This window comes from Rhinoraja longicauda, chromosome 14 (assembly GCF_053455715.1).
Source record: "Rhinoraja longicauda isolate Sanriku21f chromosome 14, sRhiLon1.1, whole genome shotgun sequence".
Taxonomy (NCBI): Eukaryota; Metazoa; Chordata; class Chondrichthyes; order Rajiformes; family Arhynchobatidae; genus Rhinoraja; species Rhinoraja longicauda.
Genome location: NC_135966.1, coordinates 20479862 through 21056577, shown reverse-complemented (window position 1 = coordinate 21056577; position 576716 = coordinate 20479862). Strand labels below are relative to the sequence as shown.

General features: G+C 41.0%; 1 protein-coding gene and 1 pseudogene across 6 annotated transcripts; both read left to right on the top strand.

Annotated features, from left to right (window-relative positions):
- Nucleotides 1–157309: 157309 nt before the first annotated feature.
- Nucleotides 157310–401556, top strand: cplx2b (complexin 2b). 6 transcript variants are annotated; one of them, XM_078411551.1, is made up of 4 exons: nt 157310–157451; nt 257988–258094; nt 385909–386084; nt 397897–401556. In XM_078411551.1, exons 2-4 carry the CDS (start codon nt 258064–258066, stop codon nt 398092–398094), a joined length of 405 nt encoding a protein of 134 aa, XP_078267677.1. In that variant the 5' UTR covers nt 157310–157451; nt 257988–258063; the 3' UTR covers nt 398095–401556. The 6 variants fall into 6 exon arrangements, with proteins under 6 accessions (XP_078267677.1, XP_078267679.1, XP_078267675.1 ...); XM_078411553.1 differs by lacking the exon at nt 157310–157451 and adding an exon at nt 255780–255925; XM_078411549.1 differs by lacking the exon at nt 157310–157451 and adding an exon at nt 255967–256140.
- On the top strand, nt 394415–394849 carry LOC144600123 (small ribosomal subunit protein eS26 pseudogene; annotated as a pseudogene).
- Nucleotides 401557–576716: the final 175160 nt, after the last annotated feature.

Here is a 576716-nt window from a genome sequence, read left to right as displayed (position 1 = left end):
TACAGCGAACGAGCATGAACGAGTGGTGAACAGGGAATCCATGGACCGAAAAACCTGCTTCCATGCTGCATTTTTCAAACAAACAGTCAATGCATGTACAAACTTGTGAGGTGAGAAGTACAATTGTGAATTGCTCCGGCAGAAATTGCATTGATATAATAGGCTAAATGGTACCAGCCATCAAATACGCCTATCTGTGCTGGAAATATTTATGGTTCTAATGTTTATAATAGTAGCTGGCCGAATCTGTACTTCATGAATATTTCATAGTTTGGAACAAACTTGAATTCTGATGTACCAAAACTATTTTTTTGTCCAATTTCATTCTGTGGATAATCAGGAGAAAGGTGTCCTGCATTTTTGGTGCTCAACCACAGAAGTACAATGGATGGGCCGGGCAGGATGATAGATAATGCAAAGATAGGCACAAAAAGCTGGAGTAACTCAACGGGACAGGCAGCATCTCTAGAGAGAAGGAATGGTGACCTTTCGGGTTGAGACCCTTCTTCAGTCTGAACCAAATTGGTAGATTAATTGACCACAATAAGTTGTGTGTATATGAGTGATAGAATCCAAAGGTAATTTAGTTTAGTTTATAGTCACAGCATAGAAGCAAGCCCTTCTGCCCACTGAGTCCACAGCGATGGCCAATCATTCGTTCACACCAGCTCTGTTATCCCACTTTCTCGTCCACTCCCCACACACATGGGGACAATTTGCAGAGGGTTAATTAACATACAAACCCACACGTCTTTGGGATGTAGGAGGACAACAGAGCACCTCTAGTAAACCCACGCGGACACAAGGAGAACACGCAAATTCCGCACAGACAGCACCCGATGTCAGGATTGAATCACGTATCTGGCGCTGTGAGGTAGCAGCTCTACCAGCTACACCACTGTGACATCCTAGCTAAGGAGAATGAAATAGGAGTTATTGCAAATGGGTACTTCATGGCTGATTCCATGAAGCTGTGCTGGTAGGTGTTTCTGTGATGAGCGACTCTCGATTCCTAAACCAGTGATGGAGAAGTGTGGGAGACTTCCTTACTCAAACCTCCCTTCATGGCATCAAGCTTTAGACTTGACAATTTACATGTGGGGAGGGATACATGAAATGCATTGCTAATGAGAGTGATTTTGATTGTTAACATGTCATCCGTGTGACCACCGACAGTCTCTGTACACTTCAGCAATATACAGTGGTGGTCACGGTGTAGCCAGAGACGAGATATCATATCTTGAGGAACAGTATGAACATGATCAAGTGTCGAGGAACCATCATTTTGAAGATGAGAAGAAAAATCCAAACAGACTATCTATTCTGATAAGGAAAGTAGATGCATTTTGTTTGCCCAGCACTTAGATATGTGATAGTTTGAAATTATTGAACTCAGAGTCATTACAGCCTTGGGCTGGAGTAAGGCTTCCTGTAAAAAGCGGGGCACAGAGGAGACGCAGGTGAGGGCTCCATCCATCATGCAGTAACTTTGTAGAGACAAGGAACTGCAGGTGCTGGTTTACACAAAAAAGACAGAAAGTGCTGGAGTAACTCTACATGAAGTGCTGGATCAGGCAACATCTCTGGAGGACATGGGTAAATGGCGTTTCTGGGTGATGGACATGCATAGATGGCATTTCAGACTGATTGTTGAGGGTGGGGGTGGGAAAGAAAGCTAGAAGGGATGAGGGGCAGGATAAAGCACGGCAGATAGAAACATAGAAACATAGAAACATAGAAAATAGGTGCAGGAGTAGGCCATTCGGCCCTTCGAGCCTGCACCGCCATTCAATATGATCATGGCTGATCATTCAGCTCAGTAGCCTGTACCTGCCTTCTCTCCATACCCCCTGATCCCTTTAGCAAAAAGGGCCACATCTAACTCCCTCTTAAATATAGCCAATGAACTGGCCTCAACTACCTTCTGTGGCAGAGAATTCCACAGACTCACCACTCTCTGTGTGGAGAAATGTTTTCTCATCTCGGTCCTAAAAGACTTCCCCCTTATCCTTAAGCTGTGACCCCTGGTTCTGGACTCCCCCAACATCGGGAACAATCTTCCCGCATCTAGCCTCTCCAACCCCTTAAGAATTTTATATGTTAGATAAACACTGGAGATGGAAATTTTTGATAGACAGATGTTTGTGCAAAGACCAGAGATGATAAAACAGAAGGAGGGAGACAAAAGAATTGAAGAGTTGTGAGGCTAGAGGAAGAAATGTAGGTGGGGGGAGAGGAGCAATAGTAGTGAGTCCAGGTGGGACACAGGGGAGAGTGGGAGGGGGAGGAGGGGGGGGGGGAGAAAGGAGTGTTTGGGGGAGAAAGGAGTGTTTGGGGGAGAAAGGGGAGGGTGAGCAGGGAGTTGTTAGAGATTACCTAAAATTGGAGAATTCAATCTTTGTTTTCTAAATAGTGATCATTAAGGTCATTGGATTTTTAAAATCTATATTTCGGCATATTTCTACATTTCGCTTCTTATTATTGGGTTTCAGCAGAGACATCAGAGATCATCTTAAATTCTAGTCACACAAAGTAAATTGAAAATACAGATGACAATACAGCGTCTGATAATACACTGCCCTGCTCCTGGATGCAATTCACACCCTTACAGCCGTCTGTGTGAAACTGGTTTCCACTCATCTCCCACTAATTATTTTGCAAATTAATTAATCTAAATATTTAGAAACAATGAACTGTATTTGCTGGTTTACAAAGGAAAGACATAAAATGCTGGAGTAATTCAGTGGGTCAGGCAACATCCCTGGAGGATATGGATAAGTGAAATTTTGGGTCCGGGCCCTTCTTCTGATTGATAGCAATCTAAATATTTGTTGGATATTAAAAAACACAGAAAACTTTGGTGAAAAATAAACAACAGAACTAAACTTTGTCAGAGACTGAGTCAATAGCTTTGCTTCTGATGTTATAATCATCAGCTTATAACAATTGATTCCTGTTTTTTTTTCTTATTTTGGGTCCACCAGTGCTGTCACAGCTATTTTGTTGAAGGTTTGTGTTGCAGAGATTCTTATTATAGCATTATTTTTAATTGCTATTGTTCAGTATTATATAGGCAGTGCATTAATCCTTCCACTACCTTTGTTTCAACTGTTAATGTTATTATCATTGCTTCCGAATTTATAACTAAGATTTGGGATTTTTTATCCATCTTCTGCTGATAGTCTCAAAACCTTTTTGAGCATTCAGTTAAGAGTTAAGTTAATGTAAGGGAAATAGCCTTTAAGTGTGCTATATTTCCAGAAGTTGTGATTGTTGTTGGGGATGAACATGATATTTGGGTTTATCTGGTATTGTAAATAGAATTAAAGCTGTCTTGAGTCACATTAAGCTTGAACTTTGAGATGTTGTCAACATTAATATGGTTCAAAAACATAGGAAACATTTTTGATGGTGCAAAACATCCCTAACTTCCCAGTGTAACTGCCTTTGAAGGTTAACACAGGGTCTCGTAAGAACAGTATAGATGTATGGTCAAAAAGATTGTGTTTAAGAAGCATCTTAAAGAGATGTGAGTAGAGAGGCAGAGAAATTCAGGGAAGGGATTTCCGAGCTTGAAGCCTAGGCAGTTGAAAGCGTGGCCATCAATGGTGAAATACTCACTAGGGGTCAGAATTTAAAGTTTGCTCTGTTTGGGGAGATGTCATAGAATTTAGAGACATGGATTAAAAAACAAAACAATACTATTAAAAAAAAGGCTTTGCTAAACCAAGGGATAATAGAACTGGTAAACACAGGCTGACTGGGAATAGTATACAGTGAGTATGTTGAGCAAAGTTTCTACTGTGCAATTGAGTTTGATGAATGCATAAGTAATTTTTATTCTGTGGTTCTGCAATTTCATATGATATCATAATGTCTGCATCGTTGGATATCAGGCAGATTTATCTCTCCATATTAGTGGATGCAAAATGATGAGCTTTAAATATCTTAAGATATTTTCCCTTGAGAATGTTGGATCACAGATTTACCCTGTATACTTTGATAGCTTGGATTAAGGTTTACTTTCAGCAAAAAATGTTTGGATCTCATTCACTAATGCCAAGTTACCAGCTGGAAATAACGAGGACTTCAATATAGAAAACATTGCTATTCAATAAAAAAAACAAGTAAAAGCCATTAGAGCAGCACAGCTCCATAAGAAGACTTTGTGTTTGGAATAGGTTAGAGGTTTACTAAACTGTTCCGTTTAGAAATATGATGGGCATATATATATGATGCCATATATATCCCATCATGTGTATATATATGGCGGGATATATAAATATGCTGTGCATTATACAACTTTAGTCTTCAAGCAGAACAGAAGGAGAAGGAGGATAAGGATGAGGATGAGGATGAGGATGAGGATGAGGATGAGGATGAGGATGAGGATGAGGATGAGGATGAGGGATGGGGGATGGGGGAGGGGGAGGGGGAGGGGGAGGGGAGGGGGAGGGGGAGGGGGAGGGGGAGGGGGAGGGGGAGGGGGAGGGGGAGGGGGAGGGGGAGGGGGAGGCAAAACAATCTGGTGCATTTATGGGGAACTAAACCTACCTGCTAACAAAATTGTTGAGGCTGATGTGTTTTCTTCTCGGATAGCTTTAGTTCCCCATATGCACACCAGATTGTTTTGCCTCCTCCTCCTCCTCCTCTTCCTCCAGTTCTGGTTGAAGACTAAAGTTACATAATGCACAACAAGTTACCACAATGTGTAAAATCCAATCAACAGCATAACTTTCAGCAGCATGGGTCTGCATTGATCAGGACCCTTGAAATCACGTTTTAATAACAGCATAACTGTTCTTCACATGACCTTGTCAGTAATTGCAAATAACTTTCTGTCTTGATATTCTGTCACAGAGGCAAGCACTTGCAATTTAAAGTGTCTCAACACAAATGTAGGAAACAAAAAGGCTTTGTTGATATCAAATACATCTGCAAAAAAGAGCTGGATTGGGGATTACGACAGTTGTTTGCAAACTGGGGCACTGACTTTCAGGATTTATTGCTGTTGATTATACACCAGCTGTTCATCAATTGAATTTAATCTCTTCCTCTTAAGGAAATTCATGGGGTTAACATATGAAGCCCATCTAATGCTACGGTGCATAAATTTTATTGGAGCTTGAGGAGAATCAGGCTTTGAGATAAATCTTACTGATACCTGCTGGTATTTCTCGACAGTATTCCTGCCAAAATTACAGTATCTTGAGAATTATGTGCTCATATGTGTGCCTTCTCCTTTCATCTGAGGCTGTATAATATCTGTGGAGAATATTGACTAAAATCAAATATTATTCCAAAGGCCTGATGCCTCCGAAATAAGTATAAAATACAAAATATAAATGTATGCAACAAAATATCGCATAAATGCAAGAAAATATATTATCTTAATGTCTTTACTTTATTGCAAACAACTTTTTTAGGATTCTGAGCTACAATTACGAGAAGCCAAGAGATTTTGAGTTTTCGTTTTAAGTGATTCATCTTCCTTTTCCACACTTGACAGATCTGTATTACTACTCATGGTTATAGATTTGCTGTTGTTTTATGAAGATAAGGTAGATGCAGAAGTTTGGAATGGTAGTTTCCATTTTATTTGGAGTAAATTAGATGACATATTTTTTGCAATGACCTTGTAATATAATGGACCAGAAAAGATTACTCCCGTGGAATGGTGCTATTGTGTTCCTTAAAGGACACAAAGTCTAACGTAAACATTATAGTGTACAATAGTGTATTTATTCCTTAGACTGCAGGTTATAATTTATTGTTGCAGTTTAGTATGTGTAAGAAAGAACTGCAGAGGCTGGCTTAAACCGAAAATAGACACAAAAAGCTGGAGTAACTCAGCGGGACAGGCAGCATCTCTGGAGAGAAGGAACGGATGATGTTTCGGGTTGAGACCCTTCTTCAGAGTCAGTCAGATTATCTAAAAGATGCAGATATTTTGCCTAAGTTAAATGATTGTTTTTAAAATGTTTCATTTGCACTCTGGTGGCCAAAAGGGAGTATTACGATGAACTGAGTGAGTGTGGCAGAGGGAAGGAGAAGCAATGGATGGTAAGTATTTTAAGATCCAGTGCTTGATCTTATTGATATGCCTAACATAGGAAAACAAAAAAAACCTCTAAATACTACAAATCCTGGAAATCTGGCATAAAAACGAAAAATAAACAACGAGAAGAAGAAACCAAAGGAACTTATAAAAGCTGTGAAATGCAGGTCAAAGTTGCTGAACATGAAATCTAAAGGTGAGTGTTGAAAATCTCCTCTTCAGGCAGAGTCTGCGGAGACGTTTTGCTACAAGTTTATCCACCCATTATAATAACACAGTTTTGTTCCCTCCTAACTTCTGTTGGTAATATATCAACCAGTATAATGCAACAACAACTCTGGCCTCAGTGCATCAGAGATCACCCCCTTTGTCCTCTCCATCCCCCCAAAGCTCAGAAATTTACAACAAACTTGTTTTTTTATTCACTTCTTCTGTTCTGATCTTCGACCTGTATCATTAACTCTGTTTTTCTTTCCTTAGATTGCTGTGGATATACGCTGCTGTGGTACAGATTGCAGAAAGTGACTAAATAAGGAAGCTGCTTATCCTTCTGCCACATTCTGATTTGTAGAAGGTACAATCTCCCCTGTTTTAGGTATACCCACTCAAAGTGATTTGCAAGATCAAGAATTAATGTCACATGCAGGGAAGGAAGATTTTAAAAGGGACTGAGATATTGTTCCCAGTAACAACTTTAATTAATATGTATTGAAGCAGTCTAATCAAGTTTTCACAGCGTAAAATATCCTTAATGGTTGACTGCTCTTGAAGCAATAGGCTCTGAGAACAGTTTTAAGAAGCAGAGGATTGTACATGCTGTAGGGAGGAACAAGCACAGTAAAATAACTAATTGTAAGAAGGCTAATTTCAATGGGATCAGAGTGGATTTGTTCCATGTAAACTGGAATAAAAATATGACAGGCAAAACTTAAAAGAACAATGGATGCCATTAAGGAAGGAATAGTTCAGATACAGTCGAAACACATTCCTTTAGGGTTCAAAAGAAGGACACATTAATCCAGAGCTCTTTAGATGGTGAAAGAGGTACAGAGAAAAAGAATACACAAAAAGCTACAAAAAAATAAGTGTCAATTTGGAAAGACCAACAGGAACCAGACGAAGGGTCTCGACCCAAGATATTGACTATCCATTTCCCTCCACAGATGCTACCTGACCCATTGAGTTCCTCTAGCAGGTTGATTTTTGCAACAAGAATCAAACCTGGTCATAAAAGAATCAGAAGGGAAATAAAAAAGAACAAAAGGGAGACAAAGAGAGCATGTGAGAAAAGATTAGCTGCAATCATACATGCGAATCCAAAAACATTGTATAGACATATGAACAGTGAAAAGGAGGAGAGGGGCTTCTTAATGACTAAAATCGGAACTTGCCCGATGGTGCTGAAGGAAATGTTCAGGTATTAAAGGAATACTTTGCATCTGTCCTAACCAGGGAATAGTGTGCTGCCAAACTAACAACATAGGAGATAGTTGATACATGATTCAGATTGTCATTTCTGTTATGTTGCAACTATTCATTTTTATAAATGATTTAAGCAATGGGATAGAAAGCATGTGTCCTGCTTTGTGAATGATGTAAAAATAGGCAGTACTAAAGACAGAAGAAGATTAAAAAAACAAAAGTGTTATTTGACTTAGTGAATGAAAACAACTGATAATTTGCTGTGGGTTAATCATTAATTTAAGATCTGAGGTTGGTTATTTTTAATAACAAAAATGAAGTAAGAGATGGAGGAAAGGCCATTATTTAAGTCCCAAACTAATTGGAGTAACCAATGAGGGAGAGGAGGAGGTGCTAAATAGCTAATTCCCTTTGTACCTATAATTATTTGAAACACACATTTTAAAAATAACAGAAATTCTATCTGCTGTAAGGCAGCATCAGATAAGAGTTACTGCTCTATGAGTCTTCTCTGCTGCATACTGGCTTCCAGTGTCCCTGAGGACTAAAACTGTGAGAAACGCATCCATCTGCAACTCCTGACTTACTGCATGGGGGACACAATGTGCTGGGGTAACTCAACGGTTCAGGCAGCATCTCTGGAGCACAGTCTGAAGAAGGGTCTCGACTCGAAACGTCACCCATTCCTTCTCTCCTGAGATGCTGCCTGACCTGCTGAGTTACTCCAGCATTTTGTGAAATAAATACCTTCGATTTGTACCAGCATCTGCAGTTATTTTCTTACACTCTCTGGAGAACATGGATAGGTGACATTTTGGGTTTTACAAAGAATCCTGACCTAAAATGCCAATTATCCATGTTCTCCAGAGATGCTGCCTGACCCGCTGAGGTACTGAAGCACTTTGTGTTCTTTTGTGTTAGCCAGCATCTGCTGGTTGCTTGTTTCTCCATTTTGACTGTAAGAGGGAACTTGAGCTGCTGCTGGAAGACCTGAGAATCATCCAGGAGACTGAGAAGATCATAGGCAGGAGTTATAGTGAAGCACTCACGCCTAAGGTGCAGGGCAGAAAGTAGATAGATGACCACCAGAAAGGGAAAGGAAGTATGCCGGGAGTGCAGGACCCCCCCCCCAAAAACATGTATACTCTTTTGAATACTATTGAGGGGATGACTGTGCAGGTGAAAGTATCATTAGGAGAAAGGAGGCATACGTCAGATTTAGGTGGTTTGATCAAGCAAATCCCTCCATTTGTATAAGAAGTATAGGGGGACACTTAAGAAGGCAATCAGGAGGGCAAAAAGATGGCAGGCTTGCAAGATAAAGGGAAATCCTAAGAGATTCTGAAGGTATATTAAGAGTGAAAGGGTGGTTAAGGAAAGAAATAGATCCCCTTAAAGATCAGCATTATCGTCTTTGTGTAGACTCATAAAAGGGGGTGGTTAGTAAATGAATACTTCTCAACTGTTTTTACTGAGGAAAAGATCATGGAAGGTAAGGAATTGAGGCATCGGAGTTGTGATGTCTTAGGTCAGATATGAAGTGCCCAACGAGGAGGAATTGGCTGTTTTAAGGTTTTTTAAGGTGGATTAATTCCTGGGGCCTCACTCGGTACCTCATCAGACCTTATTGGAAGCTAGGGAAGAAATTGCAGAGGCCTTTACATTGATATTTACATCATCTTTAGCCATAGGCGGATTTCCGCAAGACTGGAGGATGGCTAATGTTGTACCCTTATTTAAGAGATGCTTCAAAGACAAGCCAAGTGAGCCTGATGTCAATAATGGGAATGTTATTGGAGAGAATTCTTAGAGAGAAGATCTACCAGCACTTGGATAGGCTTATTAGGGATAGTCAAAACCGCTTTGCGCATGGAAAATCATGCCTCACAAATCTGGTAGAGCCTTTTGAAGAAGTCACCAAGAGGACTGGTGAAGACAGGTCAATGGGCATTGTCTATATGGACTTTATCAAGACCTTTGACAAAGTCCCCTGTTATAGGCTAGCTTGGAAGGTTAGTGCATCTGGAATCTAAGGTGAGCTAGCAAAATGGATTCATAATTGGAAGGAGCCAATTGTGGATGGTTATTTTACCAGTTGAGGCCTGAGAGCAGTGGAGGGACATAGAGGTCACTGGTGGGTCCATTGTTGTTTGATATCTACATTAACGATCCTGATGACTATGTTAACAGTGTTGGTAGATTTGCAGATGACACCAAAATGGATGGTATGGTAGAAAGTGAGGAACAATATCTAACTATACAAGAGGATCTACATCAGTTGGGAAGGAGAACCAAGGAATGGCAAATGGAATTTAACACTGACAAATGTGAAATATTGCCCTTCAGTTGTCATACCAGATCATGACAAACACAGCAAATGGTAGCATCCTGAAGAGTGTTACAGAACAGAGATGCGGGAGTACAGATGCATGCTTCCCTGAAAGTAGCAAATCAGGTGGACAGTGTGGTGAAAAAGGCCTTTGGCAAGCATGCCTTCATTGGGAAGGGTATTGAGTATAAAAGTTGGGACATCATGATGCAGCTGTACAAGTTGTTGGTGACACCATACTCAAAATACTGTGTGCATTTCTGTTCTTCCAGCTATAGGAAGGATGCCATTAAGTTGGAAAAGGTGCAGAAGAGAATTACCAGGATGTTGCTGGGCGTGTGGGATTAAGTTATAGGGAGATTTGGATAGGCTCCACTTTCTCTGGAGTGTAGGAGGCTGAGAGGTGTCCTTATTGAGGTGTAGAGGACATGGAGAACTGTCTTTTTTCCAGGAACCAGATTCTGAAACTAGAGGGTGAAGGTTTAAGGTGAGAGAGGATAGATTTAATAGCGTAGACATAAAATGCTGGAGTAACTCAGCGGAACAGGCAGCATCTCTAGAGAGAAGGAATGGGTGACGTTTCGGGTCGAGACCCTTCTTCAGACTTTAATGGGGGCCATGGGGGCAATTTTTTCACTCACGGGGTAGTCCATATCTGGAACATCAGAAGAATCAATAGAAGTGGATATAAATAATGGTTCAATGGTGCTTTATTTGTCACATGTGCAACTGCACAGTGACATTCTTTTTGCATATTTACACATGCAGGTGTTTTCCTGTTTTGGCACTATTTCCACAAGTCCAAAGACTGGTCCACCCACACGCTCAGTCTACTGGAGCAGTTCCTGATCCAGGGAAGCCACAGGCTCCTGCAGGGCCTTCCTTTGTCACCTTCGCTCACAGACAGATGCCCCTCTTCTCGCCAGGTCAACTTTGTGTCCCAGGGTGCCTCCTGCAACCGACCATGAAGGTGCTGGAGGCTTTACCCCGGTCCACCCTCCTACTGGCCCTTACTCCTCGTGTTCGACGTCTCCAGTGGTTCCTCCCCGTTCCTCTGTCGAGCCTCCGGTAGGATTCCCAGTTCCGGAAAATTATGGAAGGGTTTGGTGGGCACTGCGCCAAATGCAGGCAAATGGAACGAGCCCAGTCGTCAAGGTCAAGGTGGACTGATAGGCTTCTTACCATGTGGAATAGCTCTATGACTCTAGAATCTGTTTCATCACACTAATTAATATTGCAGTGCTAAGAATTGCGCAAGCTTGAGAAATGCCTGATACATAAACATCAAGATTCAAGATTCAAGATAGTGTGGCGGATCAGGCCACTCCTTGGGTCAGCCCCCTCGTTACGTGACGGACAGGCGTAAGGGGTTAAAAGCCAGACCAGGGGGAGGCGTGGCTCATCCCTAGGGGAACTACGCTGTGGGCTGGAGCTCGCAGCCTAATAAAAGAATCTTACTAAAAACTGCCTGGCGTCTTGCCTTTTCTCTGGCCTCCGCCAGGCCACTACAATAGCTTTATTTGTCATCCAAAAAAACGGTTTTTTGGGACGAAATTCAGTCACCCACAGTCCAACAATAAAAACATTAAATTATGCAGATTACACAATAAAGCATTAAAATAGGCAAATTACACAACCCCAAAAACACACAAAAAAAAAGAAAAAAAAAAAGAAACATCCATCACAGTGAGTCTCCTCCAGTCCTCTCCTCACTGTGATGGAAGGCCACAATGTCTTTTCCCTTCCCCTGCCGTCTTCTCCCGCGGTCAGGCTGTTGTGGTTCCAGGCCATGCCGGACGGTCCGCAGCGGGCCGACCCAAGCCCCGCGATCCGGGGCGGGCGAACACGCTGCCGCTGTTGCTGCACGTCGGGGCGGTCGTGGCTCCCGACATTGAAGCCCCCGCCCAGCAGAGAAATATCCCGCGGCCTATTTTAGGCCGCGCCGGACGGTGAAATGTCCGCGACCCAAGCCCCGCGATCCGGGGCGGGCGAACACGCTGCTGCTGCCGGAGCTCCCGATGTCGGCATCCACGCGGCCCGAGCCTAAGGCGAGTCGCAGCCGCTCCTGCAGCCTCCGAAGACGGCCGGCTCCGCTGATGGTAAGTCCAATCCGCGGGCTCTGCGAACCAGAGCCCTGGAGGCCGCCAGCTCCAGGAGTTGGGCCGATGGTAGGCCGCAGCAGGAACGGAGACAACACCCAGAAAACAAAGGTCGGGTCTCCATTCGGAAGGGACACATATTTACAATTTTACAGTTCCCCCCTTACCCCCACACCCACACATAGTACACAAACACAAAAACACAACATCACATCGACAATTAAGACACAAAAAAACAACAAAACACAAAGACAAATGGACCGCAGGTAAGCCGCAGCTGCTTTGGCAGCGCCGCCATTTTGGACCATCAAAAGCCACAGTGAGTTTGACGGGGTGATGCATATATTGTACAGAGGATTCTCTAAAGGTGCTAACAATCTCAGCAATGTCTCCTCTCTAAACCTTGGCCCTCCAAGATAAAACTCCAATGTCATAAAATAGGTTACAGCTGCTAATCTTGGGTGAGATATCATGAACAGCGTGTTGATGACCTTACTGATCTTCCCATCATGTCTTGTGTCAGGGAAAATTGAAAGCAATCTCCAGAGTCAGTGAAATTCTCAGAAGTTAAAGAAGAAAGTGAACCGACTGACCTTTAAATGAAGACACCAGTTTTCTGACTGTACCCTCTGGAAGTTTCAACCTTATCTTTGTAAGATGAACTGGTGGTACAGTTCAGTTGCAATGTAATTCGCTGTTAAATGCACCATTGAATGCAAATTAATGCAACAATTCAACATTAAGCAAGAGAATTATGCCCACAAAGGGACAGTGAAAATTTGGCATACTTGGCATCCAACAATGCTCACCACAGTTGCTACCAAATTAAAACATAATCTTACCAGACATTTACAAAACCGTCTCTGAGAGCTACAGACAATCTAAAAATACATACATCACATGAAATAATTAAAAATAAAGCCTTGCGCTGCTTTCTTGGAATCAGCATAAATAAACTGTTGCTTTTATATTGACTCAACCCGAACATTTCTGCAGAGGATTTTATATTCTCCGAGCCAAAGGCAATTTACAGGAGGGGGGTGAGGTGTGAAATCATAGGTTGTGGATGAGGTAAATGAGTGAAGGCTGGGGAAAAATACTGTCGCTAATGTCTAGCCTCCAATATACACCAGTGTGCAACGTTACAATTTCTATTTCCCAATTTAACGTTATCTGTTATTAATATTAATCATCTCTCAGAAAAATCTCTTATCTGTACACACAAAGAAGTATTTAACTTCAAAGTGGCTTATTTTCTAATGGCATAAAAAACTATTTTTTTTAAACTGTCAACAGTATTGATTAAGTAAGGTACAATCTGATGTTCTTTAGATTTTTAAGATGTCACGTCTAATCAATGCTCTTTAGAATTGGGATTTGGAATTATCTGATTTTACTGCATTGTGTGCTGGCTTGCTTCATTTAGTATTGCTCTCATTTCTGAACCAGAAGGTCACACAGGCTCAAGTCCCAAATGTAATTGCAATTGACATTTCAATATATAATTTGCATTGTTTCTGGTATCGTCCTTGTGATAAGAAGTCCAGCAACACCCACCTGTTTGTTCCGGATGTTTACATCCAGTTCCTGTCTCCTGTATGGGTATAAATTGGTGGCTGCTAGCTCGCCCTATCCCCCTTCCCCCCCCCCCCCCCCCCCCCCTCCCCCTCCCCTCCCCTCCCCCGCCCCAACCCCCATCCTTTTAGCAATAATGACCTTGGGTCTGCAAGCAAATAATTTCACGGTGCCGTGTCACATGTGATAATAGAGTATTCAATTCAGTATTCAATTCATTGTCAAAATATATATATAAAGAACTTTGCGATATTCCTAAAGCATATGATTTATTATTTGTTACAGACGCAAGGTTATTAAAAAAAAACTATGGGAGAACATGTGCAGACACAATTAAAACATGCTGGAGGAACTGATGAAGTGTCCCAACTCACAATGTGTCTGTCCATTTTCCTCCACAGATAAAACCTAATCATTTGAGCTCCTCCAGCAGTTTGTTTTTTTTGCATGAGATTCCAGCATCTGCAGATTATTGTGTTTCCTATATACCTAGAACAAGTTTGCTTATTATGGACACATTCTGTCCACATGCCCTACTTCTTACGGTTGTGATTTTTGATTCTATTGATATGTTAACTTTGCTATTACTAATTTATATTTTCCATATAGTTTTTCTGTGTCAACTGTTCCAGTCACCATGGTAACTCTATGGAATAAATTCTTGAAGTGTTCTTTACAAATCCTTTACCATCTTGTATTTAATGGACAACTAGCCATAAAAATTAACACAAGAAGAAATTTAATATTTACTACTAAAGAAGTGATTTCATCTTATATTCTTCAATATTATCTAAATGTCACCAACTTGCTTGCTGGCTTGCAATGAAACTTCTGTAACAGCTGTAAATGATCTAATGTAAGCCCAGCCAACCAGCTACTTAGGGTTTGCATTTGCATTTGATATCTCCACATTCCTTTTCTTTTTTTGCAATCCCTCAGGATCAAAGATGGCTTGCTTCCAAACTAGCTCTGAAGAATGGACGGTATCTATAAGCAACCTTTTATATGCTGGGTGCTGTTCACCAGCTTAACCATACAATTAGTAGATACAGGTTCACCAAAATATTTTGATAATTTCTCAGAATATAACCAAGATACTGAGATGACGAGATGGAGTACAGGAAGGAGATAGCGAGGTTAGTAACATGGTCTCAAGACAACAACGTTTGCCTCAGTCAGCAAAATGAAGGAGCTAGTCATTGACTTCAGTGTGGAATACACACCCCAATCTGTATCAATGGTGCTGAAGTACAGATGGTTAAGAGCTTCAAGTTCTTGGGTATAACTATCACCAACGATTTGGTCTCGACCCGAAACGTCACCCATTCCTTCACTCCAGAGATGCTGCCTGTCCTGCTGAGTTACTCCAGCATTTTATGTCTACCAACAATTTGTTCATGTGCAACCATTTGTTCATGGGCAATGGACAAGAAAGCACTCCAATGGCTCTATTTCTGTGGCTCTGTGAATCTGTGGAATTCTCTGCCTCAGAAGGCAGCGGAGGCCAATTCTCTGAATGCATTCAAGAAAGAGCTAGATAAAGCTCTTAAGGATAGCGGAGTCAGGGGGTATGGGGAGAAGGCAGGAACGGGGTACTGATTGAGAATGATCAGCCATGATCACATTGAATGGCGGTGCTGGCTCGAAGGGCCGAATGGCCTCCTCCTGCACCTATTGTCTATTGTCCATTTCTACAGAAGGCTAAGCAAATTTAGTAATTCTTGAAAAATTCTTACCAATTTCTAAAGGTGCACCATTGAAAGTATCCTGTCGGGATGCATCGTAGCCACAAAATTGCAGAGTTGTGGATGCAGTGCAGTCCATCATGCAAACCAGCCTATCCCCATTGACTCCATACACATTTTAAGCTGCCTCGGGAAAGCAGCCAATATAATTAAGGACTATTCACACCCCAGTCATTCCCTCTTCTCTCCTCTCCCATTAGGCAGAAGATACAAAGGCTTAGAACATCGAACATAAACATAGCACAAAAAGTAAGGAAATTTGTGTTTGGTAGATTATTTCTTTGTTGTAACAATGCTTCTTGGCAATAAATCTTATACCGTTGGAAAGCCTGTTTATTTCCCTTTTAAATGGTGCCACATTTGTAAGGAACATGCATTTGTGGGATGAGCAGCAGAGCTGAGTATATGGGTTGCACCCATGAAAAATTTGTCAAATCTCTGCCAATGCCAAACAGCTTATTCTGCTGTTGCTATTGACTCTTGTTTTGAGCTTCTGGTACCCCCAGATGCTGACAAGAATGGGATGCCATCCCACAACAGTGTGTGACCAGGCTGGTGACCAGCATGAGGAGGAGGTGCCAGGCTGTTATGGCTGTGTATGGTTCTTCCACACGCTACTGTGGCTCCTGTTTATTAAATGAATAAATTGTTAAATTGCCAATATGTCTTGTTTCTTCAGACTTCAATCATCCAATCCACCAAACAACACCGAACAAGAGTCAATGGCAGAATAAGCTGTTTGGCATTGGCAGAGAAGATTTGGCAAATTATACCTATCCAAAAGCCTCTTAAATGTCACTATTGTATCTGCCTAGACCACCAAGCTTAGACCACCAATCCTTTGTGTGAAAAGATTGTCTCTTGGGTTCCTAATAAATCTTTCCCCTCTCACCTTAAACCTATGCCATCTGGTTCATGATTCCAGGTGCTCATCACCCTCTGTTCAAAATAGTTGCCCCATACATTTCCTTTAATCCTTGCCCCTCTCGCCTTAAAGCAATGCCCTCTTGTATTTATCTTTCCATCCTGGATGAAATGTTCTGACTATTTACCCTATCTATGCCTCTCATAATTTTATAAAGGGTCTCGACCCGTAACGTCACCCATTCCTTCTCTCCTGAGGTGCTGCCTGACCTGCTGAGTTACTCCAGCATTTTGTGAATACATTTTATATACAATGTGCTTGAAAGATTCTAGAACAGCTTCTTCCCCACTGTTATCAGATGATTGTCGGACCTCTCATAAGCTAGGGATATATTCTGGATCTCCCAATCTACTTTGGTGCAGTCCTTGTACTTCTTTTATCTGCATTTCAGTAGCTGCAACGGTATATTCTCCACTCTGTTTCCCTTCTCTGTTTGCAATACAGGTCCACCACCGATTTTCCGCCCCCCTTGGTTCCAGAGCCTTGCCGTATGACCTATTTTAGTGGACCAACATAGGTCAAGACCTTGGGGGGGGGGGGGGGGGGGGGGAGGGGGGGGGAGACACCAGCTCGCAAAGTAAGCTGTGGATGTCGACTACGAGAATGAATCTGCCAGCTGCAGTCAGGTCGAAGTTCCAGAACCCTATTCTCCTGCTTTCTTCCCATAACCTCTGACACCTGTACTAATCAAGAATCTATCTATCTCTGTCTTGAAAATATCCACTGACTTGCCCTCCACAGCCTTCCGTGGCAAAGAATTCCACAGATTCACCACCCTCTGACTAAAGAAATTTCTCCTCGTCTCCTTCCTAAAGGAACTTCCATTAATTCCGAGGCTATGACCTCTAGTCCTAAACTCTCCCACTGGTGGAAACATCCTCTCCACATCCACTCTATCCAACACTTTCATTATTCTGTATGTTTCAATGAGGTCCCCCTCATTAGACAATAGACAATAGACAATAGGTGCAGGAGGAGGCCATTCAGCCCTTCGAGCCAGCACTGCCATTCAATGTGATCATGGCTGATCATTCTCAATCAGTACCCCGTTCCTGCCTTCTCCCCATACCCCCTGACTCCGCTATCCTTAAGAGCTCTATCTAGCTCTCTCTTGAATGCATTCAGAGCATTGGCCTCCACTGCCTTCTGAGGCAGAGAATTCCACAGATTCCACATTCTTCTCAACTCCAGTGAATACAGTGCCGAAAAGCACTCATCATAGGTTAACCTACTCATTCCTGGGATCATTCGTGTAAACCTCCTCTGGACCCTCTCCAGAGCCAGCACATCCTTCCTCAGATATGGTGCCCAAAATTGCTCACAATATTCCAAATGCGGTCTGACCAACGCATTATAGAGCCTCAACATTACATCCCTGTTTTTGTATACAAGCCCTCTTGAAATAAATGCTAGCATTGAGTTAGCTTTCTTTACTACCGATATAGTACCAATTTACTACCGTTATCTTATAAGTGAATAAAGATAAAGAACCCAAATCTACATAGCAGTGCTATGTTTATTATCTCTTTCCTTTGTTATTAGTAATCCCAGTACCTGTTTGTACACAATCCAGAAGTCAAGGACTCAAGCAAACCGATAATCCATATTTGTAGATGCAAAATGCTGGAGTAACTCAGCGGGACAGGCAGCATCTCTGGAGAGAAGGAATGGGTGACGTTTCGGGTCGAGACCCTTCTTCAGACCGAAGACTTCTTCAGTCTGAAGAAGGGTCTCAACCCGAAACATCACCCTTCCTTCTCTTCAGAGATGCTGCCTGCCCCGCTGAGTTACTCCAGAATTTTGTGTCTATCTTCAGTTTAAACCAGCATCTGCAGTTTAGATTTAGATTTAGAGATACAGCGCATAAACAGGCCCTTCGGCCCACCGGGTCCGCGCCGCCCAGCGATCCCCGCACACTAACACTATCCTACACCCACTAGGGACAATTTTTACATTTGCCCAGCCAATTAACCTACATACCTGTACGTCTTTGGAGTTCCTTCCTACACAATCTGTATTTGTATATCCAATCAAGAGCAAATAATTAAAATGTTAACCAATTAACTGTACATATGTTTAGTCAATATTTAATGCTTTCTTGTGGTGTAGTTGGGAAAAAGGCTGCAAACTTGCAGTGAAAGAGAATGATTGTGATGGGTAACAACACAGAATTTTAGGTCTAGATGGCCCGACTTTGTACTGCAACATCTCATCTCAGCTAGTTGATTGAAAGGCCACCGCAGGACTCTAGTGAATTGGTAATGAAATTTTGTGGATTCTGTCACTGAACAAGGAATGCTCCATAAAACCACGGTGACTCTTAGAGCAGTGCCTCAAGAATTCTAGAAACCATTTGGAGAATAGATTACTGGAAAGCAAAAATATTGTCAAAGTCTTTGGATTGTGGTAGATTTTTCATTGCTCCTCCCCACAAGAGTGAGGTCACCTGGCCTCAATTCCAGGTTTTGGGGTTTCATTATGTTCATTTTTATGTTGACCATTTAATCAGAGTGAAACTCAACATGGACTCCTGGAATTGAAAGACCTCTCTCTTCCTCTTTTAATAAGACATCCAGAGTTGCGGCTGTACATCAAAATGCCCCTCCTCATCCTTGCTCTGGCATTGCTTCCTACATGTATCTGAAAGCTGTGGAATTAAATGGGAGTTTCCCCTTTGAGAGGAGCAGTCATTTGCTTCAATGAGTGTTGCTTAACCATAGGTCATACTAATAATTTCTGGAATTGCATTTTCTGGACAAACACCAGTCTGATAAACAACTTAGTTGGCCTGTCCAAGTGTTGTATTCCTGATAATGGGACACAGGCATGACTGTAAAGATGGGTTCTTCAGTATTTTTTTTGTGCAGATTGGTTGTACACAGCAATGCCAACCCATGATCTTCTGGCGTGATAAAACATAAATTCTCTGAAAAATTTAAAATGCAATGTTCTGTTGTAAATATTACAGTTAACACCCTAAATTCTTGACCATAGTGCCCCTACAGGTTCTCCTCGCTACATCCTCCTCAGCTCCACATCCTGCTTTGTCTGGCAATTTTTCAATTAACATCTGGAGTGTTCTCTCTGCACAGATGGAAATATTAAAATGACTGACAATTTCAAAGACAAGATTCTCACTTTTCACACCAAAGATCACAGTCCTGAAAATGTTCAGCACAAAAGTCGCCAACAAGCTGATAAAAGTATTCTCCTTGTGATCTGGGTATTTAAACAGAGAGCGACATTTTTTTTGATTGAGGTTTGCTAAGCTAATTGTATATTGAGTCAAAATAAATGCATTCATTTCAAATAGCTATATCTTCTGGTACTCTGTCATGGACTCAAATCCAACCATCTTTATTGATTTTGATATAAATAAAAATCCTCACCCCCCAAAAAAACTGCCTAAAAGAATCCTCCGTATAATTATGGCAAACTGCTGAAGAGATTTGTCAGTTTTTTTCTATAATGTTTTAATATAAGCAAAAACATTCAAGGCCTGCATGGCCTTATTTATGGCAGTGACTGGAGCACTTGGTTTATAGATGTAATATTGTCTCCATTTATCCCCAGGATGAGAATGACCTGAAACCACTAACATTACTGTGCTATTTCATCCGGTTGGACAGGAAACTGCAACGACTCTTAAAACAACCGGTTCCATCTGCAAACATGACAAAGATACCACTAAACATTTTTTATGACCGCAGAGCACAGCTTTTACAGACTAAAAGCCTAGTCCATCAATTCTGCGTGACCAGATACGTTGCAGTCAAGTGAGAAATTTATGCTGGTAATATGTGCATGTAAGCACCCAATTTGGTATTTTCTCTTGCTGCATAAATTGCAAACCTTTCAGAGTGGCAAAGCACGCTGGAGGAAAATATTCACGGGATTTGGAAATGAAGAAGTGATTGTATAACTCACACTTTCATTCCAAATAAGATAGTGTTGACCATTGCACAAGCTTTCATGAATACCTAAACGCTATCATCAGGCAGGATTTCACTTCAAATCCAAGTGGAATCATGCAACCTGATTCCAACATCCCAACAAAAAAATGAGCTTATGACTGTACAATTCTTAGAAACATAGAAAATAGGTGCTTCGAGCTAGCACCACCAAAATCAGCACCCCATTTCTGCTGTTTCCCCATATCACTTGCTTCCGTTAGCCCTAAGAGCTAAATCTAACTCTCTCTTGAAAACATCCAGTGAATTGGCCTCCACTTACTTCTGTGGCAGAGAATTCCATAGATTCACAACTCTCTGGGTGAATAAGTTTTTCCTCATCTCTGTCCTAAATGGCCTACCCCTTATTCTTAAACTGTGAATCCCTAATTCTGGACCTCCCAGCATGGGGAACATTTTTCCTGCGTCTAGCCTGTCCAATCCCCTAAGAATTTTATATGTTTATATAATATCCCCTCTCATCCTTCTAAATTCCAGTGAATACAAGCCCAGTTGACCCATTCTTTCCTCATATGTCAGTCCCACCATCCCGGGAATTAACCTGGTGAACCTATGCTGCACTCCCTCAATAGCAAGAATGTCCTTCCTCAAATTAGGGGACCAGAACTGCACACAGTACTCCAGGTGCGGTCTAACCAGGGCCCAGTACAACTGCAGTAGGACCTCCCTGCTCCTAAACTCAAATCCTCTCGCAATGAAGGCCAACATGCCATTAGCTTTATTCACTGCCTGCTGTACCTGCATGCTTACTTTCAGTGGCTAATGAACAAGGACATCCAGGTCTCATTGAACCTCCTCTTTTCCTTATCTGATACCATTCAGATAATAATCTGCCTTCCTGTTCTTGCCACCAAAGTGGATGACCTCACATTTATCCACATTATACTGCATCTGCCATGCATCTGCCCACTCACCCAACCTATCCACGTCACCCTGCAGCCTCATACCATCCTCTTCGCAGCTCACTCTGCCACCCAGCTTTATGTCATCCGCAAACTTGGAGATGTTACATTTAATTTCCTCATCTAAATCGTTAATATAAATTTATATTGCAAATAACTGGGGTCCCAGCACTGAGCCTTGCGGCACCCCACTAGTCACTGCCTGCTATTCTGAAAAGGACACATTAATACCTACTCTTTGCTTCCTGTCTGCCAACCAGTTCTCTATCCATGTCAATACCCTATCCTCAATACCATGTGCTCTAATTTTGCACACTTATCTCTGGTGTGGGAATTTGTCAAAGGCTTCTTGTAAGTCCAGATACACCACATCCACTGGCACTCCTTTATCCATTCTACTTGTTACATCCTCAAAACATTTCCAGAAGATTAGTCAAGCATGATTCCCCCTTCATAAATCCATGTTGACTTTGACCGATCCTGACATTGCTTTCCAAATCCACAGCTTTACAATTCTTGGCAATGAACTTACAGGAATAGACATACAAATTGTAAAAAAAAAGAAAATATTTTCAAAATTAAGTAATGGCAAACTAGTTCTAATTCTTCATTATATTTCTAAGTGGAAAAAATATGTCCATGTGCTTCAAGCCGATTTGCATTTCTAATTGGCTAACATGGGCATATTAATGACCTAAAACGTCTGAGAAGCTTGTATTTAATTTGAGACGGTTTTTCAAAAATGGATTGTGTGTTATCATTATCTTGCAAATTTGTTTATTTTTCTCATTTCTATCTATATTCTGTTGTTTACTTAGATGACAGACAAAATAAACTGAAATTGTCAATCAGTCCTGGCATTTGGTTCATTTTGCCAAGAGTAAAAAATATGCAGTTTCAGAAGTTTTTGATTGAATTCCATCATATTCTGTATTCACCTACAGAACATGCATAGTTTAAACAAATTACCTTCAGAACATAGCTCTGCAGTCCATAATTTCTTGTTTTTTCATTGGAGAATTTGTGAAAATGTTACTTCCTTTATATTCTTTTTCTTTTGCCTTTTTAACACATTTAGACAATGAGAAGATGTCTCATTAGGTACATATGTCTTATTCTTAGTTCAGTACATTTATTTATAGCTTATTCTCCAGCATGTGGTACAGATGAAGCAAACCTGACATAGGTACAAATCTGTACCATTATCATTTCAAGATTGCCTAGCTTCTCTTTTTAGATTAGGTTAAAAGCTTTGAAAAACATTTACGTCCTGTTTGACAAATTAATACCACTCTTTTCCAGACTGTTTTAAAAAAAGGTACAATTAAAAATAAACACATGAATGCAAATAAATATGAAAACATGCATTTTGAGAACTTTCTTTTGGAATGGCTAGAAAAAAATTGCTTCATCAAAGACACAAATTGGAGACAATTGTGCTGTTGTGTTTGTATGTGCAAAGAGCCTATTGCCTTTTCATGCACATTCCCTGAACAACCTGGTCTGGGTATTGAGGGGACTATTCTCCTGCATGAACCAGTGGTGAATCATGTGTGCACATTATCAGTACAGCTCTATGAATCAGCTACCTGCTGTAACCACTGGAGTTGCAGGTTTGCCTCGATAGTATGGACTACCTTTAAGTGACCTTAGCCTCTTTTTGCCATGAGCACTAATTAGTAGGAAGCATGCAGTTATCAGCCAGTCTCCACAGGAAGCAATTTTGTCGGGTGGACTAATTATCTTTCCGTAGACTATCAAATTTAGCTCCCCAAGAGCCTGTTAATATATATTAGTTTATCATTTCTTGCCTCATAAATAGCAACGATTGATGTTTCTCTGATATTAGTCAATTTCTTTGATAAAATTAATTCTTTGATGTCTGATCATGTTTACTTTCATTGATGGTCAAGCATCAAAAGGTGATCCACTGATCAGAAAGGTTAGCAGGGGTAAGAGTTCCTTTGGTAAATGAAATACTTCAAAGTAAAATTTTAAGATTAAGTTGAATGACAAATTCATTCTGGCAAATTGTTCTCATATGTAGAAAGATCTAAATAGTGGGAAGCAATTAATACTTTAGAAACTAAAGGTATGAAGGATAGTCAGGAAGAATCGCATTGGCCAGAAGGTATTAAAATGCTGAATACTTTACCATGGAATGTTATTGAAGTGGACGGTGAAAAGCGGTTCAAAAGACAGTTGTATGAATTGTTAGGGAGAACATAATAAGGGAAATAAAGATAGGAAATGGGCATGATCTGATTTAAATGTTCGACTAGTTGGATCTTCTGAGTAAAGATGTTTCTACATTCTTAAAATATATATTGCAAGATATTAAATTGCACTTGTATACACATTTTAATAACTCCTAAACCTGAAGTTTACAATTAGGGCATTAGAACCACTTGTGAGCTAATTTTGAATGAGGACAGAGAAAAGTGCAGCGCAGGAACAGTTCTCTTTGGCCCACAATACCTGTGCCAAACAGAATGCCAAGATAAACTAATTTTACCTGCATGTGCATGATCCATACCCCTTCACGTCCAAATGCCCAGCTAAAAGCCTTTTAAACACCACTCTCGAGTATGCCTCCAGCAGTGCATTCCAGGCACCCTTCACCCTCTGTGTACAATCTTGCCCTAAACATCTCCTTTAAACTTTGCCCCTTTCTCTTTGAAGTTCCACCCTCTGGCTTTGACATTTCCACACTGGGTAAAAGGTTCTGACTGTCTACCCTATCTATGTCACTCATAATTTTGTCTAGTTCCACAAGGTCTCCCCCTCAGCCTTTGAATTGATAACTTTAAAATTTAGAATTATTCATCACCCTTAAAAAATGAATTTAAACATGATTTATTTTGCTTCATAAAGTCTTTGAAGACTGGATTTAAAGTATTCAATGCTGAATCCTTACGTGGAGCGAATGGGGTGTTTTGCACTAAATACATCAAAACAAGACATATTTAACAATAGCTGCCTGGATTGTCAGTGCTGGGAACAATTCGGATTTGTGCAGAAACTCTTCTTTAAGCCGCATTACTGCAACCAAGCAGAACACTAAACCACGAGAACATGTGCAGCAGGCAGATTACATTTCAATAATACAGTCGAATCGTGATATATGCCTAGTCACATATTTCTGCATAAAATTAGGTAGAAGAAAGTGAATTGAATGATAAAGAAATAATCTCTATGATTAGGTGAAGATATAAACAACTCCTGATCTCAGTACTTCATCTGTCAATATAATTACTGGCCTAAGTCTTTTTGATCCATTATTTAACTAAGTTAAAATCAATTAGAGTGATCGATAGTTATGGTTAATATGCCTGCATCCATGATATTTATACATAAAGACTGTTTGATTTACTTTGCTTGAAATTAAAGATAATTCTCACCCATTTATTCATGCATATAATAAAAATAATCATTTCAACAGTACAAACCCAATAAGTTGGACCCTTCATACATTATGTTATCACATGATCTTATTCTTGAGATGTGCAATGTGGGAAATCAACCTTGAACCTGCATTGAGGATAAGGACACCATAGTCAGAGATTCATGACAAGACAATAGGAGTTTATTGCAAGCAATACCAGGAGGTAATTCTAGGGTGCATTATGGAAAAGTCAACGTGAGTGATTGTAACCATACCTACCTCATCAAACAGGCAGGAAAATAGCTAACATCACACCCTTGCCCTTCACCCACAGATTGTACATCCTGCAGGTGATTACACACCAAGTAATTGTACAGATAGTTACATAAAAGACACTGAAGAGATTTTCCTGTGTTTCTGCACTTGGGAGATGGCAAACCTGTGCAAGCCACTATTTATTACTTTGGAGAAACAGTGCGGAAACAGGCCTCTCGGCCCACCGAGTGCTCACCAACCAACAATCCCTGCACATTAACACAATCCTACACACACTAGGGACAATTTTCACTTATACCAAGCCAATATACAGGTGCGTCTTTGGAGTGTGGGAGGAAACCGAAGATCCCGGAAAAACCCCACGCGGGTCATGGGGAGAACTTACAAATTCCATACAGACAGTACCCGTAGTCAGGCTTGAACCTGGGTCTCTGGCAGTGTAAAGCAGTAAATCTACCGCTGCACCACCACCCAATATTGGTGACTTACATGAACTTGCACTTATGTAAATGATTCTCAACTCTGTCAATCATGGTAGTGTAATCAAGATAGTTTGTAATTTCCACAACAATGTACGATCATTCATTTACACTTATGGGTTCAAAGAATGTAACACTTACATCAGTCGGGGAATGCCTGTACATTGTTCCTTTCACGCAGTTTCAAACGCCTCTGAAGATTAGAAATCATTTAAACAATCCAATCACTTTCAGCACAGTGAGGTGTCAAAATGGCCTTCAAGGTGATCTGGGGAGAGAAATGAAGGTCCACTGTCCGAGACCATCTGCACTCATGAACAGGTCCTGAAGCAAGTTCTGGACCTCAGGTTAAACTACACAGTCATGCAAGGCATGATCCTGATCGAGCATGATCTCACACAGTAAGCCTCAGCTTTTTGAAAGTGTACATTTCTTGGAATGTGAGTGATTTGGCTAAGCTAACTTTTATTTCTCAGTCCCAATTGCCCTTGAGAAGGTGACATTACCTCCTTGAACTGATCCAGTCCTTCCAGGCAAGGCAATTCCACAATGCATTTGGGTAGGGAGTTCCAGGATTTAGACTCAACGACAAAGGAAGGATGATATATTTCTGAGTCTGAAGATGTGTGACTAACAGAAAATCACAATTGTGTTTCTGTGCGCCTGCTGTCCTTTGTGCAGAGGCCACAGGTTTGAGAGCGACTATCAAAATAGCATTGATAGATAACTGTATTCCTCTTTACAGATGGTACACACTGTAGCATAATGACGGTGGAGGAAATACATAGGGTGGTCGATGGCTTGTCATTGATCGTGATGAGCTTCTTGAAAGTTGTTAGAGCTGCACATTCAGGCAAGAGGAGGATTTCCCACTGGGCCTCTGACCAGAGTCACATACCACAGGTTATTCAATCTCTCACTTGTTTTTATAGCTACAATGTTTACGTTTTTAGTTTTAATTTTTGAGATACAACATGGAAACAGGCCCTTCAGCACACCGAGACTCCACCGACCAGCGAACCCCGCATCTTAACACTATCCTACACACACTTGGGACAATTTACACTTATACCAAACCTACCTACATACCTGTATGTCTTTGGAGTGTGGGAGGAAACCGAAGATCTCGGAGAAAACTCACGAGGTCACGGGGAGAACGTACAAACTCCGTACAGACAGCACCCGTGGTCAGGATCGAACCTGGGTCTCCGGCGCTGCAAGCACTGTAAGGCACAACTCTACTGCTGCGCCACCGTGCCGCCCATTGATTGGTCCAGTTGAGCTTCTGGTGTATATTAACCACCTGGATATTGTTGGTGGGTAACTTTGCAATGATAATGCTGTTGAATACCAATGGTGGGTAGTTAGCCTCTCTCTTAATAGAAATGGTTATTGTCTGGCGCTTGAAATGTAAATATCACTTGCCATTTATTAGCCCATGTCCAAATGCTTCCTAGATTTTGCTGCATGGGCGACTTTATCTTCAGAGGAGCAGAGACTATGATTGAATATTGGAAAATCACCACAGATGCCACCATTTCTGAGCTGATGCTAGGAGGAATATCATTGATACTGTCCCAGACTGTAAATGTTTGATTGAGCACTATCTCTTGAGGCTTTAGGTACTCAGCCCAGGACCCATTCTCCAGCAGTTTGCATCCTTTTATATAAATAAGTGCACTTACTGTAATCTACATTATGTTTTGTTATAACTAGTGTGAAAAAGGTTTCAATTGTGTATGCAGGAATTAATAGTTAAATTGCTTTACACTTTACATTCCAAAATCATATCTTTCACTACTTTTGTGGGATTCTTAAGTGAATCAGCCACTGCATATTACGCCATTTAAAATGCAAACCCAGCACTCTTTGAATATTTAACCGTGAAATTATTTTGTAAGAGAACTATTTATAATTCCATACCTTCTCTCAGTTGATTGCTCCAGATGAAATTATCATTTGATCGCAACTGTAATTTGATCCGTGAAGGAAGTGACTAATTCAAATCTTGAAATATAAAACAGTGCTAAAGCTCGTCGGCAGCTTTTTTTCATAGTCTGAGGCTGTAAACAAGGTTTGCAGGGGAACAGCTGGGCCAACAGCTGCCAGGCTGTCAGAGTTATCTCACAATGCTGAATGTTATGTGAATTGGAAGCATGGTTCAGTTGTACCAGTTCATCCATTTCAAACTGCAGTAAACTGCCCCTTAGAAACAAAAAGGCCATTCCATTATTTCTCTTACTGCTGCTACATTGATTTGGTTTGACATGCATCAATGTATTTAAAGCAGATTATGATTTTTAAATAAGATGTGTATTTTGGTGAATTTTAATTATAAATGTTTGCTGGAATTTATCTTGTGAAACCAACGCTAGCATAGAAAAATGTACTGTCAGAACTTTCAAGCATGAGATTCCATGAAAGTCTATCAGGCTATTAAACACTACAAGCTCCAATAAGCTCTGAACTACATGGACTGTTATTGCACTATTATTGTTTGTTTTTGATATGTGTGTGTATACATACACACACTGAACTTTTTTTTTCTCGTTTATTATATTCTTTACAGTACTATGTTGATATATTCCATTGTGCTGCTGCAAGTAAGAATTTCATTGTTCTATCTGGAACATCTATATACTAAAGCTCTTGTTTGTTGTTTGTTTGTTCCTGAACTACAGCCAAAACGGTACACAATAGTGCAACAATTTTAAACCCACCTTACTCGCCGTCATCCCTTTGGTGCTAATGGAAGAAGTTTTATTGAAATCGGTGTTATATTTTTAAAGTTACTCACATTTTAAAGTTAAAATCTATCTCCTAGGGAGGGAGGGAGGAAGGGGTGGAGGGAAGGGGGAGGGGTGGAGGGAAGATAAGGGGGTTGAGGGGGATGGTGTGGGGGAGGGGAAGGGGAGGGGAAGGGGGAGGGGAAGGGGGAGGGGGAAGGGAGGTGGAGGGGTGGAAGGAGGGAGGGGGAGGGGAGGAGTAGGGGAGGGAGGGGGAGGAGTTAGGGGGAGGGGGAGGGGAGGGGGAGGGGGGTGGAGGGAGGGGGGGAGGGGGGAAGGGGAGGGGGAGGGGAGGAGAGGGGGAGGGAGTGAGGGGGAAGGGGAGGGGGAGTGGGGGAAGGGGAGGAGGAAAGGGGGGAGGAAATGGGGGAGGGGGAGGGGGAGGGGGAGGGGGAGGGGAGGGGGAGGGGGAAGGGGAGGGGGAGGGGGAGGGGGAGGGGGAGGGGGAGGGGGAGGGGGAGGGGGAGGGGGAGGGGGAGGGGGAGGGGGAGGGGGAGGGGGAGGGGGAGGGGGAGGGGGAGGGGGAGGGGGAGGGGGAGGGGGAGGGGGAGGGGGAGGGGGAGGGGGCTACACCAATGCAGGAGAGGTTTAGGCCCAAAGGGTCAACTTGGTCTAGTTTGACAATAAAACACTCTTGACTCTTGACGTGGGTAAACATATTTGCTTCCTTTGGGAAAGTCAGTAAGCAGCTAGTGCAACCTTAAACATAAAATTTACTTTACAGGTGAATGGTTCAAATTCCTTTATAGGAAATATGTGGTTAAGTGAGAGATCTCTCAGCGGATTGGTTAATTTCTCCACCACGTTGGGAATATTAAATGGAAAGATGAACCACTTTCATTTTTGACATTGGTTGTTTAGCTCTTTTAGCTCTACCTCCAACGCAATGATACAAGTTGTGGAACAATATTAATCCAAAATATAACCAAAATGTTGGAAACACACAGCAGGTCATACAGTATCTTTGCAGGGTGACACAGGAGAATCACTTTGGGCAATGAGCTGGGAGGAGGATATTATCAGTTCCAAAAGCTAGGGTGCAGAGCAACAAGAAGGGAAGGGATTGACAGGCATGAAGGACAGAGAGATTTTGGAAGTTGATGTGATAGATGAGGGGAGGCTGTCTTTGGAGTTGAAGGAGATCAAAGATTTCCTGGAGGAAGCACTGTTGTTCCTTGACAATACACAGTACAAACGTAGCTATTTATACTCAGAATCAAATGGTTCCAGTCTTGATTCTGTTGCCCTGAACTCTCAGAATTTAGTTTTGCGTGTTAAATTCCGATCTGCCTTTTGAGGGTTCCTCAGACACAGCCTGACTATAACATTTCAAGAGAGTCAAGAGTGTTTTATCGTCATATGTCCCAGATAGAACAATGAAATTCTTACTTGCAGCAGCACAGCAGGAGCATTTAGTAATGCAGAAAGAGGTCTGTTCAATCGAGGTTCAGGTTGTTCATTGGTTCAGTGCCCGGTGCGGCTCGGCTGCGGGCCCTAACATTGCCGGCGCAGCTCGGCTGCGGGACGTTTCAGTGCCCGGTGCGGCTCGGCCGCTGGACTTAACATCGCCCGGTGCGGCCGCGGGACGTTTCAGTGCCCGGTGCGGCTCGGCCGCGGGACGTTTCAGTGCCCGGTGCGGCTTGGCCGCTGGACTTAACATCGCCCGGTGTGGCCGCGGGACGTTTCAGTGCCTGGTGCGGCTTGGCCGCTGGACTTAACATCGTCAGCGCTGTTCGGCCGCGGGACGTTTCAGTGCCCGGTGCGGCTCGGCCGTTGGACTTAACATCGCCCGGTGTGGCCGCGGGACGTTTCGGTGCCCGGGGCGGCTCGGCCGGGGGGCCTTCCATCCCCTTGCGGGGGCTGTGCGTGTCGTTTGCCTCGGTAGGGGTCGAGCTGCCTGTCCGTGGGTGCGGGGGGAAGAGAGGGGAAGTTTTGTTGCCTCCATCACAGTGAGGGGGTGTTTGGAGTCACTGTGATGGATGTTTGTGTTGGGGTCGGGTGTCCTGTGTTCTTTTCTTTTTTGCTGTATTTTGTGTGACTGCTGAAATTTCGCTCGGTGTTGTGCCGAGTGACAATAAAGTGTTGTTATGTTATGTTATGTTATGTTATATTTAAAGCCACTTCTATCACCCACCTACCTGCAGATTCGGGGACAGGATTTCAAAAAATACTTTTGTCTTAAGGTTCCTGATATTTTTTTCTCTGTGATCGTAGGGAAACGTCTTTTTTCTAACAAAACAAGCAAATGGAGTTGTACTGCAAGCACATAAATATGATCAAATGCATAAAGACTTTGGATCTGAGTAGGAAAGAACTACAGATGCTGGTTTGCAGTCCCTGCAAACCTGTAGTGTCCCTGCCTGCTTCAAAGTCACTATTGTCCCTGTACCCAAAAAGACAAGGATCACTGGTCTTAATGCCTGTCGCACTGACCTCTGTAGTCATGAAGACCTTTGAAAGACGTGCTGGCCCAGCTGAAAGATATCACAAACCCCCTGCTGACCCCCTGCAGTTTGCATACGGGGCCAATAGATCAGTGCATGATGCAGTCAACCTGGGCCTGCACTTCATCCTCCGGCACCTAGACTGCAAAGGGACCTATGCAAGGATTTTAATTATGGATTTTAGCTCTGCATTTAACACCATTGTGCCAGAGCTACTACACTCCAAACTCTCCCAGTTGACTGTGCCTGAATCCCTCTGTCGGTGGATCATCAATTTCCTGACAGACAGGAAGTAGTTGTGAAAGCACATCTTAGAACCGCAGACCCTCAGCATAGGAGCACCGCAAGGCTGCGATAAATGTGAGGTTATCCACTTTGGCGGCAAGAACAGGAAAGCAGAGTATTACCTGAATGGTGGCCAATTAGGAAAAGGGGAGATGCAACGTGACCTGGGTGTCATGGTGCACCAGTCATTGAAAGCAAGCGTGCAGGTGCAGCAGGCAGTGAAGAAAGCGAATGGTATGTTAGCATTCATAGCAAGAGGATTTGAGTATAGGAGCAGGGAGGTTCTGCTGCAGTTGTACAGGGCCTTGGTGAGACCGCACCTGGAGTATTGTGTACAGTTTTGGTCTCCTAATCTGAGGAAAGACATTCTAGCCTTAGAGGGAGTACAGAGAAGGTTCACCAGATTGATCCCTGGGATGGCAGGACTTTCATATGAAGAAAGACTGGATAGATTAGGCTTATACTCGCTGGAATTTAGAAGACTGAGGGGGGGTCTTATTGAAACATATAAAATTCTTAAGGGGTTGGAGAGGCTAGATGCGGGAAGATTGTTCCCGATGTTGGGGAAGTCCAGAACCAGGAGTCACAGCTTAAGGATAAGGGGGAAGTCTTTTAGGACCGAGATGAGAAAAAAATTCTTCACACAGAGAGTGGTGAGTCTGTGGAATTCTCTGCCACAGAAGGTAGTTGAGGCCAGTTCATTGGCTATATTTAAGAGGGAGTTAGATGTGGCCCTTGTGGCTAAAGGGATCAGGGGGTATGGAGAGAAGGCAGGTACAGGTTACTGAGCTGGATGATCAGCCATGATCATATTGAATGGCGGTGCAGGCTCGAAGGGCCGGATGGCCTACTCCTGCACCTATTTTCTATGTTTCTATGTTTCTATGTTTACTCTCCCCTCCCCTTTACTCTCTCTACACCAACGACTCACACCTCCACAGACTCCCTGTCAACCTTCTCAAGTTTGCGGACAACACAACCCTGATTGGACTGATCCAGGATGGGTGGGTATCTGCCTACAGACAGGAAGTGACACAGCTGGCATCCTGGTGCCTTCGTACCAACCTGGAGCTCAATGCTCTTAAGACAGTGGAATTGATAATAGATTTTAGGAGAGCTCCCCCTCCCCTCCCCCCACTCACCATCAACAACACCACAGTCGCACCTGTGGAGTCATTTATGTTTCTTGGAACCATCATCTCCAGGGACCTTAAATGGGAGGCCACCATTGACTCCACAGTCAAAAAGGCCCAACAGAGGATGTACTGTCTGCGACATCTGAGGAAACACAATCAGCCACAGGGAATGATGGTCCAGTTTTATACTGCCATCATAGAGTCTGTCCTCACCTTCTCCATCATGGTCTGGTTTGGTTCAGCCACCAAGCATGTAATCCTGAGGGCGCAACAGATTGTTCGATCAGCTGAGAAGGTTATTGGCTGCAACCTTCCCCCCATTGACAATCTGAACATTGCAAGGGCCAGGAAGCGAGCGGGAAAGATCATCTCTGACCCCTCTCACCCTGGCCACAATCTCTTTGAAGCACTTCCTCCTGGAAGGCGACTCTGGACTGTCACAGTCTCCACAGCCAGACATATAAACAGCTTTTTTATCCGCAAGTAGTAGCTCAACACAATAACCAAAAGTCTATAGTATCTTTTTGCTCTGGTTTATTTCACTCACATGTTTAAACTATAATGTTTTATTCTTAATGTTTTAATGTTTTATGCTTCATTCTTAATTGTTTACTGTATGTTCGTGTTGTTACTTGCGAGCGGAGCACCAAGGCACATTCCTTGTATGTGTATATACTTGGCCAATAAACTTAATTCAATTCAATTTAAAATGAAGATAGACACAAAATGCTGGAGCAACTCAGCAAGACAGGTAGCATCTCTGGAGAGAAGGAATGGGTGACATTTCAGGTCGAGACCCTTCTTCAGTCTGAAAGTTATAGGAAAGGGAAACGAGAGATATGGACGATGATGTAGAGAAATATAGAACAAATGAATGAAAGATCTGCAAAAAAGGAACAATGATAGTTACTTGTTGCTTGTTATTAGTTACTTGTTACTTTTCTAATTCAAGGCTTGGAACATGCAAATGGAGTTGTACTGCCAGTGCACAAATATGATCAAATCAACAAAGACTTTGGATCTGTTAGCTTTACAAACAGATCATATTTTATGTAAAAGTCATTTGGCTTTCTGTAGTAAAGCCAAATGAATGTTTCGCAGTAAAGGTACAAAAAGCTGCAATTTAAAAAAAAAGTTATTTATTCAAGGCCTGGAAATATAATCTTTCTTGTCTTGTAAGGAAATAACTGCAGATGCTGGTACAAATCGAAGGTATTTATTTCACAAAATGCTGGAGTAACTCAGCAGGTCAGGCAGCAACTCAGGAGAGAAGGAATGGGTGACGTTTCGGGTCGAGACTCTTCTTCAGACTGAATCTTTCTTGTCTTAATGATTAGTTTCTCCCTTACAATGTATCATTCCCACTGGACTTGCAAGGTGCAATTTAGCGTGTTTACATATTAAATTGTCAAGTTTTTCACACATGTATACAGAATTCAGCTTTGGTCTTAAATGATCTAGCCTAATCCACTGAGAGTGAAGACACTTTGATAACAATGGCTGGAAGTTTCTGCAGTTGGCAATTTTCAGAACTCGAGTTGTTAGTCACATATAAGACCATAAGACCTTAAGATCTAGGAGAATCTGTGGAATTCATTGCCACAGATGGCTGTGGAGACCAAGATATTAGATGTTTTTAAAGTGGATATTGATAGGTTCTTGATTAGTAAGGGCATCAAAGGTTATGGGGAAAAGGTAGGAGAATGGAGTTGAGAGGGAAAGATAGATCAAAGATAGTTTGAAGAAGGGTCTCGACCCGAAACATCGCCCATTTCTTCTCTCCAGAGATGCTGCCTGAACCCGCTGAGTTACTCCAGCTTTTTGTGTCTATCATATCATATCATATCATATATATACAGCGCGGAGTCCGCGCCGCCCAGCGATCCCCGCACATTAACACTATCCTACACACACTAGGGACAATTTTTTAAAAACATTTACCCTGTCAAATTAACCTACATACCCGTACGTGTTTGGAGTGTGGGAGGAAACCGAAGATCTCGGAGAAAACCCACGCAGGTCACGGGGAGAACGTACAAACTCCTTACAGTACAGCACCCGTTGTCAGGATCGAACCTGAGTCTCCGGCGCTGCATTCGCTGTAAAGCAGCAACTCTACCGCTGCGCTACCGTGCCGTCTATCTTCGGTTTAAACCAGCATCTGCAGTTCCTTCTTACACATAGATCAACCCATGATTGAATCATGGAGTAGACCGAATGATCGAATGGTGGAGTGGATTCGATGGTATCTTTAAATATTGATCGTTAATATCCCCCCCCACCACCACCACCTCTCCCTTCTCACTCTCACCTACACCCACTGATCAATTTACCTACTGCATGTCTTTGGGATATGGGAGCAAACTAGGGTACCCAGAGGAAACCCATGGATTCACTTGGTGAACATGCAAATGTCACACAAACAGTACCCAAGGTCAGTACCCAGGTCTCTGGTGGTCTGCTAGCTGCAGCTTCCAATAACTTACCCATTACAGAATTTCAACCTTGTAATAAATTACTGCAAGATAGTGCTTCAGAACATGTGGGTGGTGGGTTGCATTAAATTGTTTCTGAGGGTAGTTTAATATCACATCGGTGTGCTGGTGACAAATAAAGGCACTCAGCCTCTTAAAAGTGAAATGAACTGCCAACTTCATTCTGAGCATTACTGGAAAAGCAGAGAGATGTAATATTAATTTTCTGCTCGCTTTTCAGGTGAGCAGTGATTTCTCTCAGGGTCATTTCTTGTCAGCTTTTGCATTCCCAACTGCGATTGCCATTGCTTCTTACATCACTGCACTGAAACACAAATATTAAGACCAAAATATCTTCCAATAATATTGCAAAGGCATTCCTACAAAGGGGTGCGATTCCTCATGAAAATTAATATCCAAGTACAAAGTGGAATTGTAAATAAAACAATTACCAAAATCAGCGAGGCAACCTCTGAGTTGCTGGTAAATAATATGTTAGGTCTTACCAGCAAGGTGCTGAGCAGTGGCAGGGTATTTTGGTAATGTAATATCAAACATAGATGGCCCAAAATAAGTCCTACCTTAACAAACAAATGATAGATGATCAGCCTACACCCCTGCTCTGTCATGGAGTTGTAGATTCATACAGCTTAGATACAGGTCCTTCGGCTCAACTTGCCCACACCAACTAAGATGCCCCCATCTACACTAGTCCCACCTGCCTGCTCATATCCTTCTAAACATTTCCTATCTATGTACCCAACCAAATGTCTTTTAAATGTTGTAATCATATCTGCCTCAACTACCTCCTCTGGCAGCTTGTTCCATATAACCACCACTTTTTGTGTGAAAAAGTTGCTCCTCAGGTTCCTGTTAAATCTTTCCCCTCTTACCTTAAACCTATGTCCGCTGGTTCTTGATTCCCCTATTCTGGGTAAAAGACTGTGCATTCACCATGTCTATTCCCCTCATGATCTTATACACCTCTATAAGATCACCCCTCATCCTCCTGCACTCAAAGAAGTCCTAGTCTGCTCAACCTCTCCCTATACCTCAGACCCTTGAGCACTGGCACCATCATCATAACTCTTCTCTGCACTCTTTCCAACTTTGCAATATCTTTCCTGCAAAAAGGGTGAACAAGACTGTACACAATACTTCAAGTGCAGCCTCACCAATGTCTTGTACAACCATAATATAAAGCTCATTCCATAAAACTCATCATCTATGAATCAGTACATTACTTTAAATGTTTCCGGACATTCAGAAACAAAGATATTCAAAAAACAATCGAGAATGCTAATCAAGTTTAGAAACGCTAAAATATTAAATATTAAATCTGAACACAATAAAATAAAACTCTACTAATTAATTCTTACATTTATCCCTCACAGCCATTTTGTTCCACACAAATTAATGGACTTTACTGGTCCTGTAACAGGTCTAACCTGGCTCTTGTTCCGATAAGTTATTTCCCATTGTAAGCACTGAGGAACCTTAATAATTTCACGCTTGGCTACTGGCTCTGTAAGGAAGTCAACATAGTTGACCAAATGCCAACAAAGATGCTTCAAGTAGCAGCAGTATGTGTCAAATCGAGGATGCACAGCAGCAACTCACCAATACTACATAGATAGCAACTTCCAAACCCAAAATCTCGATCAGCTAAAAGGATAATGGCAGCAAAAGCATTGAGCACCACCGCCTGGAGGTTGCCCTCCAAGCCACACAATACCCTGACTTGGATATATATCACAGTCCCTTCATCCTCACTCAGCCAAGATCCTGGAACTCCCTTCATAGCAGCATTGTGGAGACACCCACGCCTCAATGATCGCAGTGGTTCAGGAAGACAGCTCATCACCACCTTCTCAAGGCCCATTTTGAGCAGTTCTTCAAATGATGGCTCAGCTTCTGAAGTCCATATTGCTTTGAATAAAAAAAGAGGAGCCGCAATATTCAGGAGATCCCATTTTTTTTAGATTCCTGAACCTGGTGGCACCAATATGGAAGCTTACCATCAGTTTCCTATGGAACTGCCAGCATTTCCAAGCACGGTTTAGCCCAATTATGCACTATTCGAGATTAACGCATATAATGTCAGATATTTCAGTCCTATAGTATTATAATTAATGGTGTTTCTTACAATTATGTCCAGACCTGGCTATCTAAAAGAAAAGGTCATGATTCACATTCTGTGTCCCTGCTTCTGACTCAAAATAGAACTGACAATTGTGTAGTTTCAATAGACAATAGACAATAGACAATAGGTGCAGGAGTAGGCCATTCGGCCCTTCGAGCCAGCACCACCATTCAATGTGATCATGGCTCATCATTCTCAATCAGTACCCCGTTCCTGCCTTCTCCCCATACCCCCTGACTCCGCTATCCTTAAGAGCTCTATCTAGCTCTCTCTTGAAAGCATTCAGAGAATTGGCCTCCACTGTCTTCTGAGGCAGAGAATTCCACAGATATACAACTCTCTGACTGAAAAAGTATTTCCTCATCTCCGTTCTAAATAACCTACCCCTTATTCTTAAACTGTGACCCCTAGTTCTGGACTCCCCCAACATTGGGAACATGTTTCCTGCCTGTAATGTGTCCAACCCCTTAATAATCTTATATGTTTTGATAAGATCCCCTCTCATCCTTCTAAATTCCAGTATATTCAAGCCTAGTCGCTCCAGTCTTTCAACATGCGACAGTCCCGCCATTCCGGGAATTAACCCAGTGAACCTACGCTGCACGCCCTCAATAGCAAGAATGTTTCTCACCTAAAAAATGGGTACAGCTATATGGATCTTAGACACAGATATATCCCAATTGACATACACAGATATGTTTTCAATATATTATACTTTTTACTTATTTAATTTATCAGCAACTTTTGTGTGTCTCAAAATGTGCTGTATTTGAACCTTGTTTAATCTCTCACACCAGATAGTTTCATTATTGTTATAGACATGATTGATGTCCAATAGATTTATAATTCCTGTCTAATGATACATACACCGATCGGCCAAAACATTATGACCATTGACAGGCGGAGTGTATAACATTGATTATCTTGTAGCAATGGCACCTGTCAAGGGGTGGGATATATTAGGCAGCAAGTGAACAGTCAATTCTTGAAGTTGATGTGTTGGATGTAGGAGAAATGGGCAGGAGTAAAAACCTGAGCGACTTTGACAAGGGCCAAATTGTTATGGCCAGACGACTAGGTCAGAGTATCTCTGAAACGGCAAGGCTTGTGGGGTGCTCCCGATCAGCAGTGGTGAGAACCTACTGACAGTGGTCCGAGGAGGGACAAACCACAAACCGGCGACAGGGTGTTGGGCGCCCAAGGCTCATCAATGCGCAAGGGCAACAAAGGCTATCCTGTCCGGTCTGAACCGACAGAAGGTCTACTGTGGCACAAGTCACAGAAAATGTTAATGGTGGTCATGGGAGGAATGTGTCACAATACACAGTGCATCGCACCCTGCTGTGTATGGGGCTGCACACGGAGGACCAACAGCATATTAGGCCGGTGGTCATAATGTTTTGGCTCATCAGGTCAAAATGTTTTGGCTAATTTATGCTTATGGTCATGAAGCACTGAAACAAGCTTTTTGGCCCATTGAGTCTACACTGACTAGCAAGCGCCCATCTGCACTAAAGACATTTTTAAAATTTGCCTCACATTTTTGTCAACGTTCCACCTTCCTTTACATCCCAACTACCACTCACGATGACATTAAGGACACTATACAGTGGCAATTAACTTACCAATAGACATGTCTTTGGAACATGGGATGAAACCAGAACACCTGGAAAAAACCCATGCAGTCGCAAGGAGGATGTGCAAACTGCACATGGTCAGCAGTCAAGGTCGGTATTGAACCTGCATCACTGGAGCTGCCCTACTAACTACGCCATAGTGGTACCCCAGGTAAATGTACCAATATTCAAATGTGACCGATCACCACAAGCTGAATTTAACTTGTGGTGTGGATTGTCTATTTTCTCTGCACTATGGTGAGCCTTCCATTCTGACATGACTTATTTTTCATTCAGAGTAGCACGCCTTTCAAGTACAGGGTGGTGTGAAAAGTATGAGCAGAGCACTGGGAGTTAAAGGAATAAAACATCGGTGTGAAAACTATTATAATTCAAGTCACACTTATTAAGGATGTGGTTTAGACATGTAGAATTTAAACTGTTGCTTATTTTATACCCTGGCTGTAGCAATTGCACATGTTGGGAAATTCTGAAGACCTGCCGTACAAATCTGATTTACAAACACAAGGGATATGTACAGCGCATGGATTAATTGTTAATTATGGCTCTCCAATCAATCCAGATTTATTCAGAACTGTCAAGGTTACTTTAAACGTTTCACTTCTTGCAGCTAACAGTCAACAACAAAATTGCTTGCACCTGTGGACAGGTGTCAGAGGGAATTTCAACATTAGTTTCAGTTACAGTACTGCCAGAGCAAAAGAAATGCAAAAACCATTGTAACGGTTGGATTTCCATGGCACTTCTGATTGCTATGTGCAGTGATGCAGGGTTTAAATCGCAAGTTTGTGGGGAAAAGCAGATCAATAAACTTCATTTGCTTGCTGGTATATATCTTTTGCGGATCAAAGTCACTAAAAAGCCTGAGTAGTCAATCGAGTCAATTGCCAAGCTTAGACTTGGTTCAGATGAAGTGTTTTTTCTGCAATCTCACTACAGTTAGAAATTGAACAATTATCCACATTTGGAACCAACCTCCCCGGTTTTAATTCAAAGTAACCAATTGATCGAGTTAAGTTCTCTCCGCACCACTTCATGATGTGTCATGTTCTTTTAAAGGCATCTTCTCTGTTCCTGTATGCCTTTTCAAATTCTCCCATCAAATACCATCAATAACCTTTTTCTGCAAAATTGCCAATTTGTTTTCATTCTTGAGTGTGGATATCCACATTTGTGTCATTTAGAAGTATATATTTTCTTAAATAAGGAGGCTAAAGCTGTAGATGAAATATCACGTTTGAAAGCAAAAGACACTAACAAGTTATTTTTTTCTCCAGACAGAAATAATTTTTCTTTGGACAGCATTGATGAACATGTATCTAAGCATTGCCTGCCGTCTCCACAGTTGTTTCTCTGGCAGCTTGATTCATACCCAAAAGAACAAAAAAAAGCCAAAAACGCCCATGGAAGTATTTGAGGCGGGTACAATAGCAACTGAGAGTCAGGCATGGAAACAGGCCCTTCAGCCCAACTCATCCAGGCTGACTCATCTAAACTAATCCCATTTGCCTGTGTTTGGTCCTTATCCCTCTAAACCTCTCCTTTCCATGCAGCTGTCCAGGTGTATTTTAAATGCTGTTATAGTACCTGCCTCAAATACCTATTCTGGCAGGTAGACACAAAATGCTGGAGTAACTCAGCGGGTCAGGTAGCATCTCTGGAGAGAAGGAATGGGTGATGTTTCGGGTCGAGACCATTCATCAGACCTGAACGACACCCATTCCTTCTCTCCAGAGATGCTGCCTGACCTGCTGAGTTACTCCAGCATTTTGTGTCTACCATCGATTTAAACCAGCATCTGCAGTTTTCTTTCCAACCTCCTCTGGCAGCTCCTTCCGTATACTCTGTGCGAAAAATATTGCCCCTCAGATTTCTATTAAATCGTGCCCCTCTCACCTAAAACCTATGTCCTCTGGCTCTTGATTCCCAGGATGAAAGATTGTGCATTCACCCTATCTATTCCTCTCATGATATTATTCATTTCTATGAGATCACCCCTCCTCCACGGCCTCAAAGTTCTAGACTGCCCAACCTATAGCTCAGGCCCTTCAACATCGTTATAAATCTCTGCATTCTTTCCATTTTAACGACATCCTTCCTATTTCAGGGTGATGAAAACTGAAGCCAATACCTGAAATGTGGCCTCCCCAACATCTTGTATAGCAGTAACATAACATCCCAATGTCTGCACTTAGTACCCTGACTGATCAATGCTAATGTTCCAAAAGACTTCTTTACCACCATATCTATCTGTGATGCCACTTTCAGGGACCAGTGCACCTGTATTCCAAGATACCTCTGCTCTACAATTTTCCCAAGACTTAATCATTCACTGTGAAGGCCCTGGTCATTTGTGGTACAAATTATTTAACCCCTCCATAAACAGACGTCTCTTCATTTGCTGCTTTTTTACAGGAAGAAATACATTCTTTCTCTGCTTCAGAATGTTCTGCATTATGGCTTTAAGATTATTCCCCTCTATACTAGATACAGTGCATTCAGAAAGTATTCCGACCCCCTCACTTTTTCCACATTTTGTTACGTTACAGCCTTATTTTAAAATGGATTAAATTCTTTTTTTAAATCATCAATCTACACACAATACCCCAGAATGAAGAAGCGAAAACAGGTGTAAAATAATTAAAAAGAAATAACTGAAATATCACATTTACATAAGTATTCAGACCCTTTGCTATGACACTCAAAATTGAGCTTAGGTTCATCCTGTTTCCATTGATTGTCCTTGAGATGTTTCTACAACTTGATTGGAGTCCACCAGTGGTAAATTAAATTGATTGGACATGATTTGGAAAGGCACACACCTGTCTATACAAGGCCCCACAGTTGACAGTGCAAGTCAGAGCAAAAACCAAGCCATGAAGACAAAGGAATTGTCCGTAAATCTCCGAGACAGGATTGTGTCGAGACACAGATCTGGGGAAGAGTATAAAACAATTTCTGCAGCATTGCAGGTCCCGAAGAGCACAGTGGCCTCTGTCATTCTTAAATGGAAGAACTTTGGAACCACCAGGACTCTTCATAGAGCTGGCCGCCCAGCCAAACTGAGCAATCGGGGGAGAAGGGCCTTGGTCAGGGAGGTGACCAAGAACCCGATGGTTACTCTGACAGAGCTCCAGAGTTTCTCTGTGAGGATGGGAGAACCTTCCAGTAGGACAACTACATCTGCAGCACTTCACCAATCAGGCCTTTATGGTTGATTGGCCAGACGGAAGCCACTCCTCTGTAAAAGGCAAATGACAGCCTGCTTGGAATTTGCCCAAATGCACGTAAAGAACTCTCAAACCATGAGAAAAAAGATTCTCTGGTCTGATGAAACCAAGATTGAACTCTTTGGCCTGAATGCTAAGGGTCTGGAGGAAACCAGGCACCCGCTCATCACCTGGCCAATACCATACCTACGGTGAAGCATGGTGGTGGCAGCAACATGCTGTGGGGATGTTTTTCAGTGGCAGGATTACTGGGAGATTAGTCAGGATCGAGGGAAAAATGAACAGAACAAAGTACAAAGAGATCCTTGATGAAAACCTTCTCCAGAGCGTTCTGGACCTCTGACTGGGGCAGAGGTTCACCTTCCAACAGGACAATGACCCTAAGCACACAGCCAAGACATCACAGGAGTGGCTTCGTGACAAGTCTGCGAATGTCCTTGAGTGGCCCAGCCAGAGCCCGGACTTGAACCTGATCGAACATCTCTGGAGGGACCTGAAAATAGCTGTGCATCGACGCACCCCATCCAACCTGACAGAGCTTGAGAGGATCTGCAGAGAAGAATTGGAGAAATTACCCAAATACAGGTGAGCCAAGCTTGTAGCGCCATACCCAAGAAGACTTGAGGCTGTAATCGCTGTCAAAGGTGCCTTAACAAAGTACTGAGTAAAGGGTCAGAATACTTATGTAAATGTGATATTTCAGTTATTTCTTTTTAATTACTTTGCAAACATTTCTAAACACCTGTTTTTGCCTTTTTATTATAGGGTATTGTTGTAGATTGATAAAAAAAATTTTTTAATCCATTTTAAAATAAGGCTGTAAGGTAACAAAATGTGGAATAAGTGAAGCCGTCTGAATACTTTCTGAATGCACAGCATGTCCATCATTGGAAAAAGTGATTATTAGCACTTCAAAGATGAAAATAATACAGGGACTTGAGGAAGATCAATGTCTTGGTCACCCTGGCAGTGCTCAGGTTGGAGTGAGAATGATTCTCTTGGGTTAAGACTTGTACCAATGTATGAGTTCGTGGCAACTTGTGAACCATCGGATAAAACTAGTACTGGTGCATTTTTTGATTATTGCATTTGATGCACAACCTCAAGGTGCCTCCTGAAGACCAGAAAACAAATTTGTGAAAGTGTTCTTCGCATGCAAAATTACCCAATCAGGTTTTGAAACCAGATTCTCAATAGAATTTGGGCAGCACGGTGGTGCAGTGGTAGATTTGCTGCCTTACAGTGCCAGAGACTGTGTTTCAATCCTGACTACTGTTGGGAGTTTGTACATTCTCCCCATGACCACATGGATTTTCTCCAAAGACATACAGGTTTGTAGGTTAATTGGCTTGGGTAAAATTGGAAAATTGTCCTAAGTGTGTAAGATAGTGCTAGGGCACTGGTATCACTGGTCGGCACGGACCTAGTGGGTCGAAGGTGTTGTCTCTTGATATTGTCTCTGAAAACTTTTATTCAACAGCTCATGCCGAGAGGGCACCGACAAACATAAACTAAAATCCTACAATCACAAGAATTGTTCAGTAGAATATATAATCTATTTGTCACTAACCGACATGTCAAATAATGATTTGACAATGCCATCATGAAAAATTAAAACCCTTGATTTTTATTTTGCAATGCTTGAAACTTGCAGATATGTGTCTATGACTGTTCTGTAATGCAAATTAGTTTAAGAATTGTGTGCTGAACACAGAACCAACATAGATTGTTACAGATTGCCAGAGAAACTATTTAAACATAAGTATTTAAATGGAACATAAGCCGCAGAATTAGCAATCAGGAAGTTTAAATTTCTTTTGGCAATATACATTTTTTGTATTTTTAAATGATTTCTCTCTTTGAACGTTCTGCAAGTCTGCTCCTGAATGCTGACTGACAAGAGTGAGAACAAGAGTAATGTTAGATCTGGAGAGTTAGGGTTTGAGAGTGATGAGGGAAAACAGACAAACTCAATTCTTCCAGTAAAATGATCTGAAAGGTTGATACTTAGTTCACAGAATAGTTTAGTTTAGTTTAGTTTAGAGATACAGTGAAAATACAGGCCCTTCTCCCCCCCCCCCCCCCCCCCCGAGTCTGCACCGAACAGCGATCCCCGCACATTCACACTATCCAACACACACTAGGGACAATTTACACATACACAAAGCCAATTAACCTAATTACCTGTGGAGACTGGGAGGAAACCAAAGATGTCAGAGGAAACCCACGCGGTCACGGGGAGAACATACAAACTCCCTACAGACTGCACCCATAGTCAGGATCGAACCCGGGTCTCCGGCGCTGCTAGCACTGTAAGGCAGCAACGCTACCGCTATGCCACCATGGCCGCCCAAGCGTTATGGACACTATGTATGTGTCATGAAAGTGAGGAGAGGACAACGTTTCTGTTTTATTGGTCTTTTTGAAGGTAAGGACTTGTCTTTCCTTCTTGCAGGCCAGCAGGCCAAATCTGATTGTCGCTTCATTTATTTTCATTTATCTCGATGTGTCCAAACCAAATGTACAAAATGTCAGAATTTAAGTAAATAGTTGTCAGAGGAAACCAAATGTCACAGAAGTAATACAAAGCTTATGCATTCAGCAAAATTAAATGTGGAAAGTCAAAAGCATGAGCAAAAATTGTTTTTTCAAATTGTAACAGACAGGTTAATTTTCAATTGCAAGCAGAGCTTTCAGTATTAATATTTCACCAAACTTTTCCTTAATGTTTCCTTCATGTCACAAGTACATAATAGAATGATTTTGAGCATGTTTTTATTTTAAAAAGAGAGACTTGGTAGTGGTATTGGTTTATTATTGTCATATGTACTGAGTTACAGTCAAAAAACTTTGTTTTGTGTGTATCCAGGAAAATCATATCATACATGAGTTCATCAGGTAGTGCAAACGAGAAAATAAACAGAGTGCAAAATGTAGTGTTAGTGTTAAAGTGTTTACTCGTTATGGTTCATCATCTGCTGAGATTTCTTGTTTGTGTATGGTTTTTATAGTTATGACCAAGAAACAGGGCACTGAATTAGATTTTTCTTTTCTTTCCACACTAAAATTTAACGCGGCTGTAACCTCTGTCTTATTTTGCTACATTGCATTAAAATTGTTGGTTCTCTCCTTCACTTCTAGTTTTGCTGTATTTTTCTTCTTCATTGATTTTTTTCCCCCCTCCTGTTTGATTCACTCTTCCTGAATATACTTTATTCATTCAGTATACAGTTAACATTATTTTTTAGAATAAAATTGATATTTGAAGTTATCTAGAATGAATGCTAACAGTTTGCCTGTATGATCATTTGATGTCCAATATGTTTATGCACATCGAAAGTGAGATAAAATTGCAACATAGAATTAGGAACAGATAGAAAGATTTCCACCTATAAAAGGCAAAAATAGTCATGGGCCTAAATTTGAGGGGGATAAATTTATATCTTAATTGCTGGTGTTACAACTCCTAGAAATAGGCCTTCAGCCAGTCCTGTCATGCTAATCAATTTCTCATTAATACTAATTCCGTTTTCCAACACTTGGCCAGTAGCCTTTTAAACCATATTATTCAAATGCCTATCTAGATAATTGTTAAATGTGATGAAAATCACTGCTTCCACAAAACCTCACATGCAGTGTGTGTCACACATTTCAATCTCTATCTGGGTGGAGAAAAAATGCCCCTAAGATCCTCTCATCTTTAATCTATATCCTTATCCTTCAAACAACTCTTCCTTTGGAAAAAGCTTTTCACTATTTATCTGGTCTACTACCATTGATAGAGTCAAATGTAAACCATTAAATCATGTTCATAAAGCAGAAAAATATTTTAACGAGGCCCACAAAGGTGAAGGAAAAAATGTGATGCTGAGCTGAAGAAAGAAACTTTACAAAGGAAGTAGGTGGTTGTTACTCCACATTCAATGAGGTTCTGTCTGACCATTGTGATGCTGCATTAGCAAAGGAAATTGAAGGCAGTGAAACTTACATCAAAGAAAATGATCATTAAACTTAAATCAGTTAGATCTGACTAAACTTAAGTCTTAAGTTTCCTACCCTAAGACTTAAAAATCTCCTGGGAAAGATAGTGACTTTTAATACAAATCATTAACAACTTTGTTGAGCAACCTAATCCCAATCCTTGGCTTTATCTCCAAAAGTAAGAAAATAATTTTGACATCCATTCTCCCACCACTTTCATTTGGAATGATTAATGGGACAAAAAAAAGCAACCTTCAAATACTGAAAGTAAGCCAGAGGTAAGATACATAAATGATCCCCCGTCTGCCAATGTAGCTGTAAAGAAAGGTTGGATCATGAAATGAAGCAATGGAAAGTGATGTTTTATTTCAAACATGTCAGAAACTAAACATTGAAGTAAAAGATAAACATGAAGTGATGGTTGTATGGAATCCATGTTCAAATTAGTGCCAGCAAATTTAAGATGCTTGGCATAGATTTGCATACAAAGATTAACTAATCTATGGAATAGATTTATGTGTTGAAAAGAAGAAAAATCATTGCATGCAGTGAAAAGGGAAATGACAAATGAAGGGTGGAGGGAAGGGAGGTGAGGAGGGGAGGGAGGGAGGGAGGAGGGGGGAGTGGTGAGGAGAGGGTGCTGCACCAATGTAGGAAAGACAACCCTAGGGGGGGAGGAGGGGAGTGAGAGGGGGGAGGGAGGAGGGGGAGGGGGGGGGGGAGATGGAGGGGGAGGGAGAGGGGAAGGAGGAGTGGAGAGGGAGGTGGGAGGATGGAGGAGGCAGGGACGGGGGATGGGGAGAGGGGGGGATGGAGGGGAGGGTGGGGGATGGAGGGAAGGAGGGAGGGAGGGGGGAGAGGGGGGAGGGGGCAAGGGTGGGGGTGGGAGCGGGGGGGGCAGGGAGAGAGGGGGGGAGAAGGGTGGAGGGAGAGGGGAGGGGGGAGTGGGGGAGGAGAGGGTGCTGTACCAATGCTGGAGTGGTTTGGGCCCAATGGGTCCACTTGGTCTAGTAGATTTCTAAAAACTTGAAGGTTCAGAAGTGATTTTTGTTTCCTACCCTAAGACTTAAAAATCTCCTGGGAACGATAGTGACTTTTAATACAAATCATTATCAACTTTGTTGAGCAACCTACTCCCAATCCTTGGCTTTATCTCCAAAACTAAGAAAATAATTTTGACATCCATTCTCCCAGTCACCACTTTCATTTGGAAAAAAATATTTTAATTCTAAAATGAAAATATAGGCACTCTAAACTTTGGAAAGAGAAGGACATATGCTTTGAAAACCCAAGAAAACTTATTTCATTGACGATCTACTGACAGTCAGATCTCTTGACCTACATTTTACATTTATGATCTTATGTGTCTAAAAATGTAGTCACGTTTTCAATGTTTGTTTATTTGTAAAAGACATCAAAAACAATTAACACTGTTTAATTCATCATTTTAATTAGCATACTTGGGATGGCATGGTGGCACAGCGCTAGAGTTGCTGCCTTACAGCGCCAGAGACCCGGGTTCGATCCTGGCTAGGGGTGCTTTCCGAAGGGAGTTTGTATGCCCTTGCCTTGACCTGTGTGGATTTTCTCTGGGTTCTCTGGTTTTCTCCCACACTCCAAGGCATATCGATTAATTGGCTTGCTCTAATTGTAAAATTGTTCCTAGTGTGTGTAGGATAATGTAAGTGTGCGGGGGATCACTGGTCAGCATGGATTCTGTGGGCCGAAGGGCCTATTTCCACATTGTATCCATAACCTAAACTAAACTAAACTTTATGTAGTCAAATTAAATATTACAATAATAGTAAACCTGCAATCTTTTGCAAGGCTGCTGAGAAGTAATTGATCGCTCCAGATTCACAGGAAAGAACTTTAAAACTTTAGTCAAGCTTCACCCAAGTAAAAAAACAAATACTGTTAGCTGTCTGATCTTGAAGAATTTTATTAATAGAGAGGTGGAGATTCTCATAACTATTAAGGATTTTTTCTTTATTTCAACAGAAAGAAGCATTCATCCCCTTCACCACCAACGCATTATCTACAAATTGAATTTCTGATCATTGGCATTTCCTAGCCTATAACCACTAATGCCAAGACGGAGATTTGGATGCATGGGATCGTCTCCACCAGCAGCTTCACAACCAAGTCACACATCCATGTGACCTGAAAACACAACATAATTCCTTCATCACAATGTTTAAATCATATGGAAATACCTCCTTCGAGAGGACATGTGGGGTTCAAAAAGGTGTCCTGTCCTGGCATTCTCAATGGAATTCATATTGACAAACAAATGCTGGTTTTGCAAATACTATCTGAGAAATAAAGAAATGAATAATCCTTAAAAATAAGTCAGCGATGAATTCCATTGATCACACACTTGCTTCAATCTTCCATCTCACTCCCACTCTCACTTCTTCATGTCTGACTTTCTACTTGCTGAAGTACATGTAAGGTTATCTTCCAAGCTGGCACATTACACCCTTTTCCTACTCAAAAATAAATCCAACTATTTTATATAACTTGTCACTCGGGCATAATAAATCACATTTCCAGCTTTCAGTTTCTTTTCTCTCTCACTTTCTCACTTTCTGGTATTTCTGGTTTTATTTGTCTCCTCCTGGTTACACCACCTCCAGACGTTTTTTTTTGGTTGTTATTCACTATCTTTCAGTCAACATCATCACAACTTGTGCAATTCAATCCCTCCCAGTCCCTGCCCCATCTCAGACGTTTCCCTTTGTTCTCCCTGCTGTTTTTGAATGTTTGTCATCATCTTTAGGATTGAAATTTCTTGAAGAAATGCATGTACAAATTGACAACACTAATCAAGGAAACAATAGAATCTCTAATCTCATTGTCCAGCAATTGCTTTTATTTGAATTTTGTCTTAAATTCCAGAAAGCACTTGAAACATGGAAGCATAAATGCACAGAAAATAGGAACGGGAGTAAGCCACATGGCATTAGTCTGTTCTACTATTCAATATGATCATAGCTAATCATCCATCTTCTTATTACATTCCTGTTCTCTCCCCATATGCCTTTGATGCTCTGCACCCAAATATTTATCTGTGTCTTTGAAAAAAATGTTTTAACTGGCTCTTTGTGGTAAAAATTCTACCTCCCAAACAATATCCGAGGTTGTGTATCCTCTTTAATTTTTTGTGTCTCCTCTTTAATTAAATCAGCACAGATAAGGAGACAATGGAATTTCCTGATGTTAATGGTTCAGTAGAAAGCATGTAATATATTACTTGCTAAAACAACAGGGAGCTTTGTGTGAAAGTTTATGCTACAGTTGAATGACACACTGAAAAGATTTTCTTGGTGACATTTGTTCAGTTATATACTTGTTATTGAATGACAAAGATGAGAGTGTCAGAAACTAGTGGAATTCTATGAAATAAGCCGAAAAAAAGACACATTTTATCTAATCCATCTGACAGGTTTTTTTCTCAATACAGGGGAATGGAGACCATTTATTTAAATTTCAAAAGTATTCTTTTATTCATAAAAAGGGCATGTGTGTATGATGTAGAACATTCAGACTCAGCGCATTTTTAGTACAAAACCTGTCATTGTATTGACTTTATATTCAGCATGATGTCAATATTAAATGAAAAAATATATAACTTACTGCTAACACATGATTAATGTGTTATAACAGGAATAGCTCCTTCCCCTCTTTTATTAGGCTTCTCAACGGTCCTTCCATAAACTAGGGTATAGTCCCAATCCTTCAACCTAGCTCATTATAGACTTTGGACTTTTTCTCTGGAACTGTTACGTTGAGAACTATACTCTGCATGCCTTATTTTTATCTTCACTCTACCTACTGTACTTGAGTCTGACTTGATTGTATTCATGAATAGTATCATCTGATTTAATTGGATAGCGCGTGAGCAAAGCTTTTCACTCAGTACATGTGACAATGATAATGAAGCTGACCCATTAATGAGCACAAAGGAAAATATTTTCACCAAGGTATCTTTTAAACTGGAGGTGGCCATATGTAACTAAACACTTTGTCAGAAGATAGATGCAAAATGCTGGAGTAACTCAGCAGGACAGGCAGCATCTCTGGAGAGAAGGAATGGTTGACGTTTCGGGTCGAGATCCTTCTTCAGACTGATGAACAAGGGTCTCGACCCGAAACGTTACCTATTCCTTCTCTCCAGAGATGCTGCCTGTCCCGCTAAGTTACTCCAGCATTTTGTGTCTATCTTCGGTTTAAACCAGCATCTGCAATTCCTTCCTACACATAAACTCTTTGTCAGTGTGACTGCTCAGTGTATTTTTGTTCTTTTAGTTTCATAAACTGGCTCATCTTTGAAAGGAGAAGAATATCTAAGATTACATCCTCCACTGGAGATAATACACAAAACCTAGATAAACCATCTGGCTTTTCACTTCTCCGGCTCACTGAACTGAGCAGGATTCTATCAGACCACTTGAATAAACGAGAACCTGGTGGAAAATTCTGATGTGCTGCTCTGCTGCAAAAGTAATATCCCATTAAAAATCACAAGATGTTGATGGTTGACACCCTGAAATATTAAGCTCTATTTTCCATGCAATCTACAAAAGCAGACAAGATAAGTTTAAAAAATATATATATATATTAAAGTTAAGTACGTGTAAGAAGGAACTGCAGATGCTAGTTTACACCAAAGATACATAGATACAAAATGCTGAAGTAACTTAGCGGGTCTAGCAGCATCTCTGGAAAAAAGGAATAGGTGATGTTTTTGGTCAAGGCCCTTCACCAGACTGAAGTACATTCTCTTGAATTTGTGCAGTGAATGCGTCTTCCGTGTGTGTTTTCAAATTTAGTAGATAAGTTTATCCTTAGACACCTGAGTGTGATAGTCTAGTGCCTTTTGACTATAGTCTTTTGCTCCAATTCCCTTTGTGTCAAAAGGCAAATTTCACACTAATTGTCTCTCTTATTTCCTAAGGATGAATTAATGACATGGATTCTCCTAAAATTTGACTAATATTTTGTCGCCATATTCAAAACAAATCCTAATGATGGAAATATGCAATTCGATATATGATACAGCAATAAAGATATGATACAGCAATAAAGATATCATTGCAAAGTAGCAGGAATGAACTTGACACTTGTTAAGGCGATGGAGTGAGGCTTGTGACTTAATGGGCGGCAAAGCCAAACACAGAATAAAACAATCAATTGTATGGCGTGGCCTGTTATATCAGATATGAAAAAATAATGTTAAAATCTAGTACATGGCAACATTTTTTTCACTTCCCCCCCCCGACATACAATACACATGTAACTGATGCAAGTGGCCTAGATTTAACGGAAAGAAGTGGAAGGGGATCATGATGCTTCAGGTTTTTGGCAAAGAGGTTAACTAAATTCAACAAAACAATCTCACTTGTAAATAAATGCAGCTATGATTTCTTTGCTTTGTGTTAAAATAAATTTACAGTTAAATGAACAGTACCTGGTTTCCAAAAATGCAAAAATGCAAAATATACATAATATTTGAATTTGGATGGATAATGATCTAAGAGCCACATGAGGGCTGTCTGAAATGGACTTAGTCAGCAGTCTGTGCGTCAACTTCAAAGCAGTCATTGCAGATTTTATTTAATGCAAGTTAATTGCTGAGATTTACCAGATGTGCTTGCATATTACCAATTCTGGACAGCTATGAAATTGACAATTAAATTGTTTTGATCTGTGCTGTGAATTTGCATTACCAAACGACACAATGGGAAAACAAGTTTGATCTATTGAGACATCAGATAACACAGAAGAAATTAATTTTGAAAGCTTCAATACTTTCTATCAAGTTTACCTTTGTTCAGTTCTAAAAATTTTAACATCACATATATATAATACAAGCTACCACTAAATGGTGGCAATTTTCTATTCTACAGTCAATGAAACTGAAACAGAATAATGGTTTAGTAGTTCAACAAGTTGTAAACAATAGGTTTTAAAATATTTGAAAGGTGACAATTTTCTTAATATTCCATTCTATCTCTGTGTCTTTCTTTCTCTTTATAACATTTGATGATGAAGCACTTCAATGTTGTCAACCTGGAAAGGGTACAGAGAAGATTTACAAGGATGTTGCCAGGACTAGAGGATCTGAGCTATCGGGAGAGGCTGGGACTCTATTCCTTGGTGCGCAGGAGGATGAGGGGTGATCTTATAGAAGTGTATAAAATCATGAGAGGAATAGATCGTGTAGACGCACAGAGTTTCTTGCCTAGAGTAGGGGAATCGAGGACCAGAGGATATAGGTTTACGGTGAAGGGAATGAGATTTAATAGCAATCTGAGGGATAGCTTTTTCGCACAAAGGGTGGTGGGTGTTTGGAACAAACTGCCAGAGGAGATAGTTGAGGCTGGGACTATCTTAACATTTAAGAAACAATTAGACAGGCACATGGATAGGACAGGTTTTGGAAGGATATGGACCAAACACGGGCATGTGGGACTAGTGTAGATGGGAGATGTTGGTTGGGGTGGGCAGGTTGGGCCGAAGGGCCTGTTTCCACACTGTAACAGCCTATGATTTTATGACTCTTATATGTGTGGGTGAAGGTACTACCACAACGCTGATGGCTACATAATTCCAGGTTTATGTTCAGTAGTTAGAGAAGATGGTAAAGAGCTGGAATGTGCTGTCAAAAGCTGACACGTTTGCGCCTAACTCCCTTCATTTGCCCACAGAAGTGGCAAGAATATTAAGATTCCCAAAGTGGAAGTCCTGAGATTGCTTCACTAGCACTGCTATTGACTCCCTGGCTGCAAAACGTTAGACCAAGTTTAGGAACATCAGGCCCATTAATTTTAATGGGGAGGAATTACTCTGAGGAACAAGGAACATAGAAACATAGAAACGTAGAAAGAAGGTGCAGGAGTAGGCCATTCGGGCCTTCGAGCCGGCACTGCCATTCAATATGTTCATGGATGATCATCTAAAATCAGTACCCCGTTCCTGCTTTTTCCCCATATCCCTTGATTCAGTTAGCCCAAAGAGCTAAATCTAACTCTCTCTTTTTTAAAAAAAAATGTATTTAAATTTTAACAAAGCACATAAATGTTACAACTCATAGTACCCAAGGATAACTCTAACTCTTTCTTGAAAACATCCAGTGAATTAGCCTCCACTGCCTTCTGTGACAGAGAATTAAACAGATTCACAACTCTCTGGGTGAAAAAAAACCAACAAATTATCATATCATATCATATATATACAGCCGGAAACAGGCCTTTTCGGCCCTCCAAGTCCGTGCCGCCCAGTGATCCCCGTACATTAACACTATCCTACACCCACTAGGGACAATTTTTACATTTACCCAGCCAATTAACCTACATACCTGTACGTCCTTGGACATTAACATCAATGGAATGTCTAGCAGGGCAGGTTACAATGTGCCGATGTTGCCCTTTGGACTTTTAGTACAATTGAATACTGATGAACATCACTCAAAAAAAATTTTGTTTTAATTGTTGAGTACTAGATGTTTAAATTATTACTCTTGAATGCCTTATTGTTTTGATATATATTTTAATTTTAAGATTTTTAACGGTTTCATACTTGTGTTTTTATGGTATCGTGGTTTTAATATATTTATTAGATCTTTATTGGTTTGACAGTTGGCTAAGCTGCAGTACGATTTAGTCATTTCTTTTCTCCCTGGATATTCACAGGTGGGGGCTTATACGAGCAATAACTATGTTGCTCAATGTCTTGCTACTGTACTGGGTCATGATATTTTGAAGTTGAGCAATTGCTTCAAGAAGGTTTATACTGGAAGATTTGCAAAGACAATGCATTTGGTATTATTTGGCACGTGTTTTGTTCTGGATGATTTCAATCTTCTTGAAAGTTGTTGAAGCTGCACCCCACTGAAGCTGCACTTATCTGGGCGAGTGAAGCGGATTCCATTATTGCTCTCGTAGATAGGAGTGAGGATTTGTAGAGTCAGAAAGATAAATCATTTGCTACAGGATATCCAGCCTCTGATCTTTTAGAGCCACAGAATTAACGTGGTTAGTCTTTTAAATTGTTTAATTATTGACCCTCTAGGTAGAGTAATTGGCAATGGCAATGCCACTGTGTCTCATGGCAGGTGGTTATACCCTCTTCCTGTCCAGGCCTGAATTTTGAATAGATCTTGCTGCATGCAAACAAGGATTAGTTCATTATCTGAGAAGGTGCAACTGAACCTGAAAATAGTGCAGTTCTCCACATACATCCCTAGTCTAACATGGAGGGGGGGAGCACTGATGAAGCTCCTGAAAATGGTTGGGTCTAAGATACTGGTTTGAAGAATTGCTGCAAAGGATGATCCCAATCTTCTTCAAATGGGGTATTAGTGCAACCTGTAGAGAGTTTTCTGTTTGATTTCAGTTTTACCAGAGGTACTTGACACCACCTTCAATCTAAAGTTATCTTAAGTCAAAGGTAGACACTAAATGCTGGAGTAACTCGGCGGGTCAGGCAGCATCTCTGGAGAGAAAGAATGGGTGACGTTTAGGGTCGAGATCTTTCTTCAGCATTACTCCAGCATTTTATTGTCTCTCTTTGGGGTAAACCAGCATCTGCAGTTCCTTCCTACACATTAAGTCAAGGGTAGTCATGCTCACTCACTGAGCAGTTTAACTCTTATCTCCACATTCAAATGAAAACTGGAAAGAGATCTGGAACTGGATGGTTCCAGCAAAACCTACACTGAGTGTCGGTGATCAGGCACGTTCGGAATTAGCGTTGATTGTCAGCATTATTAATATATTCCTTTATTCGTCCCACACCGGTGAATTTACAACACACTCACTTTGATGGTAGATGACAATAGATTGATGGTATGGTTAGATTGCAGTTGATCTGCTTTATGCTTGACCCCCTCGTACCTGGGCCATTTTCCATGTTGTCAAGTGAATGTCAACTTTGTAGCCACACTAGAACAGCAGGTATAGGCAGTTCTGGGGCATAAGTCTTTTGGTAATGCAGGTGAAATGTTGTCTGGTCCTCTTGCCTGTGTTTTATCCCGTGCTTTCAGTCATTCCTTGATAGCACACAAAGATAATTTATTAAGCTATGAAACTACTATATGTAATGACATGAATCTCAGGAAAAAGCTGAAATAGTTTAACTCATTGACAATTCTCAATGAAGATTCTTGCAAATACTTCATGTTTATCTTTTCCTATCGTATTCTGGGTTCTCACCATCATTAGGATTGCATAACATTGCTGGTCATCATTTTCCAAATGCTAGTATTTTTTAACTTTAGATTGTTAAATGAACTAAATTTAAACTTCTTGCTATTAGTTTTCACTCACGTTTCCAGATAGTGCCTGCAAGCCTCTTTCCCCGTAAATCAACCATTTTTCAATGTCACGAAAGGCAAAACTTGCAGAGTATTTGGACCCATTACTATCTTATCCTTAACTATGTTAATGATTGAATTTTAAGATGTTTATTTGAAGTTGGCATATGGATTAAACTGATGACTAGTCCCACATTTCAGAAAAAAACCTCAGGTAATTGTTATAAACATATCAAACACAATTTGGAATTTGTTAAACCAGTAGAATAAATACTTCCAGAACTTAGATTTTGAGTTCTTAAAAACTCAAGAACAAAACGTTCACAAAACGTAGTGCTGAGGCTGTGGCACCACCCATGCTGCACAAATGTGCTTCTTCTACATGGTAATTTCCTCTACAATTTTGGGAAGGAGCAAAGCAGCATCCAATAATTTTTCACAGGCAATCATGAAATCCTGGAGGTTGGAACTCCAGCTACATAAACTCAAATATATAAACTGCTGTCACTTGGTATCAAGTTACCTCCCTCAGCTTTGAACAGTAAAAATCTGCGCAAACAAGATTATGATCATAAGAGCATAAGTGATAGGAGTAGAATTAGGTCATTTGGCCCATCAAGTCTATTCCACCATTCAATCATGGCTGATCTGTCTCTCCAAACCCAATTCTCCTGCCTTCTCCCCATAACCTCTGACACCCATCCTAATCAAGAATTAAATAAAAAGTGGATGTTTAATTATCCCTTGTATATAGACTGTAATGCTGTCTGTCTGAAAATATTTGAAGATATCCTTCTATTCTATTTGTCATCTGAGAATTTGAGGACTTCGATCTGTTCAGTTATTTTACGTTGTGGCTCTAATCCTCTGGAAAAGTTTATAAATTCCCTTTGATCAATTGCCCTGATCGCAGCTTCTGTAATGCTTGAAATAAGAACTCAAAATCTAAGTTCTGGAAGTAATTATTCTACTGGTTTAACAAATTCCAAATTGTGTTTGATATGTTTATAACAATTACCTGAGTTTTTTTTCTGAAATGTGGGACTAGTCATCAGTTTAATCCATATGCTAAGGCTGCACATTAAGGCAATACTTATCAGATCTTATGCAATGATCTATTCAAAACTCATGTAACCATGAGATATTTATAGGCTTTCCTGCATAATTATCTGATTATTGATTCTAGTCTCTGACAAGTAAGATTAAATGATATCTGCTTCAACTTTAATGTTCACTAAGTCCATGAAACGAAGTTATTTAATGGGCATAGAATTGCTGTGAATATATGTTGTTTTCCATGGCCTTACAGAAATCTCTTTGGAAAGGAGCTCCACAAACTGATTGCACCAGTTTGTCCTTTAGTTGTAACATTACATGAACATAATGATAAGAAAGATGGAAGCTTACAACATTATTAAACATAAAAACTAAACTGTGATAATGCTGAGGAGAGATGGACATTCCCCAGAAAAATGAACTCATAAAAAAGAATGATTAACATTAAGTTGAACTACTTCTCAATCACCTTCAGATATATAATTGAGATTATGGATTACATTCCTCTTATTTGAAATGATGCCAATAAAATCTACGTTTAATCAATCTCTCCCTAGCAGGCTGGGCATTGTTTTAATAGGAGTGGTAATGTTTCCTATTATTAATATCTCCAGCATTACGATTTCCGTGACCTTTTCATTGACTGAATGTAATCCTGCTGCTGTTGATTATTATTGAGAAAAAAGGAATAAAGTCCGACCTGCGGTATTACAAGAGCTATTTCATAGCCACTGGTGTCTGATAACACATTTGGCTCCTGTCTGGTATTACTCACTTGTGCTGGTTCACGGAATCCTGAATGCACAGGAACATTTGACAGTTGTGGATATTCATAACTGGATGTTCTGATAAACTGTGATTCTGCTGAAAGCAAAGAGCGGAACATCTGACATCAACAAGTTAAATCAGTCTTGTCAAGCTCGTGTTTCTCCATGAGGATTTGCAATAATAGTCAAGTACTGTTCATTGCCATCTGCTGCTAACAGCTTAGAGACTCCTATTTTCTTTTGTTCCTTTGTAAATGCTGCAATGTTTTCCAATGGTATGAACATTGAATTCCCCAATTTTAGTTAACTAACCTACAAACACTCCACCTACCAATCCCCCCCAAAATGTTTTCCCTCTCTCTTTCCCCTGTGTGCCCTGGAAGTGCACTATTCTCCATGTGTGGTGTTCAGAATTGAATACCCTTCCCCCTTCCCCCTGTGTCTTTCGTCTATATTCCTTTCTCTGGCTTCACATTTCATGTCCCTTCTATCCTTATCCCCTTATCTCTCACTTTTGTTTTTTCAACTCTGTCCAACCATCTTCCAATCACCACCCCCCCCCCCCCCCCCACCCCACCCTCCCCTCACCTCTATCCAGCCCCCACCTCTCCTCTAGCTTTCTGCCCCTCTCACATTCATCAGACTGAAGAAGAGTCCTTTCCGGTTGATGTAATTGGATGGAGAAAGAATAGCTGAGTAAATGTTAAAATCTCAACATTAGAACAGTGAGATATTCTAAATTGTGAAAGATTCCAGATAAATGCATGCTGTTTTTGTATGTTTAAAATTAAATATCTATCACACTGAAATGTACACTGGATCCAGTGTCACACAGGCACTCACCATAAAATGTGACCTTTTTAACAACATAGTTTTATTTACATAATCAAAGAGAGAAAACAAAAAATATATACAAATGTGAAACCCACCCATTCCAAATCTATCAGTGCCAAGTAGCTGTTTGCAACAAAATGAGGGTTTTAGGGAGCCTTACTGCCCTTTGGTCTATTATATATATTCAAAAAAATTACATTTGTGACCCTACAGATGACATTTATAAAACATTCTCATTGCTCCTCCTGTGATGCATATAGAAGGATGTCCATGTCCCTTTAAACACCCTGTCCCTTGGTGGTGCAGCCGTAGAGTTGCTGCCTTACACCGCTTGCAGTGCCGGAGACTCAGGTTTGATCCCATACTACGGATGCTGTCTGTACAGAGTTTGTACGTTCTTCCCTTGACCGCGTGGGTTTTTGCTTTGGTTTCCTCCCACGCTAGGTACAGGTATGTTGATTAATTGGCTTGGTATGTTGAATGGTATGGTTCCAAGGAGTCAGCTAGGTAACACCTAACCAGCAGCAATAAAGGTGTAACAGTTTGCAACTGTGGCCATTTCAAGAATCCCTGTGTGTGCAAAGCAACCCTCTCTGCTGTGGCCACAAAGGAAGCATCTTGCAGGAGATGACTATTTTGTGGAAAGCACTGAGTTGGCACACAGGCGAGAAATGAAACCAAGGTAATTACGGCATTTGCATTGACATTAATGGCCTTTATCAGATTTGGCTCTTTGCTCTGCAGTTTGCAATCAGGGCAGTTTTAGAGCCTGGAATATTACCATGTCATGGAAATAGGTGGCTGAATAGATTCAAGATTTTTTTAATGTACAATTAAGCAAGAAATGAAGAATATAATGAGATATTGATGCAAATGATGTTTTGTGCAGGCTTTCAGGACTGGGAATTATGTAGAAGACCAGACGTGATGCAATTAATGTTGGTCTCGGAGCACTTGCTGCAAGACATTAAGCTGTCCTACCTTTCCAGCTGCACTGTGGACATCTGCTACTGCAGAGTCAACTCCAAATACAAACAATGTTGTGCTCACGCAATGAATCTTTTCAATGTAGAAATTGGTACAGTAAATTATAATGCTGGTGATCCCATGGTTCAGATGGTAGCTGCATTGTTTAGGAAAATTTGTGATTACGATAACTTGCCGAATCAAAAATGAATAAATGTTCACCAGTGTGGATAATTTAAGGCCTATTGTACTTCCATGATATGAGGAAAAAAATTGGAATATATAACATGTATGTTTTAGGCTGCTGTAAGTTATTGACACAAAAAATGGATCCAAAACATCACCCATTCCTTCTCTCCAGAGATGCTGCCTTTCCTGCTGAGTTACTCCAGCTTTTGTTTTGTAGCCATAATGGCAACCTTAAAGAAAGGCAGAGAACACAATGTCTGCAGCTGTCAAGACACATTGTTCTTCAGGATAACCGTAACAACTTTGAGAATGCTGCTGATACTACAAGCAACAACTCAGTGTTTATAGTAACCTCATTCATGAAGGAGACCACTGAGACTCCTTACTGTGAGATAGAGAATTTCATCTTCCATTTTTCTTACCAGGACTAACATGCTGGGACAGACAAAAGTGTTTTATGCAGTTTAGGCATTCCTGTGGTGTAGGGATGTATTGACTGCATGTACTATGATATGTGTTTCATGCAGACTGATCTTTCCTGAACAGAAAGATATTGGATTTCCTCAATATACTCCAGGGAGGATGACTTCTTTCCACCAAGTTGCTAGGTGAATTTATCACCAACAATTTGGCCTGGTCTAACCACATTGATGCTCTGGCCAAGAAACTAAACTGAAGTGTCTACTTCCAAAGACAAAGGAAACTTGGCATGTGTCCATGACACTTACCAATTTCTACAGATGTGCCATAGAATGCATCCTATTCAAATGTTTCACAGGTTGGTATGGCAACTGCACTGCCCAATCGTGGAGTTTGCGGCCTCTTGTGGTAGTGTTGCAGTAGGTAGCAACATTACTGCTGCACCAATGTGCCACCCAAGATATAATAGAAATATTTATTTATTTAAAAATTAAAACTCTTCCAGTGTATTGTATCCAATTCTGAGCACCACACATGGAGAATAGTGCCAAGAACTTGGAGGCAGTGCAAAAAGGATTATCTGGAACACACACCTCCAATGGCGAAGAGTTAATATCATATGGAGTAGACACTGGACACTTGACTTGACCTTGATAGGAGTCAGTTATATGTACCAGGGTGAGGACAGATCTACCTAAACATTTAGATTTGGGTCAGTCAGAGCATGACTCACCAACCTGGCTCAGTACTTCATCCAGGTCCTTTAACTAGGTATCAATAAATTGTGTAGGAAGGAACTGTAGATGCTGGTTAAAGTCGAAGATAGACACAAAATCCCGGAGTAACTGATCAGTCTGAAGAAGGGTCTCGACCTGAAACGTCACCCATTGCTTCTCTCCAGAGATGCTGCCTGTTCCGCTAATTTACTCCAGTATTTTGTGTCTATCAATAAGTATGACGAATGGTGAAGAGTCTTGAGAGAAATGTTTTTGTTCTTTTCAGATTTGACTTTTTGTTTGTGGTACTGTGTGGTACGAAGCAAGGGAATGAAAAACAGAAATACTGGAAGTAACCAGCCCGTCAAGCAACATCCATGGAAAGAGAAACTAGTCATTGTTTTCGGTTAGAGCCCTTCCTCAGAACTCATGTGGATGGGAGTGAATGGAAGCCCAAGTCCAGGATGTGAATCTTTTTCACAGGTTTTGGCTTCTTATTTACCTCGGCACCACTGTAAGAGTGACATCCGTCCATGGGCTACAGGTATAATATTTCACCCAGGTTTAGAGTGATCTGGAGTGGAAATATCAAGTTGACTGAGCATCTACGTTATGACCACAATATTCTGCGATTATCTCTGATCCAAGTTGTGGTCAGATTGCCAGTGGTGAGATTGAGTTTAGGCCAGGTTTTAATTTAATTTAAAAACCAAAAAAGCTGGATTGTTTGCCCTCTCACAAAGAATTACAGAATGTCTGGGTTTTCTTTGTTCTAGGGCAAACAGCCCAAATATTAAACAGATTTTCAAAGTTACACAGCATGTTGCTAAAGTAATGAAAGTCTGTGTTCAGTGGCTAGAGTTGATACGAGAGAATATAGATTAAAAAATATCTAGACCAAGTGGACCTGTTGGGCCCAAACCTCTCCTGCATTAGTGCAGCACCCTCTCCCTCCCCCCACCTCTCCCCCACTCCCCCTGCATCCCTCCCCTTCCCCCTCCCCTTCCCCTTCCCCCTCCCCTCTCCCCCTCCCCCTCTCCCCCTCCCCCTCCCCTCCCTCCTCGCCTCCCTACCCCCCTCCTCCCTCCCCCCTCCTCCCCTCCCTCCCCCCTCTCCCTCCCCCTCCCCATCCCTCCTCCCCTCCCCTCCCCCTTCCCCTACCCCCCACTCCATCCTCCCCCAACCCCCCTTATCCTCCCTCCTCCCCCCTCCCTCCCTACCCCCTTCCCTTCACCCCCTTCTCTCCCTCCCTCCCCCCTCCCTTCCTAGGAGATAGATTTAAACTTTAAAATGTGAATAGCTTTAAAAATATAACACCGATTTCAATGAAACTTCTTCCATTAGCACCAATGAAGATGGTGAGTAAGGTGGGCCTAAAATTGTCGCGCTGTCATGTACCGTTTTGGCTGTAGTTCAGGAACAAACAAACAAACAAGAGTTTTCGTATATAGATTGGGAAAAGAACCAGAATGAAGATGTGGACATCTTTTATTTTTGTGACTTGGAATGCACTGCTGACAGGATGGTGGGTGGAAACAGATCAAAGAGCAACTTTCAAGGCAAAGTTGATGAAAAAATCGTTATAGAGCTGTAAGGAAAGAATAAGAGAATGCAATAAAATTAGACATCTCTCTCAAGGCCCCACCACCACCCTCCAGCTCCGTGACATGAGTAAAAGCTCAATTCTTAAGACAGGACCACCAGTGAGAATTTTTCTCATTTATTTATCAGAGCTTTGTAATATTAACTAAGTGGAAATATGCAAGAATCAAAGCTAAACTAAGGTTGACAAGATACTTTGGGTAGAAGTCACTATTATACGACAATAGAATTTGCGATCGCCTTGAAAAGAATTCTTTGATTTTAAGAAATCTTTTGAAATAAATTTTAATCATTATTGAATGAATGACATTCTGGAGCATTGTGGACATCAAAATATTTCAAATGTGCCTCACTATTAGTGGAATATTAACAGGATGAAACATTAAACTACAATCAGACAGTTCCGTTTATAATAATTAACCCAATGATTTCATGCCGCTCCAAAAGAATATGCAGGGATGCAAGTAGAGATTTATGTAGGAAAACGTTTTAAGTCAATAGTTTTATGTAGAGTTTTATGGGCGGCACGGTGGCGCATCGATAGAGTTGCTGCCTTACAGCGAATGCAGCGCCGGAGACTCAGGTTCGATCCTGACTACGGGCGCCGTCTGTATGGAGTTTGTCCGTTTTCCCCGTGACCTGCGTGGGTTTTCTCCGAGATGTTCGGTTTCCTCCCACACTCCAAAGACGTAGGTTAATTGACTGGGTAAAAAATGTAAAAATTGTCCCTAGTTTGTGTAGGATAGTGTTAATGTGCGGGGATCGCCTGGGCGACGCGGACTCGGTGGGCCGAAGGGCCTGTTTGCCCGTTAGAGAGATCACTAAATCTCTAAATCTAAATCTAAATCTAAAAATAAGTCCAAATTTTAACTTTCTTTATCTGGCTTACATATCCAAATTACAGCAAAATCTGTTCAATTTTCTTACCAGTTGTCACTTACTAATGATATTCACCCACTTTAGTTTCATCGTGTTCTGCATCCCATGGGATTTCTTAGTTGTCCATCATACAAATGATATTGAATGGTTTACTGAAGCATAAAATAATAGAATCAACGCAACCAACTGACAATTAGGAATTGTGTCCTGTGATTTGCTGCTACAAGTATTAACTATCTTCCTTTCTAATGTATCAGTCAACAAATATTTATCTATTTCTTTTCATTTTTATCTATTTATCTATTTCTTTGCATTTATATCAATACTGGAGATTAACTGGTAAAATGGATGAACGCAGGTCTTAAATTGGTTCATAGGACTGAGATATTACAGATTTATTATGGAAACATAGCTGAGAGAAGGGAAGAGCTCAATATTCCAGGGTATAAGTGCTGCAGTTGTCATAGAGATATTGTAAAGACTTGGACAGAATGGAATTTGTTAAATGTGTCCATGAAAGCTTCTTTAATCAATATTTGGAGATCTCTGCAAGAGAGAGGCACAACACTGGATCTTAGGAAATGAAGCAGGAGATGTGAGTGGAGTACAAGTCGGGGGGGGATGGGAGATTTGGGACCAGTGACCAATATTCTATTTGCTTTAAAGTACTTATGGTGAAGGATAGGACTGGTCCACAATTTAAGTAGTGTTTTACCTACTGCCAGAGACCCGGGTTCGATCTTGACTACGGGTGCTGTCTATACGGAGTTTGTACGTTCTTCTCCCTGTGACCTGTGTGGGTTTTCTCCGGGATCCCCAGTTTTCTTCCACACTCCAAAGATGTACAGGTTTGTAGGTTAATTGGCTTGGTATAATTGAAAATTTTCCTGGTATGTGAAGGATAGCGTTAGTGTGCGGGGATAGCTAGGCGGCGCGGACTCGATGGGCAGAAGGGCCTGTTTCTGCGCTGTATCTTTAAACTCTAAACTTTGAGGATCAGGACTTGGAGGAGTACACATCAACTGTACTTTGCTACATCCAAAACTGTGTTGACAATGTCACCGTCGACAAACGCATCCGGTTGTACCCCAATCAAAAACCGTGGATGACAAAGGAAGTCAGGTCTCTCCTCAAGGACCGTAACACCGCCTTCAGGTCTAGTGATAGAGCTCTATACAGTGCTGCTAGAACCAACCTGAAGAGAGGCATCAAGGATGCCAAAGCGTCCTACAAGAGGAAGATTGAGGACCACTTTTCCAACAATGACCCACGGCGGGTATGGCAAGGCATCCAGCACATCACCAACTATAAGACCAGCAACCGCACGACTGCCGACGGCGACGCCTCGCTGGCTGAGGAACTTAACTGTTTCTTTGCTCGTTTCGAGGTGAAAGCTACAGTGGCAGACATTACACCCTCTCCAGCACCTGACAGCAACACCTTCACTGTGCAGGAGTATGATGTTAAGCGCGTGCTCAGAGCAGTGAATCCCAGGAAAGCTGCAGGCCCCGATGGTGTGACGGGCAGAGTGCTGAGGGAATGTGCAGACCAATTATCTGAGGTCTTCACAAAAATCTTCAACCTGTCCCTTTTAAAATCCACCATCCCTCCCTGCCTGAAGTCCGCCATAATCATCCCACTGCCGAAAAAGTCTGTCATCAGCGGTCTTAACGACTACCGTCCGGTAGCACTCACACCGGTCATCACAAAGTGCTTCGAGAGACTGGTCCTGCAGCACATCAAAGCCAGCCTCCCACCCACCTTCGACCCACACCAGTTTGCCTACAGAGCAAATAGGTCTACAGGGGATGCCATCGACACTGCTCTTCACACTGCACTGACCCACCTTGAACACCAGGGGAGCTATGTGAGGATGCTCTTCCTCGACTTCAGCTCTGCCTTTAACACGGTCATCCCGAGCAGACTGGTCACCAAACTTTCCGACCTTGGATTTTCCCAAACCATCTGCCAATGGATCAAGGACTTCCTGACCAACCGCCCCCAGACAGTCAAAATAGGCCCTCACCTCTCCTCCACCATTACACTGAGCACCGGCTCACCACAGGGCTGTGTGTTGAGCCCCATCCTTTACTCCCTCTACACTCACGACTGCGCCCCCACCCATCCCACCAACACCATCATCAAGTTCGCGGATGACACGACTGTGGTTGGACTCATCTCAGAAGGAGATGAGACAGCCTATAGGGATGAAATCCAAAGGCTGGCAGCATGGTGTTCAGTGAACAATCTGGTCCTGAACTCCTCCAAAACAAAGGAACTTATAATTGACTTTAGAAAAACCAGTGGAGATTACGACCCACTCTACATCAATGGGGTCTGTGTGGAAAGGGTACCAGCTTTCAGGTTCCTGGGTACGCACATCGCAGAGGATCTCACCTGGTCTACCAACACCATCACCACAGTAAAGAAGGCACAGCAGAGACTCCACTTCCTGAGGATCCTCAGGAAAACCAACCTGCAGGAGAAGCTCATGTTGTCCTTCTATCGCTGCTCCATCGAGAGTGTGCTGGCATACTGTATAACCACATGGTATGCCAGCTGCTCAGAAAAGGACAGGAAGGCCCTTCAGAGGGTCATCACGACGGCCCAGAAAATCATCGGCTGCTCACTGCCCTCCCTGGAGCACCTGTTCAGCCTACGCTGCCTCAGTAGAGCAGGCAAAATAATAAAAGATCCATCCCACCCCGGCCACCGTCTGTTTGTTCATCTGCCCTCTGGTCGACGTTTCAGGTCGATCAAATCCCGAACAAACAGACTTAAGAACAGTTTTTACCCCAGGGCCATACGCGAACTGAACACTACCTTGCACTAGGCAACACCGTTAAAAAATCGGTCATATAATTGTATTTAATTGTATTTATGTATTTATTTGTTTTTGCATTTATTGCATATATGTTTGTACGCACCGTCAGGATTGGCTATTTTTTAATTTCGTTGTACTCGTTGCAATGACAATAAATGAATATTATTATTATTATAAATTCTCAACTCCAAATTCTAAAAAAATTAATCTTGGCTTCTAAAACCAAGAATTTCATGTATATTTTAAAAAAGTTATCAAATTATTTTTTCACCCTCAAAGATTTTAAATGGTTGGATCTCATTGACACAATCGTGGCTGACTTCCTCATGAGGTTTGAAAGGACTCAATTAATTGGATAGTTAAAGGGAAGAGGTATGAAGATAAAATTCTATTAAATATATGGTATTTGAATTATTAGTCATCCTAACAGGCAGTAAATGGGCCAACTAGTCTATTTCTACTGTGATTTCTGTATTAACTATCTTCCTTTCTAATGTATCAGTCAACAAATATTTATCTATTTCTTTTCATTTTTTAACTCTGAATAATGCCGACAAGGCCAGAATATATTACCCACCCTTAATACCATTGGGAAAATGGTAGTGAGGTGTCCTCTTGCACTGTAGCAATCCTTCTGGAGAAGCTTTACCCACGGTGCTGTCAGACAGCTGTCTAGGATTCAGACTCTGTGACAATGAAGTTCTGCCGATATATTTTCAAGTCAGAATGGGGTTTGCATTTCTAAACAGCACACAGTGACACCACTGTTTTGTCAGCAGAGAAGGGAATGACTGTTAATGTTGGGTTGTTAGGGTGCCAATCAAGCAACTTACTTTGTCCTCCATTCATCCAGAAAACCAGAGAGATTTCCATCACACTTCTGATTTGTGCTGTGAAACAGGCAGCAAGACCCGAGACTGTCAGTGAATCACTTGCCTCAGACCTGCTTTTTTAGCCACAATGTTTCTATAACAAGTCCTATTAGTCAATGATATCCCTCGGGTAGGAGTTGCACCCTGGCCACTGCCTCTTCTCCCCTCTCCCATCGGGCAAAAGGTACAGAAGTGTGAAAACGCACATCTCCAGATACAGGGACAGTTTCTTCCCAGCTGTTATCAGACAACTGAACCATCCTACCAACAACTAGAGAGCAGTCCTGAACTACTACCTACCTCATTGGAGACCCTCGGACTATTGCTGTTCAGACTTTACTGGCTTTATGTTGCACTAAACGTGATCCACGTTATTCCCTTTATCATCTATCTGTACTGTGGATAGGCTCGATTGTAATCATGCATTGTCTTTCCGCTGACTGGTTAGTATGCAACAAAAGCTTTTCACTGTACCTTGGTACGGGTGACAATAACCTAAATTAAACTAAACTCAGAATATTGATGATGAGGAATGTGGTGATGATAAGTAATGTCATAGATATATAGTTAAATTTTCTCTTTTTGAAGATGACTCTTACCTGGCACTCTAGTGATATGAATGCTACTTTCATTTGCCAGCCAATGTTTTTTCAATAATGGAAGCACTTTATTATGGTCTAACAATGCAAAACAATTGATGTAAACTAATGTAACTTTTTCATTATGTCTAGAGCAAAACACCATTAAAATTAATTTTCAAACATTTACAGTTCTGTTAGTATATCCTCAGGAACATTATGTTCATTGCAGATTAGCAATAAATATATCAAAAACAAATGATGAATTTTAATAATGTTTTTGAAAAATATTTTAGAATTATACAAATGATTAACCCCAGTGCCAGTGACGGTACAGATAGTAATGGTAGGAATATGAATGAATGTGACGCTGAGGAGCTGATGTAGTGGGCAAAGGTTCATGTTTTTATTTAAATGTCTTCTGGAGCAGAGATCACCTGAACATGAGGTTGCACGTGAACGGGAGGGGCACCAATATCCTGGGAGGGAGATTTGCTGGTGCAACTCGGGAAGGTTTAAACTAGATTGCCAGGGGGTAAGGTCCCAGACTAAAAAGGTCATAAGGTCATGAAGTCATGTGATAGGAGTAGAATTAGGCCATTTGGCCCATCAAGTCTACTCCGCAATTCAATCATGTCTAATCTATCTCTCGCTCTTAACCCCATGGAGCCAGTGGAGAGACAAATACTGCAATCAAAGAGAGCATGATTAACAGACTGGACATGCAGAAGCACAGTAAGGAGAGAAAAAAGAGCGGTGGTTTAAACTGCATTTATATCAATACTGGAGATTAACTGGTAAAATGGATGAACGCAGGTCTTAAATTGGTTCATAGGACTGAGATATTACAGATTTATTATGGAAACATAGCTGAGAGAAGGGAAGAGCTCAATATTCCAGGGTATAAGTGCTGCAGTTGTCATAGAGATATTGTAAAGACTTGGACAGAATGGAATTTGTTAAATGTGTCCATGAAAGCTTCTTTAATCAATATTTGGAGATCTCTGCAAGAGAGAGGCACAACACTGGATCTTAGGAAATGAAGCAGGAGATGTGAGTGGAGTACAAGTCGGGGGGGGGATGGGAGATTTGGGACCAGTGACCAATATTCTATTTGCTTTAAAGTACTTATGGTGAAGGATAGGACTGGTCCACAATTTAAGTAGTGTTTTACCTACTGCCAGAGACCCGGGTTCGATCTTGACTACGGGTGCTGTCTATACGGAGTTTGTACGTTCTTCTCCCTGTGACCTGTGTGGGTTTTCTCCGGGATCCCCAGTTTTCTTCCACACTCCAAAGATGTACAGGTTTGTAGGTTAATTGGCTTGGTATAATTGAAAATTTTCCTAGTATGTGAAGGATAGCGTTAGTGTGCGGGGATAGCTAGGCGGCGCGGACTCGATGGGCAGAAGGGCCTGTTTCTGCGCTGTATCTTTAAACTCTAAACTATAAATTCTCAACTCCAAATTCTAAAAAAATTAATCTTGGCTTCTAAAACCAAGAATTTCATGTATATTTTAAAAAAGTTATCAAATTATTTTTTCGCCCTCAAAGATTTTAAATGGTTGGATCTCATTGACACAATCGTGGCTGACTTCCTCATGAGGTTTGAAAGGACTCAATTAATTGGATAGTTAAAGGGAAGAGGTATGAAGATAAAATTCTATTAAATATATGGTATTTGAATTATTAGTCATCCTAACAGGCAGTAAATGGGCCAACTAGTCTATTTCTACTGTGATTTCTGTATTAACTATCTTCCTTTCTAATGTATCAGTACCTTAGATAAACTATTACTGTATTCATGCTGAAATTGGGTAGACATTTTAGTGGTCGGATGACAAATTAAGGGCCTGTCCGACTTAGGCGATTTTTTAGGCGACTGCCGGCGACTGTCAAAGTCGTAGCAGATCACCAAAATTTTCTTTTACCCTACGACAATGACCACGACAATGCCGAGTTAGGTCAATACAAGTTACTTTTTTGTGAAACTAGCACCTGGCTAAGAGATTACACCATTTTCGGAAACATCGCGAAATTCCCACGCTTACCTGACCGTCAAACTGTCGCCTCCAATCTACGTGTCATATGTCCTGACGGTAAATAAATTGGTTAAACAAAACTATCTGCTGGTATCTTCAAATGCCTTTTCTTAATTTAATATTACGTGCTTCTAAATGCATCTGCGACAACCTAGCAAACCTGGGGACAGCATGCGACAGCGCCCGCAATAAGCTACGATACCTGGCGCCCGCAATAAGCTACGATACAAGCCAGCTGTCGCCAAGAAATTTCTATCTGGAAAATCTTTCCACAACACGCCGAGATCCGCTACGATTCATTGAAGACTCCTCACGATCATGCCCGCGACACCTCGGTGAACGTTCGGCGACAGCCAAGTCGCAGGCAGTCACCTTAAAATCGCCTAAGTGTGACAGGCCCTTTAACTTCTGGACATCAGGAACACTGCCAAATTCCGGAGATCATTGGCTACAGCAGTAAGGCTTTTGCAGGGCACTGTTGCATTGATGAAAAAAACAGACAAAATGTGATATTATTCTCAATGATCCATTATATTTACCTCTGCAGTATTGTGCATACTCATTATTTACCCTGAAATTATGTTTAGTTAACTGTGGCTTCAGATATTTTTCTATGCCCTTAGTTTAACAAAATACCAATTACTTTTTGCTTATATTATTTTTCACTGATGCAAAATATTTTACATTTATCATATGACACAAATTTTTACAATAACCTGAAAAAAATTATACTTCTGGATATATTTTTCTTTAATATTCAGGCTTTAGTCATTAGTATTCTAATATCTTAGAAAAAACAGATAGTCATATCTGAGTTTATTTTCACGATTGTCATAATTAATTACATAGACATGTGCTGAATATATAGTCCCAAGGACTATGTTGTTTAACTTTTGTGCCAAATGGAATAGTTTAATCTTGCAGTTAAATAGTTTTACCATTGCTAATGAGGTGTCTTGTTCTCAATACATTTTAAATGGTAAAATTAAGACGATTTAAAATGTATTACTTAATTAGATCATTGAATACTGAAATTGATCACAAATAACATCAACATTATTCTCATTTTTCATTTCTCAGTATTAATGATTTTCACGGACAGATGAATTCATGGGTTTAAATTGGCAGAGTGAAGAAATGACCATGATAATGAACACCAAGTATAAGCAAGGTATCTTTGGGTTAATTGGCTTGTTTCTATGTGGTAAATACTTTATAATACTTTCTAATGATCTATCAATACAGATAGGAGCTACACTTACATTCTTGATAGATTATAACCTTGGTGTGGTTTGGTTCTGCTCCCTTTGTAGTTAAGCCTGATCTCATGGGGCAGCATAATAACGTATTCATGGACTTGCTGCCTCACAACTCCAGCAATATGAGTTTAGTCCTGTTCCCATTTTATTCTCTGCATGAAGTTTCTCCAGGTGACTGCGTGGGTTTCCTCGGGTACTCTGGTATCCTCTTGCATTCCAAGACATGTGAATTCGTAGGTTAGTTAGCCACTTTAACTTGCCCTTAGCATATAGGTGAGTTGTAGAATCTGGAGGGGGAGAGAAGTTGGAAAAGCTTGCAGGTGCACTGTAGTGGGCCATATCAGGAACAACAACAAGACAGAGTGCAGGAAGGAGATATGGAACTTGGGACATGGTGTCAGGACAATAAGCTCTTCCTCAACTTCTGCAAGATGGAGGAGATAATCATCAACTCCAGTAAGCATGGTGGAGTAACATGCCCTAATCAGCATCAACAGTGCTGAATTGGAAATGGTTGTGAATTTCAAGTTCCTTGGCATTAATATTATCGATGATCCATTTTGATGCAACAACTAACAAGACACACCAATGTCTCTACTTCCTGAGGAGACTGAGGAAATTCCGCACGTCTCCAATGATTCTTGCAAACTTCTACAGATGCACCTGTCGGGTACATCTGTGGAAAGCAGATAGCATACTGTCAGGTTGCATTACAGCCTGGTTTGGGAACAGCTTTGCTAAAGACCCCAAGAAATTTCAGAGTGTTGTGGATGTAGCCCAGTCCATCACATAGACTAGACTTGCCACCATTGACTCCATCTACATTTCACGTTGCCTGGGAAAAGCAGCCAAGATAATCAAAGACTTGTCCCATCCCAATCATTCCTTCTTCTTCTTGCTACTGTCCGGGCAGAAGTTAAAAAAAGCTTGATAGCTATCAGCACCAGAATAAGGAACAACTTCTTTCCATTTGTTATTAGGCTTCTGAACAGTTCTTCCATAAACCAGGATACTGTTTGATTCAACTCTACCCATTGTGGACATTGGACTTTCCTATGGAACTGATGAGGCTACAGTGCAGAGAATTATATTCTGCACTCTGTATCTTCCCCTTTGCTCTATCTATTGTACTTGAGTATGACTTGATAACATTTATGTACAGTATATCAGATCTGTTTGGATAGCATGCAAAAGAAAGCTTTTCTTTGTACCTTGGTGCACGTGACATTATTAAACCTAAACCTAACTTAAATGTGGGAAGAAAAAGATGGGATTAATTTAAGTACGTACTAGATAGCCAGATCTGTTTCCGCACTGTATGACCCGAAAACTATGCAACATGACCCAAGACTCGCAAATAGATTAATGAGTATTTAATATTGAGTGCTTAGTCACACTTGGCTATGCTACCATTACAGAGAAGCTATTTCTGGCTGAAACCAAAAAAAAGCTTGATTGATTAAGAAATGTTAAGTCTGATTAATTTTTTTTTAAATCTTTTTTTATCAATGATGGCATCTTGAATTAACTGTGCAGTTGAAGCTGAATCAAATGGAACAAGAGGCATAAATGAGCTTGGGATCATGGGAACAGAGACTTGCATTAGCATTTTAAGCATTATGGCAAGAGTCAGAATTGTTCAAGACATCTGCTTTGCAAGCTCTGCCAGCACAATAGGATCACAACAAACTATATGGAAAATTATTTTGGGAAATTATGGCATCAATTTTATTTTGCTAATCTTTACTTAGTGAAAACGATTTTGCGACAATCTTCTTGATATATTTCAGTCATTCCTGATCCATGATTGTCATAATAAAGAGCAAACGCCTTTATTTTTTAAATGCCAATTGGTCTCCTGTGGCATAGCAGTGGGTAAATCAAGTTTAAACACAGTCCCAAGCTTCATGTGTCTGGATTTAATTGATGTGGTGTACGGGACTAACAGCCAATTAATTCCCAAAACTTTGCCAATTAAGTGTTTTAAGGAGACCAGGAGCATCTAATTTAAGCAGTTTTGCAGATTTGGACCCAGCCAGCTATTTTCCCAGATATCTGAAAACCTTAGAACAGAAGAAGGCAGAAAGGAGTGCATATTTGCTGTCAGTCAGCAACCAAAACACCTTCCCTATCGTCTCTCACCACACCTTCTACACTAGAAATGACCTCCACTGAGGGCAAGGTCACTACCCACTCATCAAATCAGAGGCCTCTACCCTTAGAATGAAAATGAACATTGTTGTATTTACTTGCAATTGTGAGTGACTAAACCATGGCGTGCTTCTTCGGAAATTCCACCTACCAAGCTGGAAGGCGGCCTTTCAATTGATCTGACCTGTGTGGGGAACAACATATAATATTGAGGGAGAAAAACTCAAAAAGGAACAGCATAAACACTGACTTACGGGTTTCCTGACATAAACTCCCTCCCCCCTCCCCCTCTCCTTGGCTAGGCTGCCCTTTGCAAGTTTCAGACCTAGGACTAGACCATGCCATTTTGTCTTGGGCCAAAGAACAAAATAAATGCACCTCAGTTGAAGGACATCAATTTGGATGGGTGTGAATCATATTTAGACGTTTCTAGCTGAGGCCATTTAACAATTGCTGGATATCACCAAGTTTTGCACCAGTTCCATTAGCCCTCTGCTGACTGACCTACATCAGCTCTCCATTACTTGATACACTGCTGTTAAATTAATCCACAATCCTCATTGTTGTGATCTTCTGAAGCCTACAAGATTTCATTATAACACCATCACTTCCACCGACACCCCCCAGCCCTCATTAGAATCTTATGCATCCCTGAATTTGCTTGTTCCACTTTCAGCAGCCATGGTTCATCTACCAAGCATTGAATTGCTCTCCCAAAAGATCACAGCTCTATGGCCTCTTTTTCCACTGTAACAACTCTCCTCAAAAGCTACTAATTTGAAACAAAAGCCTTTGATCATTATTCTTAATTTACTTTAACATGGTTTGGCATCATCTTGGTATGCTTGCTCCTGGGCATTAAAAGTTTAGTACATTAAAAGTTTCCAAGTAAATGGTTGCTACTATTGGAAATGGAGGCTAATGGGAATTGGCCTGGAAATTAAAAATTCTTAAACTCTTGAATCTATTTCACAGTCTCAACTAAGCAAACTAAAGGTAAAATCCCATTCTGAATGGGATGCAGCAATTTTTTCCTTCTCCTATGAAAAGCACAAGAGGAATTTGACTTGGTGCAACTAGATATTTCATTAGAGCAGGCAGCAGTCATTTCGATCTGCCCCAGGCTTGGTTTTGACACATTTTTTCTGCAAATAATGTAGTCTGGTGTAAATAAGTTATTTGTTTTGAGCATTATTAACATACAGAGTAGCCTTTGGATCTATAAGTCATAAGATAGATCTGATTACTTTTTCTGTGAAAGGAAATTAGTTGGATTTCATTTCTGCGATTAATTCCTATAGGAATAATATAATTAAAAGCTATTTTTGTAATATTTTGTAATATTTTACAAACTGGAGAAAACCCAGCTCTGCAGGATATGGGTATTTCAATTTTAATAATGAGTTGACTTGTAATTAGCACCTCAGTATTTATTATTTCCCATGTAATTATTTTATAAAATAAACGCGAGGAAACGAGGCCGAACATAATGAATTACAAAAAGAAAATGCTGTGGTGTTTAAAGACCATGAAATAAATGTTTATAAAACAACAAAAAATGTGCTGATCAGGAAACATTTGTGGAAAAACAGGGTTACAGCAAAATTAAGATTTGGTGTACAAAAAAAAGACACAAAGTGCTGGAGTAACTCAGCAGGCCAGGCAGCATCTCTGGATAACATGGATAAGCAACATTTCAGAATGGAACATTACCTTAGACCACAGAGGAGGGGGCGACAATGAGAGAGGATCTTGCAGACTCCTGAAGAAGGGTCTACAGAAGAGTTCTGATCCAAAATGTCACCTAACCATGTTCTCCAGAGATGCGGCCTCATCTGGTGAGTTACTCCAGCACCCGGTTCTTTTTTTTCAGGGCAAACTTGTTAGAAAATGCCACCAATAACATGTTAAACTCTGGCATCTTTCAAAGTAGGTATCTACAAGTTTGCAATTTCTCAAAACTTGGTGAACATTCCTTTATGTCCGCACTCTGACAGTAGGCTCCTAGTGGAGGATATACACTGGAGAATATGCTGCGGCACTTGTACTATTTTAGATCAGATATCAGAACAGTGAGTCAATTTATTTGAAAGGGGAGAAATAGTTGTGAGGATAGACACAAAAAGCTGGAGTAACTCGGTAGGACAGGCAGCATCTATGGAGAGAAGGAATGGGTGACGTTTTGGGTCAAAACCCTTCTTCAGACACATAGTCACGGAAAAAGGAAACGAGAGATACAGATGATGATGTAGAGAGATTAAGAACAATGAATGAAAGATATGCAAAAAAAGTAACGATTATAAAGGAAACAGGCCATTGTTAGCCGTTGGGTGAAAATGAGAAGCTGGTGCAACTTGGGTGGGGGAGGGATAGAGAGAGAGGGAATGCCAGGGTTACTTGAAGTTAGAGAAATCAAATTCATACCACTGGGCTGTAAGCTGCCCAAGCAAAATATATGATGCTGTTCCTCCAATTTGCATTTAGCCTCACTCTGACAATGGAGGAGACCAAGGACAGAAAGATCTGTGTGGGAATGGGAAGGAAAATTAAAGTGTTTACCAACCATGAGATCAGGTAGGTTCTGGCAGACTGAGTGAAGGTGTTCAGAGAAACAATCGCCCAGTCTACGTTTGGTCTCGCTGATGAAAATAAGGAAGTATAAGAGATCAAAAGAGATGAAGTTCAAGGAAAATGTAGAATAGATCATTGTTAGCTAGGAGAAGGTGAGAACAAAGCAAACAGTGATAAAATGTAAACGGAGGGACAGTCAGACTGGTTGGAGAACTGGGAAGGGGGAGGGATGGAGAGAGAGGGAAAGCAAAGGTTACTTGTAGAGATGTCAATATTCATACCACTGGGGTGTCAGCTGTCTAAGCAAAATATGAGGTGCTGCTCCTCCAATTTGCACTGGGTCTCACTCTGACAATGTCGGAGGTCCAGGACAGAAAGGTCAGTGTGGGAATGGGAAGGGAAGTTAATGTGTTTAGCAACCGGGAGATCAGGCAGGTGTAGGCGGACTCAGTGGAGGTGTTCAGCGAAACGATCGCCGAGCCTGCTCTTGGTCTCGCTAATATATTGCTCATCACAGGCATGATAGTTACTTGGGTACCTCAAAACCATTCTAGTCTACATGTCAGAATTATAGGCTGGTGGTAGGGAAGAAGTTCTGAAGACAAAAAGTTAGATTTTTATATTACTTAGTAAGACATTATTCAGTACAGATTGCCACAGCACATCTGCAGACAGTTGGAGAACAACCTCCTGAACACGAAAAAATAAGTGGACATTAATTTAACAAGAAGTATAAAGGTTTACTGGTATTTTAATCACACTGGTATTTTGAATATAGCAGTGTCCTGCCAAATACAGTACTAATAAAGCGTGAAAGGAGGAACAGCCTTAATTGATAGTGGTGGAATTATTAAAAGCCAGGTAGAAAGAGAATATTACAGGAAAAGAATTAAAAAATAAAAGCATATTGCAATGTGTTGCAGAAAATATTCAAGTACGATAATTAATACATATATAATTTAAGAAACTCAAAGCTTGTTGGATTTGACATATATCATAAAGGCAGTTAATTTTACCATTTCAGACTACTTTTAATAATTCGAAGAATGTACATGAGAGCAGAATAAATAATATTCGCATAAAAGATGAGTTCCGCCTTTACATTTCGCTTTTTTTTTTAGTTATGTAAACGCAGTATATCTATACTGATATGCGGTATTGTGGTTGCAATTAGAAAAAGTGTCTTCAACTAAATTATTAATAAAGGTGGAAATATTAAATTATGTTGCCCAATGTTCGCAGTTAAACGTCAAATATTGTCAGTTTCTATCTTTAAGAAATAAAAAATAACTTCTAATCTTCCAAACATGATAATAAGATTACTCCAAAATGTCATCCCATTGCTACATTTGAAGACCTAGAAATACTTATAAATATGAAAATAACTCTCAATATTTATGTTGAAACCTTTCATAATTATCTCTATTAAATAATTTAACCTCAAAGCTTCAGTTAAAAAATATTCCCAAATGTTTTATTAATCTTTGGTGGGTTTTCTCCGGGTGCTCAGATTTCCTCCCACACTCCAAAGACGTACAGGATTGTAGGTTAATTGGCTCCAGTAAAATTGTAAATTGTCCCCAGTGTATGTGTAGAATAGTGTGCGGGGATCGCTGGTTGCCGCGGACCCGGTGGGCCGAAGGGCCTGTTTCCACACTGTATCTCTAAACTACATTTTTTTTAAAACCTTGTCACGATAACACCATTTAATTCAATCTTGACTAAGTCCTGATGAATCTTTTCAATGTCTTCATTGTTGCTTTCGTATTAGTGCGACAATGGAAAGCCAATAATTTAGCTCAATTGCAGTATATATTAGGGTCTCAACAATAATTTTGAGCATTCTTTTATCGTTCAATGTCAGCGATTGAACTCCTTTCCTTTATCACTGTATACACTTCATCACGCACAAAATTTCTATCAAAATATGTGACTACCCTTTACATCATATGCCACCCGTAAATGGGGGCATCCTTTGTAAAAAATAGTGATGATGAATAAGAGCTGTTTGACTTCACTGATAGAATGAGGGCATCCTGTCTGCATCATCTTTTTGCATCATGGAGTTTACCCTACCTATTTAAACCAAGAGATATAAAGCTATGAGAAATATTCCCTCAATACTAAGGGTAATTGATCAAAGTCAAACATGCCTATATTTCTTGCCTGGCAACATTATTCATAATCCCACAGTTCTGTTACACTGAAACAATGCCGTTGTTCAGACTCTCTGGCCACTTGTACCTATATTTTCTTTCGTTATTTCTCAGTAGAACTTGCTAGTTCCCTTATAAAATTGTATTTTGGCTGTATATTTACATTTTTTGGTTTCTACATTAGAGTTTCACCGTTATGTTTGTGGTACTGGTCCTGTATAAATCTACAACCTCAGTGTTAAGCAGGTGAATGGAAGCTATTAAATTAGAAACAGAACATGGATTCAAACATTCTGTTCCATAATAAATAAGCAATCTCTTTGTCAAATAATGTGCTGGGTATTTTCCATTCATTGCTTATTGTGAATGCCAGTAATATTTTTAGATGGTAATATAATAAGGTTTTTTGAAAGTCATTTGTAACCTTATAACTCCAGCATGAATCAATACGCTCCAATGTCCAATTTGCTTTTTCATAGATCATTCTAAAAATTTGAAAGGTAGATTTATGAATTTATTTAGTTTATTTTTATTAAACATACATGCCCCTTTTGTAGTGACTCCTAAACTAATGAATAAGACTTGGTGACACCCAGCTCTACATCTGCATGACTTATTTCAGCTTTTCAACTCCATCTTTACTTTCCAGAACCAGTGAGCATCCAGTTTAACATTGAGAAACCAAGGCATGAGCCACAAATACTGTACCCTCCAAAGATTCATTTGAAGGGTATGGTATGTGTGCACATGCCTTGGTTTCTTAATGTTGTGAGCCAGATCATCAAAGGCCCCATAAAAGTCATTATTCATCATGGGCCTAGTATTTACAAGGAAATAAGGTAAATTTTCTGAAGTAGAATTGTGGCATCCCTAAACGTACAGAAACAAGAGAATTCCATATCTATTACTTTATACTGCCTTAAAACATTTTTGTGGTAGTAAAACAGATTGCTCTAGAAAACATGTAATAACAAGGAACTGCAGATCCTGGTTTAGCAAAGAAAGACACAAAATGCTGGTTTAATTCAATGGTCAGGCAGCATCTCCGAAGAACATAGCTAAGTGACATTTTGAGTCAGGACCCTTTTTTACTTGTTTTTTAGGTTATGTAATAGTACAACATGAATTATTTTGTGTTACAAATTATATTGGGGCTGGAATTTCCAATAAATTAATTAAAGCTTTATGGTGCATAGGTGGTTACTGTAAGGGGAACATATATATCATCCCCTCCCCAGGTACCTTCCCAAGCAACTGCAGGAGATCCAACAGCTGTCCCTATAACTCCTCCAGGGACACCGACAGTCCTTTCAGGTTAGGCAGAGGTTCACTTGCATCTCCTCCAACCTCATCTACTGTATCCCTTGTTCAAGATGTGGACTCTTATGTAGACTGGCCAATCGTTTCGCTGAACACCATCGGTTAGTCCCCCAGGACCTACCTGATCTCCCGATTGCTAAACACTTTAATTCTTCTTCCCATTCCCACACTGACCTTTCTGTCCTAGGTCTCCTCCATTGTCAGAGTGAGGCTAAATGCAAGTTGGAGGAACAGCATCTCATATTTTGCTTGGGCAGCTTACAGTTTAGTGGTATGAATATTGATTTCTTTAACTTCAAGTAACCACAGCATTCCCTCTCTCTCTCTCTCTCTCCCACCCAAGTCACACCAGCTTCTCGTTTTCACCCAACAAACAGCTAACAATGGCCTGTTTCCTTTATCATCATTACTTTTTTGCACATCTTTCATTCATTGTTCTTTATCTCTCTACATCATCGTCTATATCTCTCGTTTCCCTTTTCCCTAACTAGTCCCGAAACGTAAACCCATTCCTTCTCTCCAGAGATGCTGTCTGTCCAGCTGAGTTACTCCAGGTTTTTGTGTCTATCTTCAGTTTAAACTAGATAGACACAACTTTGGTTTAAACCAGCATCTGCTGTTCCTTCCTACACATGTGTGGATTGTGTAATGGTTTCAATAAGGGATATACAACTCATGGCCTTTCTTCTAGTAACTAAATAAATCATTCTATGAATAAATAGCTTCACTTCTGTGTGAGGGAGATGCAGGACTATGTTTCCTGAGATTTACTTTTGGATGAACTTACATTTTACACTTCTCGATATGTACGTCTTCCTATTAACAAGTTAGCCAACACATTTGTGATTCATGTGGAATTTCCATGATTTTGTGGAATTGCCACATTTTTTTCTAACCCTTTCTACTAGGGATATAGCCAGTGGTTTAATAGCACTGTTAAATGTCACTGGAATTGAATATGTGATTAACCAAACTAGTTCAACACCACACAGTACAGATACAAAATTTGTGCTTACACCTCATTAGCATCATTGTGTCAGCCAGCCAGCACTAACTGCTGCTGATTGCTTTAGTGCATATTCACAGAATGCAGTTTTGTCAATGATTAATACCGATTGAAGTTGGCTAGACGACACACGTCAAAGTGTAAGTGATCAGAGCTTCCCATCATTGCTAGAGGTCCATGAAAAACGTCTTGGTAGTTATGACGAAAAGGAGCACAGAACTGGACTTTCAGATGTTAGAACTGGATATCTTTAGTGGTGAGATGGAGAAAGAAGACCAATTATATAAAGGTGTCTAGAGGCCTCTCAGAATCCTAATGAAGTGGAAACAGGAGCGCACAAGAGAAGGTCAATGTTTGGAGTAAATAACCATTAAGGAAGTTTAATGCCTTCATACATGTGGATCAAGGTCAATGAAGACAACATCAACAACAGAGATAGAGCATAGAACAGTACAGCACAGGAACAGGCCCTTCGGCTCACAATGACTGTGTCGAGCCTGATGCCAAGTTAAACTCATCGCACCTGCCTGTACATGATCTATATCCCTCTCTTCCTTGCATTTATGTGCCTATCTAAAAGCCTCTTAAACACTACTATCATATATGCCTCCACCACCTGGCAATGTGTTTCAGGCCGCCACCAGCCTCTGTATAAGAAAGAACTTGCACTGCACATCTCCGTTAAACTTTCCCCAACACAGCCTTCAGGTTCACCTGTGTTGATGGTTATCGAGGAAGAGGTGTTGTTGCCAATTCATATTGATTAGAATCATAGAGTCATACAAGATGGAAACAAAGCATCCATGCTGACCAAAATGTCCCATGTAAGCTAGTCCCATTTGCTCATAATTGGCCCATATCCCTCTCACCTTTCCTATCTATGTTCCTGTCCAAATGTCTTTAAAATGTTGCCAGTCATTGAGGCATGTAACCCTACTCCTAATACCATGTGCTCTAATTTTGTTCACCAATCTCCCATGTGGGGGGAGGCTTATCAAAGGCTTGCTGAAAGTCTAGATACACTACATCCACTGGCTCTCCTTCATCCATTTTACTTGTCACATCCTCAAAAAATTCCAGTAGATTAGTCAAGCAGGATTTCCCCTTCATAAATCCATGCTGACTTGGACCAATCCTTTTGCTGCTATCCAAATGCACCATTATTACCTCTTTAATAATTGACCAGCATCTTCCCCACCACCAATATCAGGCTAACTAGTCTATAATTCATTGTTTTCTCTCTCGCTCCTTTCTTGAAAAGTGGAAAAACATTAGATACCCTCCAATCCAGAGGAACTGATCCTACATCAATTGAACATTGGAAAATGTTTGCGGCACGGTGGCGCAGCGGTAGAGTTGCTGCCTTACAGCGAATGCAGCGCCTGAGACTCAGGTTCAATCCAGACTATGGGCGCCGTCTGTACGGAGTTTGTACGTTCTCCCCGTGACCTGCGTGGGTTTTCTCCGAGATCTTCGGTTTCCTCCCACACTCCAAAGACGTACAGGTATGTAGGTTAATTGACTGGGTAAAATGTAAAAATTGTCCCTAGTGTGTGTAGGATAGTGTTAATGTGCGGGGATTGCTGGGCGGCGCGGACTCGATGGGCCGAAGGGCCTGTTTCCACGCTGTATCTCTAAAAAAAAAAATTTAAAAATGAACACCAATGTATCCACGATTTGTAGAGCCACCTCCTTGAGCACCCTGGGATGCAAACCGTAAGGCCCTATGGATTTATCAGCCTTCAGTCCCATCAGTCTACCCAACACTATTTCTCGCCTAATGCAAATTTCTTTCAGTTCCTCTGTCTTACTAGATCCTCTGTCCTCTAGTACATCTGGGAGATTGTTTGTGTCTTCCTTAGTGAAGACAGATCCAAAGTACCTGTTTAGCTCTTCTGCCATTTCCTTGTTACCCATAATAATTTCACCCGTGTCTGCCTTCAAGGGAGCCACATTTGTCTTTACTAATCTTTTTCTCTTAACATACCTAAAGAAGCTTTTACTGTCCTTCTTTATATTCTTGGCCAGCTTCCCCTCGTACTTCATCTTTTCACCCCGTATTGCCTGTTTTGTTACCTTCTGTTGTCTAACTTCCCTTGTCAGCCACAGTTGCCTCTTACTCCCCTTAGAATCTTTCTTCCTCTTTGGAATGAAACAATCCTGCATCTTCTGAATTATGTTCAGAAATTCCTGCCATTGCTGTTCCACCGTCATTCCTGCTAGGATCCCTTTCCATTCGACCTTGGCCAGCTCCTATCTCATGCCTTCATAGTCCCCTTTGTTCAACTGCAACACTGACACTTCTGATTTAACCTGCTCCCTCTCAAATTGCAGATTAAACCTAATTATATTATGGTCACTACCACCAAGTGGTTCCTTTACCTTGAATTCCCTTATTAAATCTGGTTCATTGGACAACACTAAATCCAGAACTGCCTTCTCCCTGGTAAGCTCCAGTATAAGCTGCTCCAAGAATCCATCTCGGAGGCACTCCACAAACTTCTGGAGTCCAGAACTAACCTGATTTTCCCAGTCTACCTGCATATTGAAATCCCCCATAAACATGGTGGCATTACCTTTGTTACATGCCAGTTTTAACTCCTGCTGTAACTTACACCCTATATCCGGGCTAGTGTTTGGGAGCCTTTAGATAACTCCCATTAGTGTCTTCTTACCTTTACAATTCCTCAACTCTATCCACAGTGACTACATCGTCAGTCCCTATGTCACTGAATTTCATCCCTCACCAACAGAGCTACCCCACTTCCTCTGCCCACCTGCCTGTCCTTTCTATAGGACGTATAACCCTGAATATTCAGTTCCCAGTCCCGATCCTCCTACAGCCATGCCTCTGTTGGAAGTAACGGCATGCCAGCCCTGTCACAGCTTCTGAACGTCCATCTAATCCTACAGATGTTTCTCTTTGCATTCCTGCTGGCCTTATTGAGGTTATACTTGGACTTCTTGCATGACACTGTATCACCGGACCACAATGACCAACATGTGGTCATCAGTAGATTGCAGACCTCCTGTTTCATTCAAGGCTTCTGGAGAAGGAACCCTCGTGTGGTCCTGGTGGGAACACACCACACATCTTCCTAAGAATTCCAGAACAACTGTCGCAACAGAACAATAGGGCAGTTCCATGGTGCAGGGGTATGTTGATGCCTTACAGCTCCAGAGACCCAGGTTCGATCCTGACTATGGGTGCTGCCTGTAAGGAGTTTGTACGTTCTCTCCATGACCTGCGTGGGTTTTCTCCGGGATCTCCAGTTTCCTCCCATAGTCCAATGACATACAGGTTTTTAGGTTAATTGGCTTGGTATAATTGTAAATTGTCCCTAGTGTTTGTAGCATAGCGTTAGTTTGTGGGATCGCTGGTTGTTGCAGACTCAGTGGGCCATAGGCATGTGTCCATGCTGTATCTCTAACCTGACCTATCCTAACCATATCCGTTCAGGTCTGTTGCCGAGTCCTTGAACATTACCAGTCAACTGACATCAAGCAGCCGCGGAGTTGTTCCTCTGCCTCCCCGGACCACTGTAGTTCTCACAGCTGGATGAAAGAGGTTCATCATATTTGTTATTTAATGGTGGAGTAAGCTTGTGGGGCGGAATAATCAACTTCTTTGATTTATGTCTCATGTAAATTGTGTGAGAGATTTCAGTCACTGAATCATGAGAAAAATTTACAAACCCAATATTCAGTTGTCATTAATAAAGTAAGATAGTACTGCATAGTACTGCAGTGCAGGTTTCCCATTTAGTGGCCCTCACCATCCTCCTTTGGGCAGCTCAGCCAGATACTCAGCCCCTTCCCTTCTCTATTTATTGCTGCGGACCCAGCAGGATTGCAACTACACAACTGCATCTTCGGTTAAAAGGGTTCCTTATCTTAGCCAGGCCACTATCAGGATTTTGAAAAATCTCATATATAGTAGTTTCCTGCAGCGAACTCCTGGAGTGTACAAGTCATTTTGAGAATCTGCAAGTCGTGCAGATGGGCTGCAGATAGAGTTGACGATGAGGACTTATGAGAGTCCAGCTGCTGAACAATAGGTGTTCCCATACATGCTGGCAGACTGGAACTTTTGTACCTGACAGATGTGCAACTTTGACTTGAGTCACAAAATAATTTTTGAAGCTTTTCTTTATGGCATTGATGAGATCGACACTTGGCAAACCTTCCAGATTGAGTGTTGTCCTCTGTGTTTCCATCACACAAGTGTGCAAAGCAAACACAAGGAACTGCAAATGCACAAGCAGTGCACATACTGTTATACGACGCAATTAGCAGAATTATGGTAATAACATTCCAAATGTCAGATTGAAACTCCAGATGGAAATTGGAACCATATAATTGCCTGCAGGACCCGAAGATCTTTTTTTTTGCAGGATTTAATTTCGTTCAGCATTAATCCTGGTACAATCCCTTATCCTTTAGCAAAACATCTGCCCCCATGATCCTGGCGGCGTTTACATGTTTTATATATCTTCAGGCTTCTAGGAACCTAAATACAAAACCTTATGTCTTCAATTAACAGTACTGATGCACCTTGACGTTAGCTTTCAATGGAGTTATGTAAAATTCCACTTCTTGTGAGCAAAAGCAGATTATCTTTGCTGTCGCTGATCCTACCTATAGGAATTACGAGAATAATAACTTGTCATTATAATAATAACTTTTCAATACATTCAAAACTCTGCTGCCCGTCTACTCACCCACACCCCGATCCGTGACCATATCACCCCCGTCCTTTACAAACTCCACTGGCTCCCCATCCCCCAGAGAATCCAGTACAAAATCCTCCTCATGACCTACAAAGCCCTCCATAACCTGGCCCCATCCTACCTGACTGACCTCCTCCACAGGCACACTCCCACCTGCACCCTCCGCTCTGCTGCTGCCAATCTCCTATCCCCCCCCATCCGGACCAAACTCAGATCCTGGGGGGACAGGGCTTTCTCCATCGCTGCTCCCACCCTATGGAACTCACTACCCCAAACCGTCAGAGACTCCTCCTCACTCACCACATTCAAAACATCACTGAAGTCTCACCTGTTCAGTACTGCCTTCAACCACTGAAGGTCACCTCACCTTCTGTCTCCTTTCTCTGTTCGTTTACTTATTTATCTATTTATTCACTTTTCTATGTTCTATAAATCCCTGTAAAGCGTCTTTAAGTGTTTGAAAAGCGCTATATAAATGTAATGCATTATTATTATATTTCCAGTGCACATTATTTGCTGACAGTAAACTCTCACATGCAATGACGTGACAGGAAACAACTAATCAGATCCCCAATTTATAAAGAGCATGTTTAAAATGTATTTGGAGATAAAAACCTTGCACATCTAATGGCAAAATCTTGTCAGATCAGGGCAGTCACTGGCAATTAACATGCAAGGGATAGTAGACTATCTTTCAAAATGTGAACTTTTCTGGGGAAACCTTGGTTTCTTTGAACTACTGTAAATTATTTATGTGAGTACTCGATGCAGACAGAAACTAAGAGAATCGCCAAAATTATTGATGAAAAAAAACTCTCAAGTTCATCAGCAATGAACTGCTGGCACCCTTGCTGTATGGTCCGATGTAACACCACAGTGTTGTTGCTCTGAGTAGCTGGGGCCAGGCTATGATTAAATCAGCAAAGTAAATTTCTAATGTCTGAAATTTTCTTCTATTTGCATCAATGGCTAATTTCAGGTTACATCAATATGTTAGATACTACTGACATGTTCTGATTAAAAATCAGAAAAAGTAAGGAGTTATCAGTGATAACTACAATGAGTGGAGGTAGAATAAAAAGCACATATGCACTCAATTTTCATTTATACAAATTTGTCTAATAGGAGTGGGACATTTAATGGGTCGAATTGTGTTTGCTCTAAAATTCTAATTTCCTTTGAGGTCATTTTCTCACCCATTTCTCAGGTTCCTTTAGGTTATCCGCCATCTAAAGTTGAAAGATTGAGTACTGATGAGGAGGCTCTCCTGGGATCTTTTACTTCCCTGAAGATTGAACACCATCACAGCAATGAAGATGTTAAAGGACTGACTGTGTGTTAAACTAGTTCTAATCATGATTCCAGCTGTACACCATGGTGATGTTCAGATATTGTATCCTTAAAATGTTTTGGCAGAGTTTATTAATGTGCTTAATTTCCAGTAAGACATCAACGGAACATAAAAAATAAGCGGCTAGAGGAACTCATCAAGTCAAGCAGCATCTGTGGAGGCAAAAGAATAATTGAAGTTTCGGGCCTGAACAAGGAAGAACATTTGATCACTTCAAATATATAATGATCACTTCAAATATATATAATGCATTTATGAAAGCAATATAATTTAACAATAATAATGGGATATCAGGTAGTTTATCTGTGTGGTTTGTTGGAGGACAATGATAACTATCATGTGGACACACGGAACTGCAAATGCTAGTTTGCACAAAAAGACACAAAGTGCTGCAGTTCATCAGTGGGTCAGGCAGCATCTCTGAATGATATGGGGCCTTCAGAAAACGTTTTGGGCCAGTATCAAGACCTTCTTCAAGATCTCTCACCTTCTTGAGTTTGTCATAACAAACATATTGTTGTAAAAAAGGACACAAAGTGCTGGAGTAACTCGGCAGGTCAGGCAGCATCCCTGGAGCACGTGGATAGGTGTCGTTTCAGGTTGGGGTCCTTCTTCAGACTGATTGTAGGGGGTGGCGAGCAAAGGAAACTGGAAGAGAGTAACGGCAGGACAAAGCATGGCATGTAATAGTGAATACAGGTGAGTGTGGGGTGGAGAGAGGGGGGAGGTTGATATACAGCTGGTTGAAAAAAGACCAGAGATGATACAACAGTAGTTGTGAGATAAAAGGTTTGAAGAGTTAAAATTGAGAGGCCAGAGGAATAAATATAGGTGGAGGGGGAGAAATAGATGCAAGTACAGGTGGGCCACAGAGGAGGGGGAAAGAAAGGTAGGTGTGGTGTGTTGGGAATAGGGGAGGAGAGGGTTGTCAGAGGTTACCTAAAATTGGAGAATTCAACGTTCATACTGTTTGGTTGTAAGCCACCCAAGCACAATATGAGGTGCTGTTGCTCCAGTTTGCAAGTGGCCTCACACTAGCAATGGACGAGGCCCTGGACAAAAAGGTCAGAATTGGGGATGGGAAGGGGAGTTAAAATGTTGAGCAACCAGTTGATCCAGTAAGCCTTCGAGGACCAAGTGCAAGTGTTCAGCTTTCCTGCATCTATTACACAGACTCTTCTTTGACTCAATCCTCCATGTGCATCAATGGGAGCGTATATTACAGGAAGTCACAGCAATAAGGAACGACAAGAATGGAACATTACCAGATTGTTGAATACACCAGGTTTTGCCACATCACTCTTGAATAGAAAGGCGACAAAGTGGTTAGCCCAACTGGTTATACTGAGAGTCTTAACGTGCAGAATTGAACAAGGATATTTGGCTTGTGTACGACACAAGTATAACTTAGATGATAGATTCACATTCACTGATCAACAAATTTAGACAAGAGTATTGAACCTGACATGTCGTTCATAATCGGAGAGCCAAAGCCATGTCCAAACCTACTGGTGAGGCCAATTCTGTCGCTCAGCATTTATTTTTTCTTCTAGTTGGGAATAACAAATATTTCTCTATTCATAAAAAAGGTCATTTCAACTAACTGCAAATTCAGGATCTAACATCCAAGAAGTAAAACATTGGTAGAGTTATCATATCATATCATATATATACAGCCGGAAACAGGCCTTTTCGGCCCACCAAGTCTGTGCCGCCCAGCGATCCCCGCACATTAACACTATCCTACACCCACTAGGGACAATTTTTACATTTACCCAGCCAATTAACCTACATACCTGTACGTCTTTGGAGTGTGGGAGGAAACCGAAGATCTCGGAGAAAACCCACGCAGGTCACGGGGAGAACGTACAAACTCCTTACAGTGCAGCACCCGTAGTCAGGATCGAACCTGAGTCTCCGGCGCTGCTTTACAGTGCCTGAGACCCGAGTTCGATCCTGACTACGGGTGCTGTCTTTGTAGAGTTTGTATGTTCTCCCTGTGACCGTGTGGGTTTTCTCCAGGTGCTCCGGTTTCTTCCCACACTCCAAAAGATGTACAGGTTTGAAAGCTAATTGGGCTCGATAAAAAATTGTGAATTAACCCTAGTGTATAGGATAGTGTGGATAGAGTATGGGGATCGCTGGTAGGCACGGTCTCGGTGGGCCAAAGGACCTGTTTCCAAGTTGTATCTCTGAACCAAACTAAACTAAAACTAAAATCAACTTAAGTGGCAATTTGAAATTCTAATGGACAGGAAAATCTCATTGTTTGGATGTTCATTCAGACACTGAGGAGTTGAGATTGTGCACCTATGTCACAGCACTAATAGCAGCAAACAGATATACTTTCAAATGGAGGTGTTAATTAACAACCAATGCATTGGCATGTGAATGAATACTGCAACAGACTGATTCATTATGAGTCAAGCCATTTTTTTTCTAGCAAGTTCAGCTGGATGCTATTGATAAAATAAATCATCAAATTCAAAGTCTACTCATGTGGGATGTAACAAATATCAGAATAAATGAAGGGAAGAAGTGATGCAGCTACTCATCATCACAGCAAACTGTGTAAAAATACCATATTAATGAGGAAGGTTTGGTTGTGATAGCTCAAGTTAGAATGTTTTCAGCACAAACACCTGAAAATCACAACTTGACACAATGCTGGAAGCACATGATTGAGTGTTTAATGTCAGTTCTGCTGGTATAGTAAAATACAATATGTACATGCACATCAGGCTAAATACAAAAACAAGTCTTCTGTAACCATCGTAGATTAGTATAGTACAGGAAAATAACTGCAGATGCTGGTACAAATCGAAGGTATTTATTTCACAAAATGCTGGAGTAACTCAGCAGGTCAGGCAGCATCTCAGGAGAGAAGGAATGGGTGACGTTTCGGGTCGAGACCCTTCTTCAGACTGATGTCAGGAGGGCGGGACAAAGGAAGGATATAGGTGGAGACAGGAAGATAGAGGGAGATCTGGGAAGGAGGAGGGGAAGAGAGGGACAGAGGAACTATCTAAAGTTGGAGAAGTCGATGTTCATACCACTGGGCTGCAAACTGCCCAGGCGAAATATGAGGTGCTGTTCCTCCAATTTCCGGTGGGCCTCACTATGGTACTGGAGGAGGCCCATGACAGAAAGGTCAGACTGGGAATGGGAGGGGGAGATGAAGTGCTCGGCCACCGGGAGATCAGATTAGTATCGTTTAGTTTAGAGAAACAGCATGGAAACCGGCCCTTCGGCCCAACAAGTCCATGCCGCCCAAAGATCCTCACACACTAACACTATCCTACACATGCTATGGACAATTTACAATTTTGCCAAGCCATTTAACCCACAAACCTGTACGTATTTGGAGTGTGAAAGGAAACTGGAGGTCCCAGGAAGACCCACGCAGGTCACAGGGAGAATGCATAAACTCCGTACAGACAGCACCCGAGGTCAGGATTGAACCCGGGTCTCTGGCGCTATAAGGCAGCAACTCTACCACTGCGCCACCCTGCCGCCTACTTAAAGAAAAGGAATGGGATAGGTTAAAATAAAATGTGGTACATGTGTGGTTGTGCCTTGATGGTAAAGCCACAGCAAATCAAAATATGCACAATGACTAATATTTGTTACCTATCTTGCAAGATTGCAGACAGAGTTAGCAGAAGCAAACGGTATCAAAAATTGGAACCATTCCATGCCTGTACACAACTAAATGTCTCAAAAATCTAACAGGTGATTTTAAGCCACAAGGAAATAGCATTTAAAGCATTGATTAGCTGACCTCAAGTCAAGCTGCACTGTAAGGAGTTTGTACGTTCTCCCCGTGACCTGCGTGGGTTTTCTCCGAGATCTTCGGTTTCCTCCCACACTCCAAAGACGTACAGGTATGTAGGTTAATTGGCTGGGTAAATGTAAAAATTGTCCCTAGTGGGTGTAGGATAGTGTTAATGTACGGGGATCACGTTCTCCCCGTGACCTGCGTGGGTTTTCTCCGAGATCTTCGGTTTCCTCCCACACTCCAAAGACGTACAGGTATGTAGGTTAATTGGCTGGGTAAATGTAAAAATTGTCCCTAGTGGGTGTAGGATAGTGTTAATGTACGGGGATCACTGGGCGGCACGGACTTGGAGGGCCGAAAAGGCCTGTTTCCGGCTGTATATATATGATATGATATGATAAGTCAAGTCAAATTTATTTGTCACATACACATACACGATGTGCAGTGAAATGAAAGTGGCAATGCCTGCGGGTTGTGCACAAAAAGAATTACAGTTACAGCATATAAATAAAGTTAATAAGTTACTATTAGTGTCGACAAAAATTTAGTCTCTGGGGTTATAAAAGCTGACAGTCCTGATGGCCTGTGGGAAGAAGCTCCGTCTCATCCTCTCCGTTTTCACAGCGTGACAGCGGAGGCGTTTGCCTGATCGTAGCATCTGGAACAGTCCGTTACTGGGGTGGCAGGGGTCCCTCATGATCTTGCTTGCTCTGGATCTGCACCTCCTGATGTATAGGTCCTGCAGGGGGACGAGTGTAGTTCCCATGGCGCGTTCTGCCGAACGCACTACTCTCTGCAGGGCCATCCTGTCCTGGGCAGAGCTGTTCCCAAACCAGATTGTAATGTTGCCGGACAGGATGCTCTCTACAGCCCCAGAGTAGAAGCAATGAAGGATCCTCAGAGACACTCTGAATTTCCTCAGTTGTCTAAGGTGGTAAAGGCGCTGCTTAGCCTTACCCACCAGTGCAGCAATGTGCGTTGCCCACGTCAGATCCTCTGCGATGCGGACTCCCAAGTATTTAAAACTGCTCACCCTATCCACAATAGACCCATGTATCTCCAGTGGCGTGTACGTCCTTGGATGTTTAGCCCTTCTGAAGTCCACAATCAGCTCCTTTGTTTTAGTGACATTCAAGAGGAGGCTATTGTCCTGACACCAGAGTGCCAGATCAGCCACCTCCTCCCGGTAGGCCTTCTCATCATTGTTGGAGATCCGGCCCACCACCACAGTGTCATCAGCAAACTTGATGATGGAGTTTGAGCTGAACCTGGCCCCACAGTCATGTGTGTACAGGGAGTACAGTAGGGGGCTAAGGGCGCAGCCCTGGGGGGATCCTATGTTCAGGGTGAGGGAGCTAGATGTGTGTTCCCCCATCCTGACCATTTGGGGCCTGGCAGTGAGAAACTCCAGGACCCAGGTGCACAGAGGGGTGCTAAGCCCCAGTTCCAGCAGCTTCTCAACCAGTCTGCTGGGGACTATTGTGTTGAATGCTGAACTAAAGTCAATGAACAACAGTGTTTTTTCCATGCACCCAATAATGGAAGATTTCACCAGTCTTGCCAGCCAAGTGTACAGTTTAGCATCTTGACCATGGCCGTTTAACCAGTCAGTGAACCGTAAACCTGCCTTGGATGTTCTGCCACATTTGTTATCTTAGGCTCACAATCATTCTTCTCAGAGTATGAATTTTCAGTCTTCTGCGGGGAAATAAGCAAAAACCGATGTGGCTCCAATCATTACATTCACAATTCGAAAACAGCCTTAGGCGGCCTTGCTGAAATGAAGATAAAGGAGATACACACCAAGTGCAAAGAAAGGGGCGTGTGTTCACCAGAACAGGAATGACCAATGTAATCAACATTCAGTCATTCGTATGGCAGAGTTAGTTGATGGGAAAGAAGTACCCAAACTTTCATGAAAATCACAGCTTGTAATTATGATGGATTTAGAAATTATCAAAGGAAATATGATTGCCGCAGACCGAGAATCATTTTCTATTGCACTTAGGGCAGACTTCCGAAAAAAAATCTTTTCAGCATGTATTGACATTAGGTGCAGCAAACCAGAACTAATCCCCTCTGATGGGTTGAAAATAGGTTAAATAGCAAAGCAGAGGTATATAAAAAGGACCAATAACTTTACTGTTTCACTTGCTTTCACTGAGTTACTTCAATTTCATTTTGGATCTGATACATTTTATAGCATGAACCAACTTTAATCCAACATGCAATGTATTTTGCAATTGCAAGACAAGACTGATGAGTGCATCTGCTATTCTAAAGCCATAGGAACTCAGTGATGGCAAAAATTAACTGGGTGGTGTATTTTTCAGGATTTGTAATATTCAATAAAGCCCAAACAAAAAACACAAAGTACTGGAGTAACTCAACCGGTCAGGCAGAATCCCTGGAGGTCATGGATGATAAAGTCTATTTGCAGAGTATGCAGATGAATAAAAATGAAATATAAAGCATTTAAAACAGGATAGGCTTTGAAACTTGTTGCAAACATTGTTATTACCAGGGAAGAGTAACATACATAGTGTAATCTTTAAAGAAGCAATAGCCTTAAAGCAAGGATTATTGTTCTCAATCAACAATCCTTATATGACAAATAGAATGGATTCCAAATGAATTATTTTAAATAAACTTAAAAAAATAAAATGCTCTAATCATGCTAATATCTAGTATTTTCTGTTTTTATTTCACATTTCCTGCAACTATAGCAAAGGAAGAGGGTGGGGTGGGAGAAGAAGGGGGTGGAGGGTTTTTGTAGTCACATAAAATTGGAGAATTCAGTGTTCATACCATTGTGTTGTAAGCTACCCAAGTGGAATATGTGCTGTTTCTCCAGTTTGCATTTAGCCTCACTCTGGCAACCAAGGAGGCTTAGGACAGAAAGTATATGGGAATAGGAAGAGGAATTAAAATGGTTAACAAATAGGAGATCCAATAGGCCTTGGTGGACCAAGTGCAAGTGTTTGGTGAAACAGTCTCTGCTTAGTCGGTGGATAGCATAAAACCCAATAGTATGAACATTAAATTCCTTAATTTTAGGTGATTACAAACAACTCCTTCTCCCTGTTCTTCCCCCACCTCCTCTCTTTCACCCCCTCCTCTCTCCTATGCCCCATCTGGTCTTTCACCTATTTCTTCCCTCACCCTTCCCTTCCAGCTACATTCCTTCCTCCAGCTTCACAATTCGAACACTTCAATCCTTTTATCTCACACCTGCTGTCTTTATATCTCTGGCCTTTGTCCAACCATCTGCCTATCAACCCCCACCCCCCTCACCTGCATCAACCTATTACTTATTTTTCCTTCCTCTCTTCTCTTCCAGTTTCATCCCCCCCCCCCCCCCCCAATCAGTCTGAAGAAAGGTCCTGCCTGGAAACATCATACCTATTCATGGTCTCCAGAGATGATGCCTGATCCGCTGAGTTAGTCGAGCATCTTGTGTCTGTTTTTGTAATCTGCAGTTCCATGTTTCTAGATATAGCTTAGAACTGGACTTCGTCACAATAGAGCAAATGTAATGGTGGTGAAGTTGATAATACCGAAACCTAAGCAGAATTTAAGAAACCAAGGTCAACTGAAAATCCATTCACCATTGCCATAACTGTAACAATAAAAATGATTAAAGAAAGCAGCTTGGGTATATCCTATTTCTAAAAGCAGCCTCAACTAATCTTGAAAAATTGCTATTTTTTACAAATAATGAAGACAATGAAAGTATTTATTCTTTACATTATAGATAGTGTTATTTTTTAGCTTCTCTAAGCCCTATTGTTAAATTATTTGACATTACTGCCAGCTCACGTTCAGTTGTGACATCCTGAAACCTTAACTCTCTCTCTGAAACACTGCACATTACTTCTGACCTTTCGTCCTTTTGAAGTCTCCTAATTATTTAACAAACCTTTTGATCAACACTCTCAACATCCTCTTCCTGCGATCAATGCCATTTTTTTTTTCAGTTACTCTTCAGCAAAACACCCTGAAATGTCGAAGATCTTGTACAAATAAGGGAGTGAATAAGGCGGGAAGGGAAGTTGGACTTCATCAGCCAGGGTATAGAATATTACAGCTTGGAGATAATGATCCAACTTTATAAAACTTTGGTTAGGTCACAGCCAGAGTACTATGTACTGTTCTGGTTGCCATACTGTAGGAAGGATGTGATTGCACTGGAGAGGGTGCTGAGAATGTTGATTGAGATTAAACTTTTCAGTAATGAATAGAGACTAGGTAGGCTGAGTTTGTTTTCCTTCGAATGGAGAAGACTGAAAGGGGACCTGTTAAAGGTGTGCAAAGGTTGGATGGACACACAATAGGATGGTTAGTAAAAAACCTTTCCTACTGTTGGATACGTCGAAAACTAGAGAGCCTCGAGAGCACAGATGTACGACAAGGAGTAAAGCATTAGATGTGATCTGAGAGGAGACAAATTTGCACAAAGGGTAATTATAATCATGATCCCACTGATAATATGACACATAAAAAGATGTTGTTATTCCAATAACATGTATGAACGACCTCTCCCTCTCCCTCTCCCTCTCCCTCTCCCTCTCCCTCTCCCTCTCCCTCTCCCTCTCCCTCTCCCTCTCCCTCTCCCTCTCCCTCAGGGAAAACCGGCATAATTCTAAAGCCTTTAATGTCTGGAAATCGAAAAGAAACAAGCGTGTAAAGAATTAACAAGCACTATAGCTAGATCCTTTTCCTCATTATGCCCAATCAACAGTAGGAAAATATGAGTATTTTCATTTGTTTGTTCTTGCAGTATGGGTTCACATTAATGCCACTGTTCAAACAGAATATGAATTTTCTAAGAACCTAATTAAGATGAATCATTCAACACCATTGCTAAAATCTGATTCAATTTTTATTCTTTGTATCACTACTTATGGGTCATTGAAATACATAAAATGCCAACTGCAAATGTCAACTTCACCACCATTACATTTGCTCTATTGTGACGAAGTCCAGTCTACTTAATAACTGTAATTGGAATTTAAGACTGAAGCATTGAATATGAAGTGATTTAAGAAATGTGGAGAGGTTATTTAAGAGCCATATTAATGAAAATCCATTTTCTTTCTTCTGTCATAAGCACTTCCTTCTTTTATAAAGAGGAGGAGAGTACAGGTGAATTCAGTAGGCATCAGGACTGGGAGTGTAGCAATTCATTTTGTCTGTGAGTAAGAGAAAGGTAGAGGAGGGAAGTTTGTAGATAGGTATGGGTCAGGCCAGTTACCGGGAGCCAATGATTGGGAGATGCGGGTAGATTTAGGAGAAAAGCTTGATGTTCTGCAGGAAATAATTAATACTAATTTGAGGCCTGATAAAGTGCTATGGTCAGTTAGTCAGCGGATCGTGTATTTTATAGAACTGACCGTGTCTTGGGCGAACTTAGAGGATGAGGCTTATGAAAGCAAAAAGCTTAGATATGTAGAGTTGGCAGCAGAAGTTGAGCAGAGAGGATGGAGAGCAAGAGTATGTCCTGTAGAGGTGGGTTGTAGAGGTTTCATAGTGAGATCAACCACATCGCTATTTGGAGAGCTAGGAATTTGCGGACAGAGTTTGCATCAGGCTGTAAAGCAAATGTCAGAGGCAGCAGAGCAAAGCAGTAGGTGGATTTGGTGGAGAAGAAATAGTGTCAGTTGGGGAGAGAAAGGAAAAGCATGACATGCAGTATGTGTATTTCTTTGTAATTGTAGTCTGTGCAAGTGTATCCTGGTTTTTTGGAGGATGATATTTGTGGTGTTACAAGCTTAATGATGGGTTAAGATTAGTGGGAGATAGGATGAATTGGCTGCAGCTTCCTTTATTTATTAGATACTGGCAGCATAGATGGTATGGTATGGCGTGGTATGGCATGGCATGGTATGGCGTGGTATGGCATGGCATGGCATGGTGTGGGAGGGAGGGGTGGGTTCTGGGATGCTGGAATGCTGGAACCAACTGTTGAGCCTTCCTGAGGTGTTGTGGGCCTAACTCAATGAAATGCTAATGAAGGGAGGTGCCCATGTGATAACCCCAATGATATACTTGCATCTACAGGATTAGTTGTTTTTTTTAAAAGAGAATTAAAATGTAGGTAGCTGGGTTTTTTTTTTTGCATATGGAGTCATTTATTGTAAGTTGGTGTATTTGGTTAGATAATACTTTGGTTTTGGGCTTGCTTTTCTTAGTTGAACGCTTATCCTGGAATTAAAGTATGAGTACTTTGTGTTTTAATTGTAACTTATTCTGGCAATATGAGATGATATAAAATGGACGATAGTTAATGAACAAACTGCTTTCCATTTCTCCTGATTTTCATTTCCCAAAAGCTGAACGTTGATTCACGATTAACCATTTTCTACAATGGCATATAAATTAGGCACCATCCTTGTTTCATATGTAATCTATATGCTCAGCATTCAGCACAGATACTCATCAAATTCAGGCAACAAGCAAACGGAATTGCATATGTGATCAGAATGGTGCTGAGTGATAATCAGCCTAACTGATACCAAATCCTTCTTTCATCCGCAATGTTCTTTTAATGTGGTTATTATTAATTTGAGATGTGATCAGGGAACTCGGGTAAAATCAGAAAGGCTGAGACCCTGTAGAAAAAGTGTACCATGAGATTGGTATATCCCTTTCATTTGTGTCCTTTGTTTAAGCTCTCTTGCAGCATCTCTTACCCATCTCTTACTTTTAGTTTAGTTTAGATGCGGCGCGAAAACAGGCGATCCCTGTATATTAACACTATCCTACACACAATTAGCCTATAAACCTGTATTTCTTTGGAGTGTGGGAGGAAACTCAACCGCTGTGCCACCATGCTGCCCTATCGTCATGGGTGTTTTGCCATTACCACTACAAACACTATTGGTGCTAACACGGTGAAACTGTTGAATGTATAGACACTAAAAAATACATGAAGAGATTTTACATGGATTTTGTTTTGTACATATTTTTTATCATGAATAAAGTTTATTTCTGAAATAAAAACGCTTTATGTTTAACTTCAGTGAAAAGTAAATTTTAGCAGGGTGCAAAACAGGTTGTCTTTTCACCACTGTCTATTTTCTGCTCATGCTCTTCATTATAAGCAAACACCTGTCAGCTAAATCAAGCACGCCGAGACCATTAACAGAAATATCATCAAAGTAGGAGGAATTCAAGAAGTGTGTTTTCAATGCTTTAGTTTGGAAGTGACATTGAACCAGTCCACCAAGTCCTGGCCATATTATTTGAGTGAGATACCTGAGTAAGGTGTCATGACACCACCCTGACAGAAATCTTCATCATCTGTCACAACTCCTGCCCATTCCTGTCAGAAACCGTTTCATTGTGAGTGACACAAAAAGCTGGAGTAACTCAGGAAAAAAGGAATGGGTGACGTTTCGGTTCGAGACCCTTCTTCAGACTGAAAGTCACGGGAAAGGGAAACGAGAAATATAGACAATGATGTAGAGAGATAAAGAACAATGAATGAAAGATATGCAAAAAAGTAACGATGAGAAAGGGGGAGGAATGGAGAGCGAGGGAATGCCGGGGTTACTTGAAGTTAGAGAAATCAATATTCATACCACTGGGCTGTAAGCTGCCCAAGCGAAATATGAGATGCTGTTCCTCCAATTTGCATTTTGCCTCACTCTGACAATGGAGGAGACCTAGGACAGAAAGGTCAGTGTGGAGTGATACAGTTTCATTAGACCATTAGGATTAAAACTGATACCTGGAAATCCATTGAGATTCTAATTTTCATACAAAATCAGTTGTACTTCTATTTGGAAGGAACAAAGTATTGGGGAAAAAAAATGCATAAGTAGAAAGATTTTTAGTTAAGACCATTTTCTGGCTTCCCATGGAAGGGACACAGTATGGTGATAATTTAAGGGTCGCTGCTGTGACCTGTTAAAATTTGAGACTTCAGTTCGACTCTCTAACTTTCACACAGAATAATCATGAGCATCCACAACTTGCTCAGATGAATAAAGCAGGTCTGAAAGATTCTGCTGTGTGCACCGAAGTAGTTGCCAGAATTTAGCTACTTTAGCTGAGAGTGAATTTCCATTTGTGTTCTGATTCTTACCTAAAGCAATCATTAGTGGGAAGGTTTGTGGATAATCATGACTTCTGAACATAATGCTGCTGTCATAGCACCACTGCTGTGCTGGGTAGAATACGGCTCAGATTAAAAAAATTAATACGGGGGCTATTTTGGTGAAGGTATGTACTCCAATAGCACACACACACACCGAGGAGCTGAAGGACTCTAACATCTAAAAGACACTTGCTTTTATATTTTCATGACAGAAGCAGTTTTTATCTTGCCCACAAATATAGTAAAATGTTGATATTAAATTATAGAGTGAATATAAAGTTGTGAGTTTTCCGTAAATTGGAATTTGAAAGAAAGAACCTTTATGCAGCAGTTATTTTATGTGGACGCATTGTTAAGAATTCATTTGTAAAGGAATAGACTGAGATTTCATTACCATTATTTGTTTGGGATTGCATTATCTCAGCAGAGTCACAGAGATTGAGATGCTGAACATTCTTCCTGCCTTCTGCTTATTACTGTACATAGAACATACTGTAGAACATTACAGCACAGGAATGGGCCCTTCAGCCCAGGATTGTTGTGCTGAGCATGATGCTAAATTAAACTGATCTCATTTGCCTGTACATGATCCATACCCCTCTATTCCCTGCATTTCCATGTGCCTATGTAAAAGTCTCTTAAAGACCACTATCGTATCTGCCTCCACCACCAACCCTGGCAATGTGTTCCAGGCACACACAGTGCAAAAAATATGCCCTGTCTAGGACTAGAGGTCATAGCCTCAGAATTAAAGGATGTTCTTTTAGGAGAAATGTCTTTAGTCAGAGGGTGGTGAATCTGTGGAATTCTTTGCCACAGAAGGCTGTGGAGGCCAAGTCAGTGTATATTTTTAAGGCAGAGGTAGATAGATTTTTGATTAGTACAGGTGTCAGAGGTTATGGGGAGAAGCCAGGAGAATGGGGTTAGGAGGGAGAGATAGATCAGCCATGCTTGAATGACGGAGTAGACCTAATTCTACTCCTATCATATGACATCTCCATTAAGCTTTCTCCCTCTCATCATATAGCTATGCACTCTAGAGTTGGACATTTCCACCATGGGAGAAAGGTTCTAACATGTCCCCCATTTCTATGCTTCTCATAATTTTATATACAAGTACTTTAATGATTAGGGGAATAAGGGTAAAGGGAACCCCCTTGTCTCCCAAAAATGGGATAGCACATTTTTTATACTGTCAACAGAAAACAGAAATCCTTCCGAGGGTTTTTTTCGACCTGAAACATCATCTATTCCATTCCCTTTGCAGATGCTGCTTGAATTCCTCAACAGGAAACTATAAGTTTCGTAAGTTCTCAGAGCACAATTAGGCCATTTGGCCCACCAGAAGCAGTGGTTACATTCTCCACTTCAATTCAAACTGCACAGTAGCTCCGAATTACAACTCCGCCTTTGTCAAAAAACAAAAAAATTACCTGCAACAAATGTTTTCGATCCCAACTCTGTCAGTGAGAAACAATGCAAAATAACAATACCCGGCCTGGAAAGGCAGCGACTTTGAATGTTGAAACAAGGAACTGCAGATGCAGATGGATTATACCAAAGATAGACACAGAGTGCTGGAGTAACTCAGCAGGTCAGGCCCATCAAGGCGACTCTGCCATTCAATCATGGCCGATCTATCTTTCCCTCTCAATCCCATTCATTTGCGTTCTCCCCTTAACTCCTGACTCCCGTACTAATCAAGAATCTGTCAACCTCTGCCTTGAAAATATCCATTGACTTGACCTCCACAGCTGTCCACAGATTCACCACCCTCTGATACTACAGGAGGCAATATAGACATGATGCAATATTAAGGTCCAGTGCCAACATCAAATTGAAGTATCTGTAATGCATCATAGAGCTAACATATAAGCCCTCTCACAACCTGGGTACAGCTAATGGCAATTCTTTGGTCATGGAATTTAGCTTGTATGTTCTTACATGTATGTTCAATTTTCTTAGTGTAAATCAAAATATTAACATGCTTCATTTACATTAACTACTTGAAACCAATTCATTTTCATTTTTAGCTTATGCCAAGCATCCTGATTAACTGTGTGCCTCTCATTAACATAACCTAATTCTCTATCTGCTCTCAAACATTTTGCAGCCCTGTATTTGCATATTTGCTTTGATGTTTGAACAATTTGCATAACATCTAAATAATAATTCCTGCAGCTGATGCCAGTCCTGCTGTGGTAGATCGTGAAAACCAAGGACGAATTCTACTGCTCCTTTGATTGTGATTTGATTCAATTGTTTGCCAAGACTTAGTTTAGTTGCATTCTCTATATTATGCTCGGAGTGAGGTAAAAGAGGCAAAATCCCTTGTCCCATGATGCCCCATACAAATTACGTGTTTAATATTCTTCTTCAAAAGCAGACAAATGTAAATTACTGCACATGCTTTATCCCTCTGTAATAGAACCCGTGTATTTGTTCCTCCCAGATTTGACTCTTCCAATATTCTGCTGGCTGGCCTCCCATCCTTCACGTTCCAGACATTTGATCTTAACTTCTCTGCCACATCCTAACAGAATCAAAGGATTTGGGAAGAAACCAGGAACGGGGTACTGATTCTGGATGATCAGCCATGATCATATTGAATGGCGGTGCTGGCTCGAAGGACTGAATGACCAACTCCTGCACCAATTTTCTATGATTTTATGTTTCTAATTTGTACCAATAATCACACATGCACTTATTTGTCCTGTACCCTTCATTTCCTGGTTTACAAGTGATTGAAGCTGCTAAATACCAGTTTTAAAATTCTCACACCCCTATTCAGCCCTATTCTTCTCACTATCTCTGTAATCTCTACCAACCGCGCACCTCTTGCGCATATCCCAATCCTCTCACCCCTCAATGACATCCATGCCTGCAGTCTCTTGTGTCTCTATATAACTAAGTGGGTCTATGTTCCTAGATCCCATTATAAAATCATTTACCAGTTCTCCCTACTCTTTTAAGACTCTTTGAAGTTTACTTCCATGACCAAATTGATGGTCACCCATTCTGATGTACTTTTATTTGCTTTAGTGTCCATTTTTTGTGTCAATCTAAGCTCTTGTGGGATGTTTAACTGATAAAATACAAAGTTGTAATTCTATATTTTATATTTTTTAACAACTTATATTTTGTTATTGGTAAAAATAATTTCTTTTCCTTGCCATAACCTTAACTTCATTTATGAGCAATATTCATTATTACTATATTTCATTATATATTCATTATTAACAATATTCCTATACTGCCTCACCTTAAATTTGGCATTAGTCTGAAGAAGGGTCTCGACCCGAAACGTCACCCATTCCTTCTCTCCAGAGATGCTGCATATCCCGCTGGGTTACTCCAGCATTTTCTGTCTCACCTTAAACCATATGGGTTACTGGTTCTGCTCTTCCAACATAATAATAGACCTGACCCATCATGGACAATTTCAGTTGTGAAATTAACACGGTATATTATAAATTCTAATACTTAGGGATGTAGAGATCTGTTTGACAAATCAGACAAGAAAAGATTGTAGGAGGAGAAATGTAATGTTTAGGTAAGGCTGCTGGAATGGAGTCACAATGAACAGAAATATATCAGCTAGTAGCTGACATTCAAGTCAAGCTGTCAATTCTATTTTTTTCACCCTTTGAACAATTTATTATTTTCTATCCCGATGTTATTAGAGTTGATTTCTTTATGGGACTTGACCACAATGGCATAACCATCACAGAACAGCTAAATACACTCCAAAGGTGTCAACATTGTGCAGTCTTGTCAGTAGTACCTGCATGGAGTGGAATGTGTTGGTAGAAATGACATATAGTCAGTCATTTAAGGCTAGAAAGGCATGCATCAGTTGAAAGGGGCAATACATCTATGTCGAGTTGGTTGCCTTTGCCACATTTTCACACTCGGCCAAATTCTCCACAAAATGGTTCTCTTATAAAACATTACGTCAGGATAGAAACACAAAATTGAGGATAAACAAGCAGATTAAATAATAAAATAGAGACAGTTGCAGAAAATACTGTCCCTCAGAATGAAGTAATGATGTAAAAAATCTAGTAATGAAATAAAAAATCTAGAAGCCAAAGGAAGAGAGAACTTCAGCTCTACCTCTTAGGAAAGTAGATTCCATTCCAGGGTCTAGTTTAGTTTAGTTTAGTTTAGTTTAGTGAAAAGGCATGGACACCAGCCCTTCAGCTTCCCAAGTCCATGCAGACCAATGATCACCTGTACACTTGTTCTATGTTACCCCGGTTTTGCATCCAACACACTCGGGGCAACTTACAGCAGCCAATTAATGTACAAACTTGCATGTCTTTGGAATGTGGGAGGAAACCGCAGCACCCGGAGAAAACCCACACGGTCACAGGGATAGCATACAAACCCCTCAAATACAGCACCAGTAATCAGGGTCCAACCCGGGTCTCTAGCGCTGTAAGGCAGCAACTCTTTCACTACACCCTATGAGCTGCACCCTTTACCTCCCTAAAAAATGAGTAACATCACTGAGGCATTAGCAGTAATATGAAACCCGATCCCCTCGTAAAAATCCCCTTAAAGGATTTGAGGATCTTAATTATCAAAACATAAGTACATGTGTACATTTCATAATCTTATCAAAGGTTTGCAATTTGTATTTACTTTAAGAGGGCTCTATGTCAAGTTTTTAGCAAAGGTAAGCAACCAGTGGAATTCTCTGCCTCAGAAGGCAGTGGAGGCCAATTCTATGAATGCATTCAAGAGAGAGCTAGATAGAGCTCTTAAGGATAGCGGAGTCAGGGGGTATGGAGAGAAGGCAGGAACGGGGTATTGATTGAGAATGATCAGCCATGATCACATTGAATGGCGGTGCTGGCTCGAAGGGCTGAATGGCCTACTCCTGCACCTATTGTCTATTGTCTATTATCATCTCCTATAATTTCAATTATTCATTTCGTTTCAGAAAATAAAATTGTTTAAATCCATGGATTTGGCATTGTCAGTTTGTACATACTGTACTTACCTCCTTGGTTACATTCACATGGAAGTTGCTGAATAGTTTTCATAACCAACAGTTATACTGCATTTTCAAATAATTCCAATGCATAAATATTGGTAACATCATGATATTCTAATCATGTTCACAAATGGGCATTCAGTCCTGGTTATATGTTTTTTCGACCGAAGTTAGCAGGGTCAAATTTTGTCATCGTTGCCCAGTGTTGAAGAACAGAAGAATGGTTCCCCCCCTTGTTCAATTTTTCTTGTTATTTTGCTGTCATTTTCTGCCAGCTCTTTGCATGGCAACTAAAGGGTTTTTTCTTTCGATATTTTCTTCATTATATCGCCACATGTTGTGTGCCTTTGGAAAGTCCATGAATAGATTCTACCTAAACACCTGCAGCAAAAAGAAATTCTAAAAATATGGGACAAATGCAGACAAAAAGAAGTAGAAGTTGGTAATCATAACATCTTCCCTTCATATCTCCAAATAACAATTACACTAAACCAGACAGGCTGGTTAAAAGAGGTTCTACTATAATATTGAATTAGCGGCGTTAATTTGGTATCTTGTTCACTGCACAGTAGGACTGTCACACTCCAGCACTAACATCTGCAAATAATTACTTGGTTACTAACCATGTTTATTATTGTGTCCAAGTGGGTTCAGCTGAAGGTCAACTAACGTGACGAAGCTTTAAATGAATTGTCCTTTTCACCTCTGAGAACACTTCAATTGAGAAAATGTATGATTAGCGTTGAGAAGTGGAAACTTACCAATTGCAGGAATTAGCAGGATCTGTAAGTTACTAAATGAATCATTTGAGTCTCTTTAAACACAACTTGCTCCCTTGCCCCTTGATAATGGATAATGTTTAATAACCAACTAGAAAATATGAAATGATAAATTGCGTTAGAGCTCCATCACATAATGTAGTGAACTTCCATTATTCAATTGGCAGCCACATATTTCAATTTATATTTCTTAATGATTACATTTTAAGTTATTTAAATTGTAATTTATATTAATGCAGGCTGCTATAAGCATCAAGCCTGATTCGCCATTCTTCATTAAAAAATCTAAGTGCCTCTGCTTTGTTGGAGAGTGACAGGCGGTTTTAAAATTCCCCTTGCAAGATTGTGTTAAATTTATGGTGCCATTTTTAGCTCTAATTACAACTTAACTGAACTTCTAGCAATGATGTTAAAAAAAAAAAAAGTCACCCATAGGTCTCAGTAAAACAACAACAAATATTTCATATTGGCTGCATTGAAAATTTTAAAAATAATAGTTTTAATAATAATTAAATAATATAACAATTTATACAATTCAAGGTCTGTTGTCTGCATTGGAGGGGTTGCACCTGAGTTAGTTTGGATTTTTCTCTACACCTCAGCAGACAATACACACAAAATTTTATGCACGTAATTAGTTACTGAGCTTGATAAAGGCTTACTGCTGAATGACTCATTGGAAAACAAGTTTAATTTGTGCAGAGATGGTATAAATTAAAATAGCTGGGAACTAAGGTGGGATAATAAAGTATAAACACAGTCGTTGTATGCAGAGGTCAATATTCCTAACATTATGCATATTACAGGGAATGTGTAAGTCCACACATACACTGCTAATGGTCACTTGTACAGTTTTAATTTACAGTAACCTTTGCCCATCCTATCCATTGTGACAATGAAGATCTATAACACTGAGGCATATACTTCAAATGTATTTCAAGAATTACCCAGCGGTTTCAAAAACAACGTATTTCCCTGATCCATCACATGATATTGGATATGCAACATTATTTTTCAGCATTTTCCCTGAAACATAGTTGGGATCTCAGATGAGAAACAAACCTCTGCCAACGTCAATAATTGTCTTCTATCTCTCTCAGGATGTGGTCATTGCTGACAAGGGTGATAATTGCAGCCAATCTCCAGCTGCTGTGAGGAAGTGGTGTCACAACTGAGTGTGCTGTTTAACCACTTCAGAGGATGGTTCTGCATCGACCAGCTAGGGTATTTTTAGGATGAGCTTAAGAGGTTATTTTTACTGTAGGATATTGATGAATCAGATGAGGGTCTTGTGACAATCCACTAGCTTCAGGATCCCAGGTTTTTAAACTGAATTCTAATCTGATTTTGTGGAGATAATTAGTCCAGACACCTGGTTTGTCAGTCCAATAACATAACTCCAACATCGAGCTTCAACTCGAGGTACAACCAACTAATTGCTCTGATAATTGTTCACTGTGAATTGAATGATCTTTAATAATAAAAAAACTTTAATGGCTGAAGTAAGCTGCAATGAATTTACTGCTGACAATTCTCCCAAGAAAACAAATTGTTCACCTCAAGACTCCGTTGTCAATGCAAAGTTTGAATTCGCTCAGAAACGCAGTACCTTAAATCAGAGTATTGATCGAAATGATCTGAGGAGCTTAGATGTAGAACAAAAAGTTATTTTTGTTTGTACTCAATGGGAACTTTTACTGCTATTTATAAAACAGAAGGAAACAACAGACCTGTGAAATGCACACGTCTCAAATGGCTTTATATATATTCTTGAATAATGTCTTTACACTTACTGGTAGGGATGTAGTTAATTCACAAATCCTGACGGACCATGGCTAATCACAAGCATAATTCGACTTTATCTGTGTTAATCCAAAACTAGAATAGTTATTCCAAAGAAAATTTTGACTTGAAATTATATTATTGGCAAATATTTGAGTAAAAGTAATTTATCATTTTTAAAACTGGAACATAACATTTTCATGGAGTTGATGTGAATGATTCGATGTAAATGTATATATTTTTATGATTAATATATATATTAAGAATTGCATTGTTGTTTGATATAATGTGTGAAGGGTTGCATCAGTTGGCTCTCTTGAGAGCATGTGAAACATTGGCTGCCCCTGTCTCTATGTTTGGTGGGTGAGAATTACAGGGCGACACAGGGACGCAGCAATAGAGTTGCTGCTTTACAGCGCCAGAGACCCGAGTTTGATCCTGTGTGCTGTCTATATGGAATTTGTACGTTCTCCCTGTGACCGCATGGGTTTTTTCTGGGTGCTCCGTTTACTCCCACACTCCAAAGACGTACAGGTTTGTAGGTTAATTGGCTTCTGTAAATTGTAAATTATCCCTAATGTTCAGGATAGTGCTGGCGTATGAGATGATTGCTGGCTAACATGGACTCAGTGGGCCAAAGGGTCTGTTTCCACACAGTATCTCTAAAGTCTAAAGTAAAGTCTAAGGTCACTGCTGCTAAGGAGACACGTCCAATTCTGGTCAATAAAGTGGGGTTGCCTTTCTGCCTGCCACTTGGAGAATCATCACAAGATTCCTATGTTGTTGTCCTCTCCCTGTAGTTTCATTTAGTTTAGAGATACAGAGTAGAAAACAAGTCCTTTGGTCCACCGAGTCCATGCCAACCAGTGATCCCCACACATTAACACGGCACACACTAGGGACAATTTTACATTTATAACAAGCCAATTAACCTACAAACCTGTACGTCCTTGGAGTGTGAGAGAAAACTCATGCAGGTCACGGGGAGAACGTCCAAATTCCGTACGGCACCTGTATAGGGAACGAACCCGGGTCTCTGGCGCAGTAAGGCAGTAGATCTACTGCTATGCCATCTTGCTGCCAAAAGTAGTTCAAGAACTTTTCCAACCATCACAATGCAGATTCCTTATGTCAAGAAGCACAATATACATGATCCACATTACACAAAAAATTGAAGAAGAGAGAGCAGCTTCAACCACTTTATTTGGGCCAGTTCAGCCTTAAAACCCTTTGACACCGTCAATTTAGAGGGATTAAAGATAATCATATCATATCATATATATACAGCCGGAAACAGGCCTTTTCGGCCCTCCAAGTCCGTGCCGCCCAGCGATCCCCGTACATTAACACTATCCTACACCCACTAGGGACAATTTTTACATTTACCCAGCCAATTAACCTACATACCTGTATGTCTTTGGAATCTTTTACAATGCAGCTGTTCTCTGAAATATATTAACATTTGATGTCTGATACATGATAACGCACAAGCTGTGATCCTACTAGTGGATTCATTATAGTCCCAGTTGTCGACTGGAATCAAACAAGGCTGCATCCTCACGCCAGCTCTCTTCTCAATCTTGCTTGATGCAATAGTATACTTCACCCCCAACAAACTCCCTGTGAGATTGGAACTATTGTGCAGGATGAATAAATTGTTCAACTGGTCCCCTCCAAAACCAAGTCCACTCCATTCTCAGTCATTGAGATGTACTTGTTTATGTGCATCCACAGAGGTCAATCTCAAAGACAACAAGTACTTCTACAATGAAGCATTCAACAAGATGCTTCTTACGCTAAATATCTGGAAACCCATCAAAATGCACAAGTATGTGGAAAATGTGAACCATTTTCCATTCCTCAGGAGTCAACTTTTAATAAGGCAGACAAAATTCACCATTATCTCTCATGTGTCATGTAACCTTTGGCCAAACAAAAAGTATGTTCAAAGCCCAGGACCCCCAACCCAACACTAAGCTCATGGTCTTGCAAGTTACAAGTTACATAGCCATTTACATGCTTTGGAAAGATGGACAACTCAGAATAGACATCTCAAAGCATGCAGAAGTAACGTCTGTGGTGTCTCTACAACATTTTCTAAATCCATTGACAGAATACGTAAACCAATGTCAGCAGCATCTCCCAGGCCAGCATGGAGGCACTGGTGAACTCAACCATCAGACTCCCAAAACAAGCACTTTACACTGAGCTCCGTCAGGGCAAGACATTTCCACAAAGATAGAGAAAGAGTTCAAGGACGTTCTCCAAGTCCTCTTGAACTCACTAACAGTGGAATCCTAGGCCCGAGGGCATTCAAAAGGAAGAAGGGGGAAACATTTGGAAAGGTACTGAGCACTGTGAGTCTCCATCATGAAATTGTATGGAGGCCAAGTAGATGAAGTCAAGAATATCCCAAAGAAATGTCCTGTGTACTCATCAAGCAATACCCATCAAGCAGCCCCATCCTGCCAGTAGCAGTCTGTGAATCTCACATGTATTTCATCAGCCATCCCAGAACCACTGGGAGGGAAGAGGAAGCAGGTTACCTTTGACTGAGGACTGCCTGAGAAGATTTCCAAAAGTCAAAAAAAAAGATAGGGTTCTTTTGTGCATCTGCTTCACCACAACCATTTCGAAATAAAACTATTTCCATAGGGACTATTGTGACTACAAATAGCATATTGTTCCTTTCGCAGGTTCTATAAATGGTTACAGCACATTATACAATTTTTGTGATTGTGACATTTTGCACTTGCTCTAGTGATTGCATAGAACCTAAGTGCTGAAAGCAATGTCTTATAGTATAAGCCTTATACAATTATTTCTCCATAGGTATGGGGCGTGTCCCAGCGAATTCTAGGCCATTTACTTTTAAATCCTGTTTTTGAGTTAATTTTTAAGCCTTGTACAACTGGCAAAAAAATCCAATTATCGTAAAGCTCTATGAGATATTAATGGACTGTCGACCCTCTGAAATGGTCATGTGTCTCACAAGGCAGAGCAGGGTCTGAGGGCGAACTCTGCTTCAAGTCACATGTCTTGAGACCCCATCACCAAAACAGCTCACCATTTGTGAGGAACCTATCAACTAAAGTAGTTGCAACTTTATCCTTCTCGGTTGCCTCCTTCCAGTGATTTATTTCTGCAGTTAGTTTGATGTTAGAATTAACACTCAGGAAAGTAGCCTAAAAAAAAGTTTTCACAATTTTGTCACAGATAGCTTTCATAAGACGGGAAATGAATTACCCAGATTGATAGAGGTCGATAAAATGCAGAGGTAACAGGAGAAAAAAACTAAGCCAAGAAGTGGAGAAAAGTGAATAAAAACCAAAGGAGGAAATAGGAGTCTGAGGGGAAGAATGAGATAACAGAAACTGAAGAGAAATAGAGACAAAGTGAGAGTTTTTAACCAGGTGTTCAAGGGAAGAGCTGAAAGCATGCATCAACAACAAGGCGCTGTGGTAATCTGGCGTGCTGACCTCTACCGGGCTGAGGCCAGGTGACAACTCTCAGACACCTCCTCCCACTTATCCTCGGAACATGACCCCACAAACGAGCACCAGACCTTAATATCACACACCATTTCTGATTTGATTACTTCCGGCTCTCTGCCCTCTAAAGCCTCCAACCTGATCATTCCCCAGCGCCGCACGGCCCCCAATTTTATCTTCTCCCCAAAATCCACAAACAGAACTGCCCTGGCAGACCCATTGTTTCTGCTTGTTCATGTCCCACCAAATTAATTTCCACATACCTCGACTCCATCCTGTGCCCCCTGGTCCAATCCCTCCCTACCTATATCCAATACACCTCACATGCTCTTCGTCTCTTCAATGACTTCTGTTTTTCAGGCCCCCACTCCCTCATCTTTACTATGGATGTCCAGTCACTCTACACTCCATCCCCCACCAGGAAGGTCTTAAAGCCCTCTGTTTCTTTCTCGACCGTAGAACCAGCCAATTTACGACTACTAATACTCTCCGCCGCTTAGCAGAGCTGGTTCTTACCCTCAACAACTTCCCCTTCGACTCCTCCCACTTCCTCCAAATCCAAGGCATAGCTATGGGCACTCGCATGGGACCCAGCTGTGCCTGCCTCTTTGTAGGGTACGTTGAACAATCACTGTTCCAGGCGTACGCTGCCCTATCCCCAAACGCTATCTCCGTTACATTGACGACTGCATTGGTGCTGCCTCCTGCACCCATGCAGAACTCACTGACTTCATCAACTTCACAACTAATTTCCATCCTGCACTCAAATTCACTTGGACCATCTCCCTACCGTTTCTGGATCTCACCGTCTCAATAACAGACTATTAACCTACATCTACTACAAACCTGCTGACTCCCATAGCTATCTAGACTACACTTCTTCCCACTCTGCTTCCTGTAAAGACTCTATCCCCTACTCCCAATTCCTCAGTCTATGCCGCATCTGCACCCAGGATGAGGTGTTTCATACTAGATCATCGGAGATGTCCTTATTCTTTAGGAAACGGGGGTTTCCCTCTTCCATTATAGATGAGGCTCTCACTCAGGTCTCCTCGATATCCCGCAGCTCTGCTCTTGTTCCTGCTCCCCCCTTTCACAACAAGGACAGAGTTCCTCTTGTCCTCACCTCCCACCCCATCAGCCGTTGCATACAGCAAATAGTCCTCCAACACTTTTGCCACCTCCAAAGGGAACCCACAACTGGCCACATCTTCCCATCTCCACCTCTTTCTGCTTTCCGCAGACCGTTCCCTCCGCAATACCTGGTCAACTCGTCCCGTCCCACCCAAACTATCCCTTCCCCAGGTACTTTCCCTAGCAACTGCAGGAGATGCAACACCTGCCCCTTTACCTCCCCCCTTGACTCCATCCAAGGACCCCAACAGTCTTTTCAGGTGAGGCAAAAGTCCACTTGCACCTCCTCCAACTTCATCTACCACTGTTCCAGGTGTCAACTTCTCTACATCTGTCAAGCGCAGGCTCGGCGAACATTTCGCTGAACATCTCCGCTCTGTCCGCCTTAACCCACCTGATCTCCCGGCTGCTCAGCACTTTAACTCCCCCTCCCATTCCCAATCTGACCTTTCTGTCCTGGGCCTCCTCCATTGGCAGAGTGAGGCCCAGCGCAAATTGGAGGAAAAGCACCTCAGATTTCACTTGGGTAGCTTACACGCCATCAGTATGAACATTGACTTCTCTAACTTCAAATAGCTCTTGCTTTCTCTCTCTCTCCATCCCCTCCCCCTTCCCAGTTCTCCCACCAGTCTTACTGTCTCCGACTACATTCTATCTCTGTCCTGCCCACTCCCCTGACATCAGTCTGAAGAAGGGTCACGACCTGAAACGTCACCCATTCCTTCTCTCCAGAGATGCTGCCTGTCCCGCCGAGTTACTCCAGCATTTTGTGTCTACCTTCGAATTAAACCAGCATCTGCAGTTCTTTCCATTACATTTATGATTTGTTTTTCAGAATTTCTTGTATATTCTACTTATATTGAATGAAAATAGCAAATTAGTGTAATGAATCATCATAGATACATAAATTGCTTTTCTGTCTCTCCACCACTGAAAGATTTGTTGTCTACATTTTATTAACCAGAATACAATATTATTTTTACTGTATTTCCAAAATGACTGGGCTTAAATTAACGAACTGTTTTGACAGAGCACAGATCTCAGAGATATAAAAAGGTCCTTAATGGAAATTATCATACACAGAAAGGTCAATCTTAAATTCAAAGATTTATGTAGCCATCAATGCGTAAAAAACCTTTGTAAATAAAAATATTGAACTTGCCAATGAATGCACTGTATCCATTTATTTCCCTCATTGGTTCTTTGCTTCATTGGTGCTTTAATTGTTGTAAAGATAGCTTGAAAAAGATATGAAAATCAAATTATTCATGAACTTTGTCCAACTGAACACTGAGCTCAAACATCTAATAAATTGTTGCTTGCCTCACCAATCACCACGTAATTCGCAGAAGACACCACCGTTGTGGGCCAGATATCAAATAATGATGAGATGGAGTACAGAAAGGAGATTGAGAACCTCGTGACCTGGTGTCGTGACAAGAACCTTTCTCTCAATGTCAGCAAGACAAAGGAGATAGCGATCGACTTCAGGAAGCAAAGCGGTACAAATACCCCAATGTATACACATGTGCATTGACGGTGCTAAAGTAGAGATGATTGAAAGCTTCAAATTCCTTGGAGTAAATATCACCAGCAACTGGTCCTGGACCACCCATATTGAAGCAATGGCCAACAACGATGAGAAGGCCTACCGGGAGGAGGTGGCTGATCTGGCACTCTGGTGTCAGGACAATAGCCTCCTCTTGAATGTCACTAAAACAAAGGAGCTGATTGTGGACTTCAGAAGGGCTAAACATCCAAGGACGTACACGCCACTCGAGATAAATGGGTCTATTGTGGATAGGGTGAGCAGTTTCAAATACTTGGGAGTCCGCATCGCAGAGGATCTGACGTGGGCAACGCACATTGCCGCACTGGTGGGTAAGGCTAAGCAGTGCCTTTACCATCTTAGACAACTGAGGAAATTCAGAGTGTCGCTGAGGATCCTTCATTGCTTCTACTCTGGGGCTGTAGAGAGCATCCTGTCTGGCAACATTACAGTCTGGTTTGGGAACAGCTCTGCCCAGGACAGGATGGCCCTGCAGAGAGTAGTGCGTTCGGCAGAACGCACCATGGGAACTACACTCGTCCCCCTGCAGGACCTATACATCAGGAGGTGCAGATCCAGAGCAAGCAAGATCATGAGGGACCCCTGCCACCCCAGTAACGGACTGTTCCAGATGCTACGATCAGGCAAACGCCTCCACTGTCACGCTGTGAAAACGGAGAGGATGAGACGGAGCTTCTTCCCACAGGCCATCAGGACTGTCAACTTTTATAACTCCAGAGACTAAATTTTTGTCGACACTTTTTGTGCTATGTTTAGTAACTTATTAACTTTATTTATATGCTGTAACTGTAATTCTTTTTGTGCACAACCCGCAGGCATTGCCACTTTCATTTCACTGCACATCGAGTATGTGTATGTGACAAATAAATTTGACTTGACTTGACTTGAAAGCACACCAACGATATCCTTTGAAGGCTTAGGAGATTCGGCGTGTCCCCCAAACCTCCCACCAACTTCTACAGATGCGTCGTAGGAAATATTTTATTGGGATGCATCACAGCATGGTTTGGGAACAGCTCCATCCAAGACCACAAGAAATTACAGAGAATTGTGGAGGCAGCCCAGACCATGACACAAACCAACTTCCCTTCTATTCCTTTTCTCCAGAGATGCTGCCTGACCCACTGGGAACACTCCAACCTTCTGTGTCTATCTCCCTTCTCTTGACTCCATTTACACCTCACACTATCTCGGCAAGGCCACCTCATAATCAAGGATCAGTCGCACTCTGACCACTCCCTCCTATGCCCTATCCCATTAGGCAAGAGGTATAAAAGTGAGAAAATGCACACCTCCAGATTCAGGGACAGTTTCTTCCCAGCTGTTATCAGGCAACTGAACCATCCTACCAACAACTAGAGAGCAGTCCTGACCTACTATCATAGGAAGACCCTCAGACTGTCTTTGATCAGACTTTACTGGATGTTATCTTGGACTAAACATTATTCCCTTTATCGTGTATTTGTACACTGTGAATGGCACGATTGGAATCATGTGTGTCTTATCTCTGACTGGTTAGCACGCAACAAAAGGTTTTCACTCTACCTCGGTACAATCTGATAATCTCTCTTTATGGAAAGTGAATGGTCTGCCATGTGCCTCCAGAATGTTTAGATTCAGTAAGCTATTTGAATTGATGCAGTACAATGGATCTGTGACATTAGCTGCAAAGTGTCAGGCTTTCAAAGTCAATATGATTCATCATTCATCGATTATTCACCTATTGAGTCTAATCATTCTGAATTTGTTACAAAACTAAATCCCAAAAGTCAATCACCCATCCGCTGAACTTTAATCAATATAAATATAACTCTTAATATAACTCTCCAAGTAACCTTGGCTTATTATTGTGAAAGTAAAAGGAATATTTTTTTTCTACATAATTCACTTCATATCTACTTTCCTGATACCTACACATTTTAAATGTGTAATATTAAGCAGTGCTTTCAAGAGGTAAACACTTGTGGTCCATGAAATTTAAAACATTGTCATTGATTAAATTATTTAACTGAATATAGACACAAAATGCTGGAGTAACTTAGAGGGACAGGCAGCATCTCTGGATAGAAGGCATGGCGCATGGCATAATTCCAGATCTTCTGAGGAACAAAACAGGGGGGGGGGCTCCATTCAGTTATAATCCATATCTCATCTAAATCTTGTTTTGCAAGGAAAACTAACACAATGGGAGGCTATATCATCTGACAGTTTTATTAACGGCAACTTAAAAGTTACTATTATTTCTTTACATAATAAAAACAGAAAACTCTAGAAATACTCAGATGTTCAGGCTGCATCTGTGGAAAAAGAACCAAGGCTAACATTTCAGGTGAATGAGCATTTCTCGAAACTGTTTCTTTTTCCATAGATGCTGCCTGAGTGCTTTAGGCGTTTCCTGTTCTTTATTTCATTTTTCTAAACTACAATTTTTCAAATTCCAGTTATACTTTACACTTCCTTGGTAGTAACATCATATATCAGAACATTGAAAAATCGATTGCAGTTTGTCCCAGGGTAACCTGAAACAGGTAACAGGTTCTGTTTTACAGATGTCAACTAGTTAATTTTATCCTTCTTGGGAAATACACAAAAATCATTTGATATGAGAACCATACCATCAGTCTGAAGAAGGGTCTCGACCCAAAACGTCACCCATTCCTTCTCTCCTGAAATGCTGCCTGACCCACTGTTACTCCAGCATTTTGTGTCTACCTTCAATTTAAACCAACATCTGCAGTTGTTTTCCTACACATACCACCACCATATGTAATGAATGCATCAAAAGCATGTAAGACTGATAAGAAGGAACAATGACGAGAATTGGAGAGAGAAGCTGTGCAAAAGTATTACAGACTCACACACACTTGGGAGCTTATTCATACATAAGGGTTGTTCATAGATCAGGAATTCCTAGACCTGACCATCACATTACAAGAGGGATGGGCAGCTGTGGAGAGGGTGAAGAAGAGGTTTATCAAAGTGTCCTCTGGATTACTGGATTAGTTATATGAAAAAGTTGAGCAAACTTGGATTGCTTTCTTTGGAGGCTGAGGGAAGACCCCATAGATGTTTATAACTTCTCCCACATTTGCCCTGTACATCTTCATTAAACTTTCCCACTCTCAATTTAAATCAATGCCATTAGGTATTTGACATTTCCACTCTGGAAAAAAGACTTAGATTATCTATCTTTTCTATGTTTCCATACTTCTATCAGATCATTCCTCAGCATCTGGCGCTCAAGAGTTGGTGTAGTATTAAAGCAATTCAGAATAAAATAAAGAACATCAATTGGTTATTTTATAGGTCATTGGTTAGTATTGCACCCACTTTTCTCTCTTCATATTGGTAGATAAGTGGGCTTGAAAATGATTCACCAATTCTAGCACCTAGGATGGATTGATAGAGCTGGATAAACAATAGACAATAGACAATAGGTGCAGGAGGAGGCCATTCGGCCCTTCGAGCCAGCGCCGTTATTCAATGTGATTATGGCTGATCATTCTCAATCAGTACCCCGTTCCTGCCTTCTCCCCATACCCCCTGACTCCGCTATCCTTAAGAGCTCTATCCAGCTCTCTCTTGAATGCATTCAGAGAATTGGCCTCCACTGCCTTCTGAGGCAGAGAATTCCACAGATTCACCACTCTCTGACTGAAAAAGTTTTTCCTCATCTCAGTTCTAAATGGCCTACCCCTTATTCTTAAACTGTGGCCCCTTGTTCTGGACTCCCCCAACATTGGGAACATGTTTCCTGCCTCTAATGTGTCCAACCCCTTAATAATCTTATACGTTTCTTTTACGATACCTTCATGGATACCTGATAACATTTATAATATAATGAAAGAGAATAATAACTTGATCCTTGGTAGATTATTCTAGTTTAACACTTTTGCCTGCAACAGCAGGAGATGTCCCTATATCTGTCCCTATACCTCCTCCCTTGCCTCCATCTAGTGACTCCAGTAGTCCTTCCAGGTGGGATGGAGGTTCACGTGCACCTCCTCTAACCTCATCTACTGCATCCGATGTTCCAGATGTGAGCTCCAGTACATCGGTGAGACCAAGTATAGATTCGGCGACCATTTCGCTGAACACTTGCAATCAGTCCGCCAAGGCCCACTGGATCTCCCGGTTCCTAACCACTTTAACTCCCCTTCCTATTCCCACACTGACCTATCTGTCCTGGGCCTCCTCCATTGCCAGAGTGAGGCCATACGCAAAGTGGTGGAACAGCACCTCATATTCCAGTGGAGCAGATGAAATGTGCAGGAAAGAACTGCAGACGCTGGTTTCCACCGAAAATGCTGCAGTAACTCAACAGGACAGGCGGCATCTCTGGATAGGAGGAATAGGTGACGTTTCGGGTTGAGGCCCTTCTTCAGAGTCTGGAGAAGAGTCTCGACCTGAAACGTCACCCATTCCTTCTCTCCAGAGATGCTGCCTGACCCATTGAGTTACTGCAGCATTTTGTGTCGAACCTCATATTCCAATTGAGTAACTTACAACCCAATGGTATGAACATTGAATTCTTCAATTTTAGGCAATCTCTCATGATGCAACCCCCCCCCCCCCCTCCCCCTCGGTCTTCCCTCCCCTGTGTCCCATCTGGGCTCCCACCTATTTCTCCCCTCCACTCACCCCGCCTTCTCCACCTGCCTCTTTCCTCCCTCTGACTTTACAATCCCACAACTCTTCAAACCTGTCTCACACATTACTTCCTTTCTTTTGTTGACCTATTACTACCGCTCTGTCCTGCCTCTCCCAGCTTTTCCCTTTTCCAACTTTCTCCTCCCCCCCCTTACATTCAGTCTGAAGCAGGGTCTTGACCCAAAATATCACCTATCCACTTTCTTCGGTGACACTGCTTGAACCGCTGAATCACTCCAGCATTTTGTGTCCCTTTAAATGAGTGCAGATTACAAATGAGATTTCCCACCTCAATCCTCGTGATCGTATTCCACTGACGTCCAATTTATCCACAAAGAAATTTAGTGTATTTGACAGGGAACCTTTAATTAAACTTATTCCCTTTAGATTTTGAATAATGAACTTATATAGAATTCCACAGCTGCATTGTTACTTACAACGTACTCTTGAGTGAGCAAAGGCCCTTCAGGGAATCTGTGACTGATGTGTGCCACATGGTAAGTCAAGGCAAAGAAGGGCAGATCTGCCAAGCACAAGCAGTAACGGTGAAGGTCCCCAAAGCACTTAATTCATATGCCTCAGAGACCTTCCTGGCAAATCAGAGTAGTCAGTGACTGTGTTTGTTTTTTTCACTTGTCTAACTTTTTTTCAACACACAATGAAAGGATGTCAAACTGCAGGATATATCAAAGTGTATTTTGTTTATTATTTTAGTCCTCACATACTAAAAACAATCATTCATTTAAATAAAATGTGATGAACTTTTATCTGCTGCTTTCACACTATAAAATCCTCTCATACCTGTGAGGGAAACATAACTAATTGAATGGCCAACCAATGAGTTACCCAAAACCAATAACATCTATTATCTAAACTTGCAATTCATTTTGAAGATAGACATAAAATGCTTGAATAACTCAGCGGGTCGGACAGCATCTTTGCAAAAAAAGAATATGTGACGTTTTTGGTCGAGTCTACAACCTAACCCAAAATGTCACATATTCCCTTTCTGCAGAGATGCTGCCTGGCCCTCTGAGTTACACCAGCATTTTGTGTCTATCTCCGGTGTAAACCAGAAACTGCAGTTCCTTCCTACATATTTTGTCTGCAATTAATTTTGATAGCTCCTTATCAAAGTCAAGGAGTTATTATCAATTAATACATTTATTAAATTAATATCCATAGTTATGTGTACAGTGATATGTAAAAAGGATATGTAAAGCATCAAGGAGATCTCATTGATAGACACAGAAAGCTGGAGTAACTCAGCGGGACAGGGAGCATCTCTGGAGAGAAATGGGTGACATTTTGGGTCGACACTCTTCTTCAGACTGAAGATCTCATTGTTGCTTGCTTGTGTAATTGAGTTCAGTGTCACCTATGGTTCACATGTTATCTCTTTTGCTCCTGATTTAGTAGTGCACCTGTGTTGTCTTTGGTGATTTATGATAATTATTGAGGTCTGAGAGATTCAGAGTGAATGCCATGTCGCTGCAGGCAATATGTATCAGTACCCAGAACATTGTTGACAAACAAGGCCTTCATCCGGTTATCAATCCTATCTATGCATCTGCCATTCAAAAGGATCTTATTGGCTGTAAAGTGTTTGGGTGAACAGAGATACATGTGCAGTCAGCATTGATTACACACCAGCAAAATATTTCAAGGAAAGATCTTTTTTTTGAACATGGAGTAGACCTTGTTGCCTCCACAGTCAAGGTTCTTTTGTAGATTCAACCACCATCAGTGTAAAGCACCTTCAGAAGAAATTGATGCCACATAAGTACTTTATCACAGAAAAGTAAGATGGCTCAGGTGGGGTAAAGTCTTTAAAACGTTTGTAGTGTGGATCACCAACAATTACCATATTTTTAACCATGAAACAAAGCCCTGTGATTTCTCTTCTCCTCAGTCTAGAGAATACCAAGGATGTGTGTGACTTGTTTCCTGATCAACTTTACACTTCGTTTTATAAAGCATGTGCATCTTCAAGGAAAGCAACAGCTTTCCACTCCTTGCTGTTGAAATCACATCCTTTTAGTCTATGTTGAAACTGTTCCACACAATGCATCAAGATGATTTTCTGTGGCATTAGGTCCTCGGATGACGCTATGAGGGGGATTTGGTATCCTTCTGGACGGCGATTCTCAGACTTCAAAAGAAACACAGAAATTTTGAAGTTAAATGACCCAGAAACATTTCTGATTGTTTCCAGTAAACAATACAAAAGAAGTTTGCTGAATTCTATCTTGATTCTGACAAATTCTAAAATCTGTGAAGCAAAGAGAATGAAGTGAAATTTTTAATATTTTTCAGTTGCAAATTTATTGGTGAGTTTGCTCTATCTTTGTTGTCTCAGCTAATCAAAATAGTCCAATCAAATTACAGATGAAAAACCTGAAGTGGTTATGCACCTAATCATGTTAAAAATAAATCTGGCTTTTCCGATGTTATCTCCTGGAAATAGTATGGTAAGTCACAAAAGTCTATAATCCACTGGTAAACCTGTATTGTTTTAACGTAAAGAACCAACTGTTTAAAAATCTATAATTATTTATTGGCTTCATCAAGAACAATCTGTGATCAACTATCCAGGATTGATAAGACTGTAGAAATGATTTCAAGTAAGTTATGCAAATATCAATACGCATCAGGCAGAATACCCGACATTTTAAATGAGGAGACCATCATTAGATTGTGATAGGTTGGTAGAATATTTTACAGAAGTTATGTTATTAAGACCTCATCTACATTAAAACTATAATGATTTATGGTTTAAAAACAGAATTCATTTGGGGATATAAGGAATCTGGATTGTCACTTTTGGCCCGATTGCAGAAACGTTGTACACAGCTTATGTGGTTGTTAAAGCCAATAGACACAACAGACCATAGTTTGAAAGCACAAATTTTAACTTTGGATTTAGTTTGCCTGGAAACAATGGTCTCACCTTAAAGCTTCAACTAAGTTAAATCTTTTTAGGCCCCAAATAAAACTGCTCCTACCTGCCAGAAAGTGGGCCGGGGTAAAGAGATGCTGCTAAAGTCAAATGACCCAACAGCAACCATGTAACAGGACCTCAGTCCGAGCCTCACTCACCACCCTCTGACCCAGCAGCATCTTATCAGTAACTTACCCTTTTTAACTGGCAGCAATAAACATGCACATGCCAGAAGGTGGTCTTTTAAATATGCTGATCATGTCCAATAATATTAACATCTGGTCTGTAATGTTTAGGTTTGAGCTGGGCAATAATATCCCTCTTCCAACCGTAATATTTGTTTGGCACTGGGGAAGAATAATTTAATTTGGCTCACATCTTTTTATTGATCTCTGGCCTTTGTCCAACCATCTACCTATCAAATTCCCCTCTCGTCTGTGTTCACCTATTACCTACCACTCCTCTTTTCAAGCTTTTTTCCCATTTCCCCCCTTCATAATTAGCCTGAAGAACCCAAAACATCACCTATCCATGCTCTCCAGGGATGCTGCCTGATCTGCTGAGTTACTCCAGCACCATGTGTCCTTTTTTTTTGTAAATCAGCGTCTGCAGTTCCCTTTGTACTTCCCTATCTTTGTGGATTTTTTTGTTGTTTAGCAGGCTGTGTTTAATATTAAACTTTCATATGCATGGAACTTGATTTTTTTAATAGATGTTGTATTAGATTGAAGAAGGTAGATTTGTGAAGACATTTAGTACCATGATGTGAAATGATTGTTATTACATTTGTATTGCATTGATTGCCTTGATTTTCATTTTGACTTCCATGAAAATAAAAGCAGAAGAAATTTAAAAGAAGACAACTAAACCAACTATAAGGTGGAAGTAAAATTCTTAAGTTATTAATGCTGTATAATACAGGTGACATAAGTGCATTACTTAATCCATCTATGAGTGAGAAGAGTGGGATTTCAGATGAGCTGTAAGAGTTTGGAGCGGGAGACAGAGTTGAATATTAGTCTTTTTTAATATTAGATTATTTTAGTTAAATTTTCATTTAAGGATTTTTAAAATGCCATTTAAAAAAAATGAGTATTTGGATTTCAAAATTTTAGAAACATTTAGAAACTTAAAAGAACTTTTTGTTCATGGCTGGCATAATCATAAATGAAACTTTGCCAGCTTCCAAGATATTTTTGGATTAAGCCTCTCTCACTCCATTGACAGAGGCTCTGATTCTGCTTAAACAATAGTCCAGAATCCTAACAGTTAGAATTAACCCCCAAATCAGCATATAGTTGGACAGAGGGTGTAAAATCCATGTGTGGGGGTGTTGCGTGGATGGGATAGGCCAGCAAATCAGTGCATTAGAATTGACCAGATTGCATTAATCTGGAATTATCCAAGCTATGACGGTCATTTCTCAGGACCACAGTGTGGAGAGTGTGGAACAGTATGCTAGCAGGGTTTCCCAGCGGCCACTTGAAAGGGCAAAAGACTGTTCAAACGGATCAACTTGTGATACAGTCCACAGAAGATCCTTTCCTGAACCCAGCTGTTAGAAGGCAAACACCGAAGATAGACACAAATTGCTGGAGTAACTCAGCGGGTCAGGCAAAATCTCAGGATGGAAGGAATGGGTGATGTTTTGGGTCGAGACCCTTCTTCAGACTGAGAGTCTGGGGAGAGGAAGACTAGAGATATGGAAGGGTAAGGTGTGAAAATGACAGATCGAAGCAGACGATGTTCAAGGAAATGAACAATAGTTCATAGTTAGCTGAGGGGAAGGTGACAAAACTTAAGTCTCAAGAGCCACTTTTACCAGCTGCCTAGTGTCACCTGGATGCTACGGCAACCTAGGCCATTAGGTTTAATGAGATTTGACAGATCTACAGTCACCTTACAATTAGCTGCACAAGACCTATAATTGGCAGTTTAAACTCCCCTTCACCAACAACCTAAATTATTCACAAGAGAGACACAAAAAGCTGGAGTAACTCAGTGGGACAGGCAGCATCTCTGGAGAGAAGGAATGGGTGACATTTCGGGGCGAGACCCTTCTTCCCATTCACATTCATCGTGCTTCCTTAATGATGCACATGCAACAGAGATCACGACAACTAGACTTGCATAGTTTATAATGCTTTCTCTATTGTGTATGCCAATTATGTTACCCGAAGTCGGACGATGATATTCATAATTAGTTGTTTTCCTCCAGTTAAATAAATTGTCATAATTTCTGTCATATCACAAACACATGATTGATAATCAGTTTTGTACATGTCTTAGTAATAAATGTAAGGTGTATAATGAAATGCATGAACATGTGTTCGCTTTCTTTTGGCAGGTTTGAGAACAACTGCAGCCCAATGTTTTTGGCTCGATTCATGATGCCTTGACTCGTTGCCAGGAATTTGTTTTGCCAATCACACCTCATTCACATACAGTCATATATGCCTGATTACCTTGGAATTTCTCTACACCTTTGCGACCTTAATCAGGCAAAAGCTTTAATTTTTTTTCTTCCTCTTTGTACAGGCCTGGAGTTTCCACAGCATACAACACTACTTAGTATTCAGCCTACTCTTTTATTCTTCTGGCTCATTAAACCATTCCATCAAAAGCAGCTGATGCCCCACCCCCAGGAAGAAACCCATTTGCAAGAACAATAGCAAAGATATTTTTAGCAGAATGAATATGCGATAGCGCATCCAGTTAAAGTAGAACAAGATAAACTATTGTTTGTAGCCCGTGTTATGATCGGATGCCGGCAGTTGCAAAAACTTTGCAAACAACAAGACCCATAAAAAGACACAAAGTGCTGGAGTAAAATAATGTGTCAGGCAGCAACTCTGGAGAACATGGGTAGGTGAGGTTTCAGGTTGGGATCCTTCTGCAGCCTGAAGAAGGGTCCTGAAACAAAACATCACCTATCCATATTTTCCATGGATTGACACAAAATACTGGAGTAACTCAGCGGGACAGGCAGCATCTCTGGTTAGAAGGAATGGGTGACGTTTCGGGTCGAGAACCTCTGAAGAAGGGTCTTGACCTGAAACATCACCCATTCCTTCTATCCAGAGATGCTGCCTGTCCTGCTGTTGCTCCAGCATTTTGTGTCTATCTCTGTTTTAAACCAGCATCTGCAGTTCCTTCCTACAACATTTTTTCCATGGATGCTGCCTGACTCGCTGTGTTATCCAGTATTTTTGTGCATCTATAGTTCCTTGTTTCTACATCACCAGGACACATTTCTGACAGCTGACCTGGCTGCATCCACAACTCTCTTCAATTTATTGTCACCTGAGCGCAGAGCATATGCCAAACTAAGTTATGATGCAGAATCAAAGAACTGCAGATGCTGGTTGATACCTAAAAGGACACCAAGTGCTGGAGTAACTCAGCAGGTCAGGCAGCATCTCTGGGGAACATGGATAGGTGGCATTTTGGGTCGAGACCCTTCTTTAGACTGAACCTTCAGATCTGTCTGAAGAAGGGTCTCGACCCACAACGTCAACTAACCATGTTGGCCAGAGATACTGCCTGACCTGCTGTGTTACCTGAGCACCTTGTGTCCTTGCAAGTTATGATGCATCCTGATAAGTTGGTTTCTATGGTGCATCTGCAGAAATTGGTAATTGTCATTAGATACGTTGAATTTCTTTAGAGGAAGTAGAGGCATTGATGTGCTTTCTTAAGCATAGCATCAATGTGGTTGAATGAGGACAAATTGATAGTGATATTTATGGCTGGAAACGTGAAGCTCTTGATTATCTACACTTCAGCACCATTGGTGCAAACTGGGGAGTGTTCTCCCACCCACTTCCTGAAGCCAATGACTAACTCCTTTATTTTGCCAACCTTTGCAAATAGAAACATGCACTACACCAAGATAAGCACACTTCTCAGCAGGACAGCATTCAATTATTCAATTTAAAATAGCTGCCAATGCTTCACTGTAAGTATAACAGAGAAAGAAAATAGAGTGCAGAATATAATGTTACAGCTGCAGAAAAAGGGCAGATGAAAAAAATTGCAAGAGTCACACCAAGGTAGATTGGGAGATTGAGACTACACCTTGAACCTATGAAGTCTTTAAAATGCCACATAACAGGAAGGCATCAATCTTCAAAGGAACACCTCATGGCAAATAATCAGCAGCATCACTCTTAATAGTACCCATGGAGGAGGGACAGAAAGAGACAGACAGACAAGCAGACAGACAGACAGACAGACAGACAGACAGACAGACAGACAGACAGACAGACAGACAGACAGACAGACAGACAGACAGACAGACAGACAGACAGACAGACAGACAGACAGACAGACAGACAGACAGATAGATAAATAAATAAATAAATCAGGAGGCAGATAGACACAAAACGCTATAGTAACTCAACAGGTCAGGCAGCATCTCCGGGGAAAAGGAATAGGTGATGTTTCCGGTCAAGACCCTTCTTCAGACTTCTTCAGAACAGACCTCATGAAATGAGGATGTAGTCCCAATATCCCAATCAGAAGAAAGGTCTCTACATGAAACATCACCTATTCCTTTTCTCCAGAGATGCTGCCTGGCCCGCTGAGTTACTCCAATTTTTGTGTATATCCTTCCTTATGAGAATGATGGCCCATACAAAGGCATCATCTGACCCTGATCTTAGCAGCATGCAATTTACCTTAAATGAACCCAATGGACTTCTTTTAAGGAACCAAGTCTCTGCATCTTCATTATCTTAACTGTTCAGAAACACCTTATGTTTTTATGCACAAAGGCATAGTTATCATATCTGATGATTTTTACCAATCTCCAGTTTGTATGGTCTACGCATGTAAGGGTCTGGATCTTGCAATACCTTTCATGATAATGTAATTTTAAATTCTCTCTTTCATACTTTTTTCGCATTTTTTGTTTATTCTTTGCTTTTGCTGATTTTAAAACAGTTCCTAATCTTTAGGCATGTTACATATTTCCAAAGTACTGGATTTTAAAATATTTAATTTATACCCCCATTGCTTCCTCTAACTAGGCCACATTTGCACAATTTTTAGTGAAGTTCCATTACTTGCAATAATGTGCAGTAAATGAGAATTATGAATTATTTATTTAATTTCCATTGCTGATCTACAATCATAATTTTGAATTTAATTTTTCAATCTATTTGGGTCATCCTGCTCCTCATTTTCCTTACTTAAATTGGTTTGCAGTTGAGATTCTAGGCTTGGTCTGAAATATGAAATTCAGCTCTGCTATGATCTCCATTCTTTAGCAAACTCTTCATTATTATGTTACCATTTGCTTCCATCAATGGATGCAGCACTGGATCTAGAAAAATCTATTCTTTAGTTGGATTCTCAACACTGCATTTTAAAAAAGTGTCTCAAACTGAGTTTGTGAATGCATCCTCCAAGATAGTTTTGCCATTTTGTTTTTATCCAAGAATAAAGTTTCCTACGCTTGTTTTGTTACCCTTGTTATATGTTCAGACTTAGATAGGAATGTGTCTCCTTGGAAATTCTTGGGAGATACAACCTTACTTAGCTGTAATCTCCCTCCCATATCTCTATCCCACGGCAATCTCTCATATAATTCCCTATATGTGGGAGTCTTCCTATTTGTCCACAGCTTCTTCCTTCTGGTTTTGCCAGAGGTCTGGTGGGTTCACACCAAAAATACTTGATTCTTTGGGGAAAATGAGGGCTTCACCTCAGAAATGATTAACTATGTCCCCAAACCATCTACTATTCACGGTGCCAACTGACTCCATAACAAACCTGGAAATAATTGAGTAGTGTAAGTGTTGGTCTTATACCTAGTATTCAGACCTAGTTTCTTCTGTATGGTGCACATACTGTGATAACTGTACATGCAAATTCATGTCATAGGATATGTGTCAATTGCATAATGACACCTTCCAACGGGATCCCACTACTGGCCACATCTTCCCATTTCCACCCCTTTCTGCTTTCCGCAGAGACTGTTCCCTCCGCTACTTCCTTGTCAACTTATCCCTTCCCACCCAAACCATCCCCTCCCCAGATACATTCCCCTGCAACCGCAGGAGATGCAACATCTGTCCCTTTACCCCCCTCTCGACTCCATGCAAGGACCCAAACAGTCTTTTCAGGTGAGGCAGAGCTTCACTTGCACCTCCTCCAACCTCATCTACTACTACATATCTGCTGTTCCAGGTGTCAACTTCTGTACATCGGCGATACCAAGCGCAGACTCGGTGATTGTTTCGCTGAACACCTCCGCTCAGTCCGACTTAACCTACCTGATCTCTGGGTTGCTCAGCACTTTAACTCCCCCTTCCATTCCCAATCTGACCTTTCTGCCCTGGGACTCCTCATTGTCAGAGTGAGGCCCAGCACAAATTGGAGGAACAGCACCTCATATTTTGCTTGGGTAGCTTACACCCCAGCGGTATGAACATTGACTTCTTTAACTTCAAATAGCTCTTGCTTTCCCTCTGTCTCCATCCCTTCCCCCTTCTCAGTTCTCCCACCAGTCCTACTGTCCCTGACTACATTCTATCTCGGTCCCACCCACTCCCCAGACATCAATCTGAAGAAGGGTCTCGAGCCGAAACGTCACCCACTCCTTCTCTCCAGAGATGCTGCCTGACCCGCTGAGTTACTCCAGCATTTTGTGTCTACCCTCCAGCATCTCCTCTTCTTGAGTTTCAATGCTTGAGATATTTATGACTGACATAAGGATGGCATGCTGGCACAGCTGGTACTGTTGCTGCCGCACAGCTCCAAAGACCCTGGTTCGATTCTGACCATGGGTGTTGCACATTCGCCCTGTGATTGCGTGGGTTTCATCCAGGTGTTCTAGTTCCCCCCACCCCCATCCCAAAGATGCGAGGGTTTGTAACCCTCTGTAAAATTAACCCTAATGTGTAGGATGAGAAAGTGGGATAAGACAGAACTAGTATGAACGGGTGATCGATGGTCGTCGTGGACTCAGTGAGCCAAAGGTCCTGTTTCCATGCTGTATCTCTAAACTAAAGCAAACTAAATTGAACATGCACAGAACCAAATGAATTAATGTTTGATTATCCTCAAATTCATAAGCTCATTTCAAGATTAAATTTATGTTCCAGTTTAACCATGTAACATTTTAAAAGTCACATACTTTATAATTTAATTCTTAGGTTATAATCGTTCCAAAATAAATTAGTGGTCAACGACATGAAGGAAGGTGCTCTTCGAGAAAGATAATTCTCCCAGTTTTAGGGACTGGTTCTTATTGTAATGCTGCCCCAGTTCATTCATCCTGTGACGTCCTTTCCCCATTCCCAGAATAATTCTGGATTCCTTCTATGAAAGTCCCATACCTAACTCACATTAATCAATGCACATCGTTATAATCAATGACAGAGAACCAAGTGTGAACGTGAGCGATGATGAAGTTTCAAAGCGGCTTTGAGAAAATGAAGATAAATGGAATGTGTGGGCAATAAAATGGCAGATAGACTGCAATGGGGAAAAAAATCAAATGGTGCACTTTTAGAAACAATAAATATAGTGTTTACAGAGTACAATGTTTATACATCTGTTGTGCTGCTGCAAGTAAGAATTTCGTTGTTCTGTTTCGGAACATATGGCAATAAAACACTCTTGACTCTTAACAGTTGTATTAATTTTTTCTCTGTGGCAGGATAAATACCAATCCATCGCAACGCTTAGAAAATAGTGAAGTTAAAATGCTCAATAATTTTGGTGTGGCTTAAGGTTTAAAAACAATATTCTGATATCAGGCAGCACAGTGGCACAGATGGAAGAGCCATTGCCTTATAACACTAGAGACCTAAGTTCGATCTTGAGCTTGGGTGCTGCCTGGGTGGAGTTTGAACCTTCTCCCTATGGCCCGTGGGTCTCCTCCAGTTGCTCTGATTTCCTCCCACATCCCAATGGCGTGTGGGATTGTAGGTTAATTGGCCTCTTTCAATTGCCTCCAGTGAGCAGGGAGTGGAAGTGAAAGTGGGATAGCATAGAACTAGAGTGAATGGGTGATCGATGGTCGGCATGGACTCGCTGGGCCGAAGGGCCTGTTTCCATGTTGCATCTCCAAACCCAACTAAACTAAACTATGTGCTCACTCACTCTCTTCTTCAGTTCTTTTGAAGTGCTCAGTGTGAACATTAGAACAATCGTAAACTGCAATGTACACGTATTAAAATGTTCCAGCTCCATAAATTTTTAAATAGAACATAACCAATGATGGCCCAAGTCAGATATAAATTACTGGTGCCTTTTGTTCTACTTCAACTGTGCTGGTCATTGAAAGGCTCATCTTAAAATTGCAATTACTGAGAAGTATTTGAAATCACTACCAACCTGAAGCAGTGCTCAACATCATGAAAGGCACAATTTAATTAAGCCACCCCTTAAGTGTATTGTGTAAAATTAGATTTTAAATGAATTCTTGTCTGCAGAAGTGCTTTTTCCTTAATGTTAATGAGTTCTACAACCGCAAAACACAATCTGTAGTGATTAGCACGAGTAAAAAAAGAAATCAATTGTTGGTGAACTTCCTTCAGAGGAAAATGGAGACACAAGAAACTCCAGATGCTGGAATCTTGAGTAAAAGGCAAAGTGCTTGAGGACATCAGTGAGTCAGGCAGCATCTGCAGAGAGAGATGCACAGATGGTGTTTTGGATCAGGACCCTTCTTCAGACAAAATGTGTAGAAAGGAACTGCAGATGCTGGTGTATACTGAAGATAGACACAAAGTGCTGGAGTGACTCAGCAGGTCAGGCAGCATCTCTGGAGAAAAAGGATGGCTGCTGTTACATATTTCCTGAACTATAAGGGTGTTAGATTTTGACAAACAATAGAAAACAAAGCAAAAGTAAATGGGTTAAGGTAAAGAGTTCAACATTTCAATTGAGGAGAAGTAAAATACCTTTGTGTCTATTGCTTTCCTTCTTCAGATGGATGGAATACAGGGAAGAAAGCTGGTAAAGAGGGGTAGGGGTATGGATGGGACAAGAACTGGCAAGTGATAGGTAGATACAGGTAAGGAGGGCTTATTGGCAGATGAGTGGAGATAGTAACTAAGGCTGGAAGTGACATGGAGACAAAAATTCAACCTACCATCCCCTCCCCCATCTCATCCAACCTTGTATTCCCCCACCCCTGTCTGCACATCTTTCTCCTACTATTTCCATCATCCTGTTCTTTTCCCCTCCCCTACTCATCCCCCACCGCTCCTTATTCAAATTTCCCCATTTTCCTTTTATCCCTCCTCATTTCCCTCCCCTTGTCCCCTTCCACCCATATCCCTCCCTCCAGCAATATATTTCACTCCTCTTCTTCCTTCCTCATCTGGCACCCTATTGTCTCCATTCCACCTTTACCTTTGTTACGATCTCCAACCACCTGCCAATCTCCTCTCCTTACCAGTCCTTTTGCATAAGAAAGGTATGTTTTAACTGTCATGTTATTAGTAAATCAGTGATTGACTGAGCACCTTGTAATTCCGCAGAAATCAAATTACATATATCAAATGATATAGCAGTGCAGCCTATAATTATGCCAGTCAGAATCTCCAGGATTAAAATGTGCTGCATCATAGCACGGTATTGTTCTGTACATTCTGTCAAATGTTGATGTTTATTAATTTAGTTAAAAAAGAAAAATAATAAAATTCAAAAAAGAGTGTTTTTTGCTATGTGTCAGTATATAAGTATATAAGAGTCAGGCTGCCATTAATGTTAGCTTCAATATTCATTGCAATATTGTTGTGCTGCTTGACAGTGCAGCATTTTTAGGACAAAACCGCAGAAAGGAAGTCAAAGATCTAAGTACTAGAGCATATCTCCTGAACTGTAATGGTGTTAGATTTCAACAAACAATACAAAACAAAACAAAAGTAAATGGGTTAAGGTAAAGAGTTCAACATTTCAATTGAGGAGAAGTAAAATACCTTTAAGGAAAGTATTACCTTTAAAATACCTTTAAGGAAAATTAAGCTATTACATGGCTTTATACTTATTATCCTCAGCTAGAAATTAAGACCAAAACCAATCTTCATTGCAATCTAAAGGTTGTGTATTGTCAAAGGAAAGGTCTTTCACAGATACATTAAGTCTAACATATTTATAAAGAGGAACAAAGGGACTTTAACATCCATGGACTCATTACTCACCCTTCTGTTTTGCTTAAAATAAGAGACTAATAACCAAGAGTAAACCGTATAAGTATTTGGCATCTGGTCAGAGTGGATTCAGAAATAATCTACATATCCAACCCCCTCAACCTACTTAAAGAAATTAATACAACATACTTGGAGTTGTATACAACAATATAATGAGATTTCCACTTAAACATAAAGATTCAGGTTTAGAAGAAGGGTCTCAACCTGAAACGACACCCATTCCTACTCTCCAGAGATGCTGCCTGTCCCGCTGAGTTACTCCAGCCTTTTGTGTCAATCTCCGGTTTAGATCACTTGGAATTACATCAGAAATTGGCCAAAGGGGAGAAAACATAGAGTACTTGATGACCTCAGAGTAATAGAAAAGTCGCATTATTGTGCTTTTGAGCTGGTGGGGAAAGATGGATACATAGTTAAACAGTAGGAACGTGCAAGGCTTTTAGTAAAATAGAAAGAAGTGGAAATAATTGGGAGCTCAATTGGTCAGATAATCTCCAGCTCTGTTGTGCCTGCCAATTATGCCTTTATGAAGGCATTTGTGAGATGATGAGATCAATTAGGAGATTGAAGAGAGATGCCGTGTCCTGAAATGTGTACATTTCCATGTGCACAATGGAGATTTCTGCATCTGCACTCTCTTGTGCCTCCTGTTTAAACTATGCTTGCATTTCTTGAAGGAAAGATTCCTTGTGGCTGCAATGGTTTATGAGTCATTGATGAGTCCAGTGCATCTTGCTGGAAGATGTTTAGCCTAGCATTGAAGAGGGAGGTTCCATGAGCTCTGGATATTGCGTGGAAGTGCTCCAGGCTCCCTCTCACTTTTGAGAGGAAGTAGCTATCGTGGGCATGCCAGGAGCCAGGGCTGGGGCATGAGGGCAAATCAGTCATGGTCAAATTATGAAGTTTCAGACGTAGTAGCCCTTAATATAAATTAGAATCAGTCTCCATGAACTATTTTAAAATGTAAGCTACATGTAGTGATAAGTATTAAAATTAAAGGCACAGCTGCATCAAAAAGCGCAGCAAGCTGAAGAAAGCTAACTACTAGCTCACAACAGAAACCTGCGTAAGAGGTATGGTCCTTTAAGTGATATGATCATGAAACAGTTCATATGCACTTGCCAAAAGTATAAACATCAGGACTATGTTAATTTGTCTACATCAGACATATTCATATATATAATCAATAATTAGCATTTGTATATCTTGAGCCTTGGCTTCCATTTCACCAATTTTGAGTGTCCAGAATGTCTGTGGTCAGAATAGTAAGCTGCTCAATGGCAGTCTACTGCTCTGCATACATCTAGAAGGGATAATCGAGTCAGAGTCATACAGCATGGAAACAGGCTCATCGCCTGAACTTGCCAACCCTACAAACATGTCCCATCTAAACTTGTCCCACTTGCCTGAATTTGACCCAAATCTGTCTAAATCAGTTTTATCCATGCACATGTCTAAATGTTTCCTAAATGTTGCAACAGTACCTGCCTCAATCACCTCCTCTGGCAGCTCGTCCACACACCCACCACCCTCTGTGCGAAAAAGGTACCCCTCACGTTCCTATTAAATCTTTCCCCCCTCACATTGAAGCTATGTCCTCTGGCTCTCAATTTCCCCTACTCTGGGCACGAGATTCGGTGTGTCTACCCAATCTATTGCTCTCAAGATTTTGTACACTTTACTTAATGCTATTTTTGCCATATTTCAAACCATTTCACACTACAAACATACATTTACTTGCAAGATCCACACTGGACTCAGAGGAACATTGATAATGTCCAAGCGATTGGCACTGCACAATACCACTTATAGGTTTAAGGTTCGCTGAATACATTTGCTATGAAGGCACTTTGTTGCAAAGGCAATTATCCTTTCAATATTTGTATCCCATGTTTCTCAGAAATGTTGATTCCATCCTTTTAAATCACTGAACTGTGACATTTTGTAAAGTATTTTGTGAGGCCATCTGCAAACATACTTCAGTCGTCTTCCTCGCTTTTTTCTATTTACTGTTTAAAATGGTTCATTACATTTATCCACAGACTTCCGTATGCACTTTGATTTCATTCAGCATGAAGAATAAATACAATTATTTCAATAGCAGTAAGATTAAGAAAGCAATGCCTATTCTTAAAATTGTAACTACGTTTATGAAGGGTAATCTCGTTAAATAGAAACGTCTAACAGGCAGTGAATCTGCAATGGTACCATGTCTCCATCATGTCAGTAACATATGAACAGGCTGAAATTGCACAGACTTTCATTTCAGGATCGTAGGGCTGAATGTTAATATGCAATTGTGCGTGGGTGGGGAATTAGGACCAGGGAAATTGACAGTGTGTCAGGAAGCCAACTCCAAGATGCCATCTTACTCATTGAACTGCAGCATGTCAAACTGCATATGAGCAATTCCCTTGGGAGAGGCACGCTGTCAATTCCAATACTTCCAAACAATCAACAAGCAATATTAGCACTTTAGGATTTTAATCATGGAGGAGGGGGTAATCTGCTTTTCCAGGCATTTTTGAGATCTAGATCATCAGTGAATCCAAGGCTTAAATTGGAACCAAGTGAGGGTTGAAGAGAAGATAGGGAACTAGGTCAGTGCGTAATGAAGAGTCACCGTTGGCTTCCTGCCTGTTTCGGTTAAAACATGTATTCACAGTGTTAGTGCTGAGAAATTCCTTTGAATATCTTGGAAGCTTTTCTGACAACTTTAGAGGTTACTCTGACAGCTTTGGAGATTTATATGTTTGATCTGTGCAGAGAAACATTGACTTAACATACCAGCATGGGAGCTGGTTTTGCTGCATTATTTTGGACGTGAGATGAGGAATGAGATGACAAGCACTAATGGCAGCACTGGCAAGTACAGCCCCAGCACCAACAGCCTGTACATCACAAACCTCCAGCTCTGGGGGCAGAGGGGATGAACACCAAGTAATGTAGCTTGAAGCACATTGACCCCCACGGCTAAAAGTTAAGCTCCTCAATATGTTAAGCTTCCTCAATATGTCAAAGCAAAAATGTTTTAGAAGGTTCAGGGTCTCATATCTGATGGTGGCAAACACTGCAGTCTGCTGAAAGAAAACATTCGTCCAAGTAGCCTCTGGCCACCCAACATTATCCCTGATCATCCAAGTCACCACCACTATCTGCCTTTAATCTCTCTGGGTCTAGTTTAATTTAGTTTAGAGATACAGCATGGAAACAAGCCCTTCGGCCCACTGGGTCCACGCCGACCAGCGATCCCCACATGTTAACACTATCCTACACACACTGAGGACAATTTTTACATTTACCAAGCCAATTTACCTATATTGTACGTCTTTGGAGTGTGGGAGGAAATCGAAGATCTCGGAGAAAACCCAAGCGGTAACGGGGAGAGCGTACAAACTCCATACAGACATCCCCCTTAGTCCTGATCAAACCCAGGTCTGCGGTACTGCAAGCGCTGTAAGGCAGCAACTCTACCACTGCGCCACTGTACTATTCCAGTCTAGGCTGGAGATCTTTGGAGGATTTCACAGTTTGCAGCATGCCAGGTAACAGACAGCTTTTTGCCAGGGCAGTTAATCATGTGGAGTCTTCCAATGAAGATGGTAGACACAACAAACTGGTGCATGGGTTTATGGCTTTCTATTTGTTTAGGCAGTCGTGTGTAATTAACACATATTCAAATTGCCCAACAATTGCAAGGTGTCACACTCCATCAATATCAACTCTATACTGTTCATCAGCTGTTATCAGGCAACTGAACCATCCTACCAACAACTAGAGAGCAGTCCTGAACTACTATCTCATTGGAGACTCTCGGACTATCTTTGATCAGACTTTACTGGCTTTATCATGCACTAAACGTTATTCCCTTTGTCATGTATCTGTACACTGTGGATGGCTCGATTGTAACCATGTATTGTCTTTCCGTTGACTGGTTAGCACACAACAAAAGCTTTACACTGTACCTCGGTACACGTGACAATAAACAATTAGCTGAACGAAACCTTCAGAGATATCTCCGTGCAAGTGTGTGAAACATTCATGGGCAATAGCTATGATGGTTTCTTTATAATCCTCTCCCGACAACAAAACAAAAGTAACAGCTGAATGCTTGAAGTAAAGTGACAAAGCGGTTATAATGTGGCTGATGAAGAAATCAAAGAGGTCAAGCAATGATATAATTAAAGACAAATAGCAACATTCCGAATCTCTTGACAATTCCAACAAAGTAATGATGCTGATGCATCGTCTTCATGATTACATGCATGTGCTGGGCCCAGGATGGGTTATGTGAAAGGTTAACGCCGATGAATATGGAGCTTCTAACTCTCTCCAGCATCAAACCATACCAATAACAACAGATGATAGATTGACCAGAATGAGTCTCGCAGTGACATGTGTACAAAGTAAGGATGTTTGTAACTGAATCTCTTCCCCCATCATTTCTATTACGACCCAAACTCATGCCTCAGCTGGCTATAAGGGGATTAGGGTGATATGCAGATCTACATATGAGATTAAATATGCCATCCCATCCATCTTACTGATGTATTTAAGCTACTTTCACTCCTATAAACTTGGCACTACACTTCCACAGCTGACCAAACGCACCAAGATCCAGCCCAACTTCTTTGTTTCTGCCCGAGCCAGCTGCCTACCCCTTTTCCGGGGATACGTCCGCGCCCGGGTGGTGTTGGAGAGGGACTATGCGCTGTCCACCGGCACTCTGGAGGATTTCCGGGACCGCTGGGCACCGTGGGGGATTGGATACATCCTGGATGGGGAATGTAATATAATTGTTTTTATTAGTTTCATTTGGTATATTTGTTTGTATTGTATTCTGGTGGTGGGTTATGTTTTGTTTTATTGCATTGTAAATATTGTTTTTTAAATAATTGAGTATAATTTTTGTTGGAGCTTGGTGTTTTTATGTTGCATCCTATTGTCAGGAGAAAATAATAGAAACATAGAAACATAGAAAATAGGCTCAGGAGAAGGCCATTTGGCCTTTCAAGCCAGCACCACCATTCATTGTGATCATGGCTGATCATCTACAATCAGTAACCTGTGCCTGCCTTCTCCCCATAAACCCTTGATTCCACTAGCCCCTAGAACTCTATCTAACATGTCTATGTCTATGCTGGTTCTTACTGCCTCAGTGTCTCATGCAATTATTGAACTTTTAGACTTCATTCTGGCAATGCTTTCTGTTGTGCTTCCAATTCACCCAGTTGCATGCCCTTTTAAATACATTTTTTTAATACAATGCAGGTTTAATTGGTTGGAGTGAACATGCTGTTCACTCCAGTAAGTCATGAAAATTACCTTGAAGTTCATTCTCAAAGGTAAGTCATGAATTAACATATATTAATGAGAGGACAATCAGATTCAGGTACAATCCTCCAAATTTTACATTTACATTGAACCTAGAAAATAACAGTCATATTTCCATTCCTACTGCTTTTTTTTTGCCTGAAGAGAGGAAATTGATATCCTTGCATTAGCTGTAGCACACAAAGCCAATTTGATCCAGGTTTACTAATCTCACTCTCCACATGTAGATGGTTGTTCTGTGCGAACCTTAAGGGGATCTTTAGTTTTAGTCAGTGAAAACTGAAAGCGTAGTTGACACTTATTTTGACCACATTGGTGATAGAGTTTGGAGCCTTGGAAGTTTCCATATTGAATTTCATTGCCTGCTGATAATAAGCTGGCGTTTCTTTCTGTTCCCTTTTGAATTCTAATGTTTGAAAATTAGCTGTTTGAAACAGATTTGCTCAACACCGAGCAGTTAGCTGCTTATGACAGTGTACGCTGTGCTGGAAACCCAGTTAATTAGTATAAATGAGTCTGATTAAGAAAAATGGTGTTGCTCCCTTTGAACAGGTTCATCCCAGCCACTGTTTCAATTATGTTTTTAATTTTGAAAAATCAGTCTAAGGTGAGAAATCATGGTACTGTCATCTTGGACCAAGACTGACATTGAACCTGGAGCCTCAGGTTGAAAGTCTGCTCCACCATTAGCTTTGCAGATCTCTTTGGAACAAGTAGTGGACGGTGTCAGATTAGTTCCTACTGTGCATAACCTGAGGTCCATTCTCTATGTTGATGGATCATTGATTGAATGGTACAGCATGGAAATTTGTTATATATTATCCCATTTAGGCATCCACTCCCTACACATTGGGGGCAATTTAAAGAAGCCACACGTCACAAGCCAAAACCCACACATCTTTGTAATGTGGAAGAAAACCAGAACACTTAGATAAAACCCAAACGATCACAGTGAGAATGTGCACTCGGACTAGCACCTGAGATCAGGATCAAATGCAAGTCTCAGTCAAGTAAGGCAGTAGCTCTACCAGCTGTGTCCCTTAGTCTTATAGACCTAGCAAGAGGAAGTAATATTGGGATGATGGAAATGGAAGCTCTGGTAGGAAGAAAATCTGTGGCCTGTATTAATTGTGCTTTATTCAAATTGATAATGTTTGAGATGGGAAGAATTCCTGTCACCAACATGAACAGTTTTCATATTTATGAGCACAGAAACTGAAGACAACATGTTAACATTTCACAGCTCCATTCCCTAGTTCAAACAAAAATAAGTTGTGGCAGGATGAACTGCTGTTACAGCGCGATACATCCTCTGTCTCTTGAGGTAAAAAACATCTTGAAACTGTCTCATTCCTAAATGGAGGGATAGGAAATAATAGGTCTTACCGATTTATGAAGCAAATGTGAAAAGTACAGACAAAAATGTTTTTCTGTTAATTCTCCAAAATGCCACTGAACCAACCTGTCAGGAGTAAGTGATAAAAACAATAGTGAATCAAAGTAAATAGACCATAGTAAATAGAACATAGAAAACTGCACATATAACAGACTCTTCAACCCATAATGTCTGTGCTGAACATAATGCCAAAATAAACTAACCTCATCTGCTTGCATATGATCCATATCCCCCCATTCCCTGCATATCCATTTCGCTTTACAAAGTGACATTATCCACTATCTTAAACGCCACTATCATATCTGCTTCCACCACCTCTCCTGACAGCACATTCCGGGCACACCATTAAAATAAATCGATTTACATGTCTTCACATGTGCTTGAGAGCGATCCCCAAAAGCTTAACAATTTTTCTCCACCTTCTCCTGCTAGAACCATCCCCTTTCTTGTCTGTTGTTTTTGTGTTGTTCTCTATCCTTTTACCGGCATTGCTTTTGTTCTCTTTATCCCTTCCCTGAACCTTAAAGTTGAAAGATACAGTGCAGAAATAGGTCCTTCGGCCCACCTAGACCGCACCGACCAGCGATCCCCACACATTAACACTAACTTACACACACTAGGGACTATTTACATTTATACCAAGTCATTTAACCTACAAACCTGTATGTCTTTGGAGTGTAGGAGGAAACTGAACAACTCAGAGATAGCCCATGTGGACACAGGGAGAATGTAAAACTCGGTTCAGACAGCACCTGTAGTCAGGATCGAACCCGGGTCTCTGACACTGTAAGGCAACAGCTCTACCGCTGCCCCACTGCGCCCCCCTCTGAAACCTTTTTGATCAAAATTGGGAGATTCTACCAACTGCATTAATTTGGGAAAGCATTTCAAACCACCTTCACTTCCTTAACCACAGATGCATTAGTAGCGATATTTAAAACGTTTTTTCAAGATTTAATTTGGTAAGAGTTTGACTAAGATTCGGCCATGAAGCTAATAAATATTTGACTATAAGCTAGTTTCAGTGATTAGATAAAATCGACTACTCACAACTGATGGACGGACATCTGTACCAACAGTGCTTACATTCTTTCTACCTTTTCTTAATTCTAATCGCAGGTCATTGGTTCGCAGTGCCAACTCTGACATTTTTCAGTTCAGATGCTGCCAGACCTTTTCAGCATTTCCACCATTTTCTGTTTTTAGTTGAAATGACCAGCATCTGCAGATTTTCTTGTCCACCAACTTTGATGCAGTGAATCAGGCACATTGCAATAGAAAATCAGACAGTGCATGATGAAATTGCTCATTGGTGTTGCTGATTTTGGAGCTTTATTTCAGCCTTGTGGGACACAAGATTGCCACGTTCCAGGTTTCATGGGTTTAACAAAATCTCCTGATGGATTTCAATGGATGCCTATCAAAAGCAGTACTACAGTGTGACTGCCAATCCATGGCTTACACCACAAGCTGCAGCCACCTCCGCAGGTATCTTTCTGGACTCTGTCTCGCAGCTTTTTCTTCCCATGAAACATGGATATTACCTTCATTTACATTCACTTACATTAATTGGTATGCATAATCATATGCAAATTGTTTTATTTGAGTGTTATATTTGAATAATTGCAATTTCTGAATAGGTGCCTTTATTCGTGGAGAGTAAAGATTTATGGCACTGATTTGCAAAGCAAATGTATAATCTGCATGAATCTTCATAAATATCATTTTTGCCTTCAAAAAAATTTAGAAAATACCTTTGCAAATATTTTTTATCATGAACAATGGAAATTCCAAACCTGCATGTGTACCATTCATTTTTGTTTACTTGTTCAAGGGTTTGGCAAAATACTACTGAGATGAACAGTATGAGCAAAATGTAATTGTGTACCATATTATATTTTCTTACATAATCCAACCACCTTTATAGGGTTCTGAACATGTCTGATAAAAGACTTCTAATCAGAATGTTCCAAATGCCTCGATGGGAAATCAATTACTTCCTTAAGGTGATCACTGTGAAATGAAGAGAAATCTTCGACCTTATTTGTGAATTGCTATGTTGCACAAGCAAACAATACAGCGCAAAAAAAAGACATCCTTTTAAAGTAATGTAGGAAAGGTATAAACATTGGCTAAGATACCAATGGAAATCCACCGATCTTTCAGTTCCATGGGATAAGTGGTCAAATTATTTAATTACGTTTGTTTTATGACAATGGGACTAAGTGTGAAGGAATTAGATAAGAGAACAACGCAGAACATAGAAAACAGAACAGTACAGCACAGGAACGAGCCCCTCACCCCACCATGCTTGTGTCATATAAAAAAGCTCTTGACTGTCTTAACTCTTGAACATGATGCCTGGTTAAACTGATCTCATCTACCTGTACACCATCCATATCCTTCTATACCCTGCACTTCCATGTGCCCATCTAAAAGTCTCTTAAATGCCACTATTGTATCCGTTTCCACCACCAATCCTGGGCGATGCGTCCCATGCCCCCACCACTCCCTCTGTGTAAAAAACGCCCCGCTCACCTCCATCAAACCTTCCCCCTCTCACTTTTCAGCTATGCCCTCTAGTGTTGGACACTTCCACGCTGGGAAAAAGGTTCTGACTGCCAAAGAGGTTATGAGAACAGAAGAGTGATGACAGACTATCAGGCCCAGTAAAGTGTGCCACTGATCATTGTTGAAGTTCTTGCTCCCTAATCACTAACTACACAAATCAATGTGATTTATAAGTAATGCTAACCTAAGGGAGACGGGCAGTTTGATGAAGCATTAAAGGACCTACAGAATGGGAAATCAGAATGAACATGGGCGATCTGAGGCAGATATACTTCATTTAAATAAAGATAAGAAAAACACTGTGACATACAAATAGAACAGTATCCTTGTTGTCTTGATGTGGATGTTGCAAATTTCAGGATCAAGGTCTCCCAGGTTTTTTGATGCCTGTGAATTATCCCCAGAAGTGGCAGCATCTTGTGAAAGGAAAAGATTGCAGGAAAGGATTACAGGAAAAATGTTCCCCATGTTGGGGGAGTCCAGAACCAGGGGTCACAGTTTATGAATAAGGGGTAGGCCATTTAGGACTGAGATGAGGAAATACGTTTTCATCCAAAGAGTTGTGAATCTGTGGAATTCGCTGCCACAGAAGGCAGTGGAGGCCAGTTCACTGAATGTATTCAAGAGAGAGTTAGATATCGCTCTTAGGGCTAAGGGAATCAAGGGATGTGGGGAGAAAGCAGGAACAGGGTACTGATTCTGGATAATCAGCCATGATCACATTGAATTGCGGTGCAGGCCCAAAGGGCCGAATGGCCTACTCCTGCACATATTTTCTATGTTTCTATGTTTCTATGAAAACCAAAGTTGTCCATCAGAGGGACATTCAAGCAGAATGAGCTGGCACAATCCATTGTTGCAACCAACTCTCTTCCTGAGAACATTGTGTTGCTTTTGCTGGTGTTGCTTTTTCATGTGCACCTAAATTAATTATTTCCAGAATGAAAAGTATTTTTAGTTTTAATTATAGTTTTAGAGGGCAGCATAGTGACGCAGCTGGTAGTGCTGCTGCCTCACAGTGCCGGATGCCCGGCTTCAATCCTGACCTCGTGTGTTTGTAGGTTAGGGTTTGTAGGTTAATTGGTCTCTGGAAATTGCCCCTAGTGGAGAGTGAATGGATGTGAAAGTGGAATAAAATACTTTTATAGACAATAGACAATAGGTGCAGGAGTAGGCCATTCGGCCCATCGAGCCAGCACCACCATTCAATGTGATCATGGCTGATCATTCTCAATCAGTACCCCGTTCCTGCCTTCTCCCGATACCCCCTGTCTCCGCTATCCTTAAGAGCTCTATCTAGCTCTCTCTTGAATGCATTCAGAGAATAGGCCTCCACTGCCTTCTGAGGCAGTGAATTCCACAGATTTACAACTCTCTGACTGAAAAAGTTTTTCCTCATCTCCGTTCTAAATGGCCTACCCCTTATTCTTAAACTGTAGCCCCTGGTTCTGGACTCCCCCAACATTGGGAACATGTTTCCTGCCTCTAATGCGTCCAACCCCTTAATAATCTTATATGTTTCGATAAGATCCCCTCTCATCCTTCTAAATTCCAGTGTATACAAGCCTAGTCGCTTCAGTCTTTCAACATATGACAGTCCCTCCATTCCAGGAATTAACCTAGTAAACCTACGCTGCATGCCCTCAATCGCAAGAATATCCTTCCTCAAATTTGGAGACCAAAACTGCACACAGTACTCCAGGTGCGGTCTCACTAGGGCCCTATATAACTGCAGAAGGACCTCTTTGATCCTATACTCAACTCCTCTTGTTATGAAGGCCAACATTCCATTGGCTTTCTTCACTGCCTGCTGTACCTGCATGCTTCCTTTCTGTGACTGATGCACTAGGACACCCAGATCTCATTGTATGTCCCATTTTCCTAACTTGACACCATTCAGATAATAATCTGCCTTCTTATTCTTACCACCAAAGTGGATAACCTCACAAGGGGTAGCACAGTTGCACAGCAGTAGAGCTGCTCCCTTACAGCGCCAGAAACCGGGGTTCGATCCTGACTGCAGAAATAAAGTTTTTTTTAATGGTACGAGTTTAAATGGGCCTGGAGACACGGCCCTCAAAATGAGTGGTTGGCCATTCAGGACAGGATGAGAAGAGATTTCTTCACCTGGAGGGTAGCGAATACTTGAAATTCTCTATTGAAGAGTGTTGCAGAGTTTCAGTCACTGAGTATAATCAAGGCAGAGACTGATATGTTTTCAGGGAATCAAATGAATATGGGGCAGGTGTAAGAATGTGGCACTGAGGTGAAAGATCAATCAGGAGCTTATTTGATGGTGGAACTGCTAGTCGATTCTTTTTTCTATTTTTTTTTATTCTTGTGTCCTCAATGTAGGCACCTTCCTAAACTGGTAAAGGATAGGTTTACATGCGATTTAACAGAGGAGTATTGATCTTTAAACTTTAGAGATACAGCTTGGAAACACACCCGAGTATGCGTCGACTAGCGACCACTCCGCTAACTTAATGTAAATGATTGAAAATGCTCAATTTAAGATTTAAATGTGCAACTATCTGAAAAGATTGGCTCAAACAATTAAAGGTATCATCATATCATATCATATCATATATCTACAGCCGGAAACAGGCCTTTTCGGCCCTCCAAGTCCATGCCGCCCAGCGATCCCCGTACATTAACACTATCCTACACCCACTAGGGACAATTTTTTTTTTTTTTTACATTTACCCAGCCAATTAATCTACATACCTGTACGTCTTTGGAGATAACCTACATACCTGTACGTATATTGGAAGAATATATTAGATGTAAACATTTCACAACTTTGTTAATCTAAGCTTTCAGAGCAACATGCTACAACCAATTACAAAGAGTCCTGAAGCCATTGAATTGTCATTGAACATCAATCTATCTGAAGTTCACTTGTGTGTTTACAATTGTGGCAGTGGTGAGTCACACTGTGGACAATGCATTTGAATCGTGAAAATTAACAAAGATTAGGTAAGAAGGCAATGTCCGTCATGCTGAGAAATTAAAGGTCCCCTCTGTTTTTGTTAGGTTGATTGTTCACATTCGTCACGGCCAGTTCATCATGTCCACAATGGCAGCCTCAAGGATACAATGGTAGGCTGCTCACCTACCCATATATGTTTATGGTATTGAGTGTTAACCATCCAAACAGAATGCCACAGCCTATGCATTATTAAGATCACTTTGTAAAGGAAACTGACACATTGTTAGAAGATACTATACACTCCTTAAAAAAATTATGAAAATAAATGTAATCAAACACTGCTTCAAATCTCCTTATCCAGCCACAGAGAGATTTGAAGGTTCAATGGAAAGAGGCAAAAGAGTATCAAGTTATGAAAGGCTGATCAACTGTCGTGTGAATCATCATTCAGCAGATATTTTTCTGAGCTATGGATCAACACTTACTCCACAACAGGGGTACTTGCAAAAATAGTGATGCATAGGGGACCTAAGAGAGGTGTGGAATGTGATTGAAACAAAGCAATTATCCCAACATGCACCGTACAGGAATTGGTTCAAATGACATGATGGGGTCCATGTAATCTCTAGGGTCTGTAAATGTAAAGCCCAGAATTTATTATCAACATCTACTGTTTGACAATAATGGTTATGCTTTGACAGGTTGTTACATGTCTCACCAAAGCTCTCAAAAGACAGATCCAATGTGGAGGCTGAAGATGAAAAATTGCTCCTCCTGGATCAAAATAAAACTGAAAAGATTTGTTTTGAAAAAAAAAGTGTACGCTTGTCAGACTGTTGCCAGCTCTTAGTTTTTGCTATCTGAGTCTCAGCAACCTTTAATTAAAATAGCTTGTAAGCCCAATGATGTAAACAGAAAGGGGATTTTTTTAAATGGATGTTGCTTCCGGCTCTTCAGGGCATGTGGTGCTCCTGGGCCTGATTTCGGGCAAGTGAAGGTAATGCTCTCTTCCTCTGGTAAATGATGTTGCACATGAAGAATTATGGCTGTTGATGTTTCTCCTTAAAGAATCTCCTTACTAACCTTTTCATGCCCTTACACTCCTTTATACAAAAATGAAATACAATAATTTTTCATTGAAAAATGCATAGTCCCAATTCAAAAGAGTATTCTCCACAGGTGATATGGTTTAATTGCACGAATGTCTTATTTTTTGTTACATTGTCTTTTTCTCCACTGTTTTGCAGAATGTGTCTGTCATTTATGTACAATTTCTGTTTTTGTAGAATGGCTGAAATGTGCGTGTGATGCTGCTCCAAGCAAGATTTTCATTGCATCTGTACCTATGGGCATTTTTTTGCCAATAAATTTGATTTGAGCTGTAAAGTTCCTGATTGTGTTCTCAATGCATTGTGAAAATATTGTAGCTTTCCAATGCACATTTTCAGGCTTACTACCACTGTTTATAAATTAATTATCATATGCAATTTGGGGAAAGTATTGTTAAGAAATTATCTTCCATAATATGTCAAAGTTCCAACATGATTTAAAAATGATAAGCATTTATAAGCATTTATTTTATATTGAGGGCTTTGAAACAGCAGTATTATTTCTCATTTCCATGATTGTTAATATATCAATGCCATTCCAACGTGTTTTATGGATTGGAATTCACAGGAGAATCCAGTCCTGAAATGAATTCTGATGCTTGGTCTTCTGGGAGATCTTTAAGCAATAATTTAGCAAGAAATGGCCAGCATTGACTTACAAGGAAAAGAGAGAACTGTATTTCTAAAATGAAGTTTCCAAGACATAAGGGCCATCCCAAAGTGTTTTTACACCCAAGGAAGTGCTTCTTTATTGGATCATTTGGTACTATAGAAAATAAGGCACCATTCAAAAAGAATATGTAGGAAGGAACTGCAGATGCTGGTTTAAACCAAAGATAGACACACAATGCTGCAGTAACTCAGCGGGACAGGCAGCATCCCTGGAGAGAAGGAATGGGTGATGTTTTGGGTCTCGACTAGAAACGTCACCCATTCCTTCTCTCTAGCGATGCTGCCTGCCCCGCTGAATTACTCCATCATTTTGTGTCTATCTACTAATGTTGCTGGTTACTGGATGATCTTAATGATTATGATTAAATATTGGCCAGGATGTCTGGGTTATTTTTCCTCTTCTACATCCAAGTAGTGCGACGGGATCTTATATTTTCACCTAATATGATTGCCAGAGGCAATATCTTATTAAAAAAGCCTGCACTCCCAAATCACAGTATTCCTCCAATACTGCACTGGAAAATTAATCAGGATTTTTCAGATTTTTTGTGCTCAAATCTTCGAATTGGGATTCACGCCCACAAATTTCCGTTTCTGTAGTATCAATTGGTTCTTTTGGTTTGCTGTTCACTGAAACAAGTAAAAAGGATAGATCCATCAACAAAACATCATTTTTAAAGAAAGTCAACACTCAATCAATAGCAATGATGGATTTGATAAAATGTCAAAATCAATATCACATGGTTCATAGTCTTTGTAAATGTATAGCTATTCAATTATGTTACAGATTTCAAAGCAAGTACCATACCAACTGAGCTATTGTTTACTGTGTTTGATAAACTTCTTTAGTTTCTTTGAGGATGCTGTTATTTAATTTCTTCACAAAAATCATAAAGGGAGTAGCCACAGCAACACTGATCACAATACTAGACTGCATCAAAAATGTTTACATTTGGGGAAAAGATTCTTTAATGTACTGGAAACACATTTGCCATAATTTTCCACCTGTTAAAACTTCCAGTGGCAGCACAGTGCTGCAGTGGTAGAGTTGCCACCTTACAGCGCCAGAGATCTGCGTTCAATCCTGACCACGGGTGTTGTCTGAACAGACTTTGTACATTCTCTCCTTGATCACCTGGGCGCTCCGGTTTTCTTCCACACTCCAAAGATGGACAGGCTTGTAGGTTAATTGGCCTCGGTAAAAAATTTAAATTGTCTAGTGTGCAGGATTCGGTGGGCCGAAGGGCCTGTTTCTGCACTGTCAACTATACCAAACTAAACTAATGGAAATAAAATCACGGAAGACATGTGTCTAATGTAGCATTTATTAGTAGCAGGCAAAGTTCCACACTCTTGAGTGTGATTGTGGAAAACTACGCATGGAATATCAAACCAGGAGGTAGTATTGCACCGAATTGGGTAGAATTTTACAGCAGGGGCTTTATTGTTATGTAATCTACATTAATAGCTTGCATTACTAAACAAGCTGCAAGCTCATTAAAACCACTGACAATTTGAAATAATAGTATGCCGTTTCCTCAAGCATCACTGATTAAAGTTATTTCAAGTAATCATTTTGGTTACTCTCTGTCCTTTCCAACTGTTAGATTGAAAATTTCCACCGAAAGGCAGCAAATGTCTCGGATACAAGAGTGACAGAATACATTCATAATCACACTCCTCTATGTTTCCTAGGGTCTCCAGGGGACATTCATGTTCTGAGGTGGCCAATTTTAATCAGTGCCTCAATGTTCTACAATTTGCTCCTGGATAAATCAGTGATCAATCAGACTGAAAGTGAGACCTTGAAGGATTGTTTAGTTGTTCAGTGTTTAAATCAAAGGAGCTTTAAGAAACGAATTAGTAAAAAAAAAAGACATGCTTCCTAGGTTTATGAAATCCGTGTCACTTTTATGCGAGTACATTACTTTCAATTTGAGTCCCATGTTCTGAACAGGGAAGGTAACATGGGAAATTATGGGGCCCAGTTGATTATCGCTGGTGACCCTGTTATAAATCTCGATCGTGCTTTTTCACCATTAGTGATAAATTAATCAAAATAATGCACACGAAACACCAGCAACAGCCTTGTATTTGGTGCAATTGTAGCAATCATTCATTGGTTCACCATCTTAAGGGTGGTTCCTATCCTTGATTTCAAAATCTCTACTTTCTTTAACCCCAAAGTCTTCTATGATCCCAGATCCCCTTAAGAAAAGGGGCTGATAACATGATTTGGAGAGAAAATGAGGTTGGCAATGGGTTGGTAATTTTCAGGAAGAAAGGTGTCAGAATTTAGTCCTTTCTTGAAGAGATGTTGATGGCAGAAGATTCGATTGGGAGAGGATTATGTTTGAGGCGAGTCAAAAATTAAACACAGCTATGAAAGGAATTGGTGGATTTGTAATGCAGTTTGTAGCTTCACAGGAGTAGGGAGAAATTGAAACAAATCTCATTGATAAGATGTGCTTGGAGAGGGATGTTCAGTCCCAGGGCACTGCTGTGCAGGTGGGGGAGCTACTGTCGCTTGGTTGGTTAGATCTGCGGAAGGAAGAGACGCAGGGACAATGGATGGAATAACCTCAACCTCAGCCATAAGTGGGCCCATTGGACATGCATGGAGATATGAATGGTGGAATGAGGGAGGGGGTGATTGCAGGTGATTTGAGAAGGTGGCTTGCATTGCAAAAAAAAAGTAAAATATAATTCTTTAAAATGAGATGTGTTAATTTCTTAAATAAAACCCGAACTACTCAGCAGAACAAAAAGTGCCATAGAAGAACAAAGCAGGTTGGCAAACCTGCATTGGAACTTTAAAACATTGACTACATAATGTTGCCTAATCTGTTGAGCATTTCTAGCCTGTTCTGTTCAGAATTACTGGGTATTTTTGTAGGGTTTTTCCTTTCAATGTTTTCTGGAGCTTGTTTCAGTCTTTTTCATATATGGTTACTAAAGAAGGGTCTCGACCCAAAAAATCACCCATTCATTCTCTCCAGAGATGCTGCCTGTCCCACTGAGTTACTCCAGCTTTTTGTGTCTATCTTTCTCATATGGTTGACAGATTAAAAGCTTTAAGACTCTGAGCCAGACAGCAGAAAGCAACCACCTGGTTACATTTTGAGATGGTGAGCAGGTAAGAAGGCAATGTCCCATACTGATTGAACAGCAGGTGACCTAGTTTGCAAGATGCAGGTTCATCTTCTGGTCCAACATCTTACCAGATCAAGTGAGATGCAGGACCAGAAGATGAACCTGCATTTTGCAAAGCCATATCAATACACCATGGCAACCAGGGACAAGGTATGGGAAATAAAAGGAAATAACTGAGATACAAGCCAATCATTACAATCCATATCTAATGTGGGGAGACTGAGAGCTTAATATGTGGCATGAAATGTTTGAATGAGCTTTGCAGAGAATTGAAATGATGAGGAAGGAGCTGAAAAATTTGGGGCTTTCTGCAATTTGTATGCTTGTGTCTATTGCAAAGCATTTGTGGGTGGTACAGTGGTGCAGCGGCAGAGTTGCTGCCTTACAGCGCCAGAGATCCAGGTTCAATCCAGACTGAGGGAACTGTATGGAGTTTGTACGTTCTCCCCATGACCCCGTGGATTTTCCCCGGGTCCTCCGGTTTCCTCCCACACTCCAAAGACGTACAAGTTTGTAGGTTACAGTAATGGTTGTAAATTGTCCCTAGTGTGTAGGATAGTGCTATTGTATGGGGATCGTTGGTCGACGAGGATTCGGTCAGCCGAAGGGCCTGTTTCTTCATTGTATCTCTAAAATAAACTAAATTAAAATTTCTCAGGTGAAGAATACAAAGGTCCCTCTTTATATTATGAGTATGAAAGATTCACACACCAATGAAGTACAATTAAAATACTTGCCTAAATAAAGGAAATAATACAGAAGTTTTAGTAGTCATGGGCGGCACGGTAGCGCAGCGGTAGAGTTGCTGCTTTACAGCGAATGCAGCGCCGGAGACTCAGGTTCGATCCTGACTACGGGTGCTGCACTGTAAGGAGTTTGTACGTTCTCCCCGTGACCTGCGTGGGTTTTCTCCGAGATCTTCGGTTTCCTCCCACACTCCAAAGATGTACAGGTATGTAGGTTAATTGGCTGGGTAAATGTAAAAATTGTCCCTAGTGGGTGTACGATAGTGTTAATGTACGGGGATCGCTGGGCGGCACGGACTTGGTGGGCCGAAAAGGCCTGTTTCCGGCTGTATATATATGATATGATATGATATGATCTACAAGCATTAATAAGAATATATTTCTGAAAGACCTGGGTGGAAATGAAAGAACGAAAATGTTAGAAAATAGTGCAGTTCTTCATATCAGTTATCATGAACAGAGGTTTAATCTACTTGAAAACAGAAACAGGCCATAAACAAAAGTTGTCTAACTGTCATAAATTGACCTCAGATAGTCATTGTAAAATGCTTATCTAGATAATCCAGAAGGCCAGAGAGACACAAGAAACTGCAGGTGCAGGAATCTTCAGAATTACAAAGGGGCCCAAAATGTCCGTCCATTCCCTCCAATAGGAAGTTTTGCTCTGGGACAATCTTTGACATTTTCTATAACCATGTTAAATCTTGAAGTAATGAAAACAATCAATCTCACGTTTTTCTATTTCTTTGCCTGTTAGCTCTTCAATTGCCTTTTAGTGGTGTTTTGCTTCCACTCTGTTTCACTTGAGATTTCCCCAACTTTCAGAAACCTCAGTACTGTCAAAGTGTTAGTACTGGTCATATCGAGTGACTGCAATATTGAAATTGTAACTCCAACTTCCACAAATTATTTTCTACCCTCTGCCAAATGAAACATAGAAATAGCAAGGAGTAGATATTGATTTTTAAATGCCTCCATTATTATCGCTGTTTATCCTAATCTACAATCCAAACGATGAGTAGTAATGATTTTTCCAGGCTCACTGAGTGGCTTTAGCACTTTTTTTAGAGCAGGCTGGACAATAGGAGGAGGTTAGCAGAAAATCTCACCTGAAAGCCTGAGTGGAGGTAAATAAAGTGTTTCAATTTAGCTGCATTGTTAAATTGCACCAAATGGCACCAGATACTATTTTAACAAAATCTCATTCTCACCAAGGTAGAATCTCACATTTGACCACTACAAGAAAAGTTATATGTATCATATGTGGTACATATCATATCATATCATATCATATCATATATATACAGCCGGAAACAGGCCTTTTCGGCCCACCAAGTCCGTGCCGCCCAGTGATCCCCATACATTAACACTATCCTACACCCACTAGGGACAATTTTTACATTTACCCAGCCAATTAACCTACATACCTGTACGTCTTTGGAGTGTGGGAGGAAACCGAAGATCTCGGAGAAAACCCACGCAGGTCACGGGGAGAACGTACAAACTCCTTACAGTGCAGCACCCGTAGTCAGGATCGAACCTGAGTCTCCGGCGCTGCATTCGCTGTAAAGCAGCAACTCTACCGCTGTGCTACCGTGCCGCCCAACATATGACAACAAAGTTAGGCTCTTATTATACATGAATGCTTCTTTTGGGAATTGAACATAAAGTCAAAGTAGACCAGCTCCAAAACTCTTGCAAAACTTTCACTCAATCACGCTGTTTTCGGAAAAGCATTGTAAAGGCAATATGTGTAATAGAATGCTAGATATGAGCATTATCTTAAATTACCCTAATATGCTTAAATTACCCTAATATGCTTAAATTACCCTAATATTTGAAATATGATGCAGATGAAAACAACTCTACATTCAGAATTTATGCTGATGTGGTAAATAATACTCTGATCGCTAACTAATTCCAAATAGTGAAAACGTAGCTACTTCTCAACATTTAGTGACATTACCGACATTGCATTTTGGAAACTAGTCCTTCAGAAGCTTTGTTCTTTAATCACAATCTCCGTGTGTGACATTAATCCTGTTGCCAAATATCCTTCTTGTTATTGTAGTCAGATTATCTATTTACTACCAGTGGATGATAAGATATATAGAAACATAGAAACATAGAAAATAGGTGCAGGAGTAGACAATTCGGCCCTTCGAGCCTGCACCGCCATTCAATATGATCATGGCTGATCATCCAACTCAGTATCCTGTGCCTGCCTTCTCTCCATACCCCCTGATCCCTTTAGCCACAACGGCCACATCTAACTCCCTCTTAAATATAGCCAATGAACTGCCCTCAACTACCTTCTGTGGCAGAGAATTCCACAGATTCACCACTCTCTGTGTGAAAAAAAACTTTCTCATCTCGGTCTTAAAAGACTTCACCCTTATCCTTAAACTGTGACCCCATGTTCTGGACTTCCCCAACATCGGGAACAATCTTCCTGCATCTAGCCCGTCCAACCCTTTAAGAATTTTGTACGTTTCTATAAGATCCCCCCTCAATCTTCTAAATTCCAGCGAGTACAAGCCGAGTCTATCCAGTCTTTCTTCATATGAAAGTCCTGCCATCCCAGAAATCAATCTGGTGAACCTTCTCTGTACTCCCTCTATGGCAAGAATGTCTTTCCTCGGATTAGGAGACCAAAACTGTACGCAATACTCCAGGTGTGGTCTCACCAATGCCCTGTACAACTGCAGCAGAACCTCCCTGCTCCGATACTCAAATCCCCTTGCTATGAATGCCAACATACCATTCGCTTTCTTCACTGCCTGCTGCACCTGCATGCCTACTTTCAATGACTGGTGTACCACGACACCCAGGTCTCGTTGCATCTCCCCTTTTCCTAATCGGCCACCATTCAGATAATAGTCTGCTTTCCTGTTCTTGCCACCAAAGTGGATAACCTCACATTTATCCACATTATACTGCATCTGCCATGCATTTGCCCACTCACCTAACCTATCCAAGTCACGTTGCAGCCTCCTAGCATCCTCCTCACAGCTAACACTGCCCCCCAGCTTCGTGTCATCCGCAAACTTGGAGATGTTGCATTCAATTCCCTCATCCAAATCATTAATATATATTGTAAATAGCTGGGGTCCCAGCACTGAGCCTTGCGGTACCCCACTAGTCACTGCCTGCCATTCTGAAAAGGACCCATTTATTCCTACTCTTTGCTTCCTGTCTGCCAGCCAGTTCTCTATCCACATCAATACTGAACCCACAATACCGTGTGCTTTAAGTTTGCATACTAATCTCTTATGTGGGACCTTGTCGAAAGCCTTCTGGAAGTCCAGATATAACACATCCACTGGTTCTCCCTTATCCACTCTACTAGTTACATCCTTAAAAAATTCTATAAGATTCGTCAGACATGAATTACCTTTCATAAATCCATACTGACTTTGTCCAATGATTTCACCACTTTCCAAATGTGCTGCTATCCCATCTTTAATAACTGACTCTCGCTTTTTCCCCACTACCGATGTTAGACTAACTGGTCTGTAATTCCCCGTTTTCTCTCTCCCTCCCTTTTTGAAAAGTGGGGTTATGTAAGATATAACATCATAAAACCATGCCAATCAGGATTAAAAATGATTAATACTCATTGGCTTGCATTATAGCAAATGGGATTGGGATAAACAGCAACAAAAAGGGAGGCATTTACAATTCTCAATGCCAACTCCTTGCAATTTCTATGTTTCATTTTGCAGAGTAAGGAAAATCATTTGTGGGAGTTGGATTTGCAATTACAATATTTTAGTTGCTCAATATGACCAGTATTAATACTTTGAGAGTACTTTGAGAGCTATCATATCATATCATATCATATATATACAGCCGGAAACAGGCCTTTTCGGCCCTCCAAGTCCGTGCCGCCCAGTGATCCCCGTACATTAACACTATCCTACACCCACTAGGGACAATTTTTTTTTACATTTACCCAGCCAATTAACCTACATACCTGTACGTCTTTGGAGTGTGGGAGGAAACCGAAGATCTCGGAGAAAACCCACGCAGGTCACGGGGAGAACGTACAATCTCCTTACAGTGCAGCACCCGTAGTCAGGATCGAACCTGAGTCTCCGGCGCTGCATTCGCTGTAAAGCAGCAACTCTACCGCTGCGCTACCGTGCCGCCCACAAGCTATGGCTTGTGGAAATCTCAAGTGGGACAAGGTGAAAGCAAAATACAGCTAAAAGGGAATTGAAGAGCTAACAGGTAAATAAATTGCAAGAAGTGAGATTGATTGTTCTCGTTACTTCAAGATTTAACATGGTTATAGAAAATGTCAATGGTCGTCCAAAAGCAAAACTTCTCAGTTGAGGAAAGGCTAATTTTACAAACCTGAAATGTAAGTGGACCGGATATAACTAGTCGATGGTTAATCAGTGTCAGAAGTACCAAACAAATTCAAAGAGTAAAGAAGGGACTCTCATAATTGCCATTCTCCCCACCAACCCTTCCCCATCCCCTATAATCCTCAACCCCCATGGAGCCCATCAGGTATGAAACAAGGCAGGAGTGAAAGTAAAGAGGAAATAAGGATAATGAATTGAGGGCATGAAAAGTACCGGACAGTAAAAAATAAGTAAACCACTCAGAAGTTAAATAAATATTAACTTTGTTATTAATTTGTTTGCGAAGATTGAGGACATGGGTGTTATTTTTAATGAATGCCTTATGTCTACCTTTGCAAATGAGGTGTGTGATGTGAAGGAGTAGAACTGCAGATGCTGGTTTAAATCGAAGGTAGACACAAAATGCTGGAGTAACTCAGCGGGACAGGCAGCATCTCTGGAGAGAAGAAATGGGCGATGTTTTGGGTCGACCAGAAACGTCATCCATTCCTTCTCTCCAGAGATGCTGCCTGTCCCACTGAGTTACTCCAGTATTTTGTGTCTACCTGTGTGATGTGAACACCCGAGTGTGAAATATTGGAAAGGTAAACACGGTTAGAACGGAAATAGTAAGAGGTGTAATACTTTTCAAAGTAGTTAAATTAACAAGGCCCCATAAAGCATCTCCAAAACCATAAAGAGAATGAAGTAATACTTGGCACAAGCTTTATCCATTAGCTTCCAAACATTTCTGGCTATTGGTGTGGAACTAGTGAATTGTTAGTACTTCACGTAGAAACAAAGAACTGCAGGTGTTGGTTAGAACTCCATCGCTGATTAAAAACGGGATTATGGGATAAACTAAATCTTTTGTTTGCCATTTAGGCTAATCATGGCAGGATTATTCATCCTTTAGAAAGGTACAAATTAGTTAAGGGCAATCGACATCATTTGTTAAGCAAAGGACATAATGGGTTATTTTGACGAAGCAACAAGGAAGGTTATTGAGGTCTGCACTCTAGGGATAGCCAATGTGGAATTTCTCAAGGCATTTGGGCAAACATCACATTGCAGACTGAGCAGTAAAGTCAAACACATGTATCAAATGAGATGTGGAAAGATGAACCCAAAACTAGCTCTGTACCGGAATCAAAGGATTTACTAATTATTTTGTTAGTGGGAGGCTGAATTTAGTTCAACGGAATTCAGGAGAGGTTTTTGGTTTTTCTGTGACAATTATCACTGATTTATTAATAATAATGCAACCAGGGGGTATTGCAGTGGAGTGGTTAAGTTAATGGGTTAGCATTTAGTATTTAGTGGTGGCACAGTGAAGCCGTGGTAGAGCTGGTGCCTTACAGCTCCAGAGACCCAGATCGATCCTGACTACGGATGCTGTCTGTATGGAGTTTGTACATTTTCCCTGTGACCGCGTGGGTTTTCTCCGGGTGCTCCGGTTTTCTCCCACATTCCAAAGACGTGTAGGTTTGTAGGTTCATTGGCTTCTGTAAATTGTCCCTAGTGTGCAGGATAGAGTTAATGTACGGAGTGGACTCGGTGGCCCAAAGGGCCTTTTTTCAAGCTGTATCTCTAAAAGAAAAACTAAAAACTAAACTTTAACTTTTGATTTGGTGATGCATGTTTGAATCCCAGCTAGTCGATAAGGAATTTTAAATCAAGTAATTAAAATGTTAATTGCACAGTCACAAAGAATGTACAAATCCTGTACAGGCAGATCCGTAGTCAGGATCTACCTGGGTTTCTGGGCTGTAAGGCAGCATCTGTGCTGCCCCTAAATAATCAAACAAATTAATCCATTAAGTGAAGTGTGCATGAGTCATGATAACACAAATGATGACCACAAAGGTGCTGATTTGTTCTAAATTCATCTAGCTTTCTAATTTTCTTGAGAAGGAACTCTGCCTTCCTTCCACAGTCTGGGCTAAATGTCATTCCAGACCCATCCATGTGGTTGATTCTTAACTGAGGCTCTAATTACACTCAGTCGGAGTGTACGGCACAGTGGGTGTCACAGTGATGCAGTGGGCAGCACAATGGCGCAGGTGGTAGAGCCACTGCCCAACAATGCCAGAGACCCAGGTTCCCCACCAGCGTCAGTGTAAGAAACTTGGCCCGCACATCTCCTTTAAACTTTGCCCCTCTCACCTTAAGGCTGTGCCCTCTAGTCTTTGACATTTCCGCACTTGGAAAACATTTCTGTCCACCCTATCTATGCCTCTCATAAGTTACTCTCTCTCCATCCCTCCCCCATCCTAGTTCTCCAAACAGTCTAACTGTCTTCTTGGTTAAATAAGACATTAAATGTTATCTTCGTAACATAAAAGTAACAGTAAAAGAGTGAGAAAAATAAAAACTGTTCATACACTCACATGCACACACAGTGACACATACACACAGATTCACACACACATACACATCATGCCTACGTATGCACCCTTATCAGAGTATAAGATATTGCACCTAGTCAGAATATAAGATATTGCACAGAATAGTATTATATAAATAAACATTATAAATGAATATATCAGTATTTCACAGAGGTAGGTATTGTGCAGGTATTGTGCAGTATAAATATTGTCTACAGGGCGGTGTGCTTTCAGTGCAGAGTTCAGTGTGGTGATGGGTTTAAGGTAGAAACTGTTTGTTAGTCTTGTGGTGTGCGCTTTGATGGACCTGTAGCAATTTCCTGAGGGCAGAAGGGAAAACAAGTGATGGACGAGGTGAGATGGGTCCTTTAAGATGCAGGATGCCTTCCGCAGGCAACGGGGGCTATAGATGTCTTCCAGGGCAGGCAGACGTGTGTTGGTGATCTTCTGGGCTGTGTTGATGACTCTCTGCAGAGCCTTCTTGTCAGCCGCAGAACTGTTGCCGTACCACACCAGGATCCCATGTGTCAGGACTCTCTCAATGGAGCAGCGGTAGAAGGTCACGAGCAGCTGGTGTGGCAGGTTGACTTTGCTGAGTGTTCTTAGGAAGTGCGGCGGCTATTGTGCCTTCTCAACCAGAGAGTTTATGTTGGTTGACCGCATGAGATCTTCTGAGATGTGGGCGCCCAGGAACCTGAAACTGGAGACTCTATCCACTCTTTCTCCATTTATGTGCAGTGGGGGATGGTCACCCTGCTTCTTCCTGAAGTCGATGATGAGCTCTTTTGTTTTTTTTGGTGTTGAGTGCCAAGTTGTTTTCAGAGCACCAGTCTGTTAGCCTCTGTACCTCCTCCTCCCTGTAAGCTGACTCATCGTCCTCACTGATCAGCCCCGCCACTGTCGTGTCGTCTGCAAATTTAATGATTGTGTTCGTGTTGTGGGTTGGTATACAGCCACAGGTACAGAGAGAGTAGAGGAGGGGGCTCAGCACACGGCCTTGTGGAGCCCCTGTGTTGAGTGACAGAGTGGGAGAGTGGTGTGGGCCCATCCTGACTGACTACGGCCGATCTGTTAGGAAGTTCTTTATCCAAAGGCAGATGTTGTGTTCGAAGCCTAGGTCAGACAGCTTGGAGACCAGTCTGCTGGGTATGATTGTATTAAATGCAGAGCTGTAATCAACAAACAGCAGCCGTGCATATGCTCCCCTTTGTTCTAGGTGGAGCAATACAGTATGGAGGGCAGTGGCAATGGCGTCATCTGTTAATCTGTTGGCTCTGTATGCACATTGGTTTGGATCCAGGGTGGGTGGGAGAGCAGCCTTGTTGTGCTTAAAGACCAGTCTCTGCAGGCACTTCATGATTATTGGTGTTAGTGCGACTGGCCTGTAGTCGTTGAGGCAGGTTATGGCTGCCTGCTTCAGAACTGGCACTATTGTGGATGTTTTTAGGTATGTGGGGACAATGCACTGTGCCAGAGATAGATTGAAGATGTTTGTGAACACCTCAGCTAACGCAGTGAGCGGCGCAATCTCTGAGAACCCATCCTGGAACTCCGTCCGGACCAGCTGCTTTCCGTATGTTGACATTACGGAGTGTGCGTGTGACATCAGCAGTCTGCATGATGAGTGTCTGGCTGTTGGAAGTTGGAGCTGGAGCAGTGGGCATGACAGTCTCTGTTCTCTCCACCTCATGGTGGCCAAAGAAGTGGCTGAGCTGCTCTACCAGTGGGGCACTGCTGCTGGTGGACGGGTTGGTGTTGTTATTGTAATTGGTGATGTGCCGTATACCTTGCCATGCACGACAAGGGTCTGAGTTGTTGAAGTGGCTCTCAATTCTTCGCTTGTAGGCTGCTTTGGCGTCTCTGATGCCCCTCTTCAGGTTGGACCTGGCCGCACTAAACAACTCTGTATTGCCGGACCGGAAAGCCATGTTGCGGGCTTTTAGCAGGAGTTGGACGTCTTTGGTCATCCATGGTTTGTTATTGGGAAAGACACGGATGTGTTTTGTGGTAGTGACATTGTCTACACTGCTTTTTATGTAAAACAGTACTGTGGAAGCGTAGGTGTCAATGTCCTCATCCTCAAATAAGTCCCAGTCAGTGCGGTTAAAGCAGTCTTGCAGTTGCTCAGAAGCTCCCTCATATATTTCTGTATATGAAGGGAATCAATGGACATAAGCTTAGTACAGAAAAATAACACCAAAGTAAATCTTGCCATGATCAGATAGAAAAGGCAAATAAGCACAAAAGGGTGAATACTCTACTTGCTTCTATTTCTAATGGACCTATATTTTATTTTCCATCTTAGTAAATGCATTCCTACTCTGCAAACATCATGCAGGTTAAAGTAACTGCTGGATGAGAACCCATTAATATATACTTCCTCCAATGAGATTGCCATCTGTCATAATTTACTACAGCTAACTAGCAGCATCTCATAAACATTTCAGCTTTGCGACCAAGGAAACCCTATGAAATTGGCGTCCAAATTGTGTCACAATATCTAAGCAGGTTCCTGGGTCTTTAACAGACAACACAATATGAGTATTTTCACTGCATGGTCCAAATAAGTTCAAGTACATAATGCACCATTATGTTCTCCAGGGCAGTTGGGGACAGACAAATTAAGTTGGCTTTAAAAGCAAAAGGCACAATCCATCAATGAACAAGAAGCAACAATATATCCCTAATGTTATTATGAAAAATGCAATTGAAAATCTGTTCACCATGAAAACAATATTAAATACAATTTTGTCTGGAGTTGAAGGAAGCAAGCTCCTGATGGTTCAGTGCAAATGTAATATGCAATTTTAATTTTGCCAAATTGGTAGGTTTTATTTGCCCTGCGAAGTAAATGTCCAAATCTTATATTTCCAAGAAGAGATGAAGCTTGAAAATACAACTTTCATTTTTACCTCTTCTTTATTCATCTGAAGCAGAGGTACGTTTGCAGAAGGGTCAGAAGAAGGGTCTTTCCAGAGATGCTGCCTGTCCTGCTGAGTTACTCCAACATTTTGTGTCTATGTATGTTTGTAGACCATTTGTCTACTTGTAGGCAATAATAACATTCAAGTATTTTTTATTAAGAATATTTAAATATAACTTGCAATATGGTCTGGAGAAACAAGACCCATTTAAAAATAAGAGCCAAACATTCATAAATGTTTCAATGGAACAAAACTAAAATAGGAATTAATTAAATATTTGTGGTTATATGAGGGTTGGTATCTAGTGTGGAAACCCCAATGAATGCATTGTCTAATCTCCCTGTGACTAATTCTACATAAAGGATAACACAAGCTTTATTAAGTTAACATCAGAGTTTGATTCGAATGAGTGGGCATTTGCTGTTTTGTCCTGAACCAGACTGCATATTGATTTTCAATTTGCAGCCTTACTGAATTTCAAAGTGGTACATGTCATTGCGTTACATTATGGAGATATAAAAATATTTAATTAAAAACTAAAATCTTGCTGCTTTGTTATTAGCTTTGTCTTGAAGAAAGGGTGAGCTATCTATTTGGGCCATGAACCTAATCAATAAGAATATAATCAACTAATCTTAACAGTCTGCCTAAGGGAAAACTAAATTTAAAGGGAATAGTCACTAAATTTATTAATTATGCAGTTTATATGCATTTTAATTATTTAGCTGCAATTTGGTATATCAAAAAAATCTAACTAACCAGAGATAAGCTAACCGTGGATACAACTAACCAGGAATGTAACATGTCCTGCGATATAATCGTCTTGAGCTAGTGTCAAGGCCGAGTTTGTTTTCTCCTTACGATTTTTGGAAAGTGAGCAAGTCATTGACAAATAAACCAGAAAACTTAAAGTGAGGCAGGAGATTTTTTTCAGAGTTTTCTACCCCTGTGGCTGTGTTTTTTGGTAAACTGTAATGAAAACTGATTTTAACTTGGTCATTTCCCAATGTCTTTTATAAAAGATCTAATTTAATTTCTCTACATTTTCATATTTTACTGGATGCATATCAAATCACAAAACAGATACTGCCATGACTATATAAGTGATTTCCAGTCCCTCTTGCAATGGTGGCTTATATCCACTACCGTAACTTTCGTACATCAGGACCTTGTAATGAATCACAAGTAATACTATGCAACAAATACCCCATAGACATTGCCTTCTGCCTTAGGTGTATTATATTTCCAACAATACACAGTTTGTGACTAATGGATGGAGATCTCCCAAACACTTCTGCTTTCTACGTGTCGCTGGCAACAGCGACTATAAAACACATTTTTGTCTGTATGGTTTCGCTTCCAGTGAATAATCGCGGGGTGGGAGGGAAGTGATTATACATCCGATAAATGTACAGATGTGTCAGTTTATCGCAAGCAGACGGCATAACAAGCTATTTTTAGCAGTGCCTTTATTCCGGCAGCTGAAGTGGGATAGAGCAGCAACCGAGGGGAACACTTCTTGTCAGAATTGCAAAGCGCGGAAGGAGCTGTCTCTTCAGCACCCAAGATCCTCAACACGTCTAATAAGGTTTGCACCTTTTCTCCAACCTTTCAATCTCGGCTAATTGAACTATTTCCAGTTTTTAGAGTGGGGCAGATCAATGCCATTTTCACGCCGGGGCCCAACCCGGTAGTACTCCCATGAATTCTCCGCCTGCACGGAGACCTCGATCACTGAGATTAATTACAGTGTGGAGCAGAGCTTTGTTGATTTCGGCCTCCTTTTAGCCTCCACCGATGGAAAATGCCCAAGCATGCAATTTTTGAATTGGGATTTGAAGCAGAACGCCTTGCGCGGGTGGGCAAGGCATTGTACCATTGTGCATGTTGTGTTTGCAAGCCACGGGGTGCAAATAATCCGGGACATGAATAGATAGACAAACGAGAACTTGAATGTGGGCTGCGGGAATTGGAGCCCGAGTGAACAGAAACTGGAGAGAGAGAGAGAGAGAGAGAGAGAGGTACGCGCTCGTTCATTAATTACCCCCAATTTCATAAGGAGAGAAACGCCTTTTTTATGTTCAGTAAAATCAATGCAATGTTCAAGATGCGAACGTTGTGTTGTTGAGTTGAACGGCACTGTAGCTTCCGTCATTGTGAATGGCTTCCCTCTCGTTCTCTCCAATCCGTCAACCTGGGGTAAAAAGACGTGACGTGCTGTCGCTTGTTAAGGAGCGATTAGCATTAATATGCAGCGTTGCGTTTTTAATGCAAAGGCTCGGCGTCGCTGAGAGAAAAAATCGTGTTGTTCTCTTCGGGGTTTATACTTGTGACCCGGTGGCGTGTGTTTGTGCAGAGGTGTAGCGTGGCAATTGGTATTCACGGTTGTTACATATTCATCAGTTAGCGATTTGTAAAACTGGGTGGACCGAAAGATCTGAAATGCATTAATGCAAGTGTTCATACATTAGTAACCATTTGCTGGCTCTTCAAACAACTCCATATGTTGCAGGTTTTCGGTTCCTTTTAAGAGGAAACATATGCAAAAGCATGTGCCAGTCTTGTGCACCACTGGAATAGAGAGGCTTTTCTTTGTGCCTAATGAAATAGTTGGGATGATTTTACTTCGGCACCAAAGGATTAGCTTCTAATGCCAAACAAGGAGATTGGATTTGTTGAAAAGATTGGCGTAAGGCAGTTATGAGTGTGTGAAGGTTCTCGGGTTAGCGATATTACTCTGGTAATAGGATTAAACAGATAAATGCAAAGGTATCAGGCGGCTTTTCTGCTGATCTTCTACTTGACCTTCAGTTGTAAGCCTTTGAAAGCGTGCTTCAACGAGCCGAACAGTCAATTAATTGAAGATTGAATTGCACACTCCTGCCCCAAGAATAGTTTAGTTATTATATTTGAGCTTTTATCTTCCAAAGAATGAATTTACATGTAGACAAAAATAAACATGTTTTTGATTCTAGATCTCGCCCTTTTATGAGTTGAAAATGAGTTGAGATTACTTAGATTAGTTAGACAACCCAGTTTATTTCACCATTGGGCACGTTATAAATATTATCTTTTATCTCCTTATTTCCACCAGTCTTTGTAAATAGATTCACATTTTCTGTAAAATACAAATTATTACAGTTTTGCTGCAATATCTAAGTATTGGCCACTTTCACCCCATGATACTAAACGATGAATTATTTTCATATTTTTGAAACTTCCATATCTTAACATTGTCAATCTCCTAACATAAGTTCACGTAACTGAAAACATTCCATTTTGATAAGAAAATATATTAGAATTTTATATTTTCATTTCTTTGCTAAAGCCCAAAACAAAATACTGTTGACAGTTGACAAACTTTATTTTAGTATCAATGCCCTAATGAGCTTTTCAGTTTGCAACCAAGGATAGCAACCACATCACATTAAGTATTACAGGGAGCACATGGTAGACTACAGATGTAATAATAATAATAATAATGCATTTTATTTATATAGCGCTTTTCATATACTCAAAGACGCTTTACAGAGATTTAGAGAACATAGGGAAATGAATAAATAGATAAATAAGTAAATAAGTAAACGAACAGAGAAAGGAGACGGAAGGTGAGGTGACCTTCAGTGGTTGAAGGCAGTACTGAACAGGTGAGACTTCAGCGATGTTTTGAATGTGGTGAGTGTGGAGGAGTCTCTAACGGTTTGGGGTAGTGAGTTCCATAGGGTGGGAGCAGCGATGGAGAAAGCCCTGTCCCCCCAGGATCTGAGTTTGGTCCGGATGTGGGGGGATAGGAGATTGGCAGCAGCAGAGCGGAGGGTGCATGTGGGAGTGTGCCTGTGGAGGAGGTCGGTCAGGTAGGATGGGGCCAGGTTATGGAGGGCTTTGTAGGTTATGAGGAGGATTTTGTACTGGATTCTCTGGGGGATGGGGAGCCAGTGGAGTTTGTAAAGGACGGAGGTGATATGGTCACGGATCGGGGTGTGGGTGAGTAGACGGGCAGCGGAGTTTTGAATGTATTGAAGTTTACTGATGATTTTTGAGGGTGCGCCATAGAGGAATAATGTAAACATTAGTATCAAAGCAAAGCACAGCCAAATTGTTGCAGAGAAAGTTAGAGATAACGATCCTGACATATGCCATTGAAAACCCCTGCTTCCTTAGTGAAAACTTCACTTTAAATTTCTGCCAGTTTTCAGTCCTCTTTATGTTAACCTGACAGGAGGAGCTTGCGTATGGGAGACAAGTCCAATGGTGACAAGAAGAAGTATTCCTCATCGGCAGTTTCACTTCACTTCATGCTAACTCATTGTAGCCAAATTATGTGCGAACTGGAGAATGCAGGGTCTGAACAAACATTAACAAGTCCCAACAACGTTAGCACCCAGAGGTACTAAAACACCAGCCAAAATGTTTCAATGCCAACAAATAGAAATAAAACAAATAAACTAATCTGTAAGCAAACCACAAAGTGCTGCAGCAACTCAACGGGTGAGGCAGCATCTGTGGATGGAATGGATAGGTGACGATTGAGGAAAGGACCCTTTCTCACACTCACCTGTCAGCAAGCTGCCTGTTGCTCTTGGGCCTGTGCTGGAGTGATTTTTTGCTAATTTTTTAGTAGAACATTAAACACACATCAAAGTGATCCATAAAATGTTATATTTCACTGACAATAATTGGGGTCCCATGTACTCCATGACCTGTTCCCACTGTGGTGATTGGGTCACCACCAGAAAAAAAATGAGCCAAATGCTCAAGGAAAAGAAATGCAAATAGAGCAGGGTGAACATGTATTTATAGTATCAAAGTACTAAACTGATAATTTAAATTAAATGATAAATTAGCATATTAATGTTAACGTTATTTTCTCTCTTCAAACAATCATGGTTACGTTCTTACCAGCAACAGCCTTAATCAAGTAATAAAACTTTGTATGTTTCCTCTTTATCAAAGTAATTAAATGTTCAATTCACCCTTTTGTTCATAATCAATGCACATTCGCTTGAAACGTCATAAGTTATTTTACCATATTTCCCAATTTTTTTTTGTCTATACAATTATGCTGTGACATTTACCTGATGAGCATAGACTCCCCTTTGGATTCTCACTCTCATTCTAATCAAAGCAGACGCGAACATAGATGTATGCAAAAAGGCAAGTGGCCTTATCAAAATTACTGCTTACCAGTTTTATGCAACTCCACAAAACAATGTTTGCTATCCATTAAGCTGCCACACTGGGAGAAGCAAATGAAAGAAAGAAATCCTGGAACAATTCACAGGAAAATTCATCTAGCAAATTTCACTCTGATCCCCCAAAGCATTCAGAACAAACTTTAGAAATTGCATGATCCAACATCACAACTACCTTCTTCCACAGTTAAATCAGTCAAAGCCAGGAAACTAATAATCTTTCTTTTGATACTTGCAGCCTCACTGTTTACACTTCAGACTGGCACCCTGCTGCAGGTAGCTTTGGTTTGATGAAGACAAAATCTAATCCTGCTCTTTGCCTGTATAACTTATAAGGAAGCCAACTGGTTCTGCCTTCTCAATCTAATAGTCCATTCACTTAATTAAAATTTTCTGGTCTTCCCTTCTTAAGAATCAGAGGATCCACTTTCCTAAACCCAAGTACACTACTTTTTTATCTATGTGGAATTTTACTCATTTATCTAAGTACTTAAAATGACCTGAAACCTTTTGAATTTGATTACTTTTCCATTTCAACTGTTTTCCCAGTACAGCTCATCAGAATGTTTGTCTACATTGTAATTCAGTTCCTCCCTTGAGCTATCCTCCTCCCTCTTCCCCCCTCAGAGCCTGGGTCTGACCCCAGCCCTTACACCTATCAGATTTTCACCATTCTCCCCTGACTTCCCTCTTTCAAAGACAGTCGACAGCAGATGCCATACCCTTTGTACCCCATCACCCACACCTCAGCAAATTCCAAATCCACCATAATGTCGGGCTCTTCTTCCGTCACCTCTGCCTCCAGGCCTTTTCCTCTGGTACAGAGTCCTTGCCTCTCAGTGATGACCACTTCTCCTGTCTCCACCCTTCCTCCTCTTCATGGGCTCTTCATGCTGGCCTTCTACCTTCTCTGGACCATTTTCTTTCCAACTGCCGATGTGACATTAGCCGTGTTGATTTCTCCGCCCCCCTTATACACTCCAATCTCACCCCCTCTGCTCATTTAGCAACAATCACAATATTGTTATTAAACTCACTGACAAGAGAGGTGCCATTGATGACTGGCTGGATGACCTCTACTGTGCTGAGGCCAGGAGCAAGTTCTCTTGCAGCACCAGCTTTTTGTTGGCACCATACACTGGCACTCTCCTCCATCTCTTTTTCTGCTACATCGATAACTGCAACAGAACTGCCTCCTGCACCTGTGCAGAACTCATTGATTTCATAATTTTATCATTAACGTTCACCTTGCCCTCAAATTCTCTGACACCTCTCTCACATTTGTTGATCTCTCTGTCTCCATCATAGGGGACAGACAATCGATTGACCTCTATTACAAATCCACTGACTCCCACAGTTATCCGGACTACACCTCCTTCCACCCTGTCTCTTGCAAAGACGCCCAACTCTCACTTTGTCTCCACAGCATCTGGTCCCAAGATGAGGCTTTCCATTCTGAGACATCTGAGATGTCCCCTTTCTTTAGTAAACGTGGATTCCCCACCAGCTGTCATAGATGGATCCCTCACTCATGTCTCCTCTGTATCCCGTAGACCTGCTCTCGCTTCCCCTCCTCCCAGATGGAACAAGGATAGAATTCCTCTGGTCCTCACCTTTCGCCCCAGCAGCTTCCGCAAATCCAGCTCATCATTCTTCAACATGTACACCGCCTTCATCGTGATCCCACCAACAGTCACGTTTTCCCATCGCCTCCCATTTCCACTTTTCACAGGGACCTTTCCCTCTGCAATTCCTTGGTTCACTCATCCCTTTCCATCAACCACCCCATTCATGGGTACTTTTCTCTGCAGCTAGGCTTTGACCTGCCTCTCTTCTCTTCCAGCTTTCTCCGTACCCCCCTTCCACCATAATCAGTCTGAAGAAGTGTCCTTACCCAAAACATCACCTTTCTAGGTTCTCCAGAGATGCTGTCTGACTAGTTGAGATACTCCAGCACTATGAGCATTTTTTTGTCCATTCAGTTTAGTTTAGTTTAGTTTAGTTTAGTTTAGAGATTCAGTGCAGAAACAAGCTCTTCGGCCCACCGGGCCCACGCGGACTAGTGATTACTAGCACTATTCTACACACTAGGATCCCAAACATTCAGAAAGAAAATGGGATCTAGGGTTACAATTCACGTCTTGATCTAGACGAAGGCATGGTCTGATAAAATGGTTATATCAACCCAAATAATCACTCAGAACTCAACTGAGAAGACACTAACACAGAAATAGCCAGGATTAAATGACTTAGCAATAGATCTACACTCCTGGAACTCAGCTTCCTGATTTAAATTATCTTTCCACTCCAGACTAACTCTCAATAAAAAAGGCAGGAATACTAAATTACATTACGATGTATGCTGGAAATGTGGTATATAAACAGTAAAGGCGAGAAATAACTGGGCATACAGAATCTGTGGTGAGACAAACAAGTGTTAATGTTTTTGGCAAATGATAAATATTTTATATTTTTGTTTACTATGACAATATTCTTACAATTACAAGGCAATATATGGTATGAGGTCAGCACCCTTAACACACAGTGCACAGAAATCCATTGACTGCTGGAACAAAATTAATATCTTTGTTGATTATTGCAAGGTTTGAGTTTGGTGCTGTAGCAATGAGAGGTTGCCTTAGTAACACAATTCTACACCTCTATTGTTCAATATGTGAAAAATTGTTTGGTAATACAATTAAATAAATGTACATGTGGTTACAAGAGTCGTGTTCAGTTGCCATTTCCGCCAATAAGAGTCTTAATATGTGTTGTGAGGCAAATGAAAATTCCAATTTACTTAAACTTTATTTAAGCTTTAAGTAACTCATTTCTGTAATACACATCTTCAAAGCATCTGGAAGTTATCGCTGATTCTGCAGGCCTCCCCCGCCCGAGAGTTCCGCACATGCGCACACTTCATTCTCCCCTCCTATTTATAAGTTGAGACGGTCAGGATGTTTAGTATGTCTTGATGACCGTCGCAGCACTGGAGCACCAGGAGATAATGGTGTTTCAATAGCTGGTGGTACATATATTGCTTGGTCATCAACTTCACTCATATTGTTATTTACATTTTCAATTTTAGAATTACTTAGAGAAGTTTTCATAGGGGATGATGGGAGTGTTGAAGGAAGTTCTCGATTAATATTATCAAGGAGTGATGGAGCTGATGGAGAAGATGGACATGGTGCAAGGTCATGAAGTGAGACAGTTGACTGACATCCATCCTGATACTTGATAGTTGCATAAGAAGGGTTGACATCAGTCAGTTCAACTTCATCAACAAAGGGCTCATTCTTATTTGATCGGACATATCGACGAAGCAACACAGGCCCAGGGCTAGTCAACCATGATGGGAGAGAAGTACCACTAGAAGAACGCCATTTGAAGTTAAAGAACCGCTCATGTGCAGTAGTATTGGTAGCGGTTGACAGTAGAGATCTGATGGAGTGTAATGCATCTGGTAGAACACATTACCACTGCTGATCTGGTATGCCATTTGACTTTAAAGCCAGTTTCACTGCTTTCCAAATGATTCCGTTATACCTCTCAACCTGACCATTTCCTGACTGTTTTACTTGTTGCAATTCCTCTATTAGAAAGGTAGTCCTTTAAATCTTTTGACATGAATGAGGTGCCCCTATCAGAATGTATGTAACTTGGAAATCCACAGAATGAAAACAGTTGATCTAAACATTTGATAACTGTAGCAGCTGACATATTTGGACAAGGAAAGGCAGATGGAAACCTTGAATATTCATCAACTATGGTAAGTATATAAACATTTTGAGAGGAGGATGGTAAAGGCCCTTTGAAGTCAATACTCAAACATTCCATGGGGGTGAGTAGCTTTGATCAATCTTCCTTCTTCAGGATGGAAAAACCTTGGTTTTAATGCAGCACAGATTCTGCATGAAGCACACGTCATCTTCACATCTTCTGTAGAGAAAGGCAAGTTTTTGGAACGAACATAGTGTAACATACGAGTGACTCCAGGATGACACACCCCCTTGTGAAGATCAGTAAGTGTAGAAGAATGAACAGAGGCACAAAATGCTCGAGTTAATGTATCCGGAGCAACATTATCCTTACCAGGGCGGTACTCAATTGAATAACTATATGCAGATAACTCAATCCTCCATTTTCTCACTGCTTCAATAATTGCTGTAGCTTCCTTTTCGACGGGTGGGTAATGCAATTCACTACCTTGGGGAGTATGAGACATGAAAGCCACTGGTCGTCCTCCTTGATTTAATGTTGCTGATACTGCTAAATCAGAGGCATCACATTCAACAACAAAGGGGAGATCCTCATTATGGCATGTAATGTCGCAGATTCTAATTGTTTCTTTAAAGAAGTAAAGGCACCAATTGCTGTAGAGTCAAGGGGGAAAGATTTTGCTCTAATCAAAGGTTGAATTTTGTCAGAGAAATTTGGTATCCATTTAGCATAATATGCAAACATGCCAAAAACCCTTATCGACCAGCTACATAGAGAGTTTAATGTAGCTGGAACAGGTATCTCTTGGAGTGGACGGAGTCTTTCTGGATCAGCTTGATCATATCATTTCCAACCCAATAACCAAGAATATTAATTGATGACACTGATATTATTGACTTAGCCTCATTTAATGTTAGATTTTTAGAATGTATAACTTCTAAAAACCGTTGTACATGTTTGTCATGTTCAGCTTGGTCTTTTCCTGCAATAGTTATATTATCAAGATAAGGGAAAGTATCTTTAAGGTTTTCCTGTTCAAGTTTGTCCATCTCTCTCTGAAACACTGTCACACCATTAGTTACACCAAAAGGAACTCTGCAGTAGTGGTATAATTTTCCATTAGGTTCAAACGCAGTGTATTTCTTTTCTGATTCTTTCAAAGGAATTTGGTAGTAAGCACTTTTTAGGTCAAAAGTAGAGAATACCTTATACTTAGCTAATGTATTGATAATATCTTCTATACGAGGTAATGGATATGCATCAAGCTCTGTGAACTGGTTTATAGTTTGAGAGTAATCAATGCAGAGTCTCTTTCTATGTCTCTCCAAGGGGTCCTTAACCACGACAACTTGTGCCCTCCAAGGGGAAGAGCTGGGCTCTATGATACCTTCTCGTAAAAAATTAGTTACTTCTGTGTTGATAAAGTTTTTGTCATCCTTACTAAAATGTCTTGATTTTGTAGCAATTGGCTTGCACTTAGAGGATAAATTAGTGAATAATGAAGGACATTCAACAGATGCAGCAGAAAAAACACACAATACTGGTGGCTTTAACACTACAAGATCAGGCATAGTTCCTTCATACATTATTTGAAGTGAGCTGTGCTGTTTCTGAAAATCCTGACCTAGAATTATATCGCTACACATATTTTCCAAAATACCAAGACATACAGATTTATAACTAGTTTTGTTCAGAATAAAGTCTACAATACAAGATCCAATAATTTGAGTATTGAGAGATGTCAGAGCCATCGAGATTTCTCTATTGAAGGAATTATAGTTAGATTTAGTCGAGACACAACTTGTTCACTTATAAAACTTTCTGAACTGCCAGAATCAAGTAGTACATTAAGTGTATGGCCATTGATGGATACCGTTGTAACTGCATGAGACAAGCCCTGAGGAAATGCAGCTGTAATTGCACATAAAGAAGGCATATACATGGCAGCAGTCACACTTTTAGTAGTTGCTTTGGGCTTGCATACTCTAGAATAATGTCCCTTCTTGCCACAACTATTACAAGTTGCCTCTCGAGCAGGATATATCTCTCTATTATGAATATTATCCCCGCAAAAGTAACACTTCCTTTTTGGATAAGTATATGCTGCAGCAAGGGCACATTTATCAGTAGAAATTGTTTCAGCTTGCTCCATATTAGTACTTGGGTGAGATTATTTTGTAATAGTTGCAGCAGAATACACATTAGATGAGCCATAAGCATCTGAATTTCTCTGAGCCAAGTCTAATGAGTAAACTTGATTGTAATCTGACTGTAATTCCAAGGTTTTGTTTTCTAATATTCTCTGTCGTATTAAAGGCGTGCCAAACCATTGATAAACGAGTCTCGAATAAGTTCCTGTCGATATTGATCAGCTGTAACTGCTTTGAAGGCACAGTCTTTACTAAGTCTTTGAAGTTCTTGTAAAAACTCATCAAGTGACTCACCAGGATTTTGTTTACGAGTAACAAGGAGGTGTTGAGCAAATATTACATTGGGTGTCTTAACGAAGAGTCTGCTTAGTACATCAATAGCAGAATCATAAGTTGTACATTCCTCTATGTAATCATATACATTATAAGAGACAGGGCTTATTAATGTCCTGAATTTATCTGGTGCATTGTCACCACACTCATCAAAGAAGTTATTTAGTGTACGAAGCCAGTGCTTCCATTCCTTTGCTGCAGTAGGTGAGTTGGGAGCCAGATCCAAGCGCTGTGGTTTCAATAGTTTCTCCATCTAGATGTCACCTTGCTTAACTTCTGAGATTGAGTTGCTTAAATTGTTGTGAGGCAAATGAAAATTCCAATTTACTTCAACTTTATTTAAGGTTTAAGCAACTCATTTCTGTAATACACATCTTCAAGGCATCTGGAAATTATCGCTGATTCCGCAGGCCTCGCCCACCCGAGAGTCCCGCACATGCGCACACTTCAATATGCTCAACAATAAAACTTTTGGAAATACATGTGCAGCAGATTCTCAAAATTTAGTGCAATGTGCACCAAGAAATAAACATGGGTGAATGAAGATGATTAATGAAATAAATAAGTGAGAGCAGTCAGAAACCAAATCAACTCTTTACAATTTATTATTTTTTAAAATTATACTTACATTGGCAATATCACAAAAACAATACAATAGTTACATAACTCAGCTAAACCTTGAGACACTTTTGTATAGTAATGTTATTGTCATTACATAAGGTTGATGGAACATTGAATTTAGTTTTGAATTCATGTCTTGATCTAGATGAAGCCATGGTCTGACAGGCTCTTGGTACACCTCTGTTCACAAATCCTATACAATTTGTGGAAATCAAATCCAGGGTAGATCGGAAGATAGACACAAAATGCTGGAGTAACTCAGCGGGTCAGGCAGCATCTCTGGAGAAAAGGAATAGGTGACGTTTCGGGTCGTGACCCTTCTTCAGACTGAGAGTCAAGGGAGTGGGAAACTGGGTATGAAAAGGTACAGAACAAATCAGAGCTGGCACTGATGATAGATCAGACCAAGGTAGATCAGAGTTAGGTATTGGCTACAAATAATTTTGAACAATTCACATGATATTAGCATTTAGCATGATAATCAATATGCAGAACTACTTTACTTTTTTTTAAATAGAATGAGCAAATAGAAACATAGAAACATAGAAAATAGGTGCAGGAGTAGGCCATTCGGCCCTTCGAGCCTGCACCGCCATTCAATATGATCATGGCTGATCATTCAGCTCAGTAGCCTGTACCTGCCTTCTCTCCATACCCCCTGATCCCTTTAGCAAAAAGGGCCACATCTAACTCCCTCTTAAATATAGCCAATGAACTGGCCTCAACTACCTTCTGTGGCAGAGAATTCCACAGACTCACCACTCTCTGTGTGAAGAAATGTTTTCTCATCTCGGTCCTAAAAGACTTCCCCCTTATCCTTAAGCTGTGACCCCTGGTTCTGGACTCCCCCAACATCGGGAACAATCTTCCCGCATCTAGCCTCTCCAACCCCTTAAGAATTTTATATGTTTCTATAAGATCCCCCCTCAGTCTTCTAAATTCCAGCGAGTACAAGCCCAGTCTATCTAGTCTTTCCTCATATGTAAGTCCCGCCATCCCAGGGATCAATCTGGTGAACCTTCTCTGTACTCCCTCTAAGGCAAGAACGTCTTTCCTCAGATTAGGAGACCAAAACTGCACACAATACTCCAGGTGCGGTCTCACCAAGGCCCTGTACAACTGCAGCAGAACCTCCCTGCTCCTAAACTCAAATCCTCTTGCTATGAATGCCAACATACCATTCGCTTTCTTCACTGCCTGCTGCACCTGCATGCTTGCTTTCAATGACTGGTGCACCATGACACCCAGGTCACGTTGCATCTCCCCTGCTCCCTATCGGTCACCATTCAGGTAATACTCTGCTTTCCTGTTCTTGCCGCCAAAGTGGATAACCTCACATTTATCCACATTATATTGCATCTGCCATGCATTTGCCCACTCGCCTAATCTATCCAAGTCACTCTGCAGCCTCCTAGCATCCTCCTGCTTTTATTGTTGGACTGTGTTTTTGGGGGTTTTGGGGTTGTGTAATTTGAATGCCTGTTTAGCGCTTTTATTGTTGGACTGTGTTTTTGGGGGTTTTGGGGTTGTGTGATTTGAATGCCTATTTAATGCTTTTATTGTTGGACTGTGTTTTGGGGGTTTTTGGGGTTGGGTAATTTGGGTGCCTGTTTAGTGCTTTTATTGTTGGACTGTGTTTTTGGGGGGTTTTTGGGGGTGTAATTTTGATGCTTATTTAATGCTTTTGTTGTTGGACTGTGGGTGATTGAATTAACATTTTGTTCAAGATGGCCGCGCCGTTGTGTTTGGCTGCCTGCCACTGTATGTTTCTTTTTTTTTCCTAGTCAGATGTGCAGCACTTTGGTCAACGTGGGTTGTTTTTAAATGTGCTATACAAATAAATTGACTTGACTTGACTTGACTCCTCGCAGCTAACACTGCCACCCAGCTTCGTGTCATCCGCAAACTTAGAGATGTTGCATTCAATTCCCTCGTCCAAATCATTAATATACACTGTAAATAACTGGGGTCTCAGCACTGAGCCTTGCGGTACCCCACTAGTCACTGCCTGCCATTCCGAAAAGGACCCGTTTATTCCTACTCTTTGCTTCCTGTCCGCCAACCAATTTTCTGTGCATTTTTCAAAATGATTAATGTGAGGATCTAAATGTTATTTTAAAACATCTTAATATTTATTACATGGATTACCAAGTAGTAGGCTAAATATATTGTTATGTATTTGGCATGATAAAAATATTTAAACTAATAAGGCCATATGTCATAAGTTGACCCCAAGTCCATAGATTCTCTGTTATGCATTTTACACTTCTGCGCTCTCCTATCTTCTTCCTACAAAGCATAAGGTTTGGATTCCCCTTATGCACATCTTCCACCTCATTAGCCTTCACATTCAATGATTCAATTGTTGCTATTCCTGACATCTCTAACATAATGTTGCCTCAAGACATATCTTGCTCAACCTCCCTTTTCAGTATTCTGATTAAGCTTTCCTCTCTAGAATAGAAACATAGAAAATAGGTGCAGGAGTAGGCCATTCGGCCCTTCGAACCAGCACCACCATTCAATATGATCATGGCTGCTCATCCAAAATCAGAACCCGGTTCCAGCTTTTTCACCATATCCCTTGATTCCCTTAGCCCTAAGAGCTCAATCTAACTCTCTCTTGAAAACATCCAGCGAATTGGCATCCACTGCCTTCTGTGGAAGAGAATTCCACAGATTCACAACTCTCGGCATATTACAACTTTCTGGACTAAACATTGCAATCAACAATTAGCCTTTTTAACTCACATTTCCAACAGGTTTCCTCTTCTGAAAATTTCAAATTCTTCCCTCTGATTTGCCTCTAATTGAAGTAGCTTGTGTTATTCATTAGCTTTTATTATCCCTTTTCAGAGGATTCTTGCACCACTTCTATCATGTAGTTGCTCTTGCCCACCACATACAGTTCTCTCCACCTTATTCTCCTTCCAAAAGCCAGATTTTTCTCTACCTCATTGAAGACATTGGACATTTTGTATGGAACTGTTGCGCTCTTATGCTGTGAACTATGTTGTGCACCCTGTGTCTTTCTCTTCGCCTTACCTATTACACTTGAGTTTGGTTTGGTTGTATTTACGTGTGGCATTATCTGATTTGATTAGATAGCATGCACAATAAAACTTTTTGCTGTACCTCAGGACACATGGCAATCATAAACCTAAACTTAATCCTACTTTAGCCAGTTCTGATGAAAGGTATATTGAACCAATTGATTAAATGTTTACCTCACCACACGAGTTGGGCCAAGAGGCCTGTTTTGTGCTGTTTGACATTATGACTTGCTGGCTGAACTCAGTGAATTACTGAGCATTCCATAATGTTCATGTTTTATTTATATATAATAAGAATTATTACCGTTCTGAAGCACAATAAATTTCTTGTCACAATAGTTTCCTACTGAATTGGCTCCATATTTGCACTGAATTTAAAACAGGAGTTTGTTTTCGTAGCCAAAGGAAACTTTGCAGAGTATAGTCATCATAAAAGAATGTTGAGACTAGAATAGGGAAGAATAGAGAAACAAAAATCAGTATACATCAGCAAAAAAAATTTGTTTTGTTTACCCACAGCAACAAAGTCACAGAAATTCTAATCATTGAAATTGCAATGAAAGGACAGTTTTATCTTTCACCAAGGTGTACACAAGGAGGACAATTGAGAGGAATATTGCTTTGGTTGAGCACCAGCTGTGATATGTTTATTCTTCTGAAAGCTGACGTCTGTCTTTGTGCAAGGTTACTCAGTCTTTAAAATAATGTTGGCACAACTCCATAAAGCAAAATACAGATACAGATTATAAACACAAAATGCTGGAGTCACTCAGCAGGACAGGCAGCATCTCTGGATAGAAGGAATGGGCAATCTCCTCTATCCAGAGATGCTACCTGTCCCACTGAGATACCCCCAGGATTTTGTGACTATCTTTGGTGTAAACCAGCATCTACAGCTCCTTCCGATACAAATACAGATTCATGTCACATGGCTTATTTAAAATACAGATGAAAGTCTGACTTTAGTGGCTGCAGTTAAACAGGTGCAAATGTATTGACCAGTGATTGGACTCAACTCCTGACATCCCTTTTTATTAGTCTCAATTTAACTGTCTGTTGGGAGATGTTTGAGAATAATCTCACATCCCATTAGTTTTGGTAACCAAAGATGAAATATTCCTTCAACAATGAATGATGTAACATTGTTACCATGCTTATCTTTTGCTAAACCAACATTCAAGGTCAAAACATTTGATCGCCAAAAACGTTTCATTGTTAATATGTTTAAGGTTGCAAAGATCAAACATTTTATATAAATGAATGGTGTTTAGATCAACAACAATAATATGTGAGGTTGAATCTCAGCCTAATTTACAACATCAGATGATTATTTTGAGTTCTAGGACATGAACAGCCTGGCTGTGGTAGCATGAACACACTTAAGTGGGTTCAGAGATGTATATTCCATTTTGAGTGCAAATTGAAAAATTGCAGAAATAATGGTGGTCATTCTATCACATACACCAAATATTTGAGTAATAATTACTTTCCTAGAGAAATTTACATGGTCAATATGCCAACAATTGGATTTATTTTCTGGTGCCAAAATTTACAAATTATATGTGTTTAGTGATTTCAAAGAAAGATATTTCCATTTTCAATGCCCAGGCATAGTAATTAATCCTATTTATTCCGGTGTTAAATGAATTACTCTTCTTTCAATAAAATGCACAGCATAGGTTACACAATTTTACCCAAAGATGAGTGTCCACCACAAAGACGAAAATAGAGGTACACAGGAAAACGTGAATTTTAAAAAAAAATGCAGAGTATTTCATTTCAATTGGGATCCTAAAGTCTATTTGTATATTTTTCCCAAACAGTAATTTGTGCCCCTATTAAATTTCAGCCTAGTGTAAGAATTAAGCTTTTCTATATAAGTCAGCCACTAATGGTGGAATAAAATGCTCTCAGCACTGGAACAATTCACAAATGGGAAAAAATAAAAGTTAACTGAATTGGAAAGTTCGGAAGAATACTCCAGGAACATTTTACGGTAATTTCACTCCTTGTGGGACAAACTGAGAGCCAGGGCAATAGCAATGCCCAGATCAGGTTCAAACTCCACATCTTATTGATATACTGATGAGAAGCTTGAGGGAGCATGAGAAGTTGATATACTGATGAGAAGTTTGCCGGATCACTGTCATGGTTGCCATGAGTGAAATTATGCATAAGGTCAGGTAGGAAGCAACAGTGGCAGCTGACCTGAAGGTGTCGCACATATAGAATGCCAGGAAATAATAAACCAGGAAATATATATGCTTGGATGTATATACCAGTCATAGAAAGCAGACGTTATCCAAAATGTTATCATGAATTTCTATCATTGTGGCGAATAACAATTTCGGACGAGTCTCGACACAAAATGGCACCTATTCCATTTCTCCAGAGATGCTGCCTGACCCTTGGAGTTACTCCAGCTTTTTGTGTCTATCATAGACAATAGACAATAGGTGCAGGAGGAGGCCATTCGACCCTTCGAGCCAGCACCGCCATTCAATGTGATCATGGCTGATCATTCTCAATCAGTACCCCGTTCCTGCCTTCTCCCCATACCCCCTGACTCCGCTATCCTTAAATAGATATCATTGGGGCAATGGAAGTTGTTTCTTTCCAGTGTGACATGCTTTAAGATGCTTGATAACTTATACATCTTGTAGTGTTGCAGAGTCTGCATAATAGCTCATACTGGTGAATTAAATACTTAATGATCGTACATATTGACTTGAGTGGGTGTTTGTTCTGGTGCTCTGCATTTAAGCAGAAAGAATCTAACCGACGCTACAGGTCATAACAATATTATCCAATAATTGATCTTGCAGTTGGTTGCAGGACCCAAAGTTTGCCACTGAAAACAATTTGCCAAGTAGAGATGTTAGCTGCTCTTCACTGGACTGTAGGGCATACATAATACAATGAGGTCATGGCTTTAGCCAATAAATGGATTTACACAGGAAATTCAATGAACTGAAGTTCTAAGCTATCAATTTTTTTACTAGCTTCATAACTTGTTGTTTCCTGGTTCTATATAATTTCATTTTCAATGTCCATAATGTGGATGCATCACTGATATGGTTTAGGTTAGTTTCTTTATTCTTGGCATTATTCGCCATATAACAATCAGTCACTTTATGGCTGACTCAATGACTTAATTGCTTTTTTCTCCGTGAAACTCTCAGCCATCTTTGTCACCACACTGTTGAATTAAACATTTCAGAATACACAAATGAGCAGGTAATACAGAAATATGGATATTGCTCTCTGTGGCTCCTCCCTAAATGTCCATTTTGCAGAGTGATCTGTGAAAACCTGTAAATTGAGAGTATTTATGAAGTATTTTTTCCATTAAAGACCCCAAATGTAGTATGCTTTGATTGCCAAGGTTTTTTTATGGTGCACTCAGGCGATGAATCCCACATAATAAAATAATTTATAATTTTGTTAATTCATTGAGGCTGCTTATTTTCTAGGCATACAATATCCTTTAAAGATGTATTCCAAAAGGGGGAAAAGCATATCACGTAGATTGCTGAATCTTGGTAAGCCGCCTTCTTTGTGACCAGCAACAAGCTCGACCGTCCTGCCACTGATGACAAAACATGGGCTTTGCTGTAATGTCCTCTCTACCATTCTCCTCACGCCTTCTCCAAACAATCTAGTTATAAGAACTAAGTACATCATGACAGCGGTGTCTTTTGTCTAGAGAGCTCTTTTATATTTATGCAGGAGAAACCTATCCACTGCTGCAGGCCATAACAAAATCCTCAATAATCAATTTTGCAGTCGGTTGTTGCTTTCAAATTTTGCACCCAGAGGCAATTAGAAATAAATCAGTTGTTCACAGGAAGTATATATACGTTTGTCTTGATCACAATTGCAAATTGTCTTAAAACTCATTTGAAATTCTCCTATGGGCAATTTCAACATTCTATGACTCAGTGCACCTGTTTATTTATGCTTTCTTCACATTTAAAATCATTCTTCGTTATACTTTAATGTTGTAACCTGGTTCGGTTATTTTTATAACAGGTAAAGATGGGGTCACTTGTAAAAATAAGCACTGTTGTTATGGATATCCGTCCATCAATTGTGAGTGGTCCATTTTATTCAATCACAAGAAAGTGGCTTATAGGAACTACAGTCAAACATTTATTAGCTTCATGGCCAAATCTTAGTCAAACCCTAACCAAACCAAATCTTGAAAGAACGTTTAAAATATCCCTATGAATGTATCTGTGGCTAAGGAAGTGAAGGTGTTTTGAATTGCATTCCTAAATTAATGCAGTTGGTAGAATCTCCCAATTTTAATTGATGGGGTGGAAATCGATTGAGAGGACGCCACAGTGGTGCAGCTGTAGAGTTGCTGCCTTTCCGCTCCAGAGACCCGAGTTCTATCCTGTCTACGGGTGCTGGCAGTGTTTGTTTGTTTGTTCTCCCCATGACCTGCGTGGGTTTTCTTCGCGACCTTCGGTTTCCTCCCGCAGATGTACAGGTTTGTAGGTTAATTGGCTTGGTATAAATGTAAACAAAAAATTGTCCCTAGTGTGTAGGATTGTGTTAAAGTGCGGGGATTGCTGGTCGGTGTGGACTCGGTGGGCCAAAGGGTCTGTTTCCGCGCTGTATCTCTAAACCAAACTAAACTAAACTAAACTGAATTGCAAAATTGATGTGGGGAATCTGAACCTTGAACCAGAATAAGAGATTTACAGAAAACATAAAAGCAAGTTGTCTTTGAGCAACTGATTTACAATTTAGGATTCTTCATTCTTTTGTGCTAGTTTGGCCGCTTTGTGCCTGGATTGTGCCGATTCTGTCAGAGTTGTGCAGGTGTCACTGACAGAAAGGAGGAAAAGCGATCCATACTTACACATGCAAAGTCTTTCATTACATATTATTATGTATTTGTGGCTGGAATCATTTGTAACTGATGTAGTCAATGGACATTATGCACCCCTAATTGAATACAGTAGCATATTTGAGCGTGGGGGATGCATGAGGTGTAACTGAGCCTTATGAACCAAGTTCCTATCAAAGTCATGATGACAATGCAAGTAATCATTAAGATGATTGAGGCAAGTGCTTCGGAAAAAGTGCATGGATGATCTGAAAGGTAATCTGGGAGTCACAATGGCATAGCTGGTAGAGCCGATTTCTCACAGCTCCACCAACTCAGGTTCAACCCTGACCTCCGGTGTTGTCTATGGGATGAATGGCCTGTTTGCATGCAACATGACTCTATAAAATATGAAGGGGGATCTGTGAGGAGGATGCAACAACGTGCTGCTGAGAAGATGAGCAGTAGCTGCTGCAGGATCGAGTTATTGAATGGAAAGGCACAGGACAACTGAATCTTCCCCATCAGGATCTCCACATCCACAAGCATTGGTTACCATTCTTTTCTTTTGAAAAGCTCCTCACTGTACATTGGTACACCTGACAATAAACTAAACTAAACTAAGTATATTTGGGGCTTCCAATACTATCCTGAAACCTGCCACTGTGTGTCAGCCAGGTGGCTTTACACTTTCAGGAGACATTGGTTCACCGATGCTTCTCTAAGAAAGTTGCATTCAATAAATTCTTGTGGGCTGAACCAGTTTGTTTTTCTGTTCACAGCTCCTGGCAAATTCAATGATAGTGAACACCAATTAGGCCCAAAAACAGGCTTTCAAGAATATCACCTACAGGTCACCTGATTACACTTCTTTGCCAAAAGGTCTTTGAATTTTTGTTTTAATTGTCTCAAACTTACACTTCAATTTCAATGGGTATTTTTTCCCTAAATCAGCAAGAGAAGCAACAGGAAGTGGCTGGTGTACTGGAGCTCAGGTTAATTTTGGCAATGTTCAGAGGAGATCCTCCAGCATTTCACCAAGATGAAGCTCGCTCCACGGCAGGGAACATTCCACCTGGAGCAAATGACGTGTGTTTTAACCCGTGCAAGAGTTTCCTGATAGCTTCTGTGAATATGAACCTAATAAACATAGCACAAAAAGTAAGGAAATTTGTGTTTGGTTGATTATTTCTTTGTTGTAACAATGCTTATTGGCAATAAATCTTATACCGTTGGAAAGCCTGTTTATTTCCCTTTTAAATGGTGCCACATTTGTAAGGAACGTGCATTTGTGGGATGAGCAGCAGAGCTGAGTATATGGGTTGCGCCCATGAAAAATTTGCCAAATCTTCTCTGCCAATGCCAAACAGCTTATTCTGCTGTTGCTATTGACTCTTGTTTTGAGCTTCTGGTACCCCCAGGTGCTGACAACCAGGTGCCTGATTGGCACCTGATTGGCAGCATCTGTGAGCATGGGCCCTGCTACAGTGGTCAGTGGGTGTCTACTCCAAGAATCGGCATGCCACGTTTGACTGATCTGGATAGGGCCCGTGCGATAGGGCAACTTCAAGCTGGTGTTCCGCAAAACCAAGTTGCGGCATTATTTGAAGTGAGCTCCAAAGTGAAGGCCAAGTTCCATATAACGGTGGATGTCAAAAACAGGCCGCGAAGTGGGCGTCCCAAGAAGACGACACCCGAAGAAGACCGTTTCCTCACCCTGTCAGCACTTAGGAACCGTAGGCTGTCTTCTACAGATTTGCAGTCAAGGTTTGCAGGACGATATGGCCGACGGCTCTCTGCCCAGACAATTCGGAACAGACTGCACGCAGCCGATCTCCGGTCTCATAGGGCTGCCAGGAGGCCTGCCGTGACTGCCCTTCACCATCAGGCCCGTTTGCGCTGGTGTCGGCAACACGTGCACTGGAACCTGAACATGTGGAGGAACGTTATGTTCAGTGATGAGTCCAGATTCTGCCTACGGCAGTTGGATCATAGGGTCAAAGTGTGGAGAAGACGCGGAGAACGCTATGCTGATTGCTGCACCGATAGAGTAACATCTTTTGGTGGAGGCAGTGTGATGGTGTGGGGCGGCATCTCCCTCACTGGAAAAACAAGGCTTGTCATCATTGGAGGCAATCTCAATGCAGAGAGATATCGAGATGAGATTCTGCAACCAGTGGCAATCCCATATTTCCACAGTCTGGGACCGAACTCTATCCTCCAAGATGACAATGCTCGCCCCCACAGAGCAGGGTTTCTCAGAGACTACCTCCAGAATTTGGGAGTGGAGAGGATGGAATGGTCTGCCAGCAGTCCTGACCTCAACCCCATTGAACACTTGTGGGATCAGCTTGGGCGTGCTGTTCGTGCCAGAGTGACCAACACAACCACGTTGGCTGACTTGCGACAAATGCTGGTTGAAGAATGGGATGCCATCCCACAACAGTGTGTGACCAGGCTGGTGACCAGCATGAGGAGGAGGTGCCAGGCTGTTATGGCTGTGTATGGTTCTTCCACACGCTACTGAGGCTTCTGTTTATTAAATGAATAAATTGTTAAATTACCAATATGTCTTGTTTCTTCAGACTTCAATCATCCAATCCACCAAACAACACCGAACAAGAGTCAATGGCAGAATAAGCTGTTTGGCATTGGCAGAGAAGATTTGGCAGATTTTTCATGGGCGCAACCCACATACTCAGCTCTGCTGCTCATCCCACAAATGCATGTTCCTTACAAATGTGGCACCATTTAAAAGGGAAATAAACAGGCTTTCCAACGGTATAAGATTTATTGCCAAGAAGCATTGTTACAACAAAGAAATAATCTACCAAACACAAATTTCCTTACTTTTTGTGCTATGTTTAGATCAGTCTTCAATCCAACACAATGTTCGTTAATTGCATTCCTCTAAACTCCAAGCAAATCAATCAAACGAAAAGAATGGCATCCAATGCTTGTGGACATTCTTTTATTATAATAATAGCTCTTTTCTATTCTGTGGACTTTCCACTGCTTTCTGGAGTGGAAAATTTTGATCACCATTAAGGTCATAGCAATTTACTCTAACATGTGGATGCAACCCATACACTGTACTTTACACCATAGTAACTGCATAGGAGATCCACCAGCCTCTGATAGAGGAAGGTTTGTGTTGCTTTACTGTTTCGTCAACGTGCAGTTTTCAAGAGTCACATCAGAAACGTTAACAAATCTGTATCTTTCAAATCCTGATAAATCCTGCATTAAGTATTTTCTAATCCTTTCCCAAGACCTTCCATAAAATGAGACTTGGCATCTAAAATTAAAATTAAAAGGATTGCACATCCCCAGTCTTTTCCACTCATCACTTGAATTTCATGTTTCATGTATTTTGTGTTTTTATGCTTTTATGACTGTTGGCAGATCAATTTCCCTCCTGGGATAAATATTCTAACGTATCGTATCGTATCGTATCGTACACCATCAAATATCAATAATGCTGTGTTTATGTTGGTAGTTATTAACATAATCCACATAATCAACAGTTATAAAGTTGATACTTGTCGAGTAGGATGAACCAGTTAGTAGTCATGTATAAATATATCTAAAATTTAACTGTTAGTTAATAACGGGTGCTGGATGCTAACATATTAAAATGAAATAATGCCCAGCTGCAAGCCTGTGATTATATTGTGCATTTTCAACAACATTACACTCATTTAAATGGATTAGATTAAAAGGAATTTAATTAAAAATCTGAACCGTTCAAAATTAGACGTGGTTTGTAAATGAAATAAAACATGTATTTATATAACACCTTTTATCATTACAGTGTGTTCCTAATTCTGTTATAACGAAGTAGTTTTAAAATGTTGTCTTTGCTTTAACAACTAGAACCATCACAATAATTTGTGTGAGGCGTTAATGTTGACCAGTCCTTCCCTGTAATGAGTATCAAAAGATTGTTTGTGTCCAAAAAATGAAAGACTAGTCCATTAACCTGGAGAAAAAGGCCACTGTGGTTAGTTCCGAGCATTAGCCTGTTGTTGAATTTTTGATCTTAACTCTGCCTCCACTATCTACAAAGTCATATTTACTCATATTTATTTTCTATCAACCACTAACCTCAATGAATTCAACATTCTACTATTTAAGTTTTATCCTATTCCAAGTTCTACCTACTCATCACTCTTGCCATCTATTGCTATATTGGTTCATAGACCGCAAGGCTTCATATTTAATAATCTTGTCCCAGCTTTTATACAATGCATGCCTCTCCTCTCTACCCAATGCAACTATATTTTTAAAACCTTCTTCTGTCTCAAAATGCTCTGCCTCCTACATTTTACACCATTTTACATGTCAGCAAATTGGCAGATGGGATATAAAATGAAAAAATGTAAATGGTACTGACTTAGGAGGAAGAATGAAAAAGCTAATTCTTATGATTGACAAAATGACATGCAAAATATTACAGGGCAAAGAGATCTCGGGGTTCTACCACATGTTGGTCTTTACTGTGAAGGGGATGAAGTGCAAAAGTAGATAAGTTTCAATACAACTCTTACAAGGTGTTGGTGAGACTGTACATGGTGTATCACCCACAGTTCTGGTCTCCATATTAATAAGGAAGGATGTGGTTACACTGAAGGTAATGCTGAGAAGGCCCATCAGGTTAATTCTTGAAATGAAAGAGTTGAAGGATAAAGTAAGGTTTCAGCAGTTCAGGCTTTTACTCATTAAAAGAACAAGAGGTGATTCTGGAAGCAATTGGAAAGGTGGGTGCTGAGAGAATGTTTCCTCTTGAGGACATTTATAACTTAGAGATACAGTGCAGAAACAGGCCCTTCGGTTGCCCTGGTCTGCACCGATCAGCGATCCTTGCATATTAACACGATCCTACACGCACTAGGGACAATTTTTACATTTATACCAAGCCATTTAACTTACAAACCTGTACGTCTTTGGAGTATGGGAGGAAACCGAAGATCTCGAAGAAAACCCACATGGTCACGAGGAGAACTTACAAACTTTGCATAGTTAGCACCCATAATGGGGATCAAACCCGGGTCTCTGGTGCTGTAAGCTGCTGTAAGGCAGCAACTCTACCGCTGTGCAACCGTGCCGCCCCGCTATGGGGCTTAGCGACAAAATAAGGGTTTCCTAATGCAGTACTGCTGTGCCATGAGAAAGTAGTGTTAAAGTCAAGGTTGGGTCAGTAAGGTAAGTGCAAAAGGGCTGATTGCCCTACTCCTGCTCCAGTGTCTTATGTTATTATATTCTCATTTTAACATCAGAATATAGTTGTGGCTTTTCTGCCTGGTTGAAAAGAGAGTTGGAATTTGCCAAAGACTTCTAGTAAACTTCCTTTCCCAGGAAAAACTAAGCTTACATTTTCCTTCTAGACTTGCCATGCCTTCCACCCTATAGGTGATTCTGAAATGCTATTTCTCAAGTATTAAGTTACCTATGTAGGTGGCCGGGAACAGTTTATTCCAAAGTGGTCAGCAGCTACTTTCTGTCATAGTCAAAGATTCATATAGTGTGGCAACTGTATGGAGCCTTCAGCCCAACTTGCCCATACTGACCGACATGTCCCATCTTCACGTCCAACCTGCTTGCGTTTTGCCCATATCCCTCTAAACCTATCCTATCCATGTATCTGTCTAAATAGTAGTTGGTAGCGATGGATACAGTGTGTGGTGCAGTAGCAGGATTCGCAGATACTTGTAGAATCTGATGGGGACCGCGACGAGAACGCTCCTATGGTCCTGCTATGTCACCCTTTCACAGTGAAAGAACTAGATGCTGCTATCTGCACAGCCAAAGATAGGTAACGCTGCAGGTCTGGATAACATCATGACTGAACAGATCAAGCACCTTGGACCAACTGCAAAACAGTGGTTGCTGGCTATATTTAACACCTGCATGGAGAGATGTCACATCCCAAAGACCAAAGCATGTGCCATAGCATTGCTGAAGCCAGGCAAAGATCCTTCAGCAACAAAGAGCTACAGGCCAATGTCACATCTTTGTCAGACCTACAAGCTGTTTGAGCGACTCATCTTGACCCGCCTCAGCCAGGTGATAGAGCCATCCCTAATAAAGGAGCAGGCAGGGTTCCGGCCTGGGAAGTCCTGCACAGGTCAGCTTCTCAATCTCACCCAGCACATAGAGGATAGCTTTCAGGAAGGTGTAATCACAGGCGCTGTTCTTGTAGACCTTTCAGCCAGTTATGATACAGTAAACCATCGCCGACTGTTACACATAGTACTTAATTTGACACACAACTTACATCTAACCAACCTGGTGAAGACTCTGGTCGAAAACAGACGCTTCTTTGTCGAGCTGTTAGGCCTCCCTCAAGGAAGTGTCCTGGCACCCACCTTGTTCAATATCTATGTTAACGACCAGCCTATCCATCCCAACACCAGGCGTTCCATTTATGCAGATGACCTGTGTATTACAACCCAAAGTGCTGACTTCCTCGAGGCAGAAGCTACTCTGTGTGAGGCTTTAGACAACCTGTCCTCATACTACAAATAGAATCACCTGAGAGCCAATCCATCTAAAACCCGTCTGCGCCTTCCACTGAAAGAACAAGTATGCAAATCGAAGGTTGAAGATCATATGGAATGGAGTCAGATTGGAGCACTGTGACAATCCAGTCTATCTCGGTGTGACTCTTGATCGATCTCTGGCCTACAAAGCCCAGTTGCAGGCTCGGCGATCGTTTCGCTCAACACCTTCGCTCAGTCCGCCTTAACCAACCTGATCTCCCGGTGGCTCAGCACTTCAACTCCCACTCCCAGTCTGACCTGTCTGTCCTGGGCCTCCTCCATTGTCATAGTGAGGCCCAGCGCAAATTGGAGGAACAGTATCTCATATTTTGCTTGGGCAGCTTACACCCCAGCAGTATGAACATTGTTTTCTCTAACTTCAGATAGCTCCTCTGCCCCTCTCTTTCCGCTCCCCCTTCCCAGTTCTCCCACTGTCTTCCTGTCTCCAACTACATCCTATCTTTGTCCCGCCCCCTCCCCTGACTTCAGTCTGAAGAAGTGTCTCGACCCGAAACGTCACCCATTCCTTCTCTCCTGAGATGGTGCCTGATCTGCTGAGTTACTCCAGCGTTTTGTGTCTACCTTCGATTTGAACCAGCATCTGCAGTTATTTTCCTATAGAAGCTTAAAGGAAAAGTCAGTTCCAGAAATGCTTTTCTTAGCAAGCTGAGTACCTCAAAATGGGGAGCAAATTCTAAAACCATTCGATCAACAGCTCTGACTCTCTGCTTCTCCACTGCCGAGTGTGCCTGCGCAGTGTGGGAGCCGAAGGGCCTGTTTCCACGCTGCATCTCTAAAGAAAAGTCCATCATAATGTTGTTATGAATTTTTTTTAAAAAAAACTTATCCCCTTCCATGGCTGAATTAATAAATTCCACATGCAAGATATAACCTTCCTACAAGGTTGAAATGTAGATTAAAAATTATCTCAAAGGTCGAAATGTAAATACATAGTTTGCAGTTTTCACAATAATCCCCTCTGCCCTCAGCAGGATCAATTACATTCATCAATAAAAAAATATTTCAAAGTAGGACATTTATGGCACCACACTCACACTTAGGGTGGCACAGTGGCGTGGCGGTAGCATTGTGCCTTACGGCACCAGAGACCCTGGTTCGATCCTGACTACAGTTACTGTCTGCACGAAGTTTATACTTTATCCTTGTGATTGTGTGGGTTTTCTCCAGAGGCTCTGGTTTCCTCCCACATTCCTAAGACATGCAGGTTTGTTGGTTAATTGGCTTCTGAAAACTGTCCCGAGTGTGTAGGATAGAATAGTGTATGGCTGATCGCTGGTCGACATGGACTCGGTGGGTTGAAGAGCCTGTTTCCACACTGTATTTCTAAACTTAAGTAAACTAACCTTATGTGGCTTGGCTTTTAATTGCATAGAGAAATAGATTAGTTACACTTTGAACAGGCAGCATCTCAGGAGAGAAGGAATGGGTGACGTTTCGGGTCGAGACCCTTCTTCTGAAGAAAGGTCTCGACCCGAAACGTCACCCATTCCTTCTCTCCTGAGATGCTGCCTGACCTGCTGAGTTACTCCAGCATTTTGTGAAATAAATACCTTCGATTTGTACCAGCATCTGCAGTTATTTTCTTACACGTTGAACATGTTAGTGTTATCTCATAGCCTCCTTTACAAGTTTTAAATATTTTCTATTTGAGAGATATTTTATAAATTAATGTGTATTTACTGAAGCTCATGCATAACCTTTAGCTGTCGAGAACAAACAATAAATTGGAATAGAAACTCAGGCTGACTTCCTCTCCCTGACGTAGAAACATCAGTGTTATTTTTAGTACTTGATAGTGATCATCGAAGTCAGGTTAAAACTGTGGATTAAACTTGTTACCAAGTGGCTCACTTAAACACTGTACCTCAGTGGTGGCATTAAAAAAGCTTTTTATTATTTAAATTCAAATGTATTACAGATCTAGTACTTTAGAACTAGTCACCTGTTCTAAATTGGCATTTGTTGATGCACTGTTTAGATATCACACATCCTCCATTCTCTTTGCCCTTCAGCTCACCCAGTCTACGCTGACCAGCGATCCCCGCACACTAACACTATCCTACACACCTGGGACAGCTAACCTACACGCTAGGGACAGCTAACAATTACCTAAGACAATTGACCTTCAAATCTGTACGTCTTTGGAGTGTGGGAGGAAAATGGAGCACACGGAGAAAACCCACGCAGGTCACGGGGAGAATGAACAACCTCCGTACAGACAGCATCTATAGTCAAGGTCGAACCCGGGTCCCTGGCACTGTAAGACAGCAACTCTACCGCTGTGCCACTGTGCTGTGCAAGGTTTAGAAAATTAACATAGATTTTGACATAGAATTATAGTCTAACCCAGTGCTTAGATTGTGTGAATTAATTATTTTCATTTTGAGTGTGTTATTTTTATACCGTATGCACGTGTATTTTTGATCTGCTTTATACTATGCTTAAAAAGGTTGATGGCGTGGGAATAAATGCATTCACTTCACAGACAAATAGCACAAAATTCACTCCTTCCTCATTGCAGACTGGGTCACAATCCAGCTCCAGTATAAAGAGAAGAGCAGTCTGATGATTGTTATCAAGGTTTGGCACTGATGAATGTTGCCTAGTTACAGAGTGAATGCACATCTGTCACTATCCGTTACTTCCTACAGTCCTTGTCAGATGTTTGGATCCATCGCAAAAGCTTTACAATAGGAATGATTGTTACAAACAAAAGCACTCAAATGCTGAAAGCTCCGCAAAAAGGTCATTTTACAATAATCTCTGCTGCATTGCACAACGCAACTTTCATTATGTAATATACAAAAGTGTTCAGAAAGACTGTATACGCTTCTAATGTGGAGTTTGGAAGGAACCAGCAGCTCTTATTTTCGTGTGTTAGCTCAACAATCAGAGTAGCATAGACAAATGCAATAAAAACACGTTGTCATCATATTCTGGCTAGGAAAACAGTCTGCAATTGATACCTGGTGAATACATTTATGGCAGCCAAACGAAGTAACACAGAGGGGGGGGTGGTTCTAGAAAGCAGTACACAGTACTGACTTACATATTTAAAAGAGCAGCATCTTCCATTTGCTATCGACTGTAAGAGCTCTCGGATTTCTGGGGGTTTTGCTTGCACTCTTTCTGGCAGGTGAGGATCAAATGACCAACACTATATCTAGCGAATGAATAAATGATAGGAAGTAACTTTGTCAACTTGTGTGGTGAAGGAATAAACAGAAGTGACTGATCTTCATTAGGGACATTGACTTTTATTATCAAGATTCCAAGGGAGAAGCCATCAGTATGACCATTTTCAGTCTATGGATTATCTATTTTAAAGCCAGAGAAAATCAAAAAGAAAATTGCAGATGTTGGAGCTCCAAAACACAAACAGAAAATGCTTGAAAAACACAGCAGGTCAGGTAGCAACTATGGGAAGAGAAATAGAGTTAATGTTTCAGGTCAAAGACCCTAATAAAGGGCCTGTCCGACTTAGGCGATTTTTTAGGCGACTGCCGGCGACTGTCAAAGTCATAGCAGATCGTCAAAATTTTCTTTTACCCTACGACAATGACCACGACAATGCCGAGTCAGATCGATACAAGTTACTTTTTTTGTGAAACTAGCACCTGGCTAAGAGATCACACCGTCTTCGGAAACATCGCAAAATTCCCACGCTTACCTGACCGTCAAACTGTCGCCTCCAATCTACCTGTCAAATGTTCGGACAGTAAATAAATTTGTTAAACAAAACTATTTTCTGGTATCTTCAAATGCCTTTTCTTAATTTAATATTATGTGCTTCTAAATGCATCTGCGACAACCAAGCAAACCTGGGGACAGCATGCGACAGCGCCCGCAATAAGCTACGATACCTGGCGACAAGCCAGCTGTCGCCGAGAAATTTCTATCTGGAAAATTTTCCGCAACGCGCCGAGATCCGCTACGATTCATTGAAGACTCCTCACGATCATGCCCGCGACACCCCGGCGAACGTTCGGCAACAGCCTAGTTGCCGGCAGTTGCCTTAAAATCGCCTAAGTGGGACAGGCCCTTTAGTCAGAGCTGGAAAGGAGACAAAAGAAGCTTGATGAGCTGCACGGAGTGGATGTCACTGGTGGGATTATACCAGGATAACTATGAGGATAAACTTTTAATTCATATTTTATGGACTATTCGTGTAGGAAGGAACCCCAGATGCTGGTTTAAACCAAAGGTAGACAAAATGTTGGAGTAACTTAACGGGATAGGCAGCATTTCTGGATAGAAGGAATGGGTGACGTTTCGGGTCGAGACCGTTCTTCAGACTATAGTCTATTGGACTATTTTATGGACTATTTCACGGCTAGTTTCTTTCCATGCACACTTCCAAAACGTGAAGAATCCCTTTTGCTTTTCTTGGTTATTACTTTTAGTCTCTGGAATACAGTAATACTTCCTGCATTGTGATATATTGTGCAGATATCTGGAAACAATCACTGAACTGTAATCCAAGGCTCACTTAGATTTATCTAGCATGACATCCCAATGCCTGCTGTCTGCTCCATCCAACCTTTTGCTGTGACAGGGTCCTCACTATTATTTATCCAGTATTTTGGGCTACTGGCATTGCCAGTGAAGCCAGGATTTATTGTCGATTTGTAATTTATTGCCTATCCTAATTGCATCTTGAACTACAGCAGTACTTCTGATGCAGTTATTTTTAAAATGCCTTTGCATATGGAGATTCAAGATTTACAGCCAGTTGCAGTTAGAAAAAACAGCAATATTTTTCCAAGTCTGGATAGTGTGTGCCTTGGAGAGGAACTTGCAGGTAGGTGGTGGTGACCTGTTACCCTGTCCTTCTTGGAGATAAAGACGATAGCTTTGGGGGATACTGTCAGATTACCCTAGGCAAGGAACCACAGTGCCTGCCGTGGACGGTACACATTGAAGACACTGTGCACTAACAGTTGGAGGATTGAACATTCAGGATGTTGTACAGGGTTCCAATCAATTTGGCTATATTGTTCTGGATGGCATTGAATTTCTTTGATGTCGTTGGAGTTGCAAACATACATTTGAGTAGATAGTTCACAACATCTCATGGGTGCCCACTTTAGAGAATTTTGTTGTGTGCTTTAATGTAATATTTAAGAATACAAGGTAAAACAGTGGATAATTCAGCACGCTGAAATGATTTCAAATTAGAGGGCTGAATGTAGAGGACCATACATCAAAGAAGATGATACATGTGCTCCCCAATCAGAAACCATGCATGAACCGGGAGGTGCACCCCCAGGTGAGGTTCAAGACTGCAGCATTCCAGTCAAATGACCCTGAGTGTAATCAAGAAATTTATCTGGACCTTAACAGATCCGTTAAGGATGACAAGAGGGAATTTGGGATGAAGCTGGAGGCATGAGGCAAAGGCACGGATATCCATTGATTGTGGCAAGGCTTGCTATAATGGGCTACAAAGCAAAGGCAGGCAGTATCCACTGGCAACAATGGAGTCCCCCTCCCCACCCAATGAACTCAACGCATTCTACATCTCTGTTATCAGTCATAGAGTCATAGTGATATAGTATGGAAACAGGCCCTTCAGCCCAACTTGCCCACACCAGCCAACATGTCCCAGCTACACTAGTCCCACCTGCCCGCGTTTGGTCCACATCCCTTCAAACCTGCCCTATCCATGTATCTAACTGTTTCTTGAATGTTGGGATAGTCCCTGCCTCAACTACATCCTCTGGCAGATTGTTCCATACACCCACCACCCTTTGTGTGAAAAAGTTACCCCTCAGATTCCTATTAAATCTTTTCCCCTTCACCTTAAACCTATGTCCTCTGGTCCTCGATTCACCTACTCTGTGCATCTACCTGATATATTCCTCTCATGATTTTTTACGCCTCAATAAGACCACCCCTCATCCTCCTACATCCCAAGGAATAGAGTCCCAGCCTACTCAATCTCTCCCGAAAGTTCAGACCCTCTAGCCCTGGCAACATCCTCGTAAATCTTCAGTGTTTTGAAAAGAATTTCCATAAGTTAGTGTAGTGTTTAATGCACCTCTCCTCGATTGTGGACATTGGACTTAGCCTCTGGCACTAATGTGCTACAATGCCGAGAATTATATTCGACACACTGTATAGTATATACACACTGTATAGTATATTCTACACCCCTTTGCTCCATCTGTAGTTCTTGAGCTTGATTGTATTTAGGCATTGTATATCTGATCTGTTTTGATAGCATGCAGAACAAAGCTTTTCACTGTTCCTTGGTACTTGTGATAATAGTAATCCTAAACCTAAACTAGTTAACTGTCATATCGAACAGGATAGAAATTAAATTCCTTATTCACATGAAGCTCACAGAGTCAACAGTATATGAGTAATGAGAAACACAGCAATGAATACAACAACCAGAGCAAAGACAGCAGAATGGTGCAAGATTGTAGTACAAAGTCCGAATGATGCAAAGGAATATTAAAGGACAATAACAGTATAACTTAATGAGGTAGAGTTAAGGTTAAGTGCACAAGGCAGCTTCTCTGGGAATGTGGTACGAAAGAGATAATTGATTCAAGAGCAAGAAAGCAGTGGAGAAAAAGCTGTTCTTAAGTCTGGATGTCCAGGCTTTCAAACTCCTGCAGCTTCTCCCGGAAGTAAGAGAGAGAAAGGTAATGGCCAGGGTGGCAGGCATATTTGATGATAAGGCCAGTCTTCCTGATGCAATGGTCTCGACCCGAAACGTCACCCATTCCTTCTCTCCCGAGATGCTGCCTGACCTGCTGAGTTACTCCAGCATTTTGTGAATAAATCGATTTGTACCAGCATCTGCAGTTATTTTCTTATACAATGGACCATGAAGATAGATTGGATGGAAGGACATAATGAGCCTTTGATGGACTGGATTGTATTTAATTCTTTCCATAGGTTTAGGTGGTCAAGAATAGAGTAGATGCCATAGCAAGCTGAGATGCATCCCATCAGAATACTTTCGATAGAGCATCTGTACAAGTTTAAGAGAATCCTCGTGGACACTCTCAGACACCCAAGGAAGAAAACATGTTGATGCGTTTTACTGAACACTGCAGCGGTGTGAAGGGTTCAGTGGTTGCTGCTGACATGATGTGAAGGAAATTGAAGCAGTTGACCATTTCTCTGAGCAATAGAAAATGCTACTTTTCCCCTCCTTTATCAAGGAAAGAGTATTTATCAGTATTTAATTCTTCTCTTTAATGATTAGCTGTACAATAAATAGAATCTTATGCTAAAAAAATGCTCTGATGCTGGATCCAGCTTTCACAGTACATTCATCAGCGTCGTCACTTGGCAACAAATACTTGGTAAAAAACTCTCCTGAGCAGTTAATTACTTCTGGAGTAAATGGAACATATCCTCTTAGAAGGTAGACACAAAATGCTGGAGTAACTCAGCAGGTCAGGCAGCATCTCTAGAGAGAAGGAATGGGTAACGTTTCAGGTCGAGACCCTTCTTTTGATCAGTCTCAAAAGACCATAGATCAGGGGTGTCAAACTCATTTTAGGTCACGGGCCGGAATGGGCAAAATGCGACTTCATGCGGGCCGGATCAGTGGTGCACGCGCGAACGCACGCACACAAGTGCTCCCACAGCTTTCGTTGCCTTTGTTTTTTCAACCTGCTGTCATGTGTCTCAGTCTCTGCTATACAGTGCATTCAGAAAGTATTCAGACCCCTTCACTTTTTCCACATTTTGCTACTTTACAGCCTTATTTTAAAATGGATTAAATTCATTTTTTTAAACATCGATCTACAGACAATATCCCAGCGGCGTGGGAGAGAGAGTGGCGAGGGAGAGAGAGTGGCGAGAGAGAGCAGCGTGGGAGAGAGAGTGGTGAGAGAGAGTGGCGTGGGAGAGAGAGTGGCAAGAGAGAGTGGCGAGAGAGAGAGTGGCGAGGGAGAGAGTGGCGTGGGAGAGAGAGTGGCGAGAGAGAGCGGCGTGGGAGAGAGAGTGGTGAGAGAGAGTGGCGTGGGAGAGAGAGTGGCAAGAGAGAGTGGCGAGAGAGAGAGAGTGGCGAGGGAGAGAGAGTGGCGTGGGAGAGAGAGTGGTGAGAAAGAGTGGCGTGGGAGAGAGAGTGGTGAGAGAGAGTGGCGTGGGAGAGAGAGTGGCAAGAGAGAGTGGCGAGAGAGAGAGTGGCGAGGGAGAGAGAGTGGCGTGGGAGAGAGAGTGGTGAGAGAGAGTGGCGTGGGAGAGAGAGTGGTGAGAGAGAGTGGCGTGGGAGAGAGAGTGGCAAGAGAGAGTGGCGAGGGAGAGAGAGTGGCGAGGGAGAGAGAGTGGCGAGGTAGAGAGAGTGGCGAGAGAGAGCGGCTGCCGTACAGATACATAATAAATGGTCGCAAATATACTTTTTTCCCCCAAATCATCCCGTGGGCCAGATTGGACCCCTTCGTGGGCCGGATGCGGCCCGTGGCCTGGTAGTTTAATACCCCTGCCATAGATGATGGAAGCTTCATTAAAAAAAACCGTTGGAGGATCTCAGTGGATCAGACAGCATCTATGGAGGGAACTGAACAGGCAGCGTTTTAGGTCAGGATACTTCTTCAAGATTGGGATTAGAGGAAGGATAGCTAGCAGAAAGAGGTGAGAGGAATGGGCTGGGGCAATAGATCAGTGGACCTACTGTCTGATGGGGGAGGGATGGGTAGAGATAGTCACAAGCTGGAGGTGATGTGGATTAGAAAAAGCGTGTAAATGGTGGGATCTGATGGGAAAGGAAGGCAAGGAGTGTAATGCAGGCTCAGAGGGAGGGGTGGTGGGTAGATGGGACAAGAGAAGGGTCGTTAAGGCACCCAGCAAGGTTAGGGCTGCGCAATGCACAGAAAGAAGGAGGAAGTAGAGGAGGGGTAAGGAACTGGGAGACAATGGGAGTAGAAAGAAAGGTGTACATGAGAGGACTTCAGAAGATCAGAAGTAGAGGAGGGAAGGGGTATCACCTGAATGTTCAAGTCAATGGTATTGTACACTTTCCAAGCACAATAAGAGGTGTTGTTCTTCTAGTTTGTGTGTACCTCACTCTATTAGTGGGGGAGGCCAGGGTCAGATAGGTCTGTATGGGTCTGGAATGGAGAATTGAATTGGCTTGCGATCAAGTTCCAGCTGGACCCACTGTATTTTCATTGCCCATGCAAGAAATAATTTCTAGGTCATATCTACTATCTGTGTGAGAGAGATTTTCCTCACAAAGGTAAAATCGAAGCCAGTTATAATCCTTGACTTGAGTTATGAATCCAATCTTCACTTGTCGTTCGTTGCTGCACAGAGAACAATGACAGCTTCTCTAGACTAAATTTATGACCAACATCTCTCTGCCTTGGATTATTCTATCCAGTAAACATTTCTGCAACCACTTCTAGGACTTTCACATCTTTCTTAAATAGTGGCATCCATAAATTGGACATAGTATTCCATATGCTATACAACGTTGGTGTTTTTTAAAATAGTTTTATGGTGTTATATAAAATATTGAACAAAATCTGAGATTTATGAATCATCATTAGACATTGGCAAAGTGCCAAAAGACTGGAGGGTGGCTAATGTGTCTCTATTTAAGACGGGCTGTAAAGGAAAGCCTGGGAACTATAAACTTATGAGCGCAACATATGCAGTAGGCAAGTTACAGTAAAGGATTCTGAAGGATAAGATATATATGCATTTGAATAGACAGGGGCTGATTAGAGATAGTCAGCATTGTTTTGTGCATGGCAGATTGTGTCTTACGAATCTGATTGAGTTTTTTGAAGAAGTAAATTAAAAGGTTGATGACTACCAGGCCATAGATGTTATCTATATGGATTTCAGTGAGGCATGTGATAAGGTTCTCCATGGTAGGCTTTTCTGGAAAGTTAGATCTTGTGAGATCTAAGGAGAGCTAGCTGACTAGATGGAAAATTGGATTTATGGAAGGGTGATGGTGAAAGACTGTTTTTATTTGGACTGGCGATCCGCGACAAGTGGTATGCCCCAGGGAATGATGCTGGGTCAATTGTTGTTTGTGGTTTATATCAAAGGTTTAAATGAGAATGTAAAAGGCATGATCAGCAGGTGTACAGATGACACTAAGTGGGTGGTATCATAGATTGTGAAGATAGCTATCAAACATTACAGCAGGATTTTGACCTGTTGGGCAAGTGGGCAAAGGAATGGTTTATGGGATTTAATGCAGATAAGTGTGAGATGATGCAATTTGGGAAGTCAAACCAGGGCAGGATTACCACAGTGAATAACAGGGTCCTGGGGAATGTCGTGGAGCAGAGGGATCTGGGAATGCAGGTACATTAGGATGAGGGTGTATAGAGATGGATAGGATTGTGAGGGCAATAGATAAGGTGAATGCATAGTGTGTCTTACCCTGAGTAGGGAAATCAGGAATCAGATTTAGTTTTAAGGTGAAAGGAGAAAGATTTAATAGGAACCTGAGGGGCAACTTTTCCATACAGAAGGTTGTGGGTATTTGAAACCAACTGCCAGAGGAGATCATCTACGGTGGTGTGCCTGTACCTACGGTCACGGTCACAATGTCAGGTTGGCCTTCCTTAGTGTGAATCCGTGGAACGCAACAAGCCCAGATTGAGCCCCTGGCTGCATCCTCAGGATCTGAGTGGACCAGTTGGCAGGAGTAATCAGAGACATCTTTAAACGTTTCCTCCTCCATTCTGAGGGTCTCACTTGCTTTAATAAGACTATTATCATCCTAGTGCTAAAAAAAAGCAAGGTAGTGTATGCAATGATTAATGTCCAGTGGTTCTGACTTTCACTATCATGAAGTGCTTTGAAAGGCTGGTTGCAACTCACATTAACTCCAGCCTTCCAGACAACCTTGATCAAATGCAACTTGCCTATCACTTCACCACAGTTCAATGGCAAATGCCTCCCTGAAACATCTGGATCTGCTTATTGACTATTGGTTTGCCTTCAACTTCATAATCCTAACCAAACTCATATCCAAACTCCTGGACCTGGAATCAGCATCGCCCTCAGTCACTGGATCGTTGATTTCTAAAACCATAGACCACAGACAACGAGGAGTTAGACAGAGCTCTTAGGGCTAACGAAATCAAGGGATATGGGGAGAAAGGACAAACGGGGTACTGATTTTGGAAGATGATCCATGATCATATTGAATGGCGGTGCTGGTTCGAAGGGCCGAATGGCCTACTCCTACACCGATTTTCTCTATGTTTCTAGGTTAGACAGCAAAAATGACCTCCACAATAATTCTGAGAACCAGGACCCCAAGGATTCTTTATCAGCCCCTTTCTGTGTTCTTTCTGAACTCACAACTGCTTAACTCTAGTTACAAGTTTGTAAATGATGCTGGGCCATTTCTCAAACAATGGTGAGACAGAGGACAGGAAGGAGAACTTAACAACATGGTGTCAAGCCAACAACCTCTCCCTCAATTTCAACAAGACAAATGAGCTGGTTATTGACTTCACAAACCTAGGTTGAGTACACTCCCCAATCAGTATCAATGGTGTGAAGAGGACATGACCGAGTGGTTCATGTTCTGAGCATTAGATATCAATAACAATTTGTCTTACTAACTACAACTAACTACATTGAAGCTACGGCCAAGAAAGCACACTTAACGCCTCTACTTCCTCATAAGACTGAGGAAGTTTGGCAAGTCCTACGACTCCTAATAACTTCCACAGGTGCACCATGGAAAGCATTTTATTGGAATGCATCACGACTTGATTTGTCAACAGCTCTGCCCAAGATTGTAAGAAATTGTAGATTCACACACAGACCAGCCTCCCCACCAATGACTCATCTACACCTGTCAGCAAATATAATCATAGACTTTTTTCACCCGGGACAGTCCCACTTCTCCCCTCTCTTGTTGGATAGAGGGTACATAAGCTTGAAAGGACGTACCACGAGTTTCAGGAACAGCAACCTCCCCACTGCCAACCACAACTACTTACTAAGTGTAAGAAAATAACTGCAGATGTTGGTACAAATCGAAGGTATCTTCTCTGAAGAAGGGTCTCGACCCGAAACGTCACCCATTCCTTCTCTCCTGCGATGCTGCCTGACCTGCTGAGTTACTCCAGCATTTTGTGAAATAAACAACTACTTACTAATATACTCCTGACCTAATAATACAACTCTCAAAACCAATGATAGACACAAAAATCTGGAGTACCTCAATAGGTCAGACACCATTTCTGGAGAAAAGGAATAGGTGACGTTTTGGATCGAGACCCTTCTTCAGACCCTTCTTCAAAACCAACCTCAACACCCCATCTGTGCCTCCACTGAACATCCCAACCAACAACTGTACCCAAACACCAACCATCTCAGAATGATAACTGCATATGAACTAACAATTGGCTGCACTTAACATTGCTCACCCATTCACCCCTCCAAGCTCCAGCCTGTGACCTCAGGTCATGAACTATCAGACACCTGTCTCTCTAGAAGTCCCTTTGGAATAAATCCAACTCCTACCCGCGTCTCGGGCTTATCCGTTTTGAAACCGTGCCATATCAGGCATGCTGTCATTCCTCACTATCCTGTTAAGGTCAATTTACTTGTGGTGATCATTTGAGGTGCTGCATAATTAGCTGGTGATCCATAACCAAAATGATCACTAGCACAACATGCAGCAAGCACTGATGTACCTCTGTGGATGACGAAGAATTCAGTGGCTAACATCTTTAAACCAGCTCAAAAAAATTACTTAAATTCAACTTTCACCAAACATAACTTGATTTTAAAATTGCCTACATTTTTGCATTGATTTTGATGGGATTAGGCTGAGAAAACAGGAGTGGAAACTTGCAGAATCACCAGGCTATTTAGATATACCCTGGGATTGTCAACTGTTAAAGTGCTCTAGGCTGCATTTGACAAGAGTTCCAGTAAACTGACAGAGCTGCACAACTATTCAATTTGCTGTAGATAGTAAATCAAGGTTCCTGGTTAGACGAAGCCAGGAATAATCAGTGAAGCTTTGAAAAAGTGGTAAATAAGATACTTCAGTCATTTGCAGATAACCACCAAAGCTGAATGAAAGCTGGAATGTAACAGCAAAAATAATAAAAGAAATCACAGAATTTAGGTTCAATGGCGTGAAGCATTTACTGCTGGTGTTCGACCAGTCAATGGGTAGGATAGTCCCTGTGTTTGGGACTAGCAGAAATCCCCACCACTCCGCTCCAATATTCAAAGGATAAGGAAGGAGGTTGGGGAAAGGATGCCTTTGCTCACTCCCCCATGATTATAAAATATTCAGTAGTTTAAAGAAGAGCAACGAGCACGCGATACTTTATAATTGTAAAGCACACTTCAAAGCTGAAGATGAAGCCCTAAAGGATTATATTAGCTATGCTGAGGCGAGAAATCCTTCGAGAAATTGTCTCAAGGGCTGCCACAGATGCTACTGTGAGAAGCACCATCCCAGAACTAACATATAATATTTCTGCATGTACTGTTTTAAATGAATGCATATAAATATAAAAATGGAATACAAAATCATGTGTAGGTATAGATAAGGTAAATGCTCACAGTCTTTTGAGAATGTGAATGTTTAGGAATCTTGCATGGTAATTCTGGGTAGAGGGCTCAATCTAATACGTAACTATGCTTTTTTGAGAAACTCTAAGGCATACAACACATTAGATCGTTGTAATACCAATATGTTCATTAGGAGTTGCATTTGTCAGATTTATGACAAGTTATACACAAGGGCTCAGCTTCAAAGTTAAATGAAGCAGACATGATTTGCCTATTGGTGGTAAATAGGTATGAGTTTTGGCCTTTGCATGGAAACACATGTTCGTAATTTGAATAAAATTGGTAGCTGAATCTATTGCATCAATTTAGTACTAATAATCAAAACAGATTTTTCCTTCAATACCTCTGTGATATACTAAATGGAAACTACAATCCAAGAACTGTGGCACAGCGGTAGAGTTGCTGCCTTACAGCACTTGCAGCGCCGGAGACCCATGTCCAACCCCGACTATGTGTGCTGTCTGTACGGAGTTTGTACGTTGTCCCCATGACCTGCACGAGTTTTCTCCGAGATCTTCGGTTTTCCTCCCACACTCCAAAGACGTACAGGTATGTAGGTTAATTGGCTTGGTAAATGTAAAAATTGTCCCTAGTGTGTGTAGGATAGTGTTAATATGCAGGGATCGCTGGTCGGGGCAGACCCAGTATCTCTAAATTAAACTAAACTAAACTATCACCCCCCAAAAACATACTGCATACCGAAATGCGGAGACTGAATTGCGATCAGGTCTGTTTAGACAGAGAATAAAGATCTGAAGTAGCTCTATAAGGAATAGTAGCTGAAACTGTAGAGGAAATAAAGGCATTACAAGAGGAAATCTTGGAAGGAAATCAGGAATGTCGTTCAATCGAGTCATATCCACATGACAACACTCAATACCTGCCAAATAATCAGTGCTGTGGTATTATGGGCGGAATGTTTTTTTGCAGAGAGCAGTCAACAATAATTAGGAGATATAGATTAAATATATCAGTGATATCAACAGATAATTGCCTCTCCTTTTCCACTGAATGCATTGCATTTTTTCAAATGGAGGTAAGGATGTTTCCAGCTTTCTCCCCTCTACTACAATCAGTCTGTAGAAGGGGTCCAACTCAAACCATCACTCAGAGCATTCCTTCCACAGATGCTGCCTGGCCCATTGAGTTCTTCCAGCACATTGTGTTTTACTGAAGATGTTCAACTACATTTTAAGATGTGTTCAAAATAATCATTTACCTTACTGCTAAATTAAAAAACTGGTATAAACAGAGTTGCAGTTTAATGATCACTATTCACTTTCCTCTTCCATTTATTGTTATGAGCGTTTGCCATGATCAAGTCTATACCAGCCAATTGTGAATGCAAGAAATAATGAAAGCCTGTTCATGCATGAAGGATAACAATGTCAATGAAGAACAAAAGCAGAAGATACTGGAAATACTCAGCAGGTCATAAACACAAAACATAACTGTTTCTTCCTCCGTAGATGCTGCCTGACCTGATGAGCACCAAGTAGTTTTTGTTTTAATTTTGAATTTCTCAAATCTCATCGCTCATATTTTGGAATGAGCATTTATTTAAAACCAAATGCAATACATTGTCAAATTTTCTTATTATTGTAATCTGATACAAAACTGACCAACAGCAGATGTTTAATAATCCTCAACCTCAACAATCCAACTATGTGATGTTCATTGAGACACAAGAGACTGTAAATGCTGGAATATTGAACACAAAGATAAAGTGCTAACAGCATCTGTGGATGGAATTTTTCAGATTTGTCCATTTCCCTCCATAGATAGATTCATAGAGTCTTACTTTGTGGAAACAGGACCTTCGACCCAACTTTCCCACTCGAACCAACACACCCCATCCTCACTAGTCCCATTTGCCTGTGTTCAGCCCATATCTCTCTAAACGTATCCTCTCCATGTACCTATCCAAATGTTTCTTAAAGGGTGTGATTGTACTTGCCTCAATTACGTCCTCCAACAGCTCGTTCCATATACCTACCACCATTTGCATAAAACAGCTGCCCCTCAGAGTCCTATTAAATATTTCCCTCCTCACCTAAAATCTTTGTCCTCTGGTTCTTGATTCCCCTACTCTGGGTAAAAGATTCTGTGCATTTACCCTATATATTCCTCTCATGATTCACACACTTCCTTGCGTCTAGATGCTGACCGGCCTGCTGAGGTCCTCCAGCACTTTGTTTCCTGCTGTGAAAGATTAATCTTCCCTCATCAACATTGGCCATACTGATCACAATACACTGTATCTGAGAAGATTATCACTGAAGACAACCCAGTGTCATTTATTTCCTTCGGAGTGGAAGTGTACTTTTCATTATATTAGGATGAGAATTTCATATTTTTTAAAGAACACCAGCAACAATGGAGACTTGAAAAACATTTTGTTGATAATTTTTTACACAAGCTACTTACAGTAGATATGCAGTAGTTGTAATACAGTTGTCAATAAATTCAATTGATTAATTCTTGCCACTCAAATGTCTTGCTGCAATTCACCTTATTTCGTCTTGTCGGAATGTATACAGTATGTCTTATACTGTCTCCTGAGAAGAGTTGCAGAAGATTTGACTAACGAGAATAGAAAATCCTTCCTTGGATATAGATTCAAAGCTTGTCTTGAAATACAGGTGGTCAGCAGAATCAGTTGTAACTGGATCATTACTTACTTCCATCATTAGCTTTAACAAGACCAGGGCGAATGCAATCCACAGTGCTTGTTTGACAGCAGAGATAATCTACCCCAGTGTGGCTAATTAAGTAGAGAGACAATGCTATGTATAATTTTAGTTAGCTTTGAATGAACTAAAGAGTGCATGAAGCCCAGTGGGTTAGATAATCATGTTGACTTATGTGTAAAAAGGGCAATGTATTGATCATGCTGGCAGCATTTTTTGTCATGTTTGCTTCTAGTAAGACCATTTGCATTATTCATTATTGCTTATTAAACTGCATAATACATTTATGATTTTAATTGAAATGCATTTCATACTTTCATAGAAAGTTTCCACCCTTTAGGGTGCCTTTTAGTTATATATATATATTTTCCGCTTTAACAATTTAAGCTTTCTTGGCACTTGCCTTTGTAAATTGTAGCATATGATCCGTTCCCTGAGAGTGTTATTCAAAAAGGTTCCACTGCCCTGCACTTTCCATGTTGCCATGACAGAATTCCCCCTCATCTCCTTTTCTCTTATAACCTATTAATTTTACTTTGTTAGTTTTTCTAATGCTTTTTCAGATAGCACAATGCAGATTACATGAACACACTCTGCATGAAGAAAGGTTCATCCTCATGTATCCTCTGCTTCTTTTCATAAACACTTTAAGATGGGTCCTCTGGTAACAAACATTTCTGACACTGAAACATCTCACTTTATTTACTCCATCAAAGAAAACAAGCGGTGCTGGCTTGAAGGGCCGAATGGCCTACTCCTGCACCTATTGTCTATTGTCTAAAATGTTATGATCTGCATCAATTCTCTGCCTATTTTGTCAACTCAAAGGGATATAACATAAGACAAAGGAGCAGGAGGAAGGCCTGCTTCTTTTATAAATGTTATACCTTGGCTCGCGGGGGCCCGCTCGAAGGCTCATTGGTCAGCGGGATCGGGAACCTGCTTGAAGCCTCGTCAGAGTTCACCCGAAGGCTCGTCAGTGGGACCCGCCCGAAGGCATGTAGGGGCCCGTCCGAAAGCTCCTCCAATAGCGTAACTGGAAGGGAGACGTCAGGCCCTAGGAGTGGTCTGTTTGGAGGGCAAGCTGGGTAATGCTTCCCGCGCCTTCAAGGTAAGTTACAGGACCTCCGGGACGCAAAGATGGCCGGATGAGGAGAGGAGTGTTGAGGGATGTTGGTTCGCAGGAACTGATCCAGAATATCCAGCGCGCGGGCCGACCAGTATTTGGATGTGGCACCAAAATGGATGCGGCAGCATGTGCAATATATGCAAATGGAATTTCATTGTGCAGTTGCATTTGTGACAAATAAAGCACCATTGAACCATTGAACCGTATCTGTGGCCTCGATGCCTGATCCCTCTATCTTTCGACCTGCTTAAGAGTTCAAAAGTTAATTGACACCCCCAACTGCGAAGATATTAAGTGACTTAAAACACTCTATAATACATCAAAGATTTATAATCGTCGAGTAAATAAACCTCCTCATCTCAGAAATGGTTGACCCTTTATTTTTGAGGGCAGACCCTCTAGAAATAGATGCTGAACCTCAGTCAGCAACTATTTTTTGAGTCTTCTCGCGATCCCATTTGAAGTGAAAATGGCAGTGAGTTCATCTCAAATCACCCAGTTATAATAGCAGGTTTAACAACGGTTTCTGGAATGTTCCACACAAGTTTATATCTGAAGATTTGGAAGCTCATTAGTGATTGCCTGTTCTTCCACAAGGCAATGAGTTTTGTAAGTTTTCTCAAGCACAAATCAGCAGAAATCATTTAATGATATCTTCAGGTAATTGCCAACTATTCCCACAAAAAAAAATCAAGAAGTTGTTTATTTTGTGTCATACAGTCTTAACAGTATGCTAAACTGTAAATTGCTGTGCCTAAAACCTGACATTTAATTGCCGCAGATTGCTTTATTCTTCGGTAATTATTTCAAGCAACAGCATATTTTAAAAAAATGTCATTTAAGTATTTTGAAATGTTCAATGTTCCATTATTTATTTAGCACAACATTGTTTAAAATTTGTGCTTTTCATCTCCTGGCTTCCTGTCCAAAAGAATTGTTGCTTCGGCTCCTTGAAGGATTCTGCAAAGCTGGTTCTAACAGTGACTGATATTGAAAACAATGAAATTCACACTGATCACGTTGAGCAGCTTTCAAGGTCTCTGGCAAATGACATGGCAACCTCACTACTAAATGGGAAATCTGGCTTTTATGTTCCAGTGACAACTCGAGTGGAATATCAACACATCTACTCTGTCTCTTCTCACATTTCAGGAGTCAATTCAAAAGATCCATGCCACACTGGCTCCAAAGCAAATCTATCCCGAGGGAAACTTAACCTGCAAACAGTAACCTGGGAGCAATGGCAAAGACTTATTCTTTTGCAGATAACTTCCTTTCATGTTTTAACCTCCTTGCAACAAAAAAAAATGCTCACTATTTGCTTGCCGAAATTGCACATTAACAACTTATGGTTTGTTTATGACATTTAAATCTCCCTGAAGACTAATGTTTATTGCACAACATCCAAAGCAAATTCTGTTTTCTCTTCTTCCTTGAAAGTAAATAACCTTACATTCCCCCACCTTCTAATTCATCATCCAATCTTTGCCTACTTGTTTAACCAGTTCATATCCCTTTCCTGATTTGTTATTTGCTCTTCTCAGTTTAAATCCCCGTCATGCTTTTTATCATTAGCATACTAGGAAGCAATATTACTCCATTTTCTGTGTTATTAATATAATAATAGACTTCCAGGATAATGCAATGATACTTTTAATCGTATTCTGCAGTACTCTTCCAATCTGAAAATGCGACATTTGTTTTCTGTTTACTGAGCTTTATTCAAAAATCAAGGTGAACCAGTGTATTATCCTTAACCCCATAACCTTGCTTTGTGCAAGAATCTTTTGAACAATTTTTCAAATGGCCTTTAAAAATAATAAAAATATCCATCACCTTTCCCTGCATCTATCTTGTAAGCCTACCCTCAATTTTTTTTTTCCCAACAAAATTCACCCAATCGTGTTAACTTTGCTTAACTAACATTAATTAACTTTGCTCTAAGATTTTCTAGATCCAATTTCCTCACCGTATACAATCTTTTTGCTGCCTGGATTGCATGTGACAAAAAAGCATTTCGGTGTACCTCAGTACACAAGACAATAATAACAGGGCAGCACGGTGGTGTGGCAGTAGAGCTACTGCCTTACAGCGCCAGAGAGCTGGGTTCCATCCTGAGTACAAGAACAGGAAAACAGAGTGTCAAAGTCTTCACCAATTAGAAAGTATCACAAAAAGCTGGAGTAATTCAGCGGGTCAGGAGAGAAGGAATGGGTGACGTTTCGGGGAGTTTGTACGTTCTCCCCGTGACCTGCATGGGTATTCTTCGAGATCTTTGGTTTCCTCCCACACTCCAAAGGCATTAATTGGCTTGGTATAAATGTAAAATTGTCCCTAGTGTATGTAGGATAGTGTTAGTGTGCGGAGATCGCTGGTCGGTGCAGACTCGGTGGGCCGAAGGGCCTGTATCCATGCCGTATATCTAAACTAAACTAAACTAAATAAACCAAAGTAAGCGAAAATATTCCCGGTTAATGTGTCTAACTGTAACCCATTTTATCTATTTCTCCTTTGTTACATGCTGATGCTATCATCACTAACTTCCAACCTCATGAGTTCATTCAGGAGCTAAGGGATTCAGGGGAGGTGGGAGGATAGAGTGTGGAGTGCAGTGGAGGGATGCATTCCCTCTGTCTATGAATCCCTTGGCCATTAGTTGCAGGGGACCTGTCAGCTGTTAATTCCAGTAATTTTCCAGCACCTTATCCTCACTCACATTAATTAACTCACTCAGTGTCATTACGCCCTTGTTTCCTTAATCTTTTACAAATGCTTTTTGGAATATCATAAATGGATTACAAATGCTAAAAGTTTTGTCTATTCCCAGATTCCACAGTACGAGTTATTCAGTATCTTTTTTTATTTGATCCAACTTACTTTTGCTGATCACTTTCTAATTGTCTTTTCTTTGATCCTTTCTTTGTCCCGCCCCCTCCCCTGACATCAGTCTGAAGAAGGGTCTCGACCCAAAAAGTCACCCATTCCTTCTCTCCTGAGATGCTGCCTGACCCGCTGAATTACTCCAGCTTTTTGTGATACTTTCTAATTGGTGGAGACTTTGACACTCTGTTTTCCTGTTCTTGTACAGTTTTTTCCCCATTTTCTATTTTCCTCCCTCCCATTTTATCATCTTTTAAAAAAATATCTCAGTTTTTTATTCTTTTCAAAAAATATTGCAAGTTCCTTCCTTTAGTGCAATAGGGTTCTTTCTTGTCAGTGGTAAATCACATTTCCCATCTTTTTTTTAATTTTCAATGAAATAAGAATTCATAACTAGGAAATATTCCTCAAAATAATTGGATTTGTTTATCACCTGTCATATTTTCTAAATCTAATTTATTTTCCTACATTTTTTTTCTCGCCACTCTTCTGCAATTAACTATGCTTAAGGCTTTAGTCTAGGACTTAAACATGTTAGTTTCAAACTCAACAAAAAACTCTATCATATTATTCCCATTAAAGCCCTGGAGTATTCCTGACTATGAAATTACCAATTAATCATGACTCATTATACAAGGGAAGATCTAAAATAGCCTCTTGCTCGGTTATAACATGACATACTACTGCCTAAAATTCAATGAACTCATTGTCTCAATTAAGTTTTGCCATTTTGATTTGCCCATTCCTGTCGACATAGAGATTAAAGTTCACCATGATTACACGGTTACCTTTATTATTCTAGGCTCCACTTATTTTTGATTGTAAGTTTAATTGGAGTTGTTTTCCAATTTTCAATTTTCATAGTAAAGCCTGTAAAGAGAATAACTACAATTTCTCCAAACTCCTATTATCTGAAAGCCATCATTTCCAGTGCCTCTCAAGTAAATCCTTTCTGCTCCTTCAAGGTCTTGAGATTAAATGCAGCTAAAACCAAATCAATGTTTTCCCAAGATTTAGCATTATCTCCTCTACACTATTTTAAAATTATATTAATAAAGTCCTAGATCGTATTTGCATTTCCCAATCAACAGCAGCAAGCAATCTTCTCAATTCACACAGGCATATTCAAATATTTACATACGTTCATTCACAAGTCCCTCTGATGCTGTTCTCCTTTTAATCTCACCAGTACAATGTTGATATTGTGAATCTTCTCTCCACCAACCAACAATAAACCACTATGCTAAAAAGTAAATCACTATCATTCTGTCTGTATTAAATTTTATCTACTGTAGTGAGTCCAAATCGAGCAATGTAATCAAAAGACTTTATTCTTGGTAAAAACCGTGACAAAACGCAACGCACTTACTTTGGACACACACTACTTAACTAGCTAATATAATCTAATCTAATCTCTCCGTTAGCCCAACCGAGGGTTCGAGACCCCCGCGCCAATCCGTATGTCCCTACATGACCCCCCCAGAACCCTCGAAACCATACCTCACGGGCGCCCGGACCTCCCTCCCGGAACGCGTACGGAGGGGGGAAGCCGATACCGCCAACGTGACAGGAGGCGGGGAGGGCGCCGTCGCTAGAGGCGATGGAGGGGCCACGGGACCGGAGGGTGTAGGTGACGGAGAGTGCTTGATTGGCAACGGCGGCCCGGGCCCAACCATAGGCGGCGGGGGGGCCGAGAGGTGGCAAACAGGGCGCCGCTGGCGGGACCAGTGGGGCGGCCACAGGCCGGCCCAGGCGCGGAGGCTGGGCCACCGACACGGGGAGGTCCTGGTCCAAATGGGCCGGCTTGAGCCGGGATACCGAAACGAGCTCCTGGCGATTTCCCACCTGCAAGGTGAAAGTGACAGCCCCTCTTTTAAGCACCTGGAACGGGCCCTGGTAAACTGGCCGAAGAGGGGGGCGATGGGAATCTTTCCGAAGGAACACAAAATCGCAGTCCCGCAAGTCCGACGGGACGTGGACTGCCGTGCTTCCGTGCCTGGAGGTCGGGACTGGAGCCAGAGAACCCACCCGTGCCCGGAGGGAACCCAACACCAACGTGACGGGCGGCGGCAAGGCGGGGGCGGAAGGGAGAATGTCACCCGGCACCCGCGGGGGCGAACCGTAGACGAGCTCGGCCGAGGATGTGCCTAGCTCAGCCTTTGGGGCCGTACGAATGCCGAGGAGGACCCAAGGCAGCTGGTCAGCCCAATCGTGGCCGGTCAGTCGGGCACAGAGGGACGCCTTCAGCTGCCGATGGAAACGCTCAACCATCCCGTTGGATTGGGGATGGTAGGCGGTGGTCTGCTGTAAACGAGACCCAATCAACTGTGCCAGCGCGGCCCAGAGGGAGGAGGTGAACTGGGCTCCCCGATCTGTGGTGATGATAGCCGGTACGCCGAAACGGGCCACCCAATGCAACGCCAGGGCCCGTGCACAGGAGGCCGCCGAGGTGTCCGACAATAGGAGCGCCTCCGGCCAACGTGTAAACCGATCCACCACCGTCAGCAGATGAGTATAACCCATGGAATAGGGCAATGGACCCACCAAATCCACGTGGATGTGGAAAAAACGGACAGGGGGAACCTCGAATCTCTGGTATGGGGTCTGGACATGGCGATGAACTTTGGAGGTCTGGCACGGAATGCAGGCACGTGCCCAGGCCGCCACCTGCTTCCGCAGGCCGTGCCAGACAAACCGGGTGGCCACTATGGCTGAAGTCGCCCTGATGAACGGATGTGCCAGGCCATGAATGGCCTCAAAAACCTTACGCCGCAGGGCAGCAGGCACCACCGGGCGAGGGCGTGGAAGGGAAACGTCACACCACAACTTGGTACCTGTGGGGCCACACGCCACCTGTTCCAAATGCAGTCCCGAGGCTGTGGAGGCGTACACCCCGGCAGTTCCTTCCGGGCGCTGAGCCTCCGCTAGCTCCTGGAAATCCACCTGTCCGCCAGGACAGGGCATCAGCAACAGTATTAAGCCTACCCGCAATATGACGGACATCGGTGGTAAACTCCGAAATCAGGGTGAGGTGCCGCTGCTGGCGAGCCGACCACGGATCAGAAACCTTAGCAAAAGCGAATGTCAGAGGTTTGTGATCCGTGTAGGCCACAAAAGAGCGGCCTTCCAAAAAATAACGGAAGTGGCGGACTGCTAAATAGAGGGCCAGGAGCTCCCTATCAAACGCACTATATTTGAGCTCGGCTCGCGAGAGCTGCCGGCTGAAAAACGCCAGGGGCTGCCAGTGACCTTCGACCTGCTGCTCCAAAACCCCACCCACCGCCACGTCTGAGGCGTCCACCGTCAGAGCCGTGGGGGCGGAGGAGTGCGGGTGCACCAGCATGGTGGCGTTGGCGAGGGCCTGTTTGACCGCGACAAAAGCCGTCTCTGCAGCTGCGGACCATACCAACTCAGCAGGGTTACCCGCGAGGCATTGAAAAAGGGGGCGCATGACCCGAGCTGCTGCAGGCACGAACCGGTGATAAAAGTTCACCATGCCCACGAATTCCTGCAAGCCCTTGATGGTAGTAGGGCGTGGAAAAGAGCGGACCGCCTCCACCTTAGCTGGCAAAGGAGTGGCACCGGCCGGTGTAACCCGGTGACCCAAAAAATCTACTGCCGACAGGCCGAATTGGCATTTGGACTGATGGAGAATCAGGCAGTGGTCTTGCAGCCTCTGGAATACAGTGCGGAGGTGGACTAAGTGCTCCTGGACTGAACGGCTGGCAATCAAAATGTCATCGAGGTAAATAAACACGAATGGCAAACCTCGACCCACACGGTCCATCAGACGCTGGAATGCCTGCGCTGCGTTTTTAAGGCCGAAAGGCATGCGCAACCACTCAAACAACCCGAATGGAGTAATGGTAGCCGTCTTTGGAATGTCCGGCGGGTGGACCGGGATCTGATGATATCCCCGCACTAAATCGATCTTAGAAAAAATTGTAGCCCCCTCCAGGCTGGCTGTGAAGTCCTGTATGTGCGGAATTGGGTAGCGGTCCGGCCGTGTTGCCGCGTTAAGTCGTCGGAAATCCCCACATGGTATCCACCCCCCTGATGCTTTGGAAACCATATGCAAGGGGGAGGCCCACGGACTACTCGAAGGCCGCACAATTCCCAGCCTCTCCAAGTTCAGGAACTCCTCTCGGCCAATCGAGACTGCCTCTACATTCGATCGGCCCAGGCATTTCCCGGAAACGAACACGGGGCTCTGCAGCTTCGAGCCTCACTGCCCCACCGCTGATGGAAGAAACACCAGCCGCACCTATTCGGCCCTGTTGCTCGAGCCCGCGGCCAATAAACATGTTCCGCAGCCCAAGGCAGGCCAAGTACAAGCTGAGAAGAGGAATCAGAGCTGCCAAGGAATGGTACTCTGAGAAGCAAGTTCTCAGCTAATGACTCTTCTTCAGTTTGGAAGGGCTTGCAAGAAATCACAACCTACAAGAGGAAAACCCACCGCTCCTTGGACAATCATCAGCTGACCAACGACCTGAACGTGTTCTACTGTAGGTTCGATAAACAGAAACTTAACCGTGGTACCCCCTCCCCCCCTCCCCAACCAACACTTCACACCTACTCACAGCCTGACCCCAGTTTGAAAAGATTGGACCCTTCCCCACCCACCCCTCTCCAATCACTACTTAACACCCACTTACAGCCTGACTGCAAAAGACTGGGGCCTCGTCCACTACCCACGAATGAACGACCGATGGTGGCGCCCCTGGTTTTGCCCCGGCGGTGGAAATCCTCTTAAAAGTTATGTTAACACGGCAAAAATAGTCTAATTTACACACTCGATCGCGAAAAAGGCATTATCTTGCTGAAATCATCGAAAAAGCATGAAAAGGCACTGATGGCAAAATCCTGGCTCTAGTTATTATTATATTATATTAGAAACAATCTTTGTACTTAAATCAATGAGATTGACATTCAGGAATGGAAAGTGATAAGAGACACATTGCATGGGCTTTTATTGCAAAAGGATTGGAATAAAAAGTAAATACCTGTTTCTACAATTAAGTAGGTTCCATGTAGAGCCACACTTGGAATAGTGTTCAGTGTTAAATTCCTTACTTCGGGATGGAGAGAATGCAACAAAGTTCAACACAGTTAAATCCTTGGGTGGAAGCAATGGAGATAAAGCAGACAGACCCCATACTCTTGAAGAGTTTAGTAGGATGATTGATCATCAAATTGATGCATACAATACGATACAATATGATACGATAGAAGTTTATTTATCCCACGAGGGAAAATGATCTGCCAACAATCATAAAACACAAGTTACATGAATCATGAAATTTAAGTGACGAGTGGAAAGTATTGGGGATGTGCAAAGATTGGAGAGGTGGGGGGGAGTCAATTGACCTATTGCTGAATTCTTAAGGGATTGGACAGGCTAAGTGCAGGAAAAATGTCCCGATGTTGGGGGAGTCCAGAACCAGGAGTCGCAGTTTAAGAATAATGGGTAGGCAATTTAGGACTGAGATGAGGAAAAACTTTTTCACCCAGAGAGTTGTGAATCTGTGGAATTCTCTGCCACATAAGGCAGTGGAGGCCAATTCACTGGATGTATTCAAGAGAGAATTAGATTTAGCTCTTATGGCTAATGGAATCAAGGGATATGGGGCGAAAGCAGGAACTGGGTAATGAATTTGGATGATCAGCCATGGTCACCGGCGCCACGGTGGCACAGCGGTGGAGTTGCTGCCTTACAGCGAATGCAGCGCCGGAGACTCAGGTTCGATCCTGACTACGGGCGCCGTCTGTACGGAGTTTGTACGTTCTCCCCGTGACCGGCGTGGGTTTTCTCTGAGATCTTCGGTTTCCTCCCACACTCCAAAGACGTACAGGTATGTAGGTTAATTGGCTGGGCAAATGTAAAAATTGTCCCTAGTGGGTGTAGGATTGTGTTAGAGCCAGGGGGCGTGGCTGCGCCCTGCAGCTGCGGCTCACCGGCAGTCTCTCTGTCTTTTTTTGTCTTTGTTATCGTTTAAATGTATGTTTTGATTTATTTTTAACTCTGTATATGTGGGGGGTGGTGGGGCGGTGGGGGAAACCTTTTTTTCTAATCTCCTCCTCAACGGAGATGCGACCTTTATCGTGTCGTATCTCTGTTCGCGCTACGGCCTAACACTGGGGAGTTGGCGGCCTCCAGCTGGGATCGACCTTGAAGACTCCGGTCGCAGGGCCTGGACTTACCATCTCGGAGGCTTCAGCCGTGGGCCCTGCAGACCGCAACATCGGGAGCTCGCAGGTCCCTGGCTGGCGACCGGCTTTCGGGAGCTCCAGCCGTAGCAGCTTCGACCGCCCCGGAGCGCGAGGTTCGATCGACCCGCTCGCAGGCCCTTCATCACCCTGCGTGGCTCGGCCGCAGCACTTTCCATCGCCTGGTGGGGGCTTAGGACCTTCATCGGCCTGCTCGGCTCGGCCCTGGGACTTTCCATCGCCCGGCGGGGGCTTCAAAGTCGGGAGCCTCGATCGCCTCGAGGCAGCAGTTTGACTGCCTGAACACGGGAGAAGAATGAGGAGGAGATAAGACTTTTCTTTGCCTTCCATCACAGTGAGGGTGTGCCTGGAGCAATCACTGTGATGGTTGTTTGTGTTAAATTGTAATTGTGTGTCTTGTGTTCTTTATTGTTTACTGCCGGACCCTGACGTGAGAGGACGCTGGCGCTGTTTGTTCGCCGCTTCTCCGTCAGGACAAATCTTTTGTTTGTTTGTTTGTTTTTATGTCTTGTTTGCTTTGTAAAGCGTCTTTGAGTATCTTGAAAAGCGCTATATAAAATAAATGTATTGTTATTATTATTATTATTAGTGTGCGGGGATCGCTGGGCGGCGCGGACCCGGTGGGCCGAAGGGCCTGTTTCTGCGCTGTATCTCTAAATCCAAAAAATCTAAAAATCTGAATGGCGGTGCTGGCTCAAAGGGCTGACCTACTCCTGCACATATTTTCGATGTTTCTATCTTTCTACCCCATGACTGAAGGGGAAGGAGTTGTACAGTTTGATAGCCACAGGGAAAAAGGATCTCCTGTGGTGTTCTGTAAGCTTTGTACAGGTCTTGGCAGGGTGGATGCAAGGATAGTACTTCCCCTCTCTTTTGTGACTAGACCCAAATATCACAAAAAAGGAGGATGGTTGACTAATGATTCCATTTCTTACATGTGCATTTTTACAATACTGGAGAGACTATTGAGGAACAAGATTATTATTCAGGTTTTTACACCAATACACTGTTCTTAACAAAAATCTACCCATCATGTGAAATCTTATAAATAACAGATATAAATTAGATAACTTCAAGACCGAAAGTCAAAAACTTTTTTCATGACAGGCAAATTTTCATTGTTTTACCACCATTTTGGACACCAAAATGTGACATAAAAACTCGGCCACATTTAGTCATGAATATTTAATTCATAAATAAACTTCATATGGTCCCTCATACATATACGTTTTGATAATGGTCTAGGGAAATATCTTCATCAATACCAAGAGAATACCTAGCAAAGATCCGGTAACGGTCGTTGTGCTTGGTGCCCATTGTCACAATGACCGTTATCGGGGTCGGTACCTCCATAAGTTAAACCACAGAGGCTCCAAACCTCTACTGCTTTTCACAAACCCCAACGAGGTATCCTATGGTAGTAGTGATTTTGGGGTGAGTTATTTTTTAATTTTTATATTCAAATTTAATATATCAAAAACATCGTGGTGTCAAACACACAACAACCGTTTATGTAGGAAAATAACTGCAGATGCTGGTACAAATCGAAGGTATTTATTCACAAAGTGCTGGAGTAGCTCAGCAGGTCAGGCAGCATCTCAGGAGAGAAGGAATGGGTGACGTTTCGGGTCCAGACCCTTCTTCAGACTGATGAACAACAAGCATTTATGATATATTTTCCGACTTTTTTAAGTCAATACAAAAATGTTTTGGGGCATAAATTGGTCATCAAAACTAAGAAACTGAGCCAATCTTCAATGTGGCAACAGACTGCCTCTTGTTTACCTTTCGTACGGACCAAGGCGCTAACTTCATTCCTTCGTGTCAACTTCCGGAAGCTTCACACCGACGTGACGGAGACAAAAAAAAAACAGACCCATGTCAGCTACAAAGCTGTTACAGTGTCTGTGTGAATACTGTGAATACTGTGAATATAAACTTTCTCCTGCAGTCCCTGAACATGAAATGCCTTCAAGTAGGTCACAACAACAATTTGAAGCACAAGGTATTTTTATTATTTGTATCTATCAAATATGACTTGGTAGTTTATTTAAGACATTTCTTCAGACTGAAGAAGGGTCTCGACTCTCAACAGAGCCACTACAGCACTCTGTGAAACATCACCCACCAAATCTCTCCAGAGACGCTGCCCGACCCGCCGAGCCACTCCAGCACTCTACGAAACGCCACCCATCCATGCTCTCCAGAGACGCTGCCCGACCCACTGAGCCACTCCAGCACTACGAAACGCCACCCATCCATGCTCTCCAGAGACGCTGCCCGGCCCCGCCGAGCCACTCCGGCACTCTACGATTCGCCACCCATCCATGCTCTCCAGAGACGCTGCCCGGCCCCGCCAAGCCACTCCAGCACTCTGTGAAACATCACCTACCCATGCTCTCCAGAGATGCTGCCCGACCCGCTGAGCCACTCCAGCACTCTATGAAACATCACCTACCCACACTCTCCAAAGATGCTGCCCAACCTGCCAAGCTACTCCAGCACCCCGCGAAACATCACCTATCCATGTTCTCCAGAGATGCTACCCGAGCTGGCGAGCTACTCCAGCACTCTGTGAAACGTCACCTATCCATGTTCTCTCGAGATGCTGCCTAACCCGCCTAGCCACTCCAGCACTCTGTGAAACGTCACCTATCCATGTCCTCCAGAGATGCTGCCTGTCCCGCTGAGTTACTCCAGCACTCTGTGAAACGTCACATCCATGTCCTCCAGAGATGCTGCCTGTCCCGCTGAGTTACTCCAGCACTCTGTGAAACGTCACCTATCCATGTTCTCTTGAGATGCTGCCTGACCCGCTGAGTTACTCCAGCACTCTGTGAAACATCACCTATCCATGTTCTCCAGAGATGCTGCCTGATCCGCTGAGTTACTCCAGCACTCTGTGAAATGTCACCTATCCATGTTTATACATGGTCCCCCCATTTCAGGGCACCATAATGTTTGGGACACATGGCTTCACAGGTGTTTGTAATTGCTCAGATGTGTTTAATTACCTCCTTAATGCAGGTCTCAGAGAGCGCTCAGTACCTAGTTTTTCCTCCAGTCTTTCCATCGCCTTTGGAAACTTTTATTGCAGTTTATCAACATGAGGACCAAAGTTGTGCCAATGAAATTTGCCTTTACTTACAAATGAAGCCAAAGATACAATATATTGTAACGTATGTTTTTCTTGCGTAACGCGTGTTGCGGTGTCCACTCAGATGGATGCAGTTTTCTACTACATGATCAGGTGAATGAAGTGGAAACGGTGTTTGCAATTTTATTGTTCCATGTGGTGTTCATAAACATAGAAAGGAATAAGAAATACGTGCAGTTACTGTGCCAACCAGGTCACTGGTGGACACCACGTGACAACCATTACACAAAATGTATTTGTGCATTCTGATGCCATTTTCGGAAGCTTTCCATCAATATGCTATATTTTTAAAATATTTTTTGTTGATACTACATTAGTTATGAACCCAATAAACCCATGAACTTTGTCGACCTTTTTGAAAGAATTTGAAATTTGACCCCCTATGTATTGTAAAAATACACATATATTCACAGCAGCATTTGTAGAAGGATATGATTTAATAAACTTGTCTGCCATTTCCATCACCAATATGTGATCAATTAGTTGCTTTGGAAAATAAAAGGCCTGTATTAATGGCTGAGTCTTTCTGTAAAAGTGCTCCATCATGCAAAGGCAACAGTACAATTAAGTCAAGCTGCTTGAAAACGGCAGCTGCACAGCCTACAATTTCCAATTTCCTTGGAAATTTGAAGAACACTGTCAAAATTAATAGTCAAAGATAAAACATTTTGACCCTTATTTCAAACTGAATTTGGCCTCAAGTGCCTGAATTTAAAATGCAGTTTTCAATAACATTCGAATAGTGAGTCTTCAGTACTGAGTTAGTTGCCATTGGAAATCATGTTTTTGTAATGTACATGTAATTAATTGAATGGTGTGGACAATGGTGACATTTGAGACAAAAAATAATTAATCACAACATAGAAATGGAATTATTCCAGGTCTGGCCAAGAGACTCGGTTAAAGGGGTTTCATCAACAAATTATTTTCTTCCTTTTCCAATAGGAATATGTTTGAAGTAATGAAACCAGTGATGATGAGCATGTCAGCCTTATGAAGTAGACAGTTAATATCTCTTAATAAATAGATTGCAAAACCTCAGATAAATTAACTCATGTATTCAATTTTACTTTTAATTTTCTTGTCATTATTAAATGTTCCAGAGAGTAACATCTTCCTGACTGAGAAATTAACTAGTCATTCAAACTAGACCCTGAACTACTCTAAATATTTAAAGGAGACAAAGAAATGTGTCATATCTTGAAATCTATCTGAACAGAATTCCTAATCCATTCAATAGCAGAATTTATTTGAAAGACGTGGTAACCCTTCCTTTGATTGATTTTATCTTTTTATATTGTAAGGCTTGCAAACTAAAAAGCAGCCATTTTAGCTGTTAATAAATGATTATTCCTTGAAATGGAAAAATATATATATATTATTCCAGGAAATCTCAATGGATTCTGGCCATAGGGTATACTTACAAGTGAACAGTCATCATCCCAATTGAGTTCATGGTCAGATGCCTATAGTAGTCATCTAATCTTATAACCACAGACTGCCTAGACTGGTCTAATTTTCCCCAAGAGTATAGACGTTGAAGAGCAGTAGGCCAGAATTACAACAATGCCTGCAAACCTTCACTGGTCTATCACATGCGGTGTATCAACAAGCGTTTTGGTCCTGGTCCTGCCACTGAAAAATACAATTACCCATCAGGAATAAGGAATAACCCATCATTAAATGGCTTCACTAACTTTTTTGTGTGATGTGCTATTGAATAACACAAAAAAGAAAGCAGGACGTAAGTCTGGAAGTAGGGTTGTTTCAACGTGGAGCAGGAAAATGGATACAGTGGCCTGCGACTAATTGGATATAGGTGGTCTTGCCAAGGCTCATGGGTTTAGGGTCTGGGTGTGGACATGGACATGACGCGTCTTCCTACCCCCTCCCCAGGCGGTGGCGGATTAAGATTTATTATCTGAATGGTGGCCGATTAGGAGAAGGGGAGATGCAACGAGACCTGGGTGTCGTGGTACACCAGTCATTGAAAGTAGGCATGCAGGTGCAGCAGGCAGTGAAGAAAGCGAATGGTATGTTGGCATTCATAGTGAGGGGATTTGAGTATAGGAGCAGGGAGGTTCTGCTGCAGTTGTACAGGGCATTGGTGAGACCACACCTGGAGTATTGCGTACAGTTTTGGTCTCCTAATCTGAGGAAAGACATTCTTGCCATAGAGGGAGTACAGAGAAGGTTCACCAGATTGATTCCTGGGATGGCAGGACTTTCATATGAAGAAAGACTGGATAGACTCGGCTTGTACTCGCTGGAATTTAGAAGATTGAGGGGGGGTCTTATAGAAACTTACAAAATTCTTAAGGGGTTGGACAGGCTAGATGCAGGAAGATTGTTCCCGATGTTGGGGAAGTCCAAAACAAGGGGTCACAGTTTAATGATAAGGGGGAAGTCTTTTAGGACCGAGATGAGAACGTTTTTTTTCACACAGAGAGTGGTGAATCTGTGGAATTCTCTGCCACAGAAGGTAGTTAAGGCCAGTTCATTGGCTATATTTAAGAGGGAGTTAGATGTGGCCCTTGTGGCTAAAGGGATCAGGGGGTATGGAGATAAGGCAGGTACGGGATACTGAGTTGGATGATCAGCCATGATCATATTGAATGGCGGTGCAGGCTCAAAGGGCCGAATGGCCTACTCCTGCACCTATTTTCTATGTTTCTATGTTACTAGGGCCTTGTGGAAACAGCCAAAATGGGAGAAGTGTGTAGGAAGGAACTGCAGATGCTGGTTTAAACAGAAGATAGACACAAAAAGCTGGAGTAACTCAGCGGGTTAGACAGCATCTCTGGAGAAAAGGAATAGGTGACATTTTGGGTCCGAGACCGTTCTTCAGAATGAGAGTCTGGGGAAAGGGAAACGAGAGATATAGATGGTGATATAGAGAGATATAGAACAAATGAATGAAAGATATGCAAAAAAGTAACAACTATAAAGGAAACAGGGAAAATGCTCATACCCCATTGTGATGGATCATGTTGTGGGCAAGGTCTCAACTGGCCTCACAGAATTCATAAGTTCTAGGAGCAGAATTAGGCCATTTGGCCCAAGAAGTTTACTCCACCATACAATCATGGCTGATCTATCTTTCCCTCTCAACCCCATTTTCCTGCCTTCCATAATCCCTGAAACCCCCACTAATCAAGAATCTGGCAATCTCTGCCTTAAATATATCAATTGACTTGACCTCCACAGCCGCCTGTGGCAATGAATTCCACAGATTCACCACCCTCTGAGTAAAGAAATTCCTCCGCATCTCCTTGCTAAAGGCACATCCTTTTATTCACAAAGCTGTGAAAGAGGAAATACAAGACATGAAATACCATCTGCTTACTACTACCCATTCAAAATTGTGACCATTTTTGGAAAGTATTACAATCCTCAATCTACGTGTTAATGCATTCAGAAGTAATCTCCAAAGGCAACATTCCAGAACATCTAGATAAAGTATATGAAATCTCTGTGTTTAATTTTATACCCAGCTGCTCACACCTTCTTCATTCCCCTCAGAGGGTAAGCAGGAAGTTGGACGCATTTCTTTCCTGCCCCCTCAAAAATTGCTGTACTTTGTAGCGTGTGATTTATCCTGGAATCTCACATAAACATGCCTGCACTTAACGAGAGTAAAATCCGGGCGAGAGGCCAGGTAGTAATTCAAAGAATCTTACAGTCCATTGTGAATGTACCAACCGCTTAACGTTTTCTAATTGCAGTTAATGCCAGAGAGACACCTGTACCCATCAATACCACAAAGTGACTGAGCTGTGGATAACCAAAACTGTATCACAGTATAATAATGACAGCTGTGCCCACCAGTACTGTATCCCAGAATAATATAATGACTGAGCTCTCTCCACAACTACGGTAGCACTGAGTCTACAGCTGGAGATTGACTCCAATTGCCCAGATTGGGCACATGGGACTACCTTAGATGGACACCAAAATCTGGAGTAACTCAGTGGGTCAGGCAGCATTGCAGGAGGAAAGGAATAGGTGACGTTTTGGATTGTGACCCTTCTTCAGAAGGATCTGAAGAAGGGTCTCAACCCTAAACATCACCTATTCCTTGCCTCCTGCGATGCTGACTGACCCACTGAGTCACTGCAGCTTTTTGTGCCTGCCTTCAGTGTAAACCAGCATCGGCGGTTTCTTCATACTCCTTAGATGGACATCTTGGTCAGCACTGACGGGTTAGGCTGAAGGGCCTGATTGATGTAAGGCTTCATGACTCTATGCACTCAACCCCCCCCCCCCCCCACCACCACCACCAACCCCAACCCCAAACAACTGTACAATTCCTGATATGTTTCCTGATTCTCTCCTCTCTGACCATAGTCTAGTGCCTTGGTCCCTGCACCAAGCTAGTTCGCCAGGAGGCTCAGGGACCCTAGTTGATTGGGTAGGTTGGAGAATGTTCATCTGCAGCTTCTCCAACTCCCACTTATTTCTAACTGGTCATTTCACTCTTAAGGAGCTGGGGATAATCTGCGGGTTCTCAGTGCTTCCCACTAAAATTGTATGGGCTGTAAGTATATTGTGACATTCTCGGCATCAAAGGGGTTGACAAAAGCCCTGGCCTTGGACAGGAGGCCTCGTGCCTGGCAGCTCATCATGCAGCTTTGCTATGTTTCAAGTGGAAGGCATCCACATACCAGACAGTCATCCCAGTGCCAGGCAGGAACCTGGTCAGGCAAGAGCCCTTCAAATTATTCTGCTGTACGGATGGCGGCCATCTTAAAAAAAGGTGTGTTGGAGTAACTCAGCAGGACCCAATAAGTCACTTATCCATGTTCTCCAAAGATGCTACTTGACCCATTGAGTTACTCCATCACTTTGTGTCCTTTTGTGTAAACCAGCATCTGCAGTCTCTTGTTTCCACAGCCTTCTTAAAAAAACCTGCTGTTCTGGGAGTTCCCAGCAGCAAGGTTGCCTCAGAACCACCTGGACGTATCTCCCTGGCAAAACGTTTACAGAGACATCCTTATATGTAGAACCTACGTGGGACATGGATCTTTTGTCCAGATATGATTCTTAATTAGAAATAAATGATTGAATTTCTCAAGAAGCATGATTCAAAACAGAAATTGTACTTTTATCATCCTGTAGAAAAATAAGGCACATGGCTATGCTGTGTAAAAAAAGGGTTCTGCATCCTTAATTTCCAGTCAATATAATTGACTTCTGGTAGATGACCTCACATCAAGATGACGATCTTAAAATTAAATTACTTGGAGTCAATCAGGTGGGATATCAGGAAGCTTCTCACACTAAACTGAGAAAAAATCTCTCTTCCAAAATATGAAACATTTTAAGACTTTCCTTAAAATATTTTCTTCCCAAGAAAGAGCGATCGGGAGGAAACCGGACACCCTGAAATGAGCGGAAAGAGTTGCTAAGAGTTTGGGCAAGTGGACGGTTTAGCTACGTGGACTATTCGGGAGGTGATGTGCATCTTCTACCATTTGTACTAAGCTTCTGCATGGTCCCAACAGTGGACTATGTTCTCAATGCCGTCAAATGTGCCTCCTTTATTTTAAGAAATCTTTGATCAGTGATGGCAAGAAGCTTGTGGAGTTGTTATGCTTTTCCAGGAAAGCTGAAAATATATTTGAATTGTATTCTCTGTATACCTGGTAATCGCTTGATATGATAGAGCTTGGAAGAGAATGTCAGAATTGGGAGTCTCATGTTGGGCACAGAATTGATGTGGCTTGCCCATTTGCACTGACTGAGTATAATTCTGTCCTCAGTGAGACTGATGATACTGGTGAGACTGGTGATACTGAAGTGCCTGCTGTAGCCCACCTATGTCCTTAATAGGACATACAAGTAGTTGGAGATCATTGCTGCCTGATGGACCAAGAAATAGGTTTGGTTTTCAAACACTCCCTTCCTTTGACAGAAGTTTGAACATACTGAATATGTTCAAGGTCAATGTCTGTACATGCTGAGAGGTGGCTCCAAAGATACAGGACGTGATCCTCTTGACCAACAAGGCCACAACAGACCCGGTCTCAGTGAACTTTGGTCAAAGAGGCATAGAGTCACACAGCCTTCGGCCCAACCTACTTGCTGACTAATGTGCCGCATCTACACTGCTCCCACCTGTTTGCGTTTGGCCCATATCCTTCTGAACCTATCCTATGGTTTATGTACCTGTCCAAGTGTTTTTTAAACATTGCGATAGTAGCTGCCTCAACCACCTCCTCTGGCAGCTCGTTCCATATACCTACCACACTTTGTGTAAAAAAAGTTGCCCCTCAGTTTCTTGGTAAATCTTTCCCCCCTCACCTTAAACCTATCTCCTCTGGTTCTTGATTCCTCTACTCTATAAAAAAGACTCCATGCATTTACCCAATCTTTTTCTGTTCATGATCTTAAGCACTTCTATAAGATCACCCCACATCCACCTGCACTGCAAGAAATAAAGTCATAGCCTGCTCAACCTCCCCCTATAGTCCAGGCCCTCGAGGCCTGGCAACATTCTCATAAATCTTCTCAAGTCAAGTTTATTTGTCACATACACATACACGATGTACAGTGAAATGAAAGTGGCAATGCCTGCGGATTGTGCAAAAAAAGTTACAATTACAGCATATAAATTAAAATTAATACGGAAAAGAAAGAAAATGTAGTCCCTGGAGTTATAATAGTTAACAGTCCTGATGGCCTGTGGGAAGAAACTCTGTCTCAACCTCTCCGTTTTCACAGCATGATAGCGGAGATGTTTGCCTGACCGTAGCAGCTGGAACAGTCCGTTGCTGGGGTGGTAGGGGTCCCTTATAATCTTGCTTGCTCTTGATCTGCACCTCCTGTCTAAGGTGGTAAAGGCGCTGCTTTGCCTCTACCCTTTCTAGCTTACGAACATCTTTGCTATAATAGTGTGACCAAAACTAATACAATTCTCTAAATGTGGCATCACCAATATCTTATACAAAGCAAGATTGTATCATCTCTTCAGCATCCTTCTTAATCTTTGCTGCAATGCAGCAACATGTCTTCAAGAAGTATCCTGTTGTTTGGAGCTAATCTACTGGCAAATCCATGCCTCATCTTCTCCAGAACCAAGGTCACTGTAACCTTTGTTATCAAGCTGTAATACACATTGGCACTTACACATGCGCACTTTCAGGGGCCAAGCTTCCAGTCACCATCAAATGATTCATTGAAGTGGAAGAGAGAATGGGCCTTAAACTACACAGATCTCACTTCTGTAATGTAGGAAATGCATCAGCCAATTTACACATAGTGAGAGAGAAAGAAACTAACTGAATGTGATAAATGACTTGAAAAATAAATATTGGCCGAGATACCCACCATAACTTTTCTGTTCTTCTTTCGAAATAAAGCCACACAAGAGAACAGACAATCCTGAGTTTAATGAGACATCAGGCAATCATTAGGCTCTTGAACACGGCACAGCACTGACCACTACCCTACCCCACCCCAGCCACTATGATCTACTGCAATCTTTGTTTTGGTTGCACTACAGAGTTCAGTTTTGCACTTTTATGGTGAGATTACATACTATTACTGACTATTAATTTATTGTAAGATTGATTACTGTATATTTATTTGTGTGTTATTACATTAATGGGATGGTAAAGCTGCAGCAAGTAAGCATTTCATTATTTTATTGTGGTACATTTAAACACTCTTGACTCTTGAAATATGGTATGTTCCCAGCATAGTACCTATCTGCATTACTCTTTCAGTACATTGTGTTGAATATTAGAATACATTTTGAGGTCGTCTCTGGAGTAGGATTTTAACTTTTAAGTTTCAGACTCAGATGTAGAATTGTTGCCAACAATCAGGCAAGCCTGTTAAGGGCTACTGAACCAAAGTGGATAGATGGAGCCAATGTAGAAATCAGCCATTCATTTAAACTGTCCTGAAAGACAAATGGCCTCTTGTTTTCCATATTCTTAACCAACAGCTGTTGTTAAAGAAGTAATTATTACAACTCCTTTTGTCTGGTTACCTAGTATTACTGATAATTTCTTGTATTATTGTTAATTGTATATCTATTTGCTGTGTTGTAGCATTAATGTGCCTGGGAATCTACAGCTAGTAAGAATTGCATTGTTCATTCCTAGTGCATGACTTGAGGATGTGGGACTAGTGTAGATGTGGCATGTCAGTTGGCATGGGCAAGTTGCGCCGAAGGGTCTGTTTCCAAGCTCTATGACTAATTAAATAGTCTCAGATTTTGATCTTCCAAGAATGTTGCCTATCAATTGGAAACATTAGTGCATATATTATGAGTAAATGCCACATGAAAACACTGTTTTTGATTTAAAGTGCTCATGTCCACTTCCTGTTGAAGCATTATTAGTTGGGGAATTGGGCTGTGCACTTCCCATTGTATTTAACCTCATGTTATTCCTCATCTGTCATCACCCCACCTCCTGAAATCTTCCCTGTTTTTTTTCCCCTTCATTCCTATTCCACAGACTACTATGGAGAAATCTCTCTAAAAATACTGACCCACTTCCTCAGGGATAACATGCGTATGATTAGTCTGTCTATAAAACAATAATATCTCTTAAGTAATATCAGTCTAAAGAAGGGTCCCATTCCAAAACAAATCCCATATTCTCCAGGGATGCTTCCTGACCCACAGAGTTACTCAGGCACTTTGTTTCCTTTATTAAAATGTATCCACAATACACTGGTTAAGTTTTAAATCTCCTCAAAAGGAGAGCAAACCATGAAAAAAGTTTCTTAACAAGCTATTTCAGGATTTTTATGTTACTCTGGATTTGATTTGGGGGTATCATTATAAGTAACAAAAAATATAGCACACCAAAAATGCTCACAGTCAAAAAGAAAATGAAGCATGCATTTTACTGCTGTAGTTAAATAGTTTAGATGAAATATTTAATTTGTCATTAACTTTGAGTCCATTTTACCGTCAACCGTCCCGAGGAAAAATGTGATAACGGAGAACTGCAGCATTACTGTGTTTCTGGAAGTGAAATTACTTTTATCTTTCAAACCTATTTTTACTTCTGTTCAATTAATCAGAATCCAATGAATTATTTTTAGAATAATAAAATTCTATTATTTTATCATACCTACGGCTGAATCTTCTGACTCAGTGTTCCCTATTGCCCCCTCCTCAAGGGATTGTTATCTATTTTCAGCACACACAAATAAAGGTAGATTATGGAAATATAATACTTTGTACCATGTACCTATTCACACATATGCAGCAGCCTTCTTGAAAACCAGATGTACTTAACGCTGGAATTATGTTGAGATTTATGATTTTAATTTGGATTTTGATAAACAAGATTATCACATAGTGGACAGTTTCTTAACCAACCACACAATCAAAAATGCAAGTAATTGAAAATATACTTTCCGTTAACCCAACAAACATAGATGCAGGAATCCTGATGCATAGTTGACTTCTGACCATTTCTTCCACCACTGTTGTCATCTAGTGTAATGTGTTCTACAAATCCATGGATCCTCATATTGGAACTATCATGGCACCAAAGAAAAAATGCTCTCGACAAAATTACATTTTACATTTATTTTGAAAATACAAATCATTTCAACAGTAAAAAAGACACGTGGACATGCCCATTCCCATCAAAGCATATCATGACCAGTTTGTATACTTTAACTGCAAATCTCAGGTTTACTAAATTTTCCAATCACTGGTTTGCAAAGTTGTCATGAAAACAAAACTAATGCATTGATTTCACAATCTGCATACAGCTAATCTAAAATTAATCTGATCATCGCAAGTGCAATTTATAATTTTATATCTTGAAAATATTTCTCCCAAAGACCAATATTGAGATAATATTATTATTCAACATTGCACTTTGCATTAGATTTGAAAAATCATTGATGCAATAGAAATATTATCTGATTATAACTTGTACTTAATTAATTGTTTGCATGGTGAAACAATTACATGAAACCACTTTATACATGGATCATTGTTTTAATTGGCAGTCTTCCTTTGCATTAGCAGACTTTATCTGCTAAGGAGACTCAGGTCCTTTGGAGTGCAGAGGGCACTCCAAAGGACCTTCTACAATACGGTGGTTGCATCAGCCATTTTCTATGGAGTGGTCTGCTGGTGCAGCAACATCTCAGCGGCAGAAGGGAAGAGACTCGACAAGCTGTCAGGAAGGCCAGCTCTGTCCTGGGTTGCCCCCTCGACTCAGTGCAGGTGGTGGGAGAGAGGAGGATGATGGCAAAGTTAACATCGCTGCTGGACAACGACTCCCACCCCATGCAGGTCACTGTCACTGCACTGAGTAGCTCCTACAGTGACAGACTCCTTCACCCCAAGTGCGTGAAGGAGAGATATAGGAGGTCCTTCCTTCCCGCTGCTGTGAGACTGCACAACCAGCACTGCTCCCAACAGACGAGTCAACAGTAACAGTTAGGAATACACAGAAAACTGATGACAATTTATCCTTACCTTTACTTTTATTTATAATGAATGATCTCTTGCTATCCACTTTGCTGCTGTAACACTGTAAATTTCCCCAGTATGGAATGAATAAAGGAATATATTATTATTATTATTAGTTTCACATTAATGAAGGTTATTGTCCAACAATAATTTTACAGTCTGTATTGTTTTATCTTACTATAACTGCTCTATGCTTGATCAATGATCATGGCTCCCAGTGGACGATGATGCATATTAGTCTCAATTTCAAGAATATTTTGTATACTTTGTGATGAAATTTCAAAATGACTTAGTAGGGTTATCCAGCAAACAAGTGAGTAGTCCTGACCTGTACAAGGTGCCATGCTGCCTCCTTGGTTACTTTTAGCCCAACTCAGTAGACGAGGTAAAACACATTTGCCACTAGTGTAATGTTAGCCAAAGATAGGATCCAAATGCTGGTCTGCCCACATTTTATTCTGTCATTGACTAACAAGCTAATAAAGACACAAAAGGCTGGTGTAACTCAACGGGTCAAGCAGCATCTCTATGTATATGAGTCGGTGATGATTTGGGTCCGGACCAAAAACAACAAGTGGGTCCCAACTCGAAACGTCACCGATCTACGTCCTCCAGAGATGCTGCCTGACCAGCTGAGTTACCCCAGCACTTTGTGTCTTTTTTTTGTAAAGCAGCATCTGTGCAAGTTCCTTGTATCCAACTAGCTAATATTTGCTATCTCAGCTCACCTTTGAATAAATATTTGTAATGAACAATATATTAAGGTGTATCCGATGACTGAAAATTTCACAATGTTTTCAGAAAATGGGGTGGAAGAAATAAATCATCCTGAAATTATTATTTTTTAATTACTGATCAAATGGGCACTTAGACCACTGAAAAAATAACAGCAATGAACAAAATAGCAAGAAATTCAGGTACAAAAAAATTACATCTCAAGTTAAGATTCAAGATGGGTAGTGAAACTTGCTATTGAACAGTGTAGAGAAATTTAGCCCACTGAAATGAACCCAAGTGTATTTACTGTTGTTATGGTCACAAGCTCTGACTCAATATCTTTTGGTTCTAAGTTTTTTTTTAATATATATTCTTTTCTATAGTATAATGGTCACTATTTCAGTGTATTTAAAATGTCTTTATCTAGCTCCAAATCTGCAAGCGCTGATTAATAGTCTAGGAAAACAAAGGGAGGAAGTAGAAAGCACTTCCTTGATGGTGAGTTTCAGGTTTAAGAATGGTGTCAAAGAAAAATAACAGTCCAACCATCCAATCTCAGTCACATCAGGGGGTAACTTTCTTGGGCATAAAATCAAAAGCTATTTATTCCTCATTCTTATCCTTCAATTTCGATCAAGTAACAAAAACCGTAGAAACATTTTCAATATAAAAATTCTGTAGATGAGTAGTTACAACACAATATGGGAAATGTAATTAACTGACTCTCATTTATAGGTAATTATTATAACTATTATAATTGAAATTTGCAATCTTATAAAAATTAAAAGCCTTTCCAAAATTATCGTTCTTCTGTTCCTGCAGGCACTAATTCTTGATGATCCCACCATTAACAGAGCTACTAATACCATAACCACTGGAACCATTAGTCTTATTAATCAAATTAACACCGAGAGCCGGCAGCAGATTTATACTTGAGTGCGTCACAGATTAACCTAATTATATCTTCAGCCGGTATCAACACAAACACACTTAACAGAAAGGGTGACTGGACAGCAACCAAAAGCAGACTATCTGAATTTTTTGTATAGGAAGGAACTGCAGATGTTGGTTTATTCCAAAGATGGCACAAAATGCTGGAGTAACTCGACAGGTCAGACAGCATCTGAGGAGAAAAGGAAAAGGTGATGTTATGAGTCGGAACCCTTCTTCAGTCTTAAGACGAGTTCTGACCTAAAATGTCACCTATTCCTTTTCTCCATAGATGCTGTTTGACCCACTGAGTTACTCCAGCATTTTGTGTCTCGCTGATTCTTTTTTTTCACAAATCCATAGGTTTGTTTCTCAAGGTAGCATCTTGTTACCTCCAGTTACCTCAAGGTAGCATCTTGTTACCTCCAGTTACCTCAAGGTAGCATCTAGTTGCTGGACCCAGTGAAATAAGCTTGTTGAGCATACTACATAGGTTTACCATTAAACTATCAGATAAAATATACACCTATTGTTTCAAGTTTAGTTTAGTTTAGAGATGCTGCGCGGTCCTTTAACCCACTGAGTCCGCATCAACCAGCAATCACCCATGCACTAGTTCTATCCTACACAGTAGGGATAATTTACAGAAGCTAAGTAACCTATAAACCTACATGTCTTTGGAATGTGGGAGGAACCCGGAGCACCCAGGGAAAACCCATGTCAAGTCAAGTCAATATTATTTGTATAGGACATTTAAAAACAACCCACATTGACCAAAGTGCTGTACATCAGTTCAGGTACTAAGAAACGAACATACAATGGCACACAAACATAACAGCACATACATAAACAGTTCACAGCGCCCCCTCAGAGGGCCTCAAACGCTAGGGAGTAGAAATAGGTTTTGAGCCTGGACTTAAAGGAGTCGATGGAGGGGGCAATTCTGATGGGGAGAGGGATGCTGTTCCACAGTCTTGGAGCTGCAACCGCAAAAGTGCGGTCACCCCTGAGCTGAAGCCTAGACCGCGGGATACTGAGTAGCCCCAAATCGGCCGACCTGAGGGACCTGGTGATAAAGTGGTGGGTTAGAAGATTTTTGATATGGGGGGGGGGGGGGGGGGCAAGCCTGTTTAGGCCTTTGTATGTGAATAGGAGGAGCTTGAAGTTGATTCTGTACTGTACTTGGAGCCAGTGGAGAAAGGCCAGCATCGGGGCGATGTGGTCCCTTTTACGGGTACCCGTCAGGAGTCTCGCTGCGGCGTTTTGGACCAATTGTAGGCGGGACAGGAATGATTGGCTGATCCCAGTGTATAGGGAGTTGCAGTAGTCTAGGCGGGAGGATATGAATGCGTGAATGATTTTTTCAAAGTCGTCAAATTGGAGGAATGGTTTGATTTTAGCTATGGTACGAAGCTGGAAGAAGCTGGCTTTTACCACAGCGTTGACTTGCTTGTCAAACTTTAATGCAGAGTCAAATATCACGCCCAGGTTTTTGACATGCGGTTTGACCAGGAAGGATAGGCTTCCTGGTTACAGGGAGAGTGTACAAATTCTGCACAGATAGCAGCCGTAGTCAGGATTGAACGAGGATCACGGGTGCTGTAAGTGTAACTCTACCACTGTGCCACTGTGCTACCCATCTCGTTCTTGATCTGTTCGATAAATGGGAATCTCCCTGCCCATCAAGCTACATAATTATACTGTTGGAAGTGAATGTTATTGACATGCACATAAACAATTCATGTGTAACTATCCTTCTCAGGATGTAGCAGATGGATACAATTTCTTCTTAGGAATGCATTGTTAGCAATACAATATTCACTGTTTTTTTAAACCAATATAAACTTTATTCAGAATAAAAAATATATACAAAACAAAAGGTGTGCAAAATACCTCTGACATTCTCAGTGGCTATGCATACATCCATTAGCGTTCAGCGAACTACCATTATACCCGGCACCCTTGCCACTAATGTGGCCCCTTACCTTGTTTGACAGGTGTCTCCACCACACCTTGCCCCCCAATGTATAGCAGCGGAAGGACCGTAAACTGTGAACCTCCCCCACAGAGCCTTGGCGTTGGTGGCATCAAGCATCAGCGAGTCCCTCAGCATGTACTCCTGCAATCTGGAGCGGGCCAGTCGGCAACATTCCCTGACGGACATCTCGCTCTGCTGGGAGGTCAACAAGTTTCGGGCAGACTGTTGAACCTGATAATGGAAACCACAAGATATTATGGTGCATTTATTTTTTAAAGGTATTGGACTCTAAAATGTTTCCAGTAGCTCTTGGCACATGGTGTGCATCCAAATTGACCAGAAATCTAAAATGGTGAGAATTTTAGTAACTTACAATCTACTCCCAAACTAAAATCCAATGCAGCATCTAATACCCTTTAAAATCTAATTTAACTCCACTCCACCCATCAGTCTGATTTAAAGAAATCATTAACACTGTTGTTTGCTTTCTACTGGCTGTTGCTATGGTTCTACTGTTGGCTGTTGCAATGATGCCACAGGTGCTTAGGACTTTCTAATGTTCCTTAAAGTCCTAAAATCTACAGGAAATACTTTGGCAGATACTGAAGGATTTTGTCTTGACTTTGGTCCAATGGTACTTTATTTGTCACATGCACATCATTTTTGTATATGGTTCAGTACAAGTATCACTATACATAAGCATTTAGATACAACTTAGATAAGCATCTCAGATAGAGTACAAGTGTATACTGGTCAGCCTAGCTAAGCGTGGCAGTTGGTGTCCTCCACTGCTGTTCCTCCGCTCTATGTCACTGCAGGTCATTTCTGATCCACGTGCTCGGCCTCGTGGAGCACTGCTCAGTCCAACAGAGCCCCAGGTTGATGCAGGGCCTCCAGCAGTCCGCTCTACCATCGAGGCACTGCACTGCCTCCCGCAGCTGGTCTGTTTCACTGTCCCTCAGTCCAACTCCTTCCTCTCCAGTCTTCCCTCTCCTGGTGAGTTCCCAGTTCTGCGCCGGCTAAGCCAGGCCTGATGTTGCGCCTGATGTCGAGGCCTGAAGCTAAACATAGCACAAAAAGTAAGGAAATTTGTGTTTGGTAGATTATTTCTTTGTTGTAACAATGCTTCTTGGCAATAAATCTTATACCGTTGGAAAGCCTGTTTATTTCCCTTTTAAATGGTGCCACATTTGTAAGGAACATGCATTTGTGGGATGAGCAGCAGAGCTGAGTATATGGGTTGCGCCCATGAAAAATTTGCCAAATCTTCTCTGCCAATGACAAACAGCTTATTCTGCCATTGACTCTTGTTCGGTGTTGTTTGGTGGATTGGATGATTGAAGTCTGAAGAAACAAGACATATTGGCAATTTAACAATTTATTCATTTAATAAACAGGAGCCACAGTAGCGTGTGGAAGAACCATACACAGCCATAACAGCCTGGCACCTCCTCCTCATGCTGGTCACCAGCCTGGTCACACACTGTTGTGGGATGGCATCCCATTCTTGTCAGCACCTGAGGGTACCAGAAGCTCAAAACAAGAGTCAATAGCAACAGCAGAATAAGCTGTTTGTCATTGGCAGAGAAGATTTGGCAAATTTTTCATGGGCGCAACCCATATACTCAGCTCTGCTGCTCATCCCACAAATGCATGTTCCTTACAAATGTGGCACCATTTAAAAGGGAAATAAACAGGCTTTCCAACGGTATAAGATTTATTGCCAAGAAGCGGCACGGTACGGTACGGTACGGTAGCGGCACGGTAGCGCAGCGGTAGAGTTGCTGCTTTACAGCGAATGCAGCGCCGGAGACTCAGGTTCGATCCTGACTACGGGTGCTGCACTGTAAGGAGTTTGTACGTTCTCCCCGTGACCTGCGTGGGTTTTCTCCGAGATCTTCGGTTTCCTCCCACACTCCAAAGACGTACAGGTATGTAGGTTAATTGGCTGGGTAAATGTAAAAATTGTCCCTAGTGGGTGTAGGATAGTGTTAATGTACGGGGATCGCTGGGCAGCACGGACTTGGAGGGCCGAAAAGGCCTGTTTCCGGCTGTATATATATGATATGATATGAAGCATTGTTACAACAAAGAAATAATCTACCAAACACAAATTTCCTTACTTTTTGTGCTATGTTTATTTACTCCCAGTTGCTGATACATTACTTGGCAATGTACAATACATGTACAAAACCGATACATTCTCAGTAAGTATAGTGTTACAGGGATACAGGCAAAGGCACACAGAGAAGAGTAACCAAAAAGGGATGGAAGAAATGCTGAATTATAAAAGAGGTCTCTTCCAGGGGTCATATCTGACCATTGTGTTCAGGGAAAACATTGAGGTTGCAGGTCTTTTTACTGAGGGGTTCAATGTGTGTCATGGTTGCTGCTATCCAGGTGCCATTTTAAAAATCTAAAAATAAATCTGGTCCCGCAGTGTGTAGGAAGGAACTGCAGATGCTGTTTTATACCGAAGATAGATGCAAAATGCTGGAGTAACTCAGCGGGTCAGACAGCATCTCTGGAGAAAAGGAATAGGTGACGTTTTGGGTCGAGACCCTTCTTCAGACTCCTTTCCTGTAGAGATGCTGCCTAACCCATTGAGTTACTCCAGCATTTTGAGTCTATCTCGTCCCTCAATGTCTCTCAATGTAATGCAATGATTTGCATGCAGTTCAATTGCAATATCTTGACAGCAGTAGAGACACCTTTGTTCTGTAGATTCATTTGAACCAAGATGATAAGCTATAGTTTAGTTGGGGGCAAGGGTTATCCATTGACTGTAGTTGGCAACTAGTGCATGTAATGGCAACATGCGATCAATGAACGCCATCCTGTCTCGTGTAATGTGTTAAAGAAGAATATTGGCATGTGGAAATAAGGATTACACTGCCTACGCTGTTCTGGAGAGTCGTACAGTCTTTGGCAAAGTGAGTGTCAAGATGGGCGGCAATCTGCCTTATGTTTCACAAGCTCCCCATCGCAAGGGTGCAAACCTAGACACCAGTTACATGGTGAACACAGGAAGTGGAGGAGGAGGAAAATATTGGAGCAGAACCAGTGAAGAAGTGGAATGAAAAGAAAAACTGGACACAGCCTTTCTAGTCAAGATATCTGTGAATGACTCATTCTGATACCATCAAGCACAATCCCAATTGTCCTCCGTCTGTTCCTGTCCATCAGAGTGTATCATGACTTCAATACAAATATAATGGGCAATGCAAAATGCATGATAGAAATCATGTCTTATAGTCTGGAAATATCAATCACCCATGCACATTCTCTTACACATGTTTCTAGTGCCTTTATCTGTCCTGGGTGTTTTCTCGCATGGTAGTGCCAGTCATTAAATTGTGGCTTATGAAGGGTTTCTACTTCCATCAGGGACAATTACTCAGGGCCTCTGAAGATGGCATCCCGTAGCACTGAGTTTGAAGGTGTTGAATTTGGACTACACCATCTCACTAATTGTGGAGGTCAGTCTGGGCTAACCAAATGCCCCGCAACAGAAAGCGATTAGATAATCACAGTGATGGAATCACATATCTGTCATTCTAAGAGGACAGTAGCTAACGCTCCACAAACCACTGCACCTCTCGAGAACAGTGGCCCATCAGGTCTTTGTAACCTGTATCGCCAATAATATGTCCTGATCCAACCACATTGATGCCATAAGAAAGTACACAAATGATCTACTCCCTCAGAAGGCCATGTCTCCAATGACTCTTACCAATTCCTAAAGATGCAGCATAGAAAGTATATTATGCGGATGCATCGAAGCATCTGAAGAAGGGTCTCGACTCGAAACGTCACCCATTCCTTCTCTCCAGAGATGTTGTCTGTCCCGCTGAGTTACTCCAGAATTTTGTGTCTATCTTGGCATGGCAATCGTTCTGCCCAAGTCCGCAAGAAGTTGCAGAGACTGTGAACGCAGCCAGTCCATCACACAAACCAGTCTGCCACCCATCGACTTCATCTATACTTCACACTGCTTCAGGAAAGCAACCAACATAAATGAGTACCACTCACACCCCAGTCATTCTCTCTTCTCCCTTCTCCCATCTCCCATGGCGGCACGGTGGTGCAGCGGTAGAGTTGCTGCCTTACAGCGAATGCAGCGCTGGAGACTCAGGTCAGTCAGGTCAGTGGGTTTTCTCCAAGATCTTCGGTTTCCTCCCACACTCCAAAGACGTACAGGCATGTAGGTTAATTGGCTGGGTAAATGTAAAAATTGTCCCTAGTGTGTGTAGGATAGTGTTAATGTGCGGGGATCGCTGGGCGGCGCGGACCCGGTGGGCCGAAGGGCCTGTTTCTGCGCTGTATCTCTAAAAAAAATCCATCAGGCAGAAGACCCAATGACATGAAAACACGTACCACCTGATTCAAAAACATCTTCTTCTCCACCCAGATCCTTGAGTGGAATTCCCAATCACCCAGTCTACCTTGTTGTTGCCTTTGCACTTTTTTAAATCTGTGCTTTCTCCGTAACTGTAACACTATATTCTGCATTCTGTTTATTTTTTCTTTCATTCTACCTGATGTACTCATGTGCAGTATGATTTGCCCTAAAGGTTTTTCCACTTTATTTTAGTACATGACTATATACTCTATGACTCTACATGTGACAATAGTAAACTAAAACCAAACCAATATCAATAGCAATAAATTGATGGAGTAACTCTGGAAGTCAGAGTAACTTGAAAGTCACTCTGGACATTGTTATCCAGAGTCATGATTTTGATGGTCTGGATTGTATGTCTGGATTGAAGTTACACTGCAGACAACTAAGCCTGGATGATATCTGGCTATCTCCAATGGGAGCCATAATATAAGCCAGTTGCTTCATTTTGCATGCCTACACAACTGTACTAATGGAGTTGCCCACCAGTTCCTTGCTGAAAAGAATGGGCTCTAAGCATTGCACAAAGTTATATGCAAGGTCAGTGCTAGGTTTTTGCATGTTCTTTGGCAATTAATGCAGGCATTCTGATCGACCCAACAGTGCCCAAAGCGTGCAGCATTGTCAGACGTGTCCCACAAAAAAGTCATAATGTCATAAGAAATAGGAGTATCATCATCATATACATACAGCCGGAAACAGGCCTTTTCGGCCCTCCAAGTCCGTGCCGCCCAGTGATCCCCGTACATTAACACTATCCTACACCCACTAGGGACAATTTTTACATTTACCCAGCCAATTAACCTACATACCTGTACGTCTTTGGAGTGTGGGAGGAAACCGAAGATCTCGGAGTAAACCCACGCAGGTCACGGGGAGAACGTACAAACTCCTTACAGTGCAGCTTGACTTGACTTTGCCATAAAATCATGGTTGATTTATCTCTCCCTCCTAACCCCATTCCCCTGCCTTCACCCCATGACCTTTGACACCAGTACTAATCAAGAATCTATCCATCTCTGCCTTAAAAATATCCACTGACTTGGCCTCCACAGCCTTCTGTGGCAAATAATTCCACAGATTCACCACCCTCTGACTAAATAAATTTCTCCTCATCTTCCTAAAATAACGTCCTTTAATTCTTGAGGCTATGACTTCTAGTCCTCGGCTCTCCCACTAGTGGAAACATCCTTTCCACATCCACTATCCTAGCCTTTCACTATTCTACATGTTTTAATGAGGTCCTCCTCATTCTTTTAAACTCCAGCAAGCTCAGGCCCAGTGCCGACAAATGCTCATCATAGGTTAACCTACTTATTCCTGGGATCATTCTTGTAAACCTCCTCTGGACCCTCTCCAGAGCCAGCACATCCTTCCTCAGATATGGTGCCCAAAATTGCTCACAATATTCCAATTGTGGCCTTACCAGCACTGTACAGTTCCTCAACATTGTATCCCTTTTTTTTGTATACAAGCCCTCTTAAAATAAATCTTAGCACTGAGTTTGCATTCATTGCTGTCAGCTAGATAAAACATCCCATGGTACTATTTTGAAGAAGACTAGGAGAGAAGTTATGATCAATATTTATTCATCATTAAGTCAGATTATCTGATTATTTGGGAGCATGCGCTGTGTAAATTTGCTGCTGTAAATTTGCTGCTATACATTGCAGTAAATAAATCACTTCAGAAGTACTTAACTATTTGGCAAGTGCTTAGGAGACTAAAGTTCATGACAAGCATTACATAATTGCAAGCGTTTCTTTCTCATACAGATTTTTACAAATTCATACAAAATGTAGAAAGGACATTATTTGTTATGCTTCTTTGTGTGAATCATGTTCCATTTCTCCAACACTAATAGGAAGCTGCTCTAGATAAATCACTTTCAAAATATCCTTCACTGAGCATGGCTACATTTGAATCTTGTTTTGAAGCTCTAAATCGATATAACCATGAGAATAAATGGTTTCTGTTTCTATGAACAATTATAACTGTGTAATGTATCAGGCACACTGGAAAACTCACCCTGAATACTTCAGTGCAGCTTTAATGGAAAGTGTGAATCAGCTGCAATGGCAGAACATATGGCAATATTGCTGAAAACAAATAAGAACGTGGTTTAACTTATCCCATAAAATCTATGGAATATGATTTTGGGATGACTTCAGTCTCAAGGGGCATTTGGAGTAAGCATATTTGAAAATTAAATCAATAAATAATTGTTTTTCTTCATCAAGATGCTAGGAAAAATCCATGGAGCTCATTGAAATGTCTAACGCCTGTTAAAGTATACTGTGAGGGTTTCTGGCTGATGATGTTTGCCATGAACACATACTGTAACTGGGAATTGTGGACAACGGTGCTATGCCATAGACGTTAAGCCAAAAAGAATCTGATGCACACGTTTGATGCAGAAGTGCTAAGATTTACTGGAACACAGACTGCAGGAGACAGTTCATGAAATGTGCTCAAATGGCATTGAAGGACAAGACCAGAGAAAATATGCAATTTGTTGAGGGAAGAATTTAGTTTAGTTTAGTTTAGTTTGGAGATACAGCGCAGAAACAGGCCCCTCAGCCTATCGAGGTCACACCGACTAGCGATCCCCGCACATTAACAATATCCTACACACACGAGGAACAATATTTTTAACATTTATAGATTTATACCAAGCCAATTATCCTACAATCCTGTATGTCTTTGGAGTATGGGAGGAAACCGAAGATCTCGTACAAATTCGGCCCAGACAACTACTCGTAGTCAGAATTGAACCCGGGTCTCTGGCGCTGTAAGGCAGTAACTCTACTGCTACGCAGCTGTGCCGCACTGAAATAATAAAATATATATATTTCTGACAAAAGGGAATCTAGTCTTCGGTCACTGTCACTAGCAGCATGGGACTCTGAACTGCATAATTGGCAAAGGGGTATGTGAGGAAATGCAGAAAAGCAGAAATAATGGAGAGTGGCATTGTTGGGGGAATAGGCAAGTACCTGCATGGGTTTTCTCCGGGAAGCTCCGGTTTCCTCCCACACTCCAAAGACGTAAAGGTTTGTAGGCTAATTGGCTTGGTATAAATGTAATTGTCCCCAGGGCATGTAGGAAAGGGTTAGTGTACGGGAATAGCTGGTCGGCGTGTATTTGGTGGGCTGAAGGGCCTGTTTCCCTGTGCCGATGTCCCCTGAACTGCATTAAAAATGATGCCAATGCTGAAGGAGTACTCTTTCAAGTGGACAGGCTTCAATCTGGAATAACATCGGGAAAGGTAATAGATAAATTCTGTGAGAGTGCAGGAAGGAATGTTAAAGGAGCTATGAATGCAAAAATAAGATGCATGAAAATAATCATCAACTGAGAAAATCAATGGAAAATAATTCAAATGGTAATAATATAGATGTTTGGCCAATGCTAAGATACAACATTGTTTTGTTATTATTTTTTAAATAAAATAGGTAGGATAGAGAATGGAGAAATTATGATGGGTCTGTTGAAATATTTGATTATGATATTAGAAAGTTCTCTTTTTCAAACAAAATGGCTGTATTTGTTTGATTAGGTACAGGACTAAAGAAAGAGATAAATGGGTAACCAATAGTTCCTACAAAGGCATAATTTTGTCTAACATTAATACGTAGAAGGATGCGTGTGAAAAAGAGTTGTGCCTGAAAGATTTAATAGGATCCTTTTCAGGAAGAAACAAAGCATGTTACAAATAAAAGGGATATTATGCATTTTGAATGTTGAAATGGTATATGATAAGCTGCAGTAAAAGAAGCGTGTTGATAATATTTACCTGCACAGTATTTGAAAAGGATTAAGCCCATATCTCAGAGGTTAGTCACAGAAGTGACTTCAAACAATCATTTCATTGGTTGTAAAGCACTTGGATATCCTGAAGTCACGAAAGGTAATGTAACAAAGCAAGTATTTCCCTTCCTATCTTTTCCAAAGGAAAATACAGAGAGCATTAATTATTGACAGTTATGTTTCACCAGACAAGATGGATATAGAACACAATAATCCTATCCTACCTTAAGAAGGGTGCCATGAAATGAAAGTAGAAGACATTTCTTATGAGGCTACCAAGGATTCAAAATTTTGGTGGGCAGAAGACCAAGGAGACACTGCTGATCCTTTCATCAGAACAGGGACAGCCAAATGGATAGTTGACAGAGGCAGTCACACATATGAAGAAATTGGTAAGACAATATGGTTAAACTATTTCCACCAAATGATGAATTTGGAAGGGAGTGATGATATATTGAAGGTAATTTAAAACTGTTTGGGGAAATCATGCTGATAAATATTTCAAAAATCAAACGCAGGCACAAATTGTCATTAATTCTCAATCCATAAAGAATAGACCAAAATGGATAGATGAAAGTTACTATATAAATTCCAAATATCCATGCGAAAACAAAGTAGATATTTTTTAATCCTTCATATTTATTTATTTAGCGTTACTAGATATATAGACAATATGTTGCTGCTAATCATACTGTTTTAATTTATCTTGTTCTAAAGCATATGTCAGTTATGAGATGATTCTTTCTAGAGCTTCTCCATATCATTTAATGATCTGTAAAAAATATAAAATATAACAACAAAAGGATAATGCTGGATCCTCTATATGTTGTTAACTGGTTTCTTCCTCCATAAAAATTCTGTTTACAAAAAATCTGTCTTTATAATATCTAACCTTTGTGTCACAGCATAATAAATCGATTAAATTTGACTGTAGGCCCAAGGTTTCTATTAGAATCAAATTTGATAAGCTTTATAAATATATATATATATTTTTTAAATTATATTAAAATGCTAATTAGTCTATATTCGGCCCACCGAGTCCGCGCCGACCAACGATCCCCACACATTAACATTTAGAACAATCCGACACCCCACTATGGACAATTTTTACATTTACCCAGCCAATTAACGTACAAACCTGTACGTCTTTGAAGTGTGGGAGGAAACCGAAGATCTCGGAGAAAACCCATGCAGGTCACGGGGAGAACGTACAGACTCCGGACAGACAACACCCATAGTCGGGATCAAACCCGGGTCTCCGGCGCTGCATTCGCTGTAAGGCAGCAGCTGTACCGCTGCGCCACCGTGACCGCACATTGTGGCTATTAATTTACAGCTTCCAAAGGTCCATTTACCAATGACACTGTACCCTTGTTAATCCTGTGCACAGGGAATGGGAAATACCAATGAACTGGATTTGGACAAATGCCACTGTATTATATATCGTGTTCATTTTTTTAGTCACCACTGGATAATTTATTATTTGCTCATCATGTTAATCTGTATTTCCAATTGTCCACAACATCAAGATGTGCCAAAGGCAACATTTTTATCTTCCAGGATTATAATTTAATAAAATATTACTTTGTCCCAATTTGCTAAATTCCATGATAAATGGGAAAGAGAACTTGTAATAGCAAGGAAAGCATGCACATGATTTTGAATCAGGCTTACCAACCAAACAATCAGTTTAAAATTGATTGGTATATGAATATTATTTATTTCACAAGATAAATGAAAACAGTATGTTTTGCATCAACACATTACCTATGTATCCAATAACAGCAACTAAATAAATAACATAGTGTGAAATGTTATGTCTTAGAAATCAATACCTCTTGGACATTAAAACACGATTACCCTTTATGAATCAGTCTGAAAAAGGGAGCAAACCTGAAATGTTGTCGAGGGAGGAACAGCAGATTCTGGTTTAACCAAAGACAGATAGAAAAGGTTGGAGTAACACATTGGATCAGGCAGCTTTTCTGAGGAAAAGGAATAGGTGACCACTTTGGGTCGAGTCCCTTCTTCAGACTGCGAGTCAGGGGAAAGGGGACGGAGAGATATAGACGAGAGCTAAATGGTGTGTGTCCATTTCCCTCCACAGAGCTGCCTGACCCGCTGAGTCCACACTTTATTTTTACCCCACTGAGTTCCAGCAACATTTTGTTTTTTTCTCAAGGTTCCGTCATCTGCAGTCTCTTGTATTTCTCACACCTTTTGTCTTTTCATCTCTGGCCTTTGTCGACCCATCTGCTAATCAACACCTGACCCTCCTCGTTTGTATCCACCTATCACTTGCCGGGCTTTGTCCTGGTTCTACATCTCTTCCAGCCTTTTCAACCTTGTAACCCCACTTTTTAAAAAGGGAGGGAGAGAGAAAACGGGGAATTATAGGCCAGTTACCCTAACATCGGTAGTGGGGAAAATGCTAGAGTCAGTTATTAAAGATGTGATAGCATCACATTTGGAAAGTGGTGAAATCATCGGACAAAGTCAGCATGGATTTATGAAAGGCAAATCATGTCTGACGAATCTTATAGAATTTTTCGAGGATGTAACTAGTAGAGTGGATAAGGGAGAACCAGTGGATGTGTTATATCTGGACTTTCAGAAGGCCTTCGACAAGGTCCCACATAGGAGATTGGTGTACAAACTTAAAGCACACGGTATTGGGGGTTCAGTCTTGAGGTGGATAGAGAATTGGTTGGCGGACAGGAAACAAAGAGTAGGAATAAACGGGTCCTTTTCGGAATGGCTGGCAGTGACTAGTGGGGTACCGCAAGGCTCAGTGCTGGGACCCCAGTTATTTACAATATATATTAATGATTTGGACGAGGGAATTGAATGCAACATCTCTAAGTTTGCGGATGACACGAAGCTGGGTAGCAGTTTTAGCTGCGAGGAGGATGCTAGGAGGCTGCAGAGTGACTTGGATCGATTAGGCGAGTGGGCAAATGCATGGCAGATGCAATATAATATGGATAAATGTGAGGTTATCCACTTTGGCGGCAAGAACAGGAAAGCAGAGTATTACCTGAATGGTGAACGATTAGGAGAAGGGGAGATGCAACGTGACCTGGGGGTCATGGTGCACCAGTCATTGAAAGCAAGCGTGCAGGTGCAGCAGGCAGTGAAGAAAGCGAATGGTATGTTGGCATTCATAGCAAGAGGATTTGAGTATAGGAGCAGGGAGGTTCTGCTGCAGTTGTACAGGGCCTTGGTGAGACCGCACCTGGAGTATTGTGCACAGTTTTGGTCTCCTAATCTGAGGAAAGACATTCTAGCCTTAGAGGGAGTACAGAGAAGGTTCACCAGATTGATCCCTGGGATGGCAGGACTTTCATATGAAGAAAGACTGGATAGACTAGGCTTATACTCGCTGGAATTTAGAAGACTGAGGGGGGATCTTATAGAAACATATAACATTCTTAAGGGGTTGGAGAGGCTAGATGCGGGAAGATTGTTCCCGATGTTGGGGAAGTCCAGAACCAGGGGTCACAGCTTAAGGATAAGGGGGAAGTCTTTTAGGACCGAGATGAGAAAACATTTCTTCACACAGAGAGTGGTGAGTCTGTGGAATTCTCTCCCACAGTAGTTGAGGCCAGTTCATTGGCTATATTTCTATGTAACCGTATTGCAATCAGTCTGAAGAAGGGCCCCAATCCAAATTGTCACTTATCCAAGTTCTCCAGAGATGCTGCCTGACCTGTTGAGTTACTCCAGGACTTGGTGTCTTTTCTTATAAACCAGCATCTACAGTTTCTTGTGACTACATGGTCTTAAATGTACAGTTGCAGACGAGGAGGCCTGTAAAGTAAGTGAAAAGCAGATCCAATTAATGCACATCTTGGAATTCTGAGGTGAAACAGAAAATTCTGACATTATTTAGCAGATCAGGCAGTATAATGTGGAGATAAGTGCAAAGTTAATGTTTTGAGGTTGAAAACATACTGGTTTGTTGCACATTATATCTTGAGTTGGTGGACAAATATGTAAAAGCATCACTGTTCCATCCCATTAATGCCATTTTAGCAAGCTATTTAGGGTGAACTAAAATGTCTAGCAATTATCTCTTTGTTGATTACTTTGTATAATGCAGCATAAACTATTCAGTATTGCTTCAATCGATCATAACACTAAATCATTTTAACTTGTCAAAACTTAGGAAAGGGCCAAGACACATCTATGCATGATGTTACCAAGGTTGAAAAGAATGCAAAGAGCCAATGTAAATTGCACAAAACAGTCACAGCTCTACTTTGATTTTAACGGAGTGAGCATCAGAAGCATGGCACCACATGTTGATGCTCAGATCCTGTTTAGCATTTTCAATTGGGGACCCATTTCCCTTGTCGAATATCTGTGTAAGTAGCAAATTCATCCCAAAGAGGTGCAAGGAGAGTTCTGATAAATGTGGTCAAAGGTTTTCATCATCATTACTTATTTTTTACAACCAAGACAATTTTTGATCCAATCAATTTCTTTAAAATCTCATGAGTGACGTTTTACCCAATGCCTTCTGAAAATTCAAGAAAACCTGAACTATAAATTGCTTTGCTACTACAGTCTGACCTGCTGGGCATATCCCACGGGCCTTTCTATTAACAACACAAGAAAAGCATAATATCTTTCTGACACCTCCAGTAATGTTACCTTTACTCATTTGGTCTCACTCTATTAGAGATATTGTCTTTCTTCTACTCACCCCTCCCTATCTTCTCTGCAATGAAAAAATAACTTGTTTTTTCTCTTGCCTGGTTCTAATGAAGAATGTCAGTCCAGAAATATTAACTGTTTTTGTTTCCACAATATAGTCTTTGCTGGAGGAACTCAATGGTTCAGGCAGCATCTGTGAAGGCTCCTTTTTCTTCGCAGGTGCTGCTTGATCTACAGAATCCATCCAGCGGCTAGTATTGATATGCTTTATTTTTGTCATGTTTACCGAAATACTGTGAAAAGCCTTTGTTTGCATGCTGTCCAATTAAATCAGATATTATTATGTATGAATGCAATCTAGCTATACGCAAGTACAACAGGTAGAGCACAGAGAAATATATCAGAGAGCAAAGTGTACCTTTTCAACGTTCTAGCATTATAGTTCCACAGAAAAACTCCAGTGATAACAATGATCTAAGATGGAAGATCAGGCTACGCCATAGTTTATAGAAGAATCTTTCAGAAGTCTGATAACAAAGGAGAACAAGCTGTGCTTGATTCTGATGGTACTTCCAAGCTTTTATATATTCTGCCTGACGGTAGTGGAAGGAAGAGGGGAGACCAGGGTAAAAGGGTCCTTGATTACATTGCTTCTTTCCTGGGGTTATGTGAAGTGTAGATGGAGTCGATGGTGGGGATTCTGATTTGTGATCTCTAAGATTTCTTGCAACCTTCAATAGAGCTTTTCTTAAACGAAGCCGTGATACAACCCAATAGTTGACTGAATGAACCGACTGGTGAGAGAAAACTATTAAAGTGGAAGATGGCAACAGAGATTTCAAGTCGGAATAGGAGATTAGTGGGCAAAATTAGACCATATGGTATTGGGGGTCGGTTACTGACATGTATAGAAAATTGGTTGGCAGACAGGAAACAAAGAGTAGGGATTCACCGGTCCCTTTCAGAGTGCCAGGCAGTGACTAGTGGGGTACCGCAAGGCTCGGTGCTGGGGCCGCAGCTATTTACAATTAACATTAATGACTTAGATGAAGGGATTAAAAGTAACATTAGCAAATTTGCAGATGACACAAAGCTGGGTGGCAGTGTGAACTGTGAGGAGGATGCTATAAGGATACAGGGTGACTTGGACAGGTTGTGTGAGTGGGCAGATGTATGGCAGATGCAGTTTAATGTGGATAAATGTGAGGTTATCCACTTTGGTGGTAAGAACAGGAAGGCAGATTATTATCTGAATGGTGTCAAGTTAGGAAAAGGGGAAGTACAATGAGATCTGGGTGTCCTTGTTCATCAGTCACTGAAAGCAAGCATGCAGGTACAGCAGGCAGTGAAGAAAGCTAAAGGCATGTTAGCCTTCATGACAAGAGGAGTTGAGTATAGAAGCAAAGAGGACCTTCTGCAGTTGTATGGGGCCCTAGTGAGACCACACCTGGAGTGCTGTGTGCAGTTTTGGTCTCCAAATTTGAGGAAGGACATTCTTGCTATTGAGGGAGTGCAGCGTAGGTTCACTAGGTTAATTCCCGGAATGGCAGAACTGTCGTATATTGACAGACTGGAGCGACTGGGCTTGTATACACTAGAATTTAGAAGGATGAGAGGGGATCTTATTCAAACATAAGATTATTAAGGGATTGGACACACTAGAGGCAGGAAACATGTTCCCAATGTTGGGAGAGTCCAGAACCAGGGGCTACAGTTTATGAATAAAGGATAGGCCATTTAGGACGGAAATGAGGAAAAACTTTTTCACTCAGAGAGTTGTAAATCTGTGGAATTCTCTGCCTCACACGGCAGTGGAGGCCAATTCTCTGGATGCTTTCAAGTGAGAGTTAGATAGAGAATGATAGCAGCGTCAGGGGGTATGGGGAGAAGGCAGGAACGGGGTACTGATTGTGGATGATCAGTCATGATCACATTGAATGGTCATGCTGGCTTGTAAGGCCGAATGGCCTACTCCTGCACCTATTGTCTATTGTCTATTGTTGAGAAAACAAATGGGAAAAAATAGAGTCCCTGGGATAATTAGAGGCTAGTTGGACTGTTCTATTTGAGGTTCTCAGGAAGTGGTGGAGCCACTGTGCAATGTTGTTGGATAATGATGCTGGAGGCAGTTAAGGGAAGCTCTCCAGACGAAATTAAGTCAGTGAATGTTTGAGAAACTATGGTCTAATTTTCAGTCGTGGGACCATGTCTAAAGGGAAACATGAGAGTCACAGAACTGACTTTCAGGCACTGCGAGGTAGAGATAATTTACCAAGCAACCACAGCACTCTTGTTAGTAAGGTTTACAACAATGTTGGGGCTGGTCTCCAACGATTGGAGTACTTCAACTTCAGAGGGGAAGATTAGAGTGAGTACTGGAGCAGAAAAATTGAGACAGCTTGCCGAAAGCTTGCAATGAATAGATGTAAAGAGGGAAAAGGATCAGAGGGAACAGTCCAAGTGTATTTTATTAATTATTTTGCACTCCTTTAAATGTATTGGTATTTATTTGAGGGAATTGCAATCTACGTGCATAAATTGAAGTTTACTTTGGGGCATAGTATTTATAAAGGCAGTAATTATGGATTGGTACAACGTTAGGCATTGATTTACACTTGAGCAACTGTGTGTAACTTTTTCAGCATGTTCATAAATCCCTGAATAGTTCACCAGTTCAACTGATTTCCCTCGACACTAAAGAAAGCTAAGTTGTGCAGCCCAATCAGGAGAGCTAAATCACTGAAATCAACTTTGGGAATTCCATGCTACATGTTACTTCTTTGGAAATCACAAATATATATATATGGTCTAGTTAATCTCCACGGCAATAATTTCACTCTTATTGCAAGCAGAAAATCCTGGCATTTTGCAGCATGGGAATGATTCTCTTTCTGAGTTCCTGGTACTTTCCCTCGTGTAACCAGAATTGCACGATTCTGCAAGAAATGCCTAATCTCATATTAAAGCTTTATTACATTTTACAGCTGCTATCTAAATGCAAGCTGCTGTTGTCTTATGCAGACCGAATTCCTGTTCAGTATTTCTGATGTACATTTTGTCAGAAACAGAATCTTCTCTCAGTGGAGCAGTGTGTCTTATTTTGCTGTGACAGACTTTAGCCTAAATGACTGTTGTTTATTAGTTCATAAACTATTCAAGATATAGGATGATATTTATTATTCTCCAGACTGAGGTGAAGATTACAAGGGAAGGAGAAATCCAGAATATCAGCACTTCTTTAAAAATTCAGTCAATTGCAACAAAAAAAGTCATCAATTTCTTCTTTCAGGAAGATAAACAATCTGATTTTTTTTGTTCTTTTGTTGAAATGAAGTCCCATGACTTCACACAGCTCAAGAGACTGATGCAGGACTAACAGTAATCTAGAATAAGAGCTGATATAAATGCTGTCAAAGCAATAATTTATCTGTTAATTTATTGCAATGGCTCATAAAATGCCAGAACATTTGCAACATTAACAGCACCTCAACTATTCATAAACTGCAACATTTTCATTCTGGATCCGATGAAAATATCTGAATTTATACAGCTTGTGTATATCATCGCTGTTGAGATCACTCTATAAAAATCAAACAAAAAGATTCATGCACTATATTTCAAGATTTTTAATTTATTTGAAACCCAAGATTATTGAGCATGTGGATAAGTAAAGGATAAATAAGTAAAGGGAAAGGGACCTTTATTTCCTCTCTCTTAGTTAATGCATGCGACTGGAATACACCATATAATTTACATCTACTAATCCTGTCAGTGTGCAGTATGTGAAAGATTTATATCATTTTAGTTTTGTTAAATTCCAGATTTATAAATGGAAAATATTGAAAGTAAGCTCAAAGTGAGGCAACAGGGGAAATATCATGGGAAATAAATATGTCCAGCCAAGGGCCAAAACACTTTCAGATTTGCTGGCAGCAAAGACATAATTTGCTTCACATTTAAACAATTGCAAATTGAAATTAAAGGCTGAATTGTGGTTGCTCTAGTGGGAAGAGAGTTTTAGTAAAAGCATATTTATGAATCTTTCACACTTAGAATCCTTGCAAATACCCGAGTTGTGTAATGTTTTATTTGCTATTTCAGCTACGTCTAATAAGCATTAAATATCTCAACTGGTGACTTGGGTCAGGTAGATAAAGGGATTTTCAAAACTTAAAATGATATTTCTTCATAGGGAAAACAATATATATAAATTCCCTCAACTATGGCTATAGTGTTTCTGAAAATGACATGTATCCATCCACCTTAGCAAACTTATTAAGTACCTGCCTAGGGTTATTACTGAAATTACTGGATAAGTTTGTATCCATTATAGATTATATTAGGGATATGTGTAACATTGTTGGTAAACTAGAAGCAAGCGCCAAATTGTATGATTTTCTAACTAGCAAAACACAAAGTGCTGGAGGAACTACTGTAAGTAGGTCGGGCAGCACCTGTGGAGGGAATGGACAGTAACGTTTCTGGTCGTGACCTTTCTCAGATCGATTTTCGATTCTGGATTGAGATGTCATCTGTCCATTCCCTCCACAGATGCTGCCTGACCCGTAGAGTTCCTCCTGTAATTTGTAGTTTCTTGTGCCTGTTGACTACGTTCATAAATGTGTGAATGATTTCAAATTTAAATAGTTTTGGATATGGTCATTCCTAAGATTGCATATGTTTCAATGGGAAGTTACTTTATTTTTTAATTTACAAGAAAATCTAAAAGTGGGTATAAAGTATTTTTTTTATAATACCATTCAATATATATATATATATATATATATATATATATATATATATATATACATACACACATAAATCTACTCTAATGGCAGGTGAGAAATGTTGGGGATTTACAGCTTTGGCAGCCTGAACAAAGACACTTCTGTAATTTCCCTGGTCTAACTGAAGCATGGTAAAGACAGGTAGCTTATAACCATCTTGACAGAGTAAAGCCTTCTTTTCATCCTTGCGTGTTTTGGTTTGTGAACACACAAACAATGACAGAGAGAAAAAAGACCCTCTGTCCCACATAGCTTATCCCACACAAATGCGATACTCACCCAAAAAAATACATGATAGATGAACACAGACAAGGGAAGATTTTGATAGGCAGATAGTTGGTCAAAGACCAGAGACACAAAAACAGAGGGTATGAAACAGACGGATTGAAGAGTTGTGAATTGTGAAGCCTTGCAATTGTGTGTGGCCTCACACTAGCAATGGAGGAGGCATAGAACAGAAAGGTCAGTAGGGGCATGGCAAGGCGTGTTAAAATAGTTAGCAACTGAGAGATCCAGTAAGCCTTGGCGGACTGAGCACATGTTTTTGGCGAAATAGTCTCTAAGTCTACATCTGATCTCGTCGATGTACAGGAGGCCACATTGGGAACACCGGATGCAATAGTCAAGGTCAGAGGCAGTGCACATGAACCTCTGTCTCACTTGGAAGGACTGCTAAGGTTCCTGGATGGAGGCAAGGGAGGAGGTATAGGGACACGTGTTGCATATCTTGCAGTTGCAGGGGAAAGTACCTGGCAATAGGATGGTTTGGGTGGGAAGGGATAAGTGAACCAAAGAGTTGCGACGGAAGCGGTCTCTGCAGAAGGAGGCAGAGATGGGAAGATGTGACTGGTGGTGGGATCATGTTGGAGCTGATGGAAACGGCAGAGGATGATATTGGATACAGAGGCTGGTCGGGTGAAAGGTGAGGACCAGGAGAGCTCTTTCCTCGTTCCATCTGAGGGGAGGGGGTGGGGCAAGAGCATAACCATGGGCTACAGAGGAGGTTGATACAAAATGCTGGAGTAACTCAGCGGGTCAGGCAGCATCTCAGGAGAGAAGGAATGTGTGACATTTCGGATCGAGACCCTTCTTCAGACTGATGTCAGGGGAGGGGGCGGGACAAAGATAGGTTGTAGACGGAGACAGGAAGACTAGTAGGAGAACTGGGAAGGGGGAGGGGATAGAGAGGGGAAGCAGGGACTACCTGAAGTGGGAGAAGTCAATGTTCAAACCGCTGGGATGTAACTGCCCAAGCGAAATATGAGGTGCTTTTCCTCCAATTTGCGCAGGGCCTCACTCTGACAATGGAGGAGGCCCAGGACAGAAAGGTCAGATTGGGAATGGGAGGGGGAGTTCAGATGCTGAGCCACCGGGAGATCAGGTTGGTTGAGATGGACTGAGTGGATATGTTCAGCGATACAATCGCCGAGCCTGCGCTCGGTCTCGCCGATGTAGAGAAGTTGATATCTGGAGCAGCGAATACAATAGATGAGGTTGGAGGACGTGCAGGTGAACCTCTGCCTCACCTGGAAAGACTATTTGGGTCCTTGGATGGAGTTGAGGGGGGAGGTAAAGGGACAGGTGTTGCATCTCCTGCGGTTGCAGGAGAAAGTACCTGGGGAGGGGGCGGTTTGGGTGGGAAGGAACGAGTGGACCAGGGAGTTTCGGAGGGAACGGTCTCTGCGGAAAACAGAAAGGGGTGGAGGTGAAAAGAGTGGCCAGTGGTGGGATCCCGTTGGATGTGGCGAAAATGTTCGAGGATAATTTGTTGTATGCGATGGCTGATGAGGTGGAAGTTGAGGACAAGGGGGACTCTATCCTTGTTACGAATAGGGGAAGGGGGAGCAAGAGCGGAGCAGCGGGATATTGAGGAACCCCTAGTGAGAGCCTCATCTATAATGGAATAATGGATATGGAGGAGACATGGTTGAGGGATCCATCTATGACAGCCGGGGGGAAATGACATTTAATGAAGAAAGTGGAATCTTGGATGTCCTAGAATGGAAAGCCTCATCTTGGGAGCAGATGCGGCAAGACAGAGGATTGAGAGTAGGCAATAGTGTTTTTACAAGAAGCAGTGTGTGAAAAAATGTAGTTCAGATAACTATGGGAGTCTATAGGTTTTGTAGATGTCAGTCACTATACAGTCTACTGTGATGGAAACAGAGAAATCAAGAAAGGGGAGACAGGGTGTCAGGAATAGTCCAGGTGAATATGAGGGCAGGGTGGAAGTTAGTGGTGAAGTTAATGAAATCAACAAGTTCTGCACGGTTGCAGGAGGTAGCCCCAATGCAGTGATTGATGTAGCGAAGAAAGAGTTGGGGGATGGTGCCAGCGTACCCCTGGAACAAGGACTGTTCAACGTAACTGACAAAAAGGCATGCATAGCTGGTGCCCATGCGAGTGACCATGGCTACACCTGGAGGTAATTTACCAACCTTTACCAGCTTTTATCGCTCTTATGTTCCTGCATTTTAAAGTTTGAACATGATTTATCTAAAATTGCAATGTTATAAAAGCTGCTATTAAATGTTACTTGAAAAATACACCATGTGGACATAATTATGTTTTTAAAATTCAACATTAGATGTCTTTCGGAAAGCCAATGCTATTGCTGACACTTACTGGTTCAATGGTTTGTCAGTAGTCATTGTATCAAGTAGTGATGCAGCCGTTGCAACCTTACTATCTCTAAGTGGCGGCCATTGTGTTCTCAGATGATTTTTGCAATCACAGTATGAAATGATTGAAGATGCTTCAAACAAAACAATGTCTGCTCCCTTCACTTCAAATTGCTCAATTTCCAAAAATGTATGTTGCTTGTAGCGATCTGGACTGCAGTTTTTCTTTGTGAGTTAGTGCATTGGCACTGACTTGACTGAACTGAAGAGCAACTGGCAGAATTATGCTATTTTATTCACTCTCTCAGCACTGTCACTTGGAGAATTGTTTATTGTTCTAAATGTACTCCACAATGATGAACCAATATCCACCCACACAGAATTCATTTGAAGTGGGAGTAAAGCACGGATTTTGCTGAAGGAGGCTCCTTGAAGCAATTCACATGGATGCCGGGTCCTCCCACAGGTAGGGTAAAGATAAATCTGCAACGCGGAGGAAACAGCTTTTTAACAGGGCTCTGTAGAAAACGAACTAATTGATGAGTAACATGGCATTCATAAACCCCGCAGATTTCAGCGTTGCTTTCAGCACTTTTATTGTAGGCACTCCAATCAGTATGTGGACTGACTGCACCTGGCGAAAAATCAACACTACCGATGTCTGATGAATTACTTTTTAAATGACCAGTCAAGGATAGAGCTCGCTGTTCAGCATTGAGTACTGCCATTAACAGACCATACTTGATAACAATTAATGCCCAATGCATTTCAGTTCAGTTGGTGTAAATTTATCTGGAGAACATTGTCTGAAAGTTGACTCAACTTGTGCTCCTTGTTGGAATGTAAGGGTTACATTTTTATTTATCCTGTGTTCCTCAGCAAGCACAACATGGTTTTTTTTAATGAATTTGACGCCCTTCAAGTAATTCGGATGATGGATTGTGATGCAAGTGTAGCGATCCCTATGGGTTAAAGCCTTTTTTAAACACAAATAAATGTAATCAATTATTGCAGTAATATATACAATACAAAACAATACCAACCAAACCCACCACCATAATACAAAATAACCCAATTATCTAAACAAATATTCTTAAATGTTACCCTCTTAAGCCCTTCTTGCTTAAGTCCATACTCCGCCAACTCCAGTTTAAATTCCATTTGGAATATTTTGGAGAACCAAGCACTATATCACCATCCTTATTAAGGATGCATTCCACCTCCCGTGGTGCTCATCGGTCCCGGAAATCCCCCAGGGCGCCCTTGGACTGCGCGTGGTCCCAATCTAATACCACCTTGGCACGGACGTATCCACAGAAAAGGGGCAGGCAGCCGGCTTGGGCACAGCCCACTTCCACCTTGAGCCGTGACTCGCAGATAGCCAACTTGGCCCAGCCTAGGAGCAACCGAACCAGGGCATCTTCAGCTCTCCCCTTCGCACAGGGTGTCCAAAGATGAGGTTGGTTTAAAGCCTTTGGGTGATCATTCTGGTGTTGGCAACACACAGGTGATGTGTCCACAGACACTGGCATATCTGGGCGACCAAAATTCATAATTTGTAATTGGACAACTTCTTGAAACTATATTTTTAAACTTCTTGAAAATATATTCGAGGTAATCCTCAAAACAGTTGTGGTTAGAGGCATTACGTCCGGCTTTATTTTGCATTTTTATTATTATACCTCACCTGCACACACAGAATAAAATAGTCCATCTTTTGTTCTTTGGAAATTGAAAGTAGTTGTAATAATAATGGAAGTATATTTCCAGGAGAATAACAAGTCCCAACTGTGTGGGAAAATGGCAGAGGAATACAATGATCAAGACTGTTGCCGGTACAGTTAGTGTTTTTTTAGTCCCAACTTCAGCCGGTTGTTGCTTTGGCCCAAAAGGACACAAAGTGTTCGAGTAACTCAGCGGGTCAGGCAGGATCTATGGAGAATGTTACCTATCCATGAGAAACATCAACTATTCATGTTCTCCCGCAATGCTGCCTGGCCCACAGAGTTACTTGCACACTTTGTGTCCTTTTTGTGTAAACCAATATCTGCAGTTCCTTCTTTCTACATTCCGTTTCTTTGACCTCATAGAAGATTAAACCATTTCAGACGCTGAACAGAGTGTGTTGGTAGAAAAATACACCTGAAAATCCAAGCTTTTTACATATTGAGAAGTCATTTCATATGGGAATATTTTTTTAAACGAGATTGTGCTGCCAGAGACAATGCCATTATGGTACTTACGTAGTTCTCCTTATGAATTAAGTTTGTGTTTGATTGGGTTGAAATTGATTGTGTTTGTGGTTCATTATTTTATTGTTATGACCTTGCTATTGAATGTGGTGAATGCATTGCAAAATAGGTAATCCACCCCTGTCAAATCCAATTTATTCTGTCACTGATCACCAAGATCAGCGCAATGGCGGATAAAGGTATCATGAGCGAATCAAGAAGCCACCGATGTTAAGCTTCAGTGCTAAGAAGAGCTCAATATCACGTCATTTGCCTTCGCGCATTATATTGTCGGATAAATGCATTATGGTGGAGTGCAGTGGTTCTTTCTTAGTCTTGGCATCCAGTCTATGAAAAATGATTTTAATCTTCAATATTTTGAAAGGGGAAAAAAGATGAAAACGGAAACAAGACCCCGGATATGAATGAATGAATATGAATGCATGAATGAATGAATGAATGAATGAATGAATGAATAAGTTTATTGGCCAAGTATGTGCATGTACAAGAAATGTGCCTTGGTGCACCACTCACACATGACAACACAAACATACAGTTAACAATTAAGAATAAAACACATCAAAACAATAAGGATACAACATTACGGTCTGAACATGTGGGTGAAAATAAACCAGAGCAAAAAAGAGACTACAGACTTTGGTTATTGAGTAGAACTACTACTCGTGGAAAAAAGCTGTTTTTATATCTGACTGTGACGACTTTGACAGTCCGGAATTGCCTTCTAGAGGGAAGTGCTTCAAAGAGTTTGTGGCCAGGGTGAGAGGGGTCAGATACTTTGTGAACAGTGGCATCAAAGGAGGAGGCTTCAGTTACACACCCCTTCCCTTTCACTACTATGAAATAGAGGCGAGAAGCATTTTCTTAAAACACTGTTGGGTATGGGAACCTGATTTAATATGAAATGACTTTTAATATGAAATGACTTGCGCAATTGCACGCATGCGCAAAGGAGACTTAAGATGGCGCTAACATGAATACAGGCACGTTTGAATACTTGTGTGTGTCCGAGATTTATTCATAGTCCAATTACAGCACAAATACACAACAATTTGGCGACAAGGATGGGATTCCTCTAGCAGGAACAGATGGCGGTCATTGTGAAGTTTTTGCACGACCGAACATGAAGTAAATGACGCGGTATGTAATTGGAAAATATGGAACGCACGTTCGCGAGTGCAAGTCAGCCCATCGATGCAACCTACTGTACAAGCAGTGTTGTAGCCGTGCAGTGCAGCACATAGAGGCAGCCATAGCCAGCAGAACATCAATCGTGTTCGCTTGCCAGTAATAGCTAAGCCACCCTACGTAGGTGCCGTGCAGCCCAGTTCAGCCGCTGCCATTTTGTCCCCAGCAACCGCCACCGACGACGAGTATCCGAGTATCAGAGAGCAGAATAGTGACGGTGATAACGGTTAAATAGTGTTGTTGTGAACCGAGTATTAATAGTGTAACCATGGCTAATCCAATTGTTGGGAATGTGTCCCAGTTAGAATCTGGTTATACTTTTGAGGAATGGATGGATGTGTGGTTCACTTCAAACGATACCACGTCAGAAGAGAAGAAAAGCGCATTGTTCCTTACAGCTTTAGGGAGCAAGGGTTACCACACCCTACGGGCATTGCTGCAGCCAGCTAAGCCTGCAAGTAAAATGTATCAGGAATGTAAGGGTGCTTTAATTGCTCATTTCTCGCCAAAACCAACAGAAATAGTGCAAAGGTATCGATTCTATACCTGCACCCAAGCAAATAAAACAATCCCTCAGTTCATAGCAAACCTTCGACAGTTAAGTGAGGGGTGTAATTTCAAGGAACTGGGAGACAGATTGGTGGTGGGGTGTGCAGATGTGAACATCCAGCGGAAACTGTTGGGTACACAAAAATTAACCTTTGAGAACGCAGTCAATATGGCGACAGCGATGGAGGTTGCCAAACAAGATGTAGAGCAGATCCAGAAGATCAGAAGGCCTCCAGAGAATACTACCTCCGTCAATCAGCTTCAAAGGAAGGCGTTTGAACTACAAAAGACAAGGAGTCAACCAAGGACACCCAAAGACAAGGGTCACTACTCTAAGAAATGCTGGAGATGTGGTGGCAGCCACGAGCCAGTGAGGTGCAAATTTCGAGATGGCAGGTGCATCAGGTGCTCTGGAATGGGTCCCACTAAGAGTCAGTGTGAGGCTGTTAGAGCCTACCAGCGGAGGACAGGACAATCTCAGAAAAAAGCAAACCACTTTGGAGAAGGCAGCTTCGAATTCATCATCAGAGGAAGCCACTTGGACGATGAATCAATCAACAAGTTGTCGAACTTTGAACCGTATAAAGCCACTTTGATAGTGAACGGCAGGGAGGTACAACTAGAAGTTGACACGGGAAGTCCATGGACTATCGTACCAGAAGAAGTCTTCAGCAAACTCGGTAAAGACCCTAGGCTAGATCCCAGTAGCATCAAGCTGAAATCCTACACTGGAGAGAAGGTGGACATCTACGGACAAGTAGCAGTATAGGTAACAGCTCGAACCTCACCATAAGCCCGAAACGCTGACCATAGTGGTAGTAAAGAAAGGTGCAAGCCTAATGAGAAGAGACTGGTTAAGGAAGTAACCTGGAAGTACCCTGGATTGTTGTCAAAGCTAGTCAGCCAGAACACGCCAGATTCAAGATTAAGTCCACCGAGTAGTATGCACAGTTTGCGATATGCCATGGACACTGTCCTCAACAAACCCGCCAAACTGTTTGATAACAGCAGCCATGGGGTACTGAAGGGATACCAAGCCAAGATATATCCACAAGACGAAAACAGTGGAGCAATGTTTTACAAGGCAGCTCCTGTTTCATATGCTGCTAGAAGCAGATTGATGCCGCATTGGATGACTTGCTGCAGGATGGCATTATCAAGCTTGTGAAGACAGCAAATTTTGCATGGCTGATCATAGCTGTTCTGAAACCAGATGGGAGAATGAGAGTCTGTGGCAACTACAAGCTCACAGCAAATAAGGAACTAGAAGGAGGAGAAAAGTTCTCTAAACTAGACCTCTCCCATGCCTCTCATCAGATAGAGTTAGACCCTGGAGCTCAAACGTTCACAATGATTAACACACATAAAGGTCTCTTCGAATATACCAGACTGCTCTTTGGGATATCCAGCGCACCAGCCATGTTCCAGAGAACAATGGCGAGTCTGATAGCCGATATTCCCATGTGCAAGCCATACCTTGATGCGGAAAGACTGGCGGAAAGACTGACGAAGAGCACCTCAGGAACCTGGAAGCGGTCCTGTGAAGACTAGAGACCAATGGGTTACGTCTGAAGAAGGAGAAGTGTGCACTGATGCAAGAGTCAGTCGACTATCTCGGATATTGACTGAACAAGAATGGTCTTCGTCCTCTTCAAGACAAAGTTGATGCAGTGTGGGAAGCAAAGCGGCCTGTGAACCAAAGCCAACTCGAGGCATACCTCGGCTTACTGGGGTATTACAGGAAGTTTATACCCAACCTGTCACAATAGATTGCACCATTGATTCAGACGTTGAAGGCAGAGTACAGATCAACAGATTCAAAGAGTGGGAGGAGAAGCAGCAAGCATGATCCCAAGTTCAAATGGGGAAAGGAACAAGAGCAGGCATTCCAGAGATCCAAGCGTCTTCTTCAGAGTGACAGTGTGCTGACGCATTTCGATCCAGCCAAACCCATCCTGCTCCAAACAGATGCAAGCCCCTATGGCTTAGGTGCTGTGATAAGCCATGTTGAATCAGATGGACAAGAACGCCCGATAGCTTTTGCTTCACGCACTCTCAAGCCCAGCGAAATGAACTACGCACAATATGAAAAGGAGGGTTTATCGATAATCTTCGGACTGAAGAAGTTCCACAAGCAGTTACATGGAAGGTCTTTCACCATTGTGACTGATCACAAGCCTCTGATGGGACTGTTTGGAGACCACAAGCCGGCCAGCCCGATGGCCTCTGCTCGCGTAGCAAGTTGGCATATGATCCTGTCTGCCTACAGTTACAAGATAGTCCATCGAGAAGGCAAGAAACACCAGAATGCAGATGCGTTGTCGCGCTTGCCGATCCACGAAGAGGACTCTTCATGGAATCATCCGGAGCTCACCGAGCTTGATGAAGCACCAGAGACACACATCAACATGCTCACCGATCTGGACACATGCCCTGTTGATACACAGGAAGTGAAGAGATCCACCAAGAAGGACAGAGTTCTCTCCAAGGTAAAGAACCACATCATGGAAGGGTGGCCAAGTGCAAAGAATCTTAAAGAAGAAATAAAGCCCTTTGCCAGCAAGAAAGAAGAGCTGTCAGTGGAGGATGACATAATCCTGTGGGGACCCACGAGTGGTTATCCCAGATAATCTGGAGATAAGGACTAGAATCATTGAAGAACTTCATAGCACGCACCCTGGCATTGTGAAAATGAAGGCATTGGCAAGATCATACGTCTGGTGGCCAGGAATCAACAAAGAGTTGGAACAACAAGTGAGAAGTTGTCCAAGCTGTCAGCATAGCCAGCATAGTCCTGTTACAGCCCCAATCCATCCATGGGAGTTCCCTGAGAGACCGTGGAGTAGAATTCACTGTGACTATGCCAGCCTCGACAATGAGAATGTGCTGATTGTGGTCGATGCTCACAGCAAATGGATTGAAGCCATGCGGGTGAAACACGCAACAGCAGCAACAATTATGATTGCCCTGAGGCGGTTGTTTGCAAATCATGGGTTACCAGAAACGATGGTCATAGACTATGTGTCTGAAGAATTTGCCAAGTTCCTCAACAGCAACAACATCTGCCACATTCAAACATCACCCAAGCACCCGTCCAGCAACGGACTAGCAGAAAGAGGGGTACAAACGGTGAAAGCAGGTGTGAATAAAGGAAAAGGAACAGACCTGGAACTAAAGATCCAGAAGTTATTGCTGACGTACCGAGTCACACCTCAAGGAACGACTGGAAAGTCACCCAGTGAACTGATATTCAGAAGAAAGATCCGCACTAAACTTGACAGTCTGCGACACGATCTCAGCAAAACTGTTCGAAGGAAGCAAGCCTCAATGAAACAGGCAGCAGATCGAGGAAGCAAGAAGTGAGTCTTTGATGAGAATGAACATGTCATGGTCAAGAACTTTACATCAGGTCCCACTTGGCTTTACGGAATGATAGCAGAAGTCATCAGTGAAGTCCTGTACAATGTAAAGTTGAGTGAGGGAAGAGTCGTTCGTTGTCATGTCGATCAAATGAGAGCGTACTTGCCAAAAGGTGACGAACACACCAACGTCCAACAAAGAGAAGTGGTTCAACTAAACTATCCACTGATAGTTAGGACCAACTCCAACCGTAGGTGTAGATCCTGGAAGCACTTCAGAGAGGGACGAACATTTAATTTACAGTGATAACAAAACATCACAACCAGAGCCGGATATTTCGGAACAAATGAAAAATCCAATACAGACAGATAGACGCAGGTCTAATAGAATTACAAGAACACATAAAAGATTTGATGATTATGTTCTGTATAAGTGAACCTACGTATATACTAACAATGTATTGTGTATTTTGTTTGACACATGTTCGTACGATATGCAGGTCTGTTGGTTGATATTATGTGATGTTAGAAATGAAATTGTGTTACCTACCTCCAGGTAAAAGGGGGAGGAATGTTGGGTATGGAAACCTGATTACTTTTAATATGAAATGACTTGTGCGATTGTACGTATGCGCAAAGGAGACTTAAGATGGCGCTACATGAATACAGGCACGTTTGAATACTTGTGTGTGTCTGAGATTTATTCATAGTCCAATTACAGCATAAATACACAACAAACACATACGATAGCAAGGGGAGAACAGGAGCCGAATGCCTCAGAGAGTCTGAAGAAGGTTCCGGACCTGAAACGTCCTGTGTCTATTCCCCTCCGCAGATGCTGCCTGGCCTGCTGAGTTTTTGTAGTCTGTTTTTTTTTTTTGCCTCATGAAGAGTTGAGATTCAGGATATGGTTTGAAGAAGCGTCTCGACCCGAAAAGTCACCTATTCCCTTTCTCCAGAGATGCTGCCTGGCCAGCTGAGTTACTCCAGCACTTTGTGTCCATCTTGGGTGTAAAGCAGCTTCTGCAGTTCCTTCCTACACATTCAGGATAGCGTTGCTTGGCAAATGTGATAGCCCTTGACGCCACGAAGAATCAATAAGACTAGATCATTAAAATAAAAGCCACAATAGGAGGAGATTGAGAATGGCTTCAGAGTGTTAGTGAGAAAGGTGTAAGGCCTTCAAAATTAAGCCAACACCCAAGACCAATGTGATGCAGCTTGAGGAGTTGCTGCCTTACAGCGCCAGAGGCCCGGGTTCGATCCTGACTACGGGTGCTGCCTGTACGGAGTTTGTACGTTCTCCCCGTGACCTGCGTGTGTTTTCTCCGGGAGCTCTGGTTTCCTGCCATACTCCAAAGACGTAGGTGAATTGCCATGTTAAAACTGTAAATTGTCCCTAATGTGTGCAGGATCGTGTTAGTGTGTGTGGATCGTAGCGGACTCAGTGGGCCGAGGGGCGTGTTGCCGAGCTGTATCTCCAAGCTAAACTAAACTAGACACAAGAGTCAGGTGGAAAGTGTTGGAAAGATAAAAGGGCCATAGTTGCCACCAGTTTCCGACCTGCAACATATAAATGTGCAGAAACACGGTCAGGAAGCTAATCATTATTGCTGCCATGACGGGTTTCGGACATGAATCGTTCCAGGCGCCCATTTGTCATTGCATTGTCAGGGAGGTTTGCTGGCGAGCGCTCACCGCGCCCACAACCGGACGGAAATCACAAAAGTATTAGCTCATAAAAGGAAACTGAGGATGCGCCGAGCAAGTAAACAGAGAGGCACAAAAAGCTGGAATAACTCAGCGGGACAGGCAGCATCTCCAGAGTCCCGCTGAGTTACTCCAGCTTTTTGTGTCTACCTTCGGTTTAAACCAGCACCTGCAGTTCCTTTTTACACAAGTAAACATAGAGAGCGGCTCCCGAGGGGACCACACGCTGGCATGACGGAACCATAGTCCATTTAATGCAAAGAAAATAAAGTGAGAGATCAATCCATCCCAATCTATCGTCTGCAACCAATTTGTTTTACTTTGTCGATGTAGGGGATATATAATTCTATTATGTTTAACCAGCGGTAACCGAGCTAAAACATGATGCTTATTAAGGCTGCTATGGAGGCGAATGGGAATATTCGCTCCGCATAAATTACTATTGATCAGGGATGCAAGTTATAGTGAAGTTGCTTGCTTCAAAATACTGGCAAAGCCCAAAACTGGCAGCGGCCCCGTCCACTGTAAACTGCGAGCTGGAAATTGTGGGCGGTAAGTGTTGGGAACATAGTTTTCTTGCATGGATTCCCCGTGGAGTCTGGGTCGTTTCGTTCAGCAGTGATCAGTATTCAGGACTCTCCGCCCGCGGGGCTATCTAGACCGAAACGCGGTACAGATGACTTGTACGGGAGACAGACGCAGAAACGCATTCTGCATTCGCACCTTCTGAGATTCAGGTCGCAAACATCGCATCGATCAACTCGCAAGTAAGACTGATCAGAATGTTCCGCCCCGAGTCCCCGGGTGATTTTCCGCCCACTGTCAAGTTAGCGCGGAAGTATTTTGACAAGCTCCCTGTCTTTCAGTGAGCACGGTAACTGTTGGGTGAATGTTATTGCTGTGTAGCGGGTGGGGTAACTGTTGGGTGAATGTTATTGCTGTGTAGCGGGTGGGGGAAACGCCAAGCCAACATTCCTGTTTTATTGAAGGATTTGGGATTTTGAGTGCCCTCTCCTGTAACTTTGCCAATGGTATGAATGCATGCAGAATACTTAATGCAGAATGCTTTTTTAGGGTCATACTCCCGCATAAATCAGTTGTACAACGTTTCGGTCAAGATTCTTGATCCACGTAGAGATAGATGCTGCGTAGATTTTGGTATTACTTTTTCGCGGAAAACGAGACGAGCGAGCAATCTTGACAAACAGCAGAAGCTGTAAATGCCTCAAGATTAATTGATTGCTTTTCGCCCCCGGTTACAGGTCGACATTAAAAGGGATCTCTCGGTAGAGTTGTTTTCATTTACTAATGCCAGTAAAATCTTCAGTGTATAATTATGCCAAACTCTTCTAATCCCGTGGAGAAGGCGCTGGCTGGTTTACTGGATGCGGTTCTCTCCAGACCCCCCAGGGCTACGGGCATGTTGTACCCGGGGCGCCGGGCTTGGGAAGGGCTGGCCCAATGTGTACGTTCGTGGAGTTTTAACGGCACCTGCATCGCGTCTGGTGTTTGTAGAATTACAATGATCGTGTAAATCAATAACTTAATGGGAATTAAAATTATCTTCACACTTATGAGAGTTTAAGGGGGGGGGGGGGGGGGGGGAAAGGACATAACTACTTGCCCGGGGTTCCAGACGGTGATTATAAGCGATTGTGCAAAGTGCCCTCCCAGTTTGCACAAACGATGCTGCGAGACGCACTGGAGTCAGTCTGTCAAACTCGCAGAGGAAGGCGAATTACTAACGTCCTTCTGGTACCTGTCACTATCACGACCGAGGATGGAGTTTGATCAAAGCCCATGCCAGTACGGTCGCTTTATAATTTCCTTTGAAGCCTAATTGTTCGCATCTTCACGTTTAATTCCAAAAACTCTCAAAAGGGGGGCAAATGGAATATTGTAATGGAGACCCAGAGGGAACTAAATTGGCCAGTGTGCATGCTAGTTTTTGCAGAGGTGAGACTGCCTGACTCCTCTAGTTTGCCTGGTGCATCGCCAGGTCATCAATTCAATACGAATCAACAATTGTCCGATCGGCCAAAAACTCCGCAACGCATTTGTCAATCGCCTGAATGTGATAACGCATTCATTTAAATCCACATTTCACCCTTTACAAATCGCGTACGAAGCAACAGAGCCCCACCCGACCTGCAAAAGCAATTCGGTGTAGCTAACATCAAGTGTACGTATCAACAAGTGAATCGGGGAGATTCGCCATAAGAGTCTTGAAAAGGGACACCTGGAAGCGAGCTGTTATAGTGTGGAAGCGCGGCTATCGATGTGGCAAGTGCGCGCACTAGTCTGTCAAATTGAACGCTGAGCGAACTAACTGCATGAAACACCGCCACCACTAGAGAGAGTCGTGTTGCCGACAGAACACATCTTCCTTCAGCGCCCGTAACTTACAGACACGCCTTTAGTTATTGTACATCCAAAAAAAATAATAAATGAAAAAGGAGTCGGCGTCCCATTTCGCAGCGACTAAGACAACGGTACAACACATGGGTTTAAGAGCTCTACACTAGTATTCGGGGCCGTAAACCCGAACTCCCTCCCTTCGAAGCGTGAGCGAAGAACACAGTTAATCTATTTCTCCCTCGTATCTCGTTTCCAGGTCCGACGAAGCGATTCCAAGGCAAATCTGAATGAAACCTTCTTCAATAAGAAGTGAAGAGAATTAGTCGAGCACCATGGATTTCGTTATGAAGCAAGCGCTGGGCGGTGAGTACAATAAAAAAGCCAGTCGTTATTGTTTGGACAAGTGTCGATGCCCCCCTCCTATCAGACACGGAAGAATAAATCATTCTGGGACCGCTCTGTGGTGTCTTTTGCCCTGGCGACCGCTGGCTGTCCCGTGTTCAGCGCGCACAATATCCATGTCTGTTCACGTTCTCAACACACAACTCGGGGATTCATTGAAAAATAAATTAAAAGCGCTAAGTCTGATCTGCACGTGAGCTCCATGCAAGATCTCTGTTGTTTGCTCAAGGTCACACCGTAAGCTTACAAAATCGACGGAAAGGTTAAATGATGGTGGGAGATCAAGGAGCCGGGGTGCTGAGGGATTAGTGTCTATAATAATAAGCGCCCCGAGAGGCTGTTCTGACTGGCACAGCGATAATGATGTTAATAAATTCGGTGTATTCCCTTAAAGCGACAGCGCACTTTATCATTTACCGTGTTGCTTCCTGCAAACGAAACCGGTTGCCATACAGACCATCTAACCAGAATCTTTGTCGAAGTTTAACATCAGATACTTTCAACGTGAACCAAGCACCGGACTTGGACTGCTCACCAGTTGACTTCCTTGCAATGCAAATTCTGGCTTTTGAATGTATGTTGGGAAGCGTTTTACACATTTGCTGGAAGGGGCATCAGTACTGTGGTATACGAACCAACTGTCATGAATATCTTGATTGTACGTGCTTTTGATAGTGGAATGTAGGTGCATTTTGCGATGGAGTTTTATATCAGATAATAAGTAATCTCTATCGAGTTATTTCCCTGTGAACATGTATGTGACATGTATGTGACATGTATGTGACATATTGCGGTAGGCAGATCCGCGACGTTTGATGCTGATGATGATTTATTAATAATTGCAAATATTCAGACACTTGACACTCTTTCATAGAGTTTAAAACATCTTCTTCAACAGGCAGCTGAGCCGATAATGGAGTTCGCGGCGCAAGGTTCAATGTTAATGCAAGGTCAGGGAGTCAAAGACCAACATGGGGTATTTTGCTTATACGCTGTGTCGGCTCTGATTATTTTACCTGTTTATTTTTTATTTTTGTTACACAGCTTCACTCACAACGTGTCAAGTTCTTGTCATTTCGAACCCCCATCCCACACCCCCAAGGGAATGCGCAAAAGTCACTTAATTAATAGGTGTTTAGCCATTTCCTCAGTACGAGATACCACCACATTACAGCGATCGGAACCAATATAATTTGTACTGAGCACGGAGCAAACACGTACTCTATTATATTCCCGGAGGGGGAGGGGGGGGGGGGGGTGAAAACATAACCCAAAGAGACCAATTTTCTGAATTACCCCATAATTCGGAAGCAAATACTATGAATTACACCATAATTCGGAAGCAAGTATTATGCACTAAACAACTGTTCCATTAATTTAGTAACATGCTTTAAAAAATATTCGCAATTTATACCATGTTATCAAGTTTACACTTATACACAAGTATTGAGCATGACAATCAAGGCACACCCAACCTAGTTATTTGTTTTGATAGCAGGCTGTGAAAGATTCTACTAAAAAGATTAATTTTCCAAATTCTTAAGGTTGGTTTCACTACCCTAGTGAACATTAACGTCACAGATACAGTAGCATTGCAACAGTTGTGAATATTATATATTAAAAGTTGCATTGATTAGCAGTTGTTTTATTCAAATAAAAGTTTAAATATCAACTTGAAAGCAGATAACGATATTATACTCTCAGACACTGTTGCTTCTTTAGTAATCAAGTGAACTATATAACAGTGTGGAAACATGATGTACTATTAGATTATGTACAGATATGCAATGCTGCTAAATTAAAAGAGGCTGACAGGTGATGCAATTGTTGTTTTCAGGGTTCTATAGAGACAAGGTAATTTGGATTATGATAAGCTTCTGCTGGAACAGCATCAGCTGAGGGCATGACCTGCATATGAAGTAGAGTAGTTTCAAAGAGGATCTGACAAAACCAATATTCCACCAAGTGAATGACCTCGCTGTGGAAAACGGCCCCTTGGGAGTTATAGAGTCATAGAGTGAGACAGTGTGGAAACAGGCACTACGGCCCAACTTGCCCACACTGGCCAACAATGTCCCAGCTACACTAATCCCACTAGCCTGTGCTTGGTCCATATCCCTCCAAACTTGTCCAATACATGTACCTGTCTAACTGTCTCTTAAACGATGGGATAGTCTCAGCCTCAACTACCTCCCCTGGCAGTTTGTTCCATACACCCACCACCCTTTGTGCGAAAAAGTTACCCCTTGGATTCCTATTAAATCTTTTCCCCTTCACCTTGAACCTATGTCCTTTGGTCCTTGATTCTCTTACTCTGGGCAAGAAACTCGGTTCATCTACCCGGTCTATTCCTCTCATGATTTTGTACACCTCTATAAGATCCCCCCTCATCCTCCAGCGCTCCATGGAATAGACCCAGCCTACTCAACCTCTCCCTATAGCTCACACCCTCTAGACCTGGCAACGAGAGAACTGGAGGGAATGGGAACAGTTAATAGTGATCATTCAAATGCAAAATGGATGATTACTTTTAGAAAAAATAACATTTTGAGTTAAAATATATGAACAATTGAGTCATAGTGTATATAAATGGCGTGATTGAAAGGAACTTGTCTTTCACAAAGACAAAATTAGACTTGTCCTTCACAAAGCCTCCCCCATCTCACGTCTGACAGATGCATAATGGCTATCACCATTGTTTAGTTTAAATCTCACAGGCAGATTTGCCACTGCTACACGGGTGGTTTCAAACAAAATAGTGGGGGGGGGGGGGGGGTGTTTCAAATGGGATAGACAAGAATGGAGTTAAAGGGAAAGAGAGTATAGGAATAATTAAGAAACAGCCCAGAATTAATGGGACAGAAAGCTGACGAAGTAGAGTCACTGTGGATAGAGTTGAGGAATTGTAAAGGTAAGAAGATACTAATGGGAGTTACCTACAGACTCCCAAACAGTAGCCTGGATATAGGGTGTAAGTTGCAGCAGGAGTTAAAATTGGCATGTAGCAAACTTAATGCCACAGTAGTTATGGAGGATTTCAATATGCAGGTAGACTGGGAAAATCAGGTTGGTTCTGGACCTCAAGAAAGAGAATTTGTAGAGTGCCTCCGAGATGGATTCTTAGGGCAGCTTGTATTAGACCCTACCAGAGAGAAGGCAATTCTGGATTTAGTGTCGTCCAATTAACCAGATTTAATAAGGGAACTCAAGGTAAAGGAACCGCTTGGAAGTAGTGACCATAATATGATTAATTTTAATCTGCAATTTGAGAGGGAGAAGGTTAAACCAGGAATGTCAGTGTTGCAGTTGAACAAAGGGGACTATGAAGGCATGAGAGAGGAGCTGGCCAAGGTCGAATGGAAAGGGATCCTAGCAGGAATGACGGCGGAACAGCAATGGCAGGAATTTCTGGGCATAATCCAGAAGATGCAGGATTGTTTCATTCCAAAGAGGAAGAAAGATTCTAAAGGGAGTAAGAGGCAAAGAATAACGGGAAGCCAGAGGAGTGGGCAACTTTCAAAGAACAACAGAAGATAGCAAAAAGGGCAATACGGGCTGAAAAGATGAGGTACGAAGTGAAGCTGGCCAAGAATATAAAGAAGGACAGTAAAAGCTTCTTTAGGCATGTTAAGAGAAAAAGATTAGTAAAGACAAATGTGGGTCCCTTGAAGGCAGAAACGGGTGAAATTATTATGGGTAACAAGGAAATGGCGGAAGATTTGAACAGGTACTTCGGATCTGTCCTCACTAAGGAAGACACAAACAATCTCCCAGATGTACTAGTGGACAGAGGATCAAGGGAGACAGAGGAACTGGATTTTTTTTACATTAGGCGAGAAATTGTATTGGGTAAACTGATGGGACTGAAGGCTGTTAAATCCCCAGGGCCTGATGGTCTGCCTCCCAGGGTACTCAAGGAGGTGGCCCAAGAAATCGTGGACGCATTGGTGATAATTTTCCAATGTTCAATAGATTCCGGATCAGTTCCTGTGGATTGGAGGGTAGCTAATGTTATCCCATTTTTCAAGAAAGGAGCGAGAGAGAAAACGGGGAATTATAGACGAGTTAGCCTGACATCGGTGGTGGGGAAGTTGCTGGAGTCAATTATTAAAGAGGTAATAACGGCGCATTTGGAGAGCGGTAAAAGGATTGGTCAAAGTCAGCATGGATTTATGATGGGGAAATCCTGCTAGACTAATCCTCTGGATTTTTTTGAGGATGTGACAAGTAAAATGGATGAAGGGGAGCCAGTGTATGTAGTGTATCTAGACTTTCAGAAAGCCTTTGATAAGGGACCACATGGTAGGTTGGTGAGCAAAATCAGAGCACATGGTATTGGGGGTAGGGTTTTGACATGGATAGAGAATTGGTTAGCAGACCGGAAGCACAGAGTAGGAATAAACGGGTCCTTTTCAGAATGGCAGGCAGTGGAGAGTGGAGTGCCACAAGGTTCGGTGCTATGGCCGCAACTATTTACAATGTATATTAATGATTTGGATGAAGGAATTAGAAGTAACACAAGCAAGTTTGCGGATGACACAAAGCTGGGTGGCAGTGTGAACGGCGAAGAGGATGTTAGGAGGTTGCAGGGTGACTTGGACAGGTTGAGTGAGTGGGCAGATGTATGGCAGATGCAGTATAACGTGGATAAATGTGAGGTTATCCACTTTGGCAGCAAAAATAAGGAGGCAGATTATTATCTCAATGGTGTCAGATTAGGTAAAGGGGAAGTGCAACGAGACCTTGGTGTCCTTGTACACCAGTCACTGAAAGTAAGTGTGCAGGTACAGCAGGTAGTGAAGAAAGTTAATGGCATGTTGGCCTTCATAACGAGAGGATTTGAGTACAGGAGCAAAGAAGTCCTTCTGCAATTGTATAGGGCCCTGGTGAGACCACATCTGGAGTATTGTGTGCAGTTTTGGTCTCCTAATTTGAGGATGTCCTTGCTATTGAGGCAATGCAGCGTAGGTTCACGAGGTTAATCCCTGGGATGGAGGGACTGTCAGATGATGAAAAGATTGGAAAGACTAGGGTTGAATTCACTGGAGTTTAGAAGGATGAGAGGGAATATTATAGAGACGTATAAAATCATAAAAGGACTAGACAAGCTAGATGCAGGCCGCAGTCTAGATGGGGCCGCAGTCTAAGAATAAAGGGGAGGCCATTTAAAACTGAGGTGAGAAGAAACTTTTTCACCCAGAGAGTTGTGAATTTGTGGAATTCTCTGCCACAGAAGGCAGTGGAGGCAAATTCACTGGATGAATTTAAAAGAGAGTTAGATGGAGCTCTAGGGGCTAGTGGAATCAAGGGATATGGGGAGAAGGCAGGCACGGGTTACTGATTGTGGATGATCAGCCATGATCACAATGAATGGTGGTGCTGGCTCAAAGGGCCAAATGGCCTCCTCCTGCACATATTTTCTATGTTTTCCAGTTCTGATCTTTTTTTTTACAGATATAACAGTTCCCTAACCGAACCACTTGACTCTGTGATGTATTTGGAGAATGTTGTTTTTACATAGAATATAAAACAAGACAGCACGGACCCTTTGTGCCGAACATGATGCCCAGCTGAATTGATCTCATCTGCCTGCATTGATCCATCTCCCTCCATTTCCTACAAATCCATGTGCCGATCTAAAAGCTTCTTAACATCCATATCGTATTTGCCTTCACCACCACCACTGGCAATGTGTTCCAGGCCCACAGCATCCTCCGTGTAAAAAAACCTGCCCAGCACATCTCCATTATATATTGCCCCTCTCACCATATAGTTATGCCCTCTACCTCTAGTGTTGGACATTTCCACCCTGGGAAAAAAGATTCTGACTGTCTACCCTATCCGTGCCTCTCGTAATTTTATATATATCTATCAACCTCCAATGTTCCAGAGAAACCAATTCAAGTCTATCCAACCTCTCCCTGTAGCTGAACCCCTCAAATCCAGGCAATATTCTGGTAAAACTCCTCTGCACCCTCTGCAAAGCTTCCACATCTTTTCTCTAACCAAAGTCCTATAGAGTTGCATCAAGACTTCCCGACTCTCATATCCAATGTTCCTATCGATGAAGGCAAGCATACCATATGCCCTCTTTACCCCCTATCTACTTGTGCTGCCACCTTTAGTGAGCTACGAATTTGAACTCCAAGATCCCTCTGTACACCCATGCTGTTCAGGTCTTGCCATTAACTGTACACTCTCTCCTTACAAAGTGCGACACCTCACAGTTGCTCGGGTTTGTTTAGACTATGTTAGATTTAATTTCAAATCATTTACAGTGCTTTTTGATTAGACAATTTCAAATTTTATATAATTTGGAGGAAAAAACTGGGTACACTACTGCTTTTAATATGCAAGAAAGAACTGCAAATGCAGGTTTAAATCGAAGATAGAGACAAAATGCTGGAGTAACTCAGCGGGACAGGCAGCATCTCGGGTCAAGACCCTTCTTCAGACTGATTTTCATAATGTTTATAAACTTCATCAAGAGGTTAATAAAAAAACAAAATTGATGGAGGCATGTAAATATCAGAAAAGTGGAACTGTATATGCATTTCTTAGAACATCCATCTATTGACTATAAAAGGTAATGGGCTCACTTAACCTCAACAGCTTTACCATCTCCACCCAGCTCCAGCGATGGGACACCATTATCATGACTGGTAAGATCATCACTGCCCTAGCTATTAATCCCATAAACATTGAATAGTACACCACAGGAACAGGTTCTTTGGCCCACATGGTCATGCCGAACATGATGCCGTTAAATTAATCTCTCTGCCTGAATATGATCCATATCCCTCCATTCTGAACATATACGGATTTCTATCTAAAAGTTTCTTAATATACATTAATGTATCTGCTTCCACCACCTCTACTGGCTGCGCATTCCAAGCACCTGCCACTCGCTGTGCAAAAACAAAACATATCCCCTTTAAAATTTGGCCCTCTCACCTTAAAACTGTGCCACATTGCCTTCAACATTATCACCCTGACAGTCAGAAAAGGTTTGACTGTACATCCCATCTATACTTCTCATGATTTACCATATTTCTATCAGATCTCCCTTCAATCTTTGACGCTCCAGAAAAACACTCAAAGTTTGTTCATCGTCTCTGTATCAGCAATACCCACTAATCCAGGTAGATCCTGGTCTCTTCTCTATCCTCTCTGAAACCTCCACATCCTTCCTGTAATGGAGCCACTAGATCTTCACACAATGCTCCAAATCCAGTCTCAGCAAAGTTTTATAATGCTGCAACATGACTTCCCAATTCTTGGTCTCAAGGTCTCGATGCCTTGGTCGATTAAGCCAAGCATGCCAAATACCCTCTTTATAAATCTGTCCACTTGCATTTCCACTTTCAGGGAGCTATGCGCTTGGATCCAATGTTTAATTCCTAGTTAGCACAGACAACTATTGTTTTTGACAGAATGCTTTACTGTGTCAATCCTTTGGAAGATTTGAGCATGGAAAGGTTTCCAGTTGAAAGTTGCTGCCATATTATTTGTGGTATCTATTGGGAAGGGTTGCAGAATATCCATAGAAAGAGTTGAAAGGTTGTGCTAAGGAAAGCTTTTGACATATTGTGCAGCACATTATGATGTAAATATTGTTTCATGAAAGTAGCACAAATTATTCATTGAACCTGTTTGGCAAATGCATAAAATTAGTCAAACAATGTATGTAAATTATTACACTTTCCATCTTGAGAATGTACTCTATGATCTAAACTCGTTCTGACAGTGCTCTCTTCAAGGGAACCTGTTAGATTGGGAGCAGCGTGTAATGAGGAACTGAACTTCACAGAATATTTTGATTATTTCCTTGATGGAAACCAACTGCACAGCAGAAAAAATAGAAAGCAGAATATTTTTTCATTGGAGACAGAATCTAGATTGCTGCTGAACAGTGGGATTTGGGCAGCTTCACAAATTTACAAGTACAAGCATATGGATACAAGTAACCAAGGAGGCAAGTGGAATGTTGACCTCGATTATAAGAGGGATTTGGTAGACAATTTGGGAATTCTTGTTATAGGTCTGCAAGTGAGCACGTTTGGCGAAATGTATCTAGTTTTGGTCTCCATATCCGAAGAGGAATATGTATGCATTGGAAACACTTCATAGAAGGTTCAGTAGATTGACCTCGAGGAAGTAGTGTTGTTTTATGTCAAGTCAAGTCAAGTCAAGTCAATTTTATTTGTATAGCACATTTAAAAACAACCCACGTTGACCAAAGTGCTGTACATCTGATTAGGTACTAAGGAAAAAAATGAAACATACAGTAGCACGCAAACAGTTCACAGCGCCTCCTCAATGAGCCTCAAACGCTAGGGAGTAGAAATAGGTTTTGAGCCTGGACTTAAAGGAGTCGATGGAGAGGGCAGTTCTGATGGGGAGAGGGATGCTGTTCCACAGTCTAGGAGCTGCAACCGCAAAAGTGCGGTCACCCCTGAGCTTAAGCCTAGACCGCGGGATAGTGAGTAGCCCCAAGTCGGCCGACCTGAGGGACCTGGAGTTAGAGAGGGGGGTTAGAAGATTTTTGATGTGGGGGGGGGGGGGGAATGTCCATTTAGGGCTTTATACGTGAATAGGAGGAGCTTGAAGTTGATTCTGTACCGTACAGGGAGCCAGTGGAGAGAGGCCAGAATCGGGGTGATGTGGTCCCTTTTACAGGTACCCGTCAGGAGTCTCGCTGCGGCGTTTTGGACCAGTTGCAGGCGGGACAGGGAAGATTGGCTGATCCCAGTGTATAGGGAGTTGCAGTAGTCTAGGCGGGAGGAAATGAAAGCGTGAATGATTTTTTCTGTGTCGTCGAATTGGAGGAAAGGTTTGATTTTAGCTATGGTTCGAAGTTGGAAGAAGCTGGCTTTTACCACAGCGTTGACTTGCTTATCAAATTTTAATGCAGAGTCAAATATCATGCCGAGGTTTTTGACATGCGATTTGACTAGGCAGGATAGACTTCCAAGACTTCCAAGACTGTTATCGATTTGATGGAGTCGGGGGGGCCGAATAGGATGACCTTAGACTTGCTCTCATTTAATTGGAGGAAGTTCTGTGCCATCCAACATTTTATGTCCTCAAGGCAGTGTAAGAGGCTGTTTAAATTTGACTGGTTGTTGGGTTTCAGGGGGAGGTAAAGCTGAGTGTCATCGGCATAGCAGTGGAAAGAAATGCCGTGCCTTTGAATGATTTGGCCAAGGGGGAGCATGTATAGAGAGAAGAGAATGGGGCCTAGGATGGAGCCTTGTGGAACTCCGCAGGAGAGGCTAGCTGGAGCAGAGGAATAACTGCCTATGTTGATGGCGAAACTCCTATCTTTGAGGTACGAAGCGAACCAGCTCAGGGCAGTGCCATCAATGCCAACCGCGTACCGGAGACGGTCAATAAGGATGTTGTGGTCCACTGTATCGAACGCTGCGTTGAGGTCGAGAAGGAGCAGGATTGCACAGTCACCGGTGTCGATGGCGAGAAGCAGGTCGTTGTGTACCTTCAACAAGGCAGACTCTGTGCTGTGGTGGGCTCTGAAACCTGACTGGAAACTTTCCAAGATGGTGTATTGGTGCAGGTAGGGCACTAATTGGTTTAGAATTGCCTTTTCAAGGACTTTTGACAGGAATGGCAGTTTGGAAATGGGTCTGTAGTTGCTAGGCAAGGTGGGGTCTAGGTTAGGTTTTTTCAGTAGGGGCTTGTAAGATGAACTATGTTTAAAGATGAAGCAGGTTGGGTCTTTGCTCTTTGGAGTTCATCAGAATGAGAAGATCCTATTGAAAGAGGTAACATTCTGAAGGGGATTGATGGCGTTTAAGAGCCTTTTGGATATCACATGGAAATACAGAGAATAGAGGGATATGGATCATGTGCAGGTAGATGAGATCAGTTCAGCTAGGCATAATGTTCAGCACAAACATTGTGTGCCGAAGGGCCCATTAATGTGCTTTATTGTTCTACTTTCTAAGATTGAATTCATGTAGACAGCAAGCTTTACCTTGGGGAGAACCTAAAATTAGAAGGCATTGTCTCATTGTAAGTGGTTGTCCATTAAGTTGAAGATGAAGAATTTTGTTTTTCTCAGAGGATGAATAATCCTTCAAACGAGGCAACAGAAGTTGACTCATGGATTATATTCAAGGATGCGAAAGACAGTCTTTGGAGCACAGTCGAGTTACAGGTAAAGGCGACCAGGTGGAAAGCTGGAGCTGAACTCCTCAAGGAAGGGCATGTGGCAACAGCCATTTTGCTGTCACTTCTTTTCCTGATGTTCTTAAAAGAGCGTGGAAATTTAATCAAAGTTATGGCCAGCATTATATCAATTTCCCAAATCTTATTTATTAGAAAAAATTATCCTATGAATAGGTTCACTCTATAATTACACCAACACCCCAAATAGAATTAATCACCATTATGGCCCTTGCATAACATGAGGCTCAGGACCAGGGGCAAGTGATCAAACCCTGTACCACTATTCTGCAAGATGAGGATCTCCTACCTCAGCTCCTTTTACCTACACTATCTCCATGACCCTTGCTTCCCTTTATTTCTAGAAAGCAATCTAATTTTTGAGTGATTTCAATGACTGAGGCTTCTCAGCCACCCCCTGTAGAAAATTCCAAAAATGTATATGGTCAGTACACAAAAAAAAATCATCTTCTTCCTAAATGGCTTTCCCTCCATCTGAGTCTATGGCCCTTTGGTCTCAGATTTCTCAGCGGGGATAAATACTCTCACTACATCCTCTACCAAGATACTTCCAGTTTTGTAATTTTCAATAAAATCACCTTTCATTCAGCTGAAACCTTAGATTTGCTATTTAAGGAGAGACTAGATATACAAGTATATCTAATCTCTCCTTAAATGGCAAATTTGCCATTACTGGTCCCAGGAGATGACAATCAAAAAAGTTTTGATGCTGGAAATTTGAAGTAAAAACAGAAAATGTTGAAAACACTCACAAGGTTAGACAACATCTGTGGAAAGGGAAACAGAGTTTACATTTCAGATTCAAGAACCTTGATCAGATTAGAAAAATGACAAAAAATAAGTTATTTTCAAATTGTTGAGAAGGTGGATTGGACAAGGAGAGTTTCTCTAATAAAGTGAGGCCAGCATTTGCCATGATGACAAACTGCTGGTGAAGCCATTTGGTTAATAGATTTTAGACACAAGGTGCTGCAGATGCTGGTTTACAAGAAAAGACACAAAGTGCTGGTTTCTTCTTTGAAGACCTTGTGGCGGCGCCCGGGGGCTAGGCCACTCCCTTGGTCATTCCACTCGGCACTCAGTGGACGGGAGGGATTAGGTCACTTCCTGGGTCAGTTCCCTTGGGTCAGGTGGTCTGGGACTATAAAAGGTTTTGGGTGTGTCGACTCACAAGTTCTTGAGTGCGGTGTTTGGTGCCTTAGGTAATAAAGTATATTAACTACTCACCTGGCGTCTGGCCTGATTACCGCGGTGACCGCACCCACTACAACCTCCCTTATTGACTCTGCAAGATTCTGGTTTAACATCTGCTGCTGTCACTGATATGTATTTATAATCTCTTGTGGTCTAGTGTGAAAGGTTTATCCCTTGCTGAATCTAGAAAGAACTTCACATTAACCTGGAAGATCACAACATCAACACAACTCCTTGAAGATTAATTTCTTCAGTTGCTAGTACTTATCTATTGTAATCCTCTGATAATCAAATTATATATAGTTTTCAAAGTAAACAAAAGTTACCTTAATGATAATTGGTAGCAATTAAAATAAAATTTCTAGTATTCATGATACCCTATTAAAATCAACATAGCTGAAAATGTTTTAAAAAGAAAAATATCACTGAAATACGTTTAGGTATTCCTTTTTTACATTCTCCATTCCCTTTACTTTTTCCCTCTGTTTTGGTTTCTGTTTATGATTTTACATCAAATTTAACTTTCTGGTTTAGACTCTATTGCTCAGTGGTGATTGTTCCATTTGATTGATTAAGTAGTCAAACCATTGCTTGTTTTTATTTACCACTGGCTGAAAGATCTGGACTAATGTTAAAATTTGAGCATGAATAATAAGAAAACTTAGTGTGAAATGTAGCTCTTTTAACATGATAAAGTGCATAATTTTGCTCTTAACTAAATTAAAAGCAGTTAAGTGTTAACATAGAACATAGAGCAGCACAACATAGGAACGGATCCTTCAGCATACAATGTTTGTGCCAAACATGATGCCAAGTTAACCTGATCTCATCTGCTGTTATATGATTTATATCCCTCTGTTCCTTGCACTTCCATCTGCCTATCTAAAAACCTCTTAAATGCCACTATCGTATCTGCCTCCATCACCACTGCTGACAATACATTCCAAGCCCCCACCACTGTTTAAAAGATTTGCCTTAAAATTCCAATCCATTAAACATTTCCCCTCTCACCTTATAGCGATGCCCTCTCCTATTGGGCATTTCCACCTTGGGCAAAAGATTCTGACTGCCTACCCTATCTATGCCAAAATATTTTTAACATGCATTTTTAAAGTTATTGCTTTGATTTTAACAGTAATTTATTATTATACTTAACGGTGAATTTAAATGTTATAGCTCTGCTTCTGACCTATCTCTTTTGAGAGTGGCTCCAAATTGAAAGCATAGTCCTCTGAAGTGTTTCCTTAAATTTTTAATTATGTAGACATAAGATACTGAGGAGAACATATCATGTTGTGCAACTGGATTCCGCAGTCTCATTGAATTTCAGTATGTTCTACCACTGAACCTTGGCCGACTGGTTAAAAGTTGTAGAGACGTTGTGTGCACTATTTTAATGAGGCAAATCGATCTGGCTGTGGCAGGCAGACTCTAATGGCAGGGTCCAGACGTGCTGGGATTCCTAATTTAATTAGCTCGATGTGTCCTCATCTAATGCAATGTCATTCTTTTCAATCATTAAATAGAATGTAATAATTTTAAAGTGGTTGAACAAACCGGGAGGTTTTAAAAGCATGCAGTAATCTGTAAAAACGTAAATGAAAATTGTGGTAGGTTGCATACAGCAATAAAACATATTAGGATTCAGAAACATAAGTTAACGTGCTCATTAAACTGATCTGATGCAAAGCCCATTCTACTGTGACTGCTTGAGGATGCCAGGATAATGTTATCTATATACTAAAACTCTCGTTTGTTTGTTTGTTTGTTCCTGAACTACAGCCAAAACGGTACACAATGTGATGTATACATGCAACAATATGGTAAAGCTGCTATGTGATGTATACATGCAACAATATGGTAAAGCTGCACCTGCACATTTGCGAAAATACACAGAGAGTTAAAATGGCGATCTTGTGTCCAGACGTGTCATGTTTTGGTCTCCAACTTAATGCGTGCTTTTGAGAATGATACTGAGTAGAACGTATCATTAATTGGGCCCCGCCCCCTTCGCTACCAGCAGCTTGAGCGTCGATGTTTGTGAGAGACGGGCACCGAACATTCTCCCAACAATTCCACTTTCCAATGTAAGTACGGAGAACCACGGTGCTATCATGAAGGCGTAACCTTTCACACGATAACGCGACAATTTTAGGCCCATCTTACTCACTATCATCCCTTTGGTGCTAATGGAAGAAGTTTCAATGCAATTGGTGTTATATTTTTTACGTTATTCAAATTATAAAGTTTAAATCTATGTCCTAGGGAGAGAGGGGGAGGGGAGGAGGGAGGGGGGAGGAGGGTGGAGGGTGGAGAGGAGGGAGGGGGGAGGGGAAGGGGGAGGGGGAGGGGAGGGGGGAGGGGGAGGGGGGAGAGGGAGGGGGGAGGTGGGAAGAGGGTGCTGCACCAATTCAGGAGAGGTTTGGGTGCACTTGGTCTAGTAAACATTAAAATGAAGTCATTTAAAATTTTAGAACTATTTGGTGAATTGAAAAAAAATAGACCTGTAAAATTGATGGGAAATTATTTCCATCCCCTTTTCAGCAATTAACCCCAAGCGGTGACAGGCTATATTCAATACAAAATTATGTCACAAAGTGCAGTGCATGGGCACAGTCTGATCAGAGGATGGGTAACTAAAAGCTTTGTTGCAAAAGTGGGGCTTCTGGAGAGGTTTTAAAGGAGAAAGTAGTAAATATAAAGGAATTAGAGCAGTAAATGAATTGCAGAGCTGTGGGCTTCGAAAGTTGAAAGCATCACAATACTAAGAAGCTGCAATCAAAATTGATTGCACATCAAGTTTTTACGCACATATAGCTTTTGACTCGATTCTCTTACATTTGCTAGAGGGCACTGTCGTCTTTAAAAAGCCTGCTTCAGGATTGTATCCTGAGTCACATGTTCTTGAGAACAAGCCAACCAATAGAAATATGTACGGGCACACAAACACGTGTACAAACACACAGGCACACAATCATACTGCCTGATAATAACTTGGTAAGTGATTCATAGCAGTGCATTGGGTTAGAAAGTCATCTTTGTTTGCCTACATTCAGTGCATGTTATGTAGGAAAATAACTGCAGATGCTGGTACAAATCGAAGGTATCACAAAATGCTGAACTCAGCGGGTCAGGCAGCTTCTCAGGAGAGAAGGAATGGGTGACGTTTCGGGTCTTCTGAGATGCTGCCTGACCCGCTGAGTTACTCCAGCATTTTGTGATACCTTCAGTGCATGTTATGCCATTTGTCTGTTTTACCTAACTTCCGTGGTATCAGTGACCTCAGTGGAACCAAATTTCAGAGCTGGATACAACAATGACATCTTGTTGTCATTACACATTTGGCACGAGTAAACAAAGATTAAGTGTTTGCACCAATTTATTTAATAATTTTTTTAAAAGTAACATTTTTCAGATGGAGCAAATTGACAAAAAAGTGTCAAACGAACATATTTTATGTCGTAATTATCTGATGTTAGACTATTCTAGTGCTTTTGTGCTGGACCTTATATCTGCCTTTAGCCTATTTTGTGATCTATTTTCACTAAGGAAATAAGGAAAATAAATCATAAGTTTGAACATATTTAGTTAATCCAACTAATTCTGTTCCAAAATTTTATATTTCCAATATATTTTTATTGTCAAATGTTTCTTTTTATATGGACTTTGACAATTATTGATGTTGCTATTTTCTATTTCACCTGTGGCAAATGTCCAAATTCCAAACTGACCCAAAGATTAAGAAAAAAAAGTGTAAATGAGACTAATGTTAAATCAATTTAAAGGTGAAAGTGACTTCACACCTTGTTTTCAGTTGGCAGGGAAACGATGCTAATAATATTGATCTAAATGACATATCATAATGTCCAAACATGGACGCTTGGCTTGTAGAGTTGGGATTGGAGCCAAAAAACATTTAATTAGAAACAGCCTGAATTGTCCTTGAAGCAATGTAAGTGCCACAGAGTGAGTGTCTGTATGGCATTTGACACCAGCGTTATGTCATCTTTCCTCAGGCTAAAGATTTGAAAGTTTTTCTGATTTATGAGTTTTCTGACATTTTGACTTAATGCTGCTGCTTGTAGACATTGATAATCACCAGGCACAGATAAGAAAGGCCTGTCGTCATAAATCTCTGCAATTAAAAATACCTGCAGCTATCTATCAACTTCTTCCTCGATTAATTCTGAGGACTTAGTCTTCATTATTCTATTTATGAAGAGAATATAACTCTTCATGCAAACAAGAACTTCCGGAATATCAATTGAAAATCAAAATTGCAGATGTTAGAGACCTCTGCAATTCTCTAAAAAATGTAATTATTGGAAACACTCAGCAGATCCAAGTATTATTGGCAGCCTGAGAAAGAGTTGAGTCGAGAGTGTACAGGAAATAGAGCATTTGTCATATGTACATTTGTCATATGTACATTTGTCATATGTACTGAAAATGGAACTATGACATTTTTACTTGCCACAGCGTATCAGGTCTGTAAGCACAGTGCTCATAGGTAATACAAGAAACAAAACTATGTTCAATAAATTAAAAAAAAACAATATTAGTGCAAAATAAAAGCCCAAAGTCCCTAGTGCAACTAAGACAATTTGTAGTTTAGATGGTTTCTGTCATGTTTGACATTACAAATGAAGGAACATCCTGACAACAGTTCGAAACCTAATGAAGAAACTTGATAGTCCCCTGACTCTCAGTCTGAAGAAGGGTCTCGATCCGAAATGTCACCAACTCCTTTTCTGCAGAGATGCTGTCTGACCTGCTGAGTTACTCCAGCTTTTTGTGTCCATCTTAATTAATATCACTTTGTTTCCCTTAATTCTATCTCTAAAGCTTGGTTCAAATTAATCTTCAGGATCCTTTTTTTCCGTGTCTTTGCAATCTTATATCTCTGTTTGACGTCAGTTCTTGGTCAACTACTTGTAAGACTGACAACTCACACTTCTCCAGCATTTGTTCCAATCTTAGTTCTGTAACTTTGGCTGTTCGGCTTAATAGTTCTTCTCTGAACTAACGCCAGTGCTTGAATATCTCCTGTTGGTTTTACTGTTAAGAACTAAATGGGGTTCATGTTTGATTTGACCTTGAGTGTGGCCGTTTTTTTCTGAATTGGGCTTTATTCTTTTAATAACATATTTCAGCATTCTAAGTAACTTGCTCTATTTCTGCTTAGTAGTGGTGGGCATGTTGGACATCTGACCATTTGATTGTTTTGTCTCCTCATAATTAATTGCAAACATATTAGCAATGAACATTTGTCCCATTTATCTTGTTCCTAACCCACATTCACTGTTCTAGCTCAATGGAGAGTATTTATAGCACAGTCATAGAAAGTAACCTGAGACATTCTTTTTGAGTCAGTAAACACTTGACAAAACATTGGATTTTGGAACTGCAGATGCTGGTTTACTGATCGGTCTGAAGAAGAGTCCCGACCCAAAACATCACCCATCCATATTCCCCAGGGATGCTGCCTGACCCGCTGACTTACTCCAGCACTTTGTGTCATCCCTAGTAATATTATGAGTTAGTTTGCTTCACTGTTGAATAATCATCTAAGCATTAAGCTAGTGACCAGCAATGTTGTCTCAAGTTATGTTTTATGAGATTAAGATCAGTTGCAGCCATAGGATAATTAAATATTTGCTTATTTTCTAGGAAGAGTTTGGCAGGAAAGTTAACTTCATTTTTACGTGCACAAATCTTATTACAATAGACAATAGACAATAGGTGCAGGAGTAGGCCATTCAGCCCTTCGAGCCAGCACCGCCATTCAATGCGATCATGGCTGATCACTCTCAATCAGTACCCCGTTCCTGCCTTCTCCCCATACCCCCTCACTCCGCTATCCTTAAGAGCTCTATCCAGCTCTCTCTTGAAAGCATCCAACGAACTGGCCTCCACTGCCTTCTGAGGCAGAGAATTCCACACCTTCACCACTCTCTGACTGAAAAAGTTCTTCCTCATCTCCGTTCTAAATGGCCTACCCCTTATTCTTAAACTGTGGCCCCTTGTTCTGGACTCCCCCAACATTGGGAACATGTTTCCTGTCTCTAATGTGTCCAATCCCCTAATTATCTTATATGTTTCAATAAGATCCCCCCTCATCCTTCTAAATTCCAGTGTATACAAGCCTAATTGCTCCAGCCTTTCAACATACGACAGTCCCGCCATTCCGGGAATCAACCTAGTGAACCTATGCTGCACGCCCTCAATAGCAAGAATATCCTTCCTCAAATTTGGAGACCAAAACTGCACACAGTACTCCAGGTGCGGTCTCACCAGGGCCCGGTACAACTGTAGAAGGACCTCTTTGCTCCTATACTCAACTCCTCTTGTTATGAAAGCCAACATTCCATTGGCTTTGTTCACTGCCTGCTGTACCTGCATGCTTCCTTTCAGTGACTGAGGCACTAGGACACCCAGATCTCGTTGAACATCCCCTCTTCCTAACTTGACACCATTCAGATAATAATCTGCCGTTCTATTCTTACTTCCAAAGTAGTGAGTGAGTGAGTCAAGAACTAGAGGGCAAACGTTTAATAATAATAATATATTCCTTTATTCGTCCCACACCGGGGTCATTTACAGTGTGACAGCAGCAAAGTGGATAGCAAGAGAGCAAGAGTTCATTCATTATAAATAATAAATGCATAAATTGTCATCAGTTTTCGGTGTGTTCTTAGCTGTTATTGCTGACTTGTCTGCTGGGAGCAGTGCTGGTTGTGCAGTCTCATAGCAGCAGGAAGGAAGGACCTTCTATATCTCTCCTTCATGCACTTGGGGTGAAGGAGTCTGTCACTGAAGGAGCTACTCAGTGCAGTGACAGTGTCCTGCATGGGGTGGGAGTCGTTGTCCAGCACCGATGTTAACTTTGCCATTATCCTCCTCTCTCCTACCACCTGCACTGAGTGGAGGGGGAAACCCAGGACAGAGCTGGCCTTCCTGACAGCTTGTCGAGTCTCTTCCCTTTCGCCGCTGAGATGCTGCTGTTCCAGCAGACCACTCCATAGAAAATGGCCGATGCCACCACCGTGTTGTAGAAGGTCCTTAGGAGTGCCCCTTGCACTCCAAAGGACCTGAGTCTCCTTAGCAGATAAAGTCTGCTCTGGCCCTTTCTGTATAGCGTATCGGTGTTTTCAGTCCAGTCCAGTTTATTGTTGAGGTAGACACCCAGGTACTTATAAGAATCCACCCTCTCGATGTCCATTCCCTGGATGTTCACCGGTGTCGGGAGGACCTGGCTGTGCCTGCGGAAATCTACCACCATCTCCCTGGTTTTCCCCGCATTGATCCGGGGGCAGTTCCGCTGGCACCAGTCCACAAACTCCTTGATCAGTTCTCTGTATGCCCTGTCCTCGTTTAAAGTGTAAGGGGAGAAACTCAAAGAAATTCTGACACAAATTCTCACACAAAAGATGGGAGTCATCAGCAATGAAAGAGCTGCCAGAGGAGGTGATAGAGGCAAATGCATTTACAATGTTTAAAAGTCATTGAGGCAGGTACTTGGATATGGAAGGTTTAGAAGGACATGGGTATGTCTAATGGAGGCAAATAGGACTAGCATAGATAGGAATCATACTTAACAAAAGGTCTTGTTTCAGTGCTGCATGATTCAAAGATTCCAAGCCACAGAGCATTTTATACCTATTTGTAATTTTAATAAATAACTCCAAACTGAAATGTATATGTTAAAGTCAATGAGCAAAGCTTTTCTTATAAAACTCACAGTATGAACAATTGATTAGGAGAAACTGAATTTTTCTTCATTAAAGTTAGGAGCATTTGAATTTAGTTTTAACTTCACAGATGAAAGAGAAAGCTGATAAAGAGTTATTGCAATGCTTTAATATTCTCCTTATGATGCAAGTCTGGATTTTCTCAGATACATTTTTCAGTTGCTTTGACAAAAAAGGGACTGCTGTGAAAATGTGTCTAACAGCTGCAAACTTGTGTCTGATCTCATCCCCTGAAATAATGTAGGAATACAAATGAGTGGTGCAAAATATTATGGGTGATAATGATTGATAGTAGAAGTGAACCAATGTGCTAAGTATAGGTTTCATTTTGAAACCCATCCAACTATTTACACAATAAGTCAATTAATCATATCATCGTTTCAAATAACAGATACTTATTCAATTAGATTCTGAATTTTACTCATTAGAGCACTGACATGGAATTTAAAAAGAAGCAGAAAAAAATAAGAGTAAATGTGATATTTGCTAAAAGCTGTCAGTGAAGGGCATAACTCACAGATTGAAATTTTGCCTCATGAACTCGCACATACATTGCTTGCTGTGACTAATCTTTCACCGTTTATTGAATAATAATGAGACCTATAGAATAAGATTTCTATTTATACTATCCCTTTCTTTAAGTATTCATCCAATATGTTATTTGCTGAATAAAAACATTTTATTTCAATATCTCAATCAGTGCAATAAAAATAAACAGAAAAGCAGAAAGTCTGAGCATTGAAATAGGCAGAACATGACCTTAAGCCCTAGTGATATTTTTCTTCAAACTTCAGCATCTCTCCGTATTTCCTCTTTTTATAAAATAATTAGAAATTGATCATTTATATAAGTTCTGCAGGTGCTCCTTTACATTGAACGGCTGTAATAGTTGTCCAGTGAAAGGCATTAAAATTGCCAGGTATGGATTCGTTTACTAGGGAGGTGAGAGTTAGTGCGACAGAAAAAACCCAATTTTCTTCACAATATCTTTTCAGTATGAATTTGGATGAGAACATTGGATGAAAAGGTTTACTATTGCTGTCCGTGGAGAAGAATATTAGTATCATTGCATCAGGTCTTTCTTCTTCTTTATTGTGATTGCCACTCAGTTAAACGAGTGTAGTTCAGTTCAGGAACATTTTTATAAAGAAAGGGAAAAGTGGCTGTAAAGAATAATATGTTGCTTGACTAGATATTTCATTCTCTTTCATTAGAAATTTAATTGCATTAGACATTTTAATATTTCAGTATAATTAATGTCAATAAATAGTTGAATACAACACAACTTGCATGAATGGGTAGGAGAGGTGAGAAGGGTGATTGAACATCATATTAAAAAAGGAATGTGAGAAAGTTTCATCTGTGGAATGGGAAATGGAGTAATGGGAAGTACTTGGAAGAGAAGGGAATGAATGGACGTTGATGTACAAATGGTCTGAATCAGGTCTGGCAAGTATGGGAGCTAAATGCTGTGTAAGTTCAAAAGCAGAGAATTATAGACAGCCGAATTGCTAAGGTAATTATTAAAAGATTACAGTAAAAAAAGGGGTATGGGTAATAATTATACCAGTTAATTTGTTTAGGGGGAACACAGTGGCACAGCTAATACGGTTATTGCCTCACAGTACCAGAGACCTGGGTTTGATCCTGACTTCGGACACTCGCTGTGTAGAGTTTGCTCATTCTCCATGTGACCACATGGGTTTCCACCAGGGTGGGGGGGAGGGGCTCCGGTTTCCTTCCACATCCCAAAGACCGATGGTCCAGGTGGGCTGATGCCTGTTTACAGGCTGCATCTCTAAACCAAACGATGTGTAGGTCAACCAGGGTGGGAGAGCTGAGTTGGCAGGACTTACTGAGACACTGATGTGAAAACACATAACTAAAATGTACATCTGAAGCACATTTTTGGATGCCATGGTTGCCACTTTAGTTTTGAAGTACAAGTATAATTACACCAATTAATCTGTGTAACAATTTGTTATTACAAAAACAAATGTTTGTTTTTTTGTGAGCTGCGTCTAGGTGAAAGCATAAGTGGTGAGGATTTTACACATTCTTTGCCAATACCTGTCAGAACTCACAATGAAAAATAATCATTCAAAGCCAGCATTGCTATGTGAGGCTTTCATGCTGCAGTTAATGCTCTCTTTTAATCACACATGCCTCAATATAACTTGGACACTAAGAAGGACCCTCCACCAGCCTTATTTAGAGGGACAACAGGTGCTTTCTTAATTGTTGCTAATGAATTTCTGCTGACTAGAAACATAGAAACATAGAAACATAGAAAATAGGTGCAGGAGTAGGCCATTCGGCCCTTCGAGCCTGCACCGCCATTCAATATGATCATGGCTGATCATCCAGCTCAGTAACCTGTACCTGCCTTCTCTCCATACCCCCTGATCCCTTTAGCAAAAAGGGCCACATCTAACTCCCTCTTAAATATAGCCAATGAACTGGCCTCAACTACCTTCTGTGGCAGAGAATTCCACAGACTCACCACTCTCTGTGTGAAGAAATGTTTTCTCATCTCGGTCCTAAAAGACTTCCCCCTTATCCTTAAGCTGTGACCCCTTGTTCTGGACTCCCCCAACATCGGGAACAATCTTCCCGCATCTAGCCTCTCCAACCCCTTAAGAATTTTATATGTTTCTATAAGATCCCCCCTCAGTCTTCTAAATTCCAGCGAGTACAAGCCTAGTCTATCCAGTCTTTCTTCATATGAAAGTCCCGCCATCCCAGGGATCAATCTAGTGAACCTTCTCTGTACTCCCTCTAAGGCAAGAACATCTTTCCTCAGATTAGGAGACCAAAACTGCACACAATACTCCAGGTGCAGTCTCACCAAGGCCCTGTACAACTACAGTAGAACCTCCCTGCTCCTAAACTCAAATCCTCTTGATAAGAATGCCAACATCCCATTCGCTTTCTTCACTGCCTGCTGCACCTGACTACTACTACCACAATCATGCCAGTTCATTTGTTTTCTAGAGTCCTTTGTAGAACACCATTCCAGAATTAGAAAAAGTAAACATTTGTCCTTGGTCATATGCATAATATAGGCGTGATTGTATTGTGCACTTTTTGTTTTATGAAACCATGCATGGTGTACTCTGCAGCTGCAGGACTGATTGTCAAGTATACGGCCTGCAATAATTTTGTGAGGGCCACCTTATGCATTTTCTTTTCTTTTGAGGATTGCTGATGGTACACCCAGGAATAACACAATTACTTGAAGTGCATGAATGAACAAAGTTGTTTGGCAGTATAATTTATCCATTTCACATCCATGCCTGATAACATACAACTTTCACATTATCTTGGTACGAACTATTGCAAGCCCGTCTATCTTCCACGTGAAGTGGTCTTAAGTGTAAGGCACAAGCATTATGATCTTCCATGATCTTCATGTTCATAATCTAGCAGAAAAGAAACTCCCTCGATCTCAGCCGGCTCCTTCAGAGAGAAAATAATACCGTAGTCTATACCCTAACCTCTCACATCTCTGGATTTTAAAATAATAATTCTACCAAACTGCCTATCAAATTTACCACCTTGAATGAAGATTACTTGATTTGGAAGCTGACAGCACTTGAAAACTATTCAGCTCAGATTCCTGCTGGGCATAATGAATAAAAATCATTCTAACACCACCATGTGAACAGCTACGGGATGTATTTAATGACTCCCTATTGCTTCCCAATTAGCATCCTAAATGTTTCTAAATGTTAAGTTACAAATTGTTATACATTTGGGAGTTAACCTTTTGGAAAATGAATGCAGTCTTTTATAATAACATGAATTAAAACTAATTTCTTTCCAGGCCATATAGGTAAAAGTCCCAAAATGTTACACTGAATAAATCTAAAACAATGAATCCGCTGAATTAACACATTTATTCATTCAAATGAACAAAAATAGCAAGTTCAAAATGACAGATTTTAGAAGCAAAATAGCTTTGATCTCCAAAGATTAAAACCATAATTTAGTACACAAGTGTAAATGTATCATCATGATGAGAATGATGATGATCAAATATCATCATCATCAAATGTTTGGGCATATCATAAATGATACTAGATTATAAATTAAAGAAAAATAATGTTTGTTTTTACCATATGTAACAACTTTGTCGTGTCAAAAACATTTTTAAATGAGGATATTCTCCATATTGTCGTTCCTTAGCTTTTTTTCTCTCCTTTCTTCAGTGTCTAGTAACAGAGGCAAAGTTCTTCAGTGTGTGCTGATCCCTCCCAGAGTGTGTGTTTTTTTTTCATTACTTGAACTTCCATACCTTAAGTATCAATCCCAAATTTCATCAGATTTGCCTTGAGGGAGTTTTTATAAAGCTTATTTTACCCTCTCTTAATGTTTCCCCGTTGACTGAATTGGGACTAGAGAACTTATTTGCTGAGTTCCTCATCTCACATACACATACAGTGATTAGGCAATTCCAAGAAAAATGTTTAGTTTAACATCAGGTAGACTTTGTGTGCTATCTCTGAGGCTTTTGATTCTGTTAACCATGAAATCCTATGGCAACTGATGTTGAGTTTAGTAGCCCAGAGAAGTTTACCAGCATGTCAGTAAGTACGAATTTCATTGTCCCAGTCCCAGTGCGTCATACAATTAAAGACTCTTGGCTCTCTTGACATTGTGAACTTTTGGCATTGTCATGGGTGCCTTAGGTATCGTATCTATCAGTAACACTTGGAGTTAAGAATTACTTCTTTTTACAGTGGTATCTGAGGTGGATAACAAGGCCAATATGGAATCTGGAGATCCGGCCATGGGTGGGTTAGGAAATACTTGACCAAGCAGACAAGTGGACAGTATAGTGTCCATTTTCTTTCATGCTCCAGTGAATGAGTCAACCATGACAAAGAACTCCACCTCTAAACATGCATGCAAACAAAGATCTCTACGCAGCTCAATAACCAATGGTTAGGGTGACCTTGGTTCTTCAATGGAGGTGACATATATTAGACCCTTGCCTATCTGTCCTGAAAACTAACTGCACCTGAGCAGCCTGATAGTGCAGTTAGTAAAGCTGGTGCCTACAGCTTCAAAGTCCTGGTTTTGATTCTCACTCGGGTGCTGCCTGTGTGGAGTTTGCATGTTCTCCCTGTGGCTGGATGAGTTTCCTCCGGGTGTTTCAGTCAAGATCCATATCCCAAAAATGTGCAGGTTGGTAGGTTAATTGACAACTGTACATTTCCCACATTGTGTAGATGAGTGATAGAGTGATGATTGACAACCAACATAAACAAAGACTTGTCCAGTCCCAATCATTCCTTTCTCTCCCTGCTCTCGTACGGCAGAACATACAGAGTTTTGAATGTATGCAGCACCAGACTTGGGAACAGCTTCTTCTCCTCTGTTATCAGGCTTCTGATCAGTCCTTCCATAAGCTAGGATATCATCCGATTCACTTCTAACCCATTGCAGATATTGGACTTTGTCTTTGGGACTGATGCGCTACAATGTTGAGTACTACATTCTGCACTCTGTATCTTCCCCTTCTCTCTATTGTACTTGAGTTTGACTTGAATGTATGTAGGTATCATATTATCTGTCTGTTTGGATAGCATGCAATGCAAAGCTTTTCATTCTACCGCAGGACAATAATGTAGATAAACCTAAACATAAACATATTGTTAGGGTAGAATTAGTGTAAAAAATGGGTGCTTGATGGGTTCTTGATGGTCTTGTTTCTGTTCTGTATCTTTCTGACTTGGAGGTGTCGTCTGACTTTATACCATTGCACACTGAAATTCAATCAAATACGAGACCTGATCTGCCATACACAGTACTGTGCTGATTATCCCTAATCAACCCACCTTTCCAAATGCATATATATTTTATCTATAGGGAGAGCTATAGGGAGCTATAAGGAGAGGTTGAACAGGCTAGCACTCTATTCCTTAGAGTGCAGGAGGATGAGAAGTGATCTTATACACATGCACAAAATCACGAGAGGAATAGATCGGGTAGATGCACAGAGTCTCTGCCCAGACTAGGGGAATTGAGAACTAGAGGACATAGGTTTACGGTGAGGGGGGAAAGATTTACTAGGAACCTAAGAGGTAACTTTGTCACGCAAAGGGTGGTAGGTGTATGGACCAAGCTGTCGGATGAGTTTGTTGAGGCAGAGGCCATTGCAATGTCTAAGAAACATTTAAACAGGTACATGGATAGGACAGGTTTAGAAGGATATGGACCAAATGCAAGCAAGTGAGACTAATATAGATGGGACATATTGGTCTGTGGGTCAAAAGGCATGTAAGAGTCTATGACTCTATTATCCCTCAGAATCAACTCCAGTATCTTGACTACTATAGATATTAGGCTTCCTGGCCTAAAATTCCCAGCTTTTTCTTAGGTGCCCTTCTTAATTAAAGCCAAAACACTAGCCACACTCCAATCTTCTGGCATTTCATTCATGGCTAACGATAATGCATATAATCTCAGCCAGGGCTCCTGATATTTTTTCACTAGCCGTCAACTCTGAAGGTCTTCGATGCACCATCTTGAAGCACATAGTCCATTGGTACCACAAAGGCCATCGTTGCCCCCTTCTGTTTTTTGTTTGTTTTATGTTAGTTTTGTGATTGTGTGCTTTATTGCTTTCTTTTTATTGCCTCTCATTGTTGACTGTGGGTAATGTAATTTCGTCCAAAAACTTGTTTTTGGATGACAATAAAGGCTATTCTATTCTATTCTCAGGTTATTGTGAGCTTGAAGGTTGGAGGAAATATGTCCACAAACAAGGTCAAGACAACCTGAGAGAAGAATACTTTTATCTTCTTCACAAGACAAACTCTGTTTGCATTGACAGTTCTTTGGAATGCTTCTCTCCATTCACTTTAACTCTTCAGCCAAGTCATGCACTGACTGTCTACCTACACTGTTCCAGTCACTGGAAACATGAACAAAAATCTCATCTTTTAAATTTAGTTACAGTTTTGAAGAAGTAACATTTGAGTGAACCAATTTGAGTTGGTACTGAGAGCCAATGAATCTAGAGGAGGATTAACTGTTCCCGTATTCATTGCAGTTTAGTTTAGTTCAGAGATGTTGCGTGGAAACAGGCCCTTCGGCCTACTGATTCCGAGCCAACCAGCGTTCACCTTAACACAAGCTTAATCAAACACATCAGGGACAATTTACAGAAGCCAATTAGCCTACAAACCTGCACGCCTGGAATGTGGGAGGAAACTGGAGCATGAAGAGAAAGCCCACGTGGTCACAAGCACAACATCCAAACACCACACAGACAGCACCCATAGTCAGGATCAAACCTGGTTCTCTGGCGCTGTAAGGCAGCAATTCTATCACTGCACCTCTATGCTCCCCTTTCATCTTGAGCTGTCTTTCGTTCCTTTGTTTAACCGTTTACTGTCTCTTTTTTGCTTTCCATTTTGACACAGACTTACATTTATTCCTCGTTCATTCATTATTTCCCATATTAACTCTATTCCTATTTTAAAATAATTTGTACATTAGACAATAGACAATAGACAATAGGTGCAGGAGGAGGCCATTCGGCCCTTCGAGCCAGCACCGCCATTCAATGTGATCATGGCTGATCATTCTCATTCAGTACCCCGTTCCTGCCTTCTCCGCATACCCCCTGACTCCGCTATCCTTAAGAGCTCTATCTAGCTCTCTCTTGAATGCATTCCGAGAATTGGCCTCCACTGCCTTCTGAGGCAGAGAATTCCACAGATTTACAACTCTCTGACTGAAAAAGTTTTTCCTCATCTCAGTTCTAAATGGCCTACCCCTTATTCTTAAACTGTGGCCCCTTGTTCTGGGCTCCCCCAACATTGGGAACATGTTTCCTGCCTCTAACGTGTCCAACCCCTTAATAATCTTATACGTTTCGATAAGATCTTCTCTCATCCTTCTAAATTCCAGTGTATACAAGCCTAGTCACTCCAGTCTTTCAACATAATTCCCGCCATTCCGGGAATTAACCTAGTAAACCTACGCTGCACGCCCTCAATAGCAAGAATATCCTTCCTCACATTTGGAGACCAAAACTGCACACAGTACTCCAGGTGCGGTCTCACTAGGGCCCTCTACAACTGCAGAAGGACCTCTTTGCTCCTATACTCAACTCCTCTTGTTATGAAGGCCAACATTCCATTGGCTTTCTTCACTGCCTGCTGTACCAGCATGCTTCCTTTCAGTGACTGATGCACTAGGACACCCAGATCTCGTTGTACGTCCCCTTTTCCTAACTTGAGATGTACAACGAGATTGACATCTCGTTGAGATGTACAAAAGTCTAAGATGGACTGATAGGGCGAACAGTGAAGGCTATTTTTTTATGGCTGGATGGTCCAGAACTAGAATAATTGATTCACAGATAGGAGTCAAATAAAAAGAAATGTCTTAACTCAGAAAATGTATTGCTTGAAGCTCAGAAAAACAGATGTGGCATCAAATTATGTGCAGGAAGGATGGGGTGGCTTTGTCGAGGGAGCAGAAGAGGTGTACCAGGATGCTGCGTGGAATAGATGATATTAGCCAAAAGGAGAGGTTGGATTATTTTTTCTGGAGCATAGAAGGCTGAGGGACAACATACTAAAAGTATATAAAACTATGAAAGGCATAGGTGGGGTAGACAGGAGGATCATTTTTCATAGGGTGGAAATGTCAAAGATGAGATGACATAGTCATATTCGTCAGAGGAGTTTAAAGGAGTTGTGGAGCAAGTTTTGTGCAGTGTTAGGTGTCTAGGTGTTAGGTGTCACAGTGTTACTGTTAGGAACACACTGCCAGGGATGGTGGTGGAGGCAAACAAGATTGTTGTTTTTAAGAGACTTTTTGATAGACACATAAATGGAGGATTATGGATGATACACAGGCAGAGTAGATTGATTCAACTTGGTAATCTTGTTCGGCACAGACATTGTGGGGCTGAAGTGCCTTTTCTTATACTGCACTGTTCTATGTTCTATGCTGCACTGTTCTATGTTAGCACTACACTGAAAACTTAGCTTGCATGCATCAGGTGCAAATGACAGAGCAGATTCTGAACCTAAAATGGTTTTCCTGACAGTTCTTTTGGAGACCAGTGGGCCAGTATCAGGGGATTTGCAGAGGTAGGATCACTTGAGATTTGCTGTAGCCAGGGATGGGGCAATGGAGTTTAGCACATTGGTGTGTGGTGAGTGATCAGCATATCAAAGGCTGAGCGTGATAGATCACAAACCATGAATTGTGGTGGGGAAGCTTGGACCAGTGTTGATGGATATAGGATTATAAAGGTGAGTCACACCAGGAAGAGCTGGTCAAATTTCAACAGTGATATCCCATGACACAGAAATGCTTATTGTAATTTGCTCCAGAATTAAGTCAATTTTCAGTATGTAACATTTGTAAAAACACCACTTTCCTTTTTGGCAATGATTGTAAATCTCAAATGTCAAAGCCCAAGGGGTATGAATGTTCAGTGTTATTTTTCAACAAAATATTGAAATCTTTATATTTGGGCATTCCAAACGTAAACCAGGGCTCTAAAGTTTGGAAATATAATACGATCTTGTAGCCTGGCACAAACTGTTGCTTATAACAGTTCTTTAAACAAAAACCACACTAAAAAGATCAGAGAGTTGCATTAAATAAAAACTAAAATGATTGTAAGTGTTAACATTTCACATTACATTTCTTAAAGCCAAATTATTTTGAAAACGCTTAGGAGATTGAAACCTGGCTTCCACATAAAATAAATTGTTTAAGAAAGAACTGCAGATGCTGGTTTGAATCGAAGGTAGACACAAAATACTGGAGTAACTCAGCAGGACAGGCAGCATCTCTGGAGAGAAGGAATGGGTGATGTTTCGGGTCGAGACCCTTCTTCAGTTACTGAAATGCTGAGTTACTCCAGAATTTTGTGTCTACCTTTAAAATAGATTGTTGATGGATTGGCAGCATTTCTTTTATAAAAATACAATTTTTACCACATATATCAAACGCTTTTAAAATGTGACATGATGTTTAATGGCTACTTATCACTGCAAGCGTTTATTTGGTAAGTTGATTTTTCATGTTTGCCTGTCAAAATAATAGCTGACAGTACTTTCTATATCCATAGAAACAGAACATAATTAGAAAAACAATTACCTGATTCTGTCTTTCAATTATCTGCTCTTCTGATTGCAGGGCACAAGTTCATGCCAAATTTGTTGCTTGAGTTACTAACAATCTTGAGGTTTGAATGATTATTCCATGATATTGTATTGATTTTTAATGTGTGATACCACAGCTAAGTCCATTCCTGCTCTGATAAAGCCATGTTTCGGCTATTTTATTGAAATAATGATCATCAAGAGCATTCCCATCTTTTCTTATAGGAAACAAGGCTGACCAGGGATTCATACTCTATCACTCATTTTCTGTACAGTTTAGTCGTAACATTTTCCATTTATAAAATGTGAATGTAATATCAGGACCCAAACTGTTATCCGGAAGTATCTCCAAACAAAAATTTAAACGAATCATGTTTGGAAATTTTTGGACAGATGAAGGAAAGGTTGTTCAAAGATGCAGATATTTTAAAAAGTGTCTTAGACAAGCAGATGGAGAGGGGGACAGGAACATTATTTCACTCTACACCCAGATTATATCCATTCATAAACTATTGGTGCAGACACATTTTAGCACCTGTAGCACTTTTTATCACCTTGATTTCTATGTTCGAAGTACAATAAATTAAAAAATATGTGTGTGAATTGAATAATTAGTTAATTCCCCTCAGATTTATACACAAAATGTCTGTAAAATGGTACCTTTAGCCAAGTATTAGCAAGTTGATGGACACAGGGTGGACTAATGCCCTATTTAACAAAACTATTTAATTAGCTGCTGATGATATAATTTTATTGGCATTGCAGTACACCAGCCAAATAAATATAAAAGATGTCGGATTGCAAATTGTAACCTATCTGTAAAACTATCAGTTGATTTATTTGTAATGAATGTAGCTCAGCAGGAGTGCTTTAACATTACTTTACAACATATTACGCACATCATATCATACATTTATTATATGAGTGCCACTCAGAGCCTTAGTTGAGCTAAACATACAAGGCTACATCTTTCTCCATAATAACTATATGAATTGATTTGTTGTATATCATTAATTGATTTCTATATCCAAATTTTATCTACTCTCAAAGTTTTGTACAAAAATGTCATTTCATGTGTTGCTGCTTCAATGTAGGTTCTATCTAATTGGAGGGAAATAAACAAGAAAGCATTAGGTGCAAAGGTTTAGAGAGAAGGTGTGAGGATATGTATATGTTTCTACAATTAAAACTGTATGGGAATCCATTACACTAGAGCAACCAAGAGAGGACCTTATATGCTCTCTTTGACCCCACTTCCTTATTAGTGTATAGTTGTTATAAACTTTGTTTTTGCCCACCATTGGACAACAAAACTTAGGATCTCAATAATGTGGAGGAAAATGAGCAGGAGCATAATTACCACATGCACCGTTCAATTGCCTGATCTCCTAGTGAAATTATTCATATATTTAACACTGTTTATTAAAAAAGTCTCAGAAAAGGTACAGTTTTCATGATAAAATTATAGACATACTGAACAATCCTCATTTATATTGAGGCAGGCTGAAGATATCAACACATTATTGACTGTTTTGACACAAAAGAAGATCATATTCCAGAAGTTATAAGAGCTTGCTATCCCAATGCCATGAAACACACTACATCAAAATTGATAAATCAATAATTTTCTACATTAATTATTTTTAGTGAGTTATTATGGTAGACATAGATCGAAAATGACTTGTGTATACAGTAAATTGTACGCTCCTTGTTACAGCAAAAGCAATAGCAACAACAATCAGAGAATGAACAATTATGTTAACCCTGAATGATCTGAGCGTTTTTAAGAATCTTGGTACTGGTATTCCTTTTGCAATCAACTAAGCTGAAGATATTTACTTGTTAAGAACCCAATGGACAGTGAAATTTAGCTCCGTGTAATTTTTTCTTTACTTAAATACTTTAGGTACGAATAGAGTTCAATTTTGATGGATGTGCACGACAAGCACGTTCCACATTTGTACCCTTGTCACAATGGGAATAGTGGCAGCTATCACCAAGTAGGTAGATTGTGATAGCTGATTTAATGACAGCACAGTTAAATTGGACTTTAGTAATGTAATTAATTTCATGTATTCAATTTGTACGGATTCCTAATGTTCAGTATCAGCGCGGGCGGCCCTTATGTCCCTTCGAAAGGATCATCAAATACTTGTAAGGCTGTTCTGGTGCCAGTTGATTTTTGGAGCATGATTGGAATTCAATGTCTTTTTCCAGAATTCACGGAAGTTTTGTCATTAACATTTACTTTTTTTGAAGGAAGATCTGGGGTGTGTTGATTTTAAGATCATCAGATACTCCTGCTGCTCCCATTCATAGGTGATAAATTCCACAAAAAGAACAGTGTAACGGGAAGAATGAGGAAAACCTGCACAAAGCCATTTATTCATCCCCGGAGGATAAATTGGTCTGCCAACAGTCATAACACACAACAAGGTACATGAAAACTTGAAATTAAAATTAAATTAAAAGTTAAAAAAAAGAAAAAGACAAGTGACTGTTGGCTGGCTGTCTTTTCTCTAAACACTATCTAGCTGATAGTCAACAGTAAATTATGATGCAGATAGGTAATGCATTAGAAACAATGTAATCATTGTTTATCTGCACCTCCCAGAGGAACTGAGCACGACCTATTGTAATGTTGGGGAAAGGCATATCACCTGTTATCAGGTAACTGAACCATCCTATCCCCAACTAGAGAGCGGTCCTGACCTCCCATCTACTTTATTGGTGACCATCAGACTATCTTTAATCGTACATTACTGGGCTTTATCTTGCACTAAATGTTATACCCTTTATCCTGTATCTGTACACTGTGGACGGCTTGGTTGTAATCATGGATAATCTTTTCACTGACTGGATAACACACAACAAAATAGCTTTTCACTGTAACTTGGTACACAAGGCAATAATAAATGAAACTATCGTGGTGCTTAGTCTGATGATTGAAGGACAAAGTTCACAATCCCTTTATGTAATGGGAATGCTGGAAGTGCTGGTTGTGTTTAGTGATTCAATGTTATACTTCAGTTCAGTCACATCATTGCAAAAAATACGCACTACAGAATTAAATGCTTTGTCCAATGTCTCCTTAGTCATTGAAATTCAGAAAAACTTCAGATGCCACAAATCTTAAGTAAAACTAAAGTACTGTAAACTCTCAGCAGGGTAGGACAGTTTTATGTGGAAAGAAAAGCATAATTAATGTTCTGAATCAATGACCCTTTATGATTATTGTCAGTGAACATGACTGAGGGTGAAATATTGACAATAAAACCTGGAGAATACTAATGCTTTTCTGATAAGAGTACCATGGGATCTTTTAAATGCACAGGGGTGTAGATGTGGCATTGATTTACTTTCCCTTCTGAAAATTTGTACCTCTGATATTCAGCAGTCACTTAATACTCATGCCTGGGCCTGGATGAAATGCTCCAATCTCTGGGATTCTTGACATTTTGACCCACAAATGGGAGAACTACATGCAGTTAAGGCTAACACTTGGAAGAAACTAAAGTGCTATTGTTCTACCATGTTCTTTATGCATTTGTGGGATCTGGGCTTTATTGACCTGGCCAGCATTTAATTGTCCATCCCCATTCACCTTAGAAGGAATGGCTGTGAGCTGTTTTTTATAATAGCACTACAATGTGTGTGCTGAAGATATTCCAACACTGCTGTTAAGGACTTCCCCAGTGTGTAGACTCAGTGATGAGATGAAAAGACAAAGATATATTTCTAAGTCTGGATTGTGTGTGAATTTGTGGGAAGCTTTCATAATATGGCATCCCTTTGCATCAACAGATTGATATTTTGAGAATTGCAGCTGAGGGAGCTTTGGTGCATTTGATGAAAATCAGAACAACCACAGTTTAATATGTATGCCACCATTTAAAAAAATCAATTATGTGCTCCAAAGTATATATTGTGATATGGAATATGACACATATGCCAATATAGATCAGTGCAGTTCAAATGAGCTAAGTATCTGCTCTTGAGTGGAAATGGAAATCAAAACAGTCAGCCCATAAGGACAGAAATTTGTCATTTGGATCTTTGAACCTGTCTACCAGACTTCTAATAAGCCTTGACTTAGTTGATTATAATTGAACGGGAGCACCTTTCCTCTTCAACTCAAGTAGTGGCATTGAGTGATGACTAATTTTTTTAGATCAAATAAATAATTTGACTATGGATTGCATAGAATTAGGGGAATGCTGATATATTTTAACATGCTACATTAGTAATTAACTCTTCGGACCTTCATGATCACATGACAATTTCACATTAACTTCATCAATATATTTATACAAAACTTAACCTGGGTGCTTATTTTTTCGACACAGAGCACAGGAAAGGGGGACAGAGACATATGGATGATTGCATCCTTTATGTTGTTTTTAGTTTTCGGGGGGGGGGCTCAAAGAGGGAGCAAAGGGTTTGTATCAGCAGTAGGTGCTAGTAAAAAATGTACTATAAAAATATAGAAGGAGCAAATGTCTCACCCTTTCCAACTTGTTTTCATCAAAAAACATTTTGAATTAAATGTTAAAGAGAGATTGGGTACAGATGCAAAGAAGCGTCAGGTTAGAATTGGCACTTTGTGGTAATAAGCCTGAATTCAGCTTTACAAATGTAACACAGTCAACATACTAGTGATAACACTGCTGGAAGACTGTTTCAATTGTGAAATGTGATTCATGAAACAGTTTGCTTCAAACTCAAAACGATAATACCACAACAGGAACACTGGAACTTGCTCTAATTTCTGGAGTAATAACATTAAAAGGCTCTAGTGCCATGGGAAGCCTACAAAAGAAAAGTAGCTCTGATGTTCAAAGCTGAAGTAAAACGAGAAAATGCTGGGAATCCATGGAAGTCAGGTAACATCGGTATAAAGAATGAGTTACCATTTCACATCATCAGAACTGTGTGTAAGGAGGAACTGCAGATGCTGGTTTACACCAAAGATGGACACAAAATGCTGGATTAACTCCGTGGGACAGGCAGCATCTCTGGAGAGAAGGAATGGGGAATGAAAAACAGTCTTGACCGAAAACATCACCCATTCCTTCTCTCCATAGATACTCCAGCATTTGGTATCTATCATCAGAACTGATTAATCAGATTTGAGAATGGTCTACTTATAGTTGAATGCAACAAAGGAAATGCTACAGATTTCATTGATGATTCTACAATGGGTAGCGAGGCACACAATTAAAGCACAGCCAGGTGAAGTCCCAACCCTTTTGTCCAACAGGAAGTAACCTGAAGCTCCTTCAATTATGGACTAATGGGGTTGTACAATTTAGACAGACAAAAGAGGAACATATCACAGGATCTGCCCAAGCCCTTTGTATCCTGATCAGAATTTCATCAGTCTGGGCTGATAGTGTTCAGTAAATCCTCAGTAACTGATTATATTTGCAGTGAAAAATTGTGGAATATGTCACATGATGTGTTTCTCCCATTGCAATCTTGAATGATGGGGATATTTTTAAAGGAACACCCAAAAAAAACAATTTGTCATCAACCTTATAAAATGACATATTGACAGAAGTTAAATGTTTGACTGCTATTACTGTAATGTTCTTTAGAGAGATCCCTGTCGTCTCAATTCTATTTTCCAACTTCTATAGGAAAAATATCATCTGTTGCTGTTCCTTGGGGTCTCAAGGGTGACATGCATGGAAATGCACAGTAAAATTTCCAGAGTGATGAAATACAACCAAGAGATACTCCTTATTGCTATTAATTACAGTGAAAAATTAATTTTGCGTTACATGATATTGATAAGAATAGTGTTACAGAGTTGCACTTTGAAGTAAGGGTTGGAGATGTTCAGTTAAATTCAACATAATATGAAAATTGTTATGTAGAACTTTTCAAACATAAAGAGAGCTTCTAAAGTTTGGAATATTTGGCTTGTTAGCTTGTCGCCCAGTCTTCATGGTTGGTAATAATAGTTTAGCGAGCAAAAATCTTCAATCATCAAAACAGTGCCATTTCTAGACCCTTAGGAGGAGGTAAGAAAAATAGTTTCTTCTACAGCGTGAGATTCAAATTGAAGAACTTTACTTCAGGGAACAGGGTGTAACTGTGAAACCTCTGGGTGGAATAATACAAGAGGATCAACTGTATTGTTTCAAAAATCACAAGGCATAAACAAAGCAAAAAGATATGTAACAAAATACTTTGGAGCAAGCTTACTTATAATTATCTAAGGCTACTCTAGACTGAGAAATATCAGATATTTCAATAATAATTGAGGCATTTTGCCAAATTATCTGCTGTTTTGCTATCAGTTTTCTTTTCATATGGCAGTTGTTTGGTACGTTGGATTTGAGAAGGAATTTTAGAGAAGCCCTTGTGGAAAACATGATTCTAAAGGAAGAGATAGTTACCATGCAAGAGAAAATGAAAAATAAATTAAATCATAAAAGAAAAGAGAAAACAACGATGTACTTAAGTAGGAAGGAACTGCAGATGCTGGTTTAAACTGAAAGACACAAAAAGCTGGAGTAACTTAGCAGGACAGGCAGCATCTCTAGAGAGAAGGAATGGGTGACGTTTCGGGTCGAGACCCTTCTTCAGACGAGTCAGCTAACAATGGCCTGTTTCCTTAATATTGGTTACTATTTTGCATATCATTCAATCATTGTTCTTTATCTCTCTACATCATCGTGTATATCTCTCGTTTCCCTTTTCCTTGACTGGTCTGAAGAAAGGTCTCAACCCGAAACATCACCCATTCCTTCTCTTCAGAGATGCTGTCTGTCCCGCTGAGTTACTCCAGCTTTATATATTTAAGTAGATTGAGTTATGTACCTTCTGCAACTATCCCTGTCCCAGAATGTAGGACATAGTCAACCGTCCATCCACATAGTATGTGTAAGATTTGGCCACTTTGACCTCCATAGAACTCCAAGGAAAATATTGACTGGAATATGCAATCAACAGGATGGTACTCAATCCACAGAAGGAAAATGTTGGTATGGGTGAAAAAGGCTGCAATGTAATTTAACAGCTTTTTTGCACCCTGACCATGAAAGAGTTAGCTATATTTGCCTTAATTAAAGTTAGGCTTCGATGCACCCATCCATTTTTGAGAGGATTCGTTGCTAACCTTTTCATAATATTGCTTACAAAAATTATTAGCACATTGGAAAAAGAAGCCTGAAACATTTCTCTCTAAGTCATTTCATATGCAAATAGCAAGAAGCAATTGTAGGTGCAATGTGTTCAATTTGGGAGAGTCATTGAAGCAGAACTCCAGCATTGGCTAATAGCTTGAAGCAGATCCCAGAGCCATCATCTGCCATTTTTACTCATTCATAATAAGATCCTTTGATGTCATGGAACTGAATATTGTGAGTGAGGTATAGTGGGAGCCCACCACTTCTATGTAAATGTGATGGCAGCAATTAAATATATATTTCTTCCACTTTAATCTAATGGTGAACCATGTAAATTTAGTTCAACATTAATCTATAACATGACCACTTTAGAGATGCAGTTGTTCCCAAAAAATTTCTGGAGTGTGGCTGCCAATCTCCACAAATCCTTTTGGATTTCAAGGACTTTCAAAGAAGAGACTTCCTGAGGAGCAGCACCTCATATTTCGCCTGGGCAGTTTGCGGCCCGGTGGTATGAACGTCGACTTCTCACAACTTCAGATAGCTCCTCTGTCCCTCCCTTCCCCTCCTCCTTCCCAGATCTCCCTCTATCTTCCTGTCTCCACCTATATCCTTCCTTTGTCCCACCCCCGACATCAGTCTGAAGGGTCTCGATCCGAAACGTCACCCATTCCTTCTCTCCCGAGATGCTGCCTGACCTGCTGAGTTACTCCAGCATTTTGTGAATAAATCGATTTGTACCAGCATCTGCAGTTATTTTCTTATACTTCCTTATCATTACTTTTGTGCTGCTTCCGTCTCATGTTAATTGGTTAATTAGCCTACATAGTTACCAAACACTTTAAAGTGATTAAAATATAACCTTCCAACTATTTCTTGCACAAATTTGAACATGGAATTAATTTGAATCAGTTGTGAGAATAATGTGCTGTCCATTACTGTCAAACTGATGTACTAATAGTCCTTGCTAAGAGTACAGATATTAAAATTAGTTGGGATTTATGCAAACTGATTTAGACAAAAAGTGGATGCCTAATTTATTTGACAGAGAATTATATCATTTTAAATGATTAGTATATTTAGATAATATGGTATGTAAGCAAGAATAATTCAGTAATTGACTGTATTGCATAGCAATGTGAACTAAATAAGTTATATTTTAGAGAGTAAACTGAAAGGTATATTCCTGCTAAAAACCCATTAAAAATAGGATGAATAAGTACTCAAGAATGGACAAATTACAGCTTCATTCAATGCCTTTTCTACAAAATCAATCAAGAACTGTTTGGGTTTGGGAAAGAATTGTACTCAGTACCTTACCTACCAAGTGCAATGGCTGAAATTGCTAACTTTTAAAAAATGTTAATAATCTACAAGAATAGGAAACCTGTAACACATGATAAATTTAAGTCAGGAACATTAAATGCAAAAGAGCAGCATTTCAAAACAATGTTCCAATGTATTGTTGCAAATAATCCAGGATTTCCTTTGTATATAGCACTTCTCTGATGTGCGATTGATCACTGTTAGACTTTGGTTATTCCCACTGGAAAACCCTTGTGAGGCTGCTGTGTGATGCCGCATGTCAGTGAAACAAAACAGTGCCATTTAAAGCCTCTCAGGAGTGTGTAAGAAAAGAGGGTTCTTTTATAGCTTTTGATTCAAATGTGAGTTTTTTTCCTTGGGGAATGGATTGAAAGTTCAGTCAAAATTCAAGAAAAATACATTAAATCGCTGGAGAATAAACTCCTAAGCCATAAAGAAACCAAACAAAGAACATGATGCAAATTATTTTGAAAGGATTTTACCCTTCCGATTATATAAAGTGATTCCCTCTATATTTGGTATGCATAACGCAATTAGCTAATTAATTGAGGAAATTTTGGACAACTGGTTATGTGTGCTTTTTGCCTTCAGGCTTGCTCTTCAAATGTGCATTGAATTAAATCACAAATTTCATAAAAGGCCATACAAGAAACATCATTCCAAAATGAAAACAATTATCATGCAAGGGAAAGAGACTAAATAAATATGAAATTGGCTAGGCCGTAAAAGAATACAAGGGATGATGCTCAACTTGATAATACAATTCATGCAACCGCTAATACAGAGTGCTCTCATGCATATTTCCAAAATAGAATATATAACATAGAAGTCGGGGTCAGTGGGATACTGTATTTTGGTCTCTAATCGTTGCGATGGTACAATTTTCACATAGTGATTTTTTTTCCATTGTTTTAATGCTTTGTGTAAATTAGCATGTTCTTAAAATTTAATAAATAGCAAGAGATAAAATAGAAATTACGTAAACAAATATATGACAGTAAAAATCATGAACCCCTCTGTATTTGAGATTCTGTGAATTGGTATAGCTCCAAACAAACATGGATGTCACCTCCTCAAATCTCTCTTGTTTGGAAATTTTCATAAGATCATAATGGGGCAGAGAATTATATGAAATGTTAGTTGCAGAGCTTGCTAGGGTGCAAACATTAGAATGGAGATAGACAATAGACAATAGGTGCAGGAGGAGGCCATTCGGCCCTTCGAGCCACATTCAATGTGATCATGGAGATGATTTGACGAATAGAGTGGAAGAAAAGGGGGAACGCAAATAGCATGGAGAATGAGAATCCACATAAAATGGCCTATACAAAGGTTACAGTACAATTATCACCCGTCAGGTGCAAGATAAAGAGTTATGGAAGAATAGGAGGAGAAAGGAGGAGAAAGCAGAGAACCTTGGTGTTGTAATAGTTGGGAATTCAATACTTTCCATCGCCCGGTGGGGGCTCAGGACTTTCATCGGCCTGCTCGGCCCGGTGGGGGCTTCAAAAAGTTGGGAGCCTCGATCACCTCGTGGCACCACGGGAGAAGAATGAGGAGGAGATAAGACTTTGCCTTCCATCACAGTGAGGGTATGCCTAGAGCAATCATTGTGATGGCTGTTTTGTGTAAAAAATTATATTTGTGTGTCTTGTGCTTTTTAATGTCTACTGCCGGACCCTGACATGAGAGGACGCTGGCGTTGAGTATTCGCCGCTTTTCCGTCAGGATAGTTTGTCTGTTTGTTTCTATGTTAATTGTTTTTGTAAAGCGCTTTGAGCATGTGATAAGGCGCTATATAAAATAAATGGATTATTATTATTATTATTAATTAAGAGGAGAGAGAAAACATTAGCAAAGTGCTGTAGGCAAAGGAAATCCTGTATTTGCAGGGCTATGTGCCAAAATACATTGGGCGCTATTTTAAAATGTTCTCTTGCATTCCGTGTGCCTGGCTTAAATGTATCGTGTTGTGGAAGTTTCCTTTCCATGTAAATGATTAATAAAAAAATAAAAACGAATATTTCAGCCATGTAAATCTGGATAGTGGGAAAGCAAGTTGCGAGGAAGATATTAAAGGGGGTGTGAGTGGGCAGATTTGGCAGATGGAATATAACGGAGGGAAATGTGAGGTTATCCACTTTGGCAGGCAAAATGTTGTTGCGTGGAGGAAGGCTACAGTAGGCTACTGCAAATAGGAATCATGAGGAAATCAAAGGATACGGCACTCACAATGAACATCAGCCATGGATTTAATAATTGGCAAAGCTGGTTAGAAGAACAAATGGTCTATTCCTACTCCAATTTCTTAATATTCTAATGACTCTGAGGTTTAGTGCTGGAGTGGAGCTGGCAGGTCAAACTCGGTTACTAAGTTTGAGATTCCATCATGTAAGTATGGAACATCTGAAAATCATTCATGTCCAATTGGCACACAAAATATATAACAAAATATCTTTCACCCTGAATCCAATTGCTAATGTGGTTTAGGGTGTAGAAAGGAACTGCAGATGTGGGTTCATACCGAAGATAGACACAAAGCACTGGAGTAACTCAGCTGATCAGGCAGCATCTCTGGAGAAAAAAGATGGGTTATGTTTCGGGTCGGGACTCTTCTTCTGTAAAAGTAGAGGGAGGGAACTGGAGGTAAGTAAAGGCCAGTAAAAAAAACAGGTCCGTCAACAGATGACCAAGGAAGGGTAGAGCCTATAATGGCCCATTATTGGCTGGGGAAGAGGAGAATGTGGTTTGTGGTTTGTTCAGCTGAACTCTGGGGATCAAAGTAAAATAGTGTCCCTTTTGGCATCATTATTTAGACTCTCTGAGGGTCATGAAAATGGTTCATGACTATTATGACCTTAGTTGTGTCATTTCAGGCAACCTGGATACACTTGCGCATAAGAATGAACATTGAATGCGACATAACAACATTGAGGGCAGTATTTTTCAGTCAACATCAGTCTTCTCTCTGGAGAAACCCTGCATTGTTTATGGTCAGGACATTACAATTGCAAGCTACATCTGACTCTGTGGAGTGGTGTAATACTGTTCACATATTGCTATGTGAGCGGAATATTATGAACTTCATGATAAAAAAATTCAGTGTTTTGAAAGGCAGACTGATGAACACGCTGGTGTAAAAGGCCAATTGAAATTCAATGAACTGATTCATTTTGCATATTTAAGTAGAGTGCCAATTAAACTCTTCTATAACACATCTCACCATGGAAAATAACAAAGTACTCTGCGTCACTAAATGGGAGGCTAAATATATCAACTGACTGACATTTTGTTCTGAATTCTGTTGCCATTATGATCTATTTAGCTGAGCCCTGCTGAGCCATGTAAAAAGGAAACATTTCTAGGTGAATATCACTGGGAATTGATGAAGGAGTTGGGAGCCCCTTTTTCCGTACTCAAATACCATTATCAATGGGAATCCCATTATTTTTAAGGAAGTTTAATTTATGTACTAGTTGTTTATTTCAACAGTTCCATTTTCTCTTACTATCGAATGGTTACAAAGATGCTTTGCCTATTAGTCCTGAGAATCCCCCAAAATGGCCGTAGCCCAGCCAAACTGCGAAGTGGTCAAAAATTGTGGATTCCAACAATGATACAGAATGATTTATTGCATTATATTATTCCCTCCAATTCACTTTGGGGGCTGAGATGCCATATAAAGGAAGTTCCTTGGTTGTCTTCTGAAGCATTGGCACTGGCTTGCAAGATAAAGTGAGTGTTATTGCTTGCTAGCTGCACGTTAATAGCAATGAAATCATTTGTTATTCTTTGTCATATGGTGCTTTGACTGCCAAATGGTTCTTGTGATAATGGTCACCCTGCAGAATTGGTAAGCTTGCTGTTTGGTTGGCTGGTATCATTGGAAAAGACATGCGTTGACCAGGCCTCCTGTTGTAGAAGTAAAAAGGCAGCCAAACCTGACAACAAAGTCCACATGATGTCACCTGGAAGGATCTAATTACAAAGATATCAAAGATATTCGCTTTCAGATTTTGACAAGCAGTGCTGTTCTCCTGGTGGACTGATGCTCTACAGTAGCAGTCAGTGTCTTTCTTCAATATACTCCAGAAAGCAAGGCACTGCATTCTAAAGCACTGAGGCCAAGTCAATTTGTGATGGTAGACTGTGATGGGAAGGGATGCCTCTGTGATCCCTCACTCAGAGCTTTGAGCAAGAATGGAAAGGTGGCCATTGAGAAATTCACATCCACCGTGCTATCTGCAAAGCATTGGGTCAGCCTGCAAAATATGAAATAGATCAATTTTTGAAGTAAAATTTAGGGAAAGTGGGTGAGAGAGATTAACCAAGTTCTCGATATAATTTCAACACAGCAGATGGGTATATTTTAGAACCTAACAAGGGAATGCTGTTATATAGGAGGATAATTCTTGTGAAGCCATTTAGATTTTAAAATACTAAGAAATATAATTTGATTATACCCAGTTTGTTATAATTAGAATTCAACCTAATTCAAATTAATTCGAACTTTGAACTCAGATTTTTCTAGACCGCAGGGTGGCTTTGTACTTTTTCCATTGTATTGTAACATTGGTTACGCAACAACGATTCTCAAGGTCACCCAGGAATAGTTCTCATCTCTAGCTGCACATTGGAAATAATGGATCGACTGCACTGTAGTGGAGGTAAGATCTAAGATGGCTTGCCTAACAGAATTAGTCCTGACTGAAAAAGTAGTTACATTATAAAACTCCACAAAGTATTCTTCGCAGTTCAACCAGTTGGCTACAGAATAAAATAAGCCAAGAGTGAATTATTAATGACAGGTGTTCATTGTTAAGACTAATCCATTCATAAATTCATTAACAGAACTACATCCATGATTGTACATTTCTTTAGCCAGCTACCATTCTGCTTGAATTAAGCACAATTTTGAAAAAATGCAACTTTCTCTTGTGTTTAACCCGTATTAAAAATTGGTATTTGCTTTGTGTCCCCCAATTTTGAATTGGATTATATGAATATATTAACATAATTCCTTACTAAGGAAATGCTCAGAGTTACAAAACATGTAATTTATATATCTCACATTTTTTTGAACCTGCCAGTGATAGGAATCCCATTATTCAAATTGCCCACTACAACTTTGTAGAGTGTATCCTTACCAATAAATGGTAATGAACACTGACACTGTCTTGCTACTGATGATCAGCATATGATAAGAAAACTATGAAAACTTTCCAGTGCTGAATGCAATGGAGTTTCTTTTTTCCTGTCAACTTTAATTCAATGTGAAATGCATTGGAAATCTACAGGTTTTCGCAATCAGGTTTCACTAATTTCTCTTTCTCGCCAGTTTTAGTTACATAAGTCTTTGAAATGAAAAGCTTGTGTAATTATTGGCAAGAAGGTCCAATCTAGAGGTCCATTATTGGCCCAACTGCATGTCCATACAGACGTCAACAATGGCGGTGTCAAATAAATGTGCTGTATTTGGCCCTACAGAAGTTCTTCAAAGAAGGTCCAACACAGATTATTAAATGCATTTAGAGTGCACAGTATTGGGGAAATCATTGATGTCGAGGGAGAATTGATTAACAGGCAAAAAGTGAAAAATAGGAATAAAGATGCCAGTTATGGGGTGGGGATTCTGGTGGTGCACAACAGGGATTGGTGCTGGAGCCTCAGCTGTTCACCATTTGTACAAATGGTTAAAGAAGAGGATTAAGTATTTCCAACTTTAGTGATGATACAAAACTAAGTGACAGCATGAGTTGTGAGGAGATTGCAGAGAAGCTTCAGGGGATGTAGATAGGCTAGGCGAATGTGCAAGTACATGTCACATGGAATACATATGGAAAATGTGATATCATCCACTTCCTTACTGGGAGTGGAAGCAAGTCATCCTTTATCCCTGGAGAATGCCTAAGGAACAGAAAATAGATGTCAAGTTTGCCCATGAGGATAGAATAATATAACTGAAGCAAATAAATAATGCTAGGCTATCAAATGTTTTACTCTCAGAATAAAACCTATATACATATATATATATATATATATATATATATATATATAGCAATGCAAATAGGATAGGGAAATTGAGAATTTTGTAATTATGCGTGGACTGATAAAATCAATATGGTAAAAAATATTTCCTTAAGTAGGTAATTGCAGGGTATCATATGATGACCAAACACATTAAACATTTATTCAATCTATGCTGACATTGCAGATCAAGATCACAGCAGGAGTTGGTGCCACAGGACACCTGAGTGAAAGCTGATGAGATGGCCTTTCGTGAATTTTTTATGCGACTTCCGTGGCAATTGAAAAGAAAGTGCATCAGTGCATAGAGTTCGTTAGCCTCAGTTGTGTGGCTTCCCAGCGGTTTATAAGCCCACTCTTTATTATGTCTAGTGATGATTAGCATTTGGACACGATATCTCACGATATCACTTTATCCTCTGTATTAGCCCTGATCTTCACCACCCCCTCCCCCCCTCCTCCCTCCATCCCCAGCAGAGTGGAAGCTGCATTTTCAGTGGCCAATTCTCTTCTTAAACCTGCCATTCTCTTTCCACCCTCACTTTCTTTAGGATGCTCCTTGAAAGCAACTTTGCTCAGATGTATTCATTCCTTCTGTTTCTTGTTACCCAGTTTGCTTATGTGGAGCTGAAGGACTGTACAATAGATTTTTTTCTACTGTAGTAGTTGTCCCATCATTGCAAGTTGTACGATGGCAATAAAATTGAACATGCATTTTTGGACGAGGCTTCCTTATCACAGTCTATAACAAGTTGGACAAACAGTAAAATTCACTAATATTTTGGAAAATAAGTAATAATCAAAGTAATTCACCTCCACTTTTAGTCTCAAGAAATCTAATTCCATTGTTATACTTTTTCATAGAAATTTTAAATCTTCAGTTTAATTACTATTAATCTGTTTTTTTGGTTATTTAAATTTAATATTTTGAATGTTAATGGCCGTTGTGGTAAAACGTATCCTTTTTTTTCAGAATTGAAACTTGCTGGTGTGATTTACTGTCTTCATTTTGTACCAGCAGCTCGGATGTGAAATATAGATCAGATGCACTGCCTTGCTCTTCCCTGATACGAGCATTATATGCAGCCAATACAAACAATCCTCTGTGCCACTGAGAAAGAAAATCAATTTAATGCCAGATCATACTGAATAACAAACAATTTAATGTTATGATCTTGAATCTCTGGAGAGAAGGAATGGGTGATGTTCCAGACAGCAGTCTGAAGAAGGGTGTCGACCCAAAACGTCAGCCATTCCTTCTCTCCAGTGATGCTGCCTGTCCCGCTGAGTTATGCCGCCATTTTATGTCTACATTGATTCAGAATGTTAGTTGGTTTGGGTGTTTTTAGCACATCTCTATCATGTTTCAATTCTTCCGTCCGCTGGTTACATTTCTTCCAGGCAGGAAAATAAATTTTTGTGGTGCCATTCTATAACTTAGCAAACATTTGCAAGGTTGTAGAATGGCACCACAAAATAATTAAGTATGCTAAAATTAAACATTTGCCAATTGATATTTTTTTGTTAAACTTGATCATCCTTATCATACTTGTCCCTTCTATCTTTGACAATCTCAGGGTCTTACCACTTTATCAATTGAGTGAGACGAGATGGTATGTGATGAAATTAGTGAATGCTTATGACTATTTGGTTTATCTTCTATTCGGGTAGAAATGAATAAAATTGAAGATTGGTATCCAAGGTCACCTCCTCTGAGAAAGTATGATGTGAGAAACAGGATCTTGTTTTTTTTAATAGCACACTTTATTGCAGTACCACACCCAATATGTTTTGCTTCAATCCACTTAATGTCTTTCAAATTTCTCTACATGAAATTACCTATCTTATAAGAGAGAACCAATGTGCGCTCTTAGGAAAAGACATTAGCCTTTTCCAACTCTGTAACAGTATCATCACTAGCCTGACTCTGGAATAAAGACTAACTGTGCATCTGAGTTCTACTTTTTCAAATCTTCATCTAAACCTAGCCAATAAACAAAACATTTGGCAATTGCATTCATGGTCACAGTGACAAAATGTTCAGTGTGAAAATCTTTTAAAACCTATCTTCTCAAAGCGCTTGTTATGACAACTTTGTATTGACACCTTCTCTTCAACTCTGTCATGCTAACAACCCATATCATCAATTACAGCAAATCTCACTTCTTCGACTGAATATCTCTATGGTTCAGTCCATCCATCAGAAGATTTACAGTATGTACATTCATTGTAGAATATTGTATTTCTCAGTTTTTTAAATTTCTATAACCATCAGCAACCTCTACTGCTGCATATTATAATCTACAAATTTCAGTGTGAAGATGATGCTCTCTTTCCCTACATCTAAATATTGTCAACTGGACAATACATTTTATATCCAATTTCTATATTGAACCATGTGATTTTAATGAGATGTGAGAATGGTCCACTTTAGTATTCTTGATGCACCTTCAGCTAATATTGCTGATTTATTATGAATAATTGCTAATAATGTTAAGTTATCTATGATCAAGGTGTGCAGTAGGAACTTCTGAAGTATTTAGATGAAAATACGTTAATATCTAAAGCATCTTTCTCAAGTTGTGCCTAACTTCACTTAATCTTCATTAGTTTTTTATGATTCATAAGTTCGTAAGTTCAAGGAGCAGAATTAGACCATTTGGCCCATCAAGTCTAGTCTGCAATTCAATCATGGCTGGTCTATCTTTCCCTCTCAACCCCATTCTCCTGCCTTCTCATCATAATCGCTGACACCCTTACTAATGAAGAATCTGACAATTTCTGCCGTAGAAATATCCATTGACTTGGCCTCCACAGCTGTCTGTGGCAATGAATTCAACTGATTTACCACCCTTTGACTCAAAATTTCTCCTCATCTCCTTTCTACAATCTGACCTTTTTAATCCTAAGGCTATGGCCTCTGGCCCTAGACTCTCCCACTAGTGGAAACATCCTCTCCACATTCACCCTGTCCAGGCCTCTCACTATTCGATCTAAATACATCTAATTTCTCTTGGCCGTCACTCATAACATGAATGTCCTTAATCCATATTTTAATTAGACCTTGTATCATGGTTAACCTACAATGACGCACTCCATAGACCCCATGTACATAGGTCATGGCCTTTGCCGTTCTCCGTCCTAATTCCATTTCAATTTATAAAAAAATGATTTGTTGGTAATGGTTTCAGCAGTCTTCAAGATATAGCATAGTTCTGTATGAGGCTGTGGATGTTTTCAGAGTTTCACTGTTTCTAGAGTTTCAATGTATTCTTTGACCAACTGCAATCCATTTATATCTACTGATAGCCCAAGATAAACTATATGTATAAGAAAATAACTGCAGATGCTGGTACAAATCGAAGGTATTTATTCACAAAATGCTGGAGTAACTCAGCAGGTCAGGCAGCATCTCGGGAGAGAAGGAATGGGTGACGTTTCGGGTCGAGACCCATCAGTCTGAAGAAGGGTCTCGACCCGAAATGTCACCCATTCCTTCTCTCCCGAGATACTGCCTGACCTGCTGAGTTACTCCAGCATTTTGTGAATAAATACCCAAGATAAACTGCTGCTTTATAACTTATTTTGAACTTTACATTGTGTTTGTGTAGCTGTGCAAACACCGTAATATTGGATAATTGGCTACTTCATATGGCAATTAGTTCATGACCATGATTGTATTAAAAATGATACCTTGTCTATTATAACATGACGCAATTTGATGGCTAGGTCACAAAGAAGGTCATTCATTTATGATTGAATAATAATAATTAAATATTGCAGTACATAATAGGCTACATGGCTAAATGAATTTGCTCATCAATTTTACTACCATGAAAGTTATCATATATTTTAGTGATGCAAGGAGTCCTTGAATTTAAAAAATTGTCACTGATGGTCTTGTCTGGCATGATTACCAGTTTAAAATGTATAGCTTTTTATGGTTTCTAATGATTTAGGATTTAAATTATCTTGTAGTACCTTGCTGAAAAACATTGTTTGCTCTTTGCAGGGTTAGAGGAATTACTAATCTACTCTATATTTTGGAGCCCATTCCAGTAAAAAAAATATTTTCTGGTACTCTTGCATAGGATTGTTCTGTGCATATGCATTTATACCCAATATCAATTCCCACAAGTAAACTTGCACAAAACATATGCCCATGCATTCTATGAATGAATTGAAACGTTCAGAAACCTGATCAAATCTACCAATTTAGAAAACAAAAAGACTGCTGGAGAGACCTTGACCTGAAATGTTGATACTGTTTCTCTTTTCACTGATGCTCCCTAACTTGCAGTGTTTCCTACATTTTCCTTATTTATTTTGGATTTCCATCATCTGTTGTTTATGTTGGATTTTAAGCTTCTTTACCATATGGTCATTTGAAAAATTAAAAAATGTGCATAGGAGACAAGGATGCTGCCAAGAATACAGATAAACTATGCAAATGGACAGTAATTTGGCAAATGCGTACAACAGAGGGAGATAGAGAATTATCCTTTGTGGAGGAAAAATAAAATCAACCTTTTCATAGGGTGAAAGATTACAGAGCTACAAAGGGCTCAGGATGTCCAGACACATAATTTGCAAAAGGGTACAATGTAAATATAGTGACTAAATAGAAGAATAACTAAGACAATGCAGTTGTTTAGTGAATTGAATACAGATATAGGAAGGTTATGCTTCAATTCGATAGGATACTGCTGAGACCACACCTGGAACACTATAAAGTATTGGTCTTATTTAAAGAAGGCTACATTGGAAGCAGTTCAAAAAAGGCTATAGTTTAGTATCCGGAATAGATGGGTAGTCTTCGAAGAAAGGTTGTACAGGTGAAGCTTGTATCAGTTGGAGTTTGGAAGAGTGAGTGGTGTCTTGATAGAAGCATTAAAATTCTGGACAGGATAGATGCGCAGAGGATGTTTCCTCTTGTGGAATGATCAGAAACATGTGGTTACTGTCCAAAAGTAAGAAGTCATCCATTTAATACAAGAGACAAGATTAATATATATTCTTTAAGAGTGTCATGAGTCTAAATAACTTTTTTTCCTGAAAGGGCAGTAGAAGCATTCTTCAAATATTTTTAAGGCAGAGATAGAGAGATCCTTGATAGGAACAGGACTGACAACCTACTGGGAGTAAAGAGGTATGCAGTACTGAAGTTAGATTCAGAGTATGCATGCCTTTATTAAATGCTGGTGCAGCTTAAGGAGCTGACTGGCCTGCTCCTACTCCTTTATGGAAATGTCGCTTTTAATATAATATATAAATAAAAACAGGCACAGATATTCAGAACAGTATCACTTTCAATATCGAGATTTTATTTCTAAGAATTCACTGCACCAATAATAGTGTTATTAGGGCCATACTAAATCTGAATATTTTTGGCCAGAATGTAGATGTGTCTATATAATCTTATTTTCCATCTGTGAGAGTGGTATGTATTATAATCTTAGCAGTTTTTTGTTAGATACAACCTTCTCAATATCCTGCCAAGTTGAGAAAATTAACACATTGCTACGCTTTGGCACAAAGCTGGTGTAAGTCTGTTACACGTGAATAACTGAAGGAAAGTGTGCGTGAGTTTCCCTGGAACATTGAGAGTGAAATATGCCAAGTACAATAAGTGCTTCCAATACAGTAGTAGCTTACAGTGTCAAAAACAAGCAAATCTCTCTGCATGAATCTCTGTTATGGAGATGGGGCAGACTGTAACCAAATATAAATAACCAAAAAGGTATACAGTGCATTCAGAAAGTATTCAGACCCCTTCACTTTTTCCACATTTTGTTACATTACAGCCTTATATAAAAATGGATTAAATTCATTTTTTTAATCATCAATCTATACACATTATCCCAGAATGAAGAAGTGAAAACAGATGTTTAGAAATTTTTGCAAAGTAATTAAAAAGAAATAACTGAAATATCATATTTACATCTGTATTCAGATCCTTCGCTATGACACTCAAAATTGAGCTTAGGTTCATCCTGTTTCCATTGAATATCCTTGAGATATTTCTACAATTTGATTGGAGTCCACCAGTGGTAAATTAAATTGATTGGACATGATTTGAAAAGGCACACACCTGTCTATATAAGGTCCCACAGTTGACAGTGCATGTCAGAGGAAAAACCAAGCCATGAAGACGAAGGAATTGTCAGTAGACCTCCAAGATAGGATTGTGTCGAGACACAGATCTGGGGAATGGTATAACACAATTTCTGCAGCATTGCAAGTCCTGAAGAGCACAGTGGCCTCCATCATTCTTAAATGGACGAACTTTGGAACCACCAGGACTCTTCATAGAGCTGGCCGCCCAGCCAAACTGAGCAATCGGGGGAGAAGGGCCTTGGTCAGGGAGGTGACCAAGAACCCAATGGTCACTCTGACAGAGCTCCATAGTTCCTCTGTGAAGATAGGAGAACTTTCCAGAAGGACAACTATATCTGCAGCACTCCACCAATCAGGCCTTTATGGTAGTGGCCAGATGGAAGCCACTCCTCAATAAAAGGCACATGACAGCCCGCTTGGAGTTTGCCAAAAGGCACTTAAAGGATTCTCAGACCATGAGAAACAAGATTCTCTGGTCTGATGAAACCAAGATTGAACTCTTTGACCTGAATGCCAAGCGCCATGTCTGGAGGAAACCAGGCACCACTCATCACCTGGCCAATACCATACCTACCGTAAAGAATGATGGTGGCAGCATCATGCTTTGGGGATGTTTTTCAGTGGCAGGAACTGGGAGACTAGTCAGGATTGAGGAAAAGATGAACGGAGCAAAGTACAGAGAGATCTTTGATGAAAACCTACTCCAGAGCGTTGTGGACCTCAGACTGGGGCGGAAGTTCACCTTCTAACAGGACAATTACCCTAAGCACACAGCCAAGACAAAGCAGGAGTGTCTTTGTGACAAGTCTATGAATGTCCTTGAGTGGTCCAGCCAGAGCCTGGACTTGAACATCCCTGGAGCGAACTGAAAATAGCTGTGCATCGACGCTCCCCATCCAACCTGACAGAGGATGAGAGGATCTGCGGAGAAGAATGGGAAAAATTACGCAAATACAGGTGTGCCAAGCTTGTAGCATCATACCCAAGAAGACTTGAGGCTGTAATCGCTGCCAAAGGTGCCTCAACAAAGTAGTGAGTAAAGGGTCTGAATACTTATGTAAATGTGATATTTCAGTTATTTCTTTTTAATTACTTTGCAAACATTCCTGAACCCCTGTTTTTGCTTTTTTATTATGGGGTATTGTGTGTAGATTGATGATAAAAAATGAATTTAATCAATTTTAAAATAAGGCTGTAACGTAACAAAATGTGGAAAAGGTGAAGGGGTCTGAATACTATCTGAATGCACTGTAATTCCTGTTACGAGATAGTATTTGCAATAGCCATCAGTCAATTTGATCTTAGCTTCTGAATACAAGCACTATCAGGTACTCACTTTTAGCACACTTTTGCACATTCCCAGTTCATTAAATCTAAATTAATATATTTGTTATTACCATTCAGATTTAGAATAACTTTTATTTTATGTAAATTCACTTTTAAGAGGTTGATTAGTAAGATGGCAAGTATAACTATCATGTGCTGCAGCCAATGTCTTTATTTTATTGCAGTGCAAAATTGGGCTTTGAGGCTGTCAGAAGGTTAATATGCAGTGTAGGTACTTGGATACTTGGCTTCTTCTTAGCTTCTTAATAATTGTAAACAATGACATAATTATATTGATGTAGACTTCTAGAAAAATTAAGCGATTGATAAAGTAAGTAGGTTATAGATTGTATTCAAAATGAGTTTAAATCAACAAGCATAGAAATTTCATGCAAGCATATTAATTGTTCATAATTACCAAGCATCAAAACTTTCAGGCTGAAAAATTTTGAAGGCCATGCATGGCAATTAAAAGGACAGATGAAAATGACTTTAGTCTTGGGGTTGTATGAACTAAATAGACGATACAACTAAGTATTTATAACGTACTCCCCTTTTGAAAGTTGATTCCATTGAAGTTAAATGAATCAAATTAGCAGAGTATAGCACATTTGCATGTGCTTGTACAAAATGAATTTCAATGCTTCCCGAAGTGACCCAGCAAGCCGTTTATTTGTACACTCTGCTGTCTGCTGTGTGAATTTTGTGTTTTTACTCGCAGAAGTAATTTTCAGATCAATCCCAGAGATTATGTTCAGACTAAACCTTTCCCTTGATCCAAGTTCCATTGAAAATCCGCAATATTTAAACAAATCATTGGAAGTCAGAAGGCAAGGTTTGTTGGCAAGCTTTGGAGGATTTGCATGACACTGCAGATGCTTACAGGTTAGATACACAGTCACAGTATTAAGACTAACTGTTTACCAGCTGCCTACAGGATCTTGCTTTGGAGTTATTTACATTTTGTAATGTGCTACATAAAACATTTTTTATGTCTCTTTCACTGCCAACAAGCTCTACAGGCTGAATCTCAACTCATTAAAAGAGATGAGCTGGAGATATGTCAGAGACTAACATGTAAAAAGATCCAGAACACAAACTAAGCCTTACCTTAATCCTTAAACTAGCTTTATCAGAGATCAGGCAAGGGACAAATGGGTAAATTGCTACTGGGAAATAATATGGACCATTTAAGTAAAATGATAGACCATCATCCTGAATTCTACTATACAAAACCAAATTGAAAGCCAGCGAGAAATTAAATCTAAAATATTCAAATTGTCCCTACTGCTGTCCCATCGCACCATCCCTCCACGAACAACCATTGTCAAGCAGCACAACTTAATGTAAGTGGAAAGACCGATTCTGCAATTGAGAAACCAGACCACAAAGCGAGATACCTACCCCTCCAGGGTTAACACCCTCCTTTGACACCATATTGGTTGATGAGGTTGATGAGGCCTTACAGGACTGCTTTGACACAACTGACTGGCAGATGTTTGAAGACGCAGCAGAAGGCAATATCAACGAATACACAGACTCTGTCTTAGGCTAGATAAGAAGTGCATCGGTCATGTGGATCCAAAAGCCACCATCTGCACTTACCCAAATCAGAAACCCTGGGCCGGACGGGAAATCCATGTTAAACTTAAAGCACGGACTACTGCCTTCAACTCAGGCGACCTCAACGCCTACAAGGTAGCCAGATATGACCTCCGGAAGTCCATCAGGAAAGCCAAGAGAGACTACAGAAACAAAGTGGAATCTAACTACTCCAGCTCGGACTCCAGATGCATGTGGAGTGGATTACGCTGCGTCACAGACTACAAAGGGAAAAACAGGAGCACTGTTCAGCCTACCACATCGCTCTCGGACGAGCTTAACACCTTTTACGCCCGGTTGGATGCAGACAACACAGTGCCCACCATGAGTCCACAGGTGTGCAGGGGGACTACCACACTGTCCTTACAAACGGCAGACGTGAGGCAGTCCTTCAAAAAGGTCAACGACCGCAAAGCTCCAGGTATTCCAGGGGGGGCCCTCAGAGCGTGTGCTGATCAACTGGCAGGGGTGTTCACCAACATCTTCAACCTCTCTCTGAGTCAGTCTGTGTTTCCCACCTCCTTCAAAGCATCCATCATCGTTCCTGTTCCAAAGAAACCAGTAACCTCCTGTTTAAATGACTACAGTCCTGTCGCACTGAAATCAGTCATCATGAAGTGCTTTGAGCGACTAGTCAAAACTCACATCTGCTCCTCTCTCTCTGACATCTTGGACCCTCTTCAGTTTGCATATGGACCAAACAGGGCCACGGACGATGCCATCGCCATGGCAATACATACTGCGCACACCCACCTGGACATAGGAAATACATATGTGAGGATGCTCTTTATTGACTACAGCTCGGCATTCAACACTATTATTCCCTCAAAACCCGTCCCCAAGCTCCTTGATCTTGGACTGGAGACCTCCATCTGCGGATAGATATTCGATTTCCTGACGGGCAGGCCCCAGGTGGTGAGAATTGGCAGCCACACCTCTTCCTCACTGATCCGCAACACAAGCACACCACAGGGCTGTGTGCTCAGTCCTCTCCTGTACTCCCTGTTCACGCATGACTGTACTGCTAAGCACAGCTCAAACAGCATCCTAAAGTTTGCTGACGACACGACTATCTTGGGCCTCATTACAGACAACAATGAGACGGCCTACAGAGAGGAGGTAAATGCACTAAACAGCTGGTGCCAGGAAAATAACCTCTCTCTCATTGTCAGCAAAACTAAAGAGATGATCGTGGACTACAGGAGACAGTGGGGGAGTGGACACCTCCCCATCCACATCGGTGATGCTGAGGTTGAAATGGTCAGCAGCTTTAAGTTCCTTGGTGTGCACATCACTGAGGACCTTTCCTGGACACTGCACACGGACACAATAACAAAGAAGGCCCACCAGCGGCTCTTTTTCCTGAGAAGACTGAGGAAGTTTGGCATGAGCGCCAGCATCCTCACAAACTTCTACAGATGCACCATCGAGAGCCTGCTGATGGGCTGCATTACAGTCTGGTACGGGAACTGTTCTGCCCACAGCCACAAATCACTACAGAGAGTGGTGAAGACGGCACAGCACATCACTGGCAACTGTCTCCCGGCCATTCAGGACATTTTCTACTGGCGGTGCCTGCGGAAGGCACGCAGCATCATCAAGGACCACAGCCACCCAGCACGCAGGCTGTTCTCCTTGTTACCGTCAGGCAGACGATACAGGAGTATGGCTGCGCGTACCACCAGACTTAAGAACAGTTTCTACCATCAGGCCATCAGGCTTCTGACCTCATAAACACATTTCAAATCATATATGTTGATTATTTTTAATATTGTCTTTTTACTTATTTGTAATATTGCCTTTTTACCTTACTAATGTCATTTTTTATCTTATTTATCCTTGGAATATTACTGCTGAGGTGACCCGTTGTCTTGTCAAATACATTTCATTGTACCGTTGACCCTGTGCCAACCTACATATGACAAATAAAATTTATTATTATTATTACATTAATTAACGTGATCTCAATTGTTTTGGTCTTCTGAAATAGAGTTCTTACCGAGAAAAATCAACCCCATCAACCATCTTGTGAATTGGAGCCCTACCTAAAGGAATCCTGCAGTTACATTCTACAAGGCATTCTGATTCCATATTCAACCTAAGAAATCCCTCTTCATGAACTTTTCTTCAGGCTATTATCAAAACAATGTCTTATCCTGCATGAGGTAATGCTTGTGTTAATATTTGGCATAGTGAACTGCCTTGCAAACATCTGTTTTCCATACACTGACTGGTGCTTTTAAACTATATTCAAAGTTATTTTCATATACCCCATTAACCCAGCATTATGTGGAAGAAATTATCTGATTCTGAAAAAAAACTGAAGCATGTATCCAGGCATGCACACATTCTACAATGTTAAACCCAAACATGACATGCTTTATGCAGAGATCACTCTCTCTGTGACGCCCCAGTCCTTCCCACCTACTCTGGCACTTTTTCCTGCAGCCTTTGGAGGTATAACTCTTGAACCTACACCACCTCTCTCACCATCATTCAAAGATATGAATGGCTCTTTCAAGTGAGGCAAAGATTCATGCGCTCTAACTCCAACTTGGTCTGTTGTATTTGATGCTCTCAATGTGGCCTTCTTTGCATTGGCAAGATCAAGTAGAGATCAATGTTATTTCAATTCCCCTTCCAATTCACACTCTAAACTATGTATCCTTGGCTTACTTCACTGCCAAGTTGAAGCCAAGTGCAAACCAGAAGAACAGCATCATATATTCTCTCTGCATAGCCCGATCAAATGATATGAACATAGAACGATCCAATTTCAGTTAACCGACAGTCCTTGTGTTTCTTTCCCACTCCCACCAGCACACCCAGGGTCACTTACAGCTCACCCTCAATCACATCCCCCCCACACTTATTACCTGGACCACCTGGTCCACCTCGGTCATTCCTACTTCTCTCTGCTCTCGTCAAGGAGAAGATACAGAAGCTTGAAAGCGCACACCACCAGACTCAGTAACAGCTTGTTCCCCTTTATTATCAGTCTTCTGAACAGTCCCTCCATTAGCTAGGGTACCGTTTGATTCACCCGTACCCTATTGCGGACATTGTTGTCTATGGAATAGGTGTGCTATAATGTTGAGGGCTTTATCCTGCGGTCTGTGTCTATGCGATATGCTTGGTTGTATTTATTATAGAAATTATTTATTCTGATTGGAGAGACTGGAAAGCAAAGCTTTTCACTCTACCTCAGTACACATGACAATAGACAATAGGCAATAGGTGCAGGAGTAGGCCATTCGGCCCTTCGAGCCAGCACCGCCATTCAATGTGATCATGGCTGAACATTCTCAATCAGTACCCCGTTCCTGCCTTCTCCCCATACCCCCTGACTCTGCTATCTTTAAGAGCTCTATCTAACTCTCTCTTGAAATCATCCAGAGAATTGGCCTCCAATATTATTGACAATAATAAACATAAATATAAACCTAAACCTAGGGTGGCACGGTGGCAAAGCGGTAGAAGTGCTGCCTCACAGCGCTTTTAGTGCTAGTGACCCTGGTTTGATCCCGATTATGTGCTGTCTGTGCGGAGTTGGTACGTTCTCCCCGGGACCGCATGTGTTTTCTCTGAGATCTTCGGTTTCCTCCCACACTCCAAAGACATACAGGTTTGTAGGTTAATTGGCTTCGTATAAGTGTAAATTGTCCCTAGTGTGTAGGTAAGATAGTGTTATTGTGCGGGGATCGCTGGTCGGTGCGGACTCGGTGGGCCAAAGGGCCTGTTTCCGTGCTGCATCTTTAAACTAAACTTAAACCTCCCCCCCTCCCCGCCTGGTTCCATCTGCCCATCGCCTACATTAGTTGTCTACGTGGGGTTCTGCTCCCTTAGTTCACCTTTCCTATTCCTTCCTCACCTGGTTACATTCGCCCATCATTCCTCCTTTATCTGGTTCTACCTACCACCTACAAACGTCTCTTTATCCTGCTACGTCCTGTTTTCCCACCTAGCTCCATCTGCCTATTTTCTCTTCTTATGTTTCCATCTATCACAAAACAGGCCATATCTTACCCCCACCCCCCACCTCTTTATACTGGCTATCTTCCCTTTACACTCTCAGTCCTAGTGCAATTTCTTGAGCCAAAACATTGACCATCCCATTGCCTCCACAGTTGCTGCCTGACCTGCTGAGTTCTTCCAGCATTTTTAATTTTGCTCCAGATTTCAAAACCTTCAGACTCCTGTGTCCTCAAACAATTTTTTGAGAATGTAGTCATGCACTAATGTGCATTTGTTGTTTTTATTATTAACACTACAAAAAAACAGCTTAGTTCTTAAACAGTTCCATTCTGCAGGGCTGCATCATGAGCAGATGATGCTGTGTTTGCACTGATTAGTGAACATGCTTCTTACGCCGCATGAAAGGCTGAAGTGCAGATGAAAAGAGGTTGGCCATCTTAAAAGAAATCCATAACTATAATTTCCAACTGGTTTATCCACTAAAATAATCACAGATATGTGAAATGATGCAGCAATATATTTATAAAGCTTTGTTTCTCGTAGAAAAATCTGTTCATGTCCATTGTGTAAAAAGATGTGAATGCAGCACCTTTACTGCATCTCAAACTGTTATTTTTATCAATACCATTCTGATTTGTTGTGACAACATTTTACATAACGCGGCATTTTACATAACACACCACATTTGTCTCGTTGCAAATAAAATGGCACTGTTTTATTTCCTTTTAGAGGCTACGGGTTAATCCGCAGTGTAGCTTTCTCACGGAGAATTTTAAAAAGTTCAAAACAAGATGCACCTGACCTACTGAAGTATTCCCAGAAGTGTTCTCAAAGGTTTAGCTTCAAAGGCTAAGTTGACAAATTCTATTTATGTCTGTCACAGACACGTCTAAACAAAACAGGTGTAATGGGCTGCAGTGATATTATTATTGCTTGTTTTCGATATCACTGTGACATTAGTACAGTTCCTGTGTTATTTCTGGCTATAACTGCCACCAGAAATAATTTAGTTTAATTTAAAGATACAGCACGGAAACAGGCACTTTGGCCCACCGAGTCCATGCCAAATAAGTGATCCCCACACACCAGCACTATCCTACACACACTAGGGACAATCTACAATTTATTTTATCGAAGCCAATTAACCACAAACCTGCATGTTTTTGGAATGTGGAAGGAAACCGGAGAACTCGGAGAAAACCCACGCGGTCACAGGGAGAAATTACGAACTCCGTATAGACAGCACCCGTAGTCAGGATTGAACCTGGCTCTCTGCTGCTGCAAGGCAGCAACACTACCGCTGCACCACCGTGCCGCCCTTTAAAATTAGTACTAGTTTCAATTGTCTCACATTTGTGTTGTTATTTTTGTTGCAGTCACTAAAGTAATGGGGATAATTTTCTTGCAATTGTGCATTTGTTGCCCCTGAGGAAAGTTTGTTTAAATTCTTTCTTCAGCTCCAAAGATTGGCAACAAGGACACGGGGAATCTTAGCTGTAAATATCCACTCTTTCACATCACCCATACATTGGGCTGAGAGTGGATGTGGTGGGGCAATGAAGAGGTTTACATGGTGCCAAGATGCAATGATGGTCAAAATTGCAGGTATCAGGTTAAAACAGATTCAACAGTGCATGCAAAAAGAAATGAGATATATGTAGTAGTGGTGGTAATAGAACAGTATAGCACAGGAACAGGCCCTGAAGTTCATAATGCCTGTGCCAAACAAGTTGCCAAGACCAATTCATATCTGCCTACACATAATCCATATCCCTCCATTCCATATATATCCATGTGCCTATCCAAATATCTGCCTTCACCACCACCCATGGCAGTGTGTTCCAGGCATTCACCACCCTCTGCATATATTCAAACTGGAAATATTCAGGGTGCTATGAGGACAGAGTGAGGAATTAAACCATTCTTTGAAACACAGGGTCAAATTACCACCTTCTCTGTTGTATGATTTCATATTTCCATGAGACCCCCAGCTTGAAACCTGAGTAACTGAGAGGCTTAAGCAATCAATTGAAGCAGAACCCCAAGCAAAGTTTGCAGAATTAATTTTATTAATTGTCTGATATTTCACCCTTGCTCTTCATGCAGCTGGAAGAGGTGTCCCATATAGCTGAGTTTTCATTACTCACGTAAAAACAAGAAACTGCAGATGCTGGTTTACACAAAAGGACACAAAGCGCTGGAGTAAATCAGCGGTTCAGGCAGTATCTCTGGAGAACATGGATACGTGAGGTTTCGGGTCGGGATCTATCTTCAGACTGAAATTCTGACACGAACCATCACCTATGCATGTTCTCCAGAGATGCTGCTTGATCCTCGTTACTCCAACACTTTGTGTCCTTTTTATTACTCCCCACTTCTTCCTATCAATTGCATATCTCAGCTGATCATTGAGCTAGCATTCTCCTGCATCCTCCAATCCAAAGTCATGGTTGGCATTCCAGCAGAAGATAAAGCAGTACACGTGAGCTTAGATAGATCCTTTGAGGCACAGAGCATGCCAGAACATCATTTTCTAAGGAAAATATAGAGTTGAGTGTGGATTTTTTTTAAAACTTTACTGCATCAGGATGTTAAACCCTTGCCTGTTACATAGTAGAACAGATAACTTACACCAGTTGTGAGTTTGTCAGCAACGGTCCTCTTTATGATATATTCATTAATATTATGTCCCACTGCATTCTTTGGAAATAGCCAGTGACCAGAATTCTGCAGGTCTGGAATTCGCTGATATGGGAGCAGAATGTGCAGAATATGAACCCTTTAAATAGTAAAGAATAAAATTGGCATTTTGACCTCAGGGCTAAGATGCTTTACACTCCCATAGTCACAGCATCAGCATCAAAGCTTGTAATGAGTTCTGTCAGCCCCTGACTGGGTCTCCCAGCGGGACACTTCCCAATCGCAGGGAGGAATACAGAGTGCATGTTGCCCTGCAGCTAATGGTGTTGCTGCTGGTTTGCAGAAAAGTATGCCGCAAGAAAACAAAATGGACGACATAGCTGAAAAGGGAGAAGTCGGCAGATGGTGTCATAGCAATTTATGTGTAATACATTCTGAAAAATGGAATAAATCATTAAAAATATATATTTCAATCTAAACTCCACAGAAGAGACAGCTCACCATTGACAGTGGAAAGAGGAACGCATTTTAATCAGGCATTCAAATTGCAGTCTATTTGGCAGGTTGATCCAACCTCCACTGTTCAGTGGAGTTTATTACATTCCAGCCCACACTCTGATTACACATCATCCAGCAGCTTAACTCTCCGGCCCAAAGCAGTGAAATATACTGTACGGTTCCATCTTCCGTTGATTGGCCTCAGGCAAATGATAAAGACAATAGTAAGACAGGATTTACACAAAATGCTGGAGTAACTCAGCAGGTCAGGCACCAGAGATGTTGCCTGACCCACTGAGTTACTCCAGCATTTGTGTGTCTATCTTCGATGTAAACCAGCATCTGCAGTTCCTTCTTACCCAGTTAGGCAGGATTTGCCCTCTTGAAGAAAACTAGCAGAAAAAAATGACAAACTGCTGGAAGAACAGCTGGTCAAGCAGCATCTGTAGAGGCAAATGGATGGTTACCATTTCAGGTGAAGACCCCACTTTAAATTGAGAGTGTAGAGGCTCAGCATCATAATGCTTACCTCATTCAAGTGTGCAGGTGAGGATGAGGATAGATTCGATTTCAGTCAGATTTTCCTTATTTTAGACAGAGACATCTTGCACATTCTTCCGAACCAGGATGCATTTAGGAGGATTGTTCCCTCGCACTTTGTTGGCCATGCTGTCAGTCCTTCTCCTTCCCTTGCCCCTTCCTACAGCTTATCCACATTCAGCCAATGGTGCAATTGCAATGGGAATGCTTCCCAATGCTCCCTTATAAGTGAGCAACTGATCTGCATAGAAGCTTGGACTCAGCCAAAAGCCTTCAGTACCTGGCACACCATAATTGGCAAGTCGGCAGTGTGATGTTGTGGCAAAGTGATAGCCAGAATGTGCAATTCAAAGTGACAGCACTGGCATCAAATTAATGTTGCACACATTGATCAAGCTACTCCGCACCTTCCCAGTGGGCATTTGTGCAGCGCACACTTACACCAACAGTGCTTCACAGTCCAAAGGTGTATGTATTACAGATGCCATTATGGAGGGGCATGATGTGCAGAAGAAATGCACAGAGGAAAGGCTCTTGAGATCTGAGTTTTCAACTGATCCAATCTATTTTGTAATAATTTGGAATTCATAAATCTGTCATTGTGCGACCATTGACAAGTAGAGTGTATTGTCATTTCCAAAGCCTTCCATTATATATCTGGCTATTTTAGAATTCCAAAGATTTTAGCTTACTAATGAAAATATATAGACTCTATTCAGAGATAAATTAACACATCCGAACCTGCTAAAAAACATACAATTTCACTTTGTTACAGCCTATTCTATTGAACAATAACCAGTTGAGAATGAAGCTTTTGCAACACAGATGGCCAATCTGTATTTGTAAGGCCAGTTAATCTCTCAGCTCACACTGTGTGCAATTTTTGAAATCTAATCTTCCTACAGCTGTTTGAACCACACATACATGATAAGCATACACCATACTTTAATGCAATTAAACAATGATTTATTTTTGTAAATATTTTGATACATCGGAAATGTAGAAGGCATGGTCGGCATTTAATAAACCCTTATCTATTTTTCATGCTATGTCAAAATAACTTCTAAACAATGCCTCCATTAACATTTGGCATATAACTGAACACTAATTTATTTTGCTCCCCACAGTGCAGAGTATGATTCCTTACACCTAACAATTAAAAGGTTTATCTAGTTATTAGATGACTAGGAACGGGTAGCCAAATGATATATTTTTTTAAACAGATTTTTTTTAACCTTAGGGAAACATTATCTGGTAATCGAGCAATATATTTGGTCACAAAAATATTTTCCTTGTTGGTGTTGCACATTGTGCATTGCCCATCAGATAAAAGGATTTGGCTTAGAATTGTACTAAGGTCTCCATTTAGAGCAAGGTACTGGGGTGGCATAGTGGCGCAGCAGTAGAGTCGCTGCCTGACAGCGCCAAAGGCCTGAGTTCAATCCTGACTATAGGTGTTGACTATCTGGAGTTTGTGTGGGTTTTCCGTGGGTGCTTGGGTTTCATCCCACACTCCAAAGGCATTCAGGTTTGTCAGTTAATTAGCATCTGTAAATTGTAAATTGTCCTTAGTGTGTAGGATAGTGCTAGTGTATGGGGTGATTGCTGGTTCGAGTGGACTCTGTGGGCCAAAGGGCCTGTTTCACACTGTATCTCTAAAGTCTAAAGTCTAAAATAAAGGACTATCCATGCTGCGTTACTCCAACACTTTATGTCCTTTTATCATATCATATATACACAGCCGGAAACAGACCTTTTCGGCCCTCCAAGTCCGTGCCGCCCAGCGATCCCCGTACATTAACACTATCCTACACCCATTAGGGACAATTTTTACATTTACCCAGCCAATTAACCTACATACCTGTACGTCTTTGGAGTGTGGGAGGAAACCGAAGATCTCGGAGAAAACCCACGCAGGTCACGGGGAGAACGTACAAACTCCTTACAGTGCAGCACCCGTAGTCAGGATCGAACCTGAGTCTCCGGCGCTGCATTCGCTGTAAAGCAGCAACTCTACCGCTGCGGTTTTGTGTATTTACCATCATGTGCAGTTCCATGTTTCTACAAGGTTTTTCCATCACTAGATACTCTTGATGGAAGAAAGCTGTTTCTACAGTTTTCATGCCATATTTTATATCAAGCTATATATATTTAATAAAATCATATAAATGATGCATTCATTTTCAAAATCAGACTGCAGACTGTCGGACTTGGTTTTGAATTGAAAAACTGGTATAAATTATGCAACGAATAATTATAACAAATTGTGCTTGTGTGAAACCTTAAAAATATAGAATTCGCACTAATGAACCCCTTGTCCCATCATCTACAAACACCACACATGCCCACGCCCACACACACACACACACACACACACACACACACACACACACACACACACACACACACACACACACACACACACACACACACACACACACACACACAAATGAAGGGCAATTAGTGGGAGATTTAATATTAAAGATGTTAAAACTGAGCCATAGGTGGAGATATTGTGACCAGTGACCAAAATCGTGGTTATAAATGTAGATTTTCAGAACCATTGGAAAGCCAAGGTCCAATAAGCGACCATTTTGCATACCATCTGGAACAATTATTTGCCTGAGAGAGATAGCTCCGGAGCTCAGCTTGTGGCATGGAATGAATACAAGTATAATATTTTCAATTTTTAGTTGGAGGACATGCCTGCTCATCCAGTTCTATACATGCTCGAGGAGCTAGATAAGACATTAGGAGCATTCATGCCCACTGTATATATCACTCACCTAGTATTCCCAAGAGCACTAACTGCAACCAAAAACATCATCTGTCCATTTTCTTCCACAGAAGCTATCTGACCCACTGACCCACTCAAGCAATTTGTATTTTTTTGCTCAGGTTTCCAGCATCTGTGTCTCCAGTTCCATTCAGCCTCTGGCTGTCTGTGAAAATTTCTTAATGCTTCCTTTCAATATGTTTGCTCACATGTTTCAGGAGAGAAGGAGAAAATTTTCATATATTGGAATTTTGATATTTTTATAATAGTGCTACCCTCGAACCTCCATAATTAATTCTTGATATTGGATTTACTGAAATGTCAATAGAGGTCCCCTAACCACAAGTAAAACTTGCATTCTGCATTTTTGTGGAACTGTGTGGTGTCAGGAGGGAGAGCAGATGGAGGGGGATCCTCTTTGCTTACTGCTCAGTTGTACTTCCTAGTTATCTAAACAATGAGTCACAGACATATGGTGTCCATGGAGATTTCTGCAGGCAACAGTGCCATTGAAATGAGGGATTAGGGAAAAGTGACGATAAAAAATCAGAAATGATCAGAACTGCCTTTTCCTGATGTTCCTGATTAATAATGTGTGAAAATAACTGCAGATGCTGGTACAAATCGAAGGTATTTATTCACAAAATGCTGGAGTAACTCGGCAGGTCAGGCAGCATCTCAGGAGCGAAGGAATGGGTGACGTTTCGGGTCGAGACCCTTCTTCAGACTGATGTCGGGGGCAGGACAAAGGAAGGATATAGGTGGAGACAGGAAGATAGAGGGAGAACTGGGAAGGGGGCGGGGAAGAGAGGGACAGAGGAACTATCTAAAGTTGGAGAAGTCAATGTTCATACTGCTGGACTGCAAGCTGCCCAAGCGAAATATGAGGTGCTGTTCCTCCAATTTCCAGTGGGTCTCACTATAGCACTGGAGGAGGCCCATGACAGAAAGGTCAGACTGGGAGTGGGAAGGGGAGTTGAAGTGCTCAGCCACTGGGAGATAGACAATAGACAATAGACAATAGAAAATAGGTGCAGGAGAAGGCCATTCGGCCCTTCGAGCCAGCACCGCCATTCAATGTGATCATGGCTGATCATTCTCAATCAGTACCCCGTTCCTGACTTCTCCCCATACCCCCTGACTCTGCTATCCTTAAGAGCTCTATCTAGCTCTCTCTTGAATGTATTCAGAGAATTGGCCTCCACTGCCCTCTGAGGCAGAGAATTCCACAGATTCACAACTCTCTGACTAAAAAAGTTTTTCCTCATCTCTGTTCTAAATTGCCTACCCCTTTTTCTTAAACTGTGGCCCCTGGTTCTGGACTCCCCCAACATTGGGAACATGTTTCCTGCCTCTAACGTGTCCAACCCCTTAATAATTTTATACGTTTCGATAAGATCCCCTCTCATCCTTCTAAATTCCAGTATATACAAACCTAGTCGCTCCAGTCTTTCAACATATGACAGTCCCGCCATTCCGGGAATTAACCTAGTAAACCAACGCTGCACGCCCTCAATAGCAAGAATATCCTTCCTCAAATTTGGAGACCAAAACTGCAGGTTGGTTAAGGCGGACTGAGTGAAGGTGTTGAGTGAAACGATCGCCGAGCCTGCGTTTGGTTTCGCCGATGCAAAGAAGTTGACATCTAGAGCAGCGGATACAATAGATGAGGTTGGAGTAGGTGCCGGTGAACCTCTGTCTCACCTGGAAAGACTGTTTGGGTCCTTGGATGGAGTAAATTTTGTGAATAAATACCTGATTAATAATGTTCAGTTACGTCATAATTTAAATTATAAATAAGAACATTAATTTCAATAAGCATGCTTGTCTGCAATTTTAAAGCATTCCTAAGTTTAAAAAACAGCTCAAAGTATTTCATTCCTGATATTCAATACCTATTACCTGTTACCTTGGCAGTCTCGTGAGATTCAGTAGGGGAGTGGCTATTCTGTAAAATAGGAAAGCTCTTACTAATGTAGATTTAGAGACCAATTTTTTATGATTTGCCTGATTTGCTAACCTTTGACGAGCTGGAGAAGTTTATATTCCCCACACCCTTTTCCACTATGGGAAGCAAACATGCTGCAGATCAATATCTCATTGATAGGCTCAAAGTGTTTGCCAAACTTGGCGAATTGCCCAGCAATATGCTTTTATTTGGATTGTTGCTAAATATCAACATGAACATTGAGAATGTAAAGGTCAGTAAAGTTTTTCATTTCACTCCTTGCGACATTATGACGATAAACTGGCTTACTCAAACAGAAGTATGAATCCTCTATTATCTCTAATTGAATAAAATATATTTTCAGTTATTTTATTAAAACATGGCACTTTGCAGTTTAATAATGCAAGTGCTGTGAAGAATAGTATTATGAAAAAGAACAGGCTATTCAGGGAACAAAGCAGCTGCTGCAGAGCCTTGTATCAAAACTATTCATTTAGCTTAGAGGTTCTCTTCTGGACCAGGGCAAAATAATTGGTAACATATTGGAGCAAATGAAACATTTTCAGTTGTATATTAAACAGTGAGCTTAAATATCAATATCGCTACTATGCATGAGTGAAAAATTGAACGAAGGCTGTAGGTGGGTCACCTTGACAGACTACATGATACCTGAAAAGATGCCAGTCTCAGTTTTGCAGCATATTTATCACTCCAGGAGATGTACAGTCATCATATGGTCTAATTTATTTATGTGTATGTTCTGATAAATCATTTAAAAGTCCATAAATCAAGCTCACACACTGCAGTTACTTTAAAAAAAGTTCCAACTGGAGAATATCACATGGAATATGGGAAATATCAATTAGCATTGTTCCAAGGAGAACTTTCTTAAAATTTCCCCAAAATAACAGAAAATTATAATCAATGTTTTCTTTTACAATCTCTCTTGAAGTTAATGCTATGGTAGGTAAAATTATAGTAACCTTCAAACTCAAGCAGAAACAACTGTTAGATTCTAAATGATCTGAAAATATCCCTGATGCGATCTGACAGTAACACTAATGGAACAATTTTGCTTTAGTCTTTAGTAAAGACTATTTTCAGATGCCAAGTTCAGTTTAATATAGAAACAATACATGATCTAAGAAGTTAAGCATATTTAAAGTGTCCTACTAACAGTAATGTTCATTCTAATTTCCATTAACAGTTAAATAGTGATTAATTGAAAACACGATTCCTTAACTTACAGCTAGGATCACTTCATTATTTTTGGCATTACTGGTATTAAATACCATTGGTATTTATGGTATTTAATTGTTTTGGTATTAAAACACTCCTAAACCATAGTACGATTCCAGAAATTCTCAACTGTAGTTTTTTTGGCTCTGGAAATAGCTTTCTTTCTAGCCCATGCAAATATTTTTATGTGCTTAATTCCTTCTCATTCATATTGGTAAGAATCAAGTAAATACATATATGTATATACTGCAGCATTAGAAAAGTTCAGTTTGGTATAGAATTCTGGAATTGTAAATGTAATGAATAATAAGGCCTCACTTCCCCAAGCCCAGGTCATTAATATACAAAGAAAAGATCTCTGGTCTTATTCCCTTTTACTGATTATACCCAGAGGGGTCTTCAACTTTACCCTTTCTTCACATTGTAATCTAGGATATAACGTTTGGCACAGGATGACTTTTGAAGATTCACAGGTTTTTAACTTCCTCCAGCTTACCTATTCTTATATCGAGTATCACTATCACACCTTCTTTACTGTAAGTTTCTTTTCTAGAAGAGACAGGTGCAGAGCACTCATTTTAGTATCTACCTCATGTCCTATTCTTCTATAAAAAAAACTCTTTTTGTGCTTTTTGAACCTGTCTGGATGTAACTCACGTTAGTCGGACTGTCATTTATCTCGTGTAATTCACAAACATGACAATGTTGACATTGTGCACATTCAGACACAAAGTCATCCACTTGCCATCAAATAAAAAGCAAATGCTCACAAATATTATTACATCTATTATGCACTGGCTCATCGATGCTTTGGCCATTTTTATGTTCTGTAGTCTTCTCCTCAGACATCTCTGATAAAGATTGTAGGCTCTCATTATTATGCAGCCCAGTGCAAGATGTGATCTCAGTTCCTGGCCTGATCCCAATCCTTGCAAAGTTTTCTCTGGTGGAAACTTTACAATCACACCAAATGAATAGTCAACCACACCCAATTCTTTCCTTGCTCAACATTTTTTCATTTAATATTGCACTGGGGATTCTGAATGATGACGAATTGTGGAAAACTTCAGACCATCTTAATTTGTTATTAGTTCCATGCTATGTTTCTGGTTTCCTATGTGTGGAAGACCAAGACTGAAGTTCCAGAAATGTAATAGGAGACCGAGGGGCAACTTTTTCACACATAGGGTGGTAGGTGCATGGAACAAGCAACCGGAGGAGGTTGTTGAGGCAGAAACTACTGAAATGTTTAAGAAACATTTAGGCAAGTACATGGATAGGACAGGTTTAGATGGATGTGGGCCAGACGCAGACAGGTGGGACTAGTTTCGATGGGACGTGTTGGTTGATGTGGGTAAGTTGGGCCGAAGGGCCTGTTTCCATGCCGTATCACACTATGACACTATAAATACGCCAAACACTTTAAGTTTGTTTCAAGAGAAATTCTATTGCATAGCACTTTGAAAGAAACTTTGCATCCGATGATAGATTTCCTCACCTGTGCCTTCCAATCTAAGTTACAAGTATTGGTCCTCTTAACAATTGTGTGTCCTGGAAATGAATTTTAATGAAATTGTTGGGGTAGGGACCAAATACAACTGCCCTCATGAATGGATAGCTTAGAATACTCCAATAGAGGCACAGTTTAAATTAATGAGCTTGCTTACAAATTGGCTCATGCACATGGGTCGTTAAAACGAAGGTGCACTGTACCTAAGGTGCATGTGACAATAAAGTATCATTGAATCATTGCATTAAATCAACACAATTTGTGAAGCAGAGTGCAGATTATCATGATGCAGCGTTTGGCATTTTCATGCACTTATTATAGATTTTCTTGGAACTGCTATGCCAGCCATCATATTTATTTATTATTCTCAGAAACACATTTCAAATCACTGCGGCCTGCATCACCACTCTCCTGTAAAGGAACAAGCAGCTTCAGTTCCATCAGCTGCATCTTCTATTAAGCAAATCAGTGAACTCTATCGAGGGCTGTGATTTCAAAATGGCTCCCTTCTAATATTGAATTGGAGCTGTCTGTGCTGAAAATTACTTCTCTAAAAACAACCGGTGATGTGGAAAGAAAGAGAAGACTTTCTTTTAGCTCAATTTTTTCTATATTTACCTCGCCTGAGTGATAAAAGAAGGAAACGATCCCTTCATGAATATTGTAAAAGATGTAGGGATTAAATTTAAAGGATCCCTGTAAAGGATTAAATTTGAGTGACTATAGTATTGACCCAAGTACCTTGGTGTAGGCTCCCTTATTCCTCAAGGGGAAAAACCCCCCAGCTCTGCAGACACCTGAAGACAGATGTCCAGCAGAAAACCTGTGATCTAAAGAACATGTGAGGAATGTAGAGACCGCAGGAGGATCATTAACCTTCGGACAGCCATGCAATACATGGACTTTTTCAATCTGTCAAGAAAATGCTTAGAGTTGTGAATGCAGCCCAGCCCATCACACAAACCAGCCTCCCCCCATCTGCACTTCACATTGCCTCAGGGAAAGCAGACAATATATTCATGGATTATTTGCACCCCAGTCATTTCCACTTCTTCCCTTTTCTATCAGGTAGAAGATACAAAAGCTTGAAAACACATTGCACCAGATTCAGGAACAGGTGCTTCCCTGCTGTTATTACATTACTGAATGCACCCCTCGTATACTGAAGGTGGAATCACAATCTCCCAATCTACTCACTGCACTATTGTTTTATCTTCACTTTTTCTGCAGCCGTAACACTATAATGTGGTTGCACTATATTTTGCATTCTGGTATTTTTCTCTTTAAACAAACTTCTGTACTTGTATATGCCTTGAATGTACTCATGTGTAGTATTCTTTTGACTGGATAGCATGCAAACAAACCTTCTTACTGGATCTTAGTACATCTGACAATAATAAACCAATATTAAAACCAAATGCAGCTCATGCAAGTAAGGCCTCTCATGATTGAGAGCCAAAATGTGGCTTGAACATGTGGCTTGAACACTTGAAAATGTGGCTTGAACACTTGAAATGTGACAGATCAGCAATGAGCTTTTACAAACCCTCCAACTACCACACTGACATTGTCATGATTCTACTTGACTCCAAGCCACAGCAATCTATTCCGTCCAGCCTTCCCATTAATACTGACACAAAAGGAATGTTGAAGGCCATATTCCAACATTTTAAAAAGCCTCTTAAGCAGAGGGGATCCCTGCTGAAGTTCGAAAACTTGGCAGTGAGGAGCTTTCAAAATCCGCACTTTGGTTGTCCACATGTGTTTGAATATCAAGACTTTTGACCTAGCACAAAAACTCATGGACTACCTATACCTTAAAAAACGCTTCTGAGACTTGGAGTAGGTATCTCAAGGTACTGGACAATTAGCACCAACATCATATCTGAGAACTCACTGGAAGAACAGGCAAACCAAAGACTGTGTCCTCTCCAAGGCCAACAACATTCTGTTGGCTCCATTGAACAGGCCACATCACTGGCTTGCACAACACCAAAATCTTGTGTTAAAGCACGCCCGCGCTCTGAAATAACAAACACCGTCAGACACTGATGCTCATAGTAAAGACACAACTTTATTACCCTAGCGGGAGTGGGAGAGTCACTGCAAGTATGGTCACATACATTCAGCTCCTGGTGGCGGTCACACTCAATTATTTTGTGCAACAGCAGTATATTTATACATGAGTAGTCACGGGTCCAGCTAATCACACAATCAGCACATTTTTGCACTGGTTCTTATTGTCTAGAATGGACTTGTTTTTCTCTGGAGTACTACTTGGTATCAGGCCTCTTTCCTTTAGTCACAACACCCTCTACAGTTCTGCAAAACAACCTGTTATTCTTTAGCTAGCAATTCTAGGTAAGTAAATCAGGCTCATCATGCGCAACTAGCAAAATGTCACATACACATTAACTCTTAAACCCTCATCCTCCTTTACACCTGAACCCGACACTCTATTCGAACCACTGTCATGGAAAGAGATTACAATATGTCCAGAGAAAAAGATTCAAAGATGTGCTTAAATCCTTCAACAAACATGCAATATCTCCACTAACGCTTTGGAACCCTTGAACATTAACCACTCAAAACAGGGAAGAACATTTGGGAACTAGTGAGAAACTCAACTCCATGCTTCAAGAGGTCTGCATAAATGGCAGAAGCGTTCTACCTCATAAGCTTCCACCTGTCCATCTTGTCAGGGACTTCCTCCCATATCTGTAGGAAGGGCAGGGGTCACCTTAGGGCCCACAACACCAGGATGGAATCAATCCATCCTCAATCCCAAGGAACTATCTGAGAGAGGAATGACTCCATGATTATCACAGGGGTGATATTTTAATTGATGGCTGGAGAACAGTTCCTTATTAGAAATAAGCTCTATCCTCAAGGAATTCCACTGTTAAATTAGGACACATGGAACGGTGAGATAACTTCTGTAAAATCAAAACGTGTTCTCTGCAATTATTATCAAGAAGCACCTTTAAAGCGATGGTAACATTATGTTTCAAAACGACTAACCAGCAGTGATGTCTCATTAGAAAATCTGACCAGAATTTGAAACAGAATTAAATATCACCAGCTTTAATTTCTATTGAAATATTTCATTTATCTCAACTGATGTTTTTACCATTTGTGATTACTCTCGAGTTATCATGCCGATGTATTGTTTCTATAATTTTCTCTTGGATAGTAGAACTAGATAACTTCTTCCACAGTCTATTAATTGCTAAACTTCTAAATTGTCATTTGACATATAAAGGGCACAGGCACGAACAACATAATGCATGGAGTTATCATGCTGAGGAAAATAATTTGTTTCCTCGAGGCTTCATTTGGCCAATTATTCCTAAAAGTAGTTTTATGTCTCATTATTATTAATACCATCTTCAGATAATAACAAAGCTTAATTTCACAGGAATTCATTGCAAACAATTGTTTGAATCTAGATGCTATATCCAACAAGAGAGCTAAACATTTCATAACACGAATGTGTTGTGTGTGTTCTAGAAAATTGAGCAGCTCAAGGAAGTAACAAGTTCAAAAATGACTTGTTTGGTGATGCAGATTTGCACCATCATACTCAGAATAATTTAATAACAAGGGTGCTATAAATTCTACTTCTCCCTTTTGGGCTGTAAATCTAGTTATTGTATGAGGAGATAGATTTATGGTAAAATACAATTTATTTAAAAGGGTAAATTTGCGATACTTCATGTACATATATTACAGATTAATACGCTTTGAGTGATTTTGGATGTCTATGCCTTTAGTAGCTAGGCCCCAAGCTCTTAAATACCGTTCTTATTCCTTCCCACTTATTCTCTTCTTGAAACTTGCCTTTTTGCCTGAGCTTTTGCATCACTAACATGACTTGGTCTGAGATTTTGTTCGACAGCATTTTTGTGTTATGCGCAGTGATGTTTTACTGTATGAACCTATTTCTGGGTTTTTGATAGACACAAAAAGCTGGAGTAACTCAACGGGTCAGACAGCATCTCTGGAGAAAAGGAATAGGTGACGTTTCGGGTCGAGATCACCTATTCCTTTTCTCCAGAGATGCTGCCTGACCTGCTGAGTTGCTCCAGCTTTTTGTGTCTATCTTTGGTTTAAACCAGCATCTGCACTTCCTTCCTACACATTTCGTCTGAGTTTTTGGTATTCATTTTGACACATTCACTCTCAGCCTGACTATTTGAAACAGTCCCAAGAAACGATGAATTGGTACCTGTTGAAATTATTTTAGCATAAATTGAGTATTGTTATGAGGTTGTGCACAACCTCACCAACCAGACAAAGCCTGATGATTGTAGATGAGTATGTCGAAAAAAGGCAGATACTTCCCTCTTGAGGAAACCAAATCTCCATCTCTGCAGCAACTTTATTTTCTATTAGCATCTGCACTGTAGCGAATTCATCCCAAAGCAGTTCAAAGAAATATTATCAAACAGATCTTGAAGCCTAACCACATGAGGTGCAATTACAGCAGATAGCAAAAAGGTTGGTAGAATGTTGGTTTTAAGGACCATTTTAAGCCAGAGAGATTTATAAAAGGATCACTGAAAATTAAGACCATTGGGAGCTTTAGGCATGGCGCAATGGTGAAGCAATTAAATTTGAGGCCACAGTTAGAAACTTGCAATTATTTGAGAATATTCTTGGACTAGAGGAGACCAATGAAATAGAGAGGGATAGGGATGTGAGAATTTTAAATTTCAAGCTGCTACTTAATCAGGTGCTGTATGTTCTTGTAGAAACAAGGAATTGTAGATGCTGGTTAATGCACAAAAGGTCTCAAAGTGCTTGAGTAACAACAGGTTAGGCAGCATGTCTGGTGAACATTGATAGGTGACTTTTCGGGTTGAGACCCTTCTTCAGACTGATTGTAGGGGATGGGAGGAGACAGCTGGAAGAGAGGAGAGGCAGGATAAAGCATGGTAGGTAATAGATGGATGCATGTAATGATTTTCTTGATAGTTTTTATAGTAGATTATTGTAAACCAGAGATAAAAGCAGGTGTGAGATAGGATTGAAGAGTTGCGAATTGTGAAGCTGGAGGGAGGAAAATGGCAGGGGGAGGAGAGAAGTAGGTGGGAGTTCAGGTGGGGCACAGGGGGGCAGAGAGAGGGTATGTTCTTATTAGGAATTGGACAAAGAGGATCTCAGTAACTATATGTTTACTGAGAATAAATTTGAGTACAACAGAAGAATCAATCCCAGAGATAACAAAAATGTGGATGTTGGCTTCAATAGCAGATGAACTAAGACAGATGCTAAGGTGCAAATGAGTGGCTTTGGAGATGATGTGAACATGTGACCAATGACACAGCTCCAGATTCGATATGATGGGAGATAGCAAACACCCCAGCTCCATTCACACAGTTGCCAAGGAGAACAGTGGACTGGATTGCTAGGAAATTGAAGTTGTGGCAGAGACTGATGTCTTTCCCTTTCTACTTTGTAGTCAGAGGACATTTCTTTCCTCCACCACTGGATCTCATACAGTTTGATCATTTAGTCAAGGGAAAGGAATCTAGGAAAGAGGTGGCATGATGAAAACAGGGTGTCATTAGGATGTACAAACTGATGCTCAGCTTTTGGATGATATTGCTATAGCTTAGCTTTGTAGATAGCTATAAAGAGGTGGCCAAGGATTGATCTGCGGAGAATACTGGAGTTAATGGTGCAGTCAGGTGCAGACGGGTAAGAGAAACCAATTTACAGAATACAGAATACAGAGCTTTATTTGTCATTCGGTACCGAGGTACCGAACGAAATTACATTATGGAAAGATAAACATGAAACCAGGCATGTGCTATGTCCTCCAGATGAAGAATGGTGGAGGTGCACTGAAAGAAGAGGGCAAAATCTATCTCAAAAGTGTTTCTACTTGTAATATAATAATTTCATATGTATTGTGGGTACAATGGTCTTACATTTTAAGATTCCTTTTTAGTCATATCTGGTTCTGACTTGGAAATGCATGTCTATTCACCATCATTGGGATAAACTGCTGGAACTAGCTAGTTAACAACATTTTGAAAGTTATTTTACCAAATGGACTCCAGTGGTTCAACCAGCTCTCGCAGTCACTTAATGACGGGCAATGAGTTCCAGCCTTGGTGAAAATTTTGCTTTTAATTTGAAAAGCAAAAAAAGAAATCTACAGTTTCTTGAACTCTGAAATAAAAACATAAATTGAGGAAAAGCCTTGAAAGGGCAGGAGACATCAGCAAGGGGAGAAGCAGAATGAATGTTTCATGTCGACAATTTGTCAGGATCAAGAGTGGCTCCATTTGCGCATCATTCTGCACCCCTCACAGATGCTGCTCGATCCACTGAGTTGCTCCAGTAGTTTGTTATTAACCAAAAGCTGTCTTTCATCTAATTTTATCCTTTAATATTTTGATTAACTTTGAACAAAATGCTAATGTAAAAAAGAAACAGTTGGGGATGAATAAAAAATTATAAGACCTAAAATAACATGCAATAACAGACAGGCAATATGGTGTTCAATTCAATTACATTTTTAGCATGGCATGAACCAAATAGATGTATTGAAATGATATGAACAAAATGTCCTGTTTGTTATATTTGGTCATCAAATGGCAGATAAAACAACTCTGATTATGATTTAATCAGCAATATTGTCCCTCGTTATAGATTGTTGCTGTCTTTGATCTTCAGATTACTCTTCCGAGACAAAACTGAAGAACAAAATAATGTGTTTTTTAAATTGTTTTATAAGAATTGACATAAAGGGAAGATTTGAAAACTGCTTGGATTTTCTCTGTTATTTCAGTCATACTCAGTGCCAGGAACCACTCCTTTGAGGATATCATCACACTGCAAAAATCAAATAGATATAATATCTGCTCGGCTTAAACCATCAGCCCTGTAATGTATTTGCTTATTGGATATGTTATCTACTCTCCTAAAAATGTGAAGGAATAAATATTTCTATCTGATTGTTGTTTAAGATTATAGAGTATGGAACAACATTATGAAAAGAAACAGAGAAGTGCTCCATCACAGTACAGAACGTTCACACAACTTATAAAAGTAACATTGCCAAGGCAGAGAAAGGTTAGAGACTAAATGTGGCTACAGGGGGCTAGTGCAGATAAGTACAATGGTCAAAATGGTCATAGCAGGCCAAATGGTCTGTTTCTGTGTGGTATGCGTCTATGATTGAGGTGAATTCCTCACTTATTTATTTGTGACATTAAATTTGGCCCATCCAAATATTAGATTAGACTCTGCCCAGTCTGAAGAAGGATTTCGATCCGAACAGGCACCCTTTCCTTCTATCCTGATTATGCCCGTTTTGCTGAGTTAGTCCAGCTTTTTGTGACTATCTTCGGTTTAAACAAGCATCTGCAGTTCCTTTTTACACTAGCCAAATATTACTTGTATACAAAGCTTTGATGGGCCATGTAGTTTAGAGTGTGTGTTAATTTACTTTCAAAATGTAAGCATGAAATTCAAAGATATTATGGCTTATTCTGGTCAATCAGTATAAAACAATGAACCACAGCAGAAAATAATTCTGCCCAGTATATTTAGTATGGGATTTAGCATATAATAAATGAATAACTGTTTGGTGCAGAACAAAAGGGTAAGATTGTTAAGAAATACTTACTATTGAATGTTTCGATAAAGGACAAAAATTTAAATCTATAAAAATGTACATTGAGAATAATTTAGTTGAAGATGTAGAATTATCTGGTGAAAAATTACAATAACTAACAGAGCAATACAAATGTCTAAATAATATAGATTAAAATAGATTGTAGGATAAATTGTTGGAACGAATCTTACAAGTGTAATCTAAGATAGCAGAAGGTAATCTAAGGAAGATGGACACAAAATGCTGGAGTAACTCAGCGGGACAGGCAGCATCTCTGGATAGAAGGAATGTGTGACGTTTCAGGTTGAGACCCTTCTTCAGAGGAATCTAAGGAATTTGGGAAGCATCATAGAAGATGTAAAGAATAATGGTTTATTTTGAAGTTCATGTTGTTTGTGAGAGTTTGTTAATATTTTGGAAAGATTATGGCTTTTTATAACCACACCAAATTATCGTTGAAAATTAGGACTCTACAGTTAAAATGCCACCAATAATTCAACTAGCATAAAGTTTACATAGTACAATATTGCCATCTATTGGTGTAGTAGCATAGACATAAGGATCACATGATAATATTTTCACAACTGATAGGTTCAGAATGTTGCCTAATAATTACTTTGAATCTTTACCTGAGGTGGAAGAAATAGGAATATTTTTGTTGTTCTTTGTCATTCAACACTGAGAACCCATGTGAATTATCATGTAGTTATGGATCCCAAAAGGTATCCTATTCCTATGTAAACATTTCCACAAGTCTAGTTTTGTTCTGTGGGGAAGAGGAATGCATTGTTCCTCTTGGAGAGGTTTATAAGATACCCGATAAACAGATGTGGCATGGTATCAAAGGTAGACAAAAAATGCTGGAGTAACTCAGCATCTCTGGAGGGAAGGAATGGGTGACATTTCGGGTTGAGACCCTTCTTCAGACTGATGTCAGGGGAGGGGGCGGGGGCGAAAGAACGAAAGAAAGTAGTAGTAGACAGGAAGATTAGTGGGAGAACTGGGAAGGGGGAGGGGATAGAGAGGGAAAGAGGAACTATCTGAAGTTAGAGAAGTCAAAGACATCGGTCTGAAGAAGGGTCTCGACCCAAAACGTCACCCATTCCTTCTCTCCAGAGATACTGCCTGACCCGCTGAGTTACTCCAGGGTTTTTTGTCTATCTTCGATTTATACCAGCATCTGCAGTTTTTTTCCTACACATCCTGGCATGGTATCAAAATCAAGTACATTTCCCTGATTCCTGTGCAGTAAGAGATGTAATGACCTTGCCAACACTGCCAAGAAAGGTAAACATCCTTGTTATTTTTCCCGACGTTTCTGATCCTGAGGTCCGGATAGAGTGAATGTGAAGAGGATGTTTCCAGTAGTGGGAAAGTCTAGACCCACAGCCTCAGAATAAAAGGACGGACCTTTAGAATGTAGATGAGGTGAAATTTCTTTATCGAGACGGTGGTGAATCTGTGTAATTTATTAGAGGCTAATTCATTGGATATTTTTAAAGCGGCGTTTGATAGGTTCTTGATTAGTAAGGGCAGTAAATTACGAGAGGAATGCAGGAGAAAGGGGTTGAGAAGGAAACATAGATCAACCATGATCGAATGGCAGAGCAGCCTTTAAGGGCCAAATGGCTTGATTCTGCTCCCAGGTCTTATCGTCTTATGGACTGTTTGGATACACATAAACAAGCTCAATTTGTGAATACATAATTGTTTTCTCTGCTTCTTCCGCTTGCACTTACACAATGAAAAACTGGAAGTCCCTACCCCGCTTCAACAAAATTGCTCTTGTTTCTTGCTAATGAATGCACTGTGGTAATCCAGCATATACTGAGGCAACTTGAAAACATTTCCCCAGAAGAGATACTTGTATTGTACTATCTTGTCATGAAATATGCTTCCCAGCAACCAGAGTGGCAGCCAATAGTCCTCTTGCACTTTTAACCCACACACCTGCTGGAGAGGCTACCACTGGTATTTTGGCAGGAGATGGCCAGTGTTGGAGATGGCAGAGTTGAAAGTCTGAGTTCATTGAAGAATGTGGAAATCTATTGTCTCTTCTCTTTCTCTTTGCCGCTTCCTTCAAATCCTCTTCAGCTCACACCCTGTATCATCACCTAATCACAATGCCCTGCTGAGGTCTGATATTAAATGCATTTTGCATCAAAGCTACAAACCTTAACCTCTGTCGCAGTGGTATATCTTTTCATTTCTTTGATGACTCAAGATACTAATGTAAGATAGAATTAAGCATAAGCCTTGATAACAATGCACCATTAATCACTTGTCATCCTTAATAGAAATCATCATTCTGCTTAACTTAAATAGAAACTCTGAAAGGACTGTATGAATGGGCATGTGAGCAGAGGCAGGTAGAGGTGGCATAGAAGACAAAAAAGCCCTGTAAAATGGAAGCCAGTACATTGCATAGGAAGTTCCCACCGACAATGACTTTGACATTGCATTGCCTTGTAAGGGAGTTTCAGAGACATATTGTCGAGTTTATTGAAGTCTATTCCTGCCTTGCATGAGGTTATTACATGTGCCATTGAAATTCTGGAGTCATATACAGCAACGTTTGATTATTTTGCAGAACAGCATTTCCCACCACCTACATCCATCGTACTCCCCACTGCCACCTGCCAACCTGAATCTCCCAGAATAATTCCAAGTACTGCCCTCAAAACAACATCAACAGGGATTTAGCATTGTCAATTTTTGCTATCCAACAATTTGAACACCAGAACACTTTCAAAGAGTTGGTAGGAATTTAAAAAAAATCATGTTTCATTATGACATTTATAAGTATAATATTACTGATTGAACAGTGGTTTTCCTAGCTAAAAAAATCAACAGAATTCTTTGCTCATTCTCGATAATGTCACACTGCCTGGATAAGTATGTGTACCATCAATCCTGAGCACAGTTTATATACTGTATGACTTTATTACTTACAGCAATCACCCATGCTGCATGAATAAATGTTCCTGTGGGAAGGGTGTGGATGAAGTTAAAATCTGCTGAAAATCGAGCCAGTTTAAGGATGTGAAGATTTTGCCAAATTTAACACGAAAGCTCCAATGGGGCGGCCTCCTATCAACTAGCCTAATATAAAGAGGGCAAAGAGTCCAACATAAAGAGTCTGATATAAAGAGCAAGAGTGAAAGAGAATGAGAATGATCTAAAGCAGGTATAAATAGAAATGGTGAGTGGAATTAAATGAATCATCTCAGGAAGTGATCAAAACCTTGGATTGAAAAGGATTGAAAGGTTTGTATGATGGATAAGAAATAGGAAGTCAGGAGAAAAATGAGCGATGCCGCCCACTCCTTCAGAAACCAAAATACAATACAATACAATACAATACAATATATCTTTATTGTCATTGTACCCAGGGGTACAACGAGATTGGGAATGCGCCTCCCATACGATGCAATAATTTAGGTAATTTAGACAGCAGCAACCCAACGAAACGAAACAGTTGTAACAGTTTTGGACAGGGTAAAGTGCAAGTTGATCTATACGTTGTATAGGACACGTTTCTGTGCTGTACGACTCTGACTAATTGACAACACGACCTTGAGCTTCAATTGCATCCGCCCACTTTATTTACTGCTTGCTGTTGATTTTCATCTCTGTGAAGCTTTTGTTTCCACAACCATTTGTACGTTTTCACCCTCTTTACCAATGAAACCTAGTACTTTATTTTTTCAAATCATTTTATCAAGTACCTTTCAGACAGTTGGAATTCACTCAAGATCATCTGCTGATTACTTTTTTTGATTTATTTTGATACATTTATTACACATTTCAGCTCCCGGATCTCTCCATGCTGCATCACTATCACAATTAAAGTATTACTTATGTGCTATTTGTGTTTTGCTCATTTTGACAGTGGTCATTTTCTTTTGTGGTTCAGCCTTTTGATCTTTTGCAGGATGGACAACCTTCAGCCTTTGCTGATCTCCTGCACCAGATCTCCTCATAAATCAATGCGTAAGCACAGGTCTGTTCACTGCACACAAAACACGCTTGTTGTTACTCGTGGTAAGCAAACAATTCCATTGGAAAGGAAGGCTTGAAGTGATGAGGGCTGGGATTGGGGTGTTTCCCTGAGATTAGCAGGAGAATCATGAGGATTGGGGCAAAACTGGAGGATGGGAGAGGGAGGCTGGAAGCTTGAGAAGGAAAGGTGGAGGCTGCAGATAGGAGTCGTGAGAGAGAGACTGGCAACTGGTACTGTGAGAGCAAACTGCAGTTAGTATTGAATTAAGATGCCGTGCATTAGGAATTGGAAGAAGTGCAAAGGAATAATCGTACAAAGAAGGTCGAAAGGGTAACATTTGTTTAGCTGTCATGGGGCTTGGCTGAAGAAGACCCCAGCACGGGGATGTGATTGTCGGAGGTGCATGATTTACAGCTGTTGCCAGAGCAATCTGTGAACAAATGAATGCTGAAGTGAAGTATCTTTGTGAAATTGGTTGCAGGTTCTGTACATGAGTCTTTGTTCGGTCAGCAGTCTAGTTTGACTGTTCCCAACTGCCATTGTATTTGATGCTTTTAAATAAAGTTTTGATTGCCTTGCACAATCTTTGTGGTGGATTTTAACATTTTCGTTGACAAAAGCCAAAGCCTTGATGGTACAGCCTAGAAAAAACAGCCTGAATAGAGTGAGCGTGTAGAGGATGTTTGCACCAGTGAGGAGTGTCTTGGACCAGAGGCCATAGCCTCAGAATAAAAGGATGTACCTTTATAAAGGAGGTGAGGAGGAATTTCTTTAGTCAGTGGGTGGTGAAGTTGTGGAATTCATTGCCACAGATGGCTGTGGAGGCCAAGTCAATGGATATTTTTAAGGCAATTGACAGATTCTTGATTAGTAAGGGTGTCAAGGGCTATGGAGCGAAGGCTGGAGAATGGTGGCGAGAGGGAAAAATAGATCAGCCATGATTGAATGGTGGAGTAGACTTGATGGGCTGAATGGCCTACGTCTGCTCTTAGAACGTGTGAATGTGAATTATTTTCAGAAGCTGGCCATGGACCTGCTGCTATGAATCACACAGTATCTGACCCAATGACTCTCTTCATTCTCCGCTAACTTTAAGATAAAGCTCCAATGATTCAATCAGAATACCAGGGAATGTCAGAGCTTATTCACCAAGAGATATCATGTATCTGACGGGACACATCTACAATGCCGGGTCTGCACAAACTGCTCTGGCAGCATGGCTCTATACCTCCTGCATGGTTCTGGACTACACCCTGAAGCCTCCCAATGCATGGAACATAACTTTGGTACGTTAATTAGTCCCCGTCTGACTTTTATGAGTGACAGCCTTGGGCTAAATTCAACAGTTTAAAATTTAAAAGGCTCGTATGTGGTCCAAAGATAGACACAACAAGCTGGAGTAACTCTGCGGGACAGGCAGCATCTCTGGAGAGGAAGAATGGGTGACGTTTCAGGTCGAGACCTTTCTTCAGACTGAAAAGGTTTAAACCAGCATCTGCAGTTCCTTCCTACTCATATGTGGTCCAGTTATTTGTACCTTTTGTTTAATCCCCAACCCACTTTATCAATTTCTCCTGTCTAATGATGGATCGAGTCAACAAGGGCGATAAATCATTCCAAAACATCAATTGATGACTGATGTCAATGTTCATTGTTGTCTTTGTCCTATTACAATCACAATAGCACTTTGAGAATTCTTTTAAAAATCGGACCTACATTAATTGTTCATACCAGATAGTCCCTTCAGAATGTGGTGCCATAATTGACTTGCTTGACCATTTCAGAAGGCATTTATGCATCAATGACATAACTCAATGACAATGACATAGCACATTAAGCCAGGACCACGCAAAGATGATAGGTTTCTCCACTGAAAGGCATTAATGCATTAGACGGTCTTTGCAACAATCCTATAGCTTTTGAGTTCATTATTATTTGGACTAAGTTCCAAATTTCTGATTGTTAACTCCACATCCGTCATGGTAGGATTTAAATTCATATATTTGGATTTTCGGTCTAGGTCCCTGGATAACTACTATTAACATATCCTAGTGCTTTGTGACTGCAAGTGTTAAAACTGGAGATATTGGAACATCAAATTAGTGATGCCGCTTCACAAAGACCAGGATTTAATCCTGAACTCAGTGTTGTGTGAAGTTTCCAAGTTTGCCTTCTGACCATATGAAGTTTCCTTCAGGGGAGGATGGCAGGATTTGATGGAGATGCTGTGAGAAGAAAGTGGGATCTGAGTAAGATTATTATAAATGGGTAACTGATGGTTGGCATGGACTCAGTGAGCCAAAGGGTGTGTTTCCAAGCTATGTGACACTATGGTTCTATAATGGAAATCAACAATTCTCGTGCACTGCTAAAAATGTATCCTAATGTGAGAGATTACAATATCAGCTGCCTGTGTTATGTATTTTCACTTGCTTTGATGGAAATTATATTTTCTTATAGAATGTCTTTGAGGCATTCTATATTTCTGTAAAATTCCACAATATAATTGAGAAAAGGAAGCTGGCAAAAAGAAAAATTTAGTCAAATTGTTAAGATAGTAGAATATTTTTTCTTTTGCTTTGAATTGTAACAAATGCATGTTCTTGATGAACATCAACCTTAGCTCCGGGTGTATAACTGTTAGCTTTCCTTCCACAGTGTAAAGTAATGTGTGCCTCTTGAGTAATTTCTGTATCCACCTGCACACATATTGCATGCTCGCACTGTTTCTTATGCATCAAATAATATTCTTGGTGTAATACTCAGTGCAGACACAGAACAAAGATGTTTTGAATTGGTATTTAATGAATCAAAGAAAAACAGATGAATAAACATTGCTTACATAATTGCAAATCTTTGAGACAATGGATTTTCAGAAATTAATGTGGATGAAGGCATTAGATAGGATTTAAACTGCACAATTTTCCAAGGCAACGGCAGCACAATGGAATGACCTTCCAGGCTTCTTCCAATCAGAACATTTGGGAGCATTAATTTAAGAACAGACAATCTGTAAAGTCAAGGGGAAACATGACAAATTATCTAAGGTCACAATACCCATCAATTATAATTCCTGTGTGGTGCGAGCATTCAGATGGATATTGGATAAGGATAATGCTTTCAGATTAGCAGGGTACCTGAGGTCTGTCTCTAATGATTTTGAGCTAAAGACAATATCTGATGCAAAAATGCCTATCAATGAAATTGCCATTTGTAATTTTGTCCTTTGATATTTAATATGATTAGTAATGTGAATTATGAAGGATAATTTGCTTTTGCAATCATATTATAATTAATCATTGGGAATCAAGACCAATTTACATCTTCTGGTAAAAGTGGGTTTTAAACCTAGTGTTGATGAATTAAATAAAGAGGCAAAGTCCTAAATCAGTCATATTTTCATTAAAATGTTTTTTCTCCTTGTGCCAGTTTGAATCAATGATATTTCTAAACAGAAAATCTTGTGGCAGTTTGAGAAGTCACAAAGTTGATTAGGTCGGAGCTTAATGCTGTAAACCAGGCTGAAATCTTTGCAAGGTGCAAAATTGTTGCACATCTTAGGTAAAAATGGTGCAAATATTTTACAAAGACAAGAATCTACAACAATTGGTCCACAACATTTGTGTTGAATGTATTGCCAGGTTAAACTATTCTCCTTTGCCAGTATGTGATACATACCCCTCTGTGCATTACATATTTCATGTGCCTACCTAAAAGTCTCTTAAGCACATCTCTCGGCTCTGCTTTTACTCCCTGGCACCACGTTCCAGGCAATCACCACTCTCTGTGAAAAAAAAGCTTGCCCCCCACATATCCTTTAAACATTTCCCCTCTGACCTTCAAACTATATCCACTGGTCTTTGACATTTCCACTCTGGAAAAAAGGTTCTGATTGTCTACCCTATCATCGCTTCTCATAATTTTATATACTTCAATAGATCTAGAGCTAAATGGAAGTTAAACGTTACAGACATGAAATATATATTGTTTAGTTTAGTTTAGTTTAGAGATACAGTGGTAGAAACAGGCCCTTCGGCTCACCGAGCTTGCCCCGACTAGCGATCATCCATACACTAGTTCTATCATACACACTAAGGACAATTTACAAAAGCCAGTTAGCCACGTCTTTGAAATGTGGGGAGAAACTGGAGCACCCAGAGAAAACCCAGATGGTCACAGGGAGAATGTACAAACTCTGTACAGACAGCACTTGGACTCAGGGTCGAGCCCAGGTCTCTGGAGCTGTAAGGCAGCAACTCTACCACTGCACCATTGAGCTGCCTAATTGCTGAAGAAATATTTTGGAGTCATAGGGTTACGCACCAGAGAAACAGGACCAATGGCATACCACAAGCATGCCAACTATAGCACATACATATATTAATCCCATTTGCCTGAATTAAGTCTGCAGCCTTTTATGTACTGTCCAGTCAAGTGTCTGTGCAGATGCCTCTTAGGTGTTATGATTGTATAGGCCTCTATCACTACCTCTGGCAGTGTATTCCAGATTTCATCCATCCTCTGTGTTAAAAAAAATATTCCCCTCTGATCCCTGCACATGCTAAACCAATGCCTTCATGTTTTTTTTACATGCCCACCATGGGGGAAAAATGATTTTTACTCTTCTCTATCTATGTCTTTCACAGTTTTATATACAATACAATACAATACAATATATCTTTATTGTCATTGTACAGGGGTACAACGAGATTGGGAATGCGCCTCCCATACGATGCAATAATTTAATTAGCTAGTCAGTATTAATTTAAACAACCCAATGAAACAAATTGTAACAGTTTTAAAACAGAATAAAGTGCAAGTAGATCTGTGCCGGATCACTGTGCGATGTGACCATTCAGCTCAGCGGGACCGGTTCATAGCAGCTGTGGCCCTGGGGATTAAGCTGTTCCTGAGTCTGGAGGTGTGGGCGTAGAAGGCCTTGTATCGTCTGCCTGATGGTAGAAGTTCGAACAGACTTTTGCTGGGGTGTGAAGAGTCTTTGTGGATGCTGGTGGCTTTTCTGAGGCATCGTGTGTTGTAGATGCCCTCCAAGACTGGTCCTCTGAGCTCTATGGACCACCCGCTGAACAGCTTTCCTCTCTGCCTCCATATTCCTCCATAAGACCACCCCCCTCCCTATTCTCCTTTGTTCCAAAGAAATGAAACCCAGTTTATGCAGTCCTCCTCCATAAGTAAAGAACTCAACTCCAGGCAACATCCTGGTGAATCTCATCTGCGCTCTTCCAGTATAATCACATTCCTCCTCTAGTGTGGTAACCAGAACTTCACACCACAATCCAAGTGTGGCCGATATAATGTTTTATGCAGTTGCAACATGGTCCAACTCCTATATTCTAAGCCTTGGTCATCAAAGGCAATAATGCCATATGCCTTCTTCACCACTCTATCCAGCTGTATTGCCAATTTCAGGGAACTATGGTGCCCTAAGCTCTCTCTGTTCCTCAGGGATCAACCATTTACAGGGAATATTGTATCCTTATTTGACTTCCTTTTATGCATGACCTTCTACTGATATATTATAGGCAAATAAAACTTTGAAATCATTACTCATGTGGAAAAGTAACATTGGTAATAATTTATTATTTATTTTGAATCCTTCCATTCTAAGATTTATACCCAACTTATTGATCATTTGACAAGTTTTATCTCTTTCCTATAATCAATTAGTATACAGTTTGAAACAATGTGCATAATATGTAGAAGATAATGAACTAACAAACCTATTTTATAGTTCTAGTCCAATTGCTCTTGATTCTGGATATTAGAAAGCAAAACATTTATTTCAGTTCTGCTGCCTTACAATTAAGTAGTGACAATATGATGCTCTGTAATTCAGATTCTCGTTCGAAGGGGAGTGGTCCTCTGTTACATGGCTTATCAAAAAGGCTACTTTTAAAGTATTTATAGCCTAATACTATCTAAAGCACTCAGTTGCACGTTCACTTCATTCACAATGTATTATTAAAATCTACTATTTATGGAGTAGTTGTAAGCACTATGTGACATATGGGAGTATCTCAATTCCCAGAGCAGAATAGCAAATGTGAATAAGTTTTCTTAGTTTAAAATAAAATGTAATCAGTCTGGACTCCTACAATTGTGGCATAAATAATTTATATTCTGATTATCGTTACACAGCTATGCATGTTTGTTAGAATGTGTAATAAACAAAAGTATTTGGCTATACGTACAGATCCTTGGCTCTGACAGGCTTTTAGTTTTGCATAGAAATGGTTCTTGCCTTCTAACTTTGAAAGGCATTTGGAATAATATGGGGATTAGTTGTCTTGTGCAGAAGCCTAAGCAATGTTTATTTTAATGTGGCCTCAAATGAAACTTAAATTAATAGGGAGCTTTTTGACACTTTAGAGGCAAGGAAGGTACATTAGGCATTGATGCTTGCTTCCTGATGGCACACCAGGCTGTTTATCATTCTACCTTCACTCTGTCATTTATGACCTTGATGCTGCTGACTAAATGATGGAGACTGCAGAAGCATTCAGGCACACCAGCATGCTAGGATACACACTCTCCAGCTTTCTTCGCACTGACAGCAATTAGCCAATCTTGACATTTCAAAATGCCATCAATGCCTTTGATTTTACAAGGCAGTAATTATGGACAATTTTCTATTTTTTTTAAATAGCTTATCAACCAGCATGGAGGTGTGAAGAAACTGGATGTGCATTAAAAGATTTGTTTGATTCCTAAAGCCAACAATTTACGTGTCACCAGTGAGGGGAGTTAATTATCAATAATGATAAAACTGTCTTTTGAATTAGAATTAGTGCAATTTTTGCATAAAATGTAATTCCATTAAAATATGTACAGTTGCAATGACAGTCATTGTTAAGAATTTATATCGGTTGAATATTTTACCGTTTAGAAAGCTTTTAGTTCTAGATCACATTCAGTGGCTTACAGTGTTTGTCAGTGGAATGAACAAGGGCCATATCCCTGAATAAGGTTGAAGAGCTAACAAAGAACGGCACAAAATCACAATCACAACCTGCATTTTTAAAATCATTCATGAGGTAAAGTCTATAATTTTAGAATTGATTTTTCTTGAAGGAATTTATAGATGCAATCTGTTACATTGTTGCATTTTTTAAAAGATATAAAAATGAAATACTGGAGAGTCTGGCACAATGGAACAACAAATACAATTGAATAGATAATGAAAATAAATAATATTTCTGATTTTTTTAAAAAGTGTTGATATTCATGGAATAATAAATGATATTTGTAAAGATTTATAAACTTCTAAACTTGGTATCTTAATTTCCTCAGTGCTCTATAACATTTTGTTGGTGTTTCTCTCTTTAGTTTTAGTAATACAGCATGGATAGAGGCCCTTCAGCCCACCAAGTCCGTGCTGACCAGTAATCACCCCGTACACTAGTTCTATTCTACACACATAACATATAACAACATATAACAACTACAGCATGGAAACAGGCCTGTCCGGCCCTACCAGTCCACGCCGACCATTCTCCCTGACCTAGTCTCATCTACCTGCACTCAGACCATAACCCTCCAATCCCCTCCTATCCATATACCTATCCAATTTACTCTTAAATAATAAAATCGAGCCAGCCTCCACCACTTCCACCGGCAGCCCATTCCATACAGCCACAACCCTCTGAGTAAAGAAGTTCCCCCTCATGTTACCCCTAAACCTTTGTCCCTCAATTCTGAAGCTATGTCCCCTTGTTGGAATCTTCCCCACTCTCAAAGGGAAAAGCCTACCCACGTCAACTCTGTCCGTCCCTCTCAAAATTTTAAAAACCTCTATCAAGTCCCCCCTCAACCTTCTACGCTCCAAAGAATAAAGACCCAACCTGTTCAACCTCTCTCTGTAGCCTAAGTGCTGAAACCCAGGCAACATTCTAGTAAATCTCCTCTGTACCCTCTCCATTTTGTCGACATCCTTCCTATAATTTGGCGACCAGAACTGCACACCATACTCCAGATTCGGCCTCACCAATGCCCTGTACAATTTCAACATTACATCCCAACTTCTATACTCGATGCTCTGATTTATAAAGGCAAGCATACCAAACGCCTTCTTCACCACCCTATCCACATGAGATTCCACCTTCAGGGAACAATGCACAGTTATTCCCAGATCCCTCTGTTCCACTGCATTCCTCAATTCCCTACCATTTACCCTGTACGTCCTATTTTGATTTGTCCTACCAAAATGCAGCACCTCACACTTATCAGCATTAAACTCCATCTGCCATCTTTCAGCCCACCCTTCCAAAAGGCCCAAGTCTCTCTGTAGACTTTGAAAATCTACCTCACTATCAACTACTCCACCTATCTTAGTATCATCTGCATATTTACTAATCCAATTTGCCACACCATCATCCAGATCATTAATGTAAATGACAAACAACAGTGGACCCAACACAGATCCTTGGGGCACTCCACTAGACACTGGCCTCCAACCTGACATACAATTGTCAACCGTTACCCTCTGGTATCTCCCATTCAGCCATTGTTGAATCCATCTTGCAACCTCACTATTAATACCCAACGATTTAACCTTCTTAATCAACCTTCCATGTGGAACCTTGTCAAATGCCTTACTGAAGTCCATATAGACAACATCCACAGCCTTGCCCTTATCAATTTCCCTGGTAACCTCTTCAAAAAATTCAAGAAGATTAATCAAACATGACCTTCCAGGCACAAATCCATGTTGACTGTTTCTAATCAGGCCTTGATTATCCAAATAATTATATATATTGTCCCTAAGTATCTTTTCCATTAATTTTCCCACCACAGACGTCAAACTAATAGGTCTATAATTGCTAGGTTTACTTTTAGAACCTTTTTTAAACAAAGGCACAACATGCGCAATGCGCCAATCTTCCGGCACCATCCCTGTTTCTAATGACGTTTGAAATATTTCCGTCATAGCCCCTGCTATTTCTGCACTAACTTCCCTCAATGTCCTAGGGAATATCCTATCAGGACCTGGAGACTTATCCACTTTTATATTCTTCAAAAGTGTCCGTACCTCCTCTTCTTTAATCCTCCTAATTTCCATCACTACTCTACTTGTTTCGCTTACCTCACATAATTCAATATCCTTCTCCTCGGTAAATACCGAAGAAAAGAAATTGTTTAATATCTCCCCCATTTCTTCCGGCTCAGCACATAGCTGTCCACTCTGACTCTCTAATGGACCAATTTTATCCCTCACTATCCTTTTGCTATTGACATATCTGTAGAACCCCTTGGGGTTTACTTTTACATTACTTGCCAAAGCAGCCTCATATCTTTTTTTCGCTTTTCTAATTTCCTTTTTAAGATTCCTTTTACATTCTTTATATTCCTCAAGAACCTCATTTACTCCCTGCCGCTTATATTTATTGTATATCTCCCTCTTTTTCCGAACCAAGTGTCCAATTTCCCTGGAAAACCACGGCTCTTTCAAATTATTATTCTTTCCTTTCCACCGAACAGGGACATAAAGACTCTGTACTCTCAAAATTTCACCTTTAAATATCCTCCATTTCTCTATTATATCCTTTTCATAAAACAACAATTTCCATTTCACTCCTTTTAAATCCTTTCTCATCTCCTCAAAATTAGCCTTTCTCCAATCCAAAATCTCAACCCTTGGTCCAGATTTGACCTTCTCCATAATGATATTGAAACTAATGGCATTATGATCACTAGACCCAAAGTGCTCCTCAACACATACCTCCGTCACCTGACCCATCTCATTTCCTAACAGGAGGTCCAACACTGCCCCTTCTCTGGTAGGCACCTCTACGTATTGCTGCAAAAAACTATCCTGCACACATTTTACAAACTCCAAACCATCCAGCCCTTTAACAGAATGTGATTCCCAGTCTATATACGGAAAATTGAAATCACCCACAATCACCACTCTGTGCTTACTACTAATATCTGCTATCTCCTTACATATTTGCTCTTCCAATTCTCGTTCCCTATTTGGCGGTCTATAATACACCCCTATAAGTGTTGCTAAACCTTTCTCATTTCTGAGTTCCACCCAAACAGCCTCCTTAATCGAGCCTTCTAGTCTGTCCTGCCAAAGCACTGCTGTGATATCCTCCCTGACAAGCAATGCAACACCCCCACCTCTTGCCCCTCCGATTCTATCACATCTGAAACAATGAAATCCTGGAATATTTAATTGCCAATCGCAACCCTCCTGCAACCATGTTTCACTGATCGCCACAACATCATACTTCCAGATGTCAATCCAGGCTCTAAGCTCATCCACCTTTCTTACAATGCTCCTAGCATTAAAATATACACATTTAAGGGACCCATCATTTCTTATTCTCAGTTTATTTCTTTTCCCTTCTTTCTCTCCTACATATTGGGTCTGAGTGTTTCCCTTTTCTGCCTCCTGCCTCACACACTGCCTATTAGCTATCTGTGTTTGAGTCCCTCCCCCCAACCGTACTAGTTTAAAGTCTCCGCAGTTATTTTAGCAAATCTCCCCGCCAGGATATTGGTTCCCCTCGGGTTCAGATGCAACCCGTCCTTTTTGAACAGGTCATACTTCCCCCAGAAGAGGTCCCAATGATCCAGAAACTTGAAACCCTGCGCCCTGCACCAGTTCCTCAGCCACGTATTTATCCTCCACCTCACTCCATTCCTATTCTCACTATCGCGTGGCACAGGCAGTAAGCCTGAGATTATTACTTTGGAAGTCCTTTTTTTTAACTCTCTTCCTAGCCCCCTGAATTCTCCTTTCAGGACCTCTTCCCTTATCCTACCTATATTGTTGGTACCTATATGTACCACGACCTCTGGCTCCTCTCCCTCCCCTTTCAGGATATCCTGGACACGCTCAGACACATCCCGGACACCGGCACCAGGGAGGCAAACCACCATCCGGGTCTCCCGACTGCGTCCACAGAAACACCTATCTGACCCCCTCACTATAGAGTCCCCTATTACTACTGCTCTCCTCTTCCTTTCCCTACCCTTCTGAGCAACAGGGCCGGACTCCTTGCCAGAGGCCCGGGCACCGTCGTTGCCCCCAGGTAGGCTGTCCCCCCCAACAGTACTTAAACAGGAGTACTTATTTCCAAGGGGTACAGCCACCGGGGTACTCCCTAGTCCCTGCCTCTGTTCCTTGCCCCCCCTAACAGTGACCCACTTGTCTACCTCCCGTGGTCTAGGAGTGACCACCTCCCTGTAACTCCTATCTATAACCTCCTCACTCTCCCTGATCAGACGGAGGTCATCAATCTGCAGCTCCAGGTTCCTAATACGGTCCCTTAGGAGCCCCATCTCGTCACACCTGGCACAGATGTGGATGTCTGGAGGACTATCAGACTCCCAGATTCCCCACATCCGACACCCAGAACAAAAAACTGCCCTGGCAGTCATACTCTCCAAACAAAGCCCCGCGCTCGGTTACTAAACCTACTAAACCTACCGCCCGGCCGCTACTCCAACCGCTCCACAAGGGACATTTTTTACAGATGCCAATTAGCCTACATACCAGCATGTCTGGAATGTGGGAAGAAACCAGAGCACCTGGAGAAAACCCATTCAGCCATAGGCAGAACATGACATTTTATTGCTTTTATATTGGTACCAAATTAATCACAAAAAAATTAAAAACAACAGATAATACATGAATTCACAAACTACTACACATAATCATTTTGTAATTATATTCAAGGATTCACTCAAATATATGGGTACGTTCTTGGTAAAAACAGTCACACCATTTAGAAAGTAGGATATTTTCTCCATTAATGTAAATTAATGGAAAATACAGTTACCAGGATCTATTGTTCAGTTAAAATTATAATCTAGTTGGTTGTTTCTGATCAGTAGCAACATTGTAAAGTATCAGCTGGTAGAATTGCCTCATGTGAGATTCTCAATTCCACTGTGTAGATTCATGTATGCCTTCCATTCTTGGAGTGCTTTGGTAAAAATATTAAAAACTGAATAGTAAATAAGATTTGATTCTGAACCTGAGCAATTGAAGACTAATGGCTTTTGTATGCATGTTGTTTTCTTACAACCTCAATAAGAAGGATGGAGTCACTGTTCTATTTAATGAACTCCCTTTGACTGATATAAAAATAAAGGTGAAATTCCTCTCTATAAATTCCGTTTGTGCTCTGAAGATGATAGCTTGAAAAGCCTATCAATTTAGTCTTCTTCTCTGAGATGCTGGTAAATTATAGAAACCCCTGCTGTAAATGGAAATTAGTGCAGGGTTACCTGTTAATTTCAATCTTGAGTTAGACAGAATGTTGTTCATTCCAGATGATGAAGGATTTGGGAAAAAAAGATAGGGACATAGATTGGGTTACAAATGAGCCACAGTTCATATTAGTATAGGAACAAGCCCTTCGGCCCGTGATGTCTGCTTCGATGCCATATTCAACTGATCCAATCTGCCTGCACATGATTCATATCCCTCCATTTCCTGCATGTTCATACATCTGTTCGAATGCCTCTTTGCAACCACTATTGTGTCTCATTGCACTGCCACCCCTGGCAGCCCACTCCATGCACCTACCCATTCCCAGTATAAGAAAATATGCTTTGCACATTTTACTTAAACTTTCCCCCTTAAAACTACACCCTCAGTATTTAGCATTTTCACTCTGGAAAAACTCTATCCACCTTATCTTTGGTTCTCACCATTTTACCATTGATTTCACTAAATGGTAAAACACGCTCAAGGAACTGAAGTCTGCCCCTTTTCCCATGAACCTGCTTTTCAACTTGCAATACATTGCAATAGATTTCTCCATGGCTGCTGCTGGCATTGCTCATGATACATCAGTATGTTCCTGCAGCATTTTTTAATTATTATTACAGAAAATTGTGGTATCAATTTATCATCAAAGAATTGGAATTTAATGGTTTTACTTATGGCATTTACTTTCCGTAGGATCATTGCCGAATCCCAGATTCCATAATTCCCAGATCCCCAAATATCATGGTTTGAACAAGCATACCCCTGACCTATTAGATATTCATTGCTAAGGGAACTTTCTTCAAATTGTCTGTTGCCTGTAAATCAACGTTTACAGGCCAAATTAGGAAACCAATAAAACCCAACAATGAATAATTGGCTTTTAATAGTTTAGACTGTAAAAATGTGACATTTTGAGTGTGATGGGCATGCATTAGACTCATGTTTATATTTATAAATCTGAGCTTGAATACAAATGATTAGAATATAAGATGCAAGAGGCAATTACAAGTTACCACATTAATGAATAAATCCTTTTTTTCTTGAGGCTTCAAAGGTTGATTGTAATTCACACTCCATCTAATAACCATGGTGATTACCGTCATAGTATAGACTGTCAAATGGACAATCCAGGCACTACTTATTGAATTTAAATATTAATAGCATTCAGATATTTGATGTTTGCAAAAAATCAGTATGATGTAAGCATTTTCAGAATATTTTGATTTGTAACACTGAAGTAAATAGCTTTTGTTACCAGGAATATATTTTATTAGAACAGTTGATTTAAACATTGTCTTTGAAGTGAATAAGCATTGTGAAATATAGAAATACACACAATGCTGTATGAGGCAGCAAAAATGCTTTTCACGTATCTGAATTATATATTTCTCAAAAAGTTCCATTCCTTCCAAGCTGTATTTACCATTCAAAATATCTGTGTTTATCTATCTCAGGATTCTTGAGGCCAGAATTAGAATGCCTAGTCATAGAGTCATAGAGTCATACAGCATGGAAATAGGCCCTTCGGCCCAACTTGCCCACACCGGCCAACATGTCCCATTTACATTAGTCCCACCTGCCTGCCTTTCTCCTATATTCCTCTAAGACTGTCCATTCCATGTACTTGTCTAAATGTTTCTTAAAAGCTGCCTCAACTGCCTCCACCAGCAACTCTTGTTCCATACACCCACCATTCTTTGTGTGAAAAAGTTACCCCTCGGGCTCCCATTAAATCTTTTCCCCCCTCACCTTAAACCTATATCCTCTGGTACTCGATTCCCCTACTCAGGGCAAGAAACTCTGTGCATCTACACAATATGTCCCTCTCATGATTTTGTACACCTCTATAAGATCATGTCTCATCCTCCTATGCTCCAAGAGTCCTAGCCTACTCAACCTCTCTCTATAGCTCAGGCCCTCGAGTCCTGGCAACATCCTTGTAAATCTTCTCTGCACCATTTCCCGCTTGACATCTTTCCTGTAAGATTATTCTAAATGCAGCCATGCCAACGTCTTATACAACTGCAACATGACCACCCAGATTATAGATTTCCTCTATACTCTAGAGTCATTGAAATTTAAAGGCTTAATCTTTGGTATGTATGCATTTTATTATCAAGGCCTTTCATTCTGCAATCATCTCGCTAAAATACTTCCCCTCTTATTCCTCCTTTAAGTAATTTCTTAAATATGGCCTGCTTCATCCACCGAGCCTTACCTGAGATAGCATTGTTTTTAATTTGCTAACTCCCCTGTGAAGTGCCTTGTAACATTTCAGTTTGTTCAAGGTGAGAATAAATGGAGAATTATCATTATAAAAAATACAAAACAACTGCAAATGGGTTCACCCATGAAAAAAAGGGAAACAGCATCTTTTACTACAGTTTTTTCCAAAAAGAACAAGAAAACAGAAACAGGACCAAGAAGATAGACAAAATATACTTATTCATGTTCATCTTCACATGTTTATCCAGGCAGGATTGAAGATTTATTGCCCAAAGAGAGGGCTTTGTAATGCTGTTAGGATGTTTTGTAAAATGCATATAAATTAATTTTCCCAGTCTGCAATAATCCAATCTGTCTATCCAGCCTTCTGTGGGCTAACCTGATTATTCAACGTTCAGTGACCAGACTTGACTGTATAAATCTTCTGTTTTTTATCCATTGTATTCAACATCATGCACTACAACGATGTTATTGAGTTCTATCTGTAATCTGTCAAGGCTGATTCGTTGCAGTGGCCATCAGAAATACCAGGTAAATCATATTACAAATAAAATAATTGCATGGATCTCACTGACACACGTACAGTACTAGGAATTTATGAATATTGTACTGAGTAACTTCCTCTTTATCACAAATTGGAATAGATACAGTGTGGGAATATTTTTAGTGAATGCTGAATACTTTGATGAAAAATTGTCTCTTAAATTATAAAGTGCTGGAAGAACTCAGCAGGTCAGGCAGCATCTGTGGAAGGAATGAACAGGCGACATTTTGGGTTGGGACCCATCTTCAGACTCTGAAGTCGGGTCCCAAACCAAAACATTGCCAGTCCATTCCCTCCACAAATGCTGGCTGGCCCACTGAGTTCCTCCAGTACTTTGAGTTTTGCTCAAGATTTGATGAAATTCAAAACAGGGAGATAATTAGTAAAAAAAAGTACTAAGTATCCTGATAATCAGCATCAAATAATGGAGCTCTTGGGTGTATTAATCTTAAGAGGGTGAAACTTCAGTGCATTCTCAAAAAATTATATAAACAAAGATAATTAATCAGAAGCCAGAATTTAAACTGCTAATCAAAAAAGCCATTGAAAATGATTAGAGGAAAGCGAGAATAGATCTCAAGAAGATTTTCCTCTAATGAGTGACCAAAAGTTAAAATGGTCATTTTGGCTGGGTAAGGGCTCAATTAAGAAATGCTGTTGAAATGCTGTATTTTATGAAAAGATTGGATGTAAAGATTGGACTCATTGGCTTTTTTTGTGCCTTTAATACCCATCAAAATTAACTATGAATAACTTGTACTGAGCTACTTGGGGAGAGGGTGAGCAAGTTTGCTAGTCATAGGATGGCTAAATATAAAGGGAGCAGGAAGTCGTGATCAGAGCTGCAATTATTCACCTTGAAGTGCTATCGTGGTTTTCAGAGAAAGACTAAAAATATGGTGTAAGGAGGATAAGGTTCCATTATCTCAACAAAATTGAGATAAGAATCTGAAGAAGGGTCTCGACCCGAAACGTCACCTATTCCTTCTCTCCAGAGATCCTGCATGTCCTGTTGAGTTACTCCAGCATTTTGTGTCTACCTTCGATATGAATTAGTTATTTACAGTTCAATGCAGAGATAATAGGAGTTGTCTCTAAAATCAATTTGCCTTGAATAGTGACGTTAGCATGACAATATTCTTCATCACAGAAATAGTGAAGTGATTAGAATGTGGACAAAATATTTTGAGTGTGATTAAGGAGGAGATGTTAAAACTAGAAATGCACAAGTGCAAAGTGAATGGGAATTTATAAATAGCTGAAGAACATTAAAGGAAAAATGCAACTAAATCTTGGAACATATAAAAAACAAAAATTATAAATGTGATACTTTGGAGGACAGCAAGATAGGTGTATCTAAATGTTTGGGATTGATAACCAGATGATGGACAGGGCGAGTTCAAAAGTATGAAAGGCTTTTGAAAGGATTGGGCATGGTTAAGCAAATAATTGGGATAGATCTTCAGTTTAATGAAAGAAAAGTCAAAGGAAATTGGTGATCAATATTATAACAGTTTAGTTTAGTTTAGAGATACAGCATGGAAACAGGCCCTTTGGCCTACTGAGTCTGCACCGACCAGTGATCCCCACACATTAACGCGATCCTACACACACTAGCGACAATTAACTAAACCCAATCAGCTTACAAACCTGTACGTTTTTGGAGTGTGGGAGGAAACCGGAACACCCGGAGAAAACACACGTAGTTCACGGGAAGAACATACAAACTCCATACAGACAGCATCCATAGTCAGGATCGAACCCGAGCCTCTGGCATTATAAGGCAGCAACTCTACCGCTGCGCCACCATGCCGACCCACTTAATTTTTGCAGTCTGGTTATGTTGAAGCCAAAAATAATGCTTTGTGAGGAAGTCAAGTGATGCCTTGTGATCAAAGATCATCACCATCTGGTTGCTAGAAGGTGCAAACTAGACCGGCTATATTCTGAATGGGAACTTTGATGGAAATGGAAAGGGGTGGTGACAGGTCTATTTATAATCCAGCAAAAACAAAACAAAGTTTTAAGTGTTAGATTCTGAGTCAATATTGAGGGAGGTGGGGGGGAATGAAGGGATGAGGATATGGACAGAAAATAATATAAGGGAATGATTGATGAACAAACCAGCAATAGTGATGCATAAATACCAGAAGAGACAATGATGGCAGTCAGGAGTTTATGTTGATTTAGGTAGAATCAGTGGAGTTGGTTGAAGTTGATCAGCTTAATTTAGAGATGGAGGAGATTTTGCTGAGGGAATTAGTGGGGAACCTAGATAGTTTACTTTAGACTTTAGAGATACAATGCGGAAACAGGCCCTTCGGCTCACCAAGTCCACACCGACCAGTAATCACCTGGTACACTGGCACTATCCGATACACTAGGGACAATTTACTTTTTTTTTTACCAAAGCCAATTAACCTACAAATATCTACATTTTTGGGGTGTGGGAGGAAACTGCAGCACCTGGAGAAAACGCATGTGGTCACAGGGACAACATATAAACTTCAAATGAGAGAGCACCCATAGTCAGGACACTGCCGCCCCGACGTGCAGCGGCAGCGTCTTCACCCGTCCCGAGTCGCGGGGCTGGGTCGGCCCGCTGCGGACATTTCACCGTCCGGCGCGGCCTGGAACGTGGCAACTTCAACAGCCTGACCGCGGGAGAAGACGGCAGGGGAAGAGAAAAGACATTCTGGCCTTCCATCACAGTGAGGAGGTGACTGGAGGAGACTCACTGTGATGGATATCATATCATATCATATCATATATATACAGCCGGAAACAGGCCTTTTCGGCCCACCAAGTCCGTGCCACCCAGCGATCCCCGTACATTAACACTATCCTACACCCACTAGGGACAATTTTTAAATTTTACCCAGCCAATTAACCTACATACCTGTACGTCTTTGGAGTGTGGGAGGAAACCGAAGATCTCGGAGAAAACCCACGCAGGTCACGGGGAGAACGTACAAACTCCTTACAGTGCAGCACCCGTAGTCAGGATCGAACCTGAGTCTCCGGCGCTGCATTCGCTGTAAAGCAGCAACTCTACCGCTGCGCTACCGTGCCGCCCTTTTTTTTGTTTTTGTTTTATGTTGGTTGTGATTGTGTGTGAAATTGTTTATTTTTATTGCTCTATTGCTGGACTGTGGGTGACCTTTCATTTCACTGCACATCTTATACGTGTATGTGACAAATAAACTTGACTTGACCCGAGTCTCTGGCGCTGTAAGGCAGCAACTCTACTGCTGCACCACTGTGCAACCTCAGTTGAGAAAGAGAAATCATCAGAATTAGTTGGTAATGTTGAGAAGTGGTACAAGCAAAAGGAATCACATCATTATCACATCCCTCATGGAGAACTATAATGAAATGTACAGCCAGCAGATGTAAAAGAATCAGCGTATTAATCCCAAATTGTCAATAGATTATTCATGGCGCCAACCTTGCTATGACAGAGAATGTTTCAGTGTGTAATATAGAGCAGAAAATTGATTGATGATCTGATGATGGGATCACATGGGGGTGAGAAAGTGAAAGTAAATCAGAAGGACGGTGATGTGCCCAAAGTTACAGATGTAATGAAAAAAAATGTAGTGGATGAGGCTGGGTGGTGATTGAACCCATGCGGATGGTGGAGGTTACCAAGCAAGGGATTGAAGGAAGTCTCACTGATAACATCAAGAAATATTGTAACAAGAAAGTAATATCCATAACCTTAATATATTGATTCAGGCAGGCATGATTATTGTAATAATTAGGATAGGCCTCAAATCAAGCATATAGGATGCAATCCTAGAAGATAATAATGGGAAAAAATATATGGCTAGAAATTCATCCAATTGAAAATTCAAATGTGCAGATGCCAGACGTCTGAAATGAAATTGGCGGGGAAGCCAGAGTAAGCAATGGTTGCATGTAAACATCCATTTTGGTCATACACCCACCACAGTAAAATTCTGTAATGTCTGAAGTCCACGACAGTGGGTGATATTGAAAGGCTCTTAGAGTCTTCAGTTGCTGAGTGGATCAATTGAAGCCAGGAGTAGGGTCTGGCATTGATAATCCTGCAAGACTGCAAGGGGATTACACAGCCATACTTGGTCTATGTCAATAATTAGAACACAAATTAAGGTTTGAGTATGAGGTGTTGAATGTCTCCAGGATCTTGGAGAAAGAGCAGCCGCTAAGGTTCAAGTATCGAGTGGGGCCTGGGGAAGGGTGGTAGAAGTAGAAAGAACATCTATATACTAAAACTCTCGTTCGTTTGTTTGTTTGTGTACACAATGGTACACAATAGCACAACAATTTTAGGCCCACCTTACATTGAAATTGGTGTTATATTTTTAAAGTTATTCACATTTTAAAGTTTAAATCTATCTCCTAGGGAGGGAGGAGGGAGGGCGGAATGGAGGGAGGTGGAGGGAGGTGGGGAGGGAGGGAGTGGGAGGATAAGGGAGGTTGACGGGGATGGAGTGGGGGGAAGGGGGAGGGTAAGGGGGGAGGGGGAGGGGGGGGAGGGGGGGGGAGTGAGGGGGCGAGGGGGAGGGTAGGAGGGAGGGGGAAGGGAGGGGGAGGGGGAGGGGGAGAGGGGAGGGGGATGGGGGAGGGTAGGGGGTGAGGAGGGGAGAGGGGTGGGGGGGAGGGGAGTGGAGAGGGTGCTGCACCAATGCAGGAGAGGTTTGGGCCCAACGGGTCCACTTGGTCTAGAAGAACATAAAAAGATACAGCGCACAATGTCTGTGCTGAACACGATACCTAAACAAACTAATCTCATCTGTCTGCCAATGATCCATACCCCTCCATTCCCTGCACATCCATGTGCCTATCTAAAAACCTCTTAAAAGCTACTGTTGTATCTGGTGCCACCACCACCCCTGGTGGCATGTTACAGGCACCCACTACCCACTGTGTAAAAAAACTTACCTTGTCTGTCTCCTTTAAACTTGGCACCTCTCACCTTAAAGATATGCCCTCTAGTCTTTGATATTTCGACCCTGGAGAAAAGGTTCTGACTGTCTATCCTATCTGTGGCTCTCATGATTTTATATACTCTGATCAGGACAGTAGGTCAAGAATGCTTGTGGATCAGAAGAACTTGTTCAGCATGACTTTTGTGAGCAGATGTGGTCTCCTGAAATAACTGATAATATTTTACACAGCCTGAAGAACAACTCGATTCATGGAGCATCAAATACACATTTGATTAATATGCAGTCCTTTTTTTGAGCTGCTGGGTTAATTTTACATAAGTCAATAGTTTCATAGCTAAACACCTCTCCTCTGGGCAGGTATCTAGTCTGTCCTAACATGCTGTACCTGAAAAAGGCAAACAATCAGTCCAAAACTACTCAGAATGCCAAACATGGTTTTACACAAGTGTTTGGCTATGTCTAATGTTTTTGTAGTGCAACCAGAAAGTGTTCAGACCCCTTCACTTTTTCCACATTTTATTACGTTACAGCCTTATTTTAAAATGGACTAAATTCTTTTTTATTATCATCAATCTACACATAATACCCCAGAATGAAGAAGCAAAAACAGGTGTTTAGAAATTTTTGCAAAGTAACAGCCCATTTGGAGTTTGCCAAAAGGCACCTAAAGGAATCTCAGACCATGCGAAACATGATTCTCTGGTCTGATTAAACCACCATTGAACTCTTTGACCTGAATGGTCTGGAGGAAACCAGGCACCGCTCATCACCTGGCGAAGACCATACCTACGGTTAAGCATGGTGGTGGCAGCATCATGCTATGGGGATGTTTTTCAGCGGCAGGAACTGGGAGACTAATCAGGATCGAGGGAAAGATGAACAGAACAAAGTACAGAGAGATCCTTGATGAAAACCTACTCCAGAGCGTTCTGGACCTCAGACTGGGGCAGAGGTTCACCTTCCACAGGACAATGACCCTAAGTACACAGCCAAGACAACGCAGGAGTGATGTTGTGACAAGTCTGTGAATGTCCTTGAGTGGCCCAGCCAGAGCCCGGATTTGAACCCGATCGAACATCTCTGGAGGGACCGGAAAATAGCTGTGCATCGACGCTCCCCATCCAACCTGACAGAACTTAAGAGGATCTGCAGAGAAGAATCGGAGAAATTACCCAAATATAGTTGTGCCATGCTTGTAGCGTCATACCCAAGAAGACTTGAGGCTGTAATCGCTGCCAAAGGTGCCTCAACAAAGTACTGAGTAAAGGGTCTGAATACTTATGTAAATGTGATATTTCAGTTATTTCTTTTTAATTACTTTGCAAAAATTTCTAAACACCTGTTTTCACTGTTTTATTATGGGGTATTATGTGTAGATTGATGATAAAAAAAAAGAATTTAATCCATTTTAAAATAAGGCTGTAACATCACAAAATGTGGAAAAAGTGAAGGGGTCTGAATACTTTCTGAATGCACTGTAAATCAACACCAACCAAGTGTACGCTTTTATGAATGAGTCTGTACTCCAATATAGCACATTGTCAGGGTAGTATAGTGAGTGTATGGTGGTATCTGGTAGATGGTAGATGTTCTAAGGTGAATGGAATGCTTGCCTTCCCTGCTCGGGCTATTGAATATAAGAGTCAGGAAGTCATGATGCAGCTCTAGAGGACTTTGGTTTGGCCATATTTTGAGGATTGTGTGCAGTTCTGGTCGCCCCAGAACTGCACACAATTAGAGGAAAGATGCAGAGACTTTGGAGAGGGTGCAGAGGAGGTTTAACAGAATGCTGCCAGGAATAGAGGGTTTCAGCTGCAGGGAGAGATTGGATAGACTTGGATTCTTTTCTCTGGAACGTTTGAGTGGTAACTTAATACAAGTATATAAAATTATGAGAGGCATAGATAGGGTAGACAATCAGAACCTTTTTCCCAGGGTGGAAATGGCCCAAACTAGAGGGCATAGCTATAAGGTCAATCCTTTCTAATCCAAAAAGTTCAAAAATCAAAACTATATAATTTAATATTCTTCTTTATCTCGATTCTCCAAGTATCTATCTTGTGTCCTGCTTCTTTTGAATGTACTTTAAAGGTCAGGATTATGGGTATGAGGTTGAATGCCTATCTGAATAAAAAGTTATTGTTAAAATAACTTATTGTTATTGTTAAAATAACTTTTAAAGGCAAGACGTTATTAGAGTGATTTGCAACATCAATCTGCAAAGGTTTTTTCCTACAACAGGGATTGTTCAGCCTGCATCTCCACAGCTTGTGCTTGTGGACACTCTGGTGATGTTTCCTAAATTCCACTTGCAAAACACTTTGGAAAGGAAAGAAAGAAACCAGGTCTTCACCAATGCCCCAGAGAGTAGTGTTAATGGTCAGGTGGACTTCAAGGTGTTCATTCCACTCAATCAGTATCTGGAACATAGAACCGTACAGCACAGGAACAGGCCATTTGGTCCACAATGTCTGTGCTAAACATGATGTCAAGTTAATCTCCTCTCCCCGTACGTGATCCATACCACTCCATCTCCCCATGGCTGGTCTTTCAGTGGCTATTAGATTCTGAGACAGCACTGTGCATTGTGGCGGCTGCATTCTTGAAGTCCCCGTGTTGACAGCTTTCAGATATCTCACATTGCTTCTTTTTTTCTGCGTTTTCATGGAGAAATTATTTGCTATATCTTCAGCTGCATATTCTAGCAAAGTAATCCATGTTATACTGCTGTTTGGAATAATTTCATTTCTACAGTAATTTCAGCCTTTAACGTGGTCTGTCGATATATGTGATCCATACCTTTGATCTTCAATTTGATAAGGCTGTGCATTCATGAGTCTCAATTACAGGAAGTTGTATCTTCAGTCTGTTCTGAACATGACCCACAGATTGTCAACCTCCAATCTTCTCCAATATTGATACAGCAACTTACTGGGCAAATTAGATGATTGTTAGTTGAAAAGTTTTAGCTAGTAATCCAGAAACATGAGTTCAAATCACACCACCGGAGCAACTAGATTAAATTTAGAAAGGAAAGGGAAAGAGTTCATGTACTGTTATTCCTGTTTAGGTTAGTTAAATTTATTTCTTGCGCCCTTCCTGGAAGTGTTGACATTCAGTGCTTCCACCACTTTAAACCTGTCTCCTAGTTTGCTCCTGCTCATTTCTTTAGCTTGCAGAGGCTTGGAGATCAGAGTAAAAAAAGTTGTAGGGTCTTGGATCAGCTTGAATTTCACCCAATTCGAAAATGGTAACCAAAATGCTCGGCACGATTGCCTGCCATTGAACCATATCCCTCTACAACTTTCCTATCCATGTAACTGTCCAAATGTCTGTTATTGTGCCTGCCGGAACCTCTTCTTCTGGCCTGACAAGTCATACCCTTCTACTTAGCTCAGCAAGTCTTGAAAAACACCAGAAGACATTGTTAGGAGAGAAATGGATGAATCAAACAATGTTCTTTGGAAAACTACACCTCGACCTCCAAATAACTGTATCCTGGGATTTATGTTGATCAAACTTCAATGGGTATTGACGTAGATAGAGTATTGGTTGGCAGACAGGAAGCAAAGAATAGGAATCAACGGGTCCTTTTCAGTATGGCAGGCAGTGGAGTATGGAGTGCCGCAAGGCTCGGTGCTGGGGTCGCAACAATTTACAATATATATTAATGATTTGGATGATGGAATTAGAAGTAAAACTAGCAGGTTTGCAGATGACACAAAGCTGGGTGGCAGTGTGAACGGCGAAGAGGATGTTAGGAGGTTGTAGGGTGACTTAGACAGGTTGAGTGAGTGGGCAGATGCATGGCAGATGCAGTATTATGTAGATAAATGTGAGGTTATCCACTTTGGCGGCAAAAATAAGGAGGCAGATTATTATCTCAATGGTGTTGAATTAGGTAAAGGGGAAGTGCAATGAGACCTTGGTGTCCTTGTACACCAGTCACTGAAAGTAAGCGTGCATGTACAGCAGGCAGTGAAGAAAGCTAATGTCATGTTCGCCTTCATAACGAGAGGATTTGAGTACAGGATCAAAGAAGTCCTGCAGTTGTATGGGGCCCTGGTGAGACCACATCTGGAGTATTGTGTGCAGTTTTGGTCTCCTAATTTGAGGAAGGACGTCCTTGCTATTGAGGCAGTGCAATGTAGCTTCACAAGGTTAATCACTGGGATGGAGGGACTGTCATATGAAGATGAGGTAAAAGGGAATACAGGAGATATTGCAAAAGACTCTCGGAAGAATGGGAACAGAAGTTCTAGAGGGGAAAAGAAATTAAGGGCAGGGCCAATTGTGAACGATGTGAGAGGGGAGGTAAATACAGAAGTTAAAGTGTTGTACTTAAATGCGCGTAGTATAAAAAATAAAGTGGACGAGCTTGAGGCTCAGTTAGTCATGGGCAAGTATGATGTTGTAGGGATCACTGAGACATGGCTCCAAGAGGACCAGGGCTGGGAACTGAATATTCAGGGGTACACAACATATAGAAAAGACAGACAGGTGGGCAGAGGGGTGGGGTTGCTCTGATGGTAAGGAATGATATTCATTCCCTTGCAAGGGGTGACATAGAATCAGGAGATGTTGAATCAGTATGGATAGAAATGAGAAATTGTAAGGGTAAAAAGACCCTAATGGGAGTTATCTATAGGCCCCCAAACAGTAGCCTCGACATAGGGTGCAAGTTGAATCAGGAGATAAAATTGGCGTGTCAAAAATGTAATGCTACGGTGGTTATGGGAGATTTCAACATGCAGGTAGACTGGGAAAATCAGGTTGGAAATGGACCCCAGGAAAGAAAGTTTGTAGAGTGCCTTCGAGATGGATTCTTAGAACAGCTTGTACTGGAGCCTACCAGGGAGAAGGCAATTCTGGATTTAGTGTTGTGTAATGATCCTGATCTGATAAGGGGACTAGAGGTAAAAGAGCCATTAGGAGGCAGTGATCACAACATGATAAGTTTTACTCTGCAAATGGAAAGGCAGAAGGGAAAATCGGAAGTGTCGGTATTACAGTATAGCAAAGGGGATTACAGAGGCATGAGGCAGGAGCTGGCCAAAATTGACTGGAAGGAGGCCCTAGCAGGGAAGACGGTAGAACAGCAATGGCAGGAATTCTTGGGAATAATGCAGAGGTTGCAGGATCAATTTATTCCAAAGAGGTGGAAAGACTCTAAGGGGAGTAAGAGACACCTGTGGCTGACAAGGGAAGTCAGGGACAGCATAAAAATTAAGGAGAGGAAGTATAACATAGCAAAGAAGAGTGGGAAGACAGAGGATTGGGACTCTTTTAAAGAGCAACAAAAGTTAACTAAAAAGGCAATACGGGGAGAAAAGATGAGGTACGAGGGTAAACTAGCCAATAATATAAAGGAGGATAGCAAAAGATTTTTTAGGTACGTGAAGAGGAAAAAAATAGTCAAGGCAAATGTGGGTCCCTTGAAGACAGAAGCAGGGGAATTTATTATGGGGAACAAAGAAATGGCAGACGAGTTAAACCGTTACTTTGGATCTGTCTTCACTGAGGAAGATACACACAATCTCCCAAATGTTCTAGGGGCCGGAAAACCTAGGGTGATGGAGGAACTGAAGGAAATCCACATTAGGCAGGAAATGGTTTTGGGTAGACTGATGGGACTGAAGGCTGATAAATCCCCAGGGCCTGATGGTCTGCATCCCAGAGTACTTAAGGAGGTGGCTCTAGAAATAGTGGAAGCATTGGAGATCATTTTTCAATGTTCTATAGATTCAGGAGCAGTTCCTGTGGATTGGAGGATAGCAAATGTTATCCCACTTTTTAAGAAAGGAGGGAGAGAGAAAACGGGTAATTATAGACCAGTTAGTCTGACATCAGTGGTGGGGAAGATGCTGGAGTCAATTATAAAAGACGAAATTGCTGAGCATTTGAATAGCAGTAACGGGATCATTCCGAGTCAGCATGGATTTACGAAGGGGAAATCATGCTTGACAAATCTACTGGAATTTTTTGAGGATGTAACTAGGAAAATTGACAAGGGAGAGTCAGTGGATGTGGTGTACCTCGACTTTCAGAAAGCCTTCGACAAGGTCCCACATAGGAGATTAGTGGGCAAAATTAGGGCACATGGTATTGGGGGTAGGGTACTGACATGGATAGAAAATTGGTTGACAGACAGAAAGCAAAGAGTGGGGATAAATGGGTCCCTTTCGGAATGGCAGGCAGTGACCAGTGGGGTACCGCAAGGTTCGGTGCTGGGACCCCAGCTATTTACGATATACATTAATGACTTAGACGAAGGGATTAAAAGTACCATTAGCAAATTTGCAGATGATACTAAGTTGGGGGGAAGTGTGAATTGTGAGGAAGATGCAATAAGGCTGCAGGGTGACTTGGACAGGTTGTGTGAGTGGGCGGATACATGGCAGATGCAGTTTAATGTGGATAAGTGTGAGGTTATTCACTTTGGAAGTAAGAATAGAAAGGCAGATTATTATCTGAATGGTGTCAAGTTAGGAGGAGGGGGAGTTCAACGAGATCTGGGTGTCCTAGTGCATCAGTCAATGAAAGGAAGCATGCAGGTACAGCAGGCAGTGAAGAAAGCCAATGGAATGTTGGCCTTCGTAACAAGAGGAGTTGAGTATAGGAGCAAAGAGGTCCTTCTACAGTTGTACCGGGCCCTGGTGAGACCGCACCTGGAGTACTGTGTGCAGTTTTGGTCTCCAAATTTGAGGAAGGATATTCTTGCTATGGAGGGCGTGCAGCGTAGGTTCACTAGGTTAATTCCCGGAATGGCGGGACTGTCGTATGTTGAAAGGCTGGAGCGATTGGGCTTGTATACACTGGAATTTAGAAGGATGAGGGGGGGATCTTATTGAAACATATAAGATAATTAGGGGATTGGACACATTAGAGGCAGATAACATGTTCCCAATGTTGGGGGAGTCCAGAACAAGGGGCCACAGTTTAAGAATAAGGGGTAGGCCATTTAGAACGGAGATGAGGAAGAACTTTTTCAGTCAGAGGGTGGTGAAGGTGTGGAATTCTCTGCCTCAGAAGGCAGTGGAGGCCAGTTCGTTGGATGCTTTCAAGAGAGAGCTGGATAGAGCTCTTAAGGATAGCGGAGTGAGGGGGTATGGGGAGAAGGCAGGAACAGGGTACTGATTGAGAGTGTTCAGCCATGATCGCATTGAATGGCGGTGCTGGCTCGAAGGGCTGAATGGCCTAATCCTGCACCTATTGTCTATTGTCTATTGTCTATTGAAAGATTGGAAAGACTGAGCTTGTATTCACTGGAGTTTAGAAGGATGAGAGGGTATCTTATAGAGACGTATAAAATTATAAAAGGACTGGACAGGCTAGATGCAGGAAAAATGTTACCAATGTTGGGGGAGTCCAGAACCAGGCGACACTGTCCAAGAATAAAGGGGAGGCCATTTAAAACTGAGGTGAGAAAAAACTTTTTCACCCAGAGAGTGGTGAATTTGTAGAATTCTCTGCCACAGAAGGCAGTGGAGACAAATTCACTGGATGAATTTAAAAGAGTTAGATAGAGCTCTAGGGGCTAGTGGAATTAAGGGATATGAGGAGAAGGCAGGCACAGGGTACTGATTGTAGATGATCAGCCATGATCACAATGATTGGGAGGGGTTGGGAGCCTCGACTGCCTCGTGGCGCCACGGGAGAAGAACGAGGAGGAGATAAGACTTTGCCTTCCATCACAGTGAGGGTATGCCTAGAGCAATCACTGTGATGGCTGTTTTGTGTAAAAAATTGTATCTGTGTGTCTTGTGTTCTTTAATGTCTACTGCCGGACCCTGACGTGAGAGGACGCTGGCGTTGATTATTCGCCGCTTTTCCGTCAGGATAGTTTGTCTGTTTGTCTGTTTGTTTCTATGTTAATTGTATTTGTAAAGCGCTTTGTGCATGTGTTAAGGCGCTATATAAAATAAATATATTATTATTATTATTATTAATGGTGGTGCTGACTCAAAGGACCAAATGGCCTCCTCCTGCACCTATTTTCTATGTTTCTATGATCTTTAAAAGATAGCTGTTACTTTTTTTTTAAACATTTGGATGGTATTGATCATTGGGTTGCGGTATTTATGAAAACATAATTTTTTGTTCAGCTTTTGAAAATACAAGAGTTGAAAAATACATTAGCATAGTCACATCAATTCTTACATTAAATGTAATGGTAAAACACCACCACAGGTATGAAACTATAATCCCTACTTGCATTTGCCAATGATATTTAGACAGCTGGTTGAACAGGAAGGCAATATTGCCCATGCAGTGTGTATAAAGAAACAGTATAGCAGAGCAGATGGGATGGATGCAAGAAGACAGTATTGTTGAATCTTGTTACATTACATCTGTCCTTGTACATTTATTTACCTTATGTAAGTTTGCACAGTTTGTTCATTGTTCACACACAGGTACAAGCATGCTGTTCTGGTTACTTTGGCTCATCCGTGTTTGCCTCTAGCTATTATTTCCCAGTTCTAACTCTAGATCTATACAAACAGCCTTTAGTTTGGTCAAGGTTGTTTTGTGTTCCATTTGAATTGTTCTGTTTTTTAAGTAGTATATGTCTATATTTTTTTTTAATGAATTCATTTGAAAGGCTGCAACTATTGAATTTTTTTTATAAGGAATTAGAAATGATGTAGAGAACCATATTTTTGAGGAATGAAATAATTTTTTTTCCATTTATTTTTCTTCCTAAACCAGTTTCAGGGCATTATCTATATTGTGATATGCAATTTACCAGATAGTCATAGTTCATATGCGAGCTTTCACAATGTGCTTTGACAGTCTATTCAATCACAGTGACATCATTATTGAACACATTCCTAACCTAATATGCCAGTGGATATCACTGAATGTGAATTAGAGTGGATTGAACACAGGAAAAAAATCTTCATTAATTTTCAGTCTGTTGAACTGTTAACACTGACTGTAATACCCAGTTCTTGCCTTGGGTGAGGAGACTTCCTCATCAGTAGGTTAAGAAGGAGAACCTAGCAGGGGCATTAAATAAGCCTGTGGCTATTTCTATACTTCAGAAAATGTTATTTTGCAAATAATTTGGATTTACTTCCAATGACCAAAGTATAGCAAGAGTATTAATGGTTAATGCCAAAGGTAATGTTAAAAATATATTCTCACACCCGCATCTAGCATAAGATTATCAGTTTCATGAGCCGCATGCAAGTTTCAAACGAAACTCTCTGGTGTTCCTTCTTGAGTCCCCTACTCTGGGCAAGAGACTTTGCATCTACACGATCTATTCCTCTCATGATTTTGTACATCTTTATAAAATCACCCCTCATCCTCCTATGCTCCAAGGAATAGGGTCCTAGCCTGTGCAACCTCTCTCTATCGCTCAGGCCCTCGAGTCCTGGCAACATCCTTGTAAAACATCCCTGCACCCTTTCCAGCTTGACAACATCATGATATCATGAAAAAAATATTGACACCTGACCAAGCCATGTTTTTTGTTATGCATCAGTCAAGGAATTGAATGTTAATGTTCTGAAACATTCAGAAAAAAATGTAAATTGTTAAACATGAATTGACTATTATATTTTAAATAATATATTAAAAAAATAAAATTCTTATATTAGTGAAAATGTTTAAGCAATTCATTTGGTTTAAAGGGATGAAAATTATCTCATATATATCGAGGTTCCTGGCACCAATTCCTGTACTGAAATGAATGGAATCACTGTTCCTGCTTAGGCTCGGTGGGCAGATTCCCTTGTGTATGTTGAGGAATTGCACCAGGTTCACATTACATTGCTGTCAGAAAGTCATGAAACTATCATCACTTCTCAGTGAAATCTCTTATGTTCCATGCTTCACATATTTGGCTGGAATATTCTGCTTGTTTGCAAATACTTGCAATTATATGTAGGACGCAAATCTAACACACAGTACATAAGGCGGAGAAATATTGTGCAGAAGTTGCTCGCCTGAAAACTGAAACCTGTGGAGCATTTTTTGATCTCAGCATGCAAACACATCTGCCCTCTATCTTCTGTTTCCCTTAGAGCAGTTTTACAACATTAAAAATTAAAGCACATCTCCTGTGAGGTTTTTTTTTGGCACACATAGTTATTGTGCACAAAGGATATTTGACTGACTTGAAGCAATATTTTTCATCCTGAAAGTTCGAATACATTGATTGAGCTTGGAGCGTTCATTTGGGAGTTTATTGAATCCGCTGATTTGGCTATTTTTACTTTCATGCTGATTCTAATGGGATTCACAAGAATTTTGAGTATAACTTGACAGCAACAGAATGTCAATTTTAGGCCGAATATCCAGGATGCACCAACAAAAATAATTCCTGATCATTTAGGCCAAACTTTTCTCCTTGCCTCTCCAGGTACATTTCAGCTTTATGCAAGATGTGAAGTGAATAATGCAGCAAAGAGATTCTAAAGCTTCTAAGAACATATTTTACAGATTGAACACCATTTTGAAAAGCAGTTTTTCAATAAACTTTTCACACTGGCATTTTCCAACCATCCTTGCAACTGACCTGAGACTTTTATAAATATATCTGATGCTTTGGCACTTGAAGAGTTGGGGGTTTTTTCTACGTATATATTAGAAGTCACTATATAATTGATTTTACGTTAAAAGTAATAAGATGAAGGAATTATGGCGATCAACTCTGATGCTGTTATCCACAGTGCTTAAGATTGCATGTTCTGAACATCAGTAAGATGGGCTAAACCTAACAAGGTTCAAGTACTCAGAGCATGGTTTATATGCGTTATTTTAAATGGTCGGGGTGAAATCTAGGCTGTCCATCCAGATTTCTGATTAGTGCTCCCTAAACGGATGATAGATATCCTATGGAAAATTAGGCCACATTTCCAGAAACAAAATCCCACACCTCCATCCAAAACAAACGTTATTACTTTTCACATACAATACAATACAATACAATATATCTTTATTGTCATTGTACAGGGGTACAACGAGATTGGGAATGCGCCTCCCATATGATGCAATAAATTAATTAGCTAGTCAGTGTTAATTTAAACCCAATGAAACAAATTAGAACAGTTTTAATACAGAATTTAGATCTGTGTCGGTTCACTGTGCGATGTGACCATCCGGCTCAGCAGGACCGGTTCATAGCCGCTATGGCCCTGGGGATGAAGCTGTTCCTGAGTCTGGAGGTACGGGCATAGAAGGCCTTGTATCGCCTGCCCGATGGTAGAGGTTCAAACAGACTGTTGCAAGGGTGTGAAGAGTCTTTGTGGATGCTGGTGGCTTTTCTGAGGCATCGTGTGTTGTACCGATAGTTCTCTGAGCTCTATGGACTACCCACTGAAGAGCTTTCCTTTCTGCCTCCGTGCAGCTGAGATACCTCACAGGGATCCCACTTCCACCATTAACAGCTGATCCTGGCTCCTCGATGATCTTACACTCTGTTACCATGTGCCTCTCAGCAACCGTATCATTCCAAGGCTGATTGTTTGAAGATATGGATCTTTGGTGACAAAATCAGGAATAAGATAATAATTAGAAGGCTTCTAAAGAAGGAAGATTTTCTGGATCCTCCAATTGAATTATTTGTCACAATTTAATCCCAGCATCATTCACAGACTCTGAAAATGTAAAATAACATGCCTGCCACTCTCTATATTTGACATTTAATCTGTGTTAGATAGACTAACCAAAGCAAACCATAGACCAGGAACTTACCCAGGCCAGCCACATAACTGCTGCAACTACAAGATCACCTTCTGCATCGGATTAAGCATCTCCACATAATGCAACAATATTTACCATTCCAGGACAAAATAATCAAATTATTTGGCACTCTATCAACCCTAAGCATTTCCCAAACCCATGACATCTTCTCCCATGAAGGACAGAGGCAGAAGACGAATGTGTACACCATTAACTGTTCCCCTCCAATCAGTCCATCATAATTTGGGAATCAATAAACATGACTTCATTGTAAATAGGTCCAAATGCTGAGAATCCCTACCGGCAGCTCATTGAAAGTGTAACCAGTCAATGGCCTGATGTGGTTCAAATACAGTTACAAATGAACATTCAATTCTAGGACTGTCACCAATGTCCACATTCTATGAGTGAATGAAAAACAAGCAATATTGCAGTGGGCAATGAAGAGATACTACATAAATGTAATTCATAAGATGTAAAGAAAGTTGCTGCAAATTGCATGAATAAATGGTGAAATAGTACAGTTAGAGAACATCAAATGGATAGGAACTAGTCTGTCATTATATTCCAATGAACCGTGTATCCTGAAAGAGCATATGGGGAAATCAATACATTAGCTGCTTGATTTTCTGCTTCATCAATGAATACATGCCAAGTTCTGTATGATACCTAAGATTTCGCAATGTGTTCTTCTAATGGATATGTCCTCATATAAGTACATATTTGGAAAACAGACAAAATAATGTGATTATTTGCAACCTGGCACAAAGATGGAAAGTGCTCAAAAATCGGCAACGTCCCCTCAGTAGGGCATCAAAAGAGTCACAGTGTGAGTAAGAAAAGACTAGACGATAAATACAGGAGGAAAATAAGTCCTCTGGGCCATGAATGGGTTGTAACAGTGGATCTCTCAGGTTGGTTCTGCTTGTGCATCTTGCAGACAGTAGAAGCAGGCTGGACGTGTTGCAGTTTGTGCAGTAGGGAAATGGAGGAAGGATCTCCATTGGAAAAAAGGGCTTTAACTTTATGGGAAATGATGACTTGATGTTAAGTGGTGAAGTTATGGTTCTGAGAGTGGTTAAAAGTTTTTTCACGGTAGAGCTCAGTCATACCACACCACCATCCTCATCAGCCAATATAACTAACTCCTTTAAATTCATCAATAATGTTCGGCTCACTTATTATTATAAATGGTAGCACTCTCAACTTTCTGGGCATTGAAGATTTTTCATTATCCTTTATGAAATTTATTCATGAGGGAGAAGGAATTAGAATGCTTCACTGGAATATAATGGACATTGAAATGTTGCAAAGCTCGATTTAAATTGTCAGTTTCCTTAATCAGGACATAGTTTCCATAATGAAGGCAGATGACTTTGCACAAACAGCAATTTCCCAGCATATAACTTCAGTCAATCTTTAATACTAGTCATGGGGAATGAATGGAATTATGCAGACTTAATCTGCTTACATTCACATTCCAGAAGCATGCACATATTACTGCATTAATTTCTTGTATGGTAATATTTTAGTGGAACTATTAACTTGTTAAAGTGACTGTAAATCATGTGGCTTCTCCACAGATAAAATAATTTGATTATTAATAAGAATTTTAGGTCACCTTTTTGCATTAATTGTATTATGAAGTAGCAATAAAATAATGTAGAATACAGTGGAGATGCAATAGGATACAGTAGGATACAGTGGATCTGCTGTGGAGATGCTTTGGTTGCCCTATGATGGCTGTGTTGATGAGGAGAGTTGCTAATGCTTAATGCCGTAATTATATGTACTATTACATAGAAACATATCCTAATGTCATTAGAGTGCGAAAATCTTTCAATTATTTAAGTGGAAATATTGGACACACTAATGCAAGATGTTAAACCTATCAGGCTAATCTAACTGAAAGATTCTGCAATATTCTGGGATATTAATCAAGATCGTACTGAGACTATTTTGAAACATGCAATTTTGGCAGTGCTGGGTATGGTTAATATTGAGTAATATTGTACCAAAGCAAAACTATTGGTAACAAGTGATTATGTGTACAGTTCTCCACAGACTATGATCTTAATGCCACTGAGTTCTGGGATCTGAGGATATTGGTTAAGATTTAACTGCTCTTTTCGAATTATCACAGCTCACCCTCTCTGATCAGGTTAAGTGGTTTAAAATTTGGTTTTAATTTGCAAACACTGTATAGGATTGCTGTGAACCATCCTTCTTCAATAGGTCCCACATCTTAGGCAAATTGTTGCTTGACCTCGATATTATTGTATCCCTGGCATACCTGAATCACCATGATTTGGAAAGTACAATGCACTTCCAGCATCTGCTCTGCCTAAGTGCCTTTTAAGGTTAAAAAAGCAGGACTCCCTGCAACGCTCAGCTTCTCCATTGTAACTTCAATAAAAGGGCTGCAGGAACACTAGCAAAACAGCATAAATATTTCAGTAGTTTCCACAGCTTGTCTGTTAAAGTTATCCAGATGAGCATGGAAAATCTGTAACTCATTAAATTAATTATATGAAGTTAAAATCAGAACATGTTGGGGTGCTCAGCAGATCAGGCAACAAAGAAACAACATTTCTTTTAATGACCCTTACTCAGACAAAAAGATTATTGCTTACTAAATTGCTTGCATTGTGCACATAATCGATTACAATGTCATCAAGTTTATCTATATAATTTAATGCTTTAATTGAAATATAAAATTAAGATAGCTGAAACAAGGCGGATAATATTGTGTATTCTGTCAAACTTTCTGCCGTGATATGTTAGTTAGCTCTATCTTTCTCCACACACAGCATGGTTCTGTTATAATTAACCTGAGTTACCTGTGCTGAAGAGACCAAGTAACAAAGTTTATTTCATTTCTGAGCTAGATCTTTGTAGCCAATTAATGTTCATCCTCCCACATATTATAGAACACTCTGGGTTTTCTGGTCAATTCAAAGGTGTTAATTGTGAATACTCAAATTGTTATTTTTTTCTCAACAAAATTAAGTATCCAGCCAGAGATCTGAGGCAGAAGGGTTACTTTGCAAGTGTGGCATGTTTTGCACAGCCTGTGGACAATCTCTTTGAAGGGGAGGACAATTGATTCTTGTGATCTAAACTAATTTTGAGTGGTGACATTTCAGAGACATTTGCTGGGTTTATAAACACCACGAACTTATGATAGATTAGAAATATCCTACTGCAAAACCTCTCTCAATTGTATGATGTCATTATCAATATTATGAGCAGAGAGTGGCAGAGAGTATTGTATTTGGCAAGGTTGGTGTCTGTATCTAGCAAGTCACAACCATTCTACTTTAAATTCATAAGTCCTAGCAGCAGAATTTGACCATTCAGCCCATCAAGTCTGCTCCGCCATTCAATCATGGCTGATCTATCTTTCTCTCGCAACTCCATTCTCCTGCTTTCTCCCCATAACCTCTGACACCTATCATCATATCATATCATATATATACAGCCGGAAACAGGCCTTTTCGGCCCTCCAAGTCCGTGCCGCCCAGTGATCCCCGTACATTAACACTATCCTACACCCACTAGGGACAATTTTTACATTTACCCAGCCAATTAACCTACATACCTGTACGTCTTTGGAGTGTGGGAGGAAACCGAAGATCTCGGAGAAAACCCACGCAGGTCACGGGGAGAACGTACAAACTCCTTACAGTGCAGCACCCGTAGTCAGGATCGAAACTGAGTCTCCGGCGCTGCATTCGCTGTAAAGCAGCAACTCTACCGCTGCGCTACCGTGCCGCCCATGTACAAATCAAGAATCTATCAATCTTCATCATAAAAATATCCATTGATGGCCTCCACATTCTTGTGTGGCAGTGAACTCCACAGATTCACCACCCTCTGACAAAATAAGTTCCTCCTCACCTCCTTTCTAAAGGTACGTCCTTTTATTCTGAAGCTCTGGCCCCTGATCCGAGACTCTCCCACTGGTGGAAACATCTTCTCCACATCCACTCAATCCTTTCACTATTCACTATTTAGTGCCTATGCTGGATTTCATGAGTTGTGATAACATTTGATTCCAAGCACTGAACCTCTCAAGGTCAAAGTGTAGGTATATGAAGGATTGAGGCAAGGTGGAAGAGACATGTGAACTGCTGGAAAAGTGGGAACAGAACCACATTGCAGTGTGGCTGTTGATTACACGACTGGAAGAGAAGGACAGAAAAAAGGGGAGGATTGGCTGAAATAATTTCTGAGAACATTCTTAATCAGGATATTTCTGACCGAGTAAGGAGTAGCAATGTTGGGTTCATTCCAGGAAATAAGACGGTTTAGGTGAATGCATGCCAGTCTGCATACACTTGGGGAGCAGTGATCATTAAATCATGAAGCTTGGCTTAATAATGGAGAACAGGAGGAAGAAATTCAGAGGAGACTTTTAAATTAGAGAAAGGTTAACCGAAGTGAAATAAGAAGGGACGTTTCTAGGAAAAGATGGGAGCAAATAATTATGGATAAAACTCCAAGGGAACAGGGAGATTTTAAAGAGGCAAGACATATTCACTCAAGAGGGAAAAGTATAACAAAGCAAAAGCTCCTTGCATGACAGAAGATAAAATAAAATCTGTCAAGTGAATAACTGCAATGAGAAGTAAGCTACACACAGGAAGCAGAGGCGGAATGAAAAGGAAAATAAGACAATCAAGGAAAATGTATCGGATAAAAATGACTATAAAAAAGAAATCAAAAAGTCTGTTATAGACATGTAAATAGTTTAGCGGGTGGTCAGAGAAAGTGGGGAGCTGATTGGAAGTAATGAAAATGATCTCTGCACAAAGGCAGAAGGCATGGCTAGAATACTAAATGAGTCATTACCAAGGACATTTCTTCCAAAATCTTAGTATAATTAGAGGTTGTAGACATAAATTGATGGAGTGATAACTGAAAAGGAAAGGTTAGCTTTGCTTAATGTAAATGTCATCTTATTTTGCTGGGATACCTTGTAGGTTGTTTTGGGGACTTTGGGAGATGAGGGTGGAGGTTGCCACAATCTTTCAATAGACAATAGACAATAGGTGCAGGAGGAGGCCATTCGGCCCTTCGAGCCAGCACCGCCATTCAATGTGATCATGGCTGATCATTCTCAATCAGTACCCCGTTCCTGCCTTCTCCCCATACCCCTGACTCCGCTATCCTTAAGAGCTCTATCTAGCTCTCTCTTGAATGCATTCGGAGAATTGGCCTCCACTGCCTTCTGAGGCAGAGAATTCCACAGATTCACAACTCTCTGACTGAAACATTTTTTCCTCATCTCAGTTCTAAATGGCCTACCCCTTATTCTTAAACTGTGGCCCATTGTTCTGGACTCCCCCAACATTGGGAACATGTTTCCTGCCTCTAAGGTGTCCAACCCCTTAATAATCTTATAAATTTCGATAAGATCCCCTCTCATCCTTCTAAATTCCAGTGTATACAAGCCTCGTCGCTCCAGTCTTTCAACATACAACAGTCCCTCCATTCTGGGAATTAACCTAGTAAACCTACGCTGCACGCCCTCAGTAGCAAGAATATCCTTCCTCAAATTTGCAGACCAAAACTGCACACAGTACTCCAGATGCAGTCTCACTAGGGCCCTGTACAACTGCAGAAGGACCTCTTTGCTCCTATACTCAACTCCCCTTGTTATGAAGGCCAACATTCCATTGGCTTTCTTCACTGCCTGCTGTACCTACATGCTTCCTTTCAGTGACTGATGCACTAGGATACACAGATCTCGTTGTACGTCCCCTTTTCCTAACTTGACACCATTCAGATAATACTCTACCTTCCTATTCTTACCACCAAACCTCACACTTATCCACATTAAACTGCATCTGCCATGCATCTGCCCACTCACACAACCTGTCCAAGTCACCCTGCAACCTCATAGCATCTTCCTCACAGTTCCCACTACCACCCAGCTTTGTATCATCTGAAAATTTGCTAATGGTACTTATAATCCCTTCATCCAAGTCATTAATGTATATTGTAAATAGCTGCGGTCCTAGCACTGAGCCTTGCGGTACCCCACTAGTTACTGCCTGCCATTCTGAAAGGGACCCATTTATCCCCACTCTTTGCTTTCTGTCTGTCAACCAATTTTCTATCCATGTCAGTACCCTACCTCCAATACCATGTGCTCTAATTTTGCCCACTAATCTCCTATGTGGAACCTTGTCGAAGGCTTTCTGAAAGTCAAGGTACACCACATCCATCAGCTCTCCCCAGTCAATTTTCCTAGTTACATCCTCAAAGAATTCCAGAAAATTAGTCAAGCATGATTTCCCCTTCGTAAATCCATGCTGACTCGGAACGATCCTGTTACCACTATCCAAATGCTCCGCAATTTTGTCTTTTATATTGACTCCAGTATCTTCCCCACCACTGATGTAAGACTAACTGGTCTATAATTTCCCGTTTTCTCTCTCCCTCCTTTCTTAAAAAGTGGGACAACATTAGCTACCCTCCAATCCACAATCCTCTCTTGATAATGGAGTGATGCACGAGGACTGGAAAATAGCTAGTGTAATAGCCTTTTACAGAAAGGGTTGTAAAGGTCTCCTAAGCAACTTCAGAACAGTCATTTTAATATCAGTTCCAGAATCAAGAAAAACTGCAAAGGCACTTTGCACAGGTAAGCGCTGATAAAGGACGGCCAACACAGATTTGTTAAATACAAAAAAAATGTTTGACTAACGTGATTGAATCTTTCGATATGATAAAAAAGGACAGTTGTTGAAGCCAATTCAGATAATACTCCAAGTATCATCTATACAAGTATCATTTTCAGCAGCTCTTTTTATAAAATCCCACACAAAAGATGGTTTGCAAATTTGAGGTCTGTGAATTTAAAAGCTCACTCACACCCTTATGGGAAATTGGCTTAAAATCAGAAAGCAGAAAGTTGTGGTAAGTGGTTGTTTTTCAGATTGGAAAATGGGAAATGGTGGTGCTTCCCCGGAGTTGGTGCTGTGACCATTGATTTTTAATACATCTTAATTATATATAAATGTAAATGGGCTCAGTAAAACTTTTAATTTGCAAATGCAACAAAATGTGCACGTATGGAAGGTAATAATAAGCATTGACTACAAATTGATCACAAAAATTGGTAAAAAGACACGAGGGGGAGCATTCTGTTACAGAGCCTTCGAGTCATACTGCGTGGAACCAGGCCCTTCAGCCCAACTTGACCACACCGACTAACATACCCCATCAACACTAGTCCCGTTTGGCCCACATCCTTCTAACTCCATCCTATCCATGTATTTGTCCAAATATTTTTTAAACACTGTGATAGTACCTGCCTCAACTACTTCCTCTGGCAGCTCATTCCTTATGCCCACCACCGTGTAAAAAGGTTGCTCCTCAGGTTCATATTAAATCTTTCCACCCTCACCTTAAACCTATGTCCTCTGGTTCTTGATTCCCTTACTCTGGGTAAAGGATTCCATGCATTTACCCTATCTATTCCTCTCATGATCTTATACAGCTCTATAAGCTCATCCCTCATCCCACTGCGCTCTAAGGAATAAAGTCCTAACCTGCTCAACCTCTCCCAAGAGCTCAGGCCCCTCAAGACCTGGCAACCTCCTCGTAAATCTTTTCTGCACCCATTCCAGCTTAACAACATCTTTCCTAAATTGGGGTGACCAAAACTGAACACAATACTCTAAATGTGGCCTCACCAATGTCTTGTAAATCTCAAATAAAACTTCTTTACTCAGAGAGTAATAGTGATCTGAAAAATAATTTATTTAAGAGTATGAAAAACAGAACCAATCAATCCCTTCAAAAGGTAATTAAACGAAATGTAAAGAAAATAATTTGTAGGTTATGGGGAAAGAATAGAGAATGGGATAAACAGACAGGTTCTACCAGGAACAATCATGGGGCAAATGGGTTCCTTCTGTATCACTACAATTCTATGATTTTGTACTTCCAAGAAACTTTGTAATACATGAAGGCCACAAGCTTGGGCTCATAAGATTTCAAGGCACAAAGTCAATAACACCTAGCATTTGGGGGAAATCTGAGGGGTGACAAATCGCGGAAATCTCATCCTGTTATTCCCAGAGAAAACACTGTCAAATTGTTTGCCCCATCCAGTTACTTATTGCAAATATGATTTGAGTAATTACTGATGATTCCAATATCCCCTGGAAACAGGCAGCAGAATAGAAGATGCAGGCAGAGATAACTTAAGGAGGATGAAGGAACTGCAGATGCTGGTTTAAATTTTTTGTTGTCTTTTTTTGTTGTTTTATGTTGGTGATTGTGTGTTTTATTGCTTTCTTTTTTATTGCCTCTCATTGTTGACTGTGGGTAACTTAATTTTGTCCAAAAACATGTTTTTGGATGACAATAAAGGCTATTCTATTGTATTATATTCTAAGATAGACACAAAATACTGGAGTAACTCAGCAGGACCTTCCACGTGGGATGCATCACAAGTCTGTAATGACCTCCATGAACAAGCGTAGTCTTGTCATAAATTGCATAGCTGAGAAATGAAGGTGTGCAATTGTTGGAAGGTTGGAATTGCGCAGATACTGGATGTGTGCATGTTTCGGCAACTGCTTTACATCCTCGTTAGTGTTCCTACAAATTCCAACTCTGCGTAGTCACTTTACTTGCTGCTTAGCTGGAAGGGAATGGCAACAAAGATGGTAATTTTTTGAAATAAATCATTTCTAGCACCCTCTAGCTGTTTGAAGATGGTCAAACCATTTAAAGCAAAAACAAATTCTAAATTCAAAACCTATTGATAAGTTAAAATATAGCATCTGCCAGTAATTTGCAGCAGTCAAGAAAGCAAGTATTTGTGATTTTAAATACCACTAAAAATGGGATGCTTTCCTTATCAACCTTATGAAATAGAGAGGATCAAAATGGATTCACAGCTGGCCACTTAAGCCCAGGCCTATTAAAAAATCAGTGAGCTTTCATTATAATTTTCATCCCTGCTAATGCCTGTTCACCATGAAAAATAGTGAGGTTGGGAGATGGCAATTGGCTCCCATTTATGTCATAGAGAGAGAATTAATTAAAATACACAGTGCAGCCAAATGTTTCAATTAGCTCAATGTCCCCTTGTCCATCATAAAAGTCCACTTAAATATTCATTATAATCAGTAGCACATTGGGGGAAAAAACCCCAAATGAGGTTAATATTACCAGTTTAAGAACTATTGGAGATCTGGTAAACTAATCCACATATGGCAAGCTGGCCCCACATATGAGTCTACCCAGCCCATGGAATTAATCAGATTGCTTCATAAGCAACAACTTATCTCTGTATATGTGGTGAGATGCTAAAGTTTCAAAATCATGACAAAACCTCATTGATCAGTGTGAAGATTGCAATGTCATCAAGCTGATTCCACTGATGGGATTGTACACGGTGGCTTATTAACTGTTGGGTAAAGGCAAACAGATAAACTGAAACAGAAAAACATACACCATGCAGAAAATAATGAAGGGAAATAAATGAGAAAGTGAGTTTGGGTCACGATCGTATAGTTATAGCTGAGCTTGTTACAGTTTGAATTTCCACAGATGATGTAAACCCTTGGGAAAAGCAGGTGACCTCGCTTCACAAATAAGCCATACGAAGGACAGATCAGAAGAATTGATTATCCACCACTCCAGTTTTATTGCCAATTGCCCATTTTCCAAGCAAAACAGTCTGAGTCATTACTGACACGAAGGTTAATGGTTCTTCAGTGTTTTTGAGCCAGTTTATCAGGGCTGAGCTCAGACTGCAAAAGACTGAATTTGTTCGTCCCTAAACCAAGTGCCTCAAAATATAATTGGCTTTTAAAAAGAAACTTTTTTTCTCTCAATTTAGAGGATACTTGTTAAATGCCAAGTGTCAAGATGTGTTAAAATTGGACTTTTACAATGAAATGTCGGTCCCATTACTGGAGATAGAGCAAGAAAAGGATACACACAATCAAGAATGTATTGACATTAATCACAGAGATTAAAGAATGAGTGGAAAATAATTCCGAATCAGAATGTAGGGGCCACTTCTATCCATTTCCACAGATGGTACATTGTGATCAGATAATTGCTTTACTTTGCTAGACAAATTATGGTGACATATAAGCTCAGTTGGAAGAGAGAGAGTGATAGTTAAATCATAGATTTAAATTGGTAGGGTAACATTCACGTACTAGAAAAAAATACTGCAATGCTAAGGCTTAGAGATTGGTAGAAGGGAGAGAGGATTTTTATGCAGGCCAGTGAAACATTTCACACTTCAAAAAGTGCTGATTCGATTGTTCTATTTATAGTACAACACAGAGTACTTGTACAATGCTCACTCCATTCACTGGAAGCCCAAAATAGTATCTGGAACTCTTCTTATTCCAGAGACCAAACAAAGATTATTCATCGGCCTCAGACAACAATTATGGTTGTCAGTTGTCTTCTTAAATCATTGTCAGCAGTCAGTGGCAGGAATAGTGCATTCTGTTGCACCATTTGTTAGGCTAAGTCCCTTGTCACTTCGCACAAAGCTAAGAGGAAGAATACTGACTCTAATCTGAGGCTCATGCGAAACTTCATGGTAGACTCCGAGACTAAGGTGGACTCTGAGACCACCTCTATTGTTCAAACTATTGAGCAGACAAATATTGACCCTTCCATTACAAAACAAATATTGGTCACACCAATGTATGTTATACATCTGTTATTTCTTGCCACTCGAAAAAGATGGGAGGTTGAATTCTGTCCTTTAGGAAGCTTATATATTTTCCTCAAGACTGGGACCGCACATGCAAACAAATACTACCCTTCTCGAAACCAACCAAAATGTTGTCTACCTAAGGTCAAAACAGTGCTGCAATGTAAGCCTCAAAAGCACCATGGCCTCTGTTAGTTGGAGAAGAACTAATAACTATACAAAATTGAATCTAGGTTAATTCCCGGAATGGCGGGACTGTCGTATGTTGAAAGGCTGGAGCGATTGGGCTTGTATACACTGGAATTTAGAAGGATGAGGGGGGATCTTATTGAAACATATAAGATAATTAGGGGATTGGACACATTAGAGGCAGGAAACATGTTCCCAATGCTGGGGGAGTCCAGAACAAGGGGCCACAGTTTAAGAATAAGTGGTAGGCCATTTAGAACGGAGATGAGGAAGAACTTTTTCAGTCAGAGAGTGGTGAAGGTGTGGAATTCTCTGCCTCAGAAGGCAGTGGAGGCCAGTTCGTTGGATGCTTTCAAGAGAGAGCTGGATAGAGCTCTTAAGGATAGCGGAGTGAGGGAGTATGGGGAGAAGGCAGGAACGGGGTACTGATTGAGAGTGATCAGCCATGATCGCATTGAATGGCGGTGCTGGCTCGAAGGGCTCAATGGCCTTCTCCTGCACCTATTGTCTATTGTCTATTGAATCTGATAGATACTACACACATAATATATGTCACCACCATAATGTGAAATATGTGAAATATTTATTCATAATTTTAAGAAGGTTCTAAAGTGGGGAATTATAGAAAATGTGAGTACAATATCAACAATTTTCACTTACCTGAGCGCAAATGGATACCAAAGTCAGAAGTTTAGAGCATGAAACATTCAGTCCTGCCTGGAAGCAAATAGTATGTTATCCTTCATTGCAAATGGCCTGGAGTACAAAGTAAGATGTTTTTCAAACATCGTACATAGTATTGGCATGATCTTAAAAAACCTTTTGACTTGAGCAGGCCTGTAGACATTAACTATATGGATTTTAGCAAGATGTTTGACAGGGTCCTGCCTGGTAGGCATGTCAAATCACATGGGAGTCAGCGTGAGCTAGCCAACTGGATTTAAATTCGACTTGATGAAAGGAATCAGAGGGTGGTAGTGGAGGGTTGTTTTTTTAATTGGAACTCTGTAACAAGTGGTGTGCTGCAGGGATCTGCATTGTGTCCACTGTTGTTTGTTATCTATAGTAATGATTTGGATGAAAATGTAGTTAGCGTGGTTGCTATATTTGAGGATATTACCAAAATTGGTAAGACTGACAAAGATTATTTAAGTTTACAACAGGATCAAAATTAATTAGGGAAGTGGGCCAATGAAAGGCAGATGGAAATTAGCTCTGACAAGTGTGAGGTGTGCATTTTTCTGTTCAACCAGCGTAGGGATTACACAGTAAATGTTGAATCCTTGTAGAGTGTTTAGGGATACAGGGGACAGAGTTCCCTAGAAGTGATGACACAGGTAGATATTTTAGATTTAGATTTAGAGATACAGCGCGGAAACAGGCCCTTTGGCCCACCGGGTCTACGCCACCCAGCGATCCCCGCACATTAACACTATCCTACACACACTAGGGACACTTTTTTAAACATTTTCCCAGCCAATTAACCTACATACCTGTACGTCTTTGGAGTGTGGGAGGAAACCGAAGATCAATAGACAATAGACAATAGACAATAGGTGCAGGAGTAGGCCATTCAGCCCTTCGAGCCAGCACCGCCATTCAATGCGATCATGGCTGATCACTCTCAATCAGTACCCCATTCCTGCCTTCTCCCCATACCCCCTCACTCCGCTATCCTTAAGAGCTCTATCCAGCTCTCTCTTGAAAGCATCCAACGAACTGGCCTCCACTGCCTTCTGAGCCAGAGAATTCCACACCTTCACCACTCTCTGACTGAAAAAGTTCTTCCTCATCTCCGTTCTAAATGGCCTACCCCTTATTCTTAAACTGTGGCCCCTTGTTCTGGACTCCCCCAACATTGGGAACATGTTTCCTGCCTCTAATGTGTCCAATCCCCTAATTATCTTATATGTTTCAATAAGATCCCCCCTCATCCTTCTAAATTCCAGTGTATACAAGCCCAATCGCTCCAGCCTTTCAACATACGACAGTCCCGCCATTCCGGGAATTAACCTAGTGAACCTATGCTGCACGCCCTCCATAGCAAGATCTCGGAGAAAACCCACGCAGGTCACGGGGAGAACGTACAAACTCCGTACAGACAGCGCCCATAGTCAGGATCGAACCTGAGTCTCCGGCGCTGCATTCGCTGTAAGGCGGCAACTCTACCACTGCGCCACCGTGCCGCCAGGTAGACAGAGTAGTGAAGAAGTTGTTTAGCATACTTGCTTTCATCTGTAAGGTTACTAAGTACAGGAGTTGGAACATCATGCAAACAGCCCTGTAAGACCACAGTTGGAGAATTATGTGCAGAAATAACATATTCAATGATAATTATCCTAAGCACTACTTAAAATGATTAGGAACATGAAAATGTGGCTATAATAAACGAATGAGACAATAAACAGGGTTACCAGCCAATTTTGCCAAAGTACAAGTTAATCTTATTTGACTTGTACTAATCTTGTTACATGCTTACTAACTTTAAAATACATGTGCATATATCTTTGAAGATATAAAGACAGAAACATAATAGCACCATCTGTTGTCCCTCAGTGAAAGACACCTGCATTATTAATGTGCTTTCATATAATTTCTCTGTTACAAATTGCACCAGAATCTTCCTAAAAACATCAGTAGTTTTAATCCTGTTGTAAACTTAAATAATCTTCCTCAGTCTCCACTATGCCACCAATTTTGGTAAACCCCCCCAAACAGGCTATCACTCTGCTCAATTTAGTTTAGTTTGCTTTTAATTTAGTTTAGAGATACAACGCGGAAACTGGCCATCTGGCCTACCGAGTCCGCACCGACCAGCGATCCCCGCACATTGTCACTATCCTACACACACTAGGGAATATCAAGCCAATTAACCTACAAACCTGTACGTATTTGGAGTGTGGGAGGAGTGGGAGGAAACCGAAGATCTTGGAGAAACCCACACTGGTCACGGGGAGAACGTAGCAACTCCGAACAGACAGCACCTGTAGTCAGGATCGAACCTGGTTCTCTGGTGCTGTAAGTCAGCAACTCTACCCGTTATGCCGCCATGCCGCCCCTGCCTCAGTTATTTATTGCCCACTCTCCAATCTCCCATTAACAGTGGAGCTTTATGTTACTGGGAACAGAAGAGAAGCAATTAATCGTCCCTTCCTAACTCCCACCTGCCTCCAATTCCTTCCAAAGCAGTGTTAACAAATATAATTTTTTTATTCAGCTTTACATGGCATTGATGAGCCCACTTGTTTTGTTATTGTGTTTCCTTTCTGTAACCTGCTCCATTTTACAGCTACACAACTAAATGACAGAGGCTTTACACTCGAGTCTTGGGTTCAGCCATTTTAATTCAGGATCCCCTTGGCTACTGCCTCATGGGTATTATATCCTCGGTACTGTGCCAATATTCCCATAACATCCCACTTTATTTACAAAACAGATATGTACAGGGACTTTACATGTATAGCAATAAGTTAAATTCTTCCATGGCATCTTATTTCACTGAGTCCAACATGTCTCCAACAGTCCATTTTCCAACAAGCCTTTGACAATCCATTTCCGTGGTAGCTTCCAAATTCTCCTCCAAATTAATTGCAAAAATGATAAAGGAATTTAAGAGACTTTTTGAGTGAACACATGGATATGCAGGGAACGGAGGGATATGGATTATCTGCAGGCAGATAAGAGTTGGTCTTGGCATCATGTTCAGCACAAACATTATGGGCCAAAGGGCCTGTTGCTGTGCTGTGCTGTTCTATATTCTATGTTCTATAAGACCACAAAAGTTGAGATGAGGAGGTAGTGATGAATTATTTGACAATCAAGGACAAGAATACTTTATATACTTTTTGAGGCACTGAGAGGCAGAGCTAAAGGAGGACCCTCAATGCAACCAATTTACTGGAAAATGAACGACACCACCTAAACACTAATACATGGAAGTACAGTTTGATTGTGCCTATGAATACTCATCTGCACTGTAAAAGCAACCTCCGATAGAGGGGCTTGTACTGTTACTGCAGTGAAGTTCAGAAGAAGGTAAAAAAACAATAACATTGATACAGTGTTTAAATATTACTTCATTCTCTCAGTGCCAGCTTTACAATACAAGAACTATAACATATTCTATGGCAACTGGTCTTGATTAAACCCCACATGTGTGATTTGATTCCAGGAATATGCATAATATTGAAACGGTAGTAAAATGTGTAAATTTAGCACCCTTTTGAAGCTTTCTATTGAAGCTGTTAAAGTTATGCAAATACAAATGTTCGCAGATCAAATATTGGGTTTAAAATTTTTCGTAAGCTCTCAAAAATATTAACTATTATCAACATTACAGTGCATGAAGCCTAATCATAGATTACTTGGCTGAAAATATTAAAGTAAATTTAAGTGTGTAGGAAGAAACTGCAAATGCTGGTTTATAGCAAGGATAGACACAAAGTGCTGGAGTAACTCAGTGGGTCAGGCAGCATCTCTGGAGAAAAAGGATTTTGGGTCGGTACCCTTCTGTAGACTGAAAAGTACATTTAGTATTAGTCTGAAGAAAAGTCCTGACCCAAAATGTCACGTATCCTAGAGATACTGCTGTCTGAGTTACTCCAACACTTTGTGCCTGTTGTAAAGTTAATTTGTCCAGTTTTTCTTTCACTGAAAAATAATGTTATTTAAAAAAATATTTTAATGCAGTTTTATTACAAATAAATCCCCAGGGTACTGCAGTTCGATAATAAGATGTCACTGCTTTCTGAAAATATATACCAACATCCAGCTTCAGACTAAACTTTTTCCTCAAATGGCTCACTCACAGGAGAGCTTTTTTTGGAACATTGCAAGTTGTTAAGTTCTTGAATGACCCGACACAAAAACGGTGGTAAAAGAAAATTCCGTAGTGACTTTCAAAAAACAATAATAATGCTTGTCTCTGGTGAAAGAATGGTAGTTCCCCTGTGACAAATGGGAAGCAATGTCATTGTTTAAGCAGGATAGAAACAAAATGTCCAATCGGTGGATGCGGTCAGGGATGGTGGATCTGAAAGAAAGATGTACAACTTTGAGTGGAACAGCCTCCAGACACTAGCAAATGTCATCCTAATTTGCTGTGTGAGGAAGGGAAGTGGAGCACACCCACCATGGACCCTACTTTGCTACCTATGCAAGCAAGCCCTCAGTCCAATCTTCATTCCAGAATCAAGAAGCAAACAAGTGTTTATATTGTCATATGTCCCAAAACCGAACAATGAAATTGTTACTGTCAGTACAACATCTTCAGAAAGACACAGTTGATACTTCAGCCACCTTATCAAAGATCATTTTTGCCCAGACACAATGTCCTTGTTTATGTTAAATTATATCCCTATAAGTACTGGTGCTTTTGTGGACTTTATCCCTGGCCAGATGTAACAGAACAAATCTATCTGACTATAATTTAGCTGTGACATAAACTTTTTCAAAATAGCATAAGTGCTTCCATTGTTACGTGTGGCCTAATTCATCTCCAGACTCCTAGAGAACCACATCAAGAGATTATGCGAAGTTAGGATTTTTTAGTCATGTCTCACATGTGCAAAATCTAAATCAGTACAAAGGCACCGTCTTATTCTTAGCAATCTCCATGACTATAATATAATGTCATTACTTCACCCAGGGGCCACCAAAGACATGGGGAAGATGCTGGGGGGTGATGAGGAGAAAGACCCAGATGCACAGAAGAAGGAAGATGAAAGACAAGAGGCCCTTAATCAACAGGAAGATGAACGTAAGCAAAAGCATATTAGAATGGAAGCTGAAAGGGAAAAAGTACGACAACAGATACGAGACAAGGTAAACAGACGTAACTCCCCTATTAACCTCATCTATCTAATCTGTTCTCAATTATGTTTGTAATGTATATGAATGACAGATAAAATGGATATTACAGAGGAAAGCACAATTTAATTGTTCTGCCAATAAACCTGTTTATTTAAAATTCTCAACAAAATGTGAAATCCAAATGTAAACTTCAGTATAACAATTGGCATGTAAGGTTTCAGTATTGAAGCAATCCTTTGGTTCTGGTCGCAGGGATTACCTGTTATTAGACACAAAAAGCTGGAGTAACTCAGCGGGACAGGCAGCATCTCTAGAGAAAAGCAATAGGTGACATTTCGGGTCGAGACCCTTCTTCAGACTACAGACAGACTGACCCTTCTCAGTCTGAAGAAGGGTCTCAACCCAAAACGTGACCTATTCCTTTTTTCCAGAGATGCTGTCTGATCCGCTGAGTTACTCCAGTTTTTTGTGTGTATCGTCGTTTTAAACCAGCATCTGCTGTTCCTTCCTACACTTTACCTGTTGTTATCTGGTTCAATGAACAGGGTAGCGCCTTAATGGCATGGTGCATATTAAATGCTCAAATTCACATCTTCCCCCCCTCCCTCTCACCTCTATCTTTCAGTCTGAAGAAGGGTTCTGACCCAAAATGTCACCTATTCCTTTCCTCCAGAGATACTGCCGAACCCGAGTTACTCCAGCATTTGTGTCTATCCTTAGTAGTTGAGCTGCACTAGATAGATGACTTACAGGATTGTGCATGCACAGTGGCTTAGGTTCAAGACATCATTGACTTGGTCAATGAAGGATATAAAGAGAATGCACCTGCTACTCAACACTTGAAAGACAAAAGTCCTCTTCCATCCTGCTCCCAGAGCTTTACACTATCCTCCAACAATAACGATTCATGGCAAAATCAAGGAAAGGGTGAACCACTTCCCATGTCACAGGAAGGCACCTCTCAGCACGGCAGACATTAATGATGAAATTCACCATTACCTTCAATACATCATCAGCACAGCTTTTGATTGCTTAAGGAAAAACATATTAGAAGGTCAATGCCTCAAGACTATGCTCAAATTCACACCTTCCTGGTAGCAATGATCCCTGATCTCCTACAGGTTTTTGAGACATGGACTACCTACATTAGGAATCTTAATAAACAGTAAAGATACACTACCACCAAATCGTTCAAATTCACTGGACAGACAACTTAACCAATATCAGCGTCCTCTCCCAGGCCAGCATCCCCAGGAACAAGGCCTTTGATACACGGTCAATTCTGTGGGGCAGGCTTTCATGTCATTCATGAGCTTGAGATCAAACTCGCAAATTGAACACTTTATCCAAGCTCTCTCGTGGGTACAAATTACCATGCAGGTGGAGGGAAAGATTCAGTGACATGTTCAAAGCCGTTGATTCCTCATGGTGTTTGTGCCTTGATCACTCAAGGTGGAGAAAGAGATTGTGGGATTCTTTCAAATCCATGCAAGGGGGGTACACAGAAGCTGTGCATAAGTAACAGGAGTTCAACACCTCAAACTCCTTACCCCCCTCCCCTCCCCCCCCCCCCCCCCCCCCCGTTCTATTGTGCACCTCTTACCCCATCTATGATCACTCACCTCCAAACTTAGAAAACCAAAATGAAGGGAAGTCATCCTTGATCACAAGAACTGTCTGAGATAAAGAAGGGAAGATTGTATTTTAACTTTTTGGTAGGTTATACTCAATATGTAATAGCGGTCAGTGCAGACAGAGTGGGAATGCAAATCATATCCTAAGCTGACAGATTTAATTTTTCAATAAATGCCTACATTGTGCACAGTGAATAATGCCAGTGGTAGTATGTTGATGAACTTTTTTTAGAAGATTACGGAAATTTTCATTACGTTACCCATAGATACAAAGAGTGAAGCAATAACTTAAACAGGGATTTCACAATTTCCTTGCATAATTTGAATGGAAATGGGCTTAGTACAACGTATCAAGATGATAAATAAGGACAGTAAATTGGCAACACAATTTACACTCACATTTCTTTTTCATTGGAAACCAAATTTCATCCCCATTAACATTTGCTTTAAAAAGGCAACAAAAAAAAAAGCTTCCAATTGCTTGGCTTTTCATGTGCAGTTTTGATTTCAGCATGATAGAACGAGCACTCACGCATGCTGGGTGAGCAAATTGCGCCAGATGCCAGATCGATTAAATATACTGCGTAAGAAGGGTGTTACATTAATCAATACAATATTGATTGAATCCCAGGGCTGCCATTTTGGAGTTCAGTGCTTCAGCAAGTATCTTTTTAATCTTCTTCTCATCGAGACCACATCACAAGATTAGAAATTGTTCAGCCAAAGCTGAACTCACTTCTCGGCATCTGCATACAGTGGCGTCTTGTACTTTTTGTGCGTAGTGAACACTCTTTCCTTAACGCCATCCTTTTAATAATGATAACTGAACATATACTGTGAAGGAACATCAACTTCAATTATTACTTCAACCCTTCTGACATTTGTGCAGTGGCGGGTATAATTCTTGAATGAAGCTAGAGATTTCTGCATTTCCTTAAGGACTTCCTCATTGAAATTATACATTTGCTGCAACTACACCTGCAAACACCTGTCTTAGATATGAACAGTTAAAACAATCTCCCTTAAATAATGTAGAATGAGATTGCTTCAAGTTCATAACATGGAGTTTAACTCCCTTGGAAAGCAATCTCCATTAAAGGATTTGATGATGATTGAATGACCTGCAATGTTAATGCACTTTCCAAAGGTAGACAGAACACGTCCAGTTAAAGATTTAGCAATCATTTCACATTGTGTTTGCTGTCAAAATAATATTTTGGGCCACCCCTAGTGCTATTTGTAGAAGAACAAAAACAGTTTTCTTTGTGTAGGGCTCTACTGAAGTTTCAGTGCTGTGTTCCCTATTGATTTGTTCCAACTTCTTGCATTTGTCAGCATGTAGCCCAGGTGATCTTTACAGCTAGGTTTTAAAGAACGTACTGCAAGATGAGCAAAGCGCTTCCACCTATTGGGGACTGTGGTCACTGTATGAATCGATGCTGCCATAAGGGAGTGAGTTTAAAAAATGCCTCCAGAAAGTCAGAAGGATGTGGACAGGCTGGTGAGACTTAGTGCCTGAAAGATACATGTTCTTTGTACAAGGAGGCTTAAGACCTGGTGTTCTTGGAAGTACATTGCTGTCAAAGCCTGAGTTCATTCTAAGAATATCTTTACACTAGGGAAGTCGTTAGGAATGCCCGCGCAATCTATGCCTGCTCTCCTTGAGCATGTAGTTTGGATAACCTCCCTAATGCAAGCATGAGATGTGTGGAGATCAGTACTCTGGAGCTGAGAATAACCACACGGCCAGGAGCAGAAAATTGCCAGTCACATTTGAGGCTATCTTTGAGACAACAGATCTCAGTGAGAACAGAGAATGTAAAGGGATCTTCATTGCTGAGTGTTGGCCCTTTAAATCATACGGATACAATGAAACAGGATTAATAACATTTGATTGTTCTACAACTATTAAGAAATGTCATTTTTTTTAAGATCAATGAGTTTTGGGTGACTCATTGTACTGCTAGAGAAAAGTGTTGGTGCAAATGGAAATCCTGTTGAAAAATTAGGAGATAAATGTTCAAGTAAGTGCTACGACAACCAGAAATGTGCACGAAATTGCTCTATTCTAGGTTAAAACAAGCTTTTAACAACACCTAGGGCCATTTTTTAAGTTGTGTCAATGTATTTCTAGGTCAAACTGTCTAAGTGAAACTAAATTTCTTTGAAAAAACATCGTTTCTTATTGTAATTCAGGTTACTCAAACGCCTTCATTAATGTTTATTAAGGAGTTGTGAAACTATTCTGTGAAATAGTTATATCAAAAGAATAGAGAAAAAAATTGTGTTCTCTCAGACTATCATTAATACTAATGGCAAGAGAACCTATCTATCTATCTATCTATCTATCTATCTATCTATCTATCTATCTATCTATCTATCTATCTATCTATCTATCTATCTATCTATCTATCTATCTATCTATCTATCTATCTATCTATCTATCTATCTATTTATCTATCTATCTATCTATCTATCTATCTATCTATCTATCTATCTATCTATCTATCTATCTATCTATCTCTAAAACTCTCATCTTGTTGGTTTGTTGGTTTGCTTGATCCTGAAATACAGCCAAAACAGTACACGATAGCATGGCAATTTTAGGCCCACGTTACTCACCATTGTCCTGGGGTGGGCTGGAGGAAGTTTAATTCAAATTGGTGTTATATATTTTAAGTCATTCACATTTTAAAGTTTAAAAAATCACTTTTCCATCTCCCCTGGCCGTCAGACGCGTTTGACATCACAATGGGAACCTAACGGGTCCATGGATGCACAGTTGGGGCCCGTTGATCTGATACTTACGTAAGATGGTCGCTGGATCCGTGTGTGCGCAGAACAAACAGGTCCACGCCTCTGCGGTTGGGGCCCATTGATCTGATACTTATGTAAGTTGGCCGCTGGATCCACGTGTGCGTAGAACCCAATGGGTCCGCGCCTGCACAGTTGAGGCCCATTGATGTTGAGGGGGAATGGAGTGGGTGAGTGGGTGAGTGGCAGGTGGAGGGGAGCAGGGGGGGATAAGGGGGTTGAAGGGGGATGTAGTGGGTGAGTGGGGGGAGGGAGGGGAAGGGGAGGGAGGGGGAGGGAGCTGGGGGGAGGAAGGGGGAGGGGAAGAGGGAGGGGAGGGAGGGGGGAGAGGGGAGAGAGAGGAAAGGGGGAGGGAGGTGGGGAGTGCCAGAGAGACCCTAAGAGTGGAGGGGGGGGGGGTGTGAGGGGAGGAAAAGGGATAAGGGGGGTTGAAGGGAGATGGAGTGGGTGAGGGGGGCAGGGGAGAAGGGGGGCAGGAGAGGAGGGGCGTAGGGAGGAGGGTGGAAAATGGAGGTTGAGGGGGGGATGGAGTGGGTGAGTGTCGTCAGTTGGGGGAGGATTGCCGGGCCCGCAGAAGAGGTCCTGGGATGTCCAGTAGCAAGTTTCGTTCAAATTAGTGTTATATTTTAAAAGTTCTTGACATTTTAAACTTTAATAAATCCCTTAAATCCCTTTTCCACATGCCGTGCCATGATCGCGCCAGGGGCGGTGGGACGGGAGTGGTGGCCAATGAAGAGGGGGGGGCAGGGGCCACAGTTTAATAATAAGGGGTAGGCCATTTAGAATGGAGATGAGGAAAAACTTTTTCAGTCAGAGAGTTGTAAATCTGTGGAATTCACTGAGAGTGGTTGGTGTCTAGAATGTGCTGCAAGGGCTGGTGGTGTAAGCAGATACAATTTAAGAGGTTTTTAGACAGGCACATGGATATGCAGGGGATGGAAAGATATGGATCACATGCAGGCAGTGGAAATTAGTTGAAATTGCTGTCATATTTAGCATGGACATTGTAGACCAAGGGCCCGTTCCTGTGCTGCACGGTTCTATGTTCTATGTTTCCTACCAGTTCTGACATTTCCAGCTGGAGTCACGATGATTCAGATGAGCTCCCTAAAGTTAGTCAGTGCCAAGATCTGAAAAAGTGCGAAGAAGTATTAAAAATAAATAATCAGGACAATTCAGATAAAATAAAACCTTGAAATGGACAGTAGATACTAGAGCATGAATCACAAACAATTTAAAAACAATAGGCTATGTTAGTATATTTTCCATCGCTGAAAATGTTTTGGGAAAGGTTATCAGGTAGAGTCAGCTTCCCAATCTGAATATATCACAGGAGCCTTACGGTACAACAGGCAGAAAGGCATGTGTTATGCAGAATCTCTTTGTGCTTTTATCACAAATCCTACTCACTGAGTGGGTGAGCATGCAAGTGATTGAAATCAATTTTCTATCCTATAATTTTGGGGCTGAAATGACAACTGTTCATTTGCCCACTGAGTGCAGGCGTATCTTTCCCAAATTGGTATATTGGAAGCTAAAACTGCCTACTATTTGTAATGAGTATAGTGGAGGAAAAAAATCAGCTGAAACTCTCCAAAATTGTCAACCTACATGGCCATAGTGTTTTATGTTGATCTTCAACCTGGTGGTTCACGAGTCAGCTCATTTCAAACGTTTACACCTGTGCATTACAATGGGTATATCATAGAATCATACATCATGAAAACAGGCCCTTCGGCCCAAGTCGTCCATGCTGGCCATCTAAACTAGTTCCATTTGCCCGCATTTGTCCCATATCCCACCTACTCTTCTGTATCCATGTGATTTTTTAATGCTGTTATAGTACTTACCTCAACTATCACCAAAGCCAACTCATTCCATACAGCCACCAGCTGTATTCTCCAGCTGTGTGCAATACACTCACAGGAGAGTGTAAAAGTTGTCCCTCAGGTTTCTATTCAATCTTTCCCGTTTCAGGTTAAACTGATGTCTTCTGCTTTTTAATTCCCTTACTCTGGGTAAATGACTGTGCATTCAATCCATTCCCCTCATGGTTTTATTCACCTCTATCAGCCTTCTGCATTCCAAGGAATAAAGTCCAAGCCAGCCTATCCTTACCTTAAAGCCCAGACCCTCAAATCCTGGCACCATCTTAAATCTTCTCTGCATTCTTTACAGCTTAATGGCATGCCTATTGAAGCTGTTACAGTTAAGCTAATATAAGTGTTCACGGGTGAAGTATTGCACTGATTTTTTTGTAAGTTATCAACAAATTAACTATTATTAACTTTGCAATGCATGAAGCCTGCTCATACACTTCTTGGCTACAATTATTAAAGTAATTTTGTCCAGTACTTTTTTCACCGAGAAAAAGTTTTAAGCAATTTTATTACAAATAAATCCCCAGATTAACGCAGTTGAGAATGAGATGTCGCTGTTTTCAGTAAAATGACACGAGATCTCAGGTTCAGACTAACATTTTGGTCCCAATACCTCAGTAGTTGACTGTATTCTCCAGCTGTGTGCAATACACTCACAGGAGATTATTTTTTTTGGAAAATTACATGTTGTTAAGATCTTGAATGACCTGACTCAAACAGTGGTAAAATGAAATTCAATAGTAAATTTCAGAAGGAATTTTGTTTACATATATTTAAAAAAGAGAATATTTCTAGTTTTTTTTTATAGGTTCCTCTGTGACCAACAGAGACAGAAACAAACAATATAAGAGCATATATGAAAATTGGGTATAACCAAGAGTTAAGAATTGGAGGAATACAGAGATTTAAGGATTGAGGATTGTGGAGTTGCAAGTGATGATGTAAGAATATTGGTTATCATATCATATATATACAGCCGGAAACAGGCCTTTTCGGCCCTCCAAGTCCGTGCCGCCCAGCGATCCCCGTACATTAACACTATCCTACACCCACTAGGGACAATTTTTTACATTTACCCAGCCAATTAACCTACATACCTGTACGTCTTTGGAGTGTGGGAGGAAACCGAAGATCTCGGAGAAAACCCACGCAGGTCACGGGGAGAACGTACAAACTCCTTACAGTGCAGCACCCATAGTCAGGATCGAACCTGAGTCTCCGGCGCTGCATTCGCTGTAAAGCAGCAACTCTACCGCTGCGCTACCGTGCCGCCCTGTCAATGGTTTAAGTTTATTTGTATATAGTATACATGCATGCATAAGGTGTCCCTAAATATATAATGAAGATTCTGGAAGAATTATTTGTAAATAAATTCTACTCTGCAACACACTTGAAACTTACAAGGGTGGTGCCTCAAAAAAATAGATAGGTCACCATTTTAAGTGACAGTTGCTCAAACAGAACATTTGTGCTGAAGCCTGCACACAAATGTTAACTGGCCTTTTTCTCTCAGATGAGATCAGAAGTGCTGTCTATAATAAGCACTTGCTGTTCTTATTCCTGACTAATCTTGTAACATTTGTAATTTTGTATTGAAACTGATTGTTTCTTGATCGTAAAAACATACTAAGAATGGTAACATTAATAAGCTACCATCACCTATGCTTGGGATTGTATACTTCTATTTTATTCTCGGCAGGGTTGATTTTGAAGTGCCTACATTTAGTGGGTGGGTGTGGACTTGGTAGGCTGAAGGACCTCTTTCCATTCTGTATTTCTAAACTAAATTAAATAGGCAAGCTTGAGAGAATTGTGAACAAAGATGCAAAATACTTGTGAATCACAACCCCGTGCAATGACTTTTAGCAAACGGGGAGTTAGTTTCCCCGTTTGCTGGTGTGAAACCAGGTGTTCATCAAGGATCGCTCTGTACTTTGCTCCGTTCATCCTTCTCTCGATCCTGATTAGTCTCCCAGTTCCTGCCGCTGAAAAACATCCCCACAGCATGATGCTGCCACCACCATGCTTTACTTCTTTGTGACTCGTGCTGAAGATGACTAAGAAGCGAAGGAATAACGGGCGAGCCAAGAAGGGCCGTGGCCACGTCCAGCCCATCAGATGCACAAACTGTGCCCGTTGTGTCCCCAAAGACAAGGCCATCAAAAAGTTTGTAATCCGAAATATCGTGGAGGCTGCTGCAGTTCGAGATATTTCGGAGGCTAGTGTTTTTGACGCGTATGTGCTGCCCAAGCTGTATGTGAAGTTGCATTACTGCGTCAGCTGTGCCATCCACAGCAAGGTGGTGAGAAACCGTTCTCGAGAGGCTAGGAAGGGCCGAACTCCACCACCGCGTTTCAGGCCAGGAGCTAACATCCCACGTGGACCTCCTCCCAAGCCTATGTAAACATTAATAAATTCTGTCATTTGGTTTGAATAATAAAAATGTTGGACCACTAAAAAAAAAATTTTTTTTAATTAAAAAAAATGCTTTACTGTAGGTATGGTATTGGCCAGGTGATGAGCGGTGCCTGGTTTCCTCCAAACGTCACGCATGGCATTCAGGCCTAAGAGTTTAATCTTGGTTTCATCAGACCAGAGAATCTTGTTTCTCATGGTCTGGGAGTCCTTTAGGTGCCTTTTGGCAAACTCCAAGCGGGCTGTCATGTGCCTTTTACTGAGGAGTGGCTTCCGTCTGGCCACTCTATCATAAAGGCCTGATTGGTGGAGTGCTGCAGATATAGTTGTCCTTCTGGAAGGTTCTCCCATCTTCACAGAGGAACTCTGGAGCTCTGTCAGAGTGACTATCGGGTTCTTAGTCACCTCTCTGACCAAGGCCCATCTCCCCCGATTGCTCAGTTTGGCCGGGAGGCCAGTTCTATGAAGAGTCCTGGTGGTTCCAAAGTTCTTCCATTTAAGAATGATGGAGGCCACTGTGCTCTTCGGGACCTGCAATGCTGCAGAAATTGTTTTATACCCTTCCCCAGACCTGTGTCTCGATACAAAGGGTCTATGGACAATTCCTTCGTCTTCATGGCTTGGTTTTTGCTCTGACATGCACTGTCAACTGTGGGACCTTATATGGACAGGTGTGTGCCTTTCCAAATCATATCCAATCAATTTAATTTACCACTGGTGGACTCCAATCAAGTTGTAGAAACATCTCAAGGATAATCAATGGAAATAGGATGAAGCTAAGCTCAATTTTGAGTGCCATAACAAAGGGTCTGAATACTTATGTAAATATGATATTTCAGTTATTTCTTTTTAATTACTTTGCAAAAATTTCTAAACACCTGTTTTCGCTTCTTCATTCTGGGGTATTGTGTGTATTGTTGATTAAAAAAATGAATTTAATCCATTTTAAAATAAGGCTGGAATGTAACCAAATGTGGAAAAAGTGAAGGGGTCTGAATACTTTCTGAATGTACTGTATATATATATATATATATATATATATATATATATATATATATATATATATAGATATTTAAACTGCAACAAATGTTATTACACTCTGATTTACAACTCTCAGAATATATTTGTGATGGAGCCCTGTAAATAATTTCCATGTAGATAATGTAATAATTTCCATGTAGATAATATTCATACAGTATGCAAATTATCTCTAAGGCTACATCATATATATATTCTGAGAGTTGAAAGTCAGATTTCGGGGATAGGGCCTGCGTTTGCCTGGGACATGGATGTTCAACGTACCCCACAAAGAGGCAGGCATAGCTGGGGCCCAAGCCTATGCCTTGGATTTAGAGGAAGTGGGAGGAGTTGAAGGAGAAGTTGTTAAGATAAGGACCAGCTCCGGTCTGCAGAAGGGTCTCGACCTGAAACGTCACCCATTCCTTCTCTCCAGAGATGCTGCTTGTCCCGTTGAGTTACCCCAGCATTTTGTGTCAATCCTCGGTGTAAATCAGCATCTGCAGTTCCTTCCTACACCTATCCATGTTCTCCTGATGCTGCCTGACCCATTGAGTTACACCAGCACTTTGTGTCTTTTATTTATTAACCAGCATCTGTAGTTGCTTGTGTTTATGTTATAAAGGCAATATATATCTTAAGGTTATAAAGTGACCAGGTAACTGGGCAATTCCAATTTCCTGCAGTTTGCTTCAAGATGGATGACACTGGGCACATAAGCATGAACTAGTAATTGTAAATTAATATGTGCTTAGGAAAATGAGCAATTGTAAGTGAGCTTGTGGAAAGTTAGCTCATAATGGAGATAAATTCCTCATTTGATGCAAGTTATGCGTTAAGGGATTGGAGCTGAAACAACATCCATCTAACTGCTAATGTGCTAATAGTACTCAATTACCTCAGCTCATTTGCATTTTAATTCATGGATCTCGGAGCACACTGGGTCCAAGGACAACACGGGAGGGAGGAGAGGAAATGTGTGTGAATATGAATTAAAAGGAAGGCAGACAGCTAAAGAAGTATGTCATGATGATAAGAGGAAAAGAACAATTCTGAAAGTCTTTGTAAAGATTTATATGACATTTGAGCCTCTTAACTGTTTTAAGGTGCAGATGCACAGGATTAATAGACCATGATCACAAGTGTCAAGAGTGCTTAAGTGTCACTTTCACCATGACTGGAACATAGAAATTCTTGCTTGCTGCAGCTTTACATGCACATCAAATGCAACCACATGTGCAGATTGTAGTCACAGCTGATGAGCTCAATCACTTCTGAACCCCTTCATAGATTAGTAAGAACCTCTTGACGTAGAGCTGTACCTCCAACATATTGTTTTTGCAGATATCCCCTTCCACTGATCCCTGAAGCCCACAATTACCCCTCCCCCACACCCATGATCGACAGCTGCAGTCTCCCAATATAATGGTCAACAATTGTTGAAACCCAAATTTTAGAAACCCAGATTATTGCCTCCCATCCAAGACCAAGAACTGTAGACCCCCAATTCAATTGCTTCCATGTTCAGTATACAGTTGCAGCACTGTCACTCATTCACCATTGACCATTGAACCCTAGCCCTGACACTTCTTACCCATCGAAAGTACAATTTTCTGCTTTCACTCAAGGATCCCTCTTCCCACAAACTCTTGAACAGAATTGAGGCACTGGACTCTTGTAAGACGAATGAATGAATGAATGAATGAATGAATGAATGAATGAATGAATGAATGAATACTTTATTGTCACATGTGACAAGTCACAGTGAATTTCTTTGTTTTGCCAAATAAGAAACAATATTTCTTATTGTTCGCCACATAAAGGGCTCTGACAAAGTTACAAAGTATCCCACACCAGGTCCTCCTTTGTTCTCCCCCCCCCCCCCCCCCTCCCTTTCCCCCTCACAGCAGTTCCCCCACACTCGGTCCTTTTTTGTTCTCCCCCCCCCCCCCCCTCCCCTACCTTATGGCAGATCCCCCACTAGGTATCAGGAGGTCTTGGTATGAGAACAGCATCCCATCACGTTATATTTGTCTAAAGCTATCTCCTCTCTTTATCCTCTAGTATGGCCTTAAGAAGAAGGAAGAAAAGGAAGCTGAGGAAAAGGCTGCAATGGAAGCACCGATAGAAGGAAGCTTGACTCGCCCAAAGAAAGCAATTCCTGCTGGCTGTGGAGATGAAGAAGAGGAGGAAGAAGAGAGTATTCTTGATACTGTCCTTAAGTATCTTCCTGGGCCACTTCAAGACATGTTCAAGAAGTAGTTAAAGAAAAGAATACTTTATTTTGTAAATTATTTTAAGTTACATTAATGGGATTTACATATGTTTTGAGCATATATTAAAATACATTTCCTTTTTCTCCGACTAGAGTAATTGCTTATACTCCTACTGCAATATAATTACAAAGATTTTTTGTGCCTCTCTATGATGTAAGCCATGGTGAGGGGGTTGACATGAGCATGAGGAGTCCAGGAGACCAGTGGACCTCATGTAAACTCCTAATCGTCTCTATTGTAGACTCCATATATGCTCATGTAATGCAGAAACTCTTAATCTCACAACTGGCAGTATTAAGTTGTGTCCATTGCTAAGCCTTTCTACCATATTGCAGACTGTTTTGAGGTAGCCTTTTTAAGTTGCCAGACTGTTAAATGTGTTGTGATGTGTTACTTGGTTGTTGGTTGTTACTGAAGAACTTGGGGTGGCATGCAGCTAGGCACCCTGTGATGTATGTGTGCAAGATCTGACAATTTTCACAGTGATTTCTACTGAGATTTTTAAAAGTTTTATGCAGTTAATTGTTTAGTAGCAAATATCTTGCATGATTTGCTAAAATGGTGAAATTGTATAATATATGTGGAAAAGCCTTTTGTTAAAAAATGGCAATTTGCGATATAAGTTGATAATCATGTTGTAAAAAATATCTATCATCATTGCTTTTTGGGTAAGGTATGAGGATCTCTCTGGTTTAATGTATAAAGGTAGCAGTATCATTTTCAGTACGTCACAGAGAAAATATATTTGCTTAAAAATGAAAAAAATAGACTGCCAATGCACTAAATTTTATCCAATTAGACCTTTAGCATTGAAAACCATTCAATGCTAATCATCAGTCCAAGGAGCACAGTGCCCAATGCTAATCCAAACCCCACCGCCTTTACACAATACAATATTAAAATGAATAACGTATTGAATTACTTGCTAATCATTCCTAAGTAATGAAGTGACCAAAGCTTTTTCTTGGAATTTGGGAGGGTCTTTACAATAATCACTTTTCTTCTAATGTTAAACTATACATAGTTCAAAATGTGAACTGTTTTGTGTCTTTGGCCATCAGAAACTTGGATGGGATGGGAGGTTTGGAAGGAAAGAAGAACCTTGGCAAATTGAGGCACATTGCAAGTCAACCAGTCAAAGACTGTTTATATAAAGTAATGGACTTGCATTGTTATTGACTTATGGGACATGGCTAGTACTTGCAAGACATGTTTTTATTGCCCATCCCTAATTGCTCTTGAAAAGGAGATGGTGGTAATCAACCACCGTCCTGAAAGGATCTTCTTTATGTGTTGAAGTTACTCCCATGATCCCATTAGAGAGGATGTTCCAGATTTTGTTCTAGCGACAATGAATGTCGAAGTCATAATTTAGAATGACTGCCATCATGTTAAGGAAACTTCTTTCTTAGTGTGTTTAACATTTTGTAGCCATTAACCTAATATTTTATACGTTTGTAATTTTTTGTAATTTCTTATTACTTTGGTTACTCTTTGTAACGGAAACTATTTCTATTGTAGACCCTCGTGGTCTATAATCCTTCACAGGTTTTCAGCAACATAATTAGTATATGTAGGAACAACACATTCTCAGTAATTAATGACACATTCAACAGAATATTGCCAAATGGAAACTCTAACATTCCTGGAATATATATTTATTGGAATTAGAATTTTTCTCCAACAATGAATACGTGGTTTATATATCGATTTCCTTGTTACCGGTCATAAGGTCAGACTTTGTTTGATAGTGTAATTAGATATTGCTTAATAATGAACCAAAACAGGTTAAATGATATTCTGCCAGGAGAAATTTTAAGAAAGTTGTATTTAAATCACTTTCACTACAACGAACAAGTAACATTAGATATACATTTCCCTTCAGTTGCACGCCAATTGCCAGTAGTCTAGATTAACAAGTGAATCATTGAAGTGATTAATACCCTATTCTATAGAACTATTCAGCAGTAAGCTATTTATTAATAATTTGTTCCAAATGCTACTGCAGAGTAAAATTATCAGCAATTTGTCTTCAGATGTGGCACAGACTGACTTGTACTATAAATGTGGATCTTTCTTTGATGGTAAACTTTGTTGCTTGTGTAGAGCATTGTTTCAGCTCTATTGAATTTCAATAGATTAAAAATTGTGTTTCACCTGCATTTCATTTTACACCAGACCAAAGAGAGCTTTTTCTCTATGGACACACTGATTTAATTGCTTTCCATGGCATAAAACTAGTTTAAAATTTAGAGAAAATTAGTTTAAAAATCTCAGGTATTGGTTCTTGGATTTCAAACCACTATGCAGGAGAGTTGCTTGTGTTTGTGTTATGCTTGCTGTTTCCCACCGCAGTCCTACTAAAACAAAACCAGGTCTCCATTCAGGAGAATCCTAAGTTAATGTTTAAAGTTAATTTAGGGATGCTAAGCTTCTTTGTTTAAACTCTTTTTCAATAGTTAAAGCCATATCAGTTTGACTGCAATACTAAAAAGAAAATTAAAAGGAAATACCTTTTCCTAAAAAAAGGAGTGTATTCAATAATTTATACTTAAAGCCACAGTGATGTCTGTTTGTCTACATGTGAAACTAATCATGCCGTTTAAACATCTGTCTAGTTTTCGACCAGTCTTTGTAACAGGGTATTTCGCTTGAGCTCACTTCTCATACTCATCAGTTATACAGCATAGCATTATCTTAATCATTTGGAAACGTGATCTGCTTTTTAATGTTGAAGTTCCATTGCACAACACAAAAGGTACACACAGTGTATATAATAACGAAGAATATTTATGAAAGCCATGCTTGTCTTCAGATGTATGCATCACTCAAGCTCATATTCACTAAGTTGTAGATGAAATGTGCGTACAGAGGTATAATCTTTACTGACTGTGAATTTAAAGAAAAGGCACCACAAGTTTATAGATAATGGAAACTGAATGCCTTCAACCTTATTCTCAGCTGGCACGCCTTTGCTTTTGATGGGAGCCATAGCATTGTTATTTAAAAGTACTCAATTCACTGTTATTTTTATTGGCTTTAACAAAGTCATTAGGCATAACTCTGTGCTTTGCTTTAAAGCAGTGCCGACAAGTCTTATAATGTTACATGCTCCTTTCAGGAAATTATGTTGAAAAGTAAAATCATATCATATTCAAATTAAACTTTTCAACTTTTATTTCTCAGATACTTTCTTGAAATGGTGCTGAACATGGTGAGGTTGAATATATTCAGCAATGACACTTCTGCATAGCAAGCCAGAAAGGTTAGCCTTTTGCAGCCCAGCAAAACTTAAAATTCTGCCGCTCTGATAAATGAGAATGTAAACTGTGTCCATCTGAGAGAAGACTGTAATTCCACTGCATGTCATAAATGTGCAAATCACTGTAGTACTGTCACGAAACTGGAGTCATAAATCTTTAAAATAAAATGGTTTATAAAAACTTCACTCTGCCTCCTCTTTGTAAGAACCTGAAGATTTCAAACCCGGAGATTTAGGGATGCATGGAAGCACAAACGCTTTTATATCTCTCCTGGAAAATGTTAGGAGATCACACAGGAACAGAATGGTCACATTAAAATGCTTTTCCTTTCAATTCCGTGATTTAGAAAATGGTTCAGCACTTTTGCTGAGGCACCACAGTGGTGCAGTCCCACAGCACCAGAGACCTGGGTTTGATTCATATCTCAGGTGCGATCCATGTGGGGGTGTGTAAATTCTCCTTGTGACTGTGTAGACTTCCTCTTATTTCCCAAAGATGTGCTGATTTGGAGGTTAATTGGACTCTGTAAATTGACCCTAGCAGGGTGTGGGTGGGAATGTGGGATCACATTGAACGACTGTGTGGGTGATCGATGAGCAGCGTAGATTCAATGAGCTGAAAGCCTCTTTTTTTGCTGCATCACTTGGTCTGTTTGGTGACATAATGGCACAGCTGGTAGTGTTGCTGCCTCACAGTGCCAGAAACCCAGGTTCGATCCTAACCACGGTTGCTGCTTGTGCGGAGTTTGCATGTTTTCCATGTGACCGCGTGGATTTCCTCTGGGTGCTCCAGTTTTCTCCTACGTCCCAAAGGCATGTGGGTTTGTAGCTTAATTGGCATCTCTAAATTTGCTCGCTGGTACAGCTCGGCCGCTGGACTTAACAGTGCCCGGTGCGGCTCGGCTGCGGGGCCTAACATCGCCCGGCGCGGCTCGGCCGCGGGACTTTTCATCGCTGGTGCGGCTCGGCCGCTGGACTTAACATCGTCCGGTGCGGCTCGGCCGCGGGTCTAACATCGCCCGTTGCGGCTCGGCCGTGGGGCCTAACATCGCCCGGCGCGGCTCGGCCGCGGGACTTAGCTGCGCACGGCTCGGTCGCGGGGCCTTCCATCGCCCGGCTCGGCCGCGAGACGTTTCAGCGCCTGGTGCGGCTCGGTCGCGGGGCCTTCCATCGCCCGGCTCGGCCGCGAGACGTTTCAGCGCCCGGTGCAACTCGGCCGCGGGGACTTCCATCCCCTTGCGGGGACTGTGCGGGTCGGTCGGGGACGAGCTGTCTGTCCGTGGGCGTGGGGAAGAGAGTGGAAGTTTTGTTGCCTCCATCACAGTGAGGGGGTGTTTGGAGTCACTGTGATGGATGTTTGTGTTGGGGTTATGTGTCTTGTGTTCTTTTTTGTGTGTGACTGCTATGTAGTTTCGTTCGGTACCTTGGTACCGAATGACAAATAAAGCTCTGTTGAACTGTTGAATAGGGATGGATGAGAAAGTAGGATAACATAGAACTGGTGTAAAGGGTTATGGATGGTTGGTGTGGGCTTGGTGGGCCGTGGGGCCTGTTTCTATGCTGTATCTCTAAACTAAACGATTCCATCATTTCAATCAATCAAATCGCTCAAATGGGAATATGCCAGAACTGGAAATGAGCTTCTGGAAGGACAAAGCAATGAACGTGGGAGCACAGGTATGAAGGGTGAACGTGCTGCAGAATGGGACGATAAACACGCGATGACATGACAGACCAAGGTGGGGATTGGTCATATGTAAGTATTTAGTTTAATTGATCATAAATATATAACATAAAAGCTGGGGTGATAAAATTGCACATTAAAGTGCTTAATGCAGAATAATCTTGGTGGTTTCTATGTGGGAGCGCACCTCATCACAAGTCGCGAGCCTTGGTATTTGTGATGCTATGGGGAGCAAGGGAAGAGATTGTTGGGGTTCTAATGGTGGTTTTTGCATCTTCATTAGCTCCAGATTAATTACCAGAAGAAAGGAGGGTAGTTAATGTTGGGGAGACCCTGTATCTCAAATCTGAATGAGGTTTTGGAGAGATAACAAGAAATTTGATAAAGGCAGGGTGGTGGACACGATTTCCAGGGACTTTTGATAGAATCCCACATGATAGGTTGGTCCAGAAGGGATCCAAAATATTTTGGCAAACTGAATCCAAAATTGGCTTGATGATAGGTGGTTTAGGATATGACTTGTATGAGAATGTAGGTGGACAGATTAGTAAGTTTACTAACAATGTAAAACATTGTGGAGTTGTAGATAAAGAAGTTTGTGAAAGCTTACAGAGGAACAACGATAAGTTACAAAGTTGAGTATAGTGGCAGATGGAATTTAATCCAGATAAGTGTGAAATAATACATTTTGGGATGTCAAATATTAACAGAACATATAGATTAAATGGCAGGTACCACAGGAGTGTTGATGTGCAAAAGGATCTTGGGTTGCAAGTTTATAGCTCCCAGAAAATGGTGACAGAATTGGATAGCATATTGAAGAAAGCTTTAGTATGCTTGTCTTTAGAGGCTGATGCATTGAATATAAGAGTTGGAGATTATGTTGCAGCTGTAAAAAGCATTGGTCCATCTGCACTTGGATTATTATGAATTGGATTCTGGTCACCACACAACAACAGGAATGTGGTAGCATTTGAAAGAGTGCGGAAGAGGTTCGCCAAAATGTTCCTTGGAATGGAAGGCTTTACTTATAAGGAGAGATTGAATAGGCTGGGCTTAATATCACTCGAACATCGAAGGCTGCGATGTTGACCTCATAGGGGTATTTATATTAATGATGGTCAGAATCTTTTGGGCAATTCTAAATTGAGAAGACATGTATTTAAAGTGAAGGGAAACATTCAAAAGAGATCTGTGGGGCAGTTTTTTCACACAAAGAATGGTGGTTTAAAGGAACCATTAAAGACAGATAAATTACAATGTTTAAATGTACTTGTGTAGCAAAGGAGTAGAGGGATATAGACTGAATGGTGGCAAATTGGAGTTGCATAGGCATTACAATCGGCATGGATGAAGTCAAGTCCCGGAATGGCGGGACTGTCGTATGTTGAAAGGCTGGAGCAATTGGGCTTGTATACACTGGAATTTAGAAGGATGAGGGGGGATCTTATTGAAACATATAAGATAATTAGGGGATTGGACACATTAGAGGCAGGAAACATGTTCCCAATGTTGGGGGAGTCCAGAACAAGGGGCCACAGTTTAAGAATAAGGGGTAGGCCATTTAGAACGGAGATGAGGAAGAACTTTTTCAGTCAGAAAGTGGTGAAGGTGTGGAATTCTCTGCCTCAGATGGCAGTGGAGGCCAGTTCGTTGGATGCTTTCAAGAGAGAGCTGGATAGAGCTCTTAAGGATAGCGGAGTGAGGGGGTATGGGGAGAAGGCAGGAACGGGGTACTGATTGAGCGTGATCAGCCATGATCGCATTGAATGGCGGTGCTGGCTCGAAGGGCTGAATGGCCTACTCCTGCACCTATTGTCTATTGTCTATTGTCTATTGTCTATTGACCTGTTTCTGTGCTGTGGAGCTCTCCTTGACTCTTAACCATTAATTATTTCCAAAGTAATTCAAAAATTGTGAACTGAGGAACCACTGCCCCTAGGCAATGGAGCAGTTATCTATTGCATTTTCCTCAGAGTGGTGTATCAAAGTTGGAAGCAGGTACCATGCTTAACTGATAGACAAAGGGACAAAACTGCATCTAGAAAAATCATCTCCTACATCCTCCAACTCATAACTAGGAGTCACCAGTGGTGGATTAAATTATATAGTTCAGGTAGGAGGAGGCAGACTATTTGATGCTCAGTTAGGCATTTTTCCTATTATCAAAGCTACTAAAGTGAATATGGAGGTTTACACATAGATTCTGGTCGGTGCTGCATGCCTGTACCCTCTGTGTGCTCAGTAGACCACAATCAAACAGTTGATGTTTTGAGTCAAGACCCTTTCCCTGGACAGAAAATGTAGAGGACATAGCTCACTTTAAAGAGGTGAGGGGAACAGTGGCACCACAGTAAAGTGCTTCCGTACAGCACCAGAGATTCGGGTTCGATCCTGATTACAGGCACCGTCTGTAATGAGTTTTGTACGTTCTCCCTGTGACCATGTGGGTGTTTTCTGGGTGCTCCTGTTTCCTCCCACACTCCAAAGATGTACAGATTTGTAGGTTAATTGGTTTATGTTAATTGTCCCTAGAATGTAGAATATAACTAGATATGGGTGATTGCTCATCAATGTGGACTCGGTGGGCCATAGGGCCTGTTTCCATGCTGTATCTCTTAACTAAACTAAACAGGTGGGGCAAGAGCTGTAAATGATAGGTGAATTCAGGTGAGGAGGGTTTGAGGGACTTTGTATAATTTTGATCTCTTTATCCAAGGGTGAATAATTTTGTCTTGGAGAGATACAACAGATAGAATGATTCCAAAATTAGAGATAACTCTGAAAAGATAACACAGATTTGAAGTGTGGGCCAATCCCAAGCCTGTTTGACTCAGTTCAGGGTTGAAAGAAAGTTGATCTTAAGACCTCATTAGTGTGACAGAGACAACCAACCAGAGCTAATGCTGCATTCCTTGGTCGTATTGCTGAACCACTGGTCTTTGTTTAGCAATTGACCAGCATCAGTGCAAACTAGACAGCAAAGACTAAAACCAAATCTGTAGAAGATGCTGTGTCTCTCCAACTGCACAACTCAAGGCCCAGCTGACAGCATGTTGCATGCCAAGGGTAGAATCACAGCAGGGTGTGAGTGATTTCAGTTGTTGATGGATGAGGCAGAGAGGAGCATTAAGATCATCCACCTACAGGGAAACGAGGTACCGGTAATATATATACAGATAAACCACTGTGAAAGAAGACAACAGCAATCAAAGTGAACAACAGAAGGCAAACTCCAGGGACAGGAATAATAATAATAATAATAATGCATTACATTTATATAGCGCTTTTCAAACACTCAAAGACGCTTTACAGGGATTACTAGAACATAGAGAAGAAAATAAATAGATAAATAAGTAAACAAACAGAAAAAGGAGACAGAAGGTGAGGTGATGGTCAGTGGTTGAAGGCAGTGCTGAACAGGTGAGACTTCAGTGATGTTTTGAATGTGGTGAGTGAGGAGGAGTCTCTGACGGTTTGGGGTAGTGAGTTCCAGAGGGTGGGAGCAGCGATGGAGAAAGCCCTGTCCCCCCAGGATCTGAGTTTGGTCCGGATGGGGGGGGACAGGAGGTTGGCAGCAGCAGAGCGGAGGGTGCAGGTGGGAGTGTGCCTGTGGAGGAGGTCAGTCAGGTAGGATGGGGCCAGGTTATGGAGGGCTTTGTAGGTCATGAGGAGGATTTTGTACTGGATTCTCTGGGGGATGGGGAGCCAGTGGAGCTTGTAAAGGACGGGGGTGGTATGGTCACGGATCGGGGAGTGGGTGAGTAGACGGGCAGCGGAGTTTTGAATGTATTGAAGTTTACTGATGATTTTTGAGGGTGAGCCATAGAGGAGGCTGTTGCAGTAGTCCAGACGGGAGGTGATGAAGGCATGGATGAGGGTTTCTGCAGCTGTGGAGGAGAGGGATGGACAGAGACGGGCGATGTTTTTGAGGCGGAAGAAGGCTGTCTTTGTGATGTGTTTGATGTGTTTGTCGAAGGAGAGGGTTTGATCAAAGATGATTCCAAGATTCCAGATGTGAGGGGAGGTGGATACTGGGAGACCATCAATATTGAGGATGAAGTTTTGGGTGGATTTGGTGAGCGTTTTTGGACCAATGATGATGATTTCAGATTTGTTGCAGTTGAGTTTGAGGAAATTTGATTGAAGCCAAGATTTTATTTCAGTGATGCAGTTTGTCAGTGTAGAGTGTGTGGTGGTGGAGATTGACTTGGTGGAGATGAGGAGCTGGATATCATCGGCGAAGCAGTGGAAGTTGAGACCATGACGGCGGATTAATTGACCAAGGGGGAATACAATGCTGAAGGATATTTAATGACCCCACGTGAGTGATCAAGGTCAGAATAAAACAATTCTGAAAATAATTCTTCGTAAATGTGCCATTAGCCTCAATTACTACACAGTTCAAATACCACTGTCATTTTCACCCATCTCCTAATCAATAATCTCTACTAATCTACACTGAATATTCATGATCATGTCACCCATCTCACTTTTATTTTCCCTATCACTACTCCAAACATTTGCACCAATATCTGACATGCTGCTAGATATTCACATTAGCAAAACACCTGTAACGGTACAAAAAGGTTTTCAGGATTCACATCAATGATGGCGATAGAACACTTCAAACATTCAAAATGAAACATTTATTAACCATCCATTGGTGGAACAGTGGCACTGCGGTAGAGTTGCTGCCTTACAATGCCAGAGACATGGGTTTGATCCTGACTGCAAGTGCTATCTGTACAGAGTTTTTGTATGTTCTCCCTGTAACCGCATGGGTTTTCTCCGGGTGCTCTGGTTTCCTCCCACACTCCAAAGACATACAAATTTGTAGGTTAATTGGCTTTGGTAAATTTGTAAACTGTCCCTCATATGTAGGATAGCGCTAGTGTACGGAGTGATCCTTGGTAGTCGCACGGACACGGTAGGCTGATGGGCCTGTTTCTGTGCTGTATCTCTAAAGTCTTAAGTCTGAAGTAAATAAAATAGCACAAATAAACTAAACTCAAGCCTTTACACCTGCCAGGGGACACCATCAATAGTAGCCTGGCCTAGAGATTTCGAGGTAACTAGCACTATTCTGAATCCCAGTCCGACATGAAGTCCAGTGAGCTCACTCTTCGCCTGCTCATATACACTCAATAAGCCCCACTTCTTCCCTGATCTACAAACATCAGTCAACTGTGTTTCTTAATCTAGGTTTGGGAAATAACAGGGGTTATTTGGTCGAACTATATCTCAGATGTCTCTGTAAAGAAAAGTTCATAAATTCATGCCTAATCTTCCTTCGTACACCTTACCTTCTGTTCTTCAAACTGTGGCACAGCTGGCCAGGCAGCTGCCTCACACGCCAGAGACTTAGGTTCAATCCTGACCTGGGCTGCTGCCTGTGAAGTTTACACTTTCTCCCTGTAACCCGCATGGGTTTCTTCCACATGTTCCCATTTGCTTTCACATCCCAAAAATGTGTGTGTTTGTAGATTAATTGGGCATCGTATATCAGCCTTAATGTATAGGTGCTCGGCAGAATCTGCCGTGAGGTGATGAGGATGGGGAGTGAATTTAAAAACTGGATGAATGTAGAATTAGTTTAAATGGGTAGTTGATGGTACGTGAGTATTGAATGGGCTGAAGGGCCTGGTTTAGTGTTGTATCTTTCTATGACTCTGGTCTCTGAAGAGTATGTAAGCATGCAGCAGCTATTTCAGCCTCTCCTCTCACCATATCTCTACTCTTGTCAAAACGTCCCATCTGGCCAGACAGCTGGTTCTGAGTGGAATGAAGGAAATGATGGAAGTGCACTGCTACATTATCTGATACCCACAGCTGACACTTCTCTTGCTGTCAAGGTTAACCTAGACATGGGAGATGCATGGAGAAAGTCACTGGGAACAAACAGCCTACAGTCAGTGCTGGGAGAAAGGGTACATCAGGAAATATATCCCCTCTCTGTTGTATTGTTTTGGTCCTTTACTACTGTGCAAAAATTAATTGTATAATAATTTTCACTGAAAGTCAGGTGAATAATCCAATTTCGCGCCATGCACATTCATCGACACAACATTTCTGCTACAATGAATAATTCATATTGCTAGTCACTGAGGAGCCACTCTTTGAATTATCTGATATTCATTCTTGGCAGCTCCGGTGAATTATTTTATATCTTGGAAAATGAATTCTAGGTGACATACGATTCTGTCCATGATAGATGAGCACTGGCAGCATCACTACCCTGTCCACTGCCTTAAATGCACCTTGCTTGCCAGTACTGATAACCTTTATTGTCTTTTGCACCTTCCCTGTTTGTAGTCTGCAATGCCATTGAAAAATGTATGTCTATATTACTTTGAAATATATATATGTAGTATATTTGAGAAGGAAAGAACATGAGCAGGAGAGAAAGAGAGAGAGAAACAGCGAGTTAGAATTGGAAAACAAACCCTGGATTTAAAAAGGGTTTCCATTGCCGAGAGAGTCAAGAGCATTTATTTAACTTGCACCACATACAAAGCAGAACCATGCAGTTCTTATTTGCAGCAGCTTCACTGGCACATTAGATGCCATAATAACAATAAATATACGATTAATTTCAGTTATTCTATGTAAGCTAGAGCACGGTGCTGCTGAAACTAAAGTACGTAGGGAATTTTGGTGTCGTGTAAGTGCCATGGTTGTACAGCAGCACTATATTAAAGTTCTAGTTTAATTAATTAAGTGTATACCGACGAAGAAATAGTTCCATCTTTAATCATATTTCAAGTTAAAATGAGGGCCTTCTTTGAAGTTGGCAGCAAAATCATAAATATGTGCATTGTACTCTCTAGCATTTCTAACACAAATCAAGACGAGTCAAGAATGTTTAAATGTCATATGTACTGGCAATGGAACAATTAAATTTGTACTTGCAGCAGCATAACAGGCACATAGTGCTCATGGATAACATAATAAACAAAAAAATCAATATGTTCAAAACCCCAATATTAGCGCAGATAGCCCAAAGTCCTTAGTGCAACTGAGACAGTTCATAGTTCAAAGTTGAGTTAGGGTTTTGAAGTATTTAAAGAGCCTAATGGTTGTTGCACCTTTTCTTCCTTGAACCTTCATTCTTGAACCTGGAGATCTTTTCAATGCTGAGCAATATTGAGAAGATTGAGAGAGGTGACTGAAAGATAAATCAAAAAACTAATCTTAAGTGGACTGCACTTTGGACAGTACTTGGGTATTGATCTAACACAGTTGATGTCTCACCAAACCACCAAATGTGAGACAGGGTTGTCGATGTACACAACACATTGACAGACATGTGCCAGAACACAGTTCTGTTCAGTGCGGAGGGCATGGAAAGGGCAAAGATCTACAGAAGAAAATGAAGATCATTCAAACCAATGTACAGTGGGATGGAGAACTAATGACGATTGGCAAGTATGGGGAAATACAAGAAATACAGGAACACCAATGGAATAAGATGTGAGATGTAGGTCTATGGCACACTGTAAGCTGTGAAGTTTAAGTCTGAAAGTCAAAAAGGATAATTTAATACTATTTTTCTACAACAATTTAGAACAGAGATGAGGAAAAACTTTTTTAGTCAGAGAGTTGTGAATCTGTGGAATTCTCTGCCTCAGAGGGCAGTGGAGGCCAATTCTCTGAATACATTCAAGAGAGAGCTAGATAGAGCTCTTAAGGATAGCGGAGTCAGGGGGTATGGGGAGAAAGCAGGAACGGGGTACTGATTGAGAATGATCAGCCATGATCACATTGAATGGCGGTGCTGGCTCGAAGGGCCGAATGGCCTACTCCTGCACCTATTGTCTATTGTCTATTGTCTAATAACTCAATTAATTGTGATACCCAAAACAAATTGAAGAAGGAATACAAACAATACAATAAGCAGCATCTGTGTGAAGAACGAATTGACTAAGTTTCAGGTCAAAATCCTTCACATCGTGGAAATGATTATTTCAGATATCTTCAACTTAGAGATTATGTAAAATCGAACTCCCAAAATTTTCGAATTAGAAATTCAGAAATTCTTGATGAATGTTGGAACAAACATCCTAATACAGAAAAATTAATATCTTATATATATAATATCTTATTAGACAGTGACATTCCCTCCACGGACTTATACAGACAAAAATGGGAAAAAGAATTAAACCAAGTAATTACGAAAGATACTTGGGAAGAAAGTTTGCAACATATACATCAGTGTTCACTAAACGCCAGACATTCTCTAATACAATTTAAAGTAATACATAGGTTACACTATTCAAAAACAAAACTACATAAAATTTTCCAACATATCTCACCTAAATGTGATAAATGTCAACATTTAGAAGCTACATTATTTCATATGTTTGCAAACTGTATAAAAATTAAAAAATTCTGGGTAAATATTTTTAGCATAATATCTAAAGTAACCAGCACACAATTGGACCCAGATCCAAAATTAATTATACTCGGAATATTAGAATTAAATCAAACATTTAGAACAACACAAAGAAACTTTATGGATTATAGTTTAATAACAGGAAAAAAATTAATTCTAAAATTTTGGAAAGGCCCTACGTCCCCCACAATCAAAATGTGGATTATAGAAATGACGGAGACCTTAAACGTGGAAAGAATCAGATTTTCCCTGTTGGATAAACAGGAATTATTTATTGGAATATGGTCTCCTTTTATTGATTACTTAAAGGGTCAGAATGGTTCAGCACAGGAACCTGACTAGCACTCGGACTAAAGAATGGATGAAATGCTATACTTTGAAATGTACGAATATATCTCGAATGAAGTTTTTGTTATTTTAATAAATTTCTCCACTCTTCTTTAACTAACTTTTTCCTTATCTTTATAATCTGTTTTTGTTTTTGTTTTTATTTTTCTTCTCTCTTTTTTCTTTCTTTACTTCATCTAGTTCTTTAGTTCTATCTAGTTTTTAAAAAAAAGGGGCAAAAGGTATTGGAGACAATATAATAATAATTGACAATATTATCAATTTAAAAATGTATGACTGTAAAGATGTAAACAGGTTATGTACCTATCTCCAATAAAAAATTTATTCACAAAAATCCTTCACAGGTTTCCCTTCACAGATGCTGCTTGATCCACTGAGTTCCTCCAGAGTTTGTGGCTCCATTTCCCAGCATCTGTAGTTTCTTGTGTTTCCAAACTGAAAAAAATATGACGGTCTCTCTAAATCTACTTTCAGTTTCTACAAATCTTCACAATCGTATTCCAAGACAATATCAATAATCCAGGAAACATTGTTGCCTACATGATTAGGGCATGTTCCCCATTGCAATTAGATACCAGCAATACACACTTATGCTGTCACGGAGGAAGCAAAAGCTCCAAGGGAAAGAAAAACATCTCACATGTTCACTCTAAGGGACATTTAATTCCCATTCATGATGGAATAAAGATTTTATGTTTCAGTGAGGCCAAGAGACCCAGCTGGCCCATCATGAACAGCTTGGCAAGAGATAGTTACAAATGTGTCCTTAAGGGTTACTTTACACTGTGGAACAATCCCAGAATATATTTCATCTTCTCGCAAGATCCACTAAGTTGCACACCACTGTTTAAACCCACAAAATTATAAACCTCCCAGAAAAAAATATTCATTGAGAAAACTGTATTCTTTAAGCAAGTTTACCACTGATTAGAAAATCAGAGATTGTATACGAACCTGCTAAGCAGCAAGGATTTGTTCATTCATCCCTTCATTCATTCATTCATTCATTCATTCATTCATTCATTCATTCATTCATTCATTCATTCATTCATTCATTCATTCATCTGTTCATTCATTTATTCATGTGCTACACAGTGCAGGTGAAGGTGCAAAAAGCAGGAAGTGTGATATTTATTTGTTTTTGCAGGTGTCTTAAAAGAAACCTCACTATTTCGTTCTTGCCAATAACAGTATCTTCCTCTGCTCAAATAGAAGATTTTGATGCTGAACAGTGAAACTCGCTTGGTAGCCTCTTCTCCCTCCAGTCCTTTCCTCCTGTGGCTTTTCAGGCAGTGTTTCATGTGCTCCAGGCTTTAGCTTTCTCACTGCTCTTCCTCTGGCACCAGCTGTTATCTGCTCTATGCTGAATCAATACAACGAGTCTTACTTGGCAATGAATTATCTGCATCTGTTTAGTAGGTACTGCAAGCAATCCCTAGACTGACAAAGGCAATGAGATTTAAAAATGAACTCCTTGCATATATGCCCAAGTGTTTGATTATGGTGCCATAGGTTAAGGCATATGTATAATGATATTCTTCATTTTGCATATATTACTACATTTTAATTAATAAATACATTTAATGATATATTTGGAGAGTCACAATACAGAATACCACACTGTGTATAAATTTCATTTAGCGTGGGAAGCCCTTGTTCATAAGATTACAGAATATATATCATAAAATTACGAAAGCATTGAAGGAGGCCATTTGGGCCATCGTGTCCATGCCAGCTCCTTGCAAACCCATGTATTTAGTCTAACTTCAAACCCAATTCAAAAAGAAAATAGTAATGAATCTATCATAAATAACAATGCTATAATTCTGTATAAATACCAAGTGGCCTCTGGAGATTTCCCAAAACTTGTTTTGATGAATTAAACAGAGAAATGTAGAAATACAAACATATTTTACTTTAAATTAAGTAATGTATTAATGTCAGCCAAAATCCCAGGCACCATGTTTCATGTTAAATGTAACATCTCCAAGTTTGTGGATGACACAAAGCTGGGTGACAGTGTGAGCTGCGAGGAGGATGCTATGGCGCTACAGGATAGGTTGGGTGAGTGGGCAGATGCATGGCAGAGGCAATATAATGTGAGGTTATCCACTTTTGTGGCAAGAACAAGAAGGCAGATTAGTATCCCTTTCACCCAGAGAGCTGTGAATCTGTGGAATTTTCTGCTACAGGAGGCAATGGAGGCCAAATCACTGGATGTCTTCCAGAGAGAGTTAGAGAAAAGCTCTTAGAGAATCAAGGGATATGAGTGAAAGCAGAAACGAAGTGCTGATTTTGGATGATTAGCCATGAAGGGCTGGCTCGAAGGGCCGAATAGCCTGCTCCTGCACTCGTTTTCTATGTTTCTATGTTTGCCATTTTCAGCATCAGTTTGCTACACAAAGCTGACTTTGTAAATAAGCATTTGGGACATGTCTAGCAATATAAGTTTCTTATTATATTATTTTACATTGTATTATCTAACATCATAGAAAGAGGATGTTTGGCTCCATGACGGTTCTCAGAAAAATCCCATCAATCCTCTTCCTCTACTAATTTCGCTGTAACCGATTCTCTGACCTGTTGCCACGTATATTCCCACCAATTCGCTCACTGCATCTGCCCCCTCCTCCAAATTTCCTACCAACCATCTCGACCACAGGCAATTTATAGTAGGTAATATACCTAACCACCATAAATACAAGCCTTCACACTGGCTATGTCCTTTACTAATAGTTGTTAATGCTCCATAATGAAACAGAATACATTATATTCGTACAGCTAAGTGCCAATCACAACATCATGTCAATTAATATATTCAAATTCAAATCTGTGTACGTAATTTACAGGATTATCTGAATATAAAGCAATAAAGGCGATAGTGGTTCTACAAGGAGAACAAAATAATCTGAAATCCCCCAAGGTTCATATACCAAAAAAAAAGGCTTATTGAGAAAGTAGAGGCATTGGTGTGCTTTCTTGGCTGCAGCAACAATGTAGCTGAAACAAGACAAACTGGTGGTAATGTTGGTAAAGGAACTTGAAGCTCTCGACAATCTCAACTTCAACACAGTTGGTACAGATTGAGGTGTGTTCCCCACCATGCTTCTTGAAGGTGATGACTATCTCCCTTGTTTTGCTAACATTCAGGGAGAGGTTGTTATCTTGACATTTAGGATGGTGACCATGGGTACAGATGCATCCGTGGGCTTTGAGGCAGGTGACATTGTTCCACTGACCTTCTATTCATAGAATGCATTGAGCTTGTCACGGAGGAATATGTTGTTGCCATCGCTTCTGCCTGTAATGTAAAGGTTAAACAGACTGTGCTAATTAAAATGGAAATGTCAGCTAACAATCACATGCATTCTTTTCAACTAAATCAGCAGCACGACATGTCAAGTAAGCAGGGTCGCTCAGCAAAACAATTAGGTGTTTGAGAAAATACTCGAGTTCACATAGAACCAATAAATCACGAGGCCAAATGCAAAGTCACTGGTAGTACAAATAAGATAAACTTTTCATTCAAGGCTAATTTTGTGCCTGATGTTACAAATAACTCTTGTCATTTCCCAATGAGTTTTTGAAGGTAGAACCTGCAGGATTAGAGGACCTGTGAGACAGTGTTTATTTCCATTATCCGTTGCTATTTATACTGTAGTTTATTTGTGTGTTTATTGTTGTTTTAACTGAAGTAGTATTCCTATTCTATTATAATCTTTTCATTGCTCGGTTGTTGCTTTAATAAATATTCGTGCTTTAAATTTTATTTTGCTTGAGTGTCCTTCCTCCATTATTGATCTGAATTCTCGAAAACCACTAGTAATCCATTATACTGCTCTACTTTACTTTTAAGGCCAACAAGAAAACTTATAAGTATTGCCGTCATTTAAGTTCAAGAGAATTGACCCTGACTTCTGGATAGAAGTAAATATTTTGAAATGTATGAGAAATGATTAACGTCAAGTGAAAGAAAATTTGGAATTTAAGGATGGAATAATTCCGAACAACATGACCTTCCTTCTTTCAGCAGCTGTGTCTCCACAGCAACCAATATTTTTTAATAAATGTTTGCAAATATACATTTTAATAAATAAAATGTTTTATGAATTCTAGAAAGAGGATGGTGCAATGGTCAGGGAGTCAAAAGGTATTTTATTAATTCCAGAATTACAAAGTAAAGTTTCATAAGTAAAGAGGTCATGAAATCTGTAGAGCAAACTCCATTTTAAGAAAATAGGAAACCATGCAAAGAAGGCTGGCTGTTTTTCTACAAAAGAATAATAGCCTCTAGGTTTTCTTTCAATCCTTGATTTTAGATTTAGTATTGGAAAATATACAGTTACTAATGGAAGTGGAGGAATATTACATTATATTAATTATATTATAGATTATTATCTGGTAATTGGGATGTGAATATATAAGCGGCTGGTTAATAATTCTAGCAACCACCTTTCACTTGACAATTGGAGTAAAGTTATTAGCAGAACTTAACTATTCCTGTCACACTTCTCTCAAAATCTTTCAAATAAATGGAATATCGTATGATTCTTGTGCATACTGCTTGCGCATCTGGGAAATATATTATGGAATTGATGTTTGTTAATAGGATGCTAGGCATGAAGAGCATAGTAAGTTTTTTCTAATACAAATGAGTTTAACTTTTGTGTAGGAAGGAACTGCAGATGCTGGTTTAAACCAAAGATAGACATAAAAAGCTGGAGTAACTCAACGGGACAGGCAGGATCTCTGGAGAGAAGGAATGGATCTGTTTCACATAATGTATGGCCAAGGGCCTGTTTCAACACTGTATTTCTAAACTAAACTAAACTAAACTGAATTGCAGTTGTACAAGACATTGGAGGCTGCATTTGGAGTATTATTTCCCAGCCATGGGAAATATGCCATTGAGCTGGAAAGACGACGGATAAGATATATAAGGATATTTCCAGCAATCAGGGACCTGGGCTGTGAGAAGTTAAGCAAGCTAAGGTTTTTTTCCTTGGAGCAAAGGAGACTGAGGGGTGATCTTATAGAGGTGTACAACATTATGAGGGGAATGGATACGGTGAATGCTGTCTTTTTTTCCCCAGGGCAGAGGAATTAATAATGAGAAGATGAAGCATTAAGGTGAGAGGGGAAAGATTTAATAAAAACCTATGAGGCAACTTTTTCACTTAGAGGATGGTGATTATATTGAATGAATTGCTCGAGGAAGTAGTTGAGGCAGGTATAATAATACCTTTTCAATTACATTTGACATACATAGGTACATGGATAAGAAAGGTTTAGAAGGATATGAGCTGAACATGGGTAAGTAGCTTAGATGGGGCATCTTGGTCGGCATGGACAGGTTGGGCTGAAGGACCTGTCTCTGTGCTGTATTACACTTGTCTGACTATTGTGTTAAAGTTTATGACAAAAGTGGTGCCAGGAAATAAATCTTTTGGATCATAGCATGCATGTTATTTCACACCAATAGTAAGTACACCATGCTTTGGAAGGAAAAGATGACTATAGCTTCCAAAGCTTCCTAGCTTGAGGTTTACCTCTTTCGATCCTTAGTCTGGTGTAAAGTAACAAACAGACATTGATTGCTATGGTGAGTCAACAACACAGTTATGGACCAGGGCAAGCTGATATTGATCTTTTTCCTCTTAGAAATTGCAAGTCAACTTGAATCCTCCCCACTGAATACACTAAGATCTCCAGGAAACTGAGAAATGCAATTCTCTGGATACATTCTCAGTCGCACAAGGCAACACTGAAGTGAATACTCGTGGTAAAAAATTGGAATTGTTTTAATTACAGAAAGTGCTGGCATTTGTCAAGGTTTTAAGATGTGGATGGAATATACAGTCAAAAGATATTTCCCCGCATAAATATTCAGCTCCAACCTACTGACAATTTGCTGCAAATAAGTTATGGATTGAAAATTTCATAAATTTTCATGAAGTTCAGTTCCTGTTCGCTATATTTCCTGATTGCATTAAACCATAACATTCACCTTATAAACCAGGAAGTGCCAATCAGTTCAAATTTCACCAGAATCAATGTAAAAATGACATTTTGGATTAAGCAAATGCAGTTATTGGTTTTCAATCGTAGGCTAAACACAACAGATAACGAAAGCCAAATGTGATGGTTTTAATTAGGCATCAAGAACTGAACATTCAGTTCTTGGCTCAAAATTTTTCTAACCCTCTGAAAACGAATGAGGTATTATTGAATCGATTGAAACAGTCATTTACAATGTTTTGACATAATTTAGCAACTTGTGCGCTGACAATTTAGGTTTTTGTTTACAGGATGTGTGAAACTATGCAATAATACCAGGCAGGACAAAAATTGATCAGGATGTAATCCTCACAATTATGTTGGGACTGCGCCCAATGGAGCTGGCTGAGGCAGTGGTAGAGCACCAATGCAAAAGAAAACAAGGGGGCAGGAAAGTAGGAGCAGGAGTGTGCAACTTGGCCCCTCAAACCTGTCCTCTTATTCAAAATAATCATGACAGCTCTGCCTGTTCTTCTGTGCTAGTCCATCACAGCATCCGATTCCCCAATCTTTAAAAAACTATCTATTTCCTTGTTAAATATCCCTAATTACCTCACCTCCACAATATTCATGGGGCAGGGTTCCAAAGATTCACCACCGACACATTTTATTTAAAAGATTACCTTGTAACCATGTTCCCTTTTTTGAGATTCTCCCACCAGTCCAACACCTAATTTTCCATCTCACTATGTCCACTATGATCCTGGATGATTCAGTAAGATCACCATTCACTCTTCTAAACTCTGAAGAATATAAATCCAACTTCATTAATTGCACATGATTGAATAACCCTCTCATCAAGTCATAGATAATCATAGAGTCATACAGTGTGGAAACAGGCCCTTCAGCCCAACTTTCTCACACCGACCAACATGTCCCATCTACTCTAGTCCCACCTGCCTTCGCTTGGCACATATCCCTCTAAACCTCCTATCCATGTAGCTGTCTAATTGCTTCTTAAACGTTGCAATTGTCCCTGCCTCAGCTACCTCCTCCGGCAGCTTGTTCCATACACCCACAACCCTTGCGTGAAAAAGTTACCCCACAGATTCCTTTTAAATCACTCCGACCTGCGCGAGATAACCACTTATGTTTGCACAGTAATCAACCAGAACCAGAAATCGTTCCCCTTTCACCTTAAACCTATGTCTTCTGGTTCTTGATTCCCCTGCTCTGGGCAAGAGACTGTGCGTTTACCCGATCTATTACTCTCATGATTTTATACAGCTCTTTTAGATCACCCCTCATCCTCCTGCGCTATAAGATCACCCCTCATTCTCGCACCCTTGGAATAACCCTAGTGAATCTCTTGAACAGCCATTGCTAGTGTGTTTTTTATATTGCTTAGATTTCAATGCCAAAACTCTACAGGCACTGGTCACAGAAGAACCAATATTAAAGAAATGCTCTCCACAGACTTTTGGCTTGTATCAGTTAGCTGATAGGAAACACAACTAAATAAATGGTGGACTATTGGAATTTCTGCTCATCTGATATCTTTCATAAATTGATTTGTTTTAATATTATCTTAATGAAATAAATATCAAAGTATTTGAATATTTAGTGGTAAATATAATTGAAAAGTGAACTAACTTATAGTCAGGGAAATTGTTTATATATAATAAACCCAAAGGGATAGAAAACAATCTAATAATCTAATCCTATTTAAATATTCCAAAATAATCATTAAAATAACTCCAGGGAGAATTAAATCAACTCTCAGATTTAGTGCTCTATCCATCTACATGCTCTTAACAAATAGTGAAACGGCAGTGAGTGTTGTCATGGTGAGGTAGAACAGATAATTGCGTGATAAGGTGCGTCAAAAGAATCTGATATAATTGCATATTGCCTTGTTAACAGTCAAATTTTGTAAAATGAATGACATTTCATGTTATATAATTCATTTTATGTTATATAATTCATTTAAAAAATGTAAAAACATATTTTGTTCAGCTATTATTTCCTCGCTATCTGTCCAAGGCTCTTGTGTGTCTACTGGATTCAGATGATTATTCAATTAAGCTTTGCCCAGAGCCCCAGCCTTCAAAATGCATGTTTGTTAGCATATGTGATGTAGGGAATATTTTGATTTGATTTTAGTATAAACCTGAAGGTAAATGTAATTCATATGGATAACTAATAACCTTATTTACATTTGGCCTTGCCTTTTTGAATGTATACTTTGAGCTTTTCTGCTTTTTTATTTTAAATTACTGCAATATGGTACGTTTTCATGGGCCAGAATTATCAGTGAACAATATTACATCTCCTGTGTTATATTACTTTATAACATGGGGAGCAGTGCATGTTCTTCTTTGTCTTGTGGCTTAGGGATTGTCAGACCCAGAGGCAAAAAGATCCCATCAGGTCACTGCCTCCACGCACCCCATCTCCTGCATGTATAATGATGTAGAAGGAGATAACATTGTGAGTTGGTGTCCTACATTATTCTTCTTATCCCAGCACACCCTTTTTGGAGGCATGCCTGTAAAAGGGCAACATAGGGAAGGGAAGTGAAATCTGCCTCTGGGCTCAGACTGATTAAAATGGAGGATAGAAGGGTCCAGTGTGAAAACATTTGCAATGGATAAGATCCTCTTAAGATAAGAGGTCTGGATAATCTTGACCCAGCAAGGTACAAGTGAGATAGCAGCCATATCACATATCAATTGCAAGCAGTGCAGGAAAGAACTGCTGAAGCTAGTTTACACCAAAGATAGCACAAAATGCTGGAGTAACTCAGTAGGTCAGGCAGCATTTCTGGAGAAAGGGAATAGGTGATGTTTCGGGACGAAAGCCTTCTTCAGACTGAGTCTGAACAAGGGTCTTGACCTGAAATGTCATATATTCCTTTTCTCCAGAGATGCTGCCTGACCCGCAGAGTTACTCCAGCATTTATCTATCTTCAATTGCAAGCAGGACCACCAGATGGTGGCGTAATGGCTGCCTTGCCAACAGTCTGTCTCGTCCTTTTCCTTCTTTGTTGTTTTTTAGTATGTGTTAAATGTAAGTTTTAGTGTTCTTTAGCTTTGTTTTATGTGAGAGGGGGGGGGGGGGGGGGGGGGGGGAGGGGGGGTTGGGGGAAACATTTTTTAATCTCTTACCTCGACGTAGATGCAATTTTTCTCTATATTGTATCTCCATCCGCATTGCGGCCTAACATTGAGGCACTGGTGGCCTTTTACTGGGGATCGACTTTGGGAGCTCCAACCGCAGGAGCCTGCAGGACTTAACATCGTGGAGCTCGCGGTTAGTGATCGACTTCGGAAGCTCCAGGCCACAGGAGCTTCGACCGCCCCGATCGCGGAAGCTTCAACCGCCCCGACGTGGGGGCTTCGATCACCGGCGGCAGGAGCTTCGATCGCCCCGACTGTGGATGGTTCAACTGCCCCGATCCTGGGAGAATAAAGAGTGAAGAAGATTAGACTTTATTGCCTTCCATCACAGTGAGGAATGTGGAATCCGATGTGGTGGATGTTTACGTTAACTTTTATGTAGTTGTGTGTCTTGTTGCTTTTTCTAGCATGACTGTATGGGTAAATCAAGGGTTCAAAGGTATTTTATCGTCACGTGTACCAATTGGGGCGGCATGGTGGCGCAGCGGTAGATTTGCTGTCTTACAGCGAATGCAGCGCCGGAGACTCAGGTTCGATCCTGACTATGGGTGCTGTACTGTATGGAGTTCGTACGTTCTCCCCGTGACCTGCGTGGGTTTTCTCCGAGATCTTCGGTTTCCTCCCACACTCCAAAGACGTACAGGTTTATAGGTTAATTGGCTGGGCAAATGTAAAAATTGTCCCTAGTGGGTGTAGGATAGTGTTAGTTAATGTGTGGGGATCGCTGGGCGGCGTAGACCCGGTGGGCCGAAGGGCCTGTTTCTGCGCTGTATCTCTAAATTTAAAAAAATCTAAACCTTTGGACCTTTGAACTTTGGACAGTAATGGAGAAGCATCACCTCATGCGATTCAAAACAGATGAAAACAATCATATTTCATGACAGTCAGAAAAAGGGTTGCAATTAAGATATGTGTGGCATGGCAGACACAGTGAATTTACAGGCTGACATTTCCTTTAGGTCGTCTACTAAGTTCAGTTGTTCATATAATGAAGGTGGTCGGTTCCCAGTTGTAGGCAGGAACTAATCAACACCCAAAGATTATTTCCTGGTATCATGCAGCGGCCAATTCTGCTGGTACAACATGCCACTGCTGTAATAAATGGTGAACTCTTCATTCTATGTCAGATAAATGCCTTTCAAGTAATGAACCAGTTTTTTCTTGAGGTCTCCACCTTCACCTCCCTCAGCTTTCATTCCTCATCTGGCTTCCACTCACCGACGGGCCAACTTGGTCTCTGACCCACACATTTATTGCGCTGTTAACTCAACATACTGTGCTTGATTACAGACAAACCTCTTATACCCCTGACCTGGTACCTACATCCATCTCCTCATTGATCATAGTGGAAAACGTTTGCTTCAATCTGCTTTCCAACCCTCATCTTGATCTATCTACCTACCATCTGACCTTGATTCATTTACCTACCATCTCCAGCCTTTTGACCCCAATGTACAACCCCCCTCCCCCACCCCCCCCCCCCCACCCTTTGTTTCTTAACATCTTTCATGCCTTTCTCTCAATAGCTGTGCCCCAATTTATCTGATAAATTCTGCATAACCTGCAAAAGCAGTGCATACAAAGCAGTGGCCCATACAGCAACATATAAAGCCAGGGGCTTCATGGTACATAATGCCCTTGTGGTTGGAGCACAAGGACAATTATCCATCAGCCTGAAACAAATGCGCTGTTTTAAGCATGTTATCTGGCATCTTTCTATTTCCATATAACTGTTCAGATCGCATTTGCTAGATCGAATATTCTGATTGTATTCCAGAAAATCGCTGCGATGGATATAGATTTCTTTTCATTTCCACGTCATGATTTTTATTCTGCCATTTTGCTAAAGTGGGGTGCCATGAAGCAACCACCCTCCACGTCAAGACCATGGTCTGAAGCTGGATATACAACATGATGTGTGGAATGGCAGATTAGCTTTGAACTGCGATAATTGAAATAGAAAATGCTCAAATTACTCAGCAGGTCAGCCAGCACCTGCGGTGACAGAACTAGAGGTAACATTTGAAATAGTCATTCTGATAAATTACCACAGATTTAAATGTTAACTCTGATTTTTCTTCTCCAGAGGTGATGCTTGATCTGATGTGTATTTCCAGCATTTGCTTTCTTTTTACATTTTAATCCCACTGAAGCATTTTCTGTGTTTAATTCTTTAAATTTGTTTAATTCCATATTTAACTGCTTTGCATTTGTTTGCATTAAACAGGTACTTCGGCCCGCCAAGTCCGCGCCAACCAGTAATCACCCATATACTAGTTCTATCCTACACACTAGGGACGATTTACAGAAGCCAATGAACCCACAAACCTGTATATCTTTGGGATGTTGGAGGAAACCAGAGTACCCAGAGCAAACCCACGCGGTCACAGGGAGAAGGTGCAAACTCCATACAGACAGCAGCTGAGGTCAGGATCGAAGCCAGGTGGGGCAGCAGCTCTACCTCTGCACCACTATTGCTGCCCAGAAACTGGACCCAGGCAATTGGACCATACAGAGAAATTATGTTACTGTTTAAGACCAATTTAATGGCTGGGTAAAATTTCAGAATGTAACTCACCATCACACTCCCCAAGCCATTTGACTCATCTATAAAGCAAAAGTCAAGAACACAATGGAATACTCTGTGATTCCTCAAATAAGTGCAACTTGAATAGCATTCAAAACAGTCTACTGTATCAAAGACAGAGCAACCATTTGACCAGAGCCTAATCCACTGCAGCATTCAATTGCCTGCTGGTTTGAGGTCCAGGTTTCTATGTTAGGGATGAAACATAAGGTCATAAGGTCGTAAGTGATAAGAGCAGAATTACGCCATTTGGCCCATCAAGTCAACTCCGCCATTCAATCATGGCTGATCTATCTCTCCCTCCTAACCCCATTCTCCTACCTTCTCCCCGTAACCTTTGACACCTGTACTAAACAAAAATCTATCTATCTCTGCCTAAAAAATATCCATTGACGTGGCTGGCACTTGGCAAATAATTCCACAGATTTACCACCCTCTGACTAAAGGAATTTCTCCTTCCTAAAGGAACATCCTTTATTTCTGAGGCTATGATCTCCAGTCCTAGACTCTCCCACCAGTGGAAACTTCCTCTCCACATCCACTCTAACCAAGCCTTTCACTATTCTGTATGTTTCAATGACATCTCCCCCCATCCTTTTAAACTTCAGTGAGTACAGGCCCAGTGATCCCAAACTGCAGTGTGTAACATCTACAAGGTATGTATTTTCATTTGTATTGGTTACTCCAACGACACCTTCCAATTCTTTCAACCAATGAAAGCAACAGGCACACGGGAAGTTTACCACCGTCCAAGAGGCAACTTGGCTTGGAAATATTTTATTGTTCCTTTATCGTGACTGGTTTAAATTCTGGAACTTCCTCCCTAATAACACCTTGGAAAAACCTTCTGAAGCACCGGACCAGAGAGCAAGAGTGGCTCATCACCACTTTCTCAAGGGAATTTCAATTAATGGGCAATAAATGCTGGTCTTCCCAATAAAGCTTGCATGTGTAAATTAATAAAATGGAAGAAAATCTCTCACATCTCTTCCATGTTCTGGTGTTAGATGTTGAAAATGCCATCATTAGTGCCTGTGGTTTTATGGATGATTTTCCTGTTGAAAGAAAATCTAGTAATATATCTTTAAATAAAAACTGATGAAAATTAGTTCTCTAAAGCTACTGTCTTTAGCATCATACCAGGCTACAAAACACTTTAATCAGTCATAATGCAGGCTGCTTTCTCTGACTTTATTTATGGGATTCCACAATATATTAAAACTGAGAGAAAATTATGAATATCAAAGCAGCAGTTATTCTGTCATTCATTTGTTGATATATACACTGATGTATAGGGGATTTATTCAAGCAGCTTACTTTCTCCTTCTGAATACCAGTGTTGCTTTTCTCTTAGAATGTAAACCATATTGTGCTCCAACTGTTCAATTACATGCTGTTGCTGCAACCAAAATGAAGCTGATTCCACTTATTTACGAGGTGCAGTTTTCTAGGTTAGGGATCAAATATCGAGCTTACTTTGCCATTGCTTGCAAGTTTCACTGCTTTCAGTGATGTGTGCATCCATATTTCATAAATGATTTTGCATGATGAAGGCCAGTCCCAATTTTGATAGAAGAGTTAAGAGATGAGCAATAAAGGAGAAACTATTTTTAACAGCTCTTGAGGAAAAAAAGGGTTTCATTTGTGAGCTGTCTGGAGTTATTGGTATCATCAGGCTGCTGCATTATATTTCATTGCTGTCCTTTCCGCCCAGCGGGCAGTATACCTTTCACACCCATAGTTCCTTATTAGCATCAGTATCTTAATGTCCTATTATTTGAATGGCTTCAAATACGCACTCACATCATGCCTGTGTTACCTCTGCTCCTTTTGTATTGCCCAAAAGGTTGCACAGTATCATTTTCTTTCAGCAGTACTGAACAAGGGAGGCTATGTTTGCTTTGCCAGTACATGTTATTGATATTAAGAGAGGCAGAATCACAGCCATCCTCACTGACTGCTGGTAAGATTTTGAAAGGCTAAAAAGAACTCACAGGAGAACAAGATTGTTCAATGATCAAATATAAATGGCAGAGAAGTCTAACAGACTATTTCATTAACTTTCACGGTTCATCTTTTCATCAGCATCCGAGAGATTCTAACCGGATAAAGTACGAACTTGAGGGACTTTTTTAAAATAAATTCTGGAGCAGCAAGCAGCGGATATTGGCTTTCATATCACTTTATTTAGCATCATTCTCTGCAGAATGAATGTCAGTGAGCTGCACAAATTTACCAGTGACACTGGATATGAATCAAGCATAGTGGGATTGGATTTAACTGTGTTAACCATTGCAAAAAAATTATTTCAGTAAAGAATCAGGCAAAATTGTGGAGTTAAGTTATCGTGTACATAAAAAAAATAAAAATTGACATGTTAAGTGCTGTGCTGTAGAACGGAAGGCAATTAAATGATAAAAACAATTACAGTAAAAACATTTTCTTTTATCATTTTATTCCTATTGTCAATTCAAACTTAAAATTTGGCGTGATATTTTGCAAAGAACACGCAAAGAAACACAAAACAAATTGAATGTTAGAGGATAGAGTTGTACATTTTCCCTATGACTTCATGAGTTTTCTTCAGGTGCTGCAGTTTCATTCCATACTCCAAAGATGAACAGGTTTGTTGGCTAATTGGCTTGGAACAATTGTAAATTGTCCCTAGTGTTTGTAGGATAGTGTTGGTGTGGAGCGATCGCTGGCCGGCATGGACTCGGTGGGGCGAAGGGCCTGTTTCCACGCTGTATCTATAAACTAAACTAAACTCATTTGGAGTATTGGATTCAATTTGGAATCACGTATGTTTGAAAGGGAGTGTCTGGAAGCGATCAACTAGATTAGTACCAGTGCCGGGATCTCCATTTATATGGAAAGGCCCAAGAAACTGGTGTTATACCCTTTAGAGTAGATGGGTTGGTAAAGCATTCAAAATTATGAATGGTTTTGATAAAGTAAGGGAAAACTGTTTCTAGTTTCAAAAAAAGTGGAACCAAAGATACAAAACTCAGGTAATTGGCAAAAGAACCAGAAGCACTTTCAGGAACATTTTATTAATATAATACATTATTGTGATCTGGAAATTACTGAGTAAAAGGATAGTAGGAACAGATTAATTAATAATCTTTAGACTTTAGACATGCAGCAAGGAAACAGGCCTTTCAGTCGATCGAGTCCATGCCAACCAGCTATCACCGCGCACACTATTCTACACACATTAGGGACAATTTTACAACTTACTGAAGCCAATTAACTAAACCTAATTGTCTTTGGTGTGTGGGAGAAAACCAGAGCACCCAGAGAAAACCCACGCACTCACAGGGAGAATGTACTGTACAGACTCCGTACAGACAACACCTGTAGTCAGGATCGAACCCGGGTCTCTGGCGATGTAAGGCAGAAACTCTACCGCTGCGCTATTTTTTTAAATGTCTTCCTCATACTCTATCTGTTTCTCTTATTCAAACCCTTGAATCTGTGTCCCTTGGTTATTGCCAGATCTTCCAGCAAGATCTAACTGGGAGAAGCAGCTGAATGTAAGTGGGAACTTTTGAAACAGGGCAGCAGCAAATGTGGGCAGATCACTAGCGAGTCAGTTTTCTACATTGCACGGCAATACTGCCAATATTTTTTCTGCAACTCTCCAAGATCTCAGCACTGCTTCATTGACAGCCTTTTGATCAACCTCAAGAACAAGTGCTGCACTGCTGTGCTGTGGTTCAAGCTACCAAGGTCCTAACGACTGAAATACCCTCCCCAATCTATGCTGCCTCTCATTAATACTTTTTAGCATTTACCTCTTTGGTTAACCTTTTGGTTATTTGCATAGAAATCTCCCTATGGCTGAGTATCAAATTCTTTTTGATAATGCTTCTCTGAATTTATTTTGGGTATATTGCCACATTAAAGGTTCTATTTTAATACACGTGGTTGGTGTTTGCATAGATAACTGCATCATCCAGTTAGTAAATCAAAGTAAAACAGTAGTGTGTGAAAGTGTAATAGAGCAGGGAATAGCTTTACCAGGATTCCCCCTGTAATTTAGTTTAGTTTCGTTTCGTTTAGAGATGCAGGCCCTTCTGCCCACCGAGTCCGCGTTAGCCTGCAATCACCCCTTACATTAACACTATCCTACACGCACTAGGGACAATTTACAGTTTTACCAAGCCAAATAACCTACAAACCTGTACGTCTTGAGTGTGGGAGGAAACCGGAGCACTTGGAGTAAACCACGCAGTTCACAAAGAGATAATATGCCAAAACTGACACTGCTAGTTTCCCTATTGAAGTGTTCTAAGGTCTTACAGTTGTCATGATGTGGTCCAACGAATGTGATATTTAAAGGTTTTAAAGGAACGGATTTCGACCCCACCATCTATAACTGATGTTTAAACGGCTTCAGATTCTTGGGCTCTACTTATCAGTATACCATCTTAGTTGAATTCTCACAGTTGATGAATTACATTGTGATCTTTGTAACACAGGGCTTTCAATAATAAACCCTGCCAAGTAATCTCCTCCCACACAGATCTTCGACCAAGCTGAGAAAAAAACAGGCTGTAAAGAAGTTTAATAAAATGGTTCAGAATTCTGATGTTTTTTAGAGGAAAGTCAGATTCCATAAAATTTACAACTGCAGAAGTGCGAGGGGCCTATATGGTGTTTTCAGTTGGCAGATCATCTATTGATCAAACATAAAAAAGACGAACCCACCTATAACTTGATGCAAAAAACTATTGGATAAAATGTACTAGAATTTTAAACACAAGGAGACTTTGCTCAACTGTCTGCGTCAGCATTTAAGCTTCACACAAGCTTTCTCTCATTCTAACTCTGAGCTGAACTATTCCTTTTTACCTCAGTGCATGTAAATAGCTTGATTTGCATAATCCATTCAGTTCGGGTGATTTCTTTGAAAAACATTAAGGTGCAAGGAAAAAACATGCAAATTATGGTGTGGATTTCTCATCTTTTGAATGTGTTGATGCCCAAAGCAGTTTCTGCAACTGTAAAATGCGTTAGAATCATTGGATGAATATTACGGTACAAAAAAATATTGTTATGTAAAACTGGTGCCCTCCCCTAATTCCCCATTTACTGGTGCCACTCAATTACTGCACAAATAATAATAGCAAACAGCCTTCCCAGCAATGAAAAAAGTTATTTAGTTGTGTTGTCGTTGACCATTTAAAAGTGCATTTTAAAAGTAAATAAAAAGCATTGGAAGGATTGTTTTGAATAATTTCGTCTTTTTTTCTCGAAGGTAGGCACAAAATCCTGGAGTAACTCAGCGGGTCAGGCAGCATCTCTGGAGAGAAGGAATGGATGACGTTTCGGGTGAAGACCCTTCTTCAGACTGATGTCAGGGGAGGGGGCAGGACAAAGATAGGATGTATATATGAATCTTTTTTTCTAATCCCTTACATATTGCCCATTGTTTACTTTGCTTTATGTACAGTGATTAAAATGAGTTTTAATCCTTTCTTTTAATTTACTCCAATGCAGTCTGCGAGAATTCTTCAATCTGATTATTGACCATATCTACCTGCTGACAGCTATATGGTTAAACATCCCATGTCTTCAATCTTGCTGACCAGCCCGTCTCCTGTATTGTTAAACATCATCTATTTCCTGTATGAATATTGAATTCTCCAATTTTAAATAACAAACTTGCAAACAATCCCTCCCTGTCTTCCCCTACCACCTATTTTCCCTCTCATCCCTGTGCCCCACCTGGACTTCCACCCGTTTGTCCTCTTCCCCCTTCCCTTCCACCTACATTCCTTCCTCTAGCTTCACAATTCCCAGCTCTTCTATCCTTATCTCACACCATTTTTCCTTTATCTCTGGCTTTTGTCCAACTATCAAACTATCACCTCCCCACACCCGTATATACCTGTCACTCAGTGGGTCAGAATGCATCCATGGAGGGGAATGGACTGAAGATGTTTTGGGTTGGAACCTTTTTTCACATTGTAAGCAAAATAAGAAAAATGTTGGTTGAAAGAAGATTCAGCTTTGCACTAATGGAATAGATATAACATTAACCTTTGGTTAGATATCACTGCTTTCTTTCACACCATTAAAAGTCACACCAGATACTGCTAGAGAAACAAATGTCTGCAGAAAATGGAAAATAAAGTGGGAGGAGAATGGGGGCATGAAGGTTGAAGGGGAAGTAGGCCAGGCACCAAATGTGGAGGGAGAATCAGAATTAATCTTTCAAGCTGTCGACCTTTCATATACTATGTCAGGTTAGAAATTATACTGTACCTGCTTTAAATTGCAGAAAAGGGAGAGGGATTAGGGAGAACAGACAGAATATCTATAATACGGTGAAGACCAAGAATGACTGACAATGGCTGTGCTGGCAAAGAGTGGGTAGTGAAGTCACAGCCATAATTGGATGTTAAGGTCTGAAATAAGTTGAATGTTGCAGAATAAGGTCGCTTAACATCAGGAAAAATTCTGATTCAAACTTTTTGTGCAATTACTGCAGCAATTATATTAGGTGATACTGATTTGCATCAAAATGACAACCTAGTGAATGTGCTCCCAGGTTAGTTAATTGGATCAGCAATTTTCTGCAATGGAATAATACGATGCAATACTAAATTATATGAAAATATGTGTTGGGAGAAAGAAAATTGCAATCAAAATGTTATGTGACTAGCGAGTAATTTGCTACTGATTGTGTCATGTGTCAGAAATTGTTTTATGGACGAGGGGAGTAAACGCAAAGGTGTTAAGTAGCTGTCAATGCAGCACCTCCAAAGACGTACAGGTTTTTAGGTTTATTGACATGGTATAATTGTAAATTGTCCCCAGTGGGTCCAGGATTAGTGTAAGTGTGCGGGGATCGCTGGTCGGCGCAGACACAATGGGCCGAAGGGCCTGTTTCCGCGCAGTATTTCTAAACTAAATTAAACTAAACCTGAGTGTGGCTGCTCCAAATAATAGCATTCCTTCGGTTACCCTACCACTTCTTTATTCCCCTTAACATTCATGGCCTGCACTAGCACTTTAAAGCTCAGAGTCAAAATAATTCAAACAATATTTTCATCTGCCTTTTCAGTCAAGATTTTTATATTGAAATATGTATGTTGTATTGATGATGGCCAAACACCTGCATCAGGTTGCATTTGAGTCTGATGATATATTAAATTGAAATCTCAAGAAATGGTATCTGCTGAGCTCTGTCTATTTCAGAGAGTTGTGGACGTCACCCAGACCATCACATGAACTTGCCTCCCTTCCATTGACTGCATCTGCACTTCACGCTGCCTCTCCCACCAGATAGGAGGTACAGGAGTCTGATTCGGGAACAGTTTCTTTCTAGCTTTTATCAGTCTCATAATCTGACACACCAATTGTACATAACGCAATGAGTCATTTATCATGAGCTCCAAATCAGGTACCACATTTCTAGATTCATTAGAATCTTCTTTGAATCTTTGAAACTTCTTCCGCTCTGTGATCATTAGATCATAAGACATACAGGTAGGTGCAGAATTAGGCCATTCGGCCCATCATGTCTGCTCCACCATTCAATCATGGCTGATCTATTTTTTCCTCTCATCCACATTCTCTTACCTTCTCAACCTCACCTTTAACACCCTTACTAATCAAGAACATATCAATCGCAGAGATGCAGGATCTTAATACTGCAAAAATGGAGAACAGATTTCTGAGGCAGAATGATGAGTAAACAGCTAACGATAGTGGTAAAGCCATGTGAATGATTTGTGTTCATTCCAATTGGAAAACCAGCACGAAACAAGAGAGGCGACCGCCCAACCTCCCCCTCCCATCCCGCACCATGAACGAGAGGAAAGCCAGTAGTGTCTGGTCCAATAAGGAATGTAAAAAACATGTATGATGAGCTTTTGATGGCTTTGGACCTGAACTTACTGGAGGCCAGAGCGATGAGGGGGGATCTCAGTGAAACTTGCCATATAATGAAAGACCTAGATAGAGTGGATGTGGAGAGGATGTTTCCAGTAGTGGGAGAGTCTAGGACCAGACCGTACCTTTAGAATGAAGACAAGGAAGAATTTCATTAGCCAGAGGGTAGTGTATCTGTGTAATTAATTGCCACAGACAGTGGTGGAGGCTAAGTCATTGGGTATTTTTAAAGAGAAGATTGATATGTTCTTGATTAGTAAGGTTGATTAGCATAGATGAGGTTGAGAAGGCAGGAGAATGGGGATGAGAGGAAAAAATAGATCAGCCATGATTGGATGGTGGAGCAGACTTGATGGGCCGAATGGCCTAATTCTGCACCAATGTCTCATGATCTAATGATCACAGAGCAGGTGAGTTTTCAAGGATCCGAAGAAGATTCTAATGAATGCAGATTTGGGGCTGATGATAAATGACTCATTGCTTTACGTACAATCGGTGAGTCAGATAATGAAACTAATGTGGGGGAAGGGTCTAAGAAAGAAGCGGTGGATCAGGAGAGATAATGGGGCAGGTTGTCGATGCTGGGTTTGGGAAGCAGGTTATTAATTGAGTTGGGAGGATGATATCCAATGTTAGACATGCTTCAGAATCACATTGACTAATTCCTTCCAGTAAGACAGTAAATGAATGTAGCATGGGGAATGATGGCATAGCACACACAATAAATGCACATCAGTGCAAATGCATTTCATTCGTGGAAATGTCCAGCTGAATTTCTGGATAGTCCCAGTTCAACCCAGGAACCACCATAAACAAGTTGCAGAATAAATGGGTCATCATTTATAAGGTACTGTCAAATACATCTCTGTGTGACAGAGTTTCTAGATAATTCACTATAAAATATTTCTGCCAAAATCCAATTATCTACGCAATTAGAAACTAAGCATTCAGAGAGCATCTCTATGAAAATAATGCTGATCAGGAGGGTGAGGGAATGGCAAGATTTTCTTGTCTCAATTGGGTGCTGGTGTTAAATTAACATTGTTGAAGTGTTGATCTCACCAGTTGCCTACTTTGTAAGTTGCTCCTGATGTGTGTTAGCAATGGACAAATTAACTCATGTTCAAAACATGCACTTGTGATTTTTGAGTTCCAAATAAGAAGCATATCAGTACCCATAGCACCGTATACAAAAGCGACATGGACTAATTTCAAAAGCTTGAAGTTCTAATTTTGAATAGTTTAAAAAATGTCATCTCAAGACCAATTACATTTGTGGTTTCTGAAGAGGATTGACTAGGTCAAAATACGTTCCATGTTTCCAGCCAGAAGGCCAGATGCCTAGAAGACTTCTATATCAACTATATGTCAACATGAAGTAGGGCAGTATTACTAGTTTATTTTTCAGTGTGTTTGATATGAAGGGAATAAGTTCTGACCTGCAATGTATAAAGAAAACTGCAGCTGTAACGTGGATAAAAAATCCTGCTATTTATGATTGTGTTACTGTAGGAATTCAGCACCATTTAAGATGTGTGAAATCATGGGATCAAAGTTTGACCCTTTCAATGCATTTCTGAGACTCCAATTGATTTTAACGCCACCATAATGTTACTTGTTTGTGATATTTGCACTATTGATTTTTAGCTGGGAAGGTTGTAATTTCCTGGAGATATACCTGCCTTATACTCTAGTGCAGCAGTGTTGTTTAAGTGCACAGCACTCTTGAAAACACTATTGGATAAGCATGAAATCATCCTGGCATCAGCTGAGTTAAATTAGCTTTAACTTTCCTCTCCGCATAATCCTATTAAACCTGCTGCATGGTGTCACCGCACATTAGTGTTATCATTAGGGCTTTTCTCTTGTAACCTTGTGGGAGTAGAACTGAGCAGACTCACAGCCTGACTGTTTGTTTCAAAGGTCCTTCCAGACCGGTTTGCCAAGTGTCTGTAGAAAATTGCTGCAACCAAAAGAGCAGTCCATTGCAGTGACTTTACTGGATTTAAATTGATGTGAATAATAACCACCAGATTGGCTGAACATTACTATAAAGGTATAATTTGCAGTGACATACATGTCACTCTCCAGTTACGATCAAGTGATCTCATATGGTGGGTCAATAGGTTTTATTCATTCGTGGATACGTCTGCAGATTCTTTTGTTTCTAACTGTATACTTCCATTTTGTGTTGTCTAATTTTTCTTTGTTACAAAACCAGTCCAGATTCAAAAACATTTCTTGTCGTATTCAGACTGAAATCTCACAAATGAATCAGCACTGCATGCTCCATTTGTTTTGCTTTTTTGCAGTGAAATCTCATAGGAAAGTATTATATTGTTTAACAGATGAAATGAAACCGCACACTCACCACAGTTGGTAAGTCCATCAACCAAAACTGATCCTAGTAATGATTGCATCGGTGGTAGAGTCTGCAAGAAATACCCTTGCCAGACGTGCTAAATGATGAGGATAATTTTTCATTTGGTGAAGCTGGAGTGCAGCAGCAGATTATCAGGGATAAGAATCACAAAAACGAAATTTGAAAGGCATCTGGTCAGTTAGTTGTGGTTGCAATCTGTTCACTGAATTTAACATTCTTCGCATTATTCATTTCGCATTTTGATTCTACTTGCGGCTAATTAACCCAAAATCAATGGAGTGTTTTTGCAGCATGGCGCGAAAGTATCACAGCGAAGGTTAGAATGCCAAAATTTTATTTCAATTAAAGCACACTGCTGTGCCTATTGCCATGCTTAACTTTTAAAATGCCTGAAGTAATTCTCTGTGAAAAATATTTGCATACTGATTAAACAATGCATGAATAGTGAGACTAGAATGCAGTTCCTTAGATTAACACAATATCATTTTTTTAATGGTATTTTTAATATGTTCAGCTTCAGGAGCAGCTTCTACCCTACAACCTCCAAATAGGCAAACTGTATAGACTTGGGCTCATTATTTTTGACTTTGCACGACTGATGTCTATTTATTTAACTTTTTTTTATACATACTGTACTTTCTTTTGTTGTTTATTATGGGTTTTACAGAGTAATATGTTTACATATCTGTTGTGCTGCTGCAAGTAAGAATTTCATTGTCCCATTGCGGGATATCTGACAATAAAACACTTGACTCTTGAATATGGTGTCCATTTCACAAAATTAGGCAGCAAAGAATCTATTATACGCTGGTGATTCTACACTTTGAAGTCTTTTCATAACCTAAAATCAAAAACGAAACATGCTGTAAACACTCAGCAGTGTGGTAGCATCTGTGGAAAGAGAAATAAAGTTGAAGACTTCATCAGAAATGGGAGAGAGAGGAAACCACTAGCACAGCGGATGGGGACGGGATGGCGGCGAAATGGCGGCGCTGCCCTAGCAGCTGCGGCTTACCTGCGGTCCATTTGTCTTTGTGTTTTGTTGTTTTTTTGTGTCTTAATTGTAGATGTGATGTGGTGTTTTTGTGTTTGTGTACTATACTATGTGTGTATGTGGGCGGGAGGAGGGGGGAACTGTAAAATTGTAAATATGTGTCCCTTTCGAACGGAGACCCGACCTTTGTTTTCTGGGTGTTGTCTCCGTTCCTGCTGCAGCCTACCATCGGCCCAACTCCTGGAGCTGGCGGCCTCCAGGGCTCTGGTTCGCAGAGCCCGCGGATCGGACTTACCATCAGCGGAGCCAGCCGTCTTCGGAGGCTGCAGGAGCGGCTGCGACTCGCCTTAGGCTCGGGCCGCGTGGATGCCGACATTGGGAGCTCCGGCAGCGGCAGCGTGTTCGCCCGCCCTGGATCGCGGGGCTTGGGTCGCGGACATTTCACCGTCCGGCGCGGCCTAAAATAGGCCGCGGGATTTTTCTCTTCTGGGCGGGGGCTTCAATGTCGGGAGCCACGACCGCCCCGACGTGCAGCAACAGCGGCAGCGACAGCGTGTTCACCCGCCCCGGATCGTGGGGCTTGGGTCGACCCGCTGCGGACCTTCCACCGTCCGGCGCGGCCTGGAACCACAACAGCCTGACCGCGGGAGAGGACGGCAGGGGAAGGGAAAAGACATTGTGGCCTTCCATCACAGTGAGGAGAGGACTGGAGGAGACTCACTGTGATGGATGTTTTCTTGATGGATGTTTCTTCTTTTGTGTGTTATTGGGGTTGTGTAATTTTAATGCCTATTTCGATGCTTTTGTTGTTGGACTGTGGGTGACTGAATTTCGTCCAATTTGGATGACAATAAAGCTATCTTGAATCTTAAATCTTGAATCTTGATAGAACAAAGGAAATGTCTCTGAAAATGTGTGGCTAGTGTGGCACAGGTGATTGTGATATCTGTAAGGTATGTGGTCACTGGATTAATAATGGAGGTGAGCAAAACCGGGAAACCAAAGAAAGGGGCATGTTTACACTTTGAATTACCAATCAAACAAAAAAGACATGATAATGGAAAAGGAGCCTTGGATAATGAATTAATTTGGTGTTGAGTTCATAAGTAGGAACAGAAGAGCAGAAGTAGGCCAATCGGCCCATGGAGTCAACTCCGCGATTCAATCATGGCTAATCTATGGTTCCCGCTCAACCTCGTTCTGCTGCCTTTTCCCCATCACCCTTGACACCCTTACTAATCACCAATCTGTCACTCTCCACCTTAAAAATGCCCAGTGAGTTGGCATCCACAGTTGTCTGTGGCAATGAATTCCACAGATTCACCACGCTCTGACTAAAGAAATTGCTCCTCATCTCCTTTCTAAAGGTGGTTCCTTTTATTCTGAGGATGTGCCCGCTGATCCTAGACTCTCCCACTGGTGGAAAAATCTGCTTCGCTTCCACTCTATTGAGGCTTGGGATCATTCTTGTGAACCTGCTCTGGACCCTCTCCAACACCCGCAATTCCTTCCTCAAATATTCGGCGCAAAACTGCTCACAATACTCCAAATGTGGGCTGATCAGTGCCTTATAAATTATTAGCATTACATGCCTCGAAATAAATGCTAACATTGCATTTGCCTTGTTTACTATTGATTCAAGATGGGTGAAATGTAGTGGAAAAGCGAAGGAAGGATAATGAATACAGCGTGTGAAAGAAACAGAAGCAACAAAACAGATTCCATTGTTTGCACTTTCAAAATAGATGATCCATTGCAGGTAGGTCAGAGCAGGTATTTCATTACAGGGAAAAGCAGTTTATTTTTAATGTGATCTGGATGAATAAGGTGCATTGGGTATAAACCAGGAGCATTAGATCATCAAGGTTGATATTAAGAAAGGCAGCCAGAAATTCATAAGAAAATTTGAAACAAATAAATAACTATCAAACCCCAGAAATAATGAACATTGAATAGTTTAAGAAACTTCAATCTCTCAATATATCTTGGTTTGTTTTCAGAATTCTCCCGTCAAGGCAGTATCCATTGCCCATATATTGATGTCTTGTGGTCATTAAAGTAAACAGCATGAAATGGGACTTGAATCACATAAACGAGGCAAAGGTGCCAAATTCCCTTCACTGAGAGACATTAGTAACTCGATTGGCTGCTTTCTGATTGTTGTACACAAATGATTTGAAACATGCAGGTTTGCAGGATTCAATTTGAATTTGCCCAGTACTATTACAAATAATCAGGAATAGGCCATGACTTTGGATTACATACAAAAAAGCCCAGAATCATTGTTGCACTGTTCGTCTTTGCAATTTTATGCTGCAGAGAAACAAAATGTTTTGAAATCAGTTGAGCCGAATCCTTGTGCATGGAAGGATAGTAATATATAAACTCTTTCAACATTTTATCGATTTTGAAAAGTTATTCCTAAGCCTTCTTAGTCACTTATTTCACCAGTTGGTTTGGAATAGAGCTGGAGGTTTATTGTAAACCGTGCTAAATTCTCTGCGAATACCAAAGAAGGTGGCATCATGCTTGGCACAGACGGTGTGGGCTGAAAGGCCTGTTCTTGTGCTATACTGTTCAATGTCCTGAGATAATCTGAGCTCAACAACTTATTACACAGGTGTATGGTGCTTTCATAATGCCACAAGATGAAAAGCTGACTGTTTGCTCTTTCTATTCATGCTATGAAAAATAATAGAATGCATGCTCCAATGAGGTCTGTCATGCAGCAAATGTCACCATTCAGAACCTCAGCCCATTGTAGCTGACATTTTCCTGATAGCTTTAAAGCTCCAGGGGCTGTATCATTTTCACAGCTAGAACACAAAATTTGGCAAGGCTGGCCAGACTTCTATAACAAAAGTATACAGGCCAAAGAATTATTTTTCAGAATTGAACTTTGGAAATTCACTCTTCCTGGAAACTCTGAACAAAGGGAGCAATAGTACAAACTCTTTCTGAAGGACATTTTATCCATTTCCTTTTATAAATTGATTATTGTTCTTTCCTCCAGATTAAATAGAGGAACCTCAGGCATTTTAGATATATATTCGGAGCAAGAATTCAGCTTGGAAAAGGGTAAATGTACATGGACAAATTAGGAAACAAGCATGGAGCCAGAGAAGGTGAGGCCCATGATGAGTATTTTGCATCAATATTCACCATGGATGAGGGTGGCCATGTGGATATTCTGGGGCATGTTGATATTAAAGTGGGTATTGTGTCTATTGAAAAATATTAAAGTAGATAAATTCTAAGGGTTTGATGGGATCTATTCCAGAATAAAGCGGCAGGGTGGCACAGCGGGAGAGTTGCTGCCTTACAGCACTTGCAGCGCCGGAGACCCGGGTTAGATTCCAATTTGGGGTGCTGTCGGTACGGAGTTTGTACATTCTCCACGTGAACGCATACGTTTTCTCCGAGATCTTCGGTTTCTTCCCACACTCCAAAGATATGTAGGTTAATTGGCTTGGTGTATGTGTGAATTGTCCCTAGTGTGCGTAGGATAGTGCTAATGTGTGGGGATCGCTGGTCGGCGCAAACTCGGTGGACCGAAGAGCCCTTTTCCGCGCCGTATCTCTAAACTAAAACTAAGGGCAGCAAGGGTGGTGAGTGCTGGGATTATGAGATTCAATTTTGAGAGTCATTATGGGAGACATAAAATAGATGTTCAGAATCTTTTTTCCCAAGGGTGGAAATGTCAAATACTAGAGTGCATAGATTTAAGATTGGAGGTAGAAAGTTTAAGGGGGATTTTAGTCTTTGGTTAGGCCGCATTTGGAGTATTGCGTACAGTTCTGGTTACCCCCTTACAGAAAAGACGTAGAAGCTTTGGAGAGAGTCCAGAGGAGGTTAACCAGAATGCTGCCGAGATTAGGGGGTTTGAGCCATATGGAGAGGTCGGATAGATTAGGATTGTCAGAGGTTGAGGGGAAACTTGATAGAAGTGTACAAATTTCTGAGCCGTATAGATATGGTAGATAGTCAGAACCTTTTTTTCCAGGGTGGAAATATCCAACATTGGAGGGCATAGCCATAAGGTGAGAGGGGGAAAGTTTAATGGAGATGTGCGGGACAAGTTTTTTAAACAGAGGGTGGTGGGGGCTTGGGTCGCATTGCCAGGGGTGGTACTGGAGGTGGATATAACAGCGGAGTTTAAGAGGCTTTTAGATCAGCACATGGAAGTGCAGGGAATAGAGGGATATGGATCATGTGCAGGCAGATGAGATCACTTCAGCTCATGCTGAGCCCAAAACATTGTGGGCCAAAGGGCCAGTTCTTGTGCTGTACTGTTCTGTGTTATTTGTTCCATGGTTCCATGTTCTATGGAGATGCGGAAGGTAATTTTTTCCATAGATAGTCAGTACCTGGAAAGCACTGATGGGGGAGGTGGTGGAAGTGGATATGAAGCAGCAATGTTTGAATTTAGATAGATATATGAACAGGAAGAGAATAGAGAAATATGGGCCATGTGCAGTCAGGTGGCATCAATTTATTTAGACATTGTAGCTGGCACAGGCGCGGTTGTCTGAAGGGCCCGTCCTTGTGTTGTCCTGTTCTATGTACCTTTGACTGGAATGCTTTGGCAGTCATAGCTGTTGCATTAAATGTCTCAGGTGAAGTCAGGGCTTGGGAATTTTTGGAGGAGTGGAGCGGTGAGGTTGTGAAATAAACTATTATTTTAAAAGTATCCTGGATATTTACATCAATGAAAAATATATTTCTTCCTCTGCTATCCGGCAATATTCTATGATGTTCAATCCGGCAATTATCATAGTTTATCAGCAAATTAGGCAGCAGCTGCACGGAAAGAAGCAGTTCCCATTTAAGTTTGATGACTCCTCATGAAAGCTGGCTAAAGGTTACCAATTCCCCATACAACTATACAAGTAATCAATCATTGTTGTTTTCCAAAAAAAACTCATTGACCGACCGTGTGGTTAGCTTTCCAAATTATCATCTTGGCCCAAACTCCTTATTTGAATACTTCCCTGACAAGTTTTGGGTCCTGCCATCGAACTGATATGTTTCTTATCAAAGTCATTACTGAGGTGATAAATGGCTTGAAGGAAAAAGGTAATTTACCCATTTCTCATCCTTGACCTGCCTACAGCTTTAGACATCATTAACCATGTTCTCCTTGCCTAATTCATCTTGATCTTTGGGTAGGACTGCACTAATCTGTTTTCATTATCACGAGTAGCAACTAGAAAACTAACTTTCAATGTTAGGTATCATGGTTTCTTTTTCTGCATGTGCACCAATTGGTACTATTTATTCTCCAGAAAGCTTAATAATTGGCCGCTCTCAGTTTTCATCTGGGAGTGACATTGTCTGAAATAAAAACATGATCACATCACTGCCTCTAAATTGCCAGTTTGCTTGTCTGACATCCTCCATTGATTTACGGAGATATTTCTTCCCAGTTAAATATTGGAAAGACCAAAGCCATGGCCTTCAGTACACATCAAAATACTGTTCCCAATGCTTCAATCCTTCTCTCGGATCACTTTCCCCAGAAATGTATTTTCTTTTGCTCAGCAACTCACCTTTTATTATTTTGCTCCTTACCTGTACTAAGAAGTGAGTTACAGCAGTCAATTAACCTGCAAGGACATCTATGGAATATGTGAGGAAACCAGAGCACCAGCGGAAATGCACGCAGTCACGAGGAAAACAACCAAACTGCACACAGAGGGCACTCAAGTATTGAGTCTGGGTCCCTAGAGTTCTGGATCCACTCATCTGTTGCTGCATTAGCTTTCTTTCGAAATAACTTGTAACCACAATATTGATCTCCTGTCTTTCGGTTACTAGTTCCAGAACAAAGTATATTCCTTTGTTATTTACAGGACCAATTTGATTCTAACCCAAATGTGAGGGGTTTTTTTCTCTCTTCATTTTAGGATTCTGATAAATATCGTGTATAGTAATCCCCACTAGACAGCAACCTAGTCTTTTTTCTGAAACTATATTTTCAGGATATTTTCCATGTCTTTCTCAATTAGAGTGATTCGTCCTATTGCAGTAGGATGAGTGTTTATTGGCTATCTGAAATCGCCTGCTAAATGCTTTGGTTATTGTGATGATTTTTATGAATCCGTAGATCATTAACATTTTTAAGACTGCTCTGTAACTCAATGTTACACTCGGGAGTTTTCCTAAACCAGTACCAATTATAAATTTTGTTTAAATTATTTTTCAAATCTATTCTATGACAAAATGTTGGTCAAAAATTCCAAAAAGGTGACTGTTTCATTAAATCGCACCATAGGTTGTACTACAACATCCCTGTGTTAGCCATGTAGACTCCAAGACATAAGCAAAAATCGCCTTTGAGTCTACATGGCTAATGTAGAAAGTTTGCAAATGCACTTTATTGCCTTTGATTTTGCTGTATTGAACTATAATGCATAATAAATATGGGGGACATTCTGTACATTTGCTTCTAGTTACAATTGCTTATTCACAGTCATACAGCACAGAAGAAGACCCTTTGCCCCAACTCATCCATGCTGACCAAGCAGTGGTGTATTTACGGTATGGCAGGTATGGCACGTGCCCTGGGCGCCACCTGAAGGGGGACCCAGAGCACGTACAAACTCCGTACAGACAGCACCCGTAGTCATAATCGAACCAGGGTACCCGGCACTGCATTCGCTGTAAGGTAGCAACACTACCGCTGTGCCACCGTGACCGCTAGGGCTGCCAATTATAGCACTCCCAAATACGGGACAAGGTGACATCACCGCCCCACGCCCCATGTAACCTCACCCAGCCACCGGCCACGTGCTCCTACTCCACCAATGGCTGGTGCCCGGGCCAGGAGACGGGTTGTTACGCAACCTCCGTTCGGCAGCGCCCGGGCCTCGGGGCCTACACTGTCCACACCCATATTGTCTGGAAGGTAGGCACAGATTTTAACTAGCATCTGCAGTTTTTTTTCCTGCTACACTGTCTGGACCTACACTGTCTGGGCCTCCAGCGTCCAGGCCTACCGCGCCCCCCCCGAGACTAATACGGACAAGCGCGGTCCCATAGGGGACGAGCCGAATTGCAACCCGCGATTCATAAGTGATGGTAGAGGAAGGAGATTTTGGCATCACATTTTAAGTGTTATTGTTTTGTCTTCTTCTTCGCTGTTTAAAACTATTCAATCTGTAGTGATCACAGGAACAAAAAGAGAGAGAGAGAGAGAGAGAGAGAGAGAGAGAGAGAGAGAGAGAGAGAGAGAGAGAGAGAGAGAGAGAGAGAGAGAGAGAGAGAGAGAGAGAGGGAGGGAGAGAGAGAGAGCAAGTTTCTTAGGTATGTCTCGAGCTGTCGGGCTCTGTAAGGTGCGTTGTGTGCATTTGTTCCCTGTGTGATGGCTTCCTTCATAATCTATGCCCGCAAGCAAGGTGTGAGATGTTGTTATAGTGTTTTTACTAGTTTAGTTTCGTTTACAGATGCACGTTCGCAACCACCTTCTGTACACTGGGCGTAATTTGACAGAGCTTAAATAATTTATGAACTCATGCGTCTTTGGGGTGTGAGAGGGAGAAACAGCTCCAGGAAGAAACCCACAGAGAAAAAGTACAAACGCTTCACAGACAGCAGGTCTGGATCAAAGCCGGGTGTCTTCTGCTGTGATGCAGCCCTCAGAGGGTCACTCAGTCGCCCTTGTGTACCTATCTGTCTCACATCACTACACTCAAAATGTGTCTAATTGGGGTGATGAATTGGGAAACCGTCCCAATTCTGCTGAGTGCCTTCTTCACTATCTAAAAGATGGGTGTCGGATGTTTGGACAGGGGCACAAATTCAGTGCTTGCCATAGGCGCTATTTTCCGTAAATAAGCCACTGTGATCAAGATCCAATATCTAGGTCAGTCCCATTTACTCCTATTTGACCCATATCCATCTAAAACTTTCCTATCCATGTACCTGTCCAAAGGTCTTTTAAATGTTGTTATTGCACCTGCTTCAGCTACTCTCTTCTGGCAGTTTATTCCATGTATCCACTAACATCTGAGTGAAAAAGTTGCCCCTCAGATTCATGTTATAGTTATATAATACATCAGTGAGGCCACATTTAGAGTGTTATGTTCAGTTTTTGGCCCTTTGAACCAGCATCGCCATTCATTGTGATCATGGCTGATCATCCACAATCAGTAACCTGTGCCTATCTTCTGCTGAACCTTTGGGGTGACTTTTTTCACAAAGGGTGATGGGTGTATGGAAGGAGCTGCAAGTGGAGGTCATTGAGGCAGGTACTACGGGAACATTTAAGAAACAGGTACATGGATAGGATAGGTAGGTTTAGAGAAATATGGGCCAAATTCAGGCAGGTGAGACATGTAGATGAGACATTTTGGTTGGCGTGGGCAGGTTTGGCAGATGGGCCAGTTTCCTCGCTGTATGACTCTATGACCCTATGACTCTATCTATATACTAAAACTCTCGTTTGTTTGTTTGTTTGTTGTTCCTGAACAACAGCCAAAACGGTACACGATAGTGTGACAATTTTAGGCCCACCTGACTCACCGTCGTCCCTTTGGTGCTAATGGAAGAAGTTTCATTGAAATCAGTGTTATATTTTTTAAGTTATTCACATTTTAAAGTTTAAATCTATATCCTAGGGAGGGAGGGGGGAGGGATGGAGGATAATGGGGGTTGAGGGAGATGGAGTGGGGGGATGGGGAGGGGAGGGGAGGGGGGAGTGGGGGAGAGGGGAGGGGGAAGAGTGAGGGAGGTAGGGGGGAGGGGGGAGCGGAGGGGGAGAGGGGTGGAGGGGAGGGGAGGAGGGAGAGGGGAGGAGGGAGAGGGGGGAGGAGGGGAGGGGGGAGTGGGGGGGAGAGGGGAGAGGGGGAGGAGAGGGTACTGTGCCAATGCAGGAGAGGTTTGGGCCCAATGGGTCCACTTGGTCTAGTTCCTACTAAATCTTTCCCCTTTCACCTTAAACCTATGCACTCTAGTTCTTGATTACCCTAAATGATTCTGAGAAATCACCTTATCTATTCTCCTCATGATCTTATACACCTCTATAAGATCACCTCTCATCATCTTGGGCACAAAGGAATAATCACCCAGCCTACCCAACCTCTCCCTTTCGCTCAGGCGCTCAAGTCTGGCAACATTCTTGTAAATCTTCTCTGCATCCTTTCTAGTTTAACGGCATCTTTCTTATTGTGAGGTGACCAAATCTGAACACAATACTCCAAGTGTGGCCTTATCAATTTCTTGTACAACTGTAACATAATGTCCCAACTTCCATACTCAAATCCCTGACTGAATATAGTCCGTGTGCTAACAGGCTTCTTCATCACTCTATCTGTCTGTGACGCGACTTTCAGGAGACCCTGAACTTATACTCCTAGATTCCTCTGCTCCACATCACATCCCAGGGCCTACTGTTCACTGCTATAATCCTGAACTGATTTGATTGCCCAAAATGCAGCACCTCACACTTATCTGAATTAAACTCCATTAGCCATTCCTTGACCCACTTGCACAGCTGATCAAGATCCCTGTAATTCTTGATAACCATCTTCACTGCCTATTATATAGTGTAATCTGCAAACTTACTAATCATGCATTGTACATTCTCATCCAAATCGTCGATATAGATGACAAAGTGCAATGGACCAGGCACTGATATCTGAGATACACCACAAGTCACAGGTCTCCAGTCCGAGAAATAACTTTCCAACACCACCCTCTGCTTCCTACCATTAAGCCTATTTGGTATCCAGTTAGGTAACTTTCACTGAATCCTATGCAATCTAGCCTAACAGAGAAGCCTGCCATGCAGAATCTTATCAAAGGCCTTGCTGAAGCCCATAGAAATTACATTCACAGCCCTGCCCTTGTCAACCTTTATGGCTACTTCATCAAAATAATTCAATCAAATTCATCAGGCACAATCTCCTATGAACAAAACTGTGCTGACTATCCTTAAGCAGCCCCATGTCTATCCAAATATATGTTTATCTTATCCCTCAGAATTCTCTCCAGGATGATCAAGATATACCATCGAGTAAACAGGTAAACACACTATTTATAAAAATGATACATCGATTGCAATTAAATGAACTGTCCATGTCCATCCCTCGAATAATTAGGGATTTAAGAATTATTTGACAGTCCATCAATCACTTGACTCATAACTTAGCTATCTATTTATGCATGTTCTAAAAAGCTATGAAATTTGGATACGCACGGTCAAATTATACTTATGGAATGTAAAAAGATGATGAGCAGATGACATTGAATTTGCTATAGAGCTTGTGGTGAACAAAAACATTTTCAATCATACTATTCCTCTGCAGTGACAACTTTGAGCACAATACGAGACTGACATAATTTATATTGATTTTAAATCATGCATGCAAATGCAGTTTCAAGTTGAAACTATTTCACCACTGACAAAATACTGCTATTCCAATTTAAATGAAATACACAGGCATCAGTATTCCCCACAAAAAGAAGCACAGATTATCAAGTGCTATCATTTTGACAAATGTCACACTATCAAATCAAGAGAAGAGGAGGCTGTCAGCCCAATACAGTGTTCATTAAATGTATTAGTTGGAGTACTTCACAGGGCTTCACCAAGCTCATGCTAAATAACGAGGCATCAAAACCACATGAGGCTTTAAAGCTGAGGTGTGTCTACGCTCAACATCTTTTCAGGGTCAATGGCAAATTCCTTGTTTAGCATCGATGGTATCCAGAGCAGCATATGCTGCACTTACTTTTGACGTAACGTTAATAACCTCAGTAAAACACACTTTATTGGTGGAACACAGCTGGTCAGCAGCATCTGTGAAGGGAATAGACAGATGACACTGGTTCACTATCCTTCTTCGCACTGGCTTAAAATGTTGTCTATTCATTTCTTCCACAAGATGCTACCTGGACTGTTGAGTTATTCCAGCATTTTCCCCTTTCAATCTAGTGCAGTAGCCGCATAAGATTTATGTTTCTACCTCATTATCATGATTGCATCAAATAGTCAACGTCTCATGTTTGGGACGGGTACTTGAAGTTTTCACCAAGCACATTTGAGAATAAGCAGCCTGATATTCTATCACACCATTTGGAAAATAATGTTGAGAGGAATTTCTCACACGAATTTGGAAAGTCATTGAGAGAGATAATCAAGGAGAGGTCATAATCAAGGCTGGTGCAGGCAGTAAAACCTCAAAGTCATAGATGAAGAGCCAGGAAAGTGTTTGTGATGTCAATAATCTCAATGAAGTAATTGACACAATTCTCAAAACTGCAGCACTAAAGACAACGACTGCTACATTCATTGACCCCTGTGTCCCCATCACTACCTAACCCTGTACAGCATTCCTTTCTCCCTTCCGCAAAGCATTTGTAGTTATTGCTATTCCAAGTCTCATGTCCACATTTCACAGCTATTCATTCCAACCACTCAAATTGTCAGGCACATCATCCAGGCACATTGCAAGATATTCACTGACACACTCCACTCACTACAAAGGAAAGTACCTACTGTCAGCAAGTGACCACTGCAACACACACCAAAGTGTTTGTATCCATCTTCTTGTATGCTATTTTCGTTCGTCCTGACATCTTTTCTAAGCTGACATAGTGACGTGATCTCTTATATTTCCATCCTTTCCTCACCAAGCTCTACACTCAAGCCATCATCTCTCAGATGACCAGTGTCATCCACCTATCGAGTTTCTGGTGACAGCAATATGACAGTAAAAATGAACATTCCCTTGCTTGACACTCATACCCACCAGCTCACATACCGATAGCTCATCTTCAATGGAGCAAAGCATGGACATGGCAATTACATTCAGTAAGTTTCAACCAGACTAGGGGCCAAAGAAAATTCAGGTGTTAACTCAACAGAGATTGGTGTTACACAGGAGATATGGATGCATGAGATAATTTGAGACCAAAACCCTACTTCAAGTCCTCAATCGAGTCAATCCTCTTAGAGTTATCATTTTATAGAGTCTGGGCGGCACAGAGGCATAGCGACAGAGTTGCTACCTTACAGCGCCACAGACCCGGGTTCCAACCTGACTACGCGAGCAGCCTGTAGGGAGTTTATACGTTTCCTCCCACACTCCAAAGACGTACAGGATTGTAGGTTAATTGGCTTCGGTAAAATTGTAAATTGTCCCTGGTTTGTAGGATAGTGTTATTGTACGGGGTGATCGATGGTTGGCTTGGACTCGGTGGGCCGAGGGCCTGTATCTCTAAAGTCTAAAGTCTTATAGACTGGATCCAAAGCTTTTCCAGCACTTTGTGTCTTTGCAGGTGCTGGTTTTCCTTTTCAACTGTTGCTCTTCTTTGAGAAGCTAGAGGTCTTGGCTTTGCCAGGTGCAGTTGAACACCAATGCCAAACTGCCACAGTGGATTTTATAAACGATGGGGGGAATATTTATAGCGCCAGACAGGGAGACAGTCAAGTAAAAACGTTGTCCCAGAAGACGTCAAGGTCCTTCAGTATTTATACCCTCACACTCATCTGGGAAATGGGGAAATATTTTATCACATTGCTTGTGTCTTAAAAATGATGGAAATATTTGAAGTCAGGAATTGAGTCACTTGCTTCAAAGTACACAGAAATGTTTTTCTTTTAGACCTAGAATAATTCTACAGTTGGTCTAGTGAGAATGGTTCAGCATGTCTCTGCTGATGAAACTCTGCATGCATGAAGCAGTTGATCTCAGCAACTCATTCCTTGCAGAATCTGAATCTCATAATGCATTGCTCCTCAGAGCAAATATACAACTTGTTCCCTAAACATTCGATCTGACTGTGGCCTTGAGATTCCTCTTCCATTTTCTTCACTTGGAAATGTAGACCTCAACGTATCCTTCCTTCCTCCTAATAATACTGTACTTGTGGCCACACAAAATGACTACCTAAGCCCCTATTCCTTCAAGCAAAATAAATAACTGAAGGTGCATGAACTCCAGACACTCAACTCTGAGCAGTGGTAGAAGAAATTATCCTCTGCCAAATGGCTCTTTGTGCTCCACCTTGAATTCTAACCAGTTACCAACAGGATGGCCCTCAAACCATTGAACCTCAGACATGTTACTAACGTGTTCTGGGTCTTAAATCAATTTAGCTTTGGAATTTTACAAATCATGTGATCTGAGGTTGGGTGAAAATTATACAGATTTAAAGCGATCAGCTGGAAGTAGGACAATGGAATGACAGCAGATGGAACAGATGCTCTACTCAATAACCAAAAGTCTGTAGCCTCCTTTTGTTCTGGTATTTTATTTCATTCACATGATTAAAAACTATAATGTTTTATTCTTAATGTTTTAATGTTTTATGTTTTATTCTTAATTGTTTACTGTATGTTGTGTTGTTACTTGTGAGTGGAGCACCAAGGCAAATTCCTTGTATCTATACATACTTGGCCAATAAACTTATTCAATTCAATTCAATTCAATTCAATTCAGATAGAAAACGATATTGGGACAAAACATCACCATGCTGACAGCATAAACTAAAGTTGAAATGTCCCATGCATAGCAAATATACTGATTTTAAATTTAAATGCATTATTGACTAAGTGTTTAAATAAGATGCATTGAATTGCTGCATTGCTGAAAATATTGTTTATCATTAAGTATTTGCACAATTCTTCTAATCAAATAACCAAAACCACTGACAAAATAAAATTCACAATGCGGTGCTGGGAGGGGAAGAAACTTGTTCTAATATATTCTTCTCCTAAACATGCTAATCGGTTGCGAAATTAACCCACAAATTTAGAAGCAGCCATTCTATCCTTTATTTCTTTCCAAATTTTCTTTGCTGCTGAATGTAAGTTAAATATTTCTATTGGTTATTGGTGAATAACTATTCATTTTTTTCAGAAATTACAAAGGAATTGTGTAATACTAAATGAGAAAATCTTCTCTTGTAAGATCACACTGGTTAAAAACTGAGAACTTTAGCATTTGTTTTTGGATTCCTAAGGTACCCTTGGGACTTGAAAAAGATACCTGCCGAGCAAATTGTGCCAGAGCAGCACTGATGAGGATATTTGTGTGCATGGAGAAAACATTGACTCGAAGTATCAGAGCATAGAGTGTGAAATGATGATCTGAAGCCAAAACCTTTGAAGCTCAATGGTCCAACTAATTCTTTTGCTTAGCCTCATACATGCAAATATATTTTTGGCTGCCGAAAGAACCTAACACCAGTGCTTTTTAAAAAAGATCATCAATTACTTTGGGTTAATTACTGATTGATTATTTCTTTGGACTGTTGCTACAAGCCTATAATTCATTCATGCTCTCCAGATTTCTTTCAAATTGCAAAGATTTACAGGGAGTGCTGCGAGAGATACCAAATTGCTTTCCTTCGTTTGGTTTAGTTTAGTTTAGTTTAGTTTTGAGAGACAGCACGGAAACAGGCCCTTCGGCCTACCGAGTTCGCTCAGACCAGTGATCTACGTACACTAACACTATGCTACACACACACCAGGGACAATTTACATTTTTACCAGGCCAATTAGCCTTCAAACCTGCACATCTTTGGAGTATGGGAGGAAACCGGAGATCCAGGAAAAAACCCCACACAGGTCAAGAGGAAGAATGTACAAACTCCGTACAGATAGTGCCCATAGTCAGGGTCGAACCCAGGTATCTGGCACTGTAAGACAGCAACTCTACCGCTGCGCCACCATGCCACCTCTAAGCTGCAAGGTTTTTGAACCAACAAGGTACCAACAAGACATATAATCAAGTAGGCATTCCCCAAGAGTAGAACATAACTGAAAGAGTAGAACAAATTACTGAAATTAGTAGTAAACGAGGGGAATAGGGATGCTCAGGGGAAAACCACATCTGTTCGACATGTTCAAGGAATACTTCCTTACCTGACCCAAAGAAAGAACCAAAAAATGACTTGTTGGAGATTTACTAAAGACATCTCCATTGAGTTTTTACATCTCAATTCAGAGAGGGCAAGGGCTGCATTGCCAGCAGCTGTCAATGTGATTCAGTGACTTTGTACGGTCGGCTTCTGGGGAGTAAGTGGCTACATTTGTAAGATCTCAAGTTTACCATTCACTATTTTATTTGAGTGCCAACTATCTTAAATTCTTTCATCGATCACAGAACAGTACAGCACAGGGACAGGCCCTCAGCTCACAATGTTTGTGCCAAACATGGGGCCAAGTTAACCTGATCTCATCGGCCTGTACATGATCCATATTTCTCTATTTCTTACACTCCCACATGCCTATCTGCCTCCACCACCACCCACCCCTGGCAGTGCGTTCCAGGCACCCACCATTCTCTGTGTAAATAGTTTGCCTGAACTTCCCCCCTCTCACCTTCTAGCTATGCCCTCTTGTGTTGGGCATTTCCACCCTGGGCAACAAGTCCTGAGTCAAACTGTCCTGCAAGAGATGAGCTTGATAAAGGGTTCCGTTGACTAAATGTATGTCAGCTTCAGCTTCAACTGAAAGTGATTATGCCTTCTCAACGCCGGGACAAAATATGACCCTTGTGAATATTACATTTCAATCGTTGGTATTTAAGCAGTAACCGTGATGTCTTCATGTTAAAACACTCTGCTTGGTTTCATCTTGGCGTGGGAGATGGTAGTTTGTGCCGGTAAGCTGTTAGGCAACAAGAAAAATGTCTGCAGTGGTAGAAGTGACAGAATCGACATAACTAAAGTGCAAAAAGCTTGGCAGTTTTCTGCTCTAAAAAGTCACCTTTGCTTCCCCAGAGTGATGCCTCAATAAATCTGTTGGAGACTGTTTTTTTAGACAGCTGTGAAACACTGCAAGCTCATTTGAATACCAGTTCCAACAGGCATACTGACAGCCATCTGGGCTTGCATGGCAACATGCTGATTTTGCCCAGCAGGGGTGAGAGATTGCCAGCAGTACAGGGACGTTGAGTGGAGGCTGTTTTTGCTCTGATGGAAGTTGTAACGTTGGTCACAAGTGTGCTGATGGTGTTGTCCAATATTTCCATGCTAGATAAATTGGGTTGCAAGTTTTGAGCAAATTGAAAAGTCAACCTAATGTCAGACTGTTCTTTGTTCATTGATTCTGAAGTCAAGGTTTCTATAATATCGTTCAAAGCCTTTCATTATTGGCCAAGCTGGCCATCCGCGACTCATGGCGCCAGGCGGAAGAGGGCTCTGCCCGAGCCAGCTGCCTACCCCTTTTCCGGGGTTACATCCGCGCCTGGGTGGTGTTGGAGAGGGACTACACGCTATCCACGGGCACCCTGGAGGATTTCCGGGACCGCTGGGCACCGCGGGGGATTGGATGTATCCTGGATGGGGATTGTAATATAATTGTATAATAGTTTCAATTGGAATATTTGTTTGTATAATATTCTGGTGGTGGGTTCTGTTTTGGTTTTATTGTATTGTATACATCATTTTAATATTTGAAAAAATATTTTTGATTTAAAAAAAAAAGCCTTTCATTATACTTTATTTTTCCTTCAGCTGTCATCAGTAACCTGCTCCATTAAATAAAGTAACTGAGTCTTTGGGGCAGTGCTATCGTGCCCACTAGTGTGCCTGCATCTATGCTATCCTTCTGCCTGCTGATCACTCATGCTTGGTGTCTCACCCCAGTCTGATCCCACTTTTAAGCTGTACCAGATGATGTCAAGTTTCTTCGGTATTGACATGCACATGCTCATCTGGGAAATGGAAACAGATTTCATCACATCCCTAGGTGTGCCTTAAAGATGATGGAAATGGTTGAAGCCAGAAATTGGGTCACTTACTTCAAAATACCCAGAATTGTTTGTCTTTTAGATATAGAGTAATTCCACAGTTGGTCTAGGGAGAATGGTTTAGTTTAGTTTAGTTTAGTTTAGTTTAGTTTAGTTTAGTTTAGTTTAGTTTAGTTTAGTTTAGTTTAGTTTAGTTTAGTTTAGTTTAGTTTAGTTTAGAGATACAGCGCGGAAACAGGCCCTTCGGCCCACCGAGTCCGCAGCAACCAGCGATCCCCGCAAATTAACACTATCCTACACACACTAAGGACAATTTACACTTATACCAACCCGATTTGCCTACAAACCTGTACAACTTTGGAGTGTGGGAGGAAACAGAAGATCTTGGAGAAAACACAGGCAGGTCACGGGGAGAACATACAATCTCCGCACAGACAGCATCAGTAGTCGGGATCGAACCCGAGTCTAGGGTGCTGCAAGTGCTGTAAGGCAGCAACTCTACCCTGCATGTTCAGCATGTTTCTGCTGATGTTACTCTGCCTGCATCAAGCAGTAGGTCTCAGTCACTTGTTCCCTGCAGAATCTGAATCTGTAAATGCATTGCTCCTCAGAGAAGCAGACATAATTCCTGTTCTCTAGCCTGCTGAGGCCTTGAGACACAAGATCTTCCTCTACTTCGTCTGCACTCGGAAGCATAGACTTCTCCTTGTACCCTTTCCTCCTCCACTTTATCCTGTGCTCGAGGCCAAGCAAAAGAACTATCAAAGCTCCTGTCCCTGCGAGCAAATGAAATTACTGAAGTTCTGCATGAACTCCAGACACACAACACTGAGCTGATCCCACCTTTAAGCTATCCTATAAATTACATGTAAAGTCAGTATCTGAGTTTGTGGCAATGAAATTCAGTGATTGCCAGTCTTCACCTTATCTACCCCTCTCTGTCTGTCCATATTGTAGTTCTCAGGAATGTGAAATGAGAAAGTGAGGTTGTGGACTCAGCACTGCCATTTCAAAAATGGACAACATGATCTCCTCTTCGATGATAGGACATGCAAGGAAGCCTGTTCTACCTTTATCGCCGGCTGCAGCAGGTTATGTGCCTCTTTATCCAACAAGGGAGAAGTGTATGTGTGCATGTGTGTGTGTGTGTGTGTGTGTGACAGGCAGTGGAGATGTTGAAACATTGCATTTAGCTTCACAGGAGATAGCTAATGATATGAACCTTCACAGTAGTTTTCAAACAAATATATGTGTGTGGAGGACCTTGCTTCTTGCAGATATGGGAAATCTTTCCACAGTCTCCACCAAAGCCTTCAGAGCAACACTGAAAACGTGCATCCTCCCATGTTGTATAATTCTTCATGGTATCCTTTGCTGGCAGTGGCTGCTACAACAACAGCTCACCATCGCTCTGAGGAGCAACTAAGCAGTGCAAATAACCAAACACACATGAAATCCCTGTACTTGTTTTTGGTGACTCTCCAATTCAGTCCACAATGTCAAACAAAAGATGATCTTTTAATCCAATCTGATCATCTTAATTTATTTTATGTAAAATGTGCAAATAACATTTCTTTTGCAAATATTTGAGCAAATTAGAAAATATTAATTGCTGTTGATGTAAAGATTATTAAATTTGTCATAAGATCATTCCTGTAAAACATAGGATTAACTAAGATTTGAATCCAACCTTACTTGCATGGGAGAGGTTGCAAAGGAGATGCATCAGATGCATCAGGATGGAGTGGTCCAGTAATGAGGAGGAAATTGATTGTTTTGGCTTTTTTTTACAGAGGTGCCGGAGCGGCACTCTGGTGAGCTCCGGCAGCACTGCACCCCTGGGTAAATGCATTGTGTTTTTCCAAGAAAACTTTGAAAAGATTTGAGTGGATACCAGAATGATTAAAATCTTCAACATTAGTGTGAGGTAAATATGCATTATGTTAAGGTTTATGCATTAAAAAAACCCAGTGGTAATGCATTTAACATATACGATCAAGTACAAATTGATACCACCAAACATTTTGGATTGCTCTGGGGCTCCTGTGCTATAAATGTGTAATTTCGATGGTGCCAACATTATTGTTTCAGTCATAAATCACACATTGTTGTGGGAGGTAATAATGGTCATTTTAATATGATGTCACCCCATCATTACCAAGTAATTTGCATTTGAATAGCACTAAATGGACTCATGGAGAATTTTTCTCTGCCTAGTGCACAATTGAAATTTGCCCTCTTAGTGGTTTACAATTATATCATATATTATGTTCATTCTCATTAATCATTTTCATTATGAGAATTTTGCTTTATATAGTTCGATATTTTGAAGATAAGAAGCTTTGCAACCACACTGTAATTTGTCTTTCATGATAATGAACACACCTCTAACCATTAACTGAATAAAATTGATTAAAATTACATGTACAGTATTTTGCAAAGTCCTCAGAATATCTGAGAATTCCTGCTGCAATTTTTTAACAGTCAAAAGATGATTTTCCAGAAATCATTAGCAAAAGAAAAATTATAACTATACAAATTCACTAATTGGTGCTGCATAATGTTCCAGTGGCCATGGAATGATTAACATTTTTGTCCACAAATGATAAGTGACCACATACGGCTGATCATTCCTCTGGTGGAAAAATAATGGGTGAGTCAAGCAAATCTCCAGCTTGGCAATAAACTCTGCAAGAGTACTTCTGTCGCAATGGCCTAAAAAAATCCAGAAGCGAGCAACGTCAACAAGGTCAGGCACTGAAACTAAATATGTAGGTGAATTTCAGTTTCACAATGGGGAAATAAACACAATAGACAAGTTTGAATTGATAATCAAAATCCTGAGGAAATGCCTGGAAATGTACACAGAGAACATTGGGCAGTAGAATCCAGATTGCTTGAAGGAATTACAAAGGCCAGAACTGTAGAACATAAAGAAAATGGACTGCAATGAGTCATGTTTTTGCATCATGATTTCAAAGAGAAATGAAACATAGATGACATCCCCAATTTTCAATTAAGTTGCACAAAAGCTTTATTTTGGGTTATTTTAAATTCAAGATCTACACATCAGATGTGTTATTGCATAAAGGAGCCTGAATGCAACCCTGGACACCATTTCTAAAGCTTTAGTGAATAGGTTGTGTTCATACAGTGGCAAACTTCCACTGAGGCTGTGAAGGATCGTCCCTCTTGACTTAAAGAGGCCAGCATGAAGTCCCCCAGCAGTATTAGGAAATTGAATTTGTTTGGGTCAACTTTTTAAGGTAGATTTTATTCAATTCTCCTTCAAGCCTCACACACTCCCATCTCAGAATAACCCAATCTCTCCTCCATGAGCATGTGACTCTCATCTAATCTGTGCCCTTCCCCCTTTCTGTCCCTGCAATTATCGGTACCTCGTCACGCATTACATGCACCCATCAAACCCTTCTCCTATGCTACTCCCAACTGTTCTCTCAACACCGAACAATAGAATTATGCCCAGTTACTTGTCATCAAGTGTCAAGCCCATCCCTTTCCAATACCAAACTACCTCTCTCTGAGCTCACACTTTGAATACCACTCCTACCACCCAACTACCTTGCCTGGAAACCCCCAACAACAAAAGCCTATCCTTTTTTTATTGTTGTTTGCTATACTATGTTAAGCAGCAGACACTCAACCCCACCCTTCCACTTATTCATTATTGATTTCTATATGAACATACAGGCTAGGGACAGGAATAGGCCACTCAATCTCTCACATCTGCTCCGCCATTTAAATAGAGCATGACTGATCTGATCACAGCCTACAAATTCTCGACTACCTGCAGTAACATTCCAGCCCCATTCTAATAGCTTTTGTAGTCACGGTGGCGCAACGGTAGAGTTGCTGCTTTACAGCGAATGCAGCGCCGGAGACTCAGGTTCGATCCTGACTACGGGTGCTGTACTGTAAGGAGTTTGTACGTTCTCCCCGTGACCTGTGTGGGTTTTCTCCGAGATCTTCGGTTTCCTCCCACACTCCAAAGACGTACAGGTATGTAGGTTAATTGACTGGGTAAATGTAAAAAAAAAAAAAAATTGTCCCTAGTGTGTGTAGGATAGTGTTAGTGTGCGGGGATCGCTGGGCGGCACGGACTTGGTGGGCCGAAAAGGCCTGTTTCCGCGCTGTATCTGAAATATGAAAAAATAATAATATGTATACCATCCCTTGGCAAAATATGTACAAAGCCACCTACATATCAGTCTGCATTCACAATCTCTTATTCTTCAGATAAAATGTTTCATTTTTATTTTTCTTGCCAAAAATCGAGAATTTCTAATTTTCTGTGTTATATTCCATCTGGCTCGATATTTTTCCCACTCATTAAATTAATCTATATTCCGTTATAGTGTTATGTTCTCTTTGCAGCTTGCATTGCATCCTATCTTTGTCTTATCAGTAGTTTTAACAACAATACTTGCAGTTCTTCCATTTTGTGCGAAACTGAGGACAATAGACAATAGACAATAGGTGCAGGAATAGGCCATTCGGCCCTTTGAGCCAGCACCACCATTCAATGTGATCATGGCTGATCATTCTCAATCAGTACCCCGTTCCTGCCTTCTCCCCATACCCCCTGACTCTGCTATCCTTAAGAGCTCTATCTAGCTCTCTCTTGAATGCATTCAGAGAATTGGCCTCCACTGTCTTCTGAGGCAGTGAATTCCACAGATTTACAACTCTCTGACAGAAAAAGTTTTTCTTCATCTCCGTTCTAAATGGCCTACCCCTTATTCTTAAACTGTGGCCCCTGGTTCTGGACTGTCCTAACATTGGGAACATGTTTCCTGCCTCTAACGTGTCCAACCCCTTAATAATCTTATATGTTTCGATAAGATCCCCTCTCATCCTTCTAAATTCCAGTGCATACAAGCCTAGCCGCTCCAATCTTTCAACATACGACAGTCCCGCCATTCCGGGAATTAACCTAGTAAACCTACGCTGCACGCCCTCAATAGCAAGAATATCCTTCCTCAAATTTGGAGACCAAAACTGCACACAGTACTCCAGGTGCGGTCTCACTAGGGCCCTATACAACTGCAGAAGGACCTCTTTGCTCCTATACCCAAGGTACAATTCTCGTTTCAACTTGCCAATCAGAAAAAAAGGCACATCTATGTTTTCTTTTTGTTTCTTGTTAGCCAGCCAATCTCCTGGCTTTGCCAATAGTTTGTCTCCTGAGATGATCTTTGATGCAACATCACATCAAATACCTTCTGGACATCTGAGTGTAGACTTTCTCACCTCTGTATATCTCAGACTCTTATTTTTTGTTCCTCCCGTTCATGAACAGTACCTCAAAGAACTCCAATAAATTGGTCAAACATGATTCCTTTTCATAAACCTATGTTGACATGACCTAATATTTAACAAAAAGGAAATGCTGAAATACTCAGCAGGTCAGGCACCACCAGTGAAAAGAGAAACAGTTAAAACCTTCCAACTTCTGAGTGAACACTCTTGATCAGAACTGTTTCTCTTTCCACTATCTAACTGCTGAATGTTTGCAGAATTTTACTTTTTTATTTCAGATTTCTGGCATCTGCAGTGTTTTTTTGCACCAACCATCAATCGTTCATTGCATTAATCCTTCATTAACCATTTTTTTAAATTTCTCCACATTCTTTTCAACATCCCCCAGATTCCACATCTCCATGTTTTTCATTTTAATTCCCTACACTCACTTCACTCGTTTTCCACAGATCCAACTCTCTTTTTGTTGACTCTTTTTAAAATTATCTGTAAACAATACCACAATCCATTTTTTGCAGTAGCTTTAACCTTTCTTCCTTTTAATCTATCAGCAGTCATTACTGTTTTGACAATTCTGTCCAAAATTCAGCCCACTACCTGTCTTTGCAAAATTACATGTTTATTTTTAAATTTGTTACTACCTTTAACATTTTTGGTAAACAAAGGATAGTGAGACCTCCACTTGAATTATTTTCTTTCTTGTTGGACCGTAACTATTCAGTATATTCTGCATGCCGTCCATGGTGGAACAAAGAGGAAGAAGTTTGAACTTTATTGCCTTCCAGCACAGTGAGGAATGTAGAATCCACTGTGGTGGATGTTTTTGTTAATTTTTATGTGGGTGTGTGGCTTGTTGATTTTCACTTAGTATGGCTGTATTTTAACTCAAATTTCACTGTACCTTAATTGGTATATGTGACAATAAACTGACCTTGAAACCTTGAAACCTTGATACATTGCCACTGCATCTCATTGACAATCCCATAATTTAATTTGTTTGTCCATGTCCTATGGTTTCACACCCTCATAATTACCTTTAAGGTTAAAATACTAGTTTTGTAGCCACTCTTCTTTATTCAAACTGAATATAAAATTCAGTCATATTTTATTACCCCTAAAGGGGTGTACACGATGAAGTATTTATTTAGCCAGAGGGTTGTGAATCTGTAGAATTCATTGCCACGGTTGGCTGTGGAGGCCAAGGCATTGGGTATTTTAAAAGCGGAGATAGATAGGTTCTTGATTAGTAAGGGTGCTAAAAGTTACAGGGAGAAGGCAGGAGAATGGGGTGAACCATAGCAAATCCTGAGAGCACTTGATAGAGTAGATGTGATGAGGAAGTATCATCTGGTCGTGTCACCTAGAACTTGGAGACATGGTCTCAGGATAATGAGATGCTTACGTAAGACTTAGTTGATGAGAAATTTCTTCCCCCACAGGTTTATTAATCTTCAGAATTTGCTACCCAAGAAGCTGAAGATGCTGAGTCTTTGATTATATTTAAGCTGAGATAGATTTTTGGACTTCGGGAAAATCAAAGGTAACAGGGATCAGGCAGTAAAGTAGAGTTGAGACCACTATCAGATCATTCATAAACTTATGAAAGCCAAAGAAAGCTCATGGGATGTAAGATCAGTGACTATCCATGACTCCCTAGCCTGCTCATTCCTTCTCACCAACCCTCCCTGTCCCAAGCACTTTCTCCAATAACCGTTAAAGGTGCAATATGTCCTGAACGCCTCTCTCACCACCATCCAGTAACCTAAATAGCTCTTTCAGGTGTGGCAGAGATTCTCGTGTACCTCCTCCAATCTCAGCTATTGCATTTGGTGACATGTGGTTTCCCCCACTTCAGTGAAACCAAGCATAGACCAAACAACCATTTAGCAGAGCAGCCGGGCTCTGTCTGCACTGACCATACCCAGCTTCCAACTGAATGCTATTTCAATTTTTCTTCCCATTCCCACAATGAAAAATATACAGAGAAATGTGAAGTGTTGCATTTTGGTAAGTCTAATATGGGCAGGAACTACACAGTGAATGATAGGGCTCTGGGGAGTGTTGCAGAGCAGAGGGATCCAGGAGTGCAGGTGCATGGTTCCTTGTAGGTGGAGTTGCAAGTAGATAGGATGGTCAAAAAGGTTTTGGCACATTGGCTTTCATCAGTCAGAGTATTGACTATAGAAGTTGGGAGGTCATATTGCAGTTGTATAAGACATTGGTGAGGTCACATTTAGAGTATTGTGTTCAGTTCTGGGCACCATGTAATAGGAAAGACGTTGTCAAGCTGGAAAGGGTACAGAGAAGATTTACGAGGATGTTGCCAGGACTAGAGAGTGCGAGCAATTGGGAGAGGTTGAGTAGGTTGGGAGTCCATTCCTTAGAGTGCAGGAGGATGAGGGGTGATCTTATCAAGGTGTATAAAAATCATGAGAGGAATAGATTGGGCAGATGCACAGTCTCTTGCCCAGAGTAGGTGAATCGTGGACCAGAGTACATAGGTTTAAGATGAGGGATAACCTTTTCACACAGAGGGCAGGGCAGTGGATGTATGGAACAAGCTGCCAAAGGAGGTAGTTCAGCCAGGGACTATCCCAACATTTAAGAAACAGTTAAACCGGTACATGGATAGGACAGGTTTGGAGGGGTATGGACCATATGTGGACAGGTGTGACTCGTGTAGCTGGGACATATTTTCCGGTGTGGGCAAGTTGGGCTGAAGGGTCTGTTTCCACGCTGTATCACTCTATGATTCTATGATTCTAATATCCGGTCCATCCTCAGCCTTTTCTACACCCACAATGAAGCTAAAAGTAAACTAGAGGAATTACACCCCATATAACCCAATACTAACTTTTCTAATTTCAGGTAACTCACACCCCCACCCTCCCCTGCCTGGTTCCATCTGCCCATCATTCCAACCTTATCTGGGTCCATGTATTACTTTCCAGCCTCTGTCTCTATCTTCCCTCGCCCCTCCCACCACCTGGCCCCATCTGCACACACTTTCTCCTAATCTGCTTCCATCTATCGCCCAACAACATCTGTCTAAAAAAACCATTGAGTTCCTACAATAGTTTGTTTTTTGCTAAAATCGTGTAAGGCCGATACTTTTCTTATTTTTCTATGGCTGAGATTGAAATTGATGTACAGTTTAATACAGAGGAATTTAACTATAGGTTATTAGATAGAGCACCCGCATCCTGAGTAGTGGAATGGTACGATGTCACTATTATCATTGATTCTTCCCATGCTGATGTCCTGATCACGTACACTGATGAGCCAAAACATTATGACCACCTGCCTAGTATGCTGTTTGTCCTCCTTGTGCCGCCAAACCAGCGCCAACCTGTCAAGGTATGAACTCTGCAAGACCCCTGAAGGTGTCCTGTGGTATCTGGCACCAAAACATTAATAGCAGATTCTTCAAGTCCTGTAAGTTGCGAGGTGGAGCCGCCATGGATCGGACTTGTCGATCCAGCACATCTCACAGATGCTCAATCGGATTGAGATCTGGAAAATTTGGAGGCCAGGGTAACACTGTGAACACTTCATCGTGTTCCTCAAACCATTCCCGAACAATGTGTGCAGTGTGGCAGGGCGCATTATCCTGCTGAAAGAGGCCACTGCCATCAGGGAATACCATTGCCATGAAGCGGTGTATCTGGTCTGCAACAATGTTTAGTTAGGTGACATGTGTCAAATTGATGTCAACATGAACGGCCGGACCCAGGGTTTCCCAGCAGAACATTGCCCAGAGCATCATACTCCCTCCACCGGCTTGGCATCTTCTCACAGTGCATCCTGGTGCCATCATTTCCCCAGGTAAACGACGCACACGTACCCAGCTATCCACATAATCTAAAGAAAATGGGACTTATCGGACCAGGTGACCTTCTTCCACTGCTCCAAGGTCCAGTTCCAACGTTCGAGTGCCCAATGTAGGTGCTTTCGACGATGGACAGGGGTCATCATGGGCACTCTGACCGGTCTGCGGATAGGCAGACCCATATGCAGCAGGGTGCAATACACTGTGTATTGTGACACATTTGTCCCATGACCACCATTAAAATTTTCTGTGACTTGTGCCACAGCAGACCTTCTGTCGGTTCAGACCAGACGAGATAGCCTTCGTTGCCCTCACGCATCGATGAGCCTTGGGCGCCCAACACCCTAGGTCACCGGTTTGTGGTTTGTCTCTCCTCGGTACTCATCTGCTGACCGGGAGCACCCCACAAGCCTTGCTATTTCAGAGATGCACTGACCCAGTCATCTGGCCACAACAATTTGGCTCTTGTCAAAGTCGCTCAGGTCTATTCCTGCCCATTTCTCCTGCATCCAACACATCACCTTCAAGAACTGACTGTTCACTTGCTACCTCATATATCCCACCCCTTGACAGGTGCCATTGTAACAAGATAATCAATGTTATTCATTTCACCTGTCAGTGGTCATAATGTTTTAGCTCATCGGTCGGTGTATGTGTATTTATGGAAGTTAAGAGTTAAGAGCCGATGTTCCATTTTGAGCCTCCCCAGGTTGCTCTTGCACAAGTCCCTCAAGAAAGCCTTCAATAAAAGCTGTTGTGGAGACTCAGAATAAATCTTTGGTTATCATTGTTGCCTTTGAGTAAAAGTATATGACCCAAATGCAAAACTATGGAAGTACATTTCAAAAAGAAGTCATTCACCAAGGAAAAAAATCTGAAAGAACCATTTGAAATGCAATTTTAGATGTTTTTAGATGAATAATGTTTGATTTATTAAATAGCTCTAAGCTAGTTTTGGAAGGAACATCTGAGATCCCAGTGATATGGGGATAACATCTCATTGCTTTAGTTGAGTTCGACATGTAACCAACTAAATCAATGTTAGCCAAATTCCTAATTCAATTCTAAAGTTTAATATTACTTTCTTAACAAAATAAATTGTATTGCTGCATGTAACCTCTAGTGTGTTTTAGATTTTTTTTTTTTTTTAAACAAAAAAAATAATATAGACTCCTTGGAACAAAAGATTACATTAAACATGGAGCCAAGGCATCTGTCATAGTAAATATTGAATCTCCATTTTAAATTCTATATTTAATAAAGAACAAGAGAAGCGTTTCAAATAAAAATGAAATAGCACCATCTTAGCTTTTCCGAGAAGTTATATTTTAGCAGCTGCACAATGAGAGAGTGTATAATGCCTTCTGATTCATAAAAGTTTTAGTGTGATCAGCAGGTCAGGCAGTATCTATGGAGAAAGAAACAGAGTTCATGCTTCGGGTCAATGAACTTTCTTACTTACTCATGAAACAGTTCCAGCAGCCATCCTTACAGGTATTTTCACTTCAGCAACCTTTTTTGGGGAAAATACTATATTATGTTTCAACATTGTAAGTTGGTAGTCACATGAAATCATTCTTACGGGTGTGAGAGCAATAAAGAAGCAATTACTGTCCAAAGCCCTCTCAGGCAGACCTTTGGAATTGAGGATAACTTACTTCAACTCTCGTGTTGTATGTTCTGAGGTAGCTAATGAGAAACTTCACTAAAGTGAGTAGCTAATGAGGTGCTCAGGAGCCAATGTCATGTGTGGCTCTTAAATGACCTGCCTCCTTTCATCACAAAAGATACAAAACAGAAATATAAAATATCTGAACAACTGTCCAGTCTCTGTGCTCTACTTTGCCCCAAACACCTTGAACTATAACTGTTGACAGACCTTACTTTCTGATCTAGCCTAAACTGATTGCAATTATCAAGTGTGAACCTACAGTGTTCTCAATCTACAATGCTTGCAATGTATCCTCCAGTTTCTACATATTTGCTTTGGACAAGCAATCTTCCGACGACTATTTTGCGATGGTGCTGGCTCGAAGGACCAAATGGCCTCCTCCTGCACCTATTTTCTATGTTTCTTCCTGTATATGGTTGGCATTGTATGATCTGGAGTGTTAATATGTATGAGTCTGATGAGGATTTTGTTTCTCACAATGACTCCCACTATTAGAGACACGACAAGGATAATGCTCAGATCTTCAAAAAAGAGTTAGATGGAGCTCTTAGGGCTAGCGGAATCAAAGGATATGGGGAGAAGGCAGGAAAGGGGTACTGATTGTGGATGATCAGCCATGACCATATTGAATGGCGGTGCTGGCTCGAAGGGCTGAATGGCCTACTCCTACACCTATTGTCTATGTATCTATGTAATTATGTACCTTCAGCACCACTGTTGAGGAGTGTGCCTGTCCTATTTTAATGTACACACCCTTCAGCCCATCTTGTCTATATTGATTTTGCTGTCTTTAGTTCCATACAAGCCTCATTTCCTGTAGTACGTAGTTCATCTCGTCCCAAGCACAACATTTTTAGGCCCACCTTATTCACCGTCGTCACTTTAATGGTAAAAATGGTTGTTTTATTGAAATTGGTGTTATATTTTTAAAGTTATTAACTTTTTAAAGTTTTTTTAAACCAGCACATGCGCAGTTGGGTGCGGTCCTCACGTAAGATGGCTGCCAGACCAGCTCCTACACTTACATAAGATGGCTGCTGGGTGACTGCACGTGTGCAGTTGGGGGGAGGATCGTCATTTTCGTTCAGCTCCCACTTCCCGCCAGACGCCCGTTTGGTTCTGCAGCCCAAGTGGGGGGAGCGACACCGCCAATGCTCCAAACCCCGGGCGTCTCCATCACTGCTAGGCCCCAGAGCCCTGCTGATCCACCGCGACGCCGCCGCTGCTTCTCCTTCCCGCTCTAAACCCCGGGCGTCTCCATCACTGCCGCCCCTCCGCTCTCCAGCTCTGCTGAGCCATCACACCGCCTCCATTGCTCCCGCTGCCGCTCTAAACCCCGGGTGTCTCCATCATGGCCGCCGCTGCTGCTCCTGCTGCCGCTCTAAACCCGGGGCGTCTCCATCATGGCCGCCTTTGCTCCCGCTGCCGCTGTAAACCCCGGGCATCTCCATCGCTGCCGTCGCCACTGAGCCCCCGCCTAGCCATTACCGTGGCTGCCGCTGCCGCTCTAAACCCCGGTCGTCTCCATCGCTGCCGTCGCCGACGAGCCTTCAGCTCCCGTTCAGCATCATCGCTGCTGCTGCCGCTCTCAGCACCAGGTGTCTCCTTCACTGCTCAGCCCCGGATCCACTGCCGAGCAGTTAAAGGTCAGACTAATTAGACGAAGCGGACCCGCTGGGCCCAAACCCCTCCTGCATTCGTGCAGCGCCCGACCCCTCCACCCCTTTCCACTCCTCTCCCCCCTCCTCTCACTCCCCCTCCTCACTCCCCCTCATCTCTCCCCCTCCTCACTCCCCCTCATCTCTCCCCCTCCTCACTCCCCCTCCTCTCTCCCCCTCCTCTCTCCCCCTCCTCTCTCCCCCTCCTCCCCCCTCTCTCTCCCCCATCCTCTCTTCCCCCTCAACTCTCCCCCTCCACTCTCACCCCTCCTCTCCCCCCTCCTCTCCCCCCTCCTCTCCCCCCTCCTCTCCCCCCTCCTCTCTCACCCCTCCTCTCACCCCTCCTCTCTCACCCCTCCTCTCCCCCCTCCTCTCCCCCCTCCTCTCCCCCCTCCTCTCCCCCCTCCTCTCCCCCCTCCTCTCCCCCCTCCTCACCCACCTTCCTCTCCCCACCTCCTCTCCCCCACCCCCCTCCCCCTCTCCCCCCTCCCCCCTCCACTCCTCCCCCCCTCCTCTCCTCTAACCCCCCCTCCTCTAACCCCCCCTCCTCTCCCCCCACTCTCCTCTCCCCCCCTCTCCTCTCCCACCCCCTCTCCTCTTGTCGGACTATCGTGTACCGTTTTGGCTGTAGTTCAGGAACAAACAAACAAACAAGAGTTTTTGTATAAAGATTTTATTTGCTGCTGAGCTGCTAAAGATAACCCCCCTTAAAAACTCTTGATCAATACACCTGATCAATACCTATCTCTTTTTAACATCATGCCAAGAGGGAGGAAGACCTCCGAGGTAATGCAGACCTCCGAACCCTTCTGAATTTGGCAGAAAGCTTCCACCTTCTTATTTCATTTCTGCCATTCCGATTTTGCTTCACATTTTTCCGGAAAACACATGCGTTGTCACTTGCCCCAGCGCTTGCCCCACCCTACCTCGCCGCGCATCTTGCCTGTCCCTCGCAGCTCGCCTGGCGTCGCCAGTCCAGGCTGGGCCTTGCCGTTCACCGGGCTTCTCCTCGCCGCTACGCTCGCTGGGCCGGGCCTCGAAGCTGGCCGGGCCTCGACTCTCCTCGCCACTCACCGGACCTTGCATCGCCGCCTGCCGCTCGCCGGGTCTTGCCTTGCCATCGGCCGGGCCTCGCCGTCCGCTGGGCCTCGTTGCTCGCCTCACCTCACCACGCGCCAGGCCTCTCCGCGCAGCGGGCCTCACCTCGGCTCGCCGGGCTTTGCCTCGCTGCCCACTGGGCCTCACCGCGTGCCGGGCCTCGCCTCGCCACTCGCAGAGCCTCGCCTTGCCGCTCGCCGGGCCTCGCCTCGCCGCCCGCCGTGACTCACCTCGCTGCCCGCCGGGACTCGCCTCGCCGCTCGCCAGGCCTTGCCTAGCCGCTCCCTGGGCCTCGCGTCGCCGCTGCCCGGGCCTCCCCTCACCGCCCGCCGGTCCTCGCCTCGCCGCCCACCGAGCCGTTGTGATTTGCTGTTGAAGACCACTGGAGCAAGTATGTTTTCAATGAAATTAGGTATGTGCAGTTTTAAATGAAACTCTTTTTTCATAACTTAGTCATACATTTTATGATAATTGTTCTTTTATTCAATATCAAGAGAATTGGGATGTGTACGGAAAAACCGTAATTTTGGACATCAAATGTGGAGATGAGTCACATCCTCTGTACAGGAGATGATCTCCGGATATGGGAAGATTTCAGGGACATCAAGAAGGACACCGAAATCAACCTATTAATTCTGAATGGGTGGTGCCCTGTAATGCTCAACTCTTGAAGTTGTTCAAATGTCACATCAACGTTGAGATATGCTCCTCTGTAAAGTCGGTCAAACACGTGTTCAAGTACACCTTGAAGGGGAGTGAGCAAGCAGTTTTTGGAGTTAACAGGGATGACAAAATTGCACAGTACTTTACTGGCAGATCTATTGGTCCGTCGGAAGCAGTGGGATTAAAATTCTTGGATTTCCAACTCATGAGAGACGCCTCGCTGTCATTTGACTCCAGTTACATCTACTACAAGAACAACAAGTCATCATCAGAGTCGATGCTGGTCGGCAGGTGAGAAATGAGGATATCACGAGAACAACTTTAACTAAATTCATGGAATTGTGTTCTCGAGATCAATTTGTAAGAACACTGTACTACGCTGGTGTACCCCAATTTTACGCATGGAACAATAAGAAATGGCAAAGAAGGAAGTTTGGGAAGATAGTGGAAGATCTTCCAGGTATTTTTGAAGCCAACGTTCTGGGACGAGTGTATACCGTTTCTCCAAGATGTGACCTCTACTCCTTGAGACTGCTTCTCCATCACGTAAAAGGGCCAGTATCCTTCTATTCATCGAGGACACATGACGGACATATTCTTCCTTCGTTCAAAGAAAGAGGTTTGTTGCAAACTGACGACCATCGGCAACAGACGATGGAAGATGCTGAGCGGACAAGACTCCCCGAAGCAATGAGAGATTTGTTTGTTTTGCTGACGATTGCCGAGATCAACTCTTCTCGACAATTATGAGGTCGCTTCAAGAATTCAATGTCTGTAGATTACCTTCAAAGAGAACGGAGAACAATCGATGATCCAAATATCATGATTGATGAGAGGCATCATGATCAGGCTCTGTTGTATATTCAAGACAAGCTTGTGAATTACAACAAGACACTGGGATACTTTCATGTGCCACTACCAAGACATGCAAGGATGAACCTTGATGTGACAATCCAGAATTGCAGCACAATAGACCTGAACAACAGTGATTTGTTGAAGAGAAGGAGCCTCTGCTGAAATGCTGAGCAAAGAGCAGTGTATGACCATGTGTGCAGCTGCTTGGAAAGGAATGTTCCTTCAATGTTTTTCATTGATACACCAGCAGGAATGGGCAAAACAATTCTCACCAATTTGATCCTCTCCAAAGTTCAAGGTCAAGTTGATGTTGCTTTTGCTGCAGCATCCTCTGGTATAGCAGCTATATTGATGCCTGGTGGAAGAACTGCACATTCTCGATTCAAGATACCCATCGAAGTGACCGATAATACAATGTGCAGCATTGAGAAGAACTCCAACATGGTTCATTTGATCAGAAATGTGAGACTGATTGTTTGGGAAGAGTGCCCAATGATTATGAGGAAGAGCTTTCAAGCGGTGGACAGAACTCTTTGAGATCTATGAAAAAAAGAACGATGAGCCTTTTGGCCGCATTCTTACCTTTTGTTGTGGCGATTTTCGACAACTCCTTCCTGTTGTGAAAAGGGGAAATGATGCTGATGTTGAAAATTCCTGCATTAAGAAATCCTATTAATGGTCAAATTGTTATATTTTGTTATTCACATTTTAAACTTTAATAAATCCCTTTTCCACTTGCTGTGCCCGTCAGCCGCCCATGCGCAGTAATACCTCCATGTTCGACGTCACAATGGAAACCCGACGGGCGGGAATGACAGCGCCGCCGGAAAGCCCCTAAGAATGGAGGGGGGGAGATAAGGGGGGATAGAGTGGGTGACTAGGAGGTGGGAGGGGAAGGGGGGGAGTGGGTGGGGAAGAAGAGGGGTTGAGGGGATGGACTGAGGGAGGGATGGGGAGGGTGCTAGACTAATGCAGAAAAAAACACCACTTTAAAGAAAAATCACGATTATTATTGAGATTTTTATTTTTATTTTTTTAAGCCATTCATTTTAAAGAAAAAAGTGCAATATTGTTTTCCCCACATCACAATGGCAACCCAATGAGTTATGAGCCCAACGGGTCCACTTGGTCTAGTATGTTATTAAAAATTAAACCATACATTAGTGCAACAAGTAATGCAAAAAGAGAAAACAAGCAGTGCAGAATATAGCGTTAAGGTACAAAGAAAATGCAAATTTAAAAAAACACATTGGCCGCGGGGAGGTAGATTGGGGGAATGGAATACATCTTTAGCTTAGCCTATTTTAAGTGTATTAGTCCATTCAATAGTCTAAAAGCTGTTCCTGAATCTGGTGGTATGTGGTTTTAATTTTTTTTAATCTTCCGCTCAATGAAAGTACATGGTGTAATTTTACAATTGAGGGAATTTCACCTGATAATATTTGCTAGTACAATAGAGACTGTGAGTAATGAATGAATCATATCAATAAAAGCAGGCACAATGCATCCAGTTTCTAAGCTATGGATGACTACGACACACCTTTCACCACAGGTGATAATGGTCAAGGTCACAATAAATTGAAGTCTAAATCCTTTGTGATTGATAAGAATTGTTGGTGAGTTAGTGATGGGAGTATGTTGCAATAATGTATGCTCAGACCTATGATGCAGTTCAAGTCACATTTAACAATCCCGATTTACATTGTGAGATCAATGAGCTGCTTCTCAATCTGTGTTTGGGTCCCTGGCATAGCCTGGGGCAATTGTCTATTTTCCTTACCACTGGATAATTTGTCTTAAGGGCATATAATGATAGATCCCTATCTAAATATTCATCTGCAATTGATTAGAGTCAATTCAATGAATTTTGAGGGATAGCATAGCTCACGTCAATATGTGGTGATTTGGGTTTAGTTCCTATTCATTCATTTATGTTTATTCATTTTATGGGGTATAGATATGTTATATCCTTGTCTCCCTGGCAATGAGTGTCGTTATTGTCTGTTCCTATTTATCTTTGAGAAGATGGTGGTTAGCCATCTTCAATCACCAAAGTTCTTTTTGGGACGTAGAACCAGTAATTGTGAGGGAATGTTGATATATTTCCAAAACAGGATTTTTTTCAAGATAGGGGATCACCAGCATGTTTCACCATTCCCACTGGCCTGCCATCCTTGTCCTTCTTGGTGCTAAAAGTCACAGGTTTGGGAGATTCTGGTCCCATGCCCTGGATGAGTAATTAAAAGTATTTTATCGAGGATGTCTCCACTGTGTGATGATCATGGAGGAAAAGAATATTGAAGGTGATGGATGAGTTGCCAGTCAAGTGAATCGGCTTGTCCTGGATGGCGTCAGGCTGCATGAGCATTGTGGAATGGTGAAGTTGCACTCACCCTGATAAGTCATAGGAATAGTAGTAGAATTAGGCCATTCGGCCCATCAAGTCAACTCCGCCATTCAATCATGGCTGATCTATCTCTCCCTCCCAACCTATTCTTCTGCCTTCTCCCCATAACCTCTGACACCTGTACTAATCAAGAATCTATCTATCTCTGCCTTAAAAATATTCACTGACTTGGCCTCTTACAGCCTTCTGTGGCAAAGAATTCCACAGATTCACCACCCTCTGACTAAAGAAATTTCTTCTCATCTCCTTCCTAGAAGAACGTCCTTTAATTCTGAGGCCATGGCCTCTAGTTCTAGATGCTCCGATTAATGGAAACATCCTCTCCATATCCATTCTACCCAAGCCTTTCATTATTCTGTGTGTTTCAATGAGGTTTCCCTTCATTCTTCTGAACTCCAGCGAGTGCAGGCCCAGCGATGAGAAATGCTAATCATAGGTTAACCTACTCCATTCCAGGGGTCATTCTTGTAAACTTTCTCTGGACCCTCTCCAGAGCCAGCAAGTAAGAATATTCATAAGGTCATATGTGACAGGAGCAGAATTAAGCCATTTGGCTCATTCAAGTCTAAACCGCCATTGAATTATGGCTGATCTCTCCCTCCTCACTCCATTCTCCTGCATTCTCTCCAGAACCCCTGACACATGACAGAACATTCCAATATTCTCACCCACAGGTGAGTCACTTACCACAGGATATATTATTGGTTATTTATTATTGGTTATATTTAATCAAATGCTGACTTTATATGTCCTGCTCTTGTTATTGCCGTGGTATTTATATAGCTAATCCCGTTGAGTTTGGCTCAAAAGTGACTTTCCCAATCAAGCATCCCCTCTGATCATATGACAGAAGTAAAAGGTTGATGAAGCAGCTGAAGATGGCTAGACTTAGGACACTTTCAACAGATCTCCTGCAATAATATACTGGAGCTGTAACGATTGATCTCTAACAAATGCAACCAAATCCTTTTATGTAATGTATGACTCCAACCATGAAGTGTTTCCCCTTTGTTCCCACAGGCTTCAGTTTTACTGAAGCTTCTTGATTATATATTATATATTATTGGTTATATTTCATCAAATGCTGACTTTATACCAAGTCCTGTAACTGTCAATTCACTCCTGGAAACAAGCTCTTTGGCCAAAGTATGGATCCATGCTGTGAAAAGTTCTAAAGCCGACCAGTCTTTGCAGCACCCAATCTGTGGATCACTGAGCTACTGAATGGAATATCAACACGATTGATGATACCTTCCATCACTTAGCTGACAGAGATAAAATAGATGACGAATACCCAAATTAGAGCCAAAGGCAGCTGTGGAGGCCAAGTCATTGGGTATTTTTAAGTTGGAGATTGGCAGATTCTTGATTAGTAAAGGTGACATGGGTTATGGGGAGAAGGCAGGAGAATGGGGTGGAGAGGGAAAAATAGATCAGCCACAAATGAATGGCAGAGTAGACTGGAGGGGCCGAATGGTCTAAATCTGCTCTAATGTGCTTATGTTCCACTGTACAGAAAGGGGATAATTCTCTTGGTACACTTCCTCTCCTTCCTGCCAAGTCCTTCAGTTTTGGAAAGTCTTTGAGCCCATTTTTTTCCCTTGTTCCATTATTTTCCAATAACTTCCATCCCCATATCTAGACACAGTGCATTACTCATATGAGCGGTGCAAGCTGACGATGTGAGCCATCTTTAAGAGGCACTAGCCACTCAATAACTAGCCCCTGCCAAGATGTGCAATCATATAACTGCACACTTGGAGTACTGGGCTAAAAAAAATGAACAAAGATGAGAGCAGCTGCAGGCAACAATCGTATAAATTAGCAGAGAGCATGAAGTCGGTGTGTTGACAGCAATGAAAGCAATGGATGTTTGTTAATCAAGCATTGCTCTCCCCACTCTAGTTTTCTGAGGCTATCCAGTTCAACTTGCACTATAGCTAATTTATTCCATTCAATTGTCATTTGTTTCTATTATCTATCAGCGGGAGGCCCCGGCACTCTTACTGGGGTGCTAATTAGGTGTAGGCAGTGACTTTTAAGAATTATTAACTTGCACACATCTGTTGATTCAAGATACCAGCTGAATCCAAATTTTGTCCTTAGTTTTCTTCATTCCAGCTCTTTCAGTATTCTAAATGTTAATGCAATCTCAGAAAACTTCTCCGTTTTCTAATCTATTTGACGCTGTCATTTACAGCATCCCTCTTCCGTGTGCTGGATTGAAAACAACAAAGCACTTTGTCTGGACGATGCTTCAGCTGGTTTGATGGCTTTTCCATCAAAATGAGATTGAATAAATAAAATCCTTTGGGATTATTGAGGGTCTCGTAAAAGGTCAGATCATTCCTCTTCTGTGATAGTTTTACTTTGGCATGTTGTCACATCAGAAAACAAAGAAAACCCAACCTACGGACTGTCATTTTATCTGGGGAAAATAAACAGATTTTGAAAAGCCCTTTTGAAACACTGAAGTATTGAAAATAGTTCCTTTTCAAAAAGAAGTTTTCATGTACTGAGAAAGATAATTAAGCAGCAAGGGGAAAAGATCAAAACACAATGGCTCTGCTTAAGCTTTTAGCAAAGAAATAATCATTTTATTTTTTCCTTTCAGATCCACTGTGTTATGGAAATTCACAAAAAACTATTTGACTTAGAGCCATAATCATTCAGCAGAGAAATGCGTCTTTCTGCCGATTGAGACTATGTCAACCATCATTCACCCATTTATATTCATCCCATTTTATTCTCCCCTCACTTGCGTCCACTCCCCCCCCAACATCTACCACTTACTACAAATGCCAATTTACAGTCGCCAATTCACCTGCCACCCACATCTTTAGGGTGTGAAGGAGAAAATGGACATTCGGTGGAATCTGCTCCAGATGCAGAAAGAACAATTTGCAATTTCACACAGACCACACCTACAGTTAGTATTGATTTAGTTTAGTTTGGTTTATGATTATTATTATTATCACATGTACAGAGATAGAGTGAAAAACCTTGAAGCTGATGGAACCCAGGTAACTGGAATTGCGAGGCAATAGCATGGGGAGTGAAGTATTTCCCCAATATTTTCATCTGTTGCAGGTATAGGATCTAACACAAAACTGATGCTGCCTGTGCTTGTTAATCTAAATTTGCTACTGGTTCCCCACATATCCAATTGTAAACAAAACAAAGATGAGCTTCTTCAGCCTCATCCTCCCCTTTATTGCTAGTGTCTGAACACAAAGAGGTTTTTCTTCAAATACCTTTATATATCTCCTGCTACTTAGCTGCATTGCTGTCTTCCATGTCATCTGCTATATAATCTAAATTCCAGACGTTTGATACAAACTAATTTTCTATTTTCCCTTCCTCATCTAGATTAAAGAGAGTGGTCTGCCATTATTTACTGGAAACAGAATTTATTGTATGTAATAATATACAAAATTAGTAAGAGAAATGCTCCATAAAACATTCAACAATCAGCCGCAGAACCCAATTTCGTTTAGTTTAGAAATACAATGTGGAAACGGGTCCTTTGGCCCACCAAGTCTGTGCTGCCCAATGATCTCCTGACACTAAAACTATCCTACACACACTAAGGACAATTTACACTTTTACCAAGCCAATTAACTCACAACCCAGAATGTCTTTGGATGGGGTGTGGGAGGAAACAGAGCACCCGGAGAAAACCTGCGCAGGTCACACGGAAAATGTGCAAACTCTGTACAAACAGCACCCATAGTTAGGATCAAGCCCAGTCTCTGGCGCTGTAAGGCAGCAACTCTACCGCTGCGCCAGGTGCTATCCTCGATTGTTTAACATGATCAACGCAAGTGTAAGCTTACCGACCAGAGATCAGATTGTACTATTGATCTTTTCACTTGATTTTATTTTTCTCAAGGATTAACAAGAGTATTGAGCAGAATCTGGCACTGTGTTTTCTTCAAAGTCAAATCTTTCCACTGATTTTATTTTACTGTTTCCTCAGTTCTGTTATGAGGCCCAGTATGACCATACTTCTGCGTATTTCACAGCAGGCATCTATCCTGTTTGTATTGTTCTCACAATCTCAAAACCTGCTACCTATTTTACAATTCAGTATCCCTCAATTAAATGCATTCTGGATAAACTAGAACTTGTTTTTGACATATTTGCATTAGTAACTCCTGATTCTGTATTCCATACATCACTCTAAACGTTCTTAATAGACATGTTTTATAAGCAGAACTTCTTGAGAATGTCTCCAAAACCTTTTGAAGATTTGCACTGTCAATAGTTAATGATCCCTCTACAGTTGGCCCTTTGGAAGAATAAAACTTATTTCGACCATAGAAAACATAGAAAACATGGAAAATAGGTGCAGGAGGAGGCCATTTGGCCCTTCAAGCCAGCACCGCCATTCATTGTAATCATGGCTGATCATCCATAATCAGTAACCTGTGCCTGCCTTCTCCCCATATCCCTTGATTCCACTAGCCCCTAGAGCTCCATCTAACTCTTTTAAATTCATCCAGTGATTTGGTCTCCGCTGCCTCCTGTGGCAGAGAATTCCACAAATTCACAACTCTCTGGGTGAAATCAAATGGTCTATCCCTTTATTGATAGTTTCACATTTAGTTTCTTGAATATTTTTTTGTCTTATAGTATTCTGTTCGATTGTATACATTCATGGGATGTAATGAAACTGAAAATTCAAATCAATGTAATCTTATAATGTTATTCCATACCTTGCAACACCAAAAATATATTAATCATGGATGAAACATTTGACTATTCTGTTCCAAACTCATGCCCACAGAATTAAAAATCAGAATTCTAAACTATGGCTGAAAACATTAGGGCGTGCAGCGTAGGTTTACTAGGTTAATTCCCGGAATGGCGGGACTGTCGTATGTTGAAAGACTGGAGCGGCTATGCTTGTATACACTGGAATTTAGAAGGATGAGAGGGGATCTTATTGAAACATATAAGATTATTAAGGGGTTGGACACGTTAGAGGCAGGAAACATGTTCCCAATGTTGGAGGAGTCCAGAACAAGGGGCCACAGTTTAAGAATAAAGGGTAGGCCATTTAGAACGGAGATGAGGAAAAAGGTTTTCAGTCAGAGAGTTGTAAATCTGTGGAATTCACTGCCTCAGAAGTCAGTGGAGGCCAAGTCTCTGAATGCATTCAAGAGAGAACTAGATAGAGCTCTTAAAGATAGCGGAGTCAGGAGGTATGGGGAGAAGGCAGGAACGGGGTACTGAGTGAGAATGATCAGCCATGGTCACATTGAATGGTGGTGCTGGCTCGAAGGGCCGAATGGCCTACTCCTGCACCTATTGTCCATTGTCTATTGTCTATTAACAGAACTCAGGCCTATCATTTTAGTGTGTTTTTTAAAATAATTTCCATGAATTAGCTAATCAATCACATTTTGGACGGAATTAAAATGCTGTGTGAGATACAGCTACTGCACAAAACCACTTTGGCTGCACTAATGGTGCACGGTAGCGCAGCGGTAGAGTTGCTGCCTTACAGCTCCAGAGACCCAGATTCAATCCTGACCATGGGTGCTGCCGGTGCAGAGTTTGGACGTTCTTCGTGTGACGGCATGGGTTTTTCTCCAGGTGCTCCGGTTTCCTTCCACATCCAAAGACATGCAGGTTTGTTGTTTAATTGGCTTCTGTAAATTATCCCTAGTGTGCAGGATAGAACTAGGGTGATTGCTGGTCGGCGTGGACTCAATGAACCATACACTGTATCTCTAAACTAAACTAAACTTCAAAAATAAATCCAAATTATTTGGATGTTTTACAAAACGAAACAGCAATCCACAAAACTCACGATAATTTACCTAAGAATGAGCCTATCAAATTCTCTAAATGATAATGTTCCAGATTAAATTTGCTTTTAAAGTGCAAGAAGCTGTTTTATGATGTGGTAGTCTGCATTTGATTGTTGCACTGCGGTTGATATTCGGGCGATGAATGTTGACTTTATAACAAAAAGGAGATTAAAACCTTCCCTTCTCAATAACATTCATGAGCCCACCTCCAGAGCTCGATGAGAGTTCATAGGAAAAGGAACCAATTATGCACAGACAGTAAGACTCATAAAAAGAAAAAATCACTCAAAAGAAAGAACAACATCAATGACAAAGAGAGGCAGAATCAATATCTGAGGGGACAATGACTTAGATTTTTGTGAATCTCAGAAAATTGGCTGTGGAGTTTAGGATCCACCATTTATCATTTGATAATTAATTCTGCCAGATAAAAGCTCTGAGAATCCAAAACAAAAATGCTAGAAGTACTTAGTTAGGCAAGTGATGTCGGCGGAGAGAGAACATTTGTGAACGTTACAGGGCAAGGATCTTTCATCAGAAGTGGGAAATTGATAACAACAAGTATGTTTTAAGTTAAGGAGGTGGGGTATGGTGGAAAAAACAGAAATAATATTTATGATAGGGTACACCAAAGCTGTCAAGCTCTGCCGACTGTGGCAGTTCTCATTCAGCGACGCTTAAATAGTTAAGCATCATGAAATCTGAACACATCAATAATAAAGAAGTTGCCGAAACAATCCTTTTTAAAAAAAGTAGCATCCCCTTGGCTTTTGGAACATCTGCCCTCCAATGCCCATTCAAGTTGGATCTGGTTTCATGTCTTGGCTCAGCAACTGAATGGCAATCCCACCCTGTATATCCCTCCCCATATTGTACATCTTTGGGGTTGTGTCCATGTTCCATACTGTGGACATGTCCAAACCAGCAGAGATACTTCTGCTTGAAGGTCACATAGATGCTAGGCACATTGGCCAGGGAGGGGACAGATTCATTGGTGATTTCGTCCTGCCAAGAATAATAATAATAATATAATTAGTAGTCATATGATAATAACTAATAGTATATTGTATAGTATTCTTATAAACTATGGGCGACATAGTGGCATAGCAGTAGAGTTGCTGTCTTACAGCACCAGAGACCCTGGTTCGATCCTGATTACAGGTGCTTGGCTGTATGGAGTTTGTATGTTCTCCCTGTGACCTGCATGGGTGTTCTCTGAGATCTTTTGTTTTCTCTCACTCTCCAAAGACGTATAGGTTTGTAGGTTAATTGGCTAGGTTTAAATGTAAATTGTTCCTGGTACATGTAGGATAGTGTTAATGTGCGGGGGTCACTGGTCAGTGCAGACTCGATGGGCAGAAGGACATCTTTAAGTGCTGTATTTCTAAACTAAATTAAACTAAACCTTACGAAAATAAATGCAACATAATAAGCTAAGCTTACATAACCAAAGCCACAATCCAGCCCAATATCACTGTGTGCTACATGGCAAGTTACTCATTTATTTAAAAATATTTGGAACATCCTATATAAATGCAGGGTGCTATATAAATGCAAGACTTGTTATATTCTATCTAGCAAGCTAAATGTTAAATTATGAATAATGTTAGTGTTGAAAAGCGTAAACAACAAAAGCTGAAGCTAAATAACAGATTAATCAGTGTTTGGAAATAGCTCTAATAGCTGCAATATTCCTAACTGGTCTTTTCTCTTTATGATTGCTGACTGATCAGGCTTACTCTGTCAACATATTTGATGAACATTGACAACATTGCTTATAACCTTAATTGTTTGAAATTTCTCTTATAATCATGTTTTGTTTATAAAAATTAATCTCCATTGTAACCATTTATTTGCACTCATCATCCACATAAAGCTATGGGTATAAGGCAGACAAAATCCAGATTGTACTTCCTTAATAGTCTACAGCTTTAGAAAACCTCCACTGTCAACATCAAAGGAACAAAATAGGCTAAATCCTGGGCATTTGAAAAAAATAATAGGGGGAAGCAACTAATAAACAAAGAAAATATGGTGCAAAAATGTACACAATAGCATAATAGAACGGCACTGCTCCCTTTGAAAGTTAATAACTCTGCTGCAGATGGTGCACCAAAGGAAAGCAGGCTTGCTTTGAAACTAAAGAACATCCTTCAATAAACAACAAAGGTATCAGCTGCAAGGGTGAGGTTCACAGTCATGTCAACGTTGTTAATTAGTTCCCTCTTCTCCAGGAGAAGATCAAGAAGTATTGTCAGGAGTAAGGCAAGAATGAGTTTGTGCCTCTTGAGATTGACAAAATCCTAATTTAAGAACTGTTACCACATTGGGCAGTAATATTTCACACATTGTGTGTGACCATTTCCATTTGCTTGCACATTAAGTTTAGTTTTAGTTTCGAGATATAGGGTGGAAACAGGCACTTCGGCCCACCGAGTCAGTGCCGACTAACGATCCCCGCACATTAACACTATCCTACACACACTAGGGACAATATACAATTTTCACCAAACCAATTAGCCTACAAACCTGTACATCTTTGGAGTGTGGGAGGAAACCGGAGCACTCGGAGAAAACCCACACAGGTCACGGGAAGAATGGACAAATTCCATATGGTACAGCGCCCGTAGTCAGAATCGAACCCTGGTCTCTGTAACGGAGCAACCCAGCAAAAATGTAAGACAGCAACATTACCGCCATCGAGCCACTGTTAAACTCTAAACTCTATTGGCTCCAAGAAATACTGCACCATTATTGTGCTAAGAGATCACAGACCAAAAAATCTGTGAACAACAGTCACAGGTTTACAGAACCCTTGAACTATGCTGAACCTGACCAGCAACAATTTTTAATAGTAAGTCAATATTTTTTTATTAAATAAAAAATACAGGGTATGATTTTTGTTTTAACTCACACAAGAATGTTATTTTGTATCACACACTGTTCACATCTTTTAACTTGAAGATTCCATTTTGAACTTTCACATAATTGTAAAGGTCGCAAGTCTTTCCCTTCGGATTTGATTTCAATCAGTGGGTAATGAATAGGTGTTGTGTACATCACCACATTTGCCAAATCCAATGGGAAAATAATATCAGCATGAGGATCAATTGGAACAAAAAGTGCTAAGTCCAATCTCCTAACAGACACTTGAAAACATGCCCAAAATCATGAGTTAAATATTAAACCTTTTTTCTTCATCCATTTGGAACTCTTTACATGGAAATTGGCATCAAGCAATCTTTCTCTGGAAAACCTGTCTCTCTGTTCATAAATTGGGCACCCCTCTTTAATTCCTTTATTTGATCCCCAAATTGATATTTGTAAATCTTCATGTAACATTCAACACATCCAAGGCATTATGATATGACAAGTTGCTGATTTGTGTCGCATTCACTCAATGGAACATACAACGATCAGCCAAAACATTATGACCTGACGAGTCAAAAGATTATGACCACCTGCCTAATATGCTGTTGGTCCTCTGTGTGCAGTCCCATACACGGCAGGGTGCGATGCACTGTGTATTATGACACATTCCTCCCATGACCACCATTACAATTTTCTGTGACTTGTGCCACAGTAGACCTTCTGTCGGTTCAGACCAGACGGGATAGCCTTCGTTGCCCTCACGCATCGATGAGCCTTGGGCGCCCAACACTCTGTCGCCGGTTTGTGGTCTGTCCCTCCTTGGACCACTGTCGGTAGGTATTACCACTGCTGAACGGGAGCACCCCACAAGACTTGCCGTTTCAGAGATGCTCTGACCCAATCTTCATGCCATAACAATTTGGCCCTTGTCAAAGTCGCTCAGGTCTTTGCTCCTGCCCATTTCTCCTGCATCCAATACATCAACTTCAAGAACTGACTGTTCACTTTCTGCCTAATATATCCCACCCCTAGACAGGTGCCATTGTAACAAAATAATCAGTTATTCACTTCGCCTGTCAGTGGTCATAATGTTTTGGCTGATCGGTGTATGATGATAGCAGATAATTGCCAAATAAATGTCCATGGCCTTTTTTCATTCTTCGTGTGCAAACCTACAAAGCACTGCTTTCTGTGGAGAATAAATTTTAGCCCTCAAATATCAGAAAGTCATCATCTTAAGTCACTGTTACAAATGCCATTCCCTTGCCACTGACTGCTTCCCTATCTCTGGTGATTGAAAATGACTATCATGTTTAACACTAAGTGGAACATTAGTCTTTTTACTTCTACTACTGCTAAGATCACCAGTTTTCACTACTTGTGGCATAGTCTGACATCACCTCTACCTCATCTCAATCGTTTCTGTAATGATTGTGCCTTCTATGCGTTTGATGCTGTAAACTGGATATTCCAAAACAAACCCTGTTGTCATCTAACATTTTAATTTCCATCAATATGAGATTATCAGAAATCTGACCATGTCCTAACTTGCTCCATATCCCATTCCTTTTTATTGCTTGATCATTTACCTTGTCTGTAGGTCTTCTTCTTAGGCCCCCTCGGTCATGGCTGACCATGGGTGATACATCCTAGTTGGCTCCTTGCTCCACACCTCGGTTAGAGCAGCATCGCTTGTGGCTGAAGAGACCAATGCGGGAGTGACAGTCTCTGTCGCAAAGGTCACATTTGTGTGTAGTCTTTGGTCTGTTGAAGTTGCTGCGCTCCTTTCTGCGTGCCCGCTTGTCTGCCGCTGCGTCCATCAGTTTCTCTTCCCCCGTTTTGAGATGTTGGTTCAGGGTAACTCTCCACCTTGTACGGTCAGCTGCAAGGCTCTCCCAGGACTCCACATCGATGTCGAGCGCTTTCAAATCTCTCTTGCAGACATCCTTGTAACGTAGCTGGGGGCGGCCGATGGTTCGCTCTCCATAGAGGATGTCTTTTGGAATATGGCCATCCTCTATGCGGTGGACATGGCCCAGCCACCGCAGTCTGTGCTGCCTGAGTAGAGTGTACATATTTTGGAAGGCCAGCGCGAGACAGAATCTCGGCTTTGGACACTCTGTCTTGCCAGGATATACCCAGGATACGGCGGATGCTTCTAAGGTGGAAGGTGTTGAGTCTTCTCTCCAGTCTAGTATATGTAGTCCATGTCTCACTGCCGTACAGCAGCGTGCTGTTGACACAGGCATTGTAGACTGCTATCTTTGTCTTCACTGTCAGCTTTGGATAGGTCAAGCAACATAATCTTAGTACTCTCATTCATGTTTTCCAGTCATTTCAAGGTCTTATTCCCTCCATTCTCTGTAATATCCTTTAGCCCCTGCTGCACTTGTGACGCAGCGGTAGAGTTGCTGTCTTACAGCGCCAGAGACCCGGGATCGATCCTGACTACGGGTGCTGTCTGTACAGAGTTTGTACGTTCTCCTCATGACCACGTGGGTTTTCCCTGTTTCACTTTCCATTAAGGTTGCCTGACCGGCAGAGTGCTTCCAGCACTTTCTATTTTCTTTCATACTCACTATGTGGTTCAGAATCAGAGTTTTGTCCATTAACATTCCATGAAGCACCTCAGAGTATATTTTGCTGTGTGATTGGTGCTGCATCAAAAAAGGTTAGAATTTTGCATTGCTTTAGGGAGCCCTGCCAACAAGAGTAATCTCCAAGTGGAAGTATTTTGGATTGATGATAAATACAAACAGTGGAGATTTATGGTGTTGAACAGCAAATGAGTAGGAAAATACACAAGTTAAAGAATGAAATGTTGTGCAATCAAATACTGACAGACTAGTTAAGCATATGTAATTTTTATGCTCATGACTAAATAGCTTAGACTATAGATTATTGTGGAAATGTTTCTGTGTTTTGACAAGTGTCAAGCTAGCATACTTTTTTATCTGTAAATGTACTTTATCCTTAGTGCACTATGCATATTAATTGCTCACAAAATATAAAAAATGCAAAGCACATAGATACAACAAACAACACTTACATGGTTTGACTGCTAATGGTGAGGACTAATCATTACTGCAGGAACACATTATTGAGAAAGTTTTAAATGTGGAAAGTGCTTATTTTTACTAGGATGTTATTTAATTCAACCACATTTATTCATGTATCTTTCTAATTAAAATTACTTACAATTTCTCTATAAAAGGTGCCATTTCCAAATTATTTCACTGAAATAGAAAATGCACCTTTTTTTAAGCTACAGTTATTTGCAATGCTTGCAGTCAGTTCCGTGTACTGTCATCAGTATCCGTGATGGACCAGGCAACGTCCACCACTTTCTGCAGCCTCCTTAGTTCCTGGACATTTGACTTACCAAACCAAACCGTGATGCAACAGGTCAGAATGCTCTTTATAGTACACCTGTAGAAGTTCAAGAAAGTATGGATATTGTGACATACTGACTCTCCCCAACCTTCTACGGAAGTTGAGATATTGATGAGTTTTGTTTGTGGTTGCATCTATGTGCTGAGCCCAGGAGAGATCTTCAGAGATATGTGCGCCCACTAACTTGAAGCTGTCGACTATCCATTGATGTATCATTGATGAAGACAGGTTCATGGATCCTTGGTTTTCTCTTCACAAAGTCAACAATCAACTTCTCGGTCTTCTTAACATTGAGAACAAGATTATTATTCTGGCACCATCCACCAGATTAAGTATCTTCATCCTGTACTCAGACTCATAGTTACCAATTATTTGTCCAGATATGGTGGGATAATTGACAAATTTAAAGATGACTACACAGTCATGGGTATAGGGAGAGTAGAGTAGAGGACTAAGCACACTGCCTTGATGTAATCCTATATTGATGATCATCGAGAAGAAAGTGTTGTTGCATAGAGTCATACAGCATGGAAACAGGCCCTTCAGCTCAACATGCCCACGCCGACCAACATGGCTCATCTACACTAGTTCCGTCTGCCTGCGTTTAGCCCATATCCCTCTAAACCTATCCTCTGCAGATACCTGTCCAAATGTTTCTTAAATGTTGCTATAGTTCCTGCTTCAACTACCTCTTCTGGCAGCTCCTTCCATACACCCACACCCTTTGTGTGAAAAAGTTACCCCTCAGATTCCTAGTAAATCTTTCCCCTTTCACCATAAAGCTGCACCTTGTTTCTTGATTCCCCTACTCTGGGCAAGAGACTGTGCGTCTTCCTGATCTATTCCTCTCTTAATTCTATACACCCTTCATCCTCCTCCGCTCCAAGGAATAGAGTCCCAGCCTGTTCAACCTCTCCCTGTAGATCAGACCACTGAGTCCTGACAACATCCCTATAAATCTTCTCTGTACCCTTTCCATTTTGACAACAGCTTTCCTGTACAGTGTCCAGAACTGAATACAATACTCTAAATGGGGCCTCACCAACATCTTTTATAACTGCAACATGACCTCCCATTTTTTATATTTAATACCCTGACTGAAGGCCAATGTGCCAAAAGCCTTTTTGACCATAGCAGATAAAGAAATCTCAACCAATTATTTCATTTCACTGGCTTATTCTAAATATTTTGCACTCAGAATTATTATTTTAATAAGTTGAAACAATTGACTTCATCAGATAGAGTGAGAGCGATACAGTCTGGAAACAAAACCTTTGCCCCATCGAGTCCACATGACCATCAACCACCTGTTTACACCAATGTAATCCAATTTAATTCTCTCCATCTTGTTATCAACTCCAGATTCTTCCACTCAACACAGTTTATAGCGACCAATCAACCTACAAACTCGCCATCTTTCAGATATGGGGGAAACCAGAGTACCTGGAGGAAACCTATGCAGCACCAGAGAGTACATGCACACTCCACACAGAAGACATCCAAGGTCAGGATCGAACGCAGGTCTCCAGCACTGTGAGGAAGCGGCTTGACAAGCCGTGCCACTGTGCCACCCTATTGTCCTTTCATATCAAGGCTTTCTAACTAGCAAATATGGAGAGTAAATGTGCAGTTGGTCCTGCTACTTTTATATTTGCACAGTAAATATATTGGCTGCACAACCCGAGAAGGCAGTAATTTGATACTTGAAATGTAGCAGTTTCCACGGGTTATCCCAAACCTAGGAAATGTGGACTGGTTGCAGTGTAGCTCCACCCTGTGTGATGAACCATCTAAGAAACCTGCAGATAATCCATTAGATCTCCCGGATTTTAGCTGTAAAGGAAAGAATAAAAAATATTTAGCTGAAGAATGAACATTTAAACATGCACGGGATAGCTGCTTTGCCACTAAACTCAAGCATCAATGCAATTCACCTACACTGGCAATACATGGCTGATCTGCAACCAATACTGAAGTATAATTGCACCTTCCAAGATGCAATGTCATTCCTGAATGCAGAAAAAACTGTCAAATTCATAAATAAAGATGTCCTTAAAAAATACTTAGTGGTTTCTCAGACCATTCTTCTCCCCAACATTTTCTTTTCTTACTGTCCATTTATCTTCCTTGGCTCCTTCTAAAATATTCTGACATTTGCATACTTTGAGAAGTAATTTAAATGTATATTGTTATTCCCATCTGGTTTGAAATATTTATAAATCTCCTGGTAAGTGTCTATTTGAATTAACATAAATTAGCTTTATTGTAGAATATAACATGAATTTTTAATGCTTATTAAGCCACGTGAATTTGCAATTGTTAGAGGCGTAACAAGGCAAAATATACCTTGGGAGCACTGGTCATGCCAATCCAAGCAACGTTCTCCTAGCCAACTTAGTACAGCTACAGCAACAACCATGCATTGTACCTATTGCTTAACGCCTTTAGATCAAGCACAATCTAATGTTTTATTTATCATCTACTCTGCAGTGGATGTTATAATCACTGGTATAAATTTAATATAAAATTAGGAACTGCATCACCATTTTTAGAGCACTCGTATGTTATGAGGTAAAATGTTTACGTTGACAGATTCAATCTTTTTCCCATGTGTATTTGCAGATTTATATGAAAGGGAGAAAATCATGAAGGGAATAGGACTTAAGAGCCTGAGCTATAAGGAGAGGCTGGTCAGGCTAGGCCCCAATTCCTTGGAGCGCAGGAGGCCGAGGAGTGATCTTATAGAGGTGCATAAGATCATGAGGGGAATAGACATAGCAAATGCACAGAGTCTACTACTGAGGGCAAGGAATCAAAAACCAGAGGACATATATATAAGACGAAAGGGGGCAATAATTAATAGGAACCCGAGGAGCAACATTTTCACTGAGTGGGTGGTGAGTATGTGGAATGAGCTGCCAGAGGAGGCAGTTGAGGCAGATACTGTAAAAGCATTTAAAAGACACTTAGACAGGTGCATGGGTAGAAAGTGTTTTGAATAGGCATCGGGGATGACGGCAGGTTCGGCAATGACCACACTGACCCACACAGAATGGTGAACTCACATAATATGGTGTTTTTTACAGCAATAAGAGTCCAGATCTGCAGGAGGTCACTGTCGTCAAGGCATATGCGGGGTAATGCTAGTAATCTTGGGTTTGCCCCAGCAGCTGAGTTTTGGTCTCAAAGGAGGAGGCATGGCGATCTCATGCTTCTCCCTGCAGCTAACCCTTGGCTTGAGAGAAGGGGCTGGCACTCTCAGTTTGTCCTGACAGCTCAGCTTTTGGCTTGAAGAGGCAGAGTTGGAGGCCTCTGGCACACTCTGGATGCTCATTCTTTGTCTCAGAGTGCTGGTGCAGTCCTTCATTGTCTATGGGGAGGTAAGAGGCACGGGCGGTCTCAGTTTTGACCACAGTGGCACAGATGGTCTTGGGTTTGTCCCATTGACTCAGTCTTCCTGCAACAGGGGGGAACGCAGCTAAAAGGACTCCTCTCCATGCCTAGGTTTTATAAGGAGCAGACTGACAAGGTTCAGGTGACCTAATCCAATATTAACAAATTCAGCACAGCTGTTATCGATGGTGCTAAGGTTTGGCCTCCCCTGACTTGTCTGCTGGTGATAGGGATCGGTGTGACAGGGAGAGGGTGCTGTCACAAGGGAGGCAAATGGGGTTAGATTAGATGGGGCTTCATGGTCAGCAGGGGTGAGTTGGACCAAAGAGCCTGTTTCCATGTTGTACCAAATGTACAGTGAGTCTATTTGGCTTAAATGTTGGCATAAACTCTGATGTTTATGCTTCAAATTAAATGAAAAATTAAAACACAGGAGAGATAGGCCATTCAACCCTCTCATCTGCCTTGTGATTCAATAATATCATGACTAATATTTTACTTTGCTGTCACTTTCTTATAATTGCCCCACATCCTTCACTATCCAAAGATTAACAAACCCTATCTTGATTAAACTGAGCATCCACATTGGGAAGGGAATTCCTTTTGGGTGAAGAAATTCCTTCCCACTTCTGCTCTGAATTTTATGACTCTGGTCCTCATTCTAGGGACTTCGACTATGGGAATACTTGCCATCTCATTTTCACCCTCACTCTTTAAACACCAGATGGTTTCAAGACATTTATTTTTTCCCTCCCCGATCCTTACCCCATCAGAATACCTTTCTATTCTTTTTCGCTCAATTGTTTCTTTCTTAAATGCAGTGTCAACTGTTCTTTAGAGTGGTGACTTCTTAGACGGCTGAAGAACAACACATTGAATTTCGACTTAGGTCCAGAGGCACTCATCGTTATCCTTCACACTCATCGGTAACTTCCTCCATTCCAAAGGAGCAGTATGGCTGCATTAACAAAGGATGCATGGCTTAAAAATATTAGACAAAAAATATCAGAAAAGTCACGTGGAAAAAAGGCACCAAGGAAATCGATAACATTTGGTAATTGCATAATTTTGTGCTAGATTGGATGTATAATGTTAGTTGGCATGTTGATGTGTATGGCTCTAGATATCATGGTTCACACAAACAATGACCAGTAATGCAGGGATAGCAATGTAGGAACTGTGTCATTATGTGGAACTAGGATTCTTTTATCATCAATAATTGTTTATGTACTGTGACCATTGCTCAATGTACCCATCAATAATCACAAATCATTATAATTATTTTCTAATCTAAACCATCTGGCCTTATTCTTCCGACCAAAGTGTATTATTTATACTGGACTAAAATAGCTGAATTTGTCTTTTTTTTCTCCTTTTCCTTAACATCATGAAGGCCATTCAATTACTTCTCTCAGCTAAATATATTACAACCTTTTGCGTGTGACTAATACGGACTACTTTATCAAAAGTCTTCTCAGAATCCATTTTGGCATAATCCACAAATTGAATGATACAGGCAATTCCTAAATACGTGAACCGCTTTTATCCTTTCACCAATACTTGTGGAATATCATTTTCTGCCTTTTGTCAATCTGAGTAGCTAAGCTTATGAATTCCACTAACATGTTTACTATTTGTAACCCTGTATCCATTCTGGAGACAGACAAAATTGCAGATACTAGAATTTGGAGTTAAAAAAAAAGAAGTGCTGGGGGAATTCAACGGGTCAGGTAGTATTCAAGGAGGGAAATGGACAAATGACATTTCGGGTCAGAAAACTTCTTCAGACTGACTTTTCTCCAGCACTTATGTTCTGCTTATATGTTCGGGATGCTTGCCACTAACATCCAATTAATGCAGTTTCATCCATAAGTCGAATATGAAAAATGTTATCAAAAGACTTTTGAAATCCCAGTTATATCACATCTACTATGTAATTGACAATATCTTCAACAAAATCAACAAAGTACAACTGTGACCTTATGAATCCCATATCGACTTTATTTTTTTTCAGATATATTTCATTATCGTTCCTGTTATTGCTCCCCCCGTTTATAGTGCATTCAATTTTTGAAGTAAGAAAATAAAACAAAAAAGGTTGGAATGTTCAATATCACTAACTTTACATCTGCTTTATCGAGCTGTGTTAAACAAACAGGACATATTTCAACATTTAATAAATTAGTCTGAAGAAGGGTCCCGACCTGAAGTGTCACCAATCCCTGTTCTCCAGAAATGCTGCCTGACCCGCTGAGTTATCCCAGCATTTTGTGTCTATCTGGAACATTTTTCAAGATGGGTAGGTGGCTGATGGGGAAACCAAAGGGGTGTTATTAGGTGTGCATGAGCTAATTCACGGAAATGTTACTGAAAGGGATTCCTTCAAGAACCGAAAAAGTCACCATAGGCTGAAAGGCCTCCTTTTATGTCAGAAGGAAATCCATTCCAATTGTTGGTGGACTTTCATCCAGGGATCCAGAAAAAGTCAGACGAACAATTTGACAATGTTCTTTACAGTTCAAAATTGTTATATAACATTAATACAGAAGCTGTCCAAGGACACAATTAAAGTGATGTTGTGTCGTTTTTGTGTTGGTTTTCAATACATGTGCAACAAATACTTTTCAAAGTACTATGGTCCTCTTTGATAAATTGATCATTTCTATTACATTTTGGAAATTGAGTATGATTTTCTCAGTTTATAAGTTGGACCGCAATTTGGACCACATGGATTAATGACCATGGGCATTTTGTTATTAAAATGTCTCCTTATTTTTCCAGCATGCAAAAATTAGTTCCAGTATATATTTTACCATTTGCACCTTCAGGTTAACCAGATTAAATGTTAATTATTTATTGTAGCCTTAAAGGGATAACCCCATGCAGTTTAGTGGAGGAATAATCACATGAAATATTTACCTTTTTATTTCTCTTTATATGAAACAATCTGTTCTGTTCATTTGAACACATACCTGTTCATATTCTACCAACCAGATAACTAATTATCTATATATATATACATATTATATATGTCTATATATATTATATATATCTATATAATATATATATATATATTACCTCTTGAAATAGGAAGCCATTCAGCCCATCAAGACATTGCTGGTTCTCGGAGCATCCAATCACCCCATTTATTTCACATAAACCTATTGTCTCTCATTTACCCATTATTACTGCATCTCACCCCCCCCCCCCCCTCCCCCACATCCATCAGCACCTCACCCACCCTGGGTAGGACACTACAGTAGTCAACTAGGCAAATAACCAACATGTTTTTAGAATGTGGGAGTGCACACAACATCCTGGGGAAACCCACAAGGTCACAGGGAGAACATGCAAACCACAGATAGAAATCCAAATCAAGCCTGGGCCACTGTTGCCACAAGACAGCTAAACCACCTGCAGCACCACAGTTCTGCCCTTTGACTGTAAAGATATACCAACATTAAAAAAATGAACCTATTATATCACAGAGGAATGATTTAAAATTCTGGAAGAAATTGATTTCCCTTCAGTAAGGAAATTTCGATTTCATAAATAAGGCTTTTAACGGCAATGGTACAAATGTCATTGAGTGTTTTAATGTTTTACTCACCTGCCTCAACCGATGCAACAAAAAAAACAAAGGTTGGAAGCTGATGTTTTTCCTGCACCCATCACTGTCAACTGAAAAACATTGAAATTTATATCCGTGCCTCAAATCCCCAGGTTGCCAGAGCTGTAGCATGCAGTGTGTGAAGAGATTGAATCGAACAGCAAGTCCCATACCTCAGTGCAACAACTCAAAGTGTGTATCTTTCCTTAAACAAAGCTGTCACTTTTTTTCCCCAAATAAGCTACAACGTGCACTTCAAATCTTTTTTTTTTGGTTGGAGAAGTGGGAAGGAGAAACTATTTTTAATGTTTTATTAAGTTCAGACAGAAGTTTGAGATGGTGCAGTCAAAAAGGTAGTTGTAAAAGTATGGAGATTATCGGAATACTTTTGCTTTATCTTTACATGAGGAAGTCAGGGTCTTTAGAGAGGCAAGTTATTGTTCAATCACTTCACAGTTTCTGTCTATTGCCAAGTTATTGAATTAATAACTCATGCATATCACCCCTTCTTCATAAGGTCATAAGGTCATGTGATAGGAGCAGAATTAGGCCATTCGGCCCATCAAGTCTACGACATTCAATCATGGCTGATCTATCTCTCCCTCCTAACCCCATTCTCCTGCCTTTTCACCATAACCCCTGACACCCGTACTAATCAAGAATCTATCTATCCCTGCTTTAAAAATATCTTTGGACGGCCTCCACAGCCTTCTGTGGCAAAGGAATTCCACAAATTCACCACCCTCTGACTAAAGAAATGTAGTCACCTTTCAGCCACCTCCAGTTTGAATCCTCAAACCCAAATTTCACCTTCAATTTTACCTGTTCCAAATTCCAAACCTCCTTATCTCTTCCTATCCTGTCTTTGCAATCTAAAACCTGGCAGATCTTGTCAAACATTTTAACATGTGTCCTAAATTTAAATGCACAATAAATAATAAAAACTGACTACCTATCACAAAGAAATAAATGATAATTCAAGCCACTAAATGGGGAATTTTACAGTTATGGAATTTAATCTCTGTATAAAGATAGGTAAAAATCCCTAAAATATCATTCAATAGTAAAGAAAGTTTGCTCAGTTCTAAATAAATAAATGTTTGTGATAATAAAATTCTTTGTTTACTTTGCATAGAGCTGGATGTTAGAAAATCATTTTGCTTTAGACCAGAGTTTCTTCGATTTTACATGCAGTAATATTAGATCCATTAGCATCTATGTATTATTAATATGTTAGATGCATATTTCCTCTCACTAGCTTGTGGTTATGTGTTTATAATAACAATTTACAACCCAAGCTGCTTATGTACATATCCCAATCATTATTCTGGGTGAACAGTTTTATGCAGCAGACCATAGGAGCTCATGAGCTATTCCAAAAAAGCCATAGCATTGAGCTATTTCAGTGAACAGTACTCTTGCTATTCAGTGCACATGCTGCTAAATACTGAAATCCAGCAGGCAATAAAGGTGTCTCTTGGGTGCAGGCTCTGAGATCTGAATAACTTCAACGAGGAATATAAAACAAAAAGGCTTAGGAGGAGATGATAAGTTATTTTTTATCAATGGTTCAATGGTCCAGTGGTGCTTTATTTATCACAAATGCTACTGCACAGTGACCATGTTTTGTTCAGTCCTTACAACTTGCACCTTTGGGTCCACAAGCAATTGATTAAATTGGCTCCAAATGATCATAAATTAAGTGCAATAATAAAGAAGTCCCAAACTGCTGCAGATGCTTTTCCAAACATGAATAAAAGAAAATGGTGTGCCTTTGCAAACATGAAAGATCCTTTGCAATTGTTTGAAGAAAAAGACAAAGTACTCTTTTGTTGCCTTGACCAATGGGTTTCCTTTTAAAAAATACAGCAAAAGACATTTTATCCCACTGTATTTTGCAGGATTTTGTTCATTGACCTGCATGATATCAATGACTTGGCTGTAGGGCTGTATTGTCATTATAGAGTAGCCAAAATAGCTCATTGGGAAGCTAGATTGGGCTCATTGCAGTGTCGAGCAGTAAAATTATAATGTGTAATAGACACCATTGTGAGACATGTATTCTATGAGTGTTTACTTTTAGTAACATATGAATTATTCCCTCAAGCCTATTCCAGTAATTTAATAAAATCATTCCTATTTTGACTGCTACCAGATAAAACATCATTGCATTCACCCTATAGGACCCCTCGGATGCTTATATTTTCATAGAAAGTAAAGCAGTACAGCACAGGAATGAACCCTTCAGCCCGCAATGTTTGTGCCGAACATGATGCCTCGCTGAACTGATCTCATCTGCCTGCACATGTTGCATATCCCTCTATTCCTTGCACTTCCATGTTCATAGAGTCAGAGAGTGATATAGTGTGGAAACAGGCCCTTCGGCCCAACATGCCCACACCGGCCAACATGTCCCACCTACACTAGTCCCACCTGCCTGTGCTTGATCCATATCCCTCCAAACCTGTCCTATCCATGTACCTGTCTAACTGTTTCTTAAACGTTGGGATGGTCCCAGCCTCAACTACCTCCTCTAGCAGCCTGTTCCATACACCCACCACCCTTTGTGTGAAAAAGTTATCCCTCAGATTCCTTTTAAATCTTTTCACATTCACCTTGAACCTATCTCCTCTTGTCCTCAATTTCCCTAGTCTGAGCAAGAAATTTTGTGCATCTATCCGATCTATTTCCTCTCATAGTTTTATATACCTGTCCAAAAGCCTCTTAAATGCCATTATCATATCTGCCTCTAACACCTCCCCTAGCAATGCGTACTAGTCCCCCTCCCCACCCCACCACCACCCTCTGCGTAAAAAGATTGCCCTGCACATCTCCATTACACTTTCCCTTCTCCCCTAATAATTATGCCCCCTAGTGTTAAACATTTCCACCCTGACTAAATGGTTCTCACTGTCCACCATATCTAATATAATTTTATATACATTTATCAAGTCTCCCCTCAACCTCCGATCTGCCAAAGAAAACAATCCAAGTCTTTCCAACCTCTCCCTGTAGCTTAAATTTCCAATCCAGGAAGCAATCCAGTTCACCCTCTTCAAATCTTCCACATCTGTCCAGTAATGGGGCGGCCAGAAGTGCAAGTAATATTCCAAATACGGCATAGCCAAAGTCCAATAAAGCTGCAGCATGACTTCCTGCTTCTTTTACTCAATGCCCCCAGCAGTGAAGGCAAGCATACCATATGCCTTCTTTACCACCCCATCTATTTATCTATTTGTATTGCCACCTTCAGTAAGCTGTGAACTTGGACTCCAAAATCCCTCTGCATTTCAATGCTGTTAAGGACCTTGCGATTAACTGTACACTCTTTCCTTACATTCAACCACCCAAAGTGTACATGATTGGATTAAACTCCATCTGCCATTTCTCTGCCCAGTTCTGTGGCTGATCTATATCCCGCTTTACATTCTGACAGCCATTCTCACTGTCTGCAACTCCTCCAATTTTAATGTCATCAGCAGACTTACTCACCAACCCATCTGCATTTACGTCTAGGTCATTTATATATATATCACGAACAGAGAAATCCCAGCACAGATCCCTGTGGAACTCCACTGGTCACAGACCTCCAGCCAGAATATCTATCTTCAACCACAACCCTCTGTCTGCTGTGACTAAGCCAGTTCCGAATCCATACAACCAAGTTATTATGAATCATGTACATCTTAGTCTTCTTGGTTTCGTCTACCATGAGGGACCTTATCAAAAGCCTTACTAAAATCCATGTATGTAACAACCACTACCCTACCTTCATCATTCTCCTATGTCACCACATCAAAAAACTGAAGGGTCTCGACCCAAAACATCACCCATTCCTTCTCTCCAGAGATGCTGCCTGCCCCTGCTGAGTTACTCCAGCATTTTGTGACTAACCTTATCTCTGGCTTTTCTAAACACTGAAAGATAAAAGTTGAACATATCCAACCTTTTCTCCTTGGACAATCCATCCACTCCAGGTATTAATCCAATAGTTCTTCTATGAACTACTCACAGAATGTTAACATCCTATTATAATTTCTGTAACTGGCTAAAACTTTGGTGCTGTAGCATGCATGTACCTAATTAATTATTTCTAGGAGTAAATAGACTAATATCGGAAATGAAAAGTATCATAATTTTTTATTCTCTTTTAATATCCTTCCCATTGGTGTTTGTGATAATCTGTCGGCTGCCTTGAATCTGACAGAGACAATCTCTGTCCTGGTTAACCAACTGAAAAGAAAGCCATCAAAATATTATATAAATCACTACAATCTGAAAAAACAAAAAATATTGCTTTGGATTTGTGGCTTTTGTTGCTTTCCCTATTTTCCAACAAAGTAAAGCTAAATTTTAACTTTGCACCCTCAATTCCCTCAAACACAGGCAGAAGAAAATTCTATTGTGGTTTGACCAGCTTTTGGCTTCTGGTCTGCCTCCAATTTTTAAATATTCAACATTTTCCATATCTCAAGCCCCAGTCTTTTTATTTCTGCAGGTGGTGAAGGTGTGGAATTCTCTGCCTCAGAAGGCAGTGGAGGCCAGTTTGTTGGATGCTTTCAAGAGAGAGCTGGATAGAGCTCTTAAGGATAGCGGAGTGAGGGGGTATGGGGAGAAGGCAGGAACGGGGTACTGATTGAGAGTGATCAGCCATGATCGCATTGAATGGCGGTGCTGGCTCGAAGGGCTGAATGGCCTACTCCTGCACCTATTGTCTATTGTCTATTGTCTATTGTCTATTTAAGCTTCCAACTGTATGATCCTTCACTTGCAGGAAAATTAATCTCTACAGTCTCATATTGCTTTGCTCCCTGCCGTGAAAATTAACTACCTTTTGCAAAAAAACACAGCTCTGACAAAGGTTTCCCACTATGCAATCTGTGCAACATGAGGGGTTGACATGTATGTTGTGAGGATTTAAGAGCCTCTGTGAAAGACAAATAAAATGTGGATTGGGTTGTGAATTTTTTTATTTCAGGTTGTTCTCTATTCTACTTAAATTTATTTACCACCTTGGAGCAAAACTATGTGTGAAGCAAAGCACCTCTTGTTGTGATCTTGATGTTATTGATTGGGAAAAAAGTGAGAGCCAAAAACATTTTAAAAAATGCAATGCCCAGGACAGGTGCAAGAGTTATTAGCTTGTCCATGGCAGAGAGGCAATCTTGTAAATTCTAGGGTGCTGACCCATTCCTATTCTAATTAACCAACTTCACATCCTCCGCCATTGTAGATAGCTCTTGTAACTCAATCTTCTATTAGTCCCATCTCAACACGGAGGACTGTTGCAAAGTGAAGTTGAATTTTATTTTAAAACAAAATGGATTAATGGCATAAGTCTCAGAGGGAAGTCATTTTGCAGACTGCTTGGTTTTACTGCTTGCACAGAGATATGGGGAGACTTATGATCTATCTGGAACAATGTAAATAAACAAATCTACTCATGTGAGCCCATTTTCCACTGCTATGGCATGTAAACAGCAAGTTCACTGATCCCTTTGCAATCACCTTCTTCAGACGTTAGTCAGATGGCAACCCTCCAGCAACTGTCCCCCATCTTCTGAATCTGACCATGCTCATGTAGGTTGTGAATCAATGCGTGAAAACACACCAAGAATAGTGAAAGGCCTGGATAGAGTGGATGTGGAGAGGATACTTCCACTAGTGGGAGAGTCCAGGACCCGAGGTCATTGCCTCAGAATTAAAGGACATTCCTTTAGGAAGGAGATGAGGAGGAGTTTCTTTAGTCAGAGGGTGGTGAATCTGTGGAATTAATTGCCACAGAAAGCTGTGGAGGTCAAATCAATTAATAGTTTTAAGGCAAAGATAGATAGATTCTTGATTAGTACAGGTGTCAGGGGTTATGGGGAGAAGGCAAGAGAATGGAGTTAGGAGGGAAAGATAGATCAGTCATGGCAGACTAGACTTGATGGGCCAAATGGCCTAATTCTGTTCCTATCACAAAACTGTCAAATAAAAGCCACAACGATTCTGAACTGCTGAATGAGATCCTGATATGGAAAATCTCTGTGTAGGAAAGAACTGCAGATGCTGGTTTAAATCGAAAGTGGACACAAAATGCTAGAGTAACTCAGCGGGACAGGCAGCATTTCTGGAGAAAAGGAATGGGTGACATTTTGTGTCAAGGCCCAAATCTCTGACTCTTTTCTTCTATATTCTGTATCTTCTGCAGCATCAGATGGGGAAATGAATGTCGAGCAAGTGAAGATCAAGTCTTCACCCAAAGGATGCTGTGAGGAGCATACAAATAAAACATCAAAGAACACTTTCAAAACATGAAAGGATGGACATTCTTTCCGAAATATTGTTTTAAAGATTTCTTTGTACTGATCAAAATACTTTTCTCATTGGTTGCAGTAAAATCCAATATTCTCTGGGAAGCCAAATGCTTATCTTAGTGACCTCAAAGGTGGCCTCATGATTAACTGGTCCCTCTAAGTTAGCCTAAGCATTCTTCCAACACAACTAATTGTTTTCCTAAGCAGGGTTTGAAATGTGGTGCTGCTAATTTCGTTGACAACTCTATTTTAGCTAACATAGTCTGTTTAACCCTTACATTACAGTGGTGGACTCTAAAGTTTATGGTTTAGGCAGTTAGGCATACTGCTCTTCGTGATATGTCTTATTGACTTGAACTTGGGTCCACGGGAGAAAATTTACTGAGCCACATAATGTGGAAATGTAGTGAAAAACAACGAGGACAGCAATAGACTCAACAAAGACCTAAACACCATGATGAAAGGGGTGAAATTTAACACCAGGAAGTCTGAAATGATACATTTTGGGAGTAAAGAAAAAACAAGAGGCAATACAATTTAGAGGGTACAATTCTGCTTTATAGAAAGTATTTATATATCTTCTCGTTTCTGCTGCATTTCCTCTGTCATATCAAACACTACTTCTCTAAAGGGGCAGATGGTGTAAGATTGCCCAGTATGAGTTACCACACAATCTACAAATGCAATATTTTTAAGAGAAAGTTTTCCAAGATTTTAGTGTTGATTTTGCCATCAGCTGCTTTTTGCCAGAATGTATTTACATTTGCCTCGTTCACATTCCTTACTGGGAACGCGATAGAAGAAATCAATCAAATTAGAAACATGGTTTTATGGATCACAGGAACAGACCATTTGGCCCTACTCATCCATTTTTTGGGGCGTGGCTGTGTTCTGCAGCTGCGGCTCACCGGCAGTCTCTCCGTTTTTTTTTGTGTTTTTTGTCATTGTTGATGTTAAATGTACGTTTTGTTTTATTTTTAATTCTGTGTATGTAGGGGGGTGGTGGGGGGGTTGGGGGAATCTTTTTAAAAATCTCCTCCTCAACGGAGATGCGACCTTTACCGTGTCGTATCTCCGTTCGCGCAACGGCCTAACATCGTGGAGTCGGCGGCCTCCAGCTGGGATCGACCTCGAAGACTCCGGTCGCAGGGCCTGGACTTACCATCTCGGAGGCTTCGGCCGTGGGCCCTGCAGACCGCAACATCGGGAGCTCGCAGGTCCCTGGCTGGCGACCGGCTTTTGGGAGCTCCAGCCGTAGCAACTTCGACCGCCCCGAAGCACGAGGCACGATCAACCCGCCCGCAGGCCCTTCATCGCCCTGCGTGGCTCGGCCGCAGCACTTTACATCGCCCGGTGGGGGCTCAGGACCTTCATCGGCCTGCTTGGCTCGGCCGCGGCATTTTCCATCGCCCGGTGGGGGCTCAGGACTTTCATCGGCCTGCTCGGCTCGACCCTGGGACTTTCCATCGCCCGGTGGGGGCTTCAAGGGGTTTGGGAGCCTCGATCGCCTCGTGGCGCCACGGGAGAAGAACGAGGAGGAGATAAGACTTTGCCTTCCATCACAGTGAGGGTATGCCTAGAGCAATCACTGTGATGGCTGTTTTGTGTAAAAAAATTGTATCTGTGTGTCTTGTGTTCTTTAATGTCTACTGCCGGACCCTGACGTGAGAGGACGCTGGCGTTGATTATTCGCCGCTTTTCCGTCAGGATAGTTTGTCTGTTTGTCTGTTTGTTTCTATGTTAATTGTATTTGTAAAGCGCTTTGTGCATGTGTTAAGGCGCTATATAAAATAAATATATTATTATTATTATTATACCCACCAAGATATCTTCCTCAGCAAATCCCTGCATAATTCCATTTCCCCACATATCTCTCTAAACCTCTCTTATTCAAGTAACTGTCCAAATGTCCTTTAAACATTCTAATTGTATCCACCTTTACCAGTTGGCTCCTTCAACAATTCATTCCAGAAACCCAACCACCTGTATGCCCTCTTTAATCTTTTTTCCTCTTACTTTAAATTTATGCTCTCCTGACTATATCCTGGAAACAAAAGACTGCGACCATTCACTTAGTGAAGGTGAATTGCAATATTTTATAAACCTCTACAAAACTATGCCTCAGTCTACTTCACTCAAAGGAAAGCAGTGCCAGTCTCTCCTTATAACACTACCCCTCCTGTACCTGCAATATCGTTGTGAATTATATCTGCACCTTTATTCACAAAATGCTGGAGTAACTCAGCAGGTCAGGCAACATCTCAGCAGAGAAGGAATGGGTGACGTTTCGGGTTGAGACCCTTCTTCAGACCCTTCTTCATTCCTTCTCTCCTGAGATGCTGCCTGACCTGCTGAGTTACTCCAGCATTTTGTGAATAAATACCTTCGATTTGTACCAGCATCTGCAGTTATTTTCTTACATTTCTGCACCTTTGGTAGCTTAACCACATCCTGATCAGAAATGCTCACAATATACCATGTGCGGTCTCATCAACATCTTGAACGGTTGTCCTAACCCTAGTACTTAGTGTGTCTTCTTCATCGCCGTGTTGCCACTCTCAAGAAGCCATTCTTTCAGGGAATGATTTTCAGCAATGAAGCTCTAAATAACTAAGATAAGTTTGATTGCTGGCTAATTCATTTTGGATTTAGTCAACTATCAAAATCAATAAAGTTTCAGATATCCAGGAACATTAAAGGAATTACATCAAAAAGACTTGAACAAATTATCTATTCAAAAATCTGAAACAACTAAATATTCAAAAATTAGAATAAAAGTACTAAAGTTAAGGAAACTTAGTACCTTAATCCCTCACTACCATTTATCTTTAAAGATGTCAATGGAAGAGAACTCCCTCCACCAGCTTCAACATGGTTCAGATAGATTGAGTGATCAAATTAGTGGGAGGCAGCTTTCAGAAAGTCCATAGTATTCAAGTACATGCGCACATTATAACACAAATCCTAAATCTGAATGCACGGATGCAGGGGATAAAAAAACAGTTGTACTTGAAACATGCCCCTGTATTAGTTATTTTCAGACATTTGTCTATCTCTCAGGGAAATTATTTTACGTCAGGTTCCTAATGAAAATCGCCATGGCGCCATTTGAGCATAATTTATAATCTTTGACATTCTGAATGAATTTAAATTGCTAAGCCTTGCACTGTTTTTTTATGAATGTCCTCCCCATCAGAATATCCATTAGTAGTCTGGATGCATTTCAGCTGAAAAGGTCACTGTGGCTGAAGCAGTTATGTTATGCGGGAAATGTGGGAAGGTAGTAATTTATTTTGGCTGCTGAGCTTTCTCAGATTGCTATCTGGAGGACCTCTTCTCATGTAAAGTTCACTAATTCATGATATTTTTGAAAGAATGAGTCCATCCTGTAAATTGTTAAGTTCTGCCTATTAATTACAATTTGGACATTGAAAATACTTTACCGTCAGAATGGATCATTTTAGCAAGATTTATTTCAGCTCTTTATTTATTAGCACAGGTGCAGAATAAATTTGAAAAATAGCTTACAAATGTTGGTCCACTTGTCATTGATTCCTTTGCCTTAGCTTCTGAAGAATTATCCAAGATTTTATTTTGAAAAATCTTTTTTCAAATAGGTTATCTGAATATAAGCTATTGAAGAAATCTGCAGTAACCAGGTCTGACTACAGAGCCAAATAAATGCCTTGGCACTTTGCTTAATAAAAAGCTCTCTTCTGTAGATTCAATAGTCCAGCTGTCATTTCTTTCTCTATAAAATCCATATCTGCACTGCATCCCCCTAACACGACTCTGTTTATATTATCATCATCTATTTCCCTGGTGCACTGAAGAATTCTTGAAAAATCAGAAACATTAACAAAACATTCACTCACTTTAACAGTAAAATTATTAAAACAATTGATTTCACAAAATGTTTGCATTAAACATTTCACGAAACATCAAAAATGACTCTGATCATTCTTTCTCTATGTTAACAGCATTTTCTATTTTCCATTTCAATAGTATGCTTTGCAAATAATACTGCAAAGAGCTTAGAGGTAAAAGCAATCCGCAATATTTTCACTAAGATGGTCTATTTGGATCCAAATGTGTTTTATAGAATTAGCAATTAGCAATGCATGGACATGGCCAAACAAGATCTAAAAGCTTAGCACAAATGTGTGTATTTTAACACGAAAACATTGCTCAAGTTATTGTTTGTGATGAGCCCAAGCCGTTTAATTTAAAACTACATTGAACATGCTGATCGATTATCAAATATTCCTCAGAAAAAAAGGAAATCTTTGGAAATATCGCTTGTAAAAATGAATTAAAATTAATAAATAAATAAAAATGAATTGAGAAAAAGATATATTTTGTATTGATTTTTTCTCTGAACATCGTGTCTTTCAAGCTAGTGTGAATTCTACAGAAAGGATACCTCTATCTCTAACTGTGAGAAGCTGTGAAGAGCAAGGTGACTTTATCTGAAAGATAAGTATCTGCAAGCCTTATTGATTGAAAAGGGATTTTTGTGAAATATTTAAGACTTTTTGCCTCATGAAATGCGGTGGAGAAATATAAATTACTTATGCAGTTTATTGCTACCCAGCTCCTTAATAGAACTGCCTGTTCCATTGTACTGAGAAAAAAACCTTTTTATAGCTAAGAATCAGTTAACCTTTATCTCTAACTTACATGAATGTAATGGGGAAAAAAGAACATATGCAAGGCATACAGCAGCTGATTCAGATTCTTTGTGTTGCACCATAAAACAAGCTGTAATATAGTTGCTTGAAAGCAGGATAGGTCACTTTATCATCAAAATCCTTTTGCCTAAATCCTTTTGCCTTCTTCATCACAAATATAATGCAAGTATTTTTTATCACTGTCAGTCAAATAGTGCCACAAACATTAGAGTGATTCTATCCACATAAGAAAAGAGTTGAAGAGATTCTCCTCATTGTTTAATTACCTTCCAAATTATATTCAGAAATAATGAGAGTGGCCATTTATCAATATTATTTGAAAAGCTATTGAACAATGAGAATTTGTCAAATTACCCTCCTGTGGGTGTATGTTTGGAAAATGAAAGGAAATTTACCAATGACATTGTTTCTGTTGTGCTCTGTTCTTAATTTGTCCTGAAGCAAAAATACTGGTGAATCTCTCCTTCAGGAGATAAGTGTTTGGAGCCCAGTAAAGGGAGGGGTGAGAGAGAGGGTGAATGACAGGATTGCAGTTCCTCAGGTTGTGTGGGAAGGGTTACAGACATTGATGGAGATGGGGAAAAAAAGAAGAGGATCCATGAACGAAGGCATTGTATCTTAACATACAAAAAAGATGGAGGCTGAATTTCCTTCCTTTCAACATTTATTTATTTTTCTCAAACCTGCTGAACACACAAGGACATAACTCCACAGGGCAGGCAGCATCTCTGGAGCGACATGTATAGGTAATGCTTTGGGTCGAGATCCTTCTTCAGACACGAAACGTCACATATCCACGTTACCAGAGATATTGACCCGCTGAGTTACTCATGCACTTTGTATCCTTTAGTGTAAACCAGCATCTGCAGTTCCTATTTTATACTCATGCTCATCATACATACCCCTTACAAGGATTAACCAAAATGGTATATAACATAGAACAAAGCACCAGGAGCTTTTCTATCTTTGACTGTACACACCCAGTAAATCAACATTATCACAAAATAGTGCCAAAAAGAGCAAAAGCGGAGAGGGGAAGCAATTAAAATTGTTGAATGAGATATTTCAAAAATGGCTTTTAACTTTAACTTATATCTGAATATCCAAGAACTTAATGCTTTAAGTATGGCTTTATGTCATATGTTGAAGCCAAAATGTTGGCCATTTTAAATTTGGCCTTGCAATTTAAATTATTGAAATCACTGTACAGAACTACCAATGACTTCATGCAAATTCAGCACAGTAATTTGGCCAGCAATGAAGAAAGGATTGGTCACCCGTTGCATAACCTGACAATTTTTCTTTCGTTTGTGTGACTAACTAGGCAGAATTATGCTTGATGCAGCCTGCCACTTACGTTTGTCTCCTGTGCTTATCATTTGCACCTCTACAGTACCAATTGCCTTTGGGCTAGCCGGTGTCAAAGATCTTAAATGTTCCTGTTAGTTATCCACTTACTTGCACTTGTTGGCTACAAGAGGACCAGGGCTGGGAACTGAATATTCAGGGGTACACAACATTTAGAAAAGACAGACAGGTGGGCAGAGGGGGTGGGGTCGCTCTGTTGGTAAGGAATGATCTTCACTCCCTTGCAAGGGGTGACATAGAATCAGGAGATGTAGAATCAGTATGGATAGAAATGAGGAATTGTAAGGGTAAAAGGACCCTAATGGGAGTTATCTACAGGCCCCCAAACCGTAGCCTCGACATAAGGTGCAAGTTGAATCAAGAGCTAAAATTGGCATGTCGCAAATGTAATGCTATGGTGGTTATGAGAGATTTCAACATGCAGGTAGACTGGGAAAATCAGGTTGGTAATGGACCCCAGGAAAGAGAGTTTGTGGAGTGCCTCCGAGATGGATTCTTGGAACAGCTTGTACTGGAGCCTACCAGGTAGAAGGCAATTCTGGATTTAGTGTTGTGTAATGAATCTGATCTGATAAGTGGACTCGAGGTAAAAGAGCCATTAGGAGGCAGTGATCACAATATGATAAGTTTTACTCTACAAATTGAGAGGGAGAAGGGAAAATAGGAAGTGTCAGTATTACAGTATAGCAAAGGGGATTACAGAGGCATGAGGCAGGACCTGGACAGATTTGACTGGAAGGAAGCCCTAGCAGGGAAGACGGTGGAACAGCAATGGCAGGTATTCCTGGGAATAATGCAGAAGATGCAGGATCAATTTATCCCAAAGACGAGGAAAGTCAAGTCAAGTCAAGTCAATTTATTTGTATAGCACATTTAAAAACAACCCACGTTGACCAAAGTGCTGTACATCTGACCAGGAAAAAAAAAGAAACATACAGTGGCAGGCAGCCAAACACAACGGCGCGGCCATCTTGAACAAAATGTTAATTCAATCACCCACAGTCCAACAATAAAAGCACTAAACAGGCACCCAAAATTACCCAACCCCAAAAACCCCCCAAAACACAGTCCAACAATAAAAGCATTAAATAGGCATTCAAATCACACACCCCAAAACCCCCAAAAACACAGTCCAACAATAAAAGCATCAAACAGGCACTCAAACCACCCAACCCCAAAAACACACAAAAAAGAAACATCCATCAAAGAAACATCCATCACAGTGAGTCTCCTCCAGTCCTCTCTCTCCTCACTGTGATGGAAGGCCACAATGTCTTTCCCTTCTCCTGCTGTCCTCGCCCGCAGTCAGGTTGTTGTGGTTGCAGGCCGCACCGGACGGTCCACAGCGGGCCGAGCCCAAGGCGCGTCGCGTCGCAGCCGCTCCCGCAGCCTCCGAAGACCGCCGGCTCCGCCAATGATAAGTCCGATCCGGGGCGGGCGAACACGCTGCTGCTGCCGCTGTTGTTGCACGTCGGGGCGGTCGTGGCTCCCGACATTGAAGCCCCCGCCCAGCAGAGAAATATCCCGCGGCCATCCTAGGCCGCGCCGGACGGTGAAATGTCCGCGCCCCATGCCCCGCGATCCGGGGCGGGCGAACACGCTGCCGCTGCCGGAGCTCCCGATGTCGGAATCCACGCGGCCCGAACCTAAGGCAAGTCGCAGCCGCTCCCGCAGCCTCCGAAGACGGCCGGCTCCGGTGGTGGTAAGTCCGATCCGCGGGCTCGGCGAACCGGAGCCCTGGAGGCCGCCAGCTCCAGGAGTTGGGCCGATGGTAGGCCGCAGCAGGAACGGAGACACGGCCCAGAAAACAAAGGTCGGGTCTCCGTTCTGAAGGGACACCTATTTACAGTGTTAGTTTCCCCCTCCCCCCCACATACACACATAGTACACAAACACAAAAACACCACATCACAACTACAATTAAGACAACAAAAAACAACAAAAACACAAAGACAAATGGACCGCAGGTGAGCGGCAGCTGCTAGGGCAGTGCCGCCATTTTGTAATATGAAAGATTCTAAGGGGAGTAAGAGGCACCCATGGCTGACAAGGGAAGTCAAGGACAGCATAAAAATAAAAGAGAAGAAGTAAAAAATAGCAAAGAAGAATGGGAAGCCAGAGGATTGGGACTCTTTTAAAAAGTAACAGAAGATAACTAAAAAGGCAATACGGGGAGAAAAGATGAGGTACGAGGGTAAGCTAACCAATAATATAAAGGAGGATAGTAAAAGCTTTTTTAGGTTATGTGAAGAGGAAAAAAATAGTCAAGGCAAATGTGGGTCCCTTGAAGACAGAAGCAGGGGAATTTATTATGGGGAACAAGGAAATGGCAGACGAGTTGAACCGGTACTTTGGACCTGTCTTCACTAAGGAAGATACAAACAATCTCCCAGATGTTCTAGTGGCCAGAGATCCTAGGGTAATGGAGGAACTGAAGGAAATCCACATTAGGCAGCAAATGGTGTTGGGTAGACTGATGGGACTGAAGGTTGATAAATCCCCAGGGCCTGATGGTCTGCATCCCAGGGTACTTAAGGAGGTGGCTCTGGAAATTGTGGACGCACTGGTAATCATTTTCCAATGTTCTATAGATTCAAGATCAGTTCCTGTGGATTGGAGGGTAGCTAATGTTATCCCACTTTTTAAGAAAGGAGGGAGAGAGAAAACGGGAAATTATAGACCAGTTAGTCTGACATCAGTGGTGGGGAAGACGCTGGAGTCAATTATAAAAGACAAAATTGCGGAGCATTTGGATAGTAGTAACAGGATCGTTCCGAGTCAGCATGGATGTACAAAGGGGAAATCATGCTTGACTAATCTTCTGGATTTTTTTGAGGATGTAACTAAGTGGATGTGGTGTACCTCGACTTTCAGAAAGCCATCGACAAGGTCCCACATAGGAGATTAGTGGGCCAAATTAGAGCACATGGTATTGGGGGTAGGGTACTGACATGGATAGAAAATTGGTTGACAGACAAAAAGCAAAGAGTGGAGATAAATGGGTCCCTTTCAGAATGGCAGGTAGTGACTAGTGGGGTACCGCAAGGCTCGGTGCTGGGACCGCAACTATTTACAATATACATTAATGACTTGGATGAAGGGATTAAAAGTACCATTGGCAAATTTGCAGATGATACAAAGCTGGGTGGTAGTGTGAACTGTGAGGAAGATGCTATGAGGTTGCAATGTGACTTGGACAGGTTGTGTGAGTGGGTGGATGCATGGCAGATGCAGTTTAATGCGGATGTGTGAGGATATCCACTTTAGTGGTAAGAATAGGAAGGCAGATTATTATCTGAATGGTGTCAAGTTAGGAAAAGGGGACGTACAACGGAATTTGGGTGTCCTAGTGCATCAGTCACTGAAAGGAAGCATGCAGGTACAGCAGGCAGTGAAGAAAGCCAATGGAATGTTGGCCTTCATAACAAGAGGAGTTGAGTATAGGAGCAAAGAGGTCCTTCTGCAGTTGTACAGGGCCGTAGTGAGACTGCACCTGGAGTACTGTGTGCAGTTTTGGTCTCCAAATTTGAGGAAGGATATTCTTGCTATTGAGGGCGTGCAGCGTAGGTTTACTAGGTTAATTCTCAGAATGGCGGGACTATCATATGCTGAAAGACTGGAGTGACTAGGCTTGTATACACTGGAATTTAGGATGAGAGGGGATCTTATCGAAACATAAGATTATTAAGGGGTTGGACACATTAGAGGCTGGAAACATGTTCCCAATGTTGGGGGAGTCCAGAACCAGGGACCACAGTTTAAGAATAAGGGGTAGGCCATTTAGAACGGAGATGAGGAAAAACGTTTTCAGTCAGAGAGTCAGGGGGTATGGGGAGAAGGCAGGAACGGGGTACTGATTGAGAATGATCATCCATGATCACATTGAATGGTGGTGCTGGCTCGAAGGGCCGAATGGCCTACTCCTGCACCTATTGTCTATTGTCTATTGCTTATCATTTGCACCTCTACAGTACCAATTGCCTTTGGGCTAGCCAGTGTCAAAGATCTTAAATGTCGCTGATAGTTATCCACTTACTTGCACTTATTATTCAAGATTGCCAGCCTCATTCGAACAAATGAGGCTACTATATTTATGCTAGCCCATTATAGGGTCGGATGCAAAGCAACTAACTGCCTCAGTGAAGCCCTCCTGGACGTAGAACTGATTCCAGTGGTCGAGTAGCAATCTGGATGTGCTGACCTCACTCATGTCTGATTTGCAATGCATAGGCACAGAAGTCAGAGACAAACTGATCTGCAGAGCAGGATGTAGCCACCAGCTCTATGTGCAATTGTCGGTCGCAGCTCAGCACAACTATCCCACTATTATGGGTAAGATATTATTTTCAGTGTCCTTTCCAAAAGGGATTCTGTGATTTTGCTTTCTAAGTCACATTTATCATGGAGTTTCAAAATGACAGGCAATATGCATGTCTATAACTTATCCTTAAATGAATTAAGTATGATTAATTTGTAGTTGTTCAATTCTCGCTAATTATGTTTACAAATATTTGAATAGAATGTACAAGTATTTATAAGAGGATATAAATGTTGTTAAACTTAAACATGAAAATTGTCACTTATGTGTGCTTTCACAAAGAAAAAAAATAAAAGTAAGTAGTAACACAGCTCGCTCTAGAGAGCACAATCACAATCAATCACAATAATACTTTATTAGCCAAGTATGTTTTGCAACATACGAGGAACTTCATTTGCCATACAGTCATACCAATAAAAAGCAACAGGACACACAAAATAAATTTTACCATTAACATCCACCACAGTGACTACTCCACATTCCTCACTGTGATTGAAGGCGAAAAAAAGTTCAATCTCTCCCTTCTTTGTCCTCCAGCGGTCGGGGGCCCCTAACCTTCCATTGATGAGACGATCTTGACTCCCGTAGCCGCGGCAGGACTTCTTCGTCAGAGCGATCAAGCTCCTGCATCGGGGGGGGGGATCTCAGCTCCCTCACTCTGGGTGATCTACCCCAGGTCGGGACCAGTCGAATGTCGTGCAGCCTTTGGAGCTCCCGACCGGTCTCAACCCGAGACTGCGAGCTCCAGGATGTTAAAGTCCGTAGGCCGTGTTGGAGCGTCGATCCCAGGCAAGGGATCGCACGTCCAGATGGTAAGGCCTCCAGCTCGACGATGTTAGGCCGCAGAGCGACCGGAAACACGACCCGCAAAACAATCACATCTCTGGCAAGGTAAGAGATTGAAAAAAAGTTTCCCCTGACCCCATTCCCCACCCCCCACATAAAACAAACCAGAGAACATTAACACAGACTTTAAAACTTACCAAAAATAACCCCAAAAAGTTAGAAAAGGACAGACAGACTGAAGGCGAGGCAGCCATTGTGGATTATGCACACCAAATCAGTTTTCAGTTTTCCTCTCAGATTTTGGAGTAGCGTAGTGGCAGAGCTTTTAATACTGCTGCCTCACAGCTCCAGCAAATTGGATTCAATCCCGACCTCATGTGCTGTCCGTGTGGAGTCTGCATGTTCTCTCTGTGACTGCATGGATTACCTCTGCACATCCATATCTCAAAAAGATGCAGGCTGGTAGTCTAATTGGCCACTAAATTATCTCTAATGTGTGGATGATGGATAGAATCAGCGGGGAGTTGATGGAAATGTGGGAAAAAAATATTTTTGTGTTGATTTGTGTAAATAGATGAACAATCATGGACTCAGTGGGCTGAAGGACCCATTTCTATGTTGTTTGACTCCAACCTGGAGTCAATATGTGATTGTACTGCACAAGAAAACATTTAGAAATTAAATAATAGTGTGAGCTCACAAATACCAAAGACACATCACCTAGAATCTCCATTTGATCATTTTTGAATTTTTCAGTCAAATAGCCCAAGGTGTAATGTTATCAAAGAGCTTTATGCATTGATTATTAAAATGGATTTCATTAGTGGTAGGGAATACAACATTTATGGTATTTAAAAAGCTAAAGCTCACTAATAAATATTTCCACCTACCCTTTTTCCTCAGCAAGAGCAATTATGGTTTTCTAACTTGTGAGGTTCCAGAGTATTTTACTAGGAATAACTTTTAACCTTTAGAGAAAAACAACTTCAGATGAATCGAAGGTAGACACAAAATGCTGGAGTAACTCATTGGGTCAGGCAGCATCTCAGGAGAGAAGGAATGGGTGACGTTTCGGGTCGAGACCCTTCTTCAGACTGATGTCAGGGGAGGAGGCGAGACAAAGATAGGATGTAGTTGGAGACAGGAAGACTAGTGGGAGAACTGGGAAGGAGGAGGGGATAGAGAGGGAAAGCAGGGACTGCCTAAAGTTAGCGAAGTAAAAGATGGAGGCGCAGGCAAGTCCTGAGAAAACAGACGTGGCTGTGGTAGCGAGTCTGGGTCAAAACATGGTCGTTGAGTTGGAGGGCAAGAGGAATCACAGAGGGGGAGCAGTGAGAGAACATGTTGCTAAACTCTCATCAAAGAGAGGAGAACTTCTTCAAAGGAGACATACCTTGAGGAGAATTTGCAGTGCAGCGGCAAGATGTGTAGGAAAAAAACTGCAGATACTGGTTTAATTGGAAGGTAGACACAAAACACTGGAGTAACTCAGCGGGTCAGGCAGCATCTCGGGAGAGAAGGAATGGGTGACGATTCGGGTTGAGACAGAGGAGGAGAACTTCTTCTCTCGACCCGAAACGTCACTCATTCCTTCTCTCCCGAGATGCTGCCTGACCCACTGAGTACCCCAACATTTTTTGTCTACCTACTTTTAAACTTTAAATTAGTGTTCAAAAGATAACAACCACATAGGACATTTTGATTTACACACAGTCTACCATAGTTTTGAAAAGCCTGTAAAACCAACACATTTGTACTGGGATCTTTAATTGCATGGCCATTTGAAGCACTTATGTTATTAAGTTAATCAGTGAGTTTCACAGCATTGGTTACCAGTCCAACAATAATTTACATCTTAAACACTGAAGGATGATATTAAACTTAATGCTGGCAAAATAATGTCATTACTTTTGATTTATATTGAATGTTAAGCATATACTAATTTAAATAATGTAATATACCTCATTGCTCAGTTATTCTTTTATGAAAAAATTGACTTTTTATGACAAAAACATTCTTGACTCTTGACGCTTGACACTAATATGACTGATGATTGGCTTATCTGGAGGGGGACTGTAATAGTATCGTTTTTCTTGGAAAATATGCCAAGCCGGAAATTAGACCGGTCACAAAGAATGTTTGCACAAATCATATATTTGCTGTGCAGAATAGGCATGGAATATCATCAGTCCTAAATGTTAAAGGTAAACTGCTGCATTATTCCAATATAATAGCCACTCTCTGGAGAACCATTGTGAGGCAGCATACTTTGAAGAGCCATAATTGTCCACCGTGTCTATACAGAATATGCCATGATAAAGGCAGTGAAACATCTACACCCATGATGAGCTGATTGAAGTATCGAGCAGATAAGCAGCAAACATTGGCAGAAGAAAGGAATAGATAGCGAAGGATTAAAAGATCTTTATATCTGTAGGAAGGAACTGCAGATGCTGGTTTATACCAATGATAGACACAAAGTGCTGAATTAACTCAGCGGGTCAGGCAACATCTCTGGAGAAAACCGTTCTACAGACTCAATGAGACTTACTTGTTATACAAAACAACCATGTAGGAGGGAATTTTGTGTTATACTCTGCTTTCCCCATTACCCTATATCTGGGTTTACTCAGATAGGCACACACGCAAAATAAAATAGTTCATAGATCAGTGGTGAGTCTATCGAATAAGTCAGTTTATTGAAGGCTTTAACAGTGCGCACTGAAAAACACTGTGCTGTGAAGGTTAAATACATTGACACATCTATTTATTATCATCCTAAAAATGTTAGGCCATTGATAAATAGATGTGTTAATGTATTTAGCATGAAACGTCACCATTCTTTTTCTCCAGAGATGCTGCATGACCCACTGATCTAATCCAACAATTTGTGTCTATTTAAAGATCATTATATATCAGGTACCCTCTGCACCTTCTCAGCAGCAACAATAGCTTGAGCTTGGGTAGCCCCAGTCCCATCAGGAGGAGGATTGTCTTCTCCAGCCTCGTGAGACACTGAACGCAGGTATCTCCACCTACAGTCAAAATGGCCAGTCACCTGCTTCCTGCCACAAAGCTGGAAGATGAAGGGAATACATTATTATGCAATGCTATAACACTCTGCTCATCTTGTTTGGTTTCTCTGCATCTGTGATGTTTACCATTACACCCAAAGACAGTGACAAAACCATTTGAATGACAAACCTTCAATGTGACCATTAAAACTTATATCAATGACCAGGTTTTTTGTCATCTGCCCAAATATCCCCTCAAGTGCCCCAACTACACATTCTGTTAGATAATGCTAAATTTGAATTGCCTTGGGATGTTTTACCACCTAAGTACATGCTATAAATCCAAGTTGTTTGCAGAGAAAATAAAGCTGAACGAAGGTAATTTGCGATAGTTTTCTTATCTACAGGACTGCCAAATGGATAGCTGTGAACCTATGCAGTGCACTTTACTCGATTTGGATGGTAATGAATGGGCCATCGACAGAAGCACAAAGTTTCCTTCAAGTTAACTCAGCATTGAATTGTACAGCTTATGGCTGTTAATAATAAGTGTTGTTTGCTAGGAGTCTGTACAACATAAGGAAAACCCAATTTTAAAAGAACTGTCTTCAATATTAAATTGGTCGATCTACAGTGGCATTGGTCCTGTTGATTAGAAAGATGGGCAGTAATGTAATACAATATATATATTTACAATGTCAGAGAATAACAGCCGTTGAAATCATAAGAATTTCTTGGGAAATAACATCAATAAGAATAAAAGCAGAAAATGCTGGAAACACCCAGCAGGTCATGCGGTATCTGCGGAAAAGGAGAGTTCTAATGAAGGGTCCCAGACATCAGACATTGACTAGGTTTTTCTTTCCATTGTTGCTGTAAAACCTGTTGAATGTCAGCAGCAGTTTCTGTCTGTTTTTTTCAGATTTCCAATATCTGCAAGGGAGGGTTCTACTACTATCTTCAGATAGTAATGAACTTCAGAACTGGAGGCAATCCAAAGCCTGTCAAAGCCTGGATGGATTTATGAAATCTAAAATTACTTTTAAGGAACAACCAGACTTGGAGCTTTGTAGAAGTGGGTCAGTGGAGCACTTTGACCGGTCCTGGATTAGCATTGAAAGAGAAGTTCTTCCAGCTTTTTGGGCCATCTTTATTAAGGAGGAACTGTAAATTAAGCAGAGAGGTCAATGTGGGTGCTAGAATAGAAATTGGAATACGGTAAATTATTTAGAATGGCAGAGCTTTGGAAGGTTTGTGGATGGCAGAATTGGCAATCAAATTTATTGCAGCAAGTTGAATGATGTTGTTTTTCGTCCTTCGGGTTCAAAGATGACCATGACTTCACTTTCAGTTGGAGGATTGGTGACTGCGGGTCCGGAAATGACTGGTGAGGCCAATCCGGGCCCGGAAGGCATGCCCACACGTAGGACACAAGTGGATGGGTGCTGCAGTGAAAGTGGAGGTAGCCCGTGCCCTGCACGCGGTGCGTTTCCTCTGGGCCTCTGCAGTGCGTCTGTTCTCTGCTGCACGGGCTCCTGTGGTGAGCTTGCTAAGCCAGGTTGGACGGTCCAGAGCAAGAGACTCCCAAGTGCTGAGGTTGATGTCCAAGTCTTTGAGGGACACTTTGAGGCAGTCCTTAAACCGTTTCCTCTGTCCTCCTACTGAGCGCTTGCCCTGACACAGTTCTCCATACAGAAGCTGTTTTGGCAGTTGACTCTTGGGCATTCTGACGACATGGCCTGCCCATCTGGCTTGGGCTTTCCGTAGGAGGGTGTGGACGCTGGGGATTCCGGCCCGTTCCAAGACCTCTGGGTCGGGAATTTTGTCCTACCACCTGATGTGAAGGATTCTGCGTAGGCAGCTCAAGTGATAAGATGGCTAAGGTTGGCTAGTAGAATAACAGGAAACTCTCCCTAACTAATTTGAAAACATCACATCTCGAAGTTGGCTGCAATTTCACCCACTACCTTTATCGTCTGGCTGCTTAATTATCGGCATTTACAGCCACTTCACTGCTCGCCTGATAGGCAATTTATGTTATATATTCTTTCATAAAGCATTTATTTAACCATTAATGTTCACCCTCTTTAGCATAATAAATATATTTGCATAACAAATAAAATAGATCAGAAATGCAAAAATGGATTATTCACACATCTCCCAGTTTTAAAAAAAAAGGATTGCTGCTATAAAGCCTCAAAATAATTCTGCAGATAAGCTTTGAATAAATACATCGCATTTTGGAAACTTTGCAATCTAATTCAAAGAAAAATGAAAATTGATGAGATCATTATGTAGGCGGCACAATGGTGCAGTGGTAGAATTACTGCCTTGCGGCACTGGAGACCCGGGTTCGATCCTGACTACGAGTGCTGTCTGTACGGAGTTTGTACATTCTCTCTGTGGCCATATGGGTTTTCTCAGTATGCTCCGGTTTCCTCCCACATTCCACAGAAGTGCAGGTTTGTAGTTTAATTGGTGTCTGTAAATTTCCCCTGGTGTTTAGGATAGAAGTATGGTATGGGTGATAGCTGGAGTAACTCAGTGGGACAGACAGCATCTCAGGAGAGAAGGAATAGATGACATTTCGGGTCAAGACTCTTCTTCAGACTCTGTGTATGGTTGTATACACTCAGTGTAAGGGTGGGCTTAAGGGCTACCTCACTCCACAATATTTGGCCTTCACCATTACAATTTGCTGGCACACTCCAACTACAAGTGCCTTCCCTGTGCTACCTGCCGCCCAGACCATTAAGCTAATTCCCCGGCTACCCCTTGTAATTATCAATCCGCTAATGCCCAGCCTCTTTAACTTTCTTTGCACATTCGGCAAATGATTTGTAATAGTGATGAGAGTTAAGAAATGTAAAGGGCTAATCTGTTTGACAAAAAGGTAATATTTTATATGAGACCTTCCTGAAATAAAGCTTTGAAAATTTAATAGGTGCTGTGTGTAAAACGTCCATTAGAAAAAGAAAAGAAATGTAAATCTCTCAAAAGATACGTGACTCTTCTTTAACCTACCAAATTGCATTGCTGCACAGATTGAATGCTGCAAACCTCTGCAACTGGTGTTTAGAGACTTTGTGCAGCTTCACCAGGGGAACATTGCCGACCTCATATTTGTGATGTGCTTGAAGTAAAAGCTTAATGGAAAATTAAGAGCCAGATTTGAGAGGAAAATTATTCCATTATTAATAAACCTCCTCCTCCCCGTTCCTACAATGACTGTTGAAAATAGACTTCTATTATGGGCTTTATAATTATCTATCTATCTATCTATCTATCTATCTATCTATCTATCTATCTATCTATCTATCTATCTATCTATCTATCTATCTATCTATCTATCTATCTATCTATCTATCTATCTATCTATCTATCTATCTATCTATCTATCTATCTATCTATCTATCTATCTATCTATCTATCTATCTATCTATCTATCTATCTATCTATCTTCTATCTATATAAACTCTCATCTTGTTATTACATATATTTGTTCCAGAAGTACAGTCAACCGTAGACGATAGCGCGACAATTTTAGGCTCACCTTACTCCCATTGACCTGCGGTTCAAATGGTTGTTATATTTAAATTTTTTGTCACTGTTTAAACTTTAAAAAAACACTTTTAAAACTTTAATACATTTATTTGCCTCTATTACCTCCCCCCAATATGGGGCCGGGCGCATCCTGATTGGCTACCTCCGTGATTGACGTCACAATGGGAACCCAACGGATCCGCGCCTGCGCAGTTGGAGCCCTTTAATCTAATACTTACGTAAGATGGCCGCCGGATCCGCTCGTGCGCAGTTGGGGGAGGGTTGCTGCTCGGAGGGAGGCGGGACCCGCCCAAGTGATTGTAGTGGCGGCCAATGAGGGGGGGGGTGCTGCTGAGCGATCCAGCTACCGCTGCTGCTGAGCCGTCGAGCTGAAACTTTAATAAGTGCACTCCCCCCCCTCGCCGGGAGGACCGGCACCCGTCCCAGTGTGCCCCGCTCCTGACCTTCCACCCGTGGTGCAGCGCGGCGGCAGAGGGTCAAACAAGATGGCCGTGGCTGCCGAGCTGCTGCTGCAGGAGAGCTTTCCACCCAACGAGTCCATGACTCGCTCTGGCCGACGCGATGGCCGCCTGGGGCCGAGGTGAGTGACTCCCTCTCCCCTTTCCTGTCCGCCCTCACCCGCCCACGGCCCCGGGGGGACACTTCCCAGCCACCAACGGATCGTCAGGTGGGGGAGGGTTGCCGGGCCTGCAGGGGATGCTTGCACCCAACGGGAGTTGCCGCACCCACAGGAGAGGTTTGCACGGAGGGTTGCCAGGCCCGCAGGAGAGTTTTGGATCAGTCGGGGGAGGGTTGCCGAGCCCGCAGGAGAGGTTTGGATGAAGGGTTGCCGGGCCTGCAGGAGATTTGGGCCCAACAGGTCCACGCCCGGCTAGTGTAATTTAAAGGCATAGTGAGTTAATGATGTGGGTTCTGGTTTGGAATATTTATGTTTACAACAGCTGTTTTTTTGAATATATGTATAATTTACTAAATACCTCAGAGGCATCTTATAGTTCTGGAACTCATGTTAACATAATGAGTATTTTTCATAACAGTCTTTAAGATATTCATTTTATAAAATATTGTAGGGACATACGGATTAGCGGGGGGGTCTCGAACCCTCGGTTGGGCTAACGGGTCACGTGGTGCGGGAGCGCGAGGTATAGTTGTGTCTGGCGCCAAACTGGAGAGATGAGATTAGATTATGTTAGCAGTTAAGTAGTGTGTGTCCAAAGTAAGTGCGTTGCGCCTTGTTACGGTTTTTACTAAGAATAAAGTCTTTTGATAATAACGCTCGTTTTTGGACTCACTACAATATGCTCTTAAATGGGTTTTTTTTTCACCAGCCACTGTAACCCTAAACAGATCTCATCAACAAAGTGCAATTTTCAAAACCTAATTCTTATAAATTCATTCCCAGGTCCACAGTCATCCTGCGGGGAACTAAAGTCCAGCAGATACCCCCTTCCCATTCTCCATTACTCAACCCCCAGGATCTTGGTGTCCAAGGTTGTAGCTGATAAAGCAGATGCGCAAAATATAAACCAACTAAAGGACAACACAAAGTGCTGGAGCTCTTCCAGCTTTCTTTCTAACTCCCCACCCCATCACCCACAATTAGTCTTAAGTGACCTGAAACGTCACTCAACCATGTTCTCCAGAGATGCCGTTACTCCAGCACTTCCTGTCATTTTTGTAAGCAAGCATCCGCAGTTTCTTATTTCTACAACTAAGAGTAGGATGTGGATGGTAGCTGCAAAGGTCTGAGTATTCTTTGGTCACCTTTCAGACTTTGTGAACACAGTGCTCTGGTTTCCCAAATCCATTTATCTAAGAAAAATAGGATTGTCACTTCATTGCTTTAATCTGAGTTATTGCCCCATTATTTCAGTGGAAAAGCCCACAATGTGGTTGCGATGGCACCTCAAGTCCATTATTTCTTGTAGCTCGTTCCTTTGCTTTTCAACCGAATTACGGGGTACCTGATGTAAGCGACAGTCCAAATGAAGTCTGAATCCTACAAAAGGAACTGGATCGAATTGGGTAATGACTCTCATAAATTGAATAGAACATACAAAGATTAAAATTGTAATGGAATAGAACAGGGACTTCATCTTATTGTCAAACTTCAAAAACAAGAAAACTCAGTGATTGTTGAACATTTTGGACAGTATAAGTATATAATTGTTCAGCCAGTTGACTCTATGCCATCTTTTTAAAGAGCTATGTAATTAGAAGCCCTCCTCTTTTCCAGTGGTGCTGTATTTATTCCCTTTTACAAACATATAATCTGTTACTTTGGAATCTACTTGCTTTCAAGTAGCACATTTCAGATCAAAACCAGGCCCAAAATTTAAAAAAACTTCTCATCTTATGCCTGGTGCTGCCTTAGCAAAATCAATTCTTAAGATTTTCATCCATTTCCTGCACTCAAACAGCTCAGGGGAAATTTACTGCTCAAAATAAAGAAAAACAGGAAACTTGACTGATACACTGGAGATCAAGAAAGATCAAATAAGGTCCATAGAGGCCACAGTCCACAGAAAAAAAACCAGGTGCAGTCTCATCGGGGAATCATCAGCTTTCATTTTGTTTTCTTGCTTGACAGAAAAGGCTGAGTCCATGCTCCCTCCAATAATTGCCACGGTCACACCTCAAATCCCAAGGCATAGTAAATGATCGGATTCTATAATGATGTTTATCTGTTCACTAGAAAGAAAAACTTGCCCTAATTATGCTGCTTGCTTGTTTGTTGAGGAAACTTTGTTGGGAAATAATAACACATCACTTCCTGCCCGCCAGCCAATTACAAAAGAGGGAAAGGAAGTACTGAAAAAAAAAGAGAAACCTCATTGCAATATCTGTCTCTGTCCTCCTGCAAGATCTAATACAAGCTCAACGAACAACATCCCATCTCCGTATGGTCATATTGCAGAACTCAATACTGAATTCTCCATTTCTAGGTAACTCGCTCCTTCTTTCTGCCTATATGAGAACCGGCCATTTTCATCTGACATTTTTTTAATGTTCCGACGATACAACACTACAGACTGAAGAAGGGTCTCGACCCGAAACGTCACCCATTCCTTCTCTCCCGAGATGCTGCCTGACCTGCTGAGTTACTCCAGCATTTTGTGAATACTACAGACTATAAAATGTAAATAACAAATTGCTCAGCCAAAGACGTTTTATCTGATCTAACAGTCCCATTGTTTCATTCTGTCAGTGAAATTGTCTTTATTACCCTCTCTAAACTTCCCTGCTACCTTGACTAATTTGTTTTTCACTTTCTCATTAAGTTTCTCTTTCCACAGATCCTGCCTGACCCGTTGTGTGTTTCCTGCTTTTTTTAGTTCTTCCCTTGAGTTTTTAATTTTCTTATACCCCAAAGGCAGTCATTATTTACAGAAATAGCACTGGCCAGGATCACAAACAATATAAAATCTATAGAAAACCACAGCTTTATTCTTATAGTTGTTCTGTGAATATATTTATATCTCTATTTTGAATGGCTGTGATGAAAATAATTTCTGCATGAGTTTAAAAAATGCACTTAATATTTCAGATATAATGAGAAAAGCTAATTAAGCAATTTGTTTCTTCAAGCTACTGAAATTCAAGTTTCTGATATATGCCAGACATATTTCTGAGACAATTTACTTCTTGCCAAAATAATACCTAGAGGCCAAAGGGGAATATATTTTTACTTCTGAAGAAAATTAAGAAAAAGACTATTGTATTTCTTGGAAGAACTAATGGGGTAATTATGCAATTATTGCCTTAATATGAGAAACTAGAAAAGATGTCAACAGGCTATGAAATGAATATGATATATTGGTTCATTATGTAATGTAAAAAATCTCACTGAAAGGTTTTGCCATTTACAGAGATGCATTATAAAACAGAAATGACAGATTCTTTCTGCAAATTTAAAAAAATTCAACCAAGCATCTCAGGCGCTCCTAACATATTTACTGTAACTATCATGCATATGGAATTGTACATTAATTAGTTCCTATATTATGGGTAACATTTCTTTTTATTTACTTACATAATTGGACAAAAAAATCATGAATTATTGCTTTCAATCAAACAGAATATTAAATCTATCCATGGCAATGGTTTATCCCCGTGTTATTTAAGCTAACCCCTCAATGGAGCTAATGCGCTTTTTTTTTAATGTACACCTTTTTCATGTTCACTATTTAAGAAACAATAGTGAAACACAAAGATCAGATGAGAGATCCACCAACACTGTTGGCTCAAAATCCATTTTAACTCCCAGGCTTCATTAAGGTTTGAAGGACAATCTGGCATCCTGCCCATTTGGCAATCTGACTCTCAGAAGTTTAGACCATAATCACCCAGAGCCAGATGCAGTGGGATTTAGAGGTGCTGTCATATTAAACTTTGATATTTCCACTTTGATGTGTAATTCCCCAAGTCAACAAAGGAGTTACTTTCGCTTATATCTCAAACCTATGTTCTTCATTTGTAACAATTAATCCTATTTTGTTAGACAGATAGTGAGATATCCTGATAGGAACTTGTGCCTAAAAATTGGTTTGCATCTATGGCTGCTTTTAGCGCTAATACTCAAACAGGCCCATAAAACGTTTGAAATGATGTTTTGAAATTTCTGACAAAGCAAATTTTGTCTGGCATTTTACCACATGGCAACCAAGGAATTGTATCAGTCCTCAAAGGCATAATCCCTACAGGAGGGACAGGGAGAAACAACTTGGCTGTGGAGGAGAGAGGAGACTTCTCCCCGAATCAGTCAAAGAAGCATGCAAGTCTGGTCAAATAGATGCATGCCAGCAGTAAGGACCTTTCTCATCGTTCAAAGAGTTTGGCATTGGGTGATCTGCTCATCGCTGTTTATGCCAGCAGAATAGAGATTGTTATAGAAGGATGCATTTGATAAGGAGCAAGGTGCTACATCTTTGGAAACATTGGGGAATTTAAAGTGCACAAAAGAGGATTCAATCACTTGAAAATAATATGCAGTACACGTGAACCTGCACAGCAGTGTGTGAGGAAAGTTGAGTTATCTGGTCTCCCTTGGCTGATTATTGATAAAGCATGTGGGTGTATAGGCTTGAAGAAAGTCATTTGGTTTGCATTGGGGAAATATAATTATTGACCCCTTATTGAAATCTCCTATCTTTTTGAGAATATCTGAGAATATCTGTTTCCTCAACTCACCTGAGGCAGAGCAGGGACACCACCCCAGGTATATTTTTATGTCCCCCTGCATCTGCCTTTCACATTTTGCTCATCAGACAGCATGGTGGCGCATTGATAGCGTTGCTGCCTTGCAGTGCCAGAGACCCAAGTTCGATCCTGACTATGGCTGCTGTGTGTACAGAATTCTTACGTTCTCCCCGTGACCACGTGGGTTTCCCTGGGTGCTTCAGTTTTCTCCCACACTCCAAAGCACTGCCACGTTTGTAGGTTAATTGGCTTTGGTAAATAAAATTGTAAATTGTCCCTAGTGTGTAGGATAGTGCTGGTGTGTGGGGATCGCTGGTCAGCGCGGAAGGGCCTGTTTCCATGTCGTATCTCTGAACTTAACTAAACCAAAACAATGAATCTCACCCATTCTCTATTTTATTTTCTGCTGGAACCACTCGGCTCCAGACAAAATACAAGTTTGATCCAGACATGTGTGCAATGGCTGACTACTGCCTGAAAAAAAGTGAACTCGGCATCAAGATGGCATTGAACTGAGTATGCATCAAGGACATTGCTCAAGCAAGTCAATGAGGATCGATGGTTGGAGTAGGCATGTTACAAGTGAATGTGGTTGGCATTGTTAGTTGCCTGTCATAACACTTCCTGGATCATTGATATGTTCCTTCTGAAAAACAGATATTTTATTCAACAATACAAACCTCAATTTAAAGAAAAAATGAATTGTGAAAAAGTGGGATTGGCCTTAATAGTTTATTTTTCATCATAAGGGGCAAGAAGGAGCAAACACCCCCTTTCTCTGTAGTAAATTTCAATTATTCCATGCAGCCATTTTCTTACTGTATTTCAAATCTTTATTTCATGCACATGTAAAAAAAGTATTAACTTCAAATATAAAATTATATGTTGGTAATGAAACCTACTGCAGTTTGTTTCCTTTAAAAATGTTTGCCAATCGGCGTTTCCTGCAGAGGATACTGCTGGTAATCACATTACAGTGGGATAAAACAGCAGGCAGCTCATCCACATTGAACTCATTCCTTTTATTGTTTGTACAATCAGAAATGTACTGTACTTTCCCGAACAGCAAGCCAAAAAATCTAAATAATGTCACAAAAATACAATATTCGTACTTTTCCAGTAGTATTTCTTATTATTCATTCAAGAGATGTGGGCAGTGCAGCCACGGTAATTAGTAGAGTTCCCTAAATGTCCTTGAGAAGATGGTGGTGAGGTGCTGCCATGGCGATTGAAGAGAAACTCCTGCAGTATTTTGAGGCAAGGACATTCAGAAGTCTGACCTGACATCAATAAAGAAATGATAATCTATCTCAATGTTAGATTGATGTATGACTTGGAGTGGAACCTGCAAGTGATGGTGGTTTCTATCATCTATACAGTCGAGACAGGGGTTTGAGTCCTGCTGAAAAAGCTTTGGCAAATTTCTACAGCACATTTCACAAACATTGTATATCGTGGCCACAGTGCACAGAAGTGGAGGGTATGATTGCTTAATCCATGTGTATTAATGTGTAATCATGCATTGCCTTTCCACTGACTGGTTAGCACGCAACAAAAGCTTTTCACTGTACCGAGGTACATGTGATAATAAACTAAACTGAACTAATGTTGATGGATGGAGTGTCTTTCAGGAGGACTAGTTTGATATGAATAATGCCAAGCATCTCGAGTACTGTTGGAGGCATACTTACTCAGGCAAGTGGATAGTATTCAACTATCATTCAAATTTATACTTGTAGATGGCGGAAAGACTCTGGAGTGTCAGGAGGTGAATTAGCCACCAGAAGACACCCAGCCTCTGAAGTGATCTTGTAACCACCATATTTATATGGCAGGGCACCTATTACAACCTGGTCATTGGTAATCTCCAGGATGGTTATTGTTGGAGAATCAATGAAGACAGTGCCGTGAATATTGAAGGAAGGTGGTCAGACACTTTTTTTACTTATTAGAAATGATAATTTCCTGATTGTTGGATAAATCTTGTTTATAGGACAGATAGTTTCATTTTTAGTTTAGTTTAGTTAGTTTACACACACAGCCTTTCGACCCACTGAGTCTCCAGCAACTAACAATCACCCATACACTAGTTCTATGTTATCCCAGTTTTCCATATTAAATACTGGGCTCCATTTTACAGAAACCAATTAACCTACAAACCTGCATATTTTTGGAATGTGGGAGGAAACCGGTCACACGGAGAAAATCCACGCAGTCACAGGGAGAGAGTGCAAACTCCGTACTGACAGCACCCGTAGTCAGGATCGAACCTGGGTCCCCAGCGCCGTAAGGCAGCAACTCTACCACTGCGCTGTGCCACTGTGCCTCCCTCTGAGCGATGCCCTTGATGCATGTTCAGCTCAATGCAGTCTTAATTCAAAGTTCTTTTTTTTTTCAAGCAAAAGTTAACCATTTCACACATGTCTGGATAAAGCTTGTATAGAGAAGGGTCTCGACCTGAAACGTCACCCATTCCTTCTCTCCAGAGATGCTGCCTGTCCCGCTGAGTTACTCTTGCATTTTGTGTCTATCTTTGCTTTAAACCAGCATCTGCAGTTCCTTCCTACACAAGCTCGTATTTATGTCTTGAGCTAAGTTGCTCCAGCAGAAATAAAATAGTGAATGGGTGAGATTTATTGTCTGGCAAGAAACATTCGTTGACCAATTGAGGGGTTGTAAGTGGAATGATGCATTCATCAGCAAACATGCTCATTTCTGGCCGAATGGAAGGAATGCCATGAATCAGCTCTAGTTGAGTGAATCAAAGATGATGGATTTGTGGCATTCCTGAGCGCATATTTCAGTTCATTTGGAAAACAAGATTTATAATAATATCATAGTTTTGAATATCTAGAATCATTGTTCTTGCAAACCAAAAATCAGTACAATTACCATAAATGAGCAAACTGTCCTAAACCAAAATGAATGGTTATTTGATATAAATTGCACAACCTATTATTTGTTACTTTGAAGGATACAGGTTGATTTGTAGAGAGAAAGAATAATCTGAGGTCTTACTATTTTCTTTAAGTCATGATGTCTTGAACCTTTTTCTTCTTAGTGACATTTCTCTTTGGCAAGCACTGTTGCAGGCTATAAATTGTTTATATTCATTAGAGGGAAAAACTTGATTTTCCTCCACCCTGAGGAAACCGGGATAGCATTGAAAATCAAGGTGATAACTTGCAATAATATTAAGGTACTGGTTTAAATCTGCAGATGGTAATGTGAAAATATTATCAGGGCCTGATCTTGACCTCAGGCATGTAGAGCAGGCCCATGCCAGGCCAGCAACAAATTAAATGTGTAGGAAGGAATTGTAGATGCTGGTTTAAACTGAAGATAGACACAGAAAGCTGGAGTAACTCATGTGTGACTTTCAGTCTGAAGAAGGGTCTCAACCCGAAACGTCACCCATTCCTTCTCTCCATGCTGGATGCTGCCTGTCCTGCTGAGTTACTACAGCTTTTTGTGTCTATCTTCAGCAACAAATTAATCCAAGGCCAGAAAAGGGCCTGCAGAAATGCGTTAACATAAATAAATATATATTGATTCCATGAAGATTTGGAAGTACACATGTGCTTTTCTGACACCCAAATCTCGGGCTTCTACATTTTCTTTTTACCAATGTAGCATTTCAGCCAGCCTAGCATAATGAAAGGTGATCCAAAAGCCAAATACTGCAATTGCTGGAAATCTGAAAAGTAACAGAAAAAACTGATACACTCAGTTTGGTCAGTCTGCATCATTGGAGAGAGAATAGTTCTGATGAAAAGTCAATGATTTGAAATAGTTTTTCTTTCTTCTCAGGGGGTATGTGACCCACTGAGTATTTTTGTCTTTGTTTTCCTTTATTATAACCAAAGATGAGCCTGGTGTTAACATTATAAACTATCAAGAATCCTGCCAGGTTATTTTGATAATGTTTTTTTATTAATAATGGAATCTGTCTATTTAACTTCTTCCAAATCATTTGTTTTCATCCTTACCATGAGAACAAACTGGAACATGTTGGAAGTTATTCAAACAGTCACGTTTTTTCCTTGTAATCTAATGGCAGCACCATAAACCTTGGTGGTATAGAACAAATAATGTTTTAGTATTGTTTGTTTGTGGCTCAAACACAGTATGTTCCCCTTATCAAAAAATAATTTTAAATTCATTTATTAAGTTATATATTGATCTGTCATCTTCCTTTCTTCCTCTTTCCTTGTCCTTACTTTGTGTTTTCTTTCCTTCAGCCCATTTTTCTCCTTTATTGTTCTTTTATTGTTTTTTTTTTACCTCAACTTGTTGAGTTGGATCACAGTAACAATAATTTCATACCTAAATTCCACCCTATGAAAACTGCCTGGACACTTCTGTGTGCAGCTTAACTGAGCAAGGTGGATATTTTCCCAGCATCAGTCACACACTTTGTGATGTTATGGGTTATTCACTTCATGTTTTCTCCAATTCTGGCTTAAAATGGAGCTTTTACATGTGACCTCTCTGTTTCATTGATTATTCACTGAAATCGAAGAGCCCACCATGCAGGGACTGGAGATTGGATGTCCATTGAGAATGTTTCCAGTGGAAAATCAGTGTTGCACACAGCATCCGCCAGTCTGAGTTTTCAGTAAACTTTAGACATTAAGACTTTAGAGATAATATGGAAACTGACCCTTCTGCCTACTGAATCCACGCCGACCAGCAATCACCCCATATATTAGCACAATCCTACACACTAGGTACAATTTACAGAAGAGAATTAACCTACAAATCTGTACGTCATTGGAGAGTGGGAAGAAACGAGAGCACCCGAAGAAAACCCATACAGTCTCGGGAAGAACGTACAAACTCCAGGCAGACAGCACTGGTAGTCAGGATCGAACACGGGTCCCTGGCACTATAAGGCTGAGACTCTACCACTACACCTCTGTGCCACCCCTGGGACATGGTCCCAAATACTTGGAATTATGAGAAATGATTCAGAGGTTGTTTGTATTGCGTTCAAGTTGGGCTCATGATCAATTCTGAGTGCAAGATCACTCACGGGAGTCGCTCCAGGCAAAATATCAAGCTAGGTGCCCAGACATGCACCTAGGCAGGCTGACCTCTGGAACTCTGACCCAGTGCCACCACCAGGACAACTGGGCTTTATGGCCAAGTTAAGACTCTGACTTTTAAAAAAACTTAGGACTTGAAGGGTACAAGATAGCTCTTAAAACAAGGCGGCTGTTGTGTACTGCTTAATGTAGTCGTCTATCCTACACTCTTGTACTTAGTATGATTGTGCTCAATGTTTAGTAGGATTGTCACTGAACAGTACAAATGACAATAACATATCATTGAACCATCAGTTGCTGCGTGCCCCATTTCCTTCTCCTCATGGCATCCTTTTCTGCAATGGTTCTATGGTTGCTGGGGATGACTTAACTCTGTCTCATTTCCCACAATCGAGTGTGGTAATAATGCAGAATTGAGAAGCCTTCATCCAGCTCTTGAAGGGGACAGTCCAGCATCCATTTTAACATAAAGTCAAACTGCAAATAATGCTGCTTTCAATAGATTTTCACAAGGATCAAAATAAATAAGTGCGTTAAATGCAGCATCGAGAGGTTTTGAGGCACCGTTGTTAAACCCTTATTCACAAAATGCTGGAGTAACTCAGCAGGTCAGGCAGCATCTCAGGAGAGAAGGAATGGGTGATGTTTCGGGTCGAGACCCTTCTTCAGACTGATTAAACTTGTTAAACCCTTGTTCAGTGATGAAACCTTACAACTAATTACAAATGTATGGACTAAAACATCAGAGTTCACAGCACTGTTGAAGTGGCCTTTGTGAATGACTGCATTGAATTTTGTGGATGACACACTGTGCAGCCACAGGTAGTAATGGTTAAGGTGGATGCTGCTTGCCCAATCACGTAGGCTGCGTTTCCTGTATCGTCCCAAACCTGCTGTAAAGTGGACATTCATCCAGCAAAATGAAGAGTGTCCTCGCGCTACTGACTTGCCTCCAATGGATGGCGAAAAGGCTCAGGAGAGGCAGAAGGTGAATGATTAAATAAGTAATGATTTGGTCAGTGGCAAGAAACGATACAATAATATGAAGGATAAAATTGCTTCAGCCTGGCAGTAGCTACGTGGTGTGCACATACTTCTGTCAAAACACTCTTCACGCCCACACAAAGCACATTTCAGCCCATGAATGTTAATAGCTTGTACTCCAGCAATGGGATTTTGAGGTTGTTTTTTTTTTACAGCTGCTGCCATTTCATTTTTAATTTAAAAATCCTTCTGCATGTTGCCTGAAGGTGACCTATGGCATGGAGGCAAATGGGCATAATGTTGGCATTCATATTAAGCTATAACAAAGGACATTTAACAGTTTATAATAGGCTAATCTTTCCTCCAGGCAGTGTTTTTTTCATACTGCAGCACTGTCTGCTTAATGGCTGCAGAAAGAGATAATGAAAGTTCCTGCAGCACAAACTGCCGCTGTGTACAATAACAATATACTTTTTTTTTAAGAGTACAGTAATGGAAGCTAATAAACATATTTCAGTCCATGATAAGTCAATAGTTTATTTCGGCAACCTTTAAAAATCCAGTTTGCAATTGGATCCAGCCACTTAGAAGAATGTTGTTTATAATTCTGCTAGGCTTTGAGGGTTCAGAAAACTGCTGTTCATGCCCCACTTAAAGTACACGTGAAGGTATGCAAGATGTCCTTCTACCAGTTCAAAGTTTAATTGCGTATCCAATAATTTAATTTGCTGCTTTATGTTGTTTTAGTGTGATGTCATCTCACAGGCAGATGGTTATTTTATACATAAATATGGTAAACAGCGTTCTGAAAAATAATTCAAATTTTTTTTTGTCTATCTTCATTTAGATCCTATGATGGATCAATCAAGCTGTGTTGCTTGTTTTCTTTTTACTTGATAAAATCTCTAATTTCCATTCTGATAAAGGGTCTTCACCCAAAATGTTTTGGGGCTTTTTTCTTTCCCACACATGCTGACTGTCCTGCTGAGTTTTCCAGCATTTTCTCTTTTTTTAATTCATCACACTCTTGATCACTTCAGATACCCCTTCCACTTTGACATCCTTCATATTTAAAGTAACTAAATATCCAATGAGTTGAATTTTCACTCCCAGTTGCTGTGGTGATAGTAACATTGTATCTGGCTTAAAGACCCGGATTTTCACTGCTAGTCTGGTAATTTAACCATTGCACATTATGTACCTTCATGGTCTCTTATTAAAAATATTCCATTGATGTTCTGCGAGATATTGCTTCCTTTTATTTTATATTGGCTATCTTACTGCAAATCTTTCCGTAATTATACCTAAATCAGTTTGATATTTTTGATCTGGTACTGATGCTTAGTTTAGTTTAGAGATACAGCATGGAAACAGGCCATTCAGCCCACAGTCTGTGCCGACCAATGATCACCCATACACCATCCTACACATTAGGGACAATTTATAGGAGCAAATGAATCATGGGGAACAAGGACATGGCAGACCAATTGAATAACTACTTTGGTTCTGTCTTCACTAAGGAAGACATAAATAATCTGCCGGAAATAGCAGGGGACCGGGGGTCAAATGAGATGGAGGAACTGAGTGAAATCCAGGTTAGTCGGGGTGTTAGGTAAATTGAATGGATTAAAGGCCGATAAATTCCCAGGGCCAGATAGGCTGCATCCCAGAGTGCTTAAAGAGGTAGCCCCAGAAATAGTAGATGCATTATTTTTTCAAAACTCTTTAGATTCTGGAGTAGTTCCTGAGGATTGGAGGGTAGCTAATGTAACCCCACTTTTCAAAAAGGGAGGGAGAGAGAAAACGGGGAATTACAGACCAGTTAGTCTAACATCGGTAGTGGGGAAAATGCTAGAGTCAGTTATTAAAGATGGGATAGCAGCACATTTGGAAAGTGGTGAAATCATTGGACAAAGTCAGCATGGATTTATGAAAGGTAAATCATGTCTGACGAATCTTATAGAATTTTTCGAGGATGTAACTAGTAGAGTGGATAAGGGAGAACCAGTGGATGTGTTATATCTGGACTTCCAGAAGGCTTTCGACAAGGACCCACATAAGAGATTAGTATGCAAACTTAAAGCACACGGTATTGTGGGTTCAGTATTGATGTGGATAGAGAACTGGCTGGCAGACAGGAAGCAAAGAGTAGGAATAAACGGGTCCTTTTCAGAATGGCAGGCAGTGACTAGTGGGGTACTGCAAGGCTCAGTGCTGGGACCCCAGCTATTTACAATATATATTAATGATTTGGATGAGGGAATTGAATGCAACATCTCCAAGTTTGCGGATGACACGAAGCTGGGGGGCAGTGTTAGCTGTGAGGAGGATGCTAGGAGGATGCAGCGTGACTTGGATAGGTTAGGTGAGTGGGAAAAGGCATGGCAGATGCAGTATAATGTGGATAAATGTGAGGTTATCCACTTTGGTGGCAAGAACAGGAAAGCAGACTATTATCTGAATGGTGGCCGATTAGGAGAAGGGGAGATGCAACGAGACCTGGGTGTCGTGGTACACCAGTCATTGAAAGTAGGCATGCAGGTGCAGCAGGCAGTGAAGAAAGCGAATGGTATGTTGGCATTCATAGCGAGGGGATTTGAGTATAGGAGCAGGGAGGTTCTGCTGCAGTTGTACAGGGCATTGGTGAGACCACACCTGGAGTATTGCGTACAGTTTTGGTCTCCTAATCTGAGGAAAGACATTCTTGCCATAGAGGGAGTACAGAGAAGGTTCACCAGATTGATTCCTGGGATGGCAGGACTTTCATATGAAGAAAGACTGGATAGACTCGGCTTGTACTCGCTGGAATTGAGAAGATTGAGGGGGGATCTTATAGAAACTTACAAAATTCTTAAGGGGTTGGACAGGCTAGATGCAGGAAGATTGTTCCCGATGTTGGGGAAGTCCAGAACAAGGGGTCACAGTTTAAGGATAAGGGGGAAGTCTTTTAGGACCGAGATGAGAAAGTTTTGTTTCACACAGAGTGGTGAATCTGTGGAATTCTCTGCCACAGAAGGTAGTTGAGGCCAGTTCATTGGCTATATTTAAGAGGGAGTTAGATGTGGCCCTTGTAGCTAAAGGGATCAGGGGGTATGGAGAGAAGGCAGGTACAGGATACTGAGTTGGATGATCAGCCATGATCATATTGAATGGCGGTGCAGGCTCGAAGGGCTGAATGGCCTACTCCTGCACCTATTTTCTATGTTTCTAATCCACAAACCTGTATTCTTTGGGATATGGGAGGAAACCGGGGCGCCCAGAGAAAATCCACGCGGTCACAGGGAGGACGTACAAACTCCGTACAGACATCACTCGTAGGGTCTCTCGCACTGTAAGACATCAAATATATTGATGTGCCATTGTACTGCTTGACATTGAATTTGATTTTATCACAAAAGCAGCTCGCCTACATCGGAGTGAAAGCAAAACGATCCAGTTAATTAAAAAAAAAAGAAATGCAGAAAACACTCAGCATATCAGGCAGCATTGATGGAAAAAGAAACAGCTAACATTTCAAGATGGAGACCTTTTGGAATGTGTTTTTGTGGTTCATTTTGCAGCTGATATCATAGAAAAGTGTAGGCGAGGTTCTGTTCAGAGATTACCAGGAGTTGGGAAATAAAGAAACAGGACTCCATGTAAATCCTCCCCATCATATTATAGCGATATAGTGCCTAGGGACTAGTATGAGCAATAAAACTGGGATAGAAAATGACTGTTCCATTGAAAACAAATAGTTCACCTGATATAGCCCTGACGGAGACCCAGCTGGATAAGACAGTCACAAGGATGTTAAATGGATAAGTAAAAAGGGTAGGAAAACTCAGTGGAAAATGTAGTATACACTATTTTAAAACAGATGCTGAGGAAGAATGTAAGAATATTCAGATGTTATGTAATTAAAGGGAAGTTAGGATAATGAAAGATAAGCTGTAAGAGAAGACATTATGGGTTAGAAATTTGACCTTGGGCAAGGGCAATGGCACTAAATTTCAAAAGAAGCTCATGTACATCTGTTTCTATCTTCAATATTTAACTCGGGTAACTTAGGAAGAAGCTTAATGAGTAGAATCAATAAATCGGAAGGAATGTAAGACTCTAGTGGAGGGTAAATGTGATTTCTGTGGTAACAGCTCTAAAGCAGTAGAATGCAATCATAGTGTTTAGACAAGCATTTAGCAAATTCAAAACTAGGAAGAGCCTTTCAATGACAGAAAGACTGAAGTAAGCCTTCATCACTAGTTTCTAGCTTTCCCCTGCATTGTTCGGTTTGATTATGGTTTCCTGGGTATCTGTACTGAAAATAAAATGTGCGTGCGTTTGTAATGCTGGAGGGGGCATGAGTGCATGCCACTTGCAAATGAGAAGGATGTGTGGGCTGAGAAAGTGGGATGTGAGCAAGAGGATTAGGTATACAGGAATACAGGAATACAGAGCTTTATTTGTCATTCGGTACCGAGGTACCGAACGAAATTACATTGCAGTCACACACAAAAAAAAAAGAACACAAGACACATGACCCCAACACAAACATCCATCACAGTGACTCCAAACACCCCCTCACTGTGATGGAGGCAACAAAACTTCCACTCTCTTCCCCACGCCCACGGACAGGCAGCTCGTCCCCGACCGACCCGCACAGTCCCCGCAAGGGGATGGAAGTCCCCGCGGCCGAGCCGCACCGGGCGCTGAAAAGTCCCGCGGCCGAGCCGGGCGATTGAAGGCCCCGCGGCCGAGCCGTACCGGGTGCTGAAACGTCCCGTGACCGAGCCGGGCGATGGAAGGCCCCGCGGCCGTACCATGCGCTGCTAAGTCCCGCGGCCGAGCCGCACCGGGCGATGTTAGGTCCCGCAGCCGAGCCGCACCAGTGATGTAAAGTCCCGCGGCCGAGCCACGCCTGGCGCTGAACCGTCCCGCGGCCGCGCCGGGCGATGTTAGGTCCCGTGGCCGAGCCACACCAGCGATGTAAAGTCCCGCGGCCGAGCCGCACCGGGCGATGGAAGGCCCCGCGGCGCGGTGTAAAGTCCAGCGGCCGAGCCGCACCGGGCGATGGAAGGCCCCGCGGGCAATGGAAGGCCCTCGGCCGAGCCGCGCCCCGCGCCGTGAGGAAGAGGCCTAAACAGGAAAGGTTTCCCCCACCACCCCCCCCCCCCCCCACACATACACAGCCAAAAAACAAAAACAAAAACCATCCCAACACCGACACACAACAAAAAAAAGGAAAAAAGACGAACAGACTGCCAGCGAGCCGCAGCCGTTAGGTGCCGCCACACGTGACCTTGTATGAGTATCTTCCACATTGTCTGATTTAAACCCATATCCTCCATATAGAGACGACACTGACAATAAAATGGCAAGGCTGACAGAATGCTTCTCTTGAAAGCTGTAAAAATCCATAATGTGTTCAAACCCATGATGGATTTGAAATACTCTGCATGTATGTATCCTCTGCTCAAATCATAGTACTTACTATAGCTTGAATATTAGTACCACACCAGTGAGTTCCATCACTTCTATTACATTGCCTTCCTTGGAAATTCCTGTACATTCCTCATTTATGAACCATTATTTGAATTTTCTGTGACTAGATTTTAATATTACATATTTATTCTTGCCTCCTTCAATTTACCCCTTTTTTTAAATCTGTAACCCCATTCTTCACCTCAATCTCATTTTTGAACAGCCGTGGATAATGCTATGGGTGATTTATTCGTGCAAAAATGAAATCATCCACCCATCAGCAAGTGCCACGAATGTTCCTTGCCACAACATGTCACTTCCAGATATTGAGAGACGCCATTTCCAGAGGAGAATTTCCATTATTTCAGCAGAGTAATTAATGTACCTCCTACGCTTCAGAGTTATTTTTGATGGTATACCTACCAGCACACATAATCTTGTTAGGCGAATGGACTGTTAATGAGGGATTTGTAATATCGAATAAACAGCAGTTAACAAAGAAGGTTAAAAGCACAGATATCAGTCCCAAGACAATCTGCTAAGGTGGACCTCATTAACCAATGAGGAATGGTTGCCGTATGACACATGCAGTCTGAAGCCAAATGTCAAGATTATTATTTGATAGTTATTACTCATCGCACAAAATGCTAATGCACTGCGGGGGACTACTAAAGATTGAAAAAGAAAGAAAAGAGCCAGGTTTATTTGTTAGTCAGACTTAGTTAAGATAAAATATTTGGGGAGCAGAATTAAAGCAATTTCTGAAAAACACTGAAATGTACATTAGTTTTTCACATTCTTTATAGTAGCTTTATAGTTACTATAAACTATACCACTAGTTTAGGTGACATTTCAGGTCAGGACCCTTCTTCAGATTGAAAGAAGAGTCCCGACCCAAAGAATCACCTATCATTTTTCTTCAGAGATGCTGCCTGACCCGTTGAGTTACTCCAGCACTTTGTGTCTATCTCCAATGTTATTTTAATGTATTGTAAGCATAATTAAAAGGAATGTGTTACTTTTTTCATGCCATTACCCATATCTTAACAAAAGAAACTTTGTGTATGACATAATTTAACCTATTCCTCATCCTGATATATGAATATATGTAAATTCTGTTATGCTAATATGTTAATATGCAGATACATAGCAGATTGAGAGATCAGTATTATGAATGAGAAAGGGTGTAATATTGTGACCCCAGAATATTCCCTTTTCTGTATATAAATTCTATTTCCAATTAATATATCAGCATGGATGCTAGACAAGTGAAACTCAAAATATTTCAAGACACTGATTTGTTGACTTGTTTAGTAGACTGGAATTCTGTAAATGAGGAAGATTTATTCTCATGTGAAATAAAACTAAAAATGCTGAGAATACATGAGAGAAAAAGAGTTAATGGGTCAAGATCATTAGATCATAAGTGATAGGAGCAGAATTAGGCTATTCGGTCCATCAAGTCTACTCCGCCATTCAATCATGGCTGATCTATCACTCCCTCCTAAACCCATTCTGCTGCCTTCTTCCCATAACTTCTGACACCCATACTAATCAAGAATCTATCTATCTCTGCCTTAAAAATATTCACTGATTTTGGCTTCCACATTCTTCTGTGGCAAAGAATTCCACAGATTCACCACCTTCTGACCAAAGGAATTCCTCCTCATCTCCTTCCTAAACAAACGTCCTTTAATTCTGAGGCTATGACATCTAGTCCCAGATTCTGCCACGAGTGAAAATATCTTCTCCACATCTACTCTATCCAAGCCTTTCACTATTCTTTAAGTTTCAATGAGGTCCCCCCCTCAGATTATTTGAGACTTTCAGGAGGTGAAGTATTTCACTTTTTTTTAAACATCTTGATAAAGTTAATTAGAAATTCTGAGATCAATTCATCAGAAAAATGGGAAAAGACTGACTTTTTAATTTCTTTGCTTCAGAAATGGATTTGCAGGGAGTAGCACACTGTACAGATCTTGCAGTGGTAATGATAAATTATTTCAGCAAATACTGCTCCTGCTATTCAGTGGCTCTGTATCTTTGTTTTATATTGAGGTGGTGGGAAATGGAACTTAGTTGATTCCATTTGAAGACAGCAGCATCTCTTGATTGGCAAATGCTTTCAGGTTAAAAATAGCATAACAATCTCACATGGAGAAACGGCTTCAGAATTTCAAAGGGGGTTTTCTGATGCATCATTGCAATCCTCTAGTGCAATCTGTCAATTGAAGGAGGGGGATCTGTCTCTTCTGATAGTGAATGAGTTTCTTGAACAAAACCTATTTTTTTAAAGATTTCCCCAAACGTTGCTGCTTGGTATGAATTGGATGAAATAATTCACTCTGAGTACCTGGGTGGAGTGTTATTTCTACTGGAATATTTGTCTTCTGGGAAAACAAATGTTTTTCAGTCATATTGTAAGAGGTGTTTGGAGGTGAATGGCAAAGTAATTCTTGCAGTGACAAAGTACAGACATCAAAACATGCACAGAAGATAGACGCTAAATGCTGGAGTGACTCATTGGGTCAGGCAGCATCTCTGGAGAAAAGAAATAGGTGGCGTTTTGGGTCAAGAGCCTTCTTCAGACTGAGAATCAGGGGAGGGGGAACTGAGTGATATGAAAAGGTACATAGAACAAAGTAATGAAAGATATGCAAAAAGACAGATCAAAGCCAGCAAGGAAAGGTCAAGGAAAGATCAAACCCAAAGTGGTCCATTGTTTACTGTGGGGAAGGTGATAACAGGTAATACAAACAATGCAACTCGGCAGGACGACACTGAAACATGCAGGACGACTAGGGTGGGGGAGGGACGGGGAGTGAGGGGACGCAAGGGTTACTTGAAGTTAGAGAAGTTAGTATTCATACCGTTGGGTTGTAAGCTGCCCAAGCAAAATATGAGGTGCTGTTTCTCCAATTTGCATTTGGCCTCACTCTGACAGTGGAGGAGGCCCACATGTTTATTACTGTAAAAATGACAGAAGTTAACTAAAGGGGTTAATAAGATACTTTAAAATTTCAAATTCGGATTGACATACAGCTGCAAGAAATGAGATGGTGTTGTCAAAAATATCTCTTTAATTAATATACATTGCAGAACCAAAATTAGTGACAATTCCATCAAAAGAAAATTGGCCCATATCCTTGAAGGAGCCAGGAGTGGAAAATAAAAACACGTACTGCAGCAGTAATAGTTATGAAGCCATCAGACATCTAATGTAAAATTGTTAGCAGACTTTACACAACAGTTGCCTACAAACACAGAATGATACAGCTCTGCAGAGTACAGCAAAATAGGCTAGTCTGAGGTCTGCAGTTTCTGATTGAGTTTCTGATAGCTTTTAATACAACCCATTTACCAAAGCAACAGAAGTGGCAGGAAATTCAATATTAAATCCATCTGGTCTAACAGGTGTGAAGCTCATTTTTTCCATGTAACAACTCATTTTACCAGAAAATGGGCACTACCACTGAAGCAGTGGATTTCGTGGGCTCACATTGCATTTTCAGCTCATTTCTATTACAGAAATCCCTTAAATATGTAACCTTTTTGAAAGTGCTGGAAAACAAGTTTCACCAGAAGCTATTCACTGCCACGTGTTATCCCTGATGAAGTAAAGGATTACAATTATAAAATGGTAGCTGTAAAGCCAAGAAAACATCTTGCCAATTTTTTTAATTACCCAGTACTATTCAAGATGCATTTGAGACAAGGCATCTGCTAAATTTTAGAGCCTATGCCTTAACATCTTTACCTTTAACTTACCTTGAACTTATCTTAATTCTATTGTTTAATATCTCGGGCATACATTTTAAAATATTCTTTCTTAGTCAGATCTTTCTCTGTGCCAAAGGGCCTCAGATTTACTAGCTATTTCCCTTGCTTCAATCTGTCAAAATTCTCCACCCGAGTTTAAACATTTCCCCTATGCAATCATTGCTAACACACTCCACCATGTTGGCCAACTAATACAATTTTAGCAAAACCACACCCTGACAACTGAGAAAACCAGCTGTTGTGGAGAGGGAGTTTCCACTAGTGGGTGAGTCTAGGACCAGAGGCCACAACTTCAGAATAAAAGGACATGCCTTTTAGAAAGGAGGTGAGCTGGAATTTCTTTAGACAGAGGGTGGTGTATCTGTGGGATTCATTACCACAGATGGCAGTGGAGGCCAAGTCAATGGATATTTGTAAAGCAGAGATAGATAGATATATTCTTGATTAGTAAGGGTGTCAGGGGTAAAGAGATGAAGGCAAGAGAATGGGGTTGAGAGGGAAAGATAGATCAGCCATAATTGAATGGTGGAGTAAACGATGAGCCGAATGGCCTAATTATGCTCCTTCAACTTATGAAATTGACCCCAAAGCTTTCTTTCAAACCAACATTGTACTTACTTGGATGCAATTTCTTCAGTACATGGAACAGATTTAAATGCTCTGTGCTCACAGAAATGACAGTGTTATTTCAGTAATAATGTTGTTTGAATCGCCTCTCTGCTTCCACTTTCTCGATCTTTGCAAAACTAATATTGGGTGGCAAGGGCTCTAAGCTGAGTGTGGCAATTGATCTTTAAAATGGATAGTATTTAATAAGAATATGGAGATTGTACAAGAAAGTGACAGTGATGTGAAAAAACAGCCATGATCTTATTGAATGGCGGAGCAGGCATGAGGGGCCAAATGACCTTGTCCTGCTTCTTTGCATGCATTTTATCTTTCTATCAAATCATGTTATCAAAGGAACTGTAGTATACACCAGTAATTTATATGACTCCTGCACTCGAAATAGACAACACAGAGGACCATGTATTGACATTCGACAAATAGGTCTAGAGATGCAACCAATAATAAATCTAAAAGAAACATTGAATGTAAAATTAAATTTAGTTGCCAAGTACATGTAGATGAGCTTCTGTTACTTAACAAAAATAATATGTGAGCTATTAATGTTTGTTTCTTTTCAGAAACAGGCAAACTACCCCTCATCCTGGCTTGTGGCTGCATACATGACAGCTGTCAAGTTGTGTCTGCTAAGTGCAGAGATTTGTTCCACTAACCACGGGAGCATCCAAGTACACAGAGGTTAAGCAGCAAAGATATTCTCCAGGGATTATGAATGCAGGAAGACTAACCAAAAAGAAAGGGACTCTTAGACTCACTCGCAAATCTTTTAGACGGAAGATGCTTGCATGCAGCAGATTTATGGCAAGAATGCACAAGGATAGTGAGGGGTCGCTGGAGTAGAAACTTGTCTTGGTTCCATTACCTTTTGCCTTTATGGCATCCACAACATACAGACACACATGACATTACTGAGAACAATGCTTGTTTTGTTTTGTAGACCACTAGTACATCATAGTACATCAGTCGTTTATAATTACCTGCTGAATAGTGCTGCTAGAAGAGTAAAAGATATGGTAGGGGGGTGGAGAGAAGTAACCCCAGCAAGAAGCTTTATAGTCCAGTTCTGCACAGATTAATTCTCCCTTTGAAACATTAGCAGGGAACAGCCACGCTGCCTGCTGTTGCCAATTGCAACCTCTGAGCAGGGCAGGGATTGCATTGAAAGTGGCTATCAAGATGATTCTGACAATCAGCTTTGAAACATTTGGGGTTCTTGGACTCAAATTGGAGATATTTGCAACATCTTGCAGTATGCAGTTCACTGTCATATAGGATGAATCACTCATTTTTTTAATAGAATAGAGATCATACATTGCCAGACACCAGGAGGGGAAAGCAACGACAGGATTTTATGAGATTGACAGGATTTTCCATAGTGTAAGGCACCAATGTAGCACGACAACTCTGTATCCTAGAACTGAAATGAATGCAATTCCTTCAAAATCTAATCAATGCATAACCATGAGCAACATTTTCTTTACATCAATGTCCAGTATGCTAGCACTCTCTTGATGCTTTTAATCTGCAGCAGTTTGCTGTGTCAGGTCTAGACTACCGATACAAACCAAAGGGTGATTTCAAAACTACAGAAGCTATTAATGACATGTTTTGATGCCTTTGACACATAACGCATGCACAGGTAGAAGATTTATATACAATGAAGCCATAATACAACTTAATGTCTAACTGTAGAGCACAATGGCTTGCTGAAATGATGCTTCCTTTAGCTCCAATGCTTTGGAAGAGCCTTGAGGCACATAGCGGAGAGGATGTCAAGGTTTGTGGGGATCCATTGTATGTCGCACAACATTGGCCATCAATGGGCCATACATCTTGTTGTTAGCTATGCATTAACGAGCTGAAGTGAAGGAAGAGGAGAGGAAGTAACTTGTCACATACTTTCTACTCAGGCTGTCATGGAAGGGCTCGTCCAAGGGGGGCAGTTCCCCATTCACAAACAGTGCAACACTTTACTCTTCCTCTGTCACTGATCAGAATCACCTGCACTCCCATTGTTCAGCCACAATGCAAAATTGAAAACAATGTTTTTTAAAAGGTCACCAAGTCAATTTTACCAATGAAATGTGTCACAGTATGTACAGATTCCACATGTAAATCACTAGTTTTCTATTTGGCTTTATTTACATCCGTGCTTCCATCTCTGTTGCTGCAGTCTCATGTTTACTGGTAAGCTCCTGAACTGTACAGCAGAGAAATAGATAGCTTTGGAGAATGACTCTTGACTCTGAGCAACCCAACCCAGATAGACTGGCCACAGTCTGCATCATCTCAGCAATGGTTAGCAGTGGCCCTGATTAGCTGACTGACTGTCAGCCAACAGCAACGTACTTGCAGAGGACAAGGCTGGTTAGATAAATATGTCTTCCTGAGAAAGGATAACACACTTAAGTTACAAAGTCACTGGTGCAATGCAGAGTGACACTTCAGTGGTCCTGGTGATTGTTGGAGGGCAGATTGATGGATTGCAATGATACTCTGCACATCCCATTCACAGCTAGGATGGCAGGAGTAAGCTTTTACTGCATCTGAGTGGCTCCTCTATGTTCCACATGGAAGCTGCAACACACAGCTCTAGACGCTGGCAAGGATAGGACTTTGAGCTATTTGCAAATTTGGCACAGGATTCTTTTGCACACAGATTATCTGGAAATTCTACCAATTGTTATGTATCTGAAATTAAAAAATACAGAAAGACATGGCAATGGTACAGGAAGTCGGGTAGTTAAGTGGATGCTCCCATAAACTGGCGCTTGTAAATCAGAAGAGGATGTGGCTTGAAAGTATAGAGAGTTGAGAAAAGATTTGGGTCTGAAGATATTGTCATGTTGGATGTTTTTAGATACACCAGTGGTCATGTATCTCACAACATCTTATTCATGACAAGCCCACTCTTTGCCATAGGGAGCCTGATGTGAATGTTGCTCGTTCCCCTGTGGATAGTTCATGTTGCCTCCAGTTGTTAACAACCTTATTCTGCCAGACGAAGGGAAGTATGTGAGTTGGCTAATATAGTTTAAAACGAGTTGAGCTGGTAGGATGCAGGGACCTAAGAGGCATTCACTGAAATCAACCACTCCTCGTTCAGCCAATTATAACAATTTCATTGTTAGCATTATTCTACAACGATACTGATGATCTTCATCAATCTGATGTTAAATGCTGTTCCTTACGTTTACTTTCTGTGAAATAAACCAACTCAATGATTTCTGTACAAATCTTTACCAAATCAATTCAAAATGCATTTTTAAAGAATTGACACATTGTGGTTGAACAAAAAATAAAATATGCTAGAGCTGCTGTCTCTCAGAGCCAGAGAGCTGGATTTGACCCTGACCTCAACCTCAGGTGCTGTCTGTGTGGAATTTCCCTGCGACCACGTGGATTTCCTCCAGGTGCTCCAATTTCCTCTCCTCCTACATCTCAAAGAAGTGCGGGCTTGTAGGTTAATTGTAGGTTAATCTGTAATTTGCCCCTAGTGTGTAGGGAATGGATGAGAAAGTGGGATAATATGGAACTAGTGTGAATGATCGATCAATGGTTGACATGGAATCGGTGGGCCGAAGAGTCTGTTTCCATGGTGTACCTCTAAACTAAGTATTCCAGTTCAGATAACATTTCGTACCACAAGGTGAAATTATGAGATGAGAATTAGGCATTTAGCAGGACTGAAGAAAGTTGCTACATCTGAGAACATGTATAAATTGGAACCCAAAACATGTAATAAAGATCATCTGAAAGATCAACTTTGTAAATGAATATATGAAACAAAAATGTTCTGTGTTCCAGGGTACTCAAGACAAATGAAGGAGTAACTGGAACAAACTGGCCTGGAGCTTGCAGTATTAAAGCTTCTGAAACTATTGGCATTCACCATCATCACTCCATTAAATAATCAGCATTTGCTGTCATTACTCTGAAACTGATAGTAACTTAGGGATTTCAGGACACGTGTAATTTAACACAGAATTCCCGAAGCTGCTGTCAATAATTTGCCAGTCTTTGCAGCAATACTTTGTTCAGCCTTTTCCACACGATTCCTGGGGAAATTACGTGAATTGACATGAATTTTGTATATATTATGAGTTAGTCTGTTGTAAAATACCTTGAGGACCTTGCTGTTTGTTACATAAGGTCAAAGTTGGCTTTTAATGAGCTATTAAAAAATAATTATAGCTTAGCAAATCATTAGGCCCCCAAAAATATTTTATTTGGAACTTGAATTGTAATTCCTGCAAAGGATATATCATTTTAAAGAGGCCTAGAAATTTGATTGATTAATATTGTAGCGACCATAGAGAGTGGTCCTAGTCGTCGAACCCTCAGATTGGCCAGCAAGGTCACGTGTGGGCACGACCGTAGGGATTGGTCCAGAGAGCGACATCGCTGATTGGACAGCATTGTCATGTGCGCTTTTGGCGCCCGAAAAGAGTTAGTTAGGAGACGTCTTCGAAGAAGACAGTGAGTTTTAATGGTTGTCCGTTATCTTGTTAAAGAAACTTTGTAATCGAATATTGCTGTTGCAATAAACTTCTTCAACAAAGAACAAGTTTCCGGACTCGCCATAATATCATATTTTTGAGTAAAGTGATTCAATTTCAATTAAAAATCTGCTGCAAAAGAAAATATGGAACAAATGGAAGTTGCATGTAGAAGATGTGTATGATGTGGACCAGGACATGGATAACAGTGGATGCTATTTTTTTAAATTTTCATCCATTTGTACAGAAGCAGATCTTCAAACATCTTGTCCACCTCAAGTAGGTTAATTCATTACACAGGCCACTCCACCTTCCTAACTATAACCACATGACCCTACACACCCCACATCCCTCACTCAGCAACTCTCCATAATGCTGAGAAATTGCCCCAGACTCTTAGCCTATTGACACCCCTATGCACATCTCCAGTGTGTCCCAAACAATTTATTAATCATCAACCAATTTCCCTTTGAATTCTTGGTCTAATCCCAATCACGGACCTCTCAGCCCAAGTTCAAGTTTCTAATTACTGATTGTCAACTCCCATATCCTGCTAATCATCCTTCCAATCTTCAGCTTCCAGGCATTGCCCCACTTCTGACCTTTGATCTCTAACACCTTTACGATTTCTGACCCCCATTCTGAACCACGAGCGCTAACTCTCCGATCCGATACCAAAAACCTATGAGTCCACCAACAAAGGCTCCCCCCTCACTGCAAAGCCTCTGTTCATTTAGATCATTGTCCAACATCTTACATTGCAGATCATCTGGATGTACCTGATTCATTTGGCTGCTCTGCAAAGCTGTAGTGTGCAGAGGAAATGTTTTTCCACATTTCAAGCCTATGCAGAAGTGTTCGATGCCTTGGTCTTCACATGCTACTTGCTTCCAACACCCATTTATGTCATCTTTACCCTCACTCTGTAACTATTCAATTTCTAGGCCGATGGAATAAAGAAATAATTATTTATGAATTTTTATCTCTTTTGCAGTTTTGTGGGTAACTTTTACCATTTTTGCACAATTATGTTTACCTAGGATGACGCTTATTATTTTTGTTTAGTTTAGTTTTGAGATACAGCGCGGAAACAGGCACTTTGGCCCACCGAGTCCACAACGACCAGCGATTCTCGCACACTAATACTATCCTACACATACTAGGGACAATTTACATTTATACCAAGCCAATTAACCTACAAACCTGTACGTCTTTGGAGTGTGGGAGGAAACCGAAGATCTGGGAGCAAAACCCATGCAGGTCATGGGAAAAATGTACAAACTCCATACAGACTGCATCAGTAGTCAGGATTGAACCCAGGTCTCTGGGGCTGTAAGGCAGCAACTCTACTGCTGCACTACAGTGCCAAAATTAATTCATTGTTTTTTTGATTATTATATGTTCATTGGTCTGTTGTCAGTACATATTAAAATAAGCACTCTTGGACTCCTTTCAATTTGCCAAGTCCTTGGCTAAAGAAGCTATGGTCCTCTCAAACCTTTCTATAAAGCTGCAATGCATTTAAAATATGGCATTCTTGTTTAAAGTCACTTTTTTAAGGGCCTTTGTCATAAGATTAGTATTTTCCACAGCAATATGAAATGTGAAAATGTGCTATAGACATTCCCCTGCTACAGTGAATCATTTTTAGTTTTAAACACTGCTCTCATTCTGACCGCAAAATATGCAGACACTGTAAATATATTGATTAAATTGCAGGAGTATCATTATGAAATGACATTATACTATTCTATTGTCACATAGAAATATCGTAATATTAACCTGTCTGGATGAAACACTTGCTTTTGCCATTGTCTTTTCATTAACAATGCAAATGTCTCCATTAGACTGTTTTAATGATTATGACTGTATATTGAAAAAAAACAAATCATAACTAAACACTGGAGCTTAATTAGCACTGTTTTGCATTTGTAAAATGCTTGCCCTACAACTGCTTCTAAGCACTCAGGAAAAGAAAAGCCAGGCGTAACTGTGCAGGCGTACAGCCATACAATCATTTTTAGTTTATTAACTACAATTAATATTAAAAGCCATTGAAGCCTAAAGAGAGCAGACATGATGAGTGCCAAGACAAATGAGCCTGATATAAATGCAAATGACTGGTGCAAGTAGAGCCTTTTAAAGGTTTCCAGAAGCACAGTTAAATACAAGAGCTTTTGCTGCCACTATACCACAGATTACACATCATGTGATGCTAAAACAAATAAGAAAGGAATCCATGATTGGAAGTATTTTATGGAATGCATCATGGTGCTATGTTGGAGAAGGGACTAGTATTTATGCACTTTACTAGGTCTCATTAAATTGTGGCATGTTTTATTGATAATGAAGTCTCTCAGATCTCGATATCCCTTTGCAGTAAGCAAGTAAACTAGGAAACTGACCATTGTAAAACGTATTTATTGTCAAGGTCAGTACTTGCTTCAATGGTTCAGCATAAAACGATCATTCTGAATTCTCCACAATCCAAAAGAATTCTGAGTTGGCCAGAGACAGAGGTTGGGATCATTTGTTATGTTATTTTGTTGTGCTCTGAAATGAATAAAGATACATTAGCTCAGATGCAGTTGATGATGCAGTTGGGATTTTGAATTAAAGCACACTGAGACAGAAATGATAAGTTGCTATGTAAATCTAATACTTCACCAACCTCTATCACAGCAGAAAGAGGCTCAGTTTTTAATCAATCCTTCTGCAGTTGTACAGGGCCCTAGTGAGACTGCACCTGGAGTACTGTGTGCAGTTTTGGTCTCCAAATTTGAGGAAGGATATTCTTGCTATTGAGGGCATGCAGCATAGGTTTACTAGGTTAATTCCCGGAATGGCGGGACTGTCATATGTTGAAAGACTGGAGCGACTAGGCTTGTATACACTGGAATTTAGAAGGATGAGAGGAGATCTTATCGAAACGTATAAGATTATTAAGGGGTTGGACACGTTAGAGGCTGGAAACATTGTTCCCAATGTTGGGGGAGTCCAGAACAAGGGGCCATAGTTAAAAAATAAGGGGTAGGCCATTTAGAACTGAGATGAGGAAAAACTTTTTCAGTCAGAGGGTTGTGAATCTGTGGAATTCTCTGCCTCAGAAGGCAGTGGAGGCCAATTCTCTGAATGCATTCAAGAGAGCTAGATAGAGCTCTTAAGGATAGTGGAGTCAGGGGGTATGGGGAGAAGCAGGAACGGGGTACTGATTGAGAATGATCAGCCATGATCACATTGAATGGCGGTGCTGGCTCGAAGGGCCGAATGGCCTCTTCCTGCACCTATTGTCTATTGTCTATTGTAACTGTGCTCTCCTTAACCTGATTCCACCAAGGCAAATTGTGAATGGTGGGAGATATAATTAATAGACCTGTGTACCTAATAACAGTGAACCACCAAACTCCAAAGTGATTAATGCAGTTTTAGAGTTTGTTTGAAAATTGGAAAGATAAATATATTTGAAGGGTAGTTATATTCTTCAACAACAAGAGTGAGATGTCTTCAGAACCCAAAGCCATCTGAATTTATAAAAGACACAGGCTATGAAGGAAAATCGTAATGTTATGACAGGCAGTGAATTAGATTTTGTCAAAGGTCAGCATTGTAGATGACATTTTTAAATTACTTTTACTTAAGCAGATTAACAATGAATTGAATCAACTCCCAACACCAGCAGGATACACGTAATAAAGGAGGGAATGAAAAAGAACATAAATCAGTGTAGGAATAGCTTCACAGCTCCCCATGCCTGCTGAGCTATCTGTTGAGACCAAACCCACATTTATCAACCAATTCCAGAATCCACTCTCTGCAGTCATCCAAGAATTTATCTTTGAGAAGACTTTATAGGTAAAAACATCTGGAATCTTATGTTACTCGTTAAATTGTGATAACTGCAAATCCAAGACAAGGAACCCTGGACAGTTGCTCTCCATAAAGGCAAAAAATGTGTCAATAACAATACTTACCATCAAGTCAAAAGTTTGAAACATTTACTTTCTGTGCCCTTACGGCAAAGATTATGGAAATACGTTGTCCTATCGACTTATGTGCATTGCTTTTATGCACATAGGCTTGAATCTCGAGCAATAAACAAAGAGGAACTCATCTGGTCAGCCAGCATCTGTGGAGGGAAAAGGACATACAATATTTTAAGTCGGGACTTGTTTTCAACTATCTGAAGAAGCATCACAACCCAAAATGCCATCTATCCATTTCTCTTCCCAGATGCTGCCTGCCTCCAGAAAAGTTGTGATAGATTTATTGAAACGATCAAATTGAACGGATGTTCAGATTAAAACAGCAGAGCTGCATGACAAAACAGGTCCGAGGCAAAGTGGAAAGTGTTCAATGACGTTGACAAAATAAAAATGGTTCCATTTTTGCAGATACCAGAAACAAAGACCATAAAAAATGGATACGAATATAACATAGATATGAATACATCCAATGGATTGGTGGGAGGAATTGTAACTGGATAGTGGTTTAAATGTGGACTTTGCCATCTAAAGTAGTAGTTGAAGCAAATAGCAAAGATGCAATATAGTGATTTAACATTAAGAATATGTCTGCAGTTCCCTTCTCAACAACACTCAAGGAACTATTCTACACCCACTTTATCCCATCTACCCTGCCTGCATTTAAATTCTCACTTTGGAAAAACAAATCTTTAGAGTACATAAAGCAATTGACTTCAAATTTAGTATTTCATTTGTTGAACCTCCCACACAACTGTGACTAATAAATTGACAATTGCTAGGAAGAATTTATTATTTCAGTAGTAAAAGGTGAATTTCTTCTTTCACACATTTGGTGTTGATATCACCTATCTCTGCATATATTAAAAATTGGGGTGAAAACTGAACAATGGACATCTTTCTACAACCATACTTGATAAACAGATTCATAGAATCATCAAAACAGACAGCACACAAACAGACCCCTTTGAACCATCTTGTCCATGGCAACTATGATCCCTATCTATAGTAATCCCAATTGCCTGCATTAGGTGCATATTTCACCATGCCTTTGCTATCCAAGTATATATTCAAATACCTTTAAAATAGTATAACTGTAATTGAGTATTCATGCCATCTGTCATTTGTAGCTAAGTTATGGCCATATTGTTATCATTGATGATTGTCGGGTAATACCCATTGATATGGAAAGGATTCATCTATAGCAGCCATGTTTCTCACCCTAAGTTAATGAAAAATTGGCAGAGTACATCTATTATCAGGTTTATTTTTCAGAATAAAACATATAATTCCTTGCGAACAAAATTTCTCAGGCCCCTTGAAATAGTTTAATATATATGATTTGGAAAACTGAGCCATGCACAATATTTACTGTGCAGAATTAGATAACAGAAAAAGCCGTTTCATCCACATTCATCTGAGGCAGGAATACTTCAACGTTAACACGTAAATATTAATACTTATGAGTTAGAGAAAAGCTAGGACTTCTGATTTAACATCAGAAGGTAATGAGGTCCCAATTCACTGTCTGAAAGTTATTGGAGGCAGAAAGAAATAGTGCATTATAAAAGTATTTGGAAGACCTTTCACGGAATCATTTCCATCTGGTACATACTGTTACCTTTTCAGCTTGGATGTGCTTACTTTTTGACTTGGTGCACATAAACAGACAAGTAGTGTGAAGGCTGAAGCCATTGTCATCGGTTTTATTGCCAACAGTCCAATCCCTCTCTGTGGTCACTGTCTGAGGCTGAGGTAATTTCTCAACTGCATAACCAATGAATTACCAAAATTATCTTGTTCCATCTATATATCTGCCTTCATCCTGCCTCAGCTCATCGGTTGTCAAAATATAGAGAGGCCTAAAAAAAGACAGCATAGGACTGCACATCATCCATATCCTTCCAGTCCGTATAACCATGTGCCTATCCAAAAGCCTCTTATATGTCACTATCTCATCGGCCTCCATTGCTACCCCTGGCAGTGTGCTTCAGGAACCCACTACTCTATGTAAAACCAAAATAGTCGCTCATCTCCTTTAAACTTTGTCCCTTTCACCTTAAGGTTATGCACTCTAGTTTTTGTCATTTCCACCCTGAGATAAAGGTTCTGACTGTCTACTCTATCTATTCTTCTTATAATTGTATATACAGGTCTCCCCTCAGCCCCTGGTGCTCTAGAGAAAACAATCCAAGTTTGTCCACCCTCTCCTTATAGGTAGCATCTTCTAATCCAGGGAAATGCTCTCTTCTCTTCCAGAAAAGTCCTAGTCCCAAATTTAACTTCATTTGCTCCACTAAAGTGCAGAGCAGAAGGAATCAAAAAATATATAATCGTGGTAAACAGATGGTTAAGCTGAAACTGCTTTTTTTGTAAAACCCGAGGCCAAAGGGAAAATTAAATTGAGGTGTCTAAAGTTGTAAAACCTAGAATCATGAATTGGACATACTTATTTCCCCTTGGCAAAGCAGACAATAATAAGATAATTGATATAAGAATTGGTGAGAAGTTGTGGAAATTTGTTTGACACCAGAAGGCAGAAGAATTGGAACACACTCCTTGCGAAAACAAAGGGACAGAAAAATGTGAATTATGTGGATGAATATTTGGTGCGCCTTGGCCTTCTGCCAAATATTTATGATTTTATGAAGGTAAATATGAATCCATCAACAGTAATGCAGATAAGTTTTGAAAATCTGCAGCTTCTTGGTGATGCAGCTCCATACCAACCATTAACTATCTTTCTAGATTTTCCAATTTGCCAGCACTATTTCTATATGTTGAACAAATTATCATTTCGCACATAAAGATAGTGTCAAAAGAACCAGCTTATTTCTCTTTGCATTGACAGTATGAAAATGTTATCTATCAGATCTAATAGTTATAACGGCCTTTCCCATAAACTGCTCCATATATCAGAATATGGAATTGAGTTTGAAGAAATTCAAAATTTAGCTGGACTTTTTATTTTCTTGTGTAGAATACATAGCAGAATTGGAGATGTGCAAACTAATGAACAACAAATTATATTTTGGATATAATCTTTAATGGAAAATTAACTCTATATTACTAAAAATTTAAATTTGCGCCTTATAGAGATGGATATTTGTTTGCATTATTTAAAAGTGTGCATGAATAAACTAACGTGAATTCCAAGTAGCAAGTGCCTAATTTACCAAATGCAATTTTAGAAATTGTCTAAATGTTTTTTTAACTACATATTCAATGTGTTCAGTCTCAATCTAACTATGAAGGCTATCGTAATTTAATTTAGAATTGTCTTATTTTAAAAGGACAAATAGACAATAGTTTTCTTTGAAATGTATTTTATATGCTACGTCATTTTTAATTCAATATCATTTTGTGCTGTACACTATTGATACATATTCCAAAGTATTATGGAGTTTTGCCCACTGCTGAATTTTCCTCATTTAGTTTTTTTGATTGCATTGAGTCATCCAAAGAATTAAAAGAAATGTCGAAGGATCTTCAACTGAAATCTTAATTCGGTTTCTTTTCCCACGTCCTACCTGATCTGCTGAGTGTTTCCTGCTTTTTCTGTTTTATATGAGTACAGCATGAGGTTTAATCTGAGTATAGCATAATCATTAAACATGGTTTAACCCATATGTTTAAACCTTTTTAGTTCATTTTTAAATTCATTGCGAGAATGTCGTTCCAGAGTTTCTCCTAAATGACTACAGTAACACTGGTGGAAACTCTGGATTCCTATGGGAATAGGGTTCTCTAATGGATCTTCTATGGTTTCATATAGTTGGAGTTTGATCAAAAAAAACTATCCTAAATTTAGCCCAGTCTGGCCAACCTCAGCACTCCATGTAGTCCCACACCAAGTAAACCTTTCTAGCTTGGTACTTGAGTCAGGACTCAACGTTGCAATTAGCTCACAAGGAGGCAAAAACATTTAGTTATGTCCATAAAGTCTTGAAAATTAATGGAAGTTATTTTGTGGTAAATAAAAGTGGTGAAATTTTTATCAAAAACCTGTTTAATCGTATTAAGCATATATAATAAAGGCCTCGCAAGCCACCGCAAAGAAAGACCCGGCAGGCCGCTGTGAAGGACATGCCTGGCAACATGCCTGGCAACAGGCCTGGATCGACACCGTGAAGAAAGACCTGGCGGGCTGAAGGCTGCAGGGTGGAAGCTCAATGTCGGCAAACTTGGCCATGAAGACCGGAGGTGATGACACACATGAGGAGTGCGCCGGTAGGACAGGGACCGGGGTATTGCCTCCAGCGCCTTCAATGATGGCCTCAGGAAGTGCCCATGGAACACAAAAGTGGTCGGGCGAGGAGAGTGATGTTGATTTGTGGGCCAAACTGGTTCAAGAGCAACGGAGGAAGCCCTGCAGTATACCAGAATTCGGACTTTTTCTAAATGGTGCAAAGGTATGGTGAATCATGCATGCGTGATCTATGCAAAAGGAATTTCACATTGTAGTGTAAACTTGACAATAAAGCACCAATGAACCAAAGAATCTTTAGAGATAAAAGTTGTATTTTTAAATACATTTTAACAATATACTTCAATAGTAACAGTTTTTTTAAATTTCTCTGACTGTCAGAGTTGTTTAAAAACTGATAAAATCTGTAAAAGTTTTGATGGACAACAACAATTTGACCTAGATTCCTCTTCTTTCAAAGCCCATCAGGGAAATATGGTGGCAGGATCTTAGGACTAGGCCACCTAAGGTCTGGGTGCCTTTCAGATGTTTCCAGCTGGTATGGGCCCGCATGAAAGGTCCTCTTTATTCAGCCCTGAGGGTGGCACGGTGGCGTAGCGGTAAAGCTACCGCCTTACAGCGCCAGAGACCCGGGTTCGATCGTGATTACGGGTGCTTGTTTGTTTGTAGTTTATACGTTCCCCCCGTGACCTGCATGGGTTTTCGTCGAGATCTGTTACTCCAAAAACGTACAGGTTTGTAGGTTAATTGGCTTGGTATAAATGTAAAATTGCCCTTAGTGTGTGTAGGGTAGTATTAGTGTGTGGGGATCGCTGGTCGGTGTGGACTCGATGCGCCAAATGGCCTGTTTCTGTGCTATAGCCCTAAACTAAACTAAACTAAACATTCTAGCTAATTAAATATCACTTCTTTTAGGATGTTTCCCGCTGCTTCACACCAATATTTAGGCCCTCCTATGATATTTGGTCTATAAACTATTTCTTATTCTGAATCTTTGTTTGGTCCTTCAAACCTTCACCGTTAATTGGTTGCCAGCTCTTAGAACCCTTTCCATGGACCCAGTCCACAGGCCTGGGTCCATGTTTTTCTCAGATTTTGGAGTGATCTGTCCCAGAAATTTATTAAGGTCATCTTTCCAGCATTAAAATATCATTAACCTTAATTGGTTTCATAAAGTTAAAATAAATGTTAAAATTAGTTAGTATTGTTTTCAAAATAAGTCTACCAGGCTGTTTTGTACTCTGCTTCAAGAACAGTGAGCATTGACAATGTGTTTCCTTACGTGGTGGCATCATGCCTTACAGTCTGATCTCTGAAGTAACTCTCAAAGGAATACTATATGATGCAACTCTTTCAGCTGCTGAGGAGGGTTGGTGCAGAATGTGGACTCAGTACAATGATGGCTGACCTCTCAGGGATGTGGCAGTAAGTTGCCAAGAAGGTTTCCACAGGAGTATATGACTCCCCTGTGTAAATACCAGCATTTTCTGCAGCTCCACAAGGCAGCCTTTTCACTCACATCTTCAAGGAGAACCATTTTGGCTCGTGGCAATTGGAATCCAACTTTAGATCTACAGCAGAAATCTAGAGCAGCCAAGTCTCACATGTGACATATCTCAGCAGAGACAGCCTGCAAGGATACTGAAGCAAGGTTTCTGAGGGCAAGTTACCTTTGACTTTAACTTTTGAAAATAGTACAGACCCTTTATCTGAGGTTTTAAGAGGCCAATTTTACAGGGGAAGATTTTCTTGAGGAAAAACAATATACATTATGTGGCCCCTTTTTAAATTGTATTAAAACAGCTTTTAGAAGGTTGTCAATGTCTTTTTGAGACCAGAAGAAAAAAAAATTGCAGGATTTTGGGCTACTTAATTTTGAAATGGAACTTACTGAAACAACCTGATCGTGTGGTATCTGCGATCCTAGTTTAGATCAGCCCATTGGAAGTTTATTTTGCAGAGGGTTGACAGCACTTTGCCTATAACCGAAAGTGAGATCTGTCCGATTCTAAATGATATTCAGTTTTTCTGAGAGTGAACAACGCTAATCATATTAAGACTAATGTGGTGCAGGTTCTTGTCAGAAACGAACATTGGACTTTACATTATCATTAATGTCAAAAACAGAAACATTTTGTAGCAAGAGATCCAATTAATGTTTGGCATTAACCCTCCTAGAAATGACCACAGAATAGTTGAGTAATAACTATTGCAATTTATTCAAACAGTGTCACATTTGAAATCACAGTTTCAACGAGCACAGAGCTTAAAATACCAATTTTGTTTTGATTAGTGTCCGCATTTATCAAAAATATAACAAAAAGCTAGTCCAACCGGTATTAAACTGCTCAGACAGAGCCTAAGTATCCTGAATATCCTAACGAACCAAAGTCTTTCCCCAAAGCACAAGTCAGTAGGATAAAACACACTCTATTTGCATAAGCATTCATTCCATCTATAACTAGCACTCAGTAGCTGCAATTTGTACCGTAGTTATTTGCATTCACCATTTCAACAGTACCCCCCAAATTCATGATCTCCACCGCCAAGAAACACAAGGACAGTGGGTGCATGGGAACAGTCCTCCTTCTTCCATTCCAAATCATACTATTGAGACTTGGAAATAAAATGCTGTTCCTTAACTGTAGTGGCACAAAATCATCAAATTTCCTCTCCAAAGGTAATGTGGGAGCACCGGTGGTGCAGTGTTCAAAGAGGCAACTCACCGCCATCTATACAAGGAAAATCTGGGATGGGTCATAAATGCTGGCCCAAATAAAACAACTGTAGTTCAAGTCATTCAGAGCTGCAACTGAACCAAATGTTGTGTTGATGGCATATGATAAAAACACAAATAAAACTGTGTTCTGGTTTAGCTTCTTTTTTACTGGATTGTCATGTTTAAAAGAAATGCGTGACCATCTACACTTTAAAGCTGAATAAAAGAAACCCATTGTAAGTGGGTACACATAAAAGGAGAACATTAGCAACTCAGACATCTGTTTGATCACCAAATGAATTACAAAACAATTTACAAGTAATCTGAAATAATGTATACATTTGGAATTGAATTTTATGTATAACTCAAAGAGATAATAGTTGCTTATGTAAACTCAGAGCCGAGAGTTCAAAGGCATTCAAAATAGCTGTGATGTATTAGTTTTGTTTATTCACTATCTCCTCAAAGTATTCCGTTTGTGTTTCACATTCATTGATTGAAGAGTTCTATTAACATATCCATCAAAATATTGTTTACCTTGAACAAAAGCCACTATTAATATTCATTCAAAGTGTATTAACTTTCAAAGACTATTATTTAAAAAATGGTTGAGGTACTAAAGAAAAACGAGTGTGTTATTTTGAAAGGGGAAATGTTCTCAACCTTTCATTTGTAACAAAGACAGTAAAAATTACAAGGGAAGAACAAAGAATAAATCAACATCAGTGTACTGATTTTGATGATTAAATAGGTTTCATAATTCATGAAAATTGTTTATTTTTCACCAAGATATCAGAAGCATTTTGGGGAGGCGATCATTCTGTTAAATAATTATATTTTGTTTTCATTAAACTGCATTTAACGCAGAATAGGATTTCATACTTTGAACTTACTTTGTCAAATAACTCTTCAGAAAAGCATAACAAGAATAGTAATATATCTGTGTAGGAAGGAACTGTAGATGCTGGTTTAAACCGTAGAGGGACACAAAATGCTGGAGCTACTCAGAGGGACAGGCAGCATCTCTGGAAAGAAGGAATGAGTGACGTTGCAGGTCGAGAAGATGTTTTCTTCAGATGCTTGGGTCTGAAGAAGTTTCTCGATCTGAAATGTCACCCATTCCTTCTCTCCAAAATAATGTATCTGCTCTATTTGGACATTTTTCATCTACAGATTTCATGATACAATAAATATCATTGCTTATCCTATTCAACATAATTTTACTTACATGTCAATAAATACTGGCTTGGATCAAACATTTATTTAGTGTTTATTCACAAAATGCTGGAGTTACTCAGCAGGTCAGGCAGCATCTCAGGAGAGAAGGAATGGGTGACGTTTCGGGTCGAGACCCTTCTTCAAACCCGAAACGTCACCCATTCTCGACCCGAAACGTCACCCATTCCTTCTCTCCTGAGATGCTGCCTGACCTGCTGAGTTACTCCAGCATTTTATGAATAAATACCTTCGATTTGTACCAGCATCTGCAGTTATTTTCTTATACTATTTATTTAGTGTTAATCAATCGTTCAGATTTTTAAACCATTACATTGTTTTCTCATCCAGTCTTTATTAAGAGAAATGTTTAAGTATTTCACAGTAAAGATCAGATAACTTGAAATTGAAACCTAACCAGCATTTAATATCCCCCTTTAGTCATGTTCCTTCTCAGTTCAAATGCCCTCATCCTCAACTTTCTAAAGCAGATTAATGTCACATCTGAATCATGAACTAAACATATGATACCCATTCAATATATCAAATTTAAACTGTTGCATTGTTTTGGGGAGCTTGGATTTCTTTGGTTATTTTATTCTAACTCTTTTGCAAGGAAAGCTTTCAGAAAAAGTGTTGAAAATGGCATTATCATTTCCATAGGATTTCTGATCTATAAATGAGATTCAGAATGTGGCAGATAAATATAGAAACAAAAATGTTTAAGAACAACATTTTTAAGCAGATACTTCACTGAAGTTTGCAAAGATAAAATGGCTAGATGTAACTTTAAGGGCTGATGGTGGTTCATTGAAGAGTTGGGATTACGTTCAAATCAACCAAGATCTTACTGAATAGACAATAGACAATAGGTGCAGGAGTAGGCCATTTAGCCCTTCGAGCCAGCACCGCCATTCAATGCGATCATGGCTGATCACTCTCAATCAGTACCCCGTTCCTGCCTTCTCACCATACCCCCTCACTCCGCTATCCTTAAGAGCTCTATCCAGCTCTCTCTTGAAAGCATCCAACGAACTGGCCTCCACTGCCTTCTGAGGCAGAGAATTCCACACCTTCACCACTCTCTGACTGAAAAAGTTCTTCCTCATCTCCGTTCTAAATGGCCTACCCCTTATTCTTAAACTGTGGCCCCTTGTTCTGGACTCCCCCAACATTGGGAACATGTTTCCTGCCTCTAATAGTGCAGCAGACTTGATACCTTGGATAGTAATCCAGCAACCCATCAATCATCACCCAATAGTCCTCATTCATGAACACCCTTGAACATCAAGGTTCTGATTGGAATTTTGTTCCTCGCACTGCAATCTGTATCCTTCTTCTGACTGGGCATCCACACCAGCCTATTTTTATTTGAAATGCTACCAGATCACACATTTAGCAAGCTTATTGACTAAAGTCTTGCAAATGCCAGTTTTATGAATAATATGTTTCATGAGATGACCTACTACATTAAATTCTGACTTAATATTTATATAGAGAAAAGTCAAGCCTTAAGAATAAGTGGTTTCCACAGAATTGAAAGTCGGATTATATTTATTATCAATGCAGAAGCCTCCCATGGGAGTTTAGTTCAGAGGGCTCCTTTTTACAACATTTAATAAAACATTACAAAACATCACTCATTTTAAAGCATACAGTCATTGATTTTAGGTGATGAAGATTTTTTTTGTTAGTAAAACATATTCAGACCACTGTCATGAGATCTAAACCTGAACTCTCAATTGATTTTCTCTCAATGTTTATCAGTGAGATTTGTCAATTAATCATGCAGAAGGTTGCAAAGACTTAGATTTTGCTTTTAAAAGAGCATATAAAAACAAATTGTCATTGATCTTTCTCTTTGAATACATGTCAGCATGGAAATTTACCTGGGTTCTTCATCAAGATTATTTTGATCTCTGTTCTTCTACTGGCAAGACGATTATGAACAAGTGTCCACGTGTTTAAATGTGGTTTTATGGTATACACAGCAGATTACAAATTCATCCTCACAATATTTATTATTATTTTTGTTTGGACAAATTCCTAATGTTCAGGTGCCATGGATGCTCACATATGTACCAATTTCCATACAGCAGGCACGGATAAACTTGGAGTGGGCCAGTTGGCTTAGGTTGAAGGGCATATTGATTTACCCAGGAAATGTATAGAATAGACAGGACATGGTAATAATTGATAGGGAGGAACTGCAGATGCTGGTTACATTGAAGGTAGACACAAAATGCCGGATTAACTCAGCGGGACAGACAGCATCTTTGTATTGAAGGAATGGGTGACGTTTCAGGTCCAGACTCAGTCTGAAGAAGGGTCTCGACCCTTCATGATAATAATTGGTGTGTTTTTCAATGCTGAATTAATGATGATATTATCAAATTGACTTGAATTTTTTCCACTACTGCCATGCAGTGTGATGGAGAATCAGGAGAGGGGATGCAGGGAGGGAGCTCTAAATGTGTAAAGTGAAGGACAGAAAGACCTCACTTGGTAACCCGCTATACAAATGGTGATCTTGGTGCAATTCCTTTACAGTAAGCTGGAAAAGCTGGAGGAACTCAACGGGACAGGCAGCATCTCTGGAGAGAAGGAATGGGTGATGTTTCAGATTGAGAACCTTCTTCAGCATTTGGAGTGAACTATTTTTCTCAGCTTTTATCGAATTGGTTTTGGTCACTCATGAGCTTGGACTCTGCTGCTGCAATATGTTAATAACCTGGTTAACGTTGGCTGAGAAGCAGCATGAATTTCATACTTAATCTGCAAGGAATGGACATGGCTCATTCACACACCCATGGCATTAGAGGGAATTTGCCAGCATGAAAGAAGATTAGCTAAATAGCAGAAGGCAAAGAGTGGGAATAAAGGGATCTTTTTGGGGTTGGTTGCCGTTGCTTACCATTAGTGATGCTCCGCAGGGGTTGGTGGTTGGATCCGTTATTTTTCATGTTGTATATGAATGATTTGAATGAAGGAATTGATTGCTTCATGGCCACGTTTGCGGATGATTAGAAGATAGGCGGAGGGGCAGGTAGCATACAGGAAGCATGGAGTCTGCAGAAGGACCTGGACAGGTTGGCAGGTTGGGAGAGCGGGCAAAAAAGTGGTAGATGGAATACAGCGTAGTAAAGTGGGCGGTCATGCACTTTGGTAACGGGATAAAAGTGTGGGCAAGAGACTGTGCATCAAACCAATCTATTCCTCTCATGATTTTGTACACCTCTATAAGATCTTGAATCCTCCTCCTCCACTTTGAGCAATCATGAGCCAGGGATTTCCCGGAATAATTAGGGACGTTGTATTTCCTCAAGGATCTTTCAAGCAAATCCTTGAATCTTTACCTCTCCACTCAGTAATCTCTTCCTCGGTGGAGCTCAGAAAAGACTATCTTTTTCAGAAATCCAATGTTGGGCACCTAGTGATGTGATCTGAACAACAGAGATGGCTGAGCGCGATCAGAGGCTCAATGCCTGTAAAGTTGCAGAAAGTAAGACATTGTTCCAATTCATATCTGATGCATGTGACAAATAATCACTCCTGACTCTTATTAATCTAGTAGAAGATACTGCCACTGGCCTACTGTCTCTGAAGTATAGCACAGGAACAGACCCTTCTGCCCACAATGTCTGTGCTGAACATGATGCCAAGATAAACCAATCTCACCACTCTTTTGAGGTTCAGGCAGTCATAACCAAGGCAGTTGCTGTGCCAGGCGGCTTAGTTGCATCTCGTCAGAATACTTTCGACAGTGCATCTGTAGAAGTTCGAGAGAATCCTCATGAACATACCAAATCTTCTTAGATATCTAAGAAAGTAAATACACTGATGCAGTGATCGCCCATGATACCACTGACATCGGCCAGATCAATAATGAAGAGATGAAGAAGATGAGATTGAGTACCTTGTGCCATGATGTCAGGACAACAGCCTGCCACCATTAATGCCAGCACGAAGAAAGAGTTGATTGTTGACCTACGGAAGCGAGGGAGTGAACACAACCCTGTACTCATCAACAAAGTTGCTGTTGAGGTGATCAACAGCTTCATGTTCCTCTGCATTCCTGTCACCAGCAACCTAAGTGCTAGGTACCTGGAACAAATTGCTCTTTAAGGTTGATCATTAATTAGAAATATGCGGAGGAGTTAGGACAGTGATCCAAGAAAGTCAAGAGACAAAAGTGTTTAATGATCATATGTACTGACAAAGGAACAATGGAATTCTTACATGCAGCAGCATAACAGCACAAACAAAATTCTCATAGGTAACTTATTAATTATAAAATCAATAAATTAATAACCACATTACTAGTGCAAAAAAAAAATCCTTGGCGCAACCAAGCCAGATCATAGAAGTTCAAAGTTGAGGTAGTGTTGTGTAGTCATAGAGTGACACACACTGGCCAATATGTCCCATCTAGTGTTCAAGAGCCGATGGTTATTGGTTATCGGTATTGGTAAGAAACTATTCTTAAACTTGGTAGTGAACGTTTTCAGACTTCTGTGCCTTTCTCCTTATGGAAGGATTAAAATGAGAGCATGGCCAGGGTGATGTGTGTCTTTGATACTGGCTGCCTTCTTGAGGCAGTGCCTCATAGAGATCCCTTTGATGGTGAGAGGCCAGTACCCATAGAATTATAGAGTCATTACAGTGTGGAAACAGGACCTTCGGCCCAACTCGCCTGCACCGGCCAACAATGTCCCAGCTACCCTAATCCCACTTGCCTGCGCTTGGTCCATAACCCTCCAAACCAGACCTATCCTTGTACCTGTCCAACTGTTTCTTAAACGATGGGATAGTCCCAGCCTCAACTATCTCCTCTGGCAGCTGGCATACACCCACCACCCTCTGTGTGAAAAAGGTACCCCTCGTATTCCTATCAAATGATGGATTGGACAATGTCTACCACTGTAATCTCCTTTGCTCTTACCCGTTGGAGTTGCTGAACCAGGCTGTGGTGTATCCAGTCAATATGCTTTCAACTGGAGCAGTTTAAGAGCCTATTTGTAGGCTTACCAGATCTGCGCCATTTCAGCCACATTTGGAAACCTGACTGCCAAGCTTCCTTGTTTTGCTTGTCCTCACGTCTGTGCATTGGGTCTAATGTAATATCAGATGATAAGAGTCGTTTTCCACCCTGGGAAAAATAATCTTACCATCCGACCTATCTGTGTCTCTCATCATTTTGCATACATCTACCAGGTTGTCCCTCAGCCTCCAATGCTTCAGCAATAACAATCCAAGTTTGTCCAACCTCTCCATTGGCTGCAATTGCTTTGCAGCTTTCTTGAAATCAGGTACAGATTATCCGGATTTTACTGTATCCGGATTTTACAGATTATCCAATGACCTATTCTTTACGTTGAATGGTCATGGACATGGTCCAGAGATTCCCAGGAGTTTAGAGTTTAGAAATGCAGCATGGAAACAGGCCCACCGAGTCCACACCGACCATCGATCACCCATACACTAGTTTTATGTTATCCCAATTTTGCATCCTACACACAGACAATTTACAATTAATCTACAAAGCTGCATGTCTTTGGAATGTGGATGGAAATGGAGCACCTGGAGGATACTCACATGATCACAGGGAGAATGTACAAACACCACACAAACAGAACTGGTAGTCAGGATCAAACTTGGATCTCTGGTGCGATGAGGCAACAGTAGTGCCGCTGCACTACTGTGCTACACCAGATTATAGGGATGTTCCATCCTTTTAAGGTGAACAAAAAAAAACACTCTAGAATTTGGTTTAATTGACTTTAATGCAGTCAAATATCTGGAAAAGAAAATAATGATCAGCTGACATTGTAACAATTGTTTAGCCATAACAACTGAAAATGAGTTTCATGGTATGTTTTTATTTCAATCTAACGAGCTTCTAAATTACAGATTTCATTCAACTCCAGAATATCAACTGACATTGCAATGCAACAATAGATCATGCATTAAAATGGTCTTATACATTAAAATCTTACTGCACAATCAAGAACATCTGTTTGCTTTGACACACACTTTGCACAGTACAGTTTTATAGTTTGAATGTCTAATTTCCCAAGTGCAAACTTCAATTAAGACCCGAGAGGAAACACTAATCAACTGAAATAATCCCCTACATCCTGTCAGCACATTTTTTCTTGTAATTTTCCTTTGGAGATATTAGTACATTCTATTTGTGAGATTTAAAATGTTTTTAGCTTAATTTAATTCTTGTAGCATTGTCATTTGTACTTTACATGAGCCTTGGCTCAATGCCACCTTCCAAATATATTGCTAAACCAAGATCCCATCTGACTTTTTAAGGCAATGCAAAATGTTCCATGGTATATTTTATTTAAGCCGAGGGAAGGCTTTGTTGCCATGACCAGTATTTATAGCTCACAGTATTACAAAAGCAGATGATTTGATCATTATGTCACTACAGTTTGTAGGGCCTTGTTGTGCGTGAATTGGCTGTCTCATCCGTGTATTGCAACAGTGACTGCACTCGATAACCATTTTGGCTTGACCTGCGATTTATTTCATGAATGAATAATCATTCTTCATCAATTTTCTCTTTCAGTTGATTGTATATCTTGTTGAGTGTCAGTGAAGTCTAAATGTTATGAAGTATATAAATCAAAAGCATTACAGAAGTTTTTTTTATTTGATTTGCTCTCCATTTGGGTTTAATTTTCATATTTATTGAGTAGAGAAAAAAAAAATGTTACAACTAAAAAGTGGATGCTGTTAATATGAGAAAGTATGATGAATATACCCCTCAAAATACCAAAGTGTTTTCAATTTCTCTCAAGATTAAATTGGCTTTCTTATTGTGTGGGAAGGAACTCCAGATGCTGGTTTAAACTGAAGATAAGACACAAAATGCTGGAGTAGTGTAACGGGTCAGGCAACATCTCTGGAGAAAAGGAATAGGTGACGTTTTGAGTCGAGACCGTTCTTCAGACTGAGCACCAAAGATAGACACAAAATGCTGGAGTAACTCATTTCTGGAGAGAAGATATGGGTGACATTTCAGGTCGGGACCCTCGTTCAGGTGGAGGTTTTACCCATAAATTGTACTGCAAACATATATTATAATCTTTCAATATGCATCAAATTAATTGTCAGTTGATTGTAATTAATTTTGTTGGGCCGATTTGTGAACATAATTAAACTTTAGGTTATTTCTGGTTTAGTCATAGTTTTGTTCATGGTCTCTGTGAGCTTTGGGAGCATAATAAGCTATGAAAGTGCTAATTAAACAAACAGGTTCTTTTTATAAAATTGTTCTTTTTTGTGCTGCCACCACACACTAGAAACTAAAGAGACTTTTCTAAGTTAATCACTAGCTGACAACCAACACAATTTGTTGAACTGCAAAGACAGAAAGTACACAAAGCTCTTGCCCTTCAGTTATTTGAGTCATTTCATGGAACAGCACCAGCAAATACTAAAACTATCACCTAAAGCAAATTATGCTACTCAATTCACTAGTACCAAAAAGGTGTAAGTTATAACTGCAGTCTGAAGCAAGAATGGAGTAAATCCAGTGTGAACATGTATAATTCCACAGTGATTGGCAGCTAGAGACATCTGCAGTTGTCAGCTATCAAGAGTGTGGTAGGTTACAGAGGTCAACAATCTGAAAGATTACAAGAGCAGAAGAGACAGTGAACTAGAAGGGGTGGAATGTGCCAAACCTGGAAACGCATGGGTATCTGCCATCAGAAAGACACACCATGCACATTCAGCCCAAAATATAATTTCCTGCAAATTTAGTCATGGAGTCATAGAACAATACAGCACAGAAACAGGCCGATCGGTCCAACTTATCCATGCCAATCAAGATGCCCCATCTAAGCTATGTCAATTTACACTTGTTTACTCATAATCCCTCTAAACCTTTCCTAACCCTGTACATTCCCAGTGTCTCCATATAGTAACACTGTTATAGTATGTGCATCAACTACCTCCTCTGGCAGCTTGTTTCATATACCTACCACACACCCTCTGAGTAAAAAAGTTTCCCCTTGGACTCCTATTAAATCTTTCCCTTCTCACCTTAAAATGCATCCTCTGGGTCTTGTTTCCCATACTTTGGATAAAATAGCTATTCCCCTCATCATCTTATACACTTCTATAAGACCATCCCCAGCATCCTGCACTCTAAGTTCTAGCCTGCCCAGACTCTTCCTATAGCTCAGGAACTCAAGTTGTGGCAACATCCTTGTAAATCTTCTCCGTACTCTAATCAGCTTAACAACATCCTTCTGATAGTAAGGTGACTAAAACTGAACACAATACTCCAAAAACAGCCTCACCAACATCTTGTACAACTGTAACATAACATCCCAACTTATTTTCCAAATACACTGACTGCTAAAAGCCCTTCTTTACCATCCCATGTATCTTTCAGGGAATTATGTACCTGTATTCCGAGATCCCTGTGCTCCACACAACTCCCCAGGACCCTATCATTCACAAAGAAGGTTCCACCTGGTTTTACTTCCCAAAGTGCAACACAGGCACTTATTTGCACTCCATTAGCCATTCCTAAGTCCACTTGCCCAGCTGATCAAGATCTAATTTTTATATATTTTTGGAAACCATCTGTCTAGGATACCACATACTTTACTGTAGTGTCATTTGCAAACTTACTAATCTTGCCTTGTACATTCTTATCCAAAACATTCATATAAATCACAAACAGTAATGGACTTACCACCAATCATAGAAACATAGAAACATAGGTGCAGGAGGAGGCCATTTGGCCCTTTGAGCCAGCACCGCCATTCATTGTATTCATGGCTGATCTTCCACAATCAGTATCCCGTGCCTGCCTTCCCATATCCTTTGATTCCGCTAGCCACTAGAGCTCTATCTAACTTTCTTTTAAATTCATCCAGTAAATTAGCCTCTACTGCCTTCTATGGCAGAGAATTCCACAAATTCACAACCCTCTGGAGGGAAAAAGTTTGTTCTCATCTCAGTTTTAAATGGCCTCCCCTTTATTCTTAGACTGTGGCCCCTGGTTCTGGACTCCCCCAACATTGGGAACATTTTTCCTGCATCTAGCTTGTCCAGTCCTTTTATAATTTTATACGTTTCTATAAGATTCCCTCTCATCTTTCTAAATTCCAGTGAATACAAGCCCAATCTTTCCAAGCTTTCCTTATATGACAGTCCTGCCATCCCGGGGATTAACCTCGTGAGCCTGTGCTGCACTGCCTCAATAGCAAGGATGTCCTTCCTCAAATTAGGAGACCAAAACTACACATAATACTCCAGATGTGGTCTCACCAGGGCCCAGTACAACGGCAGAAGGACCTCTTTACTCCTATACTCAAATCCTCTAGTTATGAAGGCCAATATGCCATTAGTTTTCTTCACTGCCTGCTATACCCGCATGTTTACTTTCAGTGACTGAATCCCTGAGGTACACTAGTCACAGGCCTCCAGTCCATTAGACAAACTTCCACCACACCCTCTACTGCTTTCTATGATGCCAATTCAATAGTCAGTTAGGTAGCTTTCCCATAACCTTTCAGAGCAAGATTGTGAAGGAGAGCAAATAAAAAAGGGTAAATTCAATGCCGAATCAGGAAGTGGAAGATTGGATGTCGATCAGGGGAGCAGTTGGAGAATGACAAAAAAGTAAGAAAAAATAATTAAGCATTAAAGATTGATATTTTTAAATCTCCCTTAAAACAAACAGAAGGAATGTAACTCAGTGATAACAATTGTAATATATTTCAATGTCAGAGAGGTTTATTCTTCATCATTAACACATCACATTAATAAATGGATGCATGGAAAGGCAAGTGAAATTTGTGACAATTTTAACAGATAATTAATAGGCACATGCAGTAGGTTCCCAAAGCAAAGAGGATTCTAAAGGAAATGCCATTTCTTAGAAGCCAATGACAGAACAGTGGAATTCAAACATAATTTTTTTCTCAGTGGCAGACATTGAACATCTGCTCTTTGTGTGTAGTTGCTTTGCCATTTATCCATAAATAGAGGCAAGGACTATTAGACCTACCATTACTTTGACAGAAAATTCCAGCCCATTAGCTTTTGAGGCTCAATGACTTCCTTAAGCAATTCATTCCTGAAGCCTCTGGAAGATACTCAGTTTGCATCGGCAGCTGAATATACCCTGCTGTTCACAGCACATAATATTCCAGGAAACTAAACCATTCCTTTAGCAGCTTAATTAGATTTAAATGGTCCTAATTGAAATCATGTACGTGATGGTGGATGGAGTGGCTTCCATCAGTTGTTACCATCTGTTTCCATCACTTTGTGCTGCTGACACTTCCTGCTTTCACATTATGAAATGCATCAGGGCCTTACCAATCATAGCTGATAATTGTATAAACCATTGTTGTCATTGTTTGTGTTGCTGTTAAATTTATCCAATGAAACTGGACTGTTGTAAAATGGAATGCCAAGGTGCTGGTCAAAACTGCAAGATATATTTTTCTATCTTAATATGGCATTGTTAATTAATCACTTTCAATCTATCTCATTGCAGCTCTTGCACATTTTTACCTGCACTTTCTTTGTAGCTGCAGCACCATATTTGAACCCTATTGATTTTCTCGTGTGTACTACAACTGTTGTACTCAGGTATAGAATTAACTGCCTGGATAGTATGTAAAATAATGTGTTTCACTGTATCTCAATGAATGTGACCATAATAAACCAATACTAATATCACTTTGTAAATCCACTTTAATAATCCACCTTAGTAAGAGAATCAGAGTGATTCAAGATACATTTTTGGATTATTAATCATGATAGAATAATTTCTGGTAATTTCAAAGCCTAAACACTTCAACTTTTACCCATTAGCTGTTAACTGTGCCTGCGTATTAAGTTTGGTTTAGTTTAGTTGGGAGATACAGTGTGGAAACAGGTCCTTTGGTCCACCAAGTCCGCGTCGACCAGCGATCACCCAGTATACTAACATTATCCTACACACCAGGGACAATTTTACAAACTTACTGAAACCAATTAACTTACAAACCTGTACATCTTTGGAATGCATGAGGAAACCGGAGGACCCGGAGTAAACCCACACTGTACAAGCTGCACCATTGTGCTGCTCTCAGCTCCTGTAGCTCAGCTTCTGGTGCACAGCACATGGTGACGGGGAAGCTCTCCTTTTATACCTGCTCATACATAACACAGTGGCCCAACTTATTCACATTCTTTGTTTACCTTCTTATTGAAAAAAAAAGATAGATTAAACGTTTAAAGAGAAATCTTCCTTTAAAACTCAAATTTCCAAATTCCAATTTATCAAATTCCCACACTTTGTATAGGGATCTGACTTTTCTTTGGAAACATGTATAAATTAACTTCTGTGGAATTAGTTTGATATGTTATTTATACAAGCCTTCATGCAAGCTTAAATTCACATGAAGCAATTTGCCAGCTATTTAAATTTATGAAATTTTCCTTAATTCTTTCCAGAAATGCATCACTTTCGTAAGTCAAGGATTGGCTGTTGGCACTGAATAGAATGAATTTCCAAGGAAATATAATTAATATTGCCATTGTTAGGAAACAGCAATAATAACAGATAATTCTGAAAATATGCCAGTCAGGCAGCCATTATGGGGAGAGCTTCTGTATGGAGAAATGTGTCAGGGCAAGCGCTCAGTAGGAGGACAGAAGAAACGGTTTAAGGACTGCCTCAAAGTGTCCCTCAAAGACTTGGACATCAACCTCAGCACTTGGGAGTCTCTTGCTCTGGACCGTCTAACCTGGCGTAGTAAGCTCACCACAGGAGCCCGTGCAGCAGAGAACAGACGCGCTGCAGAGGCCCAGAGGAAACGCACCGCGCGCAAGGCCCGGGCTACCTCCACTTCCACTGCAGCAGCCACCCACTTGTGTCCTACGTGTGGGCGTGCCTTCCGGGCCCGGATTGGCCTCACCAGTCACTTCCGGACCCACAGTCACCAATCCTCCAACTGAAAGTGAAGTCATGGTCATCTTCGAACCCGAAGGACGAACAACAACAACATAGGGAGAGAACTAAAATTAATGTTTAGCTTGGTGACCCCCATTTGAGCTGTTCTAGGTCTCTATGGCCTGCTGAGAATTTCCTGTATTATCTATTCTCCAGTGTGTCATAGAGGGTGATTTTGGGTTGTTAAAATGTAGCAAACCTATGTTATAAAGAAAGTAACACAATGCCAGATGACATGCTTGATGTTCACAATTTGCTAAATAATAAGTCTAGGGGCACCAACTCACATATAGGATATCCCAGGTTGGTTGCACTGAACACAATCTACAGCTATTACTATAATCATAAAATAAAAATAAGCTGCAGATGCTGAAAATCTGAAGTAAAATTAGAAAATACTCAAAATACTCAACAAGCTCAAATACACAGTATTTGTGGAAAGAGAAACGAGCTCAAAATCTCAGACCAATAACCCTTCATTGGAACACTGAGCGCTTTGACCTCTGATATAAATTCCTTTGAAGTTATTTACTGCTTCCTACAGGAAATATGTTTTGAAATATTTATTTTTAGACTGATGTATTTCTGTAACCTCATGATCTTCTGTAAATCATATTCACCTAGTACCAGCTTTCCTCGTAAATGAGCTTAATCTTTCATGAATTATTCTCTTTGCCCGTATCCATTTTATATATCCATATTTGTATTTTATGTCATGCATAAAAGCTCAACACCTTTGCAAGAATAGCTCTGGATTCATTCTGCTGAGCAATTTATGAAATAAAATGGTGGTTCAGCAGATAAGGCTGTTGCTTCACACCTCTGGTTTTATCATGACTTCTAGTGTTGGCTGTGTGGGGATTGCATGTTCTCCCTGTGAGCTTGTGGGTTTGCTCTGGGTGTTCTTGTTTCTCCCCACAACCAAAAGACTGCTGGCAGGCAGTTAGTTAACTACTGTAAACTATTTATAGTGTAGGTAGTTAGTAAGAGAATCAGGAGGTGGATGATGTCCACTTTTGAAAAAATAGATTATTGGAAAACGATAGGACCATGAGTATGTATTGACAGATAACATAGACTCAACGGGCTGAAAGGCCTCCCTCATAAGTAAAGGTAAGAACATGGGAATGTAGAATAATCCAAATGTATCAGTAGATGCGGCTACTGTTGTCGTACAAACAGATAGGTGCTGCTTCTTCTCTGGAACCTTGCAAAAACAGCTCCTCTGAATGAATTTTGCCAGGCTTTTTTATCACGGTGTGAATCACAACTCAACCCAATCCTATTAAAACCTTATATTGACTATACTTTGTACCAGAGGTCACTGGATTTATCGGGAGCTGACAGCTTGGCTATTAGTCTCCTCCCTAGATCAGAAACTAATGAAGTAATACTTTTGCTGACTTAATAGACCAGATATTGAGCCTGAAAGATTCCATGTGTATACAGTTCTAACCTGAGACTCCAATGCAGCCATCATCAAAGATATTGCAGATGAAAGCACAGTGGGAAAGATATTTGTGACTGTGGCACGACGTGATATAGCTCAAACTATGTTTTATAAAGTAGATCAAAGATGATGGCATTTGTGCTGTGTATTTAACTTTAGTTAAACTTTAAACCTTAGTGATACAGCGCAGTAACCTGTCCTTCAGCTCACCGAGTCCGTGCTGACCAACAATCACCCTATACATTAACACTATCCCACACACGAGGGACAATTTAATTTTTTTACTAAAGCCAATTAGCCTACAAACCCGTACATCTTTCGAATGTGGGAGGAAACCGGAGAAACCCCGTGTAGCCACAGGAGTACATACAAACTCCATACAGTTAGCACCCATAGTCAGGATTGAACCCGAGTCTCTGGCGCTGTAAGGCAACAGCTCTACTGTTAAGCACTGTGGTGCAATGTATAGGAAACCAGCTGATATGAATTACATTGAATTTAAGTCCTCTCACTTTAACTGCTAACATTTCCATTCATGTAATTCATGGAACAAAGTTCTCAAATAACAGATCCTGATTGTTTAGAAAAGTTGGTTGAATAAAGTTGTTGATTGAATAAAGTTGTATTTTTTCCCCATTAATAACTCTTCCACTTTGTCAATGAGAAATGAATATTTAGCAGACTTATTCATTTTAAATGTTTATATTAAAATCCACCATGCATCCTCAGCACACAACCATTATTTGAGATCAGGATAAATGTATGCAATATATAGCTAGTATGGTGACCACTTCACATACAATAATAAAGAAAGACATTGCTGAATAAAACAGTAATGTCAGGGAATCAGAAGGCCCTTAATTCATTCAATTCTTTATCTCTGTTTGAACAGAGATCTCAATTTACTGGGGTGAGATGAACCGAAGATCTTGAGCAAAATCGATGCCTTTGAACTTTATTAAATACTGTTAAATCTACATAAATAATAATGGAAACTTGATATTTCCAATGATCACTCTTCAGTATATTGCATGGGCTGCAGCATGTGGAGAAATAGATGATGATGAAGAAGCAAGAGATCATATAACAATAAAGGTAAACTTATTCCCAAAAGAAATTAAGAAATATATGAAGAAATAGTTGAGACAAAAGAAAGAGTAAAATATGAATTAGATGTGGAATCAATAACATATAAACTTGTTGGGTAACTAATTAGCTATTAGCAGGGAGCAGGGCTGACAAGTTCACTCCACGAGCACAGGAAAGATTCAAGGCCTGGAACCACCCCATCACTCTCCGACCAACAATTTCTGATAATTTGATTTGAATGTGTTTTTCAAGTGAAATGTTATTAGATGCATTTTCAAGCATTACCAAGTTACCACATTGATATAGATTAAGTAGTAATTTTCAAAGTGCTACAGTAAATGCTGGAAGTACTTGGTAGGACAGAGTTATATGGAGATAAAAACAGGATTAAGGTTACAGCTCAATAATCTTTCATTACACCGAGTAAAAGTTAGAAAGCAAGTTATTTTAAGTTGCAGAGAAGGGAAAGAGGTGGAAAGAAAGGGAATAGAGTGGAGATCGAGAAGCAAAATGACACAGATGTTGGTGGCAGCAGCTAAGGAATAGTAAAAGTAGCCCTGATGGCAGATAGTCTACCTGAAGAATGAGGAAATGAAAGGAGATGATGGAGATCAGAGAGAGGGGAAAAGCCACTCATGTTCCATTGTTTGATCTGTCCGCCTTCTGTCATTTCCACATGAGCAGGGGTGGAATTGAAATTTAGACCTTGCAGGGCTGGAGATTGTGGGAATAATTGATCCCTAGCGGAAAAGATGGAAGTGGGAGATGGGGAAAGAAGGAGGAAGATATTCCCAAAGGAGATTCTGTTGTATCTTATCAGAACACTGCAAGCACTGTCTGTAAGGGGGGAAAAAAATCAGATGAGGTAGGTTAGAAATAGCCTTAGCACAAATTATATTTTATTAGCTATTCACTTCCTATTGCAGGGATGCATTTTATTGCCGTCTGCATCAACATTTATTGCAATAGATGGTTGTCTATTTCCTTGGCAATTTCACTTTCAATTAGATTTACCTCATGGCCACCTCTGTTCAAAATTAAGTCTGTCCATCTTGCTTTTGCATCTACAGTACTTGCAGTATTCATTCTTTCAAAACATTAAAAATTTGAGTGATATTTTCCCTATTCATTTTCCAATTAAGTGGTTAAAATTCATGTGGTAAATGAGCAATGTGGCAGATGATATATGTTGAACTCTGCTTCCAAAATTGTATTGTCATTAATACACTACTCCACTGCATGTTTAGTACATAGAAGTGAGAAAAAACGATAAAATTGCCAGTTATTGCTTTTGCTTATTCTAATTTTTTTCGACTATACTTTATCCTTTTACAAAACAGTGAGCATAAAGGCCGATCCTGGAATGGTTTCTACAGGTTGGACATTAGCAAATGTAACCCTATTATTTAAGAAAGGAGGTATAGAGAACCAGAGCCTACTTATCCTGACATCAGTAGAAGGAAAAACGCTATCTGTATTATGCTCGCTGAATTGGTTAAAACACAATTTCTATCGGGATCTAGAAAACAACTTAACATTTACTTTGGAAATTGACAAGCAGAAAAAAAACCCTCTTTGGGAAAAAAACAGTCTAAGAAAAAAAAAACTGTTCCCACGTGACCAGCCCACAATAATCAGACAGTCTTTTCTCCTAAGAACACAGTTCACAGTGGGTGCCCATCAAAACTGGCAAGAATCACTTCTATTAATAATTGTGCAATGATATTCTGTTAAACAATGTCAATTTATTTTGAAACATTCAACTAGTCCCCACGAGGCAGAGTCCAGCTTCACGTGGTCTGACTGTGCTGGGTCTTACTGCTCCGCCCCTCCTCCAGGGAACCTCAGTAGGGATTCCACTGGGTCTTCCCCTTCCCCCTTTAGCCAGATAGCCTCAGCTACTCCCCACCCATACAATATTCTTCATGCCTCCCTCTTCTCTGAACATCCACCTTTCTCCTACCAGACATCGCCTCGGCCTCCATCTACTCACCTGCCCCCATCTGATCCCAACTGCCTCACTTGCCGTGTGTTCACCATCCCCCCTGACCTCGCTCTTTCGGATACCGAATGGTCTGTCCTTAGCAGGGGCCTCACCTTTGTTGCCTTCCGCCCCCACCTCAACAGGTTCCGTGTCCGCCACAATGTTGTGCTCTCCTTCCGTCGCCTCCGCCTCCGGGCCTTTTTCCATGGGAACGTGTCCTCACCACCCAGTGATGACCCCTTCTCCCTTCTCCAGCGGAACCCCTCCTCTTGGACTCCCCCGGAAGGCCATCTACCTTCACTAGACTTTTTCATTTCCATCTGCCGGCGGGACATCAACCGCCTCAAATATTCCACTCCCCTGACTTACTCTAACCTCTCCCCTCCTGACCTAACAGCCGCTCACTCTACAGCAACCCGACTTGGTTATCAAGCCCGCCAACAAGGGAGGTGCCATGGTAGCCTGGTATACTGACCTCTACCGGACTGAGGCCAGGCGTCCACTCTCAGACACCTCCTCCTACATATCCTTGGACCATGACCCTACAGACCAGCACCAGACCTTAATCTCAAACACCATTACTGATTTTATCACTTCCAGCTCTCTGCCCTCTAAAGCTTCCAAACTTATCGTTCCGCAGCCCCGCACGGCCCAATTTTATCTTCTTCCCAAAATCCACAAACTGAATTGTCCTGGCAGACCCATTGTTTCTGCCTGTTCATGTCCCACTGTTCATCTCCATCAAAGGAGACAGAGTTGTGACCGACATCTACTAAAAACCTACTGACTCCCATAGCTATCTTGACTACACTTCTTCCCACCCTGTTTCCTGTAAAAACTCTCCCCCACTCCCAATTCCTCCGTCTACGCTGCATCTGCACCCAGGATGAGGTGTTCCATACAAGGGCATCCGAGATGTCCTCATTCTTTAGGGAACGGGGGTTCCCCTCTTCCGTTATAGATGAGGCTCACACCAGGGTCTCCTCTATATCCTGCAGTTCTGCTCTTGCTCTCCCTCTCCACATTCGTAACAAGGACAGAGTAGGTACACCAGGTTAATTCCTGGGATGGCGGGACTGACATATGATGAAAGAATGGGTCAATTGGGCTTATATTCACTGGAATTTATATTCACCCAGAGAGTTGTGAATTTGTGGAATTCTCTGCCGAAGTAGGCAGTGGAGGCCAATACACTGGATGAATTTAAAAGAGACTTAGATAGAGCTCTAGGGGCTCGCAGAATCAAAGGATATGGTGAGAAGGCAGGTACAGGTTACTATTGTGGATGATCAGCCACAATCACAATGAATGGCGATGCTGGGTTGAAGGGCCAAATGGCCTCCTCCTGCACCTATTTTCTATCTTTCTATCTTTCTATGTTTCTAATTTAGAACAGGGTACTGATTCTGGGTGATCAGCTATGATCATATTGAATGGTGGTGCTGGCTCGAAGGGCCGAATTGCCACTCCTGCACCTACCTTCTATGTTAAAAAATGCAATGTATTTTAATAAACACAAAAGTAACTCATATTCGTATCGCTCGGTTCAAGCCAACATAATATAAATTACTGTGAATGCAATTTTTATTTAAAAAATGTACAATATATTTCTAATGGCTCAGATGAGTTTATCCGGAATGCAGCCGAGGTACATAGACCATAATGATCCTGGGCTACACCCCTGCCCACATTGAATCAGTTGGTTTCAGCTTGCCTGTCAGCGAGAAACTATAATTAACCTCGGTGCCCCTGGTTTTGAAAAGAAAATTCCAGCCAAGGCCCTCCACTGTGTGGATGTGAGGACTGGGTGAGTACATGATCAATCTCGGCTGTAATGCTACCTGTAGCTAAATAGCCTGCCAACACTCAGTCAAGTCTCATGCATGAATAACCCTCACTACTGAGCTGAGATGTTCATGTGCAATCAATGCCTGCGGATTCAGCTCTTTGCAAGAAGTCAACACCACAAAGAGAACAGGGGAAGGAAAGAAAATGAGAAAAAAAATAGGAAACCTATGTCTACAAATATATTTTCATAAGACTACTAGAAAATCTTCAAACAAATGATAAATACAATATGGAAGGAAATGATCAAGTACATAGTTGTACATCATCCCATACCATATGCTGTTTAATTATTCCCAAGATTATTTAAGGTTAAGTTACTTTACTGCTAATTATTACACATTTAGATAATTTACTTTTTCCTTTGACTCATGGCACATCTTATTTTGTAACCATCTCATGTCTGCTTCTTTGCCTTATCCAGATATAGCATCACTTAAATGCCCCTGCAAACATGGTTTAATAGAGTAAATCAAGTGCTTTGTTACAAGGTTTTCAATTATTTCCAATGATTATTTGGTCACTGAAATGCTGACAAATTATTTGTTTTCCACCGCTGAAGCTGTGAGTTGCACATATTGAACTAAATTTCTTTTTTTCACTTGGTGATCAGCAATGGCACTTGATCATGGGACTGATGCACAATCTTCTCTAACCATATAATTAATTCTTATGCAGGACAGCACAACTATTCATGTTGTATATTTCCAGTACATAAACAGTGAAGGAAAACAAAATTACAACAACAAAGATATGAACAAAATCCTGCAAAAATAAACATGCTAAAAACTACTGATGAATCGCTTTGAAAAGAAGGTTTTTATGAATGGAATCAATAATAACTAGAAAGGAAATACTTGGAAAAGGTCCTGCAAAAGTAAAAAATTGCAATTTTGAAACTGAATCCAGAAACCATCAACTCTGACTGTCACATTTTGCACTTTCTGATTATACTGAAATTGGACCAACTTTGTATAGTTAAATATGATTGAAAAAAAAGTAGAATTTAGTTGAGTTGATTCATTGATTTATGGTAGTGGCAATTCTGAAAAAGCCCAATAAACCACGTGAAAGCAAATGTGCACGGGGTGGGAGCTGCTTTACGTCCTCGTCGTCCACCCTGGGTAGTTCTACGGAACTGGCAAAATTTGCAGCAAAGCGTCAACTACGGTACTCTGAAGCACCAATTGCCACTTTTGACTATTGTAGTTGACATATGAAAGAAAGAAAGAAATGTGCAACTATAATTTATGATACACACAAACATACAAATTAGGAGCAGATCTAGGCCCCTTGAGCCTGCACTGGCATTTAATACAATTGTAGCTGGTCTGATTGTTACCTTTGACTCGGCATTCCCCCGTAACCAAGGTAATATTGTCCCCCTAAAAATCACTGATGCCTTCCCAGTAAACAGTGACCTCGGATAGTGTGGCAGTTCCAGATGCTCCTACGTGGGATACCATCTTCCCCAGATACATGTGAAGACATTTTTCTTGTCACCATATGTTTCCTCTGGGTACTCTGATTTCCTCTCATGTCCCAAAAAACGTGTGGGTTGATAGGTTAAATACCATCGGTAAATTTAGTGTGTAAGGAGTGAATATGAAAATGGGATAACACACAACTAGTGTAAGCGGTTAATTAGCATGGATTCGGTGGGCAAAAGGGTCTGTTTCCATTCTGTATTTTACAATCAATCATTTCAACCAAGATACATGTACATGCCTGTGGATTGACCTGTTACTTCTTCATCTAAGTCCTTCAGAAAGAAAATGGTAAGTGACTTTTCACTTCAGGATAGCTGGAATACCATCTAACCTCTCTCTTTGTCCTGACTGCAATCCACTAATGCCTGGTGATTAACAATGTTGCCTGTAAGCTATTTCCACATTTGAGCAAAGTGCCAGATTTTGGACTGATGAATGACTGTCAGATGCTGTGACATGGTGTCTTTTCTTTTTGGGGACAGATATATTGGTCATGTTAACTCCACCTGCAAATTGTAAAGTGGAAGAGATTGTGGAACGCGAAGGAGGTGGTACGAAAGACAATTTGTTACATGCATGACACCATTAACTGCATCCATGATTGCCAGTATCCTCTCCCCAATGTACCAAAGCATGTGTTCATTGTAGGACCTCTCTTCTTGCCTGTTCTTGAACTTGGAGGTCATTGTTCTTCTTCCCGATGAAAACAACGACATGAGAATGTGGCCAGGGTGGTGTGGGTCTTCGATTATATAAGCTGGCTTCTTGAGGTGGCACTTCCTGTAGATCCCTTTGATGGTGGGATGGTCAATATAGTTGAAGAACCAGGCAAAATAGGGATAGCATGGCGACTTAGCGGTAGAGCTACTGCCTTACAGTGCCAGAGACCCGGGTTCGATCCTGAATATGGGTGCTGACTGTGCAGAGTTTGTACGTTCTCCCTGTGACCTTTGTGGGTTTTCTCCAAGATCTCCAATTTCCTCCCACACTCCAAAGACGTACAGGTTAGTAGGTTAGTTGGCTTGGTATAAATGTAAAATTGTCCCTAGTGTGTGTAGGGTAGTGTTAATGTGTGGGGGATTGTAAGTCGGTGTGGACTTGGTGAGCCGAAGGGCTTGTTTCCGCAGTGTATCTCTAAGTTAAACTAAAGTAAATGGTCACCATTTTCTGCAGCCTCTTTGTTCTTGGGCATTCGAGTTATTGAATGAGGCCATTTTCTTTTTCATGTCAAAAAATACTTTATTCCAGAAATAAATATTTACAAAACATGTACCTTTCAAAGCTCCATCCGGCATTCCCGGAGGTTATACATTCATTCAATACAGATATTCATTGCCAAATTTATACAAAATTATACAGAATCCCTTCCCTTATTTGGAGGGGCGTCTCCACCACACCCTGCCCCCCATGTCCAGCAGCGGAAGGACCCTAGACTGTGGTCCTCCCCCACAGGGCCTTGGCGTTGGCTGCACCAAGCTTCAGTACGTCCCTCAGCACGTACTCCTGCAGTCTGCAGCAGGCCAGTCGGCAACATTCCCCGACGGACAGCTCGTTCCGCTGGGAGGTCAACAAAGCTCAGGCAGACCAAAGAGCGTCTTTCACCGAGTTGATGACCTTCCAGCAGCACTCGATGTAAGTCTCTGAATGCGTCCCTGGGAACAGTCCGTAGATCACAGAGTTCTCTGTGACGGAGCTGCTCGGAATAAATCGTGACAGGGACCACTGCAAACCTCTCCAGACTCTCTTGGCAAATCCACACTCTGTGAAGAGGTGGGCAACCGTCTCCTCTCCATAGCAGCCTTCCCGAGGGCAGCGTGCGCTGGTAGTGAGGTTCCGGCAGTGCAGGAAGGATCTGACTGGGAGGACTCCCCTCACCGCCAGCCAAGCTAGGTCTTGGTGCTTGTTGGTGAGTTTTGGCGATGAGGCATTTTGCCAGACAAGCTGGGCAGTTTGCTCTGGGAACCACGCCTCAGGATCCATGGAGTCATTCCCCTGCAGTGCCTGCAGGACATTCCGTGCTGACCACTGCGCAATGGACATGGTCAAAGATGTTGGTCCGGAAGAACCTTTCCACAAGCGACAGATGGTGCGGCAATGTCCAGCTGACTGGCACCTGCGTGGCATCTGCGCCAGGCCCATCCTTCGCAACACTGGGGACAGGTAGAACCTCAGCAGGTAGTGACACTTGGTGTCCACGTGCCTTGGCTCTACGCTCCACCTGATGCAGCCACACACGAAGGTGGCCATCAGGAAGAGGGCAACGTTGGGCACACTTTTACCCGCGTTGTCTGCTGACTTGTGCATTGTGGCCAATCGCACCCGGTCCATCCTCAACCCCCAGATGAAGCGGAAGACGTGATCCCGGTGACGTAGAAGGGAGGGACGGGCCACACTTGCACCAAGTACAGCAGCCCCGAGAGCACCTCACACCTGATGACCAGATTTTTCCCCGAGATGGAGAGCTCCAGCTTCTTCCCCACCCTGGCTATCCGCTCCAGCCAATTCTTGTCACACGCCTCTGCCCCCCCGAACCGGATCCCCAGCACCTTCAAGCCATGATGCAATCAGCCTGTATGCTCTCCACCAATCGTCAGTAGGATTTTGAAAGAGCATTCAGCACATGCCAAATTTCCACACACTTTTGAGGAAGTAGGCACATTGGTGAGCTTTCTTTGTGATTGCATCAATGTGCTGGGCCTAGGGCAGATGATCAGAGATGTGCACATCCAGGAACTTGAAGCTGTTGACACTCTTTACCGTGGTCCTACCAAAGATGACAGGTGCATGGTCCCTCGCCTTTCCCTTTGCAAGTCAACAAGCAGCTCATTGGTCTTGCTACACTGTGAGCTAGCACCATTCATCCGGAATATCAATCTCCCTCCTGGATGTGCCGGGATTTGAACAGAAACGTAGAAACATAGAAAATAGGTGCAGGAGTAGGCCATTCGGCCCTTCGAGCCTGCACCGCCATTCAATATGATCATGGCTGATCATCCAGCTCAACCGGTTGAGGGAACCGGTTAAAAAAAATAACCGGAGAAAACGAATATTCTTTCCCGTGGAGCAAATCATTAAGAATGCAAGTGGGGTAATAAATTCTTTAAAATATGTTTAATCCATATATACAGCAGAGCGCGTGATACAGCCTTAGGGTAAAGTCTCTTGTTTAAAATCCTGATGGCATAGTTGTACTTTGCTGCAACTGTTTTCTATTCAAACTTCTAATCTGGTGGCTGACTTTCATTTTGATTTGGTGTTGAGGAGTTGCTCCAATGGTCACATAATATAGATCCTAACTCCACATACAATATTAATGAATCAAGTGTTGCACATCCCGAAAAGCAGCATAACCGAGACACAAAATCCAGTGTATTTCTCCTGGGCTTTTTGTTATATTTGGATGCTGCAGCTGTGATCTTCAAACTTAGCATTCTACCTCTTGAACCTTATTAAAAACATTTTCCCCAAGGATATGTGCAGCGACATTCACCCAGACCCAGGTGAAACCATCTCTTCAATTTCTGAAACAGATCCTTTGAAATGGTACAACACAAAGGGTAGGATAGGATTTGGATTTTCACAGCAATGCAATCTCTCTCAGAGCGATTTTTTAAAAAAGCACTACAATTTGTAAAAATGACTTTCCCACAATGGAGAGTGAAATCAGCAGAGCATAAAATTGGTGTTCTATCTAAATCCATCCTATTCCTGCTAGGCGAGAAAGATTCAAATCTGTTCTTAATTTGTTTCATTACCCTTAAAGGTAATATTAAGGCTTCTATGATTTTAACTGAAACAGTAAAGAGAAAATAAGCAATCTTACCCATTCATTAAAATTCAGAATCATTGTCTTTAATGACAGACGGCTGTGGAGGCCAAATCAATGGATAATTTTTAAGGCAGAGATAGATAGATTCTTAATTAGTGTGTGTCAGGGGTGATGGGGAGAAGGCAAGAGAATGGTGTTAGGAGGGAGAGGTAGATCTACCATGATTGAATGGCGTAGACTTGATGGGCTGAATGGCCTAATTCTGCTTATCACTTATGAACTTATGAACATATAAGCTATTTATTTCTAATGTCAAGCCCGAATATCTGACATTTATGGAAAAGGTTATTTCTATACATTAGAAGAACATGGTACGGTACGGTAGCGGCACGGTAGCGCAGCGGTAGAGTTGCTGCTTTACAGCGAATGCAGCGCCGGAGACTCAGGTTCGATCCTGACTACGGGTGCTGTACTGTAAGGAGTTTGTACGTTCTCCCCGTGACCTGCGTGGGTTTTCTCCGAGATCTTCGGTTTCCTCCCACACTCCAAAGACGTACAGGTATGTAGGTTAATTGGCTGGGTAAATGTAAAAATTGTCCCTAGTGTGCGTAGGATAGTGTTAATAGTGTTAGTGTGCGGGGATCGCTGGGCGGCGCGGACTTGGTGGGCCGAAAAGGCCTGTTTCCGCGCTGTATATATATGATATGATATGATATGATATGGCTGAGAAGTGAAATTACTGTGAATTAGATGTCAGAACATCAAAATTGATGTACTGTACTTAAATCATGTGGCAAAACATTATTTGCCTTCAGGGCTTATTTTTCATTCACAACTTGGTGGCATGTTGTTAGTCACCTGCAACAAGATTGTTGGTGACAATTCAATAATCAAACTTCTTTCTTCAAAATCTTCTTGCCAAATCTTCAAAGATGTCTATAACAAACAGCAATCATTTTTTCAGTGGGTGTAGGTAGGAACTAGAGATGCAGGTTTAAACCGAAGACGGACATAAAATGCTGGAGTAACTCAACGGGACAGGCAGCGTCTCTGGAGAGAAGCAATGGGTGACGTTTTGGGTCGAGACCCTTCTTTTCTGTCTTCTGGTGTCTATCAATGATTTTTTCAGAGTAGATTGCCATTCCCGCTATGAATTCATATAAAGAAAACCTAATGATGAGTCACACCTTCAGGCTTTTCATGTAGGGTTATTAATATTTTATCATACAATCCCAAAATTCCAAGTTGTCACCCTCCTAACGCAGAAACCATGGTTAGTGTTTCTCATCACTTTCTGGAGTTTTTGCATTCCTATTTCTCTCTTCGCTATTATTGTTTGCTTCTCAACCGTTCTAATATAAATCATACAATTTTCAAGGCTGCAATTTCCGTTGAATGCAAGCAGTGTTAAATGCAAAATAGGCAAGAAATCCTCACCATTGTCCCTAGAGATTTTCCCCATAACTTGGGTAGCTTACAACCCAACAGTATGAACATTGAATTCCCCAATTTTAGGTGACACGCCTCTTCCCTTTCTATCCCTCTCTTCACTGTGCCACACCTGGGTGTCTACCCCTCTCTTCTCCTTGCCACACCATGGCATTTCTCCCACTATCCCGCCCCCCCCCTTTTCCCTTCCATGTACCATTCCCATGATATCCCTTCCTCGGGCTTCACATGTCACTTCTCTACTCTACTCACACCCTATTGCCTCCTTTTCATCTCTAGCCTTTGTCCACCCTTCTGCAAATCAAACTCTCCTCGCCAGTGTCCATCTTTCATTTGCCAGGCTTTGTCCCACCCCATCTCTTTTCAAGTTTCTCCCTCCTAATGTAATCCTCTAGAATTACTGGCTGACCTTCTGAGTTACTCCGGCACTTTCTGGTTTTTTTTGTAAACCTGCATCAACATTTCCTTTTTTCTTCCCCATAACTTGTACTTTTGACCTACCATTCATATCTCTGCATAGTTGCTACTACCCCCTTATTTTGACATATCCACTTAATTCCCTATGTTCTTCCCCTCGCTCCACTATCAGTCACCTCAACAATACACTGAACCCAATCATTGCATTTAAGTGTAGGTTGTGAGAAACATGACTACACAAACTCTCTTTACATTTCTGATGAAGGGCAAATATCTTATCTAAGCCTGCTAATGATGAAAATGAGTAAGGTGTGAAATATTAACAGTTATATTAGAATTATGAGTCAGAGATGACGATAGTCTGGTATTTCTTATACTCTGATAATCTATTGTACACTTACTTGAGAGGAGAAATAATAATAGTTTGGTGTAATGGCTGACACTACAACATCTGATTTCTGTCTTCACGTAGGTTATGAGCCTAGCCTTGCGTGTTCAAGGCTGACTTGCCGGTGAATCTGCCAACATAGTGGTGTTGTGCATCTTCTGGTGACTGACCAAGCTGCCCTTTCCCAATTGCAGTCTCCGCCTCGGTATTCAATCCAATGACATTTGCTGGGTTGACCAGGTCACTTCTCTTTGGCTACAATCTCTTCATAGCCCAAGAGCCTTGCTTTTAAGACAAATTTAGCTAGCCATCTTCAGCTATCTCCATAGCTTCTGTTTGTCTGGTTGTGTGACACCACGTAACACAGGCTACAAAATCTTTCTTATCAAGTGTTAGACCACAGACTTTGAGCACTAATATAGCCAGGAATCCTATGATCTTGTTTAGCTTATGGCAGTCTTGCATTTGTCTCAGTACAATTCCAAAACAACGCAGATCGATTGTTATGTTAGACTTTATGCCATAAAATACATAAGATTAACTCTGCACAGTGCCACCTTTATTGTGTCGATCATCCATAAATCCATTGATTTAATGTATCACTGTCCTCAGAGTAATGTCATCCTGTTTAAATATCTTGATGGGAAAAAGTCCAAGATTACAAACCGAGTCTTGGTGAAATAGTTGTTATTAAATCTTGTTGACAACCTGGCCATAATTCTCCAACACTTCTTTCAGTTCAGTCAGGCTTTTTAGATGTTCATTACAGTGCTTCCTGATCTTTCAGATATTAAGTAAGGCCATTGTTAGGTGTGGAAGCCACAAACCTACATTTAGTGACAGCCAATTGACCCTTTAATATGGATTTTGTTAAATGCATACTTCCTTCAGGTTCAGCTACACTGACTATTCATTCCCCTCAGGCTTTCTGGCCTTCACTTTATGTATTTTTAAAAAATCAAAATATAATGAGGAAATATACTCTGCCTGACTGCTACAACTAT

Excerpts from the sequence above, each read along its gene's own strand:
- cplx2b (XM_078411551.1), top strand. The coding sequence starts at position 258,064 with ATGGATTTCGTTATGAAGCAAGCGCTGGGCG. Across the intron at positions 258,095-385,908 it reads TATGAAGCAAGCGCTGGGCG|GGGCCACCAAAGACATGGGG; the intron begins GTGAGTACAATA and ends TACTTCACCCAG. Across the intron at positions 386,085-397,896 it reads GACAACAGATACGAGACAAG|TATGGCCTTAAGAAGAAGGA; the intron begins GTAAACAGACGT and ends TTTATCCTCTAG.